The sequence below is a fragment of the Sus scrofa genome, chromosome 5, assembly GCF_054392235.1.
Source record: "Sus scrofa isolate SSC_HxYL_T2T_F1_AM1 chromosome 5, Sscrofa_HxYL_maternal_Yorkshire_Landrace_v2.0, whole genome shotgun sequence".
Taxonomy (NCBI): Eukaryota; Metazoa; Chordata; class Mammalia; order Artiodactyla; family Suidae; genus Sus; species Sus scrofa.
The window spans coordinates 66,773,123-67,286,454 of record NC_139387.1 but is presented as its reverse complement, the minus strand read 5'-3'; the positions used below and the strand labels follow the sequence as shown (position 1 = coordinate 67,286,454).

The 513,332-nt window shown below is 41.5% G+C and overlaps 4 protein-coding genes, 3 long non-coding RNA genes and 1 pseudogene across 10 annotated transcripts; 5 read left to right on the top strand and 3 right to left on the bottom strand.

Moving 5' to 3' along the window:
• The first annotated feature begins 12,843 nt into the window (after positions 1-12,843).
• Positions 12,844-13,399, top strand: LOC100156118 (translationally-controlled tumor protein-like; annotated as a pseudogene).
• Positions 13,400-90,058: 76,659 nt separating this feature from the next.
• BCL2L14 (BCL2 like 14) lies at positions 90,059-140,819 on the top strand. 4 transcript variants are annotated; one of them, XM_085024609.1, is made up of 7 exons: positions 90,059-90,245; positions 92,449-92,507; positions 125,347-125,792; positions 130,443-130,616; positions 132,554-132,624; positions 134,989-135,255; positions 139,641-140,819. In XM_085024609.1, the coding sequence occupies exons 3-7, from the start codon at positions 125,354-125,356 to the stop codon at positions 139,677-139,679; spliced, it is 990 nt and encodes a 329-aa protein (XP_084880735.1). In that variant the 5' UTR covers positions 90,059-90,245; positions 92,449-92,507; positions 125,347-125,353; the 3' UTR covers positions 139,680-140,819.
• On the bottom strand, positions 128,113-155,935 carry LOC146403408 (uncharacterized). Its single transcript, XR_014803825.1, has 6 exons — positions 155,795-155,935; positions 146,515-146,642; positions 144,799-144,892; positions 144,493-144,619; positions 131,115-131,406; positions 128,113-131,007 (listed from the first exon to the last, which is right to left on the bottom strand). It is a non-coding gene; the product is annotated as an uncharacterized LOC146403408 (long non-coding RNA).
• Positions 155,936-156,011: 76 nt separating this feature from the next.
• Positions 156,012-326,022, bottom strand: LRP6 (LDL receptor related protein 6). Its single transcript, XM_021092344.2, has 23 exons — positions 325,677-326,022; positions 306,162-306,555; positions 253,461-253,658; positions 233,100-233,296; positions 230,910-231,041; positions 226,938-227,334; positions 225,383-225,554; positions 205,070-205,286; positions 203,990-204,279; positions 201,742-201,968; positions 199,057-199,241; positions 198,076-198,402; positions 190,418-190,620; positions 187,838-188,049; positions 186,515-186,705; positions 179,949-180,158; positions 177,262-177,387; positions 173,152-173,388; positions 172,131-172,241; positions 167,956-168,186; positions 166,527-166,663; positions 165,574-165,671; positions 156,012-160,749 (listed from the first exon to the last, which is right to left on the bottom strand). The coding sequence occupies exons 1-23, from the start codon at positions 325,744-325,746 to the stop codon at positions 160,455-160,457; spliced, it is 4,857 nt and encodes a 1,618-aa protein (XP_020948003.2). The 5' UTR covers positions 325,747-326,022; the 3' UTR covers positions 156,012-160,454.
• On the top strand, positions 258,491-266,060 carry LOC146403407 (uncharacterized). Its single transcript, XR_014803826.1, has 3 exons — positions 258,491-260,173; positions 260,648-265,303; positions 265,863-266,060. It is a non-coding gene; the product is annotated as an uncharacterized LOC146403407 (long non-coding RNA).
• Positions 326,023-376,744: 50,722 nt separating the features above from the next.
• Positions 376,745-392,254, bottom strand: MANSC1 (MANSC domain containing 1). The gene is made up of 4 exons (XM_084956734.1): positions 392,153-392,254; positions 387,577-387,895; positions 386,004-386,144; positions 376,745-378,067 (listed from the first exon to the last, which is right to left on the bottom strand). Exons 2-4 carry the CDS (start codon positions 387,797-387,799, stop codon positions 377,199-377,201), a joined length of 1,233 nt encoding a protein of 410 aa, XP_084812860.1. The 5' UTR covers positions 387,800-387,895; positions 392,153-392,254; the 3' UTR covers positions 376,745-377,198.
• Positions 392,255-401,793: 9,539 nt separating this feature from the next.
• On the top strand, positions 401,794-505,918 carry BORCS5 (BLOC-1 related complex subunit 5). Its single transcript, NM_001430873.1, is given in 4 exon segments — positions 401,794-402,102; positions 404,610-404,753; positions 475,621-475,778; positions 505,288-505,918. Coding segments are annotated over 4 exon segments (591 nt in total). The 5' UTR covers positions 401,794-402,044; the 3' UTR covers positions 505,519-505,918.
• LOC146403406 (uncharacterized) lies at positions 431,723-436,440 on the top strand. Its single transcript, XR_014803831.1, has 2 exons — positions 431,723-432,283; positions 434,169-436,440. It is a non-coding gene; the product is annotated as an uncharacterized LOC146403406 (long non-coding RNA).
• Positions 505,919-513,332: the final 7,414 nt, after the last annotated feature.

The following is a 513,332-nucleotide window of genomic DNA, read 5'->3' as shown; positions in this document are numbered from 1 at the left end:
AAGTCCAGAGAAGGTAGGAGATCGGGTCAAGGACAAGTTGCCTATAAGCAGAAGGGCTGCCTCATGTCCTGACCATTAAGGAAATGTAGGGAGAGTGCGTAGGATTGCGAGTGTGGAAGGGGTGAGGGGTGAATAGGACAGACAGTTAAAGGGCTGTTTGTTAAGAGGAAAGAAGCCACATATGTAGGGAGCAGTGAAAGTTTTACACTGCAGTTGAAGAGAGTGGGAGGTGGACACAAGAGAAAGAAAAGGATCGCTGGGTCTCCACAATTACCCAGTTGAGGTTGAGACACAAAGGTTGACGGTCAACCCAGCTCTGTGATTTCCTCCCACAAAGGGCTAAACTGTGCAGGGGTAGAAAGAAAGCAGAGTGGGACAGGTATTTTGTTGGGCAGGGGCAGAGGAAGGGCGAGTGGGGAAGGCAAGGACATGGAGGTGAGAGAGGCTCAGATATCACAGGACTTGGGAAGGAGAGCGGAGGAGAGGGGACCTATGGTGGGCAATGTCCTAGTTGGAATTGAATCCATTTCAGCTGGCTTCAATAGAGAGGGATACAGACAGCTCTAAAAAATCACGGAGAGGTATAAAGAAAGAGTCTCTGACTCAGTGTCCAAAAACAACCCTCCAACAGTCCATAGGATAGACCCGTCATCAGAGGGGCCGAGCATCTGCTATAACCACGAAGCTTTAGCTCAGAGGCTGGCCACCACAGCTGCCAGTTATAGAACCAAACGCCCTCAGCTGCCCTCCTGCCAGGAGAAGAGGTGTCCCTGCTCAGCTTCTCTGTATAACCCAGTCTTGGGTCAAAATCTCTTGCAGGTGCAGTAAGCTGGTGGAACTTAACCATGCATCTGCCCTTGGAAGTAAGGGAGACAGAGAATGTGTGTGTCTGTGTGTGTGTGTGTGTGTTTTGTCTCCCTCTGCAGCCCCAATTGGGAGGCTGGTATTTGCACCATGGAGAAAGGTTTCAAGAAGTACAGAAAGAGGAGTGGCCATCCACTTAGGGTGCATCAAGGCTGCTGCAGCCTCCACAAAGCCTCTGTGGACATGATTTTAAGTGTCCTATGGGCACATGACTGGCAAGGCCTGTCCCTTAGAGGAAAATAAAGGTGCTCCTTTTTCCAGGGACAACGCCTTGACCCCTCCCCCCCAAATTCCCCCCTTGCACAGCTTCCTGAGCAAAGTGTAGGTTGGGCTTCAGCCCCATCCACCTCTTCAGGTGGCATTTTCGGTGGCATCCCCAAAGGACAGTTGGTGACCACTCTGGTGCTTACTGACTGGGAAGAAATCCGAGAGGAGCCAAGAGCCAAGGAGTCGCCACAAAGTCAAGGCACGTATGTAGTGGGAAGGGAGCCAGAGGGTGGATGTTATGGTCACAGCATGAAACCAGGAGTCGGAAGGTTCTCCATGTGGGAATGACAAATTCCCATGCGAGGTGCCATGCAGGGGAGTTAAGGAGACTGACGTGGAGGAAGCTGTTTGAGAGGCAGATCCTCTATGTGGATGCTAAAAATTAGGGTGGAGGAAGAGGAAGAAGGGAGTCAGCTTCCACGGTTCTCCATGAGAGAGTTACAGGGAGACGGCGGGTGATGGCAAACAGCAGTGGCCTCAAAACAGGAAGGACTTCATGCAAGGGCAGAAGCAGTAACAGGGAGCAAACAACCAACCACAAAATCCCAGCTTTCCTCTTCTCACGCCCTAGATGAGGGCATTGACACATCCATTTAAGCAAGGACTTAGTGAACTTCCATGTCTCAGCTCCAGCTGCCATAAAGAAATACCACAGACTGGATGGCTTAACCAATTGGAATTTACTACTTACAGTTCTGGGGGGCTGGCTACAAGTCCAAGATCAGGGTGCCGACCCGGTCAGGTTCTAGAGAGAGCCTGCTGCCTGGTTTGCAGATGGCTGCCTTCTCCCATGGGGAGGGAAAGAAGGCAGGTTCTCAGGTGTCTCCTTTTATAAGGGCACTAATCCCCTCAGGAGGGCCCCACTCTCATGGTCTCATTAACCCTAATCACCTCCCAAAGACCCCAGCTCCATATACCCTTATATTGGGGATTAGGATTTCACCCTATGAATTTGTGGGAGGACCCAATTCAACCAAAGCGTTCCACTATTTGTGATGAAAACGAAGTCCCTGTTCTTGTGGCATTTATATACTAACAGAGGAAGGTAGGCAATAAATAAACAATAAATATCTATTATGTTAGCTTAATATAATAGTGCTTTTAAAAGATAGTTTGGTGGGGAGAGGGAAAGCGAGTATTACAGTATATAGAATGGCTATGGAAAAACAAGGGAGTGAGGCATTGACTCTCTGGTGGAAGAGCATTATAACCTGTAGGCACAGCAAGTGCAAAGGTCCTGAGGCAGGATTAGGTTTGACTCAAGAAAATGGAGAGAAGAGAGGGGGAAAAAGGACAGTGATAGGGTTTATTGTCAGTATCATGGGGAAATCACACACAGACGTGGTAAGGACTTTAGCTTTTACTCAGAATAAGGTGAAAAGCCACTATAGGTTAATGAGATTAATTGACATGATTCAGTAATGGGCAAATGGAAGAGTATGGTGGGGAAAGTTACACATGTGGTGCTCCTTAGAAGACAGGTTGCAAGGAAGAGGGGGGGGTGCGGAGGAAGAGTGGTTTGAGGAAGCTGAGCACCCAAAGGTGAAGGTTCACAGGGCCCAGGGGACTGGGAGGTGAGGAGGGCCAGGTGATGGAGGGCAGAGCACAGAAGGTGGGAGGTTGCCTCGGCAATCCAGGCTTAAAGGAGTGAGAGGTGGCATGGGTCCAAGAGGCTGGGAGGCAGGATGTAGCCAGGGGTCAAAGCCATAAGGAGACACCCAGGTCTTCGGAGGGCAGAAAGGACAGCCCTGTGGAGATAGATCCTGGCCAGGGCTGTGGAAGCCGCCACAAGTGTGCACAAGGCTTCAGGATGTTTGGGAAAACGTGGGGAAGCAGGACGCCTCCCAAATGTGCAGAATGGGCACCCAGGGTCGCAGGAGGCATGCAAGAGACTTTCTGACCAAAATCTGTCTCATGATAAATTTGGGGAGGCGGAAAGTAGGAAAAAAAGGAAACCTGGAAAGCCGTCCAGCCCAGGAAACCCCCACCCCATGATGACTGGGGAGCAGAGAGGCAGAGCTGGGGGGCGGGTGGGGGGATGCTGAGCCAGGAAAGGAAAGGAGAAGTGAAAGGCTGCAACCTGGGACACTTCCTCCTCCCGGCTCCGTCCTCCCAGTGACCTGGGCCCTTAGAGGGGACGCACAGGGAGGAGGCCACAGATTGTGGAGGAGAAAAAGCCACAGAGTTGATCTAATCAAGAACCACTCTCCGGAGCTTCATTTGCAATTCAGTTGCTCTTTTGGCAAGAGGCCCCCTGCAGCTGTTCCACCCAGAGCCTCTGCCAGGTGAACCCAGGCTCGGGGCGCCTCACAGCTGCCAGCCTGGCGGTTGCAGGGCCGAGTTCTCCCTCCCAGCTTTCCTAATGCCAGGTTTTCAGGCCAGGGTAGTAGGTGAGGGAAGAGGCCCAGGCAGGAGCAGGGAGCTGCTGGCTCACCTTTTCTATCCTGGGTAAAGCAAGACACCAAGCTCTCTCTGATCTGAGCCCTCTGCCATTTCTGGAAGGGCTGGGTTTGTCACAGCTCCAAAAAAAGAGCAGAAGGTTACTTAGCCATGGATGAATAATAATTGGACACTTGTCTAACAGCTATTGTACTGATGAATAATTAAAATTTTTATTGCAATTGAGTGGGGGTTTATTACTCTGCCCACATGGAAGGTCTTTCAGCTGTGCCACAGGAAATGCAGGTCATGAAAGAGCACCTTCCAGGTTCTGAAATCAGAGCTATTGTTGTATTTTAAGATGGCTGGGATCTTTGGAGAAGTTACAGGTGAAGCAGACCCAGATACTCTTTTTCCTTTAGTTACACTCCATTTCAGGGTCTAACAAGATAAAACAGCTGGAGCAGAATTCAGGGGTGCAAATGACTGAAAGAGTTAGAAGTGAGAACCCGGAGGCAACAGAGATAAAGAAAAATAGAGGAGTTCCCTTTGTGGCTCAATGAGTTACAAACCCGACTCGTAGCCACAAGGATGCGGGTTTGATCCCTGGCCTCACTCAGTGGGTTAAGGATCCTGCATTGCAGTGAGCTGTGGTGTAGGTCACAGATGCGGTTTGGATCTGGCGTTGCTGTGGCTGTGGTGTAGGCCGGCAGCTGCAGCTCTGATTCGACCCCTAACCTGGGAACTTTCATATGCTGCAGGTGCAGCCCTAAAAAGCAAAACAAACAAACAAGGAGAAACAGTTAATAGCTCAGCTATATAAATATCCTTATACCATAGCCAATGATGAGGACTTTGATGATGATGGGGAGGGCACAGCTGGAGTATAAAGAGAGCTGGCCTGAATTTTGGAGTCACAACACCGCAGTTCAAATGGCTTGGCGACTTCTAGCCTATGACTCTGGGCAAACTCCCTTACCTTCCACAAACCGCCCTTTCTGCATCCATACAACAGGGATCATACAACTTAATCCTCGAGTTATCCTGAGGATTTCACAAGGTAGTGTTAATGAGACTATCTGATGATTAGAAAGACAAGCAGCAAATGCAAGTAATTGCAGCTCAAAAACCAGCATTAAAGGCAACTGAGTCCAATCAGCCTAAGAGCTGGGATCGATTGAGTGAATCGGGATTCAGACATACCGAAAAAGAAAATCTGTGCTGTTTGGGTTGGACGTGAAATTACCAATGGGATTTTATAGGGTTCAGCTTAAATGCACTGAAAAAGGAAAACACATCCCCCTAATTGTTAAATAGCATTTGATCTTTCTCTAGTTTGGCCACAGAACACCCAAGGGGGGTGGGGCATGAAATGTTAACTATTTTTATGGAAGAGTGCCTGCAGAATTCATACACCCACCGATAACTATTCACACAGTGAGAAGCAGCCATGCACAAGAGACTATTTCTGTTACATGTTAAAAGCTGAGCATCCACCAGGCACGATCTCCCGTTATCCTTCCAACACAGAATGAAACTAAGGCTCGGAGGGGCTTCAGTAGCAAGACCAAGGCTACCAATGCATAGAGCCACATGATTAGAAGCTTATTTCTCTCCTAAAAGCCATCAAAACATTCACTACACTCTTCTCCTTCAGAGTTCATATGGAGATGCACCATTTACCATATCATGGTTCCTTTCCCTTATAATCTGCTAGGAGACATGACAGGGCAGCAGGTTAATTCAGCAAGCATTTGTTGGGTTCCTTTTTCAAAGTGCTGGGGATCCACAGATAAAGAGCTGAAACCCCATCCTTGGGAGCAACTATGAGGGGAGGGCCACATGCATGGTATAGATCCAGTGCCTAAACCATGAAGGAGAAAACAGGGCTGCTGTCTTGCTGGCCATACATTTTCCCAGCAGCCTAGAATTCTACACCTGGAATCTACTAAGAACCCTGTAACCCGTGTGCTGCTGTGGAGCCAGGAGAGGAAAATATGAACAGCTAAGCTGAACAATAATGCGTACATGTGTGTCTGTGTATACAGTTGTTCAGTGTGTCCTTATCACTATTCTAATACTTTGGGCCCATTACAAACCATATGAATTTCCTCAAGACTTTCTTACAGTAACATATTCCACCTCCAAAAATAAGTGTTTGCAGGCTTGCAGGCTCCTCACTAGCTCTCGGGGGTAAACCCCTTACATTCCTGCCATTGGATGTCCATGGATGCAGCTACTGCCCAAGCAGCCCCCACCAGACTTGAGTATCCAGGAGCCAACAGGTAGCAAGCAGCTGGGTAATGGGCAGAACAGAGATCTGAAGTCCAGTTCTGGCTTCACCATTACTGGGCCTGTGACCTGTCCGGCCCTCACCTGCTAAATCAGTTTCCTTGTTTGTAAATGGGGATGTGGTTGAGAAGAGAGGTGCCTGTGAGACATAGTCCAAAAATAATACTAAATAAAAATAATACTAGGAGTTCCCGCCATGGCTCAGTGGTTAGCAAACCTGACTAGCATCCATGAGGACGCGGGTTCCATCCCTGGCCTTGTTCAGTGTGTTTAGGATCCGGTGGTGCCGAGAGCTGTGGTATAGGTTGCAGATGTGGCTTGGATCCCGCGTTGCTGTGGCTGTGGCATAGACCAGCAGCTACAGCTCAGATTTGACCCCTAAAGTGGGAACCTCCATATGCTGCAGGTGTGGCCCTAAAAAAACTAATAGTAATAACAATAATAATAATAATGTCAGCTTTTACTATCCCTTTCTGTTTCTGCTAATCAAACCCAGGATAGTTTGTGTTTTCAGCAATCTGTGGAGCTCCGTCAGATACAGCCTTGGAGCATTCCAAACTGCTCCTCTGTAGCATGAGGGGGTGTCAATGCCATGGGGCATGGCTGTAGAAGGTGAAGAGCCAGAAAAGTGAGGCATCTTTCCAAGCCAGCTTCTTCTTTCCACCTCTTCTTGGGCACAGATCTATGTAACATGTGCTGGAAGTCTGGGGAGTTTCAGTTAACAAAGGGTCACTTGGGAAGAGGAGGAATTTCTAGAACTTTGGTCAGACATGCTGGAGTATTTAGCTACACAGGAACTCCCCTGACACCCAGACTCTACCATCCTTCTGAGACGAGACTCTGCCCTGACTCTGAATGGCTGGGCCCTGAACCCCGGAGCTCCATGGCTCAGGACTGCAGCCTCATCTCACATAACAAAGCAGCTGCCATCCCTCCCTCTGAATGGGCCTGAGCATCTGGTCAGGGTCATTCCAAAGGGCTCCATTCCGGGCAAGCCTCAAGCAAAATACTCCAACCTTCCACCTGGACTGTGGCCAGGACTGTGTGCTTGAGCATTAAATGCCAGCCCCTGAGCTCCTGACGACACAGGTCATGAAGAGTTGGCTGGTAGCTCAGTCCTGCCCACAACCAGACCAGATGTGACAGACGGGCAGTCAAATACATCTGCCGGGCTCTAAACTACCACGCTTAGAACAAAACAGAACCAGACTCTAAAAGGGGTGTTGGTGTTGCGTAAACATGGCCTTCACAGTCACTTGCTCTTTCCTTCTTAGCTGCCTCAAGCAATTAGCCCACAGGCATCCAGGAATGAGCATCTAACATTTCACTGAATCTGCAGAATGTTTGTGTCTGGTTCATCTCACATGCACAGCGTCACTCTAGCATCATGTGGGAGATTGTGACACTCATGTTCTCCCCCTATCCTGGAGCTGGTGGGATGCAGGGAGAGGAAATGGGGCTCTAAGAGCAAGGAAGAGAGCCCCTGCAGTTCAGAGAATCCCCCCACCCTTGCACCTAGGCTTCCTCTTACAACGTCCTCCTAACAGCACACCGGAAACCGATTATGACATCACCACCCATGACATCACCCACGGGGAGCCTCCCAGTTTGACCTGTTCGAACTTCCTTGGAGTCTACTGCATGAGACAGGCTTGTGCCCTGATATGCATTCAATTATTAAAAAAAAAAAAAAACTGTCTTATATTGAAAGGAAACCAGCTTTTCTAGAACTTTCTTCCATTGATCTATGAGACATACCACATTTGTATCAGACCTTCAGAAAATATGAGCATCCAAAAGAAAAGGAATAGGTGTGCCTAATCGTCCTTGCAGATTGTCTTCCTAATCTACCCCCACAGAGGTGTTTTAGGTTGTTTCCTGACTTGCTTTGAAAAGTCAGCTTCCCCAACTCACATCTTGATAGAGGAGAAAAGACTTTCTCCAGTGAACTGGTTTTCCTAGGTCCCCTCATCTGTCCCCCTGGAAATCACAGAACCCTCCAATCACTGCAGTACCCAGCACAGGAACACTACAGAGAATTTGAGGCAAAGGCCAACATAGATGACTGTGACCATAAAAACAAACAAACAGACAAAAACAGCTATGGCTGCTTCTCAAAACTTATTGAGGCAAAATAAAATCCATTATGGTAAACTTTCCATTTTCCAGTGGTGGGGTCACGTGGCTCAGTTCAGACGTCAGCTCACGGCTTTAACTTCTCTCCAAAATTGTTTGTGCACACATGTCAATATCGCTCTAACTTAAAGGTACAGATATACTCAACTGACGTGAACCATCATCAGAAAATCACCCCATTTTCTCATGGTGCCTACATACGCCAGGACACTCCCCCATGGCAGGAAGGGAGATGGTAGAATATTCACTAGTTAATAACCTTTTCACTCAACACATTTGCATGGAATGAACTTTTTGTTTCCACAGCATTAGGGAGCTAGGAAAAGAAAGACCTTCAGAAATAGTATCCCATACCTCAAATATTCGGGTGGATCTATATTTGAGATCTTCCAAGTGGGAGAGAATTCCTTTATTGCTGATGATGACATTTTTGGGTTGGCTCATTTTACATTACCTCATATTTCAATGTAAAGAGCCAAGTATGGACTAAATCAAATAGCTACATATCCATCATCTAGCTTTAAACATTATTAACAATTTACCATATGTTGTTCAGGTTGTTTTTGTAAAAGGATAAAGCATTTAGATACACTTAATGTTCTGTGAATGTTCTTCCGTGATCCCACTCACTTCCTTCCTCTCCGTCAGGTCACCACTGGCCTGAGGCTAATGGCATCAGTCCCATGAAGACCTTTAAAAAATACTTACTAAATGTATGTTCATAAAGAAGGGCTGGGATTAGGGGGGGACTTTACATTTTTTTACAAAATTATATCATAGTGTATGTTCTATTCTGCACTTGCTTTTTTCACTCCACATTATACTTCTGAGATGTATCCATAATGGTACATGCAACTCTGAATCATGCACCCCAACTGCTATCATTTCTATCTTAAAAAAGGAAAACTTTCATTGACTTTGCCAGCTACTTAATTCCCTGTCCTTTGTGCGCCTCACCCTTTTGGCAATAAAATTTCCTGCAAGCGTGGTCTACACTCAGCAACTCTTAAGTTCTCTCTCAAACCCTCTCAACCCTCGGCAGTCAGGCCCCCTTGACTCCCCTAGAAAGAGACCAGGGTGTGACAGCTAAAAATCTTTCTTCTCTAGAGTTGCTGCACTACTTCATGAGTGGCCAATGCCTCGTGTCTCAGATCCTGGAGGTGGCTTCTGTGGTGTCCCTACAGCGTTAGAGAGCCTTCCTCAGCTTCTCTGCCAGGACTTCAGGACCAGGGGCCATGCACCCTTGCAGACTGGCCCTCCTCAAGAGCTGATGGCAAGTCTGCTGCCTCTGCTTTGGTGTGATAGTCTTAAAGACACTGCACTTATGAAGATGCCCAATCTAGAAGTCCTTTCTGACAACTTCTAAGGACTTGCAGAAACATCATGTTGAGTGTTTCCTTCCCTTGTGAACACTGTCATGTGAGAGATGGACAGAGAGGCCCTCTCTAGGACCCGGTACTTTCAGATGGCTCTTGGTTTCCAATCAGCCAACCAGCAGAAGTCCCCTGGTTGCTTGTAGAAGACCACAGTGTGGGCCAAGAAGCATTCTCAGCCCACCTCTTCCACTCCTGAAAACATACTTTGTGACAGTTTACAGTAAAGGTCTATGACTGCAGGCTTAGATCCCCGCTGGGGGGAAGACTTGGAGCTCATGAAAGAGCAAGGATGCAACTGTTCTCTGAGCATCTCACCTGTGAAAGGACACCTTTTTCATCCATGTGTGCGCTACAACGACCTCTTCCCACCCCACTGGTGGTGAAAGTTGGACCCATACACGGAGAAGCCTAACTATACTGATAAATCGTGTAGATGCACCAGTCAGACTCATGGTGCTGACAAGGCAATTCCATTCTTTTTCGGACTTGTTCAGTTGCTTTGCATCTCAATTTATCCTGAGATATAGGTAGATATGCATGATTTCCACAAGTCCCAGTATCCCGCTCAGGAAATGTTGTAGACAAACAAAACAGACACTGTGAAAATCCTCTCCAAACCCCACCCCTGAGAAACAAATTACCTGTGCAGAGAAAACCACAAATAGAGGCTGCTTATCCTGTCTGCGTATTTCATAGACTAATTTTTATTTTGCATTATGCTTTTCATACGACTGCATCCTAAAAAGATTTTCACAACGAACCGTGTAAACATTGTATGGATTCCAGAGAGAAGGAAATAATAAGTGGTATAGGCAAAGAGAAAAATTTTACTAAAGATTTTGAAAAGAAGGGTTATTGAGGACAAAGAAAACATTTTAAAAGTGGGTGCTATGTAATTAAATAATCAGAGCAATAACTCAAGACAAATAAATTGGCTTTCTTCTCCTTTCTTGACATTTCTTGTCTTGAGTTATTTCTCCCTGGTTAGATAGCCAGGGTTTGGATCTTGGCTCTCTCACTATCTGTGACTTTGGGCAATTTAATTTACCTTCATAATATTCAGGCTTGTTATCTGTAAAATAACAGATAATTATAGCACTCCTCTTTTAGGGGGTAACAATGAGTATTAGATCAAATGAAGCACCTTGCCTAGTAAACAGAATATTCAACACATGTTAGCTAGTTATATTCATGTGTTTCTCAGTATTCATTTTCTCCCATTTTAACCCCCTTGACCCCTCAATCCGCTCCATCTGCCTTCAGCCCCCCACCTCCTCACTGCATTCATTCCCACCTCTCTGAGCCTGGCTGACAAGCCCCTTCGAAATCTTACCCAATCTGTCTTTCCAGTCCTGGTACTTCCCTTACTCTATAAACATCCTTCTTGCTGACCTCACAGAACTCTTCCAAAGCCTCTGTGATGGCAGCTCTTTGGCTTCTCTGTCCTTACTTCCTTTGTGCTCTTCTCCTAGAATGCTCTCCTCCTCTTGTTGTCAGACTTGAAACAATCAGTCCTCTCTCCATGATTCTTTGAACCCACCTCTGATCCTACACTTGTCTCACTGTATTGCCAAGTTTGTTTACAAAATACACTGCTTAGCCATAGTGTGAATGGTATATCTCTATGTAGATCCAGATAGGTGGATAGATGATATAGATAGATAGATAGATAGACAGACAGACAGATATGGAGAGATGATAGATACATAATTAGATAGATTGACAGATGGTAGACTAAGTAGATGATATAAACGATAGATGATGGAGAAAGAGAAAAGATGAGAGATACATAGATAATAGAAGATAATAGGTACAGATTGATAGAGGCAGGTAGGTAGATAGATAACTACATATATTAATCTATGTATCTCCACTTAGTAGGTATTTAAGACAATCATGGAATGGTTGAGTAAACAGGCTACTTCTTCTGAACCGTTCCAGTCCTGCTAGGCCACTTGGAAAAATTCCTAGGACAGCAGATCAGTGCTGTCCTCTCTCTTGCCAGCTACAGACACCAAAGTGCATAAGATCCTCAGGTCACTCTGGTAAATGTCGCAGATGGAAAGCACCAAGCATTTGACTCTCAGATAAAGCGGGTCTCTTCTGAAGATGAAATGGAGGTGATGGGTGAGATTCTTCCCAGGACCCAATTTCCCTGTGGGATCCTCTCATGATTTAAAAAGCATCCTTGAAAGAATGATGTGCCACTTACCTCCCCTACCCTGGGCTATGATAAGATAAAGCTCTCAGTGGTCACGTGGATCCATATCGGGAGCCCCTCCTGCCCCCTCTGTGTGGGGAGGGGGCGTATGAGAGCAGAGATCCTCTGGGAGACCCTGAAGGTTCCTCATCATCCCACTGAAGCAGGAGGGAACCCAGAAATGATTCACAGCTGAAGTCACATCAATAGTCACACGGCCATTTAAACTAGAATGAGGCAGCATCTGGGTACAATCTACCCATGTTTTTGTGAGGTTATAAATACACAGTGAGTAAGAGAAGTCCAATAAAATACTATTGTTATTATAATGTCCATGCAGGGAGCTATGAAATACCCCTTGATAGGCATTCCCTGATCTAGAGAAAGACACACTGTCTACAGGGTCCAGGGCCCAGGAGGAAAGGATCCCACCTGCTAGAATAGTAAACCCAAGGGAGACAGAGGCACTTTCCAGTAGGTTTGAGGTTGGTTTGGGGGGTGAGGGTGGCTGTTTGCTTTGTTCTATTTTACTATAATCCATTTCTACTGGCAGCAGAGTGAGACTTTTACATGATGAGGCACAACATCCCTGATTTTTAGTAAAAGACAAGTTAAAAATGATGGCCTCCATGGCAGACTCAGAAATAATGTATTAGCATATGAAACAACTTATAAGGCCCTCCCAAGGTCACCTGGAGAGTGGCAGAGTGTAGACCAGAGTCCAGGTGTCCTGACCACTCACCATCAGTCCTCTTGCCCTGGACAAAAGCCCTCCTGGATCAGAGCAGGGAACACAGGAATGGCATTGCACAGGTGGGGGGAACAGGCAGGAAGGGCAGGGAGGGCACCACGACAGCCAGCTCCAGCCCTAACTCTGACAATCTGCGTTCAAAAATCCAGCACTGCTTCTTAGCAGCTGTGAGACATGGGGTCCATTTAATTAATTTCTCTGTGCTTCTATTTCCTTATCTGGAAAGTGGGGTGATGATAATATGGGTCACTTTAAGAACTGAATGATACGTTAAAGCTTTGGGAAGAGGGCGTGGTACACAGCAAGGATGATGTTGACTATTATTGCTGATAATGGGGGAGAGCTGCCTTTCACCTGTTTCTTTCATCATGACCATGAATTTGCTCTAGGTTTAGCACTCGCAAAGTGGAATCCACTGTCAACGTCCCAAGCCACGCTTTTCCATCCACTCCCTGTCCCCCACCCCCGCAAGTACCACTCCAGCTTCACCGCACCCCCTCATCTGTTGTCATAACTGGCTGGCCACTGCTTTTCATCCCTCTGAGCTCCTGTTCAGCTAGCGCCACCTTCATCTCCCTCCAGCTGCCATCATGATTGTCTACTGGGACCTCAGCAGACATGATGAGATGTTCTCTGACATCTACAAGATCTGGGAGATGGAGAACAGGCTGTGTCGGGAGGAGGAGGGGAAGATGGTCAGTAGGACAGAGGGTAACATTGATGACTCGCTCATTAGTGGAAATGCATCCCCTGAAGGTCCCGAAGGTGAAGGTACCTGAAAGCAAAGTAATCACTGGTGTTGCTATTGTCCTGAACCATCACCTGCGGGAAACCAGCTTCACAAAAGACGTCTACAAGATGTACATCAAAGATTACATGAAGTCAATCAAAAGGAAACTTGAAGAACAGAGAACAGAAAGAGTAAAACCTTTTATGACAGGGGCTGCTGAACACATCAAGCACATCCGTGCTAATTTCAAAAAAAAAAAAAAAAAAAACCTATCTGTTCTTTATTGGTGAAAATATGAATCCAGATATCATGGTTGTTTTTCTGGACTGCCATGAGGATGGTATGAGCCCAGATATGATTTTCTTTAAGGATGGCTTAGAAATGGAAAAATGTTAACAAATTTGGCTGTTACTTCAGACCTATCATCTGTTGTCATAACTGGCTGGCCACTGCCTTTCATCCCTAAAACACCAGGACTTAGACAAATGGGACTGATGCCATTTTGAGCTCGTTATTTTGACAATGTTTTGGGGTTTTTTTGGTTTTGGTTTTTTTGGTTTTTTTTTTTTTTTTTTTTTTGAGTAGAGGCCTTGCTTTTGAAGTGAAAGAAAAAACATGTCATGCAGGTTATCTAAAAATAAAATGCATTTAAACTAAAAAAAAAATTTCCAGGCCCATGACCCATCTCTGCTTGGAAACTTTTCAGTGGCTGCTTACCTACTACTTCCTTAGAGGGTCCTTTCCACTGCTGGACAACAGCACCTCTTAGAAAGACCCCTCTGGGCAGAGCTTCCATGCCTGCCTGCTTGCATCTCTCACAAGGGTCCTATCTTAATAAATTTGTTTCTTGCCTAAAAAAAAAAAAAAAAAAAAAAAAGACCCCTCTGGCATTGGGATAACATCTGATTTGGATAACATCTGCCTCTCTGTAACTTCTCCCCATTGGTCTTAACACTAGTGCCTTGCTTCTCCTACTAAGATAAATCCTTGCCCCCCCTCCACTGGGAGAATGGGTTTGGATTTGTAAACCCACACACAATACATAAGACATATTTTCCTGATGAACCAAATTGCAATGAAGATTGTATTGGGGGTTGGGAGGGGAGTTGGAAATGAAACTTTACATTGAATTCTTTGCATTTTAAAAGATTTTCTAATTTAAAATCCTTTCCATTAAAAGCATCTTTTTGTGGATCCTATACAATTCAAATAATTTCTTCTTCAGATCTGACACAAAATTTTGCTTCCAGTGGCTCTGCCCTAGACTTCCCAGGACTATCTCCTCACTTGCCCTTGACGTGGGGAAATTTTGAGATGGAAAAGCCTAAGACGCACTGCTCTATCGAGCAGAGGTACACAGAACAAGTCTAATTCCTTTCCCACAGGATCACCCAGTGAAGTTTTCCTAAGATCTTACAGTTGGAAAGCAACTTAGAAGTTGTCTAAATGCATCTCCCTTCTGCAGCAGTCCTAACAGATGGTCACCCACCCTCTCCTGGATCAGGCTCAGAGCAGAGACCACGTGGTAATCCTGGCCAGCCCATCGCTGGCCAGCTCTGATTGTTAGAATGTTCTTTTCTTAAGCAGAGCAATGTGCACAAAGGCCCTAGAAAGAGGCAGACCTGAGCTGGACTTTAGGATGCATCCTTTGGCTCCTTCGGCCTCGGCTTCCTCAGCTATAAAATGGGATGAACGGTGTTACCAACAGCACAGGGATATTTAGAAGAGGAAAGTGCATGTAAATCATTTAGCACTCTACCTGCACACTGAAGGAGTCACTAAACGTGCTCCATCACCAGCACCATTTCCCTACAGACCTTCCACCAGCTCATGTGGCAGAGCCCGCCTGTGATGCCTCTGCTCCAAAATCGTGTTTTGGATATTTGATAACAGTTAATGTACGACTCCCCCCAAAACCGTGCCTAAAAAATACATTTTCCCTGAGTTAAATATGCTTCCACCTTCCTCAGCAGAATAACATTCAGACGCGTCAGTTAATGCCTCTTTTTTCAGAAAGCCATTTGAAAATGTATTAAAAGATTCTTACGCATGAACTGGAGGAATGTTAGAAGATGAAGAATGCCAGGGAGAAAAAAAAAAAATAAAAGAGCAGAGTAAAGAAGATGGGAAGGCTGGGAGGGGTGGGAGCAGGGAGGTGCCATTTAAAATACTAGTCAAGTGGCTCTAAAGTTCAAAGGACTGGACTCTCATAAAGTCCAATGGGAGAACAGGACTTGGATCAAAGTTGAGGGTGGCAACCCGCTCCTTCTGGGGATCAGAGATCTGAGAGCAGCGCTGGCAGAAGTTACCCACCTGGCAGCAGCAGAAAGCCGCAACAGGGGTCCGCCTGGAGCAGCCTAAGGCTCCTTGGTGTCCGGCGCACTGCGTGTGGCTGCACGATGCCAGCCTCTGAGCCTCAGAGGAGAGGGCAAGGGGCACAGGCAGTGGGCACAAGGGGCCTCCATCTTTATGTCATGCCTTGGCCCTCAAAAATCAGCCCGGTGGGTGAGTCAGGCTCTCAGCCATTCAATTAACTCCTCTGGAAGAGAGGACCAAACAGCCAAGTTATGGACTGAATCATGTCCCCTGAATACCCACATTTGAAGCCCCAACCGCCAGTGTGTCTGTATTCGGAGATGAAGGTGGTCCAGTGAGGTCATGGGGGTGGTTATCTGATAGAAATGGTGTCTTATAAGAAGAAGAGAAGACACAAAAGCCTGCTGCCCTCTCTCCCACCCCAGCCTCTGTGCCCCAATACCCTGCAGAGAAAAGACAGCAACAAGAGAGCAGCCATCTGCAAGCCAGGGAGAGGGTTGCGACTGGAGCAAAGACTTGCAGCCCCCAGAACCATGAGAAAATTAATTTCTGCTGTTGAAGCCACACCACCTATAGTATTGTTATGGCAGCCCAAGCTGACAGATGCACAAGGCTGAGCAGTTCCCCAGGAGTGTGATATTGTTCGTGGGAGCTTCTTCCCTTATGGGTGGAGACTGAATACAGGGGGAGAAGTATCTCGGCTAGAGGCAGCCTCTTAAAATAATTCAATGCTGTAATTATAAAATAGAAGAATGAAGACTGAAGCATTTAAGCCTCTAGTGCTGTATTCAATATGTTAATTTATTCTTGGAAAAGGAGAAAGTGAAATAAAGCCCTAAACAGGTGAATGAATAAAGAAAGAACATTCCTAGAGGAAAAAGAGGAAACGAAAAGAAGTTAAAAGCTAAGTATTCTTAAAACCCACACTCAGAGGGTACAAATCCTAACTGAAAGCTTTGGAAAAGTATTTACTCAATCAATGCCTGATGTATTCAGGGTGCTGAGATAAGTGTGGAAGTTAGAATTAAAGAGAAGGATTTTCAGAGTTCCCGTCGTGGCACAGCAGGACCAAATCCAACTAGGAACCATGAGGTTGCGGGTTCGATCCCTGGCCTCACTCAGTGGTTTAAGGATCCGGCGTTGCCGTGAGCTGTGCTATAGGTCGCAGACGTGGCTAGGATCTGGCATTGCTGTGGCTGTGGCTGTGGTGTAGGCCGGCAGCTACAGCTCCAATTAGACCCCTAGCCTGGGAACCTCCATATGCTGCAGGTGCAGCCCTAGAAAAGGTAAAATGACCAAAAAAGGGGGGGGGGAAGGATTTCAATTCTGCCTTCTAGAAACTTTGGTTTAAAATGCAGTCCTTCCTCCCTCCCTCCTTCCCTCCTTCCCTCCCTTCCTCCATAATGTATCAAATATTTATCAAGCCAGTCCTTTGCTAGCAAGCACAAAAGATATATAAAGATAAGTTAGGGAGTTCCTGTCATGGCACAGGGGGAATGAATCTGAATAGTATCCATGAGGATGCAGGTTCAATCCCTGGCCTTGCTGAGTGGGTCAGGGATCTGGAGTTGCCGTGAGCTGTGGCCGGCAGCCAGAGCTCCAATTGGACCCCTAGCCTGGGAACCTCCATATGCTACAGGTGTGCCCTAAAAAGCAAAAAAAAAAAAAAAAAAAAAAAAAAAAAGGTAAATTATAGGTCATGCTTTTGAGATGCTCAAAGTCTCTAAGCAAAAAAGACTTAAAAATAAAATCAGCCTATGAAAGGCCACTAGTTTCACAAAGACAAAGAACCTTAAAAGATGATCTAACGTTCCACAGATGCGGCCGGAGAGAAGAACATTTTGAGCAGAGGAACAGCTTAAGCCCCAGCCCAGAGGCCTGAATGTGCAGTGACCTTCTGAGAAGCCGAGTCCAATCCCGGGAGCTCAGCTCGAGGTGGGAGGGGCTGACACTCCACTGGAGGTTTCCTCTGCCTTCAAAACACTTCTGGGATGTGATTTTTGCCTTGAGCTACTAACCTGAAAAAACATCCAGAAATATCTATTTTGCTGAAAATAGCCAAATCTCCCTTCTGTCTACCGGCTTCCCCAAAGCTGCCTTTGGCACCTCTGCCCTGCACAAACGCCCACCCCTTCCCAAGTTCATGACATAAGCAGAGAGGAGCCAAAAGAGAAAAACAGCCTAGTTTCTCTGCTCTGCTTTATAGTAGTTTTTGGTTTTTTGTTTTTTGGGTTTTTTTTTAAGAGCCTCAAGTGTGGCGTATGGAGGTTTCCAGGCTAGGGGTTGAATTAGAGTTGCAGCTGCCAGCCTATGCCAGAGCCACAGCAACGCCAAATCTGAGGCGAGACTGCAACCTACACCACAGCTCATGGCAACACTGGATCCTTAACCCACTGAGCGGGGCCAGGGATCAAACCAACAATCCTCATGGAGACTAGTCAGGTTCATTTAACTCCTTAGTACCCTTTTTAATTACGGCTTTTCTAGATCTTTAAGCCTCCTATTCCTGCTGTATCCCCAACATCCACTAATGAATAGACGGCACTTTAAAGTGCTGGGCACTTGTCATCTATTTTTTAAACCAATATTCAAAATAAGTCTAACAGTGTTATTATTCTATTTAGAGATGGGAAAACAGAAGCTCACAGAGGCTGTATCACTTGCCCAAGGTTATAAAAGTAGTAAGTGATGGAAATTTAAACGTCCATTTGACTCTGTAGCTGTTGTTCTCAAAGTGTGGACTCTGGACCACCTCCTGGGAAACTCATCAGAGACCTGCTGAATCAGAAATGGTGAGTTTCTGCTGTGGCACAGTTGGTTAAGAATCCAACCACATTTGCTGTACAACAAATATTGACAGAACATGGTAAATCAACTGTAATAAAAACAATTAAAAAAAAAAAAAAAAAGAATCCAACTACGGTGGCTTGGGTTGCTGCAGAGGCTCAGGTTTGGTCCCTGGCCCAGCACAGTGGGTTAAAGGATTTGACGTTGCCACAACTGAGGCTCAGATTTAATCCCTGGCCTGGGAATTTCCATATGCTGTGGGTAAAGCCTTAAAAAAAAAATCCATTTGGCGTTCCTGTTGTGGCTCAGCAGGTTAAGAACCTGACATAATGTCCACGAGGATGCAGGTTCAATCCCTGGCCTCGCTCAATGGATTAAAAGATCTGGCATTACTGCAAGCTGCAGGTTAGGTGTGGCTATGGCTGTGGTGTAGGCCAGCAGCTGCAGCTCCTATTTGACCCCTAGCCTGGGAACTTACATATGCTGTAGGTAGGGTGCCTCTGTAAAAAATTAAAATTTTTTTAATTTTCAAAAGAAATGGTGTGGGGGTCAGGGCCAGCGATCTGTGGTCCAGCAAGCCTGTGAGGTGATGCTACTAGCCACTAACAACTGAGCACCTTTGCTGGAAGCATGTTTCCTCAACCTATTGGCAACCCCACATTCCTGTTCTCCACGTGCCAAAAATCACCTTGGGGGAGTCCTCCAGAAAAACAAATTGTTTTCTTTTCTCCACCTAGCTGCTTCCAAGGAATTAAAGGTAGCACTTCACTGTAGACTCTAAATGACCGCTACCCCAGATTCATTAGCATACCAGTCAGTCAATAGTCAAGGGTGGAAATCTGCAATCCCACCCTGTAAGGAATTCCAGGACACTCGCTACTGGGGAAGAGAGAAATTGCAGCCTAGCTGTTGAATCCAACCTGGTATTAAATTCCAGGACACTCGCTACTGGGAAAGAGAGCTATTGCAGCCTAGCTATTGAATCCAACTTGGTATTAAATTCTCTTTGTTAACACAACCCAACCCTCTTCCAGACTAATAGCTCATTTTAGGTACTATCCTGGAGATGCTGCTCCAACTCCTACAGCCAGTCAACCTTTATGGATGGGGTCCTCCTCCTCTGTGTCAGGTACCCTATCAGGCACTTGAATGAATTATCTCCATCATCTTCCAACTGCCTAGGGTACAGGTATATTATCAGCCCCATCTCAAAAATGCAGACACCAAAGCACAGAAACATTAAGTAACTTGACTAAGGTCCACATCTAATGAATTGCTGAGCTGAGACTCAAACTCAAGTTTTGTCTCCCATGCTTTACTGCCTTCCTTGAATAAGTCCTCTCTCTTGGTGTACTTCAGGCATAACTTCTGTGTTTCAGGTTGGGAGTCCTTTTTTCAGCCAGGGGTCCAGTTTCTTGTTCTACCAGGATCTCCTCCAGCACCACTTTCCCAGCCAGCTCCCATCACCCTCCCTTCTGGATGACACTCCATCTGGGACTGCCGGCCTTTGGTTCCCCCACCTCCCCGTTCCTTTGCCTTTCTTCAAACCAGCTTTATCTCCTCTATCTGCTGCTCAGCATGGAATACATTCGAGCTTCTGCCAGTTCCCAGTTTCTAAGGCAATTTTTTCTTATCTCACCATCTCTGCTTTGACCAGACATTTGGTACCATGTCAAACATTGTCGCCTGTTGCCTGGCTGCCTAACGAGGAACTCTTGGCCCACTTTGAAGCCAGCTTTCTTGAAGCCACTGTCACACTTAGCTCCCTTAATATAGACTTTGTCTACCACAGAGTGGAGAAGATAGATGAGAATCTGGAAGGAGGCTCTCTCTCTGCTTGTGATTTCTAGCCTGGTGGTGGAACCAATACTGAGTCTGGTGATATAAGCTGAAAATACAAAAAAAAAAAAAAAAAAAAAAAAAAAAAATGGGGCCAGCAGTGAGAAGAGCGGATGTGGGTTCACCATAAGCTTCACTTAACAAAGTTGGGGGAGGCCTCTTGAAGGGTCCTTTCCTACCAGAATGATTGGGGGATAGGCCAGCTCAATCTTACAGGCAAACAGGAAAGTCTGTCCACAAACAAAAGGAAAAAGGAAGCTTCCAGATTCCTGTTTCAAGTAGCCTCCTGAGAAGGACTTTATCTTTGGGGAAATTTTTGCTGAAGGAAATTTGAACTGAATTTGCGAGTTTCCTTTGTTAAGAAAAGCAAATAACATGAAAAGGGAGAGAAGCAATGAGACAAAAGATTGGCCATCACAGATACAGATCTAATCTCTGGGATAAAATACACTGGAAAGAACCTAGACTTAAATACACAGAGAGGGGAGGTGGGAGGGGCGGGGGGCGGGGAGGGTCAGGCTCAAAACAGGATGAGCCTGACCTCTGAGAGGGGCAGTGAGGGGCCCTGACCCAGCAGAGGGAATAGTCCAGAATCAGGCCTGCAGGGGAGAACACCATCCCGTAGTGTTGGGATGTAGCATTTACTAAACCCAGGGGCCATAGAGAGTTCTGGCTCCAAGCATCTAGGAAATAAGATCATCAAAGCATTTCAAATAATAGTCAACATTTTTAAACATGTACTAGGATCTTCTAAAAGCTTTTGCATATAGTAACTAATTTAAACCTCCCAATAATCCTCTGAAATAGATACCATTATCAGACTCCATCTTTGTCACTGCTGTGGCTCTGGTTACAGCTGTGGCACCCATTCAATCCCTAGCCCAGGAACTTCTAATATCCTGGGAGTGTCAAAAAAAAAGAGGAGATCCTATTGTATCTCAGTGGGTTACAAACTAGACATAGTGTCCATGAGGATGTGAGTTCAATCCCCAGCCTTCCTCAGTGGGTTAGGGATCTGGCATTGCTATGAGCTGCAATGTAGGTCCCAGATATGGCTCAGATTCAGTGTTACTGTGGCTGTGGAGTAGGCTGGCAGCTATATGGCTCCAATTCGACCCCTGGGCAAGGAACTTCAGTATGCAACAGCTGTGGCCATGAAGGAAAGAGATACCATTATCATCATTCCCTTTCTCAAGGTTACAGCATGTGAAGATCAGAGACAGGATTTAAATGTAGGTCATCAGTTTCCAAGGCCTCTACCCTTGACCACCATACTTGACTGCGAAGAAGCCCACATAGCTAGTAAAGTATATCTTCCCTCTGTTCTTTAAAAAGGATATAGGCAGCTCCTAGAATAGCCAGCAAACTATACCAGAAAGAAACCTGGGTTGGAATCCTAAGTCTGCAACTGAAGAATAGAACCTTGGGTCTTGAACATTATAGAGGTGTTTTAAATGAGATCATTCATGTCACTAGCACATAGTAGATGCCCAGTAAGTCATTATACTAGCTCATATCCCTTGATGCTTTGCAGGTGCCAGACATGTGCTAGGCCCTAGATGCCCGTCTCTGAATTGAATTCAGTGGAAGAAGTCTTATACCTACTACATTTCAAGGCATGAAGAATTTATGTTCAGCATCTTGGAAACTTCTCAAAACCTCACACTAGTAAGAGTTGCTTGGGCTCAACAGAGATGAAGTTCTCATGTCTGCTTTTAGTCATATCTTAATGAATGAAATAGATTCAAAAGTTCATAAAGCAACTTTCTTCTTTCTCCTACTGTCCCTCTGTATGTGGCTTCTTCCCCTGGCACTAGTCAAGATTGCAGAGAGATCTGGGAGCTTTTCTGGTCATTCCTAGGCACATGGGCCCCTTTCAGTCACAAAAAGAGCTTCTTTTCAGTATTTTAAATATCTAGGCCATGGTAATAATCAAAATTCTGAACTTTTATATAAATTAGAGTCTTCCCCCTTCCGATAGGGCAGTGCTTCTGAACTGAGCATTTGCCTACAGGCAGGGAGGCCATGTGGCCATCTTCCTCCCCGTCTCCCTCACTGGACCCTCTCCTACTCCCCCGATGCTGCTTCTGACCCCTTCCGGGGAAGGTGTAGATGAGAGGAAAAGGGCACCTGTCTTGTGTGACTGAGACGAGCATGACCTGGGGTCGGGACCCACAGGGTCCGGCACACACGCCAAGCTGACCCTTCTGTGGGAGGCTGTTACAGGTGGTGATAGAGACCTCCAGCTTGGTTATCTTTTTTTTTTTTTTTCCTTTGTATGCCACACCTGCAGCATATGGAAGTTCCCATGCTAAGGGTTGAAATCAGAGCTGCAGCTGAGGTCTACACCATAGCAATGGGGGATCCAAGCCACCTGTATGACCTATGCCACAGCTTGCAGCAATGCTGGATCCTTAACCCACTAAGTGAGGCCAGGGATCCAACCCACATCCTCACAGACACCATGTAGGGTTCTTAACCTGCTGAGCCACAATGTGAACCCCTGAGCTTAGTTACCTTAACGCCAAGGTGGCCATATGTCTAGCTTGTAAGGATGCTTTCAGTTCAAGCCTATTGCTCCAGTATATCTGTTAATAGCATCCCCTTTCCTTCTCAAAGGTGTCCTCATTTGGACAAGTGAAATAACCCTCCTGCTTAACACCAATGGCCACATTTCAACTTCCCCCTGGCCTGTAGGCTGCCAGCAGTCCACTCCACTAATCACTTCATCCCTCAGCAGAGTCCTCATAAACAAAGCCTTTTCAAGACACCTCCAACCTGGCTCACCGCCCACATGGCTCTCATCTGGTGTCCACTGAAATGGATCCCCTTTCTCACGATAGCCTAAGAAATGTGCTTCCAACTACAGCAGCCCCCTTTCTCTTTTGTCATTTCTCTCCCACCTCAGCACTAACTATCCCTTTCTAAACCTGTCCTCATACTACTCCCATGCCAGAGACTACATGGCTGCCCAGAAGCCCCTTGGCATAAAGTGACAGGGAAGTCCCCCATTCCTCGTCCCTGTGATAGGAGCATGCACAGCACTTTCACAGCTGCCTCTGGAGGAATCCTCACTCCATTTCTACTCTTTTTAAAGGATGCAGGGGGAGGTGACTATTAATGCTAACAGACCTGGTTTTCCCATTTCTTATCATGTCCTGAAAAGTGATCCAACTTCATATTCTTTTATAACGTAGAGTTATTTAGCACCTATGTAATATTCTCAGACTTTAGGGACTCTGCCCATCTCCTAAGCAACAAGAAGAGTCGAATTTAACATCCAGTTATGTCTGATTTAATAAAGAAGTGGGGGAAAAAAATACACTACCTAAGTCTACCAAACTCTACAAAAGGGGAAATTTTTTTCTTTTTACGGCCTCACCTGCACCACATGGAGGTTCCCAGGCTGGGCGTTGAATTGGAGCTGCAGCTGCAGGACTACATCACAGGCACAGCAATGCCAGATCCGAGCCACATCTGCAACCTACACTGCAGCTTGCAGCAACAGATTTTTAACTCACTGATCAAGGCCAGGGATTGAACTTGCATCCTCACGGACACTATGTCAAGTTCTTAACCTGCTGAACTGCAATGGGAACTCCAAAAATGGGTGATTCTTGTAGCAAGCTGTGGCCCAAAGCCAGGTCAGCTGCCAGAAAAGCAACATGGACAATGCAGGGGAGAAGCTGAGCAAGTGCAGGATCCCCACCACTGAGAAGAGGAGACGGATTCCATCAGGGCCGCCAAGGTCACCTTCCCTGCATCTCTTCTCCAACATGCCTGTGCTTGTAGAATCTGACAACCCAAAACATGCCCACCACATTCCATCCTTGGAAAAAAGGTGCAAACTTGATCTCAGTTTGAACATGTGGACAGAAAATCCACCTTGGAATTAGCCCTCTCATTTGGGACATCTGGTGACCGAAGCTTGTGCAGAAGTGTCAGCCCTCGGTCCAATTCATAGAGTAGAGAATGTGTCTGCAGGGGGCCCACAGTGGTACCCTCAAAAGCTGACAAAAGAAAGCTGAGAGCGTGGCTTGATGAAGGATCACTGTTGTCTCCACTTTTCCTGGAGTAACCTGAGAGGCCTTGAGGGTGTGCCCAGTGGCTTAGCCAGGAACAATCTGCAGGGCCTGACTTTTTGCCATGTCCTCATCACTACACAACTCCAGCTCTGTAAAGCAGAGTGTCTTCAGAAACAAAGAAAAGCTTTTTAGGGTAATCCCACCTTTTCCCACAAGCCATGTTTTTATAGGAGGTTTTGTTTTTTTCCCAGCAGCAAGGTAAAGCAAGCAATTGAACGAACTTGTTCTCCGATCAATGCATCCATTGTGTGCTTCAGGGAGCAAAAGGGTTTTTTGTTGTTGTTGCTTTTTATTCCCCTTTCAGTGTTGGTTTGGAGCAGGAATTAAACTTGGCCATGGGCTATGAGGAAAAAGAACAGGAGAGACAAAGCTCCTCTTTCTTTGGTTGGGATTTAGATTTCCATAAAAATCTATAGGTTTATCACTAAAATAGTTACTAAATATGTAGACACTTGCACTCACATACTCTTTCATCCTCCTTCCTGCTTCCTTCTCCTTTCTCCTCACGGTAGCATCAGCCGAGCTCCCAAACCCTAAAAGACCCTTTCTTAAGGTACTAAAGTATTATGAGCCTGACATTGCTTGATTAGCCTGCCAATAGAAACAGATGCAAGGTTACTGCGATTCTACCAAATGCTGGCAAAGAAAGGGAGATTCAAAAGTTCACGTATAACATGAACAAAGCTTCACATCAAAATTCTAAAATGACCTGGTCAACTTACGAATTGAGGGAGGAAATGGAGTTATTTATTTCAGTTTCTTCTCTGCTCACAATTTGAGTAGATTCTACTCTCAGCCCTGAGCTAGTTCAAGGATAAGGGGCGGGGGGGCCAAGACAACTCATTGCGAAAGAACAGTCCTTTCATCAACAGGTATTGGGACAACAGGATGTCCACATGCAAAAGAATGAAGTTGGCCTTCTCCAGCTCAGGCCACCATGACAAAATATCATAGACTGGGTGACTCAAACCACAGAAATATACTTTCTGTTCTGGAGGCTGGAAGTCCAAGGTCAGGGTGCCAGCATGGTCGCATTCTGGTGAGAGCTCTCTTCCAACTTGCACAGGCTCCCTTCTCCCTGGGTCCTCACATATTGGGTAAAGACACAGAGAGAGAGAGGGAGAGAGATCCCTCTCTTCCTCTTCCTATAGGCCACAGCCCTATTGGGCTAGGGCTCCACCCTTATAACTTCATTTAACCTTAATTATCTCCTAAAACTCTATCTCCAGATTGGGGGTTAGGGCTTCTACACATGAACTGGGGGAGAGGAGAATTGGGAATTCAGTCCATTGCAACCTCTTCCTCACGCCGTACACAAAAATAAATTCAAAATAGATCAGAGACTATTGTAAGGGCAAATTGTACTAAATGTAAGAAAGAAATTATAAAATTTACATTAGAAGATAGAGGAGTAAATTTTTTTTTTGGCCTTTTTATTTTTTTGCTTTTTAGGGCCACACCTGTGGCATGTGGAAGTTCCCTGGCTAGTGGTCAAATTGGAGCTACAGTTGACCAATTGGCAGCCTACCCCACAGCCACAACAACATGGGATCTAAGCCAAGTCTGCAACCTACACCACAGCTCACAACAATGCCAGATCCTTATCCCACTGAGCAAGGCCAGTTATTGAACCAACATCCTCATGGATACTAGTCTGACTCGTTACCACTGAGCCACAACAGGAACTTCTGAGGAGTAAATAAATCTTCATGACCTCAAATTAGGGAAAAAAAAAACTTCTTAGAAATGACACTAAAAGGACAAGTGACAAAAAGGTAAAATAGATACATTGGGCTTCTTCATCAGAATTAAAAACTTTTGTGCAATAGACATGAACAAAAAGTGTAAAGACAGTCCACAAAATGAGACATCTGCAAGTCATATACCTCGTAAGAGACTTACATCTAGAACATATAAAGAGCTCTCACAATAATAAAAAGCCAAATAAGCCAATTAAGACAGGCAAAGTATCTAAATAAACTTTTCTCCAAAGAAGAGACAAAAATGGCCAAAAAGCAGATGAAAAAATGTTCATCATTAACCATCAGGAAAATATAAATCAAAACAATAGTGAGATACCATTTCACATCCACCAGGATGGCTATAATCAGAAAGTTATAATAGCAAGTATTTGCAACAATGTGGAAAAATCAGAATCCTCATACATGACTGTGGAACACAGAAGAACCCTGTAGGGTCCCTCAAGTACAAAAGCCCTTCTATGTCCTCTGCTTCTTGTTTGTAGAAAAACCGAAGACTCCCAGGCCTCCCCAAATCACAAAAGAGCAGGCTCAAGTAGTCAGTGATTAGGACAACAGGGTCACAGAATCTTTCAGTGTCTGATGCACATTCCTGAGTTGTTTTACAGATACCATAACTGCGGAAAAGCTACCTTCATCATGACCACCATGACATAAGCTGTTCCACCTTGAGCAATACTGAATCCATGGGCAGAAGAATTCCAAGAACTGGGCTCAAGAGAATGGGATGAACACTATGGCTTATAATAATCAATATCTTTGTGGGCATCAATACAATTATAGCTTGCTCTGCCCATATATGTAAGAAGGCAACTAACATAGTCAGCAAATAGATGCTACAGACCCATGTCAACATCTTCCACTCTAAGACTACAGTTCCTTATGTCAGCATGAAGAAGTTACTGAAGATGAAAGTTCACCCCTAATCCCACAGAAAAGGAATGATGTACGACAATGGGAGAATTGAAAGCAGTTCTTTTGCCCCTTTCCTGTTTGCCCATTTCTATCCCCCTCTAAACTTAAAAGACCCTAATTATAGGAATGTGATCACTAGGCAATTTAACCTACCTGCTGATTTATACTCTCCTGAACACACACCATGTCTTGCCTAACCTGTTCATTCTTTCCCTGGATTAAAAGAGGAATGAAGAATTAAGTAGTTAAAGAATGACTAGCTCTCTACCCCCAGCATCCCCCTTAGCAATCCTGCAAGCAGATCACACAGGCAAGATAACTTCTGAAGAGAGAGTCAGCCGGTCTGTATGCAACAGAGAATGATGCAGAATCTAACCTGCTGCCTCAATGATTCACTAAAATTCTTCTTCCTTTTTTCCCTTTAAAAACTGTCATGGCTGAGGAGTTCCTGCTATGGTTTTTCTGGAGCTCTGGGACACAGATTCAATCCCCAGCCCAGTACAGGGGGTTAAGGATCCAGCATTGCACTGAGGCTCAGATCTGATCCCTGGCCCAAGAACTCCATATGATGTGGGGCGGCCAACAAAAAATATTGTCATGGCTGAGCAGAATCTTCAGAGTGGCCTTGGGACATGAGTCCACCTTCTCTCAAAATTGCCAGCTTTCTAATTAAAGCAACTTTTCTTTCTACCAACACTTGTCTCTCATATTGGCTTTTTAGTGGCAAGCAGCCAATCCTGAGTTTGGAACCAATTGGGGGAAATACAAAATGTACGGCTACTTTGGAAAATAGGCCAACAGTTTTTCAAAGGTTAAACAGAGTTATCATATGTGCCAGCAATTTCATGCCTAGGTGCATACCTGAGAAAAATTTAAACATACATTTACACAAAAACTTTTACACAATATTCACAGCAACATTATTTATAATAGCCAAAAAGTGGAAACAATCCAAATGTCCATCAGTTGATGAATAAATAAAATGTGATAAATCTATACAATTGAATATTACATGGCAATGAACAGGCTGAACTATACAACATGAATGAAATTTGAAAACACACTGACTCAAAGAAGCCAATCACAAAAGCTATACATTGCATGATTTAATTTATTTTTTTATTTATTTTTTCTCTTATCAGTTCCACGGCTTTGCTTCTCTGTATTTCTTTCTTTTTTTTTTTTCCCACTGTACAGCAAGGGGGTCAGGTTATCCTTACATGTTTACATTACAATTACAGTTTTTCCCCCACCCTTTCTTCTGTTGCAACATGAGTATCTAGACATAGTTCTCAATGCTATTCAGCAGGATCTCCTTGTAAATCTATTCTAAGCTGTGTCTGATAAGCCCAAGCTCCCGATCCCTCCCACTTCCTCCCCCTCCCATCAGACAACCACAAGTCTCTTCTCCAAGTCCATGATTTTCTTTTCTGAGGAGATGTTCATTTGTGCTGGATATTAGATTCCAGTTATAAGTGATATCATATGGTATTTGTCTTTGTCTTTCTGGCTCATTTCACTCAGTATGAGATTCTCTAGTTCCATCCATGTTGCTGCAAATGGCATTATGTCGTTCTTTTTTATGGCTGAGTAGTATTCCATTGTGTATATATACCACCTCTTCCGAATCCAATCATCTGTCCGTGGACATTTGGGTTGTTTCCATGTCCTGGCTATTGTGAATAGGGCTGCAATGAACATGCGGGTGCATGTGTCTCTTTTAAGTCAAGTTTTGTCCGGATAGATGCCCAAGAGTGGGATTGCAGGGTCATATGGAAGTTCTATGTATAGATTTCTAAGGTATCTCCAAACTGTTCTCCATAGTGGCTGTACCAGTTTACATTCCCACCAGCAGTGCAGGAGGGTTCCCTTTTCTCCACAGCCCCTCCAGCACTTATTTGTGGATTTATTAATGATGGCCATTCTGACTGGTGTGAGGTGGTATCTCATGGTAGTTTTGATCTGCATTTCTCTTATAATCAGCGATGTTGAGCATTTTTTCATGTGTTTGTTGGCCATCTGCATGATTTAATTTATATGAAATATACAGAGTAGGCAAATCTACAGAGACAGAAAGTAGATTAGTGGGTTCCCTTGGGTGTATATGTACATGTGCACCCAACTCAAAAAATTACTTTTTCTGAGATTTGAAAGCAAAAACATTAAGAGAAAAAAAAAATTGAAGGATTTGACCTGACATGTGGGATTTTACTCATTCTGGGAAAAAGCATCACAATGTCTAAGAGCTAGCAAAATTGAATCAGGGAAAAATATACTCAGGAAAATGAAACCAGAATTTAGACTATGTTAAGCCGAGCAAAATAAGGCACTTATCTTGTATAAAGGGGCGAGAGCACAGGGACATAGCTTTTACCTTACTCGGAATGTCTCATGTTAGGAAGGAAATGAAACCCACACAGACACTCATACCTTCCTTCCCTGGAAGTGACCTCACCTCTAATATGTGAGTATAAGGAACAACAACACACTCCTTCTCCTGAGGGTAAAAGTCATTCATTTAAGACAGTGGAAAAAGTACAGAGAGAGGAAAAAGATCACTTGATCTTGTGCTGATATTTGGTAGATTTCTCTCGTGCACATGATGCTTCACAGTGTCAGGTGCACATGATAGATACAATTTCGTATCCTTATTTTACATTTACCATCAATATTTCCATTATTTAACACTTCTATAAGTATCACTTTCCATGAGGCAAATAAACCATTATTTATACAATTTCCTAAGATGGGGAATTTATCTTTTTAATCTTTTACTGTTATTAAAAACAAAATGAAGCAAGGGAAATTTTGAGCACAGATTTTTTTTTTTGGTTACATTTAAAATTATTTCCCTGAAATATAATTAATTTTATACTCAATAGATGTGAAGCTGTTTAATGATCACCATAGTATTTATCAAAAATGTAATGTAAACTAATCTATAAACAGCAGTGTGTTGATAAGCCCATCTCACTGCACAGTATGAGAACTCTTTTTTTTTCTTTTAAGGGCCACAACTGCAGCATATGGAAGTTCCCCAGGCTAGGAGTTGAATCAGAGCTGCAGCTGCAGGCCCACACCACAGCCACAAAAGCACCGGATCCAAGCTGTATCTGCGACCTGCAGCTTGCAGCAACACTGGATCCTTATCCCACTGATTGAGACCAGGGATCAAACCTGCATCCTCACAGACACTATGTTGGGTTCTTAATCCACTGAGACACAACAGGAATTCTAAGAACTTTTCAATTCCCCTTCTAAGAAAGAATTCTCATCCTAGCATTATTGATATCAGCAAAATTGAAGGAAAAATATATACCCATCAATTGCAGAAAAGTTAAATAGATCATGATAGACAAAGTCAGTGTCTTCAAAGAATATGAAATGGCAAAGAAAGGTGATTTCTACCAAAAAAAAAAAAAAAAAAAAAACACCTTAAATGAAATAACATGTATGCCAAACACCAAATTGTAGCTGGTGAGGTCAGGTAACACAAAACCTCACCAGTGGTGACTAGGTCTGGGTTGTGGGACCACAGGCAATTTTGTTTCCTTGTTTGCACCTTCCCATATTTTCCGAACTACCTAAACTGATAATGTATTACTTTTATAATTTTTTGAAATTCATTCATTCAAAACACTAGCCCCAAAGTTCTCACTGTGGTGAAACAGGTTAAAGATCTGGCATTGTTTCTGCAGTGGCGTGGGTTTGATCCCCAGCCTAGCACAGTGGGTTAAGGATCCAGCATTGCTGCAACTGTGGCATAGGTTGCAGCTGCAGCTCGGATTTTATCCCTGGCCAGGAACTTCCATATACCTCAGATGCAAAACAAAAAACAAGGAGTTCCTATCATGGCTCAGTGGTTAACGAATCCGACTAGGAACCATGAGGTTGCAGGTTTGATCCCTGGCCTTGCTTAGTGGGTTAAGGATCCGGCATTGCCGTGAGCTGTGGTGTACATAGGTCGCAGACACAGCTCAGAACCCACATTGCTGTGGCTCTGGCACAGGCCAGCAGCTATAGCTCCCATTAGACCCCTAGCCTAGGTACCTCCATTGGCCGTGGGAGTGGCCCTAGAAAAGGCAAAAAGACAAAAAAAAAAAAAAAAAACAACAACAACAACAACAAAAACACTGCCCATACAGTAAATTCATGTTCAGGGAGTATCCTGCAGAGAAAAGATAGGAAAAGCAGAAACCTGTGAATACCATTGAAAGCCAGTGCACAGAGGTCTTGTTGCTCTGGTTTCTAGCTCCCACCCCACTGCTCCCGAGTGTGCTTTGTGTTGAGGCCTTGACTGAACTTCATTTCCTTGCTGTTACTGAGAGCTGTCTGATGACCTCCATGTGCTCTGTCCCCAAGTCTGCATTCCTCGAGAACAACCCCCAGGACAGTGCTGCGGCCATCTAATGAGTATTAACAATTGATCACACAGGAGGCACACATCCAAGAGACTCAGCATTTCATGCCAAGCACACAAAGAGAAGGTGAATCTGGATAACGTTTGCACTTGGGAATATAAACACAATCCTGGTTTCAAGGGGAAACCCCTCCCCCTGGATCGCAAGGTCCTTGAATGGAAAGCAAAGTACATCCAACCTCCCTGCCACCACGTCTGTGAGTTCTCTGCGACCATTCCCTGCAATGACCTCTGGCTTGTCCAGAGGCCTGTGAGATATTAGAGCAAAGCTAAAATGGGAGGAATAAGGTCCTCTGAAAATCAGTAAGGCTGACAGAAAGTTTAGAGTCCGTGGTACGGTCTGGGCTTCCTGGCTTATAATTTGTTCGTCATGACTCACTTACTGGTCAGGCAGATAGCAAACTAAACTTCTTTGGACCCAGAGCTAGAATATCAGCAATGTAATCCTTAACTTGAGGAACATTTAAGGAATGCATTTCCAATCAGGAAGGGAAAGCTATATTTGCCCTGGATGAAATATTAGCGGCAGTTGGTTAACAAGGATGGGAAGTCAGGTTGGCCATGCTCTTTTCCTTCAGCATATCTCTGGCCAGTTTTTGCCTACCTATCGTGTATAAGCAGCCAGAAGTCTTTTTCAGCCCACAGGGACTCAAGAGGGTCTGTTTAGCAGACTTAGCCCAGTGTATCAACCAGCCATGGTCTCAGTCAGGCCATATAATAAATCACCCCAAACTCAGTGGCTTAAAACAACTAGGATTTAGTCTTATAATCACAAGTCTGCAAAATTGACTGTGGGTTCGTTAGTCCAGGCTGGACTAGGCTAGGAAGCTCTGCTTCAGGCCTCAGTTCAGCTGTTCTTGGCTCCAGACTGTAGACTGAGCTGTAGGCATGTATGTTTATTCTGGTGCCTGGGCTGAAGGAGCAACAGCTGCCTGGAGGAAGCTCTGCTCATGGTGGATCACGGATGTACAAAAATTGCAGCCTGAACGCACAGGCTCTTTTCAAGCATCTGTCATCTCCCATCCACTAAAGTTCTCTCTGGCCAGATCCAAAGTTCAGAGGCAGGATATACTTCCCACCTACATGAGGCCATAGCAAGGGTATTGATGACTAATTCTCTTTGAATGTTGTGAAGAATTGAGAACAGTCATTCAATTTTCCAGTGATGATTCAATCTTCACATATCAACCAGTTCTTCCTCCTTTGGTTACTACTGGTTTTCTCCTCTTGTTTGCCAAAGTTTGCACCCCTACAGGTGGGCCAAATTAACAAGCCGGTGTTAGCCACCCAAGTGGAGAAGGACCAACTTTCCTTTTGGAAGGTTCTGCCCAACTTGCCACATGTCAACACAGCTCCTTTATTTGGAAAATGACACAAATATGCAAAATAATAGAGAATAAAGAACTTAGAGGAGATCCCGTCGTGGCGCAGTGGTTAACGAATCTGACTAGGAACCATGAGGTTGCGGGTTCGGTCCCTGCCCTTGCTCAGTGGGTTAACGATCCGGCGTTGCCATGAGCTGTGGTGTAGGTCGCAGACGTGGCTTGGATCCCGCGTTGCTGTGGCTCTGGCGTAGGCCGGTGGCTACAGCTCCGATTCAATCCCTAGCCTGGGAACCTCCATATGCCGCGGGAGCGGCCCAAGAAATAGCAACAACAACAACAACAACAACAACAACAACAACAACAACAAAAAAAAAAAAGAACTTAGAGCCCCCAAAAAGTAAGGGGAGGAAGTAGATTCAGCAATTTGAACTGGAAATAAAGTTCAAATTAATTTCAACCAAAACATCCCAAGTAAAAGAGTTTCTCTTGAACCCCATGTTTTCTAACTTTTGCTATTTTATCACAGGGGCAATACATGTTTATTGTGGAAAAAACCAATTTGGTAAGCAGAAAACACAATCATCCATATTTCCATCACTCATAGTAACCACTGTTCCTATTTTTTATACATGGACAACTACAGAGCATTGGAAATTAAGGTGACTATACCAAAGTGAGTAAAAATATTAAGCAGTGAAAATATTAAGGCCCTAGGTCCAGGCCACATGAACACCAGAAATTCTCATCCCCCAACTACACAAGCCTAGGTGAGTTCCTTCTTACAGATTGCTTTAATGCTTATAGCATATGCATATATACTTTTTCTCTTTGCAAAAATGTGATTATCTTTTACATATAGTTTTAACTTGTTTCACATATCAGAATAGTTGTTCTTATCAACAAAGATGTATCTGTCTCATCGTTTTAAATGCTGCCTTATATTTCACTTGTGAATTACTATAAACTATCAAATCTCCATTGAAGGAAATTTAGGTTATTTCCAATTTTTCAGAATTACTTTCTGCATGCATAATAACCCACATCACTTCATATAAAAACCAAGGCATTTATTTTCATTTTCAGATCTAAGAAATCTAAGTGCCTTTATTGACAATAAATAGAAACCACCCTTGTGGTGTTAGAATGTGGGTAGCAGGGAAGGAAATAGTGTGGTTGAGTGGAGATTAGTCATTTTTGAAAGAGCATGTACGTATAATTCACATATTGATTGCAATCCACTCAAAAGTTTAGAAGGCAGGTTAAGTTTTGAATCACCGTAAAGCACTCCTAAATTCAGATGTTCATCTCAGCCTCTCAGGTCTGCCAGCCAGTTTGGAGACGAAACACGGCCAGGATCCCTGGCTGCCTCTTGGCAACCCCGCCCTCAGAGTCATTTCTGGAAGGGCAAAGGAACCCCATGGACTCCTGTGCCACCAGAACGGAAACGTCACCCAGTTCCTCAGCCCATCTCCATCACCTTCACAGGGGAGAGTAGCCCAGTCATTACGGCATTCGTCAGGAATAGCTCAAAGCCAGTCTCAAGCCAGCTGAGGACAAACGAAGTCAGGCATTCAAGGGAAGGCTCCTGAAGGACATAAGCCAACAAAACAGTACCGGAGATGGAGGCCACATTTCTTCTCCAGCTCTATTCCCCAAGAGCTATCAAGGTGACACAGACGAAAGTAAGTACTGAAAGTACGACTGCTATGGCACAGAGTTTTGGGCACCAGGAGGATTTATTCTCTTCCCTCAACCCTACTTCCCCCCAGAGTTACTTTCACTCTTTCCCATGGTAAACCAAGATTGTCTGGCATGTTTTCACAGATAAACATGTTTATGAAAAAGGCTGCACTGCCGTTCAAAATTAAGAAAACTCAACCTTCCCATTAGTCTATTTTATAACCTTAGCTCGATGCTGTGACCTTCGTATTTTGAAGTGTGGTCTCAAAATAATAGAGTCATAGAATGTTAGCGCTTATGAGGACCCTAGAGATTTTTCCAGTACCCTCAACTTTTGGTGAGCAAGTAAATGCCTCGGAGAGGGTGAGGGGCCTTCCTATGACCCCACAGAGTTAGTGGCAGAGCCCAAGACTCTTGCTCCCAACCATTCTGTCCAGACTCCAAACTGATTCTCTTGCCAACACCCCACTGTGGTACCAGCCTTTTTGCCTGAATGCCTCCCAGGATGTCATGAAGACAAATCACCTTCTGGCTGTATGGTTCTTGAGTCCTTTGGATAAACTCACTGTGAGTCCGTGTGCCTGGCAGGCCCCCATGGAAACCAAGGCTGAGAAGAAATGAAGCAGCCCGCCTTGGCCAAAACCATTGACAGAAGTCATCCTCAATCCTTGGCTTTCTAGACACCCTTGCAGGTAAATCACACAGAGTTAAATCTCATTATATCTGTTAGGCTGAAGGAGCAGTTAATTTCATACCCATAAACTTAACAGGAATAGAACACAAGCAAAAAAGCAGCAAGAACAAAAGGAACAGACAAGACACCTAGATTTCTCAGAAATGTTAAGCCATGGAAGAACAAAAAAAATTTTTTCTTCAAAGAAAATTTGGGGGCAGGGGATGGAAATACATGCAAGGCTTATTTTTAGTGCCCTTTACAGATATAAAGTCATGCTGTTCGTTTAGGAACATTAAAATGCATTATGTATAACTTGTTTCACTCATAAAATTACCATGTTTTGTATATTGATATATTTAGACATTGAGAGAACTGAAAAAAGAGTTTTTATAATTTCTTCCCTGGTTATTTTCTTGGGCAAAGGGAGTTGTGGATTTTTTTTAAGTCCTCAGTGGGAAAACTTTCCAGAATTTTCAGAAACTTTTCAGAAAATTTGTAGATTTTAGAGGGTCTTTACTTCTCCCAAATCAACTCTTTCAAGTCTTTTAAATTTTCAAGTTGTTGAATTCACATGTGTTCAACTAATGGCTATCCAGGCAAGAGACTGGCGCAACCTGGTTTGGTTATGGTGAACTACTGTGGAACTTTAGAAAGTCCATTTCAGGGAGTTCCCGCTGTGGGGCAGTGGGTTAAGAATCTGACTGCAGCAGCTTGTGGCAATGCCGGATCCTTGATCACTGAGCAAGGCTGGAGACGGAACCTGCATCCTCATGGGTACAATGTTGGGTTCTTAACCTGCTGAGCCGCAATGGGAACTCCATCTCCTATTGTTAACAAAGACCTAGTGGTTACACTTTATGATTTGCATTTAAATGCGTGTGATTATCTGATCGATTTCTGTCTTCCTTACTAGACTGCAGGTGCCATCCAGGCAGGAACCAAACCTTCTTGCTGACTGTTCTGTCCCTAACACCTATCAGTGATGGGACAAACTACCTCCTGAGACAGCTTTTATTATTAGTTTCCCTCTGTATACTGAACTCATATTACTCTCCTTGTATCTTCTACCTACTGGCTGGATTCTGTCCTTCTGGTCCATCCAGACTTCATAAGAAACACTTCAAGTATTTGAAAACATTTTTATCATCACCAACTCTTCTTTCCTCTAACCTAAAGATCCTCAGTTTCTTTAGCTGTTCCATATGTGACATGTTTTTTTAGTTTCTTTGTTATCTTAGATGTTATCGTATCACTGCTTTGATTCTATGGATCCACACAGCTAACAGAGCAGAGGAGCAATTACTGGAATGGAGGTTACTGACATATGAAATGATTTCCCCTCAAAAGTGGTTTCAAGGTCCAAGACTAAACAGTTCTTCCCCAGAAAGTTGATTGATGATCAAGATTGCTGTTGACCCTCAAAATACATTCTCCTCTTCCTCTATAGCAATAGAACCCCTGATTTTTAGCTGGGCAATTAGCTGCCTACAATAAAGTCTATGTTCCTCAGCCTTTCATGCATCTAAACATTGCCATGTGAAAAGGTTCTTATTAACGGAATGAGTCGGAATGCACTGGATAGCTTTTAAGAACCTTCCCTAAGAAGTAGAATACCTGCATGCCTTGTCCAGCTTCTTTATATTTTTTGTATTCTTTTTCCTAGGATGTGAATGTCACCATCTTAGACTATGAGCCCAAGGTCACACATGGCTGAGAAACAAGGTAAAGAGATTCTGGGCCCCTGACAACAAAGGATGTCTTGGACTGAGATGTTTGTGTCTGAAAGAGAAATAAACAGCTATTGTGTTTAAACTACTGTTAGTCTGGGTTTTTTTTGGTCACACGCAGCTAAAGCTACTCCTAACTGATAGTCTATTGCTCTGTTTTCAACCTCATTCAAGTAGTTTTGTTACTGAGGCAGAACATAGTGTAATTAAAAGTGATCTCACAAGCTAATAACTCTCCCAGCACTTGCTACTTCCAGGGGTGAAGGTGGGGAGGGACCCATTGGGCACAAGGGTGTCCGTGGCTTGACAGGAAAGAGTTTTCCAAGAGCTGACTTTCTGCCCAGTTAAAAAAAAATACAAAGAAAAAGAAAGGAAGAGATTCTAGCATAGATGAGGAAAGAATACATGCTAATTTGCAACAGATGATACTTTCTTTGTCTTCTCCTTCCATCAAAATTTCAAGATCGAATGGCTTATTTCAGAATTATTTAATGAATCAAACAACACAATCTTCAGATAAAGATATTCACATGGAGGCAACTGAGAAGATGCCACAGGAATACCACGTGGTCTAGCTTGGCACAGAGGCCAGGGCCAATACCAGTTTAGAAGACGCCCTAAAGCCTTCATGGATATAGGTGATGGGCCGCCCAGAGACTGGAATTTCAGCTGCCATGTACTATTTCCCAATTTAACATCAGATTTGTCATTTCTTGTTAAAATTAAACTTCTATTACAAAACCATAAGAATGGTAAAAGTATTTGCCAGACACAGCTTATGGTAGCTCCACATTTTAAAATACTCCCAGGGATTATGCTTCCATTTAAAAGGTAAGACCTCACAAGAGATCATTTTTCCCCACTAATATTGGGACCAGGCTAGAGAAGGTACTAATCATAGTTGCAAAACTCATCCAAATGCTGAGGACCCAAGGAACTCTAAACAAAGTATATTCTAAAAAGCAATAAACACCTCTGAGGAGAGAAGAGACTATGGCTGCTTTTATCTCTGGCAGAGTGAAAAGGAGGAGTCTGCCATGGACAGATACAGAGAAACCAGTCAAACTTTTCATAAATGTTTAGCTCTGTGTGGATGGAAGTGGCAGATTAGAATACCAATGAGTACCAGGCACAGAGCCCATTGACACCCACCCCTCTGCTTCTCCACAGGCCTTTGGGAATGCACAGGGGCCATAGGCAAAAAGCTGGAAGCAAGATATGGTTCTTAAGAGAGATCTACACACCATCCCTGCCTTCTACCCCAGCAAAAGGCACAGAGCCTCTCCTAGTGTAAGGCAGGACCTTCTAAAGGCTGAGAGTGGGGCTGGAGAGCTCAGCAAAGACACCCAGCCACACTCAGACTTCACCAAGTGCTCTGATGGCAGCGACCTCTGAAGGTTGGAGGTGGGGGCTAGAGAGTGGAATGAATTGTCCAAGCCTTCACTGACTGTAAGACAAAGTCTTCTGGAGTTCTCACCATAGCTCAGTGGTTGACAAATCCGACTAGGAACCATGAGGTTGTGGGTTCGATCCCCGACCTTGCTCAGTGGGTTAAGGATCCGGCATTGTCATGAGCTGTGGTGTAGGTCACAGACACAGCTCAGATCCCACATTGCTGTGGCTCTGGTGTAGGCCAGTGGCTACAGCTCCCATTAGACCCCTAGCCTGGGGAGCTCCATGTGCTGAGGAAGCAGCCCTAGAAAAGGCAAAAAGACAAAGTCTTCTGGAGAGAAGAAAGAAATACTTCAGGGACACCTAAAAAGCACCTCTCCAAGGAAAGTCTCCTGCTCTGATTCTGAAGGTAACAGTGAATTGAGTCCAACTAAATACAACCAAACCCAGCCCTGGTTCATCCACAGAGTAGATCAACTCAACCCCTCTAGAGTGTGGCCAAAAAAAACCCACCAGCAACAACAACAAAAGGAGTGTACCTTTTTTCTGGGATTAAATAGCATTTATTTTCATCTACTGCTCTTTGAAATACAAAGTCCAGCATACAATTATAAACACAATGTATAAGACATGTGAAGAAATAAGAGAGGAAATAATCAATAGAAATAGACACAGAGATGGATGCCCAGATATTGGAATGGTCAGATATGAACATCAAAAGAATTATGATGAATATATTAAAGGATAGTACAGAAAAGTTGGACCACAAGAGTGATCAGCTGGGGAATTTCAGCAGAGAGATGAATTAAAAAAAAAAAAATCTGGGAGTTCCCGTCATGGTGCAGCGGAAACAAATCCAACTATGAGCCATGAGGTTGCAGATTCCATCCCTGGCCTCGCTGAGTGGGTTAAGGATCCGGCATTGCCATGAGCTATGGTGTAGGTTGCAGATGCGGCTCAGATCTGGTGTTGCTGTGTCTGTGGCATAGGCTGGTGGCTACAGCTCCAGTTGCACCCCTAGCCTGGGAACCTCCACATGACACAGGTGCGGCCCTAAAAAGACAAAAAAAAAAAAAAAAAAAAAAATCAACTGGAGGAGTTCCCATTACAGCTCAGCAGTAACAAACCCAACTAGTATCCACGAGGATGCAAGTTCAATCCCTGGCATCACTCTGTGGGTTAAGAATCTGGCGTTGCTGTGGCTGTGGCATAGGCCTGCTGCTGCAGCTCTCATTTGACCCATAGCCTGGGAACTTCCATATGCCACAGGTGCCACCCCACAAAGCAAAATTTAATTTAATTTTAAAAAATCAAGTGGAAAGGCTGAGAATAAGCAAATAAATACTAAATCTGCAATTAAAAATTCATTCAGTTGCCTTAAAGATAATCCAAGGATTGCTCAAATGGAAAGAATATGCTGCTAGAGCAACAGTGCATAAAACTAACTTGGGTCCATGAGAAAGGAGATGTTTCTAAATGCTTTGCCTCCATTCTTTTTTCTGGCAAATTGAAGCTGAGAAAATTGCAAAGGTATAGTCCTAACTTAATCATCCACCTTAGAAAAATTTGTCCTGGTAAGTTCCTGATGAAGCCAGAAAAAAAAAAAAGAAAAGAAAAGAAAAGAAAGAGTCTTGATATGAAACTATAGACAGAGGTATAAATTATTGGAATTATTTTCATGTTAGGGTACTCCTGCTCACACCTTGTTTTTCTTAAGGAAAATTTTAAATCCCATTTGATGGCCAGGAACCAAGTTAGATGCTAGGTTAGGTTACAACAGAGAGAGGGCAGAGTGCACAGTAACTCCTTATTCTACTTCTCTTCCCCCTCCAAACCACTCCCATCCAGTCTGGGCAGGTTTGCTCCTCTGGCTGAATTAAGGGGCAGGAAGAGCAAGCAAAGCAATAAGCTTTCACTCACAAAAGGTAGTGACTGAGCAAAACCCTGAGAAGAATGATCCAGGATTGCTTCCAAGCTGCCATGTTGACAGGCAGGGCAGATGGAGCAACATGGATTTATGGATTATTTATGCTGCTTCGCCCACAATAACGGGAGAAAAAAAACCACATACACCACGTCCAAGAAGCTGTTGAGTTTCCAAGATCAATGCAACATCTCCTTTTAGCCATAATTTGAATGCTTTCCCATGCAATGTACATCACCAACTTCAAGACAAAACTTCCCAAAGTCCATTCAGGGCTCTCCTTTATTTTTCTTTCTTTCTTTTTTCTTTTTTGGGCTGCACCTGCGGCATAGGGAAGTTCCCAGTTTAGATGTCCAATCAGAACTGCAGCTGCCAGCTTACACCTCAGCCAGAGCAATGTGGGATCCGAGCCAAGTTTGTGACCTATACCACAGGTCATGGCAACGCCAGATCCCTGACCCTCTGATCGAGGCCAAGGATTGAACCTGCATCTTCGTGGATACTAGTCAGATTCATTTCTGCTGTGCCGCAATGGAACTCCAAGGGCTCCCCTTTCTCTAGGGTCACAAGCAAGTGATATCTACACAGTCTTTCCCCTTTTTATCACCCCTGTCTCTCCAAGCATCGTACTGAATGCAATTATTGATCTGGTCACGTTTGCCTGATTTCACTCACTTTATCTTATTTTTTACTTTATTAATAAAAGCATATGTAAAATATTTCCAAATGAGCATAGCCACATTTAGAACCCCTTGAAAAATCCACTTCCCATACATATTACTTAACCAAACAATTTAATACCACATACATCAAATTTAAGACACCACCCATTATAAGATGCACCGTAACTTTAGTACCATAACATATACATAATGTATTAAGAACAGTTAGGTTCAACACATGTATTAGTCACACAAACTCTCGTTATCTTGAAATTTGGGATTTGCTCATTTCCTCTGCCTTAGGCTGCATTGTTTAGTGTGCAGTAAAGTAGCCATAGTGTAAAGCTTTCTGAAAACATTTCAAATAGCAATTAAATTCAATATTTGTACTACTAAGAGTGAACATAACCCAAGTGGAGGTGGAGTCACCGTGAAAAGCTGTGAACAAGCTCACACGTGCAACTACATTCTGATGGCTGACTGGCAGGCAATGTTGTGAGACACCACAAACGAAAATACGTGCTGATTTCAGAGAGGTTAGATGAAAAAAAAATGTGCATTTTAGAATCATTACAGTATGAACAATAAATTTCCCTCCTGATCAGTACTACCCATCACTGCTTTGTCTGGTATATGTGTCTTTCTGAACACCTGGGGTAGCTATGAAAAGGAGTCTGCATTGGCCTTTCCCTTCTCTTCTGATCAGTATATGTATCTAGAGTTCTCTCCTTTAGTGGTGATAATTTAAAACAAGGAGTAAAATGTGTGTAGAAGATAGTCAGGAGGCATATCCCCCAAAATATAAATAGTTATCTGTGGGTGGCTATCTATCAGTGGTGTGAAAATGGGTGATTTTTATAGTCTTCTTTTGGTTTATTGTATTTTATAATTTTCTATAAAAAACTAATATTACGTGGGTAATTTTTAAGTGGTTAAAAGGGATAAACCTGGTACATAATTTTTTGGCCATGCCTGCAGCATATGGAAGTTCCCAGGCCAGGGACTGAACCCAAGCCACGGCAGTGACAAGGCCAAGTCCTTAACTGGTAGGCCACCAGGGAACTCCTGTACATAATTTTTTTTAATATCTCTCTTTTTTTTTTTTTGTCTTTTTAGGGCCCCGCCCATGGCATTTCAATATCTTTTGGACAAAAGACAATGGTTAAAGTCAAAATCAAATGATAGCTGGGAAAAATATACATACAACACATAACAACCAATATCCAACTTAATACAACAGACAATTCGCCCATGAGGAAATCCAACTGACCAATGAACACATGAAAAGATGCCCATCCTCACTTGTAGGTAAGGAAATACAAATTAAAGCAATAAGGAGGTGTCTTTTTTTCCTCCGCCTCAGACTGACAAAAAATGTTTAACATTTTAAAATTAGAAACCTATAGCAGTCTTTGCTAACAAGGACTCTCACACATAGTTATTGTTAAAGAATTGTTAACACTTCTTTGGAAAGCAAGCAAGCTGGCAATAGCTACTGAAAATTCAAATGCCCATAGCCTTTGACCCAGAAACCCCATTTCTAGGAATAGGTCCTATGAGGGCAGTGGGGAAAAACACTAGTTTATAGTGATATATTTAAAAGAATATTTATTGCAGCATTATTCCTAAAAGTAAAAACCTGAACTTCCTGAATATCCATCACATGGGGATTAAATAAATTTTGGTATATCTATACCCTATTGCTATGAAGCTATTAAAAAGAATGGCTTAGCCATTTTGATCTGGAGGGATATCCATAGCAAATTGTTATGTGAGAATAACAGGCATAAGACTGTATACAGTATAGGAGTTCCCGTTGTGGCTCAGTGGTTAACGAATCCAACTAGGAACCATGAGGTTGCAGGTTCGATCCTCGACCTGGCTCACTGGGTTAAGGATTCAGTGTTGTTGTGTGGTGTAGGTTGCAGACGTGGCTCGGATCCCGAGTTGCTGTGGCTCTGGCGTAGGCCAGTGGCTACAGCTCCGATTAGACCCCTGGCCTGGGAATCTCCATATGCTGCAGGAGTGGCCCAAGAAATGACAAAAAAAAAAAAAAAAAAAAAAAAAAGGCTGTATACAGTGTGATCCCAATTTTTAAAAGTCAAAGCAATATATACGTGCATTAACCCAGGAAAGATGCCCAAAGGTATATAATAGGTCCTTATCCTTGGTTACCTTAGAGGCACAAAGGGAGAAATGCAAAAATGATGAGAAGGATATTCAATTTTTTTTCCTTCTTTCTTAGTACTATTTTACTCGTTATAGACAACATATGTGAATTCTCTATTTTTGGAGATGGAATTTAATGGGAGATTTTTAAAACAGAAGAATATGCGCCATGCATTCTTCTCTCTCTGGAACAACAGACTCAAGGTTAGGTCTCCTTCCTGGTGAAAGAATGAATCCATCCTTTGCTGAGAAGATCGCAGCCAATATGTCTCCTCAGGTAGCCTGATTCTCTACCTTTTGATGTATGAACATCTTTATACTTTTATTTATTGAAAAAAGTTCTAGTGTCGTCACTCTATCATGAGGCTAACTAGACACAGCATCTCCACCTAAATCATACCACGCCATTTCAGGCATCCCCTAATTCCAGGAAAGCTGTTTCGTGGTTCCATGAGAAGAAGTTGTCAATCCCTGGCAAAAAAAAAAAAGGGGGGGGGTATTCCCAAAAGTGAAGGTGGCACAAAGATTTGAGAGCCATTCCAACAGGATCTTTTTCGGTTCCTCCCATTCCAGCCCCATTCTCCTTGCTGACGTTAGCTGCCGCTGTAGTTCAGTTGAATCAAACAGCTGTACAATTAATAAGGATTTAAAGTGTCACCCGTGCTTGCCTGCTGTGCTTCCCCATAACTCCTCTGAAGATGCCAGCAGCTGCCATATGCCCATTAGTGAGCGAGGCCCCGACAGCTGTCATAAACATCCAGTAGACCTTGGCATCAAGAATGTAATTAAGAGATGATCAATCAAGAGAAACTTACATTGCAGACTGCCCGATCTCTATGTGAAAAAAAATATGTGGGGAGTTCCTTGGTTGCACAGCAGGTTAAGGATCCAGCATTGTCACCGTTATGGCTTGGGTCACTGCTGTGGTGCATGTTCAATTCCTGGCCTGGGAACTTCTGCATGTCTTGGGTGCAGGGAAAAAAAAAAAAGTGGGCCTAACAGTGGTCAAACCTCTCTCAAAACTATGGAATCCTGGGTAAAAAACACTGACATCCTTCTATTTGTTCCTTTCCTGGGAATTGGGGGAGGGGGGGGAATCACTTTCTCTGCTTTTCAGTAGTGACCAAATCAAGTGGCCTGAGGCATTCCAATGGCCAACTGGGAAGTGGACCAATGTCAGAATTCTAGTTGATAAAATCATCACCAGACCCTGCACTGTGGCTCCTATGCCTTTCATCTGGGACAGAGACAGAGAAAAGAAAAGGCACAGACCTTCCCTGGTCTGGGAATGGTCAGATGCTAAAATAGGGGCCTCTGACAGGCCACCAGTCCACTGCTGGGAGGCAAAGATCATCTAAATACTTATTTGTCTTCTATGTCTGATAGTTCGGGAAGATCCTTGGGCCCATACTTCTCCCCAAGCTTCAGCAGCACATATTAAATTGCTGCTCATACCAACCCTCTCCTCTAGGCAGTATCTGCCAGAAGCAGGAACAGGAGTTTGGAGTCAGCCCAGGTGCCAACCAGCCTTCAGGCAGGACCCCATGTACCCCTTTCTAATCCACATGTTCTTGAACTCATCCCAGACAAGAAGGTCGGAAGATCCCAGAGAACAGCAAAGGCCTAGAACTGACAGCTACTGGGTTCACGTACAGAGTGGGTGTTTGTGGTTTGCTTCTTTAGCATTCATTTTCCCTTTTGCCAACAGCCCCCAGTTTTTGTCTGGGGACCCACCTCTCCTTCATTCAATCAAAACATTGTACTCTCAGCAAATGCAAAATCCAACAGCACACATAAGATGAAATGGGACTTTTTGCTGGGACTTTTGGAAATGTGGCCAAAAATTTCAAATTTGCCCTGAAATTTGAAGGTGAAAAGAAGTGAGGTCTGGAGCTGTGCAGCCATTATATCCCTGAAGGGAAAGCCTCTGAGCATGGAGCCCCATAAGGTGAGCAGAGTCAGGGTGCACACAGAGAGAAAGAGGGGGTGATGACAGCCGTGTGACAACAAGATGCTCCTGAAGTCTGGGACTATTACATTGGTGATAAATTCCCTTTTTGCTTAAATCACTTGGGATCTGGTTGTCTTTGTCTCTTGCAGCAGAAGCATCCTGATTCATAAGACATGATGTGGCAAAAAGCCCAGGTCAATATGAGGACAGCCTCATGTTTTCTTTGTTCCATTTTACATTTTGTGCATCATGCTTAACTATTTACACACCTGGGCAAAGTGTGACATTCTCACCTGGGGACTCCTTCCAGTCTGGTTGGTCCTGCTATAAGAGACATTTACTTTCTCGAACGAGAAATCCTGCTGGGAAGTCAAAAGTGTTGTTTACTGGCACTTTAATTTTAGTCATTAATAGTAATTACAACACATCTCTCAATATTCAAACATCATTCCGTTGATTCAACATCAGCGGGAGGTTTGCTCTCCCCAGTTGTGGAGCATTTTGCTATGAGTCATCCACAGTCTCCTCTGGCCCCATGGTGACAGGGACAGGCTCTTGCCCAATGGCTTATCCAAATCCTCCCCTGTCCTCCTGTGTGGTTTAATTAAATTGGCCACTCTACACTAGCCATGTTTAAAAGATAGGGTTTCGAGGGTTATAAATAAAAAAGGGAAATACAGAGAAAGTATCACTCTATCCTCTCATTCCAAGTCCCAAGGCAGGATATTCTTCCAAATTGGTGTTCCTCGCTCAGGATAAATGAGGCATAAAGTTGTTAATGACACCTCTCAATTTATGACTTGGCAATTGTCAGTCCTCTATCTTTCTTCCTTTTCTTTTTTTTTTTTTTTTTTTTTTTGCTTGCCTATCTGCCTTTTAATGGAGAAGGAAGTTATAAACATCAAGTTGGGTCTTACAGTATCATCCAACTAAACAAGCTATGCACCAAGCACTCATGCGACCAGGGCTCACAGGTGCTCTCACCCCATCCTATCAGCTAAGAGTTGGACAGCTTCCTGGTCTCTCCACAACCATGATATCAGAATGGGGGCTAGCCTTTCACTGGCTGGTTTCTTCTTAAGATCCAGTCAGAGGATTTGAAAACTAACTGTGATTGGCTGCACTAGTTTATGGTACTGGGTTCCTGTACCTTTGAGAAGAGAACTTTTGGAGGAGTGGGGATTCAGGAAGTAGGACAGATTAACTGCTGAATGAGTCACCCTTAATGCCAAAATCAGATTATATGTCCATAGACACCCAACCTGCTGGAGATGTCTCTTCCTTCACCTGTCTCCAAGGGCGGAAGTCTAACAACAATATCCTGTCGGGAATTATAGGTCTAATATCTCTAAAGCCTCCCAAATTGATACTTGTGTTCCTTTCTCCTAACTTTCTCAAGGTGAGACAATCACAGGCACCCGCATGATGGAGGGGAGGATGCACAATGGGACGATGGAAAGAGATACCAGGTTCTTCCCACCTGATTCTAGTGCATCCTATTAGCTCGAACTCCCGAAGAATGTACTCTGCTGAGTCCAGCTCACCTCTTCCCTGGGAAGAGATGGAGCCCTTGAAGGCTGGTAGTTGAACTTGTTATTACACTCCAGGACATCACATCAAAAAAAAAAAAAAAAATGGATCCAAATAATGACATAAAGGAAAATAATCAAAGAACCAAGAAATTAGAGCCAGTGAGCATCAATGCACTAGAGAACTAAAACAGACTCCTTTCCAAAATCAGGACAAAGAAAAAATTTATCTTCTTGTAAAAAAATAATAATAATAAAAGTTGAGGGTATAGAACTAAGACATTCTCTTAAATGCTATAATCAGTACAAGGACTCTGGCTCTATTTCTTTTTTTTTCTTTCTTTTTTTTTTTTTTTTTCATTTTTAGGGCCGCACCTGAGGCACATGGGTCAAATCAGAGCTACAGCTCCAGCCTACACCATAGCCACAGCAACGCAGGACCTGAGCCGCATCTGCGACTTACACCACAGCTCATGGCATCCCTGGGCCCTTGACCCACTGAGAGAGACCAAGGATAAAACCCACATCCTCATGGATCCTAGTTGGGTTTGTTGCCACTGAGCCATGATGGGAACTCCTGGCTCTATTTCTTAATGATGTCCATCAATGTGTGTGTGTGTGTGTGTGTGTCTGTGTGTGCGTTTGTGTGTCTGTGTGTGTGTCTGTGTGTCTGTGTCTGTGTCTGCTACCGAATTAGTAGTACAAGCAAACAGGCCATGGTGGACATTGAGAATTCTGAGATCAGTCTGATATAAGACAATCTTAGGCCTTTTTTTAATTTAAAAAAATAATAATTAAATCAACAAAACATAAATTTATATTTTCAAAACCATAACTTTTACATTTTTATTTTTTGTTAAAGTATAGTTTACTTACAGTGTTGTGTCAATTTTTGCTGTACAGCATAGTGACCCAGTCATACATATATATACATTCTTTTTTTCATATTCTCTTCCATCACGTTCTATCCCAAGAGATTGGATATAGTTCCCTGTGCTATACAGTAGGACCTTACTGCTTATTCATTCTAAGTGTAAAAGTTTGCATCTACTAACCCCAAACTCCTAGTCCATCCCACTCTCTCATCCCTCTCCCTTGGCAACCACAAGTCTTTTCTAGGTCTTTGAGTCTGTTTCTGTTTTGCAGATAGGTTCACTTGTGCTATATTTTAGATTCCACATATAAGTGAGTATTTGTCTTTCTCATTCTGACCACTTCACTTAAAATGAGAATTTCTAGTTGCATCCATGTTGCTGAAAATGGCACTGTTTTGTTCTTTTTTATGCCTAATATTCCATTGTATACATGAACCATATCTTCTTTATCCATTCATCAGTTGATGGACATTTAGGTTGTTTTCATGTCTTGGCTATTGTGAACAGTACTACTATCAACATAGGGGTGCATGTATCTTTTTGAATTGTAGTTTTGTCCAGGTATATGCCCAGGAGTGGGATTGCTGGATCATATGGTAGTTCTATATTTAGTTTTCTAAGGAACCCCCATTACTATAAAACCATAACACTTTAAACAAGTACATACATTCTGGGTTACACAATATGGAACTTATTATGTGCTTCATCATATTCTTTTTTAACCTACTGGTGTAATATATATCCAAAATATGTGTACTACTCTCCCCATTTTTGCTGAAGGGGAAATTAGTGATAAGAAGCTGCATGGCCAGTTCAAACCCAGCCTTTCTGACTCCAAAATTTGTGACCAGTTATACAATGTTGCCTCTTTTCAAAAGATTTCAATCTGCTTGAAAAAAAAAAAAAACAGTCCTATTACTCATGATCTCTTGAAGAAGGAAGGCATCTTCTCCTCCCTGGAGCTCCCTAGAAGAACATCACCAACCATCAATAAGAATGGCACTGAGGCAGTGCTGTCAGCCACACCTGCAGCAGCTGGAGGAATCTTGTTCCTTCCCCCATCTTAAATATACTCCAGCTTAACCATCCTCTTGCGGTCCCTGCATTCCTCCATGCCTTCCTGACCAGCCAGCCTCCTCTATGGTATTCACCTCTTCTCCAAAGCATCCGTGTTACCCTCTAAGAACGATCCACCTTGTTCCTGCTGTGGCGTGGTCTTTCTTATCTCAGGGTTCCCATCCTGATCTCCCTGTGCTTAGGTTAGTTTGACAAGGAAACAGCAACTCCAACCCAAATTAGCTGCCCCCCCATCTCCGTCAAGTCTTCATACTCATCGGCAACACCCCCCAAAACCTACCTGACCTCCCATGACCTTCCCAAGCTGCATATCGGCTCAATCTGGGAGCTTAGATAAAGTCATGATTCAACCAGTTTCCTCTCTTCCTCCAGCATCCAAAGATGTTTTAGAATGTTTTAATAAAACAAATGAGAAGTTACAGCCTTCTGATTAAAACTGAATACATTTTTTTAAGAACTCTGAGAACATCTGAATTAAAACAATAATAAAATGTAAAATAAAAACAGAGAAGATGGGTAATAAAATCAATAGATATTCTCCTAACATCTAGAAGCAAATGGTAATGAAAAAATAAGATAGAATGAAATCACACCAAAGGCAGTAAGTAATTCATTAAGAGGAAGAGAAGGGTACATTTTAAATAGAAGTAATGACAAGTAATAAGGTCTTAGATTGTTTGATAATCCAATTAAAGAGGAGAAGTGAATCGTAGGAATACTTTGAGAAAAGATGTAAATTTCTTGCTGATTTGACCAAAAATCCTGCCATGGAAGAAGAAAACGTAAAATTTATTATATACTGGGGAAATTAGGGAATGGATTTCATCAATTCAAGAGTATTTAAGATAGAAGTTCACAAGAAAATCTCAAATGTCCTGAAATCTTAGAGTTCCTCTACGAAAGAAACCCAATAGTGATTTGCCTAAATTTGATACTTCTAAACATTTTCTTGGCACTACCAATCACACGCAGTGAAGCTGGGGAAAAAAAAAGTTTCTAAGCTCCCAGTAATAAAAATATTTTAGCAACTATGCTAGATAAAGACTGAATAATTTATTCTTTCTATAAAAAAATCACAAAACTGCTGTCAGATAAAACCACAGAGCTTATGTAGCTGAAATACCCTTTTAAATAATGTTATAATTATGTTCAGTAAGTAATAAAAATAATATTATCATGATTTCTATTCTCATTTGAAAGAAATATTCCCTTGTCATACCAAATTTAGCATTCTTTTACTCTAAGAGGGCTCCAAAATTTCAGCCCTACAAACCCTGGATATGTCCTCACAATGAGATCTTGGATTTTTCCCTCCTCCCTCCTCACCATCGCTCAGGGCTGACCCTCATCCAAACACACAAGGCAGCGGCCAGGACAGAACCAGAGCAGGATGAATGGAAATTCTACCAGCTGTGTTCTCCAAAGAAGTCAGACAGATTCATTCACTAACAAGTATAAAGCCCCATGAAAATGTGGAGGATTTTCAAGATTCCAGGGACTGTTGTTTACACCAAATCTCCTATGAACACCACACAGATATAACAGCTAGATGGGGCGGCTGGGGGGAGATTTTTAAATTTTTCAAAAGTAAATATTTCAGGAGTTCCTATTGTGGTGCAGCAGAAACCAATCTGACAAGTAACCATGACCTTGTGGGTTCAATCCCTGGCCTCGCTCAGTGGGTTAAGGATCCAGCATTGCCATGAGCTGTGATATAGGTCACATACGTGGCTCGGGACCTGCGTTCCTGGCAGCTGTAGCTCCAATTCGACCTCTAGCCTGGGAACCTCGATAGGCTGCAGGTGTGGCCCTAAAAAAGCAAAAAATAAAAAAATTTTGAAAAGTAAATATTTCACTGGCATAAGTTAGCAGAATAAACACAGAGCTTTCCTTCCCTGCCTGATGAAAACACAGGTGACTGACTGGCTTTGCATATACTTGAGGAAGGCCTGGCAATCTTTTCACTCTAATTTGAAGAAGGTTATTTATTTGGGCTGTTATTTATTTCTTCTAAGAAAAAGCTCTTTGTGTCTTGAATAATCATCTGTTGATACATTAGAGAAATCAAAACAAACTGAAACTGTTTCACTATAGAAAGTTATCCTTTGTAACTCTTTATTCAACCCCTTCTATCCTTTAATTTCATTATTTCCTTGATTTTATCTGCCTATGGTTAGGTCTTGGGGATTGTCTGCTTTATTTTATTAAAATAAAAATGCAAAGCTTTACCAAAAGAGATCATTTTATAGTTATTTCATTGGTTGAGAGGCTCCCAGTGGGACAGGCACTCTACCGGGCGCTGGGAAACACAAAGATGAAGGTTAAGGACGCTTTCTGCAAACATGTGTCAAGGTGATAAATGCCACTCTGGAGATAAGATCAAAATATTGAGAGAACAGAGAGGAAGGAGCAATTAATCCTGCCTGGGCCAGCGGGGAAAAGAGAAGTGGATTCAAAGTGAGGTCTGTGGGAGTTCCCGTTGTGGCTAAGCTTAACGAACCCAACTAGTATCCATGAGGACGTGGGTTTGATTCCTGGCTCCACTCAGTAGGTTAAGGATCCGAAGTTGCCATGAGCTGTGGTGTAGGTCAAAGACATGGCTCAGAACTGGCATTGCTATGGCTGTGGTGTAGACTGCCAGCTGTAGCTCCGATTCGACCCCTAGCCTGGGAACTTCCATGTGGTCCTAAAAAAAAAGAAAAGAAAACACAAACAAAAAACAAAGTGAGGTCTTTGGCTTTCAGAGCTTCAGGGGACAGTCTCTGAGTGTCTGCTGGGGTGGGGGGAGCTGTGGGGCAGGTCTCTGGGGCTCCCATTATTGCTTCGACCCAAGTAGGTCTCCTTCACTGGGTTTCTGTGTTGGAAGTCTGCATTCGGTTTCTTTGACAAAATGCTTCTTTTTTGAAAAATAAGTTTTTGAAACTACTGAAACAAGCTGTCCTTTGATCTGAGCTCTGAAGGTTAGAGAATTTATCCAAGTAGAGATCAAATCCAGTGGTTTCAGGTCCCTCCGGATGTTAATCTTCTCCAACCTACATCGTTAACCCTAATCCTTCGCTCCAGGAGTCTTCTTCTCCAATCTATCTTCTGTTCTCTCTTACTTTATTTTTGACCATACCCAAGGCATGCAGAAGTTCCAGGGCCAGGGATCGAACCTGAGCCATAGCAGTGACAACACCGTATCCTTAACCACCAGGCCACCAGGGAACACCGTCTCCTCTATTCTCTATACTGCATCTTAGAACCACTGATGGCTCCCCATTCACCACTAAAGTCCAGTCTCCCCAACATGGCCTATGAAATCCTCCCTAATCAGGCTCCAAATGCCTTGCATTGTCCATTTTTTTCCATTTACCCAAAGATATTGTTGGAGGCAGTTCTCCATGGGTCTGTCACATTACAAAGCAGGCAATCACAAATTCTGTCCCAGAGTATCTTTCTAAGAAGGTTTGGAGAGCAAGCAGCTTTGGAAAATAGAGATAGTGACTCTCTCCAGGGTGGAGGGAAAGTTAGTTTTCTCTCCAGTAAAGATAATATCTTCCTCGAGGACAACATTTGGGCAGGTTGGTTTACTATCCATTATAAAAGACTGAGGTTTCCTAAGCTTGGGGTTCCTGCCCGTGACACATACCCACAGCATCCCTCTGGGTCTGCCTGGTGGAAAGCACGAAGCTGCCACACATCCAGAAGGAAACAGAGTTGGGCTCTTGCTAAGGACACCGAACGATGACCAGAGCATCCCAAGGACCGGCCTTCATGCAAAACTGCTAAGCTCACTCCTGCCTGTGTGTTTGGATTTGCAATTCCTTCTTCCCAGAATATGCTGCTTCTCCTTATTTCTTTGCCTGGAAAATTCCTACTCTTTTTCAACACCCAGCCCAACTACTACCTTTTTTTTTTTTTTTTTTGATGCTTCCTCTGACCTCCCCTCACCCAGAAAAAAAAAACTGTCCCTTCCTTATGCTTCCATAGTGCTCTGTACGTAGTTCTATCAAGGTGATGAACACACTGCTTCATACGGGCTCATGAACTTGACGTCTTCCGTAAACCACGATCCCTCAAGGAGATGGGCCCGTGATTTTTTTTAACTTTTATCAAATTTAATATTACTTTGATTAAAATATCACCAAGAACTCCTTAAGATTTAAAACAAAAACAAAATCTTTCACACACCTACAAAACCCACACAGCCTGGCCCACCGCCAGCCTCAGTTTGTACCATGGTCCCTACTACCCACTGCCTTCAAACCCCACATCTCTGCCTCTGCTTGAAATCCACTTATTCCCCGCTCCCCGCTGCATCTAATTAACCCCTCCTCATCCTCAAATCTGCAGATTTGAGCAGAAGCATTGCTTCCTCAGGGATGTCTTCCTGCCACCCATCCCCAGTCCATGTCACCCCTCACTCCCATTATAAGGTCTCAGGGCACTGGGGACTTGCCCTTCATGGCACTCAGCACAGCCAGTATTTTATAGTTATTTGTGTGATTCTTTCACTATGTTTCGCCCACGCTTGACCTGCAGATGTGAGTTCCTGAGGGCATGAATCTTACCTATTTTTGCCCACCATTGGAGCTCTAGTGCTTTAGTATATTGTCTTCACATCAGAGGACTCAGTAAATATAAGGTGAATGAATAAGTGAATGAAGGAATGACTCTAATGAGAGATACTCAACTTATGTGTGGTGGATTGAAGAATTCTAAGTAGAGGTTGACAACAGCAGAGAAAAAAAAGGACATGGACGGCATCACCAACTTTTTTATGAATAGCAAGAGCATGGGAGGCACACCAAACTTTTCATAAATCTTTCAGTGTTTATCATCTCACTTTAGAATCTGATTTCTGAATCATCAACTCAGTAGACACTAGATTTCCAGGAAAGCTTAAGGATATAATCTCATTATTTTGCAACCTTTGTCTCTAGGTGTAATTTACACCTAATTCTTTAAACAAAAAGAGGACCTTCACAGCCTGTTACTCTTATCATTATCTAACATTTATTTGCTGATTTTAAGACTTTTTTTTTTTTTTTTTTTGGTATTTTTAGGGCCACACCCCGGCATATGGAGGTTCCCAGGCTAGGGGTCGAATCAGAGCTGTAGCCACTGGCCTACACTACAGCCTCAGCAACGTCAGATCCAAGCACCGTCTGCGACCATAGCTCACGCCAACGCTGGATCCTTAACCCACTGAGCAAGGCCAGGGATCGAACCTGTGTCCTCATGTATACTAGTCAGATTCATTTCCATTGAGCCACAATGGGAACTCCTTATTTGCTGACTTACCATTTATGTTGGAATTTATGACTGAAATTCTGTGTCCTCTTGAAAGTCTTGGGTTGAAATCCTAACTCCCAAAGTGAGTGTATCAGGAAGTGAGGTCTTTGGATGATAATTAGGTCATGAGGATGGACCCTCACAAAGCAGATTAGCGCCCTTATAAAGGGGCCCCAGAGAGCGCCCTCTCCCTCTTTCTACCCTCTGAGAATACAAAGAGAAGTCAGCCATCTGTAACCCAGAATCAGGTTCTCACCAGAACCTGATCAAGCTGGCCCCCTGAGCTTGGACTTCCAGCCTCCAGAACTGTGAGAAATTTCTGGCCACCTAGTAGAGAGAGTAGAGAGGGAGGGAGTAGAGACACTGAACAGTGTGGGATGAGAAATGAGTGGGCATCTTTAGTGGGGGCAAGTCCCTGGGGCAGGAAAGATACAGCATCTATAGGGAGCCTCTGGGGACATGGACTTGTCAACAGGTATGTTTAGGTGTGCATGTCATTAAAAGATCTCTCCTATGGGTAGATGGGGGTTGGAAGGTTTAACCTAGAGTGTAAAATGGAGATAAGGTAAGAGGTCACAGAAAATGCAATTTCGTTAGCATTGTCTGTCTTTGGGATTACATCGGTATCTGGGGTTGGGATGGTTGGGGAAATGAGCATCTTGGGTATGGGGGAGGGAGGGATGGGGGCAGATGATACAATAGAGTCTGAACAGGCTGGAAACTCCAAAGTAGACAATAAACGCCCTACTCATTCCACAGGGATGTGCGCCCTCCCCTGATGCTCCCAGGAGCTCTGAGCCACTTGTGGGAGAATTGAGCAGACCCCAGAGCCCAGAACTGCCAGCAGAGGCCCACCCAGCCCTGGCCAGTGCTTAGCAGTCTGTGCAGGTAGCCAGTAGGCAATCTGACCTGGCAGGCAGAGAGCCTCCTACCGGGCCAGCCCAGTGAACAGCACAACCATCTCCTCCATGGCCTATGACAAAAACCTGGACCTTATCCTTGACTTTCACTTTCCTCCCCACATCAGATTGACCCCATGCTCTAAGAGCTTTCAAACCCACCCCACTCTCACTGTCCCCACAACCACTAACACAGTTCAGGAGACCGTCACTGCAGTGTAGTTGAACTTCCGCCCATCCCCCACCTGGTTTCTTTCCCATCTGTTTCTCATACTGCAAAACAGATTTTTGTCCCTCCTCTGATTTTTTTTTAATGTTTTAGATTTTTTACTTGTGTGTGTGTGTGTGTGTGTGTGTGTGGTAATAAGGATTTAATTGGACTTTATGTGACAGAGACCCAAAATAACAGAGGTTTAAATGCTGGAGGCATGGGAGTTCCTGTTGTGGCTCAGTAGTTAATGAAACCGACTAGGAACCATGAGGTTGCGGGTTTGATCCCTGGCCTTGCTCAGGGGGTTAAAGGATCCAGCATTGCTATGAGCTGTGGTGTGGGTTGCAGACATGGCTCGGATCCTGCATTGCTATGGCTCTGGTGTAGGCCGGTGGCTACAGCTCCAATTCGACCCCTAGCCTGGGAACCTCCATATGCCGTGGGAGCAGCCCTAGAAAAGCCAAAAAGACAAAAATATTAAAAAAATTAAATACTGGAGGCAAAGGAAAAGCCAGGGCTGTGATGGTACAATGCTCCTCAAATTCCTCCAGGGTCTGGCTCCTTCTCCCTAGGGCTCCACCATTCCTAGCGGGCTTCCGGTGCATTGTGAGCCAACAAGGCAAATCACCACCCCAAATTGCAGGCACCAGGGAAGGGCAGGGAGAATGTTTTGGCTTTTTTAGGGCCATACCTGCAGCATATGGAAGTTCCCAGGCTAGGGGCTGAATTGGAACCACAGTTACCAGCCTGTATACCACAGCTCACAGCAACGCCAGATCCTTAACTCACTGAGTGAGGCCAGGGATCAAAGCCACATCCTCAGGGATACTAGTCAGATTCTTAACTCGCTTAGCCACAACAGGAGCTCCTCCTCCTCTGATTATCACTCTTCCTTAGTTCTCTTTGCCCCTCAGGATAAAGTCCAAAGTTCCTAATATTGTCTTCAATAGCCTTGGTGAGCTGATCTCATGTCCCAAGTCCAGCTTTAGGACTGGGCTTCCGACCTGGCTTTGGCAACCACTCTGAACTACTCCAGTCCCATAGGAGGACCTTGCTATTTTCACTCCTGAACTTGGAAAATGCTACTTGCCTTCCCCGGAAAGCTGCTTTAACCTCACCTCCACTCAGTCCTGATTTCACCTGGTCCATTTCTACTTTGGACCTCTCAGCTGCGACACTGCCCACTTCACAAAATCTCCCAACTCTTTCTGGTTAAGGGGCCCTCACTAAGTGCACCCATGGCCACTTGTATTTGCCAAAATCAGAGCATAGAATCCTCTGCATTGTAGCTGGTTTGTTTGTTTGTTTTTAACTTATCTGTATCTCCATTTAGATCAGAGGCTCTCTACCCCAGCTGCATGTTAGAATCATCTGGGGACTTTATGCAAAAAAAGACACATGCCAATTAAACAAGAAGCTCTTAAGGCGGGTCTGGACATGGGTGTTTTGTAAGCTTCCACCAAATAATTCTAGAATAGGAGTAGACAGCAGTAGATGAGCACCATTGGGAAGCCCATCGTCCCTTGAGCTCAGAGAACAGGACAGGGTGCTCTCTGCTCCCGAGCACCCAGCTCAGGAGACAGGCCTCAGAGTTTGTCACCAGACAAATCTCTGATCACTCTGCTTTGGTCCGCAGGGTGAAAGCACTGCAGAGAAGGCATGGAGAAGACATGGGTCCTGGAGAAGAAGCTTCCCCCTGGGGAGGACCAGAGACTCCCCCCCGCCAAGTGAGCCCGAGTAGTAATCAGTCTCTTCCGTCTCTTTGCTCTGGTACAAAGTCACACAGATGGGTTGTGGGGAGGCTCCTGGGGCTGTAACATTCACGTGCAAGTCTGTCCTATTAGGAAGGCTTTTTGAGGCCAAACGGCAACTTATTTCTCTGCACGGAGGGGTGTGTCAGCTTGGAGGGATAGATTTTCTTTTCTGGTTTTTTTCTTTTTTTTCTTTTTTTTTTTTTTTTGTCTTTTTAGGGCCATACCCGTGGCATATGGAAGTTCCCAGGCTAGGGGCCAAAAGAGAGCTGCAGCTGCCAGCCTACACCACAGCCACAGCCACGCCAGATCCAAGCCACATCTGCGACCTACACCATAGCTCACAGCAACGCCAGATCCTTAACCCACTGGTTAAGGGCCAGGGATCAAACCCGAGCCCTCATGGATACTGGTCAGGTTCTTATCCACTGAGCCACAACAGGAATGCCAAGGAAGAATAAATTTTCTTCTCAGAGCTCTTTCGATGTCCTTACCTCTGCAGAGCAAGTACACAGATGGGTGAACTGAAGTGCCAAGAGGCTGTGAGCAGCCCTCACCTCTGTCCTCCCCAGGACAATGAAGAGCAGAAAAGAGGGGACTCGCCAAGCCATCAGCTTCATAGAGGGGGACACAGAACCCAACTTCCCTGCCTTCCAGGGCAGGGCTTGCCCACTGCGCCATCCTGCCAGCTGTGATGATGGAGACATATCCGAAGGGCAGGAATCTTCGCAGGAAGATGGCAGAGAGCAGGAGGACGAGGGGGAATTTGCACCTGAGTGACTCCTCACAAAATCAGGATCATCTGAGTTCCTGCTAAGCAAAGGGAGGCACCCAGAGATTTTATCAGAGACCCTGGGGCCCTAGTTAATATGGGAAGATACCCATCTTTGCCAACAAGGCACTGACTGACCTTCCTCACCCCAACTCTGGCAGGGTGCCCACTGTTAGGACCCTGGGGCTCCCAATTCTCTGCCCAGTGAGTGTGGCAGGGGTCAGGCTTGCTAGTAGATGACCAGAGGGCAGGATGGCTTTGGCAACCACACACCTGGGTTCAACTCCTGCCTGGCTATGGTGCCAACCAGCTCTAGACTCTGAGCAAGTAAAGATCATGCATCTGGACTATTTACCACTCAACAATCTCAGTGTTTATTACTGTTGTTGGTGGTGTTATTTTTGTTCTTACAAGGAATCCACTTTGCAGCTGCACTGAAAACCCCTCATCCAAAAAAGGCAACAACAACAACAACAACAAAGCGATGGAGAAGAACCCAGTGACCCAGGGAAACTGCAAGCGAAACCAAATGCACTGTCTTGCTGTGGTTTGTGGTGTTCGACGCTCTTGCTTCGCGGATTGTCTGCGAGGAGGCGGATGACCCCGTGCAGACCATCCTCCGCTTAGCAGTGGACGGGGCTCCATTCAAAGCCTCACTCCGACCGGGTGGCCCCGGGCTCCGCCAGCCCAGGCTGATGCTGTGGTTGTGGCGCCTGGGACCGAGGGCATCCACACTCACTTCCTGCCTGCCTGTCCCCACACGCAACGGCTCCTGCAAAAGGGGAACCCAGGGCCGCTCAACAGCTGACAACGGTTGGGCTCCCCTTCTGCGCAGCAAGGCCCTGAACGTTCTGCCGCCTTTCCTCTTCACAGTCAGCATGGAGCAGCCCAAGGGGGATGTGAGCCAACACCCAGAGCAACTGGGAAAAGAGCCGGCGCGCCTTTAAGATGAAGGTGGTGGGCAGCCATCCATCTTCCCTAAACACAGACTTGCCTTGTTCTTCCATTTCTGGCTGAGTGATAAAAACGTTAAATGTCATTTCCTGTATCAGTGGTTAACCACTAGATGCTGGATCAGAGATTTACCAGAAGTGCTGAAGTTAAGGAAAAAAAAAAAAAAACCTGCTGTTTTCAATAACCCTTTCTTGCACCCTGTGGGAACTATTTAACCTTTCCTGGGGGAAGGGGGCATGAAGGGGTTGCTGGATTTGGGCCTGAGCAATAACTTTTGGATTAGATTTGCCAAAGACTTCCTTGGGCTTCATACAGGAAGTGAACCGAGGCTTGATTTCACCACCCTGCACCCTCCCCCCAGGGGGTGAGCCGGGAGTGCGGGGAAAGTGGGAGAAATCCTCCACGTGCCCTCTGTGCCCACCACCCCCCCTCAGGATACCCGAGGTCATTTGTTTTACACCCCATGTTTTCATGAAGGACTGTGGCTCCGGCTCTTTTGATTCCCCCAGCTTCCTGCAGCATCAGCCAGTGACAGGGAAGCAGCCTGGGAAGAGCAGCGCTCCCAGGAAACTTCAGCACGTGATGGGCTGTGGCCTCCGGGAGGGAGAGCCCAGCTTGACCTGGGGTTGCGAGTTCCTGGATTTCCCCATCAGCTTCTCCATTCAATGAATCCTGGGAGGCCCGGCTCCGTCCCACAAGGAGATGGCTGGATGACTGCAGCTTTGCTTGAAGCACCTCTATCTGCTGGGCACTTTCTGCCCTGGGGTGACCTCCATGGGGACAACACACAAAGCCACACTGGGCTCTGCCTTGTGCCCTCCACCCCTCCCCAGGCCTTAGGCGCCCCTCTCAGTCTGGGCAGAGAGGACAAGAGCTATGCTTTGTTGCAGCAAATGCATTTCCTACCCAGGACCATCTAGAATGTTCTGTGCACACATCAAACCGTCCCAGCACTTCACGGACATCTGGGGTGACCAACAGCTCAGGTCTGCCTGGGACTAAAAGGATACACAGGAGGCAGGACTTTCGTTATGAAAACTAGGAAAGTCCCCAGCAAACCAGAATGAGTTGGACACCCAAAGAGACCAGTGTGTGACAGGCAAATAGATGTTCCGCTTCAAAGCTGAAGCTAAACAAGTAGAAAGGATCCAGCCGGGTCAACTCAAAGAGGGGTGTCATCAGAGAATTCTACCCAACATTCTGTGATAACCCATGTGGGAAAAGACTCTAAAAGAATAGATGTGTGTTTGTGTATAAGTGAATCAATCCCTTTGTAGCACAACAGAAATGACCACAACCTTGTCAATCAACAATACGTCAATAAAACTTGAAAAAAAAATGAAGGAAAGGAGTTCCCGTCGTGGCTCAGCGGAAATGAACCTGACTAGGAACCATGAGGTTGCAGGTTCGATCCCTGGCCTTGCTCAGTGGGTTAAAGGATCCAGCATTGCCATGAGTTGTGGTGTAGGTTGCAGACATGGCTCAGATCTGGCGTTGCTGTGGCTCTGGTGTAGGCCGGCAGCAACAGCTCTGATTAGACCCCTAGCCTGGGAACCTCCATATGCCATAGGTGCAGCCCTGGACAGACCAAAAAAAAAAAAAAAAAAAAAAAAAAAAAAAAAAAAACAGAGGGATGTCACAGTGTACGAGTTCCTCAGGGAAAATGACATCATCACGGCTCCCCCACCGCCTCCAGAACATCCTAGAAGGCGTGCTCTCCTAATTCAGCAGTTATCAGTGGAAATCTGAAATCAAAGGCAGAATTGGAAGGGAAAAGACTCCGGGGGGGAAAATGTATTCCGCCAACGTTCTTGTACATCTGTGAAACTCAGACTGATTTTCCTTCTCATCATCTCAGGTAACAGCACCCCCAGCACCCCCAGGGGCCCAAGACACAAAACGGAGAGTGCTGAGTGTCTCCTCACCCCACCTCAGTCCCACCCTCTGCATTTTCAACAAGCCCTGATTTTCCTGCCACCTATGACCTTGTCCCTCGGCTCCACCTCTGCTGCCGGAGCTCAGCTGCCTGAGTCCCTCGCTAACGCCGTCATCCCCCCCAATCTCAATTTCATCTGCTCCCTGACCTGTGCGGGGCTTCTTCCCCTTTCTAAAAATTAAAGAAACATTTATTGAGTACCTAGATCAGAAGGATGCCATGAACGTCACTTATTTAGGGTTCATAAATCTTTGGACATGTCTCATGGGCATATTTTAATTTTTTATTTTTCATTAATACTTATTTATTTTTTAGTAATGATTTTTATTTTTTCCATTATAGCTGGTTTACAGTGTTCTGTCAATTTTCTACTGCACGGCAAGGTGACCCAGTCACACATACATGTATACATTCTTTTTCTCATATTATCATGCTCCATCATAAGGGACTGGATATAGTTCCCAGGGCTATACAGCAGGATCTCATTACTTATGCATTATATTTTTTAGTTTATATATTTTTATAAAATATTGTTTGATTTACAATATTGTGCCAATTTCTACTGTACAGCAAAGTGACCCAGTCATACATATATCCTCAGAAAACTAAATATAGAACTATCATATGATTCAGCAATCCCACTCCTGGGCATATATCTGGACAAAACTGTAATTCAAAAAGATACATGCATCCCTATGTTCACTGCAGCACTATTCACAATAGCCAAGACATGGAAACAACCTAAATGTCCATTGACAGATGAATGGATTAAAAAGATGTAATACATATATACAATGGAATACTACTCAGCCATAAAAAAGAAGAATGAAATAATGCCACTTGCAGCAGCATGAACGCAAATAAAGATTCTCATACCAAGCATCTTTTTAGGTTTTTTTCCTTCTCTTTCAGCTGCACCCACAGCATATGGAAATTTCCAGGCCAGGGATTGAATCTGAGCCACCACAGAGACAATGCCATATTCTTAACCTGCAGTGCCACAGCAGGAGAAGTCCTCTTGGGGCATCTTTTTAAATACAGTCATCCACAATGTCTGTGTTTTTGTTTGTTTGTTTGTTTAGGGCTGCACCCACAGCATATGGAGGTTCCCAGGCTAGGGATCGAATCGGAGCTGTAGCCACTGGCCTATGCCACAACCACTGCAACACCAGATCCGAGCCATGTCTTCAACCTACACCACAGCTCATGACAACGCCAGATCCTTAACCCAATGAGCGAGGCCAGGGATCGAACCTGCGTCCTCATGGATATTAATTCGGTTCATTAACTGCTGGGCCATGATAGAAACTCCTTTTTTGTTTGTTTGTTTGTTTTTAGGGCACAATGTCTTCCCACAAAAAAATCTCCCTGACATTTCCAGGCAAAGCTGAGCAGTTCCTCCCAGCATCCCGGTTCTTTAGGATCTGCCCGCTGCCCTCTTCACATCGCTATGATGACTGGTTTACATTTCCATCTTGTCTATTAGCTATGAACTTTTGGTGTCTTATTTGTTTCCCCAGGGTCAATCCCAGACCTGCCTGGAGAGATAGTAGTCATTAAATAAGTATAGAAAATGAGGTGGTCAAGATAAGGAGGAAACGTATCATCTGAGTGCTCTTATCCTTAGATGGATCTATAGCCATTTGAACATATAAAATTCAAAGGCTATTGATTATGGCTAGATCAGCGTGGGAGTGTCTGTTAGAGACCCAAAGCTCTCTCTCTCTCTCTCCTCTCAGCCCCACCCCCACCAATGTTTTTATAAACATCCTGGATGAAGCTATAAAAGGCACGTGAAACAGATTAGCAGCAAAGCCAATGCTAATACATAGGATGTTAGAACGCATGTTGCAAAATTATCTCGGCTTACACAATCAATAGGCTGAAACAAAGAAGATAAAAATGCCCATGAATAAATAGAAATGCCACCCTTGTGGTGGCACCAAGCACCAGTCGATGAGGGAGATGTGGTTTAGCAGCAGATCATATGAAAAACTTCTAGAAATCCTGGCTTCGAGCTAGAAGAGAACCCAGCAACCCCCCAATACAGAGGATCTCCAGGATTTTTTTTTTTTTCCAAACAATAGGACATTGTCATCAATTAAATTTCACGCAGATGCCAAGGAAAGAAATGTGGCAAAGGTACTGCTCTGAAGAGTAGACAGGTCAGCTCCCCTCACCAGCACTCACCTCTCAACCCCACCTTGTGACCCCAAACCCACCGCCCCCAAGGTCCTAGGCTCTGCTGAGCACTGTTTGAAATGACCAATTTGGAGTTCCCATTGTGGCTCAGTGATAACAAACCAGCTAGGATCCATGAGGGCGTGGGTTCAATCCCTGGCCTCACTAAGTGGGCTAAGGATCCGGCATTGCCATGAGCTCTGGTATAGGTTGCAGACACAGCTCAGATCCTGTGTTGTGGCTGACACAGGCCAGCAGCTGTTGCTCCGATTTGACCCCTAGCCGGGAACTTCCAAATGCCGCAGGTGTGGCCCTAAAAAGCAAAAAGAAACAACTGATCTGAATCAATCCCTTTGTTCCACCGAGTCTACACAGCTAGCTAGCATCAGAACTCCTTCAAACCCTCAGCCAGCTTTATTTTTGTTCTATTTTTTATCTACCGGTTGGTCTTTTTTTGACAACAATTCCCAGGCCAAGAATCAAACCCATGCCACAGCAGTGACAAGGCAGGATCCTTAAGCACTAGGCCACCAGGGAACTCCTTTATCTACTGTTTGTGGCCCTTCCTGGCACGGTGTTATCCACTTGTGTTTGTTCATCGCCTGCTTCCTCACTAGAATGAGGATGTCTGTATTGCTCACCAATGAGCAGTGGGAGTAAACACGTGTTGGGAAAATGAATGAAAGAACTGGAGAAGAACCCAGGTATCTTTTTTTTTTTTTTTTTTTTTCTCTTTTCACAGCCACATCCGAGGCATATGGAAGTTCCCAGGCTAGGGGTTGAATCAGAGCTGCAGCTGCAGCCTATGCCAAAACCACAGCAACACCAGATCTGAGCCACATCTGTGACCTACACCACAGCTGCAGCAATGCTGGATCCTTAACCCAGGTATCAAACCTGCATCCGCACAGACACTATGTCAGGTTCTTAACTTGCTGAGCCACAGTGGGAACTCTGGAATCCAGGTGTCTTGACTCCTATCCCAGTACTGCTCTCCTGGCAGTGTATCTGTCCCAAACAGCAACAACACAAGTCAAGGTCCCATCAGGCTACAGTGGAAGGTTGTCCTACATAAGGATGAGAAGGCCTCACTGCACTCTTGATTGTTCAAGCCATATCTGCAATCATGGATTGAGTCTTAGAAGTTCCATCAAAGAAAAGCAGAAAGGAAAGCCAGTGTCACAGAGGTGAGATATAAATAATATTTGGTAGGTTAACTTTGTGCCAGATATATTACACATTCATCTCATGTAATCATCACTTATGCCATAAATTAATTATTATAGTCCTTCTAGACTTGAAACTGAGACTCAGAGAGTTTAAGTAATTTCTCCAAAGTCACACAGCTAAAAGGCCCAGGATTCAAACTCCTGGCAAAGCTTCCATTCCTTGTGCTTTACCTTTTGAAGGAGGTCCCCAAAAGGGCAAGTCGAGTAGGGAAGGTCTAGAAATCATGACAAATGAGACACTCAGCCTGGAGAAGCCCGGACATGTGTGACAGGCTGGCTGGGGCATGAGGAGAATGCAGCAGCAGTTACCAAAGAGGGGGCAGAAGGACTGAGACTTAGCATCACTGTCAGGGGAGGTGGAGAAGAGATTCCCAGGTGGATAAAGAGTTGGTCCAAATAGCTTTAAAATGTGTGCATTTGGGGAGTTCCCGTCGTGGCTCAGTGGTTAACGAATCTGACTAGGAACCATGAGGTTTCAGGTTCAATCCCTGGCCTTGCTCAGTGGGTTAAGGATCTGGCATTTCCCTGAGCTGTGGTGTAGGTCGCAGACATGGCTCGGATCTGACGTTGCTGTGGCTGTGGTGTAGCTCCGATTGGACCCCTAGCCTGGGAACCTCCATGTGACGCAGGTGCAGCCCTAGAAAAGACAAAAATTTAAAAAAAAAAAAAAAGTGTGCATTTGGGACTGGCTCTTCCTTGGCAGATGGAGACAATGCCCTGTGCCCATTCCACACACTCACGCCGTCCCTCAATCCCTGTAGTTTACATGCTGTCAGTTCCCAAAAGATATTTTGGGGATTTATCTTCCTTCAACAGTGGGTACTAAGCAGCAGCTGGGTAGTGAAGGCTACCTGCACATTGTAACAGGAATCGTTTTCACAGCTGTTTGGCTTCTACGGTAGAAACAACCCCAGGCGGAAGAGCATGTCCTACAGAAAACAGGCTCCAGGCACAGAACACAGTCAACGGGCGCAGGATGGTCAGCGCCAAGGAGCAGGGCTAAGGTCCAAGGCACAGAACTGACCACAGGGCCTGGGGGGAGTTCAGCCACAGGACCCCCTCTCTGCAGGGCCAGCGCTAAGCCCAGAGCTCTGCTCCAGGCTGTGGGTGCAAACTTACAACCTGGCCTAACACATGAAGGCCAAGAGCAGAAGCGAGAACTAGGGAGAAAACGGCCTTGCTCCCACGCAAAGTCTACTAAGACTCTTCCCAGAGGCCAAGCCTTGTCCCGAGCCGACTAGAAAGTATGCTGTGAGCCTGAGCTTTTAGAGACATGAAGATGACAGTAACACTAGGCTGGCTCAACTTCTGGTTGATCCAGATTTAATCACGATGACTAAGAAATGGTTTTTTGCTCTAATTGCAAGATACATGCACCTCAGTGTTCATAGCAGCACCAGACACAACAGCCAAGATATAGAAGCAACCTAAATGTTCATTGACAAATGAATGTATAAAGAAGATGTAGTACATATACACAATGGAATATTACTCAGCCATAAAAAAGAATGAAATACTGCCATTGGCAGCAACATGGATGGACTTAGAGATTATCATACTAAGTGATGTAAGTCAGAGAGAGAAAGACAAATACCATGTGATATCACTTATATGTGCAATCTAAAATATGATACAAATGAATTCATTTACAAAACAGAAACAGATTCACAGACATAGAAAACAAACTTAATGTTTACCAAAAGGGGAAGGGGAGGAGGAGGGATACATTAGGAGGTTGGGATTAACAGATACAAACTACTATATATATAAAATAGAGATATAGGAGTTCCCACTCTGGTGCAGTGGGTTAAAAATCTGACTGCAGTGGCTCTGGTCACTGTCAAGGTGTGGGTTCAATCCCTGGCCTGGTGCAGTGGGTTAAAGGATCCAACACTGCCTCAGCTGCAGTGTAGGTCACAGCTGTGGCTCAGATTCAATCCCTGGCCTGGGAACTTCCAAATGCCGTGGGTGCAGCCATAGAATTTTTTTTTGTAAAAAAAAGACAACAAGGTCCTACTGTACAGCACAGGAGACTATATTCAACATCCTGTGATAAACCATAACGGAAAGTAGGAAAAACAATATGTATGTATATATATCTGAATCATTTTGCTTATACCAGAAACTTCAATTAAAAAAAAAAAAAAAAGATAGCCAGTAAAAACTTTTTTCTGTTCTATGTCCATCACCTTCCTCCCACTTTTCTTCCACCCACGGAAGCGCCTCTCCAAGAGCCCAGGGTTTAGAGCCACACCCTCTCGAGTATGCTTCCCTTTGAATCCTTATGAATCCACCCAGACAACAAAGGGAAGGGCCAGATGGAGAATTCATACAGAAAAACCAGGGAACCGGTGTGGAAGGGGAGCTGGGAAGACCCCAAAGGCAAAGCCAGGGCCCCATCTAGACTGTGAGCCATGAGGACCTTCTGGAGCCATCTGGTCCAGGGACTGGCAAACTTTTTCTATAAAGGGATGGAGAGTAAACACTTTGGACTTTGTAGGACACACGTGGGCTCTGTCACAGTTGCTCACTCTGCTGTGAAACACAAAAGCAACCACAGTACATCAAGGAACGGACACATCCATGTTCGAATAAAGCTTTGTTTCCAGACACCAAGTTTTAAATTTCATATAATTTTCACAGGTCACGAACATGTTAGTCTTTGAAAATCGTTTTGCAACTATTTAAAAATGTAAAAGTCATTCTTAGTTCACAAAAACAGGCAGCAGGCGGGGTTGAGTCTTTGGGCCAGAGTTTGTCAAGACCTGACCTAGTTCAAGCCCTTCCTGAGACCTGACTCCCGGGCAGCGTAAGATGAGAACCCACAAATTCGATTTTCACGTTGTGCTCTTTACCCTGCAAAGCTACGTTTCATCTGCCCTGCTCTCTTCTCTTGAACACCGCATACCTCTCCTGCAAGGGCAGCAGCCTGGTCCAGCCCTGCCCACTGTGACATTTGGCAAGAACTTCTGGAAACGACAGCTCCATTTCTGTCCCATCTCTATATCCATCCATGAGATGACTTTGGGCAGGTCAATCCCCTCCCCAGACCCTAACGGAAAGTACAAACATGGAAAATCAATGCGGTCACCTCTGAGAGCGCCCCCTGCTGGCCAGCCTCCCTCCCCACATTCCAGTCCGGCCCTCAGCCTCTCTGGGTCCTGGGCCGCGTCCATGCCAGGACACCCTGGCACCCCACTAAGTCGGCCCTGCCTGCCGCCCTCACCAGCAACCATCCCTTAAAGCCACTGGTTCTGATGTCACCAAAGGATAATGACTTCTGGGCAGGAAAACTCCAAATGGAAGCAAATGAAGTGTCTATTTTCATGCAGATCAAGTCATGGGAGGATAAGGTGATTCATGCTCAGAGCCCTTTCTGAATAGTGTGTTTCTCTCATTTTCTGGAAGACAGAAAAGTTAGCTTCCCCCCAGGGTGGTTTTGAGAATAATATCTGGGGTTTCCTCTCTTAAAGGGGGATTTGTTTTGGTTTTTGTTGACATTCAGTTGGTTTCTTGGTTTTTGTTGTGTTGTGATTCATTTTAAGGAGTTGGAGATGGAGGCTCAAGAGAGAAGTGTTTTCAGGGGGGAAGCACAGCCCGTGTACGGTATCTCCAGGGTCATAGAGAGAAGGTCAAGATGGCTCAAAGTCATAGAGTCAGATGCCTGGGGACCTGCCAAACACCAGATGCCTTTGTCAGGAAATTAGCCAGAGTTTGACATCTGGGTCTCGTGTGATTGCCATCCAAAGATAAAGAAGCAAAAACAGAGAGTCCTGGCTGGGAGCCCTGGGCCTGTCCCTGCCGCCACCTTAAAGAATGTGGTGAAGCCCTCTACTGAAGTGGTTCCCTCTAGTCATGCCAGGGTAGCGAGATCCAGGAGACTGGTCACCAACCAGCCCAGAGCAGTGCCAGTGTTGGTTCCCTCTGCTACTCTCTCCCAAGACATCCAACACCCAAAAGGGAGAAAGCCTTGAATTAGGTGTTAGGTCACTGGATCTTCTTAGGAAGTTCCAGTGTCCTCCAGGAACTTGAACAGAGGCCTCTGCAAAGGACTCCACTGAATCCTGCCTTCCCCCCAGCTAACACTGCACTGGTAAAAGTTAACAACCAGCTCTCCAGGATTCGTAACCGCTGCCACTTCCCATGATGTAAATAAATACTCCCATCTTGGCCATTTTCAATTGGCAGGCATGATGTCCCCAGGCTCACAAAAATCCTGAATATAAACTTTTGGCACCTGCACATCAGAATGAGCCAGTTCCTATCCACCACTGCCTTGAACCCACTGGAACCCAAGGAAAGGGCACAAGTCGTAACAGTTTCCCTGGGTGTCAGAGTGAACCGGGAATCCCTTGGTGAAGAAGCCACAGGCCACCTGAAGCACATCACAGTGGAGGGAGCCCTGTGGGGTAGGAGGGAGGAGCAGGGCTGGCTGAGGAGAGGCCCCCCCGGAATGCCAACAGTCATGCAGGGGGAGGGAGGGAGAGAGCAGGGATATACATTAGGAATGGCAGAGGCACCAATCTCTGTGTGGTCCACAGAAAAATACAAAACTGGGAAGGATCTAGCTACCTCCTCTTCCTGTTTGCTGACAGTGTCCCTGTCTCAATCCATCACTTCCCAGGGGAAGTCTTAGTAAGGATCAAAGGAGGAAGCCACGCTCCACCCCTGAAGAGAGGCACCTACCCCGCCTTTAGAACGTGCTAAAGAAGAGATGGTAGCTGACATCGCAGAATCCATCCCCTGAACAAAAAGAGCTTCTCTGTCCCCCTGGCCAGCCCCAGGTGGCACCCAGGATAGAATCCTGCTGTACCACCCTGACCACTACAACTCCCCTCATCCTGCCTCCGGCCTCCCTCCCTATAAGTCCCATTTTACACACAGCTTCTGGGTCAACGGAAGAAAACTTTACCTCCTCCAGCTCCTTAGATTTCCCTACAGTCCACAAAAACTCAATTCTTAAAAGAGTATCTGAGGAGTTCCCGTCGTGGCACAGCAGAAACAAATCCAACTAGGAACCATGAGGTTGTGGGTTCAATCCCTGGCCTCGCTCAGTGGGTTAAGGATCTGGCATTGCCATGAGCTGTGTAGGTTGCAGATGTGGCTCGGATCCTGCGTTGCTGTGGCTTTGGCGTAGGCCGGTGGCTACAGCTCCGATTCGACCCCTAGCCTGGGAACCTCCATATGCAGCAGGTGCGGCCCTAAAAAGACAGAAGACAAAAAAGAAAAAAGAGTATCTGAGACGAAGTTCTCTTGTGGTACAGCAGGTTAAGGATCCAGCGTGGTCACTGCAGTGGCTCAGGTGGCTGCTGTGGTGTGGGTTCAATCCCTGGCCTGGCAACTTTCACATGCTGCTGGCATGGCCAAAAATAAAAATAAAACAGTATCTGAGATTTGAGGATGAAACTTCTCTCGGGCAGTTTCAGTTTAATGGAAATTGTGGGATTAGGACCAAATGGTAAGTTACTTCTGAAAGACTCTATTCTGTTTTTCTTTCCTCACCCTACATCTGACACCCACGAAGAACCCTTCACTGCCAGCTTTACTGCCCTTTGCCTTCAGAACCTACTCATCTGTCCAGAGATGCTCACACAATCCTCCGAGCCCCCTCTGCTCCCTTTCCTGGGAAAGAGGAGCCCTGGTTCTGTTCCTACCTCAGCTACTCATCACCTTAAACACTCATTTAACCTCTCTTGAGTTCAATTTCCTTATCGGTTATATACCTATGGTTGGATGTTCAAATAGTAAAGTTCCAAACAAATTTTATAGAAAAATAAGATTTGTGTGGAACTTTAAAAAATAACCAAGGACTTTTCACATAATCATCCCCCAAACCCAAAAGTAGGCATAACATTATAATAAGTGACAGAAGTAGTAAAATTAGATCATATTGGGAAAACGAAGCGCAGACAAAGTCGGGAAACCTACCCAAGGTTACGTGGATAGGCGGTACCCCAACCCAAGTCAAGCTTATTCCTCCATGCAGACCCCTGACAGCAAGGGGCTACACCTTGGGCCCTATATCAGAGCCTCGGGCTCTTCCTCAGGTGCCTTTGGTTCCCTGGTTTGACCCATAAAATCGCTTTCAGGCCAAGCCCCATCCCCAGGCTGGGTGACTAGTGTGCATAATTTCAACATCCACCCTGTAAACTAGGTCCGTCCTGAGCGAAGCTGGTGAGTGGGTGCCATTCTCTTCCTTGAACCTTCTCACCTCTTGTCCACAATCCCTCCGTGTCTGTTCCTTTGGAACCTAATGCTCCCCATTGTCTTAATCCTGTCCTGGTTCCTCCAAAAGGAAACATGTCCTTCAAAAAACTTTCCAGTACATTCCCTCTCTACCTCCTGCCATAAAACAAGTGCTGACACCCACTGCTCCACAAAAGGGCCAAGAAACAAAGACTCTTCCCACCTGACATACAGATTTCCTTCCCTTCTTTAGACATAGTTATCTACTCTTCTGTCCTGTGCTGCCCCATCTGTGTCAGGGTAAAATTTTCCCACCTACCCTGACTCCTTTATTGTTATAATCATTCTCTATCATTATCTATTAGTGTGTCCTGGATGCTATTCCATCCCCCTGTCCCCCACCTCCATCTCCGTAAGTTAAGGCAAGAGGAAGGAACAAAAAGAAGCATTGGGAGTTCCCATCCTAACTCAGTGGTTAACAAACCTGACTAGCATCCATGAGGACATGGGTCGATCCCTGGCCTCACTGAGTGGGTTAAGGATCTGGCATTGCCATGAGCTGTGGTGTAGGCCACAGACACGACTCAGATCCTGCGTTGCTGTGGCTGTAGTGCAGGCCAGCAGCTACAGCTCCAATTTGACCCCTAGCCTAGGAACATCCATATGGCCCCGGTGCAGCCCTAAAAGACAAAAAGACCCAAAAAAAAAAAAAAAAAAGAAGAAGAAGAAGAAGCATCAATTACCACCATTTACACAGCACTTTGTAATGAGTGCCTCCCAAAGCCCTCAGTGAATGATGAGAACAATCCAATGCCACAGGTATTGTTATACACATTTTTACAGATGAGGACACTGAGGCTCAAGGGCTTTATAGATCCTTCAGCTATTAACTAGAAGAGCCAGAATGGGAATCTGTGTTCATCAGACTCCAAGGGCAATGTTCTTATTGGGCTACTCCCTAAGAAATTGTCTAATAAGAACCTTCAGAAATATTTGCCTTTTAACAGCAGTGTCTTAAAACCAGCACCTAACAACACAGCCAACAGTTCTCTGAAGGCCCATGACCAACACTGGCTGATGCAGTCTTACAAAGAACCTGGTGGATCTGACGTGTAGGCGTCTCTTACAACACTAATTAGATGTCATGGGTTCTGCTAACCATAAAAGCATAAATGTAAGCAAAGAAATCTCAAACTCATGAGTCTGGAGACTGAAATGATGATGCCTCCAAACTTAAAGAAATTCGAAGTCAGAAGTGGGGACACATAAGTCTCAGCTTTCATCCACGTAACATAGGGAACCAGTTCACCAAGGCTGCTCAGACTCTGGGAACAGCAGTCGTGTTCTGCCCTCTAAAGTCCCCTGTGATCTGAGACCTGAGGTGAAGAATCTGATTTTCAGTTTGTTTTAGATGAACCTAAAGCACAGATTTGCAGAGCTTCCTGGAAATAAATAGGAAGAAATGTGAAGTTCAGACCACCAGAAATCTGATTTATTTTAGAGATTTTATACCTAAAATCAGAGTACTAAAGAAACTTTCTAGTGTTTCCACTGGGTAGGTCAAATCTAAAAACCTTGTTTGTAAATACATTATAATGAGATTTGGTGAGTTATTAACCAGCCTGTAGACTAATAATGGTTGACTTAGACTGGGCAAGGATGAAATAGAACTGCTACCAGAAACACTTAAGATATTTTCCTAGGCTTTATGATAAGATAAAAGACCTACAAAAGATGAAGCTCAAGAAATCATTTGAGTGTAAGGCAAAGGCAAATTTTCAGGTGTTGAGAATACAACCATCACTACCTGGTATGACCTTGGTGGAAGAAAGCCTAGGCAGACCATCCAGGATCTGGACACTAAAACACAGGGCCTGATCTATATGGGAAAGGAATCTGAAAAAGAATGGATGTGCGTTTAGGCATAACTGAATCACTTTGTTGTACTGCAAAAATTATCACAACCTTGTAAACTGACTATACTTCAATAAAATTAAAAAAAAAAAAAATAGAGGTCGGACCAGCTGAGCTGGCTTCAAAGGTGCAAAGTAAAAGGTGAGCTGGGAACATCTGCTCAAATGAATTCAACTAAGCTACCTGGACTGGGAAGGGAGGGACAAGGGTTAGTAGATATTCTGGAAGAAATTGGGAAAATGAAGATTGATTTCGGCTGAAGGAAAAGGACAATCAAGAAAGAAGCCAGGTTGTGGTGATCAGTGCCCTGAGAAGCTATCTAGGAAAAGACAGTTTCTAATGAGAAAAGATACCTAAGTGGATAAGCCTGACTTAGGGGGAGTTCTAGGAAAGAGGAATAGCTATTGAAAGAGACAGAGAGAGAGGCTTGGCCGATTCATTGTGGATGGATCACAAGTCCTGGAGGAATGGGCAGGAAAATAAGGCAACCAAGGAAAAGAAATTTTAAAGGAGCCTTCAGGAGTTCCCACTGTGGCATGGTGGGTTAAGAACATGACTGCAGCAGTTCAGGTTGCTGCAGAGGTTTGGGTTTGATCCCCAGCCCACTGCAGTGGGTTAAAGGATCTGGTGTTGCTGTAGGTGCCACATAGGTCGCAGCTGCAGGTCAGATTCAATCCCTGGCCCTGGAATTTCCATATGCAGCAGGTACGGCCGTAAAATTTTTAAAAAAAGGAGCCTTCAAAGACTAGTTAAATTTTCACCAAAAGAGGATAGTGAATAATCCAAAATAAAAGCCTGAACTTTCCATGAAAGAGAAGGTGAGAAGTATCACTTCACAGGCTCTGTAGGAAGATAAACGGGCTTAAGTTTGTGCAGGAAGTAGTCTGGCTACTACCTGTTTGGAGCAGATTATTCTCCAGGAACATGCAGAAGAACTAGATCTGCAGGTTTCCTTACCAGATAGTTTAAAAGAGTGAGCTCTTTATTTATAGTTTATAATGGGAACATTCCAAAGCTTTGTGGGATCTGCATCTGATGATACATAATAAGCCTGTTAATTAAAGAAGCAATCAATTGTCTTCATGGATATACATATCCCCCCAAAAGAAATCCTTATATAACCCCCAAAAGATATTTGAAAAAGAAAAGCTATACCTAACATATAATTCATTTCCTAAACACTGTAAGAAGAGTACGCATAGAGATAGGAAAGGAAGATTTCTCCTGATTCTTGAGAAAAGAATGAAATGAGAGAGCTGAGGAAAGTGCCCCTAACAAGCCAGATAACTCAGGTTTGTAAGAGAACAGAATTGAAAGCTATTTGTTTAAACACACACTCCAAATAGAAACTGAGCCAGGAGGGTTGACATTATTTATGGACAAAAAAGAACAGAGGTGGTGACATGTAACATGACAGATGCCCCCATTTTCATTTTCTGAAGGCAATAGCCCAACTTGCCTTCTCAAAAACTAGAGGTTTGGCAGAGGCATAAAGAAAGGGGTGAATTCCTGATGGAACAAGAAGAGATTAAAAACAAAAGAGGAGAGATCAAGGGGAGGGCAGGCCTCTGATCTTCCCTGGCTGGCAGTGGTGGGCATGTTAGAAAATGATATGATATGAGGAAGTGCCCAAGGAAAGTGGCCCTGAAACCAAAGGTCTTACAGAGAAAACCAGATGCCCTCAAGTAGAAGCAATAAACAGAGAGGCCAGAGTGAAGAAATAGGAATAGAAAAGATGAAACTTAAAGTACCACAGAGAGGCTTTTAGAAGAATTTGTACCAAGAAGGCAGTAGAAAAAAGAGGAAGATACAGCACAAATAAAGAAACTGCATGCAAAATTCTAGAATGTGCTGGAAATGTAAGAGGAGAAAGAATAATGGCAAAATGGAGAGAATTTAGTGGCATGATTGAAATGGATAATAAGGGGATTTTTATGAAATTGTTTCCAAAAGAAAAGGTATAGAAAGAAGAGAAAAGGTAGTAGACTCTTTTGATCAGGCCAAGAATACTAAAGAAATGCATGAGTCATCAGCCAACATCCCATATCCAACAAGAAGCATTTCAAGCTGTCTGTGGAGTGGTAGCCAGGCTCTGCAGCCTCCCTCTGACTCCAAAGGCTCCTCATGGACCCTCCTTAAGCACCTGTTATTGGAGTTTCCTTTGTGGCTCAGCGGTTAATGAACCTGACTAGGATCCGTGAGGATGCAGGTTCTATCCCTGGCCTTTCTCAGTGGTTTAAAGATATGGCATTGCCATGAGCTGTGGTGTAGGTTACAGATGTGTCTCAGATCCCACATTGGTATGGCTATGGTGCAGGCCAGTGGCTGTAGCTCTGATTTGACCCCTAGCCAGTGAACCTCTATATGCTGCAAGTGCAGCCCTGAAAAAAACAAAACAAATAAACAAAAAGCCTGTCTTCAATGGCATGTGAAGAAAATGTGAAAAGATGAAGGCAATGAAGCTCATTTCTTCTTTGGTTCAGTCAAAGTCTATAAAGAGGTATCCATGTGCCAAGCATAGTGCTTGATACAGAGAAAATGCAAGAATAAATAAGAAATGCAACTAGATATTCTGACATAAATAGAAGCAGAAAGGGGAGGGTGGATATTTATGACACAGAATTTGCTGGATAAGGTGGAGCAAAGATCAAAGCCATGAAGATGAGAGACAATGTGAATTTGATAGAACTGAAGATGTGAAGGTGGACAAGGATTGCTGTATAGTCTCTATGAAGAGGAACAAGATGGAAAAGGAAAAGCCATACAAAAGGGGGAAGTGATATCAAGAGACCTGCTCTAGAACCAAACAGACATGGGCTCTGATCTGAGTCCCAGCCCTTACCCAGCTGGTTCTGGTGTCACCTTGAGCAGGGTGCTTGTGGTCTCTGAGCCTCAGGCCCTCAACTCTAAAAGAGACTAATAATGTCTGTCTAATTACAGAGTAATTCTGGGGCAGCCATCACAGAGTAGAGGATATCAGCCTCACCCACCCACCATTAACAATTAAAAATAAACTGGACAAAAATATGTGAGCTGTTTGCAGGAGCAAAATGACAGATGGTGGAGCGATGGGAACCTTGAAAGAAGAAAAACAGAAGAGGTCAAATCCACATTTACTCTGGTCTTCTGCCTGGGGGATTTCTAAACCACAGCACAGAGAAGTAGAACCCAAACCAAAGCAGGAGGAAAAGGAGACCAAATGTGAGGACAGTGAAGGGGCTGAGGTAGTCAGCAAGGATGGTACTAGAGGAAGGAGCTGCACAGAGAAGAAATCCAGAAGTCCTGAGTCTTTGGCTGCAAATGAAGTTGTGCGTGTTCAGGGTGAAAGGCCAGGGCCTAGGAGAGAATAGGTACCTAGGAGCTGTGTCCTGAACAGAGAGTCCAGAGGTCCCAGGGTCGGGGAGACATTGATGCTCTTGGTGCCCATAACAGAAGGAGTTTGATAACTCTGGACATTGAACTGAGATCCAGGAAAGGCCACACCTTAGGAGCTGGGCCACCTGGCCCTGGAGAGGGATTGTACTGGACCCACTAAACAAAGCCAAAGGTCAACACTCAGCAGTGTCAAACTGCGTGTCAGTAAACCAACTGCCACCAAAATGAAATCAACATCCATGAAAGGAAGACAATAAAATCCAATAGGAAAATGATGACAGATGACAAGGAGGAAACAAGGCGGTCAAGAGAAGGAGTCCCAGAGATGATATAGATGAAATTAGCAGACAAGGATTTTAAGATGATTAGGACAAATATGTTCAAAATTTTCCATGAAAAAATAGACATGAGAAGTGAATAGATGGATAACTTTATCAGAAAATAGAAATTATGAAAAAGAATAAAATGGGAAGCGTAGGAAGAAAAATATACAATAATTGCAATAACTCATAGGATGGGCTTAACAGCACACTGGACACCACAAAAGAAAAGACTGGTAAACTTGAAGACAGAAAAATAGAAAATATACAAGGTGAAGCACACAGAGAAAAAAAAAAATAGAACTTCACTGCCATGTGGGACAATATTAAACAGTTTAACATATACATGTACCTGAAGTCTCAGAATGAAAGTGAAGAAGAATTAGGGCAGAATAAATATTTCACAAAAGGATCGACTTCCAAGTGTGATGAAAAATATCAATCCACAGATCCAAGAATCTCAATGTCTCTTCAGCAAGACAAACGAAGAAAACCATATCTGAGCATGTCATAGTCACATTGCTGAATAACAAACATAAAATCTTAACAACATCCTGGGGACAGAAAAAAAAAATCTCACTACAAAGAATTATTAGTGACTTCTCATCAGGCTCAGCACAATCCGAGGACAGCGGGAGGATAACTAAGGCTCTGAGAGGAAAAAACTGTTAACCTGGAATTCCGTATCCAGTGAAAATATCTTCCAAAAATGAGGGCAAAATAAGGAAATGTTCAGGTTAAAAAAAAAAAAACTGAAAGAATTTATTACCAAAAGAACAGCACAATGAAAAATGTTAAAGAAAATCCTTCAGGCCAAAAAGAAGGGATGCCACGTAGAAACGTACATCTACAATACACAAAAAAGAGTGCTGAAAATGGCAAATGTACAGGATAGATATTAAATGCTTTCATTGCAATATTTTGATTTCTTTAAACTCCATGGACTGTTTAAAGCAACAATAATGACAATGTGTTCCTGGGCTTATATGTGGAAGTAATACAAATAATAATGATATCACAGAGGACAGAAGAGGGGGAATGGAAGCATTTTCTTGGAAGGTTCTTCTATTTCACGTGAAATTTCTTTACGTAAATCAGATTGTGATAAACTAACGATGCATATTTTTCAGCAACCTTTTAAATGAACAAAACAGAAATTTGTAGCTAAAAGGCCAATAGAAGGAGTTCCCATTGTGGCTCAGTGGATACGAACCTGATGAGTATCCGTGGGGACGTAGGTTCAATCCCTGGCCCACCTCTAGCACAGATGGAGCCGGCTGATGGGTACCATTTTCACAGCTTTATGGGGTGATGGCATGAACTTGACGTGGGATCTACCCCGAGGAAGGGAAGCTGAGCTGGTCTGCAGGGCTCTTGTTGGAGGTGCAGGGAAGGCAGGAAACAGCATCCAAATCTACATGTTTAGTGTGAATAGCTGGCGAGACAGGAGAGCCCTGATGAAGAAAAAAGGGAAAGGTCCTGCCCACTGAAAGGACTGTGTAAAAATATGGCAGAAGAGAGCAAAGGCAGCAGATCTGGGCAGAATAATGATAAATATGTGACGTAAGAAGCCAATAACTATACAATTAGAATTTGAGGAATTCCCTTCGGGGCTCAGTGGAAATGAATCTGACTAGCATCCACGAGGACACAGGTTTGATCCCTGGCCTCGCTTAGTGGGTTAAGGATCTGGCATTGCCGTCAGCTGTGGAGTAGGTCGCAGATGCAGCTGTAATCCTGCATTGCTGTGGCTGTGGTGTAGGCCGGCAACTGTAGCTCCAATTCCTAGCCTGGGAACCTCCATATGCTGTGGGTGTGGCCCTAAAAAGACAAAAAAATAAAATAAAATAAAATAAAATAAAATAAAATATAAATATAAAAAGAATTTGACAAGGCGTTGAATAGGAAAAAGACCAATTAAAACAGGACTCTCCTGGGTGGACAAACTGGTGGTTATTTAACACATGAGGATCCTGGAAATAGAGACATGGCAACACCTCATCTAAACATATCACTTCAGTGTTTGCAGCTAAACAGCAGAGAGACGTGGCCACATGTGACTCATTGCAGGTCCCTCCTTCCTGAGGACCTTCCCACACCAGGCTGTGTGTCAGAATCTGGGGGACAGAGGTTACTAAGACCATGTCCCTGCCTTCCAGAAACATCCAGCTCCTGTGGGGGAAAGAGGCATAGAAAAAACCCACAAAGTAGGGTGGTATTGGTTCTTGTATCCTCTGCCACTTATCAGCTGTGTGGCTGTGGCTACATCACTTAATCTCAGTCTTCTCATCCACAAGATAGGGATAATTATAACTACCAGGCTAAACTATTGTGAAGACTGCTGTTCCCATGAGCTAGGAAGCTCCCGGCACACTGCCTGGCCTATTGCAATTCAACGACTCTCACACTAGAAGGTGGGTGGCAAGCAATGGCTGTGTCTAATCACACCCTGCCTCCCTCCGCTTCAGTATCCCGATTCCCCCAGGAGAAGGTGCCCACCTATTCCAAGCCCATGAGAAGGGGGCGGGGCAGAATGAACTTTGAGAATCACTGGGGAAGCAACTGATTTAACTCAACACTTACAAAGAAACTACTGTGCACCAGGTTCATAAAAGACTAGGGGACCTTACTTTCAACATGGTGATACAGGATGCAGTAAATGCTAAGAAGAGTCCGAAGAGTCGGCACCCAGCCTGGAGTCCGGGAAGACCCACACCTTGGCTGTTCGCCAGGCAAACAAGGGCGAGAACAGAAACGCAGGAGCATAACCATGTGCAGGGAACTACAATCCAAGCTTTGAACTGTCGGCAAATTGTAGGTCTGGAGAGATAACAAGGGCAAGTTCATGAAGACATGTCCAGAAACTCACCTAATCCTGGGGAAGGTGAGAGCCATGGATGCTGTGAAAGGGAGGCTCAGGGTGCACGCTGTGCTGCAGGTGGTCCTGGAAGGCGGGTCCCACGCTGAAATCTAATGAGAGCACAGCCAGCCTCAGAGAGCCTGGCTTCCAGAGGAATTCCTCACGGGCCAGGTCACACCTCCCTCAGCATTGCTTCCCCGGTACCCACCAGAGTCTGACCCACAGGAGACGCTGAGCTGAACAGAATCAAAATTAACCAACTTCCTTATCCGGACCTTTTGCATTTTAAACCACATCTCCAGCTATGGGGTTCATTCCATCACAGTTTTATTAAGCCCTCCTGAGGGGTACACCATTAAGTAGGGAGAGAAGATACAAAGGCAAATGATCACCATCCAGTGAAACAAAGGTTATAATTCAAGTGCATGCAAAGTACTTTAGGAGCCAGAGATAGAAGCAAGTAACTGTCAGCGGAAGCCAGGAAGTTTCCGCCACGTAAGAAATATTTGAACTGGGTTTTGCAGGAAACACAGGAATTCAGTAGTCAGTGGCATGCAAGAGTGTTCCAGCCTAAAGATGGGCAGAGGAAGGGAGATGTGAGAGAGAGCTGGAAGGTTCCACCATGAATGATTATTACTTCCACTCACTGGGGATTAGGTATAAGAATCCAATGAGCAGAGACCCTAAAACAGTGGGTTTCCAAACTGGGCTGAACATCATAAACACCTGGGGAACTTTTAACCATCCAAAGCACACACCACCTCCAACCAATTAAATCAAGAGCTCAGGCTGGGAGCCAGCCATTGGGATTTTTTTTTTTCTCTCTTTTTTTGAAAGCTCCCAAAGCGATTCAATGTGCTGCCAGGTTTGAGAACCACTAGTCTAGAAAGAAGAAAGGTGTGCAGAATTCGTGGAGGTCAGGCCCTCCTGATGTCCCCCTCCCCCAGTCCTGGCACATATGCCCCCTGGGAAAAAAGTCCCCAAACTTTTTTTTGCAAACCACAGCCATGGGCTTCTTCCTGCTGCCCCTCCCCCCACCAGCTCTTTGCTCTGATGAAGCGTTTCTCAAAGTTGCTCCCCAGACAGCAGTATCAGCCTCCCAGGGAAACTTGGTAAAAATGCGCATTTCTCACCTTCTTCTTCCCAGACCGTGGGACTGCTCCCCAGAGCATGGGGCCCAGCAATCTGCCTTAACAAACTCCCCAAGCATGCCAAGGTATGAGAACCACTGTTTCCGGAACACCGATTCCAAGCAGTGTCTAGGTGTGGCTTTGCAGGTGCGGGGGCTGCACCCCCAGAACCTGGTGGAGTTGCTGCTTCATCAGCAGCATTCTGGAGCCGACCTTATACCATCACATGGGCCTAGAATCAAGGGGCCAGAAGACAGGTGGCCGGTTGTTCTCTGTGATACCAGGGAAACGCTTTAGGGTAGGGAGGTACGGGGCTGAGGGGAGGGAGGTCATTTATTTTCTCCTTTTAATGCAAAGTGGGTTGCTTTATTTTCTCCTTGTAAGCAATCCTTCAAGATATTTTAAATCAGGACTGGCAGGAAAACCCATAAGGTCGATGGGCATGGATTTAGCACAGGTACTTTTCCTCCGGAGGAAAGGGATAGGTTAAGGGGCTGGAAAGGCTTATGGGGGGGAGGAGGAGGGAGGAAGAAAGGGCACTGCTGGTTCACTGCCTCATCCATCCCCTCCTCCCAGCCCCAACCTGATGGAGAATTCGCGGTTCCTAGGAAGAAAATAAAATAAAGGAAGCTACAAAGGAAATGAGTTTTCCGCATAGAAATGGAAATGGCCTTTCCCCTTAAGGTCAGACGGTCGGACAGAAAGGAGTACACCTTGCAGAACAACCCCGGGCTTTCTTGCTGCTGGAGCCAGTCACTTCCTGAGTCCCCACTCACTTGAACAATCAGCCAGCTTCTCATTGACGCATTGATTTCGGAGAACACCAGTGTGTTCTCTGGCACACAATTAAAGAGGGCAAATGCTTTCAGGTTTTTACCTTCTGCTTTCAGCTCCACTGTTCAAGCCAAACTACAGAACTATCTGTACTTTTTCTCCCTCCCGCTTTAGCAAATCAAATTCCCCAAATTGGGGGATTTGACAGCGAGTGTATAGCGCCACCTGGTGACCACTAATAAAAACAGCTTTCTTCCTGGTTCTCTCGTTTATCTTTGTAATAATCAAAGGCTGCAGCTTCCTGACAGGTATACATTCAGATTTCATGCCTGGTCTACTTTCCCGTGGGAATTGCAACCTTGGCTGAAAATCTCCTGTTTTTTCGCAGGCACGAAACACAATATAAATAAGCAACAGAGTTTTCTCTGTCTCTTAAATAATCAAGCATTTTAAATCTTTTAAAGTACAAATGTATTGGTTGACAAAAGGAAGCAAGAAACTTCTGGCTCTACCTCTAAATCATGACAAATTGTCAAGGATAAGTTCTCCCTTACCATGATTCCTGGGGTCCCAGTGAACAGGAGAGCTGAAGTACCCTTGACACGACAATATCCTGGATTTCAAATTTCTGAAGCAATATGGTTTTTTTCTTGATTGAGATATAATTTACATATAACATTATACTAGTTTCAGGTGTACAACGTAATGATTTGATATTTGTCTACACTGCAAAATGATGACCACAATAAGTCTAGTTAACATCTGGCATCATACACAGTATGGTTGTACGGTGACCAAAGCACTATTTAGTGCTGGAAAGGAAATTCGGTCTGCAGAGCTATTGTCAGTAGTGGAACTTGCAGACAACTAGGCATCAGGAGAAATCAGTTCTAGTCTTGGCATTGCTGCTAGGCCACTGTGTGACCTTAGGCAAGTGACTCAATCTATTTGGAAACTTAGTGTCCCAGGCTCACTACCCTCTTCACTATTTTCCCATGATTTTAAAGACATTCCCTTCCAAAATTCACCTCTAAAAAAGTAACTACCGACTTTTCTGTCTTTGGTAATCGGATGTATAAATGTCCAACGGAGCTTCTGATCATCATGAAGCAACCAGTTACCATAATGACTTTACATCTTAGAAACAAAGACATTAGACCTTATCGTGCTCCTCGGTGCAGGTATGACTACTGTTAGACTTTTAAAACATTGAGAACCTAATAAAATCCATTAAGAAAAATTAAAAAAAATAAAACATTGAGACCCTAGGTATAACTTTCCCAAGCCCTAAGGGCTGAGGAGTCTCAGTTTGGGAACCACCACCAGATAATCTTGAAGGTACTCTGAGCTCTTATGAGCTAAAACCAAGGAAGAAGGGAAGGCTATAGTATGTGGGTACACATTGCATCCCGATTTAAGAAACATCCTTACCAGGAATTAACATGGAAGAAATGCCAGCCCTGTGCCAGCTTTCAATACAGAATGTCCGTTTGTCCCCTCAGTAACCTCTAAAGTAGCCAGCCATATGAGGAACTAAGTGCAGAGAAGTTAGGGACATTGCCTGCACCATACAGCTGAGATCAGAACCAGGTCTGTATGAATTCAGAACAATCTTTCCAAATAGCAACTTTTAATACAAAATATGGTGGGTGATTTCCAGGTATAAACCAACAGCCCAACTTAAACCACTTTGTTCAATGGATACCCTAGGTATTACTATGTTTCCACAAGTTTCTATCCTCTTTAAAATGAAACATTTTGGGTTTAGTATTTATTAACAAACCCCTTGAAAATCTACACAATGGTAATTCATTTTACCTTACAATCCTTTATTGTAGTAAAGCCAATTTCCTGACCTCCAGTCCATTTATCTGAAAGCAAACTGTGAAGTACTTCCATTCCACATCCTGCTGATTTTTAGTGACTTGGGCTAATGTGTTATTTTAAGATATGAAAGCTCAGTTCTGTCTGGGATATTTTCTTCTATTATTCCTTTGATAATTTTTCCCACTGGTTATTTCTATTTTCTCTTTCTGAAATTCATAACAATTGAATATTGGACCACTTGACTAGAATTCTAGGGTTTGTTTTTTTTTTAACCATTCTCTTTGTATTATGAAATATGATTCAACTAGGAGTAGAAGAATTACCAATTAAACAGAAACTTAAACGAAGTGGGTTTGTCTGCTTCCCACATAAGAAGTCAAGAGGCAGTTATACTGGTATTGTTTCAGAGCCCCAAGAATGTCAGGGCAAAGATCTCTGGAATTCTCTTGACCTCCCACTCGCGGCCATAAGATAACTGCTGCAGCTCCAGCCATCACATCTACATTCATAAGAAATAAGGGGGAAGGGGAAGAAAGTAAAAAGTAGTGCATCTGTAACAAGGAAGTAAAGTCTTTCCAGAAAGCCACTTTTGATTTCAAATTTTGATTCATTAACTAGAAATATGTCAAAAGTCAAATCTAATTATAGGAAAGTTTAGGAAAGGAAGTTTAGTATTCCCCCCCACCCCCAATCAACAGTGAAAGGAGAAAAGAGAAAGGGGGTGGTGGTTGTAAAGGAAAAATGTGCCAACCTGGTGTCCCGTTTTCCAGTCTTTTCTTTCTTACTACTTTATGGAAGAAAGCCCTCAATTTTATCTTCCAAACTCTATTGAATTTTAAAATTTCTACTCTAATCATTTTAGTTTCCAGGAGCTCTTTCTTATTTTCTGATATTCCCTTTTTTTGTTTGTTTGTTTTAATGGCATCCATTCTAATTTCACGGCTGCAATATCTTCTCATCTGTCTAAAGATACTTAGAATTTTTTCTTTAAGCTTTTGCCCCTTTCTTACAATATTTTCTTTTTCTTCAAATTGATCATTTCTACACACGTGAACTTTGACCTCTGTCTTCTAGTTTGTTGGTGTCTCTCAGGAGTCTGATGATCCTTAGCTATTGATTTATGCTCAAAAATGAGACACAGGAGTTCCCATCATGGCTTAGTGTTCAATGAACCCATCTAAGATCCATGAGGGCACAGGTTCGAACCCTGGCGTTGCTCAGTGGGTTAAGGATCCGGCATTGCTGTCGGCTGTGGTGTGGGTTGCAGACACGGATCGGATCCTGTGTTGCTGTGGCTATGGCATAGGCTGGCGGCTGCAGCTCCTATTCAACCCCTAGCCTGAGAACCTCCATATGCTGTGGCTGCAGCCCTTAAAAAATGACCAAAGACCAAAAAAATAAAGAGAGACGCAAAGAAGTTGTTCCAAGAGGACTGTGACTAGATCAGAATTATCACCTGGCAGCCTGCAGAGTGATCAGGCGTTGAGCCATTCTGTCATTAGGGGGACACACACACCCCTCCCAACTGTTACCATGTATGAGTATTTTCCTGGGGCAATTGAATTTTTCCATTGACTTTTCACTCTGGTCTTCTCTAATGTAATGGAGTTGGGGAATTGGGTCTGAGTAATAAGCCTGATGCCATAATAGGAGCAGCGAGGCTGATGGGAGCTCACCAACCAGCATGTCCCAGAGCCAGAAACTCTGTTCAGTTTCTCCTGAGAAGGCAGTCTGTGCTCTGCAGTGATTAGAGAGAGGCTGTCCCATAACAGTGCAAGTCAGAGGTATAATAGATCCTGAGAGAAACTTTTTTTTTTTTTTTTGGTCTTTTTTTGTCTTTGTTGTTGTTATTGTTGTTGCTATTTCTTGGGCCGCTCCCGCGGCATATGGAGGTTCCCAGGCTAGGGGTCCAATCGGAGCTGTAGCCACCGGCCTACGCCAGAGCCACAGCAACGCGGGATCCAAGCCGTGTCTGCGACCTACATACACCACAGCTCACGGCAACGCCGGATCGTTAACCCACTGAGCAAGGTCAGGGACCGAACCCGCAACCTCATGGTTCCTAGTCGGATTCGTTAACCACTGCGCCACAACAGGAACTCCCTGAGAGAAACTTTAAAACCATCTCCCTATCCTCAGCCCTGTGACTCCCCATTACCCCTTCCACTGCCCTAGTGTCTCCAATTCCAGAAGCTTTTACAGGCTCTGGCGAACAAATTTGCTGTTCATTAGTCTTCCTTTCCACAGGCTCTTGGGTTTTAGCCGCCTCTGCTCTGCCAAGTTAGTTACCATCCTTCAAAACACTTTTCATCTCTCAGATGTGATAACACCTGCTCTTCCAGAACAAAGAGGAGGGAACACTTTCCAAATCATTTGTTTTATACCAAAAGCAGACAAAGGCAGAAAACCAGAACACTGCAGACACTACCTTCTTCTTGACACAAAAATCCTTAACAAAATATCAGTAAATAGAATTCAGCAATACATAAAAAGAATTATACACCATGACCATGTAGGGTTTATTCCAGGGATGCAAGGGCTGTTTTAATATTCAAAATCAATTAATTAATCATTAACAGCCTACACAAGAAAAATCACCTGATCATGTCAAATGATATAAAAAAGGCATTTAGAAAATTTCAACATCCTTTCATGATAAAAGTTCTCAGAAAAATATAAATGGAAGCAAAATTCCTCAATTTGTTAGAGTGCTTCTACAAAAAACCTACAGCAACATTGTACTTAATGGTGAAAGACTAAATGCTTTTCCCCTAAGATAAGGAATAAGGCAAGGATAATCACACTCACCATTCTTATTCACCATAGTGCCAGAAGTTGAACAAGTGAAATAACGCAAATAAATATTTTAACAAGGAAAAAAAACATAATTGTCTATATACAAAAAAATCCCAAGGGGTCTAAAAACAAAAACAAAATGTTCTGATACTAATGAGTTAAGCAAAGTTGCAGGATACTAGATAAACATACAAAAATCAATTGTATTTCTGCATACTAGCAATGGACATGTGAAGATACATTAAAAATATAAGGAGTTCCCATTGTGGCACAGTGGAAATGAATCCGACTAGTATCCATGAGGATGCAGGTTCAATCCCTGGCCTCACTCAGTGGGTCGGGGATCCGGCATTGCTCTGAGCTGTGGTGTGGGTCACAAACGTGGCTCAGATCCCACGTTGCTATGGCTGTGGTATAGGCCTGCAGCTGTAGCTCCAATTGGACCCCTAGCCAGGGAATTTGCATATGCCACAGGTGCAGCTCTAAACAGCAAATATATATAAAACACCATTATTATATATGTACAAAATTATACATATAATACCATTTACAATCACCAAAAAAGACTGCAATACTCAGGTGGAAATCTAGCAAAATATACATAGAACTTTTGTGCTGAAAACTACACAATGCTGATGAAAGAAATTTTAAAAGTCCAAATAAATGGAGAGACATAGTATGTTCGTTGACTAGAGTCAACATAGATGAAATATATATATATAGATAAAGATGAACATAAATGTATATAAATGAAGTATAAATATATAGATAGATAAACATAATCATAGAAGTATAGAATATAGATAAAAATTCAACATATGAAATTGGATTGTTGTAATCATTGTACAACTGCAGATGTGATAGATTCATTTGAGTAATAAAAAAAAAAAACTAAATCCACAGATAGGACGTAAAATTAGGTCCATCTCAAGATGATAAGAGCCAATCTGCTTCAAAAAGAATATAATAAAATATGGTCCCAAGATACAAATTTTGATTTCAGGCTACTATGAACCTGTTATTATAGATATCAGGGTATGGTTTTGTTTGAAGGCAGTCTTTACCCCCAAAAGTGGTGTTTATGAAATAAACATGAGATCTTTCTTCCCGGAAAAAAAAAAAAAAATTCAACATAGACATCAATCCTCCCCAAATACACAAGTTTACCAAAATTCCTATCAAAAGTACAGAAATTTTTTGTAGACATAGACAAAGTTATTTTGGAAAGGCAAAGGAAATGGAATTGCTAAAAAAAGTAATTTTGAAAAATAAGGGGAGGTGTTCCTGTCGTGGCTCAGTGGTTAACGAATCCAACTAGGAACCATGAGGTTGCGGGTTCGATCCCTGCCCTTGCTCAGTGGGTTGACAATCCGGCATTGCCGTGAGCTGTGGTGTAGGTTGCAGACGAGGCTCGGATCCCAAGTTACTGTGGCTCTGGTGTAGGCCGGTGGCTACAGCTCCAATTAGACCCCTAGGCTGGGAACCTCCATTTGCTGCAGAAGTGGCCCTAGAAATGGTAAAAAGACAAAAAAAAAAAAAAAAAAAAAAAGAAAGAAAGAAAAGAAAAAAAAAAGAAGGGGAAAAGGGAAGGTATTAGTCTTCAGTCATCAAGATTGTATGATATTGATGGAGAGATAAATACATAGATCAATAGAACAGAATAGAAAACCCCAAAATAGATACACATACATATGCCCAACTGATTTCTGGCAGAGTGCAAAAGATGACCATTTCAACAAATGATGCTGGAGCAACTGCACACCATAAACAGAAAATGAACCTCAACCTAAGTCTCACATCTTATACAAAAATTAATTCAAAACAGATCATGGACTTAAATATAAAATGTAAAATCATAAAACATTTAGGGAAAAAAATAGAGGAGAAAAAGTTCAGGCCCTATAGCTAGGCAAAGAGTTCTTAGACTTGATATCAAAAGCACAATCCATGAAAGGAAAGATTTATAAATTGGACTTTATCAAAATTTTAAACTCTTGCTCTGTGGAAGAGACTCTGTTAAGAGGATGAAAAGACAAGCTACAAAGGAAGAGAAAAATATTTGCAAACGGTATACCTGACAAGGGGTTAGTATCTAGAAGTAGTATCTCAAAATTCAACAGTTAAAATGCAACAATGCATTTGGAATATGGACAAAATACATGAAAAGATATTTCACAAAAGATATACAGATGACAAACACATGAAAAGATGTTCAACAACACTGGCTATTAGTGAAATGCAAATTAAAACCACTAAGAGAAACCACTACACACCTCCCAGAATAGCTAAAACAAAAAATAGTGACAGGAGTTCCCACTGTGGCACAACAGGATCTGTGGCCTTCTTGCAGCACCAGGACACAGACTCAATTTTCGGCCCAGCACAGTGGGTTAAAGATCTGGCATTGCAACAGCTGCAAGAAGAAAAAAAAAAAAAAATAGTGACAACACCAAATACTGACAATGATTCAGAGAAACTGGATCACCCATATATTGCTGGTGGGAATGTAATATGGTAGTTTGACAGTTTCTTAAAAAACTAAATAAGCAACTGCGGCTGTTCCCATAGTGGTGCAGCAGAAACAAATCCAACTACTATCCATGAGGATGTGGGTTTAATCCCTGGCCTCACTCGGTGGGTTAAGGACCCGGCGTTGCCCTGAGCTATAGTGTAGGTCACAGACACGGCTTGGATCTGAGCATTGCTGTGGCTGTGGTGTGGCTGGCAGCTGTAGCTCTGATTGGACCCCTAGCCTGGGAACTTCCATATGCTTTGGATGTGGCCCTAAAAAGCAAAAAAGCAACTGCCATATAACCCAGCCATTGAGCTCCTGGGCATTTATCTCAGAGACAGGAAGACTTATATTTGCACAAAAAATCTGTACATAAATGTTTGTAGTAGCCTTACTCATAAATAGCCCCAAACAGGAAACAATCTGATGTCCCTTAACTAGTGAACAGTTGAGCTGTAGTACCTCCATACCATGGAATACTATTTAGCATTAAAAGGAAACAGCTATCGATAGACACAATAACCCAAATGGGAGTTCCCATCATGTCCCAGCAGAAATGAATCTGATGAGCATCCGTGAGGATGCAGGTTCAATTCCTGGTCTCGCTCAGTGGGTTCCAGATCCAGTGTTGCTTTGAGCTGTGGTGTAGGTCGCAGATGCGGCTTGGATCTGACATTGCTGTGACTGTGGCATAGGCCAGTGGCTGTAGTGCTGAGTTGGCTGGGAACCTCCATAAGCCTCTGGTGCAGCACTAAAAAGACAATAAATAAATAAGTAGATAAATAAATAGCCTAGATGAATCTCCAGAGAATTATGCTGAGTAAGAAAAAAATCTAATCCCCAAAGGTTATATACTGTATGATTTCATGTATATAACATTCTTTGGTTTGGTTTGTTTTTCTTTTCATGACCACACCTGCTGCAAATGGAAGTTCCCAGGCTAGGGGTTGAATCAGAGCTGCAGCTGCAGGCTTACACCACAGCCACGGCAACACGGGATCTGAGCCACATCTGTGACCTATGCTGCAGCTTGTAGCAACGCCAGATCCTTAAACCACTGAGTGAGGCCAGGGATGGAACCCACATCCTCACAGACACCATATTCAGTTCTTAACCCACTGAGTCACAACAGGAACTCCTATAACATTCTTGAAATGACAAAACGATTGAAAGGAGGATAGATTAGGAGTTGCCAGGTATTATGGATGGGGTGGGGTGGAAGCAGGAGGGAAGAGGTTGCAGCTATAAGTGTCAACATGAGGGATCCTTATGAGGGTGAAAATATTCTGTATCTTTACTGTATCAATGTCAATATCCTGTACTTTACTCTAGTTTTGCTTAAGGATATCACAAAGGAAAACTGGATAAAGGGTGCACAGGATCTCTTTTTATTACTTCCTATAAATGTAAGTGAGTCTACAATTATCTCGAAAGGTTTAGTTTTTAAAACCTAATGGCTACCACCTCCACCACCACCCCAGAAAAAAACCATCTTATTTTTCATAAATCAGCAAGGTTGAGTGGATATAGGTCAGGTGGCTCTGTTGATCTTGGCTGGCCTCACTCGTGTGCATGGAGTTCAACTGATCTAGGCTGGGTCCCTCTGAGTCACCCGGGAGACTTGATCTGATCCACGTATCCTGCATCCTTAGCAGGCAGGCCTGGACATGTCCTCATGGCTGCTGTAGAGATGCCCAAGAAAGCAAGCTCCAACCAACAAACCTCTCTCAAGCCTGGGCTTCAGTCACGGCTTTAACATCATGATGGCTGAAGCAAGTCACATGACAGAGCCCAGAATCAAGGGACGGAGCAGATCATGCTTCTCGTGTTGGGAGGGTGCTACAGAGTTAGAGGCACGGACACAGGGAGCTGTGAAAAGCTGGGGCCCTGATGGACTCAACCTTGCCATCCTTGGTCAACTTGATCAGGATTAAAGACACCAATGGCCACTCTTCCTTCTCAGAGGCAGGCTGTGGCTCTTCTCCATTGTTTCAAGATCATACAACAGGATCTGAGCGACCCTTTGCCAAAGACAAGTCACAAGGGAAGAGAATATATGCTAACAACTTCCTGCACGGAGCCAAGATGCCTCTAGACGGTCCCATTGCCCTGTCTCCACCCTCCCTGGCCCTGACCCAACCTTGATTCAGCCTGCTGCTCCATCTCTGATTCCCTTCTCATGCCTTCCATCTTGTATTTATTTATATATTTATTCCTTTTTAAAACCACACCCTGGGCATATCCTGGCCCCGGGGGTCAAATTGGTGCTGCCTACGCCACAGCCATGGCAATACCAGATCTGAGCCACGTCTGCTCAACCTACACCACAGCTTACTGCAAGATCCTTAACCCAGTGAGCAAGGACAGGGATCAAACCAGCATCTTCACAGAGACTACACAGGTTCCTTAACCCACTGAGCCACACTGGGAACTCCCTCACTCCCTCCATCTTCTAGATTGAAGTTCCTTTCCTGGCACTAACTAGACATTGTTTTATTAGAATATCTGTCCAAAATCACTGGGATCAGTTGTTTTTTGGTTGGATTTCTTTTTTTTTTTTTTTTTTTTTTTGGTCGGGCGAAGAGGGGGGGTCCATTTTTCCCTGCAGCATGTGCAGTTCCTGGGCCAGGGATCAGATCTGAGCCGTAGTTGTAACCTAGGCCACAGTTGCAACCTAAACTGCAGCTGTGACAATGATGGATCCTTTAACCCACTGTGCTGGACTAGGGATTGAACCTGCATCCTGGTGCTGCAGAGACACTGCCAATCCTGTGGTGCCACAACAGGAACTCCCGAGATCAGTTCTTTCAGTCCCCGCTTTCTCATCTGTAACAGGTTGATAATAGCAGTGCCTATACCACATCCATATGAGGAGGAAACAGTGTAACTCGCAGAATGAGTTTACTCTGCCTGGTGCAGAGTGATCCCTCAAAAAATTATACTGTGGGGTTTGTTTTTTGTTTTTGTTTTTTTTTTTTCTTTTAATATGGAGGTGGAAGACATGCTTAGTCTAACCACCAACAATTAAAGGAAACCCAGCATTCCAAGCTGGAACTCTGAAAATATTTTCCCATAGAAACACTGTTCTACACTCTGATCGTATTCTTTAGCACTGTTTTCACGCCTTAAGATCCCAAGGTTTTGGTGCTTCAGCTTAACCTCACAGGCTAAATGGGTTCTCCAGGTCTGGCCTGGCCAAACTGACCACCATGAAGAAAATTACCGCAAGAGAGAAATGTAAGTTCTAAATAAGTCCCTTATAAATGAACTTCTGAAATAGAACCCACCATATATATTTGCCTTTTCTTTTTCTCCTTTTTTTTTTTCTTTTGGTCTCTTTAGGGCCACACCCATGGCATGTGGAGGTTCCCAGGCTAGGGGAGCTGTAGCTGCCGGCCTACACCACAGCCACAGCAGTGCCAGATCCAAGCTGCATCTGAGACCTACACCACAGCTCACGGCACCGCCAGATCCTTAACCCACTGAGCCAGGCCTGGGATTGAACCTGCCACCACATGGTTCCTAGTCAGATTCATTTCTGCTGCGCCACGGTGGGAACTCTTAACCATATACATAGTTATATATAGTTATACATATAGTTTTACATATATATACACACACACACACACACACACAGCTATACCTGCAGCATATGAAAGTTCCTGGACTAGGGATCAAATCTAAGCTGCAGCTGCAGCAACACCAGATCCTTAACCCACTGCACCAGACCAGGGATCAAACTGTGCCACCACAGGGACCATGCCAGATTCTTAACCCACTTCGCCAAAGCAGGAACTCTAAAGTGTAAGGTCATGGTGAATTGAATGTTGTGAAGGAAGAGACCTTGGAGGCTATAACTGTATTAGGCTAATGAGGGTGGATAGTCTACCAACCTGATCTCTCTGAGCAAGAACCTTAGAAATGAAGCCAGACAGCAGAAATGCTCAGGAGCCAAGGATGGGAAGCAACATTATGTTGTGAAGAAAACCAGGTAGACTTTGGGGTGGGGGTTATGGGGGGTGGATAATGTGAGGTCACATCAAATACCTGGGTATGCAGAGGCTGGGAAAACGTCTTGGAAAGGAGCCTTGAAAATGGAAAACAGGGCCTTGAGAGCAATGCCAGAGGGTTAGATCCATACTTGTTAGTGAGGAGCCTATGAAAAAAGACAGGTTTTAACCAAAAACTTATCGGGGTATATCTGGGAGCCAAACAGAAAAAAGAATAACTAGACTTATCATTTGAAAATGAAATGGGGAGTTCCCGTCGTAGTGCAGTGGTTAGCGAATCTAACTAGGAACCATGACGTTGTGGGTTCCATCCCTGGCCTTGCTCAGTGGGTTAAGGATCCAGCGTTGCTGTGAGCTGTGGTGTAGGTTGTAGATGTGGCTCGGATCTCACGTTGCTGTGGCTCTGGCGCAGGCTGGTGGCTACAGCTCCAGTTGGACCCCTAGCCTGGGAATCTCCATATGCCACGGGAGCGGCCCTAGAAAAGGTAAAAAAAAAAAAAAAAAAAGAAAGAAAAAAGAAAAAGAAAGAAAATGAAATGGAATGGCCAGAAGAAATATAAAAAACTATAGCTCCAAGGCTAAGAGCCTAGAAGAGATGGATTTGGGGCCTTCCTGTGGAAATGCTTGTAAGGTCTGAATACCACCACCACCAGCCCTGCGGCTCAGCTGAGAACTTTCTGGCTGTAACTGTGAGACACTCGGGACTCTTCACTCTAGCAAGTTCACATAAAGCTGACCTTCTGGGTGCACAGGGCTCAACAATAGAGATAGATATTGCAGACATAGAGACCATGGGGAAAGGAACTGGGCTTTGTGGAGGCAGAGCCTCTTTTGCTCATGGACTAACAAAAGCCAGGAATGAACAACCTGAGAAAGACCTGGGTCTCCCTGGATAGTGCTAGGGCCCCTCTCAACCCTATTGGTGCACCAGGCCTCCCACACACCTGCTGTGCCTTCAACCACCCATGGACCCTAAAATGGCACCAAGATCTTCAGGGACATTGAAGCGCAGCCAGCAAACAGGGAATCTCAGGGATGGAGCGTATATTCCTGACTGTTGCATCCCTGATGGCAGCCGTCCAGCCTCTGTTTGAACACCTTCACTGATGGAAACTCACTTCTCATGGCCCTGTTTCTTTACCAAATGTCTGTCATTGTGACAGATTCTCTCCAAACAGCCAGGTCAAATCTGCTCCCTGGTGACTTCTAGCCACTGGCCCTCACTCTGCTCTCTGAATCCAATCCATCCTTCCCAAGAGAATCCATTGCATTCCCCCCCTAAATCTTCTCTCTTCAAGGATAAAGAGTCCACATTACACAAGCTTCCTAACCAAGTCAGTGATCATTTCCTGGTGGCCGAGTATATACAAAGCGCCACACTCTTGTTAAGTGGGATCCTAAAGTGGTTACAGTATCTCCTTGTTCTTCAGGCAAACACGGTGAAGACAGAGGCATGGACGCTGGACTCTAATACAAAGAAGACTGATAAGTACTGTGGTCAATGCTCTAAACTTGCTCTGGTGTAGCTAAGGGGAGAGATTAGACCAAGCTGGAGGCGGGGGCGGGGGGGGGGGGGAATCTGGAAAGGCTTCTAAGAAGAGGTGGGATTTGAGTTGACGTTCAAAAGATTCTGGTGAGGAGGGAGGCAAGTGGCAAGTGGAGAGACCACAGAATATGGGCTTGAAGACCTTGGGTCTTAACTTCCTATTTGACCTTGAGCTCATTTTTGTAAACTTGTGATGTCTCTAATTTTGCAAACAGTGAAAACAGGTACAAAGATGAGCCTTAGCCTTCCTTGGTTCACAGAGTCTATCCACACTGCTGTTTATGATCTGATTCTAAACTATTCCCACACCACACAGTATTAAGGGTTATGATTCAGAGACTTTTTCTGGGATTTTTTTTTTTTTTTTGAGGGCCGCACCCACAGCATATGGAGGTTCCCAGGCTAGGGGTCTAATTGGAGCTGTAGCCACCAGCCTACACCAGAGCCACAGCAACTCGGAATCCAAGCCACATCTGCGACCTACACCACAGCTCACAGCAACACCAGATCCTTAACGCACTGAGCGAGGCCAGGGATCAAACCCGCAACCTTATGGTTCCTAAGATTCATTTCCACTGTGCCATAATGGGAACTCCTGGGATAATTCTTTTAATTACACCTCACGGAGAAAAAATGTTTATAAATTTATGAAAAGTTATAAACTTATAAAACTTAGAAGCTGATACAGAAGGAACTAGGTTTTTTAAAAATGTTTCCCTCCAAATGAGAGGATTATCAGCTAAGCAAATCTGCTACATGTGAGTTAAAATGGAAAAAATGATAAATTATATTTAATGTGCAAGTATGATAAAGATACTCATGACTGAAAAGTTATTCATATGGTGTCCGGTGACCAGTTGCAGAGGGGAAAGTCTTTTTGTCAAGAGTCCAAAGATAAGATTAAAAGTCTCTGATTTGAGGAGTTCCCGTCGTGGTGCAGTGGTTAACGAATCCAACTAGGAACCATGAGGTTGCGGGTTCGGTCCCTGCCCTTGCTCAGTGGGTTAATGATCCGGCGTTGCCGTGAGCTGTGGTGTAGGTTGCAGACGCGGCTCGGATCCCGCGTTGCTGTGGCTCTGGCGTAGGCTGGTGGCTACAGCTCCGATTGGACCCCTAGCCTGGGAACCTCCATATGCCATGGGAGCAGCCCAAGAAATAGCAACAACAACAAAAACAACAACAAAAATAAATTAAAAAAAAAAAGTCTCTGATTTGAAATCAGAATCAGTCTGCCACTGTGCTAGAGAATTTTGACATAACCCTTTGAAGGACAATTCCCTAGGATGAGGTTACAAATAGCAGGTCTTGCCATCTTAATGTTTTGGAAAGAGCCAAGGATGTGAACTTTCATGTTAGCCAAAACGATTCGTGCCCCTGTCGCATTCTCAATGCTGAATTGCATTTCTCCTTCTTTGCCAGCAACTCCTCCTATCATCCTTTACAGGTGGTCTCCCTTTAAGGGCCTAACATCTGTAACTTCCAAAGACTCTAGGAAGATGATCTTGAGCAAATTTTGAATGAGGGCCCTGAATGCACTTATCTCTAATATCCAGGGATAGAGATATCAAAGGGTATGAGCCTGAACCTTTCAGTTTAGGCAGGAGTCCAAAAGTGTTCTGAAGCCCCTTCCATGTCAAGGGAGTGGTGTGTGTGTTCGGGGCAGGGGGTGGGGGAGGGGAGGAACATCATGCCTTCAATATTCTGTCCATCACACTGATAGAGCCCCCAGAACCATTCGGATCATGCCACTTTGGGAAACTGACAATGCCCTTCTTTGAATGGTGTTGATGCCACCACCATTGCCATCACCAGCAGCAGCAACAACATTTCTTTGGCAATTACTATGAGCCAGACTCCTTCAGAAGCACATTTCATATTTATATTGACATCCCACTGACTCCTTATAACAGCCCTAAGAGAGAGGCACACATTTTATTATTCCTATTTCACAGCTGAGAAAGCAGAGGCACAGAGAGATTAGATAACTTATCCAAGTTCATAGAGCTAGTCTTATGGCAGAGCTGGGATTTGAATTCCTACAGTGTGGCTTCCTGCTTCGCTGCTATAATAAAAGAAAAAAACACAAGGGCAGAACTGAACCCAGCTCTGCAGGCATGTCCTGCCTCCCTGGGACAAGAGTGCCAGGGCACTATAGCCTCTCTTCCACCCTAGTAATTCACATGAGATTTCTTGGAAGCCATACCACCTCATTAGCAATTCACATCAAGCTGGCAGTCACCCCAAAGCCCTAAAACGATTTTGACATGAACCTCTCTTAAGCCAGGTGCTGTTGATTAATTAATCCTAAATATTGGGCTTCTCATTAAGCCCCACTACATTCTAGGTTTGGGCTCATAGTTTCACCCTACGACTTTTTTTTTTTTCCTTTTTAGAGCCACACCCACAGCATATGGAAATTCCCAGGCTAGGGGCCGAATCAGAACTGCAGCTAGAGGCCTACACCACAGCCATAGCAATATGAGATTAGAGCCGCATCTGCAACCTGCACCAAAGCTTGCACTAATACCAGATCCTTACCCACTGAGCGAGGCCAGGAATTGAATCTGCATCCTCAGGGACACAAAATAGGGTTCTTAACCCTCTGAGCCACAGTGAGAAACCTAATTTTAAAACATAATATGTGGAGTTCCCGTCGTGGCGCAGTGGTTAATGAATCCGACTAGGAACCATGAGGTTGCGGGTTCGGTCCCTGCCCTTGCTCAGTGGGTTAATGATCCGGCGTTGCCGCGAGCTGTGGTGTAGGTTGCAGACGTGGCTCGGATCCTACGTTGCTGTGGCTCTTGCGTAGGCCGGTGGCTACAGCTCCGATTCGACCCCCAGCCTGGGAACCTCCATATGCCGCGGGAGCGGCCCAAGAAATACCAAAAAAGCAAAAAAAAAAAAAAAAAGTTTATAAAAAAAAAAAAAACAAACATAATATGTTACCCAATGTAAACTCTCCCAGCTTAGTGATAGCATAACTAACAGCTAACAGTTACTGGAGCACTGTCTTTGTGCCAGGCACCCTGCTAAGTGTTTTTCATGTAGTACCTTACATAGTTGTTTAGTCTTTACATCGACTCCGTTGTTACTGTTGTTGTTTTTATTATTAGTCAAGCACATAGGACATCAAGGCCAGTGAAGTTAAGAAACTTGCTCAAGGTCCAATTAGAAAGCAACAAACCCAACGTTCATATCTTGGACTGTCTGAGCCTGGGGCTTGAACTCTTATCCATTCAAAAGTTCTTCCATCTCTTTGTATCATCCATGTATGCGCCCTTATGTAAGTCAATCATGAAAAATGACAAGCAGAATCAAGGATAGAACCCAGAGGTAAATTACATCCTTCTGCGCATACATGAACCAATTTCTCAGGGAATCAGTTTCTGAAACAAGTAGAGATTGAAGCATTTTTTTTATATAATATTGAAGGCTAGGGAAGTTGAGCGATTTGTGCAAGCTCACACACCTGGGAAAGAAAGGCAATGGAAAAATAAACCATCCAGAGAGGTCAGGACCTTCATTCCATCAACACACACTTTGAATATGAAGGAAAAACTGTCTGAAAAGTTTTGCAATTACACTGTTGTCTAAACTGTAATTCTTCAACTCGTTCACATGCAGTTCATGAGATCTTTACCAGAAACCTTGCTGGAGTGAATGGGCACATCATCAAGGACATCCCCTGACTCGGGTAATAGGATTAGATTGTCCCAACCAACTCCCAGTGAACACATGGAACTCCCCACTCAAAAGGCTCATAAATCATCTGTTTGATAATAAAGCGCAGGATTTTGCAGAGAATAACATCTCTGCGAGGTTTTTCAAGGCCTGACAACTGTGCAAGTCATCAGGTATCACCCAACAGTGTGACTGAGTCTGGTCAAGAAATCGAGAGATGAGGGGTTGGAGCAAGGAGTAGCGACTGTATTCAGAAAGTCAGCAGATGGAGAAGATGATGGACTAGTGTCCCAAAGAACCACTTTACCGAGTTAGAATTCAGCCTGCTTTTGTACTATAAAAGGGGAGAGGGATGTGTGGCTGGTTGTTGCAAACTTAGTGCCAGGATCCTTTCTTCTTACAGCTGTCCATGTAGGTCTAGTCACAACAAAGTGGCTACTCCTTACTCCAACACCCCATCTCTCTCTGAATTTACTGACCTGGATCAGTAACACCATTCTTATAAACCCCCAACAAGACAAATGTTATTCTCTGTTCTGCAACTTTTGTATCTCCATATTAATGGGAAAGTCTTATACCTTTAAAGAGCCTTGAGAACGGGCTACTTTGTATATTTCAGGCTGTAGGCATCATTCTTTTACAGAGCAACAGAGCCAGCATGACTAAGCACAGGCCACAGAGCACAAGGTTAGAGCTAAAGGAATGGATCCAGTATGGAATCAGATTTTTTTCTTCTCTGTTACAACGGTGGTTCTGTGTCTCCCTACCCTGAATCTGATATTTACTTAAAGCTGCTCAACACACCTCTGTCATCTCCTCTTTTATCTAAAGCTCCAACATCTCTGTGTCATTTCCAGCTGAGACTGTTTTCCTTGGTAGAGAAGACGGAAGTCAAATTGAATCAAAGCGGTTCTGTTTTCTTTCCGCCTTCTGTTGTTGTAACTGAATCTGAAAAATCCCTTCTTTTGTTATTAACATTTTCAAGAACCCCAGCTCAGTCTGACAGTCACTCCATTCCAGACCTATTTCATTTTTGTGTATTTGCTTTTTGTCATGGTCATTGGCAAAGACTGTCCTTGACCAAACTTTAGTCAGACTCCTCTAAACTCAGCTAGGTCCCTTCCTCCTTGGCATATTATCCAAGAGCCCAGTTTTACCAAGACTCCTGCTAAGTCAGTTTAGCCGGAACCTCCTACCCTTGTTATCTGATATCAAGATATCTTGATACTTTTGATATCAAATTCTTCATCCCCGATCATTTTCCAGGTAATGTCTGGTCACCATGATTTGCCTTCAGCAAGAATCCTATCAGGTCAGCAGTTCTCAAAGTGGCTCAGCCGGTTAAGAATCCGCCTAGTGTCCGTGGCCTCGCTTAGTGTGTTAAGGATCCGTCATTGCCACAAGCTGCAGCATAGGTTGCACATGTGGCTTAGATCTGGTGTTGCTGTGGCTGTAGTGGAAGTTGGCAGCTGCATCTCCAATTCAACCCCTAGCCGAGGAACTTCCATATACCACATGTGCAGCCCTAAAAAGAAAAAAAAGAATAAAGAATCCTATCAGATCTGTTTAGCCAGAATCCCCACTTACCCCTAATGCTTCCTTAGTAATTTTTCATCCATTAGACCCCCCATCCTGCTCCTTGGTTATGAATTCCCACTTTTCCTCACTGTATTCACAGCTAAGCCAAGTCTCTGCAAAGCCGCTTTGCAATAATCCCTATATGTATCACAATAGTCCTGATTGCAACCATGCCTTAGTGTTTTAATAAATGACAGAATTTTTTTTTCTGTAACACCTCCTTTGGACATCTCCTATATATGTATTTTTAAGCCCAAGAACATCCTTTTATCCTCAAAATCAAGTGTCTTTCTTTTACTTCCTTCTTCAGATCACTCTCTTCTAAACCCCCATTTAGTAAGAGGCAGAATCAGTATTCAAAGCCAAACTTCCTTTGGAGCCTGAGCCTTTAACTACTATGCTATATTATACCTATGATGGGCAAATGTGTTAATAACAACCACTAATAGAGCCTTGAAATCTCTACCCACCTGCCTCTCGACCAATTAAGCAGACAGTCAAAGCCTGAAAGGACCATGAGAGCCAGAGAATTAAAATAATTTAATCAATATTCGGAGATGATTTCTTTAAACGTAAAATCATGACTCTGTCAAAGTTAAACAAAGCCAGACACTAGTTAAAGTTGTAAGGACAGATTCTAATCAGTAATATCCTAGTGCTATGAAGAAAAACATCCAGTGTGGACTGAATTTGGATTTGTGCCCTTTGAAGGAAGGAGGGAATAGGGAGGAGGTTGAGCAGGGCCTCAGTGGAGTCAGGGAAGTGATAAATTACAAAAAGCAGGAAGGGGAGCTTGGTTTGCATGACACCATCTGGGTTTGTTGGGCTTTTCTCCTCCTATGGAGACTGGGAAACAAGAGACCCTACATTCAAGAACTGGCTGGAATAGCCTATGTTGTCAGTAAACTATGTTGCAGTACACTATGGAGTAAATTATGTTGGCAGCCTTGAGTTTTCTCAGGCAGACACTTTAAGCAGGGAGGGTAGGGTTTTCCTAGGGATATAGCCATGAACTGTTAGAAATTATGTTAGGGAGTTCCCGTCGTGGCACAGTGGTTAACGAATCCAAATAGGAACCATGAGGTTGCGGGTTCGATCCCTGGCCTTGCTCAGTGGGTTAAGGATCCGGCGTTGCCGTGAGCTGTGGTGTAGGTTGCAGACGCAGCTTGGATCCCGTGTTGCTCTGGCTCTGGCGTAGGCCGGTGGCACAGCTCCAATTCAACCCCTAGCCTGGGAACCTCCATATGCCGTGGGAGCAGCCCAAGAAATGGCAAAAAGACAAAAAAGAAAAAAAAAAGAAATTATGTTAGTATTTTGTTCAAGTCTTTAAAGGACAGGTTGAGCCTAGTCAAGGAAGGGCTCAGAGGAGCCTGGCTAGAGTTTGATCGAGGAGAGACTCTTCGTCTACTCTCAGATGATGTAAGGAATCAGTGTCAAACATTTTATTCAACTCATTAATTAATAGCAGAAACAGAAAAATATTACAACCAGCTCAAAGGAGAAAAACTACTGCACATTTGTAGTCAGATAAGAAATGCTGAAATGTTTTACAAATAGGGAAAAAACTGGAAAAACTAGTCCGTACACACAGGACAATAAACAGTTGAATTTCACAAGAGACAATTTCCATTTTTGTGGAAGGAATTACTGGCTTTACTATCAGCTTCTTATCATTCAATGTCTGCCTATAAAGACTTGTAAAATAGCCCAATCAAAACTGGCAAAGGTGCATGTTTCTATAAAATCAAGTAAATTCCCAAAGTTCCAGGATTTCATCGAAAAGATACCCAATAATCTCTTTTGCCCATTTCAAAATATTCTAGTTTTCCCTCATCAAGGTCTAGCAGCAATAAAAGTGAGCCCAGAAAATCAAAAGGATGAAGAACATTAATAATTATAGATATATCGGAGAGTTCCTGTTGTGGCTCAGCGGTAATGAACCCAACTAGTATCCATGAGGACACAGGTTCGATCCCTGGCCTCACTCAGGGGGTTAAGGATCCAGCGTTGCCGAGAGCTATGATGTAGGTTGCAGATGCGGCTCAGATCCTATGTTGCTGTGGTGGTGGCGTAGGTTGGCAGCTACAGCTCTGATTCAACCTCTAACCTGGGAACCTCCATATGCCATGGGTGCATCCTCAAAATAACTAATAATAATAATAATAATCAGGGATACATCTATATAGATTAAGAAGATGGTCAGGTTTAATGGTTAGGTTCCCAGACTCTGAAGACTGATTGATTACCTGGGCTCCCTCAAATCCCACAACTTTGATTTTGTTATTTTGGGTAATTTTACTTAACCCCAGTGCCTCAACTTCATCTGTAAGATGGGCATAACAATAAGCATATACTATATAATTGCATTAATAAATGGTAAAGATTCAGTAAAATTATAACTATTATTGTTATGCCTCTTTGGAGTCTGTGGCCATGAAAGCATGTCTATCTGTACTCTAAAAGGTAATGCCTGACTAGCTCCAAAATTCTATTTTTTTAGGGCCATGCCCAAGGCATATGGAAGTTTCCAGGCTAGGGGTCGAATCCGAGCTGCAGCTGCTGACCTACACCTCAGCCACAGCAATGCCAGATCCTTAACCCATGAGTGCGGCCAGGAATCAAACTCACATCCTCATGGATGCTAGTGCAGTTTGTTACTGCTGAGCCACAACAGGAACTCCCGGAATTCTGCCTTAATTATTACAAATTCCACAATAAGATGAACATTTCTTCCTTCTCCCAAGGCTCACAATGCTTCTAGCCCACTAACAAGTTCCTCACTACCAAGTGTAAGATTCAAGTGTAAAAAACATTCATCACCACTGCTACCTTAAGAGATGAAATAAACATCAAGATTCTCTTTGTTTATCAGGAGTGTTTATCAGAAATCAAAGTAGTTTCCATTTCCTATTACAATTACAGCCTTCCTATGTGCCAATATGATCTCTGTACCTGGGTCAGCTATAACAACCCTCAGCAGCATCACTTCAATGCCTTCTGCAAGACAAGGATGCCCACTCTTGCCACTTTTATCCAGCATAATTAATACTCAAAGTCTTGACCAGAGCAATTAGGCAAGAAAAAGAAACAAAGTCGTTCAAAGAAGAAGGCCTTCATTAGAGAGAAAGAGAGAATCTTTTCAGACTTAGAAAGAAGAAAAAAAAAAAAGAAAAATCTTGGGAGTTTCCATTGTGGCTCAGCAGAAACAAATCTGACCAGGAACAAAGACGTTGTGGGTTCGATCCCTGGCTTTGCTCAGTGGATTAAGGATCCAGAACTGTGGTATAGGTTGCAGACACAGCTTGGATCCTGCATTGCTGTGGCTGTGGTGTAGGCTGGCAGCTATAGCTCCGATTAGACCTCTAGCCTGAGAGACTCCAGATGTCTCAGGTGTGGCCTTAAAAAGCCAAAAGGAAAAAAAAGAAAAGAAAATCTTGCCATTTGCAACAACATGGATGTAACTAAAGGCATTCTATTAACTGAAATAAGCCAAAGGTAAATACTGCATGATATTTCTTATATATGAAATCTTAAAAAAAAAAAAATTAAGTCAAGCTCATAGAAACAGAGATTATAATGGTGGTGGCCAGGGGTTGGTGGTGAGCAGGGACAGGCTAGTAAAAGGCTACAAACTTTCAGTTATAAGATGAATAGGTGCTAAGGCTCTAATATATAACATGGTGACTATAGATGATAATACTGCATTGTCTAGTCAAAATTTGCAAAGAGAGGAAGTTCCCACTGTGGCTCAGCTGTAACAAACCCAACTAGTGTCCATGAGGATTCGGGTTCCATCCCTGGCCTCACTCAGTGGGTTAAGGATCTGGTGTTGTTGTGAGCTGTGGTGTAGATCACAGATGTGGCTCGGATCCCATGTTGCTGTGGCTGTGGTATAGGCTGGCAACTCTAGCTCTGATTCGACCCCTAGCCTGGGAACTTCCATATGCCATGGGTGCAGCCCTAAAAAGCAAAAAAAAAAAAAAAAAAAAAAAAAAATTGCTAAGAGAGTAAAACCTGAGTATCCTCACCAGTAAGTAAGTAAATAATTAAATGATCTGTGTTCATTTAATTATTTAATAATGTGTCCATATATCAAATCATCATGTACACTTTGAGTCTATTTGTTGATTTACCTTAATACAGAAGAGGGTGGGAAAAATAAATTTATAGAAAAGTGATGAGATAAAGGAAGAGGGCTTTAGGTTTTCAGGGTGACAAACTGTGGGAAGGTAAATACATGGGGGAAACAAATAGAAGACTCAGGTTATTTTAGTTTGTTGTGTAGATTCCTCTGGTGTCAGATCTAGGCTAATGAGAATCTAGAGTTGTCTCAGTGATTAAGACTCCTCCTTCTTTTTTGGTTGAGGCAGAAAGCAGAGAGTTTTTCTTGTATAGGCTTCATCTTAATTGCCTTCAGTTCAAAATATCCCTATGCCAAAGTTGCATGTTTTAGGGTAGCAGACTCTGAAACCTTTCACAGGTGTGCTTCCTAACAAATGGTGCTCCTTCTCTCAAGTTTTTCATTTGAAATATTCTTTTGCTGCTGGACGTCATCTCTGATTCCATTTCCTCCAGTTTCTTATGTTGAAATTGAAATAAGGATCAGAGTCATGTGGTATTTATTCTAAAATCTGCTCATCTGGCCTCTCAAGCTTTACTTGGTTATTATAAGATGGGGAAAACCCCCAGTTTTCCTGAGGATGAGCATTTTATCCATACATTCAAACACTTAGGGATTTTTCCTGAGATATATTCCTGGTAATAATTTAAATAAATTCAGGAATCCAAGATTAAGGCCAATCAAAAGTAAATATAACAATTTCAAAAATATCCACACCAATAATTCAACTCATGGGAATCACTCCTCAGAAAACAACCCAAAATATGAGCAAAGATGATAAAACTATATTCTGCAGTGTTATTTACAATAGTAAGCTCTTGAAAACCAACAAAACATTTTTAAAATAATAGCCTGGTTAAATAGTTTCAGTGCTTCCATTCAGTAGACTTAGGCAGCCATTAAAAATTTATTTACAGTCAGAAAGAGAAAGACAAATACCACAGGACATCATTTATATGTGGAATCTAAAGTATGGCACAAACGAACCCATCTACAGAATGGATACAGACTCACAGACACACAGAACAGACTTGCGGGTTGCCGAGGGGGATGGGGGGAGGGGAGGGAGTGGGATGGACTGGGAGTCTGGGGTGAGTAAAGGCAAGCTATCACACTTAGAACAGATAAGCAGCGAGGTCCTACTGCACAGCACCAGGAACTATGTCTAATCTCCTGGGATAGACCATGATGGAAGATAATAAAAGGAATGAAAATGTATGTATGACTGGGTCACTTGCGCTGTAGAGCAGAAATTGGTAGCACACTGTAAATCAACTATAATAACTATATATATATATGTATAAACCTTCTATTTACAAAGTATGTTTGTATGGAGATATATTTATTACAGATGTTAAATGGAAAAAGCAAATTACAAAACTCTAATAACATCTTCACTACATAAAACCCGGTACAGTGTGTTTGTTTCGGGGAGCCATCTAGTTGAAAGAAACACTCAAATCAGCTTAACCAAAAACAAACAAACAAGGGCACAGGAGTCTCTCAGACTCCCGGTGACAAGCGGAGAGCCCTGAGGAACTAGGACAGTACTGCTTCCTGCCTTCTGGGATCCCATGCTCTCCAACTCTCTCTTGATGCATTCCTGCATCACTTTATCTGCCACCAGATTTTTCTCCTCTGCTGAATGGAACCCAGACATGACCTCCCAGCAGAAGCAGGCTAGAATCTCTGTAAACGCTGTGCCGAATTTCTGGCATGTAGAACTGGATTGGGTAAGCAAGTCCACTTTCTTGTCTGATTGGATGTGGTTAAATAACAAAAATTCAACCAAGCACATGTAAAAGACCTAATTGGCTTTATGGAACAATTCATGAATCAGGCAGCATCCCATCTAGCAAGTGGAGAAGACCTGCGCGGGAGAGCACGCCATCGTCATGGTCTCCAAGAGTCAACCCGTTAGAATCAAAGAAGTCACAGAAAGACCTCTTGGAAGAAGTCACCTTCAAGGTGGCTTGCACATTGACCTTATGTCACTGAGTCACAACCTCCCCAGAAGGGTTAACCCAGGTACAACAGCAGGTACCAGCTACAGCACAAACACCTCCTGGCTCCACTGAGCTATCGGGAGCCATCCTATTATTAAGAACAATGTTGCCCCAGAGAGTCTAAGGATCTTGTTGGACAGCTGTTGTCTTAGCAAAGGAACCTGAAATACCCTCAAAAGTTGAGGAGAGGTTTCTGATCATATTCTTACTCACATTTACTCCCACCCAGGGAATCACATCCTTGCCAAAGAAGGGAACCCTGAGCCATGAATGCCTCTTGGTAGGTCCTTTCTAACTCGACCATGTAACTCTGGGATGTTTTCGTTTGCTTGTAAACAGGGGTACAGTCAGGTAACCTAAGAGGCATTGCCTAACTGTGTCCCAGCCATCTAAATAAAGGCCCACGCAGAAGGAAAACCACCACCAACAAAGACAAGCCCTGTCCAGGCACAGACCATTATCACTAGGATACTACCGTTACTAGGTTCTTTCACAGGGATTGCTGCTTTTACCCATCAAGCCAGGGGTCAGTCAGGTTTCCAGTGCATATTGGAAGAGCATCTTCTAGCTTGAGATGAAGAGTCCTCCTAAGTGCCTTGCAAAGACGGGAGATGCTGGTGAGATCTCTTAGTGAGTGGAGGAAGATCTGAGCTAGATAATCATGGGAATGTGAAATGCGCATGTACCAAGATTGACATAAGTATTTGTGTCTAATTGGGCACATATGGTTACACTCGAAGAAAGGTAAAACCAAGGCACATGTTGTTCTGGACGGAAAAGTTGAACTCAGTGAAAGATCTGCGGGGGGTGGAATGCAATGAGTATAGTTTTCAATGACCTTGAGAATAGAAGAGAAATTGGTCACAGAGAGGACCAGAGGTCCCCAGCATCATGAATAGATTAGAATCTTCGAAGACAAATCCAGTGATCTTAAATGTTACCCTCCCCCCACCCCCACCCCAGCAATGGTCTGGGAGATCCAGATGGGTGGTTATCTCTTCAGGCCAATGTCAGAGTAAAGGTTAGAAAGAGAAAAGGGAACATTTTCATGTTTAGCTCAAGCACAAAGCTTCAATCTGGCATCTTAGGTGGAAGCAGTCTTCCTTGACATCAGCTGCATCTCCTTCTCACCAATATGATTCCAAGATCTCCAAGACCACATGTCAGATGGGGCCTTCTTTAGCTATGAGATGGGCACCCAAGGCTCCATGACTTCTTATTTTGCAGCAGTGTCAGTGGTAAGAAGCAGCTGGTAATCTCCCTGCTACCAGGTTCAAGGGCTGTTTTTTCTCTGATGGGGTTTCCAGAATACCTAAGCACCAGGCTCCAAACTGTGACCAGCAGGATTTTTTGAATTGGAGTCTTGTAAACTTTCTTTAACCACTGATGATAGGCTTGAGCATAGACATTAAAGACTTAGCAGTAGCTGGTCATGTTAGTGTGGGATTCAAAGGGATCAGCAGAAAGCTGTATGCCAATGGACACTGATCGACCGGTGACTCTCTGATATGGAGTGAGTTTATGTTTCCCAAAAGGGATACTGCAAAGGGTCTGCAAGGCCAGAGGCAACACCTGAGGCCAAAGGAGTCCAGCAGTTTCAGGGAGTATAGAGATTTTAAGTTTGAGGATGCTATTAGCTCTCTCAACCCTGCCTGAGGATTGAGAGTGACAGGACAGGGATAATTCCAAGAGATTTATGAGGACTTGTGAGAGTCCATCTCATTTACCCAGAGAAGTGTGTGTCTTGATCACTGGATATTATGGAAGGTGGGAAATATGTTTTCTAAGAGTGCCTTTGCCACTATGAGGGCATCAGGCTTATGGCAGGGGAGGCTTCAACCCATCCTGGAAATATATGTACAATAACAAGAACATATTGATAACCCATGCAGGGTGGCAAGTGATTCAAGTCCTGCTGCAGGGGCTCGAAGGGTCCAGAGGGAGGAAATCTCAGGTCTCTGGGAATAGTTTTTCCAGTATTATGGACCTGACAGATCAGACATGGATAGTAAACAGTTTTCACAATTTTATAGCAATCTCCCCCACCAATGATCATTTATAATTTGAATTATCTTTTCTTTTTTTTTGCCACCCCGAGGCACATGGAGCTCCCAGGCCAGGGATCAGATCCAAGCCAGTCTCAACCTAAGCCAAAGCAGCAGCAACACTGGATCCTTAACCCGCTGTGCCAGGCCAGGGATCAAGCCCTCATCCCAGTGCTCCCAAGATGCTGCCAATGCCATTGCGCCACAGAGGGAGCTCCTCATTGTTTTTTAACACACTGCACCACAGCAGGAACTCCTAATTTGAAACATCTTAAATGCGCCATGATGGGTGAATGAATGTAAAAACTGAAAATGGGGTTTGCCAGGGACCAGGAAGAACCAATTGGCAGTCTGGCAGCTTCAATTTACAAGATTTGTTTGCCCATCTTAACTTTGATTTAGGGGCAGAGCATTGCTGGAGGTCTTGTTACAAGGACATCAGGATGGCAAAAGTCTGGACACAAGGGATCAGTTTTTGCAGCAGCAGAATGCGCAGTATCCACATGTACCAAAACTTTCACAGATTCTGTGGTTGCTGCCTTGGGGTGAAAGACTGCTGGAGTATTGCCCTGATCCTCAGGTTCAGTCTTTTTAGTATGAGCCTCAAATTTGACAAAAGCAATTCAGAGTGTAAGAAAAGAACAGCAAGAAAATCACTTACTTGGGTTTTCTTTTCGTTTTTTTTGGAGGGGGCAATCTTCGGCATATGGAGGTTCCCAGGCAAGTAGTCAAATTAGAGTTGTAGCCACTGGCCTACACCACATCCACAGCAATGCCAGATCCAGACCACATCTGCGACCTATACCACAGCTCATGGCAACACCAGCTCCTTAACCCACTGAGTGAGGCCAGGGATCAAACCTGTGTCTTCATGGATGCTAGTCAGATTCGATTCCGGTGAGCCACGATGGGAACTTCTCTCATTGTTTTTTATTTATTTATTTTTTTTTCCTTTTTTGCCACACCTGCAGCATGTGGAAGGTCCCAGGCCAGGGATCGAACCTGCACCACACATCCGTGACCAGAGCCACAGTGGTGAAAACTCAGGAGCTTTAACCCACTAGGCCATCAGAGAACTCCATACTTATATGTTTTTGGTTGGGATCCAAGGGGACATAAGAACACTCATTTGTTCCTCTAACATTCCAAAATCATGACGACCTCAAAGGCATATCAGCTTTCAGTATAAATATTAACAATTAGCCCTTTTGATAACCAGCGTGGTCCAGTCAGGGCCAGAGCTCTGCTTGTGGGAGGTTGCCCCTTTCAGGTGGTTCAAATGGAGTAGTAACAGCATGACCAGTTTGGAAATTTCCTTTGTCACTTTTACAAGATGACCCAACAATAAGCAAAATCAGATCAGGGTAAGTCCAAGGAGGTGTCTCATAAGTGGGCATGCAGTGTCACAAAATGGGACATTAATGCCTCACAGTCATGGGCTTCACCTTTGTCAGGCAGGGGTCATCACGAGGCAGGATTGAAAACATTGCAACATCAGCAACATGGATGGACCTAGATGTTCTCATATTAAGTGAAGTAAGTCAGACAGAGAAGAGAAATACCATAGGACATCACTTATATGTGGAACCTAAAATATGAACTCATGTACGAAAAAGAAACGGACCCACACACGTAGAAAACAGACTTGCGGTTACCAATGGGAGGGATTGGGAGTTTGGGATCAGCAGATGCAAACTAACTATTATATATAGAATGGATAAACAACGAAGTCCTACTGTATAGCACAGGGAACTATATTCAATATCCTGTAATAAACCTAATGGAAAAGAATATGAAAAAGAGTGTGTGTGTGTGTGTGTATTCAGTTACATATATGTCTATTTAGCTACATATATATTCATATATATTCAGTTATATATCGTGTATATATATACGGTATGGTAGATATATATAACTCAATATATATGTGATTATATATAAAAAACACGGAATCACTTTGCTATACAGTAGAAATTAACGTGACATTGCAAATCAACTGTTCCTCAATAAAATAAATTTTAAAAATAAATAAATAGGAGTTCCCATCGTGGAGCAGTGGTTAATGAATCTGACTAGGAACTGTGAGGTTTCGGGTTCGGTCCCTGGCCTTGCTCAGGGGGTTAAGGATCTGGCGTTGCCGTGAGCTGTGGTGTAGGTTGCAGACGTGGCTCGGGTCCCACGTTGCTGTGGCTCTGGGGTAGGCCGGTGGCTGCAGCTCCGATTCGACCCCTAGCCTGGGAACCTCCATATGCCACGGGAGTGGCCCTAGAAAAAGCAAAAAGACCAAAATAAAATAAAATAAAATAAAATAAAATAAAAATAAATAAAATTCATACATCACACACAACAAAGAGCATTCCATTGTTCAAGATGTAGATTCGGTGGTGAAGGCAGAAAGAGCTCACAGGTTTGTCTGCTTGCAAAGAAATGTTGAATTAATCCAGTTAAGAAGACCCCGTCCAGGGTGTGGAGTTTATAGATGTCATTTCCTAGGGTGAGATCTGCTGAGGTTCTACTAACTTTGCAGCTATGGCTATAGCCTTAAGGCAGCTGGGAGAGGCACACGCCACTGAATCAAGTTGCACGTTGTAATAGGCCTGTGTTTATTTCCATGTTTTGTTTTGTTTTGTTTTTCTTTTTAGGGCTATACCTGCAGCATGTGGATGTTCCCCAGACTAGGGGTTGAATCTGAGCTGCAGCCACCGCCTACACCACAACCACAGCAGTGCAGGATCCAAGCCACATCTGTGACCTACACTGCAGCTCACCTCACGGCAACGCAGGATCCTTAACTCACTAAACAAGGCCAGGGATCAAACCTGCGTCCTCATACTTACTGGTCGGGTTCCTAACACGCTGAGCCACAATGGGAACTCCCTATTGCCTTGTTCTTATGTGAGCATTACCAGGGCTTGGTTATCTTTTTCATGTTTAAATAAGGAGAAAGGTTCTGAACTGTTAGGTAGCCCTAGGGCAGGTGTCTCTTAGGGTGATTTTTCAGACTTTTAAAGGGTTGCTCAGTTTACCCTCTCAGGAAAGGGACCTGGGAACTAGGAAGCAAATGGAGAAAAATTAGGAACACACTGTCTGCATAGCCAGCAAGGCCTAGAAATCCACGAAGTTGTCTCTTAGTTGTAGGCCTAGGAAATTCTTGGATTAACTTAATTCTTTCTGGAGAGAGCTGCACGTTTCAGTGCTTAGGTTATGACACAGGTAATGAGCAGCATCCAAAAATAATTGTAATTCCGTTTAGAGACTTTATGTCCTTGTTCAGCTAAGTGTTGCAGCAAATAAATGGAATCTTTCACGGGTGCCTCTTTGGTAACTGAGCACAGCAGGAGGTCATCCTCATCCTTTAAAAGGGTCGCTTTCCTGGGGAGCTGGAGGCTGCTTAGACTTTGATGGAGCACTTGGGAGAAATAAGAAGAGGCCTCAGGAGTTCCCATCGTGGCGCAGTGGTTAACGAATCTGACTAGGAACCATGAGGTTGTGGGTTTGATCCTTGGCCTCGCTCAGTGGGTTAAGGATCCGGCATTGCCGTGAGCTGTGGTGTAAGTTGCAGACGTGGCTCGGATCCCGCATTGCTGTGGCTCTGGCGTAGGCTGGCAGCTACAGCTCCAATTGGACCCCTAGCCTGGGAACCTCCATATGTCGCAGGAGCGGCCCTAGAAAAGGCAAAAAGACAAAAAAAAGAGGCCTCAGTGAACTTGGGGCATGATTCTCCAGGTATCATGTTGATTGTTTCAAGTGAAGGTGAATAAATACTGGTCTCCAGCAATGCTGACAAACAAATCCTGAACAAAATTCTATAGCACTGAACAGTACTTTTTTTTTTGGATGTGCCCATAGCACGTGGAAGTTCCCAGGCTAGGGATCCATCCCATGCCACAGCCGTGACCCGAGCTGCTGCAGCGACCATGCCAGATCCTTAACCCACTGTGCCATAAGGGAACTTCCTAAACCATTTTGAGTCTGGCAGAGCTTGTGACAAAAGGGCTTGGAATAACTGGGAAACGGAATATATACTGTCTCGTCTCATTACTAGCTTCTGTCTTGGATAAATCACTGTGCCCTGCCATCCGGTTTCTGGACTGGAGAGATGTATGGATTACAAGGTACAGGGAAGGACTAATTCCTGGGCAATTAGGTCTTTTATTATTGATGTGAGGCCTTGTATGGCTTCAGGCTTTAATGGATATTGAGGGCATTTAGGAAAAGGTTCGGTCACATCAATCTAAATTGTTATAGGCTCTGTGGTTTTTATTCTCCCAATCTCAGTCTCAGAAGTAGCCTATTGACTTTTAGGCACCTGAAATTGGGGGATCTGTGTTGGAATTCTTCTTTTATATCAAAGATGGGTTGCAAAAAAAAGCAGAAAAGATCAGGTTGAGGTTGAACAGGAAATTCTAAGAGAAGTCCCCACTAGAAGCAAAACATATTCACCCTTTTAATTTAGAAAGGAGGGTCTTTGCCTCAGAGACTAGGGCTGTGTCACATAGGAAAAAAAAAAAAAAAAAAAAAAAAAACCTTTTCATTAAAAAGTTTCGTACCAGTTAAGATAGAAATTCTCTTTGAACTTTATAAGACACACCCACTATGGAAACTATTTTTTCACTCAAAGATTTCTGAAAGTGAGATTTAAAGTAGAAAATACAGCCCTAGTATCTAACAGAATTGGGCAAGGTTTTCCATTAAAAGATTATTAATCTTTTTTTTTTTTTTCTTTTTTCCTTTTTAGGGCTGCACCTGCAGCATATGGACATTCCCAGGCTAGGGGGCACATTGGAGCTGCTGCTGCCAGCCTCCACCACAATCAGGGCCACACAGGATCCGAGACACATCTGCGACCTACACCAAAGCTTGAGTCAACACTGTGTCTTTAACCCTCCGAGTGAGGCCAGGGATCAAACCTGAATCCTCAGAGACAATGTCACGTCCTTAACCCATTGAGCCACTACAGGAACTCTGATTTTCCATTAGTTTTAATTTCCATTTGGCCTGTTTAAGAGTAGCAGTTTATCCTGGGAGGGACTCTTTGGGGGCCTCCCTTGGCAGCATTCCAGTGGATATTGAGGAATTTGCATTGGATATTTTTTCCAGTACCCCAGTTAATTACAAAGAATTTGCATTGGATATTTTTTCCAGTACCCCAGTTAATTATCAATCGTTGGGCCATGTTTATTGATGGTAGGCCCCTAGGAGGAGACCCAGGAGTTATTTGAGGTCTCTGGCTTGGAGCTGCTGCAGCTGTAAGGCCATTAGGTTGAAGGACCTTCGTTTATGCTCTTGGTTCAAAGTCCTTTCAAAGTAAGCTCTGGTCAGGCCAGTGGCTTTCCATTCTATTTTTTGCCTTTTTTATCAACCCCACTAATCTTAGGGAATAATCCATTTACAAACAGGGCATATAGAGCAGGTTAAGTGTCCTTCTCTGCTGTGTGGAATCCAGGAGGTCGTAAGAAGGGTGCTTTAAAGTCTGCCACAGATGTATCATATTTTGTCTGTATGTTTGAATAAAGTACCAATCCGTGTGAGCAGAGAAGACTCTAAAAATGGCTTTTAGGAGTTCTCATCGTGGCTCAGTGGTTAATGAATCTGACTAGAAACCATGAGGTTTCGGGTTCGATCCCTGGCCTTGCTCAGTGGGTTAACGATCCGGCGTTGCCATGAACTGTGGTGTAGGTTGCAGACAGGGCTCGGATCCCCCGTTGCTGTGGCTCTGGTGTAGGCCAGCAGCTACAGCTCCGATTCAACCCCTAGCCTGGGAACTTCCATATGCGGCAGGAGCGGCCTGAGAAATGGCAAAAAAAATAAAATAAAATAAAATAAAATAAAATGGCTTTTGAAGATCAGTTGCTATGTTTTGAGCTTTTTCTGATCATAAAAAGGACCATGTTGGAGATGGAGGAACCCAAATATCCTTGGGATCATTCATGCCTTCTGCTTCCAGCTTCCATTTTTGGGCTTCACCAGATCCTGCTGCCATACGTGCAAGCTGATAAAGAGCTGGCAGCTGGGGGTCATGCCCCATAAGGATTCTAAACTCTTCAAAACACACACACAAAAAAAACCTTTGGGGGGTCCTCCCTAAATTGAGGAAATGATTTACCTATGGCCCTTAGTTCAATCTTTGAGCGAAGAGTGAGAGATAACTGAGAAGGATCACCTGCAACCTCAGGTGGTTTTATTTTAACAAGTAACTGTTTAATAGTCTCTGCAGAGTGGAAAGGCAGTTCAGGCAGAGAATCAGGAAAATGTGAGTCTCAGGGAAAGAAGCACAGAAGGGAGAAGTGGGAGGCACATCCGTCCCATCGTCTTTTGTTTTAGGTACCTCTTGTGTGGCTCATTTTTCCTTAGCCTTCCATAATAAGGGGTTTTTTGCGGGTTTTGTTGTCTTTTCATGGCCCCACCCGAAGCATTTGGAGGTTCCCAAACTAGGGGTTGAATCAGAGCTGTAGCTGCCAGCCTACACCACAGACACAGCCACTCAGGATCTGAACCTCCAAGCCTCCGAGCCACATCTGCGTATTACACCACAGCTCATGGCAACACCAGATCCTTCACCCACTGAGCAAGGCCAGGGATCGAACCTGCAACCCCATGGATACTAGCCAGGTTCGTTAACCACTGAGTCACAACAGGAACTCTGTGGGGTTTTTTGCTTGGTTGGGGTTTTTTTGGTGGTTGTTTGTTTGTTTTTTATGGCCACACCCACGGCTTAAGTAAGTTCCCGGGCCAGGGACTGAATCCAAGTCACAGCTGCAACCTAGGCCACAGCTACAGCAACACAGGATCTTTAACCCACTGCGCCAGGCCAGGGATCAACCCACGCCTCTGCAGCAATCTGAGCTGCTGCAGCTGGGCTCTTAACCCACTGTGCCACAGCAGGAACTCCCATAACAAGCTGTTTAATGAAGCTATTTTGGAATCTTGAAGCCTTTGGGGAGCTCTGCATATCAGTTAAAATAGGTATCCCATCTGTTTATTTCATTCAGAAACCCTTCATTTCAAATGCACTTCTTAAATGAACAATCATGTCTAATCGGGACATTCCCCTACAGTCCTAGGTGGTTCTTGATAAGATTTTTTGCCGCTTTGGAATTGATACCTTCGGGGACCAGTTTTTAGACATACAATCAGCTGGCGTGCCAGAAGGTGGCGTGCTTGACGCTTCAGCACTTAAAGCTCTGCTAAGCCTCTCTCTCTCTCCCTCTCCCTCTCCCTCTCCCTCTCCCTCTCCCTCTCCCTCTCCCTCTCCCTCTCCCTCTCCCTCTCCCTCTCCCTCTCCCCCTCTCCCCCTCTCCCCCTCTCCCCCTCTCCCCCTCTCCCCCTCTCCCCCTCTCCCCCTCTCCCCCTCTCCCCCTCTCCCCCTCTCCCCCTCTCCCCCTCTCCCCCCCTCCCTCTCATAAGCTAAACCTTAAAAGGGCTGTGCTGCTGGGCTGGGGAGCTTGCTCTGCAGTGCACCTCCCTGCAGGGATGTTTTCCTGAGGTTGGTGGGGGACCAAGGGTCACTTTAATCTGTTCCATGACCCGTTTATCTCAACACTGGGGTCTTCAATTGAGTTGGCAGTCACTCTAACAGCCTCTCTATCCTTAACATGCATGGACCAATTTTTGCCGCTTTTTGGGGCTCTGCGATCCCCACTAGCAACAGCCTTTATGTACATAAAACCAGACAAACATTCACTGTACCTCACCAGCAGAGACCAAGAGATGTTCCTGCGACCTGAGCCAGAGAAGGCTCTGCACCACCACCGATTCTCACATGAACCTTGAGCTGCGGACAGGACCGAACCAACAGTGGGGACACAACAAGGACAGAATCAAGGGCTTGGGCGTTTCCACTTACAACCTGGGAATTGTCTGAAAGGCCAGGGGCTTAGCTTTGTTGGCTCTGGGCAGAACCATCTCCCAGCCTGAGCTGACCTGCCCTATAAGCCAAACAGAGGGGGAGCTCAATGCCAAGAGAGTTCAGAACCAAGAGGGAACTTACCCTCAGTCCTTGGAAAGGGTGAGACAGTGAACCCAAAAGTGGGTTCACCGGTACCAGGCCTGTGTCTTTCACTGTCCGAGAAGCCATCAGAAATCTCCTTCAATCCCACTGCTGCCATCGAATCTATTAAATAACACAACCCAGCTGAGTACATTTAAAAGCTCTAATTGGGAGTTCCCATGGTGGCTCAGCAGGTTAAGGACCCAATATTATCTCTGTGAGGATGCAGGTTTAATCCCTGGCCTTGCTCTGTGGATTAAGGATTCGGTGTTGGCCCAAGCTTCAACATAGGTCTGATCTGGCATGGCTTTGGCTGTGGCCTAGGCCTCAGCGGCAGCTCCAATTCAACCACTTGCCTCGGAACTTCCATGTGCCTCAGGGGCAGCCATTTAAAAAAAAAAAAAAATTGGAGTTCCCGTCGTGGCGCAGCAGAAACAAATCCGACTAGGAACCATGAGGTTGAAGGTTTGATCCCTGGCCTTGCTCAGTGGGTTAAGGATCCGGAGTTGTCGAGAGCTGTAGTGTAGGTCACAGACGCAGCACGGATCTGGTGTTGCTGTGGCTCTGGCGTAATCAGGTGGCTACAGCTCCGATTAGACCCCTAGCCTGGGAACCTCCATATGCCACGGGTGCAGCCCTAAAACACGGACAAAACACACACACACACACACAAAATTTTTTAATGAACAATTCATGAGTCAGGCAACATCTCATCTAAGAGGTAAAGAGGAGCTCTGCTGAGCTGCAGAAAAGGAAGCTTTTTAAAGACAGAGCAGAAACAAGGAAAGTATTTGCAAAGATATAATGTTTCAGGCAAGGCCGTCCTCCTGAAGGAGGATGTGAGCAGGGTCTATTAGCAGATTTCTCAGTCCTGACCAGGAAATTCCAGTTTAGCTGGAATCACATTCCTGGCTAAGGGTGACTTTGTAATTAGGATAGGTATTAAGTCTTGGCCTACTGCCACGGAGCCAACACACGTGACTCCAGTTGGGGCTTATGGTTTCCTTTTTCATAAGGGGCAGAGGTCCCTTTATCCACCTGACCGCAGGGGTGCCTCCTGGTAGGTACACTCTTGGGGGCAGGATGAAGGGAAAGGTCAGTGGGCCGGGCAGATACCTGAAGGGTAGCTTACTGTCACTGTCACAGAAGGAAGGAAATGCACCCCATTTTTAACAACCCTCATCTCTGAGTGTCTGGATCTTGGTGGTCTCTATTCTATGAGTGCTCTTTTATGTTTTCTACCTTTTCTAGAGCACAATGTGTATTTTTAGAATCAGGAGAAAAGTAGGCTCGGTTTTTGTTTTTTTTTTTTTAATATATAACACGTCTGGAGGCCTGTCTTGAGTATGTGCCAGTTTGTTGGGTGTGGAAGGTGTGAAGCTGGGTGACTAATGGACATTGTCGTCAATGAGCCCGCCTCCTCGTGCTGACTGCCCCTTCCTTGTGTTCATACCTGTGTTCATACCTGCCAAGACCTTGTGAGATTCTAAATGGTTTCTGCCCCCAGTTTCCTTAAGTCATGTAACTCTGAAGTCCAATCACAACTGTGGTCCTTACTAGGCAATTTAGTTACTTGTTATATCCATTTGTTGATTCTTGAATTGTTTCAAATGAATCTATCTCTTCTTCCCAAAAAAAAGACTAAGTTTTTTTTTTTTTAAAAAAAAGACAAGACATTCTTAATATTTCTTGAATAGCCCTCCAGGTAACTAGACTTGTATTCATTACGTGCAATAAATATGAATTTGCTGGTGAAATTTCACTTTGAGTCACCAAAAAACTAACTTTCCCATAACTGCTGTCATTTGTCTCTCAGGGATGTTTACCTAATATTTAAATGGCCAGTCCTTTCCCCGCTTTTATGAAATCACCCTTAATTCCCCTTTCATTTCTCACTTCCTTCATCTTCCCAGTTTGAGTAGCCAGCACTCATATTTCATGATCATAAATGTATACTTCAGTTAAGAATCTGGATAAAGCATAAAATCCTATCTGTTTCTTCTTTCTTATACATAGGGAATTCTATCCCTAAAATCATAAGCTATAGTGGTTTTTTGTTTTTGCATTTTGGGGCCATACCATACCCATGGCATATAGAAGTTCCCAGGCCAGGAGTCAAATCAGAGTTGCAGCTGCTGGCCTACACCACAGCCACAGCAATGCAGGATCCGAGCCTCACCCGAGACCTACACCACAGCTCACATCCACACCAGATCCTTAACCCACTGCGTGAGGCCAGGGATCGAACCTGCATCCTCATGGGTTCTAGTCGGATTTGTTTTTGCTGCACAGCAACAGGAACGCCCATGTAACCTATAGTCTTTACATGAGTTTTTGTGGGTTTTACTATGGCTGGGGTTAGATTCTGTTTTGAAAGCTTTTCCAGGGGTTCCATTGGAATACAACCTTTGAATCTCACAGGAGAGGTAACAGGATATAGTGGAAAGCCAGAAAGACCAAGATTTGGATCTCAGCTCACCTGACGGGGACCACTAACAAGATACCTTACCTCTGAGCCTCAGTTTCCTTATAGGCAAAATGGGAATCGTAACACCTGCCTCCTGATGTTAAGATTCAAGATGTCCCACAGGTGATCAGTAAACATTTGCTAAACTGATGAAATGGAAAGCACTCTCAGGAAAACACCCAAATAATTGTCTTTGTCCCAAAGGGCAGTGAGAGTCCTTGGGAAACCGTGTAGAACTCCTTTTCGAGTCAAATTACTTGGGCAAAGGTCAGCCCCTCCTTCAGTTAAAAAGCTGAGGGCAGGGCTTAACGAGGAAGTGGCTCTCTTTCCTGAGCCTCCCTCCAGCTCTAGTCCCAACCTGAAGAGGCTACACCCGCTGGGGTCTCAGATCACAAGAAGCCTCCCGCAATGAGAAGCCAGGAAGACTTGGCCAGAGTTTCCTCTTAAGTTTCGTGGAGAGAGACTCAGGTATAGAAATATCCTTACTGCCACCTGACCTGAAGCAGGAGACACCGCTAACAGCCTGGAGACCAGGTAACACCAGGAGGCACCAGTCTTCATTCTCAGCCTTTCCAGCAGGACCTGGGGTGGGCAGGTCCATCCTGGTTTTGCTAACTCACTAGAGATGAGCAGACCTCACGTTTCCCGAGTTTATTTCCAAGATCTTAGCATGTCAAACTCAGAAAGCAAAATTAAGAATCTAAAACTAAACGTTAAGCAACTAGTTTGGCGTTTCAAAGAAAGGGAAAGAAAGATATTTAGGTTTCTCTTTCATTTCTCCTTTGCTCAGAAGGCTTGGGATAGGTCAGTTCAGAATATGTAACTGGCCAAATGATTTTGAATTTTGTGCAGGCCTCTCTCACTGAGTGCGTGACAAGGTGCGTGATGACCTGACAGAAGCCTGTGGAAATGCAAGCTTCCTCCCCCAGAGCAGAAATGGGCTGCAGACAGGCGTGCCTGGGTTTGAGCCAGAGTCCTGAGCACATGTGGGAACTTGGACACAAGGTCTAGTCCTGGCAGACCCCCCTAGAGACTTCCTTGGGTACAAGGCTCAGGTGAAATGGGAAATTCTGCTCCCTCCCGAGGTCCCCACCCCCTTTGTTCATAATCATCAGAGCCTGAGTCTCTGTCTCTCAGTTTAGCTTCTATTGTAATGATTTTACCTCATTCCTCATTTCTCCCTGAGGATTTAAAGGACAGAAATGACAAACAGGAGGCGGGACGAAGACACTAGATGTTCAGGAAAGCGAGGGGGGAGGGCAGATTGCCTCTGAAGGGCATAAGGGGGGCAGAGGGGGCAGAAGGGCAGGTGAAAAGCAACCAGAAAACACTGAGCTCCTAATTTGGTCCTCAGGAATGAGCGTCCTCACTCCTTTTTTTTTTTTTTTTTTTTTTTGGTGGGGAGGAGTCTTTTTAGGGCCACACCTGCGGCATATGGAGGTTCCCAGGCTAGGGGTCTAATCAGAGCTACAGCTGCCAGCCTGCACCACAGCCACAGCCATGCCAGATCTGAGCCGTGTCAGCAACTTACACCACAGCTCACAACACCACTGGATCCTTAACCCACTGAGCAAGGCCAGGGATTGAACCCACAACCTCATGGGTCCAGTCGGATTTGTTTCCGCTGTGCCACAGTGGGAACTCCCTCACTCCTGTCTTACATTCAGGTCTCAGCAGAGTGAGCAAATTTGAATTCCATCCAGCTTCCTGGGGCCCTGGGGCCACAGCCTCTGTGCCGTTGTAGGGTCTCTTTCCTCCGTGACCTGCCACAGGAAGGGAAGCAAAATCTAACCTCGACAAAGGAATCCAGAGCTAGAACAACCCCAAGGGTGTCCTGCCATCCTGGAGGTCAGGTGCCGCCCTGCCCCGCTCCTAGGGGACTAGCTGCGTGGGAACCCGCAGGACTTTGGCCATCTAGGGGTTGAGGGAGAGGGAATCTTCTGGGAGGGCAAAGAGGCCAACCAAAGACACCATGTAACCTCCCTCCCTTTCAGAAGCAGTTTGGTGTAGATAAGGAGAGGGTATGTAAATACAAAGAGTAGGGTTGGGGAGCCACTGAATTACAATAAGCCTCACACATCTGATCCTGGAGCTAATTGAACCCTCCAGGCTCTGCACCTACACCCTGGGACCCCACCCAGGACTTCCTTTCCATAAACATAAGCATAAAACTTACCTGTACATTTCCATTGACCCAGAAGTTGAGCATTTTGAACACGAATGGCTGAGAGCAGAAGGGCTGCAATGTGTGATAAAGTAACTCGCTGCTGCTCTGCACCAAGACGTTATGGTCAATTTAACAGCGCCCTCATTCACAGTGGGGATCAGTGGGATGCACTGGAAGTGTCTTAACTGAGACTGATGCCATGGTCTCCTCCGCACCGCTGCTCCTGGCCACTGTCTGCATGCTGCCGGGCTCTCTGCTTCTCTCTCTCGCCCTTGGCCTTGCCTCTTGGTTGGGCCAAGCACTCAGATCCTTCTGGCCTGTAATGTGACAAAAATCTCTGCCCCCAGATGGAAGGACCGTGTGCTCCATCCTGACCTCTGGTTTTCCCCCCTTTCAGCTGTTGCTCCTGCATCAGCCTTTTGCAAACCCCTCTCTTAAAGAAGGACCCTTTCTCCGATAACATCACACATGCACACACCACACACACACACACACACTCACTTTTTTTTCTATTCACTTTTTTCAAAAAGCAATTTTATTATAGTTGATTTATGTGACATTTTCTGCTGTACAGCAAAGTGACCCAGTCATACACATTCTTTTTCTCATGTCATTCCCCATCATGCTCTATCCTAAGAGTTCCCTGTGCTGTAGAGTAGGACACACACACACTTTTAAAGTCCTCACGCTGCATTAGAAACTTTTTGCTTTTTTTTTTTTTTTTTTAACTTACATGGTTTCCTCCAGAGTAGTTTTGTGGCTGGAGGAAGGCTCACCCCCTACCAAGGACACAGTTCCTGGAGAACCCGAGGGTACTTCCAGTCCAAAGGAAGCTCCGAATTAAAACCCACATAAGTCTCCTGACACCCTCCAGCGCTGCTCCCTGCCTGGGCTCAGCCACATCTGCAGTGAGACGTCCACCTGGAGTCTGACCTCGTGTCCGGCTCTCCTAGCCCTTTCCCTCTTTGGCTCATGTGTCTCAGGTAACTCAGTCTCAACCCCAGGTCCACTTTACTCCCTTCCAAGAAACTCAGTTCTCAATATTTTTAAGCAGCACCTTTCATTCGTAGAGTTGTCCAATTTGCTTAAAAATACAAGAGGCCCAGATTTCCTGTCGTGGCACAGAAATTAACCCTGACTAGCATCCATGAGGATGCAGGTTCGATCCCTGGCCTCACTCAGTGGGTTGAGGATCCTGTGTTGCTGTGGCTGTCGAGAAGGCCCTAAAAGGACCAAAAAAAAAAAATATATAGGAGGCCCTGTTAGGTATGAATTTCAGGTAAATGACAGATACTATTATTTTATAAGCATACAATATTCAGGACCTACTTACACTAAAAAATTATTTGTCATTTATCTAAAATTCAAGTTTGACTATATATCCCATATTATTAACTGGTAGATCTATGTCGTTTTTCTTTCATTCATCAAATATTTATGGAGCATTTACTCTGTCAGGCCTTATGCTAGGTGCTGGGAAAGCCAGCCAAGTCCCAGGCTTCATGCCTTACAGTGTGTGTACTTTATACCCACACCCACACTATCTATAGATAAACCAAATATTTGCAGGTCATTACTTTTCTTAATTGCAGCATTTGATGGATTTGCTTTTACGTACACATTAAAACTTACCAAAAAGGTAACCTATTCTAAAATAATCTAACTTTAATGAAGATGCTAGTATTTCTTGAACATGTAACATCTACCATGCACTACTTTAGATGATTTACATGTGCTATTTTTTTTATCCATGATATGGGGGTATGTTTTTTTTAATTTTTTAATTGAGATATAGTTGATGCACAACAATGATTCAGAATTTTTAAAGGTTCTACTCCATTTGTAGTGATTATAAAATATTGGCTATATTCCTTGTGCTGTATAACATATCCTTATAGCTTATTTATTTTATATGTAATAGTTTGTACCTCTTAATCCCCTCCCCCATCTTACCCCTTCCCTTCCCCTGCCTCCATGGGCAACCAGTAGTTTCTTCTCCATATCTGTCTTTCTTTTTTGTTATATTCACTAGTTTATGCTTTTAAGATTCCACGTATAAGTGATATCATAACAGTATTTGTCTTTTTTTTACTTATTTCATTTAGCATAACCCTCCAAGTCCATTCATGCTGTTGCAAATGGCACAATTTCATTCTTTTTTATGGCTGAGTCGTATTCCATACAATATACACTGTATCTTCTTTATCCATTCATCTGTTCTTAGACACTTATGTTCCTTCCATATCTTGGCAACTGTAAATAATGCTTTTATGAACATTGGAGTACATGTATCTTTTCAAATTAGTATTTTTATCTTTTCCAGATACATACCAAGGAGTGTAATTGCTGGGTCATATATTTCTATTTTTAGTTTTTTGAGAAATATTCATACCATTTTCCACCATGTCTGCACCAATTTACATTCAAACCAACAGTGGATGAGAGTCCCCTTTTCTCCACATCCTGGCCAATATTTGTTATTTGTAGACTTTGAAGATAGCCATTCTGACAGGTGTGAGGTGATATCTCATTGTGGTTTTGATTTACATTTCTCTGATTGTTAATAATATTGAGCATCTTTTTCTACCTACTGGCCATTTATATTTCTTTGAAAAAGTGTGTATTTAACTCTTTAGACCTTTTTTTTTTTTTTTTGTCTTTTGTCTTTTGAGGGCCACACCCATGGCATTTGGAGGTTCCCAGGCTAGGGGCCCAGTCGGAGCTGTAGCCACCCACCTACACCACAGTCACAGCAACTTGGCATCCGAGCCACTTCAGTGACCTACACCACAGCTCACCACAATACTGGATCCTTAACCCACTGAGTGAGGCCAGGGAGCCAGCCTGTGTCCTCATGGTTGGTAGTCAGGTTCGTTAACCACTGAGCCATGATGGGAACTCCTCTGCCCATTTTTTAATTGGTTTTCTTGAAGTTGAATTGTATGAGCTGTTTACATGTTTTGGATATTACCCCTTATTGGTCACATCATTTGCAAATTATTTTCTCCCATCCCATAGATTGTCTTTTTGTTGGTTGATGGTTTCTTTGGTGTGCAAAAGCTTTTAAATTTAATTAGGTCTTGTTTATTTTTGCTTTTGTTTCCTTTGGTTTAGGAGATAGATCCAAAAAAATATTGCTACTATTTTATGTAAAAAAAATTCCACCTATATTTTCTTCTAGGAGTTTTATGGTTTCCAGTCTTACATTTAGATTTTAATACATTTTGAGGGTTTTTTTTAATATATGGTGTTAGAAAATGTTCTAATTTCATTCTTTTACATGTAGCAGTGCAGTTTTCCCAATACCACTTATTGAAGAGACTATCTTTTCTCCATTATATATTCTTTTTTTTTTTTTTTTTTTTTTTTTTTTGTCTTTTTGCTATTTCTTGGGCCACTCCGGTGGTGGCATATGAAGGTTCCCAGGCTAGGGGTTGAATCGGAGCCACAGCTGATGGCCTACACCAGAGCCACAGCAACACTGGATCCAAGCCGCATCTGCAACCTACACCACAGCTCACAGCAACGCTGGATCATTAACCCACTGAGCAAGAGCAGGGACCAAACCCACAACCTCATGGTTCCTAGTCGGATTCATTAACCACTGCACCACGATGGGAACTCCTCCATTATATATTCTGGCTTCCTTTGTCATAAATTTATCATAAGTGCATAAGTTTATTTCTGTGCTCTCTATTCTAGTCCATTGACTTATCTGCCTGTTTTTCTGTCAGTACCATACTGTTTTTATTACTGTAGCTTTGTAATAGAGTCTGAAGTCAGGAGTATGATACCTTCAAAATAGTTCTTCTTTCTCAAGATTGTTTTGGCTACTTGGGGTCTTTTGAATTTCCATACAAATTTTAGAATTATTTGTTCTAGTTCTGTGAAAAAAGGCCTTGGTATTTTGGTAGAGACTGCATTGAATCTGCAGATTACCCTGGGTAGGATGATCATTTTAACAATATTAACTCTTCCAATCCAAGAACATAGATATATCTTTTCATCTGTCTTATCTTCATTTTCTTTCATCAGTGTCTTATAATTTTCCAAGTAAGATCTTTTACTTCCTTAGATATGTTTATTCCTAGTTATTGTATTCTTTTTGATGCAGTGGTAAATGGGATTGTTCCCTTAATTTCTCTGATAGTTCATTTTTAGTGTATATAAATCCATATGTCTATGTATTAATTTTGTATGCTGCTATTTCACCAAATTCTTTGAGGAGTTCTAGTAGTTTTTTGGTGACGTCTTTAGGATTTTTTTATATAGAGTATCATATTGTTTGTAAACAGTGACAGTTTTACTTCTTCCTTTCCAATTTTCCAATTTCTAGTTTTACTTCTTCCTTTTCTTTCTTTGTCTTCTCTGATTGCTATGGCTAGGACTTCCAAAATTATGTGGAATGAGAGTGGTGAGAGTGGGCATCACTGTCTTGTTCCTCATCTTAGAGGAAATGCTTTCAAATTTTCACTGTTTGGTATGATGTTACCTGTGACATTCTCATATATGGTCTCTATAATGTTGAGGTATGCTCCCTCTATACCTACCTTGTGGAGAGTTTTTATCATAAATGGATATTAAATTTTGTCAAAGTGCATCTACTAAAATGAATAGATAATTTTTATTCTTCAGTTTGTTAATGTGATGTATTACATTTATTGATTTGTGGATATTGAACCAACATGTATCCCTGGGATAAATCCCACTTGATCAAGGTGTATGAGACTTTGTGTTGTTGGATTCAGTTTGCTATTTTGTTGAGGATTTTTGTTACTACATTTATCAGTGATATTGGCCTGTAATTTTCTTTTTTGGGGGTGTCTTTGATTTTGACATAAGAGTGAAGCTGGCCTCATAGAATGAGTTTGGAAGTGTTCCTTCCTCTGCAATTTTTTGGAGTAGTTTGAGAAAGATAGGTTTTAACTCTCTCTTTATCACTTTTTTTTTTTTTTTGGTCTTTTGTCCTTTTTAGGGCTGCACCTGCGGCATATGGACGTTCCCAGGCTAGGGGTCTAATTGGAGCTGTGGCTGCTGGCCTACACCACAGCTCACGGCAACCCCAGATCCTTAACCCACCAAGCAAGGCCAGGAATTGAACCCGCAACCTCATGGTTCCTAGTTGGATTCGTTTCCGCTGTGCCACAATGGGAACTCCAACTCTCTTTTAAATATTCAGTAGAATTCATCTGTAAAGCCATCTGGCCCTGGACCTTTGTTTGTTGGGAGTTGTTGTTGCTGTTTAATTACTGACTCAATTTCATTACTGATAATGGGTCTGTTTATATTTTCTATACTTCTTTATTCAGTCTTGAGAGATTGTAAATTTCTGGGAATTTATCCATTTCTTCTATGTTGCCCATTTTATTGGCATATAGTTTAGTGGCATATAGTTCATAGTAGTCTCTCATGAGTCTTTGTATTTCTGTGGTGTCGGTTTAACTTTTCCCTTTTCATTTCTTTTTTTTTTTTTTTTCTTTTTGTCTTTTGTCTTTTTGTTGTTGTTGTTGTTGTTGCTATTTCTTGGGCCGCTCTCACGGCATATGGAGGTTCCCAGGCTAGGGGTCGAATCAGAGCTGTAGCCACCGGCCTACGCCAGAGCCACAGCAACGCGGGATCCAAGCCGCGTCTGCAACCTACACCACAGCTCACGGCAACGCCGGATTGTTAACCCACTGAGCAGGGGCAGGGACCGAACCCGCAACCTCATGGTTCCTAGTCAGATTCGTTAACCACTGCGCCACGACGGGAACTCCCCCCTTTTCATTTCTGATTTTATTTATTGATTTGGGCCATTTCTCTTTCTTTTTTCTTGATGAGTCTGGGTAAAGTCCTATCATGTTTTTTAAAATATTTTCCAAGAACCAGATCTTAGGTTCAGCGATCTTTTCTACTGCTTTTCAAGTTCTTCAAACTTGATTTTCTAAAAAAAAAGTAGGATTTTTTTTTTCATATCTAATGTTACATGTAATATCAAATATAGAGGAATAGTAGTGCACCTGTTCAAGCTAAAGCAGAGAGTAAAGGAAGGGAGAGAGGACAGGAAGGGCCAGGGACCCCAGACAGTTCCCTCTCCTGAGCTGTCTTCCCTTTTTGCCCACCTACCCTCTTTAAAGGAGACTTTCACCCACCCTCCACAATCTAGGGCCCCTTTTGAAATGTAAAAATCAATTGACAGGAAAAAATGCAAAGCTCTTTGTCATTCAAATACCCCATCACCTGGCCCCAACTGCCACATCACTATTGTCCCTCCACTTCTCTGAGCCCTAAGGATACACAAAGCACAAGCTTATTTTCTACCAGCTCTCTCTCCACTCTTCACACCATCCTAAATTTCATCGTAATCTGCCCTCTGCCCAGCCTGTTCTCAGCTCCCAAATCCGTCCATTCATCCAAACCCTTTCTGTCCTTCAAGGAGGCTGCACATGCCCTCTATTTGCAGCTGTCTGCTCCTCCCCCACCTCAAATGTTGGCACCTGCATCTCTATTTGAGCTTCTAGCTCACTCTCTTTGTTTGGAGTTATCTGTGTACATGTCTCTTCCTCATCCTTGTAAGACTGAACTTTCAGAATGAACCCTGGCTTTTCCATCTCTGATTATCCCCTGCCTCCCAGCACAAAGAGAATAGGTGCTCAGCAAATGTTTACTGAGTTTCACTTGTCTTTCCTGACCAACAAAGAGTAGGGTGCTCCCAGATAGATGGACATGTGTGGACTTTGTCGTTGCAGCCCTGCCATGTGCACCACCAGCACCTGTGACCTGGAGGAGATCCCTCTGGATGATGATGACTCAAACAGTATGGAATTCAAAATCCTGGAGTTCTATGTCACACACCATGTCTTCAAGAACAGCTCTGCTGTCTTCTCACCAAAGCTCCTGAGGACAAGAAGTTTGTCCCAGAAAGGACCAGGGAGTTGGCCGGTAAAGGAGGCATGGACACAGGGGCCGTGGCCTTGCAGAAGTTCCCAGTCCAGTGAGAAGGCCATAAACCTTGCCAAGAAAAAGTCTTCTTGGAGAACACTCTTCGGAGTAGCAGAGAAGGAGGAAAATTCGCAGAGCGTGCCTACAGGGTTCCGTTTCGAGGGGCCGAGGAGAGTGGAAACTCAGAGTGGTTCTCACAGTCAGCAATGGCCAAGGTCCCTCTCCAATGTGGAACAGCGCTTAGACCACGAAGGTAGGCTTTTGGGGATTTCTTCTCTCCTGCATCCATATCTTTCCCTTCTTTGTGTGCCTGGGAGTTCACCTCCTCCCAAGTTAGTAAGGGGGTCTTAGGCAGGGCACTCAGTACCACAGCTTCCCAACTTGGTAATATTCAATATAATTTCCCTACTTTTCTCAAGATTGAGCAGAAAGAGAGATGGTGGCAGTGAAGGGTAAGGGGACTGCTTTTCTGGCTCCAGTGTCCACAGTTAAGCTTGCTGCCCCAAATCCTAATCCTCAGTGCCAGAGACCAAGATAAGGGAAAGAGCCCCCAGATAGGGGCTCAGGCTGCTGTTCTTCCTAAAGGAAGTCAACTCCCCCCCACCCTGAGTCTCTGCATTTTCATTTGTACATTGGTGTAAACCACCCCCTCCCTACCTCTGAAGGCAGAAGGAAAGATCAGATAGCTATATATGAAAATACTTTTCAAAGTATAAACCACTCTAAAAAAAAACCAACTGGGATGCATTTTGACAAAATCTTCCTTCAGTGGGACAAAACACATTGTATTGAACAGAACATTTTCATGAAAGTCTTTATCAGAGTTACCCTTCATCTTGGCATAAACATCTTCTTGCCCTCCAACACCCAGTGTCCAGATTTTAAAAGAAAGCCCCCTCCACAAGGCTGATTGGCCTGTGTAACTTGTCAGTAATTAGTCAACAGGTGGCAGCAATGTCTCAATTTTTAAATGTGATTTATTTTAGAACAGCAGTTGGGAGGACATATCTGGGGAAGACCTCCTCCCCCAGGGGTACAACAGGCTCCTTCTGCTGATGGAGGGAGGGCAGGGGCAGAGCAGAGCTCTGGAGCAAACAGAAGAGTTGGAGGAACATAATTGGCTTTCTGCTTGTCCTGGTCTTTGGAGTTTTCCAGGAAACAGAGGAAGATTTTACAGACTTTAACCTTCTGGCTTTCCTAAGAAAAACGACATTCCATATGTCAATAATACTGAACTGCCATTTGACCTTTTTTATTTCCTAAAAATTCTAGATCTCTGTCTATATATATAGATATCCCTTAAAAAGTAGAAACAGTTACCTCCTAAGGAAGTTTAGCTTCAAACATTTACTTACAGTTGTTCCTCCCTCTCACCTTCCTCTCTCCTTGCTTTCTTGTTCAGTAAATTACGTGGATGGTTGGTTGGTTTTATACTGGGTGTGACCCAAGAGGGCCTCATGTTCTATTTCTATTTTGCCACATATAAATCAGAGCTCAGCAGTTGGCATCCCCTGGGTTCTTTTAACTAAAGGTCACAATGTAGCCTGTGCTGCCATTTCCAGGACTGAGACTCCAGGCTGAAGTGAGAACTATGAGGTTACGGCTCAAGACCAAAGTCTAATAGGGGAGAGGTCTTGGGATGTAGAAAAATGAATGTCAATACCAATTTTAGAAACACCAACGTGAGTTCTTTTGTGAACATTTTTTTTTCTCCACAGCTATGATTCACTACAGCTTAACTAAAAGAGAGATTATTTTTCTCTCCCATTAAAAAAAAAAAAAAAAAAAGTTTGGCAGCCCAGTCTCGATCAGTTAGTTCCACAATTTTTAGGTTTTCCTCTTCTGCCATCCTTCATTTAGTGGCTTCCAACCTCAAAGTCACCTTAAATCCCAAGGTGACTGCTGGATTCCAGCCATCAGGTTCACATCTCAAGAAAGAGGAAGCAAGGGGAGGACAAAAGGGTATCTTTCTAGATAACTCAGCTCCCTTTTGGAAAGTTTTCTTAAAACTGCACCCCAGCTTCTTACACTCAGTGACTGCTCCTTCCTGCAAAGGAAGCTGGGAAATGTAGTTTTGTCACTGCTTCTGACACTTTGGGGGTCTGTTACTAAGGAAGAAAAAGAAAATGCATACTGGGTAGGAAACAGGAGTCTTGACCATATGGAACTCTCTCCTAAACTCCCAGCCCCTCATCTTTAAAACAAATGCCTCAAGCCAAATGCCTTTCCAACCCCATTCTCTTGCTCTCCTTAACCCCACGATGAGCCCCCAAAATAAACTCCAAAGGATGGGCAGGCAGCCTTTTTGTTCCCTCCCCAACCCCATCCAGTGTCCCCTTGGATGAAACCAGCTCTGACAATAAGGGAATCTTTTTTTTCCCTAGTTTTTTAAATTAAGGTATTCCAAATGGTCATATTAACTAGAGCTAACTCATCTGAGTCAAACTGTGTTTGCTTATAGTCTTTCCTGCCCATATTTCATCTGCATCCCTCACTCTATGCTCACCAATCCATAGAAACCGATATACACACACAGGCTAGTGAGATTGGGTCCTTGTGTGTCTCCTGTGGGTCTTGTTTTGTTTTGTTTTGTTTTGTTTTTTTGCTAGTTTTTGGTTTGGGGTCTTTTGTTCTTTTTATGGGCACATCTGCAGTAAATGGAAGTGCCCAGGCTAGGTGTCGAATCGGAGCTACAATTGCAGGCCTACACCACAGCCATGGCAACACCAGATCTGAGCCACATCGGTAGTCTATGCTGCAGCTTTCAGCAATGCCAGATCCTTAACCCCCTGAGCGAGGCCAGGAATAGAACATGCATTCTCCAACATGGAGGCAGTGTTGGGTTCTTAACCCACTGAGCCATTATGGGAACTCCTGCTAGTGGTCTTGTGATTGCTCTGCACGTGACAGGGGCTGGGAGTGGGGAGGAACAGCTTTGGGGACCTTCTCTGCCTCCTCTGCCTCCTTTGAGTGCAAGGTGGGCACAATGTGACTTCCATGGAAGAACCATGTGCTGATTACCCCCTGCAGGCCGCACAAGTTTATAGAAGCAGAACGTACAAGCTTTCCTCCCCCTTGTGTCTCCTGTGGACACAAGGTAAGGTTCCCACTGGTTTGGGGATCGAGCTTCTTGCCACCTCCTTCCATGGGTGGCCAGCGTCCACGAGGAGGCTGGTTAGGCTGTAATAAGGTGATTTAAAACGGTAAGTATTTTGGGCTGGGTTGTTAAAATGGGAAGGAAAAGCATTGATTTGTCTCTCCTTGACCTCTCCAGTTCTTTGCTGTCTAATCCAATCAGCTGTTTTTGAACCCTTCGGATGTAGCACCATGAAAAAATGTGGCTTTTTAAGGAAGCCGTTATGGAGTTCCTATTGTGGCGCAGTGGTTAACGAATCCGACTGAGAACCATGAGGTTGCGGGTTTGGTCCCCGGCCTTGCTCAGTGGGTTAAGGACCCGGCATTGCTGTGAGCTGTGGTGTAGGTTGCAGATGCGGCTCGGATCCTGCATTGCTGTGCCTGTGGCATAGGCCATCGGTTGCGACTCGGATTAGACTCCTAGCCTGGGAACCTCCATATGCCGCGGGTGCAGCCCTAGAAAAGGCAAAAAGACAAAAAAAAAAAAAAGTCTTTATCTCCCCCACCCCCCCCTTATTTTAAAGGAAGGCGTTGCAGACAGAGCATCAGTTCCTGTGGCCTTTCCTTGAATGTCCAGAGGGAAGCATCATCACAGCTTCCTTCGATGAGAGAATCTAGGAGGAGAGGCTCAGAGGTCACCTGGACAGCTTCTTAGGCTGTCAAACCCTGCTTTTCATGTTCCATAATCCCTGCCAGGACCCAGCCCTTGCCTCTCTTATCTATCCCGATGGACAAAGCTGGGGAGTTTCCCTGGACACACCAGCCTGCCGACAAATGCCCATGGGTTACTTTCTTCAAGTCTCATGAATTTGACAGTATTGTTGTTTTACATTCCCTGATAGGACTGCTCCGTGTCCAAGACGGAGCTTGTCTAAGCTTCTAAAAGTTAAGAACTTAGTGATGGATTAACAATGAAAGTTTAAAAAAGTCAACAATACTGCCTGTTCTCCCAGCCTGACTCCTTTCCCAACCAGGGCCAAAGCTGCCTGGTTCACAGGCTACAACATTCAGGGGACCAGGGTCATTTAAACCTTCATGTCCCCGAAAGCTTTACTCTCTAGTTATGTGTTCAAATACACAACACAAGTCTTTTCCTGGATTATAAATTCTCAAAGGTCATGGTTGTAGTTTATGCGTCCTTGTCTACCTTTCAGCATTTTGGGGGTGCTTCCCAGTAGCCATGGAGGAGAGAGAAGACACATGACCACACCAGCAAGGGGAGTTCAGTGTTCACTTGATAATGGGCTTGAGTCATGACTATGGCCTGAGAGCTGGGATATTTCTCTTTCCTCAGTGCCCAGCCCCCAAAGGCTTGTCAAACTGTTGAATGCCCTCCTATGTACATAGGGGCCAGCTCTCCAAGATATAAAGGGTGTCCAAAAAAAAAAAAAAAGAATAAAAATAAAAGCATAATGAGCATTCCCTCAAGCAAAGAACTAAGCACTCCCCTTTGTGTTTCTTCTCTTGCAAAGGGGAAAGGGGACCCTAATTTTGCAAGACTTCAAAAAGAGGGTGCAGAGGGGCAATTGTTTCAAGGTGGCAATCATTCCTCTGTGTGCTCCTCCCCCATCCCCGGCCTCTGCCAGGCAACTGCCAGTGCTTTCTGAAGAATGGGCCCCCGCCCCCACCCCCCGCCCCAATACACACACACTCCCAGGCTGTTTCCTTTCCCTCTAGGCTGGTGTTTTCATTTCGGACAACTGTGCATACCAATGAGCTCAACCACGTTCTGGGAAGGGCCTGTCAGCACCATTTTGTCTCATTTCAGCCGTGGACCCCAAAGTTGTTTCCATTGCCAACCGAGTTGCTGAAATCGTTTATTCCTGGCCACCGCTGGAAGAGCTCCAACATCAGGGAGGAAGGTTCATACCCAAAAGGAACCGGGAAAAACCATGTGTCCAGCTCCAGGGCTCCCAGGCTAGAGCTCCAAGTGCGAAGAAAGGTAAACTTCCCTTCTGAGTGTTTGCATGGAGCCAAGTGTTTGCTGGGCACAAGTCTATGAGCATTTATGCATTTATTCAGCTCAGGACCCTGTACCTTAGGACTCTCTGCTGACAAGGCAGGACAGCAACATGCTGGAGGCAATGGTCATTAGCTTGAGAGACCAGCCCAAGCCAAGAGAAGCAATACGCCCAGCTTGCTGTTAAGTCCAAAGACAAATCTCCTACAACAGGCAGGAGGAAGCACCAAGTATGCACTCAGCCTTGTCCACAGGGGGAAATGCAGCATTAGGTTGAATTGTGTTAGTCATGCCAAGGGCCAGTGTGCTCCTGGGAGTGCATAGGGTGTGGATGGAGCATCAGCCCAGGGATTTGTAATCTTGCTTCCAGCTCCTGTGAGGAAAAAAAAAAACAAAACAGGGGATTGTCAGGCACCAGGTTTAGTGCAACATGAAGCAGAACTGAGTAGTAGTGACCAGAGTGAGTCAGTTGTCACCTACCATAGCAATAGCTGGGTCTCTGGACCCCATCTGACTTGTAGGGATTCTAGAGTTGAAGGAAGGTGGACCAAGTGCCACAGGAGGAGCCCGTGGTTCTCTTTCTCAAACTCCAGTAGATGATGAGGGCCTGAGACAGCTCCTGAGTTTGCAGCATGCCAGAAGGCAAAGCATCTCTCTGCAAAAATATTAGTATCTCCCAACCCAGAAGCAAGGTGGTGCTCTGAGCTATTGAGAAAACAAACTACCAAAGGGGCTTAGAGTGAGTAGCCGGGAGAGGAGAACCCCTATGAGCCTGGAAAAAAAAAAAAAAAAAAAAAAGGTGTTTCCAATTTATTGTGATCACCTATGTGTCTGGGCTGCTTAAAGCAATACCCCTAAACCAAGCTACAGCCCAGGATCTTATCCTCTGAGCATATGAGAAATTCAGGCTGCTGGAGAGAGGCAAAAACAGGTGCAGATTAAAAACTCTACATGGGCAGTGCAGGCATGCAGTCTTTCTTCTCCCAAGTGACTTAGTCTCAGACTTCCTATCACCTTGCCCTTCACTAGACCTCGTGGGATGAATTTACTGGCATCTCCTCCCCTCTCCTCTGGGACAAACATGAGGACTCTCTGACTTCAGAGACTGTGCCATAAGTTAAAATGCTGTTGTTTCTGTTTGGATTCTGTTCTATACCAATGACCGTTCCTAATGTTTCATTGTTAGTACGTTTTGAGATAAGAAATGTCAGACTCCACCTGTTCCAACACACCACACACTACACGCCAACTGGAGCCATCTCTCCGTCTACCATGTGAGCCTTTGGGGTGGGAGAACTTACTCATTTTATTTATTTATACCCCACCTTGCTGTAAAGACACAGCATACGAAGTGTACATTTGAGCAAGATAAACCAAAACTGAAAGATAATGTAAAAAGAAAACAAGAGCAGGTCAATAAGGTGGGTGTAGGAATGAATTTCATTTCCAAAATGCAGGCCAGGAAAACTATTTCCCCATTGTAGGAATTCCCAATTTGGCTCTACACTTTCTAGCAGCTAACACAAAGGTGGAATATGATCAAATACAGATTTGTGGTGTCTACATGGAAAAAGCGCCTGATCAGGAAAACCTAAAGACCAGAGAGAAATTTCTAAATATTTTCAGAGATAGGATCATGTGTGGTGTCTTTGACAACATTCTTACAGTAGATTAATGAGTTTCACAGTGACAACTGGGTGGCAGGGCGCCTGGGGGAAGAAAAAACACAGGCAAGGAGGGGACTGTGGGAGAGGGTGTCTGGAATAGTTTGGGCCTGATCAGAAGAGATGCGGGAAGGTTGACATTGCTAAGAATGACATGTCTTCCTCAGTCCCTAACCAGGCCACAAATGTCATCCCTGGAGACATTTAAGATTATTTTTTTCTTATAAGAAGTAACTGGAATTTTTCCCCTGACAGATGGAGAAGACCAAATAATAGCCAGAATCGTTGAGTTGTTGAAATATTCAGGAGATCAGCTGGAAAGAGAGGTAGGGAGCTTCTGAACGAATGCGTTTTCTTTCTGAGCCTACATACCCGAGAACGGAACTGTAACCAGGGGTTGAACTCTTTTCAAAGTTCTGGTTTCCACTGAGCCCTAACTTTTATTTCCCTTGGAGTCAAAACTCTTCACGCTGGCAGCATCTCAAAAATGAATCACTTTGGAAAACATAAGTAAACCTTCTGGAGCCTCCTTGGAATTTTTGGAAGTGAGAAAAGTCACTTTGTTATTGCAGGAAAAGACACGGATCAATTAAAATTTGCTGAGTAGAATGATGAACCTGGTTCTCCATGTAACTGATCCTCAGGCAAGTTTAGACTCTTGCCTCTGCCCCGCAGCCTAAATATCTGGGTCCCCCAGCTGCTCCAAGTCTGAAGTCTTTTTGAAACCTCCCCCTAGAATGGCTGGATTGTCCTCTGTTCAAGGTGTCTCAGCAAAACAGCCAGCAGGCGGGTTAGTGTTACTTGGAGGACCTTGGGTTTCCTGCCATTCTCATCAGGAATGGGTAGAGTTGCCCTCAGATAAAGACGTGATGAGCTGGCCCACTCTTGTCCATGTCTGTCACCCACAGACGGCTATGGAGGCTCTAGCATCTGTCCATCAGGGCCTGGACCTGTACCCTTGTTTTGCCAGGATCCATGCGGAGGAAGTCAGGCCCTGTGGGGCTATGCAGGAAGGGGGAACTAGCCAGCCAGCCTGCCACAGTCACAGCGTGCTCTGTCACCTACCTCTAAATGCCTTTGTCAGAGGTGTGCCACAGGATGGCAACCAGGATGGGGAAGGGCATTCGATGGTGCAGAACGAGAAACAGCGAGAAAACCAGGGACCTCAGACTAAAGAAAAGAGAAGGAGGCATGGAAGTTTCAGGGCCACAGTACTGTTCTAGCATTGTCAGTGCACTAAGGTTTTGAATCTAGCTTCTTCCACTGGGTCAGGACTAAGAGAAGTCCCTTCTTTTTTTTTTTTTTTTTTTTTTTTTTTTTTTGCTTTTTAGGGCTGCGCCTGCGGCATATGGAGGTTCCCAGGCTAGGGGTCAAATTGGAGCTACAGCTGCCAGCCTACACCACAGCCACAGCAACACGGGATCCAAACCTGTGGTGTAGTCTGCGACCTACACCACAGCTCATGGCAAAGCCAGATCCTTAACCCACTGAGCGAGATCAGGGATCGAACCCACATCCTCATGGATCCTAGTCAGTTTCCTTAACCGCTGAGCCATGAAGGGAACTCCAAAAAGTCCATTCCCGGTGAGGAAGATGTTCCTGCTCCAGCTTTAGAATTCAAATAGGCCCCTGTGTCTCCCAGCAGCTGGGGGGAGGTGGGCTGGGCTCAGACAAAGAACATGGATCCCCCAAAATCTTTATATCACATGAGACTCATTGTAGAATATCCTTTTCAGAAACAATCTTGGTTGAAAACCCTCTCAGCTTCTCATTCCTCAAGGACCAAACTAGTTTATTTTCAAATAAACATATAGCTGCTGCTCACTGAGAAATGTCTGTTTTCACATGACAGTCATTATTTAACAGACGTTACGGAGGGCTTTAAATGAAGATGATGTACGCTGATTTTTCAAAAGAAGCAGAGACAGTATTGTTTGGGTGTTTGTTTTTTGTTTGTTTGTTTGTTTGTTTGTTTTTAAAGCCTGGTAGTCCAAAGGAAGGAAAGCAGAGAGATATAAGGTTCAAGAAAGGAACAGAAGGTAAAATAGACTGATGGAACAATGGAATAGAATCAATGGATTAGGGTTTGTTGTTGTTTTTAGGTGAACACATGCACCTCATGGAGTCTTCCCTGACTTCCCTGTGCTCTTGTAGCATCCTGGACAATTACTAACATGTTGAGAGGGCTTCTTCCACGTTGGGCACAATGCCAATCAATTACCCTGTAGTACAGGTACTGTTGTCGCAACTTAGAGATGATAAAACTGAAGCTGAGAGGTTAAGTTCCCCAGGATTGCACAGCTAGTAAGAGGTGGAGCAGGGGTTGAAGCCAAGACACTGATTTCCAGGCTTTGGAGCTCATTACACAACCTTTAGCAAAGCACGTGGCACTGGATTACAGCTGTCAGTAGGCTGTGAGCCCTTGAGTGACGGCCCGAGTCTCCACTGTCCACAGTACGTGCCTGTCATAAGTGCTCAGGAAACATGTTGAATGCCCAATTAATGGGCTGTTCAGTTGGTATTCTCCATGCAATGAACTCACAGAGAAGGTCCATGCCACAGTCCTGCAGGACATGGAAGCACGGCTGAGACTAGGATCCAGGGGTTTCCACCAGGTGTTTGAGTTGCCCAGGGCTGAGCGGGAGAGTCCGCCCCACTGCGGTACTGACTGCTCCTCCTCTTGTACACAGTTGAAGAAAGACAGCATTTTGATGACCAGCTTCCAGGACGGGCTATCCTACTCTGTTTTCAAGACCATCACGGACCAGTTCCTCAGGGGTGTGGACACCAGGGGAGAATCAGAGGTCAAAGCTCAGAGCTTTAAGGCTGCTCTTGCTATAGATGCCATGGCCAAGCTCACAACCATTGATAACCACCCCATGAACAGGGTGCTGGGCTTTGGAACCAAGTACCTGAAGGAGAACTTCTCGCCCTGGGTCCAGCAGCACGGTGGATGGGTAAGTGCATCCTGCTTAAAAATGAATCTTCCCAGAACTCAGAGGTGATGGGAAGGCAAGGGGCTTTTTTGGTTTGTTTGTGTTTCTTGATGTGAAGGGAACATATCTTTGAAGTAGTTCTCATGGGTTTAGGACATTTGAGTGGCAAGAGATTTATCCCACTGATGGGAACATATTTTTAGTGATTATCTTCATTATCAATAAATATTTACTGAGCTCCCAAAGGGCATGTGGGGTATGTGTGTGCTGGGCGGGGGAGAGGGACTCGTCAGATACAACAGGAAATGAGGAGATGTTGAGATAGAAAATGTTTAGATAGATATAATTTGTTTTCACAAATGTTGCAGGCGACGGAAGCCAGGAGAGGCACAGTTCCTGAATCGCCCAGATGCTGACAGGGTGTGGGGATCATCTTCACGCAGAGATTCAGGGTTCATGACATTTTGTCCTGGCTGCTTGGACCCAGCCACTTTGACAGGGACATTTTGATACAAACATCAGTTCCATTCTCATCTATGTTTAATTACCTGCTCTCGGGCAAAAGAGGCATCCTTCCCTCCACTCCCTGGCCTCCACCTCAGCCCCGCCCCCATCCTTTTCCCTGAGATTTCCTTAGAACTTGCCACGTTCACATGGCCTCATCAGGTCAACCTTTTTAAAATACTTCACCCCAGAGCTCTCAATCTCAGTAGGCCTTGGGCATTTTTGTCTTTTCAAGCTTTTTCTAGGAGGCGGCACATTAGCATTAGCATTCTTTCCACTAGAATGGTCCAGGGGCCAGGAGCAGATTTGAGTCTGCTCTGGGCATCGCCAGCATGACCCTGGGGCCTCCAAACAGGCGTAGTCTTTGGTGACCAGATGGAAAGTGTGAACTGGAGACTGGCCCTTGCCATCCGCCTCTACACGGACTGAATCGTGAGCCGCAGCAGCAGCTGACCCTCAGCACCCCGTGGAAGGAGCTCAGGGTGGAGATCAGGAATGAGGCACGCTGTGCTCCGGGAAAATTGGCAGAACAGGTCTTCAGATAGTTGGATACTTTCAGGAGATGTTATGCCTCTCCTTGGATCTAGAAAAGCCCTAAAATCCTTCATGGTGACGCCTGCACCCAGTGACTAGCAGTAACGTTCATGGGACCAGCAGTAACCGTCTGTAAAATGTGTGCTGGTTGCATGCACCTCCCAGTTCATCAAGATCACATATATGCTGCCATTCCCCGCTACCTCTTGGGAGCCGTATTTCGGAGCTATCTGAAATGCTGCCTTCTGTGCTAAGTCCTCATTTTGCACCCAATAAAACTTCACTCTGAATTGTTAGGTTGTGCATATTTTTAAAGTTGACAAAAGTACAGCTTGATCATGTCTAAGGGGCTGAAGGGCCCACCTTGGTCTCCAGGGGCTGTGCATTAAGCTACCTAAACTTCTGTTCTTTCCTATTTTCCACCGGATATGACAGCCCTTAAGGGGCTGATGTGAAGAAGACTCCTGAAGTTTTCTAAATTCAAGCTGCTTTAACTCATGCTAAGAGGAGGATAGATTCCTTGACATTATTTCAGCTTTAATAACTGCTCTTCTTTCCAGGATCCCCTCAAGTCCCTCTTCTGCCCCAGAGCCTTTCCTGACCACTCTACCTCAAGAACCTTACCAGCATCTGACCTGTCACAACATCTCATGTTTGCACTATAATTATATATAGTAAATCACCACCAATGTTGGTCCTGTTGATATATTTTTCTACAGAGATTATAAGTATCAACTGGGGTCACAGGCCAGTTCTCAGAAGTCTATTTAGTTACTGTAGCTGAAATGCCAAGAGTGTTCTACAAAAAATAGTGTTTCTATACCAAAAATACATGCAACAAAACAAAAAAATAAATTGGACTACATCAAAATTAAAAATGTTTCTGCTTCAAAGGATACCATCAAGAAAGTAAAAAGGCAACTCACAGAATAGGAAAAAATACCTGAAACTTGTATATCTGATAAGGGACTTGTATTCAGAATATGTAATAGATTCTTACAAGTCAATAATGAAAAGACCAAAAAAACCTAATTTTTAAAATGTGCAATCAAATTGAATAGACATTTCTCCAAAGAAGATAAATGGCCAATGAGCACAAGAAAATATGCTCACTTGACATCTTCATTTCAACATTAGGGAAAAGTGAAACAAAACCACATGAGGAGTTCCCCTTGTGGCTCAGTGGTAACGAACCCAACTAGTATCCCATGAGGATTCGGGTTCGATCCCTGGCCTCAATCAGTGGATTAAGGATCTGGTGTTACTGTGAGCTGTGGTATAGGTTGCAGATGGGGCTCAGATCCTGTGTGGCTATGACTGTGGCTATGGCCAGCAGCTGTACCTCGGATTCAACTGCTAGCCTGGAAACTTCCATATGCCATGGGTGCTGCCCTTAAACAAAAACAAAAACAAAAACAAAAACCCCACCCCACAATGAGATACCATTTCACACCCACTCATATGGCTAAAATTAAAAAGACTAGGGTCGGTGAGGATGTGGGGAAATTTGAACCCTCATATGTTGATGGCTGGATTCTAAAATGGTCTGGCCCTTTTGGAAAACAATTTGGCATTGCCCCAGAATGTTGCATGTAGAGTTAACCAATTCTATTCTTAAGTCTATACCCAAGAAAACTGAAAACAAGTGTTCACATAAAAACTTATACATGAAAACTTATGAATGTTCATAGCAGCATTCATTATTAAAAATGGCCCCCAAATGAAAACAACACAAAAGTTTATCCATGGTAAATAATGAATGGAAACCAAGTGTGGAATATTTATACAATGGAATATTATTCAGCCATGAAAAGGAATGAAGTATGGACAAATGAATGACCCATGAAAACATTATGCAAGGTGAAAAAAGTCAGACAAAAGGGCCATATATTGTATGATTCCATTCACATGAAATGTCCAGAATAGACAAATTCATAGAGACAGTGGTTTCCTAGGGCTTTGGGGCGAGAGATGGGGTATGACTGCTGATAGAGACAGTTTGTTTTTGTGGTGATGAAGTGTTCTAAAATCAGATGTTTGCACAACTTTGTGAATATACCAAAACCCACCAAATTATATGCTTTAAAAGGGTTGATTTTATGGTATATTTCAATAAATCTGTTATGAAAAATAATGATTCTAATTCTAGTAAGTAAATAAAAAGAGTAAGGAAAAAAGCCAAAGTTTTTATTTTTTAATTTGGCTGCTTGTGCTAGAGAGAAGAACAGTTCCAATTAGAGAAAATAGATGGATTTTTTGGTAGAAATAATAAAGGGAATTTTCAGAGGCTTTAGAATTCTATGGCACTAGTTCTTCATCATTTGTATTTTCATTTCAAAATGTATTAGTTTACTTTTCCAGGCCTTCATAAATCTTGATCTTAAGTCTTGGCCACAATTAGGTTTAATTTGGACCATGTGGCTAGAAACTAGGAAAGGGAGGAAAGATAATAAAAGAGAAAGGACTTATTTTTTTCTAAAGGCACAGAGACAGAATTGCAAACAAAGAAGGATGCAAAAAAAAAAATGCTGCTGAAAGAATATTTATGAGTTGATAAGAACTATGAAAGTGTGAAGGAGATGTGGGTTAAGATACATGTGCTCAGTCTCCGGAAAGAGATGATGCTGGGTGGCAGGCTTTCCACTGCCCCAGGAATTTCGGTGGCACTCCTGGATGTCCTTGCAGTGGTGTGGATGGAGGAAGCCTATTCCTGAGCACAAGTTGTCCAGGAGCTCAGGGCTCCTAACTATCTCAGTATTCCATGTGGCATAGGAGTGCATCTGATCTTCCCAACTGAACTACAAATCCGTGAGGGCAGGATAGTATATTTCATGCCTTTTTCCTCTCTCTTTCATATGCACCATAGATGTTCAGCCAATACTTGCAGAAGAATGAATGAATCAATAAATGAATAGCGACCAGTCTATCTACAATGCATGCGAAACAAACTGCCATTTGATTTTCATTTCTTCCTTGGCCCTTCTGCCTCACTGTGAAGCACCATTCACACAGACACCCTGGGGTCCAGCAACCTCGCCCATTCTCCAGCACTTTGAAAGGAGAGGTTTACAACCGGCACCATCATCAACCTTTCAGTATCCACTCTTTTGAATTTAAATATAGCATCAAAGACCTCTCCCATCTAGTCTTTTGCCCTGGGTGTGTAACTTAAGTCCTTAGCTGATGTTTCCCTTTCAGGCATACCAAGGATGCCAGTCACCTTTCCAAACCCTTCCCCAGCCTTAACCATCTGGAAGCCTCGGGTCAGGCCCAGGATAAAAAAGCAGAGTTAACAGGCGTATGTTTTCACTTCAACAGTGAATCAAACTTGGAATTTTAAGAATCTATTTCTCTTTCCCCCCCTCTAGGAAAAAGTACTTGGAACATCCCATGAAGAAGTAGACTGAAACAAAGGAGGATTTGTAATCTGCAATATTTATGGTCCAACTCAGGACTGGTGCACCTCGGCCTCAGGACAGACTTGGGAGAAAACAAAAACTGACAAGGCGAATAGAGCATCAAAGTCTGCAAAAACCACTGTTCCTGCAAATCAAGAGGCCTCGAGCGAGGCCTTGACCATCTCCAGCTCATAGGATGTGGCAGCATGGGCCTTGGCCTCCATGTGTTCAAGTCCTCCAGTGAGTGTGTGAGGAAGTCTAGAAAAACAACTGGTAACTTTCCTTTCAAATGCTTAGAACAGAAACCATCACCCTGCCTCTGCGGGCCACTTTAGGCAAAGTGTGGGACAGGTATTTGTTGACCTCGTGAGGGTGAAATGATAAATTGTGCATGAGCATACCCTTTGGTTTTAGTACTGTTTATTTTTTAAACTTCACTTGGAATGGCCTAATAATGACATTGTTTCAAGCCTGCCTTTAGGATGATGTGGCTGTTGGTGTTGGTAGATGAAGAGTTCAAAGAGACTCGAGTTTTCTGCTACATCCTCTAGCTTGGGGAGAGAAGGCCATATGTGCCTTTTTGACTCACTTCTCTTGGAGAATTCACTGGCAATTTGTAAAAACTTGCATTTGGCAGAAAACAATTACTCTTATCCCCCTCAACTACTGCAGTGACCCCACCTCTACTTCCCAAGGTTTCTAGCACTTTGTTATTTTTGTCTGTAGTGTAATGATTAGCAGTTGCTAAAATAAATATGCAGAAAGACAACTGTCATAGCGTTAAATAAGAGTATAAGATTTCTGTGAGGATCATATAAGTTAACTTATGTCAAATGCTTAGAACTGTGCTTGGTATTTAGTGCTGTGTCCACTATTATGTGCTGCCCTCAGCTAAGCTGAAAATTTCCTCTCCTCTCAAAACAGTCACTGATTATTTTTCCAAAACTGATACTGTTCAGAATGAGGTTTTTTACTAAGTGAAGTATGTTCCCCAGTAAATGTTTAAGACACAAAAGGATCTTCAAAAATACTCTCAAATGTTTTAGGGTCTAACAAATTTCTGGATCTCTACCACCCAGCATGTAGCCTGATGAAAAATAGGTGTTTAATAGACTTTTGATGAACGAATAAATGAATGAGTTAATCACACATTTTCCATTTCAAGGGAAAACTGGAACTATCATCACATGCTTCACCACACTGCCTTCCTCAATGAAAAAGAGTTATTTGCTTTTAATTTCTTCCTCCACATTGAAACTCACAAATTTTAGGGATAAAGGAGTTTCCTTTTACAGATGGAGACATTGGAGACCACTTTTTCTTTATTCCAAGCTATCTGCAGTTCCCCAAATGTATTAGGTCTCCCAGATGTATTAGCTCAGTTTCTCTGAGCCTCGTAAAACATTTTCTCCACTTGGCGTATTCCTGTCTGTCAGTCTTCTTTCCCCCCACATTCCCTAAGCCAACTAATTCTAGCCCATTTTCCCAAATTCCCTCCTTCATTTTCTCCAGGAAGCATTTGCAAACACTCCCTGGGCCACCATGGGGCTGCATAAGGATGAGTTTTCTCATAAGGATGTTCCCCAACACCCTGTATAGAGAGCTTTATACCTGATACATTTACCATAAAAATGAGATGGTTTTGGTTTTTTTTTGTTTTGTTTTGTTTTTGTTTTTGTTTTTGCACTGAATCAAATTATTTTGTAAACAAGTGTTATGTCTAATTTATTTAACTTTGTATACCTAATGCCTGGCAGATTTTTCGTGCACAAGTGTAGAATTCTACCCTAGCCTCATTGCTCTAACTGGTAAATCAGAAAGGTTGGAATATGGCCCAAGGTATGTGTAGTTTTAACAAACTCTCCAAGAGTTCTAATATCATCTGCAGCTTCCAGCCAAGATGAAATAAGAGTAACTGAATTTAATCTCCTGCTAAAAACAATGGAAAAAAAAAAACAGATGAAATTTATACGAAAGAACAGTTATAAACACACTGTCCATCAGGTAATAAGGACTGGTCCCTGCGAGGCTAGAAAGAAGTAAGCCTAGTGATTGCAGGTAAAGAGTTCCCAGGCCACACTGCAGGGAGCCCACGTGGGGCTCAGAACTCTCCCTGGATAGAGGATATAGAGCCTAGGAGTTCAGGAAGGCCAAGGCAGCTAAAGTTTGCAGGGCAAAAGGAGAGAGTAAAATGGCATGCACAGCTCCAAAGATCTGCAGACAGTTCCCCTCAGGTTTTCAGATGCATATTCATCAACACATGCATGTGAAGAAGTTACCCAAGGCTTGGGGAAGAAATACCTGAAAATATTAAGGGGAATCATCTCCCAGGCTCGCACAGAGTTGGGAGGCCTATTTCCACCAACCAAAGTGGAAAAACCTCAAAATTCATATGGCAATAGACAGAAGATCCAGAAGAATTTTGAATTGGTAGTGGGAGAAAAATTAGCCCTAGACAAAACATACTTCTGATTCTGCCCCATAAAATGAAGTGCAAGTACCAAAAGGATTAAGCTGTTATCAAGTAATATAGCTGTGTTTCACAATAAAGCTCAAGAATCTTTTAAAGGAAAAAAGAAAAAGAAAAAAGATGATTCTTTACAGGATCACAAGAATATCCAATATCCAACAAGATAATATTCACAATGTTCATCAACCAATAAAAAATTACGAGGCATGTGAAGAAGCAGAAAAATTAGACCCCATAATGTGGAGGAAAAATTTTAAAAACCATCCCTGAAATAATATAGCTGATAGAATTATTAGACAAGGATGTTAAAACACCTTGCGTCCTTGTGTATTCAATAAGCCAGAGGAAAGACTGAACATGTGAAGTTCACTCTGAGCTTCACCCAGAAATTACAAATATGACTGAAACTTCTAGAGAAGAAATCTAGAACTCTGAGATGGGTATACTGGGTTGGATGAACAGCAGATTAGACACTGTAGAAGAATAAATAACTTGAAGATGTAGCAATAGATTCAAAATAAACAGAGAAATAAGACTGAGGGAAAAACAACAGAGCAACAGTGAGGTGGGAAATAACGTCCACCAGCCTAACATACGTGTAATTGGAGTAAAGATTTTCCAAACTTGATGAAAACTATAAACCTACAGAACCAAGAAATTCAATGAATGTGAAGCTCAAATAACATGTAGAAAACTACACTGAGGCATATCAGAAATCACTCAAAACCAGCAATCATGAAGAAATAAAAATCTTAAAAGCAGCCAGAGGGAAAGGCACATTACATACAGAGAAACAAAAATAAAAACGACAGCAAACTTTTCTTGGGAAACAATACAAGACAGAATAAGAGTGATAATTTTAAAGTATCAAAAGAAAAAAAAACTTGTCGGCACAGAACTCTATACTCAACAAAGAGATGATTTTAAAAAGGAAGATGAAACAAAACTTTTTTTAAAGATGTGCAAAAAGTAAAAGAATTCCTCACCAGCAGAGCAGAACTACAAGAAATGTTAAAGGAAGTCCTTTAGGCAGAAAGAAAATTATATGAAATAGAAATCTGTATGTACAGAAAAGGGTCAGTATTGGAAATGATAAGTATGAATAAATCTAAAATACTCTTTTTTTCTTTTTGGGGCTGCACCCAAGAGCATATGGAGATTCCCAGGCTAGGGGTTGAACTGGAGCTACAGAGGCCAGCCTACACCACAGCTACAACAACTTGGGATCTGAGCCATGTCTGTGACCTACACCACAGCTCACAGCAATACCAGATCCCTGACCCACTGAGTGAGGCCAGGCATTGAACCCCCATCTTCATGGATAATAACCAGATTCGTTTCTGCTGCACCACAAAGTTCTGCTGAACTCCAAAATACACTTTTTCTTATTTGAAATTCTTAAAAAGGTAACCAACTACTTAAAGGAAAAATAATAACAATGTGTTGTAGGATTTATTACAGGTAGAATAAAATGTGCGACAATAACAGTAGAGAGGCTGGGAAGAGAGAGATGGACATGTAATTGCAAGATTCCACACTATCCATGAAGTGTAAAATTTCAGAAAGTAGACTGTGATCAGTTTAAAATGTACAATATCCATCTAAAAAAATCACTAAAGTATATACATACATATACATTCAAGATTTACAGCTAATAAGCCAACAAAGGTGATAAAATATAATCATAAAAAAATCCAAAAATAAAGCAGAAAGAGGGAACAAAGGACAGATAAGACAAAAAGAAAACACATAGCAGGCTGGCATATTAAATCAAACCACATCAATAACCACAGTCAATGAAAAAAATCTAAACATCCTCCAATTAAAAGGCAGAGATTGGAATTCCCACTGGAATCTGACTAGGAAGCATGAGGTTGCAGGTTAGATCCCTGGCCTCACTCAGTGGGTTAAGGAGCTGGTGTTGCCGTGAGCAGTGGTGTAGGTTGCAAACGTGGCTCACATCTGGCGTTGCTGTGGCTCTGGCTGTGGCCAGCAGCTGTAGCTCCAAATCAACCCCTAGCCTGGGAACCTCCACATGCCACTGGGTGTGGCCCTAAAAAAAGGCAAAAAAAAAAAAAAAAAAAAAAAAAAAAAAAAAAAAAAAAGAAAAGAAAAAGAAAAGAAAAAAGAAAAGTTAGAGCTTACTAGATTAAATTAAAAATCCAGACCTAGGTATGTGCAGCCTACAAAAGCAGTAACAATAAAAAAACAACTTTAAGTACAAAGTTATGATGATGTTAAAAGGATAGAAGAAGAAATATCATGATAATCCTAATCAAAAGAGAAATGGAGTGGCTATAGTAATATCAAAGTAGATTTCAGAGCAAAGAGTGTTAATTTTTATTTACTTACTTATTTTGGCTGCACCTGTGGCCTGTGGAAGTTCCTGGGCCGGGGATCAAACCCACAACACAGCAGATGTGACCTGAGCAACTGCAGTGATGATGCTGAGTTCTTAACTTGCTGAGCCACACAGGAACTTCAAAGAATGTTAATATCAATGCTACTTAGTATTAATGTCATTTAATAATAATAAAGAGGTCAAGTCATCAAGAGAACATAACAATTCTAATGTTTATGGACCTTCTAGTATGTGTTTATCCCCCCACACCACCAAGAATTCTCCAAACACCATCTGGGTATCAATTCCAACACTACCTGCATCAGATCCCACAGGTTGAGGGCTCAGTTCCAGGAGGCTGGCTCTCCCTCCAACACACTTCAGATGTCAATCACAAGTTCAGGTTGTCACCTGGAATTTGGAACAACAGGCTATAATCAGAAGTTTCGCTGACCTCCTCCTTGGGTTTGATTAATTTGCTACGTCTCTGGCTACTTCCTGCTGAAACAAGGTGTGGTCCTGCTTCAATGGAGAGAATGGACAGCAAATTGGAAATATTCCCAACTTCCAGATCTCAGATCCAAGTCTTGCATAATTAAGATTTTAGTCCCTCGGTCTCCTGTTTCTGTGCAATAGACCCATTAGAAGTAGGAGGAAGAGTGACAACTCAAACTTTAATAAACCTTGGAAAATAGATCACATTTCCTGAAGAATTCAGGAGAATAAACCTGAAAATCAATCAGGACCTGGCACTTCTGGGGGGACTTAGAGCCAGATAGCCAGTTGCCTAGTTTTATCTAGGTAGGTTTTAGCCTCTAGGCATTAATATATACCTATCCTCTGTCTGCTAACATGTAATCTAAAGCATTTTTATTGTCCAGGACTATTCTGGCTAAAAAATCAAGTGCTTTCTGCTAGGAGGCTATGGACTGACCTGTCACATTTGTTACTATCCCTGACATAAGGAATAACTGTAAGAAAAGACCCTGAGACCCTAAGGTTACAGATGGTAGGTTCCACCAGACACTGCTTTGAGAAAGGTGAGTGGCATCCCCATGTCTGACACAGTTGAGAAAATTCAAGTTCTTATCAATACGGGAACCTGTCTACAATCATGTCCAAAATGGCCACTCAGCTCCACCTTGGATGCCTGAACCACAGCCAAACCATTCTGATGTTCAAATGAATTCCCCTCCTCAGTGGCTAAAGAAGATATCCAATGTATGCTTGATAGGCCATGAGACAGGCCACTACGGTCAGCATAAAGATCAAGTTAAATCACACAGAAGTCTCAATGCCTTTCCCATACTTCAACATTTGAAGATTTCTTCTATTGTTTCCCCTTTTGTTTGCAAATCTTTTAACAGATCAAAATATCTGTCCTTCAATGCCAGGTGGTTGCTGCCTGCCCTGGATCCATAATGTCCCCCATACTGTCCCTCAGGGTTTGGCCCCCTCTTTGTGTGTGTGTGTATATATATATATATATATATATATATATATATATATATATATATTTGCCTAGTTATCCACATTGAAGGAAAATTAATCAGATACAGTAAAAAAGCTCAGAGGTATGCTAATAGAATATTTTATAGGCTATATATTTTATCAATTATACCACACTGAAACACAAACATCCTTATATGTATGTGCTTTTAGCAGTACACATGCACCAATACATGTCATGAGTAGTTAAACTCTGTGAAAACTTCGCTAGAGAATTTTCTAACCATCCTAATCATTTGGGGCAACAGATTGATTAGAAGTAAAACAATAATTTTCAATGTTGATAGGGAGACATTCGGTAAAGAGTTCAACTAAATTAGTGGGACTGGTCTTAGAAACCTGGTCCAAATTCTTGGATTGGTGGCCTATTACTGCTATTGTCTTCTCATCCTGTTGTGGGTGCTGTTTGAGGTCAGTGGTCCTTTCTAAAGATGAATTCAATGCAGAGCCCTTCTTAAATGAGAAACACAAATTCAAGAGACAATTCCCTTTAGTTTTGCCGCACATGAGCTAGTTAAGAATACCTGGAAATGGTCCTTTTATCTAGGATGGAGACAGTCCTTTCAATGATGCCTTTTCCAGTATGTGTTATCTCCTAGTTGCAGGTCCTGGGGTATCTGATCTTCATCCAAAGATAGAATGTTGTGATAAGCTTCAGAAACAAAAATGTTCTTTAAATAATTCAAATAAACTTTACAATTATTAATGTAACAACAAGGAACTATCTGGGAGGTGTCTTAGATGATAAATACAGACATCAATGAACAAAACTTACTTAATATTCACAGAAACATAATCTTTTCCTCTCTAAAAAGAAATCCTTCTGGAAAATCAGTCTGCTTTCAATAAACTTGGCCTGATTATTTACATAGCATATCACAAAGGTTCTTTTAAATTGGCTATGCTGGGACTTTTCATAAGGAATCTCAGGTTGAATTTTTTTTTTTTTATTACTCAAATGAATTTACACATCTGTAGTTGTATAATGATCATAACAATCTGATTTCACAGGATTTCCATTCCACAGCCCAGGCACATCCCCCCATCCTCCAAACTGTCTCCTCCGGAGACCATAAGTTTTTCAATGTCTGTGAGTCAGCATCTGTTCTGCAAAGAAGTTCAGTTTGTCCTTTTTTCAGACTCCACATGTCAGTGAAAGCATTGGATGTTGGTGTCTCACTGTACGGCTGACTTCACTTAGCATGATAGTTTCTAGGTCCATCCATGTTGCAAAAAATGCTGGTATTTTGTTCTTTTTAATGGCTGAGTAATATTCCATTGTGTATATGTACCACATCTTCTGGATCCACTCCTCTGTCGATGGACATTTAGGTTGTTTCCATGTCTTGGCTATTGTAAATAGTGCTGCAATGAACATTGGAGTACATGTGTCTTTGCGAGTTGTGGTTTTCTCTGGGTAGATGCCCAGGAGTGGGATTGCTGGATCAAATGGTAGTTCTATGCTTAGTTTTCTGAGGAATCTCCATACTGCTTTCCACAGTGGAAACCCATTCTGTGGGTTTCCTTTGCTGTGCAGAAACTTTGAAGTTTGAGTAGGTCCCATTTGTTTATTTTTGTTTTTGTTGTCAATACTCTGATAGTACCTAAAGCAATCTACAGATTCAATGCAATCCCTATCAACTTACCAAGGACATTTTTCACAGAACTCAAACAAAATATTTTAAAGTTTGTTTGGAAGCACAAAAGACCCAGAATAGCCAAAGACATCCTGAAAAAGAAAAATGGAGCTGGAGGAATCAGGTTCCCAGACTTCAGACTATACTACAAAGCAACAATCATCAAAACCGCATGGTATTGGCGCAAAGACAGAAATATAGATCAGTGGAAAAGGACAGAAAGCCCAGAATTAAACCCACGCACCTACAGCCAACTAATCCATGACAAAGGTGGCAAGAATATGCAATGGAGAAAGGACAGCTTGTTTAATAAGTGGTGCTGGGAAAACTGGACAGCTACATGGAAAAGAATGAAATTAGAACACTCCCTAACACCACACACAAAAATAAACTCAAAATGGATTAAAGACCTAGATAGAAGACCAGACACTATAAAACTCCTAGAGGAAAACATAGGCCAGACACTCTCTGACATAAATGACAGCAACATCTTCTCAGATCCACCTATCAGGTTGAATTTTTAAAAGGCCTCTCAAGGCCAGAAAAGCCATGCCAAGGTCTTGTCAGATTTCCCTTGTGATATCTATAGGTTTGGGTAAATTCCTCTCTTCTTGAGGTTCCCAAATATCTTGAGATTCCTGCACCAGTCAGGAGGTGGCCTTCCTTATTCACCAGATAAAACTAGTAGGAACCTATGATTTCCCAGTTTCTGAAGGAATCAGGTAGAAAAGATAAATGTTTCAATCCTACTGACAAAGATATAACCTACCAAGTGGTTATAAGCCATAATTAGTTTGAGAGGAGAGGTTTTCTTATATCCAGAAAACACAGATTAAAAGCCAGTAATGTTTGAGACAAAACCCATAAAAATTATAACCATATTCACCAGATCATTCAGTCCTATGTAATGAATCCTTTTTAACAGTTTTATGAAGCCACCATGTTTTCCATTGAAGAATTCTTTAATTTCTTACCCAGCTAAGTGGTATGATCTGAAAGTTATCAGAAACCCATACTTGTCAAAAAGCTCTTTTCTATGAATGTTCCTGAAGATGAAGTTTTTTGTTTTTTTTTTTTGTAAAAGCATCAGAGTACAATTATTGTCTGTAGATGACAAAAGACTTTTTAAAAGGCACATTTAAACCAAGATTACATTTTAATTGACAAAGAAACCTGGTACTGCTGTGACATACATTTTAAGATAATAACTAGAATTATGACTGATAACATATCAGATTTAAAAAAAAATTTATATAACTTCTAAAACCTTTTTATTATAATATTTACCCTATAGAAAGCTTATTACCAACCACCTGACAATGTTTTCCAAGTAATCTAACATACCACTAATTCTAATTAGTTTAATATCTCTCTCTGAGATGGCTTAGGGTTCCTCTGAAGTTAGCTGGAGATCAAAAGTACTTCAACTGGAATTTGATATTTGGAAAATTTGTCAAAAATATTAAAAGTTTCAAAACACCTGGTTAAATAGGATCTTGGGTCACAAGTGAAACATACTTATTCACTTAAAGTGACAACGAAAGATTTTAAAAGCAAATATGAAAGTTAACAACCAATTACTTAAAAATAAACTTCATAATGTTATCAAAGCTGATCAATATACCAAGAAAACTTTGTTCTCGTAACAGAGAAAACCTATTTCAAAATTTGCACTGCTTTACCTTTAATCTTAAATTTTATTTACTCAAATTCTCTTAGTTATGACCACCTGTAAAATTCCTTTTAAAGATTCTTTTTTTCCCCGTATATCTACAACTTTCTATGTCAATATTAGTTTATCCTTTATTTTCTTCTCCATTTAGAAATAATCAGATTTAGGACAAATTACTTTCTTTTCCCTTAACAAAATGTATTTCAATTTCTCATACTATCTTTTATCGAAAACATGCCTTGTACTTTCCTTGAATACTGAAATGTTTCCCTTATTATTGCAGTAGCTTTACTTATATATATGTTACAAATTTTAATCCTTAAAAACCATAACCTACGATAAAAAGCCAAAAAAAAAAAAAAAAAAAAGCCATTGTGAACATACCAGCATTTTCTGATTGGCAAACTTGTGAATACACTTTATAACCTCTAGAAACATACAACTTCTCTTAGTATAATTTCTTTCCTCATTTTAGCCCAAGACATGTATCTAATAAACCTAAACATCTTTACTTTTCTCTCACAAGACCACAAGTAGGTAAACTTAGACCTGTTTAACAATTAATGCTCCAGTATTTTATTGTATTTGAAATGACCTGGATATTCAATAACCTTCCATCATTTAACGTAATAAATCTCTGAAGTTTCAAGTTATGAAAACCTGGAGAGACTATTTTTAAAACAATTATTTGCAAAGAGTTGATCTAAAAACTACCATCTCATTTATATTTATTTAAGTCTCATCATATCAAGTTATTTTCCTTCCTGACAAATTTTGTAATAGCAGTAATAAAATCTTATTGTCAGTAAACCGAGATACAATAGAAGTATTCTACTTAATGCTGATGACTCAAAAAAATGTTTACGTTAAACCAATAAACTTAAAAATAACTTTAACACTAGACATTGACTTAGTAGTAAATATTTCACAGGTTATATGAACTTGAAACTCATTTGGGTTCATTTCTTTATTCTGAGAATTTATATAAGGCGCTTAATTTCCTTTAAGCCAACTGAATAGAGGCCATTCACAAATTAATTTTGATAATACTATCTGGAGGTAAAGACATATCTCTACAATGTACACACACAAACATCCATATTGATACATATCTCCTAGTTTTCCTGCTTGAGTTTAAAATTTTTTCCTTTTTTTAAAAATTTATATATATATGTGTGTATATATGTACATATGTATATATACCTACATATATAAAAATTTATATATATGTACATATATATACATATATATATGTGTGTGTGTATATATATATATATATTTTTTTTTTTTTTTTTTTTGTCTTTTCTAGGGCCACACCCACAGCATATGGAGGTTCCCAGGCTAGGGGTCCAATTAGAGCTGTAGTCTCCAGCCTACATCACAGCCACAGCAATATGAGATCCGAGCCGCGTCTGCGACCTACACCACAGCTCATGGCAATATTGGATCCTTAACCCACTAAGCAAGACCAGGGATTGAACCTGCCACCTCATGGTTCCTAGTCAGATTCGTTAACCACTGAGTCATGACGGGAACTCCTCCTTTCTTTTTTTTTTTTTTTTTTTTTTTTAAGTCTCAGGAATTAGAGATGGTCAGATGAAAGTTCCTCAGAGCCCAGGTAGACCATTTATATCTCAAAGGCACAGAGAGAGAGTGAGAGAGAGACATCTCAGTTTCTCCTAGAAAACCAGCTTCCTCTAACGGCATATGCAAAAAGTTTAGAATGTCAAAAGAGCTCCGTCTTCACCATTTTCTCTGGTGTCTAAAACTATCGTGGCGATGTGGTGTTACAGAAAAATCACCTTTTTGGCTCTAGTCATAGAGCCAGACACGAAGGTGGTCTAAAATAGTAGGATGTATCCTAAAGGGCTATTTTTAGGAAATAAACTTTTTGTTTCTCATGTTCACCATTTGAAACAGTGCATCTTCTTTAACACAAAAATATACACACAGCACACACTCAAGATATAAGGCAAACCAACTTCAAAAGGCTCACTTTGATATAATAGCATAAAGACTATACACAAGGAATTGCATCCCCATTTCCTTCCCTTTTATAAAAGAGCTCTAGTTGAAAGACAGTAATTTAGAGAGACATTAGGGGCCGTTGTTCTGCAGGGCCCAAGGAATAATGAGGCCAAGTGGTGTTAAAATACTTTTTCCCCTTTGGGACCATAGGTGAAGCTCTCCCAGTTTTGTAAAATACACCACCATAGGGGCCTACAGGATAGAATAGAGTTCTGGTTATCTATCATTAATTATCCATGGCTGGTGCTGTCAGAGACTCCCAACTACCACCCCAGGCAATGACAAATGAAACAAACCAATGCAATGGTCTCTCAGGGTCACAGTTCCCTGGCTCAAGAGTGAGGTGTCTCCCCTTACTGGTACAGGTGGTGGTGTGTGGGTCCTGAACCAAATGGAAGATTCACAGGTACCTTCCCAGGTAGTGCGAAATGGCCAGAGACTCCTCAGTCCGAAAGGGAAAAACCAATTAAAGCAATGTACCACTCAGACACTGGAGCCAAGTGACCAAGTCTCAAACTCAGCAAGAAATTTCCAGTCATGGCAACAAATAGAGAATATTCTGGTATCATTACATATAAGACTCTGCCACTTATCAGACATCTCAATTTAAGTGCCTTGTTTCCTTTACCACAAATATCAAAAGCACTGTGGGCCAAGGATGCCCAGTCAACAGCAAGCAGAGGACTCTCTCTGAGACAGTGTGTTCAGGCAGCTTCTGGACAGAATCTGAGACCCGCCACTGGCCAGGGGCTAACATCTCATGGGTGAAATACTCACATAGGAGAGTGAGTCCCTTTGTGGTCACCAAAATCGTTACCAAACCAAACTGGTGTCCACTCACCCACCATGCAGCAAAGCCAATCTATTGACATCAAGCTGCAGTAGAGGAATACACAGCATTTATTTGCAGGGTACCAAGCAAGGAGAATAGGTAGCTTCTGCTCAAACAACTCAAACTCCCTGATGGCTTTCAGTGAAGGGTTTTTTATTTATTTATTTTTTGTCTTTTCGTCTTTTTTGTTGTTGTTGTTGTTGTTGCTATTTCTTGGGCCGCTCCCGCGGCATATGGAGGTTCCCAGGCTGGGGGTTGAATCGGAGCTGTAGCCACCGGCCTACGCCAGAGCCACAGCAACTCGGGATCCGAGCCGTGTCTGCAACCTACACCACAGCTCACAGCAACGCCGGATCGTTAACCCACTGGGCAAGGGCAGGGATCGAACCTGCAACCTCATGGTTCCTAGTCAGATTCGTTAACCACTGTGCCACGACGGGAACTCCAGTGAAAGATTTTTTAAAATATTTGGGGTGAGAGCTGCAGGGTGCATGATCTTCTGATTGGTTGGTAGTGAGGAACCAGGGTGATGTTTTGGGAATCTTAATCATCAACCTTCTAGTTCCAACTGTCTGAGGTACTTGTGGCCAGCATGTTGTCACCAACATCCAACCTAGGGAAGGGGTCTTAGTGTCTGCAAAACAAGTCAAAGATATGTGTCAGATTGTTATATATATATATATATCCCTTGAGGAGGAACTAGGACATGTTTTATCATTTAACCATTGTTGTCTACTTTTATTTGACTGCTTTACTTTTCTTTTTTTTTTTTTTGGTCTTTTAAGGGCTGCACTGGTGGCATATGGAGGTTCCCAGGCTAGGGGTCGAATCCGAGCTGTAGCTGCTGGCCTACACCACAGCTACAGCAACATGGGATTCAAGTCCATCTGCAACCTACACCATAGCTCATGGCAACACGAGATTCTTAACCCACTGAGTGAGGCCAGAGAGCAAACACGCATTCTCATGGGTAATTTTCAGGTTACTGCTAAGCCAGGACAGGAACTCCTGACTGCTTTGCTTTTGTTTCTGCATTCCCTCACTTCCCTAATTAACTACTACAGTGCTCTTTGTAACTCAGAGAAGACCTAGGCAACTACGCCTTTTTTCTACAAACAAGAAACACGGGACATTTAGGGCTTTTTTACTTGGGAAAGCCCTGTAGGGTCTGCTTGGTTTCGATTCCCCCTGCCCCCTTTCTTTGATACTCTCAATCTGGGAGAACAAAGACGAGACAAAAAAGGGACTAAAGTTTTCGACAGAGAAGTTAATCATAAACTTGGCAAGGGAACTCAATGGAAAAAACACAAGGGTCTTCAGGACCATGCAACAGGGCAATTGTTAGTGGGGGAGGTTTTGGTAGGGCAATCTTAAAAAGCTTTCTTTGATTGTCAAAAGACAATCACTTTTGTCTGCCGTATAGCTTTTATTTGTATGATGGGCCTCATGTTGCCTCTCTTTTGAGAGGCATAAATTCCTGTGGAATATAAAACACAACCAGAGAGGAGACTGGGGGACGGAGGCATCAAACGGGGATCTACACAGAATAGAATGTTACATAGGTGTTTGGCCTCCAGCAGACTCTTACTTTGTAATTACTCTTACTCTGTCATTGCCTAGAATGCTTTAGGTACAAGCACCTCTCTGGAACAGGTAGTGGAACTGGCTGATTAAAGCATCAAGGTTCAGAATTATTAGAGATTAATACCAACAAACACAAGAGAATAAATGAGTTCAGACAGGGTTTGGCAGTTAATTAAAACGGCACAGAGATTACAGTTTAAAATCTTTTTTTTTTTTTTTTTAATACTTTTTTTTTTTTTGCTATTTCTTTCGGCCGCTCCCGCGGCATATGGAGGTTCCCAGGCTAGGGGTTGAATCGCAGCTGTAGCCACTGGCCTACGCCAGAGCCACAGCAACGAGGGATCTGAGCCGCATCTGCAACCTACACCACAGCTCATGGCAATGCCAGATCCTTAACCCACTGAGCAAGGGCAGGGACCGAACCCACAACCTCATGGTTCCTAGTCGGATTCGTTAACCACTGCACCACGACAGGAACTCCTACAGTTTAAATCTTAATTCAATGTCCTTTTCCCTTCACCCAAGGCCAAATGTCTCCCATCAAAATTTTACACAGGAATTTTCATCCTTCAGTTGGGCCTTTCCCGTCAAGCTTGGGCATTAATCAGTTGATTATCCTGAGGGGAAAAAATGGGAGACTTAGCACAGCAACTGGTGCACATTAAATGCAGGCCAAACGTTAACAAATGTTATCCTTTGATTTTAGCTTCTTTAGTTGGAGACACTGGCTTTATATGGTGATTATATTTGAATTTACAGATGCAAATCTCAGGCAGAAAATCTTCCAGGTTGGGAAATGGATTGTGCAGACTGCATGACACTATTAATGAATGGAACAGGAAGTCTGAATACAGTGTAGGGGAGGAAAAATATCTTCTAAGTTCTCTATTGGAACCCTGCTACAAAAGAGGTTAAGAATAGAAAAGTACATAAAAGTATAGAATATGGTTTATGCAACATGGGAGCCCTCATAAGGAAATGAAGATCCAAGGGAGCCCACATCAGGACTCCTTCAAGGAGTTTGCTAAAAAACAAGAGCCGTCTGAAGTAGATTGTGAAACTGAGCAGGACCCTGTGGGCCCTCCAGAGTACAAAAGCAGTCTCCTGTTTCTAGTTTGTAGAAAAAGGCTTTAGGCTCCTAGGCCTTCCTGGAGTTCCTACTAATTAGGGAAGTGAAGGAATGCAGAAACAAAGGAAAAACAGTTAAACAAGAAAAGTAATGGTCTTAGTTCAGTGATAAAATGGTAACCTAGTTCCTTTTTAAGGGAGATACATAACAATATGATGCATATCTTTGAATTCCTCTGCAGAAACTAAGGAACCACCCCCACCCCCAGGTGAAGGATGGTGACTACATGCTGACCACAAGTGTGTAGACCCCAGACTGCTTGGAACCAGAAGGTTGATGATTGAGATTCCTGAAACAATCTGTTACCTCATCACCAACCAATCAGAAGAAAGTCATGCACTTTGCAGCTCTTACCCCAAATGTTGCCTTTAAAAATCCTTCCCTGAAAGCCATTGAGAAGTTCAGGTCTTTTGAGCACCAACTACTGTTCTTGCTCAGTGTACTGCAAATAAATGCATATTCCTTTACCACATCCTGGCCTCAGTAGACTGGCTCTGCTTTGCAGTGGGTTAGCAGACCCAAGCATGGCTTGGTAACAGCTGTTTTCCTTACTCTGCTCCCAATCACAGGTACAGTCAGCATTGCACTAAGCAACAGCCCTTTTCAAATCTCTCTTCCAAAGCTGTATTGTAGGAGAAAAAGTCCCGGTAAAAAGGTAGAAAGGAGAGACCCCGGCCATGATGACTAAACAAAGTCCAGCCAACTGCCCCAACCACCCCTCCCCCACACCTGCTTCTGTAAACTTGTTTGCGCATCTTATTACCTTGCCAGTTCTCACTCTGGTCCGCCAAGTACGGACCTGGAAGAACTAGCTCATAAAAGCCTTGGGAAACCCCTCCTCGGGGCTCAGACTCCCGAGAGCGATCTCCTCTGAGCCCACCGGTGTAATAAACCTGAGTTCTCCAACTCTCCGAGCGCTCACTTGGTTTCTCGCTGGGTGAAAGAGCTGATATACTGCAGCCACAGAGCTGCTGGAGCTGGTACACTACAGCCACGGGGCTGTCGCCAGAGCTGATACGCTGCGGCGCAGGGCTGCTGGGCAGCTGCCATAACAGTATTTTATCTGAAATGCAAATATAAAGGTGGGTTGTGTCTGGAACATAATAGTCATATAATTTCTTGCTGAAAAGAAATGACGCTTTTTATTTTCCACTGTTTTATTATAAAAATCAACATTTCATTTGTTACAACTCAACTTATTGTAATAATCAAAAAGGGGATTTATACAAGGTATTTTTATACAGTTTACAATTAAAGCACTTATTTTACAAAAAGGGGGAAGTGAATAGTGGACAAGGGCTGACCAAATGTTGGTCATTAAAATATAAATACATCCTTGCAAAGCACCATCGTACCAAAGTCCATGAACAAGAAATACCAGCTGACTTTAAGACAATGACGAAGATTAAAGCTTAAGGAAAAATTTAAAAACACAGAGGATAAAACATCTGAAAGCAGCACCAGATCCTTCACTTGCAAATAAGGCTAGTCCAGCTTAAGCTTCTCAGTATTCTCTTTACTCTTTTAAAAATATCCTCAACTAACCCCAGACATTTAATTTCATGTAACATTAGATTTAATCAGACTCTCTTTGCTTTATTTTCCTTTTAATATTCATATTTAGTCATTAATATTTACAGCAATATATATATACACAAATATATATATATCCTTGCCCTGCTTATATTTGATTTTTTGGTTTTTTTTTAAAGAATGGACAGTTAACCAAAAGTACACTGTATAATTCTTCAGGGTTAACTTTTGGGTAAAGCCTAAGTAATGGGAAATCTAAAAGTTAGAGTTTGTTAGGTCTGTATTCTACTTCTGAGTACAAGATATCACTTAGTTTATAATTCTATCTGTAAAGTCATGTGATTTTTTTCAGCTATAAACTTAAGAATGGCCTAAGAATGCCTTATGAAAAATGAAGGATGAGGTCAGTAATTCCATTCAAATCATCCAGATTAACCCAATAAGCTACCTCCCTCTTCACTCAGTTCTAGCTTAGTTTAACAAGAGGCAGAATTCGGTCAAACAGAGATATCCTGAGCAATTTTAAAATCTTTAAAAATCACAGATATAAAACGTTATGATTTAGGATCCAAAGTCCCTCAAAACTTTGAGAATTCCAAGTCTTTCTGGTACCAGAAGTAATGCATACCAACATACACAGTTCACTAATAGGCTACTAACCCTACTTGAAGTATTATTCTTCATTAATGAGCCTCTGCGGCAAGAGAAAAAAATTTTCCTCCCAAACTGCCACCCGGTACAGATGGTGGCTACTTTTATATCTTAGTATCAAATGAGTTGGCCTTACACAAATTATTGACTCTAGAGTATTTTTAAATGATGAACAAATACTCATTGACATTAAAATTTTACTATTCAAAGCACCCCACCCCACTTATTGGCCTATATTAGATGAAAATGTATTGTCAAGTCTTCATTCCTAAATACATATCATAACTTTAGAATAGTTGTTCTCAAACTTACTAAAGGGTCAGATATCTCTTGGCGTCATATCAAAGTATTTTTATATTAAAATTAAAATAACTTTTTGGCTAAACATAGATATGCTAGTTAGAAGAGTTGCAAGTGTCAGAGGCACGATAAAACTTCATGAAAGAAAAAGTAAAATAGTGAAAATTCAATGCCTTAAGTGCTTTTTTGTTTTTAAATTGTGAATATGCCACAATTATCTGATATAAGCAGCAAAACCTTTTGGGCCACTGTTCAGAAAATCAGGGCTCTATAGGAGCAAAGTTCAAAGTTATAAAAGAATTATAAAAGACCACTTCAATGCAGAACAGCTCACTCTAGTGCACAGCAAGTATGCTATGCTAAAGTTCAATCCTCGGATACTTTTAATCACATCAGTAAATGGGCATACTTCAAGACATATGATTACAGTGAATACTTTTATATTTAAGAAATATAATGACATTTTATTCACCGCCCCTTGCCATGAATAATGAGTCTAGCAATACTCCAAATTCAAAACGTTTTCCCTTTTTTCCCCTGATTTGTGATCTCGTGTTAATTTTTTATCCTCTTTTTTTTTTTCCAATTAAAGATCTTGTGTTTAATAAACAAGATAGTCTACTTTTGAGCTTAACTGTCCATGTAACCTAAGGGCCAGCCAATAAATCTTTCCTGAATTTTGACAATTCTCTCATTGAAAGGTACTCCCCCAAATGTTAAGAATCCATCTCAAATACCCAGAAAGAGGATTCTGAGATTAAGCTGAACTGCCTTCAAATAATTTCAAACAAATTGGCACACAAATTAGTATTTTGCAAGAAGAGGCCATTGCCATCGCAGTACAAGCACTTGGACTGAGATATAACAAGGCAATATTCTTCTTAGTTCATTATAGTGCAAGTTTCCACATAGGAAGCCCACCAGATAAAGATGCACATTAAAAAATGTAAACATATAGAATTCTCAAATTCTAATTGATACCCAGTTATTGCTAACCTTTCCATCTTCATTTGAGCATCAAGTGCCCCTGTGTGTCACAGGATGCAAGTTCACTGTCCATTCTGATAGACCTTGAGCACTTTGTTTCATCAACAGGAAGTTAATGCTCTGACTGAAATGCAAGACACTGATGAATTACTGTTAATTTCTATGCAACATCAAGTACACCTGATTACACATAAGGTGTTCTCAATAATATAAGCATTATCCTGAAACTACATATTTTTCTCTTTAAAAAGATTACTTAGGTATCTTTTAACCGTTTAAAAAGTTATTTCACCCCTACCAAAATTCTGAATCCTTTCTTCCACTGTTTTCTCTCGGGCCCTGAAATCGAGAAAGGCCTCAGCAAAACAGAAATTAAAGAAAAAAAAATCATTTAGTAATTAACTGGCCAACATCTGTTAAGGTAAAAACAGGTTAGTTTAAAAACACATTCAGTTTTAGCAAAGAAACGCTGGAAACACGTAAAAAAGCAGGACACCAACTTCTGGCAAGGTGGCAGAGCAGCGCTAGAATCCTTCAGCCCTGTGGATGCAGTCGGAGATGCAGCAGCCCCAGAACCAGGCAGGTCAGGCAGATTACATAAGAGCCTTCCATTCTTGCCCTCCACCCAGATTCTGACAGCTGAGAAGTTAACAGTTTGCCTTCCCATGCAATCCATATTGTTAAATTTGTTAATCATCTAAATCCATAATGGAATAAGAAAGAACACACAAAAAAACATATGAGAGGTGATTATAAGAGTAATCTGTGGATAATTTGAAAACAATCTAACATTCACATTAGGTAACAGAAAGATATTAAACTCTTATCACACATTAGAAGAGGTATGTATGGAGACATCATTCTGAGAAAAATTGGCCTAAAGAACATGAAAATGTCACCAACAGTTAAAAGGGAAAACCTAATGATAACAAAAACTTCTCTTTTTAAATAGATTATCTCTAACCAGAACATATTTAAATGTTCACTAGAAAAAAAAATATAAAAATGATTTCATATTGTGATATTATATGTTGAAAGTACTGCAAGGATATACGATTAATTTACAACAAAAACATAATGGTTAAATTTGTAATTCTTATACATTGTCTATATGTGTTGTAAAAAGACATTTTAATGAGCATTAAAACAATCCTGGAAGTAAAGATGAGCGATAATATGTCTAACTTTGATCATTATGTGAACACAACAGTCCAATTGAAGAGCTAAGCTGATTGGGGAATGGAGATATAGAAATAGTCCATTTTATCAATCCTCCAATAAAAAAACTGTGAATAAATTATGGTATCTTGGCAAAATAGTCTAAAATGCTGCTAAGGGAGGAAGCAAGGTAAAAACACCTAAAGAAAAAATTACTATTTGACGGGAGTGTGGGTTTTAAGGTAGGGACAGAAGACTTGCACAATAAACGGCCCCACAGCATCTTACCAGACAGCCGATCTCTCCTACAACAGCAGCACCCAAATGGATTTTTATAAACATCTATTTTCCTCACTAAAACTGTTGGATTCCTAGAGAAAACAAAGCCCTTTGTCCGAAGTTAGTATTAATTATTTTTTTTCCTTTCACTTCTTAAACTTGCTGGCCTTCAAATGTTAGTTACCATGAAGGCCATTTGGCTACTTCTCAATATATATGATTTGCTGCTCTAAGATGGACTTTAATTTTCTCTTCTTTTTTCTTTTCGCTTTTTCTTTTTTTTTGTCTTTTTCCTTTTTTTTTTGGTATCAATAAAGCCCAGACATTCCTAGTCAGTGATGCCTTTATTATTCCTGTTTCCTTTGTACTCAGTCACTTCACTGGGTTTAAGGCATGCTTTGTGTATTTAGTTTGCAAAAATAAAACTTTTAGTACAAATTTATTTTTATACAAATTTTTATGGCACAAGCAGCAAATCTGCTGTTTTAAGAAAATATATAAATATCTCTTCCTTCTGTACAAATATCTCCAGTATTCCCTACCCCATTTATAATTTTTAACTGTACATGGTCTGCCTCTTCCTTCTCTAATAGCTCCCTCCCCCCCTCCAGATCTCAAGCAAATTGGTATTTACACTTTTGTGTTGGAGGCAGTCAGAGGAGGAGGGCCCCTCCTCAGGAGGAGTCTGTGCAAGGAGAGGGCGGCGGTGGGTAGAGGTGATGAGAGTAGCTCCTCTCTGTGTACGGAGAAGGTGGGCAGCTTTCATAGTTCTCTTCTGCTGACAAGTATTGGCTTCGGGGTGTGGGAGGTGGGGGCACAGGCTCTGAGTCATAGTTCAAGTCACTGGTGTAGCCCTTGGCCGTCGCCACTGAGGTCATTCTCCGGCTGGGAGCATAGTCACTGTCACAAACATCTGTGCTGCAAGGAGTGGTGGGGGGTGCAAAGTGCCGGTAACTGTATGGCCTGTAGCTGGTATAAGGAGAAAATTAAGAGAAGCAGAGTTAGGTCTACAGACAGGTGGTTTTCCCTCTCAGAATACAGCGGTATTAAATGTAAACCTCACTTTGAAGACAACACACTACTACATTTAAATGTACACCAACCAAGAGGCAATTTTCAATGGCAGGCTGGAGGAGGAAGATAGCATGTATTTTATATTTGTAAATAAAATGTGATTAGAGATGATTAAAAATGGATAGAATAAGAATGCAAAGGTAAACTCGTTCTAGCCTCTGGATGTGTGCTCATACCTTTTAGTTACACTGTATCAAAGGATAAAAAAAGAACTATTCGAAGTTGTATTTAAAGGTCATATTGGGAAAATCTCTCAAGTTAGTCATTTGGCATTTAGTCTACGTTTTGGACCTCAAAAATTTCTGCCTTTCTGTGATTTGTTAGTAGAATGGGTCTTTAATATTTTACATTACTCAAACATGTTAGCATTCCCTCAACATTCCTTAAACATCTATAATTTACCTGATAAGTAATTTAATGATCTAAAAACTTCATTCTCTCTCTGGAACTTAAATACTGTACAAGCCAGGCTGAATTTTGGTAGACAGTCTAAGGAGCACAGCTATCTCATTTTTTTACTATCAGCAAAGGGGAACTGCTGTGGTTTGGGGGAAGGAGTTTTGATTGCCTGCATATTGTAGACTATATGTAGACTAGCATATTGTCATAAAAGCAGCTTTGGAGTTCCTGTCATGGCTCAGCGGAAATGAATCTGACTAGTATCCATAAGGATGCAGGTTCGATCCCTGGCCTCGGTCAGTGGGTTAAGGATCCAGTGTTGCCATGAGCTGTGGTGTAGGTCACAGACGTGGCTCGTATCTCACGTTGCTGTGGCGTAGGCCGGCGGCTACAGCTCTGATTCAACCCCTAGCCTGGGAACCTCCATATGCCACAGGTGCAGCCTTTAAAAAAAAAAAAAAAAAAAAAAAAAAAAGGCGGCTTAAATCAAAATAAAAAAGATAAGTTCTAGGTATCCACGTAGGACCAAGTAAATTTTCTAATATGTATTTCAGAGACCTAGTTTATTTCTTATACTTTTAAATCTACCTTTTCAAGTAATCTATAGCTGTTAAGTCAAGTTTGTTGTGTGGCTAACTAAAGAAAAAGCAATTGAAAAAAGAGAAATCATACTAGTGAAAATAAGAGCCGACTTGAACTGCCGGCTTTTCCATCATTTCTATTTCTAACTTCTTATGCCACTTATACTGTAAATATGGTAATGTTGATCTTATTTCATATTTATCCCAATCAAGATTTATATGCTTTCTCATTCAACAAAATAACTGCCAAGAATGGAGCAAGAGCAGTGTAAAACTAAAGTAACAATTCATAAAACACCTAGTGATAGAGAGTGCCAGATAATACTTCAGGATACAAGCTGTTTGAGGCAAGCCCTAAGTGATAGCAAAGAAATGGTTGCCAAAACCCCAAAAGTTACGTGACCTGCTAGGCAGGTTCTCAAGCATTTTTACTACTAATATTGACATGATGTCAGAGTATTTTTTAGGTCTTATCTTTCTGCCCAATCAGGTGGTAAGCCTTGGTGAAATTTCTTGGCTCAAACAATTCATTTTCATGAGGGGGAAAAAAAAAAAACAGAACAGAAAGGAAACAGAATACACAAAATTCTTTTAAGTTTCATAAACTACAAGTTAGACGAAAATCTCAACAAATGATAAAAAGTTTGACTCAGAAGAAAAAATTGGGCTTAATGTGAGACGTGGGACGTGGTTAAATAAGAACTGGTTTTGATACAATTATGTTTAGTTGAATCCAATAGTGTTTCATTCAAAGAAATTAATTTTTTTAAAGTAAAATTTTAGTCTTTGTTTTTTTCAATTTTCAGGTTCCTGCATCTATTCTGGCTCTTTAAAACAAACTTGTGATAGAGAAAGCAACATTTATAATTAAACATAAAAACAAACAGTTCAGTCAAGTCAATCTTCAATAGTCTGAATGAGATCCTATAAACAATTTTCACTTGATTTCTACACATCTATAAGGTTCTATCAGGGCAATCTGGCTTAGGTGTTAGGAAACATCTTATCTAAAAGATGACAGGCACTTGAGAGATGTCAATAAACACTGGGCACTAAGTATCTGGAGAGAGAATGTAAATTTTTGACTTTCTGCTGGCTTTTCTTTTCGGCCCTTACCTCTACCCCATAACAGCATCCAGGGCTAGGGATCAGATCCAGGCTGGAGCTGTACTTACACCACAGCTGCAGCAATGGCACCAGGCTGGGGATCAAACAGGCACCTCCAGAGGGACAAGCCGGGTCACTAACCCACTGTGCCACAGCAGGAACTCCCTCTGCTGGCTTTTCAAATAAGATCAAAGAGTAAGGGTGACACGCTAGTATTTAACCTGATCATTATGCTCTACAGACTCATGAATCAGCACAAAGGCATAATTTTTCCCTTTCTGGCTTATGAATATATTTTGGTTATTTTAGTGAGTCATGATTTATTCCATGCAACTATATGAGAAACTTTTCATTCCATATCATAATAACATATGTAAGCAAGGGCTGAACTTAAGCTTCTCTCAACTTTTCTCAAATTCTGTGCTCTTAATACTCCTGCTATCTTAGAGCTCTCATAACTCTCTGGATCATAGTCTTACCCCAATATTCCATCAATCAAACCTAACTTCAAAATCAGTCACTTGAGAGTTCCCATTGTGGCTCTCCCATTGTGGTAGTAGTAATGAACCTGACTAGCATCCATGAGGATGGAGGTTTGATCCCTGGCCTCGCTCAGTGGGTTAAGGATCCCGTGTTCCTATGAGCTGTGGTGTAGGTTGCAGACATGGCTTGGATCTGGTGTTTCTGAGGCTGTGGTGTAGGCCAACAGCTGCAGCTCCAATTTGACCCTAGTCCAGGAACTTCCATATGCCATGGGTGTGGCTCTTAAAAAAAAAAAAAAAATCAGGAGTTCCCATCATGGCTCAGTGGTTAATGAATCCAACTAGGAACCATGAGGTTGCAGGTTCGATCCCTGCCCTTGCTCAGTGGGTTAAGGATCCGGTGTTGCCGTGAGCTGTGGTGTAGGTGGCAGATGTGGCTCGGATCCCGAGTTGCTGTGGCTCTGGCGTAGGCCGGTGGCTACAGCTCCGATTCAACCCCTAGCCTAGGAACCTCCATATACCACGGGAGCAGCCCAAGAAATGGCAAAGAGACAAAAAAAAAAAAAAAAAAAAAAAAAAAATCAGTCACTTTCAGGTGTTGGGGTGTATGTCATTTTTCCTTTGAATACTGCCAAAGTCTAGAGGCTCTACCTTAATACTCTAAAAGCCAGCAGTTGTGATTCTCTAAAAAAATGTATAATGCCCCAAAAATCTGAATAGATACTATTCCAAAGAGGAAACAAAGATGGCCAACAGGCACATGAAAAGATGCTGAACATCAGCAAAATGCAAATTAAAACCATGAAGAGGTATACCGCCTCACACCTGTCGGAGTTGCTATCCTCAAAAAGAACACAGGAGCTCCTGCTATGGCACAATGGGATCAGCAGCATCTTAGGAGCACTGGGGGTGGGGGGGTTCGATCCCTGGCCTGGAACAGTGGGTTGAGGATCTAGCACCGCCACAAATGTGGCTTCGTTTGCATTTGCGGCTGGAATCTGATTCCTGGCCTGGGAGCTCCACGTGCCCTGAGGCAGCCGAAATGAAAAACAAACAAACAAACCACAAATAACAAATGCTGACAGGATCTGGAGAAAAGGAAACTTTTGTACACTGTTGTGTGGGAATGTAAACTGATGTAGCCACTGTGGAAAACAGTATGGAGGTTTCTCAAAAAACTAAAGAGAGAACTACCATATGACCTGGCAATTCCACTCCTGGGTATATATCTGAAAAAAGCAAAACCAACAAACAGAAAAACTAATTCAAAAAGACACACGCACCCCAGGTCCCCAGCAGCATTATTTACAACTGCCAAGATATGATTAGGCAACCTAAGTGTCCATCAACAGATGAATGCTTAGGAGTTCCCGCTGTGGAGCAGTTAAGGATCTGGTGTTATCTCTGCAGCAGTATAGGTTTGATTCCTGACCTGCCGCAGTGGGTTAGGATCTGGTGGTGTTGCAGCTATGGCTCAGATTCAATCCCTGGTCTAGGAACTCCCATATGCTGTGGTCGTGATCAAAAAAAAAAGATCTGGTGTGTGTGCACATTTGCGGACATGCACATACACACACACTGGAAAACTACTCAGCCACAAAAAAGAATGAAATTTTGCTATTTGCAACAATATGAATTTGGATTTGTGGGGTATTAAGCTAAGTGAAGTAAGAGAAAGAGAGATAATGTATACTATCACTTATATGTGGAATCTAAAAAATACAATGACTTAATATAACAAAAAATCCACAGTCATAGAGAACAAACTAAGGGGGAGGGGGAGGGTCAATCTAGGGGGAGGGGAGTAAGAGATCTAAATTATCACGTATAAGCTACAAGGATATACTGCATGACACAGGTAACACAATCAATATTTTATAAATATTATAACCTCTCAAAATTATGAATCGCTATATTGTATACCTATAACTTAGGTAATATTGCACATCAACTACACCTCAATTTTTTCTTAAAAAGTTTAATGCCATGAAAGAAGATCTGTGGTGGGGTCAACATTAGCATTACCAAGACAAGGGGCCTATTCTCTGTTGGTGGTCATCATGCACTCATTCAGGCTGCAGCAAACTCACAACAGGAATACTTCCTTCTAATAAATACTTCGACTTACTCTGGAGGAGGATGTGTATTACCTGTAGGACCTATGAGTGGAAGGACTGTTTGAAGAATAACCGAATTCCATAGTGTAATGTGATCGCTCTGTGGCTGGGGATGGTGGAGGGTTCAAAATCTGAAAGGAAAAAATAATCAAATTACTGAAATAAGAAAAGTCTATCCCAGACAGAGACTATTAGACTTTCTTTCAGCTTCTTTTCATTCATCTGTTCTTATTCCTTTCCATTACACTAGTAGCACAATCCTTCTTTTTCACAGAATTAACCTAAAACAGCACTTCAAGACTGTGGCTCTCCACTACCCAAGACAGAATTTCGTTATGACTAAGGTGGTGAAAAGGAAATCTATAATCTACAAGTTGCTGGCTTAAGTGTAGCATAACTGGGTTCTAATATATTTATTTATTTTTATGGCCTCACCTGCAGCATATGGAAGTTCCCAGGCTAGGGGTCAAAATGGAGCTGCAGCTGCCAGCCTACATCACAGCCACAGAAATGCTGGATCCTTAACCCACTGTGTGAGGCCAGGGATCGAATCTGCATCCTCATGGATATTAGCTGGATTCTTAATCCACTGAGCCACAGTGGGAACTGGGTTCTGATTTTTTTTTTTTTAAATTAAAAACGTTTAGAGAAAAATTACTGACTTAAAAGAAATACCAGGTGTGCTCCTTCTTATAGGAGGTCATTGATTGAAGATCCTTAGCCTCTCAGTAGTTCTATTTTTACCTGGAATATGAAATTAATGTCCAATACTTTCAAATATGCTGGTTGCTACATGGTAAACTTAAAGAAAGATTTCTAAGTGTACATGTGGTGGCAGTAAATCCTTTGAGCCTTATATGCCTAAATTCCATACCATAAAACTTTTTATATTACCATCACTGAGTACCCACATGTAAATGAGTTTAAAAAATCTAAGCTCTCATTTATCTTAGTATTCAAAGGGAACAAAGGAAAACACTGCTTACTGCAGGGAAGTAAGTGCCTTTGGTGCTTGAGGAACTGCTTGATGATGCTCCTGTGACATGAGCTCGGTCATAAGGGGGTCCACTGCTTCCCCCCATGATGCTAAGGGAGCTGATCATCGATTTACCTCGAGACATTCCTAAAATGAAGCAGGATAAATACTAAAGGTAAGATCTAAAAAAAAAATGCATGGAATAACTGTATTCAATATCAGAATTACAAACACCAATAGTCAAATAGTTTGATTTAAAAAAAAATTTATTCCCTCTTTTCCCAATAAAACTGAAAACACTTAATGGAGAAGGGAAGTGAATGTTCTCTAGATATAAACATTTCCATTGGGAGCTGGCAGAGAACAAGACCAAGAATAGCTCCCACCCTTTCTCCTCCCCAGAACAGCAGCAGAGCTCTTCAAAATCAGAGGTTTTCAACCTTTCAGAGGATGTAAGAAAGAACGCAGTGGAGAGTGGAGGCTGGAAAGCAGGGTAGACTAAATAAAAGATCTGCTCAAAAGAAAACTAAACTCATTTTTAAGGGCATAAATTTAATGTATGGGAAGATTATTTCTTTATCTACTGGATGCAATTCTTGTTGGAACCACAACCATAACGCTAAAGAAGATATTTTCTTTCCAAGTGACTTCCCAAATTCCACTAACTTATAGTAGATACGGTAACAAGAAATCATTAACAGTTTAAAAATCATATGTTTCCTTCAAGTTAACACAGGAGTAAGTTCCAGAGTAAGTTCTTATTTTCACAGGGTTTTTTGCCTGGTTTCTCCTTCTTCATATCCATTACAAGAAAGGCTTCTTTTCTCTAAGGGCACCAAAACTCATCAAAAAGAAAGCTGTACTCCCTAGAGCAATATGGTCTATCCAAGCACACAAATTCTGGCTGCTTAGTTCTGCTCAGACAAACCCTACTCCCATGTCATCACCTAAATTAGGAGAGAACATAGGACAATATACCCCCCCCGCCCCGCCCCGCTATCACTCAGGTATTTCTAAGTCTTTGTTGAAAAGGAATCTTCATCTATCTTTCAGCCTCCTTTAACTCCTGGGCTCAGTAGTACTGAGGTCTCCTGGTAGTGAACCTAAAGAACTGTGGTTTATGACTCCTCACCAAATAACCGTTGATTCACCTTCAGTAGAGTGCATCCAGAAATGCAGTACATGCAATAAATGTAGTATATATAAATGTTTGTATGTTCATGTATTTGCTTTATATCCTTTGGCAATTTCCACCAAACCATACCAAAGGTCTTTTGTGTAAAGAGAAGGTGTTAAAAGCAAAGGAGAACACCTGTTCTTATAATGGTTTAAGCTCAAAAGAATCTAGCTTGAAATACACTCTAGGCAGCATCCTGTCTCCATAACTGGCAATTGCTCAGGCCCAAGACTTGATTCTCAACCGATCAGTCTCAGCTCACCTGGAAGAGATCCTGACAAAGAGCCTGGGTGTGGCACATAACCAAGGGGCACAGAAGCTGGTCCATGAACTACATAATCATTAGTCATGGTTTCCCCATCTCCCTTCATACGTGGACACAACATCCTCTGGCAGATGAAGTATATAGTTCCAGACACAAAAATGGTGACAATTACGCCAATAACTGAACCAACTGTATTGGTGGCCTGTGGTGCTGGCTCCTCTGTTGGATCTAAAATGGAAGTGCAGTACAGTTACATGATAGAAAAACAACTGGAGGTTCAAAATTGTAACTGAAAAGAGGGCCTGCAAGCAGAGCGTAAGGCTAATGAAGACAACTCGTAAACATTTTTCTTTTTTCTGAATGCATATATATGGGGCATAAATGCTAAACGCTAAACACCATCATCAGGAATCAAAATGAATTATCCCTAAGTGAAGACAGACATAAAACAACACATTGGCAAGTATAATTCTAAACTGATCACAGTGTTAAGTGAATTACAGATCTAAACACCATTATATAAAATCTATCCTACTTCATTCTGTATAACATAAAAATCAGTAAGGTTATTTTGGAATTGCATTAAAGATCCTAGGGCCAGAAGGGATGGACCTAGAAAAGTCATCCACTGTTTTGCCTGGAATGGTAAAGAAGCCAAAAGCATCTCTGAGCTTGATTTTAGGTTTGAAAAGTGACATTTAGGCCTGGTGAAGAGAACTCAGAAGCTATGAACGAGCATTAGCTCTCAGGCCCAATATGCTACTGCCTTCGGGGTAAGACTAGGAAACATAAGGTCTCTGATATTACAGTACTTGAGGACTCAGAGAAAAGCAAGAGCACGAGACGCCCATGGCATCTACCTTCATGGGATCCCCCGATCCCCCATCTGAGGCTTCGGGAGCAGAGGGCATCAATGTTAGAGGTAGAAGGAAATAGAAAAAGCCACATCAAATTTAGAGCAATACTCTCCTATTTAGAAGGAAAATTCTCCCATTCTGAATAGTCAGACTGTATCTCACAATCGCAGATCCTTTAAAAAAAAAAAAATCTTCTTTCTGCTTCATTTTATCTCAAAGTCTCCCATCCATAGAGCTAAACTCACCTCTTACTAAATGAAAGAAAACAACATCACTAAGTTGCCTAATTCGTGGGGACTGCTGGTCACATATCACCACCTATGGCCTCTGAGGCACAGACTCTCCCTTAGCCCTCATGAGCAACCAGCCCATCTTTCTCATTCCTTTCCATGTCTTTTCACTCCTTTCTAACCAACCTTCAAGGACTGAGGATCAATGACACTCACCAACTGCAATTCTCAGTCTCTTGGTCACATCTTAACTCACTGAAATCAGTCTTCTGTCCTCACCATAACACTGAAACTACTGGCAACGATCAGAGTTCTCCTGTTTGCCATAGGAGACTTCATGTAAACTCTTCATCTCACTGACATCTCCATACATTCATTCAGTATTGCTGGCTCCTATTTTCTTCTCAAAAAATGTCTGATCCTTCCAAGACACCACTCTCTTAGTTTTACCATCTCTGGTTAGCTGTTCTGCTTCCTCTTGTTGGATTCATTCTCTTCCATCTGCCTCTTAAGTGCAGCTGCTCCCCAGAATCCTGTCTAACACCTATTATTTTCTTCCTCTACTTACTTTCATCTACTACCTCAGCTTTAATAATCAGTAATAAGCCAAGAAGCCCAAAACTCTCTCTTGACCTACAGACCCACACAGCTAACAACTTTCTGAAGAGCTTCAATGGGAGACCCCAAAGGCAACTTTAATGCTACACGATCCAAACTGAACTCATCATCACCATCACTTGTCAATGTTTCCTAGGTTCCAGGGGTAAAGTAGATAACATAAATGACGGCACCTGTGGCAAACTAGACTTAAATTTAAAATAAAAATAAATTAATAAAAAACGTAGATCAGCTAAACATAACATCCATAGCCAAGACACAAAACAATACTTGGGTTTTTTGGTCTCTGCCACGCATTCTAGTTTAAGACACCAGTCACTCAGTGAGATAAACTGGGTCAATCTAAACTTACCTATTCTAAGTGGTTATCAAATCCTTTTTATTCTACTTCTGAAATGACTCTCAGATCTAACCTCTCCTTCCTTTCCACCATAACTGCTCGCCTTGATTTGGACTTTTATCGTCATCTGCTGGAACTACAACAGCCTTCTAAGCATTTTAATATCACAGGCTGTAAGTACTTGGTGAAAACAACTCAGCGGATTGAAACCAACATTTTGAAACAGAAAATTTCAGAATGCATTCTACACAATATGGGTAAATACTGATGTATGACACTTTTGTCTCTGGATAGGAGTCTGGGAATTCCTGTCGTGGCGCAGCAGAAATGAAGCTGACTAGGAACCATGAGGTTGCAGGTTCCATCCCTGGCCTTGCTCAGTGGGTTAAGGATCTGGTGTTGCCGTGAGCTGTGGCACAGACGCAGCTCGGATCTGGCATTGCTGTGGCTCTGGCATAGGCCGGCGGCTACAGCTCCAATTAGACCCCTAGCCTGGGAACCTCCATATGCCATGGGTGCAGCCCTAAAAAGACAAAAAAGATCAAAAAAAAAAAAAAAAAAAAAGATAGCAGTCTATATGCAGTCCAATTTACATGTAATTTATCAAAGATGCCTGCCTGACTCTGGTTTTGAACAGGACAGGATAGTCCTCTGCCTGGAATGTAATCTCTTCACTTATCTGCGTAAGTCATACACTGATCAACACCCACCCAATCTTATGCACCATTTTTCTAAGATACTTTCCTTGATGAACCCCATCTTTGTTCCTAAAGATGTGACCACTCTCCTCTTTATGTTACTCCAGTGGAGATCTCTATTATAACACATTTAATCTCACTTACCACATTCCTTAACAAGAGTACCTACTGTGAACTGTACTATACGTTTTATATACATCAAATCATTTAATTTTCTCATAATCACCAGTCTAAATGTTATCTTCACTTTTAAGATGAAGAAACTGAGGTCTAACAAGAGCAAATAATTTGCTGGTGAGAAGTGGAGTTAGAATTCGAATCCATCTCTGCCTGGGCTTTAAAATCCCTATTCTTATACTACCGCAAGCATAGAGGACTCTGAGAAACCTGGCACAGGTACCATGTGTCCTCAGCACAGAGCAGGTATTCAGCATGTGTTTGCTGAATACAAAACTAGATTCCAAAAGTCTTAGTGAATATCTCATTTGAATTTTGTAAAATACCAGCTTAAAGTCTTTGTTAAGATTAAGGAGTTTTAAAATGAATTCTAAATTCCACAAAATCACTTCCAACAAGGCAGTCTTGGCTTATGCTGAATTCCACTCAGAACCAAGTTTGTTAATTTGGAATATACTTTATGTTAAGACATTATAGTCAATAGTTATGAACCCTGAAGAAACTATAGGTTACTTATTTAGCCTAAGGTCTCTAGGCCTCGGGCTGTGTGGTGTCTCAAGTGTCCTCAGGCTGCATTTAAAGGAAGCTCTTAAAGTCACCCAGAAATTGGTAGAAAATTGTCAAGAAAAAATGGGAGATGTTAAACATGGACCAATGTTCAGCAATTCGTGTTTAGACTTGATTTCCATGTATCTAAACTGCCTGAGAATTTCCTAACTTTAGTTTTAGCAAAACAACATTTATTCTTTTCTGATGCTTTACTAAATGTTTCGGTGAAGATTTTTGTGCATAAGTAGACTACTGTCTTTAAGAAATTGTTAAACGTAAGATATCCCTAGTACATATAACTAGCTTAACATTAATAACTCACTTCTTAATATGGAAACATTGGATTTAAGTGAACCTCAAACATATATAAAAGTTAAAGTGGAGTTCCCGTCGAGGCGCAGTGGAAACAAATCCAACCAGGAACCGTGAGGCTGCGGTTTCGATCCCTGGCCTCACTCAGTGGGTTAAGGATCCGGCATTGCCACAAGCTGTGGTGTAGGTCCCAGATGCAGCTCAGATCTGGTGTTGCTGTGGCTCTGGTGTAGGATGGCAGCAACAGCTCCGATTAGATCCCTAGCTTGGGAACCTCTAGATGCAGGAGGTACAGTGCTAAAAAGGCAAAAGCAAAAAAAAAAAAAAGAGAAAAAAAGAAGTACTTTAAAAATTCTCCTTTAAGTGTAAACAAAGTTTTAGTCATACTTACAACAATCCAGTTCATCCGATTTGTCACTGCAATCCAAATTATGATCACATTTCTTGTGTTTTCCAATGCACTGACCATTGGCACAGCGGAACTGATCAATTAAACAAAGCACTGAGGGGGGAGAAAAAAGATACAAATAGTTTTCTTACTTTTGCTGTCAATGTAGAGACAAACTGGCGGAACTCGAAAGGTTCTTTTTGGGTGCAAGTAAAAAAAAAGTTCAGACTTTTAGAGCAATCTTAAAAATTATTCTCTGGGGATTTCATTTGGTAGAGAGAAAAGAGAATAAAAAGGAATCCAGCTGGAAATTTCCAGTTTTTTGTTTTGTTTTTTCCTAGGGCATATGGAAGTTCCCAGGTTAGGGGTCAAACTGGAGCTGCAGCTGCAGGCCTACACTATAGCCATGGTAAAACCGGATCCGAGCAACATCTGCGACATACACCATAGTCTGCAGCAACACCAGGTCCTTAACCCACTGAGCAAGGCCAGGGATCGAACCTCCATCCTGAGGGAGACAATGTGGGGTCCTTAACTCACTAAGCCATAATGGGAACGCCCTCCTTTGTTCTCTGTCATCTTTCAATAATAATTCTGTGAAGAATTAAAGAATTCTACATGCATTTCGGAACACTAAAAAATTCCAAAGAATTTGTTTATGTTGTTGTTTTTCACCATATTTAAGGTTAGTAGAGGAAAGAATATGAAATTATTTTACATTATAAAAAATAAATCCACTAATTTGGAGTTCACTGGAAACAAGGAATACTTTTACATACTGAAGGTCTAATCTTTCAACCTCATTTCTCAATCTGCAAGGTTTATTAATGTGTATAAACATTAGTAATAGGCATATTAAGTGAATTAAAACAATTCAGAATATGCTACTATGTTTAGAAACAATACAGCCAAGTGTACTTGAAAAATCCCAAATCTTCCATTAACTGGACCAAAGCAATACTCTGAATTTCAAACAGCTTAATGGAAAGTGGACTCCACAGCCAGGGCTAGGAATTCTAGATACCTTCACAGTTCTTCTCATCTGATTTATCCTGGCAGTTTGCGTCTCCGTTGCATCGGAGGGCACCATCAATACACTGCCCACTGGCACACTGGAACTGGGACTCGGAGCACACAGGACAATTGAGCTCATCACTGTGGTCTTCACATTCAGTAAACCCATCGCACCGCCAAGCCACAGGGATACAGTCGATTTCCCCCGTGAAACACGTAAACTGCTGAGGAGAACACGTTGGGGGTTCTTCAAATGAACAAAGGGGAGGGAGTGACAAAAACAGTGATAGTCACACAGAGGTACAAACATTTACACCTGAGTGAAGCTCATTTAATAATTAACATTAACAAACCTTATAATACATAAAATTTATAAACTATCTCACCTAATCAGAGATTAAAACATACATTTTAAACTACTTCATTTAGATTCACTAACTTTCAAAATTATAAGACAGAAGTTTCCTCATATATTATAGTTCAACTAGTATAATTATATTTATAATAAATTATCATTTCACACACAACCTAGGAATACTCAATTTATAATCATCTATCTCCAAGTATTTTTAGCTTAGCTTAGGATTCATAACTTGGCAGACTCAAGGCAACAGTACCACATTGTACTAACAGTTCTACACAGCCACACACAACACACACACGGGGGAAAAAAATCACTTTCATTGAAGAATGTACTTGATGAATTAGTAAAAATATTCATTATAATTAATGTTATTAATATTAATCAACAATATCAATAATATATATTAATTATATTAAAATCATTCTTTGAGTACATGTTTCTTCAATATTGTTTGATAAAATGGGAAGCAAGCATAAAGCATGTGCTGTGTAAACACGATGGTTTCTCAAGGGAAAGCATTCTGAGTTGTAAACACAATCCAAAATGGGACACCCTTTTCATGTGAAAGAATAACTGAGAGATAAACTATAGATATTTGCTCTTGGGTATTTGGCAGAAAGTTATTTTTAAAACTGAACCAGTGAGTCTATTATTTCAAGGACAACAATGGCAAATTATAACATTGTACTTTTGTGGCAAATTATAACACTGGAACTTTCAATCAGAAATAATTTCAGACGACTTGTATCCAACACTTGTAAATGTGACAGATTCCTAGTACTTAAGTATTTTTACAATGAGACTGGTGATAATGTTAATGTGATTTGATACTGTATAACAAAAATGCATCAAAATCTGAAGATACGGGAATTTCTGAATGGAATTCTAGTATTTCCAAATGACCAAGGTTTATGGTTACAAAATAGTGGACAGCTAATATATCCATTCAGTACAAAATAGTTTAATGGATTTCAAAATAAGAGACTATGAAAAATGAACTGATACAGTTCCAAATACCACACTGCAACTACACCTATAGAAAACTACCACTTGCAAGATTTAGTGTAGAGTTCAAGATGAATATACAAAATTATTTGAAAAGACTATTATTATAGGCCTCCATACATATCTGTATGGGGCCAAATTTCTCCATGTATTTCAACAAAACTACGTACTACAATAGACTGAATGCAGAAGCAGACATGAGGATCCAGCCCAACGTTAACAAGATTTACAAAAATTAAAAACAATGCCACACTTCCCACTAAAATTATTCTGCTTTAGAAAATACAGTTAATTTTTGAGTTCCCGTCGTGGCGCGGTGGTTAATGAATCCGACTAGGAACCATGAGGTTGCGGGTTCAGTCCCTACCCTTGCTCAGTGGGTTAAGGATCCGGCATTGCCGTGAGCTGTGGTGTAGGTTGCAGACACGGCTCGGATCCCGCGTTGCTGTGGCTCTGGCGTAGGCCGGTGGCTACTGCGCCAATTCAACCCCTAGCCTGGGAACCTCCATATGCCGCGGGAGCGGCCCAAGAAATGGCAATAAGACAAAAAAAAAAAAAAAAGAAAATACAGTTAATTTTAATAGTTCTAATTTAAGAACATGTAAGGGTATATTTCTGTTATTTTTAACAAATATTTTTAAAAGTTCTTGGTTTCAAATTCTACTACAGTAAATATAGATAAGTGTAACCTATGCAAACACAAGCTCTTTTGAGTTCTCGATAATTTTTTAAAATGCAAAAATATGCTGAGACACGTTTGAGAATGGTTACTTACGGAGTTCCCATCATGGCTCAGCGAATGCGAATCTGACTAGCATCCATGAGGATGCAGGTTCAATCCCTGGCCTTGCTCAGTGGGTTAAGGATCCAGCATTGCTGTGAGCTATGGTGTAGATCGAAGACATGGCTCACATCTGATGTTGCTGTGGCTGTGGTGTAGGCCAGCGGCTGTAGCTCCTATATGACCCCTAGCCTGGGAATCTCCACATGCCAGGGGTGTGGCCCTAAAAGACAAAACAAAGCAAAAAAGAGAATTGCTATTCAGTCCCATTTCTTGGGGATTTCCTAAATTTGTTTTGCAAATGAGAAAAACTGAGGCCAAGAGAGACCAAGATCACAGAGCTTTCTATGAACAAGGGATGATTTTAACCAGGACTAGAAGGGCAGTCTCCATATTTTTAGCCCATTGCCTTTACTACTATACCACAGGCCCACTAAGTCCTTTTAAAAACTTATCTGTTAGTAAGTTGTCTAGAAAACTTAACAACTTAATTATAAAACAATGGATTAGAAAATCTTTTATCCTTAAAACAGAGAATATTGAACATTTTACATGGGGAATTTGAGGGATTCTTTAGAGGGAATTTGAGCCTATTATGTATATGGCACTATAACAGATCATATAGAGAATAAAAATAAGATAAAATATAGTCCAGGTCCTTAAAGAGCTTTTTTAATGTAGTTGGGGCTAGGATCAAACTGAAAATATAAAACAAATGTGATTACATATCTCTGAGCTTCACAGTGATAATAACTGCTAAAGGTCAGACAAAGGGGAGAACAGCTAGCGAAGATTTCAAAGATCATGAGGAGACTCATCGGCTGCACCTTGACAACAAGTAAGATTAAGGATGTGCAGGCAAGAAGAAAAATATATCTCTGAAATACCCCAAGTAAATCCACAGAAGCAAAACAAACAGAACATGCCACAGTAAGGTCAAACTCCAAATAGCCACACAAAAATAGAGTGAGCAGATCGGGCAGAAATAAAAAATGAGATGGGTAGGTAAGAAAGGCTCAAAAGAAAACACATCTAGAAGGCCAAGCAGAGGAGAGGAATTCAGATTTTGTATTTCATTTATCTCCACTGTAAAATCAGTGTCAAAATCACAAGGAAAATCTTGTACATAAATATTCACTGCAATTTTACTTTTAATAACAAAAACTGAAAACAACTAAAATGCACCTCAACACAAGAATAATGTGTAAATTGTGGCTTATTTACACAATGAAACATAATATGAAGCAGTAAAAAGAAAAAAGCTACTGCTGCATCCACTATATGGATGAATCTGAAAAACATCATATTAAGCTAGGGAATCTAGACATAAAAAGAGTACATACATCATGATTCAAGAACAGACAAAGCTAAACTATGAGGATGAAAATCAGAAGAGTGGCTAGTTCTGGAAGAGAGTCTGCTAGGACATAGGAAACTTTTCTTAATGACAACACTGTGTTTTGATTTGGGTATTGGTAACACAGTTGTATACATACATCTGTGAAAACTCACAGACTATGCACTTAATATATATATATTAAAAACAATCAGTAAATATGAAGAACAAAACCACTGGTCTTTTAAAAGACATTTTCTAATTCACAGGTGATATCTTTGATTCAGTTTTATCTACATTATCACTACATAAAGGCAAATTTTTCCAGGATTTGCCTTATTGGAGTAATAATCTAGCACCCTGACATGGAAACACTGAAACATTTTTTTTCCCCCCAATCACGGCAAAATACATGTGAAAGAGTTTAGTTTGTTTTTTTTTTTTTTGGTTGCACCCGCAGCATGTGGAAGTTCCTAGGCCGGGGGTCGAACCTGAGCCACAGCAGTGACAACACCAGATCCTTAACCACTGGGTCACGAGGGAACTCCTAACCATTTTTAAAGGTACAGTCACAGAATGCGAGACTAAGTTCTGGAACATGCAAGTTGGCATTCCGACTTGATAACATATTTACCTCCACATAATAGCTCATCCTGAAGCAGAACCAAGTGCATTGGGCAAGAGCACCTTGTAGTACCATCTCCCTTTACAAGACAAATATGTGAACAGCCACCATTATCCTGAGCACAAGGGTGCTGTCCTGCAAGAGAAGGGAAGGGAAGGGAAGGGAAGGGAAGGGAGGGGGAGGGAGGGAAGAAGAAGGAAGGGAGGGAGGGAAGGAAAGGAAAGGAAAGGGGAAGAAAGTAGAACAGCTCAGTCAAAATCAATTATTTATGAGTTACCAAGAAAACCAAACATAAAAGTCACCTTGGACTTTATTTCCACACAATACAATTCCTCACCCCAGCCCTACACAATCTACAAGAAAATGAGGATAATAATTTAAAAACGCAAAATACTTACACCTAACAACTGTCTTTACATACCTATATAAAAATATTTTAAAGTTTTTAAAGTAAGGTAATGGTACAGCTCAGGTTAATTTTTGTGAATAAGAAAAGCTGATTATTCAAACTAAAAACTGCTATGGACAATGCTGAAACCTGGATATTGTTCTACCGAATCTGTTAAAAAAAAAAAAACTTCTAAAGATTTTTGACTCAGAAATTCTACAGAGAGAGATAATATGACTGTACCCCAAAAGTATCTTCTAATGAAAAATCCACTTAAAATAAGAGTTGTTAGAAGAAAAAAATTTAAGTTCACATGAACTCAACCACTCAATCAAAATTATTTGTTCAGTCAATTGCAAAAGAACTTGCAATGTTGTAAATGTTTAATTTCCTTATACTTGGGTTAAATTAAATAAATACACTGTCAGGATCATTTCAAAGTCTGTCTGTTAAGTTATATTTAATGAAATCCTTGCTTTGACTTTTCTACTTAGCTTGTGTCAAAAGCAACTTGAGTGCTGTCGTCGCGGAATGCCAACATCCAACATAGCCACTCATTTACTACCTGAGTCTTTTCTCAGTAACACATCAGTCCCGCCTCAGTGTATGTTGATGAGATTGAGGGAGTCAGCTATCTACAAATGAGCAGGTGTGTGGTATTACACAGATGTCCTCAAATAGACATCAGTCCCTAGATTAGAACGTATAACCTACAGAGCAGTGTTTCTCGACCTTTTAATTCTAAGACATTTTTGATAAACAATACTCCCATTTTTGTTATTAAAAATTGGAAAATTAAACCACGTTTAAATGTTAAATTATTAAAAAAGATATTCCCCGAAATTCTGAAAACCTCCATTAAGATTTTCTCCAATAAAATATTCCTATCACAGCTGATTAAATAACTTAGCCATTTTATCATCTCTACCTTATTTCTATTAAATGTTTAGCATGAACTACATGTCTAACAAAGAATGACAGCAATTCTAAGTTTCTAAATCCAAATACCTCTAATTTAATTTCTAAGTTCAGAACAGTAACAACACAATGAAGACTTGAACAAGCTATGATACTCCCATTTCTCTATCTTCCTTTCTTTTTTTTTTTAACTGCCACACCTACAGCAAATGGAAGTGCCAGGGGTTCAATTGGAGCTGTAGCTGCAGGCCTACTCCACCGCCACGGCAACACCAGATCCAAGCTGCATCTGTGACTTAGACCACAGCTTGTGGCAACAGTGGATCCTTAATCTGCTGAGAGAGACCAGGGATCGAACCAGTATCCTCACTGAGACAACATAGAGTCCTTAACCTACTGAGCCACAAGAGGAACTCTGTCTGTCCTCCTTCCATATTTGTTTTTTTGTTGTTGTTGCTTTGTTTTTGTCTTTTTGCCTTTTCCAGGGCTGCTCCTGCGGCATATGGAGGTTCCCAGGCTAGGGGGTCTAATGGGAGCTGTAGCCGCTGGCCTACGCCAGAGCCACAGCAATGCAGGATTTGAGTCGCGTCTGCGACACACACCACAGCTCACAGCAACGCTGGATCCTTAACCCACTGAGCAAGGCCAGGGATCGAACCCGCAACCCCGTGGCTCCTAGTTGGATTCGTCAACCAGTGAGCCACAACGGGAACTCCTTATATTTGTTCTGAAAGCACTGTGCCATGAAGTTATGGAGTTTCAATAGTTTTCTCATTAGTCCTCCACTTAACATTTTCATTCCTGATATAATCATGTAAGACCTACAGTACTGATTGCTATGAAGGTACATCTGATGACAAATACATATTAACAGGAGTTAATAGTATTATATTAACAGATAGTAACTAGGCCAAGATGACTAGTAGAAGCATACACACTAATTTTTAGTTTGTTTTGCTTCTGCTTAAGAATAAGTTTATTTCCATGATAATTATATTCATCATTATATAAGCGTAATTTTTGCTTTTGTTGAAACCACGGGGGCATACACGCAACAAAAGAAATATATGCTTTACACCAATATTCTTAAAGGAGATGAAGAAGAGAAGACATGACAAGCAGAGTCCTTCTTGCACCTGGGGAAATTTTTGAAAATAAGCAAGAACATTCTTTTTCCCCACTGCTGTTTTACAGGGAAAAGATGTTTAATATCAAAGAGCTCCCAGGTAAACATAAGGCTTTAAAAACATGAAGAGTTTTTAAAAGTGGCAAAACTAAAAGTTCATGAAAGTCTTAAATGAGGGAAGAAGACACAAAACAACATCTTAATTTTATCTTTTTTCTTGCAACAAACATGGGAACTTGCAATTCAGTAACCATCAGCGCTTACTGTATTCCTGAAGATTCAGTTCCTTTACTGCATGAATGTCACTAAGCTGGGCAATTCGAGCCTGGACTTTGGTTCTACCCTCTCGACCTGTCATGTCAATTTTTTCAATCATCTGCTGCTGTTTATCAATCCAATATAGCCAATTTTCAAACACAGTCAGTCCCACAGGCTGCAAGATATTGGAGTCTTCTAATACTATCCGATTGGCACCTTGGAAAGGAGAACATTCAACAGAAATGTTTTATTATGGGTCAGGTCATACATCAACAGCTATTTATTAGAAACCAGTTAGATTCTAAAAGTACAGAGTAAGAAAATATGATAAGTTCTCTACCAGAAAACTTAAAACTCATTCTAAGAAAAGATACATACACACTAGAAAATGAGTAACAGACTAGACATTCATGTGCAATGAAGAGCAAGTAAGTGTCCAATACACAGTAAATCTTCAGTTCACAGAAATGTAGAAAAGAACTTAATTTTCAAAAAAATTTTAAAGCACAATTCATTTTTCAAAGTAAATTTTAATGAAAACTCTCTAACATACAAGACATATTAAAAACAGTACTTCTCTGGATGAAATGGGGCAGGGTTTCTGAGAACTCTGGGTTTTTGGCCTCCCCCACTTGCTTAGTACACACAAAGTATCTGTGATCAACAACACCCTCACACACAGAACACAGAAAAAAATTACTCAAAGGTTACCTGGTTCAAGCTTCATTTCCAAATAAAGAGTTCTTTTTATAACACCCCAGACTCTGAAGAGGCAACCTATTCTACTGCTGAACTGAAAGTTCTTTCTCACGGTGTGCTGACTCTGTGTGTTTGGCCCCCCCACCCCCACTGCTTCTCCCTCTTTCAAAAAGAACAAATACATTCATTCCTTCTCTATTCCTCTGAATAGTCCTTCAAATGTCTATAAAACTTTTTCATGGTTCTTGATGAGTTCAATCAAAGAAAGACATTAGCTTAACACTTTGGAAATATCAGGAAAACTTCCAGGAAAGGGGTGAGCATAAAGCTAAATTTTAATAAATGGAGAAAAGGGGAGAGACACTGCAGATGAGAAGCCATTGCCTGAGTCAACATCAGATCCATGGAGGGGGGGTTAAATTCAAGTCTACTCAAATGATGGTCAAAAATGAAGACATGAACCCATAAGGGCAAAGAGGACAAAAGAGCAGAAAAACGGTATGCAATTTACAAGTTGGAAAAGATAGGCAACAGATTAAGAAATTTAACCTCCTTTGAACCTCTTTTCAAGAAGCTAATAGAGAATGTGTTCTACCATGAAAAAGGAATTAACCAAAGAAATGGAATCTGGGAAAGAGCAGGTTCAGCACCCAGGAGACTGGCAAGTACATTCCCAGGATAACAGTAAAAGGAAATTGGCCTAGAAAGCAAGCAAATCCAGCCTGGAGCAAGATGATAAAGAAATTCAGGAAGTACGTCTTCAATTAAAAAGGGGGGGGGAGGAGTTCCCCCTGTGGAGCAGGGGAAACAAATCTGACTAGTATCCATGAGGATGTGGGTTCGATCCCTGGCCTCACTCAGTGGGCTGGGGATCCGGCGTCGCTGTGGTTGTGGTTTGGGCCAGCAGCTGCAGCTCTTATTCAACCTCTAGCCTGGGAACTTCTATATGCTGCAGGTGTGGCCCTAAAAAGCATAAGAAAAAAAACAGATTGCTTGATGCATCTGCATTTATTGAAATGATATTTACATGAGACGATTAATTTTAGGGAGAAAAAAGCTATAGAAGGAAATGGAGCTGATGGTAATATTATCATAACCAGCCACACATAGCAAATAATTACGAATTTAAAGCAGTTTTAAACCATCAGAGATGCTTCTGAGAGAAGGAACTAAGAGTAGGAAGGAGTAGAGCAGTATACTTGTTTTTGTTATAAGCCAAGTAGAACTATTTGATTTCTGTATTTACATGTGTTACTTTGATAAACACTAAAATTGAATTTAAAACAGTAGGAATGATTTAAAAAGATTAGTTGGTGGTCATGGAAGGATGACCTCAACTGGACAACTGGAAAAAAATGAAGAGGTTAACAGTGTTGCTGCTGAACCCCAGATCTGCTGACCTACTCTGATGGGAGATATGAATTCACTGCTGATGATGGAAAGTCATGCTTTGAATAAAAAGACGTGCTTATTTATGCAACAAACTAAACATATACTAAATGCAGTCCAGTATAAAAGGCTCTGTGGGAGGCTAAAAATACTAAGCAGAATGTGAGATACACATCTGATAAATGTGTATGATTACCTGTGAACATATAAGAAAGGGGAAAACAAAAACCTATCAATGTTACACTAACCTGTTTCAGAAAAGGTAAAAAAAGGAATCATTTCTTTTTATGAGGCCAACGTAACCTTGATGGCAAAACTCTAACAAATACATGTTATAAGAAAGGAAAATTAGGGGTAATCTTTAATCTTTCTCACGAACACAGATATAAACACGTTAAGTAAAACATTAGCAAACCAAATCCAGCATTACATAAAAAGGACAATGTATCATGCCAAGTTTGATTCGTTTGAGTCATTTGATTCATTCTAGAACACTAGGAACAGAGAGAACATCTTTAGGAGTTCCCATCATGGCTCAGCAGAAACAAATCTGACTGGCATCCTCAATGAGCACATAGGTTCGATCCTTGGCCTCGCTCAGTGGGTTACGAATCCAGCATTGCCATGAGCTGTGGTACAGGGTGCAGATGTGGCATGGATCGGCGTTGCCATGGCTGTGGTGTAGGCCAGCGGCTACAGCTCGGATTTGCCCCATAGCCTGGGAACCCCCATAGGCCACGGGTGCAGCCCTAAAAAGACAAAAAAAAAAAAAAAAGAGAGAGAATTTCTTTAATCTGATTTTTTAAAGCTATCTACAGACAAACCTTGGCATACAGAAAACCTAATCATGAAGTATTGAACGCTTTCCTTCAAATCATGAAAAAACACAAATAAAATGAAATAAAAATGAAATGAAAAAGGATTCTATCTTTCTATTCAATATTATACTGAAGATCCCAATCAGTGTAATAAGGCAACAAGGAAAGGGAACTGAAAAATAAAAAATAAAATCTTTGTAGACAAATGATTCTATAAAAGAAAAATCTAGTTTTTTTTTGTTTGTTTTTTTTTTGTCTTTTTGTCTTTTTGTCTTTTAGGGCCACACTCATGGCATATGGAGGTTTCCAGGCTAGAAATCCAATCGGAACTGGAGCCACTGGCCTACACCACAACCACGGCAACGCGGGATCCGAGTTGCATCTGCAACCTGCACCACAGCTCACAGCAAAGCTGGATCTTTAATGCACTGAGCAAGGCCAGGGATCCAACCTGCATCCTCATAGATGCTAGTCAGGTTCACTAACTGCTGAGCCACGATGGCAACTCGTATAACATAAATTTCTAGTTTAGAAAGAGCCCTGGGAACAAGTTCAATATACCAGAATGGGGGAAGAAGGGACACTGTATTTCTACATTCCAGCCACAAACAGAAGACAAAATTTTAAAACTGGAGAATACTCTTTACCACTAGCATTCACAAGCATCAAATACCAAATACATTATTATAACATGTAAAGATTAAAATGATACAAAGTAAGTACTCAACATATTAGTATGATAACTTTCCAGCCTTTTCTCAAGTATATTTGTTTGCATATTTCTCAACTAATATACAAACATATATTCATTTGTTTCTTTATTTCTTTTAAATGACCACACCCATGGCATATGGAGGTTCCTGGGCCAGGGACTGAATCCAAGCCACAAGTGTGGCTTATACCACAGCTACAGCAGCACCAGACCTTTAACTCACTGCACCAGGGCAGGGATCACACTCACACCTCAGCAGTGACCCGAGCTACTGCAGAGACAGTGCCGATCCTTAACCCACAGTGGGAACTCCACATACATATACATATTATATGTGTCTGTATATATATGTGTGTATATAGAGCATATACATTTTTGGAGGCAAAGTGTCAGTATATACTGTGAGTGTGTGTGTGTGTCTGCGTGTGTGTGTTTATACAGAGAGAGGACTTTATTTTTATTTTTTTATTTTTTTTAATTTTTTGTCTTTTTGCCATTTCTCGGGCCGCTCCTGCAGCATATGGAGGTTCCCAGGCTAGGGGTCGAATCGGAGCTGTAGCTGCCAGCCTACGCCAGAGCCACAGCAACGCGGGATCTGAGCCACGTCTGCAACCTACACCACAGCTCACAGCAACGCCAGATCGTTAACCCACTGAGCAAGGGCAGGGATCGAACCTGCAACCTCATGGTTCCTAGTCAGATTCGTTAACCACTGCGCCACGACGGGAACTCCACAGAGAGAGGACTTTAAATTTAAAAAAACCTTAATCCTAATAAACATTATTACTCATTTTAAAAAAAAACATCCTGGAATTCCCGCTGTGGCACAATGGGATGGGTGGCATCTCAGCAGCACCAGGATACAGGTTTGATTCTTAGCCCAGCACAGTGGGTTAAAGGATCCAGCGTTGCTGCAGCTGACGTATAATTTCGCAACTGTGGCCCAGATCTGATCCCTGGCCTGGGAACTCTGTATGCCATGGAGCAGCCAAAAAAGAAAAAAAAAAAAAAAAAAAAAATCATCCTTCCATCAGTATTCACAGATGTATACCTCATTTGTCTGAATGACCATAATATTCCATACACTTGAAATATCAGAATGTATTTCTTTGTGATAGACTATTAGAAATAATGCTCAGCAAATACACATGTACAACAGGTTCAGTATTTCTATAAGACAGCTATCTGGAAAGGGAAATTTGATGGCAAATTGCCCTCCAAAAAGTTCTATCAATTTCTTCTTTTAAAAAAGTGCATGACAGCATGTCATTTTCTACCGTTCTGGCCAATGCTGGGTATAATTAGCTTCATATTTTATGACTCCGATGGATATGAGTAGTGTATTATTTTAACTTCATTTTCCTGATTACTAGTGAGGCCACACAGAGTATTTGGACTTCAGAAATTGGGATTAGAGGAGAAACTATGATTGCAAACAGAGGACTCAGAGAGAGGAGAAAGTAAAATTACATCTGAAGACCAACAAATATTTAATTTGGTTAAAACTCACCAGGAACATTAAGATCATTTGCGCTGAGTTTGACAATGAGCTTGTGAAGGTGGATACCAACTTAAGAATTCAACCAGACACTTTTTCCTTTGGATTATGAGACCACCCTGTACCCTGAAGGGTGCGGGGGTTTGTTTTTTTTTTTTTAGGGCCACCTAGGGGTCAAATCGGAGCTATAGTTGCTGGCCTAGGCCACAGCCACAGCAACATGGGATCCAAACTGTCTGCAACCTATACTATAGCTCACGGCAATGCCCAATCCTTAACCCATTGAGTGAGGCCAGGGATTAAACCCGCATCCTCATGGATACTAGTCGAATTCGTTACCTGCTAAGCCACATCAGGAACTCCATGAAGGGTGTTTTCATTTTATTTCATTTTGTTGTTGTTCTTTTTAGGACCACACTCACGGCAGATGGAGGTTCCCAGGCTGGGGTCGAAGTGGAGCTGTAGCTGCTGGTCTACACCACAGCCACAGCAATGCAGGATCCATGCTGCATTTGGAACCTACACCGCAGCTCAAGGCAATGCCGGATCCTTAACCCACTGATCGAGGCCAGGGATAAAACCTGTGTCCTCATGGATGCTAGTGAGATTCATTTCTGCTGAGCCACGACGGGAACTCCACGAAGGATGTTTTTAATATAGCGTAACATGATTATAAATCATGCTTCAGAAGATTAATTTAGGAACAGTGTGTAAACTTTCAGGGCAGAAAAATCCGCAGGGAACAAACTAATCATAGGCTAGAATTCAGGCCAGAAATGATGAGCAGAATTAGAAAAGGAGAAGAGATGCATCAGAAATATATTATTTACAGAAGTTGCCTGGTGACCTAGCAGTTAAGGATCTGACATAGTTACTGCTCAGGTCACTGCTGTAGTGCATGTTGGATCCCTGGCCCAGGAATTTCTGCATGCCACAGGTGCAGGCTAAAAAAATTTTTAAATATATAAATAAATAAAAATGTGTAGTTAAAAGGAAAGAAATGTATTATTTACAGAGCCAAATCAAGAAAATTGGCAGGTTGTTAGATAACAGAGGGAGTAATCATGTTGATGATTAAAGAAAAAGTGCTTCCCAACAACTTGATGCTTTTAATGAATAAAACTGTAAAGAAATGTGTACAAAAATAATACAAGAGGAGTTCCCATCGTGGCTCAGTGGTTAACGAATCCGACTAAGAACCATGAGGTTACAGGTTCAATCCCTGGCCTTGCTCAGTGGGTTAAGGATCCGGCGTTGCTGTGAGTTGTGGTGTAGCCTGGTGGCTACGGCTCCAATTCGACCCCTAGCCTGGGAACCTCCATATGCTGCGGAAGCGGCCCACGAAATGGCAAAAAGACAAAAATAAATAAATAAATAAGAGAAGGAAAATACAAATGCCACTGATGCATCATCTCAATAACTTGCATCAAAATAAGGAAGCACATTTCTTAGGTACCTGAGAGATCACTGCTTTCAATCCGCCGGAGATCTGAATCAGCCCAAAAGAGTTTGCCCAATCTGCTATCAAGAGCTAAAGCAATTGGTTTACTTAAGCCACTGAAAAAGAGGACCTCCCGTTCTGTTCCATCTAAAGCAGCTCGTTCAATTTTGGGAGATCTTTCCTGAAGATTGGTAAAATACATATACCTGAAGAGAAAAGAGGAAACTATAAGTTTACCAAGATAAGAAACCACACAAAATGAGAATATTCCTGATTAAGAAACAAAAAAGATAGACTATTTTAAAATCTTATTTAAAAATATTTATAAGATATTTAAAAAATATGTAGAACATATTTTTTAAAAGGCCATGGGATATATTCATTAATTTCAATAATAGTAACAAAGGGTACACAGAAATTCTTAGGGACTTCCACAGATTAATAAAACAAAGTGTTAGACACAGGTACACTTATGTTTTTGGAAAAATACAATATAATAAACTAAATAAAACAATAAGCAGAGAGATCTGGACACAAAACTTTAAACTTCTTCTCAAATTAGTCCATTTCATAACTGAAAATAAGTCCTACCTGAATCATTTCTCATATTTAACTTCTGTAACTCTTTGAAGTAAATAAGCTACATTCCCTGCTGAATTCCTTATCATTCATTCAGATTCAAGTACTATTTATTAAGTGCAAAGTTCTGTATTAAATGAAAGAAGATCTATTAGTTCTTGTCATAAAGAAACCTAAAGTCCAGTAGAAAATATGACTGAAAATAATTAAGTAGAAGATAAATAAGAAAGAACTAAGCTTAACTAAAGAGTCACAGATGGGAGTTCCCATTGTGGCACAGGGGGAAACAAACCTGAGGATGAGGATGCAGGTTCAATCCCTGGCCTCAGTCAGTGGGTCGAGGATCTACCGCTGCTATAAGCTGTACTGTAAGGCCCAGAAGTGGCTCGGATCCTGTGTTACTGTGTTACTGGGGCTGTGGCATAGGCCAGCAGCTATAGCTCGGATTCGACCCCTAGTCTGGGAACTTTCACATACCAAGGATAAAGCCCTTTAAGAAAAATTTAAAAATAAAAAAGAGTGGTGGGTATTTGAGAGACAAGAAGTCACATCTGGCTGGAGGTGGAGCAGATTAAGGAAAACTTTGCAGATTTACAGTTCAAACAGTCCTAGAGGTATGGGTAGAAATTAGAACAGTGACTAAGGAAGCAACAGTGACTAAGGAAGGAAACTCGAGGCAGTAAAATCAGAGAAAGCAAGAAGTAAACGGGCTGCAAAGGAAGACTGGCGAAGATTTCAGATGCCACTTCAGCAACATACCCTTTCTCTGGGTTTACCACGATGGCTCGAGGTCTATCTTGCTCGCCTTTTAGCACCACTCCAATTGATCTCCCATCTAATCTTGTTACGTTAATGACATTGGTGGCCTCGCAAGTCCAATAGATGTAGCGGCTATAAATATCAATGCTGAGGTCATAGGGCTGTATTTCTAGGTTCTGATTGGGAACTGAGCTCACCACCACAGTAAAGCCCTAGGGAGAGAAAATAAACACACACAGAAAATTAGGCTACAAGCCAGAGAGACCCGAGGAGATCACTCATAATCCTACACTTAGGTGGTCACACACCTGAGAAGAAACTCTCAAGTCTCACAGACATTCTCAGCGAAACATTTTTTAATGGGTGATGTCCTTCTTTGTTAACAGGCATTTCAAATGTTCCCTTTGGTTATTACAACATGAAGCAGAAGAGAAAGCTCAGGCAGTATTAATGAGTTGCTCTAAGAACCTGACAGTGCACTGATTAGAGATGAAAATGAGAAGGGGACAGCTGTCTCCTGTAAACTACAGACAACTGTGGCTAGAACCATACACCAGAAATCTCTCTAAAGCAGTGGTGTTCAACAAGGGGCGATTCTGCATTTGCAAACTCCTCAACCAGAGGCAGTGGTCAATATTTGGAGGTACTTTTGACTGTCACACCAATGGGGTATAACTGGCTTGTAGTGGGTCCTACATCCTACAATGTACAGGTTAGGTCAGCCTTCCACGACAAAGAATTATCCAGCCAAAAGTGTATGGAAGTTGAGAAATTCTGCTCTGGAAATAAAAGGAATCTGTCACAGCTACCAATCATTATCTATCAATCATGTTTTCCTCTATCTTCAAATCCACCCCAAAAAAAAAAAAAAAAAAAAAAACAAAACTCTTTTTAACAAAGCCAAGTAAAAAGAGAGGCTCTGTCCTGTTCTATCTGAATAGATTATGTATTTTTTTTTAGTTGGCATCTCTGCAGTAACACCCTTTAATGACGTTCTCTCACTCATTTGCTGTCCTTGGCTGCACGACAACAGAAATTCTATCAACTAGTTACCAGTCTATAAGTCCTGGCCTACATGGTATAAAGTGCATCTTTAGATATATATACTCTTTAGATAGATATACTTCTATAACTATATCCCTAAATAATCTCAGCAGCCCTAAATACTCTTCTTTGTCAGATAAAACACATAAAAATTAGCAATCTGGAGTTCCCGTCGTGGCGCAGAGGTTAACGAATCCGACTAGGAACCATGAGGTTGCGGGTTTGATCCCTGCCCTTGCTCAGTGGGTTAAGGATCTGGCGTTGCCGTGAGCTGTGGTGTAGGTTGCAGACGCGGCTCGGATCCCGCGTTGCTGTGGCTCTGGTGTAGGCCAGTGGCTACAGCTCCGATTGGACCCCTAGCCTGGGAATCTCCATATGCCGCGGGAGCGGCCCAAGACCAAGAAATAGCAAAAAGACAAAAAAAAATTAGCAATCTAATCTCCCCTAAATATTAGTACATTCAAAATCCAACTTTAAAAAAAATCCAACTTAACATTAATGTTATAAGGAAGATGACAAATAATTATTTATAGTAATCCTGGTCTAACACAGCTTAAACACAGAAAGTGAATTGTGGACAGTGATATGTAAACTATGATTAGAATGTAAGCACAGATAATATGTGTTGACAATATTTTCATTCTCATCCCATAGTCACCAAATATTATTTACCAAAACAAACAAAAAACTGGATTAATAATAACATATCTTAGATGTTTTCAATTTTATTCAGATTGTGCTGTATGTTTCCCATCCTTTGAACCTTTTATTTATCTATTTTGCTTTTTTTTTTAGGGCTGCACCCATGGCATATGGAGGTTCCCAGGCTAGGAGTCAAATGTGAGCTACAGCTGCTGGCCTACGCCACAGCCACAGCAATGCAGGATCTGAGCCTCGTCTGCAACTGACACCACAGCTCACAGCAACACCAGAACCTCAGTCCACTGAGCGAGGCCAGGGATCAAACCTGCAACTCCATGGTTCATAGTTGGATTCTTTTCCACTGTGCCATGACAGGAACTCCTTTTCTTTTTTTTTGTTAACCTTTTAAATAATAGTTAACTGGTAACTGAACTATAATTTATTGAGCTCCAACTATGTAATACGTATATGTGCTTTACATTCCTTTCAGCTAAAAAGTTCATAAGAATCCTAGTGAGTGACAGAGCTGAGATCAGAACCAAGGGTTTATTTGATTTCAAAGCTACCAACATTTCACGTAAATGGGATCATTAAAAAAAAAAAGTACATAAATGGATACAGGCAGCACCAACAAAGTCATAGTAATATATGAGTATATACGTTATTTTAATACAATACAATCATTCCAACAGCATTATCACACAATTGTTTACTCAAAGAGCATTAAGAGAAAAAAAAGCTGCTAGGTTCAGAATTTCAGTTCTACACACACACACACACACACACACACACACACACACACACACACAGAGTCAAGATTTAAGTAAAACAGGATGGTTGGTTAGTCTGATTACTAGGCAGAAGAAAAGGATTTTGAGTTGAGCCCTGAATTACCTGGCTGCCATCTTCTTGGGCTTTTCGGATCATGTTCTGTCTTGAGTCAATCCAATAGAGTTGCTTGTCCAGGGGGTCGTAGTCGATGGCCCGGACATTCCGAAGGCTGTGGATAGGAAGGATGATGTCGGGGCTCTGCTGTTCATCGATCACCATGCGGTTGATGGCACTCTTTTGACTGAAGAGCAGGAAAGTAGTTGGAGCTTAAAGAAAGAAAAAAGCACATACGAAACATAGTTAACCTAAGTCCTGTATCACTCAGCCATTTGAACAGCCTGTTATCTATATCTCACACAAAACTAACACATACGCTGAAGAGAAAAGGTTGAGACAAAACCCTCTGGAATGCTCTGAGAAACTCTCTTCAAGTAATATTAATCGGCATTCTGGTTACCAAAACCAGCTATGCATTTTACCCCATAATACAGCCACTTACCCTGTTTTTCTGTCTTGTCCACAGTGGTATCATAGGAGACTTGATTGTAAGGAAGCATTTGATAAAGATATACAAAATTCTCCTATCTACCAAGTAAATAATCTTTACTCCTCTAGAACCTACACCTTTTCATAGGGGTGGAAGAAAGCCTGAGTCTCTATAGGTCAAAGAAGAAACTTTTAAGACTGGTTTTAGTCTCAGCTCTCACACTATTCAGTCACTTGATCTTAACTAAGGCCCTAATCCTCCCTGAGTCAAAATCTACTCAACTCCAAAGGTTATAGCTAAGTTGCCCAGCTCACTAAGTTGCTATAAGCACTTTATAACATACATGAAAATACCTTGAAAATTATAAGGCATTTTGTCAATTATACCTCAATAAATAAGTTACAAGGCATTATATGAATGTCAAGTAAAAATAACTCCTTCGTTATTATAATAAGTAGTAGCAGTAATAAACTTGCTATCAGTAGGAATTAAACAAACTGTCAAGGGTTGCAGATAAGGGCTTTATTTTGCATTGTGGGTATGTAATGACTGCAAAGAGAAGGAGCCAGTAAACCTCACACACTAAGTTGATGCCCTGAATTTATGAAATGGGGAAATGCAACTGAGATATTTTCCTTTCCCAGGGACTAGGCCTCTGATTACTATGCAGTCATGTGTAACGTAGGAAAATACCTAGAAAAGGATAGCAGCTGAGAGTTCTACTGAAATCTTCATTAAAATATACATTAATGAGTCCCACAATTCTCTTAGTGCTTAGTCACCACCTAAATCCAGTAGAATTTTGTCCTTCTAAGGGTAATGAACATAAATGGCCAAGACAGAACTCCTTGCTTTATTCCCCCAAACCTTATTCTTTCCAGCTCCATTATTTTCCTTTTCTTTTTAGGGCCACACCCAGGGCTTAGGAAAGCTCCCAGGCTAGGGGTCGAATCAGAGCTGCAGTTGCTGGCCTACGCCACAGCCACAGTAGAGCCAGTTCCAGGCCGTCTGTGACCTACACCACAGCTCATGGCAATGCCAGATCCCCAACCCACTGAGCAGAGCCAGGGATCGAACCCACATCCTCATGGATCCTGGTCAGGTTTGTTACTGCCAAGCCACAATGGGACCTCCAGCTCCATTATCTGTGGTTGCTGGTTGACTTTACATTTACCCAAATATACACTGGCTTAAATCCCAAAGAAACTCATTGGTTCTCACAAAGAAATTTGGTATTCTCAACACTGAAATTCTGCTTTAAGTTCTTCACTAGCTACCACAGCTAGTTTAGAAGATTTATAAAGTATTCCAATGATCCCACTGGAACTCTCCATTATCTGGAGTCCATAACACACTAATTTAACAGCTTTTAGCAATTTTAGCAGAACCCATGCCTTAAGTAGTAAGAACACACATCACAACAGAGTAGCCTGAAATCTTTTTTTTTTTTTTTTAAGAATTATTTTTTGGCAGCACAACTTTCCTGTAAATCAGGAAAAAAGAAAAAGGGTTCTGAATTGTATGTTTCCAGCAAAACAGGCACCACTTATACTAAGACATACAATGAAACTTAGAAGAATGACCCCATAGTTTTAGCTGACAGATTTTCCTTCTTAAGAAATAACTAATCAAGTATATATTTGGCTCCTAGTATGTTTTACTGGGTACTTTTTTTTTTTTCTTTTTTCTGAGTCAAGTTTTACCTTTAATAAGATCCAAATTAGGTATTCTAGAAATGTAGGTTAAGACAAAGCCAAATATGGCTCCAAATAAATGCTTATTTCAGAAAGTCTATGGATGACATTAACAATTCCAATTGGCTAAATATTTCTACAAAGAAGCTGATGTTTTGACTTATTTACAAGTCACCCAGTGCTTAAAGTGACAAAGAATGTATAATTTTGTAAGCCTAAATCCATTATAATTTATATAACCTCTAACCACCACTCCTTCATCTCCTGCAGAATGCTTTAACAACTGTCCTATCGGGTTGTCTCGCTTTTGCATTCCCACAATGAAGACAACCACATGCAAAAGTAAGAGGATGAGGTGTAAGGAGCAGGGAACATTTAAGCTCTCTTCTGAAGACGAAAGTGTTCACCCAAAGCTTAAAGGAAGGTATTACCTCTTGTGAAAGAACAGCATAAACGACAAGGCCAAGTCAACCACATCTGACTGTGCCATCTGTGCATCGTGCCAAAGGCACCAAGTAGGGACTAAAGTCCAGTCCACACTTCATTAGCAAAGTCAACCACCTGTGCAGCAGCATCTGCCCAGAGGAGACATCTTTTCCCTATTTGCACAAAGTCCAATCATTTCAGCAATGAACAAGGGATTACACAACTTGGTCTCCTGTTTCCTCTCTGATTCAATCTCTTTATTCACTCTGTTTCAGGGATACTGGCCTTCTAGATGTTCCTCAAATTGCCAGACATGCTCCCCTCTAGAGCCTCTGCATCTACTATTCCCTCTTGCTTGACAGGTGTTCTCAAAGACATCCACAGCTTGTTTCCTCACCTCCTTCAGTTCCTGAGACAATGTCACTTTCAGAGTCAGGACCTCTCTGACGACCCTATTTAACACCGCAATCTTCCTCCCCACTCTTTCTTACTCTTAATATTTCTCCCTCACACTTATCTCCATATAATTCATGATACAGTTTACTTATTTGGTTTGTTATCTGTCCCACTGAAATGCAGGCTCCAGGAGGGCAGAGATTAATGACTATTTTATTCAGTGCTACATTCTCCACTGGCTCAAATAATGACCAGCATGCAGTAGGTGTTCAGTAAAAATTCATTAAAAGAATAAGCGAACAGGAGTTTCTGCTGTGTCACAACAGGACTGATGGCCAGAATGCAGGTTTGATCCCTAGCTCAGCACAGTGGGTAAAGGATGCAGCATTGCCACAGCTATGGCACAGATCGCAAATGTGGCTCATATCTGATCCCTGACCAGGGAACTCCATATGCCGCAGGGTGGCCAAAAACTAAAAAAAAAAAACCACACGAACAACAACAAATGAGGAAGCATTACATGATGATAGCTACAGAGAGCACTATAACCAAGATTTTGAAAGTAAGAAAATAAAATTATTTCAGAGAACTGTGAAAGAAGAGAAACATTTATTTAGGACCTCCGAGATGTTATATATCATACTAGATGTCATCTAATCCCCCAAATTATCACCTCCATTTCACAGGCGAGCAAACTCAGAAAGGTTAAGTAATTTTTAAAGAAAGGCTCGGAAAGTTTAACAAATTTTTCCCAGGCCATAAAGCTGCTGACAGGAAGAGCACATGTATTTTCCTAAATCCTGCCCTGCTTTTTCATTCTTTCATTTAACAGTGACTGCCTGAATGACTGCTATTTACCTAATACTACTCTAGGCACCTACATAGCAGTGAAAAAACCCAGGAAAAAAAAATGCTGTTTTGTGGAGTTATATTCCACTAAACAGACAATAAGCAATAAAAATAATAAGGAAGCTATTGAAAATAAATAGTAGTATAAATAAATTACACGGTATATCAAAGAGAGATTAAGTGTCATGGGGAAAAGGAAAATTGCAAGTAAGGGGCACTGGCAATGCTAGACAGGGTGGAAAGATGACTTGCAATTTTAAATAGGGCAGAGCAGGTCTCATTGTGAGGGTCAGAGGTAAGCAAAGACTTGGAGGTAAAGTATATCCAAGTAAATATTTGCAGGAAGAACATCCAAGTAGGAGTTCCCATCATGGCTCAGTGGTTAACGAATCTGACTAGGAACCATGAGGTTGCAGGTTCGATCCCTGGCCTTGCTCAGTGGGTTAAGGATCTGGCATTGCCATGAGCTGTGTGGTGTAGGTTGCAGACTCGGCTCAGATCCCACATTGCTGTGGCTCTGGCGTAGGCCAGGGGTTACAGCTCTGATTGGACCCCTAGCCTGGGAACCTCCATATGCTGCAGGAGCAGCCCTAGAAAAAGGCAAAAAGACAAAAAAAAAAAAAAAATCCAAGTAGAGGAAATGAACAGTACAAGGGTCCTGAGGTAAGACTAATTGGCATATGTGAAAACAGCAATGAGGCTCATGGCTGTCATAGAGCAAGAGAGAGAATAGTAAAAACTGAGGTTAGAGAAGCAAACTCAGGGTTGTGGTGGTGGTGGGGGGAGGCGGAATGCAAAGTGTGGGGTACAGATCATGCAGGAACTTGTAGGCCATTAACAGAATTAGGTGTTCACTCTGTGTGAAATGGGAGCCACTGTAAGGTTTTGAGGAGAGAAACAACATAATCTGATTTAGCTTTTGAAATACAGGTCAAGGAGTAAATTATACAATGGCCAAAAACTCTTTGAGGCCAAGCACTTAGTGTTAAACTTCTCTCGTAATCTGCCTTGGAATCTAATACATCTCTGCACAAATATTAAAGAGTACTCATTACAAAAAGAGCACAGAACAGGAAGCCTCTGGAAACCACTGCTGATCATCTCAGAAAGAGCCCAAGACAGACAGGCGAGATCCTCAGCAGTGACTGACTTTTCACAGCCTTCACTCATCAGCGAGCACACACTGGTATAAGCAGCCCAGACAATAAAGACTTCAAAAGGTCTTTCCACATTCTTCTGTCTCCATCTTCCATCACTTATTACTCCCATTTTGTCCTTCCAAAGTCAGACTTCTTGGAAAAGATGACACCATAATACGTATACTACCTCCCCTTCCTTTACTCCATTTACTTTCTGATCTACTCCAACTTTTCACCATTACTTGCAATTACTCTTCTTTCAGGGTTACTAATAACCACCCCAATATCCAGTGGATACTATTTTATGTCTCACCTTACTCAACCTCTCAGCAGCATTCAACACAACCTTATTTTTTGTCTTCTGTACAACCATCTGTACAACCCACCTTCTGTGGGTTCTCCTCTGGCCTCTCTGTTGCTTTTCAGTGTTCAAGGCGAGCTTTCCCTCCTCAGCCAGAGTTCCTGAGGTTACCAGACCCCTTCTGTTCTCCACTCCAGGAGTTGGTAAACTATGGCCCAAAAGGTACATCTGGCCTACTGCTCATTTTTATGCTTATCAGAACTGAGCAACATTTTTTTTTTAATTTTTTTTTTTTTTTTTGTCTTTTTGGCATTTCTTGGGCCGCTCTCATGGCATATGGAGGTTCCCAGGCTAGAGGTCTAATGGGAGCTGTAGCCACCGGCCTACACCAGAGCCACAGCAACGTGGGATCTGAGCCACGTCTGCAACCTACGCCGGATCCTTAACCCACTGAGCAAGGGCAGGGATCGAACCCGCAACATCATGGTTCCTAGTCGGATTCGTTAACCACTGCGCCATGACAGGAACTCCGAGCCACATTTTTAAAATGTATCATCTATGGCTGCTTTCATACTGCAGTGGATAGAGTTGAATAGGTGTAAGAGAGACTACGGGATTCACAAAACCTAAATACTCACTCTCTGGCCCTTTAAAGAAAGTTTGCTGACCCCAGGTCTACACTTCCTAAGTAATCTTACCCACTTTAAACACTTGCTGGAAATTCTAAAATTTACATCTCCAACCTCATCTCTCTTCCCTGAGCTCTGGATTCTTCTAGTTAACTACCTATTTAATATTTCTATTTCCATGTTCCATAGGAAAATAAAAATAAACCTGCTTAAAATGATTTCTTTTATTCTTCTTGAAAATAAAACTTTCCTTCATCTACTATCTACTTAACTGCTCAAACCAAAAATCTAGAAGTCAGAAGTCATCCTTGAGTCTTCCCTCTTCTTCTTCCTCATATACAACCCATTAACAAGTTCTGTTCATTCTAACTTCAAAGTATACCTTGTATCCACCAACATCTCTCCATCATCACTGCCATGACCCCAGTCCAGGTCAACCTGCATTATCACGGTAGTCTAGGTGACTTTCCTGCTACCACCTGTTTTCCTCCTCAAATTCATTCTCTACAGCAACTAAATCATGTTATATCTTTGTTGTTGTGCCCATGGCATGTGGAAGTTCCTGGGCCACAGACAGAACCCAAGCTGCTATAGTGACAATGCCCTACCCTTAACCCACTGCACCACAAGGGAACACCCCAAATCATATTATATCTTATTCATTTCTCACAGCAACCCTACAAGGTACTTAATATTATTATTTCCATTGCGAAAATGAGAAAAATTAAGGGTTAAGAATTTTTGTGACTTCTTTTTGTAAAACACAAAACTGTGTGACAGACTCCAAATCATTCAACTATACACATGTTCTTTCCTTTTCAGAACTGAAGGCTCGTGACAGAACATATTAAATCCTTTTCTATGTGACTTCTTATACTTTCAGGCAGAGAATAAAGTAATTTCAGTAGTTCATTATATCCAGTATCCTACAGCAGTTTCGTTACCTTCTAACTTTGTGAACCTACTTCTCTCCCACGAATCTACTCTTTCTGATCTAATTCTCTATTTCTTTTATCTTACCTACAAATTTCTTCTCACCTATCTACCAACACATGGGCCTTCTTGTACATCTAAGTCGTTAATCAAGATTCCCAAGTCAACAATGTTTTGTTATACACCATGTTTTGGTGTTCTTAGCATTGTGTGTTTAATATGTATTACTTGCTAACATCTAAAAATCAGGAGATACTACAGCCGAAACAAATAAATAAAAATAAAATTAAATAAAAATACGGATTCATGACTAGATGAGAAGATCTGGTAAAACATCAGCTAGAATTAGGTAGTGACCACTCATATGTTCACAGCATGTGCTCTCTAGTTCCTTTTTCTATTTACTATTGTTTCCTCCTTTCTTCCTGGCTTCTTACACACTTAAATTTTCCACCTTTAGCCTATTCTATGAACTTCAAAGGACAAAGAGATTGTATTTGGTAGATTCTCTTTGTCGTACTGTTTGTACTGTCCTTCCCTTCCTTTATGACGAATAAGTATGAATTATGTATAGCACACATGCATGCTGTCTCTCTCAAAGAAGCTATGCAAATTTTGCAATACATATTTAATACCCAAGGATATAAGACCTACTTTTCTTATAACATCAACGAATTATCACCAAACAAAGGTAACAAAAAGCTGCATTTTTCCACCTTTCGCCTTTCCCTTCTATTAAGCAAATGATCAACTCTGGACTTCTACAACTTTTCCCTCTAGAAAGAACATGAACTACAGTGTTTTCAAAACCCTGCTTTGTCCTCTAATTCTAGTTTGCGGGGTGCAGGGGGTGACAATGCAGCTTACCGCTACAAGTCCTGTTGTCAGCATTGAGAGAGTAGTGGGCAGGGCATCCGCAAACAAAACCTCCAACTGGCACGGCCAAGCAGAGGTGGGAGCAGTGCCCATTGCTGGAAGCACATTCATTCCACCCTGCCTGCCGAGAGGAGTGAAACACGAGGATGTCCATCACATAATCCAAATGGCCCTGAATGATGGTGCGGTTTTGGCCACTGGTTTTGTTGGCACGCTCAATGCTGCGTCGGCTCCAATCCGTCCAGTAGATGTAATCTTGGTACTGAGTTAGGCCAAAAGGATGAGGCAAGTCATCTGCTATAACTTCACGGTTGAGTCCTATTTTCGGAAAGGCAGCAGACGGGAAAAGCAGAGGGAAAAAATATGTGAGAATGGCAGAGTCTCATTGGTTTAAAAAAAAAAAGAAAAGAAGTTAACATATAAAACATTACTTTTGTAAGCAATTTGTTTACATTTAAATAACTGTAAAAGAATAATTGGTTTAAAAGCAATTCTAAACCAGACCAGTCCTCTAAAATCAATCCGTCTGCAGTCTGACACCATGCCTCAAACTAATATCCTAGCTACAAATTCACTGAGTTTGTTTAAACTTCTGTAAATGGTGTTTTGATTGTGGTTTTATTTTTCTCTCCACCAAGGTCTATAGTTCAACTCTTTTTCCTTCCATAAAAAGATGGAAATGCATATATTGCATTTATCTAGAACAAAAAGCCACTGCGGGAATATCTAGGGAGTTATGAATTCCATTTTAAGCCCAAGAGTAAAGAAATTTCCACATTTTAAAGAAAGATGAATCCAAGTACTTGGCCCACTAATAATAATAAATAGGCTACAATGCCAGACAGAGGGAGAACTGAGACATTCATATGAATTTTTATTAGTAGTATCTAACCTATGGTAAATAGCTGCCACTGATTTTTGCATACAAAGGATTATATACCATCTGTCTGAATAAAAAGGAACACAGCTTACCAAGCATATTTGAAGATTCTATTAGGTTGGTGTCCAAATCTGTCCAATAAAGCCTCCTTTTAGCATAATCAATAGTGAGGCCATTTGCTCGCCCGACATTTGGAACTAAAGTGGTACGTTCACTTCCATCCATGGCAGCTCTGTCAATCTTAGGTTTCCCACCCCATTCAGTCCAATACATAAATCTAAATTCAAAACAATAGGTATTTAACATTTCACTTTTGATTATTTGTGAGGAAGGGTCACATTCATGCATGGTAACTAAATAAATTTAAAGAAAAGACACATTAAATCAAGAAAATTAGTAAAGCAAAATCATAGCTATATTTTTTTAAATTATATTGGCAGCTTCAACTAAATATTTTTTCTCATATCCTAAAAAGGAAGTGAGTCAGCTTTCTTAGTCTTTCCAATGACTCTGTTCTATCCAAAACCTAGAAACTGGAAACAAACCAATGATTTCTTTATTGCAGCACTTGCATTTATAAAACTAATACTCAAGAAGATAGCAAAGGATTAAAACTCTGGTCTCAGAAGCTGATTCACTTCAGAACAAAATGTATGTATTTCTGAATATAAGTAGTTTAAGTTTTTAAATTTTTTTTTTTTTTTTTTTTTTTTTGGTCTTTTAGGACGGCACCCACGGCATATGGAGGTTCCCAGGCTAGGGGTCTAATCAGAGCTGTAGCCGCCGGCCTACGCCACAGCCACAGCAACACCCGATCTGAGCTGTATCTGCAACCTACACCACAGCTCACGGCAGTGCCGGATTGTTAATGCACTGAGCAAGGCCAGGGATCGAACCTGTAACCTCATGGTTCCTAGTTGGATTCATTAACCACTGAGCCATGACGGGAACTCTAGTTTTTTAATTTTTAAATTTACTTTTCAATTTATGTAATCAAGTCTCCCCCCAAAACAAGCTGCAGTAGTACATCAAAAGTAAAAATTAACAGCCTTTAACTGACATTAAAAAGGAAAGTTTGAAAAAGTGTTTGGTCACAAGGTCCAAGGAAACAATATTATGTATAAGAGCAATGAACCACTCCTTAATGTGTCAGCTGGGGAGTGAACACTCCTACAATCTCTGTGAAATTTTAGAACACGCTTTTGCTTTTATTTTACCCTTTTGAGTTTTTCATGTTAACCTTAGAGCAGCCTATAGCACAGGCTTTTTATAGGAGAGGGGGCCAAAGCACTAAGAGAAATGTGAATGATTTGTCTAATATTTTCAAGCCAGTCATATGGTGGAGCTAGATCTAGAGGCTAATCTCAGCCAACCGCCGTTTTAACTGAACGAGTACAGTACTAGTTTCGAGACACTCTGAACACTGGGACTAGGGAAATTCTCCATGTACCAGATCTCATCAAACACCCAAGTAAGATTTTCACTCATCAACTTGTGAGCTGATGCTGACCTGGTAGCAATGTATGAACACACTTTTCTGAAAATTCAAGTTGTCTTGGACTTTGTTTGCATTTGTACTTGTCAGCTGAGAGGCACGTGCACACCCCATGAGCCCAAGAGAAACAACTGTGGGGGAAATTTCACAGCTGCCAGCAGTCACATAAACTAGAGTCCTTAATCGCAACTACTAAATTTATCTGTCTGGCAACTAATGCTTAGAGTAAAGATCACCATAACTCAATCACAACACATCAGCAGAGAGAAGCTACCTTTGCTATGGCCTTCTAACTACAGGGCTGACAAGCTAACCATGGAATCAACTGATTTCAGGGAAAATATTTTTAATTACAGATATGGTAAATATGCTTATATGTTCACGCTGTTAACTCTGGCTTTTAAAAATGGAGTTATCCTTTAAATTTCAGATTACTTAACTGCTGGCTTTTGAAAACTTGTTAAATCATGTAAGAAGGACCATCTACCACTGAAAAACGTGTCATGCTACAACTAGTTTATCAGAAACTTAACTGTTTAATATCAAAGTTTCCCCAAGCTTATAATAATAACAAAGTATATGTCCCTTTTTTTGTTTTGTTTTGTCTTTTTAGGGCTACACTCACAGCATATGGAGGTTCCCAGGCTAGGGGTCCAATCGGAGCTATAGCTGCCGGCCTACAGCACAGCCACAGCAACATGAGATCCAAGCCGCATCTGCGACCTACACCACAGCTCACAGCAAAGCTGGATCCTTAATCCACGGAGCAAGGTCAGGGATCAAACCCGCAACCTCATGGTTCCTAGTGATTCGTTTCTGCTGCGCCATGACGGGAACTCCTAAATGTCCATTTTGAATTAACAAATATTCTAAAATGGAGCTTTTTAAGTACAGCTATTTCTTAGCACACATTATTTCAGTGGGTTTACTTTAGTGGGTTTGGAACCTGGTGTAATTTGGGAGAGGGTGCAAGCAAATACAGACTTGATGACACATTTAAAAAGGCTGTATACTTTGTATATAAATATGATCGTTAATATTTAATTATCAATCTATTTTACTAACCTTTCTTCATCTAATGTTAAAGACGAAATTAAAATTTAGCTAGTAAATATTAATTCTAAGTCAGTAGAATCTCAACTAATGGTTTTAAGATAAAATCTATCTATGGTTTAGCTGTCAGATTCCCAATAAGCATTGTTTAAGACATCAAGACTATATAACCCGTAACTAGGTCCATGTGCAATGTAGTTGCAAAGAATGCATACAAGAAGCTGTTTACCCTTCAGCAGGGTCCAACGCAAGAGCTCTGGGACTATCTAGGTCTTTCCACACCAAAACTTGTCGGTGCTGCCCATCCAACTTTGACACTTCAATTCGATTTGTTCCTGTGTCTGCCCAGTACAAGTTCTTCCCAAGCCAGTCTACTGCCATGCCTTCTGGATAATCTAGGCCAAATTCTACCACGTGTTCCAGTGCACTGCCATTCATAAAGGCTCTGCTGATGGTCTGTGAAAATAAGATTAACAATAAAGTCACAGGACTTAAGTACAAAACACAATCCAGAAAGAATGTGTGGTTTGGTTTTTATTGGGTGAGAGGATCCAGAAGAGCCAGAGGCATAGTTTCTTAATACAATTCACATATTTTATGAGCACAGAAAAAAAATGATGTCAATCTCTAATAAATGCAACTGTGACCTCAAGTTTTACTGCCAATTCAGAGAGAAATTTTTAAAATTCTTAAGGACCAGAAATTTATTCTAGTAAAACAGTGAAATGACTATTCTTTTAAAACTTATTAGTAATCAAGTGAAAAAGATGTAACCAGAATGCTGTAGACTTTTCACTGGTAGTCAGCTTCCTGAAGGTTCTTGAGAGTACCATATGCCATGCCATTGTGTCAATCTGAGAAGATCTCAATAACCTTACACCTTATAAAATGCAAACTACTATTATCATAACATTACCACTACAGCTCTGAATTCCCTAAAAAGTTTAAAGTTATAATTCAAGTTATTAATAACAGTTGCTACATCTTGGCAGAGCACTACCTTAAGTACTCTGTGTACAAATATTTTCTCATTTAATCCTCACAAAAGGCCTGAAAGATAGGCATTATTTCCCTCTCTTTTTCTTTTCTATTTAGGGCCACAACTGTGGCATATGGAAGTTCCCAGGCTACAGATCAAATTGGAGCTATAGCTGCTGGCCTACGCCACAGCCATAGCAAGGCAGGATCTGAGCCACGTCTGCGACCTGCACCACAGCTCATGGCAATGCCAGATCCTTAACCTACTGAGTGAGATCAGGGATCAAACTCGCATCCTCACGGATACTAGTCAGGTCTGTTACTGCTGAGCAATGACGACAATTCCATTACCTCTATTTTTTTTTTTTGAGGGCCACACTCGAGGCACATGGACGTTCCCAGGCTAGGGGTCTAATCCGAGCTGTAGCTGCTGGTCTACGCCACAGCCACAGCCACACCAGATCTGAGCCGTGCCTGCAACCTACACCACAGCTCACAGCAACGCCAGATCCTTAATCCACTGAGTGAGGCCAGGGATCGAACCTGCAACCTTGCGATTCCTAGTCAGATTCATTTCTGCTGTGCATGATGGGAACTCCTCTATTTTTAAGATAAGGAAACTTAGAAACCCACACAATAAAACCCAAGATTTATTTATTTACTTATTTTTAATTAACTTATTTTTTGGCTGCCTTGCAGCATATGGAGTTCCTAGGCCAGAGATCAGATCTGAGCCTCAGTTTCAACCCATGCTGCAGCTGTGGCAATGCTGGATCCTTAGGCCACTGTGCCGGGCCAGGGATCAAACCTGCATTCCAGTGCTCCAGAGGTGCCACTGATCCTGTTGCACCAAGGTGGGACTCCCAGAAGCCAAGATTTATTTATTTACTTCATTTATTCACTGACTTAGAGTTTATTGAACACCATCAGAATCCAACTCTGACTCCAACATTCCATGATATTTGCATATTAGACAAAATTTTACACAAGTTATCTAAAAACGAGCCCAAAACAACCTGGAAGAAGCAAAGATTGTTCTCCAGATTTTCTAGTCAAGAGCTCTACACTGCTGACTTAGTATACTTCTCAGTATTTATTTGGGGGTGACAGGAGTATTCTGTAACTCTGAGCTGGCATTTTCTACCTCAATAAGGTTACCAGAAAAAAATTTTAACAAATTAATAGTCTCTGTAAGCCATTAATGTGAAGCACACAATTGCTTACTCTCTAACAGCAGAAAATGTCACTCATTATCTTCAAATAGAACAAAGTAGAGGAAGTTTATATCTTGCAGATTTAGAACACTCAAGCGAAGTATCTTGCACTAAAAGATACTTAAAATACTGAATTGGCCTTTCCCTTGACTTTCTTTAAAAAGTTTAGAGTTTCTGTTGAACTCTGCCTATTAAGTAGTGAGAGAAGTTGATCACAGCATGAAGAACTCAGAAATTCTAGAAACCCTCCCTTCTAGTTCCTTAATATTCCAATCCTTTGCTAACCTTCAGCGATATGTCAGTCCAGTAAATTCGGTTGTCTGTCACATCAAAATCCAAAGCAGAAGCTTCTTTGACACCAGTGAGTGGAATGGCTACATTATTATTGTTAGTTTCCAGGGAAATTCGCCTGATATCTGCTCTCCGAGAAAACAAAAGGAAAGCCTCTGGGACAATGCAGGTCTTCATGTCACTGATGAGTTCAAAGCCAATGGGGCAGGCACAGCGGAGGCCCTGAGGTCTATAGAGGCAGAGATGGCTACATCCCCCATTCTCCTCAGCACAGGGGTTGGAACCTAAATTAAAGATAAAAGAATTTAAAAAGTGCACAGAAGGATACACACATTGACACAATCAACACATTTTCAACTTAAAATGACTAAGTACTTGTATCACAAAGACCTAGGATTATATTTGCTCCCAAATCTAGAATTTCAATTCTAATCCCACAAACAAGCACTATGAGGATTATGAGGGGATAAAAGACCAGGTACAGGGACGCAAGCCTGTAGTCCCAGCTACGGGGGAGGCTGAAGCAGAAGGATGGCTTGAGCCCGGGAGTTCTGATCTGTACTGCACTATGCTGATCACACGTCCACACTACGATGGCATCAGTAGGGTGACCTCCTCGGAGCAGGGCAGTACCAGGTTCCCAAGGAGGAGTGAGCTGGCCCAAGGTGAAAACCAAGCAGGTCAAAACTCTCCTGCTGATCAAGTGGGAATAGAAGCATGAGAAAAATACTTTCCTTTGTACCTACAGTAAGCTTTAAGTAAATTTCTATTCATACAACAGAAATTCTTTTCATGAAGGTGTGTTTGTGTGCGCACACACTACGGTTAATGAGTGCATGTTTCCATGCATTAATGTAAGGTGGGTGCAGGCATGTTCTCACATGCGTTAAGTTTAGCCCTTCAATTCAAACCCCGTAGCCAGAGTACTAAGCCATTCCTAGCTAAAAAAGGTTTAATAGATAATTTCTATATTCCTCAAAACATCAACAATTTACACCACTGACTTTACAAGATAACTATCTTCATCTTTCTCACATCTGGTTCAATCTCTAAGAGAATTCTGGAATGACTCACCAATGATTCGGTGAACATTTGTGGCCTTCAGGCCCATGAGGTCAGGGAGCTGGTCTATGATGATCTCCCGCTCAGCACTTCGTTTGTGTACTCTTTCGATGCTGCGTCTCTGCCAGTCAGTCCAGTAAACATAGTCACCCAACAAAGTAAACCCAAATATGTGAGGAATTTTGTCTTCTACTAGTACTCGTCTCCCAGTCCCATCAGTATTCATAACCTTCAATTTAAGTTTAAAGAGAAGGAAGAGGAAAAGATGTGCACTTACTCTTCAAATACATGTAAAATAACAAAACCAACTGCAGCTATATCAAAATCCTTAGTGTCATCTTAGTTACTCCTATTACAATGTTTTCACAAAATGACAACATGCAGATTTAATGAGAATGATTTCAAATACTTGATATACCTAGAAGAGAGGTAGGATTCTCTCAAATCACACCAATGTTTTCTTACGTCAGTTTCCCAAGGCAATAAATATAAGAACAAAAATAAACAAAAGGGACTTGATCAAGTTCTCAATACAGATTTGTATTTTACCTCTATTTTTCTCCATTCTCTTATAATCTTTCCTTCTAAAAACTGTGGCAATATTTGGTGTGCATCTCCCCTATTAAATGACTGTATAAAAATTAAAAGTACAGTATTATCACCTTAAGTTTACCTGTACATTTAAAATTATCGTGTACCTACACACACATTATTTTATTACATATTTTGTTTTGTTTTCGCATTTTATCCTGAGAATCTAGTCTTTTTTATAGCTAAGGAAACTGGGATTCAAATAATGTCACACAGGGAGTTCCTCTCATGGCTCAGAGGTAACAAATCCAACTAGTATCCATGAGACCACAGGTTCAATCCCTGGCCTCACTCAGTGGGATCCAGCATTGCTGTGGCTGTGGTATAGACCAACAGCTACAACTCCAATTCGACCTCTAGCCTGGGAACTTCCATATGCCGCAGGTGGGGCCCTAAAAAAAAAAAAAGACCAAACAAAGCAAAACGAAAGGTCATACAACTTGTAACCAAGTTGATGTCTTTTTTTAGGACTCATTCTACTTAGAAGACTTTTTATTTCACTGTTTTTGTTTAAAATTTAAAAAACAACCCCGCCTAAGAGTTCTCAATAAATCACTCAGTCCCTTACTAAGGCTATAATCGCAAAATTATCAGAAGTTTATGACATTTTAGATACTCTCTCTGCAACTAAGTTTCAAGTAACTAGGACGTACCAACTCTGTCCAATTACTTTATAGCAACATCATTAAATCCATTCTGACACTTTACTTAATAAACATCAACAATTTCCTTAGAAGTGTAAAAGGCAGTGTCTTTCTCCGACATTGCAAAAACATGTAATCTTCTGTTCTAAAAGACAGAGTAAGTCTTCCAAAGCACCAACTTCCAAGTCCCCAAATGAGACCATTTCTACCTTTTTTTTTTTCATTTAAAATGATTATTTTTTCCATTATACCTGGCTTACAGTATTCTGTCAATTTTCTACTGTACAGCAAGGTGACCCAGTCACACATACATATACATTCTTTTTCTCACATTATCATGCTCCATCATAAGTGACTAGATATAGTTCCCAGGGCTATACAGCCAGATCTCATTGCTTATCCATTCCAAAGGCAATAGTGGCCTGTTTGCCAGGCAAATCAAGCTTCAGAAATGTTATTGCTACTAAAAACATGTACATGCAAACAATATCTGCTACTCACCTATCTAAAAAGAAGTTATCAGACATATAATCTTATGCAAGTATTAATTTTTTATCCATAAAATTACATTCCATGTAAGTCAATACTAAGCCTAGATGAAATGATAGCAAGTATTATCTTTCTTTCTCCTTGCTGAATTTCCAAAAGAGTCAAACTTTGGAAAGAAAATACTTAAAAATTAAGCAAAATTGTGCTGTGTCCTTGTATTTTCCCTTGTAAATATCAATAAACACTTAATGGAAGAGAGACTATGTTAATTGAATGGTTTATGTATTCTTATCAGATACAACAGGACTTATGCCAAATGAATACATCTGCATTTGAATAGAATGTATTTAAAAGACAAAAACAGGGAGTTCCCCTCATGGGGCAGCCGAAACAATCGCTGAAACAATCTGATGAGGAACCATGAGGTTGTGGGTTCGATCCCTGGCCTCACTCAGTGGGTTAAGGATTCGGCGTTGCCCTGTGAGCTGTGGTGTAGGTCACAGATGTGGCTCGGATCTGGCGTTGCTGTGGCTCTGGCATAGGCCGGCAGCAAAAGCTCTGATTAGACAGACACCTAGCCTGGGAACCTCCATATGTCGCAGGTGTGGCCTTAAAAGAACCAAAAAAAAAGTAAAAACATAGTTTAGAATTAAGAATTTAGAATTATACTATTCCAACTACTGCATTAAACATATTTTTAAAGTCAATAATTTCTCCTTAATTTGAGATAGGAATTACATTTTTTTTACATTCATATTTTCTCGCAACAGACTATTCTTGGACATATTTTACAATGTCCACCATTTATCTTAAAATTACTTTTGTGTTTAAGAGTAAAAGAACTAAGCAGAGAAAAGGGGTTGATAATCTGTTTACATATCTATCTAGAATGTGAGCTCTAAAATAGCATGAACCTAATTCATCTATTCATATCTTTCACAGCTTCTATTAAAGAGCCTGGCAAAGAACTCAATAAATTTGTTAAACAACTTTTATTTTTATTTTATCTTGTGTGTGTGTGTCTTTTTGCCATTTCTGGGCCACTCCCACAGCATATGGAGGTTCCCAGGCTAGGGGCTGAATTGGAACTGTAGCCCCCGGCCTACGCCAGAGCCACAGCAATGCGGGATCCGAGCCGCGTCTGTGACCTACACCACAGCTCACGGCAATGTCGGATTGTTAACCCACTGAGCAAGGGCAGGGACTGAACCCGCAACCTCATGGTTCCTAGTCGGATTCATTAACCATTGCACCACAACGGGAACTCCTTAAATAACTTTTAAAAGGAGAAAGGTTTCCTAAGACCTAAGACACTCAAGAAACCTTCTTAAAAATGGAAATGAAAATATATATAACAGGTCTTATCCTCAGATCCTAGCTGAGCCCTCTTAATGGATGAAAGGTATTCTTGCCCAAATTTTAAATCCATATAAAAATGCACACATCGCCTATTTTTGGAGAATGGATACATTCCTGATCCCTCCTAAAAGCAGAGCTCCAAGAAAGAATTTCTGGCCCCATTTTATTACTGCCTGGAAACTGCAATCAGGGTGAAAATCTTTCCTTTATTAGACATAATTCAGAATAGTCATTATTTTAGGTGGGAGAAGCTTATTTTTAAAAACTCTGCCCTTTTGCCTCCATCCTAACATGGAGATTCTCTCCTGACTCTGGTATCTTCTTCTACCCCAACTTATAAGAACTTCCCAATACTACTTCCTTCCTTCCCAGTTATCTCCAATTTCTCCCTCTTCATCCTTCTTTTCTGCCTTTAACACAACACAACTTCCGCCGTCTTAGAAAGACACTATTTAAATGTTGAATAATTCTGTTTCTATTGCCATGCTCTTTAAATGTGACCTCTAACAGCTGCCTCTGCCTCATACCATTCATTCCCTTAATGCCTTAGGACTAGCTGACAATCTGGGACTCAGATGAAATAACCACAGAAAATGATCAATGACTACTCCAGTTTTTCTCTGCTCTTGTGTTCTTTTGCCTCTTTTTTTTTTTGTCTTTTTGCCATTTCTTGGGCCACTCCCGCAGCATATGGAGGTTCCCAAGCTAGGGGTCTAATCGGAGCCGTAGCCACCGGTCTAGGTCAGAGCCACAGCAATGCCACAATGGGAACTTCCCTTTTGGCTCTTTTTAACCCACTGAAACTCTACGCCAGGTTTTCGTGGCACAACCTAATCTTATTTCCTTATCTAGACAAGGACTACTTTTTATCTCTAAAAGACAAGGACTGTCGGGGCGCAGTGGTTAACGAATCCAACTAGGAACCATGAGGGTGCGGGTTCGGTCCCTGGCCTTACTCAATGGGTTAACAATCCGGCGTTGCCGTCAGCTGCGGTGTGGGTTGCAGACGTGGCTCAGATCCCAAGTTGCTGTGGCTCTGGTGTAGACCAGAGGCTACAGCTCCGATTTGACCCCTAGCCTGGGAACCTCCATATGCCAAGAGAAGCAGCACTAGAAAAGGCAAAAAGATAAATAAATAAATAAGTAAATAAAAGACAAGCACTACTTTCTATCTCTTTTTATCTCACTGGCTCCTCTTTCCTTTTTCGAACCTGGCTGGATATTTTCCGAGGTTTCCTTATCTGTCTATAAAACACTCTTCAACAAGCCCATCAGGTCTTAAGGCTTTACTATTACTTTACACAGACAAATAACAAACACATAAAGTTCTAGTTTAAGGTTGTATCAGTTTTCACTGCAGTTTTTCCAAATGCATCTCCTGGAAAATGTACGGCCATCTCATCTAAAATGTCATGTACTTTAACAGGAAACCTATCTTCTCCATTAGGGGAGGAGTTCACTATTCTATCAGAGAGCTAGATATTCTGTATTACAACACTCTAAAATAGTACCTTCCTACAAGCTTATGGTATAGTAAACCATGTCTGATTTTATTTTCTTCCTAGTTTCAGTATTACCTTAAATCAATTATTATCTTACATTTAATAAATTAACACTACTTTTGCTGATTATGATTGACGCTCAAATACTGACCTTCCTATTACAATTTATTTGCTGATCTAAAAGCATAAACTAGTTGTCTAATAATGAACTTTTTAAAAATCAAAATTAGATTTCTACTTCAAAAATATTACAGGATCAACCAACTCTCCCCTTTCAGCTATGTGGCCTGTAACATTCTTATATGTTCATTTGATAAATTAACAACTAAGACAGCTGATTAAGTATGAATTAAATAATGGGCAAAGAATGAAATTGAAAATCACAGAGAGAAAAATAACAAATAGACAATGTCAAAAGTTCCCTCTGATTTACACAATTCAGTATTTTCTATTTAATATTGATTCTTCATTCTTCTGCTCTCTAAATCTCTTATGATTAGCAAATGATATTCTTGCAGAATTGGGACAGATTTGGATTTTAAATATAAGCTCTATTACCCACTGGATACTCTCTTTTTTTTTTTTTTTTTTTGCTTTTTAGGGTTGCATCTGCTGCAGCATGCGGAAGTTCCTAGGCTAGGGGTCAAACTGGAACTACAGCTGCCAGCCTACGCCACAGCCACAGCCACGTAGGATCTGAGCCACGTCTGTGACCTACACCACAGCCCACGGCAACGCTGGATCCTCAACCCACCAATCAAGGCCAGGGATCAAATCCGCAACTCATGGTTCCTAGTCAGATTGATTCCACTGCACCATGACAGGAACTCCCCCACTAGATACTCTTTAGGCAACTTTTCACATGTGAAGTAGGGAGAGAGCACTTAGGTGAATTATTTAAGGATTAAAGAATGTTTACTATACAGCACAGTATCGGATGTATAGTAGATGCTCAGTAAATGCTAGTTCTTGCCCCTTATTGTTTTAGTAAAATGCTTTAGTCTCTAAAAGTAAATAGCTATATTTAAATGGCTATATTTAATTGATCTAGTAAAATATAGTGCTTCAGAATAAAAATTAATAAATAAATATAAGAAAATGTGGAAACAAAAGACCGAACAACTATACACTTTTAAACTGAATAAAAGCAACACAGACCTTTCTGTATCCTGGCAACTTGTGGAAAACTGTAAGGCTACAAACAGCTTTATTCCCATTTCCAAATCCCCACTTTTATTGTTTGCTTATGCTACTTAGATGCACATCTAAGTAAACAACTACAGCAACTACAACAGTAAACAAGAAGGACCAAACAGCGTGACAACTCGACCTGAGTATACTTTTTGCTGCTCTAGCACACCCTCACTCCACTCCCCCTACCCCCTACAAAATCAAACAACACTGATAAACATCCAGTAAGTGCAAATCACTGTGAAAAACATGACACTGAGAAGTTTACAACAAGGCCTGTTCCAGCCAACAATCTAGTTGAGGAGATAAAAGTATACTTACATTAAAATCATATACATATACCTTTATCTGGCCTATGGCTAGTCAAGAAAAACTTGAGGAAGTAGCAATACTAGGAGTTCAAATCCATCTTCAAGAATTAGAAGAATTTTAATCCTCTTACATTGCTGGTGGAAATGTAAATTGGTGTAACCACTATGGAGAACAGTATGGAGATTCCTTAAAAAACTGAATCTGTAACTACCATATGATCCAGCAACCCCACTCCTGGGCAAAGATCCAGAGAAAACCATAATTCAAAAAGAAACATGCACCCCAATGTTAACTGCAGCACTATTTATAAGACCTAAGACATAGAAGCAATCTAAATGTCCATCAACAGAGGAATGGATAAAGAAGATGTGGTATACACACACACACACACACACACACACACACACAATGGAATATTACTCAGCCATAAAAAAATAATGATACAATGCCATTTGCAGCAACATGGGTGGACCTAGAGATTATCATACTAAGTAGGTCAAAGACAATTATCATGATATCACTTGTATGTGGAATCTAATAAAAATGATACAAAAGAACTCATTTATAAAACAGAAACAAAATCACAGATTTTGAAATCAAACTTATGGTCACCAAAGGGGAAACTGGGGGATGGGAGGGAGGGAAGAGGGATAAATTAGGATGGGATTAACATATACTCACTACTATATATAAAATAGATAACTAACAAGGACCTATTATATAGCACAGGGAAATCTACTCAATATTCTGTAATGACCTATATGGGAAAAAGAATAGACATACATATAACTGATTCACTTTGCTGTACACATAAAACTAATACAACACTGTAAGTCAACTATATTTCAATAAAATATTTTTCAATGAAAAGAATTTGGAGGAAAAAAGAATTAGAAGAATTTTGACAAAGAGAAAATGATTTTCCAGAACAAAAGAAGTAACACACATAAGGTACAGTCAAGGATGTCTGGTTTGACTGACTCCGAAGAAATGCTCTGAGGCAGAAAGAACACAAAAGGGACTCAAAAAGACAGCATCAGGTAGATACCCCCTCAGCAGGTATGAAATTACAGGTAAGAAAAACTACAGAAAATAAGAAACTTCTAAAAGTACTTTAAGGAGAGTGCCATAAGAAAGCTTTATTTCAGGAAGACCTCTTTTAACTCTGTCTCTGTGTTCGGATTTTGCTGAAGATAAATATCTTCAATACAGAATTATAGTTAAGGAAATATTTTCACTTCCTATGGGATGATAACAAAGGTCCAAAATTCCTTTTCTGAAAGCCTTGGGGCTATCTCTTTCTCAGAATTTAGACCATTTTGGGTTTTTGTTTTTTTTAAATCTACTTTCTTACTTAACTATATATCATTAACATTTTTTTGACATTAAAGTCTTCTACAATACGGGTTTCTTTCTTTCTTTTTTTTTTTTTTTTTTGACTGTGCCCAAGGCACAAAGTTGTGGGTCCAGGGCTCAAACCTGTGCCACAGGAACAACAAGAGCCACTGAAGTGACAACTACACCACAACAGCCACACTAGGGATCTATAACCTTTCTTCTTACATCCACCACTTTACTGTTCATAAAAATAATTTGTAGAGTTCCCATTGTGACTCAGCAGTAACAAATGCAACCAGTATCCATGAGGATGTGGGTTCAATCCCTTGCCTGGCTCTGTGGGTTAAGGATCTGGCATTGCTGTGAGCTGCGGTACAGGTCCCAGATGTGGCTCAGATCCTGCATTGCTGTGGCAGTGGTATATAGGCCAGCAGCTGCAGCGCAGATTCAACCCCTAGCCTGGGAACTTCCATATGCCACAGATGGAAGTTTTTTTGCCCTAAGAAGCAAAAAAAAAAAAAAAAATTGTGGGAGTTCTCTTGTGGATCAGCAGGTTAAGGATCTGGTGCTGTCATTGCTGTGGCTCAGGTGGATGATGCGGTGCTGGTTCAGTCCCTAGCCCCAAAACTTCTGCATGTTGTGGGTGCAGCCACAAAAAAGGGAAGGTTGATACAATGCACATAGCCTATCACCTCTACCTGGGTCTAGGGCAGCACTTCAATGCCAAACATGTTAATATTTTACAGCAAAACATACACAATTTTCCGCAAAGGGGATAAAGACTACAATTAGTTTTACACTGTTTCCAGTCAGGTTCTTCACCCGACTTTAACAAATGTAACTTTTGGTTTTGAGAGTTTTTCGGATTTCAGAGTTGCACATAAAGGACTGTAGATGTGAATGTTTTGCTGATCTTCACTCTGTGCTCTGACAAAACTGGGGCTTGGATCGGTGTCAATGCTGCTCTAGGTGCAAACAAAGGTCTTGGGAAAAAGAAAAACAAGCAAAGGACATGTTAAAAAGATAATGTAATTTTTAGCAACATCTGGCAGGACAGGTCTTAAGGAGATCTTTAGAATGGTGGTGTCCAGAAACTCAAATAGAGCTCCCTAAAAGCCACAACTAAAGATTTTGTAGCTTTACACACTAAAGATTTTGTAGCTTTACACACTAGAGTATTAGTCCCTTCCAGCTAGCTATTCCTTGTTCTCTCACTTTAAAGGCAAAAACTATATAAGTTGTCCCACTCCCCACCCCGGAGAGGGAGGGTAGTGAAGTAAATAGAGTGCACACTAAAGCTAGATGTATCACATCCATTTCAAATTAACCAATGTAATTAAGATGTGCTCATGGTACTTTAAATGTAATTCTGTAAAACACACTGCTTCCTTTAATTCCCTATCTTCCCATTCTTGACTGTGTAGCTTTTTACAAGGCTGGGTCTAGAATACTGCTGTCCAAAAGAAATATAAGCCACAAATGTGAGTCATTTGTGGAATTTAAAATTTTTAAAAAACAGGTTAAAGTTAATTTTAAGAATACATTTTATCTATCCATATATATACTTTTTTTTTTTTTTTTTTTTTTTTGGTTTTTAGGGCTGCACTCAAGCCAAATGAAAGTTTCCAGGCTAGGGGTTGAACAGGAACTAAAGCTCACAGCAACTCCAGATCCTTAACTCACTGAGCAAGGCCAGGGATCGAACTGGCATCCTCATGGATCTTAGTCAGGTTCATTACTGCTAAGCCACAAGGGAAACTCTTATAAACAAAATACTTTTATTTGAACATGTACAATCTTTATAAATTTACTAATGAGATTTTATGTTCTGTTCATAATACATCTTAGTATGTATTTTATACTTCAGGCATCTCGATTCTGAGTAGCCACATTTTAGGTTCTCTGCAGCCGTATGTGGCTACTGGCTACCACAGTGGGCTATATAGGATTATAGAATTTCATGGTGATGATTATACAGCACACAGCAAAATTAATTTACTCCTATTTAGAAAGGGTCTCCATCCCCTCTCACACGTGGTGACCTTCGGGGTTGCCCTAGACTCATCAGGCTCAGTAAAGCCACAAACAAATGTCTTCCATTTGGTCTTTCCTTCCTCCTCAGCTATACTATACTTAATTCTAATATGGGTTACAATTACTTCAAATTTCTCATGAAAAAAAATCAATAAAACTCTACTTTTTTCATATTTTATCACGTTTGCAAGTTTACATTTCAAAGTACCTGAGATTTGTAAGAGTAAGGACAAAGCCTGAATTCTTTCATTTCTTTTAGGTTATCTCAAAATAAAAGTATTATAAAGCACATTTATATTAATAAGAGAATCTACATCTGCCATCTCCTTGGCTCTCTCCTTAAGAGCATTCAGGATAGACAATGGTTAAAGCTGTGTGATTCATGACAATCTTTACTCTTCCTTCTTATGTATGTCTGAAATTTTCCATAATTTAAAGAAAGGGGAAGCAACATAAGGTGCAAGTCCAAGGGAATAATAACAATAGCGGTTATCAATAAATTATACTATTTTTGTGGTTGATATGTGAAAAGCAATTTATAAAAATTCTCTGACGATATTAAGGGATCAAGAGTTTAAAATAAATTGTGAGGAGTTCCTGTTGTGGTCAGCAGGTTAAGAACCCGACTAGTATCCATGAGGATGCAGGTTCAATCCCTGGCCTCTCTCAGATCCACTGCTGCTGCGAGCTGCAGCGTAGGTTGCAGATGTGGCTCGGATGCTGCATAGCTGTGGCTGAGGTATAGGCTGGCAGCTACAGCTCGGAACTTCCATATGCCACAGATGAGGCCCTAAAAAGACAAAATAAAATAAAATAGAATAAAAAACAAAATCTGATTGTGAGACTACATCTAAAGAACTATATATTTTCCCTTATACAGAGTCTAATGATTACTTTCTGAAATCAGTTTCCTTCCATTACTTTTGCAAAGTTGAAAACTGGCTTCTGCCTTAAAAATTGCTTTTACCAGCCACACAATCTCTTTCTACTGGGCAGAAGCAATACAGTGAAGTAAGAACATGCTGCTTTATCTCAAAGAAAATTACTACTACACTTCTCATACTCAACAAGCAACAGTTTTGGACAGGTTACCAGGTTTATAAATACAGTTTTAAGCCCCTTTATGTTTAAAATAACAACCTAATCTTGGTAAAAGCTTGCTTGTACATTCTGAACCCAGAACAAATGCACCATTTTAGGTGATTCCAAAAGATTACCCTTATGCTTTAAAAGTTGAGCCAGCACTAATTAAATCTTCTGGCAACTCTTTAAGGCTGTGCTTCACTGTATTACTTCAGAGTAGTTTAATTAAAGTGAAATTAGGCTTCTGTCACTTCTAAAATCTACCTCCAAATCTGAATCAGAGTCTCCAGTGGTTTCAGCTGCTTCAACCACATTGTGGTATGGATTTAACATTCTGAGGCATTCCCAAATACTGCAAGCCACACTGAGAATATGGGCTACAACAGGAAACAGATGTGAGTTAACCAGAATATTATCTTCACAGAGAGGATGTAGTGGCAAACCTTCTGTAGACATCACATCCAGGTTTCTGAGCAATTTCATCAGCTCATTAAATGTCAAGACAGGATTACCCATGAAATCTTGGAATGCAGCCAGTCTACTACCAAAGCTGCTGCTATGCTACTTCACTTGACTAGACACGTTCAAAGAACAGACGACAACAGGACAATCAGGCACCCAACAAAAAAATGAACTAGAGTGGAAATGCTATAAAGTTCCAAAGAGAAATTCAAATAAATCATTTCTCTTATAATGTTCCAGCCAATATCCAAAATGAGTGAATCAGAAGTATACATACATATACTCAGAGACAAATAGGTATCTTTGGGGTCTGACTGATGTACTTCATGGGATAGAAAATATAATTTCACAGAAATGGCATTTTTAAAAACTATATATAGTCATGGAAATAACATTTCAGTCATGCAGAATCTCACTGGGGTGACAAGTAAAGAGAAATGTTTTGTACCCAGTAGGGAAGGCAAAGGGATGCCATGCACCTGTTTAAGAAAGCAGCAAGGGGAGTTCCCGTCATGGCTCAGTGGTTAACAAATCCGACTAAGAGCCACGACGTTGCGGGTTCAATCCCTGCCCTTGCTCGGTAGGTTAAGGTAGGTTAAGGATCCGGCGTTGCCGTGAGCTGTGGTGTGGGTTGCAGACGCAGCTCGGATACCACATTGCTGTGGCTCTGGCGTAGGCCAGCCACTACAGCTCCAATTCGACCCCTAGACTGGGAACCTCCATATGCCGTGGAAGCGGCCCAAGAAAATGGCAAAAAGACAAAAAAAAAAAAAAAAAGCAGTAAGCTTTTAACCTAAAGCTGCCTTTTAACCTAATTCAAGATGTACTATGTCTGAGTAAATCACAAGTGATTTTCAATATGAAAAGAGAAACACATTTTGCACTAAGTAGTTTTATAATATTTTTTCAAGAAGTCATGCTTAGAATATTAAATATTTGCAGTTAATGTGCTCTTTTACAGACAGAGCTAATAATTGTTATCGTGGCCAAAGCATTCTAAAACCTGAATTACTCGGGAAAACTATAAAATTGACAACAGATTTTTCTGATGAAGGTTATCATAATGATTAAAACCAACACCATCTTAATCAATTTATTCAACGGCCACACACACACTTCTATGTACCCCACTGTCCTGGAGCCTTCAATAAAGCCTAATGCGAGAAACACTCGCATATAATGGGAAAACAGCTCCCTTTCCTACCATTCTTTTCAAGACCAACCAAAATATATTCTATTTGGATTCTGAGTAGGAAAAAAATCAACTCTAACACCTTACTATAAAGGCAAATGACTCCACTACCAATGACCATGCCTCATGAGTAGATATTGATTTTTAAATATTATTCTTCATTTAAAAAGAACCACAGCTCCTTGGCATGGCAAGTAAGATAAAGCTGGCATATACTGTTGTTCCAAAAAGTGTTTTTAAAGTGATGGGGGCTCCTTACAAAATTAAAATTAAATTACCATATGATCCAGCAATCCTACTTCCAGTACATACCCAAAAGAATTGAAAACAGGATCTCAAAAAGATGTCTGCATACCCATGTTCAATGTGGCAGTATTCACAATAGCCAAGGAGTGGAACCAACTTAAATATCCATCAACAGATGAATGGTTAAAGAAAATGTGCTCTGTTTGGGAAAAGCACCTTAGGAACTTGTTTGGGAACCAGTGATTTCAGAATTCATGAACCATTCTGTCTACCGATCCTGGACCTGAGCTGCAACAGCTCCCAGCTAACCTAGCTCTAGCTCGTTTCAGACCGGCCCCCACAATCTTGAATTGGTTCTTTCCAATCCTGTTACTGTTGATCCTAAAGTCAATGTAATCAGCGGTTTTTGTAAATGGACAAGACTCCTTGGTGTGTCTTGTCTGAGGTCAAACGGAGATTATGTTAGCAACCAAGGACCTCTGTTGACTCCTGAGCTCTTAGCCATGAAAGGCTTGTCCCCACACTTGTGTAGAGAGGTACAGTTATTCTACCCCTTAAATTTTGTTAATACATTATGCTGTTTCACATTACACTCTTAAAGCTCTAGAATTTAACACTGCCAGTGAAATTTTAAGTGTTAATAAAATAGATTATACCCATTAAAACAAAAAAGAAAATGTGGTATATACATACAATGGAATATTATTCAACCTCTAAAAAGATGGGATCCTGTCACACAGTACAGCCTGGATGAACTCTGACAACATTATGCTAAGTGAAATAAAGATCACAAAAAGACAATTCTGCACAATTCCACTTACATGAACTATCTAAAGTAATCAAACTCTTAGAAAGTAAAATGGCAGTTATTGGTGGGGAGGAAGTTGTTCAACAGATATGGAGATTCCATTCTGCAAAATGAAAAAGTTCTAGAGCTTGCACAATAATGTGCACATAGTAACAACACCACACACTTAAAAATGGTTAAGATGGTACATTTGGGGTTTTTTTAAAAACCACAATTTAAAAAAAACTGTAGGCATGTGAAATGAACATAGGAACCTTGAAGAAGCTCCTAATGCCAATTCTGGGATAACTTTTGCAACAATATACTAATGATAATGGAATATAACCTGTAGAATAAAATGAATATCCATGGGTTCGTGTGTGTTCGTGAGTTCGTGTGTGTGTGTGTGTGTGTGTGTGAATAACTGAATAAATAAGAGAGGGGCTATCTCTTCCTTACTGGAGAATTCCAATTAATACATATAATAGGAATCATGGAAATGGTATCAGTGTTACTTTCCTCTATGAGTATGTAAAATGGACCTGGGTTAAAGTTTTATTAATCCTGCAAATTTTTTGTTCAAGTCTGAAATTATTTCAAAATGAATAGTCTAAAAAAGAGGCAGCAGAACTCAACACAAAAAGTACTGTATTAGGAATTAGGAAACTTGAATTCCATTCTTTAATTTGTAAACAGAAAGCTAAAGCTGCTCAATGTTTTGCAAATTCCCTTCTAAGACGTCCCAAAATTGTGGTCTTTGCTCTTATGAGACTGTTTACCCTTTGCAAACCATCTAAAATAATAAAAATAAAATCCCTATGACCCTTTTAAAAGTTTAATAGTAGCCCAGCCTCAGGGAAATAACCTGAAAAGTTTTAAATGGACTCCATTAACAATTACATTTTTCACAAGCTTCAAACAGCTTTAAACATTTATTTAAACCCACCCCGCATGTTAATAATGGAGTAGCTAGTATACAGGTCAATGCAAAATCTAAATAAATAGCTTACCAGGAGAAGCTCCTGTCTGTAAAACTGAGTTAGTTACTAAAGATACAGAACCCCCAACAGGCAAGTTTTCTTTAGGTAGCAGGAATTAAATGCACTGTAAATAAGGAAATGTTTAAAGAAAAACAAAATATTCATGTCATCTGCAATATCAATTTCCTTTTAGCAATTCTCCCAGGCACAATGTATTATCTGTTCTTAATCTAAGATATGCAGTTAGTATTAAAAAACGTCAGAAAATGTAACAGGAAGGAACCTAAAGATAATCCGGCTCGAACGACCTCACTGGCCAAAATACAAAGACCAGAAATATATGAATTATCTAAAGTCACCCAGTTAAATGGCAAAAATCAAACAAGAACTAGGTCAGGGTCCAATATTATAAAATGTTTCAATAAAGAACTAGCAATTATCATGCATAACTAAATATTGCTATCAACTGTAAAGAAGTTGACCTCTCTTCTCAAGAAGGAGATTAAACATTAAAATCCCTCTTACTTCAGGGATACAAAAACCAAAGGAACAAAAAAGGTATTTCTATAAGAATCAGACTAAAACTAAAAATATCTCCCTACATATTAAATGGTTTTATATTAAAACAGGAGAAGAAAAAGTTTAACAGCAGAACATTTAAAAAATGAGCCAAGAGCAAGTTCAAACTTGGTCACTAAAATGCTAAGTACCAACATGTATCAGATTACCCTAATTTACATAGATAAAATTATACTAACTCCTAAGTGAGGCATCTGCATCTTGTTTGGGGAGGTTCCAGGGTTTGTTGTGGCAGTTCTGGAAAGTATGATTACTCCTAACATCAAGCAAGTTTCTCTCATTATGTATGTGCAACAATATTTTTCAGAGCCGGACAAAACAGAACAGATAATGAGATGACAGAGAATGTAATTGGATGATGCACTACTCTGGTGGCTGTAAACTTTAACAAGTTAAGTAATGTCAGAATTATACATCAACAGGTAACTTTCAAATAGGAGTTCAAAGAAACACTATCATAAAATACACCTCGAATAGATACAAGATGAAATAACAGACAGCACCATATTTACCACTCAATGAATATAAGCTCCAAATCCAGGTATACCACTGAGCTGAGGAATCTAATGGAATTTATCACTGTCATTATTCTGTTATTATATGTCAAGAAAACGCAGGGAAAATATATATATATATTCATATACATACAGTGTGGTAAAGTAGTAGGAAAGGGCAAAGATTCAAGCATTTAAGTTCATTATCTTGAACATTTCTCTAAAACTGAAAGTAAAATCAATTTTAAGGAATACATAAATTGGCAAAGATTCAAAAGGAAGTACTTGTTGTTGATACTTGTCATACACTCAGGACAGCCTTTATCTTAACAGATGATTGACTATATTATAATTTCTTAAGGAGGAATTCATCTTAGAAACAAACAATAAGAAAGATCATCATCAATGGGTCCTTCTGTGCTTTAACAGACTTTCACAACACACAGGCTAAAGATGCCAGACAAAGAAACTGCTTTAAAAAGAAACCTGAACACTTGGGAAACAAACTTCCTTGTTAGAGTACTGATACAAAAGAGGAAGTTGTCATGAGAGGAAAATGTAGCCCTGCAATTTCAGGCTTAGAATATGAAACAGAATATTCACCCAATGCCAAGTTTTCAGCACATATTCTATATAATAATACCCTCTTTATTCAAAAATTTCTTGGTACTCAAGGTTCTAATAATCTCTTTTTCCCAACAAAGTTGTGCCAGGTATAATTAGATTTGGACAAAACTACCTATGGACACTGTAGTCCCTAAAGTAGAGAAATTTACAATAAGATTTAAACTGATTTCCACATGCCCTTGAAGTAGACAAGAAAATCTCTCTCCTTACCTACAACTACTAGACGTTGCTGCATTTGTCAGCATAAGCTCAGAAATGAGAAGGGGAAAAAATAAGTAAAAATTACATAATGAGAAAGTAAACCGTGAGAAAATTTCAGCTATGACAGTATATTACTATTTTCAATAAAACTAGTGATTGAAAACACGTTAATCTTGTCAATCAGTTAAAACTGTTTTAGTGGTATACAAAAACATTTTCAAGAAAACACAAGCTAATAGTATATTCATAACTTTATATAATGGCAAGAAAATGCTTTAAACTTAAATGTTTTTGGCGGTATAACTTGGCCAAGAAAAATGAGATACTGTTAAGACACAGTGTGCTTCTGCCTACTGCAGGGTCTTATAAAGGCTTGTTTCTTGTTCTCCCACCTGAAAAACAGAAATGATCCTTTCTACTAATGCTTTAGCATCTATTATGAGGAAGCCCCAGAACACTACAGTTAACTCATGGATGGGGGACAGAAAGGATCCCAGAGCAGACAAGTAAACTAGAGGCTTGTATTGTAAAAGGAGAAGAAATGATTTCAGCATAATGCAGAAGCATAAACAAGTACCAGCAAGAACCTTTTAAACGACACCTACAGTTAAGTGGTCACTATCAGTTGACAAATCACAGGCTCACAGACACATTCTTAACATGAAAGCACCAACCAATATAATGTTTGTCTTTATTAAAAAAAAAAAAATGTGACATCACTGGCCATTCCCTAAGCCCCATCTCTCTCTGCAGAAGTTGGTTATAAACCTCAGGTAAACCTATTCATTCTTTCTTCCAACTCTATACAATAAAAATTGAGTCTGAAACCCAGAGCTCCCCATTACTCTTCTCTGGTTTCCCCAACCCTCAGACCCAGCTCTCCAATATATTCAGCAGCTGGCTATGTCATCACTTAACCAAAAAAAGGAAGTGAGTACCTATCTAAGGAATCTCCACTGAGGAAGCGGAGAACAAAAGTGAATGAACATTTTTAAGTCTTCCCATAGGATACACTCAAAAACAAGAGCTTTGCCTTATACTGCTACATGATACCTATCTTTTCTTACCAGATGTACTAGAAACACATTATCTCAAGTAAACTCTTAAGTTTTCCAGAAGGGAATAGGGCTACTACTATTATAATTTAATATTTTCTAATAGTTCCAGGAAATAGCAACTTTCATTCTTAGGAATGACAGAAGTGAGGAAGTTTTAAGAGAAGGAGCTAGCAAGGAGAATGTGACCTAGATTGGGGTCAGATCAACAATGCATCACATGATACGTAACAGAAGGCTAGCAAGTAATCTTAGAAACATTAAAAAAAATTCTTAATCAATCTGCTATTAAAGCAAGATAAAAATCTGATAGTGACAGCTGTTCCTATAAATCAAGACTAGTCTCAGAGAGGGAAACTACAGTTTTTCCTCCCTCAGTTATGTAAGATTAATTTAGATGAAGAGCTGTGCTCATTCCTTAGTTTGCCATATACCACACCAATTTTACACATCATAAAGTTGGAAAGTAATAGATAAGAGTATCTGCTCTTATTTCCCAAATGTGTCTGTAAAAAGAAAATAACAAAAGCACTGAATGCTCAATTAAGGAAACTTCATCAGAATCTCCAGAAGAAAGAAAGAGGGGGAGGTCTTTGTGTGTATAATTTTGTGGAAGTAAATGTACCAGTAACCCCAAATAATCTGTCAAAAAAAGAGCAAAGATAAAAAATGTGTGTGTGTGTAGTCACTTTGCTGTACAGCAGAAACTGGCACAACACTGTAAATCAACTATACTTTAAAAAAAAGAACAAAGGACAAATAGTTATGTTCCAGTAAACCCAGAAGAGAAATACATCTGAAAGGTAGGTTTAAGGATGCTGGTTCCAGTCAAGTAAGAAGGAAATCAGGAAGTAAATGACACTACTACATACACAGAGACCAGAACTAATAGTGATTCTAAGACCTACTGTAATTACTGCAAACTAAGAAAATAAATCCTATATAATGAATGAAGTTATATAATGTGCATTCATTTTTATTCTTTTTTTTGTTTTTTGCTTTTCAGAGCTGCATATGGAAATTCCCAGGCTAAGGGTCAAATTGGAGCCAGCTGCCAGCCTACACCACAGCCACAGCAACAGATCTGAGCCACGTCTGCAACCTATACCACAACCACGGCAAAACCGGATCCCCAACCCAATGAGCAAGGCCAGGGATGGAACCCACATCGTCATGGATTATTAGTCATGAGTCGTTTCTGCTGTGCCATGATGGGAACTCCCATTTTAATTTTTATTTATTTATTACTGTCATTCAGAACCCCTATAAATTCCTATTTCTCTACCTGAATCCTTCCTGAACTATTTTTGATTTTGAATGAAAGTCTAACTCTAAAGTCCTAAAAGTGACCTGAAGTAGGGAAAATAAGATTTGAAAAATTCCTAGAAAGAAACTCTTTTTTCGGGGGGGGGGGGCTATGCCTGCAGCATGTGAAAGTTCCTAGCCAGGGATCAAACACAAGCCACTGCTGTGACGCCAGGTCCTTAACACACTGTGCCACAAGGGAACTCCACAAGTGTTTTATTTACAATCTAATCACAGCAAGCTAAGAAAGATCAAATATGGAATTTTAAAAATCCCTACAAAGTAATAATCAAGTGCTATTCCCTTCTGTGCAGGAATTCCTCTGAGACACATGGGCTTTAAACTTTTTCTAAGAGGAGTAATACCATGTACAGTCCACAGCTGATCAACAACGTATATTTTCGAACTGGCTGGGAATGGTGTATGATCTGTACTCAAGCCTACCCAAGTGAAGCTAACGGCCTGTCTGAAAAGTGAACTCATAACCTTTGTCTCATTAGCACTGCACTCCAGCTGCTAAAGATTCAAACACTAACTTGGATTTAAAGGAGGTGGAGACAGTAAAACACTAACAATAGGGAGAAAATTTATATAGTCAAGCCCATGCAAAATTGTCTATTAATGGAAACCAGCTGCAAGAATAGGAGATGGTTTTCAGTATTTAAGCCTGGTGGAATACTAATGGGTTTTTTCTAGTCTACGATTCCATTCTGAAAGGAAGGCCCTTTAATTCAGTATTCCCTCAGAGTCCCTGAACTCCTAAGAACTGCCTTTCTAAACTACTCTAGAGCCCCAAATTATCTATTAGGAGATATGTGCTGTGGCTCTGAAGAGCCATTCAAAGCTATTCCTGATATGAGAAGTCATGCATTCTCCAAAGGAACACTGTGATTTAAACTCTGTTTTAAAATCCACAAGACCTCTAGCACAGTCCAATTCAAAGCTGTAAAATTTAGACTTCACACTTGATACCAAGGCTATATGCCCTTCAAAAAACCATGTGATAAAATATTTACATATTCACATACAGTGGTTGTCTCCACAGTAATTCCACAATAATTGTATTTTTTTTTTCTTCCTTTTCAGGGCGGCACCTGCAACATATGGAAATTCCCAGGCTAGGGGCTGAATCAAGAGCTGCCAGCCTAGGCCACAGCCACAGCCACACCAGATCTGAGCCACACCTGTGACCTACACCGCAGCTCACAGCAATACCAAATCCTTAACCTACTGAGTGAGGCCGAGGATGAAACCTACATCCTCAAGGATACTAGTCAGGTTCTTAACCCCGAGCCACAACAGGAACTCCCACAATAATTCTATTCTGATAGCTGCAACTTAGTTCTATCATTTGGTATTTTCCCCCCAAGCTTTGGTTAACTAATTATTCTCTGACAGCTCATAAATAAATTTAAAAACCGTTTGCATGTAACCATCTTAATGCTTAGTATACGTCACCATCTGCTCCAACACCATCACCAACCAAAAAGTATATATACATATATGGGCTTTGTTTTCCTGACAGTGACTACCAGCTTTCCCAACATGCAGTGTTTTATATCATGTATGGTTTGTGCAAACTGCCCCTAAGAAATTCAGGGAGTAGGTTTACATATAATGAAAAAAATCATTCACATAAGCTTTTAAGACATTTCTCATGCCAGTGTAGTTCAGAAATCCTGAGGTTGGGCAGAAGAAAATACGTAATCCCTAGAGTCCCGAAGGTTGAGTAAAATTTCTATACAAGATACCCCTGGCACTCTAGGGAAGAGGCAAGACTATCTGTTATCAAATTATCATCAATTCAAAAACCATTATAAAACTGGTTTTAAAATGAAAAAATAGGAAACAAACCTCAATTTTGTCTGTTTTGGCATCTCCCCAGTATATTTTGCCTTCATCATAATCCAAGGCTAAACCATTTGGCCAACCAAGAGAAGTGTTAACCAACACTACTCGATCAGAACCATCCAGTGCTGCTCGCTCAATTTTCGGGATTTCTCCCCAGTCAGTCCAATACATGTACCTACAGAAGTATACAGAATATGAGCTAAAAACAGATAATAAACTGTAACTTTTCAGACATCCTAAGGGTGAGGCTCACCCCTCTTTTACACTGGTTATCAGTTTACACCATAGAAGAAAAAAAAAAAAAAAAAAAAAAACTAAGGGTATGTTTAAAAAGACATTTATAACAGCAGTGTATAAGCTTGTAGAAAATTTCCAGATCAGAGTTTTCTAGAACTGAAAATGAAAATGCCTTCCAATAATTAGATTCTGTTTTTAGTGATTTTTTTTTTCAAAATATTTTGTGCTCCTTCCCATGAAACAGTCCTCTCCATTTCTTGCTGGCTTGTCATCTCTGACACAAAAAGGTTGTCCCAGAAGTAATATTCAGACAGCAAAGTGAATTCCTAAAATAGCTAACTCTTCCTGTAGTGCTAAGTGACTCTTGCGGCTCCTGAGCATTTAAGGGGCTGTAAGGTACTGGTATACATATAATAATTTATCATTGTGTCCACCCTCAGAATGAATCTCATAGAAACAACATTGGTGAGTATACAGAAAGCCGTGTTTCCCTGAACTACGGTCAGAGTGCTATTGGGGAAAAAAAAAAAAGACTATGTGTAAAGCTGTATGGCCAGATAAAATAGTTCTGGAAATCAAGTAAGATATTCATATGTTTGGGAGCATATAAAAAGTAAGACACATTCTTGGAGTTCCCGTCATGGCTCAGTGGTTAACGAATCTGACTAGGAACTATGAGGCTACGGGTTCAATCCCTGGCCTTGCTCAGTGGGTTAAGGATCTGGCATTGCCATGAGCTGTGGTGTAGGTCGTAAACGCGGCTCGGATCTCTCATTGCTGTGCCTGTGGTGTAGGCCGGCAGCTACAGCTCTGACTGGACCCCTAGCCTGGGAACCTCCGTATGCCGAGGGAGCGGCCCTAGAAAAGGCAAAAAGACCAAAAAAAAAAAGTAAGACATACTCTTTACCATATTATTCTAGAAGTACTGAAAATGAGGTAAAATTAAATCTTCTAGGGGAAAAGAAAGAGTTCTGAAAACAATTTCTTTCTACGTTTTTTACAGTTATGATGCAACCTCGGCAAAATCTACAGCCAACATCCAAAGTCAGCAGGCATGGACTTAATTTAGAAAGAAAAAGTATTCAAAACATTCAAGGGAAAAAACTAGCAATTCTTTAACGTAAGATTTTATTCCAATTACCAAATTCTAAATAAAATAACTAAAGATTTTATTCCAATAACTATATATAAAAATGGACAGCCATTAAAGAGCTATTTATTGGAAACTAACAGATACTCTATATTGTTTTTGTCAGTGTTTTCAGGGACCTGTGGAAAACAGAAACACCTAGCAAAATTTTCTATCAGTAGAGCTTCTTACCCAACCATCGGATCTAATACAATAGCCCGGGGTTCCTCTAAGTCCTCTGAAATCAAGATCTTCCTCATGGTCCCGTTGAGCCTTGTCACTTCTATTCGATCAGTGCCAGTGTCCGTCCAATAAAGATTTCGGGCAACCCAATCAACAGCAATACCATCAGGATGCGCAATTTGAGCAGTGACCACAAACTGACTGCCAGATCCATCTATGAATGAGCGGCGTATGGCCCTCACTTCATCATCAGTCCAGTAGATATAGCCCTCCACAGGATCATAATCTATGGCGATGGCATGACGGATGTCTTCTAACTGTAGGACAATGTCTGTGAAATCTGGTGTATCCAAAGAAATGCGTCTCAAGTCTGTCCTTCTGGCTAAAAGCAATAATTCAGTGGCACCTAGGACAGCAAAGTGAAAAAAATAAAGAAAAAATTTAAATCCGCAGTTGCCTTTATTTAGTCACTCTAAATAAAGAATATAGAACTTCAGGAATTGAAAAGTTAATGAGTACCAAAGAATATTAGGGTCTATTTAGAGTGGAAATGGAAAGTAATGCAGCAAAACAGCTTGACTATGAGGTCAAATTCTATAATGGCTGAGCCCTCCATATCAAATTTTGATTTCTTTCTGGCTTCATTCATCATAAAGCCCTTGTAATTAATAACAGATACTTAAACGTATAATGCATAGTAACTAAGTAATGACAAAGCTAAGTAGCTGAATATTAAAGGAAGGAAGCATAGGATACAGGCTTTTTGCTCAAGAGGGATATTTAAAAAGGTAAAGCAATCTAGGACAAGGATATTTTGTGATTAATGAAAATACTCTAAAATTGGATGGATTGTGATGGTTGTACAACTCTGTAATTTTACCTAAAAAAACAATGAACTGTACACTTGAAATGGCTAAATTTTATGATATGTAAAGTTTATCTCATTAAAGCTGGTTTAACAAAGAGAACTATAGGGCAATGCCTGACAGAATTAAGGACAAAGGAGGTTATGGAAGAGTAAATAGCAGCAGTAGAGAGAGAATCAGACAAATACAACACAGTGGGTAAGAGTAAGAGCTGTGCATCTGACAGAACTGGATTCAAGTAACTATACAAACTTAGGTAAGACACTCAATCTCTCAAAGCCTAGCTTCTTCATCTATGCCTCACAGTGTTGCTGTGAGAATTAAAGGAGATAAAGGTAAAGCTCAGGAGTTCCCGTTGTGGCTCAGCAGTAATAACGAATCCGACTAGTATCCACAAGGATGTGGGTTCGATCCTTGGTCTCACTCCGTGGGTTAAGGATCTGGCGTTGCTGTGGCACAGGCTGGCAGCTGCAGCTCTGATTTGACCCCTAGCCTGGGAACTTCCTTATGCTGCAGATGTAGCCCTGGGGAAAGAAAAAAAGTAAAACTCGGAAATGGACCAAACATATAAGTACTCAATAAACACTAGCAAAAACATGATTATTATTATTACCATTAGAAAATGAACACTCAAATTTTTATTTCATTGAGTTTTAAATCAGATTTCTTTATGAAATGTTTTTAACCCAAAACAGTATTTGGGTAACTCCCCCAAAAAATTTAAAAATAAATAAAAACATACTAAGCATGAGAACATTAATAAGCTCAATCCGTTTGTTTTTGCTTTTTAGGGCCACACCCACAGCATATGAAGGTTCCCAGGTTAGGGGTCGAATCGGAGCTGTAGCCACCAGCCTGTGCCACAGCCACAACAATGTGGGATCCGAGCCGTGTCTGTGACCTATACCACAGCTCATGGCAACGCCAGATCCCCAACCCACTGAGCAAGGCCAGGGATCAAACCCACATTCTCATGGATACTAGCTGGATTCATTTCTGCTGTTCCATAAGAAGAACTCTCTTTTTGTTTGTTTTGATTTTTGTCTTTTTGTCTTTTTGTTGTTGTTGTTGTTGCTATTTCTTGGGCCGCTCCCGTGGCATATGGAGGTTCCCAGGCTAGGGATTGAATTGGAGCTGTAGCCACCGGCCTACGCCAGAGCCACAGCAACGCGGGATCCGAGCCGCGTCCGCAACCTACACCACAGCTCACGGCAACGCCAGATCGTTAACCCACTGAGCAAGGGCAGGGACCGAACCCGCAACCTCATGGTTCCTAGTCGGATTCGTTAACCACTGCGCCACGACGGGAACTCCTGTTTTGATTTTTAATGTTCAAGTCAACCTCTACCCAAAATCTATCTAAATATAAAAGCTAATAAAAGATAGTAAGCAAGTTGACATCTGAGTTAAAAAGATTCCCAACCAAAGCAATGAATCTGAAAGAAAATACTGACATTAAACTTCAAACATTAATCTGGAATTACAGCAGAAAAAACTGAGAAGAAAAGTGATGCCTTCAGCATCAGTTTTTTGACTCAAGGATTAATAATAAATCAACCCTATCTTGGAGAGAATAGAGCCCTAACTGCCACAGCAGGCACCAAGTAAGAAAAACTTAATGTAATTTACCACCTACCTAGTTCTGCTAACTACCCAAAGGAGCCAGTCCTAAAAACTTTGCAAAGAAGTCACAGAAAGTAAAGCTGTCAGTTTGGCAATGTGATCAAAACAGAAGAGTTAACTTAATATTACATGCCAAATGTATATCTGAAATTAAAAATACTAGTTAAATATGTACATTGCACAGTTGTGAGGGAGTAAACAACCATTTTTTCTAAAGTAAATCCTCTGTTTTAAAGTCAGGCTACCTTTTTAAACAAAAAAGCAACATTACGAAAACATTTTGTTTTAAATTGAAACCAAATTATTGTTTGCCATGGAAATCATCTGACAGGAGTCAGCCAGCTTCACCTTTACTAGGGGGATAATTCATCAATGCCAGGTCATGACAAATATCCTGTACATGGACTCAATTCCATCTCTCTGACTCCCTGACCCCCTTGCCAGGAACTCAACCCACTCCAAAATAAAAGCTTCTACTTTTCAGAGTAAGATAAAGAAGCCACTGCTAAATACAAGAATTTTCTTACCAGGTCTTGCTGGTGGCCAGAGAACCAGATGGTGATCCAATGGCATACAATGAGAAAGAACATTCTCATTAAGAAGAAAAAGGCAAGAAATGGTATTCTCCCAAACTAGAAGTCCCTTGAAATGTCCTAATAAATCAGAATACTTCTTAAATATGCCATCTCTCTATAGGGAACTGACAGTAGGGAGAAGAGGCAGCGTGGTGGTTAGGTACAGAAGGAGGTTGCTTTAAACAGTACAATAAGGAATTCTTTTCTTCTTCTGAAGGCATTTCTCTGTTGTTAAAAGGCAAATATCATTCAATCATTTTTTTTTTAGAAACTATACTTACCTCATGACAGTCTTTATAGTTGAAAGTTTAATAAACATCATTTCCTTACACAAAGGTTCTTTATTTACAAGTACTACCTACTGTTAAAAATGTATTCTTGATGAGAACACTCATTTAAGAATCAATTGTGATTTCAATGACTCTGATATCTGACAGAGAAAAGAAACAGCACCTATTTTTTTTTTCAAAAAGAAGTATGTTGGAATTCCAGCTGTGGTGCAGTGGATTAAGAATCTGACTGCAAGAGGCTTGGGTGGCTGCAGAGGTGCAGGTTTGATCCCTGGCCTGGTGCAGTGGGTTAACAGATCCAGCATTGCTATGGCTGCAGAGCAGGTCATACCTGTGGCTCAGATTCAATTCCAGGGCCAGGGAACTTCCATATGCTATGGGTGTGGCCATAAAAACAAACAAACAAAAATTTAAATAGGAATTTTAAAATAATTTATCAAATAGTATTCAAGAGAAGCAATAAAACACAAAACATTCCGATTAAGCAATTGCAATTGTGTAAATTGAGAGATTAAGTGACTAGTCTCCCAAAGCGCTGTAACCTATAGAGCTTATTATAGAGAAAGAAATCATAAAGAATCCCAATTGCTATCTAAAATTCTTCCTTCTTGGAGACCATCTTCTTACCATCTTTGCAGGTTTTTCCATTTTCCAGGAGTTTGACCCCAGTTGGGCAAGCACACTGATAAAAAGGCTTGACTGGAGACATCAAACACAAGTGGGAACAGCCACCATTATCAATTCCGCATGGATTTGTAGCTGTCAAATATAAATCACATTGATTAATACCAGTGATTATGGATGACCTTCCTCACTCTAGGTACACAAAGGTTAACAACCATAACATGAGCAACTCTAATAAACCAAATTATTACCAAATGTCATCCAGGTGCTTGACTACCAGACCATTTGCAAGGAAGGGAATTAATCAGTCAGAATTTACTTAGCATTCTGTATTCCAAAAGGAATACACAAGAAATAAAGCAGAAGGTCCCTGCCCTAAAAAAGCTTGTGATCTGGTCACTACGCCAAAATTAACAAACAATAATGCTGGGAAACAATAAGAAACAATGAAACTGCTATCTTGCACATTTAGACTGTAAATAAGTGGAGTCAAATGGGAAGTAAAGCACTAAGGATTAAAAAAAGAACTGAAGAAAAGCTTCACAGAAGGTATAGGACATGGCAGGAACCTTGAAAGGTAGGAAGAACAGAACAGAGGACTTTCAAGTGTAGTAAACCTTATAATGAAAGCTTGGAGGCTATACACTGGGGGAGGTGAACAGTCTAACTCAGATAAGGTTTCTGCTGACTAGGAAGAACTAAAGCTGAATGAGCACAGAGAAGGGAACATCTGCAGTGAAGTTAGCAGGAATCAAGAAAAGTCACACTTTGGAAATATTTACATGGAAAATATAGGCATAATGGATTGTAAAAGGGAAAACTGAGAAGCAGAGATTAATTAGCAAATTTGAAGAAATTTTGAAAAGGAAAAGATCTAAATAAAACTCACAGAATAATTCCCAACATGAGATACAGACCAACAAAACATGAAAGATAGAAGAAAGCAGTATCGCAGATAACTACAAATTCTCAAACTAGAAAAGATAAAGGATTGACGGCGCCATTAAAAAAACAGAAATGGAGAAATTCTTAACTGAGGGCCAACAACGAGAATAAAAAATTCACACAAGTAACTAAATTTTTCTGTTTTACAAATGAGTAATACAATAACATATTTTTTATTTTTTCAATTTTTTTTGTCCTTTTGGGGCCACACCTTCAGTATATGCAAGTCCCCAGGCCGGGGGTCCAACAGGAGCTGTAGGTGCCCACCTACATACGGCACAGCCACAGCAATGCTGCCAGGTCCAAGCCTAGTCTGCGACCTACACCACAGCTCATGGCAACACTGGATCCTTAACCCACTGAGCAAGGCCAGGGATCGAACCCGCGTCCTCATGGATACCAGTTGGGTTCGTTACCGTTAAGCCACAACAGGAACTCCCACAATCATTTTAAAACATTATTATGGACTCATGAGCACCAGACTCCAATATGACACATTCAATATTTGACTATTTCCCCCTAAATGGAAGGAGCAATGCATAAATCCAAAACCCCTGCATTTTTGGCTAGGCAATACAATCTGAAATATACTCAGACACATGCCAGACATTTATTTACACACAAGTGCCAAATGCTTAACATTCTCGTATTTTTTTTAAACCTAATTCTAGAATTGTCAGCAGTCTTAGCCTAAGTCATTGTAAAGAATAACCAGAAATAGAAGCAAAACTACGAAAAAAAAGGTAGAGGATGTGTGCAGAAAGATACAAACAGGTATTTTTATTTAAGCAACTTAAGGTCTTAAATTCACTAGTTATATTAACAGAGGTTTCCATTCAAGAAAGGTATTTGTTTTTAAATACTCACATGAACAAAATCACTCATTAGAGAGAAACAACATGAATGAAAAATGCATTTGTGACTACAATAAAAAAAAACTCAAAAAATTGCATTTGTGTATAAGCTTAGCATATGAGCAATCTGAAGTTCTTATTTTATTTTTCTCTTCTCCACCTCCATAACCCTAGACTCAAAACAAAGGGTGAGGTGATTTGTAGTAGCAGATATCAAGCTACAAATGGTTTAGATTGTTGCCTAACCTGAATTATATTTTGACGTCTTCCCTATTTTTTATTCCTTCCTACTACCTCTGGATATGTGTTCCCTCCTCCTGCCCTTTACTAAAGCCAGACATTAGAGTGCTACAGAGCTATTCCAACTTGCAATTTAAAAATCAAGATCACTTACCATTTGGCTGTCTCTGTTGGCTGAAGGCATGTATATCCATGGGAGAGAAGATGTTAGAGTGGATTTCACGCAGACCTTCGCCAGTGTACTTGTTGCAAGCCAAAATAGAGTGTGTATTCCAGTCAGTCCAGTACAACGTGTCCTCAAATAACGTCAAGGCAAAAGGATGTGGAAGGGAACCTTTAACCACCGCCTGCCTATCAACACAAAGAGAAAAACTCAAACATTTCTAAATTGTCTTTTATCAAAACTTTATCTTGCCCATTAGAGTGGTTTTAAGTCCACACTAACACATACAAATTTGGCGTAACACATATCTGATGCTCAAATATACCTAGGAAAAGTAAGTGACAGAGTAATTTCAAATTTATCTGAATTCATGATGTCCAAAATCCCCAACCCAGTACTTCAGAATGGTTCCTAACCTGGCAGCAGGCCCCAGGTGCACTACAAGCTAGCGAACAAAGTGAAGACCCAAGTATTAGCACTGCTATCAGTTCCCATCTCTGGACTCCCATCTTCGATCCTTCCATATAATTCATGTCATTAGAAAGAGAAAGGCTAGCAAAGGAAAAACCCCAGGGTTTACAGTTAGCACTGGGAAGCAGTTTTAAATCAGCAATAGGTTTTTCCCTTCTTGATGTGGAAGAACAAAGAATCTGAGCCTGTTTTGTCCATCACTTCTTAAGGCTTTGATAACTGAAAGTACAAACATATGCATGAGTCTTAAAAGTCATGCTGGTAGAGCTCTCTCTGCAAACTCCAGTCTAACTCCAGCAAATGACCATCTCAGCTGGCTGGCTGCTATATGGCTATTTAATCTCCACAAGGTAGCAAAAAGGAAGCCCAACCACTGGCAGAATGTGTTCAAGAGACAAAGCAGATGCCCAAATTTCACAGGCAATCCTAACTATATGAAAGGGAAGTAGAGAGTACTAAAGGCATGGACTACGCAGAGGATCATGGAGAGTTACATAATTAGTAAATATTCTTGAATAATGAGAAAATTGCATTTGAGCCACAATAATATACAAGAAAAATAAGTGCTTTGATATTTTATAATATCAAATATAGTATTTTCATAAATATTCACCTGGGAGGGAAAGAGGAAAATGTAAGCAATCAATGAGAAATAAAGAATATCACATTGGAAGATAATCCAATTTTTAGGTCCCTTAGGTTGTCTGATGATCTCAAGTATGTAAGAGACTACCAGTATACTCTATTCAAGGAGTTCCCGAAGTTCCTGTCATTCCCATCGTGGTACAGCGGAAACAAGTCTGACTAGGAACCATGGGGTTGTGGACTCGATTCCTGGCCTCATTCGGTGGGCTGAGGATCTGGCGTTGCTGTGGCTGTGGTACAGGCCAGCGGCTGCAGCTCCAATTGGACCCCAGCCTGGGAACCATCATGTGCCACAGGTGCAGCCCTTAAAAAAAAAATTCAGAGTTCCCGTCATGGCTCAGTGGTTAACGAATCCAACTAGCAACCATGAGGTTGAGGGTTCGATCCCTGGCCTCACTCAGTGGGTTAAGGATCCAGCATTGCCCTGAGCTATGGTGTAGGTCACAGACATGGCTGGGATCCTGCTTTGCTGTGGCTTTGGCATGGGCCAGTGACTACAGCTCCAATTAGACCCCTAGCCTGGGAACCTCCAAATGCTGTGAGTGTGGCCCTAGAAAAGACCAAAAAAAGAAAAAAAAAAAAAATTCAAGGAGTGTCCACTGTGGTACAACGGGATCAGCTACCTCTCTGGAGGGCTGGGACACAGGTTCAATCCCTAGCCTAGCACAGTGGGTAAAGGATCTGGCATTGCTGAACTGTGGCATAGGCCACAACTGTGTCTTGAATCTGATCGCTAGCCTGGGAACTCCATATGCCATGGGCAGTGAAAAAGGAAGGAAAAAAAATTAAATTCAAGAGCAGTAAGATAATTTTCATCCAAGTAGAATTAGCATATGTTACTACATAAGGAATAGTCTGAGCCTAAGGTGTTTTAAATTTGAGGCACATTTTTAAATAACAATACAAGATTAGCATGACTAGTTTAACAAACTTCCTATTTTAAAACTTCATTCCAAAAAATTAAATACCTAGGAATAAACCAGATCAAGGAGGTGAAAGACTTATATACTGAGAACGATAAAACATTCATCAAGGAAATTAAAAAGGATTCAAAGAAATGGAAAGATATTCCATGCTCCTGGTTGGAAGAATTAATATCGCAAAAATGGCCACACTACCCAAACCAATCTACAGATTCAGTGTGATCCCTATCAAATTACCCATGACATTTTTCACAGAACTACAACAAACAGTCCAAAAATTTATATGGAACCATAAAAAACCCAGAATTGCCAAAGCAATCCTGGGGGGGTGGGGAGACCAAGCAGGTGGCATAACTCTCCCAGACTTCAGGCAATAGTACAAAGCTACAGTCATCACGACATGTGGTACTGGTACCAAAGCAGACATACAGACCAATGGAACAGAATAGAGAATCCAGAAATAAACCCAGATACCTATGGTCAATTAATCTTCGAAAAAGGAGGCAAGAATATAAAATGGGGAAAAGACAGTCTTTTCACCAAGTAGTGCTGGGAAAACTGGAAAGCTGCATGTAGGTCAATGAAACTAGAACTCACCCTCACACCAGGCACAAAAATAATCTCAAAATGACTTAAACACTTAAACATAAGCCAAAACAGCATATCCAACTCCTAGAAGAGAACATAGGCAAAACATTCTCTGACATCAACCTTACAAATGGTTTCTTAGATCAGTCTCCCAAGGCAACCACAATAAAAGCAAAAAGAAACCAACGGGACTTAAATCAAAATGATAAGCTTTTGCACAACAAAGGAAACCATAAAAAAAAGAAGACAACTTACAGAATGGGAAAAAATAGTTGCAAACGATGCAACTGACAAGGGCTTAATCTCTAAAATATACAAACTTACAAGGGCTTAACCTCTAAAATATACAAACAGCTAACACAACAGCAAAAAAACCAACAACCCCACGGAAAAATGGGCAAAAGACCTAAATAGACATTTCTCCAAAGAAGACATACAGATGGCCAACAAGCACATGAAAAAATGCTCAACATCACTGATTAGTAGAGAAATGCAAATCAAAACTACTATGAGGTACCCCCTCACACCTGTCCAAATGGCCACTGTCAACAAGTCAGCAAATAACAAATGCTGGAGAGGGTGTGAAGAAAAGGGTACCCTCCTACACTGTTAGTGGGAACGTAAACTGGTACAGCCACTACAGAAAATAGTATGGAGGTATCTCAGAAAACTAAAGAACTACCATATGACCCAGCAATCCCTCTCTTGGGCATATATCCAGACAAAACTTTCCTTGAAAAAGATACACACAGCCATATGTTCATTGCAGCACTATTCACAATAATCAAGACATGGAAACAACCTAAATGTTCATCGACAGATGAATGGATTAAGAAGATGTGGTATACACACAATGGAATACTACTCTGCCATAAAAAAGAACAAAATAATGCCATTTGCAGCAACATGAATGGAACTAGAGACTCTTATACTAAGTGAAGTAAGTCAGAAAGAAAAGGACAAATGCCATATGATATCACTTATATCTGGAATCTAATATACAGCACAAATGAACCTTTCCACAGCAAAGAAACTCATGGACATGGAGAAGAGACTTCTGGTTGCCGGAGGGGGGGAAAGGAAGGGAGTTGGATGGACTGGGAATTTGGGGTTAATGGATGCAAACTTTTGCCTTTGGAATGGATATGCAATAAGATTCTGCTGTATAGCAGTGAGAACTATATCTACTTACTTATGATGGAGCATGAAAATGTAAGAAAAAAGTATGTATGTATGTATGTGTGTGTGTGTGACGGGGTCACTTTGCTGTACAGTAGAAAATTAACAGAACACTGTAAACCAGCTATAATGAAAAGAAAATCATTCAAAATAAATAAAAAATTAAAAACAGACAAATGTCTTGAATAGTATCTTAAACATCTAACTCAACCTCATGTGAAGAAAGGCTGATTTACACTGTGTTCAAGAAGATTATAGGCAGGCCAGACCGAAGTAAGGTTGGTTAATAATGTTATCTGGAATAGAAATCCAAGAGAAGCATGAAGGGACCTAAACCATGTGGGCAAAATCCGCTATTTACTTTTTCCAAAGTAATTACTTTCTTCTGATTATATAATACTCAGATGTTCATTATAAGAATTTGGGAACAGAAATCTACAGTATATCTTTCTAGCCCTTTAATATGTTCATGTGTACAATATGTACATGTATACCTATAAATATACACACAATTCCCAATCATTAAGGAACGGAAAAATTGGTTTCTGTTATAAATAGTTAAGGCAAACATGAAACCAACTAAGACATAGCAAGAAACCAACTACCCAAAGGAATTTAGAACTAACAATCTGGTAAAATCATTAGCTCTAAATCATAGGTCCCAACAGGATGAAGGAAAACAGCTAAGCCAAATCAAGATAAGATGGAAGCATCTGTACTAAACCTGGAATAAAGGGAATTTACCACTCATAATACTAAACTTCTTCACTGGGAATACATGCAGTAGGCCCCAAGATGCTTCGTACCTTAATAATGGTTAATTTGCCCTGATTTTAAAAAAAAGTGGTTAATTTATGGATTTTGAAAGTCTCCAACTCATCCCCTCATCTTGATTAAATAGTATCTGATTGTATTTTTTTAACAAGTGAATTTTTGTAAATTCACAGCATTTACTCTATCATAATGACCTGTTTTCATTTAACTATGTATTGTAAGGATTTTCGCCATATCATTCAATACTGTTTTCACATTTTTAATGGCTATATAGCACTGCATTGAATGGCTGTGCTATAATTTAACAAATCATATTGTCAAATTCAACATTATATATTAAATAATAATGTGCCTTTAAACATAAACATTTATTTTTTTAATTATGTAATGATCAGCTGATGAAAATTTTTTTACCACAGTCTGGCATGAACCTAATTCTGTATTTTTCCTGAGAGGAATGGTTCAATATTCACTATTTCACTGTTCACAACAACTTTATAAAATTAACTACTATGGGAGTTCCCGTTATGGTGCAGCGGAAACAAATCCAACTAATATCCACAAGGATGTGGGGTTCGATACCTGGCCTTGCTTAGTGGGTGGGGCATCAGGTATTGCCCTGAGATGTGGCGCAGGTTGCAGACGTGGATCAGATCCTGCATTGCTGTGGCGTAGGTCAGCAGCTGCAGTTCCAATCCAACCCTTAGCCTGGGAACTTCCAAATGCCGAAAGTGCAGACTTAAAAAGCAAACAAACAAACAAACAAAAAACAATATGGAAAATATTCACTGCCATTAGTGAAACAAAATGCAAATCCAAATAAAATACATTTTAAAATTTCAAAACAGACAAAATTATCTTAATATATAAAATGATAGATAAAATATGCATAAATACACTGTGTGACAGTGGAAATTATTTTTAATTTTTTTTGTTATTTCCCCAATACAATTTTTTTTTCTACTGTATAGCATGGTGATCCAGTTACACATACATGTGTACATTCTTTTTCCTCACATTATCATGTTCCATCATGATTGACTAGAGTTCCCAGTGCTACACAGCAGAATCTCATTGCTAATCCATTCCAAAAGCAATAGTTTGCATCTATTAACCCCAAGCCCCCAATCCATCCCACTCCCTCTCCCTACCCCTCGGCAACCACAAGTCTATTCTCCAAGTCCATGATTTTCTTTTCTGTGGAAAGGTCCCTTTGTGCCATATATTAGATTCCAGATATATAGACAGTGGAAATTATTAAAACCATTCCATAAAAAGAAAAAGATGGCCTTAAAACTCTGATCTTGACATACAAATCCTACTTTTAGTAATGAATTCTAAAGATGTAATCAAAGAAGCAGGTTCATACAGGCTCTTCTTTATTCCAACAGTGTTTATAAAAGTAAAAAATTACAACTTAAACATTTCACAACAAGGAGTTCCTGCTGGGGTGAAATGGGATCAGCAGTGTCTCTGCACTGCCAGGATGCAGGTGTGATCCCTGGCACAGCACAGTGGGTTAAGGATCCAGTGTTGCCACAGTTGTGGCGTAGGCTGCAACTGTGGCTTGGATCTGATTTCTGGCTTGGGAACTCCATATGCCAAGGGTGGACAAAAAAAGAGGCAAAAAAATTTTTTTTCACAATAAGGCAGTAAGGTTGAAAAAATATTGTTCAACATTCAGATTATTTTTTCCATTTATATTTAATAGCATAAATATTTGATCTTATTATTTTCCTATAATGTCCACTTTTTACTCTTCCTTACACTTCAGCTCTGCACTTTTTCATGGACTTTTCCCACTAGACTGAATTCATATACTTTTTTATGTCTCTAGGAATTTGGAAGATATACAAACTGTTTTATTAAATTTTACTTATCTTTATGTTTTTATGTCATATGTGATACTACTTTAGGTAATTATCAGCCTCAAGAATAAGACAGTATCTACTGACATTCCATGTATAAGTTAAGAAGTTAACATGGGTCTATTCTTGTCTGCCTTCTTCCTCATGTAATCATCCCACTACCAGGTCTCATTTTTTACTGATAAAACCTGGAATTTTATTCATTATAATGTGCTTCCATTTTATAATTTTTACATAAGATGTCAAAATATCCCAGTTTAAGCTGTAAAAAAGCACATTAACAGGAATTACTAGATTTAACTCCAAGTCTAACTGGTTTCTTTCTCACAAATATTTAATTATCTGATATCCTCATTCTTGAGCTTTATATTGTACTTCACCTCTGTACTGATAGTCTTCTCAATATAGCAAGTAACTTCTTCAGAAGGGTAAGGTAAATGGTGTACTTTGTTTCCTTGCATATGTAATAATGTCTTCCTGTTGCAGCAAAACATGAACAATCCCTGGATCAACCTCCATGTCTCAAATCTTTTCTTCCATTGTCTTCACACCCCTCCTACAAGTTGTGGGATAATTTCTCAAGGTTACCTTCCATTGTTTTTTGGGTTTTGGGGTTTTTTTTTTTTTTTTTTGGCTTTTTAGGGCCACACCTGTGACATATGGAAGTTCCCAGGCTTGGGGTCGAATCAGAGATACAGCTGCCAGCCTACACCACAGTCACAGCAACTCAGTATCTGAGCCTACACCACAGCTCATGGCAATGCCAGATCCTTAACCCACTGATCGTGAGGCCAGGGAGCGAATCCACATCCTCATGGATACTAGTCCGGTTCGTTACCACTGAGCCACATTGGGAACTCCAAGGTTATCCTCCAACTTACTTGAATTTTTTTTAATCAGTCATCTGTCTGGCTGTCACTGCTTAAACTTTTTTGTATAATGATTTTTATTTTTTCCATCATAGCTGGTTTACAGTGTTCTGTCAATTTTCCACTGTACAACAAGGTGACCTCATCACTGCTTAAACTTGTAAATTTAACAAATCATGCTCTTCATTATCATTCAGTCTTTACCAGTTTTGAATGTATTCTTTCATACTACTACTCTTATTTTCATATTGTGTCTCCTTGAACTTTTTTTTTTTCCTTTTTTGGCTGCCCCATGGCATATGGGGTTCCCAGGCTGGATCAGCTCTGAGCCACTGCTGTTGCAACACTGGGTCCTCAACCCACTATGCCAGGCCAAGGATCAAACTTATGTTCCCAAGACACCGCCAACCCCGTTGAGCCACAGCAGAAACTCCTCCTTGAACTTTGATAATTTTTTTTCTCCTGCATTTTACAGGAAATTACAGCAAAATACCTATTCTGATTCTTTAATACAGATCATTCATGTGCACAGTAGTATCTTCTCACGTGCCTTGTTATTTTATTTTTTTCCTAATGGGGAGGGTTTTCAGAGGGAAGGCTGTATTTTATTGGAAGGTGAGATTAGTTCTGTTTAAGTCTGCAAATTTCTAGTCCAAGCTTTGAGATCAAAAAGGTAGAATGTGAATAAAATTTTGATTTACCACAGCTTCATTTTAATTTGGAAATCAAATCACACTAGAGGCAGGGAGAATTTGAAACCAGCAACAACAGCAGCATATTCCTGTTTCTTTTGCATGTTTCTGATAGCACCAAGAAGTCTGCTGATATTGCAACCCTGCTTATTCTCCGGCACCACTGTGCTCATTCAAGCCAGTTTTAATTACCTCTGATCTTTGCCTAACATGCTCAATCATGTCAAGTATGGTTGCCATAACATGTGCCTTCAGTGTCTGGTGTATTTCCCAGAGGTGCTAAGAGACTCCAGATGAGGCCTACTTTCCACCCTATCCCACCTCCCTCTCATTACCCTCACCTTCAGCCACCATCCCTAGAGTTGTAGTTACTATTGCTTATTTAGGTAAATGTCTTCAATTTGCTTCGTTAGGAAGCAGATCCTTCACAAGCTCAGTAGATGACCAGCCATGTTGATGTGCCTGCGTCTGAGCTGGTTTCCTAGAACTAGGAGAACAAGGATGGCTGATCAGGCAACAGCTCAGTCAGAATGGGACATCCTTCAATCCTGAACCCTGTGGAAATTCTTCAGATTTCTGGTATGTGGTTATCTTTGCCTAAGTCTCTAGGACTAATGTAAAATTCCTCTGTTTATGGTCCATGGCTTTAATAACCATTAACTTGATAATGTCTATAAATCTGTATCTCCTTCTGAGACTGCTCTGTGGAGCTGCAGGTTCATATAACCAAAATTCCTCAGACTTTTTATCACCATAGTTTTCTGTAAGCAACACAAACATGTCCAAAGCTGAACTCAACCACATTCTCTTCCTACACAAAAGAAAGAAAGAAAGAAAGAAAGAAAGAAAGAAAAGAGTAAAGAAAGACAGAAAAGAGTAAAGAAAGAAAGAAAAGAGTAAAGAAAGGAAAAAGAATCTACCCTCCTTTCCTGAATCTTCTATCTCAATGAATGGCACTTCCATCAAACCAGTCATTCAAAGCAGAAATCTAAGAGCCATCACAGACACCATCAGGGAGCCACAAGTGGTATGTTAGCACTGGCACAGAGTACACAAGGAAGGAAGTGGTGAGAATATCTGTTTAAAACGAGGTAAAGGAATTAGATCATGTAAGTTACAGTGAAGGATTTATACTTTATCCGGAGAACAAGGATGATTACTTGGAAGATTTAAGAAAGTGAAATAATAATCTTCAAACCATTCTCTACACAACCACCAAAATAGTATTTCTAAAAAACAAATCCATCCATGTCAATTTGCTGCTTGAAAATCTCCAATGACTTAATACTTTCCAGTGTAAAATTCAAAAGCCTCATCTTAGAATTTTAGACCCTGTGTCATCTGGCTCCTCTCCAACTCTCTACACTTGCCTCCAACCACTCCTCACATTCCTGTTGCTGCTGAACAGGAACACTGACAAACCAAAGTATTCTTTAACAACTTTAATAACCTTAATGGGAAAACCTGACTTTGGTAATCAGGAACTACATGAAAGTCTTAAAAGTAATACCCTTTCTTCAAGGATAGTGTTGTTCAAGTTGGTAATCTTCTAGACTTAAAACAAAGATAGATCTAAGAGAAGCCAAGGAGGGGATAAATTCTATCTCTTTAAATTGTCATTAATAAATGCATGTTAGAAAATGCATGAAAGCTTTATCTACATACAAAACCAAACTGATATACTTAAAACCATCTTCCACATCTATGAAGACTCTTTGAAATGTACTATAAATTCCTATTGTCTCTTTTCTGTTAAGGAAGAGGGGCAGCCATGAGCTTCTGAAGCTCATCATGGCAATTACTGTACAGCTTGTGTGGGTTTTTCAGATAAGAAGGGGAAAAAAAAATAACAACTAAATAGCCTTTTCCAGAGCTGAAATGCTAAGACTCTTTCACTTTGTGTGAGTTTTCTTTGGAAAATTTAACAGACCTAAGATTGTGGACAGTGTTCCCAAGGGCTAAGTGGTGATCTATCGGCTATCTCCTTCCAAGATCAGACTGCACCCGTAAATAGTTTGGATGGCTTTTTGGCAAATGCATCGGTGTTCACTCAAAAGGAATTCAAAAGTCCTTCAGAAGTTTAAGGACAAATCCATTATCACTGGAAGACCAGCTAAAAGCTCATACTTTCGTTTTTGCATCGTCAAAAGGACCAATTTCATAAAGAATGGTGTACAATTATTATCCTATAATAAATAATACCATCTAAGAGATTTTAGGTACTGTAAACAAGAAGTGCTAGGTACTGTAACTCTGCTATATGTTCTTATTAAAAGAAAAAATTAGAATGGCAAATTTTTTTTTTTTTGTCTTTTTGCCTTTTCTTGGGCCACTCCTGCAGCATATTGAGGTTCCCAGGCTAGGGGTCTTATCAGAGCTGTTGCCGCCAGCCTACACCAAAGCCATCCAGGATCCGAGCCACATCTGTGACCTACATCACACCTCATGGCAACGCCAGATCCTTAACCCACTGAGCAAGGCCAGGGATCGAACCCACAACCTCATGGTTCCTAGTCGGATTCATTAACCACTGTGCCATGACGGGAACTCCCAGAATAGCAATCTTTAAAAGAAGACAGTTTAAGAGATACAGAGTTTATCCTCTCTCCTTGGCTTCTCTTAAATCTATCCTCATTTTAAGACTAGAAGATTACCATCTTGAACATTAGCTTAATCATTTGAGAACTACCTTTACTGAATTATGTCCCCAATTTTAAACAAAGACCACCATGGGCAAGTAATATGAAATCAACGTGCACAGAAAAATGTAAACACTATTCATTACATCCCTACTGACTCCATGTGAAAAAATTCTCCAACTTAATATGATGAAAATCTTCCCTTAGAAAGAACTCATAAGTTTCCACCTTTCCAATGATGTGTGCTGAGAACTCATTTTAATCTAGCTGCTGAGAAGCTTAAAGATAACTTTAAAAAAAATTTTGTGGGATGGAAATCCTATAAAATTAGATTGTGATGATCACTGTACAACTATAAATGTAATAAATTCATTGAGAAAAAAATAAAAAAATTATATGAAATAGCAGATACACAGACAACTATTCAAGACAAATAATAATTTCATGAGTTAGTATCTGGTAAACACCCTATAATTTTCATCCAGAAAAAGAAAGAACTTTGCCAACCACCTCAGAAGACACCTCACAGATCTTGTCCCATTCCTTCCCTCTCTGCAAAAGTAACTGTAATCCTGACTTTGTAGCAGTCACTTCCTTACCTTCCTTTATAGTTTTATTACCCTAGTGTGTATCCACAGAAAAACAGTTTGGGTTTGACTACCTATTTTTTTCATTTGCTATGTCTTTTAAGTCTCTCTCTTTTATAATTCTTTATTTTTTAGAGCAGTATTAGGTTCACAGCCAAACTAAAAGGAAGGTAAGAAATTTCCCATAGATGCCTGGCCCCCACACATGCACAGCTTTCCCCCATTATCAACATCTCCACCAGAGTGGTACTTCTGTTACAAATACTAAGCCTACACTGACCCATCATAATCACCCAAAGTCTACAGTTTCCCTTAAGGATCATTCTTGGTGGTACATGTTCTATGGATTTGGTCTGATGGACTATGACATGTACCTATCATTATCGTATTTTCACTACCCTAAATTTAAATGCTCTGTGCTCAGCCTATTCATCCCCTTTACAGACTCTTTTAAACTCAGGTTCCTTTATGATTCTTTACAGTTTATCTGCTGGAGGACCTGGGATATTTGATCTGTATGTCCAGATCTGCTGATGCACACTCACGGTGCAGTTCAGTATGTCTCTATCCTCTATTTCTCCTGCAAATTGCAAGTTTGATCAGCCTCAAGGTGAAGTGATCCTTCGGCAAAATAAAAGGGATGCTCTTTTCTTCCATCAGGTGGCAAAAAAAAGCGTCTATTCATTCTTTTCCTTGTTGTGATATTAGCAGCTATTGAAGTTCAATGCCTAGATCCAGTGGTTCAATGGAAGTTATAAAATGCTGATATTCTAATTATTCCTTTTATATCATTTTTAAAATTAGCTGGAATAGCTTTCTTTAACCTACTACTTGGTTAGCTACTGGTAGATTCATACAGGAAAGGGAGCACAAACTGCTTGACTCTTCCTCTTCATTAGCAACATTCAGGGTAATGAACTGGTTCTCCATTCATAATCTAAGCTGCTTACTTCTTTTAAAAATATATCACAGAGTTCCTGTCGTGGCTCAGTGGTTAACGAATCCGACTAGGAACCATGAGGTTGCGGGTTCAATCCCTGCAGCCTCGCTCAGTGGGTTAAGGATCTGGTGTTGCTGTGGCTCTGGTGTAGGACGGCGGCTGCAGCTTCAGTTAAACCCCTAGCCTAGGAACCTCCATATGCCATGGGTGCGGCCCTAGAAAAGACAAAAACAAACAAATAATCATTATGAACACAAGGATTTAAACACACTTGATGGGTTTCTATCAATCTTTGACCAGTGAGAGGCTTCTCAAGTTATTTCTCCAGGCTTTCTGAAATGACCCTGGTAGCCTGTAATAGCTTCCTTGCTGTCCAATATGACATAATATTCTAGCTCATCTTGGACACTTCTTGCAGGAGACATACAATCAACCATTTCGCCTGAATGGTATGATTTTTACCCCTAGTCTTCAGCAGTGGTCATAGTAAAGAAACATATGTATTTATGTGTAGGTATTTTTTCAACACAAAGTACTGATATGAGCTTTCAATTAACTGTCTGGTAACCATTTTTCCTGTGTTTCTATGAATTTGACTTTTTTTTTTTTTTTTTTTTTTAAGATTCCACATATAATGACACCATGCAATATTTGTCTTTATCTGGCTCATTTCGCTAAGCATTATGGCCTCAAGGTCCACGCATATTACTGCAAAGAACAGATGTCCTTCCATCTCATGGCTGAACAGTATTCAAATAAATATGATTTATGACATCTTCTTTGATAGACTGACCCACTGATAGGAGACACATAGATTGTTCCATGTTTTGGATATTGTGAATTATGCTACTACGAACATGGCAGTGCAGTTATCTCAAGATACTTCTGTCAGTTACTTTGGATAAATACTCAGAAGTGGGATTATTGGATCATATGGAAGTAATATTTTTAATTTTTTGAGGAGCCTCTGTACTGTTTACTTTAGATATCAAACACACAAAAAAATCATAACCAGGACCAAGTCAAGGAGCTTGTCCTGTTTTTCTTTAAGTTTTATGGTTTCAGGTCTTGTACTGAAGCCTTTAATCCATTTTTGCACTGATTTTTTTTGGTGTGGTATAAGACAGGGATCTAGTTTCATCTTTTCATATGTAGATATCGATTTTCCCAAATCATTTATTGAAAATATTATCCTTTCTGTACTATTTATTCTTGGCTCCTTTGTCATAAATTTATCAACCAAACTGTGGGTTTATTTCTGGGTTCTCTATTCCGTTCCACTGATCTATGTGCCTGTTTTTAATGCCAACACCATACTGTTTTGATTACCATAGCTTTGTAATATAGTAATAGCATACAGAAACACAGCTGATTTTTGTGTATTAATTTTATAATCCTGCACTACTACTGAATTTATTAGTTCCAATTGTTTTGTGGTAGTTTTTAGGACTTTCTGTATATAATACCAGATCATCTGCAAATAGTTTTACTTCTTTCTATTTAGATGTCTTTTCCTTCTTTTCTTGGACTAACTGCTCTGGCTAAGACCTTCAGTACTGTGTTGAATAAAAAGAACCAAGAGTGGACATCCTTGTCTTATTTTGACTGTAAAGGAAAAACTTTCAGCTTTCCACCTTTGAAAGATATTAGCTGTGGGTCTGTCATACATAGCTCTCATTATGCTGAGGTATGTATGTTCCCTCTACACCCACTTGAGAGTTAATCATGAAAAGATGTTGAATTTTGTCAAATGCTTTTTCTGCACCTACTGAGATGATCATGATTTTTATCCTTCATTTTGTTAATGGTTAATGTACTGAATCATACTGATTGATTCACATATACTAAATCATCCTTGTATCCCTGGAATAAATCCCACTTGATTCATGGTATATGATCCTTTTAATGTACTACCAAATTTGGGTTGCTAGCATTTTGTTAAGGATTTCTGAATTTATATTTGTTAGGAATACTGGCCTGTAATTTTCTTTTCTTGTAAACCTCTTGTTTGGTTTTGGTATCAGACAAAGCTAGTCACATAAAATGAGTTTGTGAGTGTTCCCTCCTCTTCTCTTTTTTTGGGAGACTTTGAGGACTGGTATTAATTATTTTTCAAATGTTTGGTTAGCAAAGCTGTCTGGTCACAAAAAGCAGTATTTCATTCTCTTTTAAGGCTGAAAAATATTCCATTTTATATAGATATATACCAAATTTTTTATCCATCTAACCATCAATGGACACTTGGTTTGTTTCCATATCTTGGCTATTGTAAATATTGTTGAAATGAACAGCATCTTTTCAAGTTAGGTATTTCTGTTTTCTTCATCTACCTAGAAGTGGAACGGCTGGATAATATGGTAGATCTTTTTTAATTTTTTGAGGAACCTACAAACTATTTTCCACAGCGGCTGCATCAATTTACATTCCCACCGACAGTACACAAGAGTTTTCTTTTCTCCACATCCTCATCAGGATTTATTTCTTGTCTTTTTGATAGAAGCCATTCTAACAGATGTGAGGTGATAATTTTCCAATTTTCTTCTTGCAATTGACTTCTAATTTCATATACTACTGCAGTCAAATAAGATATCTGTTATGACTTCAACCTTCTTAAATTTATTAAGATTTGTTTTGTGGCCTAACATACAATCTATCTGCAAAATGTTCCATGTGTGCTTTAGAAAAATGTGTATTCTAGAGTTCCCATTGTGGCTCAGCAGTAATGAATCCAAACAGTATCCATGAAAATGTGTGTTCAGTCCCCGGCCTCGCTCAGTGGGCTAATGATCCGGCGTTGCTACGAGCTAAGATGTAGGTCGTAGACATGGCTTGGATCCCACGTTGCTGTGGCTCTAGCGTAGGCCAGCAGTTGCAGCTCCAATTCAACCCCTGGCCTGGGAACTTCTGTATGCCACAAGTGTGGCCCTAAAAAAAAAAAAAAAAAAAAAAAAAAAAAAAAAAAAAAAAAAAAAAAAGAATGAGTATTCTGGTGCTGTTGGATAGAAATGTTTTTCAAAGTCTCTTAAGTCCACCTGGTCTAACATATAGTTTAAGTCCAATGTTTGATGATTGATTTTCGCCTGGGTGATTTATCCATTATTCAAAGTGATGTACTGAAGTCCCTACTATTATTATATTGCTGTCTATTACTCCCTCCAGGCCTGTTAATATTTTTGTCATATGTGTAGATGCTCTTGTGTTGGGTATATAAACAACAAGTTACATCTTCTTCTTAGACTGACCCCATTATCATTATATAATGACCTTCTTTCTCTCTTGTTACAGCCTGCAACTTAGTCTATTCTGTCTGATATAAATATAGCTCCTCGGCTTTCTTTTGGTTTCTATTCACACAGAAAACATTTTTCCATCCTTTTACTTTGTTTCAAAGCATGTGTTTCCTTAAAGCTGAAGTGAGTCTCTTGCAGACAACATACAGTAAGTCTTGTGTTTTTATCCATTCAGCCACTCTTATGTTTTCACTGGAGAATTTAATCCATTTCCACATAATTCGATTATGGATAGATATAGGCTTCCTACTGCCATCTTGTTGTTTTCCAGCTATTCTGTATTTCAAGTGTTCCCTTCTTTTCTTTCTCTCTGTGATCTGATAATTTTTCTACTAATCATTTGTGTGTCTATGATAGGTTTTTGCTTCTGATTACTGTGAGGGTTACATAAGATATCTAGCCCAGGAGAACTCAGCACAGAGGGAGCAGTCAGAATTGCTCATCTCCCAGTCATTCCTTGAAAGAGTTCTATTTTTATACTTTAAAAGCTGCTGTCTAATGGTCAGGCTTCTAACCTTAGCAGATGTTCAAAGGTTAACTGCAATCCTCCTCAGAGAGCAGGGAAGCCAACAGATACCATCTCTGCCTTGTCTCTCTAGTCTTCTCCAAACCTCCAATATCTTCACAGAATCAGCTTCTACACACACCTGTTACTCCATTTTTCATGGATGCCACTCAAAGGATGGGCCCCTGGCTCTGAAAGTCAACAAAGCTTGCATTCAAAAGTCCTACAATATAAGAGGATTGCTTCAAACAATAAAACAGCTCTGAATGGGTATATGAGGAACCTTTTCCATAGCTATATACCTGGATCCACTGCAAAAGGCAAAAGGCAAAAAAAAAAAAAAAAAAAAAAGCCTATCTCCAAGATTCTCCCTAAAAGGTCCCAAACTATAAAACTATATACTTTCCTAGCTGCTGCTTGGGGATCTGACTTCCAATCAGCCTGCATCAAAGTGCTGACTGTGATCCTCCTCTGTGGAACACTTGACAATTAAACTAGTAGGAGCAAGAAGAACAAAGAAAGCAGCTTGGACAATCATAAAGGTTTGTGAGACAACCAAGAGCTTGGGCCAAGCTGATTGCTAAGGTTCATATCCTACACAAGACTACAATGACAAGACTGGGAGAGGTAGCTGTTTTATTTAAAGCACAGAAACCAACACAGAGAGTCAAGGAAAATGAAGAAACAGAGGAATATTTTTCAAACAAAGACTCCAGAAACAGGCCTTAATGACACAAAGATATAGAATTTATGTGATAAAAAGTTCAAAAGAACAATCATAAATATGCTCACCAAGGTCCAAAGAACAATGCATGAAAAAAGTGAAAATTTCAACAACAAAAGCAATAAAAGTAAAAATAGAAAATAGAAGAAAGTACTAAACAGAAATCAGAAATGAAGAATGCAACAACTGAACTCAAAAACTTCAACAGAGGGGTACAAAAGAACACTAGATCAAGCAGAAGAATCAGCAGACTCAAGGACAAGGCAGTAGAATTCATGCAATCAGAGAAGCAAAAATTAAAAAAAATAATAAAAGAAAATGACAACAGTTTTAAGGACACCATTAGGTGGACTACTACTTGCATAACTGTCCCAGAAGTAGAGGACAGAAAGTACCAGAAAGCTCATTCCAAAATAACGGCTGAAAATTTCCCTAACCTGGGGAAATAAACAGACAGCCAGTTCCAGGAAGTCCAGAAAGTTACAAATAAGATGAATCCAAAAGGATCCATACCAAGGCACACTATAATTAAAACGTCTGAAGTTAAAGACAAAGAGACACTCTTGAAAGTAGAAAGAGGAAAGAAAAAAAAAACTTGTTTCACACAAGGGAATCCCCATAAGACTATCAGTAGATTTTTCTGCAGAAACCTTGCGGATAAGAAGGGAGTGACATGATACAGTCAAAGAGCTGAAAGAAAAACAACTGCCAACCTAGAATACTCTACCCAGCAGAGCTGTCCTTCAGAATGGAAGGAGAAATAAAGAGTTTTCCATACAAGCAAAAGCTGAAGAAGTTCATCACCACTGTATTAGCCTTATAAGAAATGTTAAAGGGCTTTCTTCAAGCTGAAACAAAAGAGTGCTAATTAGTTACAGGAAAACATACGAAAGAAAGTATAAGCCTCACTGGTAAAGAAAGGTAAATATATGGTTAAATTCAGAGTACTCTAATGTAATGGTGATGAGCAAATCACTTATAGTTATGAAGGTTAAAAGCAAAAGTAGTAAAAATAACTACGCAATAATGTATTCATGGGTACACAGGGTAAAAAGAGATATACTGTGAGATCACAATCATTAAATATAGAGAGGACAATGTAAAACTTAAGTATGCATTCAAAGTTAAGTTGTTATAAAATATATAATAACCTTGAATGGGATTTTACACCTTGAAACTTTTACATTTGTTTATGTGAAATTAGAACAAAGTGGTGTTCAAAGTAGTTTTAATAACTTTACTTTGCTCTTCTATTTTCACATGTTAAAAAATACGGTACCTTCCTTTCTAAGCTCAGCTCTTCCTCTGACATCCTTATCTTTCCTTCCCCTTTTGTTCTTTGATTTTCCCTGCTGTGTACTCTATTTTGATGCTACTATTCTATTCAACTTTATTTCTACTCTATATTACCTGTCCTGGTAGAGAACTCTAGCAGGTCTGTTTGGAGAATTCTCTGGAGCCAGACTGCTCTATCCATCTTTACCATGGACACACTGTACTTGCCTGATATTGGAGTGAGCAACCCCAAACCTCTTATTTCAGCTTCTGCTCTTCATATAATCCACCACACTATCTAGCAAATAGTTAAGGCTATTTTGGACATCCTCTGCTTTTAAGCTGAATGAAATTCCCCACTCACTCTCTCGACTTAGTCTTGCACAGACAGTAATATGATGGAGGTCTTGTGGCTGTTAGAGGTCTGCCCTTACCTGCTTTTACTTCTGGATGCCTGAGGTTAATTTTATGGTATGTCTTCAGATTTGCTATCTAGTTTAATTGGTTTTTGTGTGGGTATCCCAAAAGAACCAAAGAACCACAATATGGCCATATTCACTCCCTGGTAGCCCTCTCAAAGCCAAATCTGAAGTTCAAACAGCAATTATGTCTTCATACTCATCATATGCTTACTAATTTTTAAATACTTATTTCTAATTATTTTTAAACCATCCTTCTGTAAGTCATTTCATCCTTCTTATGCAACAAGGCAAAAAATTCTCTAACTCCATAATTTTTAAAAGTTTATTTAGGAGTTCCCGTCGTGGCGCAGTGGTTAACGAATCCGACTAGGAACCATGAGGTAGCGGGTTCGGTCCCTGCCCTTGCTCAGTGGGTTGACGATCCGGCGTTGCCATGAGCTGTGGTGTAGGTTGCAGACGCGGCTCGGATCCCGCGTTGCTGTGGCTCTGGCGTAGGCCGGTGGCTACAGCTCCGATTCAACCCCTAGCCTGGGAACCTCCATATGCCGCGGGAGCGGCCCAAGAAATAGCAACAACAACAACAACAAAAGACAAAAGACAAAAAAAAAAAAAAAAAAAAAAAGGTTTATTTAAATAAATTCTTTAAATCTTCCCTGGTTTTCAACACTTATAAATGCTTCCTCATTCATGGTTCAGATTAAAAATTTTTATTCTTTGAAAAATTCTTTGAACTACCTAAGGCTCCCAGTTTCTGTGTTTTTAAAATCTGAACCTGGTCCAAGTAGAAATTTCGTGTTTATACATCAACTTTGTCTTCCATGAATACTGGGTGTAGCACACACGCAGTTAAGTTTTCTCCTAGTCCAGGATCAGTAAACTAGTCCACTGGCTCAAATAAAGCTTTACTGGAATACAGCCATGTCCATTTCCTTATGTGTGTGTGTATATGCCTCTCTCTCTCTCTCTCTCTCACACACACACACACACACACTGGAATGCAGCCATGTCCATTTCCTTATGTGTGTGTGTATATGTCTCTCTCTCTCTCTCTCTCACACACACACACACACACACATATAGCTTATGTATAGCTTCTTCCATGTCAAATAGCAGAGGTAAGTAGCTGCAAGAAAGATATGTCCCACAAAGCCTAAAATATTTACAGTATGGCCCTTTACATAAAAGGTTGGCCAGCCAGTCCTGGTCTACAGATTTATCAAATAAACTTCTACAAACAGTGCATGGGGGGGCTTTGTGGGTAATTCTGAATAAATCTCTGCTGTATTAGGTGTCCAGACATTACAGAATGTTTTGCAAGCCTGGCTCCTCAGGAACTAAAATGCTAGTAGTACTCCCAATCCTTGTGTTAACCAAAATTCCTCACACATTTCCAAACGCTCTGGGAAAGAATGGAAATACTATCCCTGGTCGAGAACCCCTGACGAAACTAAATTACCTCAGAGTAAAGAAGGAGAAAGCGCAGCCCATAAATTCTAAATGCTACCAAGATAGATAAGTGTAGTTATCTTTTTAAAAAGAAAACTACAAGTCTATTCTCCATCCACTTTGACAATCAGCCTAAAATATGCTAATTTCTTCTTAATAAAATTAGCATAATTTGTTTACTACATCAAGATATCACAGTGTTAACCTAACGTTTAAAAATAAATTTTTAGGAGTTCCCGTCGTGGCGCAGTGGTTAACGAATCCGACTAGGAACCATGAGGTTGCGGATTCGATTCCTGCCCTTGCTCAGTGGGTTAAGGATCTGGCGTTGCTGTGAGCTGTGGTGTAGGTCGCAAACGCGGCTCGGATCCTGTGTTGCTGTGGCTCTGGCGTGGGCTGGCGTCTATAGCTTCAATTAGACCCCTAGCCTGGGAACCTCCATATGCTGTGGGAACAGCCCAAGAAATGGCAAATAAATAAATAAATAAATAAATAAATTTTCAAGGCAATCTTACCGATTTGTTCCATCCAGATTTGATTTGTGGATGAAATTAAGTTTTGCATCTGCCCAATAAAGCTTCCGTTCCTCATAATCTAAAGTCAGTCCATTTGGCCAGTATATTTCAGTGTTTATTATAATGAAGCGACTTGAACCATCCATTCCAGCACGTTCTATCTTTGGTACTTCTCCCCAGTCTGTCCAGTACATGAACCTAAAAATCATAAGAAAAATAAACTCATGACATAAGCAGGTTAACAGCCAAGTATCTTAAAACTGTTACTATGGGAGGAAAAGGAGGGGAAGGGAAGGGGGGAGGGGAAGAAAATAATTTCAGATAAATCATAACCAAAAACTTCCCAAATTTGATTTAAAAAATATTAGCCCAACATCCATCAAGTTTAATAAACTCCAAGTATGACTGACACAGAGATACACAACTATACATATCAGTTCAACAAACTGTTGAAAGACAAAGAAATCTTGAGTACACTAAGAGAAAAACTCATCACTTACAAAGAAACCATAACATAACTAAGAGCTGATTTTTCATCAGAACTGACAGCAGAAAGAAGTAGGATAACATACTGGAAGTACTAAAAGAAAAATGTCAACCAAGAATCTTACATACAGTAAAACTATCTTTCAAAAATGAAGGTGAAATAAAGAGATTCCCAGATAAGCGAAGTGAAAGAATTTGCAGTGTGTAGAACTACGTTACAAGAGATATCAGGCAGAAAAGAAGTGACCCAGATGTTAACTCAAATCCACATGAAGAAGCAAACAGATAATTTTGTAGGTAATTATAAAAGGCAGTCATGGTGCAGCAGAAACAAATCCACCTAGGAACCATGAGGTTGCAGGTTCGATCCCTGGCCTCACTAAGTGGGTTAAGGATCCAACGTGGCCATGAGCTGTGGTGTAGGTCGAAGACGCAGCTGGGGTCTGGTGTTGCTGCAGCTGTGGTGTAGGCTGGCAGCTGTCTAGATCCAATTCAACCCTTAGCCTGGGAACATCCATCTGCCACAAGTACGGCCCTAAAAAGCTAAAAAAAAAAAAAAAAAAAGAAAGAAAGAAAGGAAGAAAAAAAAAAAGCAGTACAAATACATTTTTCCCTTTTCTTCTCTTAATGGATTAAAAACTGCACAGAAAGTAATTACAAAATTGTATTATTAGGGAGTTCCTGGGTGGCTCAGCAGGTTAAGAATCTGGCATTGTCACCTCAGTGGCTCAGGTTCAATCCCTAGCCCAGTAACTTCCACATGCCATGGATATGGCCAAAAAATTGAATTATTAGGCTTATAACATATAAAGGTGTAATATTTAGTAACACTAAGGAAAGCAAAAGGGAAGCAACATTAAGGCAAGTGACAGCAGAAGTTAAAGCCACAGAAGAAATAAAAAGCACTAGAAATCGTAAATATGCAGGTTAACACAAAAGACTTATCCATTTTTTCCTCAGTTGTTCCCTTAGCTTCTTTAAAAAAACACAAGACTTTCTAGTCCCCACAATGTCTTATTCATACAATAACCACTTACAAAATACAGTAGGAAAATGGAAAAGGAAAAACACAGATCAATGCTGGAAAAAAGTTTCTATTTAATAAAATAACATTAATTTTTGGCATGGCCTAAGTAAATAAATGAATAAAAATTAAATTAAAAAGCTATTTTTAAAAGGAGAGCAGTTCCTGCTGTGGCACAGAAGGTTAAGGATCTGGTATTGTCTCTTCAGCAGCACAGGTTCAATCCCCAGCCCAGTGCAGTGGGTTAAGGATCTGTCATTGCCACAGCTGCAACTGTGGCTCAGATTCAATCTCTAGCCCAGGAACTTCCATGTGCCATGGGTGTAGCTGGAAAAAAACGAGAGAGAGAGAGACTGCCAGAGGACAAAGTCAACAAATATTTGAGAAGGAAAAATGGACAGGACTTGGCTATGGGTAAGGGAAGAGCAGAAACTGGGGGTAATTTCTAGGTTTCTGGACAAAAAGCGATGCCTTAAAAGACATAAATACTAATACACATCAAAATACCCAACTATTAAAATAAAAGGTATTCATCCACATACCACCTAGTGGTATGAATGTCATATTTGAAACATCACTGCACAAGAGAATTATTCTTTTGTTGAAACTACCCATTTGTAAGTTATGTAATTTATAATTACAAGTCCTATAAGTGTGAAAAGCCTGGGTTATAAAAAAGTATAGCAGGGATTTAGAGCACAGATACCAGAGGTGGGCTGCTCAGGTCTGCCACTTCCCAGACATGGAATCTATAAAGCAAGTCACTTTACCTCTCTGTCCCTCATATTCCTTATAATATGAGGCTTTAAAACAGATCTATTTCATAGGGTTTTTGAGAGTTAAAGCAGTTACTATATACAAAGGACTCACAATCCCTACATATGGCTATTGTTGTTTATGTCATAAATCCCTTGTTTATAGCATCTCACTTTAGCATGAAGGCCAAAATCATTAACATAAGCTTTAAGTCTCTACTATCTGGCTCCTACCCATCTCTTCAGCTTCAATTAATGCCACTATTCACTTTGCTTATTATATGCCAGGTACCACACTCCCTGGCAGTACAGGGCTTTCCCTCTACACATTATCTCCCTCTTTCAGAGTTCGGCTTAGGTAGTGTTTCCTCTAAAAGAGGTCTTCCCTTAAGGCCCAAACTAGACTATACAGTCCCTTGCAAGCTCTCAGAGTACCTTATAGCATTACAATTATAGTTGATTGTTTGGTTAATGTTTACTCTTTATTACCTCTTCTACATTTATGTTTTATGCAATATCTGGATTAAGATGAGATTTTTATAAAGTAAATAAAGGATAAATTTCCCATTTTCTGATTTGGTTTAGTATTCCTTTTGCTGAAGCATTCTTAATAAGGCTATTACATGGGAGAGTGCTTGTCTACAACAGCCAGCAGAAAAGAAATAATATATTTGAAGAACAACTTGGCAGAGAAACTGACTAGAGATTTCCAATGATCACAGACTGAATTTGGTGGTAGCATTTCCCTATGAAGTTTGACATGCTAATTTCATGTCTCAGTTGGCTAAATGCCAACTGTTCAAAGATCATTCTATCAGTGAATATTTTCATAATGTTCTAGTGAATAACTTACCTCTGATTTATATATTTCATAGTTTAAAATAATTTGGAACAAATTTATGATAAGAATATTAGATCTCTCACCAAGAGTTTTAAAAAGAAAGCAATTAGCCAATGACATAATTTTACAGTTCCCAGCTTGAAATCAACTCAAGCATCATTTTGTTCTTTTACTATTGTGCGATCCAAATCCAATGTCTTCCTAGTCTAATTTTCTTTTTTTAATTGAAATATAATTGACATATAACATCATGTCAGTTTAAGATACACAATATATTGGTTTGATAGATTTATATATTGAAATATGATTACCACCACAGCATTAGCAAACGCCTCTACCACATCACATAATTATCATTTCTTTTCTGTAGTAGGGATAATTAAGATCTAGTCTTTTTTTTTTGGCTTTTTTAGGCTTTTTTTTTGGCTTTTTGCCTTTTCTAGGGCCACTCCAGCGGCATATGGAGGTTCCCAGGCTAGGGGTCTAATCGGAGCTGTAGCCACCAGCCTACGCCAGAGCCACAGCAACATGGGATTCAAGCCTCGTCTGCGACCTACACCACAGCTCACGGCAACGCCGGATCCTTAACCCACTAAGCAAGGCCAGGGATCCAACTGCAACCTCATGGTTTCTAGTCGGATTCATTAACCACTGCACCATAACAGGAACTCCTAAGTTCTAGTCTTTTAACAACTTTGAAGTTTATAATATAGTACTCCTGACTATAACCACTATCTTGTGATTAACTTATCTACTAGTTCTAAGTTTGTCCACTTAAACAATATATCCTCAGTTCCATTACCAACTTCTGGTAACCACCATTCTACTGTTTTGATAAGTTCAGCTTTTTTAGATTCCACACCTAAGTGATATTATACAGTATTTGTCTTTAATATCATTTATCTCATTTAACATAATGACCTTAAGGTCCATATATATTGCCACAAAAGGCAGATTTCCTTCTTTCTCAATGGCTAATATTCCACTGTGTTCTGTGTATACTTCTTTAACATTCATCAGCTGAGGAACACTTAAGCTATTTCTCTAACTTGGCTATTGTGAACACAGAAGTACATGTATCTTTCCAAACTCCTGTTTTCATTTCCTATGGTATACAGCTGATCTTGAACAAGAGAAGCTGGAACTGAGTTGTCCACATACAGGCAGATTTTATTTTTTCCAATAATAAATACTACAGTACCACATAATCCATGGTCAGTTAAATTCTGGATGTGGAACCCCGGATATAGAGCAACCATGTATACATGAAGAGCAGGTTATAAGCTACAAGCAGATTTTTAAGTGTACGGAAGTTCGGCACTCCAACCCATTTTGTTCAATGTTCAACTGTATATTCAAAAGTGAAATTGCTAAATCATATGGCACTTCTTTTTTTTTTTTTTTTTTTTTTGCTTTTTAGGGTTGCACCTGAGGCATATGAGGTTTCCAGACTACCAGAGCTACAGCTGCTGGCCTACACCACAGCCACAGCAAAGGAAGATCCAAGCCGAGTCTGCGACCTATACCACAGCTCACAGCAACACTAGATCCTTAACCCACTGAGTGAGGCCAGGGATCGAACTCGCAACCTCATGGTTCCTAGTTGGATTAATTTCTGCTGCGCCACAACAGGAACTCGAGCAATTCTTTTTTTAAATTTCTGAGGAACTTTCATACTGGTTTCCATAGTAACTGAGCCAATTTACACGCCCATCAAAGGTGTACAAGGATTCCCTTATCTCTACATCCTCACCAACACTTGCCTCCTGTCTTCTTGATGATAACCATTCTCATAGATGGGAGATGATATCTCACTGGAGTTTGCTCTGCATTTCCCCAATGATTAGTGTTGTGGAGTATCTTTTCATGTACCTAATGGCCATTTAGATGTCTTCTTTTGAAAACAATTTAATGCCTCTGCTCATTTTTTTAATTGTTTTTAACTAGTTGTGTGAGTTCTCTATATATTTTGGATAGTAATCTTTATCTGATATATGGAGTGCAAATATTTTCTCTCATTTTGTAGGGTTTTTTGTTTGTTTCCTTTGCTATACAGAAACTTTTCAGTTTGATGTAGGTCCACTTATTTTTGTTTTGTTTTGTTTTGTTTTGTTTTTTTGTAGGCCAGCCTACAGCACAGCCACAGCAACAGCAACACGGGATCCGGGCCGCATGTGTGACCTACACCATAGCTCATGGCAATGCTGGATCCTTAACCCACCGAGTGAGGCCAGGGATCGAACCCGCAACCTCACGGTTCCTAGTTGGATTCCTTTCCACTGCGCCACATCAGGAACTCCTAGTTTTGCTTTTATTGCTTCTTCTGGTCTAAATTTTTTCACTTTTATCTGAGTCCTTTCACTATTTTGGATCTCCATAAGTAGCACAAAAAAAAAAAAAAAAGGTGGGAAGATAAGCTGATTATCTGTGTCTATCTTTTCCCAATCAGGTATTATACCCATAAATTAACTGCTCCATTGAGAAGCAGCCTTATGCATAAGGTCAAAGAACAACCTAAAAATGGCAAAGAGAATCATGTAGAAGCTTTCTTCAAAAAAAAACCCCTGAAATTTAAACTCTATCTGTACCAAAATAAACAATTTCTCAGACTTTCTTTAGTTGTTAAATGCATACAGTATGTGACAACTCAGAAGCACATTTACCATAAAGTATAAGCAAACTTCAGGATTCTTCTTATAGGCTCCTTCCAATATTGCATTCTTAGGTTTGTACAAGTAGTCATCATTTTGCACAGTTCCAATATGTATGAACTTCAGTTACCACAGTTTAGTTAAATAACCAGTCCCCCACAACACAAATTTTAGTTATCAAAATATATGAACTCTATGTGCACAAAGCACAAATTTTACTGCCAGTTCCACAAATCACTATGTAAATGACAGATGTGTTTGATCATCAGTAACCATTGTTCTTTCAAAGTCTATGATTGGGCCCCACCCACCTGTTTTTCAGCTCATACACAGAGAGCAAAGTATCTATCTGTTGTTGCCTCCTTGTACAGATAAAACCATATAACATTTTATGAAAATGAACTGTCAAATGGAATTGGCCAAGAAAGATGAAAATTCAGCAAAGAAATAAAAAGTGATAATATGGGAAGTAAAATCTGAATTGAAAATAAATGGAGTTACAGAAGAAATAGCTGACTATGGGAATGTTGACACCATTGCCATTCAAGACTCTGGATAGATACACAACCAGGAGAACACAGTCAAGACTAATTTATCAACTTCAGTGAGGAAAGTAGCTGTGACAACAAGGATAAAGACATTTCAGAATGAGGCCAGCAAAAAAATTTCACACTGAATGAACTGAGATAATTTACAACACTGAAAACACAAAGGATGAAGCATTTTGAAAGCTTAATCCAAACATAAAATGGAATATTTGCTTCATATAGTAAGTTATACAATGAGAAGACAGCAGCACACTCTGCTCAAACCACTTTTAATATTTCTAATAATTCATAGTATATAAATATTAGTTTTACTATTTCTTCCATTTCCCTACACTTTTATATCAGACAGTAATAATTTTTTTTTTTCTCTTTTTGCCTTTTCTAGGGCCACTCCTGCGGCATATGGAGGTTCCCAGGCTAAGGGCTGAATCGGAGATACAGCCGCCGGCCTACACCACAGCCACAGCAACACCGGGTCCTTAACCCACTGAGCAAGGCCAGGGATCAAACCCACAACCTCATGGTTCCTAGTCGGATTCGTTAACCACTGCACCACAACGGAAACTCCCAGACAGTAGTAATTTTTAATGTTATGACAATTTTAAACATCACAAAACAACTGTACTTTATATACTGATCATTAAGATTGCTTTGAAGGCGTTCCCATTGTGGCACAGTGGTTAACGAATCCAACTAGGAACCATGAGGTTGCGGGTTCGATCCCTGCCCTTGCTCAGTGGGTTAAGGATCTGGCGTTGCCATGAGCTGTGGTGTAGGTTGCAGACACGGCTCAGATCCCGCATTGCTGTGGCTCTGGCGTAGGCTTGGCAGGTACAGCTCTGATTAGACCCCTAGCCTGGGAACCTCCATATGCAGCGGGAGCAGCCCAAGAAATGGCAAAAAAAAAAAAAAAAAAAAAAAAAAGGATTGCTTTGAATAGTTTTGGCTTTGCATGGTATTAAACATTTTAGTATTTGTCAAATTTTTCTCTACAGTAGAAACATTTTTTTGGATTATTCATTATTTAATTTTCACCAATGCAGTTCAATGTAACTTCACTAATACTAAGCACCTACCAAGTGACAAACATTCCTTGAAGTGTGATCTTGGTGTTCAAAGAGTTTTCAGAAAAGACAGTTTTCAAGTATTATAGCAAGGGGTGTAAGAGAGGTAACTGTGATCCCAAGTATTCCGAAAGCAACAAATGAGGGGCTATGAGTCCAACCAGAGATAATGACACCTGAGTAGAGCCCTGAAGGAGGAGCAGGCTTGCTCATAGGAAGTTGGAAGGACAAAATATTGCACTGTGTATAAAAGGAACTACATGCACTCCAATATTATTACAGCATAAAAGGAAAGGTTTGAGATCAGGCTGGAAAAGAAAGGGATAAAGTCTCACAGCGTCTTATATCTGTATTCAAGAGCTTAAGCTTAACACTGTAGATACTGGGAAACCATTGATAAGGTGGATGGTTTGGAGGGGAGGGAGGACATGGTCTAAGTTGGATCATTTTGGGAGGAGGGATGACATGGTCAAACTTGTACATTTTATATAGATCACAGTGGTAGCGTACTGGATTTAAAAGAAGAAAAATACAGATACTAGTTACAAATCTATTTCAAATTTCCCAAGTGAAAAAGGATGAGGTGTGGAGTTCCCTTGTGGTGCAGTAGGTTAAGGATCTGGTATTGTTACAGCAGCAGCTCGGGTCACTGCTGTGGCGCAGGTTCAATCCCTGGCTCTTGAACTCCTACGTGCCATATGGGCATGGACAAAAAAAAGAATGAGGTGGTAACTAAAGCAAATGGACAATGGCAGTAGAACAAAACAACAGAAATATTCATATATATAAAGAGCTTAGGGCCTTTCTACAGGACTAGCCTAACTTCTTAGTTTTATCTCCTAGAACCCCCTACCTTCAATCCTATAGTTACAGCCCCAAGTTGACAAATAGGTTTTTTTCCCATTAACAGCCAACCATTAGTGACTTTTGGTATCTGTTCATAAAGACTGTGAAGTCTAGTCAGAGCTGTGAGGGGAAGAAACTCAGTGATTTTTTTAGTTAATGGCTTCTGCCAAGAACCTGGGGGAAGAGTGTTATGAGCAGACTTGCATTTGACTCTAAACACAGCGACTACATACTCTTTCCAAAAGGCATCACGAAGTTTCCTGTGCCTACCTTTTTAAAAATTATCTTGCTTTAAAAATTTTTTTCTTACAGTTTATTTACAATGTTATGTCAATTTCTGCTGTACAGCAAAGTGACACAGTCATACTTACATATACATTTTTTCTCATATTATATTCTTGTGCTTAATGTTTTTGCACATACCATTTTACTCTATCCTAATTTAAAATGCTCATAATCACTACCAATAATTAACTCATGAAATTGCAGCCATCGCATATTAACTTCTACTCAGCTAGCTATTCCACAGTAAATAATCATAAAATTAAACAAAATTTAAGAGGCAGCTATTTCCAGGAACTGAAAATAAGGCAGCACAAGACCACAAACCAAGGGACAAGGGAAACTCACTGGGTGAGCTCCAAAGTCACCTGAACTCAACTTGGTAACAACTCACCAACCAAAGAGTGGAAAGCCAAAAGTGAAGTTAGGAACACTGACCTCACTAAGCTTTAAGGAGTGAGAATTTGGGGGGAAAGACTAGAACCTGTAGGGAGAAAAGTTAGTTACACTGAGAGAAAGTTACATTGGGAGAAAGTTATACTGAGCAATGGGGCTGGGGGGGTGGTGGTTCAGGGATCCCATGGGTCCTTGGACTAAGAACCCACTGTGCATGCATAATTTCCTCAAGGATTATCAGATTGAGAACAGAACCAAAATGCCAGAAGTCAAGCAATGCAGGTGGTCTTAAATGTTCTGTCAGGCCAGAGTAAAAAGTCTCAAGACCACCATTTAGCTGAGACACCTCAAAGGACTGAATATAGACCATACCGAGGGCAGTGGTTCTCAAAGTGTGGTTCAAAGACCCCTGGAGATCTTAGGAATCCTTTCAGGAGGTCTGCAGGGTCAAAACTATTTTCAGAATATTGCTAAGTCTTATGTATTTATTTGGCCTTTCTCCCATTCATTCTGGAGTTTTTCATGGCTACATGAGTTGTGGCGATGACTTCACCCTGGTGGCTCATGGAATGTCTAGTTGTCTATTACATTTTCTATAAGTTTCTAAGGCAGCAGGTTTTGGATATAACTATGTTCACAGATTATCTCAATTTATTCTCAGCACTCCTGCACTCTTACCAGCTACCTTTGATTATACCTGCTATAATCTCTGTGCCTCATTATCATATAAAAATGTGTTATTTTTGAAGTCCTGAAATTTTCCTTGTGTCCAAAGCAAAAACACATCAAGGAGTAAATAAATCATTTTGTTTTATAATATTCTTAATGTTAAAATTTTCTTTTAAACTTTTATATTTTGAAATTTACTAATAATGTTCTAGCTTAAAAGAAAATTTACTTTTATCTGTTTGGCATTTAAGAATGGATCACTGGCCAAAAGGGTGAGATTAAAAAACTTCTTCAACCCATAGCTATAATGCTTATATATGCTAAATTATGATACTGATCTATTAGAGAGCAAGTTCTCTGACTCGCAGAAGGGAGCAGTCCAAGACCCTGAGCAAAACTATAAATGAAAAACAAAGTATTACAAAAGCAAACTTTATACTAGCTTATCTTATTGTGAACAGTATTTGGTTCTGGTAAAGTTGAGGCATTATCTTGAGTCCAATCATTCAGAGTTTAAAGAAAAAGGAATTGCAAAGTTTAAATGTAAATATGAACTCATTAAAAGCCAAATGATGTTTATTACAGCTTTGCAGCTGGAGAAACTCATACAACAATTGAGACCAATAAAGCTTTCTCCAGTTAACATTACTGAATTCCTCCTCAGTGAAAAGTTGATAAAAGAAATTACAGCATCACCAATTTTCAAAGATACAGTAAAACGACATTTTAAATTAAGCTGCAAACATGAAGACAGAAGTTAATGTCATCTAAGAATCTGTGCTTTTGCCTTACACATGACTAAAAGCTACAGGTGAGGCCAGACGTACTGTTTAGCTTGTTCTTCGGTTCTTGTTAGTCAGTACCAACTAATCACCAAAGAAGATTCGTCTATGTGAATGCTTGGAACAATAAATAAGTGGTGCTGAAATATTCAAAATGTTAAATAACTTTTTTGAATTGCAGAGATTACCCTGAACTACCTACCTATGTTGATATTTACACTGATGATCCAAAAGCAAGGGTGGATAAAACTGGTGGCACCTTAATATAAATGAAGGGAGTGGCAACCAGCTGTGCTTATTCACTGTATTTATTCTTCATCACATACAAAAGAAAAGTCTGTCTCAATGAACACTGATACTGGTAAGGCAGAAAAATTATTAATTTCATTAGATTTTGACCTTAGATTACACATTTAAAGTTCTGTATGACAAAATGGGATCTACAGAGAAAATAATTCTGCTGCATATGAAAGTATAATGGTTGTCTTGAGAAAAAGCACTTGGCCAACTGAGCTAGCTGCTTTTTTTTCATGGAACACCATATTTACTTTTTAAAAAAATGAATGACAAGCTATGGTTAGTAAAACATATCAGGCAGATACTTTCTCAGAAATACATGAAATGACCTTATCACTCAATTTGTTGCCAATGACAAAATCTGAGCTTTCTACATTCAACCTATTGTAGCACATTATACATACTTGACAAAGGACTTACACCTGCAATGCATGAAGAACTCCTAAAATTCAACAGAAGACAAATTACTCCCCTCCCCAAACCCCACTTTATCACACCATTCAAGAAAGTTGTAATGGTAGAATACATACATTTATCAAAACCCATCAAGCTATAAACACTAAAATATACATATTTCTGCATATAAATTACATCTCAATAAAGTTGCTTAAACACAAATAAGAAACAAAAGACTATTTTTTAAGTTAATACAAAGGAAACTTCTTTTCTGCAGAAGTCTTTCCTAGCTTGCCTAAACAAAGTAGAGTTACACCTTTGGGCTCGTGTAGCTTACTTTGCCATGCTATAATACTTATCATAATTTGTAGATAAATTATAAATAACTCATAGGGCTGACCATAAGTAATTTGCACACTATCAAAATGGATACAGCAATAGTCTCTTTGTCCTTTTGGTATAATTTACAATTGCCACTAAGCTTGTCTAAGGAAGCACTAAACTTGTTAAAAACTCAGTGTCTAGTTTATGATGTAATAAAAAGTTGTTACAAAAGAACTACTTAGCTCAAGAAGAATTTTAGTAATAAATAAAATTATACACATTTCACTGTTCATCAAAGCTAACAGACAACCCTTCCATTATTCAACCCTAAGAAATATACCAAGTCATGTTACTTCAAGGAATAGAAAAAGGCTTCAACTACAACAAATGAAACAAACATTTGTCAGATAAGAATGTGATAAAAGATGTTTTTGTCGTGGCTCAGCAGTTAGAGAACCTGACTAGTATCCATGAGGATGCAGGTTCGATCCCTGGCCTCGCTCAGTGGGTTGCGGATCTGGCATTGCCATGAGCTGTGGTATAGGTCACAGGCATGACTCGGAATCTGCATTGCTGTGGCTCTGGCACAGGCCAGCAGCTACAGCTCCAACTGGACCCCTAGCCTGGGACCCTCCATATGTCAAGGGTGTGGCCCTAAAAAGCCAAAAAAAAAAAAAAAAAGAGAGAGAATGTGATAAAAATTCAGAATTTTTAAATAAAGCTTGCTGGTATTTTCATTTGTTCAAATATTTAATATTTAAAGTAATAAATTTCATCTATAAATACTAAACATTTCTATTGTTATTTAACTTTTAAGTTAAAAACTCATTACAAAGTTAATACAGAAAACAAAAAGAAAGCAGCAGAAAAAGATATATTTTTGAAGTTACCAAGATACTATTTAATTTCTTTTAATGTACTGAGCATCTACTAGGAGCTACTAAGCATCGTGTTTGGCATAGGAATATGAAAATAACCAACAAAATAGTTCCCATTGTGGCTCAGCAGAAACGAACCCAACTAGTATCCATAAGGATGCAGGTTCAATCCCTGGCCCTGAACAGTGGGTTAAGGATCTGGCATTGCCGCAAGCTTTGGTGTAGTTTGCAGATGCAGCTTGGATCTGGCATTGCTGTGGCTGTGGCACAGGCCGGCAGCTGTAGTTCTGATTTGACCCCTATCCTGGGAACTTCCATATGCATCACCTATAACCCTAAAAAAAAAAAAAAAAAAAAAAAATCAAAAATTAAACAAAACTACTATCCTTATGAAACTTGCAATCTAGACAGTGACAAATATATCAAGAGAGGTAAGAACAGTGTGCTACAAGAGTACAGGGAACTGATATCCAATCAAGCCGGTGAATTTAAGAATTTTCAATAAAAGCTCATCAGAAGAAGTAATACTTTTATTTAGGCAGTTGCCAAAATGGGAAACAGTATTCCAGGAAGAAAACAGAGCCTATGCAAAGGACATAAGAAGTCATGACAAGAAAAAGCACGATTAGGACATTAGAGCCGCAGTATATAGCGTACCGTTGGGGGACACAAGGCAACAAAAGAAGTCCCATGGATGGGACCTATCCTGTTCTGCTAAGAAGCTTAGACTGCACAGCCTGTGAGGGATAAGTTACTTAAGACTGTAAGCAGAAAAGTGGTTAAGATTATTCTTTTACAAATCACTGTTGATAACACCAAGGGACTGGCTAGAGGGGGAGGAAATTAGAGAAAGAAAATGAAGACACAAAACTTCTGAAATATTCAAAATATCAAATTGAGGGATGGATCAACATGGAAGAAGAAAGACAAAGGACAGACTAGGATGGCTCCTAAGATTTGGCAAATGTGAACAGTCCATATTGATGGGATATAGACAAAGTTTAAGGGGTAACATGCCAAGTTCAGATAAGGATGAAATGAGCATACTGACCTCATTGTTTTTCCTTCTCATATCCAAAGAACCAGCCAAAAGAGTAACCAAAAAATAGTGTAAAAATTAAGGAAGAGTTAGACAGAAAAGGTAAATAAAATAATAAGGATGTTAATAGTCAATGAAGTTGGACTATAGTAACAGAGCAAAAAAAAAAAAAAAAAAAAAAAATGCTTCATAAGAAACCAAGCAACTTCAAAGGATAAGTAATGTCATGCCACATTCTAAGAACATAACGTGACACACCTAAGGTAAAAAAATCTAACTATGTAAAAAGCCACCAGTTCCTCAAAAACATTTTCTTGCCATGAAATTTGTTATGACACAATTTCTAAAATCACACCCATTATTAATTAAACTGGGAAAAATCCAGTGAAAAAATTCTGGCCTATGAAGAGTGAAGATTGTCATGCAAAATTCACATATCCTTCCTCTTCCTGATCCCTGAACCAGTTTGGTCTTACATTAGTTAGTAGATTAGGTTTTTAAGTGAAGAGGATGTTGGAGAATTCAAGGATATTTCCTGATAGAACACTGTTTTCCCTCTATTTAATTGTGTGTGTTAGTATCTTATTTTAACAGTATATGGTGATTATCAGAAGATAAAGAAAGCATTCATTTTAGATTATTTGTTTTTACAGAGCATATACAGTAACCAAATAAAAAAGATTCTACTATAGAGACAGGAAAGAACACGGGTTCTATTAAATAGAATCCTTGCTCTGACAATATGCATCATAATGGAATTCCGCATGTATAAACTGATTATCCTGGAGAAAAATGATCCTTTAAGCACCCAGTCTAGTTGACTAATTTAATAGAGTTTCTGGACACAATACAAAGAATATATTTAATTCAGAAACAACACTGGTAGAATACCAACGGAAGATAAAGCTTATAAACCTGAGATAAATAACAGACTAAATTTAATTCCCTACTCTCATCAAAGAAAATGCTAACTACAGCAATTTTGCCAAACTGCTGGTAACTATACTCTTTCTGAAGAAATCTTAAGTGATACATTTTGAGCTCCTCTAATAAAAATGATATGTGCAATTCCACTCTCCTCCTTCTAGACACTCATAAATATCCTGATTCTTCAGGACAGTTCAAATGTCACCACACCTTGGTGGAGGCATTTCCTGACGACTCAAACCCTCTCTCCTCTGGGCTCCTGCGCTTTGTACATCTCAAATACATATGATATCAGGACAGTTTCCATGTTTACCACCCCTCTAGATTCTAAGTCCTTATGTTATTTATCACTGTATTCTCCTATCCTAAAACCATCTAATATAATGGCAAGCATATTTATAGTCAGCACTGAAGTGTTTTAATAATGATCTGCGCTCACCTGCTCTTGGGCCATTTTATATGTGGCTCTTATTACAGGGACCATATCCTTGAAAAACACAGGTAGAGGGAGTTCCTACTGTGATGAAATGAGTTAAGAAACTGACTGCATCAGCTCAGGTGACTGCAGAGTTGCAGGTTCGATACCCAGCCCAGCAAGGTGGGTTAAAGGATCCAGCGTTGCCACAGCTGAGGCATAGGTCATAACTGCAGCTCGGATTCAACCCAGGGCCCAGAAACTTCCAAATGCTGCAGGTGCGGCCAAAAAAAAAAAAAAAACCAAACACAAGCAGAATTTTATTTTAATGAATATCATTATTCTACTACACTCCAGTTACAAGTTATTTGTTATTCCTTGAATATGCAATGCCATGAGAGAGTCTGGCACAAAGCATTCCTGCTGACTAAAAGCTAATACCCATTTTCACACCTTGTCCCTCTGGCCAGCAACTGCTCAGCTAAAGAGCACCAACCTGCAATAGCCTCCTGAGTAAAACTGATTACTCTCTCCTTTGTGTGCCCACTGTATAGATTTTCCATAGCAACACTCATAAAGGTTTATTATACATTATTTCCCTAAGCTTAAAACTGACTTATACATAATAAATCTACATAATTAGTCTCTATTCTATAACACTTTACTACTAGTTGACAAGAACATCCCATCATTCAAACCTAAAAACTATATGTATGGCTTCATTGACTTTTTTTAAACTTCATTGACTTCTCTCTGGTGAAGAGAATAAAGGTAAAATTTCAGTTGTGCCTTCTGAGGGCTTCAATTACAGGCCTGATATTTTATAGGAATCCCAAAACTCGTTTTTGAGGAGAATCTTGCCCTTGCCTCAGTCCATATCTCCAGCTTACCTGACCTGCTCTTACTGAACTGCATTTTGCTCTAATGCTACAGGGACAAAAGCCAAATAAATGCATCACTGGTGATATTATAAAGGTGTTGTTCACTACTTTATATAGCAGCTTCCTTATGAGGGCTAATGGGAGTAGAAAATGATTTCACTAATAGGAGTAAAGATGATTTCTCAGTGAACAGCATTCCTCTTATAATTCATATTTTTTTTTTTTTGTCTTTTCTAGGGCCGCTCCCGCCACATATGGAGGTTCCCAGGCTAGGGGTTGAATCAGAGCTGTAGCCGCCGGCCTACGCCAGAGCCACAGCAACATGAGATCCAAGCTCGTCTGCAACCTATGCCACAGCCCGCGGCAACGCCGGGTCCTTAACCCACTGAGCAAGGGCAGGGATCAAACCCGCAACCTCATGGTTCCTAGTCGGATTCATTAACCACGGCGCCACGACGGGAACTCCCTAATTCATATTTTCTGCTTTAGATTGGCTTCTAGATAATTCCTAAGACTCATTCCAGTTACAAAATCATATTTCTACTAACTGCCTTCTTTTTTATCTACTATCATACTCCATCTTCTCAACAGAAAGGAAAAAAAATACAGTATTCAATGATAGCAAAGATAGGGATAAATCCTATGACCATTCTCTTACAAAATGTTCTGTCATGGACACTTGGAATTTTTAAGGGGGTATCCAGCATCTAAACTACCTTCCTTTGAAGAATCCTCCACCTTATGAGGCAGAACCACTACCTGAACTAAAAAAACTGAAAACACCAGGTATTTGCTTTCTTAACCTAGCTTGCAACTGGGACTGGAGCATAAGAATCTGGGTTTTACCAGTCAGAAAAATCATGGAAGGAGGCAGCAAAGGCAGGAAAGGAGGAAGTAACAGCTGCTGCAGCAGCAAGAACCACAAACAATCCATTCTAGTGGGGATAATTGCAAGGGCTAATTAAATCCAGTTTAAGTTAACTCATCCTTCTTGAATCCAGTTTTATAAGGGAGCACTGGCAGCAGTTTAAGGAGTATCTACTGCCTCATGCCAGTGAGAGAGTACAAATAGTAGTGAACATGCCACCTAACAAACAGTGCCTTCATGATCCAGGTCTGTGGCATGATTTGCAGTACTGTTCCTGGCTACAGATTCCAAGTCTAGTCCTTCTACCATTTAGGAAATCTAAGAGTAACCCAACATTCTCTTTAAAAATACTTCTCCTGGAGTTCCCGTCATGGCGCAGCGGTTAACGAATCCGACTAGGAACCATGAGGTTGCAGGTTCGATCCCTGCCCTTGCTCAGTGGGTTAACGATCCGGCGTTGCCGTGAGCTGTGGTGTAGGTCGCAGATGCGGCTTGGATCCCGCGTTGCTGTGGCTCTGGCGTAGGCTGGCAGCTACAGCTCCAATGAGACCCCCCTAGCCTGGGAACCTCCATATGCCGCGGGAGTGGCCCAAGAAATGGCAAAAAGACAAAAAAAAAAATAACTTCCCCTGTTTTAAATTAGAGGGATTTCTATTGCTTAAAACTATGAGCACTAATACACATTTTTAGATCTAAACACTGTCACTTAAAAGTTTAAACAAATTCACTTCAACTCTTGTCCCAATGTCTCATGTCTTAGAACTTCCACCACCTCCACTAACTTACAAACGGCATTGTTTCACAAATCTCACAGCTCTTCCCTCAATCTACCATGACTCCTCTATTTAACGGCCAATGTCAGCATTAGTGGGAATGACTGGCAGAAAACTGTCAGGCAAATCACATCCTGAACCTTCCATCTGTACACTTATCTAAAACAGTGCCTTGATGAAAACTGATAATAAAGAGAACAATTTGTGACAGACAGAAAAGCCAATTTAACATTAAAATATGATACTTATGTCACAATAAACAATGAAACAATGAGGTATAAAAGAAAATTCAACCTAACCTTTTTCTTCACATTTTTTAGGGCCAAGTTTGCAGCATATGGAGGTTCCCAGGCAAGGAGTCGAATCGAAACTGCAGTTGCCAGCCTACACCACAGCCACAAAAACACCAGATCTGGGCCATGTCTTCTTCGACCTACACCACAGCTCACAGCAATGATGGATTCTTAACCCACTGAGCGAGGAAGTCAGAGATCAAACCCACATCCTCCAGGATCCTAGTCGGGTTCGTTACCACTCAGCCACGAGGGAAACTCCCTCAACTTAACTTTTTATAACTCCAAAATCCAATAATCATCAATACATAATGAATATTCAGCAACTACATCATTAACAGTTACGCTATGGCCTGAATGCTCTCCCCCTCCTAGTCCTTAGGATCATATGTTGAAATCCTAACTTCCAAGGTGATGTTATTAGGAGGTATGGCCTCTGGGTGATTAGGTCCTGAAGCTAGAGCCCTTGTGAATGGGATTAATGCCCTTATTAAAAAGTCCCCAGAGAGCTCCCCCGCCCCTTCTACTGTGTGAGTTACAGTGAAAAAGATGACTAGGAAGCAGACCCTCACCAAACACCAAACCTGCTGGCACCTTGATCTTGAACTTCCTAACCTCTGGAACCATGAGAAATAAATTTCTGTTGTTTAAGCCACCAGTTATGCGGTTACAGAGGCCCAGACTAATTAATACAAGTTATCTTAGGCACAATGATTTTTGGATTGTGCACCACTTCTCCACGCAAACACACCAATAGTAAAAACAACAAGAACATTAATGTTAATACCAACACCAGCAACAACAGCATGAAATATCTAATGCATAAATTTTTAACGCTGGTAGTATAATTTGAGAATAACCTGAGAACTCATTAAAAATATCAGTAACTTGGTTTCCTACATCAGAGATTCTGATTAAATTGCTGCGGGCTGGGACTCAGGCCTCAATACAGTCTAAAAGCTCCCAAAGGAATTCTAGTGCACTTAGACAGGGTTTAGAAATAGTAAAGAGAAATGTGACTTTTTCAAGCAGCTGGATATCCACAGCATTCTGTTCTTGTACAGGTGGTATTAATCTGTTTAAATCATTAACCAGCTAACCCTGAATATCAGCTAGTAATTAGCCCCAAGTGGCACTCAGTCCTTACACTGCAGAAGACGATATACGGGAACAAAGTACCACATAAATTCTTATCCAAACAATGGCCTTCCATATTTCCTTCCAAAGTTTTGTAAGTTAAGAAATGGAATTTTGAAGGTTCACCATTACTGTTTAAAATTTACTAAGAATAAATATACAAAGATCTGTGAGATTAAAATGAATTTTCAAATTTCTTCTAAAATTTTCCTTTTTTTCTTTTTTTTTTTTTTGTCTTTTTGCCTTTTCTTGGGCTGCTTTCCACGGCATATGGAGATTCCCAGGACAGGGGTCCAATCGGAGCTGTAGCCCGCCAGCCTACCCCAGAGAAAACAGCAACTTGGGATCCGAGCCTCGTCTGCAACCTACACCACAGCTCACAGCAACGCCGGATCCTTAACCCACTGAGCAAGGCCAGGGATCCAACCTGCAACCTCATGGTTCCTAGTCGGATTCGTTAACCACTGAGCCATGACAGGAACTCCTAAAATTTTTCGACTTTTGACATTCAATTCTTTATATCTATAACAGCGACCCTTTACTGGAGGTTTTAATTTGCTATTCATTCAATATATGACAGAAGAGTCTCATTTTACTTGAGATATGAATAAACAGAACATAATAAAGAATATCGCTAAAAAGCTTATGTCTTCAGTTTAGAAGATGGTGTCAAAATGATAAAAGAGGGGTTGATGGGTTACCTAGAAATTTTCATCAAAATCTATATAAGATTTCCCATCGTGGCTCAGTGGAAATGAATTTGACTACTATCCATGAGGACACAGGTTCAATCCCCAGCCTTGCTCAGTGGGTTAGGATCCTGCGTTGTTGTTTTGCTGTGGTATAGGTCACAGACTCGGCTCAGATCTGGCGGATCTGTGGCTGTAGCACAGGCCAGCAGCTACTGCTCCAATTTGACCCCTAGCCTGGGAACCTCCACATGCAGAGAGTGTGGCCCTAAAAAAAAAAAGAAAAAAAATTGAAAAATTCAAAAAGACCAAAAAAATGGATAATGTAAGTAGTACAGTTACTTTGACACTGCGTTACTTTGGTTGACTTGCATCTACACTTAGCGATGCCAAATAAAAAGTGTGAAAAGATCACAAAACTAATGTTTTTTTCTAAATATTTACAAATTTTTATTTTTATTTATTTACTTATTTATTTAGGCTTTTCAGGACCACACTAGAGGCATATGGAAGTTCCCAGGCTAGGGGTCCAATTCTGCCGACCTATGCCACAGCCACAGCCACAGTCATGCGAGATCCAAGCCACATCTGCCACCTACACCACAGCTCACAGCAACACCAGATCCTTAACTCACTAAGCAAGGCCAGGGATCCAACATGCATCCTCATGGATACTAGTCTGATTCGTTTCCACTGCGCCACAATGGGAACTCCCTAAATATTTATAAATTTTTTAACTTTTTCCTTCCAGCAGGTCCAGTCCAGTAAGATCAATATTTTAAAAGCTGTCATGATTTAAACAAAACTGCAATACTCAAAAAACAATTGGTAATTCTGAATTTTCGCCTGGGAAAACTGGTACCCTTTAAGAGTTTAAACACTCCAGGAAATAAAAGCCATCATGTATTACTTTCTTTTTCAAATCCACATAAATCAGCAGGAAAAGGCTGGTCATCTTACTCCGATCCCTACAGTAGGTAGACATGCTCCAAAAAAACACCTCTTCTTTTATGCATGGGGGGGTGGATCTTTAATATTCTTTGACAAAATTAGCGACTCAGTTCCTGCCCAAGACTCCAAGAGTCAGAGTGAAATAGTACTAAGACGATCTCCAGTCTTCTGATACTGGTATTAATTTTAGAGCTATATGGATGCCATCTAGTGCTAAAAGCTACCTCCAATTTCACCTTCAGGTCAAATTAGTCAAAAGAATAAACTTCAAGATAACCACCAAAAATAAAACAGAAATGGCTATTTAAGATTTAAAGAAAAATTAAAAAGCACCAGAAACAAAACATGTGTTTTAAATTTATTCTCCAGTTAGAAAGGGAGCTAAGTAAAAGAGTTATTATTTTAAATAGGCCTGTTTCACAAGGATTTAGTTGCAAAAAAATTTAAAGCAATGGCTGAAAAATTAATTTGTTAAACTCTACACAAATACTACTTAAAGAGTTGAACAATATGTTTCAGTAGGTAACTCATTAATCTACCAGAGGTAGAAAACAGGTGAAAGAGAAAAGGGACAAAACCATCTGAAAGCAGTAAGTATGGACTTTTTCTTTGAAGTAAATAAGAAAAGGAAAATTTAAAGGAAATATTATGAGCACAGCAAGGACAAGAAAGGAAAAATGCAGAGAAGTAATGTAGCAATGAAAAAGAGACAGTCTCTGTAATTTACACAGGGTAACACCCTTAGATGAGAGAATTCACAAAGTACTAACAACCCCAACTTGAACACTCTTCAGTGGGTCAGCGAAAAGGAAAACACACACACAGAAATAGGAGGAATATGTGACTGTAAGAAAAGATAATATGAAGATAATTCTTGATAATCTCTTGAATGCTAAATACAAAGAAAAAAAGAAATGGATTCCAGAGCAGTGATCATAAAAAAACCACGGCAGAGTGAGAAAAACAGATTTCTACCTAGAGTTTTAAAAGAAAAGAATGGGGCAAAGGCATATTTGAAGAGAATTTTCTACAAATGATGAAAGACATCAGCCCACAGAACCAAGAAAGCCAACAAATGCAAGCAGCATAACAAGAAATAAAAATCTAAACAAATCACATTGAAACAGAATCAGGAATGATAACAACAGATTGTTTCAATAGCAACGAAGAATGTGAATAGACAGTAGAATGATACCAACCACACGGTTTAAAAAAAAAAAATCGGAGTTCCCGTCGTGGCGCAGTGGTTAACGAATCCGACTAGGAACCATGAGGTTGCGGGTTTGGTCCCTGGCCTTGCTCAGTGGGTTAAGGACCCGGCGTTGCCGTGAGCTGTGGTGTAGGTTGCAGACGCGGCTCAGATCCCGCGTTGCTGTGGCTCTGGCGTAGGCCAGTGGCTACAGCTCTGATTCAACCCCTAGCCTGGGAACCTCCATATGCCGCGGGAGCAGCCCAAGAAATAGCAACAACAACAACAACAACAACAACAACAAAAGACAAAAGACAAAAAAAAAAAAAAAATCTATTGACCTCAGATGAAGGCATATGAGATAAAACAACCCCTGAGAGTGTTGGCCACCAACACACTTTCACCAATGGAAATTCTAAAGATTCAGAAAAATTATCCCAAATGGAAAAAGTTTAATGTTCCAGATGGCAAATTTATATAAAGTTTAATACGCAAGATGGCATTTTAAATTTTTAAAAATGTCTTGTGGTTTAGCAACAAGGAAGTAGAACTTAAATTCATGATAATGACATTACATAAGCCAGAAAGGTAATAAGCAGAGGTCAAGTGTACCAAGAATTTCACAAGTATACATATTAAAAATTCCTAGGGTAGCTTCAAAAAGAGAATGTGTACAATCTGTAAATCAGTAGAGGGGAAAAAACTGACAAAATATAATCAATATGAAAGAGGCCAAAAAAGAAGGAAAAAGAAACAGAAACGAGGAGTTTCCCTTGTAGCACAGAGGAAATGAACCCAAATAGTATCCATGAGGATGCAGGTTCAATTCCTGGCCTTGCTCAGCAGGTTGGGGTTCCGCAGTGCCGTGAGCTGTGGTATAGGTCGAAGACAGGGCTCAGAACCCATGTTGCTGTGGCTGTGGTGTAGGCCAGCAGCTACAGCTCCAATTCGACCCCCAGCCTAGCAACTTCCATATGCCACAGGTGCATTCCTAAAAAGCAAAAAAAAAAAAGTAATTACAATAAGCACACAATAGACTAAAAACTTCAGAAGACAGTATGTAACAATGGACTTAAAAATCAAACCACAAAATCCAACTATATACTACTTTAAAAAGAAATACGTAAGAGTTCCCATTGTGGCGCAGTGGTTAACGAATCCGACTAGGAACCATGAGGTTGCAGGTTCGGTCCCTGGCCTTGTTCAGTGGGTTAAAGGATCCGGCGTTGCTGTGGCTGTGGTGTAGGCTGGCGGCTACAGCTCCAATTAGACCCCTAGCCTGGGAACATCCATATGCCACGGGAGCCACTCTAGAAAAGACAAAAAAAAAAAAAAGAAATACGTAGAAAACAAACAGAAAATTTAAAAACAGAAAACTTTATCAGGCAAAAAGTGAAAGAAAGTGCATGTAGCTAGTAATGCCAAATAAAATAGACTCTAAGTCAAAATTCATCAGTAATAAACTCAGTCTCTAAATAACAGTATGAGGTACATCAGGAAGATAATTCTCCATCTACCTGCACTACAAAATACAGCCACAAAGAACATTAAAAAATAATAAGTTCTATCAGTGACATTTTATTCATTTACTCATTTAGTTATTTATTTTGCTTTTTAGGGCCACACCCACGGCATAAGGAAGTCCCCAGGTTAGGGGTCCAATCAGAGCTACAGCTTCCGGCCTACGGCACAGCCATAGCAATGCTGGATCCCTGCCACCTCTTCGACCTACAGCACAGCTCACAGCAATGCCCATCCTTAACTCACTGAGCAAGGCCAGGGATCAAACCCACAATGTCATGGTTACTAGTCGGGTTTGCTTCTGCTGTGCCACAACAGGAACTCCCAAAGCACATTTTAAAAAAGCAAAATCAGGGAGTTCCCATCGTGGCGTAGTGGTTAACAAATCTGACTAGGAACCATGAGGTTGTGGGTTCAATCCCTGGCCTTGCTCAATGGGTTAAGAAATCCGGCGTTGCCATGAGCTGTGGTGTAGGTTGCAGACCCGGCTCGGGTCCTGCACTGCCGTGGTGTAGGCTGGCGGCTACAGCTCCAATTAGACCCCTGGCCTGGGAACCTCCATATGCTGTGGGAGCAGTTCAAGAAAAGGCAAAAAGACAAAAAAGGGAAGGGAACTCCAAGAATCACATTTCTAAAATAACAGAGTTCAAAGAAATAAATTTTAATGGAAATTATAGCAAGATACTAAATTATCAGATCCAAATAATAAAACTATGAGGTACAGGTGAAACTGAAAATATTTAAATCAGAAAAGCTGAAAGCATAAAAGTAAAGAGTTAAACCAAAGAAGTATAAGAAAAATAAAGGGGGAAGAAATCCTTAAAGTTTAAAAAAAAAAAAAAAAAAAAAGCACCAAAAAGAAAAAAGCAGGGGAAAAATAAGCTAACAAAATTATGTCCCAGCTATAACAAAAAAAAAGTCATTATACAAATAACAAAAAAATAATTGTGTCAAAATACAGTTTTTGAAAACCTGAATAGAGCTATCACATACTCAAAAGGGGTAATTCATCTTCTTCATGTGGGGGAAATAGGATGACGAAGCCCAGATATTGACTGGTAAATTCTGTAAAACTTTGAAGGACCAAATAATTTAGAAAAAAATATTCCAGTGTACAGAAAAGAAAGACACCCCAAAGCAGCACAATAAAAAGTTTTCTCAAGTACATTTGGCATATTCACAAAAACACTGGCCATACAACAAAGAAGAACTGAAATCATAGATGTATGTTCTCCAGCCACAACAGAATTAGACTTGATCTCTATAAGAGGAACGGTATCGAGAAAAACCTAAAAAGTTCAATATTAATTAATACTCTCGGAAAACCCATAGACAGTAAATGATTAACCCTGTCCTAAGAAGTTTGGGCTTTGCCCTCAACTAGTGGGAGGTAATTTCTAAACCGTTGGACTATCATCCCTGATAAGAATGTCTCTCTTTATCTGGAGTTCCCACTGTGGCTCAGTGGCTAACAAACCCGACTAGGAACCATGAGGTTGCGGGTTCAATCCCTGGCCTTGCTCAGTGGGTTAAGGATCCGTCATTGCCGTGAGCAGTGGTGTAGATTGCAGATGCGGCTCGGATCCCGAGTTGCTGTAGCTGTGGCATAGGCCAGCAGCTGCAGCTCCGATTAGACCCCTAGCCTGGGAATCTCCATATGCCGCAGGAACGGCCCAAGAAATGGCAAAAAAAAAAAGAATGTCTCTCTTTATCTGGAGCCTTGGGCCACTTTATCTGGAGCCTTGGGCCACTTCAGAGAGTCTAAGCTAACGCTTTATGGTAGGGGCTTTGAGCCTTTCAGTAATCAGCTCAACCTCTGCAGGGACTGGAAGAGACTAAGGTCAGCCAAGGAGGCAGTCTATATGTTTAAATGACAAAGCCCCAACAAAACCTCGGCACATGGAGTCTCAGGTGAGCTTCTCTGGTTGGCAATACTCTGAGCATAATAAGGTCACACACTGTTACTATTGACACAACTCCACTGAAAGAAGACAACTGGAAACTCCACACCTGGAATCCTCCTGAAATCTATCCTGAGCACCTCTGGCCATGGCTGACTTTTATTTGTATCCTTTCATTGAAATAAACCATAGCTGACATACAACAACTTTCACTGAATTCTGTGAGTCCTTCTAGTGAATTACTGAACTTGAGAGTAGTCTTGAGAGCCTCAAATAGGCAACTGATATTAAAAATGGGAGTTCCCATTGTGGCTCAGCAAGAATCCAACTAGCATCCACAGAAGGCAGGTTCAATCCCTGACCTCAATCAGTGGGTTAAGGATTAGTGGAATTGCCTCAAGCTGTGGAGTAGGCAGCAGATGCTGCTTGGATGTGGCAATGCTGTGCTGTGGTACAGGCCTTCAGCTGCAACTCTGACTTGACCCCTGGCATGGAAACTTCCATATGCCATGAGTGTGGCCACTTTAAAAAAATGATAATAAGAACAAAATTTTAAATTAAAAAAAAGAGTGTGGTTTTGGAGACCCACCCTCAACCTCACAATATGGATTTAAGAAAGAGAAATAGGAGTTTCGATTGTGGCTCTGTGGGTTAAGAACCTGACTAGTATCCATGAGCATGCAGGTTCGATCCCTGGCCTGGCTCAGTGGGTTAAGGATCTGGTGTTGCTGTGCACTGTGGTGCAGGCCGCAAATGCAGCTCGGATCTGGCGTGGCTGTGCTGCAGGTCAGTAGCTGCAGCTCCAATTTGACCCCAAGCCTGGGAACTTCATATGCTGCAGGAAAGGAAAGGGAAGGAGAAGGGGAAAAGGGAAGGAGGAGGAAAGGGAGAGGAAAGGGGGAAGGAAAGGAAATTAGAAAACATTTTTAATTTAATGAAACCAGAAACACAGCATATCAAAAGTATGAGGTGCAGCTAAAAGTATTTAAAGAAAAATAAGACTATTAAAGGCTTAAAATAGAAAAGAATAAAGTTTTTCAATCAGGGAGTTCCCACTGTGGTGCAGTGGAAACAAATCCAACTAGTATCCATAAGGATGGGGGTTCAATCCCTGGCCTTGCTCAGTGGGTTAAAGCATCTGGTGTTGCCGTGAGCTGTGGTGTAGGTCATATCTAGCATTGCTATGGCTATGGTGTAGGCCAGCAGCTATAGCTGATTCAACCCTTAGTCTGGAAACTTCCATATGCCACAGGTGCAGTCCTTAAAAAAAAAAAAAAAAAAAGAAGTTTCTCAACCAATGATTTAGGCTTCCACTTTAAGGACCCAGAAAAAGAAGAATTAAAAACAAAGCAAAACAAAACAAAACAAAAACAAAGAATTAAAAACAAAATGAAATTAGAACACACACTCACACCATGCACAAAAATAAACTCAAAATGGCTGAACGACTTAAATATAAGACAGGACACCATCAAACTCCTAGAAGAAAACATAGGCAAAACACTCTCTGACATCAACATCATGAATATTTTCTCAGGTCTGTCTCCCAAAGCAATCGAAATCAGAGCAAAAATAAACCCAAGGGACCTAATCAAACTGAAAAGCTTTTGCACAGCAAAGGAAACCCAAAAGAAAACAAAAAGACAACTTACAGAATGGGAGAAAATAGTTTCAAATGATGCAATGAACAAGGGCTTAATCTCTAGAATATATAAGCAACTTATACAACCCAACAGCAAAAAAGCCAATCAATCAATGGAAAAATGGGCAAAAGACCTGAATAGACTGTTCTCCAAGGAAGATATACAGACGGCCAGCAAACACAGGAGAAAATGCTCAACATCACTGATCATAAGAGAAACGCAAATCAAAACTACCATGAGATACCACCTCACACCAGTCAGAATGGCCATCATTAATAAGTCCACAAATAACAAGTGCTGGAGGGGTTGTGGAGAAAAGGGAACCCCCCTGCACTGTTGGTGGGAATGTAAACTGGTACAGCCACTATGGAGGACAGTTTGGAGATACCTTAGAAACCTATACATAGACTTCCATATGACCCCGCAATCCCACTCTTGGGCATATATCCGGACAAAACTCTATTTAAGAGAGACACATGCACCCGCATGTTCACTGCAGCACTATTCACAATAGCCAGGACATGGAAACAATCCAAATGTCCATCGACAGATGATTGGATTAGGAAGATGTAGTATATATACACAATGGAACACTACTCAGCCATACAAAAGAATGACATAATGCCATTTGCAACAACATGGATGGAACTAGAGACTCTCATAATGAGTGAAATGAGCCAGAAAGACAAAGACAAATACCATATGATATCACCTATAACTGGAATCTAATATCCAGCACAAATGAATATCTCCACAGAAAAGAAAATCATGGACTTGGAAAATAGACTTGTGGCTGCCTGATGGGAGAGAGAGGGAGTGGGAGGGATCAGGAGCTTGGGCTTATCAGACACAACTTAGAAGAGATTTACAAGGACATCCTGCTGAGCAGCATTGAGAACTATGTCTAGATACTCATGTTGCAACAGAACAAAGGGTGGGGGAAAAAATATATACATGTAAGGATAACTTGATCCCTTTGCTGTATAGTGGGAAAATAAAAAAAATTTTTTTTAATTAAAAAATTTAAAAAAATAAAACAAAGCAGAAGTTCCCATCATGGCTCAGGGGCTTAACAAACCCAGCTAGTATCCATGAGGATGCAGGTTCGATCCCTGGCCTCGCTCAGGGGGTTAATGATCAAGGTTTGTCGTGAGCTGTGGTGTAGGTCACAGTCGCAGCTGGGATCCAGCATTGCTGTGGCTGTGGTGTAGGCCAGCAGCTACAGCTCCGATTGGACCCCTAGCCTGGGAACCTTCATATCCTGTGGGTGCAGCCCCAAAAAGACAAAGACCAAAAAATTAAAAAAAAATTATTCTAAAGAAAAGCAATGAACTGGAAATCAGACTTAAACAGATATGCCATGATATACCAAGACAGAACTATAATTCAAAAAGATATATGCAACCTTATGTTCAAAATAGCACTATTTATAACAGCCAAGACATGGAAACAAACTAAATGTCCATCAACAAATAAATGGATAAAGAAAATGTGATGTACAGGAGTTCCCACTGTGGTACAGCGGAAACAAATCCAACGAGGAACCATGAGGTGGCAGGTTCGATCCCTGGCCTTGCTCAGTGGGTTAAGGATCCGGCGTTGCCATGAGCTGTGGTGTAGGTCACAGACACAGCTCAGATCCAGCATTTCTGTGGCTGTGGTGAAGGCCAGCAAAAAAGAAAATGGAATATTACTCAGCCATAAAAAAGAATGAAATAATCCCATTTGCAGCAAAACTGATGGACCTAGAGAATATTATACTTAAGAGAAGTAAGTCAGAGAAAGACCAATACCATATGCTACCACTCAGATGTGGAATCTAAAATACAACACAAATCAACATATCTATGAAACAAAAAGACTCAGATACAGAGAACAGATTTGCGGTTGGCCAGGGAGAAGGATCAGTTTAGGATTAGCTATTATATAGAGAACAGATAAACAACAAAGTCCTACTGTATTGCACAGGTAACTATATTCAATATCCTGTGATAATCACAATGGTGAAGAATATGAAAAAGAATATATACATGTAACTGAGTCACTTGCTTACAGCAGAAATTAACATAATATCATAAATCAACTATACTTGAAAATTTTTTAAAAAAGCTATGCCATGTTCATGAACTGAAAGATTTAATATGGTTAATATGCAAATTCTCCCAAAGCTAATTAGGATTTATGATCAAAATCCCAGCAAGATTTAATTAGAATTTGACAAGCTGATGCTAATATTCATGTGAAAAATCAAAGTCTAGAGTTACTAAAACAATTTTGAAAATGAAAAACAATCTTGGAGAACTCATTCTAAGTTTTCAAGACTTACTATCTTTACTACAATAATCAAGATAGCATGTTATTGACAAAACAATAGACACAAAGATCAAATGAAGAGAGTCCAGAAATAGACCACACACTTGGTTTTCAATAAAAACATGACTACAATTTAATGGAGGACAGTCTTTTCAACAAAGGACCTTGGAACAATTAGATACATTCATACACCAAAAGATGAACTTCAATCCTACCACATGCCACATAGAAAATTAACTCAAAATGGTTCACAGAATTAAATGTAAAATCTAAAACTTCTAGAAGAAAATCTAGGAGAAAATCTTTGGGACCCTAGATTAAGCAAAGATTTCTAAAATTCGACACTAAAAGCCAAAAGTACAATCCCTAAAAGGGGGAAAAAAAAAAAAAAAACTGATAGTCAAAATATAAAACTTTTGCTCTTTGAAAGATGCTGTTAGGAGAGCAAAAAGACAAGCCAGAGACTGGGAGGAAAGATTCATCAAACATATATCCGATAAGTACTTGTATTCAGACTCTATCAACAACTTTAAAAACTCAACAATAATTAAGAAAAACAATATAAAACTTGGCAAAAGCTCTGAAACTTGGAGTTCCAGTCGTGGCGCAGTGGTTGACAAATCCGACTAGGAACCATGAGGTTGCGAGTTCGGTCCCTGCCCTTGCTCAGTGGGTTAAGGATCCGGCGTTGCCGTGAGCTGTGGTGTAGGTTGCAGACGCAGCTCGGATACCGTGTTGCTGTGGCTCTGGCGTAGGCTGGTGGCTACAGCTCCGATTCAACCCCTAGCCCGGGAACCTCCATGTGCCGTAGGATCGGCCCAAGAAATAGCAAAAAGACAAAAAGACAAAAAAAATAAAAAAGATCTGAAACTTACTTCAACAAAGAAGATACACAAATAACATTAAACATTTATAAAGGTGCTCACCATCATTAGCCATTAGGGAAATATAAATAAAAACTAGGAGATCACTACATGCATAAAAGAATGACCTAAAAGGAAACAAACTATCAAATGCTAGTGAGGTCGCAGAACTGGAACTCTCACACACTGCTAGTGGGAATGAAAATGGTAAAACCACCTCAGGTTTCTTATAAAAACCTCAGGTGGTTTTTATAAGAAACCTGAGGTGGTCTCAGTTTCTTATAAAGTTATAGTTACCAAAGAATCCAGTCATCCGACTTGTGGGTATTACACAAGAGTTATGAAAGAGGAATGAAAACCTAACACAAAAACCTGTACACAAACATTTACAGTAGCTTTATTTGTACTTGCCAAACTGGTAACAGCTCAAATATCCTTGAACTGATTATCAGATAAACAAACTGTAAAACATTAAGACAATGGGATACCACTCAACTACAACAAAACTGATACACACAACACGGATGAATCTTAAATGCATTATGTTGAGTCAAGGCAGCAGTCTCAAACAGCTATGTAATATATGATTCCATTTATATGATATTCTGGAAAGGACAAAATAATTGGAACAGAGAACCAATCAGCATTTGCCAGGAGCTGAGGGTGGGGAAAGAAGGAAAATACAAAGGCACAAGAGGAAATCTGAGGAGGGTGGTGGTGATATTGACAAAGACTCTCTTTTTAACTAAATTCTAGCCAGGCTCCTGAGTCCTTTCTCAACTATGCCTCAAGCATGGCCTATAAAGATTTGAACAAAAAACACTTCAAATATTTTCACAGTTTCACAGGTGCATCCCTAGGATGACTCCAGCACCTCTTAAGTACCTGCCTGAGAAAACTCAAAGCTGTCAAAATAATTTATTGTTTGTTCCAACCAACAAGGCTTCTGTCTGGCAGGTTCCATGGTAGAAGCCTTCAATAAGCACCTGTTAACCAACCCAGATAATTTCACAAAGACCCAATTTCCCCTTCCAGTTCTTTGCTACTTATCACTTTCCTGACTCTACTGAACCCCTGTTTATCACTTCTCAGTTCCACATTCTCCCTTTAAAATACCAAGTTATGCTCTACAAATCAAAGTCGAGTTCCATTCACACTGGAGTCTTTTCCATAGTGCAATAATGTATTATTATTACATTATGTAATATGTCCTTATTACGACTTTAACCAGGGTTCAGCCTTGTTCATCTTTAACAGCACACAGCTATATGCTTTTGTCAAAATTCATAATATCGTACACTAAAAAAAGGTTGAATTTCACTGTATGTAAAATTTTACATCAATTAAAATAAAAAACATTTTTAGGAGTTCCCATCGTGGCACAGTGGAAACAAATGTAACTAGGAACCATGAAGCTGCGGATTCGATCCTTGGCCTTGCTCAGTGGGTTGAGGATCTGGCGTGGCTGTGAGCTGTGGTGTAGGCCGATTAGACCCCTAGCCTGGGAACCTCCATATGCCATGCATGCGGCCCTAAAAAGACAAAAAAAAAAAAAATTAAACAAAAAGCTTCTGAACCGTCAGCAATAATTCACTTCATTAATAAGTCAAGGAAAATCATATGATCATCCGAAATGCTGAAAAATCATGACAAATACCATTTCTAGAAAGAATAGGTGAACTATGACCAGGAGTTCAAATTAGATTCATGCCTCATTTTTTGTACGGCCCCATGAGCTAAGAATGGTAGAAAGATGGAAGGAAGGGAAGGAGGGAAGTAGAGGGAGGGAGGGAAGAAGAAAAAAAGAAAAGGGAGGGAGAGAGGAAGGAAGAAAGAAAGGAAGGAAGGAGAGGAAGATGCTGGTTATGTGGTCCACAAAGACTAAAATGTTTAATAACTGGGCCTTTATAGAAAACATTTGCCTACTTCTTGCTCTAACACCTTGCAAATGCGGTCCATGGACCAACCGCCTCCCCAAAATCTCAGGTTCCACCCTAGAATTCTAATCAGAATCTCACTGTAATAAGAGAATAAAACCAAAGTATTATCTTTCCTTAGAGATGTGTCTGAATAACATCAGAAAATACACAATAGGAGTTGCACAGCAGAAGTGAATCTGACTAGGAACCATGAGGCTGCGGGTTTGATCCCTGGCCTTGCTCAGTGGGTTAAGGATTCAGCATTGCTGTGAGCGGTGGTGTAGATCACAGTCGAGGCTCAGATCTGGCTCTGGCATGGGCCGGCAGCAACAGCTCCAATTAGACCCCTAGCCTGGGAACCTCCATACACCACTAGTGTGACCCTAAAAGAACAAAAGACCAAAAAAAAAAAAAAAAAAAGAGAGAGAGAGAGAGAAAAGAAAATACACAACAAATACATAATAACAGAAGTAGTATATACCACTCTAGAAAATACTAAGCAATATTTCTATTATAAATCTATGAAAGCATTTGGTAAAATGCTCCTACATCAATTTGGAAAAACCATCAATTAAATCACATAGTGTGACTTTAATTTCTGAACCCCAAATTATAGCTGACACTGTCCAACACCAAGATAAAATATTTTAAATCATTCTCCCAAAACACGTGGTAAGTATCCATGCCATTAGCTAAGCATAGAAATTATGAAGACATTCCAAGTTTTTAAAGAAATATTTTCCTAATTATTTCAAACACTTCCTTTCATTGAAAGAAAAAAATAGAACCTGAGTTTTCCCAAATCTTTACATGCATGTTAAAGCCAGTTATCTCAACCTCCCAGAATGACTAGGAAACAGCCATTCAACAGTTTTTCCACAAACTAAGTGTTTAACTGAGACTTAAATAAAAGTATTAGCTCCATTCAAATGCTGCTGCTCTCTCATCCCTTGGAAATATGACAGAGAGAGAGGGAGAGGGAGGGAGAGAAGGCGCATACCACATATATTTAACAATATAAATAAAATTACAAATACTGCAAAATAAAATCATGACTCTATGATCAAGGAAACTGTATTTGTTTGTATCAATACAATTCTTTCTCATAATGGAGGTCATTCAACAACACGGTTGGCAATGCTTAGGTCTGGATTTAAGACTCTTTCCCACTCTGTAAGATCTGACAAATCCTACAACACTACTTAAGGCAAGTGCTGAAAATATTAACTATAATATACTTTCCTACTACTCTTACCTTGATTATAAAAACAATTAATTCCAAGACCAAAATTTCTATTTTTTTGATGCTTTGAGGTTAATGAACTAACTCATTTAAGATGTATACTTGTTTCTACATTAAGTTAAATATGAGCTCATACTGATATCTCCAATTCTAATCCACTACCATAGGGACCACTGTAGCCTCCTTCCCTTGCCTGTCTATAACTTTCCACTCCAACCGTGAGAAACCACCACCTACCACCTGTCTTACTTGAGTTCTAGTATATAATCAGAATTAACTGCTTCTCTATGGGAAGCAACATTATCAACTCAAGTACACTATCTGAGTGCAGTTACTTTTGCCTGTAGATTCCATGCATTTCCAAAGTAACTTAGGTCAACATCTTTCCTCCCCCATTCTATTCAGTGAGTTTTTTTCATTCATTTCCAACAGAATTAGATTTTTGTGGCTCACTCTGCCTTTCGTCTTGGGACCCTCCAACCATCTACATGGTTTTTTTGTGGGTTTTTTTTTTTTTTTTTTCCATATATTAAGGCTCACTTTCTGCTCTAGAGTTCTACGGGTTTTGACAAATTTATAGTGTGCTCTTTCATGATACTTCTCATCTTCTACATACATAAAACAGCTTACAAATTATTTTATTACTCATTCTTCAAGCATGCATACACATTTCTGAAGTCCTTTTTAATTCTACTAAACACAGTACAGAGCCTGTATGTTTATAGGCTTATCTCCATACATATACCACTTTCTTCAGTCTCTGAGGAGACATTTCAGAAAACTTACTTTCAGATTACTAACAGTTGTCTGCTCATGATTAGGTTCAAAGGAAAATGTTACAGAGTTACATAAGAAAAGAGATTTCATATCTTACTTTACAACCAAGTTCTGAGAGTTTCACTTAAGCCTCTCTCATTAATAAATTAATGAAACTTAAAAAGACAGTTATGGAGTTCCCGTCGTGGCTCAATGGTTAAGGAACCCGACTAGTAACCATGAGGTTGTGGGTTTGATCCCTGGCCTCGCTCAGTGGGTTAAGGATCCAGCATTGCTGTGAGCTGTGATGTAGGTCACAGATGTGGCTCAGATCCAACGTTGCTGTGGCTGTGGCAGAGGCCAGCAGCTGTAGCTCCGATTCGACCCCTAGCCTGGGACCCTCCATATGCCAAGGGTGCGGCCCTAAAAAGACAAAAGACAGTTATGAACTCATTTCACTGCTTTCAGTTCCACTTCGGTCTTCTTATATACACAAACTGAGATGATGTAGAGTCACTTAGTGCAGTCTCACTGTAAGGTTTCTTAAACAAAGTCAGTCTAGTATAAACAGTATCTATTTACTGAAGATAAATAATTTACTGTAATAAATTAAAATATTATTAGATCCAATACCAATGGCTTCAGGAACTAAACCAAGACTGAGGATATAAATAAGATAAAAGAGTATACAGGTTCTATTCCCTGGATGTCTGCCCCAACCCAAATTAAAATATGTGAATATGTCTGGAATTTATCTACCAAAATTAAGATTCAGATTACATTACGTAAGATCCTTCTAGTTAATAAATATTGTATGAAAGAATAATACAAGTAAATAATACTCAAGCTTCATGCATTTGGATTTTTAATGCAAAAAAAAGCAAAACTTTGCCTTCCAACTTCTGGTCCAGCACATAGAAATCTTAGAAGTCATCACTCCGTCAAAAGAACAAGTAAAAACCTAAACAAACTGAAAGAAACAAAGTCAACAGTTCTTCTTAGATCCATCAGAGAAGTAGGATCACAAAGGAAACTGCTGAGCCCAAAACTGGAGAGGCAGACAAGCAGATACAGAGAATCATAATTTACCAGAGCAGAAACCTTCAAGGGAACCAATACCATGGTTTTAGTAATAAAATCTAAACTGTAACTTATGAACTGTGGTAGGCTTAGTGGAGACAAATCTGAAAGTTAAAAACTCCAGAGAGAACTAGTCATGAGGTGGCTCTCACACTTTTGAGAGTTTTTCCTCCAGGAACTCTACCAGGTTCTCACTGTGAAGATCAAAGAAAAATCCCTCCATGCTTCCAGAAAGAGAAAGGAAAAAAATAACCATTTTTGAACTACATCAAGAGTATTCTATTCTTCTTACAAGGTCTGCCCTCAGGAGAAACTATTTTACCAGAGCCTAACCTATTGGGGGTTTTATCAAAGCTTAACAGAACTGAAGGAAGGAAAATACCCAACTTCAGCCCCCTCTAGCCATCCTGCCCCACCTAAGGGGTGAAAAAAAACACACAAAAGCATTTGTGAAGCTCCCAGCCCAGGAACACAGGCTCACTAAAAGACTGAGACCTAATCACAGAACTCTATGTAGAGTATGCCCCCTCTCCGAACACCTCAACAAATTACTAGAGGCCTATTTGTTGCAGTTCCTTTAATCCAGTATATAATGGTCAGCTTTCAACAAAAAATCGTAAGGCTTATTACTAAAAGGAAAAAAAGTTTGAAGAGAAAGAGCAAGAATCAGAAACAGACTCAGATATGGCAGGGATGTTGGAATTATCAGACCAGGAATTTAAAATAACCATGATTAATATGCTAGCGATTCAAATAGAAAAAACAGGCAACATTCAAGAATCGACAGATAATATAACTAGAAAGAGGCTAAAAAATTCTTAAAAAGAACCAAAAAGAAATGCTGGAGATCTAAAACACTGTAACAGAAACAAATGCCTTTAATGGGTTCATTAGGAGACTGGACACAGCTGAGGACAGAATCTCTGTATTTATGAAATGTCCAAAGGAACTTCCAAACTGAAAAGCAAAGAGAAAAAAGACTGCGGGGAAGAAAAGAACAAAATATCCAAGAACTGTGGGACAACTATATAAAGTATACATATGCATAATGGAAACTCCAGAAGGAAAAGAAAAAGGACAATTTGAAACATATTCTACTTTGAAGAATATTCTAATAAAACTTAGAATTTTCCCAAATTAGTATCAGATACCAAACCATAGATCTGAGAAGCTCAGAAAGCTGGAAGAGTAAAATAATCCAAGCGTTGAGAGAGGAAAGCCTACCGACCTAGAATTCCATATCCTGCAAAATTATCCCTCAAAAGTGAAGGACAAATAAAGACTTTCTCAGACAAACAATAATTTGAGGGAATTCACTGCTTACAGACCTACCTTGTAAGAAAAGAAGTTCTTCAAAGAGAAGGAAAATGATATAGGTAAGAAACTCACGTGTATATTAAGGAAAGGACACGTACTAGAGAAGGAATAAATGTCATAGGAAAACTTTTATTTTTCTTATTAACTGAATAACAAAAAAATAAAAGCAACAATGTATTCAATGATTATAGCTTATATATAAGTGAAACGAATGACAGCAATAATATAAGGTACAGAAGGAAGAAATTAGGAAGGAATATTTAGTCACATTCAATTCTGCCATGAACATAAAACTACTTTTAAAAAAAATGTTTTTAAAGGCAAACATTTTTTGCTTCAGTTTACTGTTCTATAAAGCTTGGCCTCAGTTTTTACGGTAAGCTTGGTACCAAATCCTCATCTGAAATACTTCCCCAAAGACAGCTAAATTATGTATCCAAAGGAAGGAATAAGAAACAGAGACTGAGGAGTTCTCGTCATGGCACAGAGGTTAACGAATCCGACCAGGAACCATGAGATTGAGGGTTCAGTCCCTGGCCTTGCTCAGTGGGTTAAGGATCCAGCATTGCCGTGAGCTGTGGTGTAGGTGGCAGACGCGGCTCGGATCCAGCGTTGCTGTGGTTCTGGCATGGGCCGGCGGCTATAGCTTTGATTCGGCCAGGTTCTTAGCCTGGGAACCTCCATATGCCACGAGAGCAGCGCTAGAAAAGGCAAACACACACACATACACAAAAGAAGAAACAGAGACTGAAAGGGATTAAATGTTAGCCCTAAAATTCCTCTGGTCAATGCAGTCATCTTTCAGAATGGCTCTTTGCTTAAGTCTTCTCCACAACAGTCACACCATAGTCTTTCCTAGGTTTCAGGCTCAGATCTATTTTATGAGAATTTGTCCTTCTCTAGGGAGTGCAGGAAAAAAATGGCAATGGGCCCTAGAGAGCCAGAAGAGAAGGCATTCATGACACTCAAGAATGAAGCACTGAAGCTGATTCAGACGGAATGGAAGCCCCTGAGCCCTGCTCTGGATGTTGGAGAACTATGGCAGCTGATTTCACTGGAAACATATTTCTGCAAACCCAAACTCCTCATTCAGCATGAGGGGAGGAGAAAAACCCTGGAGAGAAGGAAGAAAAAAAATCCACTGGGATTTGTCCTCCAAAATCAAAGTATCCTCTGTATCCAAAGTAGATAGAGAGGATTTAACTCTATTTTGATTATCTAAGAGCTTCATTTGGGCCAGGTGAAGGGACAAAGTTGAGTTAGGACATTTAAGACTGTCGAATAAATAGCAATTTATATTCCTTAGTACAAGTGCAGTGTCAGACAAGACTAACATACTCTGCCCTCAAATATATGTGATCCAGACATGGCACAAATATACAATATCCCTATAAACCCAACAAATTCTACTACCCTAAGTATTGGAAGAAATTTCAGGTTCAATCTATGTATCAAAGAGAGATTATGTGACCTACAAAAATTACAAGTAAAGTTTACAAAACAGCTCTTAAAAATCCCAGTAAAGTTTAACTTTACAATTTTTCACATCAGTCTATTATAGTACGTAATTTAAAAACAAAACTGATCCTTAAGAGGTTTGTAGTTTTTCAAAATAACTCTATCACTTCAAAATTTCCACAAATGTTACTTACACAGCTAGACAGAGCAGAGAGGTCAACAGAAAGCATAATGGGGACAATGAATGTCAATTAAGTCACCAAGAGTTATATCTGCATTGAAGAGGTTAAAAAAAAAACGTCATTTCCAGCACTAAAATATGTAACAGATATAGAGACTGGCTGTAACGGTTAAGCTGTGTTAATATAAAGAAATCAGGATGATATGGTAAAGCACACCCGCTAAAAGCTTAAATGACATACTAAGATGTTAGATTTTTAAAAGAACAGTATTTAGGAGCTACTACTTTTAAGACAGAGTTTTAACAGGGGAATGAGCACCAACCAATGACAAAGGTATAAACTTTTCATTTAAAGGTCAGCTAGTAGAATGGAAAAATATCAAGACTGCCAACAGAATAGACTTTAGGATGCAGAGAAATAAGAAAATTCCTGAGAAGAAAAAATATTCTCTGGATTCTCTGCTAGGATATGATGTAAACATTTCTATTATTAGAATGAAGAATATCTGACACTAAGGCTTGAAAATCTCCCCCTTAGCCCAGCTGCCTATTAGACTATGAGGTAAACCCCATTGACTACATCATTTTATTTTGGACTCTTTCCTAAAATAAAAATTATTGGGGTACAAATATTAAGGAGTAGGTTTGGTTTGGCTTAGTTGTTTTTGTTTGGGCAGTTAACCTAGCTTAGTAACCTATGGTTACCTATAAGCACTTAAAAACAAAACTGTTACAAATCAACTGGTTGTGTAATATATTCTGCAAACACTTTTTATCAACATCATATTTAAAAGCCAAAAGGATACCTAGAGTACCTTTAGGAAATAGTAGAGTGTTTGATAAATATCTCCTGTGGCTTCTCAAAAGCCAGTTTACAGGTGCTATATATAGAAGAATTCCCCCAGCAAAAATATTATTTACTTTCTTATTATGTAGTCTATTTTGCCTCTGATTTATTTTGGCCTTAATGGACTCTATTTTGGCTTTGAATTAAGAGACTATAAACATATTAACTTGATACCGAAGAATTCAATGTATGTGGTTACAGCTCCACTTTACAACAGTATGCACATCTGCTACTCATCAAAAATCAAGAAAACCAGCACCATGTTGTTATATACTCTTCACTAGCTTCCATACAAATGTAATTTTATTGCTGTATCTGGCATAATATCCATTTGCAATGCTTTCTGGAAAATAATTTTTAAATGCAGTAAAGGATAGAAAACTGGCATTTTAATTAGGAAGTAATTAAAGTACATTCTTTAAAAGTTGAGTTTTCAAGACATTTTTACTTAACTGGCATAAGAAATTTTGATATTTCAACTGTCAGACTATTTGATGATTAAGGATAAAATAATAAATTTTCCAAAATAGTCACAAATCCCTAATATAATATGTATATTCAATCTGAATCCACTTTCCCCTAACAAAAATACTTAGAAATGTTCAGTTTCAATAAAGTTAAATTGAAGGGATCAATTTTCACCCTTTACAAGATATAATTACATACAAAGGTGGCTAATTAAGACAACATTTAGAATTGAGTCATAAAAACTAAGTGAACCAGATCTATACTAGCTCATAAATCACTTCATGATCCTTGAAGTTACTTACATAATCCTACCTATCTATAATTAAAGGAAGTTATTAGTACACATATTAGTAAGTATGAATAATGCCCAACTATCTAACATGCATATATATCCCTCAAAAGAAAAGGTAATATTTAAAAACATACAAGTTAAAATTCCTATTTCTGATAATTTGGTAATAATATAACCAGAAAATCCTTTTACAAAACATCTAGAACCACTGGTTAGTCTTTTTATTTGGTTTACACATTGCTACAGCCTGAATGTTTATGTCTCTTCAAAACTCTTATGTTGAAATCCTCAAAGATGATAGTATTAGAATGTGGGGCTTAGTCATAAGGGCAGAGCTATCATAAATGGAATTAATGCCTTATAAAAGAGGCTCCAGAGAGACCCCTAGGTTCTTCCACCATTTGAGGACAGAGCAAGAAGGTACATGGACCAGGAAGAGGGCCCCCACCAGAAGTGAACCTTGGCCTTGGACTTTGCAGCCTCCAGAACAATATGCAATAAAATAGCTGTTGTTACAAGCTACTCAGTCTATGTAGCTTGAATACAGCACTGTATTGTAACAGCACAAACAGACTAAGACATATATATATATATATATATATATATATATATACTCAAAATAAAAATATATAACACTCCTTTAAATGTACAGCTAAGACATAAAAGTAGGGGAAATCTTTAGAGAGCCAAAAATTAACAGGGAAGTTGAAAGCTGTGCATGCTTGATTCTACAGCCACCCTACAGGATAGTCTCATCTCAAAATCTGAAGAACTTCTATTTCAATGGCAAAGCAGAGAAGAAAATAGGAGCTTGACACCAGGAAGCACTGTGTTACAAGTAAGATTTTTATACAAAGCAGACCCCCAGGGAACAATGAAGTAGAAACACCTGCCATTGGCAGAAGGAGGCAAAGAAGTTATTTTTCTGTCTTGGCCTAGGCTCTGAAAAGGTGGGAAAAATCACCAAAGACTTTATAACCACAAGATACCCTCATATAGGTTTAGAGTTTGAATTTATTCTATCTACACTGTACATGAACTCTTTTTTTATTTTTATTTAGGGCCGTACTTGCGGCATATGGAGGTTCCCAGGCTAGGGGTCAAATTGAGGTACAGCTGCCAGCCTATGCCACAGCCAGAACACCACCAGATCTGAGCCACATCTGCGACCTACATACACCACAGCTCACAGCAACACCAGAGATCCTTAACCCGCTAAGCGAAGCCAGGGATCAAACCTGCAACCTCATGGTTCCTAGTAAGATTCGTTTCCGCTGTGTTACAATGAGAACTCCCTGTACAGGAACTCTTAACTCCAAAAATTAAATATAAATTTCGAGTGATCTTTACTCAAAAAGGGTGATAACATATATATACACATATGTCAACACTGCACACAAAATCTGTAAATTTTACTACATGTAAGCTATTCTTCAGTTTAAAAATGATCTCTGAACCCTATAGGGTGCTTGACAAAAGCGAACCTCTCTGGAGGAAAACCAGCCCCTCCATGAAGCCACTCAGGATTCTCACAGACAAGCCATCTTAAGATCAGCTTACAATTCAAAACTATAAAACACCAAAAAAAGAAAAAAAAAAAAAAAAAAAAAAAACAGTTCACCTTAGGCAACAATCAGTAAATAGGACAAAGAACAGAACTAGATTTCTAAGAACTTGAGATAACTGAACAATCCGACAGATTAAAAATTTTTTAAATGGTTAAAACACATAAAAGGCTAAAGTACATGGGACAAGACCTATAGAGCAATAATAGACATCCCTAATGAAACAATACAAGAAATGATACTCAGTGGATGTTAAAACAAACAATATATAGGAACTAGATATCAGCATGGTGCAAAAGGATCATCCCACCGATTAAAGGATACAGGAGGAGAAGCTCAATATCATAATTAACTTCCACAATCTACAGAACAATCTTAGCATCACTAGAATTAGGACACAACATTATACACTTTCTGATGTAATGAACAGAGTATTCAGTACTACCTACAAAGCATTCGTGCCAATACACTGACTGTCACTATCCAAGTTTTCTATCATGAAGTTTAATTTTACAAGAAATGTAAAGGGATAAAATAAGTCAAACATCACAAGGATCTCTTAGAAAACCCCAAATCTGGAACATTCCACAAGACAACTGTATAACCTTTTCAGTAATTCAAGAGGGTGAGAGAAGAAAGAAAGGTGGAGGAAACTGTTCTAGAGAAAATTGAGTGGTATAATGAAATGCAACTTGTGAACCTTGTTTTAAATCCTAACTCAAACATACCAATTAAAACACAGCATTTCCGAGACTACTATAGATACCAGAATATGGACTGAGTAATCCGTAATATTAAAGACTTGTTCATGTGGGGTGTGTAGAAGACACTGGTACCGTGGTTATGGAAAAAAGCGTTTATTTTTCAGATGTGCAAAATGAAGTACTCACAAGTGAGATGTCACTGTGTGGATTTGCTTTAAAATACCTCAGATAACAAAACAGCCTAAATTTCTAAACACAGGAGAGTGGTGGAATAAACTACGGCATATTTACACAATGGAATACTACAGAGTCACCAAAAAAAAGAGAAATGTTCAGGATATATTGTTAAGGAAAACAAACAGAAAGTGCAAAACTGTCTTTAGTATGTTTCTCTTTCATGTAAGAAAAAAGGGGAATGTAAGAAAATACATATATATATCAGTTCATCTGCATATAAAAGGAATTCAAGAAGCTAAAATAAGAAATAGGAGTTCCCGTCATGGCACAGTGGAAATGAGTCCGACTAGGAACCATGAGGTTGCGGGTTCGATCCCTGTCCTCACTCAGTGGGTTAAGGATCCGGCATTGCCGTGAGCTGTGGTGTAGGTCGAAGACGTGGCTCCAATCTGGCGTTGCTGTGGCTGTGACACAGGCCGGCGGCTAAAGCTTTGATTAGACTCCTAGCCTGGGAACCTCCATATGCCACAGGTACAGCCCTAAAAAGACAAAAGACAAAAAAAAATTTAAAAATAAGAAATAAATGATAATAAGATATCCTCGAGGATTAACTGAGAACAGGATGGAAAGAAAGGGGAAATAGGATGGGGTAGAAGTGTTAGGAAGAAAGGACACTACTCTGAGGATAAATTTTTGTGTTATTTCTACCTCTTAGAAACATGGTAATTGTTTCATATAATCCCCAAATAATTGATAATTGATATTTACATTCAACCAGGATATGGGGGAAATCTAAAATGGAATACAAACACGTGTTTGCTATGGCTCAGTGGTTAACAAATCTGACTAGGAACCTGAGGTTGTGGGTTCGATCCCCGGCCTTGCTCAGTGGGTTAAGGATCCGGCATTGCCGTGAGCTGTGGTGTAGGTTGCAGACGCTGCTCTGATCCCGCATTGCTGTGGCTCTGGTGCAGGCTGGCGGCTACAGCCTCCATTAGACCCCTAGCCTGGGAACCTCCATATGCTGTGGGTGTGGCCCTAGAAAAAAGACAAAAAAATAAACAAAATAAAATGGAATACAAGTAGTAATAAATATATTACAAATACCGCACTGCGACAAGTGGGAAAGAACAGATATTACCTAAATAAACTTGGAAGACAATATTTTAACTTTACTGACAATACTTTCATAGTATTATGTTCTAAACAATAAATTTGTTTCTTACAAGAGTACAGGTTAGCAATTCTGAAACTCTTGTATACTAGGATTAAGCATGTAAGAAAACATTCTGTGGCTTCTCACTATCACAAACTTGAATAATGAAGAAACAAAGGTGTGGGGAGGAGAAGACCATAATGTGCTTTTACAGTGGTGGATTAGAACCACAGATACCAACACGAACTCATTTTTTTAAATACGTAAATACAAACACACAGAACTAGGTTTGTACACACACACGTATTTCTTAACTCTGTCCACTGAGAGGACTTAAGGGCAATGAAAATCCACTAGCTATGGACACACCCAGCTTCCAGATCTTAATTTCTCAATACTATTTCCAGTAAGAGGAGACAGAGCTCCTTGGAGAAATGGTTGATTCCAAGGGTGAAGCAGAAAGAACAAGATGAATCTGGAACATCTTGTGCTGTGTAGACAGTTATTAAAAAAAGTGTTTTAAAAATAATGAGGGCCTGTCACAGGAGCAAATATGAAGGAACTCCCAATGACAACATCTGGAACAACTTAAACAAGAAATAATGACAGTAATGGATTATAATCTATAGAATAAAATAAATGCCCTTGAATTCTTACTAGTATAAATAACTGGATAAATGAGTAAGAAGGAAAAACAGGACAGTTCTTCCTTACGGTGGAATTCTTAACCAACAATGCATGTAAGAGGAACAATGGAACTAGAAATATCAGCTTTTGGCAAACACCACAGTAACTGTTGCAAGCAAGTCACCAAAGCTAAAAATACAATGAGAAACAGGGTAAGTGATAGCTACAAATATTTATTACTAGGGGAAAAAAGTTAAAAAAAACAAAAAACAGCAGACAACACGATAAGCAAGTGATCAAATGTTACATCGCCAGTATCCACATCATGTACCTGCTGATATGCTACCCTGAGAAGAGCACAGTATGACCTCTGCCATCCCCAAAACATACAGCCTTAATCTAATCATTACAGACAAATCCTAAATGATGGATATTCTACAAATGACTAGTCAATAATGTTCTAAAGGTCAAGGTTACAAAGTCTGGTAAAATGTCCCAGATTAGAAAAGACTAAGGAAATAACTAAATACAACATGGGATCCTAGACTACAAAAAAGACTCTAGTGGGAAAATTGGAGAAATTCAAATATGGCCCACAGATTAGCTAATAGTATTGTATCAGCATTAATTTCCTGGTCTAGATAACTCTTCTGTGATTATATAAAACACAGTATTAGGGGAAACTAGGTAAAGATTATACAAGTGTATACTATTTCTGTAACTTTTTTGTAAGTCTAATGTTATTGATACACTATTCTACTTTTACATAGATTGACATTTTCTCATAATGAGTCTGTTAAATGAGGAGCACTGAGAACTTCTAGAAAAACAAAACAGTTGCTGATATTAAAAACTTAACTGACTCAAACTGCAAAATTAGGCACAACTGCAGAAAGAATTATTTGGAAAGGAGGTGCAAAAACTAATCAGAAGGTGGCCTAGAGAGATAAAAAGAAGATATGAAAGCAAGATTAAGAGGCATGGAACAGAAAATTAAATGGTCCACAAACATCAAACAGGAGTTACAAAAGAGACTAAAGAGAATGAAGGTCAGGTAAGAAAATAATAGATAACAATGTTCTAAAATCAATAAGTAACAGTAATAATTAGATTTTGGAAACAAGACTTCTAAGCAGGATAAATAAAAATAAAGCCACATCTAGACACAACATGAACAAAGCTGCAAAATATCAAAATTAAGGGCTGTTTTTAAACAACTGGAAATAATAATAATAATAAATTACTTACAAAGCAACAATTACAAAATAGCAGACTTCTCACAGTAACAAAGTCATAATACCCTTGAAGAACTGAGTGAAAACAACTATCACCAAGAATTCCATAATCAACAAATTATCATTTCAAGAATGAGGGCAAAATAAATGCACTTTTAGACAAAGACCAAGAGCTTACTATTAACAGACTTCTGCTGAAAGAAATATACTTCAAGCAGAGGGAAGATGAACCCAAGTGAATTAAGTAGGATGTGAAAAAAAATGATAAAATAAGAAATCAGTATAGTGAATAAATCTAAAGACAGAATTTATAAAATCCTCCTTCAAATAAAACTAACATGTTGCATTTCTTCCATGTGGCATTTTTAAAGTAATTCAATGTGGAGAAGGAAAAAAAAAACGGCTTCAATAAGATACTTTTCATGAAGAAAAAAAGCACCAAACATGGACTTGGATAATCTCAACTAAGAACCTGGCTTTCTCTTATTTTAAGCAAAGGCCTAGGTTTCTTCAAAGGGTGAAGCCATTTTTTAACTAGAAGATCCTTAAGATTCCCTACCAGTCTCAAGATTTAATGGACAGAAAATAAACTTCCCCAATTTACCAGGACATATTGCAAAACTGTAAGCTACTGAGAGTTCAGACCAAGATCTTTTGTACACACCAGCACTTTGTGGAGATGTGTGCTAACAGGCTATTTGCTTCTATGCAAAAGCTATGGAAATGGATATGACCTTAGGGAAAGGATAAACAAAATGATGCACTTTTAAAACTTCAAGAGTTAATGAAGAAAGGAAAAGAGTGGTTCAAGTGGTAGGAAAGGAGAACCAACAGTATAAATACCAGAATGTCTTCAGGAAAAAAAGTCTAAGAGGCATATGATATCAATATTATGGGACTTCAAGGCTACTCCAAAAAAATAAAACTCAAAAAGCCTCCAGTAAGAATTGCCAATTAGAAGTGCCAGACCCTTATCATCCCACCTGTCTCACTGTAATTGTTACAATATTCCTAAGGACATCCCCAACCCAGCAACTTGGCCTACTCCTTCCTGCCCCCTACTAGGAAAGGCATGTGGCCCACTCTTCACCTCCTCCCCTAGATCAACCTGACCTACTCCTTGCCCCCCACTAGAAAAGGTATGTAACCCACTCCTTACCCCACCCCTATAGGGGCAACATATGCCCCAACCAATCAGCAAGTGTATTCAAAGACCCCCATCCTTCCCCAACCAACCAGTAAGTGTATCAGAAGACCACATTCTTCCCCAACCAATCAGCAGGTCAACAGGTGTATGGCAAGACCACTCCTCACACTCCTTTCTTTGGGCCATAAAAACAGACATGCGCCCAGAGTTGGCTCTTCCTGATTATCAGGAAGTTGACCCACTGTGTTAACAGGGTCTCTTGCCTCAATAAACTTGTCTTTTCTACACCTTGGTTTAAATCTGGAAAATTATTTTTCCACCCACGTGCAGAGACCACAATAAATATGAAATTATGGGGAAAAAAAAAAACTAAACACAATCATTTTATTCCTACTTCACGAATTAATGATCACAAACTATTCCTTCCAAAATCTTAAGCTTGAATAACACAGATACTAGATGTGGTCAAACCAATTTACTCTAATTACTAAAGCGCCAACCACACTGAAATACAGCAAGGGTACATAAGAGCCCCAAAATGCAGAGGACTTAAAGGTACCCTATACATTCTTCTCTCTGCTAAGGATGAATTAAAGTCAATGCTGCAAACAAAGGAAGCTTTTACTAGAAAGGCAAAGCTAAAGAGAATGGACTAGGTAAAGTCATGCAGTCACACTGCAAATATTCTCTTTCAATATTCCTTCAATAAAAGTGGGCCTGGCGATAAGCAACATAAAAATATTAGGCCATATAATCAATCAAAACTCAATTTGAGGCATGATATGTCACTTCAGATAAAGAATTAAAAACTGGATGTAGGCTAAGATGTTAAGAAAAAATCCCAACATTAACATCTGAGAATATATATAAATACACACACACATTTATTTATTCTCTTAAAAAATCTTTTTATACACCACAGGTGTGGCCAAAAAAAAAATGTTTCCAGTTCCAAGGGCCTTGATTCCTACCCCGGAAGCTAGTAAAGGTAAACCTACAATTCAGATTTCCTATATTAGTGGCTTTTCCAATACATTACTTTAATTTTTAGATAATCTCAAAAAAAAAAAAAACCTATCTCCAAACATATCCAAATCTATATAGTCTGCCCGAAAGTAATGGATTACATTTTCCATTCTTTATTAAAAAAAAAAAAATCCTTTGATATTTTAAAATATTTTTCAGTTTACATCAAGTGCAATGGGAAAAGAGGTTTAGAGGTGAAACAGCCCTAAAAAAAGATCAAGTGTGATGACATATGCAATAAGGGCAGTAAAAACAAAATTTTTAAAAGAATCTATTCTGCAGAAACACAAGTCTAGGAGTTCCCATAGAACCTGACTAGAATCTATGAGGATACAGGTTATATCTTGTGGGTGTGCATAGGCCAGTAGCTGCAGCTCCAATTCAACCCCTAGCCTGGGAACTTCCATATGCTGTGGGTGAGGCCCAAAAAAAAGGGAAATCCTAAGTTTAACATACCTAAATTACACTTGAATGTGTACTTTTAAAATAAATTTTTAAAAAGACATATATTTTCTTTAAAGGCGTATGACTTTTCAAAACAATGTAAGAACTATGTCTAGTCACTTATGATGGAGCATGATAATGGGAGAAAAAAGAATGTATAAATGTATGTGTAACTGGGTCACCATGCTGTACAGTAGAAAAAAAATTGCATTGGGGAAATAACAATTTAAAAAAAATTTTTTAAACATTAATGTCAAAATTGAAAGGAGCTCATCATTTTAGAGATGAGGAAATTGAAGTCCACTAAAATGAAGTAACATGCTTAGAAAATAACACAGCTATGAATCACTTTGTTGTACAGGAGAAATTATCACAACATTGTAAATCAACTATACTTCAATAAAACCTTTAAAAATGAAGAAAAAAAATAGGATCTAGAGGTAACAAAGAACAAGCTCCAGGGAGTGTATTTTTATAATATGATCTTGATAACTTCTAATGCAAACTAAAAATCGTAATTATGCTTTAAATAAACAATTGCAAACAAAGCCACACTGATTTAGAATTCCCAAGACCATGCTAAAATTTACATCTGCTTAGAAAACAAAATGTTCCTAACAAGGACAAACAATAGGATTATAAAAAAAAAATAAAGGAGTTCCCATTGTGGCTCAGTGGGGAAAAAATCTGACTAGGAACCATGAGGTTGAGGGTTTGATCCCTGGCCTTGCTCAGTGGGTTAAGGATCCAGCGTTGCCATGAGCTGTGGTGTATGTCACAGATGCGGCTCGGATCTGACGTTGCTGTGGCTGTGGCATAGGCTGGCAGCTACAGCTCCAATTAGACCCCTAGCCTGGGAACCTCCTTATGCTGCAGGTGCAGCCCTAAAAAGCAAAAAAAGAAAAAAAAAAAAGAAAGAAAATATAAAGTCCAGTCACTCAGAAAATATTTGCTGATCACCTCTATTAGCGGGACTCACCTATTTTAGTCATCTGGGATATAGCAGTGCAGAAAATTCTTTTAAACATACTCAAAATATGACAATTATATTTATATAATTGATAGGGAAATCATAAATAATACTTTTTCCACCGAACTAGGTCTAGATCTACAAGCACCTTTTTTTTTTTTTTTTTTTTTTTTGTCTTTTCCAGAGCTGCTCCCACAGTATATGGAGATTCCCAGGCTAGGGGTCTAATCGGAGCTGTAGCCACCGGCCTACGCCAGAGCCACAGCAACTCGGGATCCAAGCCCCATCTGCAACCTACACCACAGCTCAAGGCAATCCTTGACCCACTGAGCAAGGCCAGGGATCGAACCCGCAACCTCATGGTTCCTAGTCGGATTCATTAACCACTGTTCCACAACTGGAACTCCTGCAAGCACTTTTAAAACAGAACTTTTACTATTGTTAATACTCTCGACAATGATAAAAATGTATTTTTAAAATGTTATCATTCAAAGCTGTTCAGTATGAATGCACTTCAGACTGAATCACTAAAGTTTAACTTTTTGAAAAATATCCAAAATGATTTGGACTATGAACAGATCCTTAACAAGCAGAAAACCCTCAGAACTGTTTTATTTGCACCTGAAACAGCAGGTCCTCAGCACTAAGCTCAGTACAGTCACCGTGGAACAGATTACGGAGCTCCATCATGAGGCACAGCCACATAGGAATCACCTCTCACTATAAAGATCCTGCTTTCTATAACTATGGTTGTTCGTTTCTGGGACGATTACCAAACACACGTTTTCCTGTTCCTCATTCTCAATTCTACACTGCCAGTCACTCAAAAGAAAGAGGAAAAAAAAAAAAAAAACTCTGAGAGAGGCCACATTTAGGGAGGGAAATAAAAATCTTCCTTCAGTCTAGGCTAAATGGACGGATTGCACAAAGAACTCCATACATCAGAAAGCACACAGATGTCTACACTAGTTCCCAGGACTCAAACAATACCAGTCATTCAACAGCCTTCCTTTTACATAAGCTGATGTGAGAGAGCTCAGTCAGCTCTTCTGAACCTCATAACCCAGGATCCTGGAACTCTGATAAAGCCACCTTTTTCCTCAGCACTGTTTTCATGTCTTTCTCTGGAAAGCAAACTTCGTTTTTCCTCTAAAAAAATCAATCTAGAAATCATGTGTTCTGTTTGATAAGTGATAAACTCAAATCCAAAATTACTATTCCATTAAAACTAAAAGCGTTAACACAAATAAATCTAAGATCAATACTGCCTGATAAAATATATTTTTAAATGCATGAGTTTAAAATATAATTTTAAATAAGCCCCATCAAGCTAATTACCAAATGCATACCATTTGGCTGCATTCTATTTGCTTCCAGTTCCGTAACTTTAAAAAACAGCCATATGACACAAAATAACTCTCCAAAAATTAAAACAAATTTTACAAGAACTGTTTGTGACGGGGGGTGGCTTTACACACACGCACACACACTCAACACTAAATACAGACATCAAAAATAATGAAAGATATTTCACTTAGTGTTTGACCAAGCCTTTATTTAGGCCTCAAGAAAAATATACTTATTCTTCCTTAAATAACACTACTTTCTACTTTCAAAGCACATTATTATTGATTCTTTCAAGAATATCCTTTTATCAGCTGAGTCTTTGTCAAGTTCTCACCTTAAATACTAGTAACTATTTAAGCCATGGAAACGCTAATTTACTTTTTTAATCACATGGCAAAAAGTTACTTCCTAAGACACTTATCAGACCTGCTACCCAGAAGTAAAGCTCAGTTTTGGGCGACAAAATGAGAATGATTCATTTACTCATTAAATGAATAAGATCCTGAGTATTAGATCCTGAATAGTCAAGAATTGTCTATAAATTCAGCTTCCTTGAATACTTACTACCACCTCATCATTATCCCTTATAGAAATAAAATGCTGCTCCAGAATTGTGGTAATCTAGCTATTTTATCCACCCATTCTCCTTAAGAGCTCTTGCAGCCCTTCTAGTCCTTTAACACTTTCCCTCTCCACATACATACTACATAATACAAATAAACATGCTTTGAAGAAGGAAAAGTTCTCTATCCCAAGTTATCTGTCCTTAAATACTATATTCTTAAAGATATTCCCACTTTCTTCCTAAGAACACAAAAAGGAGAACTCTGAACATACTGACACTTGAGTAAATTTCCATCATCACCCTATAGTTATAAGATTGAATCTGTCAAAAAGAAAACAAAAAAAAGAACTATTCATCTTTTCACCAAAGTATTACTCCATAATAACCATTCAAAGCACCAAAACCCTGTGAGTTCTACAAAGCAGTAACCTCAGAAACATTTCAACACTCCCTGAGACTAACAAACTTTATTGGCAAAACTAATTCCATTTCTCAAAAAAAAACCTTGCCAAGTTCTCAACAAACAAATTCTTCAATCAGTACAGTTTACCACACCATCCAACATCTGTGACCTCCTCCTTAGGACACTCAACCCTTTTTCCTACCTTTAGAGCCAGTGTAATATTTTCTGATGCTTTATTAAGAAACTATCTGAACTTTTTTTTTTCTGGCCACACCCATGGCTTGTGGAAGTGCCCAGGCCTGGGACTGAACCTGAGTCACAGTAGTAACCCATGCCACAGCAAGACAATTCTAAGTCCTTAACCACTAGGCCCCCAGGGAACTCCGAGACCATCTGACCTTAGTGGATACCTCTTAATGTCTCTATAAGTACACATTTTTTATATATTATATAAAGCACGTATAAGATATGTTTGTGTTTTCCAGAACTTCTCTCCCTAAAATTTCATGCACCATTGCTCATATTATCTTTTATGGTCAAAGTTTTTCATTTTCCTATACATGGCATCCTCTTTAAAACCTTGTCACCAAAAAAGGCCTGATATCAAGACAAAGGAGCATTTATAAACCTTTCTTTCATTTTCCCCAAATTTTAATTTATTACATAATATTAATCTACTCCATTTTTACATGTTTTAAAGCTTTCCATCATACTTGGAAGTCAATGAAAACAAAGTACTAAAATAGTTATTCTCAGGCTATTTACCTTTAGATTTTAACCAATTATGTGAACTAATTTCAAGTTCATGTTTAGTTAACTATACCTAGCCAGGACAGACTCTGGCTCGATAATGTATTCAACAGAGAAATGGCAAGGAATGGTATATGGCAAGACTGAAATACAGTAATAGAGAAGCATGCTGGGACACAATTCACATTTTGTAATAAGATGTGCCCATAGCTTTAAGAGTCTCTTCTCATTAGAAAATAAACTTATGGCAACCCAGCAATCCCCCTCTTGGGCATATATCTGGACAAAACTTTCCCTGAAAAAGACACATGCACCTGCATGTTCACTGCAGCACTATTCACAACAGCCAACACATGGAAACAACCTAAATGTCCATCAACAGATGACTGGATTAAGAAGATGTGGTATATATACACAATGGAATACTATTCAATCATAAAAAAGAACCAAATAATGCCATTTGCAGAAACGTGGATGGAACTAGAGACTCTCATACTAATGCAGTAAGTCAGTAAGAGAAAGACAGATACCACATGATATCACTTATATCTGGAATCTAATACATGGCACAAATGAACCTTTCCACGGAAAAGAAAATCATGGACATGGAGAAGACTTGTGGTTGCCAAGGGGGAGGGAGTGGGATGGATTGGGAATTTGGGGTTAATAGATGCAAACTATTGCCTCTGGAATGGATTAACAATGAGATCCTGCTGTATAGCACTGGGAACTATATCTAGTCACTTATGATGGAGTACGAAGTGAGAAAAAAAAATGTATATATGTGTATGTGTGACTGGGTCACCTTGCTGTACAGCAGAAAATTGACAACACACTGTAAACCAGCTATAATGGAAAAAATAAAAATCATTATTAAAAAAAAAGAAAAGAAAAAGAAAAAACTTACAGCAAAAAAATACTTAACTTAGTTTTTATTTTTCATTCAACACTGACATATTTAAAAAATCAATTTAATAGAAAAGACACTAGTATTACAAAACAATTATTTATATAATAAACATGATTCAGAAGAGTTTTATATCATCTTGAGCTACCAAATACTGCTCTTGTTATCCTTCCTTCTTGTCTGCTATCTCATTATCCTCTCATAATTATAATAAAATAAATGCAGAAAAAAAGCAAGACCTCTGTATGTGGCTATCCCATAAGTGATAATAGAAACACAAAACTATTTACAAAAACACCTTACTTTTTAAGAACACAACATAACTTCCCACATTCAAGTCTACTTGACAAAGAAGCCCAAAGAATCTAAAATTGGGGTTTCTTTTCTCTTGGAGGTAAGGGATGTCTATGCTAATGGAGAGGAATAAGCCAGGAGAAGGAAATAAAATAACCTTTGTACGTAACACAAAACTTACCCACTCGAAGGATCTAAGGCAATAGCTCTGGGCTGATCCAACTCTTGCCAAAATAAAACTTTGCGTAAAGATCCATCTAAATTAGAAACTTCAATACGATTAGTTTCAGAATCTGTCCAGTATAATTTTTCTCCAAGCCAATCACATGCCAGCCCATCAGGGGACAATAATCCAGAAACAACAACATTCTGTACACTCTCAGTTTTGTTGAACTCTGTTCGTTTAATAGCTTCTTCGCTGACATCACTCCAGTATATCAAGCCATGACCAAACACAAAGTCCACCGCAGCTGCATCCTCCAAGCCTCCAACTACAATTGTAGCATTCTCTTTGCCATTTGTAGCATCAACCAGTCGCAGGTCCCGTCTGTTTGCATAAAGCAACAAAGGGGCCGCTAGAACAAAAAAAGGAAAATATGTAAGTCAAAAGGAAGGAAATGTATTGGTTCCTATGAATTGAGTTTCAAATCAGCATTAGTGAGCAAATATTATCAAAAATAAAGGGTAAACATTTAGAGAACTTTCAAAATATTTTCAAAAACAAAATATTATTTTTGCAGCATTTTAAATACAAAAAAGTTGCAAGAGGGGGCATTAATTCTACCAGGACAGTCTGTCAGATAAAATTAAAAAGCTTGGTCATTCTAAGATATGCAGCCAGTGGACCACTCATACTCTACTGTGGGGACTGTAAAACAGCGCACCCTCTTTGGAAAGCAGTTTGGCAGTTTCTTAAAAGATTAAACATATAACCTACTATATATATGATCCAGCCATTCCATGCGTAGATATTTATTCCAGAGAAATAAAAGTTTATGTCAATAAAAAGTCTGTGCACAATGTTCACAGCAGCTTATTTGTAATAACCCAAACTGGAGCCAACCCAAATGTCATGAACAAACCATGATATATCCATACAATAAAAAAGTAATGGGGAGTTCCCTTGTGGCACAGCAGGTAAAGGACCTGGTGTTGTCACTGGAGTGGCCTAGGTTGCTGCTGTGGTGGGGGTTCCACCCCTGGCCTAGGGACTTTCACATGCCAGAAGCACAGCTAAAAACAAACAAAAGTAATGAACTATTTGTACATGTAACTTGGGTGAATCTCAAAATAGTTACATAGAGTAAAAGAAATCAGACAGAAAGAAGTATATACTGCATTACTTCATTTTTATAAAACTTTAGAAAATTCGGATTAACCTCTTATGACAAAAAGCAAATAAGTGGTTATCTGGAGGTGGGGAGAGAGGGTGGAAAAGAGAAAGGAGGGATCATGAAGGGGTATGAGGAAACTTTTGTGGGTGATGACTATATTACACTGACTGTGATGATGGTACCAGAAGTCTATATATATGTCAAAACTTAAATTTTTTTTTACACACTCTTTTTTTGGTCTCTTTAGGGCCATACCCCTAGCATATGGAGGTTCCCAGGCTAGGGGTCAAATCCAAGCTTTAGCAGCTGGCCTACGCCACAGCCACAGCAACACGGGATCCAAACCAAGTCTGCGACCTACACCACAGATCACAGCAACGCCAGCCAGATCCTTAACCCTCTGAGTGAGGCCTGCATCTGATTCACTTCCAGTGAGCCACAACGGAATTCCAATATGTCAAAACTTAAATTTTAAGCTTTACATATGTGCAATTTATTGTGTTATCAATTATACCTTAATAAAACTGTTAAAATCTCTAGCAACCACGGTTCTTAATATAACTATTTTCTCTTTTTTTTTTTTTAGGGCCATACTTGCGGCATGTGGAAGTTCCCAGGCTAGGAGATGAATCAGAGATGTAGCCACTGACCTACACCACAGCCACAGCAATGCCAGATCCAAGCCGAGCCTGCAACCTACACCACAGCTCACGACAATGCCAGATTCTTAACCCGCTGAGCAAGGCCAGGGATTGAACCTGCGTCCTCATGGATGCTAGTCAGATTCATTTCTGCTGAGCCATGATGGGAACTCCCTAACTATTTTTATTCTGTTTTGCATTATTGTTAGAATGAACTTTGAATAAGACCTAATAATAAAACTAAATATAGGAGTTCCCGTCGTGGCGCAGTGGTTAATGAATCTGACTAGGAACCATGAGGTTGCGGGTTCGGTCCCTGCCCTTGCTCAGTGGGTTAACGATCCGGCGTTGCCGTGAGCTGTAGTGTAGGTTGCAGACGCGGCTCGGATCCTGCGTTGCTGTGGCTCTGGCATAGGCTGGTGGCTACAGCTCCGATTCGATCCCTAGCCTGGGAACCTCCATATGCTGCGGGAGTGGCCCAAGAAATAGCAAAAAGACAAAAAAAAAAAAAAAAAAAAAAAAAAAAAAAAACTAAATATAAAGCCTATCCTAAAGGAATAATACTACACTTTGAGAAAACTGAAGCTGTTAGGAATGAAGTAGTATGGGTTTTGGAGTTTTTTAAGCATTTATTTATTCTAAGCTTCTGACATTTACTGTCCTGGCATCAGTAGTAATTAAAGATCTAGAGTACCACCATCCAACAGACATTTCTGTGACTATAGAAATAATCTCTCCAACGTGCAATACAGTACCACATATATGGCTATATGTGGCTACGGAGCACTTAAAACACTGCTAGTATGACTAAGAAACTAAAATTTTAATTCATTCATTCATTTAAATTTAAGTAGACAAGTGGTCATATGGATAGCACAGATCTAGAGGCTAAAGAACACAAATGAAGCAGCAAAAATAAGGTCAGAGTTACAATGCAATAATCTACATGATCTTCTCTCACAATTACTAAAGGTCTAAAACTGTCATCCACAGCCAAGACCAAGTACCACTGAAAAGTGACCATTCCCTCTGTAAGAAATTAATTCCAAGAAATTAAAGGAGTCCCCTTGTGGCTTGGAAAGTTAAAGATCTAGTGGTGTCACAGCAATGGCTTGGGCTGCTGCTGTGGCACGGGTTCAATCCAGGGCCCAGGAACTTGCACATGCTGCTAGCGAGACCAAAAAAAATTAAGGTGCTCAAAAAAGTGTAACGAAAAAGTGACGTTTAAGCCAGCTTATGGATTATGTATGCAAAATGGAGTTATAAAGTCCACTATTTTCATCTGAAGTACAACATAAACTTCCCTTCTAAGATAAAATCCAACATTCTTAGTCAAAAACAAATGGGCAGATAGCTTCTTTTTATAAGTGACTAAGAGCCCTGTCTACTTATTCTGTGCACCTACTGCAGCTATTGGCAAATTAGTAAATTTTCCTCACAGATTCACTTTTAACTTGTTTCAGGCCTTCATACATCACACTTATCATAGTGTTCACTGCATTATCTTATTATCTTATACTGAGCCCCATACAACGTGCCAATTATAAAAGTCAAAAAAAAAAGGTCAATATTAGTTAAGGGTACAAAGCAAAATGTGCATAGTGATGTGAAATAGCTGCAGAGCATTTACAACTTAAAATCCAAGAGTGATCATCTGGTATTTGTTGGGCACCTTTATGGCACTTTAACAGGGAAACTGTAGCAAACCTGCACATGGCATTAGGTGGCAACTAAATGTTTTTTTTGACTTTCAAGTCAAATGTTAACATTTTTACTGAATATTTGGTCTACAAAATTCAAAGAACCTTCTGATCACTTAAGGACTCACAAGCCTTAAGAGTACCAAAAAAAAAGGAACAAATTAATTTAAGTTAGTACTGGTTGTAATCGAGGATTTCTAAAGGTTTATACATAAACCTACACCCTTTTTTTTTTGCTTTTCGGGGCCGCACCCATGGCATATAGAAGTTCCCAGGCTCGGGTTCGAATCGGAGTTGCAGCTGCTGGCCTATGCCACAGCCACATTAGATCCAAGCCACATCTGCAACCTACACCACAGCTCATAGCAATGCTGAATCTCCAACCCCACTGATGGAGGCCAGGGATCAAACCCACATACTGATGAATATGAAGCAGATTCACTTCCGCTGTGCCACAACAGGAACTTCAACCTACACACTTTTAAAAGGAAATCCCAGAGTTCATCCTATTCAACCACCCTTCTGATGCTTGAATACTTTCTACAATACTGTCACCAATATCTATTCAAGCAATATATTAAATGGGATATCTGAAAGGTATAATTTGGTATGTAATAGTTTTATCTACTAAAAATATACATAGGATACACACACACTTGCCACTAGTTGCTGCATATGTGCCATGCACTCAACATCTTCCATTCTAAAGAGCTGACCTTCTGACTTCCTAATATTCAGATATCCAAATACCTTCCATCATTTCTCTTTAATGAATCTTCACGGGTACTTAGACATCCTTATTTTCCTTTATTAACTTCTTACCAATCTTTTTCTAGTAGCCTTTCTACACTTTTTCTGCTTTCCTGAAGACAAATTCCATACTTTGAATCATTAATCCCAGATCATCTCAAAAAACAATCTTGGTGGAAAAAAAAAAAAAAAGAGTTCCCATCATGGCTCAGTAGAAATGAGTCTGACTAGCACCCATGAGGATTCACGTTCAATCCCTGGCCTCGCTCAGTGGGTTAAGGATCCGGCATTGCCGTGAGCTGCAGTGTATGTAGCCTTTTTGTGTTTGATTCTGATACCTGCATACCTTGTGGTCAAAGCCTTCTCCCTATTGCTAAAGTCTTTTCAAATAAAGTTTCTCCCTGCCAAGTAGGAATTTATTTTTATTTGACATCTGTATAGGGTCATGACTTGGATGGGGACTGAACCTCATCTATGGATCCAGGCATCCCCATCTCAATCAATAATGACATTTTGGGAGTCATTTAAATTCCTCTTCTGCTCAGAGATTCAGAGATCTTTCCTTGAGTTCCATTCCTAAGCCAGTGCTGCAGACATTATCTGCTGAAACATGGTAATAAGTTACTTTGGATTTGGGGGGGGGGTGTCTTTTTAGGGCCGAATCAGAGCTATTAGCTGCTGGCCTATGCCACAGCCACAGTAGCGCCAAATCAGAGCAGCATCTGCAACCTACACCACAGCTCATGGCAACACCAGATCCTTAACCCACTGAGCAAGGCCAGGGATTGAACCTGCATCCTCATGAATGCTAGTCAGATTTGTTTCCATTGAGCTACAATGGGAACTCCTACTTTGGTAGGTTTCAGCAAAGAACTTTTTTCTTTGACTCCTACATTAGACAATCACACTCAACTCTATAGTGGGAATAGTTTCTTTCTTTCTTTTTGTCTTTTTCGGGCTGCACCGAGGCATATGGAGGTTCCCAGGCTAGGGGTCTAAACGGAGCTGTTGCCGCCGGCCTACACAAGAGCCACAGCAACACCAGATCCAAGCCGCATCTTCGACCTATACCACAGCTCACAGCAACGCCGGATCCTTAACCCACTGAACAAGTGGGGGATTGAACCCACAACCTCATGGTTCCTAGTTGGATTAATTTCCACGGCACCACGACAGGAACTCCCAATACAGCAGGAATATTTTCAGCTCTTCCATGAGGCCTCTTCTGTCTTCCTGACTCCTACAGTGGAGACTACACAAGGGAATTTCCTTGACTCCTCATAAGGGAATACTCTTTCCCAGCTCTTTTAAACTCATGTCTGGTTTAATTACCTAATCACACAGGTAATTCTCACTCTACTGAGTTCCCTCCTTCTTTTCAGACTGAGCACATGCATCACCATTACAGCATGAATTCAGTCTAGTACATTCAAAAATGCCGAAATCTTACTAAAGACAAAGCAGAACTTCAAAGCCCTGCAGGGGAATCAGGATTTTCCTAAAACCATTCCTCTCCCCTGACCCTCTCTCTTCCTTCTGTTTTACCACCCTCAACCTTCCCTTCAGCTCCCTTGAATTATTCATCCATCCTCCTCCAATATCCCAATCTTCTCCACCCTTCTATCCAGCCCTGTCAGACCTTCCCCTTCTCACTCCAACCCCTCAACCCCTTGTAGTCACTAGAGCTTTAAGGCTCACTTTTCCCTACTAGGAACTCCGGCAGGGCTCACAGACCTGAAGTTAAAGTTAAAAATACAGCCTAGCAACAGACTATATCTTTTATCCACTCTGATGAGCTTTAGAGACATCCAGACACCCTCTGCTCTCTCTTTGGTCCCTCACTAAAAATTTAGTCCACAGCCTCCCTAAGATTACATGTCAGGGCAAAGAAATCTTAACGGTCTCCTCCACAAACAATGGTGGGAAGACTTCAGCCTTCTTCGTAGACTGGGCAGGTAACTTCTAACTGCCCCCTCTGCCAGAAACACAATTAAAGGTAAAGCAAGGATGAGAGCTAGCTCTTTTATTCTAGCCAGTGAGTTAAAAGTTTCAAACTGAAGCAATAAGCTCTCTATTTGTATATTTTTATATGTACATGTGTTTGTCTGTCATATACGTATATAAAATATTTTCCTACCTTCAGATGGTATTGCCCAGTATAATTTTAGATTATAAAATCCCCTAAAGGAGTTCTAGTCTAATTACTTTCTAAGTTCTGTTCTGCTAAGTGCTCATATAAAGTATTCCTAAGATATGCAGAAGTTAAGGAAATTAAACTTCTTATACTTTCACAAGTTTGTTTGATTTTTTTTTATAGAAACTAATCCACATGTTTGAAGAATCCAAGTTAACATACATTTAGGCAAATCTCTGGTATATGATACTAGTTCAATATTGCTGGTTTAATACTGAACTACTGTGATGCAGCGGAAACAAATCCGACTAGTATCCATAAGGATGTGGGTTCAATCCCTGGCCTTGCTCAGTAGGTCAAGGATCCAGCGTTGCCGTGAGCTACAGTGTAGGTCATAGACACAGCTCAGAAACATTGCTGCTATGGCTGTGACATAGCCCAGCAGAGCTGCAGCTCCGATTTGACCCCTAGCCTGGGAATTTCCATGTGCTGTGGGTACAGCCCAGAAAAGCAAAAGAAAAAAACAATAATAATATTACCAGTTTAATAAAAACAGCTATGTCTTCTGAGTCATGGGCATTAAGTATAACAAGAATACAGTCTGTAGTTTCCATTGTGGCTCAGGAGTAATGAACCCAACTAGTCTATGAAGATGCAGGTTTAATCCCTGGCCTCACTCAGCAGGTTAAGAATCCAGCATTGCCGTGAGCTGTGGTGTAGGTCACAGACGTGGCTTTGATCCCGCATTGCTGTGGCTGTGGCTACAGCTCCAAATTGAACTCTAGCCTGGGAACTTTCATATGCCGCAGCTTCAGCAACCCCCCCCCCCAAAAAAACAGTTTTATTCTACTTGAATATGTTCTTCCGACACTTTACAGGTTTACTGATAGAATAAATGAGCATTATATGTTCATTTGAATTTAGCCAAGTTGTATCATTATTCTGACAATCTTTACTTCAAAAGTAATTATGTCTTATAATAAGCCAACTTGAAGAGTTTCCAAACTCTTTTAATAACTTAGAACCTTAGATTTATGCTAAGTTCATGGATATTCATTAAATACCTAGGTCATTTCTAAGACAGAACACCAAAGCATAAGCATTTCAAGTTTATATACTTTTTCCCCCTCTTATTTTTATGGTACTAAGAAGCTATATATATTTGAGTCTATTAATGAACATATTGATTTTTGCTACATTAAGAAACTGCATAATCTGGAAGCGCATAGAAAGTTTTAAGATGTATATTCATAAGCTGTGCCAGCCTACTACAAAATGCTGGTGTATGACAGACAGTTCACAATTATTCACCTCATGGTTTTCTCTGTAAAATAGTAGTTACTGTAATTATAAGTTATAAACTTGTACATAAATGAGATTCTACGAGGAGAAATAATGACAGAAAAGAACAACTCTGCAAGGTATGCAGGATATGTTTTGAAGGAAAAAGAAAGTCCTAAAGCAAAATGACTGTTTCAGAATGAGAAAGAGAAGATGTAGAACAAAGCCTGAATAGGTAAAAAAAGTTAAAACAAGTTCATGAAAAAAAATAATTTTATTTGTCATGTCAAAGCCAGCTAAGATTTGACAGGTTTATTTCTAAGATTTTCAAAAAGTGCTCCAGTATCAAACATACTTAAACAAAACTAAAACTTGCTTTTCTACTGAAATGACAAAATTTTCTCAGGTTATTGTCTGCTCTTAATAAAGAGGTTTTACAGAAGGTTTTTTTTTGCTTTCAGAGTAATCATTCACCCTGGAAGCCAAAATGTCAGTGACCTTTCAAGATATCCTGTGCTTGGTGTTGATTTTATCATGTCTTATTATTTTCAAAAAACAATCTTCTCATTTTTAACAGAGCTAATATTCTTTACCATCATGTTCTTTCCTATGTTCACTTTTTTAAAAAAACTTTTGACACTGGTTAAAATAAACTGCTAGGTATTTTTCCTCACTGACCCATGATCCTATTTAATAAAATGTTCAAACTTCCTAACAATTTCTGACATTTTGTCTTTTCAAAATGAAATACTAAATGATATCTTTTGCTCCTACAACTATCTTTAAAGTTTCCCAAAGGGCCCCGTAAGAAGTTCACAAAGAATTAATTCCTTTACCTTATAAAAAGAGAGGTGTTAAAAATAATTGATTTAATCAATGTTCTGATTTGCAGAGGAAGCACTGTCAAATAAGACACGTTTACCCTCCCTAGATTAAACTGTATGGGTATAATGTTAATATGATTATTTCAAAAACTATATGAGGTTCCTAGAAACGTATCAATAGTCTGAGTGTCCACAACATCTTTCTACTTAAGATTCCTGGTGGTGCTTTGTCTGATATTAGACAATAGTATTGTGTCATCAATTATAATTATTCTTTTTATTCTTTTATGATTTAATGTTACCTTGTCATAATTTTCTTTAATTTGAATTCAGTATATTCTAGGTCGGCCAGTGAGTAGTTCTTCATCAGGGATTCACATCACTTCCTTATGGAATTTTATTATACAGATGTTTATGATTTATTCCAGACTTAATAAAAAATTATACTTGATAATCTTGATATATTCTTGATCTGCTCTAACTATAAGCTTGATAACACATTATATCTCAGGATTATTACCTGTATTTAAGTTTTTCTCTACAAAGATTATATTCATTTATACTTATAAGTTAAATATACTATCTCCTTTTTTAAAATAAACTTAATCATTATGTTTATAGATATTCAGCCTAAAAAAATCTTTATGGACTATTTTGATTTGCATGCCATAAAAACAACCAAACTTAGTTGTAAACAAACTATCATGAAATCTTTCACTTTTAAAAGTATCCAAAATAAGACAGCACCATCATTTTAAAGGCTCTTATCTACAGATGGTTTTTTGTTTCACTCCGATGCTTCCCTGAAAGTGCCTGCGTATCAGCTTCAGGCCAAGTGTTTGTCTTCAACAAAAAAGGATTCTGCTGAAAGAGAACTATACCAGGTAGTCCTGGGCACAGGCTTCTGATGGCATCTTTTAAATAACTTTGAAACTATATCAGTGAACTGAATCAGGATTCCCAAAAAAGTTAGTGGAGAAACAGATGGACTCATGAGACTGCTAATCCAAGATCTAGCAAAACAAGAATTAATTACCCTGGATTGAATAAACTGATGAAGGGTGATTATGGGTTTTGTTTAAAATATTGCTGATGCTTTAATGTCCTATTTTCTAGATACAAGGAATTCATTTCTTTTCTCTTAAGCTATCTATAATTCATTGACAATTTAAGCAGATTATGCTTTTGTAGATGGAAATTAAACATTTATCTTTTTCTCCCTGACTCCTCTGTAATTCAAAAACAAAACTCTTATTAAACAAGTATTTTTATTTTCATGGCAATATAGTTATTTGTATATGTTCAATAAGAGTCTATCCTCCTGATTGGAAGCATTATTACACAATCAAGGCTTTGACTGGACTATGAATTTCAAAGTCATGCTCATTTAATCTAATATGACCAAACACTTTTAAGGAGCTGTGGCTAATTTTATGAAGCAACACTCACAGTCCCCTTGGGAAAACTAGACCGGTATCTGGCTTACAGAGTTCCCAGACTTACAGGTAAAGTAAGCGAGGTCAATTCCAGGAAGGCACAGGAACCCTAGGATATTTTGGGGACCTTAGGAACTTACCCAAATCTCTAAGTATTGAAAGTATAACCTGATGGTGAGTACTTGACTTGGCCTCCTGGCCTCAAGAGGCTTTTAAAAGTTAAATCCAAGATTCCTTATAAAAACTTCCATTAAAGCAAACTTAAAATGCCTACACCTACATAATCAGGCCAAATCTAATAAGACCAACTTCGCAATGACTTCAGTCTATCCTGTCGTGGACTGAATGTTTGTGTCCCCCCAAATTCATATGCTGAAACCCTACACTCATGTGACAGTATTAGGAAGTGGGGCCTTTTGGAGGTAATCAAGATTAGATGAGGTCAATCTAATGACCTAGGAATAAACCTGACCAAGGAGGTGAAAGACTTATATGCTGAGAACTATAAAACATTAATCAAGGAAATTCAAGAGGATTCAAAGAAATGGAAAGATATCCCATGCTCCTGGATTGGAAAAATTAGTATCATCAAAATGTCCATACCACCCAAAGCAATCTACAGATTCAACACAATCCCTATCAAATTACCCATGACATTTTTCACAGAACTACAACAAACAGTCCAAAAATTTATATGGAACCATAAAAAAACCCAGAATTGCCAAAGCAATCCTGGGGGGGGGGGGAGACCAAGCAGGTGGCATAACTCTCCCAGACTTCAGGCAATATTACAAAGCTACAGTCATCAAGACAGTGTGGTACTGGTACCAAAACAGACATACAGACCAATGGAACAGAACAGAGAACACAGAAATAAACCCAGATACCTATGATCAATTAATCTTTGACAAAGGAGGCAAGAATGTAAAATGGGAAAAAAATCTCTTCAACAAGTGGCACCGGGAAAACTGGACAGCTGCATGTGAATCAATAAAACTGGAACACACCCTCATACCATGCACAAAAATAAACTCAAAATGGCTTAAAGACCTAAACGTAAGGCAAGACTCCATCAAACTCCTAGAAGAGAACATAGGCAAAATATTCTCTGACATCAACCTTACAAATGTTTTAAGTCAGTCTCCCAAGGCAACTGAAATAAAAGCAAAAATAAACCAATCAAACTAAATAAACCTAATCAAACTGACAAGCTTTTGCATGGCAAAGGAAACCATAAAAAACAAAAAGACAACCTACAGAATGGGAGAAAACAGTTTCATGCATGCAACTGACAAGGACTTAATCTCTAAAATATACAAACAATTTATACAATTCAACAGCAAAAAAAACCCAACAACCCCACGGAAAAATGGGCAAAAGACCTGAATAGACATTTCTCCAAAGAAGACATACAGATGGCCAACAGGAACATGAAAATATGCTCAACACTACTAATTATCAGAGAAATGCAAATCAAAACTACGTTGAGGTACCACCTCACGTCGGTCAGAATGGCCATCATTAGTAGGTCTACAAATAACGAATGCTGGAGAGGGTGTGGAAAAAAGGGAACCCTCCTACACTGTTGGTGGGAATGTAAACCGATACAACCACTGTGGAAAACAGTATGGAGGTACTTCAGAAAACTAAACATAGAACTACCATATGACCCAGCAATCCCATTCCTGGGCACACATCCAGACAAAGCTTTCACCTGTATGTTCACTGCAGCACTATTCACAATAGCCAAGATATGGAAACAACCTAAATGTCCAACCACAGATGAATGGATTAAGATAGGGTACATATACACAATGGAATACTACTCAGCCATAAAAAAGAACAAAATAATGCCATTTGCAGCAACATGGATGGAACTAAAGACTCTCATACTAAGTGAAATAAGTCAGAGGAGAAAGGCAAATACCATATGATATCACTTATATCTGGAATCTAACATACAGCACAAATGAACCTATCTACAGAAAAGAAACAAACTCATGGGAATGGAGAAGAGACTTGTGGTGGCCAAGAGGGAGTGGGAGGGACTGGGAGTTTGGGGTTAGTAGATGCAAACTATTGCATTTGGAGTGGATAAGTAATGAGATTCTGCAGTAAGGCACAGGGAACTATATATCTGATCACTTGTGATGGAACATGATGGAGGACAATGTGGGAAAAAAAGAACGTATGTGGATGTACGCCTGGGTCACTTTGCTGTGCAGCAAAAACTGACAGAACACTGTAAAGCAACTATAACAAAAAAATTTTTTTAAAAAATTAGATGAGGTCATAAGGGTGGAGTCTTCATGAATGGGATTAGTACCCTTCTAACAGCCCAGAGAGAGCTGCTTCCTCTCTCTCCTGAGAGGACACAAAGAGGTGGGCAGTCTGCAATCTGGAAGAGGGTCTTCATCAGAATCTGACCATGTTGACACCCTACTGTTGGGGTGCCAGCCTCCAGACTGTGAGAAATAAATTTCTGTTGTTTACAAGCTATCCAGTCAAATATTTTTGTTACAGCAACTGAGCTGATTAAAACATATCCCTAAGAGTAACAAATTTTGTTTTAAACAACAGGGGGACTGACCAAGTGCTCACAACGGCCCTTGCTTATCCACTGACCTGGCTTGACCAAACTTTAGTCAGGCTTTCCTCCTCTCCTACAAGCCCCTATAGTTTGGCTTACCCTAAATTTAAGCAGGCAGATGCAGAACTTCCTCACTTGATAGCTCATCATTCCAAGCTACCAACTGACTGCAATAAATAAAAAATTCCTGTTAAACTATCCTGATCCTGCAATCTGCTCACCCTACGCAAACTGCCTACGCTCTTTTTTTTTTTTTTTTTTTTTTTTTTTGTCTTTTTGCCATTTCTTGGGCCGCTCCTGCGGCATGTGGAGGTTCCCAGGCTAGGGGTCCAATCAGAGCTGTAGCTGCCAGCCTACGTCAGAGCCACAGCAATGCAGGATCCGGGCTACGTCTGCGACCTACACCACAGCTCATGGCAACGCCGGAACCTTGACCCAATGAGCAAGGGCAGGGATCGAACCCGCAACCTCATGGTTCCTAGTCGGATTCGTTAACCACTGCACGGGAACTCCTGCCTGCAATCTTAAGAAGTTTCTGCTAGCCCTGCTTACTCCTCTCTGTAAAAAAAAAAAAAAAAGTCAATTTGTGCTTTATTAGATCCTGCAGTCAGAGCATTCTCCCTATTACAATAACCCTTTTGAATAAAGTCTTGCCTTACCCAAATCTGGATTTTTTTTTTTTTTTGGTCTTTTTTTTTTTGTCTTTCTAGGGCCGCACCCACGGCACATGGAGGTTCCCAGGCCAGGGGTCCAATCAGAGTTGTAGCCACCAGCCTAAACCAGAGCCACAGCAACACGGAATCCCGAGACACATCTCACAGAAATGCCAGATCCTTAACCCACTAAGCAAGGGCAGGGATCAAACCCTCGCCCTCGTGGATGCTAGGCAAGTTCACTAGCCGCTGAGCCACGACAGGAACTCCTGGATTTTCTTTTTTTAATAGTAGTAAGACAAACTACCTATGTGCAAACTCCAAAATTACAAAGATATTTATTTCCCCCTACCCAAGCAACTGGTATCATTTTCAAAACCATAAAGCCCAGGTAAAATCAGGTGCATACAAAAAGCACTGCATGTAAAATAACTGTCCAGAGTACCAGCCATCTGGGCTTAGGTCAGTCATTCATCTTTCTAGTGTCAATTAATAACTTAAAAATCCACTTAATTTTGGGGGGAGGGCCTAAAAATATGATTTCACTTCACATACCAATCTCCTGGCCTTTCCAAGTAAGGTATTAAAGAAACAAAAACTAGCAAGTTACACTACAGTTATTTTAATGGGATCACAGCACTGAGGTACTAATAATTTTCACATCGAGCCCAGACACATTTCAGTATTTTCCTGTCTCACATTTGAATGACTTAAACCTGTGGTGAGGATAGTCACTGCCACAACTAACACAAACAGCTTGAGAAACAAAAGCATGTACTGATGTTATCAAATAACACTATTTTCATTATATTTATGATAAGTTATATTTTAAAAGAATAATCTAAAAGGCAAATATCCTATCCTTTGGGTTGCCTGCTCCATGTATCTGACTAAATTTCAAAGTTATTCACTTGGTGGAGCAGTGCTTTATTCATCAAGACAGGATGGTTTTACAGAAGATACATAAAGACTCATATAAAATGTGAAATATACAATGCAGGAACTCAGTATAACATTTACCTATCCTACAGGGAAACGTTCATCAACTGAATGATTTTAATTATTATAAATAAACCTACGACAATAAAATATCTCAATTAGACAATATTTTGATAACATTATTTTGCCCATAAGGATGGGCAACTTTTAAATAAATAAATATCACAGTCAACTGGACTATTTACTCTCTAGTTAATTTACAATAATCACCTAAAGCAGTGTTCAAGTTGCAAGCCTTCAGAAGGTAAACTTAGCAGATAGTAGCCTCTCTGTTTATATAAAACAAAACAGAAAATATCACAAGCAAAAGTATTTCATGGAGTTTGTTTCATTTAAGAGTCAAGTTAAAAACTCACTGGCCTAAAACCAATGACTGCCCAACAGTCCCCAGAACTCAAATGTTTTACTGGTCCTTCCTAAATATTAGTATTTCATTTCATTTAGCCATCTTAACAGTGACCATTTACTCAAAGTCTAGTACTGACTGTGCTATCCCTTTGCAAACATTGTATCATCAGTTCTCACAGGAATCTTGGAAGGTATTATCCCCATCTAAAAAGAGAAGAAACTAAAGCTAAGTATCTCGTTCAAGGCTACATAAAGTGTTAGAGAGATCTGAACTTGGTTGGTCAACAAAGCCCATACCTTTCTGCTACACTGCCCCTCTTTATAATCTTCGCTAAATACAAACTTGCGATAAAATTTCCATGATGAAAATGAATTTTCTCAGAGTAGTTACCATAGCCTAAACCCAACTACAACCTGTGTTATTTGTTTTTCCAATGTTCAAATTATAAGTTCACATAAAATATTTTTCATTATATATACCCCTTCACAGGTTCTCCTCCCTTCCCCCAGGCCCCAGCATCCATGATACACTGAAATTTCCAGGCCAGTGATCAATCTGAGCTTCAGCTGCAACCTATGTCAACAGCTACAGCAATGCCTGATCCTTAATTCACTGTGCTGGGCCAAGGATCAAACCCATGCCTCAGCAGCGACAATGCAGGACCCTTAACCCCCAGCACTACAGTAGGAACTCCCCACAGGATCTTCCTTCTTCTTTCACATTAAAGAAAAGACAATCCTTTCTAAGAGTCAAAGCATATATAACTATATGGAAAAGTATTTCAGTTCAGCAAATAGAAAAACCTCCACTTGAAAAAAAATTCTCTGTAAAATTGAACCATGGGAAATCACTGTTAGGCCTGATAATAACAATGAGCTGAAACCCTGAAGTTTTATAACCAGTCAGATTATTTCCTAGCCAGACCAGCAAATCTAAAGCCGAGAAGTAAGTGAGGATTAAAATATCAGATTCAACTACAAAAATGGTCATCAAATATCAATTCACATGACTCGACCTAATGCTTAAAGGGTTATCTAGCCCAGGTTCTAAGTGTTTTGTCTGGAACAAAGATTCAGCAGAATGTTAAAAGGATTTATGAAAAAACTCATTGTCAAGTTTGGGAAACAATGGATAAGAGGTAAAAAGAGTCTCTACCTCAGGACTTCTCAAAGCCTTTCATGTGTTAATATGAAGCATGAACCTCCAAAAGGATTCACTATCCTACTAAAGAAGGTATACAGAGATTAAGCGACTTTTCCAAGGTCACACAGCCAGCTAATGGTAAACTTAGAATCAAATTCTCCTGACTCCCATGTCAAAACTCATTCTATCTCCCCAAGACTTCATTACACCTGATATTAAACAATCTTCCAAGGACCATTCCTATAACAATTTAAGATGAGGAACACTAGTGGCTTGTTTATTCTGACAGTACTTACCACCACCCTACCAAACCAAATAACAACAACAACAAAACGTAGCAAAAAATTCTTATAAAACAACAAAGCCTTCTCAAAATAAACTGGGATAGGAGTTCCCTGGTGGCTTAGTGGGACAAGGATCTAGCACTGCCACCAGAGAAGCTTGGTTTCAATCCCTGGCAGGGGCACTTCTGCATGCATGAATGTGGCCAAAGAGAAAGAAAAAGAAAAAGAAAAAAAAGCTGACATGCAATATTTATAGATTACAGACACTTATGGTATCCTCAAACTTAAATTTTTTTTTTTGGGGGGGTCCTTTTATGGCCACAGGTGCAGCATATGGCAGTTTCCAGGCTAGAGGTCAAATCAGAATTGCAGCTGCTGGCTACACCACAGCATCTTCAACCTACACCGCAGCTCATGGTAAAAGGTGGATCCTTAATGCACAAAGCGAGGCCGGGGATCAAATTGGTGTCCTCATGGATACTTGCCAGGTTCATTACCACTAACAGAAGTCCCCAAAACTTAAATTCTTATAGAAAATATTTCTTCTAGGAAATCAGAGCTATAATCTTTTCTAATCAGTATTTGGAAGTAAAAGAAAGGTAAGGATAGCAACCTATATTGTGAGGTCTATTAGAGCAGGACCCAGGTCTATTTTGCTCATCACTATACACCATCAAAGCCTGATATATAGTAGGTATTTCATACCTAATTGTGAAAAGAATAACAAATCCCTGCTCTTAACATTAATTAGCTGTAGGATCTTGATCACGGTATAATCTCTCTGTATCTGAGTTTCCCCACTTGCAAATGAAGTGGTTAGACCAGAATGATCAAGATCTCTAAGAACTGGTGAAACTCATATAAAATAAATCTCATATCCCCAGCATGTGAGGGTATGTCCAGGGTCAAAAATTGTAACAAAAAAATAATATCTGCAAATCACTTATATTCAGTTCCTCACTTAATATACCCCGCCCCCCAAAAAACAGCTCGCTATTATCGCCCACAATTTACATGTAAAGAAACTGGAGCCCATAGAAACTGACTTCAAACACAAAGTTATTACGCAGGGAAGCACAGGCTCCCCCCCCCCCCCCCGCCCCGGGGCCGCTTCCCACCGCATATGGAGGTTCCCAGGCTAGGGGTCTAATCAGAGCTGTAGCTGCCAGCCTACACCACAACCACAGCAGCACAGGATCCAAGCCGCGTCTGCAACCTACACCACAGCTTACAGCAACACGGGATCCTTAACCCACTGAGCAAGGCCAGGAATAGAACCCGCAACCTCATGATTCCTAGTCGGAATCGTTAACCACTGCGCCACGAGAGGAACACCAACACAGGCTTTAAATCCAACATTTTAGGATTGAAATTCCCAAATCTATCCTTCACACCTTTTCCTCTGATGGTAGGGAAAGGGATGCAGCCCAGATGATGATAGTATTATGCCCTAGCTCTCAGCTATTGGTGTAACAGAGCTACAGAAAAAAGTTCTCCCCAACTCTCTCATCATCCCACCTTCCCAATGTTAGAGCTCCAACTCTTCTGTGAAGACAAATGAGCTTAATTAAACTAGTTAATTACATTTCTCCCTGGAGTCCAAGGTTAACTAATATCACTGTTTTAACAGAAGATGACATTAGCAAGGAATGAAAAGAATATAAGTTATGAATAAAAATCTTCCACAGTGAAAAACAGTTTTAGTTGAAATACATAGTTAAGTAGGTTAAATTCAAAGACCACCTTATACCATTAATATGCTACATTTAAAATGAGAGCTTCACTTTTCAAAACTTTGTTTCCTAGTGGAAATGAGACAATTTAAACTATTAACTCTTTTAGGTCTTCATATATAGTATCACATTTCAAAATATAACTCATTATTTCTCTTAACTCCAATAATGACCAAAACCAACTCTGGGCTCAAACTTGGTGTTAAACATTTACATCAAATCCTTCTATTCCAAGAAATACAACTGAGCAACCAGAAGCATGCCAGGTAATGGATTTCAATTTCCCCAAGACTTTAACCCACCAGCTGATTCTATTTATTAACCTTTAAATATACACATATTCTTATGTCAAATATAATCCCCTTTCAACAAGGAGTAAACTGTAATAAACATATACTTATTAAACCTCTTAAGTACTTAAAACTGCATTAAATTCTCAGCCAAGAAAATGAAATAAGCACTATCTTTCTGGAGTTTAAACGTGGAAATAGTTTGGAATGTGCTTACAGTTGAGTCCCAATTATTAAGTATAAGTAGATACAACATGCAGACATTATAATCCTGAGACACGAATAAAGGAAAAAAATTTCTCCTCTCAAAATTGTCAATCACGCTTATCCAAAATAAATAAATATGCACACAAATAGCTTATCTGGCTCATTTATAGCACAACACGGTTAGTTACTATCGTGCTCTGGAAACTTCCGTTAAGTTTGAACACTTAACAAACGTTTAGCCTGTTAAATTAATAGCTAAAAATCTCCTTACACTCAAGAGGTCCCATATCTGAAAAGAACTGACAGTGAACACAAGCGAAAATCTTAACGAAACCAAAGCTACATACAAATCATTGCATCAATTGGCACTTAAATTGCTCGGCTGGTAAATGCCCCACAGCATCAGAGTCATCACTGCCTCAACACTGGCTAAGTTTGAGAATAGCTGCTGAAATCTTGCGGGCCAGTCAAAAACCTCAGCGAACTAAAATCACAAAATAAAAGTCACAGCCTATGTGACAGCTTTGCGGGCCAATTAAAAACAAACAAACAAGCCAAGGAACCACAGAATTTACTCAATTCTCGAGCAAATTCTCCCGGGGAGCGCAGCAGATGGTAGCTTAGGTCCCGGGACAGGCTCCTCTCCACCAAGGATGACTTTCCTGCTTGGTGCCAACTGTACACTTGCAAGCTCCGAAAATAGGGGCAAGTTCTGAATACCAGGGGTTACAAGGGCAACGTTTCTATTTTATCACGGGCTGAAGCCCAGACGACTCCCAAGGCTGAAACGCTCGACCTATAACCTCGGAGTCGCTTTCCAACTGTGCTCTCACCCACGATCATTATATCCCCAAAGGAAGCCAATTATTAGTTGTAACAAGGCCTGGAAAAATAGTAAGAGGGCTCTAAAAGTTCACAAGACAGACACGGAAAAGGTGGGGGCAGGAGAAGCCCGACGTTGAAGCACCTCAGGCTCAAACATTCCAAGGGCCAAAATCCATACAAAGCCCCTAGTCCCCAGTGACTCCACGCAGAAACAGACACACCGACCCTCAGTCGCACGGAAAGAATGGGGGGTCCAGGGGGTTACCCGCACAGGCTGCTAATGGTAAACTTAGAATCATCCGTTCCGACCAGGTCGGGCAGGCGAGGCGGGGGCTGCATCGTGGCCGGGCGGAGCGCGCAGCCCCTTCTCCCGGGCCCCTCTCTCCCTCCTTCCCCAAGACCAGGCCTCTCCCCGCTCCTCTTCCCCTTCTTCGCCTCCCTCCCTCCCCTCCCCCCAGACACACAGAATGAGGCCCCCTCCCCCCAAAACCCCACCAACTTTCCCCGTCCCCGTGCTTCCCACCTCTCAGGAGCACGCAGAAACTGCAGGCCAGGAGGCTCCTCAGGACGGCCCCCATCTTCCCTTCTCGCATTCGCTTCTCTCACCGGCGAGGGGCGGCCCGAAGAGGGGGAGGCGAGGAGCCGGGGCGGCCGCGGCAGCGGCAGGTCTGCACGCTCATGCTTCCCAGCTTTCCGGAGAGAGAGAAGAAAGAAAGGGGCACGTCAAGGCTCCGCGCGCGCCGCCGCCGCCCTCTCTACCGCGCCGCTCCGCCCGGGGCTCGCGCGACGCCAGCGTCTGCTTCCATCCCGCCGCCTCCTCCCCCGGCGCCCCGCTTCCCCCGCGCAGTTCCTCATTCAGCCTCTTCCTCTCACGCCGCGGCGCAGGGATACCGGCTCCCGCCGCCGCCACGGGTCGCCGCCGAGGTCTCCCTGCGCGCGGGCGAGCCCCCTCCCTCGGCACCGCCTCCCGGGCGGTTTAGAAAAGGAGAGAGGGCCGCGCGCACGGCCTCGGCTGGCAGACCCCGGGAAATGCGAGGGGCGAGCAAAAGCGGGCAGGAGGGGAAAGGCCGCCCGGCGGCGCATTCCGATGGGATTCTTTCCCGGGCCGGCCCCTTCGGCCCTCCCCGCGGAGGGCGTGAAGCGACGTCGAACAACATCGGTGCCGGCGTGGTCGGGACTACTTTCTGCGGCTCGGCCGGGCCGCCGCCTGCTCTGCTCTTTGTGCGGCAGCCGCGGGCTGAGCCAGGTGGGGTTCTCGGGCCACGCCGGCCGCCACCTGGGCCAGGGCGGCGAGGGCGTTGAGGGCGGCGGGGACAGATTGGCTGGAGCCGCGGAGCTGCAAGTCCACGCTCTGGGATATCGATACGGGGTGATGAGCTCAGTCTCCAGGATTGGGAATTGGTTTACGCATCTCTTTTTTTTTTAAGCATATCTCTTTTTAAAGAAAATAAAAACTAATGCTGTATCCACCAGCGTTCAACGTGGATATGGTGAAGGGTGCTCAAACGCCAACACAAAACGGAGATTTATTTTTTCCTCCTGGCTTCCCAGAACTGCAGACTGCCCCCACAATTAAGTCCGACAAGGACTAAAGATTTCTAAACTGGCAGATAAAATTCCAAGATACCTAAGAGAGAGTAAAGGGACAATGGGTCAGGACTGAATTCTGGATTTTACAAATTGCGTTTAATGATGGTTGTTTGGCATGTTTTGATGATCAGTTCTCAGCTGGAGAAGGAAAAGATTCCTCAGCATCTCAGAGTGATTTTGCTCAGCCTCTGCTGGCTGCTCTCCGGGCACTGGGCGTTCAGGGATAGGTGCTCAGACGTCCCTGGAGTCACGTGGCAGCTTCAGTCCAGGAGGGCACACCATCAGGAGTTAACCATAAAGGAACTATCAGGTGCATCCTGCCCAGCCGTCACACGCCCTCACCTGGGGGCAGATGGTGCAGAGGCGGGGATGCCCCTACGTTGGTACTAACGTCTCAGTGACGCGGTTCACCAAGTGCTGCGCACACATGATTTGACACTCAACTACCCTGGGGTAAGGCAGGTTGTGTTACTTAGTATCCTTATTGCACAGAGGAGGAAAATGAGAATCTGAGGGGTTCAATGACTTTCCCAAGGCCAGTCAGGTGGCGACTAGCCCGTCCAAACCCAAGCCAGGTCTTCCTACTGCAGACCCTGCTCTGTCGGAGAAATGCGCACTGATCCAAAGCCAGGGGTGTCTGTGAGCAGATAGAAGGGCAAAAAAGAGCCAAATCATTTTCTCCTAAATTCACCTGAGAACGTCTAGCCGCCACTAATTTAAATTACCTTCCTCCAAGAACCATGTCAGGACTTGGCAAGTTTTGTATTCTGTCCTCCTCAAAACAGATAATCGAGAACCAGGTTTTCAGCAATTGCCTAGAGAATGTCACCTCGAAGCTATGAGTCTGTGGCGACACCATGATGTAGTTGGGAAGGCATGAGCTTTGGAAAGAGATGGTTAGGATTCAAATCCTACCAGTTACTAGATGTGTAACTTTGGGCATGAAATTTAGGTATACTGCACCTCGTTTTTCTCATTTGTAAAAATGGGAATAATACCTCGATAAGGCTTATAGTAGGAATTAAATTTTAAAGAATTTTAAAGAATTTTAAAGAAAAAATATTTCTCAGTATATAATAGGTGCTGAATAAATGATCATTTCCTTTCTCAACTCCTGCAAAGCGAATGGTATCATAGTAACTTGGAATCCTTCAGAAATTATGGAATACAAGGAGGAAAAGTACATATTCAAGATGTTTATTCCAGGATAATTTCTAAGTAGAAGTAGATAACTACAAAGCCAATGAAAATTAACCTGCAGGGAGTTCCATTGTGGTACAGCAGCTCAGGTCACTGCTGTGGGCACAGGTTGGATCCCTAGCCTGGGAGCTTCTGTATGCCACAGGTGTGGCCAGAAAGGAAAAATTAACCTCCAGAACACCTCATTTTCTTACTTTCTTTCTTACTTTTTGTTGTTTGTTTGGCCTCAACCACGGCTGTGGAAGCCCCGAGCCAGGGATCCAACCCATGCCACAGTAGTGACCTGAGCCATTGCAATGACAACACCAGATCCTTAACCCACGGAGCCACCAGGAAACTTCAGGACATCCCCACACTTTTTTTTTCTTTTTTGGTCTTTTTAGGGCTGCTCCTGCGGCATACAGAAGTTCCCAGGTTAGGGGTCCAATCAGAGCCATAGCTACTGGCTTATACCGCAGCCACAGCAACATGGGATACGAGCCTTGTCTGTAACCTACACTGTAGCTCACAGCAACGCCAGATCCTTTAACCCACTGTGTGAGGCCAAAACGTAACCCACGTTCTCAGAGATACTAGCCTGGTTCCTTACGGCTGAGTCACAGCAGGAACTCCAGAACCCCTCCCCCCACTTTTAAAGGCCCTTTCCAAAGCCTGGAGAGGGACTCTAACAATGTGTTCATATGGTCCTATTTGCAAAAGTTAGACAATTTTGAATTATTTTTCTGAAAACATCACTCAAAATTGTATAAATTTCAAGTCCCTCAAAACCTGGATCTGTTACTATTTATAGCAGAAAGCTGGGTATAAGCTAAGGCTCTTTTAGGCTGTCAACCTAAGTAGGGAAATGAGATACAATGCAATGCTTGAAAATGATAATTTGGAGGACTATGCAAAAATGTTGGAAAATACCTGCAGTTTGTGAGCCTTAAAAACATATAAAAGTGCATGTACACTTTAATTACAGCCATATAAAATATAAATATATATATATAAACATAAACACATAGTGTGTGTGTGTGTGTATTCGCATATTTGAGAAAAGACCAAAAGTAAATGCACTGAAATAGGTATTAGGCTGGTGAAATTATGTGAGAGTTGTTTCACTTTCCTGTTCTTAAATTTTCTTTAATGTATTTTTTTTTGAAATTTCTTTAAAGGTATTTAGGAGTTTGGGATTAACATATAAACATTACTAAAATAGTGGGACCTACTATACAGCACAGGGAACTATACACAGTATCTTGTAGTAACCTCTAACGGAAAAGAAGCTGAAAAAGAATATATGTGAGTGTTTGTGTGTGTGTGTGTGTGTGTGTGTGTGTGTAACTGAATCACTTTGCTGTGCACTTGAAACTAATACAACACTGACTATAAATTAGCAATTTTTAAAAAATGAAAAAAATAAAGGCACTTAAGTGAAAATCTATAGTTTAAGCTGAAGCTCAGCCAGGATGCTAGTCTTATTACTTAATAATTTGTATTCAATTGCCTATTAAAAACGTTCAGTTTATTAAGAAAGTAGGAGTTGCCATTGTGCCTCAGCAGTAACAAACCCGACTAATATCCATGAGGATGAGGGTTCAATCCCTGGCCTCACTCAGTGGGTTAAAGATCCGGAGTTGCCAAGAGCTGTGGTGTAGGTTGCAAATGCAGCTTGGATCCCATGTTGCTGTGGCTGTGGCGTAGGCCAGCAGCTACAGCTCCTATCTGACCCCTAGCCTGGGAACTTCATATGCCAAGGGTGTGGCCCTAAAAAGACAAATATACATATATTCAGGGCCAGTCCCGGTGTTAAATACTGGGTATGCAAAGATAAGACAAATCATGTTCCCTACCTTTGAGAAGCTTACAACCCAGTTTGGAAACTCTAATTAATAAAAAAAAAAAAAAAGAAAAAAAAATTCAAACATTAAAATTGCTGTAGTGCAAGTTTGTACCCAATTAACAAGGAACTCAAGTACAGAAGCACTTAAGTCTGCCTACACAATTTAAAGAAGGGAAATAACCCTACAGCTGAGTCTTGAAATTTAAGTCAGTGTTTGTCAGGCCAACATGACTGACCTTGTCATTCCAGGCAGCAGGAGAGCAGGTGCAAAAGCACTGAATTATTAGAGAGAGAGCTTGGCATGATGGGGATTTGAAAGTCTATCCATATATCTGAAGCAAAGAGTGCTTTCAGAGAATATCAGGAAGTGAGGCAAGACTATTAAATAGGTACTGGATAATAAAGAGCTTTCAAAGTCATGCTAAGAAGTTTAGATTTTCACCTCTTGACAATGTGGACATTGAAGGATTTTTCTCATGGTGAGAACTGATGTGCATGTTAAATACTTGCTCTGGCAGCAGTGTGGATAATAGCAGGGAGGCGAGGCAAAAAGTAGGAAGACCAGGGAGGAAGTGAATTTTAGTCTGTGAAAGAGAAGGTCAGAGACAGGCAGCACTGGAAGATTGCAAAGAGATGGTGGATTTCAAGAATGTGAGATCAAAATGGCTGGACTTGGTAACCTATCAGATGTGAATTGAGAGAGAGAGAGAGAAGCAGTCCAGGATGACTTCCAGGTTTCTAACTTACGCATCCCAGTCAATGGGATTCTCCTGTACTAAGAAAAGAAATGTATAAGGAGCATTTCAAAGGGGATGATGATAAGTTCAATGATGGAGCTTCCATATTGGCAGTGTCTGTAAAGCACCAAGCTGCAGGTATTCAGGAGACCCATTTGATACAGAAGTTCAGACTCAAGAAAGGCATGGAGAACACAGCTATCAGTGATAATTGTGCAGCTTGCACACCACACACTCCAAGAGACATACTGTAGAATATTGCATAGTGATTGAATAGTTATCACCACAATGTTCTGGATGATGAGCATCTGGCACCGTCACAAAGGAAACACTTTTTTTTTTTTTTTTTTTTTGGTCTTTTTGCCATTTCTTGGGCTGCTCCCGCGGCATATGGAGGTTCCCAGGCTAGGGGTCAAATTGGAGCTGTAGCCACCAGCCTACGCCAGAGCCACAGCAACACGGGATCCGAGCCTCATCTGCGACCTACACCACAGCTCATGGCAACGCCAGATCCTTAACCCACTGAGCAAGGCCAGGGATCGAACCCGCAACCTCATGGTTCCTAGTCATATTCGTTAACCACTACCTCATGGTTCCTAATCAGATTCGTTAACCACTGAGCCACGACAGGAACTCCAAGGGAAACACTTTTGCAGTTCAGGAGAAGTCACCTTGGGGTCATCTCCTTGGCAGGCTGAGGGTAGAGATGGTCATTGAAACCATACACTTGGCTCTGGAGAGAATAGAGCATTTAGTGCAACTAGAAAAGTGAGCCATGGCAGAGCCATGTGGTATACAAGGATCTAGGGATAAACAGAGGAAGAGAGACTAGGGAGAGAGGGAAAAAAGAAGCAGGTGGAAACTGGTTCAAAGTGCCAGGAAAGAATGTGTCCATCATGACAAATTCAAATGGCCTCTTGTATCCGTAGTTCTGCTTCCACAGATTCAATGAAGCCCAGATCTTGGATGCAGAACCCTTGGATACAGAGGGCTGGCAGTGCTATGCCATTTCATATAATGGACTAGAGCATCCCCAGATTTTGGTACGGGGAAGATTATAGAACCAGCCTCTGTGGATACTGAGGACTAACTGTACAGTGTACTATAAAGTCTCCTAAGAGAAGCACTAAAGGAAGTCATTGTGACATATGACTTCCCCAAAGGCCACTGATGGGAACATACATTATGCCAATGATTTTGGAAAGCCATCTGGGAGTAAATATACATACACACTCTTTTTTTTTTTTTTTTTTTTTTTTTTTTTGCTACACCAGCAGTATGTGGAAGTTCCTGGGCCAGGAATCAAACCCAAGCCACAGCAGCAACCTGCACCACAGCAGTGATACCGCTAGATCCTTAATCTGCCAAGCCATCAGGGAATGCCAAAATATACACACCAGAGTTTTTTTGTGGCTCGGTGGGTTGAAGATCCCGCATTGTCACTGCTTTGTCACTGCTACTCAGATCACAGCTGTGGCTCAGGTTCAACCCAGTAGTCCAGAAACTTCTCCATGCTGCAGGTGAAGCCAAAAACGAAAAAAGAAAATAATACATACACTTTTAAAATTAGAATCCTGCTTTTTTTTTTTAATGGCTGCATCTTTGAAGTATGGAAGTTCCCAGGCTAGGGGTCTAATCTGAGCTACAGCTGCCAACCTATGCCACAGCCACAGCAATGCCAGATGCGAGTCATGTCTGTGACCTACACCTCAGCTCACGGCAATGCCAGATCCTTAACCCACTGAGTGAGGCCAGGGATGGAACCCACAACCTTGTGGATACTAGTCAAGTTTGTTATTGCTGAGCCACAATGGGAACTCTTAGAATCCCACTTCTTGGAATTTATCTGCAGAAAGAAAAGTTAAAGATATGTGTACATAGATATTTATTATAGGAGTTCCCATGGTGTCTCATCGGGTTAAGAACTCAACTAGTATCATGAGGATGAGGGTTTGATCCCTGGACTTGCTCAGTGGTTTAAGGATCCAGCATTGCCACGAGCGGTGGTGGAGGTCACAGATGCAGCTCGGATCTAGCCAGCAGCCACAGCTCTGACTCGACCCCTAGTACAGGAACTTCCATATGCCACAGGTGCAGCCCTAAAAAGAAAGAAATTATTATAACATTGCATGTAATAGAAAACTATAACAAAAGAACCAAGCCTAAAAAAAAAAAAAATGGCAGTTTTATATGGCTCAACCTAGTCAAAAGAACCTGAATTTACTCCAATAGGGAATAGCTGAATCAACCACAGTGTGTTCTTATCATGGGATGCTCTACAACTGTTAAAAAGAATTCAATAGATGTACAGCTATTGGTCTGGATGTGCAGTCGTGATACATTGTTAACTGAAGAGCAAGAGAAAGGAATGTTTGACGTGATGGAATTTTTGTTTAAAAGAAAAGGAATGAAGGGAAGAAGAAAGGAAAGAAGAGAAAGAGAGAGAGATCCTATATAGTTGTGTCTGTATCTGGTTTTTTTTTGTTTGTTTTTTTGTTTTTTGTTTTTTTTTTTTCTTTTTGCCATTTCTTGGGCCACTCCCAAGGCATATGGGAGGTTCCCAGGCTAGGGGTCGAATCGGAGCTGGAGCTGTAGCCGCCGGCCTACGCCAGAGCCACAGCAACGCAGGATCCGAGCCACATCTGCGACCTACACCACAGCCCACGGCAACGCCGGATCCTTAACCCACTGAGCAAGGGCAGGGATCGAACCCGCAACCTCATGGTTCCTAGTCGAATTTGTTAACCACTGCGCCACGACAGAACTCCCTGTATCTGTTTTTGATTTGGATGGACAAAGCCAAAACTATGGGTGGTAAACATAAAGTTAAGTGTGGACACTCAGAGGAGAGTCCTTATCCAAGTTATTGGGAAATTTAATTCTACTTTAGACACTTTATTATTTGAGATGCTGGGAGGACTGTTACTTTTTAAATTCAAATGTCTGGTTTTCTTTAAAAAAAAAAACACTAATAAACTTTAAGTGAACAAAATAGTTATTGATGACTTTAGCCAAAGCAGTTTTAGCTGTTATGTTATGAGAGCCAAAGCAGGAGCGTCGTGTGTTGAGAAATGAATGGGAAACAGGGAGGGAGGCCAGTGATTTTCCCAGAATTGTGTTGTTAAAGGCAAGAGGGCAATTGGGTGGCTAGAAAGGAATTTGGAAATGGGAGGAATTTGGGGGTTGATATGGTTAGAGCTGATTGGTTACTTTGTTTCTAAGTTTGAGCAGAACACTGTCACATGTATAACCTTGAAGTGGGTGATCCAATAAAGAAGGAGGCAAAAAGCGTGAATCAGAGGCTTCCCAGAAGGCCTGTAGCCTGGCAGGATGGATGGGCCTTGAATGGGGGGAGGAGGGAAAGTGGGAGGGAGAGAGGAAGGGAAAGGGGGAGGGGAAGGAGGAGGGGGACAAGGAAGAGGAGGAGAGAGGAGGGCAAGGAGGAGAAGGAGTGAGAGGAGGAAGAAGGAGGGGAAGGAAGGGGAGGAAGGCGGCAGGGGGAGGGGGATTGCCACTTCTGGATGAGGGGAGAATGAGGGTGCCTGTCACAGGCAGCTGAAATTCTGCTCCCTTCCTCCCACTCCCACTTTCACGGTCTTCTTCTAGAGGCCACAGCGGGGGGACCTTGGGAATGATTTAACATGGTCATGTGTTTCTATAACATTTGCGAAAGTAAAGTATTTTTTGCATTTCTTTCCCTTAAAGTTCCCCCTTCTCCAATTGTATCCACTCAAGCAACCACAAAACCTGAATCTGCCCCTGCTAATAGGTTTGGAGGAGAGGGGACAGTGGAAACCACAAATGAAAGAAGTTTACGTTTGTTTGCCTTGAGTTTCTTAATAAACAAAAAGCAACGTTAATCTGTTCAGAGTGAAGTCAGAAAGAATATAGTGGCGGGGGGGCTTCACGAAAGTGATGACAATTTGGAAAAGGTGCTGAAAGAATGGAAGAGGGAGCTGACAAAGAATTCCCTAACATCAGACCCACCACTACAACTGGTTACCATAAATTTGGTGGGTCCTGTGAAGAGTGGCCTTCTTGCTCTATTTTCCCATCCCCGAACGGAAATAATATTTGTTCCTAAGCTACAACACGAAGGTATTGAAGGAGATGCGTAAGGGGAATTTGAAAAGAATTATACCTTGTTTCTAACCATAATTTTTCTTATTTTAACATCAGCGATATAAACCCCCAGTAAAACTAATAAAACTAAAGCATGAAGAATAAAATACTTAGGTGAGCTCCAGCAGGAAGCAAGGGCATCTGCTGCAGAGGGCACCTGCCCACATGGAACCCGAGCCAGAGCAGAGAGGAGCCTGTCCACGTAGGGAATGAGATGATGGTGGAGTTAGAATATTGGCTACATGCAGAGGAACTGATCAAGGAAGTAAGCCCATGAAGCATCGTGGAAGCAGCGTTCCTAACTGTGGGAGGAGGAGTCACAAATACAAGGGAGATATGTTGGTGCCAAAGTCAATGAAAACGGTGGAGTAGGAATTCCCGTCGTGGCGAAGTGGTTAACGAATCCGACTAGGAACCATGAGGTTGCGGGTTCGGTCCCTGCCCTTGCTCAGTGGGTTGACGATCCGGCGTTGCCGTGAGCTGTGGTGTAGGTTGCAGACGCGGCTTGGATCCCGCGTTGCTGTGGCTCTGGCGTAGGCGGATGGCTACAGCTCCCATTCGACCCCTAGCCTGGGAACCTCCATATGCCGCACACAGGAGCTTTTCAAGCCCTTGTTCCTCAAGTGTCTCAATGGCAAAAAGACAAAAAAATTTAAAAAAATACGGTGGAGTAGTTCGAGTAGGGTCTACTGAACACTGAAAAAAACCTAGCAGAAATTGTCAGAATTCACTTTAGAAGACAGTCAAGGATTTGCAGAAACTTAGCAAATGCTTAATCAGGAGATGAGCCACTGGTAGAGGAGATTTGTCATGTTTTAACTTAGCCTCGTCCAGCCCACCCTCCTGGAAAGGTAGCATTCTAGAAAATGGTAGCCTGTGTTCCCTGAGTGGGTCCCTTGTTCTGGGGAAAGTGGAGGGAGCCTTGTTCCTAAGGAGTGTGTTTGTATGTTTGGATGTGTCTGGGGGTTCGGGAAGGACTGAAGCCAGGGGCTTGCCTTTGTGTCACCTCCATCAGGACCCTCTAATAGCAGAGAAGTGGCTATCTGGAGGGGATACTTCAAAAACATGGAAAGGCAGTTGGAACACACGGTGGACTTGTAGAAATGCTGGGCATTGAGACACTTGAGGAACAAGGGCTTGAAAAGCTCCTGTGTGTTCAGGGGCATCACAAAAGCTATGCATGTGCTCAGGGCAGGACACATCCTCAGAAGAGACCTGAAAAGACCATATGCTTCCACTTCACAGGAGTGAAATCTAAAGCCAAATTGTAAATGGCCTGGCTAAGCACTGAAGCATTGGCTGCAACACATAGCCAATCTGCAAAGACCTGGAGAGGATTTATTTATTTATTTTGGTTCCAGGAGTTTAAGAAAATCTCTGTTTTAGCTGACCACTAGGCTAAAGGAACAGAGACTTCAGAGACTACACAAGACAAAGAATATGATCTTTACAAAAGAAGTTTAGGAAAGTCATTAAACAAATCAATAAAAACAACCCAGAGCAAGCAACAACACATCTAGGAAAGAGGAGAATTTGATTTTCAGAATTACTTCATATTTAAAATGTCCAGGTTTTAAGAAAAATCATGAAGCATATAAAGAAAAAAGAAAGCATGGCCTATTCACAAGGGGAACTAAGAAAATGAACAGAAATGATCCCTGAGGATGTATAGATATTGGAGTTATTAGACAGAGACTTTAAATCAACTGTTTTAAATATTTTCAAGAGCTAAAGGACAAAGGGCCAAAGGAAACCAGGCTAACAATATCTCAACAGAGAGAGAATATCAATAATGAGACGGAAATTATTTTAAAAGGAATCAGATAAAAGTTCTGGAGCTAAAAAGTACAATAACTGAAATGAAAATTTCACAAGGAGAATTCGGCAGTAGATAGGAAGAGGCAGAACAATCAGTGAATTAAAGACCAGTCAGCTGAAAGTATTGTCTGAAGACAGAAAGAAAAAAAGGATGAAGAAAAATGAACAGAGACTGAGAGACTTGTGGAATATCATCAAGAGAAGTAATATACACATAATAGGAATCTAGGAGGAGAGGAGAGAGCAAGAGAACAAAGAATATTTGAAGAAATAATAGTGCAAAACTTCCTTAATTGATAAAATACATAAATCTACAGACCCAAGAAGCTTAACAAATATAAAAGAGGTACAAACACAGAAAGAGAGAAAATTGGAATGGACTTTGTGATGCTGTATTGGTATTGGATGTATTGATATGAACTCATGGTTTTCAGTATATTTGGATAGAGATAGAAATAAGCATGGCTATTGGAAAGGGTGTGGAGAAAAGGGAACACTGTTAGTGGGGATGTAAATTGGTGCAGCCACCATGGAAAACAGCATGGAGGTTCCTCAAAAAACTAAAAATATAGTTTCCATGTGATCCAGCAATCCCACTCCTGGGCACAGACCCAGACAAAACTATAATTCAAAAAGACACATGCACCCCTATGTTCATAGCAGCACATTTACAATAGCCAGGACATGGAAGCAGCCTAAATGTCCATCAATAAACAGATGAGTGGATAAAGAAGATGTGATATATATATATATATAATGGAATATTACTCAGCCATAAAAAAGAATGAAATAATGCCATTTGCAGCAACATGGATACACTTAGAGATTATCATACTAAGTGAAGTAAGTCAGGAAGAGAAAGACAAATACCAGATGTTATCACTTATATGTTGAATCTAAAATATGATACAAATGAACATATCTAGAGACAGAAATAGACTCACATCATAGAGAACAGACTTTCGGTTGCCAAGGGGGAGGGTAAGTGGGGAAAGGAGGGATTGGGAGTTTGGAATTAGTGGATGAAAACTAGTATACATAGGATAGATAAACAGCATGGTCCTACTGGGTAGCACAGAGAACTGTGTTCAATATCCTATGATAAACCATAATGAACAAGAACATGAAAAAGAATATATATATATATATATATATATATATATAAAAAACTGAGTCACTGCTGTACAGCAGAAATTAATGCACTGTAAATCAACTATACTTCAATAAAATTTTTAAAAGAATAAATAAACATGTCTGTAAATATGTGTGTGTGTGTGCATTCTCTAGCTCTGTCCATTAAGCAGATGTATTATTTCATGTCTACTGAGAAGCAGTCATCAAGACAGGATTACCTATGTTCGAGATTTATAGGGATAGTGTGAGAGCCTTCAAGTTATCCTCCAGTGATTCGTACTTCTTAGTCGTCAGCCCCTAGGAAATCTCCCATACTGAATAGCGCTGACCCACAGCTATGATAGCAGTGTGTGACTTTAAGGTTAGACAATAAAAGCCATAGTGGCTTCTGCCTTATGGAGTGGTTCATACCTTGAGGGACTGAGACATCCTGCCAAGAGCCAAGTGATCCTCTTGGAAGTAGATCCTTTAGGATCAAGTCAGGCCATCTAGATGACTGTGCTATGGCTGACATCTTGTCAGCAATATCCATGAGAGATTCTAGACCAGCTAATCTGCTCCCGAATTCCTGACCCAAAGAAACTGGGAAATAAGAAATATTTATTTCACTTAAGCCACTGCATTTGGGAGGGTAATGGCTCCAAACTGGTAGACAACTAATCCAGATAGGAAACAAGAGAAGGAAGAGAGAGGCTTCAAACTGAGATGTAGGTTTGCCATTTGTGGAGGAAACAGGCAAGGACAGATGGGAATTGGAAAGGTCTTAGAGAGCAGAGCAATTCCAAGAATGGATTTACCAGGTGGATGGGGAGTTCCCAAGTCAAAGTCGCCCGTCGAGGAATTCCAATATCTGTCCAGAATGGGTCTACTTTAGTACCCCTGCTGTGCCCAGGCATTTGCTAGGAATAACCCTTGGAAAGTATAAGGTAGTTCCAAACAGGATGGTAGTCAACTACACTCCCTGTAGCAGACAATCTGAGTGACACATTTTTTTTAGTCATTACATCAGACCTGGGAGCAGTGACAGCCTGATAACGATGAGCACTGCCAGTGTCGAAATCTTGGCTTCTCAATCACATTTTCCTTTGAAAGGAACCAGGGTTCCCTGGAGAAATGGCTGATCCTACATCTGGGGCAGGGAACATATGAGATGAGTCGGGAATGCCTTATTGGGCCAGAGTAAGAAAGGGCTCAAGGAAGGATGTGAACACTTCAAAAGGACACGGACACCAGCTTAGAGGGACTTCCACTGGCCAAATCGGGAACAATTTGAGCATCAAAATGAAAAATGACAGCAGTTCCCATCATGGCTCAGTGGAAATGAATCTGACTAGTATCCAGGAGGACACAGGTTTGATCCCTGGCCTCAGTGGGTTAAAGATCTGGCGTTGTGGTGAGCTGTGGTGTAGGTTACAGACAAGGCTTGCATCTGGCATTGTGGTAGCTGTGGTGTAGGCCAGCGGCTGCAGCTCTGATTCAAGCCCTAGCCTGGGACCCTCCATATGCCATGGGGGCAGCCCTAAGAAGGCATAAATAAATTAATTAATTAAGACAAAATATTATCAGTGGTTGAATAAAATAGGAAATTATAAGTATACATAGAAATTAATAAATGAGTACATCAAAATTTGATGAGGAATGGGATATTTATATAGTTCTAAGAAGAAAAAGAGTGTGCTCACAGAGAACATGCCAGGGAGAAAACATCTTTTTTTTTTTTTTTTTTTTTTTTGTCTTTTGTCTTTTTGTCTTTTGTTGTTGTTGTTGCTATTTCTTGGGCCGCTCCCGCGGCATATGGAGGTTCCCAGGCTAGGGGTCTAATCGGAGCTGCAGCCACCGGCCTACGCCAGAGCCACAGCAACGCGGGATCCAAGCCGCGTCTGCAACCTACACCACAGCTCACGGCAACGCCGGATTGTTAACCCACTGAGCAAGGGCAGGGATCGAACCCGCAACCTCATGGTTCCTAGTCGGATTCGTTAACCACTGCGCCACGACGGGAACTCCAGAAAACATCTTAATCAAGGAATCAAAGGAAACTTCATATGGACAAATTGAAATCATGAGCCACCTGACAGGATGTAAGGAGAAGAAAGCAGCATTACCTATATGACATTCCTGGAAACAGCTTTTTTTTTTCTTTTTTTTTTTTTTGGTCTTTTTGCCATTTCTAGGGCCGCTCCCACAGCATATGGAGGTTCCCAGGCTAGGGGTCGAATCAGAGCTGTAGCCTCTGGCCTACACCAGAGCCACAGCAACGTGGGATCCGAGCCGCGTCTGCAACCTACATCACAGCCCACGGCAACACTGGATCCTTAACCCACTGAGCAAGGGCCTGAATCGAACCCGCAACCTCATGGTTCCTAGTCAGATTCGTTAACCACTGCGCCACGACGGGAACTCCCCTGGAAACAGCTTTAAAGCCCCAATTAAGGGACAAGCTACAAAATAACTGGCCCATCTTCTTCAAAAGTGTCAAGGTTATGAAAGTCAAGGAACGACCAAGAAATTATTCCAGGTTGACCGAGACAGGTCACCTCAATGCCATGTGTGATTCTGATCCAGATCTTGCTGCTAGAAAACATTTTATTGAGACAACAGGGAAAACGTGAGTGGAGTCTGAAGATTAGGCAGTAGTCATGTATCAATGTTCAGTTTCTGATTTTAATGGTTGCATTCTGATTATTTAGGAGACAGTCTTTATCTGTAGGAACAAACACTAAAAAGTATTTGGGGACAATGGGGCACGGGATCCATACTTACTCTCAAATGGTTAAGGACAGAAAGTTCTGTGTGCTATACTTAACTTGTTAAAAAAATACTTTTTGAATGTTTTTGAAATAAAAAAATAAAAGCATTGGAGTTTCTGTCATGGCTCAGTGGTTAACAATACAACTAGGAACCATGAGGTTGAGGGTTTGATCCCTGGCCTTGCTCAGTGGGTTAAGGATCTGGCATTCCTGTGAGCTGAGGCGTAGGTCCCAGACTCGGCTCGGAGTTGGCATTGATGTGGCTGTGGTGTGGGCCTGTGGCTACAGCTCCGATTAGACCCTTAGCCTCGGAACCTCCATATGCCGTGGGTGCTGCCCTACGAAAGACCAAAAAAAAAAAAAAAAAAAAGCGCTGAATACCATTTGAAAGATTAATTGTTACAAAGTTTTATTATTTAAATCCAAAGAACCCTTTAACATTTTTTAACTTGATGAATAACTACCCTCTTTCTTTTCTCCCCATCCAAGACAACTGCAGTTCATTTACAGGACTGAATGGAATCTCAGCATTTAAATACCTAATCGCTTTCTTTCATCTTTGGCACAGACAAACTGGATTTCCCCACATGTCTGAGTCACCTGATAACAAATTTCCCAGCTTAAATAAGTTTAAAATTGCCCTGTTAGTAAAGAAGCATTATGAATTGTGTCTCAGATTCAAGGATTTATAGTAACAATGTGTTTTTAGCCTTCCTGTCCTTTCTTGACATACACATTTTTCATTTGTCCCTGTAAAAAATGTTTCTGACGTGGAAAGTTTTTTCTGCAGCAATTTCATAACGAAGCCCCTCTCCCACTTCTCACTCCTAGAAAATCAGACAGCTTAGTGTTCCGTTCAGCTTTCATCTGAATTGTAAAACACTGCATTCTTTCAGTTTTCCCACAAAATGAAATGAAAGAAACAGGCGCTTTCTAGTTCTGGGGCATATGTCTAGATAAATAAAACATGGTCCCAACCTCCTCCCTGCCTCCGTGCCATTTCTGAGAGTGAGAATGAAGAGGAATTCTGCCATCAGGGGAGGAGAATTGGGAGAATCAGTTCAATCCAGAAGCATATGGCCAGATTTTTCCCTTGCAGATAAAGAGAAAAACAAATCAGTTCCTACCAAAATGTGCTATATCTGAACATGTTTGAGCAGATTCCCCAGACTAATGGTCCTCAGTGGTGAGGACCATTCCCTCAAACTTTTAGCACGGCCCTAGGTGCCAAACCAGGGACAAACAAATAGGTTGTCCAAACCAGGGGTGGGAGATGCTCTTGGTATTTCGTGGGTAGAGGCCAGGGAAGTTGCTAAACATCCTGCAATCACAGGACAGTCTCCACAGTGCCAGGATTGAGAAACTCTGCCCAAAATGAATACGAAAGAAGAGGGAGGGAAAAATTACCAAGAATCACAAACACAAAACACAATTAAAAACTAATACTCAAACCTTGAATTGCACACAGATTTACAAAGATAGATTTTCAGGGATTAAATTCCTATTTCATGACCTTTCAGGATATTGCTGAGACACAATTAAAGCCATTTTGAGTTCTCCCCATGACTCTATTTTCATCAACTCATTTGCCAAGCGTTTCTTGAGCACCTTGTGTGTGCCAGCTGCTGGGAACACTAAGACGGATGACTTTCTCTTTTCCCTGGAGGAGCTAAGAGATGTTAGCAGTTGAAATATCTTTAAATAAAAAATTGTAATGCAAATGGCAAGCACTAAAACGGCAAGTAAAAGATTTATCAAGTATCTTCTGTAAGCCAAGCCCTTCTTGTCTCAAATAACTCTTGTAGCTGTTGTCTCTAGTATTATTCCCATTTCCCAAATAAGAAACTGTAAGATTAATAACAACAGCTAGAAGTATGTTGGGAGTTCCCACCGTGGCGCAGTGGAAACGAATCCAATTAGGAACCATGAGGTCGTGGGTCCGATCCCTGGCCTTGCTCAGTAGGTTAAGGATCCGGCGTTGCCGTGAGCAGATGAAGCTTGGATCTGGCATTGCTGTGGCTGTGGTGCAGGCCAGTGGCTGCAGCTCCAGTTTGCCCCCTGGCCTGGGAACCTCCATATGCTGCATGTGCAGCCCTAAAAAGCAAAAAACAACAACAAAAGAACAAGGAGGTATGCACAAAGATGCTAAATAAAGCATATATATATATATATATTTTTTTTTTAAAGAGCTAGAAGTGTGTGTCTATGTGTCAGGCACTGTTCTCAGTGTTTTTCTTGACGCCCTATGATATACTGATAGCAGCATCTCTCCTTTATATATGTGGATACTGAGGGACCAAGAGTCCCTGCAGTCCAAGGTCCCATCTGGCTCCACAACCTCCTCCAGAGCCTCTCTTGTGCATTGTCCAAAGAAGCAAATGGCTGACCGGGGGCATAAAAGCCGGAGTGACTGGCACTCAGTGCTGTCATCTGCCACCCAGCATTACCTATCCCTCGCTGTACTAGAGGAGCACCCAAGTCATACAGGCTCACTGATGCCGCACTTTGCCTGGGGAAGCCAAGGTAGACTTCACCCTGGAGGTAGCATCTGAGCCCATTTTGGAAGTCAAGGAGGAAAGTTAGGGAGAGGAACAGCCCAAGCGGGAAGAGACCAGGACAAATTCACCATGGGCAGCAGTGTGTTGTGGTTGGGAGCTAGTATATGGGGGAAGGACTGAAGAGAACCCGGAGAGGTGAGTAGGGGTCCGATTAAGAGGTGTGAGTTTTGTCCCACAGACACAGGGAATAGATAAAAGGCCATAAGCAGGGCAGGATCTGAATTGATGTCAAATTGACATCTGCTCTTAGAATGATATTTAAGGATCTAGACCAAATCTCTTCCATCCCCTTCTCTCCCCATCCCCACTCTTGCTTTTTTTTTTAATTGAAGGATACTTGCCATACAATATTATATAAGTTATAGGTGTACAGTAGAGTCACAATTTTTAGAGGTTATCCTCCATTTACAGTTATTGTCAAATATTGGCTATATTCCCTGTGTTGTACAACATACCCTTATAGCTGATTTTATATCTAATAGTTTCTACTTCTTAATCCCCCACTCCTGTATCACCTTTCCCTCTACCTTCTCCCCATTGGTAACCACTGGTTTGTTCTCTACATCTGTAAGTCTGCTTTTTTTGTTGTTGTTGTTATATTCACTAGGTTTGTTTCGTTTTGTTTTGTTTTTGGCCACACCTGTAGGATATGGAAGGAACTGAATTTAGGAACTGAATTTGAGCCACAGCTGCAACCTATGCCATCCATAGCTTCGGCAACGCCAAATCCTTAACCCACTGCATCACAACAGGAACTCCCTAGTTTGTTGTATTTTTTAGATTCCCAATTTAAGCAGTGCCTGTAGTGGCTCAATGGAAATGAATCTGACTAGAATCCATGAGGATGCAAGTTCAATCCCTGGCCTCACTCAGTGGGTTAAGGATCCAGTGTTGCTGTTAGCTGTGGTGTAGGTCGCAGACACAGCTCCAATCTGGCATTGCTGTGGCTGTGGTATAGGCCAGCGGTACAGCTCCAATTCCAGCCCTTAGCCTGGGAACCCCCATATGCCACAGGTGTGGCCCTAAAAAGACAGAAAAGAAAAAAAGATTCCACACAAGTGATATTATACAGTATTTGTCTTTCTCTCTCTGACTTATTTTACTTAGCATACTACCTTCCAAGTCCATCCATGTTGTTGCAAATGGCAAAATTTTGTTCTTTTTTAAGGCTGAGTAATATTCCATTGCATATATATGTATATATATCATGTCTTCTTTATCCATTCATCTCTCTCTCATTTTTTTTTATGGCCAAACCCACAGCAAATGGAACTTCCCAAGCCAGGGACCAAACCCACAGCAAAGGGAACTTCCCAAGCCAGGGATTGAATCTGAGCCATAGCTGCGAATTATATGTCAGGTGTGGCAATAGCAGATCTTTTAATCCACTGCGTTGGGCTGAGGATCAAACCCATGTCTCTGCAGTCAGATTCTTAACCCGCTGCACCACAGTGGGAACTCCTATCCATTCATCTCTTGATGGGCACTTAGGTTGCTTCCATGTCTTGGCAATTATGAACAACACTGCTATGAACATTGGGGTTCATGTACCTTTGCAAATTCCACTCTTGCTCTTTTTAAGCACACTGTACCGCGTTTGAATGTTTATGTTTGGAGAAAGAACAGGAGACACTCAAACCGCTTCTCCTTTAGCAATTCTCCCAGCAACTTGCAGGCCCCCTCAGCCAGCTGACATACAGGAGTTACTGATAATGACCTAGTGCTGGTGAACAGCAGGAAGCAATGTGATGCACTTTCAACCAAACTTATGCTCTCAGGGTTGATGTGGTTGGGTACATTTTGAGTGTGATAGCAGTCCTATTAGTAATACTCACATAGTGCTTTATAGTTTACCAAGCTTTTTCACACACACCCTGTTGTTTGATCATCAAAACAAACCAAGGAGGTAGGTATTATCCCATTTCACAGATGTGGAAGCTGAAGCTTACCAAGCGTGTGTGAGTAAGTGGAAACAAAGAACACAGAACTTCAGTCTTACGCTCCCTCCTTACCTTCCTGCCTTTCCTCCCTCCCTCTGTAACAATGCTGCTTTATATGTGTGTTTATTTTCCCACTTGAGTGGGACAGCAAAAGCCCGGAGACTTGAATTTGTCTCCCCTTCCTCTGTGGATGGTGAGCCTACTTGGGCCTCTCTCTTGCTAATGTAGCCCAGTAAGATTTTCCCAAATATATTCTGTTCCCTTCAGTGACTCTACCATTCTGAGGAATCAAGTGTGTGTACCCCGTTCCATGGCAGAGATGACCTTCTGCATTCTGGCTTCTACACTACTGCAACCAATCATCTCAATTTGCCCAGAAGTGAGGGACAGGGAACTTCCAGTGCTAAAACTGGGACAGTTCTGGGGAAAGCCAGATGGTTGTCACCCTTATCTCCCTGATCTGCTGCTTCAGAGAATCTCTGTGTCCAGCCTTTGCTGTCCTGTTTTAATTCCTTATCTTTTGTTTTTGGCCACACCCACGGCATGTGGAAGTTCCCAGGCCAGTGATCAAACCCACACCACAGCAGTAACCTGAGCCACAGCAGGGACAAAGCCAGATCTTTAATGTGCCGTGGCACCAGGGAATTCTCAAAACTCCCTTGATTATGCTATTCTCTTGGTCAGAAACACACACCTCTAGGAGTTCCTGTTGCAGATCATTGGGTTAAAAGCCTGACTAGTATCCATAAGAATGCAGATTCGATCCCTGGCCTTGCTCAGTGGGTTAAGGATCCAGTGTTGCCACACGCCGGTCTCAGATGCAGATTGGATCTGGTATTGCTGTGGCTGTGGCAGAGGCTGGCAGCTGTAGCTCTGATTTGACTCCTAGCCTGGGAACCTCCATATGCCATAAGGGCAGCGCTTAGAAAGAAAGAAAGAAAGAAAGAAAGAAAGAAAGAAAGAAAGAAAGAAAGAAAGAAAGAAAGAAAGAAAGGAAGAAAGAAAGAAAGAAAAGAAAAAGAAGAAACACATACTTCTACCTTTTCTTCTTGACTACTTCCCACTTTTCCTTCAAGACCATGTTCTGAAGTGTAGGTACTGATTTCTCTAGGAGACGTTCGCTGACTAAAATGTCCTTTTTTTATTTTATTTTTATTTTTGTCTTTTTGCCATTTCTTGGGCCGCTCCCACAGCATAGGGAGGTTCCCAGGCTAGGGGTCTAATCGGAGCTGTAGCTGCCAGCCTACACCAGAGCCACAGCAACGTGGGATCCGAGCTGCATCTGTGATCTACACCACAGCTCACGGCAACACCAGATCCTTAACCCACTGAGCAAGGCCAGGGATCAAACCTGCAACCTCACGGTTCCTAGTCGGATTCATTAACCACTGTGCCACAACGGGAACTCCATAAAATGTCCTTTGTATGTGCTTCCACATCGCCCTGCACAGACCTTTGTCATAGCATTTAAATGTACTGTATTTAAATCATCTGCTTCTTTGGTCATCGCTTCCAGAATATGCTACACTCCTTTGTAAAGCATCTTTTTATCCCTGTCTCTACTAGAGTCCCCAGCATAGAGTAGGCAGGTCATAAAACTCGGTGAGCAGATCAAATGGTACCAGAACTCCGCAAGAATTTTTCTCAATTCCCTTGCACATACTTCTTGCCAAAGAGAAGTCCCCCCCAGGGCGGCAAGGAAGACGGCTCAAGAAATGGGCAGAGGTGAGGGCAGAAGCCTTGGCCATCCATACCCAGGGGTACAGATGTTCTTGATTTAGCAATGGAGAGTCATCCATAGAACTCAAACAGAGAGAGAAAAAAAGTAATCAGTGGCCCTTTTTCCATGAACTCCGAAAGAGCCCGGGCAGGAAAAAGGAAAAGTAGGAAAGCAGCGCAGCCAAAAATAGAAACAAAGTCTACCTCGGCTTGGATACATGTTCCTCTGGCCCAGAGGCACCTCAGAATGTGTCTCCCTGCGCCCACAGGTATTTCTGTCTGGATCGAGCTAGTGAAGAACAAAGTGGGGACCATTTCCTGACAGGAACATCTCAACTAGGTTCGCTGCAGAGGCACATATGCAGGCAGGTACTGTAGAAACAATTTCCTGGCACAGTGGTGCTCAACCTGAGTGTGCATCGGAGGCCCCCGCAGAGCTCGTTCACACACAGAGGGCTGCGTCCCATGTCCAGAGAGTCTGACTCAGTGGGTCTAAGGTCTGGCCAGAGAACCTGCAGCTTTTTTTTTTTTTTTTTGTCTTCTTGCCATTTCTTGGGCCACTCCTGCAGCATATGGAGGTTCCCAGCCTAGGGGTCCAATTGGAGCTGTAGCCGCTGACCTACACCAGAGCCACAGCAACGCGGGATCCGAGCTGCGTCTGCGATCTACACCACAGCTCACAGCAACGCCGGATCCCTAACCCACTGAGCAAGGCCAGGGATCGAACCCGCAACCTCAGGATTCCTAGTCGGATTCGTTAACCACTGAGCCACGACGGGAACTCCCAGAGAACCTGCACTTCTAAGTTCCTGGAAGGTGCTGCTGCATCTGGGAACACCACCCACCACAAGGACCACCACCCTGGCACCCACGTCACCTTTCCCTCCTCAGCAGACAATCCTGCCTGGCCTTTCACAGAGGCGAGCAAAGTCCTTTGTGACCGATGACGATGACTTACCGCTCCCCTTGCTAACAACCTCCTTCATTCTCCTTTCACCAACTCTTTCTCCTCTTGACCTTCTCAGATCTGTGCTCTGAGGGTTGAGGGGCGAGGGAAGGACAAGAATATCTTCCCTTGAGAGAGTTATTTCTTACCCATCACTCTAATTTTATTGTAAACCTTTAAAATTGTTTATAAGGTCTGTTTTTATTTTCTCACCCTTTATTCTCTCTCTAATGGCCTGTAAGCTGTCTTCTTCTCTCATTCACAACTTTACTATTTTTTTATTGTTTATTTTATGACCACGCCCACAGCATGGGGAAGTTTCCAGGCCAGGGACTGAATCCAAGCCACAGCTGCGACCTACACCTCAGCGGCAGTAACACCAGATCCTTTAACCTACTGGGCCAGGTCAGGGGATCGAACCCACGCCTCTGAAGCAACCTGAGCTGCTGCAGTAGGATTCTTAACTGTCTGCGCCACAACAAGAACTCCTCCACCACTTTACCATTCATAGAGATAATTTGTGGGAGGTTCCTGGTGACTCAGCGGGTTAGGGATCCAGCATTATCTCTGCTGTGTCTCAGGATGCTGCTGTCAGGGGTTTGATCCCCAGCCTGAGAACATCTGCATGCTGTGGCCAAGGCCAAAAAAAAGATAATTTATAACTTTATGATCACCGGCTCCAGTTGTTGTTTGTCAAACTCATTATGTGATGCAGATTTGATGTTATTAACCACTTGTTCTCAGTAATTATAAATCTCTATGTTTAGGACTTTCCCATATGCTCCCATCCCTTCATCAACTCATTTTGCTTCTCCTTAATGCTGCTTATTTCCATGTGACATACTTGGCTAGTACTTATCCAATTGAGACTCATACTCTTTGCTAAAAGAATCCCAATTTTGTTCAAGTGTCTGGGTTAGATATGCTCTTTCCTGGTTCCAAGGGATAAAATATCATTGACTTAAGTTATTCTTAATTGACTTAAGTTAGTATTAATCCCTTTGCCCACTACCAGCGATTTGTTGATGGCTCTGGCCAAGGAGACAAAGGAGAAGTCTGGTGGGGGACTCCTGGGAAATGTTTTTTTTGTCTTTAGAAACAAAGAGGCCCAAGGAGAGATTACTTGCCTTGAATACAGTTTGATGAAAACGTAATGGAGTTGCAGGAACCATTATGTCACAGTGAAAGGTGACATCTGAGGACGAAAGCCAACACGTGGAAAATGTCAAAGCACAAAGTTGGGGAGTTCCTGTCGTGGCTCAGTGGTTAGTGAATCCGACTAGGAACCATGAGGTTGCGGGTTTGATCCCTGGCCTTGCTCGGTGGGTTAAGGATCCAGTGTTGCCATGAGCTGTGGTGTAGGTTGCAGATGCGGCTCGGATCTGGCGTTGCTGTGGCTGTGGCTGTGATCAGCAGCAACAGCTCCAATTAGACCCCTAGCCTGGGAACCTCCATATGCCACGGGTGCGGCCCTCAAAAGACAAAAGACAGAGGGGGAAAAAAAAAAAGCAGAAAGTTGGAAAGCATGTGGGTTAACAACACCATTTTGCAAGAAAGTTAACAACCTCCAGAATGATCTCTCTCCAGATGTCTATGTGAAATTATAAACCCTGGCTTGGTCTGAGTTAGTGCTTCTCAAACTTTAATGTGCTTATGAGTCAGCCGGGGGTCTTGTTAAAATGCACATTCTGACCTAGTAAGACTGGGGTGGAGCCTGTCTTCTGCATTTTCATCAAACACCCAAGTGATGCTCCAAAAACCCACATTTTGAGTAGCAAGGATCTCAGTTATTTTTGTCAGACATTCTGTTACTTGCAGGGTAATGCATCCTAACCTCAAGGAAATCATCTGCTTACAAATGCAACTGAAGTGTCCCTCACACATTTTTTTTTTTAAAGCTTTAAAACCCCAAGTTAAAGGAAAGGAAAAGAAAAAAGTATTTTGAAGGCCATAATATCTGGGATATTTTGGGCCCTGGGTATCTGTTTGGTAGAAATGGGTGATGGTTATCATTGTATTTAGGGTGGCTGTGACAGAGATTAAGGACTTTTTTTTTTTTTTTTTCCTTGCTCAGGTAGACTTCTGAGAATCATTCCTCTTACTGTTTTCACAGAGAGAAACCTAATTTCTCCATGCTTCCCCCCCCCCCCCATTAGAGTTAAAAATAGCGTGGATCTATTTATTTTGTGCCAATTTCCCTTAGGATGTCGGCAGATGTTAACAGATACTTCAAAGCCAATAAAGGAACTTCAGATTTTCACACTGGAGTGGGTGGAGAATGGAGGCCCTTGATCCCTATTAATTAATTTAGTTGGGTGTCATCATCGTTTTCATACCAAGAAATTTTTCTTTACCGAAAACAGAATATTTTCATTTTAATGGCAGCTTTATACCTACAGTAAACTTACAGACATTAATTCATTCACTACCAAAATGTATACTTTTCAGAATTGAGACACACAGGCCATTTAAGATGATACACTTGATAAAAGAATAAATAAAGCAGGCAGGAAAAATGAAAATTACATATATCTAGAACTGCTGAAAGGATTTCAAGTCATTGGATTGCATGTTATTACTAATTCTTTTTTTCTTTTGCCATACCAGCAGCATGCAGAGGTTCCCGAGCCAGGGATCAAACCTGTGCAATAGCAGTAACTTGAGCCACATCAGTGACAATGCCAGATCCTTAACCCCTAGGCCACCAGGGATCTTCCCTACCAAGTCTTCATTAGTGATATCAGTGCTGGAAATTCATTTATTGACGCCTTAAAATTCTGAACACCTCTCTGTGTGCAGCACCTAGGTAATATGGGTGAATACTGACAAACAGAGCTCAGAGTCAGTTACATTTAAGAGAAGGGTAGTAGAGTTGAAGACATTTGACATATTCATAGTAAAAGCTAATTAATAATTCATAATGGAAAACAACCCCACAAGAGATTTTGAGAAGCAGCGTACCCGCTGAGTGGTGAGGAAAATGAGTGCTAGGAGTTCATAGGGACTAGCTCCCTCGGGGTTTCATGAAGTTGGTGAGATTTCCTCATAGAAATAGAGAGGGGAAATAGAAGGGAGAAGAATATTCCATTCAAGGAAGACCCAAGAGCAAAAGCCCATTCAAGGACTCCAGTGAATGAGCCTCTCTGACTAGAGAGACTTCAGATGGTGAGAACTGAGGAAGTCCTGTTTTAGCAGAGTTAGAAAATATCTAAGATTTCATCCACAAGTTCCCTGGAAGAAATCGAGATTGAAGCTTAGTAAATCATCATTTACCAGATGATTGATCAGCATCTAGTAAAGCTGAAAATGCACGTCTCATAGCTACTGGTCAGCATCTTGGCAAGAAATATGTGCTCTCAGCCTGAGTCATTGAAGACAGTCTCATAAAAGGGTCATTTACAAAAATACGGGTAGGGTTAATGGAAATTTTGAAAAGCAACAAGGGGGTGTTCCCTGGTGGCTCAGCAGTTAAGGATCTGGTGTTGTCATGGCTGTGGCTCAGGTTGCTTCTATGGCTTGGGTTTGATCCCTGGCCTGGGATCTTCCACGTGCTGTGGGTGTGGCCAAAAAAAAAAAAAAAAAAAAGCAAAGCAATAAGAGTAGTAAGAGCAAGTTCATTTGGGGAACTTCACTGCTATTCCTAGACTTGAAGGGGTGGACAGGAGTGGTCACCAGACCCCAGGGCCCAAGGGGCCCAAGCTGCCGGCTTAGGGAGCTGTAGGAAGGGGAATGCAGTCAATCCACAGAGATGTGGCAGGACAGGAGCCAGGGAGTGAGATGCCCAGATCTCACTCTCCTCCATTCCCTGCTCTCCTGATGGTACCTCCTACCAGCCAAATATCCAACAGGGGGCTGATAGAAAAGGGGAATTCATGGATGCAAACCAGAGAGGTCAGCTTCCTGGGACACGGAGCAAGTGGAGAAGAAAACGGATCCAAGGGGCAAATAGAAAACACCCAATATTGCATGTGAGCCACAGCGCTGCTTCTGGGTTTACGCCCCACAGGAACTTCCAATGTGTGACCAAAGTACATTCATGGATATTGTCTTATAGCATTGTTCACAGTAGATTGGGGGGAGAGAACCTGAATGTTCATCAATAAAGGGCTAGATAAATTGAGGTATATTCATTTGTCAGAATACTATGCAGCCATTAAAATGAATGAATTGTGTATAACATATAAACACATATATGTGTGTGTTTTAGAGAGATCCATGCAATGTGATAGATAACCGTATAAAAATACTTAAAACAGAGAAGGCTGTTGCTGTATGTTGTTTATGCCTGCATATATATACACCAGAAGTATAAAAACATGATGGATTTCCCTGGTGGCTCTGCAGGTTAAGGATCCAGCATTGTCATTGCTATGGCTCTGGATACTGCTATGGCGAGGGTTCAGTCCTTGGCTGGGAACTTCCACATGGTGCGATTGTGGCCAAAAAAATAAAAATAAAAAATAAACAAGAAGAAAAAAAAAAAACCAGGAATAAAGGATATGTGAAGTCAGAAAGACCAGAATTATATAGCAGTCTCTTCCGGTAAAGGAGGAAAAGCGAGTGATATTGGGGGAAGATGGAATAAATGACCTTCGATTATATTCTGTCTTTTAGAAAGTTCTGAAGTGAATATGGCAAATACAGTAACTGCTCACAAGGAAGAGGGGAAGCAGAGGAAGGAGACAGAGAATGATTGTGGATAATACTTAAAATGCAGATAGAATGATTACAAAAGTAATGGATGTTCCCAGGCTAGGGGTCCAATCGGAGCTGTAGCTGCTGGCCCACACCAGAGCCACAGCAACAAGGGATCTGAGCCGCATCTGCGACCTACACCACAGCTCATGACAACGCTGGATCTTTAACCCACTGAGCAAGGCCAGGGATCAAACCTGCAAACTCATGGTTCTTAGGTGGATTTGTTAACCACTGAGCCACGATGGGAACTCCCTTTTTTTTTTTTTTTCTTAAATGGCTACACTTGCATATAGAAGTTCCCAGGCCAGGGACTGAATCTGAGCCACAGCTGAGACAAGACCAGATCCTTAAACCCACTGAGCCAGGTGGAGATCAAATCTGCACCTCCTCGTCACCTGAGCCCCTGTAGTCGGATTCTTAACTCACTGTGCTATGGCAGGAATGCCCATCCTAACTATTTTTAAATGTAGAACTCAGTGGCATTGAGTACATTTACACTGTTGAACAAATGTCATCACCATCCATCTGAGAACTTTGCGGATTAAAACTTTGTTTCCATTAACTGTAACTCCCAGGGGCTCTTTCTCCCAGCTCCTAGTAACCACCATTTCACTTTCTGCTTCTGTGAATTTGACTGCTCTAGGTAACTTATTTATTTATTTGCTTTTTAGGATCACACCGCAGCATATAGAAGTTCCCAGGCTAGGGGCTGAACTGGAGCTGTAGCTGCTGGCCTACACCACAGCCACAGCAATGCTGGATCTTAGCCGCGTCTGCGACTTACACCACAGCTCACCGCGACCCCAGATCCTTAACCCACTGAGTGAGGCCATGGATGGAACCCACAACCCCATGGTTACTAGTTGGATTTGTTTCTGCTGTGCCACAACGGAAACTCCTAGATACATCATATAAATGGAAGCACATAATCTGCCTTTTTGTAACGGGAGTGTTTCACTTAGCTCACTCATGTTGTAGCACATGTCAGAATTTCCTTCTTTTTTTAAGGCTGAATAATATTCTATTCCAAATGTACATACTACGTTTGGTTTATTCATCTATTCATGGGCACTTGGGTTGTTTCTACCTTTTGGTTATTGTGAATAATGCTTCTATGAACATGAGTATACACATATCTGAACTCCTGTTTATTTATTTATTTATTTTGTCTTTTTGCTATTTCTTTGGGCCGCTTCCACGGCATATGGAGGTTCCCAGGCTAGGGGTCGAATCGGAGCTGTAGCCACCGGCCTACGCCACAGCCACAGCAACGCAGGATCTGAGCCGCGTCTGCAACCTACACCACAGCTTTAACCCACTGAGCAAGGGCAGGGATCGAACCCGCAACCTCATGTTTCCTAGTCGGGTTCGTTAACCACTGCACCATGACGGGAACTCCTGTTTATTTTTTTATTTTATCTTTTGTCTTTTTGCCATTTCTTGGGCTGCTCCCACGGCATATGGAGGTTCCCAGGCTAGGGGTCTAATCGGAGCTATAGCCACCAGAGCCACAGCAACGCAGGGTCCGAGCCGCACATGTGACCTACACCACAGCTCATGGCAACACCGGAACCTTAACCCACTGAGCAAGGCCAGGGATCAAACCCATAACCTCGTGGTTTCTAGTCGGATTCATTAACCACTGAGCTACGTTGGGATCTCCCTGAGCTCCTGCTTTAAATTCTTCTTTGTAATTATAGTCTTCCAGAGAGACAAAAGGAGATAGATGATAGATAGATGGTAGGTAGGTAAGTAGATAGGTAGATAAATATAAATAGATAATTAATAGATGGTAGATATGATAGGTAAATAGATGATTGATAGATGACAGATAGATATCTAGATGATTGATAGATGATATATATAGAGAGAGAGACTGTTATAAGGAATTGGCTTATGTTATTGTGGAAGCTGAGAAGTCCAGTCTGCAAGCTGGAGACCCAGGAAAGCTGGTGGTTTAGTTCTAGTCCAAGTCTGAAAGCCTGAGAATGGGGCACAAGGGTGTAAGTCTCATTCTGAGAGCAAAAGATCAATATCCTCACACGATAATCAAGCAGAGAGAGAATTCTATGTTTCTCCGCACTTTTGTTCTGTTCAGGCCCTCAGCAGATTGGATGGTGCCCATCTACAGTGGGAAGGGTAATCTGCTCCACTCAGTTCACCTATTCAAATGCTAATTTCTTCCAGAAACACCCTCCTGGACACACCAAGAAATAAGGTTTAACCAGACATCTGGGCTTCCCATGACCAACTCATGTTGGCACATAAAATTAACCATCACAGGTATATACCCAGAAGTGGAATTATTGGAGTTCTCATCATGGCTCAGTGATTAACAAATCTGACTAGGAACTATGAGGTTGTGAGTTCAATCCCTGGCCTCGCTCAGTGGGTTAAGGATCAGGCATTGCTGTGAGCTCTGGTGTAGGTTGAAGATGTGGCTCGGATCTGGCATGGCTGTGGCTGTGGTGTAGGCCCACGGCTACAGCTCCAATTGGACCCCTAGCCTGGGAACCTCCATATGCCATGGGTGTGGCCCTAGTAAAGACAAAAAGACAAAAAAAAAAAAGAAGTGGAATTATTGAATCATATAGTAATTCTATTTTTAAATTTAAAAAAATTTTTATTTTGCTTTTTAAGGACGAACACTTGGCATTCCCAAGCTAGGGGTCCAATCAGAGCTACAGCTGCTGGCCTACACCACAGCCACAGCAACGCCAGATCCAAGCCGCATCTGCGATCTACACCACAGCTCACTGAAATGCTGGATCCTTAACCCACTAAGTGAGGCCAAGGATTGAACCCACATCTTCATGGATCCTAGCTGGGTTCATTAACCACAGAGCCGTGACAGGGACTCCTATTTTTAATTTTTTTGAGGGGCCATGACACTGTTTTCTGTAATGGTTCCCACTGTTGGTGTCCTGTTATGATATTTTAATGTTTCCCAAGTCAGTATGTGTGGGGAGGATTGGGTGGTTCTGGAGCAGACAATCACCTGCACATTGTCTAATGGGTCTCTCACTGGCTTAACAAGGCAGGCCAGGAAGACTGCAGTGAGTCAGGTACTCCTTGTGAGCAGCTGGGAGTTGGGACAGAAAAATACAGAGGTTGGTAGTGCTAGGTTTGAAATTAGGGACCAAGAGGCCAGCTGAGGGCTTGGACTAGAATGATGCCTCTGAGAATGGAAAAGAGAAGAAAGCAAGAGACTTTATGTAACAGAGGACACAATTGACCCCATATTAGATCTATTCATTTAGCTCCAACGCTTGCTGGGCTCTGCTGCCTGTGTGCTTAGTCATGCTGGCTCTAAACATTTTGTAAAAGAATAGTGCCTGCAACATGAAATGTACTTGATATCCCATTCTCAAGGCTCTGACCTTTAAAGGTATAACACTTTCCCAGTTGTATATGGATAAAAAGTTGCAGAACAGAGCATAGCAATTATCTTGGAGGTTTGTAAGAACATTGTAACCAGATCTATGCGGCCAGCTGCAAGAATAAAGAATTCCTGTACCAAGAAGTTTACAAAAACCATCCACACCCCACCACCTTTTAGTATAAAAGAAGCCTGAATTCTAACTCAGGTAAAGTGGTTCTTTGGGATATTAGTTCACCACCTTCTCAGTCTGAATAAAGTTGCTATTCCTTGCCTCAACAGCTGGTTTCTTGACTTATTAGTCTGTCATGTGGTTAGCAGTACGAGCTTGGACTTGGTAACAATTAGAGGATGGCTAGGATAAAAAAGCCAAACAACAAGTGTTGACAGAGAAACAGAGAAATCAGAGCCCTCATACACTGCTGGTGGGAATGTTAGATGGTGTATCTCTTTTGGAGAACAGTCTGGCAGTTGCTGAAATGTTTAAACATAGAATCACCATATGCCCAGCAATTCCATTCCCAGGTACATACCCAAGAGAAATGAAAATATATGTCTATTTAAAAACTTGCACACAAATGTTTATAGCAACATTATTCATAATAGACAAAAAGTCAGAACAACTCAAATGCTCATCAACTGGCAAAAGGATAAACAAAATGTGGTATGTCCATGGATGAAATATTACTCAAACATAAAAAGGAATGAAGTACTGATACAGGCTACAATTGGATGATTCTTGAAAACATTATGCCAAGTGAAAGAAGCCAGGCATAAAAGACTGTATATCATATGATTCCATTCAAATGAAATGTCTAGAACAAGGAGACTTACAGGGATTGAAAGTAAATCAGTTATTGCTTAAGCCTGGAGGTGATGGGAATATAAAGTGATAGCCAAAGGATGTGGGCTTGCTTGCTTGCTTGCTTGCTTTTTTGTGTGTTTTGTCTTTTTAGGGCAGCACCTGCAGCATATGGACGTTCCCAGGCTAGGGGTCTAATCGGAGCTGTAGCTACCAGCCTACGCCAGAGCCATGGCAATGCCAGATCCTTAACCCACTGAGCAAGGCCAGGGATCAAACCGGTAACCTCAGGGTTTCTAGTCGGATTTGTTTCTGCCACGCCACAATGGGAAATCCTGGATGTGGGCTTGCATCCAAAGAAAATGAAAATGTTTTAAAACTGACTGTGGCGACGGTTGCACATATCAGTGAATATATGAAAAACCGTAGAATTAACCATTTTAAATGGGTGAATTGTACGGCTTGTGAAATATGTGTCAAAACTGTTTAAAAGAAAGAGGGACACCAGAAAACAGAGCTTTGACATCATGAGTGATGAGTTACGGAGGCTAAGGAGAGAAGCAATGGAGAACACCAAGCATCAGTCCAGGATGACAGCGAGAATGTGATAGAAACAGGGCAGTGTGGAAACTGAGAGAAATAAATGTTCAGTTTGGAGGAAGAGATTTAATAAGGTTAGGGAAAAATAACAGGGCTCTCTATGTTATTTTTAGGTTGATTTGAATTTTCCTAGCTTCTTTCCCAGAAGCTCCCAGAAAAAAAGTCTTTTTCATATATTTTCACATCTCATGGGCCTATATTCAGTCACGGCCCACTGAATCAATCTAGGTGTTAGAGAGAAGCTAATTATCCCTCAGTTCCCACACTTTCCTTTTCCCTCTTGGCAGAACCACCACTTGCCCCAGTTTTAGCTGAGAACACAGCCACCTTCCAGCTTCTCTTTCATCTTGACATGACCATGTGCCTGAGTTCAGGTCAACGGAATGGGAGGGAAAGTGATGTGTACACTTTCTAGATTATCCCCTTAAAGACAAAAAACTGCTAGCAGTAAACTCTCTCTTTGCTCTTCCTGCAGACCAGGAGGTGGACATCAGCTTCTCCTGAAGCATGTGATTTTTCTAGAGAAAGGAGAACTTCTGAACAAAAAATCAAGTTGCTTTTGCAAAGAAGAGGGATGGACATGGAGCAACCAAAAGCAGCAACTGTCCATCCCACTGAGATCAGTGTTTCTCAGCTTTGGCACTATTCATCTGGGGCTGGATAATTCTTTTTTTCTTTTTTTGGGGGGGGTCTTTTTAGGGCCACACCTGAAGCACATGGAAGTTCCCAGGCTAGCGGTCAAATTGGAGCTGTAGCCACAGCAACGCCAGATCCAAGCGGTGTCTGCGACCTATACCACAGCTCATGGCAATGCTGGATCCTTAACCTACTGAGTGAGACAAGGGATTGAACCCACATTCTCATGGATACTAGTCAAGTTCTTAACCCGCTGAGCCACAGTGGAAACTCCGGGGCTGGATAATTCTTTATTGGAGTTGTTGGGGGGCTGTTCTGTACATTCTAAGACGTTAGCAGCACCTTGGTCTCTACCCACTTTACACCCCTAGTCATGAGAATGTCTCTAGACTTTACCGAATGTCCCCTGGGGGGCAAAAATCTCCTCTGGTTGAAAAACCACGGCTCTAGAAAGAGCCTTGACGCTGCTTTTCTGCCTCTCACCTCTAGTCTTTTTCTTACACAGCTGGTAGATAAACATGCCATGCTCAGAAATAATGACTTTATTCTGTGTAATTAGAAGATAAAATCTAAACTCTCAAGCAAGGCTTACAAAAACCCTTCACAAAAAACTACTTGCTGGTCTCACGGAGTTTTACTCCCAGGTACCTATTGTCTAGTGATACCAGATTTCTCACCATTCTCAAAGTTACCACGCTCCTTTTCACTTATATGCCTTTGTACATAGGATTCTTTCTGCCGAGTACCATTCTCTACCTTTTTTTTTTTTTAATATACAGGAATAAACCCCCGTATATTCTTCAAGATCCAACTTGAACATGACTTCAAGAAAACTATCTTTCTGTTCAGCTTTGTTCATCCCTCTAAGGGTCATGTGTGGCACAATTTGATGTCCTTTTTTTTTTTTTTTTTTTTTTTTTTTTTGTCTTTTTGTCTTTTCTGGGACCGCTCCTGCGGCATATGGAGGTTCCCAGGCTAGGGGTCGAATCGGAGCTGTAGCCGCAGGCCTACACCAGGGCTACAGCAACATGGGATCCGAGCCGCATCTGCAACCTACACCACAGCTCATGGCAACGCCAGATCCTTAACCCACTGAGCAAGGCCAGGTATCGAACCCTCAACCTCATGGTTCCTAGTCAGATTCGTTAACCACTGAACCACGACGGGAAGTCCTGATGTCATTGTTTGTGCATTAATTGTGTTTGCGTCGCTGGTTCCTAGCACAATGCCTCACACAGAGAAGTTGCCCAATCACTGCTTGGTAAATGGATGAGTGAAGCGGGGAAAATTGTCACAGAAGTCCCTTCAGATTTCACCAATAAAAGCTGTAGCTTGGGAGTTCCCATCGTGGCTCAGGGAGTTAAGAATCCGACTAATATCCATGAGGATTCGGGTTTGAACCTTGGCCTTGCTCAGTGGGTTAAGGATCCGGTGTTGCCATGAGCTGTGTAATCAGAGGATAAAATCTGAGCAGACGCAGCTCAGATCTGGCGTTGCTGTGGCTGTGGCATAGGCCCATAGCTGCAGCTCCAATTTGACCCCTAGCTTGGGAACTTCCATATGCCGTGGGTACAGTCCTAAAAAGAAAAAACAAAATGAAACAAAAATGGACCTTGGCTAGAGATCACTGGCTTTTAGGAACTCAGACTGCATTGAAAAGAGGGGTCTCCACCACTGAACCAGAAAGCAAGTGGAAGGCTAACCTGGGGACCTGGAATTAAGTGTTTTCTGCACTGTGCTTTTGTAACCCATGGATCAGTGAGCATGAAGTGATGAAGCCGTAATTTCCAGCTGCCGCTGTTGGAGAGATACTGAGTGATGTCCCACAGAAAATATCCTGTTATGGTTTGTTACACAGGAGCCTCTGTGAGAATAACCTCCATGTGGTTTGCATCCAGAACACAGGCTCAAACAAATCCATCTGTCCATTATCTTTGTAAAGTCTTGATCAAAATACATGTTCGGAGACAGACGTATAGCTAATACCTGGACCACATGCAGCCTGTATCAGTATCTGAATCAAAATTCTGGTGTCCAGATAGCCCCCAGATTTGAAGAGTATGTCCTTTTTACAGACTCACAAGGCTTATTTAGATCTTTTTGGGACACAGGCCTCTCTCCACTTCAGGAAAGAGATTTCCTTGCAGAATATGGACCCAATACACCCAAGGACCAGCCTTCAAACTGCCTTTGCTGCTTCTCATCCGTAGTCCTCTAGTCAAACTGGCAGAATATCCTTTCTGGGGCCACAAAGATGCCATGCTTGGAACTGTAGAGACTGTTTAGGTTAACACAAACACTGCATTTGGGTCTGAGAATAATAAAAATATCACAAGTGATCCACCAACTCTGGAGGGTTTTTTAAAACTAAAAATCTTAATTTCGTATAACTTTACCGCACAACTCTCCACTTTGTAATATGGATCAGCCAGACAGAAATCCATGAGAGAGGAAGAAAGGGCAAAGGGAAGGAGAGTCGCCTGAGGTGGTTAGGAGATAGGGGATCTTGGAGTTCCTGCTGCGGCACAGCAGGTTAAGGGTCTGGTATTGCCACAGCTGTGCTGTAGGTCACAGCTGTGGCTCAGATTTGACCCCTGGCCTGGGAATTTCTATGTGTCATAGATGCAGGAAAAAAGAGAGAGAGAGAGAGCGCATGATGGGGATTGCTTGTCCTGGTCTAGTGGATTTCAACTCCATCTGCACACTAGGACCATATGGGGAACTTAAAAAATACTGATGTCTTTGCCCCATTTGACTCAGAATTCTCGGGGGTGGTCAGTACAGCCCCTGCTTAAAAATCCAATCATATATCTGGAGTCTGAAAAGGCTTCTGTTTCATAAAGACAATGACCACCCCTATGTGAGGGGAGCCCAGTTCGGTCACCACTGCATGGAGGTAGAGACGCATTTCTCTACGCCCACCCCAAAATAGGATTGTGTTCTTAGAAGAAGCAGGAGGAAAGTGGTGCAGGGAAAAAACGAAAAATAATTACTATAGTTAGTAATAATTGTCTTAGGTCTTAAAGTTGACAGCGGGCCTGAACAACGATTACTGGCTGCCTAAGTTTTAATGTAGTTCTGGGCTTGGATGGAGTTGAACTTGGACCTGTAAGTAAACAAGGCTGGGAATGTGGAATCCAATCCAGATAGCAGTGAAAGGTGTGGGCATTTTTTCTTAGCTTTGAGTGAAGGGCATAGAAATCGGGAGGGAAATTCCCACTCTTTTTTTTTTTTCTTGTTAACTCTCTATCTTATAATGTTGGAAATTTGAAGATAAACATTTATAATCCCCCCAAAAGTTTCAAATGGGTTATATAAGGTATAGTGAATTGGATTAACTTATTATTCATAATCTATATGCGTAATTCTGCTTCTTAGTAAAAAATGCATAATGTTTGTCAAGATTACGATTTTAGGCTTAAGAGAAGAAAGTGTGCTTTGCTTTGGCCCCTTCCTATTCCAACAGAGACACACCAGCAAAGGCAGTAAAGCTGCATTTTACAGGGTGCATGTGCAGGTGTGCTGCAGAGGTGTTGTTGCTCCAGATGAGAAAGCCTTGCCTGAAGGTCAAATAATCAGCATGTCACTATGAATTCCCCTTGACCTAGGCTTCTGCAGGTCTGGAGACCACCCAGGTGGGCTTTACTAAAGAATGTCTAGGAGTTCCCCTGTGGATCAGTAGGTTAAGGATCTGTCTGGTGTTGTCTCTGCTGTGGTACAGGTTTGATCCTTGACCCGGGGACTTCTGCCTGCTATAGGAACAGCCAAAAAAAGAAAAAAAAGAAAAAGAAGAATGTCTAGGCTTGGTTCATTAGGCAAATGTCACTGAGGAACACTGATTCCTGCCCACATACACCCAAACCTCATTTTATGAGAATCGAGAAAGCAAGAACAAGAACGATCATAAATATAATAACCATAATAAATATAAATAGTAAAGTGATTTGGACGTATTTATACTATGTAAGTTCTGTGCTGAATATATCACTTACTGTATTTCACCTAATCCCACCATAAATGACCCTGTGAGGTAGAAATTAGCACGCGGTCACTTGGCTAAACAGTATATCTGAGCTAGGTCTTTCAGATGTACCTCTGAAACCCAGGTTCTCCCACTTTATCCATAGTCTCTCCAACTGGGGAACTGTGTGGTCTGGCCTCTTAAATGCCTCTGATCACCCATAAGTTATAGCACCTGGGATTGATGCCAGTGGCCCTGCTGCCCTATCTCACCACTGCCAATGGCCTCTGTGGCCTTCTTCCAATCACCTGTCATTGCCTGCCTCGCCCCAGCTCAGGCTGACCCTCGGATTCTCCTGGGACTTGGTTTATAGAAGTAAGAGTCCATCCATCTTTTCCCCGTAGGCGTACCTTTTTTGTCTTCACGTTTTCTCCAAAGTTTACGTCCCTAGCTAGCCATGCACCTATGACCAAGTCAGTGACCTCTGCCTGTTCCCATTGGTATGCCTGATTACTGGCCTATCTTGTGATCGTTCACAAAAGAGTAATTGTATGAAGGAGATGACTTTTCAGACTCCAGGCACATGATTGTCTATTTAAGGAGTGGCTATACAAGTTTTCATACTTATAAATGCTGTATAGCGAACACTTCTCCAAAAAATGTAAATTGTGGATCCTAGTCCTTTGGGGGTAATAGACGCTTCTGTGTGAAAAATATAAACAGGATGAGGGTTCCCTGGTGGTCTAATGGTTAGGATTCTATGCTTTCACCACTGTGGCCAGAGTTCAATCCCTGGTCTGGAAAGTGAATCCCAGGTCAAGCCACTATATGCAGTGACCAAAAAAAAAAAAAAAGAAAAAAGAAAAATGTGGTGTTAAGTGTTTCAAAAAATAACTTGTGTTTTTCTAATTATAAACATAATATTTGAGCTTTTTATAGAAAATAAGTAAAATATAGATAGATATAATGAAACAAATTTACCCAAAGTCCAATAACCCAAAGATGGATAATTACTGTGAACAGTGGTGTATTTGGGAAATTTTCTTTAAGACTTTATACACATATAAACACACAGGTATACCTAATTTTGTTTCATATTTCATTATATTACCCTGCTAGCATTCTCCCATGTCATTAAAATTATTTTTCCCCAGATTTATTGAGGGACAATTAGTACATAAAATTATAATATATTTAAAATGTACAAGGTGATGATTTGATAGTAACACATACTGTGAAATTATTACAACAATCAAGTTAATTTACACATCTACCACTTCACCGTTACCCTTTTGTATGTTTTTGAGAATGTTTAAGATCTACTGTCTTGGAGTTCCTGTTGTGGCTCAGCAGGTGAAGAACTTGACCAGTATCTGTGAGGATGCAGGTTCGATCCCTGGCCTTGCTCAGTGGGTTCAGGATCCAGCATTGCCACAAGCTGTGATGTAGGTCATAGATGTGGCTCAGATCAAGCATTCCTGTGGCTGTGGTGCAGGCCAGCAAGTAGCAGCTCCAATTTGTCCCCTAGCCCAGGAACTTCCACATGCTGCAGGTATGGCCCTAAAAGAAAAAAAAGGAAAAAAAAAAAAAAAAGATCTACTGTCTTAGTAAATTTCAAGTGTACAATATTTTCAGGTATAGTCATTATGCTGTGCATTAGGTCTTCAGAACTGATCCATCTTACAACTGAAATCTATACCCTTTGACCAATCTTCCTATTCTCCTCCACTCCCCCAGTTTCCTGGGCAGCTACCATTCTACTCTGTTTCTATGAGTTCGACACCCCCCTTTTTTTTAAGGTTTCACATATAAGTGATACTATACAATATTTGTCTTTCTCTATCTGGCTGTTTTCACTGAGCATAATAGACCCCAGATTCATCCATGTTGTTGAAATAGCAGAGTTTCTTGCTTTTTTCATCTATATTTTCTTGTAGATGGATAGTTAGATAGATAGCACAGCTTCCTTATCTTTATTGATGGACACATTAAGTTGTTTCCTATTGAAAATATGCTGCAATGAACATGGGCGTGCAGATATCTCTTCAAGACACAGATTTCATTTCCTTTGGTTAAATATCCAGAAGTGGAATGCCTCTATTATGTGGTGGTTTTATTTCTACTTTTTTGAGGAACCTTCACACTGGTTTTCTTAGTAGCTGTACCAGCTGACATTCCCACCAACAGTGTACGAGCATTCCCTTTTCTCCACATCCTCTCTGGTATTTTTTCTCTTAACTTTGGTTTTTTGGTTTTGTTTTGTTGTTTTGTTGTTGTTGTTTGGGGTTTCTGGCCACGCCCACAGTATTCGGAAGTTCCACGGCCAGTGACTGAACCTTTGTCACAGCGGTGACAACACTGGATCCTCAACCCACTGAGCCACCAGGGAACTTCTCTCTTGTCTTTTTGAGAAATAAATTATACAATTGCATACAAAGTGCATAGTAGTAGACTTTAAGTTCTCCGCATAGGGAGTTGTGTGTTTCGTTTTCTTTTCTTTTGCCTGTGTGCATGGTATGTGGAAGTTCCTGGGCCAAGGACTGAACCCTCACCACAGCAGTAACAATATGGAATCCTTAACCACTAGGCCACCAGCAAACTCATCTTGTCTTCTTAATAATAGACTTCCTAACTGGTGTGAGGTGATATTTTGATGCTATTTTGATTTGCATTTCTCTAATAATTAGTAATATTGAGCATCTTTTCATGTGCCTGTTTGCCATCTGTATATCTTCCTTGGAAAAATGCCTGTGCAGGTCCTCTGTCCATTTTAAAAATTGGATTGCTTATTTTTTTGATTTTGAGTATATGAGTTCTTCGATTATTTTGGATATTAACCCCTTTTCAGACACATCATTTGAAAATATTATTTTCCCATTCAGTAGGCTGCCTTTTCACTCTGTTGATGGTTTCCCTTACTGTGCAAAAGCTCTTTAGTTTGATGTATTCCTGTTTTGTTTTGTTTTGTTTTTTTTGCCATTTCTAGGGCTGCTCCCACGGCATATGGAGGTTCCCAGGCTAAGGGTCTAATTGGAGCTGTAGCTGCCGGCCTACACCAGAGCCACAGCAACGCGGGGTCCGAGCTGCATCTGTGACCTACACCACAGCTCACGGCAGCACCGGATCATTAACCCACTGAGCAAGGGCAGGGATCCAACCCGCAACCTCAAGGTTCCTAGTTAGATTCTTTAACCACTGCGCCAGGACGGGAACTCCCCTGTTTGTTTATTGTTGCTTTTGTTGCCCTTGCCCAAGGAGACAGATCCAAAAAGATATTGCTAAGACTGATGTCAAAGAATTTATCACCTGTGTTTTCTTCTAGGAGTTTTATGGTTTCAGGACTTAAAGTCTTTAATCTATTTTGAGTTGATTTTTGTGTACGGTGTAAGATGAAGGCCCAATTTCATTCCTTTCCATGTGGATATCCAGTTTCTCCAACACTATTTATTGAAGAGACAGTCCTTTTCCCATGGTATATTCTTGGCACCTTTATTAAGAAATTAATTAACTATATTCATTTAAATTCTTCAAAAGTATGTTCACTAACTGTATGATATTCTACCTTATAAAATGTACTATGAATTATTCAACTAGTCATACTTTGAGAGTGAAGTTGATTCTATTGATAAATACACTTCAGTGAATATACCGTGCATTAATTTTTTCTTAATTTTTTGTCTTTTTTTTGGGGGGGCACACCTGAGGCATATGGAAGTTCCCAGGCTAGGGGTCGAATCAGAGCTGTAGCTGCCGGCTTACATCACAGCTAAAGCAACGCCAAATCTGAGCTGATTCTGCAACTACACCACAGCTCACTGCAATACCAGACCCTTAACCCACTGAGCAGGCCAGGGATTGCACCCTCGTCCTCATGGATACTCGTCGGGTTCGTTACTGCTGAGCCACAATGGGAGCTCAATGTACATTGGTTTTTAAGTGCAATTCTGTCCTTAGAATGGAATGCTGGGTGTAGAATCATTAGATGGGACAAAGGGTAAGATTATCTAAAGAGGTGGTTAATGGATTTTTTTCATGTCAGGACCCCTTTACACCCTTAACTACTATCAAAGACCTACAGAGATTTTGTTGATATTGGTTTGTTTATGTTTGTTTGTATTGACTCCATATTGGCTACCAATATTTATTATATCAGAAATTAAAAATAAGAAAATTTTGGGAGTTCCCGATGTGGCTCAGCAATAACGAACCTGACTAGTATCCATGAGCATGTGGGTTTGATCCCTGGCCCTGCTCAGTGGGTTAATGATCCAGAGTTGCCCTAAGCTGTGGTGTAGGCTGAGGACAAGGCTCCCTCTGGCATTGCTGTGGCTCTGGTGCAGCCCAGCAGCTACAGCTCTGATTTGACCCTTAACCTGGGAACTTCCATATGCCACAGGTTTGCCCCAAAAAAGACCAAAAAAAAAAAAGTATGACTTCATCTAAAAATAACAATATGAAACCTATTCTTTTCGAACAAATGTGTGAAGCCGTGAGAGGTACAAGTCAAGTATGCAACTTTCCTGCAGGGACCAAAGAAATTCTCAAATTTCTAGTGATCCTGTTCATAAAGACAGAAAACTGAGGCCCGAGACGTGGACTGAGGCGGCCTTAATGGAGGCAGAGCTGGGAAAGGTAGTGAGTCTGAGCAGGAGTCAGCCTGTCTCCCCACAGGACACGCAGAAAATGTTCAAGACTCCAGCCCACTGGGTGAAACTTCAAAGACCGAAGCCACAATCTTCCTGCTCAAACTTCTAAAATGCCTTATAAAATACCTCCTTTATGGAGTTTTAAATACCTGCTTTATAGGGTTCTTTTACAAACATGAAGCCACTCATTCTCAAAACCAAACGATAAGACAGACTAGACAGATAGGAATTCACCGCCTGTTCACGAGGAAACCGAAGCCCTGGGAGGTTCTGTGACTTGTCTCAGGCCCCTGGGGTGTTTGGGGGGAGGAAGACAGTCACCACCCACCCAGCTGTCCTGACTGCCTGTCCTGTGGGGTGGGGTGCCTGTGGATTCTGCAGAGTGAAAATTATCAGTTCATCGTCTTATCTTCTAAGTCTGCTTCTTCTAAATGTCTAAAGGTATGAAAAGTCCAGGGAGCTCCCATTGTGGCTCAGGGGAAATGGACCCGACTAGTACCCGTGGGGATGCGTGTCTGATCCCTGGCCCCACTTAGTGGGTTATGCCAGTGAGCTGCGGTGTAGGCTGCAGTTGAGGCTCAGATCCCACGTTGCTGTGGCTGTGGTGTAGGCCGGCAGTTACAACTCTGATTCCACCCGTAGCCTGAGAACTTACATATGCCACAGCTGTGGCCCTAAAAAAGGAAAAAAAAAAAAAAAAGGATAAAAAGTCCAACTTATTCCCTAGGCTACCAGGCAGGTGCCTGGTTTTGCTCTGGGGGTGGCCAGACCCCTCTCTCCTTTTATTTTTCCCCTGAGAGATGGAATGTACAAACAGACCATGGCCAAACCATACATACAATGATAGAACTCTGACCCTCGACTTCTGCCATGAACAAATCAGGACGCCAAAGCCCTGGGCTGGCTTCCAACTCAGGAATGCCTTTCCAACCAGGACCAACCCAGAAGGCCAAATATGGCCCCTGAACCCATCACATAGGATGCCTGCTTGCCTGCTTCTTGGTAGCCTGCCTCTGCCTTCCTCAGGCCAACAACCTCTGATCAGGGCACACCCACAGCCTCCCCCCACCACCTTTTTTTTTTTCTTTTTTTTTCCCACTAGCAGCTTCCCCACTCTCCTCTCTGCCCTGAGTCTCTGCCAAATGCAAGTGATCCTGGCTGGCTCCCTCACTCCCCGCCAGCTCCGCATAAATAGCCTCTGTGCTCATTTGGCTCGTCTGGGTTTATTTCCACACCACGGAATGAATAATGAAGGATGTTATAAAGCCCAGCTATGAAAAAAAGCATCAGTTATTAAACACTGGTGAAGGGCTTTACAGTCGTTTTAGTATGCCTTGTAAACCCCTTGTGAAGTCCTGCTCTCCCCATTTCAGAGCTGAGAAAATTGAGAAGGAACAAGGAGATGAAGTGATTTGCCCGGAGCTGGGAGCAGAACATAAACCCCCCTGTGTTTGAGGTCTCTTGTTTATCCACCGAGCGCGAGGCCCGGCCTGCGCTTTTGGAACCATTACCATTTTAAAGCATTTTCCTCTGGGTTGAGTGAATATTAAGAAGTAGATCACATTTCAGCCTGGCAGGCGCGAAAGTATTGTTTTTAGTTTGTTTTTCTAAGTTTTAGTAGACGCCATCTGGGCTCCATTAACTTTGCTATGTAGCACAATTTGGAAGATAGTTTCTTTTCCAAAATATTTTTCACCGTCATTTAGCATTTTCGAGCTCAGCACACACATCAACCCTTGATACTTGTTTTTCTCCAAGCTGTGCCCTTTTCTTCTCCTCGGCCAGGGGGAGAGTGAGAGGTCATAACTCCAGTCAGGACTATGTGGTGTCACTGCAGCTGGGTGGGGTGAGAGGAGGGCTAGTGTTACCTGCCCGCACTGGACACAGTCCTCCTAAGGCAAGGGCTTTCCTTTTTTTAAAAAAAAAAAAGAACAAAACAAAACAGAAACACCTTTGAGTCCCCACCACCCCACACCCCTGCCGAAGTCTGATTGATTGCTGATGATTTTAAAAATTAAAAAAATTTTTTTCTTGCTTTTTAGGGCAGCACCGGCTGCCTGTGGAGGTTCCCAGGCTAGGGGGTGAGTTAGAGCTACAGTTGCCAGCCTACGCCACAGCCACAGCAAAGCAGCATCTGCGATCTACACCACAGCTCATGTTAATGCCGGATCCTTAACCCACTGAGTGAGGCCAGGGATCGAACCTGCAACCTCATGGTTCCTAGTCGGATTCGTTTCTGCTGCGCCACAATGGGAACTCCAAGATTTGCTGACACTTTTGACTGAAGGGGATAGGAAGAAAAGCCAAGATGTGCAGAACCTGACTTGGGTATGAGAAGGCCTGACGAGGCGGGCTGGCCCAGGAGGATTCTCTGTAGCTTTGGTTGGCTGTAAAAATGCAGCTGCCCCATTCCTCTCCAGGCTGTGTGGCAGCAGCATGTGGCCTGTGGGCTACTGTACCTGTCCTGCCCAGTGAGGAACAGTTGTGATTGAGTAGGGGACACTGATCCATTTCGCACCATGTACAGTTCCATTAAATATTAAATAACAGCATCATTTGCCGACAGATGGTTTATCTGCTCTGCCCTGGCATCCTCTCATTCACTTACACTTATATAACTTCATATGCTAGCTCCAAATTCTATTTCTTCTGCATTATTCTTTCAGATTTCTTCAGTTTGGTTTTTTTTTTTAAGAGTATGATGTATAAACATGCATAAAAGTATGCATGATGTATAAACATACCTGATCACACACATGTGTTGTCATAGCTGGTAAGGGTTTCCTTTTCCTCTGATGCTGGGAGTGAGTTTTCAATGATTGTGAGAATAGGCCGCCCATTCTGTGGGTCTCCCCATTTCCCACAGGAGCCAGGGCTCCAAAGGCGAGAGGAGGGGATGCAGGGCTCAGGGCCTGCACACTGCAGGTGGCTTTGGGGAGAGGGGAGAGGAAGCACTGGGGCGGGGGCGGGGGGGGGAAAGCACGGGCCCCCCCACTCCTAGCTTTTGTAATTCCTGCCTGGCTGCATTTGGGCTTCCTTTCATCCCATGACAGAGAGGCCCCAAACCTTAGAGCTTGAGAGTCTAGAAGATGCTCAAATAAACAGACATTTAGCGATAACCTAGTCAATGCACAGGCCAGCAGTAGCTGTCCCAGCAGCAAAAGCAAGGATGGAGAGGCAGAGGGCGAGGCCAGGCAAGACCTTCCATTCTCTGAGCTCTGTCTTTCTGATCCTTCACTGCACTATAATGAGAAAAAAAATAGGCATGAGCACCAGCCACGGGTGACACATGACAAATGATGCTAGCAGATAAAAAGAAAGGGAAGAGGACTGCTAATCTTCCTTTTTTTTTTTTTTTTTTTTTTTTTTTTTTGTCTTTTTGCCTTTTCTAGGGCCACTCCTGCGGCATATGGAAGTTCCCAGGCCAGGGGTCAAATAGGAGCTGCAGCTGCCGGCCTACGCCACAGCCACAGCCACGCGGGATCCGAGCCACATCTTCGACCTACACTGCAGCTCACGGCAATGCTGGATCGTTAACCCACTGAGCAAGGCCAGGCATCGAACCCGCAACCTCATGGTTCCTAGTCAGATTCGTTAACCACTGCGCCACGACGGGAACTCCCTAATCTTCTAATACTGCTGGGAAGACAATTTTCCATAGAAAAAGCTGAACATAGGAGTTCCCGTCGTGGCGCAGTGGTTAACGAATCCGACTAGGAACCATGAGGTTGCGGGTTCGATGCCTGGCCTTGCTCAGTGGGTTAACGATCCGGCGTTGCTGTGAGCTGTGGTGTAGGTTGCAGACGCGGCTCGGATCCCGCGTTGCTGTGGCTCTGGCGTAGGCCGGTGGCTACAGCTCCGATTCAACCCCTAGCCTGGGAATCTCCATATGCCGCGGGAGCGGCCCAAGAAATAGCAACAATAACAACAACAACAACAACAACAAAAAGACAAAAAGACAAAAAAAAAAAAAAAGAAAAAGCTGAACATAAATATAAAGTTGCAGGGTGATGATGTTTGGCCCTTGATTGAGACAGAATTTGCATGGAGTCACTGAAACAGAATTTAGTCTTTAACCAGTCCTATGTGTCCTCATGTTCAAATATTTTAAACATTTTAACGTAAATGGATGTTTCTCGAGAACAGATGAAAAACAAATGTTTACTGAAGTTTTATTATGTTACATAATATTAAAAGTTATATAACATACAATGAGATTGAAACTCAAAACTAAATAACCCCCTCCCCCCCATGTCTCTGTGAGTGTGTTACTAGATCCCTTATTTCCATAGAGACACAGCCCTGCTCATGGTAGGACATGGAAAGAATATTAAATCAGAAGGTTTCAAATTTAACTTTTAGCTAACCAACATCATAATTTGGGTACAGATAACTTAGATCCTGGGCCTTATTTTGGCTATGAAAGTGCTCTAAAATCTGGATTAGCAATGAGATCCTGCTGTGTAGCACTGAGAACTATGTCTAGTCACTTATAACGAAGCAGGATAATGGGAGAAAAAAGAATGTATATATGTATGTTTAACTGGGTCACCATGCTGTACAGTAGGAAAAAAAATTGTATTGGGGAAAAAAACAATTAAAAAAATTAAAAAAAAAAATTAACTGGGAGCTCTCATTGTGGCTCAGTGGAAACGAATCCAACTAGTATCCATGAGGACTCTGGTTTGATCCCTGGCCTCACTCAGTGGGTTAAGGATTTGGCATTACCGTGAGCTGTGGTGTAGGTCACAGACATGTCTCAGATCCACTGTTGCTGTGGCTGTGGTGTAGGCTGGCAGCTGTAGCTCCAATTCGACCCCTAGCCTGGGAACTTCCATATGTTGTACCTTTGGCCCAAAATAGCAAAAAAAGAAAAAAAAGAAAAAAAAAGCAAAAGAAAAAGAAAAAAAATTAACCAAAAAGGTGCTCCTTTCAGCAGCACATGTACTAAGAAAAATTGACCAAAAAGATAAGAGCACCAACAAACAACAAAGACATGTTCTGTCAGCTTATGCTCTCTGTAGGCTAAGTAAACTGTACCTCAACTCTAAGCAGAGAAATAAACCAAATCAAAATGGCATCTACTGGACGTCCCTTGTGTCACAGAGGTTAGGGATCAGGCACCGTCACTGCTGTGGCTCAGGTTCCATTCCCAGAAACTTCCACATACTGCTGTTGCAGCCAAAAAAAAAAAAAAGAAAAAAGGTTATCTACTGATTTCTCAGCAGATGGTCTTCATTAAAATAAGAGTATACACTTCATCACTGAGCACCTGGATTGTATTCCATTCTCCTAAAACTGCACATAAGTGGGGTCTTGACTGGATTTTCTCTTCGTGATATAGAAGCTGTTATATGTAGAGCTGATCACATTACTACCCGTTGCTGAAAGCCATGAACTTCAACGAACAGGCTTTAAAATTCACTTGTGATCATTTATGGCTTGTGTGGCGTGTGCCAGGCACATCCCGAGTGTGCGAGGGGAGCAGAGCTCTCTAACGTAGGGGCGTAATACATATACTGACACATGCAAAGCGGCCAGGGAAATGTCCTGCGGATGGTATAAATCAAGAGCCCCGCCAGCAGTCTGGGAGGAGGAATACCTCTCCTGGGAGACTCTGGGAAGACGGTGGTGGAGGTGATGTTTGAGCGGAGTCTTGAAAGATGCGTGGAAATGTGCAGGAGAAGAAGGGCATTTACAAGCAGAGGGATAGGCTGGCTCGTGAAAACGTGGGGCATGTTTGGGACAAAGGGGAAAGGCATGTGGAGCTGCAGCCCAGGTTTTGCAGGAGGACAGGCTGGGGCTAGAACCTGGGGAGCCTTGGGAGGCCACACTCAGTGGGCGATCGCCCCCTGCAGGTGAAAGAGGGGCACAGAGGTGTAATGAACCATGTATTGTGTGTGTCCTGCTTTAGGGTAAGTGGAGGTGGTGTATGACTTGGGAGTAGAGAAAGGAGAAACACAAGCGAGACCAACTAGGAGACGGCAGTGGGAAGGGTTATCTTTGAGAAGCATTTTTGAAAGAGAGTAGGTAATACGTGGTAAACTCTGATTATGGCAGCCAAGGGAGAGAGAGAAGCAGAGAATGACTTTGAAGCTGCCTTGAGCAGCAGATAGAGGTCCCCAGGCTAGGGGTCAAATCCGAGCTGTAGCTGCTAGCCTATGCTACAGCCACAGCAATGCAGGATCTGAGCCAAGACTGCGACCTACACCACAGCTCCTGGCAATTCTGGATCCTTAACCCACTGAGCAAGGCCAGGGATCGGACCTGCATCCTCATGGATGCTAGTCAGGTTCATTAACCGCTGAGCCACAATGGAAACTCCTGGTGGCACTTTTAATCCAGGTGCGAGAGCACGGAACAGTCTGGGTTTTCTACTAAGGTGTGCCCCCCACTAAGGAGTGACTGCTACGAGTTCCCTGGCAGCCTAGCAGTTGAGGTTCTGGCACTCTCACTGCTGTGGCTCAGATTCCATCCCTGGCCCAGGAATTGTTGTGGCTGTGACAAAAAAAAAAAAAAAAAAGTGGCCAGTGACTAAACAAGAAGATAGGAAGATAGCAGCTTAGAAACTTGCCCCAGAATGAGATCCATGCTGTTAGCTTATGGTATCATTCAGTTCAACACCATTTAAAAGCTGTTATCAGATCTCCTTCAAACATCTTTTTTTTTTTGTTTACACTGCATATCATTCCAGTTATGAGAATGTAAGAGTGGGAACTCTAGAGCCAAATCACTTGGGCAAGTGACCTCAGGGAAGACAATTAAGGTGACTCTCTGTGGCTCAGTTTCCTCATCTGCAAAATAAGGATGAAAATTCTTCATGAAGATTGTTTTCCGAATGAAATTAGTATATGTAAAAGTATGCCTGGCACACAGTGTAAGAACCTTGTGTTTGCTATCATTATTAATAAGTAATGAACTACTTTACTGAAAGTGGTACAAGTATCAGAGGATTTATTATCACAGAACAAGTTTGGAAGTGGGCAGTTCTAGGGTTGCTGATGCTGCTTAACCAACTTATCAAGGACCAGACTCTTCCCATATCTTACTCTGCCATCTTCGGCTTGTCAGTGACTTCTCCCCTCATGGTGGCAGAAGGCTGCAGTAGCTCCAAGAAGTATCAAGTCCTCACATGACCAGGATTCCAAACGGGAAATAAGGGCTTTCTTCCTTGTGCAGTTCTCACTTATCAAGGAGGAGAATCTTTCCTAGAAGGACAGTAGGTTTCCTTTCATCTAGAACTGGGTCACAGGCCCATCCCTAACTGCAAGAAGGGCTGGGAAAGAATATGGCACTTCCAATCTATAATAGATGAGGCGAAAGTAGAGCTGGGCTGGCTGTTGCATGGAGAATCCACAGTTACCCTTGCAGTCTGGGAACCAAAATTTTCAAGGATGCCTCACTCAAGCCAGGGGTAATTGAAAAATAAGAATGTAACAGGATTCATCCAGAGTGAATGAACCATAGGCCTCATCCTTCCGGGGTCATTCTTTTTTTTTTTTTTTTCTTTTTACCGTTGCACCTGCAGCATATGGAAGTTTCCAGGTTAGGAGTAGAATCGGAGCTGCAGCTGCTGGCCTACACAGCAACACTGGATCCAAGCCGCATCTGTGGCCTACACTGCAGCTTGCAGCAACGTCAGATCCTTAACCCACTGAGCGAGGCCAAGGGTGGAACCACATCCTTACAAACTGTTGGGTTTTTAACCCATTGAGCCACAATAGGAATCCCCTGGGGTCTGGGGTCATTATTTTTTTTGAGTAGCTTTTTAACCCAGGTGGGGAACTTGTTTGTGAAATATGTAGAGAGGATACATATATTTTTTTTTTTTCTTTTTCAGCACCCCCTGCAGCATATGGAGTTGCCAGGCCAGGGATCAGATCTGAGCCACAGTTGCAACCTATGCTGCAGCTTGCAGCAATGCCAGATCCTTAACCCACTGTGCCGGGCAAGGATGGAACCTACTTCCCCACGCTCCCAAGATGCCACTGTGGCAAATAGGAACTCCAAGAGAGAGGATACTTTTTTTTTTCTTTTGTCTTTTTAGGGCTGCACCCACAGCATATGGAAGTTCCCAGACTAGGGGCCAGCCTACACCACAGCTGTGAGCAATGCCAGATTTGAGCTGCATCTGCTACCTACTATACAGCTCATGGCAACAGCAATGCTGAATCCTTAACCCACTGAGCGAGGCCAGGGATTGAACCTGCGTCCTCATGAATACTAGTCAGGTTCGTTACCACTGAACCATGAGAGGAACTCTGAGAGAGGCTATTTTTGAGCCAGAAGACCCTCCTAGTTTCCTCACCTGTTCTAGGCTGTCATTTTCTCTTCCCACAAACCAAAGGAGGAGGTTCATAATTCAGTTCACCTTGGCTAGAAGGCTGAGTAGGCCTCACTGTGATGAAAGGGATTTAAAAGGAAGCAGGAGTTCCTGTTGTGGCCTACTGGAAACAAATCTGACTAGGAACCATGAGGTTGCAGGTTGGATCCCTGGCCTGGCTCAGTGGGTTAAGGATCCGGCGTTGCCAGGAGCTGTGGCGTCAGTGGAAGACTCGGCTCAGATCTGGCATTGCTGTGGCTGTGGTGTAAGCCGGCAGCTGTAGCTCTGATTGGACCCCTAGCCTGGGAACCTCCATATGCCGTCGGTGCGATCCTAAAAATAATAAATAAATAAAAGGAAGCAGATGCAGGCTTCTTCCCCGTACTGCCTCATGCAGCATCTCACCCCCATGGTGACAGTCATAAGCAGGGAGTGTTGTGAGAAGCACTACCCTTTTCTCCTGGGAAGGACATCTCAGATCCGTGGTCCTCCTCCATCTGCAACTCCACAGTCATGGTCAGAGTTTGGGCCCACAGCGTCTCTCATCTGGTCTCCCAGTCAAAGCTCTCCATTACAAGGAAAGACTGCAGGCAGCAGAGTGGATGAAGAGCTACAGAAGACCCAGGAGAAGGGCTTATAAACATCCACAGAAAGCCTTATTTCCACTATCCAATTCTGTTAACAAAGAGAGGAGAAATTTAAAAATTCCAAGGCACTTAGTTACTAATCTGATTCTGGCCTACATATGGATATTCAATAAATACTTGTTAAATTAAATTGAGTCAAGGTTTTATTTATTCAACCTACTTAAAGCTTATGTAAACCCCTTGGAGATTTGTGTCAAGCTGTTAAGTTGGAAAATATATGAAAAGTAGTATTTTCAATAGACCAGCTTTCCTCTTAATGAGCTTTATGAGCTTAGTGTAAACCGGGGGTGGGGGTCGGGGGGTGGTTCCAGGGGAAGAGAAGGAGGAAAGAGGAGAAAAGCCTGTTTCTGTCATTGTCTGTATTTGTCTTCCTTGCTCTACTTATTAACTAGCTACTGCCCTCTAGCGCTCACTGTATGCATTTTCACCCGAATTTCACTTCGTCTTTAGAAAGGGAAGGGACCCTTTTAAAAGGGACAGAACCACGGTGATTGGCAAATAGGCAAACTGAAATCCAGAGAGGTGGGGTGTCAAACTGACCCACGTGGTCTCCTGGATTTCCAGTTCCCCCATTGTAACTTGTTTGGCTAGCTTTCATTATTAACAGGATTTCTCTGATATTGTAATAACTAACCAATACAAATTACAGTATACTAATCATTTAATAACAGGCATACTTTGGAGATATTGCGGGTTCGGCTCCAGACCACTGCAATAAAGCTAGTCACATGATTTTTTTTGTTTGTTTTCCAGTGCATGTAAAAGTTATGTTTATACTGCCATCTTTTAAATGTGCAATACCATTGTCTAAAAAATAAGGTACATATATTAACTTTAAAATACTGCTAACAAGTGCTAACCACCATTTGAACCTTCAGCAAATCATAGTAGTAACATCAGAGGTCATCCAACAAAGATCCTCAGAACAAATATAATAATAATGAAAAAGTCTGAAATATTGCAAGAATTACCAAAATGTGACAGAGACACACAGTGAGCAAATGCTGTTGGAAAAACAGTGCTGACAGATTTGCTTGGAGCCAGGGTTTCCATAAACCTTCAATTTGTAAAAAAAAAAAAAAAAAAAAAAAAATGCAGTATCTGCAAAGCGTGATAAAGTGACATACAATAAAATGAAATATGCCTATAATTGTAAGTGCTATTATTTCCAATGTTATTCCAAATAAAGCCAAAATTGGCTGTAAGTTAAGGATTTCAAAATAATTTGTTACATTTCAAGCTCACTTAAGTTTAGAAAATGCCTAGAAAATTACTTTTTTTTCCCCCTGAAAAAAAGTTAACTAGAACAGACCTAAAGTAGATTTGGCCATTTATCAGACCTCACTTATCATCCTCTCCATGCAGACTAATATTCTGCTAGAATTCTCCCAACGGAACCTCTTTTGCTCACTGATGGGAAATGGGGGGGGGGGGGGGAAGATTGTAATTTTTAACTCAGAACACATATTTTCATCATTTAATCATTTTGCTGATGGGAATAAATGTAAAGTTCTCCAGCTGGACCCGTCACTTAAAAGAACATTACTGAGAAACAAAAGATTTATTCAAATATTTAATTGGAAGGAAATACATCTGGAATAAATTTCACTGGAATTCGTGTAAAAAGGAAAGTAAATCCATTAGAATTAATATCCTAAACAGTTGACTTTATCTGGAACCAGAAATATTAACGAATGGGAAGCCTTGGAGTCCTAACCATTTTTCCTTGTAAAAAAGGCAGTCATTTTCCAATTTATGTGGCAATTATTCTTTATTGCTTTAGGTACAGCTTTGTTTTCTGCTAATATTTTAGAAACAGATCACTCACATTACCCAATTTGGTTCTTTCCTCACTCCCTTCTCGTCGAAGCACAAGCAAAACCAAAGTGGTCTGAGGCATCAGCCTGTCTTCAAACTACTTGAAAAAGCCCGCTACGATCAGCAAGTCAGCAGAAACTCCCTGCACGGGGGCTACTAGTAACTATGTGACTTCAGAGACATCTCGTTTTCCTCCCTAGATGTCAACGTAGATCCCATTGATCAAATAATCGAGCCTCGAGTACCGTTTCCGGCGGAGGGATTCTGAGAGCGTTCTGCCCACGAGGACAAGGCCGATGGCGAGGAACACAACGCCGAAGAGCAGGGTCCCAACGAGGAGCCACTTTTCAAGTGAAAGGCCGTGCTGACCTCCTAGAACACTGCTCAGGAAGCGGCCTGGACTGGCCTTCCCATCTTCCTGGGAAGCGGTTGCATCTGGAACGGAAGGATCCACCTTGGACAAGGGCAACGGGGCAGGGTCCCCGGCATCCTCCGTGTTCAGAGGCAGGTTGGAAATGTCTCCAAAGGGCCCTGCTTCTAGTGGGCCTTTCAAGTCGGTCAAAGCCCTAAAGGTGGAAGTCAGAACGGCAGTTGTGGTCGTGCCAGGGACCGTGGCTGCAGGTGGCGCGGAGGGGGTCGCCCCAGGTGGCGTCGCCCCAGGTGGCGTCCCTGCGGAGCTGGGGGTGGGGAGAGATGCGGGCTGGGGAGTGGTCCAGAGGGTGTGCAGGGAAGCCTCTGCCACTGTCGTGGGAAACATTGTCACCTTTTCTGCCAGCAGATGAGCTCCTCTGGGTTCTGACGAAGACGGTGACTTCTGAGAATGTCCTTCGTCTTTATAAACAGGCAACTGTGGACTCGCTAGCTCAATCTTGAGTAGTTTTTCCACGTGACCTGAGGATCCCAACTTCTGAGAAAATGAATCCCCCCAGAAGACGGTGGGCTTGGAATACCCTGTCCGAGGAGGGGGTGAGGGAGGGAGGCGGTGTGAAGACCCGCCCTGGAAGCGACCATCTTCTTGGGCTACTGTTTGGCTTGGCAAACCAGTTGTGCGCAAAGATGGAAAATCTGGAAATAGAAGATAAAAGGAAGACTTTCCTATTTCCATACGAAGGGAGGTTTAAAAAAAGACAAACATTATCAAGCATGTTCAGTAAGCCCTCGAACTGCTGACAGTTGATGTTTCATGGTACAAAATGGAAAACTACAAGTTGCTAAATCAGTCCTAGAGGACACTGCCTCCCCCCCAGATGCTGTGTTTTATTTCTAGTGTTCCGGGTCAGAGGAGAAGAAAAATGTGCAGGGGATGATAAGGAGGGCTAATGAAGGGGGGGGGAGAGGGGAGGGCCCCCCCACCCCCGCAGAAATGCTAAGAGATGCTGGGCGGCATGGGGAGCAAGAGGTTTAGGAAGCTTGGGTTGCTCAGGGGCCAAGGCCAGGGAAGGAGGCCAGGTGGGGTGATGTTGCCGAAAGAGGACTGGCAAAGAAAGCCAGTGTGTGGCATCGGCTGTGCCAGCGGGTCTGCGGTGACAACGGGGGAGCAAGCAATGGGGAGGGGAGATTGCACAGTGGGGGAGGGGGGAGGGGAAAGCCAAGGACAATGAGGAGAGGAGGCCGCACCCCAGTGATTTGCTTCCAGGAGGTGGGGGGCCTGGTTAGCAGGGCTGTCTCCTCTGAGGGCACCAAAGCCATGGCAGCAGCACAAAGCTGATGGCAATTTTTCCGTGAAAAAAGACTTCAGCACCACACTCAGGGCAGGGAAGCAATCTGAGATTTCCTTTTAACTTGAAGATTAAAATTTTAGGGCCAATATCTTAGGTTCTGAGGACCATGGAACCAATAGTTGAAATCATGGTGGCCACATGGCTGACATAAAGAACTGAAAATCACCAGTCCCCACTCCTGCTGAGCAGGAACCAGCCTCTGCTCCTTCTCTTGGGTGAGAGAGTTTAGAATTCTGCTCTTTGTCACACATACCATCTGTCACAGCTCCAACTGAAAAGGCCGGTTAAAGCAGTCTGGGGCTGGGAAAGACCAACTGAACGGCTCTGTCTCCCTCTGTTACTTGACTGATCATGCCACTTAGACTAGAACTGCAGAAAATCCAAGGAAGGAAGCAAAGGAATTTCCTAGTATTTACTGGTTCATTCTTCCCTGTTCTCTTTTCCCTTTTTCTTTCTCAACTCTCCTCAATGCTAGTTTCTAAACTTGACCTCACTCACCTCTCTGCCAACGAATAGATCCAGAGGCAACTTCAGATTCATGACATCATTGGGGGGGTGGCTGTGGTGTGCAGCATCTTGAAGGGGGCTCTCAGTTCCCAGACCAGGGATTGAACCTGGGCCACAGCAGTGGAAGCACCAAGTCCTAAGCACCAGGCAATTCCCTTCATGACATCCTGGACTACTCTCTAAGTGTCACATGGTTCAGAGGTCCTTTAGAACTGTCACTTAATAGTGCATCTAAGACAAGGGTCTGCAATCTGTGGCCTGATGGCCAAATCTGGCCTGCCACCTCTCTTTGGACGGCTTGTGAACTAAGAATGGTTTCGACAGTCTTTTTTTTTTTTTGTTCTTTTTAGAGCTGAACCTGTGGCACATGGAAGTTTCTGGGCTAGGGGTCGAATTGGAGCTGCAGCTGCTGGCCTACGCCACAGCAACGCTAGGTCTGGGCTGCAACTGCAACCTATCCCATAGCCTGCAGCAATGCCAGATCCTTAACCCACTGAGAGAGGCCAGAGTCCTCATGGATGCTAGTTGAGTTCACTGCCACTAAGCAACAAGGGGAACTCAGTTTCCACATTCTTAAACAATTGAAAAAAAATCAAAAAGGATACTATTTTGTAACACATGAAAATTATATGAAATTCACATTTCTGTGTTCATAAATAAAGTTTTATTGGCACACAAGCATGTCCACACTTATTTACCTACTGTCTGTGGCTGCTTCTACCATAAGGACAGAGGTGAGGAGGTCCAACAGATTGCTTATGGCCCACTAAGCCGAAAAGACTTGCCTGAATAGCCCAAAATACTTTTTAGCTCTTTTTTTTTTCCTTTTTCTTTTTTCTTTTTTGGCTTTTTTAGGGCTGCACCCATGGCATATGGAGGTTCCCAGGTGAGGGGTCAAATTGGAGCTGCAGCTGCCGGCCTACACCACAGCCACAGCAATGCGGGATCTGAGCCACATCTGCAACCCACACCATGGCTCAAGGCAATGCCGGATCCTTAACCCACTGAGAAGGGCCAGGGATCAAACCCAAATCCTCATGGATACTAGTCAGGTTCGTGATGGGAACTCCATTATTTAGTGCTTGACAGAAAAAGTTTGTGGACATCTGCTCTAGGACACTAAAATAGAAACTTTATCCCTGAAACTCCTCCAATAATGCTGACAAAGAGCTTCTGCTACAGGTGACATGTCATTTGTAGACACAGCGTCACCACGAGATAAACAGCATCTGTATTTTTAGGTCATGTCATGTTAAAAGAGGACTCAAAAGAAAAAAAAGAACAAGACTCAACATATTTCCTTTTTTTTGGTTTTATGTTCATCTTCATTGAATTTAATAGGTGTTCCAGGGACCCCATAAGGTTTTTCATAGTATATTTCAATATAGCAATATTAATTTCATCATAATTTACTCTTTCATGGAGGAGTCCTTGCTTTAGCAAATTTAAGAAGTTCACACATAGGGAGAGAAATAAAATCTGTTCAAAATAGAACCATTTGAATAAATGTGCATAAAATTCACTGTATCTGTTTTATGTATAAGGTGTGTTATATTGAACAGTCATTCATATTTTTAAAAGTTCTTTCACGCATAATTACATGGCATCATCAAACAGAACTCTGGGCTGTATTATTGACTGAAGGAGAGAAATGAGACAAATACTCGAAGATGGTTAAACTTGCACAAGGAAAAAAGGTTAGGATAGGGCGAGTACCATTGTTCAACATTTTTCATTTTAAAGTTTTTTTAAAAGACTATTTAATTAAATGCTCTGTGATGTGTGTGAACTCAGAAGTTGAAAAAATAAGTTCCACTGACAAGAGTGACCAAAACAGCTGTTTTCTTTCTCAAGAATGCAAGCACATAAATAAAGCAAAGCTAGGGCCAGTCCCATTTCTTGATAAGATTCATCCACTGGCAAAGATCCTAGAAACACACAGGGAGCCCCCACACCTGCACCATTTACCTCACCCACTCTGTTTGCCATTGGGGTGTGGTGTTTTCTCCCAGTCACATAGCAATGAGCCACAGAAGGAGCCTGAAAACAGCCCTGTGTCCTTGACCCCTCTTTTGCGTTTCATTTTCAAGTGACTTCACTAGATAAAAACTTAGGGGCTACTGCTTGGAAACCAGCTGAGCAAACAGACTTTCAACTTATTCTATTTCTGAATTCCCCTAGTCTAGTCCTTCGTGGAATGACAGACCACCAGGCTGCAAAAACAAACAAACATTAAATAATGCCAAGCTGCAATAGTTTTACAGAATGAAAACCATCATCTTGCAAACTCTCGGCCTATAAATATCAATCAGTTATAGGAAATAAGAGTTCAGCTGGAACTAAACCACTGAACAGATGCCTATTGAATTTCACTCTAAACAGGAGGCAGATAATTTATTTTTATGAGTAATCTCAATCCATCAACATGGGCAGATTCATAAAGAGAGTTACAAACACAATTTGTAAACATCTGTAGATATAGTCAAGCCACACTGCACACCAAGTCCAGGGTGGGAGCCACTTTGCCTCTAGATATTAACCTGCTCTGAGCTGATGGTGCCCCCTGGTGGCTATCACAGGAACTGTTCAACTCTAATTCCACTTCCTTCCTTACCTTCACACTTGCCCTTAAAATGTTTATGAACATACCAAGTTCCCTTTCTCCCATCTCCATTAGAGAGAATTTTCACCAGATACTGTCTTTTATACAGGTATTATAAAAGCAACAACATGAGAAAAGTATTATGAAAGTTAAAAAGCAAATTCAACTATCATTTCTATCATTAGGTCCCAGTAACTATCAACATTTATGTACACCTTGGATTTTTTTCATGTAATTTAAAAACAACTGGTGTTTTTCACCTGAAATTTTATTTCTGTATTTCAACCTTTTTTTCTTTTGGCCATGGCATGCAGCAGCTTGATATTGGATTGCGGTTCTCAGGCCAGGGATTGAACCTGAGTCGCAGAGGTGAAAGTACCAAGTCCTAATCACCAGACCACCAGAGAACTCCCTCAAACTTATTTTTTAATATCTGCAATCTCATTTCCTCAGGTGAATCCATCATACTTTACACCCAACCATTCCTTAGCAATTGTCATTTATGCTGTAGAGACTTTTAAACTAACATATTTTATTCTTTTTATTTTTTGTCTTTTTCGGGCCGCACCCATGATGTATGGAAGTTCCCAGGCTAGGGGGTCAAATCAGAGATGTAGCTGCCACAGTCATAGCAACATCAGATTCGAGCTGCAAAGCAAGGCTGGATCCTTAACCCAATGAGCCAGGCCAGGGATCAAACCCAGAGTCCAGTTTGTTACTGCCAAGCCATAACAGGAACTCCTAAACTAATACCTTTTAAATGAATTTAAAAAGTGCCGTTTTCACTTTTTCTACTAATTAAATGATAAACAGCTTCTCACCAATAGATGTTTCTTTGGTACAGATTTTATGGAGATAGAATTACTGTATTATATTACCCATAACTTCTTCAATATTCTTTAATTGCGAAACAGATGATACACGTGGGGACTACACACTGACAGTGGAAGAAAGGACATAATGAAGACAGTGAGAAGGGATCATAGAAGCGGATGTGATGGTCCAACTTCCACCTGATGGGAGCTCTTGAAGGAGAAGAACAAATCTTCCAATTAGTGTCTTGAGACCTGACCTCTTTGGAAATTCAGACTGGGATGTCCATTTCCTGTTGGCTACATCCCTGGGTGTCTAACACACTCTGCTATGTTCTGGGTGATGAAAAAAGGGCAACAGTGGGAAGCTACATCCACATGACACGGTAGGTCCCCAATGCTTTTAGCCAAGAATATATACAGACGTGAAGGGGCCACAGTCGGGGCAGCCACTCCGGCCACCAGGAAGCCCAGAAAGGGCAGGAGAAGAACAAGACTCTTTCCACACGCGGTAAGATTTCAGGTTCTGAGAAGCTTAATTTGTTCTGTGCCGTGGTCTTTTTAAAAAATTACGATTTTAAAAAAGTTTTGGGAGTTCCAGTCATGGCTCAGCAGTTAACGAATCCAGCGAACCTCCAGGGGGATGTTGGTTCGCTCCCTGGACTCACTCAGTGGGTTGGGGATCCAACATTGCCATGAGCTGTGGTGTAGGTCGCAGACGTGGCTTGGATTCTGCATTGCTGTGGCTGTGGCAGTAGGCCAGCACTACAGCTCAGATTCGAGCCCTAGCCTGGGAGCCTCCATGTGCCGTGGGTGTGGCCCTAAAAGGACAAAAACAACAACAAAAAATTGTGATAAAATATACCACACACTATCTACCATTTTAACTCCTTTGAAGAGTAAAGTTCACGGGCACTGAGAATATTCACATAGTTGTGCAGCCATCGCCATCCTCCATCTCCAGAACTTTTTCATCTGGCAAAACTGAAACCCTGTCCCTTGGCTGCCAATCATTTTATACATGGGCTTGGATCCCTGTTTAGGAAGAATTTACACAAGCAATCCGTGCTTTATGCTCCTATTTTAAGGGAATGTTTGCTACATCAGGTTTTCCTGGTTCATGAACAAAACTCAGACACAGCCTCGCCAGGGGACAAAGCTGAATCCGTGTCCAGCGCCCTGGGCAGCATCCTGGCCCAGAGAACCCCGCTTGCACCCTCCCTCCCAGCCCTAAACTGCTTCTCCGCAAATCTTCCCCAGTAGAGGGCGCTGTCATCCTCTAGACGCTCTAGCCAAAAACTCAAACTCGGCTTCGCTAGTCTCTTGACCTCGCTCCCCACATCTAAGCCTCTCAGCAAGCCCTGTCAACTGCTACTTGGAAACAGCCCAAATGTTTACTTCCCTCCACCTCATCCCTGGTCCCCAAGGCCACCTCCCTTCACTTGGATCTCATCCTACCCACTTGTCCCCTGGCTGCTTGTTGCATCATTGTCCATTCCCAATAGAGCGGTCATGGTGAGCTTTGAGAAATCACCTTTAAAACACCACGGTACATGCCTGCTGAAATCTTCCAATGGCTTCCCATCGCCCACCTAAAATAAAATCGCCTTATGCCATACAAAGCCTGATGTGATGGTTGCTTTTCTTACTGCCTGCATATCACTCTGTACATGGTTCACTATGAGTCAGCCAGCTGAGATTGGAGGGTTTCCAAAACCACTATGCCTCAGGATATTGGAATAGGCTGTTCCCTCTGCCTGGAGGGTCCTTCCACAATCTTCTCACATCTGGCTCAGATCTCAGTTTAGGGGTTTCCTCTTCACAGATGGTTGCATTGATCACCTAATCCAGAACGTCCACTCAGCGATGATCTATTATCTTGTCTGAGCTCAATTAGCTTCATAGCCCTGGTAACTCTATTTTTTGATTGTTTATTAAGGTTACCGTCTCGTTCTCCTAAAATAGCAATTTCAGAGGTGAGAACCTTGTTTTTCATGCTCAGTGTCGTACTTTTGTATTCTTAGAGTGTAAAAAGTGATTGGTGGATAGGAGATGCGAAATAAAATTTGTTGCGTATTGAATAAATGAACAAAGAGAACAGTATTAATACCTAAGGGCATTGACAACAAAAACTTCCTAAAATTTAAAGGAAATTCGGCACCTGAAAGCATTTCCTCCTGAAAAATTAACAAGCCAACATCTCACCAAGACTTATCCAAATAATCATATTATTTTTACTTATCTTCTGTATTCTGAGCAAATATGTAACTTCCAAGTACGGAGACTATATTTCCAGTGCTCTGCACAGATTTGACATATGGAAGATTCTCAATGAATACTTTTTTTTTTTGCTTTTTAGGGCTGCACTAGCAGCATGTGGAGGTTCCCAGGCTAGGGGTCTAATCAGAGCTACAGCTGCCAGCCTACACCACAGCTACAACAACGTGGGATCCAAGCCACACCTGTGACCCACATCACAGCTCACGGCAACACCAGATCCTTAACCCACTGATCGAGGCCAGGGATCGAACCCACAACCTCCTGGTTCCTAGTCAGATTGGTTTCCGCTGAGCCATGACGAGAACTCCATCAGTAAATACTTTTTAAATGAGTTTTCCTCCAGGTGTGGGTGATAAAATCCACTGAGTTTTATTTAGATAATGTGATTACAAAATCATTGGAACCTAATGACACATGTACTGGAATTTTATATACTGTATTCACTTGGGTTTTAACCCTTTCAAAACAGTCACCCTGGACACCTGTATACTTATTCCATTGTTGCTGACGTGGTTCTAAAGAGGTGTTGCAGAAGTTCCCGTCGTGGCTCAGCAGTTAGCAAACCTGACTAGCATCCATGAGGTTGCTGGTTCGCTCTCTGGTCTCGCTCGGTGGGTTAAGGATCTGGTGTTGCTGTGAGCTGTGTATAGGTCGCAGACGCAGCTCGGATCCTGCGTTGCTGTGGCTGTGGTGTAGGCCGGCAGCTACAGCTTCAATTCAACCCCTAGCCTGGGAACCTCCATGTGCTGTGGGTGTGGCCCTAAAAAGACAAAAAACAGACCCCCCCCCCCAAAAAAAAGAGGTGTTTCAAAATGTGTTCATGAAAGGACTGTGTGCCTTTTATCTTATGAAGGTAAACACAAAAACAAAACACTATCATGTATATGTCTTTCAGTGGAAAAAAAAGATGTTCTGGTGGAATCGACTGAATTTTTAACCATGCGATGTTAGTGATATGCCTCTATATTAATGACTCCTTTTTGTAGTTTTTCTTAGACTCTTTTGTAGGAAATCTTTCATAGGAACCATATCCTTAAATAATACTAATCATAAAAAACCAAGAACAACGTTTATATTACCTCTAATTATCCTGTAACTCCTAAGTCCCTTTGCTGGTTTCAGGGGACAGGCTTCCTCACTGGGACAGAAAAACAGGTAGCAGTTGGGTTGTCTAGTTGTTTTTCGAGTGTCGAAGATCATCAGGTTACATGCTCTGTCCCCTGCAACGAAAGGTTCTATGAGCATTATTTTGAAATAAGATTTTTGAAAGAGCAGGGCGAGCAGGAAGAACTTCATCCGGGTGGTCAACACAAAAACCTTTATTCATTGCCTCCTGGCTGCTGAGTCATTTCCTTTTCCTTAGCTTAGTCACTGAAAGCAATTTTTAAAGAACTGGGGTTTAAAAATCTAAAATGATGGTAATTTTGACAAAACACTTTCTTCGCAGTACATTAGTTAGAAAGAAGACTTCCATTTGCTAAATTGTGTATCCAACCATACATAGAAATACTGACGCTGCAATCTTGACACAACTCGCTACTGAGTCGAACCTTAAGAAATGGATCTAGGAGTTCCCTGGTGGCTCAGGGGGTTAAGGATTTGGCTTTGTCACTGCTGTGGCTCAGGTCACTGCTAGGGTGTGGGTTTGACCCCTAGCCTGGAAACTTCTGCACGTTGCAGGCACAGCCCAAAACAAACAAACAAACAAACAAAAAGAAATGGATCTAAATGATCTCATCTCTCTCTTGCATCCTGAGAGCATCTTATTTTTTTTAATTTATTTTTTTTTGTCTTTTTGCTATTTCTTGGGCCGCTCCTGTGGCATATGGAGGTTCCCAGGCTAGGGGTTGAATCGGAGCTGTAGCCCCCGGCCTATGTCAGAGCCACAGCAACGCAGGATCCGAGCCGCGTCTGCGACCTACACCACAGCTCATGGCAATGCCGGATCCTTAACCCACTGAGCAAGGGCAGGGATCGAACCCGCAACCTCATGGTTCCTAGTCGGATTTGTTAACCACTGCGCCACGACGGGAACTCCCCACATGTGTCTTTATATCACTGTATTCCAACACTCCACACAGAGAGTAGCTAAGAATTTAAATAGCACTTTTTTTTTTTTTTTTTTTTGGTCTTTTTGCCATTTCTCGGGCCGCTCCCACCGCATATGGACGTTCCCAGGCTAGGGGTTGAATCGGAGCTGTACCTGCCGGCCTACACCAGAGCCACAGCAGCGCGGGATCCGAGCCCTGTCTGCAACCTACACCACAGCCCACGGCAACGCCGGATCCTCAACCCACTGAGCAAGGCCAGGGATCAAACCCTCAGCCTCATGGTTCCTAATCAGATTCATTAACCACTGAGCCACAGCGGAAACTCCCAGCACTTTTGTTTTCAATATCCCAGATGTCTGTTAGAACATAACACCAATGGTTTGTACCCCTTTTTCAACCCAGACACCTGAGGGATATACATCGTCTCATTGATAACTTTGGCTCAGCTTAGGGGAGGTGTGGGCATCCGGAGAACATACCTGGTGATTTTGTCACCCCCCTTTCTACCCTATTGAGCATCACGGACTCTTCAGCCTCATCCACCAGCTACGTATACCACAAAACCCAAGGAAGAAAGAGTTGCCCAAGTGTCAGTACTTACCTGATATGTTTTTTGTCAAACAGCAAGAATTGATGCAGTCCTCTTGAGTTAACATATGTATGGGCTCATTGCCTCTGATTCCCCTGGAAAGGGAGGACTGGATGTCAATGACCACATCTTCCAGACTCTCAGTGGGGCAGGTCTGACTGGCAGACAGCTGGAGCGTCAGGGAACAGATTATTATGAAAGTGTAGGTCCAGCTCCATCCTCCCATGAAGAGCATTTTAAATGTCAGTTTAGCCTGAGTCTTCAAAGATCGGGTAACTCCCCCTCTGGCCTTGGTTTGCTTCCAGAAAATTGTGCAGGTGATGAAATCTCTCTGTAGGACAAACACAGGAAAGCATCAATGAGTTTCGTTTCTTCCAACAAACCTAGAAAAGATACATTTCATTTCCTTCGAGTCAATGTAAATGAAGCACAACTTATAAAAGGACAGAAATGAACAAGTATTTTTTGTTTTGTCTTAAGGCCACACCGGCAGCATATGGAAGTTCCCAGGCTAGGGGTCCATTCAGAGCTGCAGCTGCCAGCCTACACCACAGCAATGCAGGATCCATGCAGCATCTGCAACCTACGCCACAGCTTGCCGTAACACTGGATACTTAACCCACTAAGCAAGGCCAGGGGTCCAAGCCTCATCCTCACAGACACTATGTTGGGCTCTTAACCTGCTGAGCCACAGTGGGAACTCCAGAACAAGTTTTTTTTTTTTAATTTGTTTTCATTTTAATAGATTTTAGACAACTTTTCTTTACAAAAATGGGCAAAAAACTAGTAAGCACATAGACATAGACTGTCCCATCAATCCTTAAAATCGTGACAAGTGTCTATGAAAGAAGTCCTAAACAGTAGGCCTGCGTTTTGGCTCTAAAATCCTTCCTCTCCTAACCAGGAGGGAGAAGGACCACAAAATCTCTGGCCATTGATAAAGCAGTGATAATTGGTTTAGACAAATTCCCCTTCTCAATATTAACAATGAGGTTTTTTTTTTTTTTGTCTTTTTAGGGCAGTGCCCACGGCATATGGAAGTTCCCAGACTAGGGGTCTGATTGGAGCTGGAGCTGCCGCCTACACCACAGCTCACAGCAACACCGGATCCTTAACCCACTGAGCAGGGCCAGGGATCAAACCCATGTCCTCATGGATATCAGTTGGCTTTGTTACCACTGAGCCACAGCAAGAACTCCACTAGGAGCATTTTTAAGTCACCTACTGATTGGTAGGCAATGCACTAAGAAACTTACATATATTGTCCTAGTTGATCCTTATACCAGGTCTCCAAAAAAAAGCTGTTATTTTCCTCATTTTATGGATGAGGAAATTGAGGCTGCCTTTCTTGTTGCTGCCTATTTTTAAGTATCACCCCAGAGGCAGGTTAACTCTATTAATCTAATTTGAGGAATTAGCCCATCTACAGGGGGAACATTCTGGCTCAGGTGAAGGAAAGTGTAAAGGCTAGTGTTCTTTTGGAAATCCCTAAACACACACAAGTCATAATATGTATAAAGCCAACTCCATTGGTGAGTTGATTCTTCCAAAAAAGAAAAAAAAATTTACACTGGCAAGGCTCTATCAGAAACTATCCTCATTATTTCCAGAATACAAATTGTTCACTAAATGAAGCCTAGGGCAGAATTACCACTTCTATCTATCTATTTATTTATTTTTTGTTTTTTTGCCTTTTCTAGGGCCGCCCCCTGCGGCATATGGAGGTTCCCAGACTAGGGGGCGAATTGGAGCTGTAGCTGCCGGCCTACACCACAGCCACAGCAATGCTGGATCCTTAACCCACTGAGCAAGGCCAGGGACCGAACCCACAACCTCATGGTTCCTAGTCGGATTCATTAACCACTGAGCCACAACGGGAACTCCGGTCATGAAATCTTTAGTACCCTGGAGATGCTTAGATTCCCTTCTGATATGTTTTAAAATATATACAAGACATGTTTTGAGGAGTTCCCTTGTGGTGCAGTGGGTTAAGGATCCAGTGTTGTCACTGCAGCTGTTGGGGTCACTGCTGTGGAATGGGTTCAGTCCCTGACCCCGGAACTTCCGAAAGCCATGGGCAAGGCCAAAAAGAGAGTAGCATGTATATTTTTCACAGGCCACTCTCTATGCTAAGCACTTTACATATATCATGTCATTTAATACTTCAAGAATTCTATGAGCTATACCCATTACTAGCCCCCCCTTTTTTGTCTTTTTAGGGCCAAACCCGCTGCATATGGAGGTTCCAGGTTAGGGGTCGAATTGGAGCTACAGCTGCCAGCCTACACCACAGCCACAATAACACAGGATCCGAGCTGCGTCTGTGACCTATACCACAGCTCACCGCAACACTGGATCCTCAACCCACTGAGTGAGGCCAGGGATCCAACCTGCAACCTCGTGGTTATGAGTCTGATTCATTTCCGCTGTGCCACAACGGGAACTCCCAAGCCCCATTTTTCAGTTAAAATCAATCATGTGATAAAAAAAACAAGGGGAATGTCTAATCAGTGCCTCAGTTTGGAAGTAGCATTGAATGTAACGATTTTGAGATCTATGCATTAAGTAACATGATATGGAAAGATCTGTAACTTCTATTGATTTTAAATGATTAATTTATTTATTTTTGTCTTTTTTTAGGGCCACACACTCAGGATTTGGAAGTTCCTGGGCTAGGGGTCAAATTTAAGCTGCAGCTCTTGGCCCATGCCACAGCAACACCGGATCCTTAACTCACTGAGTGAGGCCAGGGATCGAACCCAAATCCTCATAGATACTAGCCAGGTTCATTACCACTGAGCCGTGACGGTACCTCCTCTACTAGTTTTAAATCAGAGCTGCCCACCACTAATACTCCTGTGGCTTTTGCCTACATGGCTCTTAAAGGAAACACTGCACTACATTTAGAGGTTAGTGAAACAAACTTTTCCACCCAAGTTCACAGACTTTCTGAATACTGCTCATGGACTCTCCAGGTTAAGAATCCTAGCACAGGAGTTCCCACTGTGGCAGAGGGTTAAGGATCTGGTATTGCTGCAGCTGTGGCATATATCACAGCTGCAGCTAGGATTTGATCCCTGGCTGGAGGAACCTCCATATGCCACAGGTGCAGAGGAGATAGAAGGAAAAAAACAATCCTGGCACAAGTTACATTTTTATGCTGCAACATTTTGCAAGTCTCTTCTAGTCACTGGAGAAAACAAAACAGGTACAAAAGAGAAAAACCCGGCCAACACTTCACTTGTGGATTCAAAGAGTCTCTTCCCAAGCTCTTGCAAAGAAACCTGAACTCCTGCCAGGGGATGCAGGGGAAGGGGCTGTGTTATCATCACTAGCATCTTCACTGCGCCTACACGCCTGGATGGTGAGCAGTTCTCATGAGCTTCTCATTAATGTTACTTAATGATTATTAGGTAACTTAATTCTTCTAATCCATTATTATTAGGTCTTAAAGGTCTAAAGATTAACAGATTTTTAAAAGGTGGTATGTACATACAATGGAATATTATTCAGCAACAAAAAGGAATGAAATTCTAATACAGGCTACAATCTAGAAAACATTATGCCGAGTGAAATAAACTAGATACAAAAGCTTAAATAGTGTATGATTGCGCTTATATGAAGTACCTGGAATAGGCGAATGCACAGAGACGAAAAGTAGAACTTACCAGAGGTTGGTGGAAGAAGGAATGCGGGGGGGGGGGGGGTTGTTTTGTCTTTTTAGGGCCGCAGCCAGATATGGAAGTTCCCAGGCTAGGGGTCAAATCAATCTGAGCTGTAGCTACCAGTCTGCACCACAGCAACACCAGCTCTGAGCAGCGTCTGCTACCTACACCACAGTTCACAGCAACACAGGATCCTTAACCCACTGAGCGCGGCCAGGGACCAGCCCACATCCCCATAGATACTGGTTGGATTCGTTACCAGTGAATCAAGACAGGAGCTCCCTGAAGTTATTATTTAATGGGTAGAGTTTCTATTTGGGATCGCAAAAGTGTCCTGAAAATGGATAGAATGGCAGTTACCCAATGATGTGACAGTACCCAATGCTACAAAATTGCACACTTAAAAATGATAAAAAGAAAAAATTTACGTCTACTTTACAATAGAAATACCAAAACAAGTTTATAATAATAATAAAAGTCCAAAGTGAAGTTGAATCCTGTTGAGAGAGGGGAACGAATACAGGTGGAAGGGAGACGAAGCGCATGCCCGCTTGCTCCAGTCCCGGCAACGCACCTGCAACAACTCTGTCAAATGCTGGAAAACATTTTACGCACAGCATAATCTAACTTAATCACACACACACACCCTACAGAGTATTAGACAATTAGCAGGTTCGATGAATACAGGAGACAAACCGTACAAGAAAAAAATGGAAAACTTGCCCTTCCTTTGGGGAAATGTACGTCGCTCACTAAACTATTCTTCTGCCTCTGGTGACGATAAGGGGAGCCGCTGCTACCGGCCGCGCGGAGACCCCCTGGGCGGGGGAGGTGGCAAGGGAGCCTTGCCCCGGGAAAGCGGGGAGCTCTGTCCCTTCAGGTGGCGACGCAGGGGACTGGAAGAGACGATGGAGAGCCTTTACCTGGCGGCGGGAAGACGGGGCCCTGCTGCCTCCCGCTGCTGGGCAGCCCCGCACGCTCGGGGCAGGAGCCGCAGATCCGCAAGGCGCTGGGCGAGGACGCCTGGGCGGCTCCGCAGATCCCGCCCAACCCGGGGTTTGTGGTTCCCGAGTTCCTGCTTCCGTTGCGGCCTCTCAAAGTTTGCCGGAGGGGGAAGGGCACATTCCCGCCCTGCAACCCGGAGATGCTTGGCTGCAACCTGGAGCTTGTGCTCTAGGCACGCGGGAGAGCCGAGAGCCGGGAGCCGGGAGCCCCTCCCAGTACACACACCCACCCGCCCCGGGCGCCCCACTCACCCACTCACCCTTTCACATTGTGCATCCCGGCTGTGCGCACTGCTGGGGGCCGGCCGCGACCCTCGTGAGTACCTAAGGGTCTGCAGCTGCGAGTTCTCACTTCTCACTTCCCCGAGGCCAAAGAACAGGCAAAAACCATGAAAGTCAAACAACACAAAAATGTACACTATACAAGCATACCTCGTTTGATTGCACTTAGCAAATATCGCTTTTATTTATTTATTTATTTATTTTAAATTAAAGGCTTGTGGTAATCCTGCTTGGAGCAAATCTATTGGTGCCACATTTCCAACAGTTTTTGCACTTTTTGTGTCACCTTTTAGTGGTTCTCACAACATTTGAGACATCGGTGTAATTCAAGAGCAGGTCAGGGAGTTCCCATTGTGGCTCAGTGGTAACAAACCAAACTGGTATCTCTGAGGACTCAGGATTGATCCCTGGTCTGACTCAGTGGGTTAAGGATCCAGCATTGCCATGAGCCGTGGTGTAGGTCACAGACCCAGCTCAGGTCCCTCGTTGCTGTGGCTCTGGCGTAGGCCGGCGGCTACAGCTCGGATTAGACCCCTAGCCTGGGAACCTCCATATGCGCAGCAGCAGCCCTAGGAAAGGCAAAAAAACAAACAAAAAAAAATAAATAAAAAAATAAAAAAAATAAAGAGGATCCTGTTTTAACTGTTCAAGGCATGGATGGTCCTCAATCAGGTTGGCAATTTTTGTGTTAAACGTGCAAGTCAAGACTCTGGAAAGGCATTGGGATTCTGCAGGATTTATTGTTTACAGGTATGGATAATAATGATGAAAACAATGGGGTCTATTTAAAAATTTTATCTCTAATATTTAGCGTAGTACCTGGTACATAATAGGTACATAGTAAATATTTAACAAAAATTTATGTGTTGATTGCATGCATAGGAAAGAAGGCCTAGGGTGCTCACATCACTCCCACCCCTGTACACAGGCAAACAAGCACAACATTATTCAACCACTGACACTTAAATTGCCAAGCGTTCTAACCTTTCACCATATCTCTACCTTGATTGGTGTGAGAGAGCTTTCAGACCTAAGGCACCATGCAGCTGTAGATTTATTCTAGGCCTGACAGCCTACGGTTCTAGTTTTAACCAATAGCTGCAGGAGGCGTATGTTGACAGATACGGCCTGTGAACAAAGGTCCATTGTGTGGAACTAACTCTACTAGTTGTATCCAGACGATGACCTGCTCTTTTTTTTCATTTTTAGCTGCCCAGTGGCACAAGAAGCTCCAGGACCAGGGATCAGATCTGAGCCACAGTCTCGATGTAAACCGAAGCTGCAGCAATGACAGATCCTTAACCCACTGTGCTGGGCTGGGGATGGAACCCATGTCCCAGCACTCCCAAGATGTTGCCAATCCTGTTGTGTCACAGTGGGAGCTCCAGCTTGGTCTTTTTTTTTTTTTTTCCCAGGGCTGCACCCAAGGCATACGGAAGTTCCCAGGCTAGGGATCAAATTGGAGCTACAGTTGCTGGCCCTACACACAGTCACAGCAATGCAGGATATAAGCTGCATCTGCCACCTACACCACAGCTCATGGCAATGCTGGATCCTTAACCCACTGAGCCAGACCAGGGATCAAACCTGAGTCCTCAGAGATACCAGTCTGGTTTGTTACCACTGAGCCACAATGGGAACTCTCTGACCTGCTCTTGAATTACACCGATGTCTCAAATTTTGTTTTGAAGAGTTACCAAAGTAAAAGAAACTCCAGAGTGAATTCCCATTGGAGTAATTTTTCTCATGAAACCAGAGACTGATTTGCTCTGTACATTTTATCTCTGCAGATAGCATATGTGAGGGTCCAGGGTATAGAAAGTTCACGGTGTTTGAATGTCCTTTCACACATGGTCCTCGCTTAAGAGCTAAGTAGACCTTTCCCCACTTAGAAACTTCAAATTCAAGATTCTGTGATAAAATGAATTGGTTGCTGCTGAAGTGGTATAATTTTCAGTGAACAGAGGACACTGGTGAAAATGATTAAAGAAAATTTTCTATTGATGTAAACTAGGTGTTTAAATTAGAAATTGTATTCATTGTCACCTCATTGACTGAAGAAATTCTTAATTGTCTTCTCCTGATGCTTAGAAGTTCCATTTAGGTAAAGGCAGATTTTTTTAAAAAGTATTTTATTCGCAAAATATATATTAAACACCTGCATGGGAAATTTTTTTTTGTCTTTTGAGGGCCGTACCCGCGGCATATGGAGGTTCCCAGGCTAGGGGTCCAATCGGAGCTGTTGCTGCCGGCCTACGCCCCAGCCACAACAACGCAAGACCCGAGCCGCGTCTTCGACCTACACCACAGCTCATGGGAACGCCGGATCCTTAACCCACTGAGCAGCGAGGCCAGGGATCAAACCCGCAACCTCATGGTTCCCAGTGGGATTCGTTTCTGCTGCGCCATGACGGGAACTCCTGCATGGAAATTAAAGACAAATTTGTTACCAAATGTAAGTTCATGTGCCTGCCTCACAGTGAGGCCAAACCAACCAAAACACTGGTGTTTAGAGGAGAGAAAGTTTTATTGCCGGGCTGTGAAAGGAGAACAGGTGGCTCCTGCCTCCCAAATCCCCAAACTCCCCAAATGTATTCAGCAAAGCCTTTTTATTAAAAAAAAAATTTTTTTTGGCCTTACCCACGGCAATTCCCAGGCTAGGGATCGAATATCCGCTGTAGCAGTGACCCCAAACCATTACAGTAACAATGCCAGATATTTAACCCACTGCGCCACACTGGAACTCCAGCAAAGCCTTTTTTTTTTTCTTTAATTACTTTTTTGGTGGCACATGGATGTTCCCAGGCCATGGATTGAATCCATGCTTCAGCAGCAACCCAAGCCACGACAGAGTGTTTAACCTGCTGCACCACAGTGAAAACGCCAGCAGCAAAGCCTTTTTAAAGGCCAGGTGAGGGAAGGGCATTCTAGGGTTTGTGATCAGCTCATGCACAATCCTCTGACTGAAGGCGAGGTATCAGGCTGGTTAACTTTATCAAGCCTTAAGGGCCAGTAGATCTGGGGGCTACTCATGATCATCAAGCAGTTAATTTCCTCCATGTGGTGGTTGTTTTTAGCATCTGAAAAATTCAGGACGGTATGCATGAGATTCTATATCTGGGTGCTTTAGAGAGGAGCTACAGCAGAGGACATGGGGAAGGGTCTGTCCTGCGAAGGCCCATAGGGTCCTGATTGGTTACAAATCTACCTTCTAGACGCTTATAGTTCAGTTAGGGAGACACACAGGTAAATCAATGACTGTGTAAAGAATATGCGTTATAATAAAAGATGCGGGGTTTCTGTTGTAGCTCAGTGGGAACGAATCTGACTAGCATCCAGGCGGACACAGGTCTAATCCCTGGCCTCCCTCAGTGGGTTAAGGATACAGCGTTGCCATGAGCTGTGGAACAGGTCGCAGACATGGCTCGGATCTGGCATTGCCGTGGCTGTGGCTACAGCTCCGATTCGACCTCTAGCCTGGGAACCTCCATGTGCCTCGAGTGCAGCTCTAAAAAATACAAAAAAAAATACAAAAAAAAAAAAAAAAGATGCTAACTGAGGAAGATGACAAGGGAGACATCTAATCTGGAAATCCAGGAGGAGGTGCATAAATTCAATTTTTTTTTTTTAACACTTTATTTTCTCTTAGAGCACCTTTAGGTTCACAGTAAGATTTCCCATATGCCCCTGCCTCCACATATGCATAGCCTTTCCCTTTACCAACACCCTCCAGGAGTTCCCGTTGTGGCACAGTGGTTAAGGAATCTGACTAAGAACCATGAGGTTGTGGGTTCGATCCCTGGTGGGTCAGTGGGTTAACGATCCGGTGTTGCCAAGAGCTGTGATGTGGGTTGCAGACATGGCTCGGATCCCGCTTTGCTGTGGCTCTGGCGTAGGCTGGTGGCTGCAGCTCTGATTAGACCCCTAGCCTGGGAACTCCATATGCCTGGGAACTCCATATGCCGAAGGAGCGGCCCTAGAAAAGGCAAAAAGACAAAAAACAAACAAACAAAAACATCCCCCATAGGAGAGGTATATTTGTTTCAACTGTTGAACTTACGTTGACCCATCATAATCACCCAAAGACCATAGTTTATGTTATTAGTGTTGTACATTCTAGAGGTTTGGACAAATGTATATGTATCTACTATTACAGTATCATACAAAGTATTTTCACTGCCTCCCAAATCCTCTGGGCTCAGCCTATTCACCCCTCCTCTGTGCTTCTAACCCTGGCAAACGTGGATCTTTTTACTATCTCCACATTTTTGCTTTTTCCAAAATGTCATGTAGTTGGAATTGTATAGTAGGTAGCCTTTTCAGACTGGCTCCTTTCACTTTGTCATATGCATTTAAGTTTCCTCCATGACTTCCCCTGTTCCACTGTCTGGACCAGAGTATATGTATTCACCTAAGGACATCTTAGTGGCTTCAAAGTCTTGGCAGTTGTGAATAAAACTGCAATAAACACCTCTATACAAGGTTTTGTGTGGACAGAAGTTTTCAACCAGAAGTTAAATCTTTTTTTTTTTTTTTTTTTCTTTTTACAGCTGCACCTGTAGCATATGCAAGTTCCTGGGCTAGGGGTCGAATCGGAGTTGCAGCTGAGGCCTATGTCACCGTTATGGTAACACAGGATCTGACCCACATCTGTGACCTACTCTGCCGCTTGCTGCAATACTGGATCCTTAACCCACTGAGTGAAGCCAGGGATCAAACCCACATTCTCACAGAGACTATGTTGGGTCCTTAACCCGCTGAGCCACAATGGGAACTCCCAGAAATGAAATCTTTAAGAATGAAGCTCAGGAGTTCCTGTTGTGGCTCTGTGGTTAAGGAATCCAGTTAGAAACTATGAGGTTGCGGGTTCGATCTCTAGCCTCGCTCAGTGGGTTAAGGATCTGTTGTTGCCATGAGCTGTGGTGTAGGCTGCAGACACAGCTCAGCTCGGATCCTGCGTTGCTGTGGCTCTGGTGTAGGCCGGTGGCTACAGCTCCAATTGGACCCCTAGCCTGGAACCTCCCTATGCTGTGGGTGCGGCCCTAGAAAAGACAAAAAAGAAAAAAAAGAAAAGAATGAAACTCAGTTAACTGGATGGAGAGAAAAAAGCTCTCCAGAGAAAACAGAGACAACAGCATGACCACCCAGGAGATTTCACCCTGACTGGGATGAAGTTTGCCTGAAGAGAAAGGAATAGAGAGAGAGGCTAGGTCAGAGCAAGAAAGTGCTCAGCTGCTAAATTTTAAACTATCCTGAAGCCATGGGGAATTATTGGAGGGCAGTGACAGGGCAGGGAGACTGAGTCTTGCTGGATCTTTTATCCCTGACTGCACTGCTCAGTACCAAGAGGGACTTGCCAGCTGGAAATTGTTTTGCTAGAAAAAAGGAGTGGGGTGAAGAACCAGCTTCCCCAGCCTTTCAGGGCACCACATGAACGTGCAAGTTTGATTTTGAGGTAGGAGGTAGATGGGCCCCTGCGCTGAGAACAGCTGGGACTTGTTAGGCTGCGTAAATGGAGCCTTTCTTCTCTCTGACACACCTCAGGGAGAAAGTTAATGGCAGGAGCTGAGCTCTGCTGGAGTAAAAAGATAAGATAACCACATCAATCACTCCTGGGGTCAAGGAGACCTCCCCAATTACGCATGCGCACAAAGACTCCTAGGGATCACACAGGGAAGTGGTACCAGGCCATAATAAGTCCTGATACTGTCCCATGACCCTTTGCTCTGGAATCTGTCTTGTGCCATCTTGGCACATTGGGGAGGGCCCTGGGTTCTGTCAGGTGTGAGAAACAAAAGAAGAAAACTGACCAAAGGAAAACAAAGACCAGGAGATCTGTCCTATGTAAGTGGTTTAAACCACTCATCTGGTGCACCCTTCACTGAGGAGGATGCTCGAACCCGAGCTCCTCTTCTGGGTGTGTGCTAGTGCTTTGGTTCTGCCTTAGACATGTAAGACTACTTCTCTGTGTGCTCTCCCACGTGTTGTACTGTGTTTCTAGCAATAAACTCTGTACCTGTTTTCACGGGCTTTGCCTCTTTGAAACAGTCTTGCTTTCAACAAGGGACAGGAAGCGGGGCAATTCTGCTTTTATTTATTTTTTGTCTTTTGGGGGCTGCACCCGCAGCATATGGAGGTTCCCAGGCTAGGGGCTTAATCAGAGCTGTTGCCGCCGGCCTACACCAGAGTTACAACAACGTGGGTTCTGAGCTGCATCCTTGATCTACACCACAGCTCACCACAATGCCAGATCCTTAACCCACTGAGCAAGGCAAGGGATCGAACCCGCAACCTCATGGTTCCTAGTCAGATTCGTTTCCGCTGTGCCATGACGGAAACTCCCCCAATTCTGCGTTTAGCCTCTAGTTAGTCTAGTGGCTAAGATTCCTGTTTTTCACCCAGGCTGCCCAGGTTCAATTCCTGAGCAGAAAATTAAGATCCCATTCCAAGCCATCACTCACTGCTGTTTCTCCAAAATTAATTTCGCCTGACGCAGACCTGCGAAGCTAAGAGGTATAGAGATGCTAGAAACATGGAAAAAAACAGGAACAGCAGTTATGGAGCAGAAGAGATCACAGTTCCCAGTGACCTGCTCTGCAGACAAACCCAGCAGCTATCACCACTTAAGAAACCAGTGACTAGTACTGCCACCTGAGACATGCCCCCCATCATCAGCTTTCACCCCACAGGTATTTACACTTACTGCTGACAGCTGCCTACATCCCTCCCTGCTTCCTCCCCTGCCCCCAGTCTCCCCTGGAGCCTAGAATCACAATAGCAGCCAGCCCAGGACTCTGTGGTTGCATGAATGCAAGATGCCAGTCTGGACCCCTGTGGTTGACCTCCACTACCCTGTGCTCAATCTGGGCTACCCCTCCAGCTGTAAACTTGATGCCTGCCACTGGCCTCCATCACAGTGCACCTGCCTGGCAGAGACTGTGAAGCCACAGAGAGCACACCAACAACCAGCACCTCCCACCCCCACCTCCTGCCCTGCCATGTTGGATTCTCAGAAGGAGAAAAGCAGAAGATGGGGTAGAAAGCTGACTTAAAGAAATTATAACTGAGAACTTCCCAAACCTGGGGAGAGATTTGAACATACAAGTTCATGAAGCTTATAGGTCATCCGAAAATTTCAAAACCAAAACATTATTTTCCAAGCCCAATAAGTTGCCTAAAATCAAAACAAAGAGTGAATTTTACAAGCTTCAAGAGAAAACAATTTTCTTATACATAGGTTATCAGTGGATTTCTTTGCAGATACCTTGCTGGCCAGTAGAGAATGGGATACACATATATTTTTTTTTCTCCTTTTGGCCACCCCACAGCATAAAGAGTCCTGAACCAGGCATCAGATCCGAGGCACAGCTGTGAACTACGCTGCAGCTGTGGCAATGCCAGATCTTTAACCCGCTGTGCTGAACTGGGGATTGAACCTGCATGCCAGTGCTCTTGAGACACCACTGATGCTGTTCGGCCACAGCAGGAACTCCTGGGATGATAAATTTATCCATTCATCAATTGATGGATCCCTTCTAGAATGAAACATTTATCCAAAGGGAAGCATAAAAATCACCATCACATCAGTATGGATTAGGGTATAGAACACAATTAAATATTGGTGTGGGAGAGGGAACAAGAGTCAGACTATGACTTACTTTCCCTTCTTTGCCTTCTCGCTCATCCTCCCCAAATATCTGAGAGAAGAACCAAGGGCTTTGCAAGAGGGAATGGACACATTACTTAGCGGGCCTTTCCCAGTTCCATAAGTCTGGTGGTTTATGTAAACTTCAAGACTATAGTCAAACATCACCTCTTAGGAAACTCTTTTGATCTCTCAGGCAGTTTTTAGTTCTATCTTCACATTCTCACCAAATACTGAATTTATGTTCACTTGAATTTTTCTCATGGTACAGTGGGCCCTCCATACCCAAGATTTCTTCCTTGCAGATTTAGAGGGGCCAGCTGTAAGGAACTTGAATATCCATGGATTTTGGTATCCTCCAGAGGCAGGGGGTCCTGGAACCAATCCCCCAGAGGATACCCAGGGAGGACAGTACTGTGATGGGGAGCAGAGGAAAGAGCATGAGATTTATAACCAGAGAATCCCAAATCCTAGTTTCACCACATACTACCTAGTGACCATGAGGAAATTACCTGCTTATGGTCATCAGGGTTATTGGGAAAATTAAATGAGTTAAAGCAGGTGAAATGTTTGTGATACTGCAGAATAGAAGGGATTTAATCATTTCATCAATTTGACACTCTTTCTGATGATATGCATAAGACGTTTATGTATATATAATCTCAGGGTATTCGCTTGAAATTTCGTAAAACAAACAATATGAGTTGCAAAGTTCTGAGAATCCCAGAACCGCTCAACTCCTTGATGGGAATACATTGTTAAGTCTTCGTACACGATGCGAGAAAGTTGGCAGTTTCTGTTTTGCGTTACCCATACTTCTTTTCCGCCTTTGCTAGTTTCAGAATGCCCTGTGATAATTGTCAAGCTCCCCAGAAAGTGACGAGACTTGGGGCATCCACTTTCCTTTGAAGATGCATAAACATCTAACAAACGAGTCAGCATTTTCTATTCATTTTGCTCTCATTTTCAACTCCGTCCTTTACCATCAAGTATTTTTTTTTTTTTTTTTTTTTTTTTTTTTGCACGGTTGTCTACTGCCAAACTTCCACCTTTTGGAACTGAAACAGGAACTTTGCATTCAGACAGCTATGGGTTCCAACCCTAAGTCTAACACCTCTATTTTGCCATTTGTAAAACAAGATTTAAGATTTCACAACACATACGAATACGGAGCCATTACATTGTACACCTGAAACTAATATAATGCTATATGTCACATATCTCAGTTAAAACGGAAAACAATAAATGCCCAAAATACACACACAAAAACAAACTCCCCCCAAACCTATTATGTAAAGTTCTAAAAATAGGAGTAAAGTGCCTAGTGTGTGAATAATGCTTAAAGGTGATGTGCAATATTACAACAGGAAACGCTGCACCCTGCGGGGCGGTTCTGTCTTTGAGGAGGTTGGGCCCTTTAAGGCTGCGCCGCGGGAGTCTTCCGCGCGAGTCTCCCCGCCCTCCCTCGGGCCGGGGCGGGGGCCCTCTAACCCGGAACTGACGGCCGCCGCAGCCGGCGCGGCCAATTGGCGTCCCGGAAGGAGCGAGCTGCGGCGTCTGAGCAAGCGAGTGAGTGAAAGCGGCGCCGCCCGCCGGCCGCGGGCGCGGCTGGTGCCGGGCGTTCCCCTGCGTTTTGGTCTTGGGTTTCCCCAAAGAAGGCGGCGAGGGGCGTGTAGCCCAGCCACGTATCCTTGCAGTCAGTTCCCCAAGTAGGGCCTCCTGTCCCCTGCCGCCCGCGCCACTCGTTGGGCTGGGCGCGCCATCCCCACACCGCAGCCCGTGTAGCTTTCTCATCTAGGTCCCTGGCCCCTGCCCTGTCGCCCCGCCGCCGGAGCGGTCACCGCCCGTTCCACCGTTCCTCCGCTGCCACCGCTGCCGGCAACCATGGGCAGTGAGCAGAGCTCCGAGGCCGAGAGCCGACCCAACGATCTGAACTCCTCAGGTCGGTGTCCTAACTTCCCCTCTCCTCCAGCCAGTCCTGCCTGCTTGCGGAGCGGGCTACCTCCCAGCCTGGTGGGGACTGGGACGGGTGACAGGAACGCACAGAAAGCTCTCACCGTGTTTTTTTCCTTAAAAAAAAAAAAAAAAAAAAGTAACCATCTGGCCTGGCTTTGATTCTCCCAATGGTAGTGAGTGCCTGTGATTGCAAGCTGAGCCAGGTGGCCGCCCGTGCCCATTAATTTTCAAAACAGCTGTGTTTCTCTCAGTGTAGCCTACGCTTTGAAAGAGGACCTAAATAATATCTGGCTTTAGTATTGATGCCTGACAGTGAGGTTTGGTCGCACAGTGTATGGTTCACAGACAAGACCTCAAAGAACAGATTCCTTCTTAGAAGTGGGTCCCAGAGATTCCTTTTCAGAGGGATGTGTGACAGGTGTTTTGCAGCCTTGGTTTTGGTGCCTTGGTTTTGGTGCCCAGGAACTGCAACCAATCGGAAGATTTCTCGGCTCCTTTTTTAATATAGAAGTTGTCCGGGAAGGCAGGTTCTGATGTTTTTCCTTATTCTTCACTCATCCATATTTTTTAGATTTCTCTCCGAGTTTGATATAGGAACGGGAGCTTACTGTTCCTGTAATACAATGAGCAGTCAGTAAATAAAACAGGTGATACTTTGCTAACTGAGAATCATTTGCTCCTCTTTGTTACCTGCCAAACCCTGGGACCACTGGAGTTGCCCTGGATAAGAGTTGTTAATCCAAATTGGCTTATATCTGGAGCCTAAAAAGAGCTCTGGTCATAGGGCCGCTCTGTTCTTGGTAGGATCTGTACTTCAGAAATATAGACGCTAACAGATCAGGGGATTCCACACTGAAAGCTGCCCTTCTAGTTCAGACCATTCCGGGAGCTAGATTAGACAGTTTTTATGGTGTGCAGCATGTACTAGCTTTGCTACTTTTTTTTTTTTTTTTTTTTGGAAGACCCAGAATGTAGTATCTGTTATAACAAACACAGAAATAGTTGTTACCTCTTACTTTCTTGCCTCTGTGTCAGGCCAGAAACATTCTTTGGGAAGAAGTGTGGCATCTTTTTAATAGGATTGCTCACCTACTAACCAACAGCCTGAGCTCTAAATAGTACTAGATTGCACTAATTGGTATTACCCAATAGCATAGGTTGCAACTTGCCTGTTCCCCTGTGCTTAGTGCTTCACATGTGTTCCTCTTTAATCCTTGCAGTAGCCCCATTTTACAGATGAGTAGTAGAGGCTAACTAGAATCTAGTAAAATCTGTTTTTGTATGGGGTCTAGGGAAGGAGGAATTACTTTGTAGCAGGAAAGATTTCTGGCCTGGGATTTGTAAAACATTAGGTGAATTAGCAAAAGAGGGTAAGAGAGATTTCTTGAAGAGCAGTGAAAGTAGCTGAGATGCAGTGAATGCCAAGACACAGACTTTCGGCTCCAGGAGGCAGGAATGTTCGGCATATGGAAATTCCCAGGCTAGGGGCTGAATCAGAGCTGCAGCTGCTGGCTGCACCACAGCTACAGGAACGCAGAATACTTAACCCAATGAGCGAGGCTAGAGATCCAACCTACGTCCTAATAGATACCAGTTGAGTTCATTATTGCTGAGCCACAACAGAAACTCCTCTGGATAAACTTTTGCGACATGATGATGGTGAGCCTGTAAATACTACCTTTTAGAGTATAAAACAATAAAGATTCATTCTTGCCCCAACCAGGAAGATATTTGGGAGAAGAGGATTTCTTGGTCTAGGGAGCCCTTGATCGTTTGCATCACTTCCCTCTAAATGGATTACGTTCTCCTTGGAGACCTGAATTATCTGCATCTCTAGCAGTCCTCCAAATTCTGAATTTTGCCTCAGCCTGCAATGGACCTACTGGTTATTTCTGTCCTGTGACTTTAAGGGTGAAGAGGGTGGTACCATCACCTAAGGTTGAGAACCCCCCCTCCCCAACCGTGATTACTGTCTATCCAACATACTGGGCTTGCTTGCTGTGATGTGATGGCTACACAGCTTTGCAAAGTGCCACAGGGATGGGCCATGTATACCAACAACTCATAAACTTCCAGTTCCTTTCTTAATTCTGTTTCTAGCACTGTTGATCTTGAGCAAGTCACAGCTAAATTTTGTACCCCTGTTTCCTCATTGGTGAAATAGAGGCAAACATCAGGAGGCGGAAAGCAAAAATTAAAAATAATCTGCTTTTTCTTTTGTGTATTGAATAATAAAATACTTGCAGTTATAAAAACAATTTCATAGTTGGCATGTGTTCCTGTGAAGTTTGAGGGTTTTTCAACCTCAGAAAATAGAGGTCCTCCATAATTCATCCCCCATATCCCAGCCTTCACTGCAGGATAACTACAGTTAACATTTTTGTGTATGTATAAAAAAAATAGTCTTTTTAATGACTACAGTGAAGACAGCTTTGGTGAGGGAGAGGAAGCTAACTAACAGGCAACTTCTGAGCAGTGTAACTTTGTTTTCAGTGGCCCCTTCTCCAGCTAAGCATAGAGCCAAGATGGATGATATTGTGGTTGTAGCTCAGGGCTCCCAGGCCTCACGGAATGTCAGCAATGATCCTGATGTCATCAAGTTGCAAGAGATTCCAACCTTCCAGCCACTTTTGAAAGGTAAGAACTTGCATTTTTTTAAAAAAATTATTGAAATATAGTTGATTTGCAGTATGTTTCAGGTGTACAGCAGAGTGATTTGGTTATATATGTGTGTGTGTATATATATATATATATACTTTTTCATTCTTTTCCATTACAGGTTATTATAAGACATTTAATGTAGTAGTACCCTACTGATATCATAGGACAGGTCTTCCAGACAGAAAATCATTACAGCAGCAGAGATCCCAAATGACAATAGAATAGACTTAATTGATATCCACAGGACACTACATCCAAAAAACCCTAGAATACACATTCTTTTCAAGTGCACATGGACCATTCTCTAGGATAGACCACACACTAGGACACAAAGCAAGCCTCGACAAATTTAAGAGGATAGAAATTATTCAAGGGTTTGCATTTTATTTTATCTGGACTTGCTGGAAAGGTGTGCATAGCCCCACTACTCTCCCCTGATATCCCTGTGCCTTACTCATCTCCTTTAAGTCTTTCCTTAAATGCTGTCTTCTTGATGAGGTATTTCTTCACTCCTCTATTTAGAATTGCAGCCCCTTTCTCTGCCCTGTTTTTCTGGAGCTCATAATCACCATTGACCTACTACATAGTTTATTTGTTTACTGTCTGTACTTCTCTGCTAGAATGTGAGCTCCCTAATGGCAGGAACTGTCTGTGTTTTGTGTACTGTTGAATCCTTAGCACTTGCAGTAGAGCCCTGCTATAATGTAGGGACCAAGTAAATGCATGAATGAATGATGTTGAAGTTGGCTTACCTGTCATATTTCCACAAAAAAGATTTTCATTCCTGTTTCTGATCTGGACTATGGGTTGACTAGTTCAGCTCTCTAAAGACAATCTCCATGACCACATACGCTTGTAATTAATCCTGGCAATTGTTTTGTAGGAGGGGGAATTTGTGTTTGAGAGGAGAGAGTGTGTCTGATCAGCCCTCCTGATTGGCATATATGGATGTAGTTAGCTTTTAGCATGAATTTTATTGTTCATTTGATATGTATATATTGGCCTCACTCATGGCATATGGAAGTCCTTGGGCCAGGAATCTAATCTGAGGCACAGTGTGACCTACCCCGTAGTTGTGGCAATGCAAGGTCCTTAACTCACTGTGCCACAGAAGAAACTCCCTTGATAATTGTATTTTAGTATTAACTTTATATTGATACATATATTACTTTATTATTTTAATATCTCTGTTAAGTGGCAATGATTTTCTATTAACTGAATGAGGTTTCCCCTGTAAGAATCACTCTTTTTTTCTCCCTCTCCTCACAAAAGATTAGGAAATATAATTGATTTAGTTGACACATATTAGTTTACTTAACCTGGTACAATGTAATATAAAACAGCTTACATTTATATAGCTATTTGTATTAATATGTTCCCTACCCTGCACACACATACACATTATCTCTTTAGTTCTTACATCATTAAATATGTTTAAATGATTTGTGCCAGATTTGCTGGCAGATAGAAGTTGAACTTGAACCTTATTACTGATGTCAAATCTTATACTAGTTACACTATTCCATACTGTACTTAAAAGCAAATGAGGCTTCATAGATGATCCATATATTATCTCATTTTTCCCAATACTTCATCTGCTTTGTATATGAGGAAATAACAAGTTTTCATTCTTTCTATTATTTATTATTTTTTTTGGTCTTTTTGCCATTTCTTGGGCTGCTCCTGAGGCATATGGAGGTTCCCAGACTAGGGGTCTAATCGGAGCTGTAGCCACCAGCCTGTGCCAGAGCCACAGCAAGGCGGGATCCGAGCTGCATCTGCAACCTACACCACAGCTCATGGCAACACCAGATCCTTAACCCACTGAGCAAGGCCAGGGATCGAACCCGCAACCTCATGGTTCCTAGTCGGATTCATTAACCACTGAGCCATGACGGGAACTCCTTCATTCTTTTTAAATTGGCCCTTTAGGGTTAGGCTTTGGTAAACTATTCCGGCTCTTACACAAAAGAACACATTACATCCTGTTACCATCTTCTCATTAGTTTCTGTTATTTTGAGGAATAATGTGATTCTCCAAAGAAACCAACATTAATGAAATGTCCATCTTCATATATCCTTGTGCAATCACATTTAAAAGACATACCTTTATCTTTAGAAACTTGGAGGTGGTCACCTGTGTTCTGCACTCCATCCCCTCTGGAATTTCATGTGGTGCTGCCCACAGTCACAATTTTCCTGCCTCTACTTCTTGTTAACCATGTCCTTTCTCCTTTCAAAGTCTTCTAGTCCTGGGTGAGGCCTGTATGATCTATTTTTATCTCCACTTTAGGGAAATATGAAAAGCAAACCACAAAAAAACGAAAACAAGAAACTCCCTAGAACTTTGAAGTATACCTAAGAATTTTCTGGAATTAGAATTTTTTTCTTTTTCTTTATTTTTATTATTATTATTATTTTTGGCCTTGCCTGTGACATGCATAAGTTCCTGGTCAGGGAATCAAACCTGTGCCACAGCCACAACATCTGATCCTTAAGCTGCTGTGCACAAGGGAGGTCCTTGTGGTTCTTCTTTAAATGTTTCTTCTTTAAACGTTTAAAATAGTTGATCTTTGGGGAGTTCCCATTGTGGCTCAGTGGTTTAAGGACCCAGTGTTGTCTCTGTGAGGATGCGGGTTAGATCCGCAGCCTCACTCAGTGGGTTAAGGATTCTGCATTGCTGTAAACTGTGATACAGATTGAAGACGTGACTCAGATTAGTTGTTGCTGTGGCTGTGGTGTAGGGCTGCAGCTGCAGCTCCAATTCAACCCCTAACCTGGAAACGTCCATATGCCACAGATGCATTGTAAAAAGAAAAAAAAAAATTCATATTTGGGATTTCCCTGGTGGCACAAAAGGTTAAGGATCCAGCATTGTCTCTGCTCTGATGTGAGTTTGATCCCTGGCCTGGGAACTTCTACATGCCACAGGTGTAGCCAAAAAAATAATAATAATAATTCATATTTTATGATAAACTGACTTGAGGGAAGCACCTGGAAGGTTTTGTGTTAAGGGAAGCTAACCTTGATTTAAAATCATCACCTGGAATCTGGAGAGTGAATAATTAATATGGTGCGTGAATGCAGCACAGCTGGACTTGGGTGCTTTGCTACTTGGATTTTATTTATTTTTTATTTTTGAAGTATATTTGATTTACAACATTGTGTTGTGATTCAATATTTTGCAGCTTATATTCCATTATAGGTTATTACAAGATAATGGGTATAATTCCCTGTGCTATACAGCATATCCTTGCTGCTTATCTATTTTCGATATGGTGGTTTGTATCTGTTAATCCCATACCCTTAAATTGTCCCTCCCCTCTTTCTCTTCCCTTTGGTAACCTCAAGTTTGCTTTCTATGTCTGTGAGTCTGTTTCTGTTTTGCACGTACATTCATCATCATCATCATTATTATTATTATTATATTTTAATGGCTGCACCCACAGCATATGGAATTTCTGGGCCAGGGATTGAATCTGAGCTGCAGTTGCGACCTACACTCCAGCTGGCTGCAGCAATGCTGGATCCTTTAGCCTTCTCTGCAGGGCTGGGGATTGAACCCGTACCTCTGCAGCAACCTGAGCTGCTGCAGTCAGATTCTTAACCCACTGTACCACAGTGGGGAACTCCCTCATTTGTATTATTTTTTTGATTCCACATATACATGATATTATATAGTGATTTGTCTTTTTTTTTTTTTTTTTTTTTTTTTTTGTCTTTTTGCCATTTCTTGGGCCACTCTCACGGCATGTGGAGGTTCCCAGGCTAGGGGTCGAATCGGAGCTGTAGCCACCAGCCTACGCCAGAGCCACAGCAACTCGGGATCCGAGCCGTGTCTGCAACCTACACCACAGCTCACGGCAACGCCGGATCGTTAACCCACTGAGCAAGGCCAGGGACCGAACCTGCAACCTCATGGTTCTTAGTCGGATTCGTTAACCGCTGCGCCATGACGGGAACTCCGTGTAATTTGTCTTTTTTGTCTGACTTACATCATTGAGCATAATTTTCTTCAGATCCATTAACATTGTTGCAAATGGCGGTATTTCATTCTTTTTCATGGCTGAGTAATATTCCGTTTGTGGTGTGCATGCATGCTCTCTCTCTCTTTGTGTGTGTGTGTGTGTACATTCCACATCTTTTTTTTTCATTTATAATGATTTTTATTTTTTCCATTATGGCTGGTCACATCTTAATCCAGTTATCTGTTGATGGGCATTTAAGTGGTTTCCGCATCTTGGCCATTGTAAATAGTGCTACTATGAACATTGGGGTGCATGTGTCTTTTTTTTTCTTTTTCTTTTTTTGACTTTTTGTCTTTTTTAGGGCCGAACCTGTGGCATATGGAGGTTCCCAGGCTAGGGGTCTAATGGGAGCCACAGCTGCCGGCCTATGCCAGAGCCACAGCAACACCAGATCCAAGCCACATCTGGGGCCCACCATAACTCATGGCAACGCCGGATCCTTAAGCCACTGAGAGAGGCCAGGGATTGAACGTGCAACCTTGTGGTTCCTAGTCGGATTCGTTTCCGCTGTGCCACAATAGGAACTCCACATTGTCTTTTCAAATTAGTGTCTTCATTTTTTTCAGATATATTTCAGGAGTGGAATTGCTGGATCATGTGGTGGTTCTGTTTTTGGTTTTAAAAGTAATCTCCGTACTGTTTTCCATAGTAGCTGCACCAATTTACATTCCTACCAATAGCATATGGATTTTAACTGGGACTTGGCTACCAACTGGCTGTGTTGCCTTGGCTTTGTTTTTCACTTCTTTGAAACTTGGTGTTTTGAATATTGAGAATAGATGCAGGAGAGGAGAAGGCTCACAAGAAGCAGCTTGTAGTTAAGGGGAGTCCTGGTATTTGACTGAGAAAAGTAGGAGAAATCACTTGTGAGAGGGATGTGAAAATAGAAATTGCAACAGTAGGGTGGCCAGTCTGCAGGGAACAAGAAAAAAGCCAGTGAGCATTTAACTTGATGCTCCTACTTCACATGTGAAGAAGAGATATCTTCTACATTGGTTAGAAAAGGGAGGCAGGGAGTTCCCGTCGGGGTGCAGTGGAAATGAATCCGACTAGGACCTATGATGTTGCAGGTTCGATCCCTGGCCTCACTCCAGTGGGTTAAGGATCCGGCGTTGCCGTGAGCTGTGGTGTAGGTCGAAGACTCAGCTAGGATCCCTGTTGCTGTGGCTGTGGGGTAGGCTGGCAGCTGTAGCTCTGATTAGACCCCTAGCCTGGGAGCCTCCATGTGCCATGGGTATGGCTCTAAAAAGACAAAAAAAAAGAAAGAAAGAAAAGAAAAGGTAGGCAAGGGGGACAATTGGTGGGAATAATAATAATAATAAAAGCTAATCCCCACCTATAATCTGCATGATGTGTGTTATTCTTCCTGTCTTGTAGATGAAAACACTGAGACTCAGAAAGCTTCAATTCATTGCCTAAAATCACATGGCTATAAGTGATAGCCCATCTCAAGAGGCCATCAGGACATCAAGTTTTAAATATTTTGTACATAGAACGAGACTGAGTGTTCACACTGAGGTCTCAGATACAGAGAACAAACTGGCGGTTGCCAGAGTTGCAGATTAGGGAACGAGGCGAGGGAGTTTAAGGGGTACAGACTTTCAGTTATATAAGTCACAGGGATGTACTGTACAGCATAAGGAACCTACTCAGTGATATTACAGTATTTCTCTATGGTGACATATGGTGACTAGACTTATCACAGTGATCTTTTGATAATGCACAAAATGATCGAATCACTGTGTTGTACACCTGAAATATAGTATCAAATCAGTTATACTTTAGTTTGAAGAAGAAATTAATTCAAACTCAGTTTCCAATTCTAGCGAAGCCTGTCATTAAAATCACAAGGCTCTAATAGAAAATAGGGTGATGGGAGTGAGCTGGTTTGGATTTTCAGGTACAGCATTTGTTACAGAGCCTCCTGCTTGGACATTGTTCTGCCTGGTAATTTAAAGCTTGGCATCAGCTTGCTGGGCTGGGGCCACTCATCACTGTTGCCTTTGCACTCTCATCTCTTTCTTCCCCTTTACAGCTTTCAGGGTGAGGCTCTTTCTCAAAATAGTAAAAGGGCCACACACACTGAGGGCTGCACCCCCAGGTTTGATTTCAGAAAGCTTTTATTCAAGTTAATGACAGTGTATTCTTTCAAAACAATACATTCAAGTATTACACAGAGTTCACTATTGTTCCATAATGTCATATGATGTAATGTTAATGCTGGTGGGTGATCTGCAGAGGCAGTGGCTGGGAGAGTTTGGGGCTATTTGTATGACTGAGGTAATGTTTGCATTTTTAATAAACAGATTCTTTTCTTTGGTCTCAACTCTTTTAGATAATTATCCCAGGGTATAATTTATGCTCCAAACAAATGCCAAATTGCACTGTGCTGTTCATGTTCCTCTTTTATTTTAAGCCAAAAGAACTTCTTTTTACCATAGCGGTCTCTGAATTAGCAATTTATTTTGAAATGTTAACACACTCAGGAGAAAACGAGAAATTAAAAAATTAGAAAGTAGCAATAAATGGCCTCGACAGAGCACAAAGGCAAAATGTAGGTTTGATGCAAATTGTTTAGATGTCCAGGGGTTAAATAAGCCCTATAGATTTCTTACTTAAAATTCAGTCACTCATATTTTTTAATGAATCCCACTATTTTATGTCATTCTACGGAAATACTCCCAAGAGAAATGCAGTGTTGATGTTTTATGTATAAAAGTTATAAAATAATTATTCTGGGTGTTTCCGTTGTGGCACAGTGGTTAATGAATCTGACTAGGAACCATGAGGTTGCAGGTTCAATCTCTGGCCTTGCTCAGTGGGTTAAGGATCTGGCGTTGCCGTGAGCTGTGGTGTAGGTAGAAGACGAGGCTTGGATCCCGCACTGCTATGGCTGTGGCGTAGGCTGGCGGCTACAGCTCTGATTAGACCCCTAGCCTGGGAACCTCCATGTGCCGAGGGAGTGGCCCTAGAAAAGGCAAAAAAACAAAAACAATAATAATTATTATTCTGTTCACTCCAAGCAATGAATATATGCATCGATGCTCAAGGACATGGTCATGCGTACACATGTGACGTTCTTTGCAATGACCGATCATTTTTGTTACTGACCTTGGTTACAACATAAGGTTGTCTTTGATGCCTAAGGAGGGCTGTCCTTGTTACCAACAAGGAAAATCAAACATATGCTCTAAGTGCTTCATCGACACTAAGCAGCTTTGTTAGGAGTTCTGTGTTTGGTTGTTAAGAACATGATGCAGGTGGAGGAGATTTCTGACCATCTAAAAGAGCCTGTGGCTTTTCTTGGTGGAGCAGAATCTCACAGAACAGCAGTGAAGGCCCTCATATCACGTGGAATACTGAGAATTGGTGACTGAGGTGGAAGCGGGGGAAGAATGAATCGGTGGAAAAGAGTGATGTGAAGAACGTGACAGCTCGATTTCAGATGACCAGTTCATTCACTTCTTTCTCACCCACTAGCCAGACAAATCAAATAAGGGAAGACAGTCTGGCATTTATCAGACACCTGCCACTGCCGGCTGTCAGGCCTTATCTCTGCATTGGAAAGCTGAGCATCAAAAGAGGGAGGAAAGGATGGATCTTAATGAGAGCCACAGTCCTCTGAGCGGTTTAGACATGACCTCTAGACCCAGGTTGATCCTAAGAATATATTTTCCTCCGAATACCATCTTTGAAAAGCCAATAATTCATTCTTGATTACTTTATGGATGTATTTGTATATGTAATAGCGTTCTGGTTAACCTTTTAATACCCAGCCACACTCAAATCTTGCTGAGAAGAGTGGGACACACCAGGAGAATGGTAGCTTTAAACCAACAGAGAAGGTTCACCAGAGCAACCGCACTTTTTTCCTCATTCTGGTGGATCTTTGCCTGCATCCATTTTTATTTCTTGCCATTAAATCTTAGAGAAGGTGTGTCTTTGCCTTTCTCTAAAATTTACCTCTGCTCCATTTTCACTTTTTCCTTCATTTGCTGGAACTTTGCTTCTGTCCTTTGCTTGTCGTTAGCTTCTAGCTTAGTGAATGTTTTTCCTATTGTTTAGATATACAGATCTTCCCATCTTTTAAATTATTAAGACAAAAAGACCTTGTTTTGACTCTATTTCCCCTTCTTATCTCTGTTACCAAACGTACTGAGTACATGGCCATGACATGCTGTCCCTGTGTCCTTTCTGTCTGTCTTTTTTTTTTTTTTGGCTGTGCCCAGGGCATGTAAAAGTTCCAGGGACAGAGACTGAACTCAAGCCACAGCAGTAACGATGCCAGATCCTTAATCCACTGAGCTACCAGGGAACTCTGAGATCTACCTCTTCCATTCTTTTTTAAAATAATTACTATTTATTTTTTATTTTATTGTTTAATATATTTTTTACTTTTTGGGCCATACCCACAGCATGTGGAAGTTCCCTTGCGAGGGATCAAACCTGAGCCACAGCAGTGACAATGCCAGGTCCTTTACTGCTAGGCCACCAGGGAACTCCTTTCTTTTGTTTTCTTTTTTTTTTTTTTTTTGACTTTTTGGAACTGCACTTGTGGCGTATGGAGGTTCCCAGGCCAGGGGTCAAATTGAAGCTTAGCTGCCAGCCTATGCCACAGCCACAGCAACACAGAATACTTAACCCACTGAGCAAGGCTAGGGATCAAACCTGCATCCTCATGGATACTAGTTGGGTTCGTTACCAATGAGCCACAACGGGAACTCTGTTTTTTTTTCTGTTTCTTTTTTGGTGCTATCTATACCTGCGGCATATGGAAGTTCCCAGGCCAGGGGTCGAATTGGAGCTGTGGCTGATGGTCTGCACCACAGCTCAGGCAGCCCAAGAGCTGAGCAGCATCTGTGACCTACACCATAGCTTGCAGCAACACTGGATCCTTAAACCACTGAGTAAGACCAAGGATCAAACCCGCATTCTCCTGGATACTGGCTGGGTTCTTAACCTGCTGAACCACAACGGGAACTCCTCCTCTTCCATTCTTGAGGGTCTCCCATACATGGCCTCATCAACATTTACTTCTTTGGATGGTTACTAGTGGTCCCTTTTCATGCATAAAGTTCATGCCTAAAGTTTTTCTCTATCCATGTCCTTTGTTTCTTTTTTCTTTCTTTCTTTCTTTTTTTTTTTTTTTTTAATCTTTTGAGGGCCTCACCCACGGCATATGGAGGTTCCCAAGCTAGGCGTTTAATCAGAGCTGTAGCTCCCGGCCTACGCCAAAGCTACAGCAACACCAGGTCCTTAACCTACTGTGTGAGGCTAGGGATCGAACCCACAACGTCATGGTTCCTAGTCAGATTCGCTTCTGCTGCACCATGACGGGCACTCCTGTCCATGTCCTTATCTTTTTCATATTTAACATAGGGTTTCATCTGCTTATGAACCCTCTTTTTCTTCAGCTTTCATGCTGTTTGCATAGTATTTCTTTTTTCCAGTCCTCTATCTATCTATCTATCTATCTATCTATATCTTTATATTTAAAGTGCATTGCTCATAGGTTGTGTATAATTGGGTCTTGCCTTTGCATCTAGGCTGACAGTCTTTTATTTTTTATTTTTGGCCACACCTGTGTCATGTGGAAGTTCCTGGGTCAGGTACTGAACCCACAGCACAGTAGCATCTGAGGTACAGAGGTGACAATGCTGGGTCACCAACCCCCTGAGCCACAGAACTCCAGTCTGCCCTTTTTTTTTTTTAATGGCTGCATCCATGGCATATGGAAGTTCCCAGGCCAGGGATCTAAAACTAGCCACAGCTGCCACCTGTGCCACAGCTGTAGCAATGTTGGATCCTTTAAGCTACTGTGCTGGGCCAGAGGTTGAACCCATGTCTCCGCAGCTATCTGAGCTGCTGCAGTCAGATTCTTAACCCTCTACACCACAGTGGGAACCCCCAGTCTGCCTAATTGGAGTATAAATTGGTGTGGTTGGATATAGGTCTACTTTGTAGCTCTTATTTTTGCTGTCTGCTGTGGCTCCTCTCATATTCTTTTCCTGACTTTTTGGCTCAGTTGAATACTTTTTAATATTCTATTTTAATTCCTCAATTCGATTTTTCGGTTGAACTCTTTTGCATGATTTTTTAAGTGGTTGCTGTAGGGATTACAATATACATCCTTTATATATCATGGTTCACATAGAGTTAATATTATACCACGTTACATAAAATGTAAGAACATTTTAATGGTGTGATTCCATTCACCCCCACTTCTATGTGCCATAGTTATCATATATATATATATATGTATATAGCATATCTCCATATATTGAAAACCCCATGGGGAAGATATATATATATATGAAGATAGATATCTTTTATAGAAATTAGGAGAAGAAAAAAACTATATATAGACGGTTTACTCACATGTTTGCCATTTCTGGAATTCTTAGTCCCTTCCTAAAGACTCAAGTCTCCTTTTGATGTCATTTACTCTTAGTCTGAAGAACTCCTTGTAGCATTTCTTGTAGAAAAAAAATTCTTTGTTTTTATTTATATAAAAATGTCAATTTTTCCCAGTTTTGTTATAAAGCTTTTTTTCCCTTTATAATTACTATGTTTTTGAGGCAATAATACGAAGCTTTGTACTTGTTTTTCAACACTCTCTTGCTGGTTATGATATCCACTGATGTTTCTTGCTTGAATTAATGATATAGTGATGGTTGCCAAATATTGATTTTCTAATTTATTATTCCTTCTACATTTATTAGTTTGCATTTTACTGTAAGGAAGACCTTTCTCTTCTCATTTATATATTCGTTTTTCATTTAAGTCAATGTAGAACAGTGAATTCTATCATTCAGTGAGTTATAATGTTAAAGTCATTATGTTTGGCCTTCCATATCCATGGGTTCTGAATCTATAGGTTCACCCGAGGGCAGAGTGAAAATACTCAGGAAAGAAAGAAAATATTCAGAATGTTCCAAAAAGCATAACTTGAATTTGCTGAGCAGCAGCAACTATTTATATATCATTTACATCAATTGCCATAGAATTTGCATTAGATGTTATAAGTAATTTAGAGATGATTTTAAATGTATGGGAGGCTGTGCATAGGTTATATGCAAATACTATGCCATTTTATTTTTAAATTTTTTAATTAAAGTATAGTTTACAATGTGCCAGTTTCATCTGTCAGTGGATATTTAGATTGTTTCCATGTTTTGGCTGTTGAGATAGCGTTGCTATGAACATATGGGAGCATGTGTCTTTTTAAATTGTTTTATTCAGATATATGCCCAGGAGTGGGATTGATGGATTGTATGGTAGTTTTACATTCAGTTTTCTTTTCTTTTCTTTTTTTTTTTTTTTTTTTGTCTTTTTGCCATTTCCATGGCATATGGAGGTTCCCAGGCTAGGGGTCTAATCGGAGCTGTAGCCACCAGCCAGAGCCACAGCAACTTAGGATCCAAGCCGCGTCTGTAACCTACACCACAGCTCGCGGCAATGCCGGATCCTTTAACCCACTGAGCAAGGCCAGGGACCGAACCTGCAACCCCATGGTTCCTAGTCTGATTCGTTAACCACTGCGCCACGACAGGAACTCCTACATTCAGTTTTCTGAGGAACTTCCCTTCTGTTCTCTATACTGGTTGTACCAATTTATATTTCTACCAACAGAGTAGGAAGGTTCCCTTTTTGCCACACCCTTTCCAGCATTTGGTATTTGTAGACTTATTAATGATGGCCATTTTGACTGGTGTGAGGTGGTATCTCATTGTAGTTTTGATTGCATTTGTCTGATAATTAGTGGTGTGAAACATTTTTTCATGTGCCTACTGGTCATCTGTCTTCTTTGGAAAAATATCTATTTAGGTCTTCTGCCCATTTTTCGGTCAGGTTTTGTGTGTGTATGTGTGTTGCCAAGTTGTATGAGTTGTTTGTGTATTTTTGAGAATAAGCCTTTGTTGCATTGTTTGCAACTATTTCTCCCATTCTGTAGGTTGTCTTTCTTTGTTTTTTTGATGGTTTCCTTTGCTGTGCAAAAGCTTGTAAGTTTGATTAGGCATTGTTTTTACTTCTCTTACCTTGGGATACTGACCTAAGAAAACATTTGTAAAGTCGATATCAGAGAATGTTTTGCCTTTGTTCTCTTCTGGGAGTTTTATGGTGTCATGCCTTATGTTTGTCTATGCCATTTTATATAAAAGACTTGAGCATCCAGAGACTTTGGTATCCAAAAGTCCTGGAATCAAACCCCCCACAAACACCAAGGGATGACTTTATTTTCAGTCTCAAAATGCTCCAAATTTGTCTAGTTGGAACACCATCAGTTTAGCTTCCTGTATCCTTTTGATGTATTCTCATTATTCTTTGAACATATTTTTTTTTCTTTTGTCTTTTGTCTTTTGTTGTTGTTGTTGTTGCTATTTCTTGGGCCGCTCCCGCGGCATATGGAGGTTCCCAGGCTAGGGGTCCAATCGGAGCTGTAGCTGCCAGCCTACGCCAGAGCCACAGCAACGCGGGATCCAAGCCGCATCTGCAACCTACACCACAGCTCACGGCAACACCGGATCATTAACCCACTGAGCAAGGGCAGGGACCGAACCTGCAACCCCATGGTTCCTAGTTGGATTCGTTAACCACTGCGCCACGACGGGAACTCCTGAACATATTTTTATTCTCTGGCACAATATAAGTCTCCAAACTTACCTTATTCTTCCTTGGCCCCCACCATAGGATCAGGCATTTCTCCAGGAGCCTTGGTTCTTTAAGTGAAGGGTGGTGTTTAGAAACCACTCCCAGTCCCTTTTGGTGGGTTTGGCAAGGAAATATATGCATGTGTATATATACAAGTTCACACATTTGCATTTATAGTTATTTGCTTATTTATTTATTCTTGTTATTTTTTGGCCATGCCTGTGGCATATGGAAAATCCTGGGTCAGGTATCATACCTGAGCCATAGCAATAACCCGAGCTGTAGCAGTGACAATGCTGGGTCCTTAACCAATAGGCTACCAGGGAGCTCCACACTTGTATTTATTTTTGTATTTTCTTTATATATTGAAAAGGATGAGTTCACACTAATGTGCTCCATATGTTATTTGATCCATATGGATTTATAGTTTTTATCAAATACTTTGGCCACTATTTCTTCCGATATTTTTCTGCCCCCACCTCTCCCAGTTTCTGCGTTGGACCACCTGATGTTTTCTCACAGGTCACTGAGGCACCTTTCAGAATTTTTTTTTGTCTTTTTCCTTTCTGTCCTGCTTTGGATAATTTTTATTGCTATATTTCCAGGTTCGATGGTCTTTGTTTCTGTTATGTCTGTGCCACCCTTATTCCCATCCAGTGTATTTTTAATTTCAGATAATTGTGTTTTTCAGCTTTAGATGTCCCTTCTCCCCTTAAACAAGTCTTTATTTTTTGCTTATCATGTTTATGTTCTCTACTTTTTAAACATATAGAGTATTTTTATAATAGCTTTTAACTCTTATCTGCTAGCCCATCATTTCTGGATCTGTTTTTATTGAATGAGCTTTTGCAAGTCACATTTTTCTGCCTTTTTTTTAATGCTTGGAAAATTTTTGTTGCATGCCAGACATTGTATATTTTATGTTTTTTGGATGCTGGATTTTGTTAAAGCATATTTTACTTTGTTTTAGCATAAGGCTGTTAGTTATGTAATCAGTTTGACCCTCTCTCAGCTTCCTTTTGAGTTTTGTCAGAGCTCATCTGGAGCGGCCTTTAGTTTTTTTTTTTTTTGGCTGCGCTGCAGCCTATGGAGTTCCCCGGCCAGGAGTCAGATCTGAGGAGCAGTTGTGACCTGTGCATGCTGCAGCTGCAACAACACCAGATCCTCTAACCCACTGTGCTGGGCCGGGGTTTGAACCTACGTTCTGGCGCTGATAGAGATGCCACTGAACCTGTTGTACCAACAGCAGGAACTCCCAGCCTAGGTTTTTTTGTTTGTTTGTTTTGTTTTTTTTTTTGAGCCACAACCATGGCATATGGAAGTTCCCAGGCTAGGGGATCAAATCAGAGCAAAGCTGCCAGCCTGCGCCACAGCCACAGCAGCATGGGTTCCAAGCTGTGCTGCGACCTACACCACAGCTCACGGCAACACCGGATCCCTAATGCACTGAGCAAGGCCAGGGATCCAACCCGCATCCTCATGGATCCTAGTCAGGTTCATTACCCTCTGAGCCACGAAGGGACCGCCTCCCAGCCTAGTTTAATTAAGGCTCACTACTGAGGCAACACCCTCCTGAGTACACTACCCATTGTCCCATGTATTATGAGGTCTTCCCACTCTGGCTGGTGGGAACATGAACTCCTCTTAGCCCTTTGAGAGTTTCAGAAATTTTTTGGTCTACCCCTTTCCTGGTTCTTTTTCCAGCGTGGTGGAATTTTGGCTAATAAGTTGACACATTAGTGCACGAGGCTTCCAGGGCGCCCTGTGCAGATCTCCGGGGTGTGCTTATGGAGCGGCCTCCCTTCCTGTATCTGTCCTGTAAATTCTAGACACCTTAGTCTCTGCATATTCCACTCCCTCTTCAACTCACGGAGGCTACCGGACCTCCCTGGCCTGCATCCTGGGAACCGCCTCTCAGCAGTAAGCTGGGGAAATGATGGAGCTCACTTTCTTTCCCTCCTCTTGGTGCTCAAAGTCCTGCACTACCTGTTAGACAATGTCCGAAAAGAGTGTTTCATGTATTTTGTCTGATTTTCTAGCTGTTTATTGACTGGCAGGTATAACAGCAGTTAATCCTTTGTGGGGAGAGGCAGAAATCCTCTCCAAAGATGGCTTTTCCTCTGTATTTTTCTGTCGATCACCACTTCTTCAGTTTACTTAAGCGCCTCATGCTGATGGCTTTTGATGACCACGTTGATCATTCATTTCTGCAAAATATTGGTATATCCTTGCCCAGGTCCTGGTAGTGCTGCAGACAGTGGAGATACAAAGAAGATGGAGACACACTTGCTGTCCTTTGGGAGCTTATAGCTTTGGGAGTGATTTAGACAGGTAAATATAACTCATAGTGACATAGCCTGTGTAACACTGGTCATGTGCCCAAAAGACTAGGAAGGCCCAGAGGAGGGAATCATTCATTTGACCTTGGAATTTGGGGCCGGCTTCACAGAGGAAGTAACATTGAAGCTGAGCTTTCAGGGACAGATGGAAGGCAGCCACATGGAGAAGACAGGGCCAGGGAGGGTGTCCATGGCTGAAAATCTTCCATGTAGATAACAAGATAAAATTAAAAGATGCCAAATGAATTCTTGACCAAAACTACATCTGGGATATACTGTTTTAATTTTCTGTTCTTAGTCTAAATACCCAAATATATGCAGGTTAAATTCTGATTTTAATTTTAAGCCATATTAAACTCAACTTCTTGGAATAATTATCAGATAGTTTATGTACTGATCATTCATTCTTGTTTGTTTCTCTAAACTTTCAATTTGCGTTCTTTTACAAATTTAAACAAAATACACATGGTTTATTTTAGCTGGTATCCAAGGATATATCCCTTTAAGCAATAACATTTCCTGCCTGAGCTGGGCTTTTATGCCTGGAATATGACAGTGAAGATGAATGTACAGTATATATTTCCTTTTAAGGTTCTGGCTTGTAGTTTCTGCTAAGTGGCAGCCTAGAAACATTCTAAGACTGAATAGTATAAAATTTTGTTAGTCATTTTGAATTTTTCTACTTTTCCAAAAACCACATATAAAAATTCTTCTATTTTAAAACACAGTGGAAAAAAAATAAAGCACATTGGTATTTGAGACACATGTTTATTTAGGAAAGCCCAGATTTTAAAGATATTCCCAGAATTAAAAAAAATTTCTTATCTCCCAGCCCCCAAATTTTAACTGATTATTAGACATTTATTTGATGCTAATTTAATCATATTTGGAACTGGTACTACATCAGCTTTCTCACTTCTGAGCGCAGGTAGACATCACATGCTTTCTTAAAGCATGTAATGTTTCATATGTCTATTTATTCATTTAACCAAATTTGCTAAGTAAGGTCTTGCAGTTTATCAGATATTGTCAGTCTAGGGACACAAGAGCGAAAAACACCACTCTTTGCCTGAAGCGCTTACAGGCTAGTGATAAATTGTTGGCAGATAAATTGTGATTCAACAGGGTAATTGCTATAAATAAAGTATAACCCATCAGAGAACCTAAAGGATGGAAGAATTTATTCCGTCTGAAAGAGGCAGGAAACATTGACTGGAACAGCTTTAGAAGAATTTATATTTGTGGTCTTAATAATAATTATTTCCAAAACTTTAAATTATGAATAATAAAGCCACCTGGGGAATTTTTTTTTAATAGGGCCAAAAAGACATTAAAACATTTTTTTCATTTTTTAAAGTTTTCTTGAGGTATAGTTGATTTACAGTGTTGTGATAATTTCTGCTGTACAACAAAGTTAAAACTTTTTTTTTTTTTTTTTTTTTTTTTTTTTTTTTTGTCTTTTTAGGGTCATACCCACGGCATATGGAAGGTCCCAGGCTACGAGTCAAATCGGAGCTATAGCTGCCGGCCTACACCACAGGCGCAGCAACTTGGGATCCGAGCTGCGTCTGCGACCTACACCACAGCTCACAGCAACGCCAGGTCCTTAACCCACTGGAGCAAGCCCAGGGATCGAATTCGAGTCCTCATGGATGCTCATCGGGTTCACTAATCACTGAGCAACGACAGAAACTCCAAAACATTTTTAAAATGCTAGTGAATATCATAGTTCTTTCTCACATTTTGCTGCTTTTTTCCTAAGATGGCTTCCCTCTAGTGTAGTTCAATTTATAACAGTGCTGTGTTTTTGTTTTTAACACTTCTGCCACTAGATGTCACTAGACTAAAACAGTTGGTAAGCTGGAGGAAATTTGCTACAACCTTTGGCCATATTTGCAAAGCCTTTGGTTAATTAAATTTACTCTGTACCACCTGGATTTCTCCTAAAACCGAGTCATGGCTTGCTTCGAGCACAAGCTGGTTGGAAAATATGTTCTGTGACACATTAAAACATGTCTGTGACACATTAAAACATGTTCTGTGACACATTAGTAATCTATAATTAGTTATTTTAGTGTTTATCAAGACAGAAAAGGAAAATTGTACTGTCACAGGAAACTTTCAGTGACCTTAATTTTTTGGAGATAAACTCTGTTTTCAGTCTCACAGTACTCAAGGAAACATATATTACATCAAAATTCCTGAAGAGTTGGGGTTGTGTTTTAATCATCTCTAATTTCTCAGGGCCTGCCACAAAGCTTGTCACTTGGTAGGTATTCAGTAATGTTATTCAGCATTGCAGTAGTATATGAGGGTAGCTAGCATAGGAAAAAAAAAAGATAGGTCCCAAGTCTTCCTTTCGAAAAGTTTCATTTGGGAGACAAGAATCTAGAAAAACATATCCCCCAGCTCAGGGCATTGTGTATTTATTGGATGAGTCCTGCAAGTTGTTAAACTCTATGGGATTTCAGAGGATCAGTAATTGTTGTAAGCTAGGGGCAGTGATTAAAGGTGTCTTCAAGAAAGGGTTTTTAGAGATGAAAAGGGAGGGCAGGTACAAATGAAGAAAGCAATGAGCCAAGGTTCAAGGGTAAGAAGATGTGGGCAGTAAAGATTCAGAAGGATCGAGAACTCAAGGGCTTTGAAATTAAGCCTTATACTTGACTTAATATTTTTTTTGGGGGGGGAGAGGACATTAAAGGATATTAGAGTGGGGGAATAATAATATGTTGGTAATGCTTTGTAGTTTATAAAACATGAGCACTTGAAGAAAGGTGAGTTAAAGATGATTACTCTTTGATTTTAAAATGCTTCTGCTCTAAAGTTTTTAAAACGCACTTCTGGAGTTCCCTGGCGGCCTACTGGTTAAGGATTCAGCTGTTGTCATGGGTGTGGCTTGGGTTACTGCTGCAGCTCAGGTTTGATCCCAGGCCTGGAACTTCCGCTTGCCACGGGTGCAGCCAAAAATAGAATAAAATAAAGTGTGTTAAAAACACTTTCGTTTTAGGAGTTCCCGTCGTGGCGCAGTGGTTAACGAATCCGACTAGGAACCATGAGGTTGCGGGTTCGGTCCCTGCCCTTGCTCAGTGGGTTAACGATCCGGCGTTGCCGTGAGCTGTGGTGTAGGTTGCAGACGCGGCTCGGATCCTGCGTTGCTGTGCCTCTGGCGTAGGCTGGTGGCTACAGCTCCAATTCAACCCCTAGCCTGGGAACTTCCATATGCCGTGGGAGCGGCCCAAGAAATAGCAACAACAACAACAAAAGACAAAAAAAAAAAACAAAACACTTCCGTTTTAAAAGAGGTGATACAGATGGAGGGCTCCACTTTGTGCCTTGTACTTAGTAAACTCTCAGTAAATGATTTTTGTTAATAATAATATTAAATCAGAAAAAAATATTAAGGATAGTCTGCAAAGTAACTGACGACTGTTCTTCATAAGAGTCAAAGTTAGGAAGGACAAGGAGTGACTGAAGAATTGTGATAGGTTGGAGGAAACTAAGGAGACCTGTAATGTGGTCTTGGATTGAATCCTAGAAGAGGAAAGGGATGTTAATGGGGAAAATGGGAATTTGAATAAGGTGTATAGTTATATGATTGCATTATACCAATGTTAATTTTCTTGTTTTGATCACTATACTGTGGTTATGTACTATGTTAATATTAGGGGAAGCCGGTAAGGGGCAGGAACCCTATGCTTATGCAACTTTTCTTTTTTCGATTTTTAGGGCCACACTCTCAGCATATGGAAGTTTCTAGGCTAGGGGTTAAATCAGAGCTGCAGCTGCTGATCTACGCCACAGTCACAGCAACGTCAGATCCAAGCGGCATCTGTGACCTGTGCCACAGCTTGCTGCAACACCAGATCCCTAACCCACTGAGCAAGGCCAGGGATCAAACCTACATCCTCATGGATACTATGTCAGCTTCTTCTTCTTTTTTTAATTACTCAATGAATTGTATTAGATTTATAGTTGTACAACAATCATCACGACCAAATTTTATAGCGTTTCCATCCCAAACCCTCATTGCATCTCCCCACCCCCCAACCTGTCTCCTTTGGAAACCATAAGTTTTTCAAAGTCTGAGTCAGTATCTGTTCTGAGAAGAAGTTCATTGTGTCCGTTTTTTACATTCCATATGTAAGTGATAGCATTTGATATTGGTGTCTCTACTATGTCAGGTTCTTAACCCACTGACCCACAATGGGAACTCCTACGCAACTTTGTTAATGTTTCCAACAATGGCTTAGGAAAAGTTTGCAATTCCATATTTGAACTAAGTGTTCTACTGAGAGGTCCAATGTTAGAAGGTTTACAGTCTCCTACATTGTAGAATTTTTAGGTTGGACCATGTACTAGTATGGCTTTATGAGTTCCCTTGAAGACAAGGAAGTAGAACTCCTGAAAGCCCTGAGACCATCTTAACACCGCTAGACTTATTGTAGCTAATAGATAAATTTCCCCAGTGTCTTGGCCTTTGACTCTTCAACCTGTAATTTAATACACTCAGCCGCCTTTTCAGGAAGTTACAGTAATCTAATGAGGCTTCCCAGGGCTTTACCATCAACCCATATACAGTATTTCAATTTAAAAAATGATTTCTGGAGTTCCCGTCGTGGCGCAGTGGTTAACGAATCCGACTAGGAACCATGAGGTTGCGGGTTCGGTCCCTGCCCTTGCTCAGTGGGTTAATGATCCGGCGTTGCTGTGAGCTGTGGTGTAGGTTGCAGATGCGGCTCGGATCCCGCGTTGCTGTGGCTCTGGCGTAGGCCGGTGGCTATAGCTCCGATTCAACCCCTAGCCTGGGAACCTCCATATGCCGCGGGAGTGGCCTAAGAAATAGCAACAACAACGACAAAAAGACCAAAAAAAAAAAAATAATAAAAAAAATAAAAAATGACTTCTTAGAGAATTCTATGAGCCTTTCTTATACATTTCATTATCTTTACTCAGATTACCTGTGGGCCCAGAACAGTGGAGGAACAAATCCTGTTTGTAGAGGTGTTGGGTATAATCAAGTTCTAAAATCAGTGTAAGAATCTCATATATACGTATGGCCTTGGAAATTTCTTAAAAAGTGTCAATAAAGCATTCGTCCTGTATGAATGTTTAGAATGAAAGTTTTTGTGCACATACCTGGATATCAGACCTTTGTGACCTATCATAATTTAGGAATTAATTTGTAGTTTTTTTTTCTTTTCTCTTGTGACTTGTTTGATATGAGGGAATACTGGATTCATAAAATCCATTGGGAAGTATTTCTTCTTCTTTCCTGTAAGAGTTTGTGAAGGATTGGTATTATTTGATCTTTAAATATTTGATATGGTTCCCAGTGAAGCCACTGGGCCTAAGATTTTCTTTACTTGGTATAAGTCTATTGAGATTTTCTATTTCTCCTTGAGTCAATTTTGGTATTTTTTGTCTTTCATGTCCCTAATTTTATATTTTTTTCATAATCCATTTTAATCCTTTAAATTTCTATGATGGCAATAGTGATGTTTTTCTTCCATTCCTGATTTTGATCATTTGAGTCTTTTCTCATTTTTTCTCGGTCATTCTGACTACAGATTTGTCAGTTTTGTTGATCTATTCAGTGAACCAAAATCACTGTCAAAGTGTCACTGATTTTTCTCTCTTGTTTTCCTGTTTTCTATTTCATTGCTTTCTGCTCTCATCTTCATTATTTTCTTTTCTTCTGCTTGGTTTGGGTTTCATTTGCATTTCTCTTTCTGGTTTGTTGAGTTATGAGTTTAGTTGATTGATTTCACATCTTTTTTTCTGAAACGGGCATTTAAAAGCCAGAAACTTTCCTCTAAGCTCTGCTTTAGTCATCACTAAACCCAATGAAATTTAGAATTTCTCCTGTTATTTTTCTAGGAATTTTATAGTTTTGTGTTTTACATTTACGTCTTTGATCCATTTTGAGTTGCTGTTTGTGAATGGTGTAAGCCATGTGCACTTCTAAAGATTATGTTCTCTCCAGCCATTGGCTCAAGTTGTTTGGGTTCAAGTCTTCTCTATCCTTATTGGTTTTAACTAAAAGAGTGAGTTACTAAATTTTAGTTTTACCAATTATTAAGAGAGAGTTACTAAGTTAATCACTGTTGTTGTTATTATTACCTTTCTGGCTGCACCTGTGGCATATGGAAGTTCCCCAGGCCAGGGATCAAACCCATGCCAGAGTAGTGACCTGAGCCGCTGCAGTGACAATGCAGGGTCCTTAACCTGCTGCAAGGTAATTCCCAATTATCTCTTACTGTTGAATTGTCTGTTGCTTCTTTCAATTCTGTCAGTTTTTCCTTCATTTGTTTTGAGGCTGTATTGTAAGGTGTGAATACATTTATCATTATTATATCTTTCTGATGTAATCACTCTAATATTATGAAAATTTTCCTTAATAATACTTTTTGTCCTAAAGATATTACTTTTGTCCTAAAGATAGTACTTTTGTCCTAAAGATAATACTTTTTGTCCTAAAAATAATAATATAGCCACTCTCTTATAGTTCTCTGCATAGTATATATCTTTTTTCTTCCTTTTACTTTGAACTCATTTGTGTCTTTGAATCTAAGCTGTGTATCTTATAAAAAGCGTATAGTTGGATCTTGCTGTTTTGTCCAGTGTGATTCCCAGATTCAACCCTTAGCCTGAATACCTCCATATGCCGTCGGTCCTAGCCAGATTCCCAGGCTAGGGATCTAATTGGAGCTGTTGCTGCAGGCCTATACTACAGCCATAGCAACACCAGATCTGAGCTGCATCTGTGACCTACACCATAGCTCATGGCAACACCTTAACCCACTCAGCGAGGACAGGGATTGAACCCTCAACCTTCTGGTTCCTAGTCGGATTCATTTCCGCTGAGCCTCAATGGGAACTCCGTCTTTTCTACTATTATATATTACTATATATAAGACTTTAAAAAATAAATATGTTTATACTTATTATAAACATGTTTATATATATGTCATAAACACCCAAATGCAGTGTTTAAATGTTTATATCTTTCAAGGAAGTTAGAAGAAATGAGTAAAAACATATTTATGGACTCTTTTATATTAATCCACATATTACTATTTTTGGTGTTCCTCATTTCTTCTTGTGGCTTCAAGTTACCAACTGTTGTCACTTTCTTTCAGCCTAAAGAAACTTTCTTGGTTATTTCTTGTAATATACGTCTACTAGCAATGAATTTTCTGTTTTTGTTTGTCTGGGAATATCTTTATTTTCATATTTGAAGGAAAATTTGCTGGATATGGACTTCTTGGTTGACAAAATTTTTTCCCTAGTATTTTATGTATGTCAACTCTATTCTAGCCTCCATTGTTTCAGATAAGTCACTTTTCCCTTGATTTTTTTTTTTTTTTTTTTTGGACTCTGGTTTATAGCAGTTTGTTATACAGGTGTTGATTTCTTTGTATTTGTCTTAGTTTGAATTCATTAAGCTTCTTGAATGTAGGGATTAATATTTTCATCAAATTTGGTAAGCTTCTCTCTCCTCTTCTGGGATTTCCATTGTGTATGTGTGAGTATGTTTGATGTTGTTGCACAGATCTCTGGAACTGTTCATTTTTTCTTCAGCCTTTTTTCTTACTGAGATTTGATAGTTTGTATTTTCATGTTCACTGATTATTTCTCCTGTCATCTCAAAACTCTTGTTAAACTGCTAGGTAATTTTTCATTTCAGCTTTTGTACTTTTCAATTCCAGGACTTCTGTTTCCTTTTGGAGAATCTCTATTTGTATATTCATTTTTGCCATAGTTTTTTTCTTTAATTTCCTTTAGTTCTGTGAACTTATATGTAGTAACTGCTTTGAAATATTTGTTTGCTATATCCAGTATCTGGGGTATGCAGAGACAATTTCTTTTGGCTACTTCTCTTGAGTTTGAGTCACACTTCCCTGATTCTTTTTATGTCTTAGAATTTTTTGTGAGAACTAGGCATTTTCAACAACATTATAGCAGCTCTAGATTCAGAGCTCCTCAAGATTTTAATTTTTTTAATTGGGGAATCTTTAACCATTAAATGTTGCATATATTTGGAGTATACAGTTTGATGATTCAGTATACATGTTCTTTATGGAATAATTAGTACAGTCAAGCTAATTAACATATCCTCCTGTTACTTTTTTGTTTCTTTGTTTAGTAACATGCTTGCTGAACCTGTAAAATCTCTTCTCCCTGTGATTTGTGGCTATTGATGTTTCTGCTCCTTTTTAAAACTTGTTTTTATTTTTAAGTCAGCTTTCCTAGGGGTTGTCCTTATGTCTCTATGGCTTGCTAGTCAGCCAGTAATTGTATTCAACCACCTTGATCCAGTAAAGTGTCTGTCATGTGTCAATGGATCTGTGTCTGGGAAAGCACATTCAAAGTTCAACCATTTTCAAGTTTCTCATCTTCTACATCCTGCTTGTCCTTTCCCCATTTCTCTCGACATGTGCACAGCCTCATGGTCAGCTGGGAGTGTGTGACTGGTTGGGACCTCTCGGGTCTTTGCTGTAAATGCATGCAGCCTCAGCCAGGAATAAACTTGCCCTAACCATGACCACAACCTTGTGAGAGGAGAACTTTTAGCCTTTCCCACTTTCCCATCTCTGAGATAGTCAATTCCCACACTATGATTGCGCCTGAGTGTTATCCACTGCTTCAAATCAAATGAGCCTCTTCCTAGGGCAGCAGAAAAGTTGCTTATTTTCATAGCCTGCTCCATTCTGGCACAACATGTACTTCAGCTGAGGCAGGAGGGATGGGAGAAGCCCCAGGTTAGAATGCCACAGTTCCCCACTGTTTTGTTCAAGTTCATCTGTTTTTTTAGACATAAATGCTTCTCAGGTTATTATATGCCTTTGGCCGATTTCTCACGCTTCAGAATTTTTTTATAGAGATGTTTTGTTGATCACCTTACTTAGCTATAGTAAGAGGTCATATCTGGCCCGTTCTTTTAATCTGTGTTTATATTTAAAGTGTGTTTCTTGTAGCCAGAATATAGCTGAGTCTTGCTTTTTTATTCATGTTGAAAAATCTCTTGTCTTTTATACAGTATCTTCGACCTTCTTACATTCGATGTAATTTCAGCATGGTTGGATTGAACTTTTACACCTTGCTGTTTTCTGTTTATGCCAGCTGTTCTTTAATTCTTTTTCCTTCTTTTTGTGTTTACTTTAGCATTAATCAAATCTTGTTATGATCCGATTTTATCTCCACTATTGGCATATCATTTCAATCTTCAAAACTCTTTGTGTGGTTGCCTTAGGGTTTACAATGCATGTCTTTCATTAATCACCACTTCATGTAGTGTAAAAGTTTTTATCTCAGGAAGGTATTTATATTCCAATTTCCTCTTCGTATTTTGTGCTATTGTTGTTATACATTTTTCTTTTACATAAGCTATAAACCCACAATACATTGCTATTTTTGTTTTAGACCAGGGGGCGGTAAATTTTTTCTGTAAAGGGCCTGATAGTAAGTATTTTAGGCCATCTGGTCTTTGTCTCAACTACTCAACTCTGTCATAAGCAGCCATAGACAATACATAAAAGAATGGGTGTTACTGTGTTCCAATATAACTTTACTTACAAAAACAGGAAGTGGGTGCGATTTGGCCCTTGTGCCATACTTTATTGACCCCCCTGCTTTAGACAATCATTATTTAGAGCTATTAAAAATATGAAAAAAGGTATTTCATAGTTGCCTTCATTTCAGCCATTTCTGGAGATCTTCATTTCTTTATATTGATCCAGGATTCTGTTTGATATCATGTTCCTTTTGCCTGACGAACTTCCTTTTGCATTCCTTGTGGTATGGATCTTTCGGAAATGAATTCTTTGTTTTCGTTGATCAGAAAAAGTCTTCATTGTTAACTTTATTTCTTTGTTCCTCTGTGTGTAATGTATTTCTTTTTTTCTGGCTGCCTTCAAGATTTTCTCTTTTTTCCCCTTATTAAAAAAAATAATTTAAATTCAGTAAGATATACCCATTTTAAAGTATAGTTCTCTGAGTGTCGATGTATCTGTACAGTTGTGAAACCAGTCTAACATCATGAAATAAAATAGTTTTGTCATTTCCCCCAGCTCCTCCTATGTCACTCTGTAGTCAGTTTCACCCTTCACCTCAGCTTCTGACTATCGTGATCCATCCCTGAAGTTTTGCCTTTTCCAGAATGTTGTTTAAATGGAATCATTTAAGTTATAGCCTTTTGCGTCTGGCTTCTTTCACTTAGCGTAATGCGTTTGAGATTCATCCCTATGGTTATATCAGTATATGGTTCCTTTTTGTTGCTGATCACTATTCCATCTTACAAATCTACCATAGTTTGACTATAAAGCCACTGTAACAACAGTTTAACAGCTGTCACAGCACATGGCAGGATTGTTTTCCGAAAGATTTAATAAACCAGTTCATAGTAAAACTAGCAGTGTCTGAATGTGTTAGTTTCGTAATATCCTCTTTAACACTGGGCATTATTTACGTATTTTTTAATCCAAAATGGAAATGTCTTTTAATCTGATCGTAAAAGTCATATCTGCACCTTTAAAAATTGTGGAACAGACTCTTCTTTAGACAGTTTCAGTTCCCGTATAACATGATTTTGTCTCACCCAGCCCTCTGACCTGAAACCTAAACATACTCTGTTTTGACCCTTTTTAGAGCATGACCCCTAGTACTGAAGAGTATTCCAGGTGTGGACTGGATCTTCTGTCTTGCTCTGCATGCTGTATTTCTTTTAAGACAGCCCAAGTTTGAGGTAGCTGTCTTGGCAGCCACATGCAGTTGAGTCATATTGCATCATCAAAAATCCTAAAGTCCTCTTTACTTGCGCTGATGTTAAGCCACACCTCCCTTATTTTGTATTTCTGCAGATAGCTTTTTGGACCTTCATTGCACATCTTTAGAGTTCATGTCAGCTGTAGCCAGTGTTTCTAACTTCTTCAGGCTATTTTTGGACCCCCATGATTAACATACTTTGAGTGACCTCATTCACGTCACTGAAAAACGCTTAACAGGACAGGACTGAGATCAGAGAGCGAGAGAAGAGCTCAGGCCCTATTAGAGTCAGCAGACACAGAACTCTTGCCATCTGTTAAGAATATTTTTTACTTTCTAATTTCTGTTTTGTGTTTTGGGGGGTAAGGAGATTGCCACCTTATATATAATTAGCAAAAGGTGAAGTTCAGTACTATAATAGGTATTAAGACTTATTTTGGTATCTTTTTATTAGTATCATGTTTTATCAGATGTCATGGATGCAATATTTATTATGGTATCCTATGTATAACTCTGTGTACGTGTTTTTATTGCTACAGTACTTATATAAAATGTCGAGTTGGTTTTTTCCTAAGGCTTTAGATGACATTGTGGACCACACTTTCCAAACAGAGTGGCAGTCATCACAGAGAAAATTGCAACATTGAGGGGAGAGGAAAAACTTTTTTTTAAAACCTGCCCTAGAGAGTTCCATCGTGGCTTAGCGGTAGCAAACCCGACAAGTATTCATGAGGATGCGGGTTCGATCCCTGGCCTCCCTCAGTGGATTAAGAATCCGGTGCTGCCGTGAGCTGAGTTGTAGGTTGCAGACGCAGCTCGGGGATCTAGCGTTGCTGTGGCTATGGTGTAGGCCATCAGCTACAGCTCCGATTTGACCCCTAGCCTAGGAACTTCCATATGCCGTGGATTTGGCCCTAAAAAAAAGCAAACCAAAAACGAAAATCAAAAAACCTGCCCTAAACCTAAATAAACTAGTAGTGTCCGTGGATACTGCTAATTTAGAGTGCAAGAAATGAGCAAAGAGGAACTGCTAGCCAGGGATAGTTAATATTCAAAAGCAAAATAAATATATCTGTAACTAAAGATAAAATAAATGTCATCATGACATCCACTGTTTTCTTTGGATGTGGTTACTGAGCAGTAGTAGATAAGCATATTAGTAAAACCACTGTAACAGGCAATGTTCCATAGTAATGCAATAAGGAAAAGTAGGACAAGGCATGAGTAATTATGGGAAGGAAACCAGACTCATAAGGGGCACATATAAGAAAAGGTAAGAGTCATTTGGAAGTCTGGTCAGGGGACCAGAGGAAAGCTAACATTAACATTATGGCCAGATGGGCTTTATCTTTCTGCTGTTCTTTCCATTTCCTGCCAATATACTGGAAGAGATGGAAACACAATATCAAGGCAGCCCCACACATTAAAAGTGTGAGATGGAAATGAAATAAATGTTCGCAGATAAATGAGCATAACTCCCTTTGGTTAGACAACTAAGCCATTCTTTTAGCAAGTTGAAGCCAACACTCCTCCAACTTGCAGTCAATTCTGGCAAGAAGATAACAGTTCTAGTGCCTCTTTATTTTGGCTTTGTTTTATCCCTCCTTTGGCTTTGGTAACTCTCACTGACTCTTGCTTGTTCCAACATGGGGACAGAGCACAGGTTGCTGAGACAAATGTGAGTTCAAATAGAAAGTCTGTAGGACGATACTAACTGTCCCTAGTCAGGTTTTTTTTTCTCCCTAGTCCCATATACAGACAAATACATTTTAAATGAACATTTAAAAATTCTAGTTAATCATGCATACCTCTGCCAGAGTCTTTTTGGAAGCCTAGCTCATGTCATGTGATTTCTGCTCAGAGTCTTGGGTTGCTCCATACTGCTTGCCAGGTTCAGGTCTGAGCTCCTCAACTTGACGTGAAGATCTCAAGAAGTCTTTCTATCCCATCAGCCACTTTGTGCCTGTGTCTTGAATTCTAGGCCGAATAGGACTGCTTCCCTTTTTCACTGTTCCACGCCTTTGCTCATGCTGTTCTGTCTGAAAGCTGTCTTCTCCATCACAGCCTGCTCAAACATTACCATTCTTTAAGATTGTGATTGTTCATTTGTTCAACAAACATTGAAGTGACTACTATGAACTCTAGGTGCTGTTCTAGTAGGTGAGCCTTTGGTAAAATATAAATTACTTGCTTTTGTAGAACTTGCTTATCGATCATCCCACTAGAATGTAAGTTTGTCTCAAATATTCAACCCCATCTTTTTTACTTTCTCTAAGTTGTTATAATGCATCTTTATACAAATCATGATGATGAGAAAGAAAAAAGTAAGATATTTGAATGATCACTGTGGCTGGGCACAGAATATTCCTAAAATGCTCTAATTTTTGTGTGTATGTGTGTGTCTTTTTTTTTTTTTTTTTTTTTTTTTTTTTAGGGCTGCACCTGTGGTTTATGGAGGATCTCAGGCTAGGGGTTGAAACGGAGCTTCAGCTGCCTACACCCCAGCCACAGCAACGCCAGATCCCAAGCCTTGCCTGCGACCAAAACCACAGCTCACAGCAATGCCGGATCCTTAACCCACTTAGCGAGGCCAGGGATTGAACCTGCATCCTCATGGATACTAGTCAGATTTGTTTCCCCTGAGCCACCATGGGAACTCCCCTCCAAATGCTCTTATTTTTAAAGCATGTGTCCTAAATGTAGAAAGAAGCGAAGACAGGTATAAAGGGGTGATATGACTTGGAAGAATAGGGTCAAAATGTCTAAAAGCTGGGATAAACAGAGGCTTCTTCTGGGGTGAGGGACATGAAAGATAACTAGAAATACAGAAAGTGATGTTCAGAGAAAAAGCAGCAATAAATAGATGTAGTCAGTTTCTTGTGTTGGTTGATGTCCTGTTTATGACAAAGCAGAACTATTTAGCACCTCTTTTGCTTCCATATTTTCTGTCAAGAAGAAGGATAATAAATTGGAAATGATAAGACAAAGGAGTAGCTAAAATCCCAGATGGAAGACGCTGTAAGTACAATTAGCTGATCAAAATGCATTGTTTTCTGGTGCTTGTCTCATCACCCTACCCTCTCCTAGTCTATCCCTCCACCCCTTTTGCCCCCTCTCCAGTCCCGGAAATGAAAGAACTTGTAGATGAAATTACTCAAACCCCGTCTTGAATGAATTGTGGAGGATAGAAGAGGTTCCAGAAGTTTAGACATAGAAAAAAATATTTTCATTAAAGGGAAGGGATGAAGGAAGATCATTCCAAAATGTCCATCACTGTAACCTTGTGTCCATTGATCCCAACTCTTTGTACCTAAAGGACTTGCTCCCTTTAAAAATACAGACAGCCTTCATCAGCTTTGTCTTTTGCAAACTAAAAATTTTCAAGGTAAGTGCATAAGAAGATCACAAGTGGAGTTCCCGTCGTGGCGCAGTGGTTAACGAATCCGACTAGAACCCATGAGCTTGCGGGTTCAGTCCCTGCCCTTGCTCAGTGGGTTAATGATCCGGCGTTGCCGTGAGCTGTGGTGTAGGTTGCAGATGCGGCTCGGATCCTGCGTTGCTGTGGCTCTGGTGTAGGCCGGTGGCTCCAGCTCCGATTCAACCCCTAGCCTGGGAACCTCCATATGCCACGGGAGTGGCCCAAGAAATAGCAACAACAACAACAAAAAAAGACAAAAAGACAAAAAAATAAATAAATAAATAAATTAAAAAAAAAAAAAAAAGAAGATCACAAGTGAGATACTACAGGATTCTTACCTGACCTCTATCTTACTCAACATCATATCAGTTAACCCCTACCAAAGGACTCTGGGTATGCTTTATAACTCATTAGACATTTGTTAATTGACCTTACATAAAGAGGTAGCAGCATATTAATCAAATTTGCACATGATAAAATGTTAGAAGGAATATCTAAGATGACGGATGATAGATCCAGAGTTCAGAATGATCTCAACAGATTTAAAGGATGGGCTGAAGCCACGGGATGACATTTAAAAGCAATAAATGTCAAGTCCTACATTTAGATGAAAAATCATCAGTTACATAGGGACGAAGTGTGGGAAAACTGGCTCAACAGCAATTCAGTGGGGGGTTTTTAGTCATTAGTAAGTTCAAAATGTGGATGGAAGGTAGAGTATGTGGCACTGGTCCTTCTATACCTGGGTGTCATATTTAAGAAGATATTTATAAACTAGGGTATGTCCTGAATAAAATGACCAGAAGGTCATTGTTTGGAAACCTTGTCATGTAAAGATGTCTTGAAGCAGAGGTGTTTTTTCCTTCTTTTTAGGGCCCCACTCACCGCATATGGAAGTTCCCAAGCGAGGGGTCGAATTGGAGCTGTACCTGCTGGCCTACACCACAGCCACAGCAATGCCAGATCTGAGCCATGTCTGCTACCTAAACCATAGCTCATGGCAATGCCAGATCCTTAACCCCCTGAGCGAGGCTAAGGATTGAACCTGAGTCCTCGTGGTACTAGTCATGTTCGTTACTGCTGAGCCACAATGGGAACTTGCGCAGATAGAGTTTTTAGGTTGGAGAGGAGGTGACTTAGGGGGATACATCTCTCTAGTAATATTTTTTAAAATTTATCTCTTCAATTGGCAGAATCAATAGTATCAAAATGACTATACTAGCCAAGGCAATCTACAGATTCAGTGCCATCCCTATCAAATTACCAAGGACATTTTTCATAGAACTAGAACAAAATATTTTAAAGTTTGTTTGGAAGCACAAAAGACCCAGAATAGCCAAAGATATCCTGAAAAAGAAAAATGAAGCTGGAGGAATCAGGCTCCCTGACTTCAGACTACTCTACAAAGCTACAATCATCAGAACTATATAGTACTGGCACAAAGACAGAAATACAGATCAGTGGAACAGGATAGAAAGCCCAGAATTAAACCTGTGTGCCTATAGTCAACGAATCTATGACACAGGAGGTAAGAATATACAATGGAGAAAAGACAGCTCCTTCAATAAGTGGTGCTGGGAAAACTGGACAGCCATGTGTAAAAGAATGAAATTAGAACACTTCCTAAGACCATACACAAAAATAAACTCAAAATGGATTAAAGACCTAAACTTAAGACCAGATAACTATAAAAGTCTTATTAGAGGAAAACTTAGGCTAAACACTCTCCAACATAAACCACAGCAATATCTCCTCAGATCCACTTCCTGGAGTAATGACAGTAAAAACAAAAATAAACAAATGGGACTTAATTGAACTTAAGTTTCTGCACCGCAGAGGAAACCCTAAACGAAATGAAAAGACAGCCCACAGAATGGGAGAAAATATTTGCAAATGAAGCAACTGACAAGGGATTAATTTCCAAAATTTATAAACACCTTCTGCAGCTCAATACCAAAAAAACAAACAACCCATCAAAAAATGGGCAGAAGATCTGAACAGACAGTTCCAAAGAAGACATATGGATGGCCAAAAAACACATGAAAAGATGTACAACAGCACTCATTATTAGAGAAATGCAAATCAAAACCACTATGAGGTACCACCTCACACCAGCCAGAATGGCCATCATCAAACAATAAATGCTGGAGAGAGTGTCAATAAAAGGGAACCCTATTATACTGTTGGTGGGCATGTAAATAAGTGCATCCACTGTGGAAAATAGTATGGAGATTCCTCAGAAAACTGAAAATAGAATTACCATTTGATCCAGCAATCCACTCCTAGGCATCTATCCAGAGAAAATCATGACTCGAAAAGACACATGTACTCCAATGTTCATTGCAGCACTGTATACAGTAGCCAAGACATGGAAACAACCTAGATGTCCATCAACAGAGGAGTGGATCAAGAAGATGTGGTACATATATACAATGGAATATTACTCAACCATTAAAAGAAAAGAATGGCATTTGCAGCAACATGGATGGACCTAGAAATTATCATGCTGGGAGTTCCCGTCGTGGCGCAGTGGTTAACGAATCCGACTAGGAACCATGAGGTTGCGGGTTCGGTCCCTGCCCTTGCTCAGTGGGTTAACGATCCGTCGTTGCCGTGAGCTGTGGTGTAGGTTGCAGATGCGGCTCGGATCCTGCGTTGCTGTGGCTCTGGTGTAGGCCGGTGGCTCCAGCTCTGATTCGACCCCTAGCCTGGGAACCTCCATATGCCGCGGGAGCGGCCCAAGAAATAGCAAAAAGCCAAAAAAAAAAAAAAAAAAAGAAATTATCATGCTAAATGAAGTCAGTCAGACAGACACCAACATCAAATGCTATCACTTACATGTGGAATCTAAAAAAAGGACACAATGAACTTCATTGCAGAACAGATACTGACTCACAGACTTTGAACAACTTAAGGTTTCCAAATGAGACAGGTTAGGTGGTGGAATGCACTTGGGGTTTGGGATGGACATGCTATAAAATTGGGTTGTGATGATTGTTGTACAACTATAACTGTAATACATCAAGTAATATCATTTGAATGGTAATATTGCAATACATCAGGTAGTGAGCTAAGCACTTTTCTGCAGGCTCTCAAATTTAACCTCCACAGCAACCTTGTCAAATGGGTGCATTTTAGTTCCATTTAATTTAACTTTTTAATTTAAGTATAGTTGATTTACATTCTTTTAGGTGTGCAGCAAAGTAATTCAGTTTTTTATCTGTTTATTTTATCTATATATTTTTTAGGGCTGCACCCGTGGCATATGGAAGTTCCCAGGCTAGGGGTCAAATTGGAACTGCAGCTGCCAACCTGTACCATAGCCACAGCAACTCCAGATCTGAGCCGTGTCTGCTCCGTACATCACAGCTCATGGCCACACCAGATCTCTTACCCACTGAATGGGGCCAGGGATCAAACCCACATCCTCATGGATGCTAGTTGAGTTTGTTATTGCTGAGTCACAACAGGAAGTCCCTGTATATTTTTATTTTTTGTTTTCCCCTGTATATTTTTAAATTTATATTTATATATTCAAATAGTTTTCTTTCATAGGTTATTACAAAATATTGAGCATAGTTCTCTGTGTTGTAGACTTTTTGGTTATCTATGTTTTAGTCCCATTTTATAGACAAGAAAGCTATTGTTCAGTTGTGCACCTAGAAAGTAGCTGAACAGCTGTTTGTAACCTAGATTTGACTGGTCTCGAAAGCCTGTTCTCCTAACCACTAAGCTGCATTGCAAAATAATGAACTCTCTATTTCTAGGTACTGTTCTTTTTTGTTTGTTGGTTTTGTCTTTTTGAATTTTCTAGGGCCGCACCCACCACATGTGGAGATTTCCAGGCTTGGGGTCTAATCAGAGCTGTAGCCGCCGGCTTACGCCAGAGCCACGGCAACACGGGTTCCGAGCCGAGTCTGTGACCTACACCACAGCTCACGGCAATGCCGCATCCTTAACCCACTGATCAAGGCCAGGGATCGAACCTGCAATCTCATGGTTCCTGGTCTGATTGGTTAACCACTGAGCCACGACGGGGACTCCTAGATACTGGTTTTTGTTTCACTATTTTTATTTTTTGGCTGCACCTGCGGCGTATGGAAGTTCCTGGGCCAGGGAGTGAATCCGAACCCCAGCTGCGACCTCCACTGGAGCTGCAGCAATACCCAATCCTTAATCCACTCCTCTGGGCCAGGGGTCAAACCTGTGCCTCCACAGCGACCTGAGACGCTGCAGTTGGCTCCTTACCCATCGAACCACCGCAGGAACACCTGATTTCTAGATGTGTTTAAGCAGAACTGAAAGAATCTTTTTTCATAAGTTTCAATCAATTAGATTGCAGTCAGCTCTTAAAATTCACAAGCGTGCAGAGGGGCAGTATGGCACAATGGGAAAAGAATGCAGACTTTGGAGTTTGTTCAGGGCTAAAAAATGTCACACATCAGCCATATGATATTGGGCAAGTCACTTAACCTCTCTGAGCTCCGTTTTCCTCATCTATAAAATAGGGATACTGATACCTACCTCAGGAAGCTAATAGGATTAATTTGTATGAGCAGCATGGCTTGCTTATGTATAGAATGTCTTTGGTATATATCAGGGACTCTGCAAATAATTGCTTTAATCGTGTAAAATATTCTTCTCACCTTAACAGTTATGATCACCATCATTTTAACTTTGTATGGTTCTCTATTTTTTAACATTAGGGCTACTTTATCTCTGAAACAATACATGCTAATTGCCCAACTAGAAGCTTTAGTTGCTAGACTTGATTTTGTTTGCAGTTTTGCACAGATCAGGCATGTATGTTTACTTTTTATAGTTTTTCTGTCACCCTTGCTGATAACAAATAGCACCCACCTTACTAGCTATTGTCAGCTTGGGAACCAAAATAAAAAACATTGGGCTCTTAGGAGCCGTAAAATAGCTAGGCATTAATGTGTAGAATTCATAGTAACTATTTGGGCAACCTGTAAGCCATTTTATTTGTTTCTGCTTGTTCTTGGGTTTTTAGGGAGTTAGAATATTAAATAAGTGAGACACAATTGGATGTGATACTATTTTTGCTCCTGGATAATTTTATAACCTAGAGGAAAAACAAAACATCATGATTGACTTAAATCCTAGAGTTTTGTTTTTTTTTTTTTTTTGCGTTTTTAGGACTACCCTCCTGGCATATGGAGGTTCCCAGGCTAGGGGTTGAAGTCAGAGCTACAGCTGCTGGCCTATGCCACAGCCACGGCAACATGGGATCTGAGCTGTGTCTTGGACCTACGCCACAGCTTATGGCAATGCTGGATCCTTAACCTATTGAGCGAGGCCAGGGATCAAAGCTGAAACCTCATGATTACTAGTCGATTCATTTCCTCTGCGCCACAACAGGAACTCCTTAAGTCCTGGAGTCTTATATGCATACTGCACATGCATATAAGACTGCACAGTAGGGTCATGTGATGTATAATACTTACCATTTTGTTAAGTGCCTGTTGACCATGTACGAAGCTACACTAACTGCTCTCCACGGGGAATCTTTATGTTATCTGCAAAACAACCTTATGAAGGAGGTATTAACGTCATCCTCGTTTTATAGGTAAGAATGCTGAGCTACGAGAAAGGAATTAGACAACACGTTCGATTTCTACAGAGATTTAAACTCAAGTCTGTCATATTCCAACAACTTGGTTCTTTTTATCATATTGGATGAGGTGAGCCAGAGTCTCAGGAAACTGCCATGTAGAGGAATTATTAATTGAGCTGCGCCTAAAAGAACAGGCGGGATTTTAGTGGGATGGGTTGGGTTGGGTTGGGTTGGGAGGGGTGGAGGAGGGAGTCCTATAAGCAAGGTGGGCCTGAGGATGCTGCTTTTAGCAATCTGGGGTGGAGTCAGTGAGATAGCCACTTGACGAAAGAGAAGGGTGCAACTTGGAGAGGAGTAATAAGTAAGGTCGGAAAGCTGAACCATGGCCAGATCATGCATGCCCTTTAAAGTCACGGAAGGGATGTGAAGGTGATGCTCAAAGAAGCAATTGGAATTTTGTATTTGTTGCAGTAGGGAGCAGGGTGTTGGCACATTGAGAGCTGTGTATTTTGGAGGATCAGTATGACAGTAGACAGAGATGGGTACAGAAGTTAGGATACTGTCATTGTTTTCTAGTTTTTTGTTTTTAAGAGCTGCACCTGCGGCATATGGAAGTTCCTAGCTTAGGGGTCGAATCAGAGCTGCAGCTGAGGCTTACCCTACAGCCATGGCAATGTCAGATACAAGCTGCATCTGTGATCTATGCTGCAGCTTGGGCAACACAGGATCCTTAACCTACTAAATGAGGGATTGAACCTGCATCCTCATGGATATTATGTTGGATTCTTAACCTGCGGAGCCACAGTGGGAACTCTGTGTTTTCTATTTTTGATGAGCGATGAAAGTCTGGACTGGTGTGGGAACAGTGGAAGGTAAGAGCAAATTTGAGAGACATTTTTGAGGAAGAAATGATAGGGCCTGACAACTTAGGTGTAGGAAAAAAAGGAAAGAGGAAACAGTTATAGGGTTGGTTATTGGAGGGAGCAGAATAATGGCCGCATTGGGCAGGGAAATTAATTTTTTTAATTAGCAAGAGTTACCGGTTGTGGCTCAGTGGTAATGAACCCAACTAGTTCTATCCCTGGCCTCACTCAGTGGGTAAGGGATCCAGCGTTACCGTGAGCTGTGGTATAGGTTGCAGATGCAGCTCAGATCTGGTGTTGCTGTGGCGTAGGCTGGCAGCTGTAGCTCCCATTCGATCTAGAAACCTAGCATGTACCACAGGTACAGCTCTAAAAAGGAAAAAAAAAAAAAAAAAGACAAAAATAAATACATTTGCCCTGCCAAACCACAGCTGGTAGGAGTCATTTTGGTCTTGAACATGGCATATTCCCTGACTGAGCACCATTGTGATGCCACATCTGATCCTGGAGGAGAACATTTAAAGTGGTGCTGAGAGTTCCTGCTATGGTGAATTGCATCAATAATCCGACGGCAGTGTCTTAGGTTGCTGCATAGGCTCAGGTTCAATCCTTGGCCCAATGCATAGGTTGCAGTTGCAGTTCAGATTCAGTCCCTGGCCTGGGAACTTCCATATGTGGTGAGTGTGGACATAAAAAAAAAAGAAAGTGGTGCTGAGATGGGGTGGAAGGTAGGGAGTGTAGGAGAGGAGGAGAGGGGCAGGTGGGTCCATTGGATGCAGTATCTCAGACATGGCAAAGGCCTCCATCCCGATGTGTGTAAACACAGATGTATTTTATAAAGAGCAAGCTGAGAATCTCGGGTGGGAGTTGGGGCAATTATGACTCTTCATGTTATTATTTGACTCTTCACGCCAGGAACCTTCTGGGTCTGTTATCTTTAAGCAGAGTGAATGCTCATATGAATTTATCGTGTTTGTGTTGGAAATTGCTACCCTTATTTAGATGCCGCTAACCTCTATGTTGACAAAATAACGTTCTTAACTGAGCATGTGACACCTGCGCTTGATCAGCTGCAGTCTTTCTGGAGCACTAACTGAAAAAGTGCTCATCATACTTTTTTGAAAATCAAAAGAATGTGGGTGGGTGGGATGAAGTCACCTGAGCAGCTTTCTGGAATTACAACTTTTAAGGCCTTTTCCTCTGTTTTTTTCTCAAGCTGACTTAACATGCACACATGCATAGCTATGATTTTCTATTTCTTTGTAGACTATTTTCCATTAAAAAAAATTATAAATTAAAATATAATTGAGTTCCCGTCGTGGCGCAGTCATTAACGAATCCGACTAGGAACCATGAGGTTGCGGGTTCGATCCCTGACCTTGCTCAGTGGGTTAAGGATCCGGCATTACCGTGAGCTGTGGTGTAGGTTGCAGATGCGGCTCGGATCCCGTGTTGCTGTGGCTCTGGTGTAGGCCGGAGGCTACAGCTCCGATTCGACCCCTAGCCTGGGAATCTCCATATGCCGTGGGAGCGGCCCAAGAAATGGCAAAAAGACAAAAAAAATAAAAATAAAATATAGTTGATTTTCTATGCTTATAGACTTTCTGCGCTTATTTTTGTTAAGTACCCCAGGAAGGTATATGCCTTCCTGTTTGCCTCCTATTTTATTTGAAACCTGGTATCACTTAGAGCTTTGGAACACTCCAAACAGAGCTAGCTGTCTACCCAGATTTCTGAGCTCTGAGTACGTCTAGGTGCTTTGGAACTAATGCCTTGATGTCTTAGACAATGAACCAGGAAAACGTGAGCGTATATGCACACGTTTTTCATGTGGACGAGGTTCCTCAGTGCCACTCTGATCAGCAGGTACTGGAATTTGAGCTCATGCTCAGGACCAACCAACCCTGGGAAGTCACTTCTCTGTGCTGACCACTGAGGTTAGCTGCTAATATTCCCTGAAGGAAGGAGACCTAGGGACTAAATTGTTTTCAGTTGCGCCTTTTAATGAACAGAGGAGTGGAACCGAAAGGATTGGGAGGATTACTACCTGACATAGCTCATGTTCCATCATAGTTGGACTACATGGTAAGAATACCAGCACCAACTGATTTTTCCAGCAAGCTAACCAAAAAGAATTCTGAATTGTAGCTTCTTTTTATGTATAGAATAAAATTGCTGGCTTTTCAAAAATTATGCATTAAGTAGTGCTTGGCCAGAGTTGAAATAGTGTAACTTCTGTCTTACTATTTAAAGGTCACCCATTTTTATTCTTTGTTTTCCCCCTGAGTAACAAAAATTCGTTACCCAGAATAGTCTGTAGGGCTTCATTTTCTTTTCTTTTTTTAAAAGCGTAGTTGATTTGCAGTGTTGTGCCATAAGCCTTCATTTTCTTTAGTATTGATGGTCCTCTCTTGGTCCTGAAAACAGAGGTATCTTATTCAGGGAGTTTAAAATGATCAGGTTACTTTATCATGTTATCTTTTACTTACGTTCTTAATAACAGAGACAATTCCTTGTCTTCCTGAAGCTTGTTTGCAAAGACCTGTGCATACATGTAGAGTGCCTTGGGTCATAGAAATGAGGTGTTATGTCATTTGTCTCAGAAGATAACTAATGCATCAAAAACAAGTGACAGGGAAAACAAAATGAGGTTAGTAATCTTGTTGCTTCAAAAGGAGCAAACGTTTTGGGAGAGCAAGTTCTTGCCGGACATCACTAAATAAGAATGAGTTGATGTCACACTTGGCAAGAAGCAACTCTGAAAAAAATTTTTTTTCCATACAAATAGTACAACATGGTGGGGAGGAGGGATTTGAGGGAAAGGGTAAAGAATGATGGGGAAAAAAATAAGTTGGAGAAGGAATGTGAGATCGAGTTGCTTCCTACAAAGGAATTACTATGACACAAAAGCCATGTTTGTTTTGTCAGGAGGCATCTGAGTTGGAACATGAACTGATGAAGGAGAGAGATGTTTACCGGGCTTCTCCCACACTCCCTCTGTGGTGTTGTTGTGAGGGTTGTGTAACCGCCTTGGCTTGTTTTCAGGGAAGAATGGCCCCTGTAGCTGTTTTGGCTCACTTGAGGGCTGCATCAAGTATGAGGGAAGAAGTCCCTAAAACTCAGTGATATCAAACTCAAAGTGTAATCATTTTGGTTAGGATTTCCAAACACCATGGAGTAATACTGCAGACTGTGGGGAGTATGTGACACCACCTGCCTCCCCCTTTGCAAAATTCTGTGCAACATGGGGAATGGAGACAACCTGATGGCCAATTTCCCATCTTTCTAAGAGCTAGGAAGTGTTACGATTAACCAAATATGTATTGAAATTGGTTGCAGTTACCTGGCTTAGTGAAGGTCTGTGGTCCAGTGTTTTATAACAAGAGTTTGAAAAAAAATTTAAGAAAGGACATATGTCCTATAGATCTTGCTGAAGGAAGTTTCATTTAAATAGATATTTCTCCCCCCCCCAAGTTAAAATTGATGACTGTTTGAAATGAACAATAAATAATTTATCCTTAAAAAAAAAGGGGGGAGTTTCCATCATGGTGCAGAGGAAACGAATCCAACTAGGAACCATGAGGTTTCGGGTTCAATCCCTAGCCTTGCTCAGTGGGTTGAGGATCTGGCCTTGCCGTGAGCTGTGGTGTAGGTCACAGACGTGGCTCTGATCTGACGTTGCTGTGGCAGTGGTGTAGGCCAGGAGCTGTAGCTCTGACTGGACCCCTAGCCTGGGAACCTCTATATGCCGCGGGTGTGGCCCTAAAAAGCAAAAAATAAATAAAAATAAGAGTTTGGGGAGGGGGTTGGGGCTCTACCGGTGTTTTGGGCAAACCAGTCTTCATTGTGTGGGACTGCCTCTCTGTGTTGGAGGATGATTTCCATCCCTTTCTACTAAACTCCAGTAGTGCCCTGTCTCATTCTTCCAAATCCCACCTCCACTCTACCCCTGCTCCACCCCTGGCCCCAGAGGGGGGCAGAATTAAAACCAGTTTATACTCAGGATTATTAAGCACAGTTTTTCTTTGTTCAAGTTGGTTTGCATAAAGCTCTTGGAAAGTCCTAGAAAGCTGTGCATTTATGATAGAGGTTTCATTCAGAAAAAGACCATTTAAAAAAAGACCATTGGAAAGAAGTTTAGAAAGATGGGTATTAGGGCAGGACACTGCCAACAGAGAAAGAATAACTTTTTTTTTTTTTTGTCTCTTTGCCTTTTCTTGGGCCACTCCTGCGGCATATGGAGGTTCCCAGGCTAGGGGTCAAATCGGAGCTGTAGCAGCCAGCCTAGGCCAGAGCCACAGCAACGCAGGATCTGAGCCGCGTCTGAAACCTACACCACCGCTCATGGCAATGCCGGATCCTTAACCCACTGAGCAAGGCCAGGGACCGAACCCGCAACCTCATGGTTCCTAGTCGGATTCGTTAACCACTGCGCCACGACCGGAACTCCAAGAGAACGAGTAGCTTCTATCTAGCCCGTCATTGTTCCCTCAAATCTCCAGTTCTGTCAGTGATGTCTCTTTTTCTGAGAGGCGGCAGATATTTAGCCCAGGAGTATAGGCAGAGGAGGAGGTAAGGTAGAGGGAAATAACAGGACAGAGGGACATCAGGGAAGAGGCATGCGTGAAGAAAAGATGTGGATTGGGACATAAAGATGGAAGGCAAGGGGATGATGAAACACAGTAAAGAAACTGAGGGTTTTACATGGCATTGTTAAGCTTACCGTGTTGGTATTTCCCGGGCAATTTTGTGCATCATAGATCTAGAACTTCAAAGGGGAAAACTCATCTGAGGTAACTACATCAGTTAAAGACCTTCTCGTGCATGTTGAATTATAGTATTTACTGTCCCTTGGTAGGTTTGGGTTTTCAAGCCTTGCCTCCGAAAGACTCTGTGTCCTTCTGAGTACTTAGCTAGCAATGTAGAGGTATGGCAGCTGTTGCCTTCATCGTGCCATCCAAATCAGCTTTCAAGATGTGTGAAAAGGAAGAGGAACTTTCTGTGAAACCCTGGAACATTACCAGGTGTATTGTCTTTCTTGCCAAGTGAAAGCAAAAAGGTATTGGCTAGCCTTATCACCTGAAATACAAAAATAGTGCACTGCATAAATCAACTACAGTAAAAAATTTGTTTTCACTGGGGATGAATGTCAGTTGTGTGTGCACATTAGGAGCAATAAGATGTCAGTGGATAACTATGTGGTTTATTGCTCATAGTTATGAGCAAACCTCCATTTTTTGGCGGTTGGGTTTTCTCACAGGTAAAATAGGGGTAGTATAGGGACTAGTACTCTTGTGGCCCTGGGCCTTGTTATCCTCTGTTACGAGCTTGATGCAGCAAAAGACTTCTTTATTTATAGGATATTGATTAATTCTTGAGAGAAGTTTTGAAGGATCTCTTCTAATCTTGATAGCAGGTGCACTGCGGATTCTGCCAATATCAGTTGAGGATTTTGCCCATAAAGAGAATAGTAGCTGACTGGATAATTGATCCCCAGATTCAGCTATAGTGCCATCAGAAATGGAGCAAATAAAAAATGTTGAAGGGTCATTTAATTCACTTGGTTGGCTATTTTGATTGCTGCTGTAAAATTCTAGAATTATTTCCCCCTTTTAGGAGAAAGTGATTTCAGCATGATACTTTTCTAAGAAGCTGTGGCCTAGTAAATGAATAGGTAGAGGTTGAGGAACTGAGGAGAAAAGGGTATGCATCTCTTAAAGGGAGTAGGTTCAGAGATAGGAACCTGTTGAGGTTTATTAGAGACCCCTACTTTTTGAGCTGTGTTACTATTCCAAGGCAGAGGCTGCTTTGTCGCAGTGGGATTGAGCACTAAGAGTGTAGCTCTGGTGTCAGTAGGGACAGAGAGAGATTCATTCCCAGTCTGGAGAGTGGTTTCTCTGAGTTGATTAAGAGAGAGGATTGGAAAGAGCCCATGTAGTTCCTTGGAGCCCCGTCACTGGGAATTAGGAAGACATTGGAAAGACTGGCTAGAAGGAAGAAAGCCTGGAGCAGTTAAGTTTGCAGCAATCTTTTTTCCAGTGTCCTGGCTCTTGCATTAATAGCAGAAACTGGGGTTTTTTTGGCTTTGTATTTAAGGGTCCTCATTTGCCATAGCTGAAAATGAAGACTTGTGGTTTTTCTTTTAGGTGACGCATTAAATCACCTAAAAGAAATTTCTTTGAAAACAATCTGAAGTTGATTATAATAGTCATGAACAGGTTCATCAGATTTTTGTGTGTAAGCCTAAATTTTGTTCCAGTCAATAGGCTTAGGAAAAACTGCTATTACTGCTTGGTGGAGGTTTTCAGCATTTTTTGGTCAAAAGTTAGGGATTTGTTTTTCTAAATTCTGTTCAAGATGTTCCCATCAGGGGAGTTTCATCCAGCATTTGGCTTGACCCTCATCAACAAGCACGTGGATAAAAGACCAGGTTGGGAAATTTGAATAACTATGTTCAATTCTTCAGCAAACCCATGGGGTCCTTAGTTACTTTCAGGAAACTCTTTAACTATGGTTTGCAGTTTGGCCTTAGTCCAGACAACGTAAAAAACCTGGGATTTATTTGTATCATCTTAAGAGTTAACTTTCAAGGGGTGGGTTCTGATAGGTTCAGAGGGGGAGGGAATGGGGAAGAGGTTTGGGGGAAAAGGGGAAGTGTGGTGAGAATTAGAATGGGGAAACTGAGGGCGTAGAGGAAGTGGACATAGTGAAGGGAAGGAAGATGATGCCACTGGAAGTTGGAGTCAGAAACCGAGAGAAGGGAAAGAGAGGCCTCAGAAGTCTTTTTTATCTTTTTGTCTTTTTAGGGCCGCACCCTCAGCATGTGAAGGTTCCTAGGCTTGGGATTGTATTGGAGCTACAGGTGCCGGCCTACACCACAGCCACAGCAACGCTGGATCCTGTAACCCACTAACTGAGGCCAGGTATTGGACCCGCCTCCTCATGGATACTGATGGGTTCATTACCACTGAGCCACAGTGGGAACTCTCTTTTTCCTTTTTTAAATTGTTTGCCTCAGTTAATTTATAAATTGTATTTTGTGGAGAGATCTTGATATTGTTTGAGAGCCTCAAAATACCAATCCAAAGAGGAATCTTATTCACTTTTAACAATTTTAGAATCATGTCTGTCCAGCAGATTTGGGGAGTTCAAGTTCAAAAGTTCCATATAATGGCCATGGGTATTATAAATTACTTTTCGGCTAAGTCATTCCATTTAGTTAGAAATGTGCCTGAGGAGTGACTGCAGTTTTTAAACATAAAACTGGTTGGGGTCCCAGAAGAGGAGGCACCATCAAAGCACTTTGATGACTGGGACCCAATTTCTTAGAGGTTTTTCTCTAGAGCGAAAAGAAAAATTCCTAAACTACACAATTTCAGTGGGAACTAGGCTGGTTCCAAGAAGAACTGAGTCAAAGTCTAGCACAGTTCTGATAGGAACTGCCTGGTTCCAAAAGGAATCAGACCAAAGGCCAGCACAGTTACAATAGGAACAGCCCAAGTGGAGCTGTTGGGGGTATCTTCCCTGGAACTCACTTCTGACACCAAATAATGTTAACCTTAAAAATAAGTCTGGAGTTCCCATCATGGCGCAGTGGTTAACGAATCCCACTAGGAACCATGAGGTTGCGGGTTCGGTCCCTGCCCTTGCTCAGTGGGTTGACGATCCGGCGTTGCCATGAGCTGTGGTGTAGGTTGCAGATGCGGCTCGGATCCCGCGTTGCTGTGGCTTTGGTGTAGGCCGGTGGCTACAGCTCCGATTGGACCCCTAGCCTGGGAACCTCCATATGCCCCGGGAGCGGCCCAAGAAATAGCAAAAAAAAAAAAAAAAAGACAAAAAAATAAAAAAATAAAAGTCATTTTATCAGCAAAAAATGGGCTTATTCAGGAATATAGAGAATTACAATGCAGGACAAGCAAGACATGGCGAAAACTCTAAGCAAGTCCAATAAATAGAGGCAAGGAATGTTATTTTATAGAGAGAAAGAGAATTGGTGAGGTGGGTTTGTTTGTTTTTGCTTTTTTAGGGCCGAATCCACAGCATATGGAAGTTCTTGGACTAGGGGTTGAATTGGAGCTGTAGCTGCTGGCCTTCACCACAGCTCTTGGCAATGCCGGATCCTTAATCCACTGAGTGAGGTCAGGATTGAACCCGCATCCTCATGGATACTAGTCAGTTTCATTACTGCTGAGCCACAATGGGTACTCCATGGGCAGGGTTGTTTTGATTAACAGGGTTGTTTCTCATTGGCTGAGTTTCTGGGGTAGTCAGTTTCTTGTAGGAGATGCAATGTTTATCTCCTTTTTGGCCTCCTGACTCCATTGTAGTGAGGCTTCTTTTTATTAATTTTCACACTTTAAATAGTTTGCAAATTATTGCTGTGGATTGAGAGCCTTGCCCTCAATAGAGATTTCCAGCTGCTACCTAATATTTCTTTTTTCATTTGGAAGATCTTAGCATGTAGCAAAGTAGGAAACATCTGAGTCTTCATTTATCAACTTCGTCAGACTTTAATGTTTTGCTGTATTTGCTTCAGATCTTGCCCTCCCCCAGGAGAAAAATATTTCAAATTAAGTTAAAGCTCCCTTACCACCATTTGTAATCTTCCCTAATATTCCTTCTCTCTTCCTCTCTGCAGAGAATCATTGATCTGACTGGTGTTAACCATACTCATGAATTTCTTTCATGTCTTTACTTTTTACTACATATTTGTTTTTAAACAATATCTAATATATTTTTATGTGTTTTGTCTTTGTATGAATTGCATTCCACTATGTTTGCTTCATATACTTTTTTTTTTTTTTGTCTTTTGTCCTTTTAGGGCCACACCCTGCAGCATGTGGAGGTTCCCAGGCTAGGGGTCGAATCAGAGCTGTAGCCGCTGGCCTACGCCAGAGCCACAGCAACGGAGGATCCAAGCCACATCTGCAACCTACACCACAGCTCACGGCAACCCAAATCCTTAACCCACTGAGCAAGGCCAGGAATCGAACCCTCAACCTTGTGGTTCCCAGTCAGATTCATTTCTGCTTTGCCACGATGGGAACTCCCATATACTTTTTTTTTTTTTTTTTTTTTTTTTTGTCTTTTTGCCATTTCTTGGGCCGCTCCTGCGGCATATGGGAGGTTCCCAGGCTAGGGGTCTAATCAGAGCTGTTGCCGCCAGCCTACACCACAGCTCACGGCAACGCCGGATCGTTAACCCACCGAGCAAGGGCAGGGATCAAACCCACAACCTCATGGTTCCTAGTCGGATTCGTTAACCACTGCGCCACAACGGGAACTCTCCCATATACTTTTATAATTTTCTTTGTTCTTTTTTTGGCTTATATTTTCGAGATTTATCCATCTTGATATATACCTCATTTTTTCCACTGCTGTGTAGTGTTCCATTATATGAGTATTTCACAGTTTATGTATCCATTGTCCTGTTGGAGTTGTTTATTTTTTTCACTATTAAACAGCTTTTCAATGGGCACCTTGTACCTTTGATCTCGTGCACAGGTGTGAGACTTCCCTAGCGTTATGTAGCTGCGAGTAAATTGCTGCCTAGCAGGGCACACATATTTTCACCTTTATTAGATGTAGTAAAATTACTCTTCAAAGTGATTGCGCTGATTTATATCCTTACCAGCTATGTACGAAAGTTTCTGTTGTTCCATATCCTCACTAACACTAGATATTGTCCCAGCTGTTCCTTATTTACGGATTAATTTAAAGATAGCCCTGTGCTTAGCAACCATCTCAAACATAGGGTCAGATGCAAACTTATTTTTGTATATCAGGCTTCTTCCTTTTAAAGGAATTGTTTTCACTTTCGGAGTTACAGATCCAGGATAACTATAACACAGTTTGGTGGGGTTTTTTTTGGTTCATATTTGTTTTTAGAAATTAATGTTTCTTTTTTATGATCACAAAGTGACTATGTGATTATTTGAGATAATTTGGAAAACAGAGTTACAAAAAATAAAAAATTCCACCACCTAGCTATAGCCATTGTTAACATTTTACTGTGTACTTCCTTTAGTGTAAACATATATGTGATATACACTTACTCTCTAATTAGAATCATGCTGAATTTGTCCTTTTATATCACAATTTCAGTTAAGATTATATTGTGGCATTTCCTGTTTCCTTGACTATAGTTTAAAAGCACCATTTTAATAGCCGCGTAACATTTCTTTGTATAAATGTTGTAATTGAATGATTTTTCTCCTTGGTGGACATCTTTGATGTTAAAACAATACTGAAGTAAGCAATCTTGGTGTGTGTGTGTGTGTGTATATATATATATATACATATATATATATTCCTTCTTATGAGTTACAGTTTGTTTCTTTGTGATAGCTTTCTAGAAGAGGTCAGTAAATATTTGTGGAATTAGATCGAAGAGATTATAAGCAAGGCATCCAGGGAAAAGAAAAAAGCAGTAGAGAGAGGAAAACGAAACGTGGTTTGGGGGATCCTGAGCTCCATTAATTTAGCTTCTCTTATATTTGAAATGAGTGGCAAATTTGTCTTTCAAATTGAATTTGGACACCCTTCTTTTTTTAGGTATGATGGGATGATGTTAGAAGGGTGGAATTGCTTGTGTATTGTAGTGTTCAAGGTTGATAGAATTTTAGAATTGGAAAAGACTTAAAAATTTTATCCTCCAACCGTCTTCTTCCTACAGAGTTCCCCTAATTGAGTGTATTTTGTAGACTATCTCAGAGAAGTAGACTTATAGGCTTGACTTGCTAAGTATCTAGTCCCAAGCTGGTTGTTGCCATACAAGGCAGTTTGCTCCTTTATTAGACAGCTTTGATTAGTTAGTTGAGTGTGGTTCTGTCACTTTAAGCCCAGATCTGATTTTCACTTCCTATTTCATTTGTTTTTTAATGAAAGGCTCCCTAAAAGTAATGCTGGAAATATTTCACCTTTGTGCATTTATCTGTTAGCTTCTACTGTAATTGACATGAGAACAAACATGTGTTTGACCTACTTTTAATCTTTGTTTCCTTCTAAGATATAATTTAATCTTGCATCTATAGTGAAAATTATGTATGTGGACATAGGTAGGCTCGGAAATCCTTCCACATATTTTTATACTTGGTGGAAAAGTATAAAAGTTCCAAGTGTCTATAGATACTTCTTGTTTTATTATTATTTCTTAGAAGTTGCATGCATATAAGCAGAGGTTTTGTCTCACTGTTCCACTAGTAATACTAAGAACTTTTATCGTTCTGTCTCTGTCGCTCTCTTTTCTTCTTTTCTGCACAGAGTTGGTATGTATATTACCTCCTTTAAACTCTGTACAACCTCTTGGGATAGGCATTTTCCTCATTTGGCAGACGAGGATGCAGAGGCTCAGAGAGGTTTAAAGACCTTTCCTGTCACACCGCTATTAAAGGCAGAGCCAGGTTTAAACCCAGATCTAGTTCTAAAACCTATACCTTTAACCAGTTTGCCAAGTGTGTCTCCCTCACTTATTTCTATGAATTTCGTCAAAAAGTCAGATGTATTTCTGTTCAAAGACATTGATGTCTTTGGCTTCCTCAGTCAGTACACCTTATTGGTGGTGTGGTATGACTCTTGGAGATATATTGCTTCTACTTGCTTGTCTTTGATAATCCCCGCTGCTCTCTCCTTGGTTTAGACGCATCAAGGATTTCCTTCCTATGATTTCCACTCTCTCCCTAGCACCCTATGGGGCTCCTTCCTGTCTCTAGGGAAACTGAAGCACAGAATGAGAAAAGAGTAACAGCAAATGATTACATAATTCTTTTCTGAATATTATCAGCTGATATGTTCCATTAGGAAGGATGTTTTCACAGCTGTGTGCTTTAGGGATAGTGGGACAAGTTTGAATTTTTATAACTTGGGTGTCTTCTACAACAAAGGCAGTGACGCACATGCTTGATGGGCTGGGCATGTGGAAACCCGTTCTCCCAGCCCCGTGATAGGAATCTTTGCTTTTGTGGTCACTTTGGGATCCAGATATGTTATCTCAGTGAAATTGAGACCAAGGGTAAGAGGACCAGGGAGGGACTTGTTGAATATATGATTTAATTACACGGGACCAATCAAGCTTTGACCTAGTGATGACGGGGTGTAGTGTGTGTGTATGTGGGTAGTTGCTGGGGGAAAGCACAAAGTTCAATCCTCATTTTGTTGACCTTTGGTATTACTTTTATCACTAGTTCCATATAACCGCCTTTGCCAAATTTTCAAAAGGCTGCAGTCAAGTGATTTATAGATTAAGGCCTCATTCACTTCTTGCACAAGAAGAGCCTATCGCTTTCAATTGGGTGACGTAAGTTTACTTTACAGACAGAAATGAGTTCATTTCTTTGGAGAGATATGAACAGAAGGTGTGTCCCTTGCTCTGCTAAGAAATAAATTTAAATCAGAACTTTGCTTGGAGGAAATGGAATGGGAGTAAGTGAGCCTTCAGAAGTTAGGGAGCCTTAGCCAAGGCCTGGGGGTGGGGTGGGGGGCACCAATTGTGTGTTCGCAGAACTTGTCCGCATGTGAGCATTCCTCAGTCTGTGAAACAGCAAACATCTATGGAAAGTGACTTTGTATATGTCTATAAGGCACTCATGTGCCTCGGGACCGAATTTCAGAGATAAAAATACATGATTCCTTCCTCAAGAACCTTAACAGATAACAGGGAAGAAAGCAAGAATGTCAGTAATAATACACTAAAAGGATGCTATGTTAAATTCCTTAAATGAACCTTCAACCAAGTGTATTCCCCAGATCCACCCTCTGAAAAGTAGAATTTCGTTATAAATGAGCTATATAGCAGCTGAAAACATTTTGATTCCAAAGTATAACCAACTCTCAAGCAACACAGTCTTAAGCATAAATTAAGAGGAAAATGTTATTTTAAATTAATTTCCCTGGAGTTCCCGTCGGTGGTTATGAACCCGACTAGTAACCATGAGGACACAGGTTCGATCCCTGGCCTTGCTCAGTGGGTTAAGGATCCAGTATTGCCATGAGCCATGGTGTAGGTTGCAGACGAGACTTGGAGCCTGCATTGGTATGGCTGTGGTGTAGGCCGGCAGCTGTAGCTCCCATTCAACCCCTAGCCTGAGAACGTACATATGCCATGGGTGCAGCCTAAAAATTAAAAAAAAATTGGAGTTCCCATCATGGTGCGGTGGTTAACCAATCTGACTAAGAACCATGAGGTTGCGGGTTTGATCCCTGCCCTTGCTCAGTGGATTAAGGATCCTGCATTGCTGTGAGCTGTGGTGTGGGTCGCAGACGCAGCTCGGATCCTGAGTTGCTGTGGCTGTAGCGTAGGCCAGTGGCTACAAGCTTGGACTAGACCCGTGGTCTGGGAACCTTCATATGCCACAGGAGCGGCTCAAGAAAAAGCAAAAAGACAAAAAAAAAAAAAAAAGAAAAGAAAAAAATTAATTTCTCAAGTAAATTGTCAAATTATGCACACTAGAATTGTAAGAATTGGCAACTCCGTAGCTCTCATGGTTTGGCTACTGTATTCTCTCTCATAAATTACAGTAATATTTCTGTCATCCCAATCGTTAATTTACAGTATTTCTTTTTTTGTCTTTTTGTCAATTTTTGGGCCGCTCCCGCGGCATATGGAGGTTCCTAGGCTAGGGGTCTAATCGGAGCTGTAGCTGCCAGCCTACTCCAGAGACACAGCAACTTGGATCCAAGCCTCGTCTGCAACCTAACACCACAGCTCATGGCAACGCCAGATCCTTAACCCACTGAGCAAGGCCAGGGATTGAACCCGCAACCTCATGATTCCTAGTCGGATTCGTTAACCACCGAGCCACAGCAGGAACTCTAATTTACACTATTTCTTTTTTGTTAATTTCATCACTGTGTTTTGTTGTCATGATTATTATTACTATTAATTTACTCAATACAAAGGATACTAAAATCTGCCTCCTAAGGTGATCCTGACTATATATATATATATATATATATATAAATAAAACACATACTAGAGTTTAGCACAGTGCTTGGCAAAAGAGTGTGATCATTACTGTTAGCTATTGTTTTTCTTGAAATTAAATGCTTTATATAGTGCCCAACCTATAGTTAAGTGTTTATTTACAAACATTTGACTATATCATTGTTTACGAAGGGCTTTAACATATCTCGACTAATCCTCTCAGCTACCTTCAAGGTACATAGTTTTACCCTCTTTTACTAATAGAGAAATTGAGGTTAAGTGTATCTGTCAGATTTTCTGGCTGATTTAAGCCAAGAGAGAATTTATTAAAAGGATAGTAGATAGTACACAGGATCTCCAAAGGAGCTCTAGAACCAGATTTTGTTCAGCCTACCCAAGCATAATGGCCAAAATCAAGCCGCAGAACTGACCCACTGAGGTCATACTGTTGCCATCACCAAGCACTTGGCACGCCCTGGTCTGACTTTGCCACTGGTTCTGCTTCTGTTTTGCCTCAGAAATACTGTGTCACCAGAGGATGTTCCTCTTGGAAAGCCCCTATTTTGCAACATTTGCTCCCTGTTTAGTGGCTGGGTGTATGTGTATAGATTGGTGTGGAACTTGCGTGTTCTAGCTGCAGTGCAGATATAATAGGCCACTAGGTTCTTATCTGTGACACTTTGCTTTATTGCCAGCTCCTTGGGTCTTAATTCTCTCCGTGTATAATGGAAAAAAATGCTCTTTATTTCCTCTTAAATTGCGTATAAGCTGAGTAGAAATCGAGATTATTTTCCTTATTAGTAGACTTCATGTGTAGAAAAGTCATTTTTTTTCTAAACTCAATCTCTCTTTTTTTTTTTTTTTTTTTTTTGTCTTTTTGCCTTTTCTAGGGCCACTCCAGCGCCATATGGAAGTTCTAAGTTTAGGGGTCTAATCGGAGCTGTAGCCACTGGTCTACGCCACAACCACAGCAATGTGGGATCTGAGCCGCATCTGCGACCTACACCACAGCTCACGGCAACGCCAGATTCCCAACCCACTGAGCAAGGCCAGGGATCGAACCCGAAACCTCATGGTTCCTAGTCGGATTCGTTAACCACTGAGCCACGTTGGGAACTCCTCTAAACTCAATCTTGATCTTAGAAATTAGCTGTTATAAATTAACAGTATTGCCTCAGCATTTTAAGCTCCTAACAAGTGAGAACTTTCCATCTGAGCAGGGTGTTTTCTTCAGAGTTAACAATCCTGTGTTTCCCATTATCTGTTGGAGTACAGGGTACGTAACCCTTCAAAGAAGCTGTGAGTTAAAACCTAGAAGGGCGACCCTTTGGAGCAAGGAGGTCTTGGGATTAATATTTCAGATTTCTTTTTTGTTGCATCCTTTTCTTAGTGCTTCATTTGTTTTGAGTAAAGTGAACCTATGATTCATCTTTCTGATAATCTTTAAAAAAAAATCAGGAGTTCCCGTCGTGGCGCAGTGGTTAACAATCCGACTAGGAACCATGAGGTAGCGGGTTCGGTCCCTGCCCTTGCTCAGTGGGTTAACGATCCGGCGTTGCTGTGAGCTGTGGTGTAGGTTGCAGACACGGCTTGGATCCTGCGTAGGCTCTGGCTCTGGCGTAGGCCGGTGGCGTAGGCTCTGGCTCTGGCGTAGGCCGGTGGCTGCAGCTCTGATTCGACCCCTAGCCTGGGAACCTCCATATGCTGCGGGAGCGGCCCAAGAAATAGTAAAAAGACCAAAAAAAAAAAAAAAAAAAAAAAAAAAAAATCAGGTCTCCGGTGTTTGCTGTTGACTCTATAAAGATAGCCTCCTGTCTTTTAGAGTCAATCTTGGTGGCCTCACACAGTCTATATTTTAAAGAAGATCTACTCTAACTAAAGTCATGTGTTAAATGCCCCCCACCCCCCACCCCCCTGCTTTGGCTGTCCTGCAACGTATGGATCCTGCGCTGGAATCAGATCCCAGTGCAGTTGTGACCTACACCACAGCTGTGGCAACACCAGATCCTTTAACCCACTGTGCTGGATGGGGATCAAACCTGTGTCCTAGTGTTGCAGAGACACCACTGATCCCATTGTGCCACAGCAAGGACTCCTAAATTTTTTTTTTTTTTTTTTTAATTTTCCCCAGGGCCACACCTGCAACATATGGAATTTCCCAGGTTAGAGGCCAAATTGGAGTTGCAGCTGCCAGCCTACACCACAGCTCATGGCAACACTGGATCCTTAACCCACTGAGCGGGGCTAGGGATGGAACTTGTATCCTCATGGATACTAGTCATGTTTGTTACCACTGAGCCACAGTGGGAACTCCTTAAATTTTTTATTATAGTTGATTTACAATGTTCTGTCAATTTCTGCTGTACAGCAAAGTGACTGAGTCATACATACATATATCATACATTCTTTTTCTCATACCTTCTGTCATACCTATCTATACCTTGATCACAAGTGATTGGAAATAGTTCCCTGTGCTCTACAGCAGGACCTACATGCCTATTTTTAAAAGAAAACTTTGTTCCTCAAAGCAAACTCTTTGAGAGGGAAGACCCCTTTGGTGCTCCCAACAACCATCCTTACTTTGCTTGGAGAGCTGCAGTTTGGGGGTGTTGATGTTTTGGCAAGTAGAGAATACCTGGGCATGGTGAATTCTGGCTGCCAAGTTGCAGGAAGGACCCAGGTGCCCTGTTTTTACAGGCTGGTGTGCATTCTTCCAGAAAAGTGGGACAAAGTGAGTTTTCTGTGTTCATTCAGTGAGAGGTGTTGAAAGGCTATGGCATCCAAACTACATACGTTTGTAGTAGACTGTGTTTCTTTTGTTTTCATACTCAGAGTAAGGGTCTTCTGAATTTAATTATGTTCCTTTCTGCAAATAATTGTAAATCAGTCTTGACTTTGTTAAAAAAAAAAAAAAAAAGAAAAAAGAGTTAGGGTAAGGAGTTTCCGTTGTGGCTCAGTGGGCTAAGAACCTGATAGTGCCTGTGAGAATGAGGGTTTGATCCCTGGCCTTGCCCAGTGGGTTAAGGATCTGGTTTTGCTACAAGCTGCAGTGTAGGTCACAAATGCAGCTCGGATCAGGTAATGCTGTGGCTGTGGCATAGGTTGGCAGCTGCAGCTCTGATTTGACCCCTAGCCCAGGAACTTCCATATGCAGCAGGTGTTGCTCCCCCCCCCCCAAAAAAAAAATTGGGTACAGCAGTGTAGAATAATAACTTGTCTCTCTCTTCTTAAAAAATATGGACTTCTCAAAGTTTAGACTTGGAAGAAAACATGTTTTGACTCGCTCAGTTTTTAGAGAAGGAAATGAGACTGATTTTTTTCCTTTGGTTTATCCTTTTTAGTTTTCATTTTTTCCCTGTTGGCCACAATTTTTGGCTACTTTATTAGAGGAGTACTGTGAAATACTTTTGCTTAACAAAACTTAGAATCAATCTATTTGATGTTTTTATTGTGGTTAAACATACATAACATAAAATTTACCATCTTATCCCTTTTGGTGCATGCAATTCAGTGGCATTAAGTACATGCACCTTATCAGGCAACATCACCACCATCCATCTCCAGAACTTTTCCATCCTCTGAAACTGAAATTCTGTGCTCCTAAAACACTAACCTCCTATTTTCTTCTCCCCTTAGCCCCTGGCAACTATTATTCTACATTGTTTCCTCTTGAATTTGACTATTCTTTGTACCTTAGTAAGTAGAATCACAATATTTGCCCTTTTGTATCTGGCTTACTGCACTTAGCATAATTTTCTCAGGGCTCATCCATATTATAGCCTATGTCAGAATTTCCTTCCTTTTTATAGCCTGAATAATATAACATTGTATGTATATACCATGTCTGCTTATCCATTCATCCATTGATGGATGCTTGGGTTGCTTCCAACTCCCATGAATAATGCTGCTATGAATGTGAGTATACAAATATCACTTCAAGACTCTGCCTTTAGTTCTTTTCATTATATACTCAGAAGTGGAATTGCTCATGATCATGTGGTAATTCTGTGTTTAATTTGGGGGGGGGACTACCTGGCTACTTTCTACAATGACTTTATTATTTTGTGTTCCCATCAATAGTGCACAGTGGTTCTGATTTCTCCACATTCTCACCAACACTTGTTATTTTCTGCCTTTTTTATAGTAACCATCCCAATAACTGTGCGATAGTATCTTACTGTAGCATTGGTTAGCATTTCCCATATGATTAGTGATTTTGAGTGTTTTTTCATGTGCTTATTGACTATTTGTGTGTCTTCTTTGGAGAAATATTTATTCAGGTATTGGACCATTTCTAAATTGAGTTGTTTGGTTTTTTATATTGTGTTAGGGTATGTATATATATAGAGAGAATATTAATCCCTTATCAGACATGATTACCATATATTGTCTCCCATTCTATGGGCTGCCTTTTTACTCTTTTGATAGTGCTTTTCAATGCATAAAATTTTTATATTTTTATTAAGGCCAGTTTGTCTGTTTTTTCTTTTGTTGCTTGTATCTCTTGGTGTCACATCTAAGAAATCATTGCCGAATCCAGATTCATGAAGCTTTTGCCACTTTATTTTCTTTGAAGAGTTTTATAGTTTAGGTTTTTGAACCATTTGAATTAATTTTTGTATGTGGTGTTAGATAAGGGTTCAACTTAATTTTTTGCATGTGGATATCCAGTTTTCTCAGCACCGTATCTTGAAAAGACTGTTCTTTCCCTCATTGAATGGTCTTCACATCCTTGTAGAAAATCATTTGACCATATTTGTGAGGGTTTGTTTCTGGGTTTTCTATTCTATTGATCTATATGGCTTTTTTTTTAATGCCAGTAGCACATTGTTTCAATTACTGTAGTTTTGTAGTAAGTTTTGAAATCACAAAATATGAATCTTCCGGCTTTGCTCTTCTTTTTCCAGGTTGTTTTGACAATTAACATTTCTTTAAGATTCCATATGAGTTTTAGAATGTGTTTTGCTATTTTTGCAAAAAATGTTGGAATTTTGATAGACATTGCATTGAACATGTAGATCGCTTGAGGTAGTATTGACACCTTAATAATATTATGTCTTCCAGTTCATGAAAGATGAGTTGCCTTTCCATTAATTTATGTCTTTTTCAACTTCTTTTCAGCCATGTTTTAGAGTATTCATTATATAAGTGTTTTCTTTCGTTGGTTAATAACTACTTTATTATTTTTGATACTACTGTAAATGTAATTGTAACTTCCTTTTTGGATTGTTCATTGTTAGTGTATGGAAATGCAACTGATTTTTGTGTGTTGACTTTGTATTCTGCTACCTTACTAAATTCATTTATCTTAAAATTTTTTTGTAATCTTTAAGGTTTCTTATAGCAGTTTTTATTTTTCTAGTTCCTTAAGTTGTAATGTTAGGTCATTGATTTGTTATCTTTTTTCTTTTTTAACGTAATCATTTATAGCTATAAATTTTCCCCTTAGCCTTGCTTTACTGCTTCTCTTAAATTTTGGTGTATTGTGTTTTGGTTTCTTTGTCTCTAAGTATTTTTTAATTTTCCTTGTGATTTCTTCTTTGAACCACTGGTTGTTTTAAGAGTGTGTTGTTAAATTTACACAAGTTTGTGAATTTTTCAGTTTTCTTTCTGTTTTATTTATTTATTTATTTTGACTTTGCCCATAGCGTATGGAAGTTTCTAGGCCAGGGACTGAACCCATGCCACAGCAGTGACCTGAGCCACTGCAGTGACAATGACAGATCCTTAACCTGCCATACCACAAGGGAACTCCTAGAACTGTCTGTTTCTTATTTCAATTCTGTCAATTTTTGCTTAATATATTTTGATGGTCTGTTATCAGGTGCATAACTATTTTCAGTTGTTATGTCTTTCGCTGTATTGAACCTTTTGTTAATATTTAATGTCCTTCTTTGTCTCTTGTAACCTTTTTTGAGTTAAAGTATATGTCTTTTGTCTGAATTAGCATGACTACTCCTGCTCTCTTTTGGTTACCATATGCATGGAATATCTTTTACTGTCATTTCTCTTTCAATCTATTTGTGTCTTTGGATGTAAAGCGAGTCTCGTGTGGTTCCCACTGTGGTGCAGCGGGATTGATGGTGTCTTGGGAGAGCTGGGACACAGGTTGGATCCCCAGCCTGGCACAGTGAGTTAAGGATCTGGCATTGCCATGACTGTGGCTTAGGTGGAAACCGCAGCTCAGGTCTGATCCTTGGCCCTGGGAACTGCATAAGCCGTGGAGTGGCCAAAAAAAAAAAAAAAAAAAAAAAAAAAAGCAAGTCTTATGTAGAGAGCACAAAGTTGGATCATACACTTTTTAAAAAAAAAACTATAATCCCAGTCAAAGTCTCTTGATTTGAAAGTTTATTCTGTTTACACTTCAAGTAATTACTGATGAGGAGAGACTTACTTCTGTCATTTTTCTTTGTGTTCTTTAATGCCTTACAGTTTTTTTTTAACCCTCATTTCTTGCATTGCTACCTTATTTTGTGTTTAGTTGGATTTTTTGTGGTGAAATTTTAAAAATTTTCTTTCTCATTTTCTTTTGTATATTCTATAATTACTTTGTTGTTATTGTTGTTAAAGTAATTTCAGTGTGGGAATTACATTTAACATACTAGAATTATAACACTTTAAATTGAATTTATATCACATTAACTTCAGTACCATTAAAAACTCTGTTTCTGTACAACTCCATCTTCACTCCTTTCAGTAGTAGATGTCACAAAATTACACTTTAATTCATTGTCCAAAAACACAAGCTAATAATATTTTTAAATGTATTAGTTTCTTAAATCATGTAGAAGGCAAAAAGTGGACTTATATACCATTGTTATAATTATGCTGGCTTTTATAATTGCCTGTACATTTACCTTTACTGAGACCTTTATTTATTCAGACAATTCTTTTTTTTTTTTTTTTTTTTTTTTTTTTTTTTTGTCTTTTGTCTTTTGTCTTTTCTTTGTTATTGTTGTTGCTATTTCTTGGGCCGCGCCTGCGGCATATGGAGGTTCCCAGGCTAGGGGTTGAATCGGAGCTGTAGCCCACCGGCCTACGCCAGAGCCACAGCAATGCGGGATCCGAGCTGCGTCTGCAACCTACACCGCAGTTCACAGCAACGCCAGATCGTTAACCCACTGAGCAAGGGCAGGGACCGAACCCGCAACCTCATGGTTCCTAGTGGGATTCGTTAACCACTGCGCCACGACGGGAACTCCTATTCAGACAATTCTAAGGTACTGTCACGCATCCTTTCATTTCAAGTTGCAGGACTCCGTTTGGTTCTTGCAAAGCATATCTAGTGGTAACAAACTTCCTCAGCTTTTATGTGGGAATGACCTAATTTCTCTCTCACTTTTGAGAGACAGGTTTACTGCTTATAGGATTCTTGGTTGATAGTTTTGAATATAAATCACTTTGAGAATTCTCTTGTGGTTCAGCAGGTTAAGGACCTGATGTTATCTCTGTGAGGATGTGGGTTTGATCCCTGGCCTCGTGCAGTGGGTTCAGGATCCAGCATTGCTGCAAGCTGTGGCATAGGTTGAAGATGTGCCTTGGATCTGGTGTTGCCATGGCTTGGTGTAGGCCTCAGCTGCTGCTCCAATTTTGACAAAGTTTCTTTTCAGAAATCCAATTAGCTTATTGAGGATCCCTTGCTTGAAATGAATTGCTTTTCTCTTTTGTTGCTTTCAAAATTCTCTCTTTGACTTTTTACAGTTTGATTTTACATATCTTCCTCAACTCAAAATGGGGTTTTGTTCTAAAAAACCCAGCATAAATTGAAAATTTTGTAAATTTGAAAACACATTTAATATGCCTATCCTATCAAATATCATAGCTTAGCCTAACCTACCCTGAACATGCTCAGAACACATACATTAGCCTACAGTTGGGCAGAATCATCTAACACAAAGCCTATTATATAATAAAATGTTGACTATTTCATTAATTTATTGAATACTGTTCTGAAAGTGAAAAACAGAATGGTTGTAAGTATACTGTTGTAATCACAGGGTTGACTTAGAATTGTCGCTTATTGCTGGTGCCCATATCATGAGAGTATCATACTGAATAACGCTAGCCTGAGAAAGGATCAAAATTCAAAGTATGGTTTCTGTTTTATGTGTATTACTTCTGCATCACTGTAAAGTAAAAAAAATCATTAAGTTGAACCATTATAAGTTGTAGACCATCTATAATGTGTCCTGGTGTGGATTTCCTTCAAGTTCATCTTACTTAGAGTTTGTTGAGCTTCTTGTATACGTGTATATATATATATATATATATATATATATATATTCATGTCTTTCATCAAATTTGGGAAGTTTTCAGGCAATATTTCTGATAGCACAAGTCCATGTGCCCAACTCACAGTGAAGCCAAACAAACTGAAATGTCAGAGTTTGGAGCAGAAGAAGGTTTATTGCCAGGCCATGCAAGGAGATGGGAGATTTGTGCCCTCAAAATATCCCAGACTCCCCCAAAGAAAATTGCAAAGCATTTTTCTTTTTCTGTCTTTTTATGGCTGCACCTGTGCCATATGGACGTTCCCAGGCTAAGGGTCAAATTGGAGCGGCAGTTGCCAGCCTTTGCCACAGCCACAGCAACACCAGATCCGAGCTGGATCTGTGACCTACACTGCAGCTTGAGGCAACGCTGGATCCTTTAACCCACTGAGTGAGGCCAGGGATTGAACCCACATCCTCATGGATATTAGTCGGGTTCTTCACCTGCTGAGCCACAACAGGAACGCTGCAAAGCATTTTTAAAAGCAAGGTGAGGGAGGAGTTCCCATCGTGGTGCAGTGGTTAACGAATCTGACTAGGAACCATGAGGTTGCAGGTTCGATCCCTGGCCTTGCTCAGTGGGTTAAAGATCTGGTATTGCCGTGAGCTGTGGTGTAGGTTGCAGACGCGGCTTGGATCCTCCGTTGCTGTGGCTCTGGCGTAGGCCGGTGGCTGCAGCTCCGATTAGCCCTCTAGCCTGGGAACCTCCATATGCCGTGGGATCGGCCCTAGAAAAGGCAAAAAGAAAAAAGAAAAAAAAAAAAAAGAAAAAAGAAAAAAGCAAGGTGAGGGAAGGGTGTGGTTGGTTGTTGCAAACTCCTTGGTGCAGAAATCCGTTGTTCTTGCAGCTCTCCGCAGAGGTCAGATGACAATTTTCCCTTAAACCTCCAACAAGATACATGTTCTGCTGCAGAGAGGAGCTAAAGCAGAGGATATAGGGGAAAGGCCTGCCTGGAGAAGGCCTCAAAGGGTCCTGCTAGATTACAGTTCCTCCCTTTTCTTTGGTACTCCTCAATCTTGAGGAGAACAAGTGTCAGACAAGAAAAGGAATACAACTTGAAGTAGTGTTGGCGGTATAATGGTGAACATAGCTGCCTTCCAAGAAAAGTGAATAAAATTCAGATAAAGAGGTTAAGCATAAAACTGATAGAGGTACCCACAGGGTCCTGCTCAGTTACATTTCTTCAAATATTCTTTCTGCCTCTTTCTCTTTTCTCCTTTTGGAACTCTTGCAATATGTTTGTTGATCTGCTTGATGGTGTCCCACCAGGCCCTGGGGCTCTTTTTATCTTATTTCTTTCTATTTCTCAGATTTGGTAATTTCCATTGTCCTGTTTCAACTTCACCGATTCTTCTGCCTTATCAAATATGCTAGTGAAATTTTTGTTTCAGTAATCATAGTTTTCATTTTATTACCAGAATCATTTTATTCCTTTTTAGATTTTTTATCTCGAGATATTTCCATTTTATTCATATATCATTTTTCTTGAATTTCTCCATGTCTTTAGTTAGTTCTTTGAGCATTTTTAAGGGAGTTGTTTAAGAATCTCTGTGTAGTAGGTCTGCCAGCAGGTCTTTTTCAAGGGCAATTTCTTTTGGTTGGTTTGTATCTTTGAATGATTTTCTGTTCCTGTGCGTCTTGTGATTTTTTTTGTTGTCGAAAACTGGACATTGAATCTAATAATGTGGTCTCTCCAGGAATCAGATTTTCCTCCTTCCCCAGAGTTTGCCAGCTTTTGTTTTTGTCTTTTTATTTTGTCTTTTTAGGGCTGCACCTCTGGCATATGGAAGTTCCCAGGCTAGGGGTCGAATTGGAGCTCTAGCTGCTGGCCTACACCACAGCCACAGCAATGCGGGATCCAAGCTACATCTGTGACCTATCCCCAACTAACAGCAATGTGGAATCTTTAACCCACTGAGTGGGGCCAGGGATCAAACCTGCACCTTTATGGATACTAGTTGGGTTTGTTACTGCTGAGCCACAATGGGAACTGCCTTGTTGTTGTCTTTTGTTTTTATTTATTTGATTGTTGTAGGCTATTTCTTTGCTTGAGGAGCAGCCTGAGGTTTAAACAGAAGATCTTCCCAGGTCTTTTCTGAGCCTGCACCTTCCCTGGGCATGTACAGTAATTTTTCCCATGTATATGGTAGCTTTTGAATATTCTCATGTTCAATGTCTAGCTCCAAAAGAGGAAAATTAAGGTGGGAATGTGGGAAGGTGCTAGCCCTTTAAATCCTCTGGAAGCCACTTCAGCTGGAGGGAGAGGAGTCTGCAACAGTAGCCCTGCCTCCTTGTCTGTACCTTTGTGATTAGAAGCACCAATCAGCTGTCAGAACACAGACCCCTGATGTTTGGAGGACAGGGTCCTTTTTGCCCACCCTGCCTCCTACAAGGTGTGTATAGGTTACCCTAGGAACAGGTTCACAGTTGCCTGCCACAGGGATTGGGGGATGGATAGCTGCTGCTGTCCTAAGAGCTGAAAGTGAAACTAACCACTGTTTACCATCCAAGCCTTTCCCTGGAAGTGACTCCAGAGTTCCAAAATAGTTATATCAGACAAATTCTGCCATGCAGTTGTTGTCTAGATGGGAAGACAGATTCCTGGTACTTCCTATTCTGCCATCTTCTCAGAATCACCTCTGTGTTTTAATTTTTAGAGCAACTACCATATTGTCTTCCAGAGTGGGTGCACAATTTTACACTCTCATCAGCAATGCACAGGGTTCCAATTTCACTGCATCCTCACCAAAACTTACTATTTTCTGTTATCTGGATAACTGCCCCTCTAATGGTTAGGTGCTTTCTCATCGTGGTTTTGTTTTGCATTTCCCTAATGATTAGTGATGTTGAGCATCTTTGATGTACTTGTCGACATTTGTGTATCTTTGGAGAAAGGTTTGATTAAGTCATTTGCCCATTTTTTAGTTGGGTTTTGGAGGGTTTTGTTGTCGTTATTGTTGTTGTTGTTCTTTTTAATTTTAGTCCCTATTCACATCTGCCTTCTTTATATTTTACTCCTGCGTCTTGTAATCTGCTTGAGGAGTGGGATCACGTCTAATTATTTTCTGCAGTGCTGGTTTGTAGATGGAAGTGCTAGCAAATACTTACTACATATGGTAGAGTCAGCCCATCATACAGCTAGATTTTGGAACCCTGCTTTTTTGACTGTAGAAATTGGTAGTTAGGGATTTGGGGACACTGAGGAAATTAACATGAATTGAGCACCTACTCTGTGCAAGATAACTGTGCTAGGCCTAATGTGATACAATTCTCACAGTAAAGGAGAACTGCTTTAATGTAAATCATATTTAATGTGTAGATGAAGAGTTTGAGTTCAGGGAAGTTAAGTGACTACCCTCACATCACATAGGGAATAAGTGGCAGTCCTTGGATTCAAATACCCACATCTATCCAACTGCTAAGCTTATACTTTTTTTTTAAGCAATATCATGTGGCCTCCCTTCCCTGGCTTGTAAATTCAGCAAGAGAGCAAGTCTTTGAACCTAGAAATTGTTAAAGGAAGATAATGTGTTGAACCTTTTCCTTAATTCTCTGGGAAGAAAAAGTGAAGAAGATTATAAAAAGCTAAGTTCATAACAGTGGACAGGATTCCTTGAAGATACTGAGGTGTCTCATTTGTGGATAGTGATCGCTTTTGGAGACACTGTATCTGCTTTTGGTTGTTGACAGCCTCTGTTCTTGTTTCTTTGGTTTCGTAAACCAGGGCCATTGGCCATGAACACAAATATGTGTCTGAACTTAGAGGCATGAAGTGCTTCTGGTAACCTTCCAAGATTCTCTTGAAGCCTGAGTGCCCATTTGCCCCCCAAGTCTTAAAAAAACACAAGAGTAAAGGGAACAGATATTTATCAAGATCCCACTGTTTGCTAGGCAAACCCTAAAAGGGGTGGTGGTGGTTATTACCCCAGTTTTGCATGAGAAAACTGAGACTCAGAGGTATAAGGTAAACTGTCCATGTTTGCACAGCTAATAAATAATAGAGCTCAAATCCCTTTTCCCCCTGTTCCCTGTCTTAGTCCATTTGGGCTGCTGTAACAGAATACTATAGACTGGATGTCTTCTAAACAACAGACAGTTATTTCTCACAGTTCTGGAGGCTATCAAGTCCACGATGAAGGTACTTGTAGATTCAGTGTCTGGCGAGGGACCACTTCCGGTTTCACAGATGGTGGTCTTTTTGCTGTGTCCTCACATGGTGACTAGGCCAGTCAATATGCTACACCTCTGGGGTCTCTGTTATAAGGGCATTAACCCCTTTCATGACACCTTCATCCTTATGACCTACTCACCTCCCAAAGGCCCTGCCTCCTCATACCATCACATTAGGGATTAGATTTCAGCATGTGAACTGGGGTGGGGGAGACATTCTGTCTATAGCGCTACCTCATTGAGGAGGTTCTTTATTGGTTAGGTAGTTATTGGAAACCCTTAGCAGGGAGGTACTGGAAACATTGTTTCTCTCCACAGGGAGCATCCTGGTAGGTTGGCTGTTGTACTGGGGTTGTCTGAACTTGTAGTCTCTTCTGCCACATATATTAATCAAAACAATGATGGTGGCCATTCTGTGTGGCTGCTGCTTCTCGGTGAGATTGGTGTGCCTCTGCGGCAACTGGATGAAGGTAAAAGTTCCTAAAGGAACCAGCATGGTGTGCACCTTTTTTTCTAAATATCCTAAAGGAATAGATCACTCACACACATCAGAAGGTCCTGTCCAAGTTGGGCCGGTATTTTTAGACGTTTCCCTTTTCTTAAGGGAAGGGGAGAGAGTGCCTTTGATAACAAGAGTTTATATTAGGTCAGTAACACACATGGCTTATGTGCTTTTAACTTTGAAATGTATTATGATCAATAGAGTCAAAGATCCCTTATTAGTTTTGTGGGGAATTGCTTTTCTTTTTTTTTTTTAAATCTGTTGCTTAATTGTACCTTCTCAGTAACTTTTTTTTTTTTTTTTTTTTTTTTTTTTGCTGCACCTGAGACACGCAGAAATTCCCAGGACAGGGATCAAATCCATGCCACAGCAGTGACCCAAGCTGCTGCAGTGACAATGCTGAATCCTTAACCTGCTGCATCACAAGAGAACTCCCTTTCACAGTAACTTTTGTCAGATTCTGTGGTGGGAAATGGAGCTCGTTATACCATTTACCAAGTGTGAACCCTGCTATTCACAGTACTCATTTCTAGTCCTGAAACTAGCTAAGCCTCTAAAAGTTAAGGAATTCAGTTTGTTAATAGCATAGGTTAATACCCATATGGCTCTGTAACTGTACTTCAGAAAACCTTTTTTTTTTCCTACCTGACATTTCAGAAAGAAAAAGATGGCTCAGCAAAATATTTTCCAAATTTCTAACCCTGATGGTTTTTCCACTCACCAGTTTACACAAAGAGGTAGGTACAGACGGCAATTTGCTGGGCCTGTGTAATGCTCAGTCTTGGTCCTCACCCATTCCCTGGAGCCCTCGTTCCATTCCTGTATAAACAAAGTGGTTTCAATAGGGTCTTAGGAAATGTCTCCTGTATTTGCCATTTGCAAATACAGAATCTGTTAGATCAGGTTTTTAACTCAAACTTCTCTTTTGTGTGCATCACTGTTTTAAGCTAAAGAAGAATTAGAAAATTGAGGGTAATGGCCCTGGTCCCTAGCAGAGGAAGGAAGACATGATTTAGAAAACTTTCATTTAATGTGAAAAACTAACCATAAATTCATGGAAGGCTACAGTATTAGGAGTGAAGTGTCATAATGTCTAATTTTTTTAATGGCTCAGGAAAACACAAAGATGGCAGATATGATAAAATGTTCATTGTTGCTTCTAGATGGTATTTGGGTATCTATTTTTTCTTTTCTATGTTTGAAAATTTATATAATAAAAAGTAAAAGAAGAAAAACTCTTAACCATAAAGCACATTTATAAACCTATACAAAAAGTAAGAGTTCCCTGGTGGCTCAGCAGGTTAAGGATCCTGCATTGTCACTGCAGTGGCTCGAGTTGCTGCTGTGACTTGAGTTTTAATTCCTGGCCCAGAAACTTCCACATGCCACAGGAGCGGCCCAAAAAAATGTATATACAAAAAATAATTTCAAGGCAATAGAGAGTTCACTCCCCTGTTGCCTAAGTGAAGGGTTTCGGTTGGTATTAGATTGGTAAATAAGAATCAAAACGGAGAGTAAGCCTAGAGGCCCCCATAAGCCAGGCAGGTAGTGCAAATGAGGGGAGCTGGCTGGCCATAGACAGGTAGGGGTTGGGAGGGCAGGAAAATACATATCTCATTTAAAGCACCTACAGTTTTAAAGAACTTTTAGCATGCATTCAGACTAAAAACCAACTTTTAACTTGCATTCAGAATGAAAACCATTTGGAGGGCTGGCAGTTTGTGGTCTCCTGAAAATGAAAAATTCACTGTTTCTAAATTTACCCAGCTTTCTGTCCTTCCTTTTTTAATCAGAAGATTAAGGGTGGTTCCGTCATCAAAATCAGGGTGATGGGTTCCAGACACTCGAGAGTGATGGGAAAACTTTGTCCTCGTTGCCTCTAGAATGGGTCTGGCTCGCCATAGCTTTGAGGCTTCGTGGGTAGAAGCCACAAAGTGGCAGCTTTCTCTGTCCTGCTTCATCTCTGTTCTAGAGCAGGCTTTGTGGCAGATTTTCAGAGATTCCTGTGAGTCTAAGAAGCACATTCTGATACTGTTATCAGAATAGCCCTGTGTACCTGGACTTTGTTTTAAAGTGATTTAGGGGAGGGTACAATTGTGATTTTTTTTTTAGGGTGATTTGAGGTATAATTTCTTTGACTTTGGAGTTGGCTGAGCAGCTTAATCTGAACACTGTAGGGTGCCTCCCAGACTTGGCAGCCCCCTTTTCATTCGGAGAAAGAGTAAGGGTTTTAGTTTGTGAACCTAAGTTGGCTTCTGGGCCCCCAGCTTCAGCCCTCTGGTGTGTGGGGCCTGGGCCTTAGCTCTCCTCCTCGCCCCTCTTCAGTGAGGGCTCTGCTCACCTCGGAGGAGCAGAGGCGGGCTGAGACCAGGCCTCCCCCTGAAGTAAATGTGGAGAAGACAGAGTAGGGACGCTGAGAAGCCATTTTTCCTCCTAAAGCCTTCCCACTCACTCTTTTCTCGAAATCCCAGCACTAGAACTGCATCCTCTTAACCTAGCCTTTTACGTACGGGTGCATAAAGCCTCTAATGTAGCAGTTTCTCTACTAGGAAATTATATACACATTAGCACACATGCTAAATGACATGTAATTACATGTAAGTAAAGCATGGCCCCATGTCCTCTACCAGCTCACAGTTTATTGGAGACTTTTTAACCTCCTTGGAATAGATACTGTTTTAAGGTTATTCATTCAGCCACATAGACCTTGGTGGGTGTGGAAGTAGGAAACTGGTTTTGACTCAGAGAGTTGGGGATACTTGGGGTGGGGAAGAGGAGAGAATGCCCAAGAGGACATGACTCAATGGTGGATGGGAAAGACCTTGGCCGTTTTTTTTTTTTTTGTTAAAATTACTTTGTTTCTGCAAACATGTTTCTTTCTTTTTTGGCCATCCTGCGGCACATGGAGTGCCCAGGACAGCGATCGGATCCCCAAGCCAGATCACCACCTGATCCTTTAACCCACTGTGCTTGGCCGGCGATAGGACCTGTGTCCTGATGCTGCAGAGACACTGCTAATCCCATTGTGCCACAGTGGGAACTCCTATTTCTGTAAACATTTTTGAAAGGAAAATAGATTCATACAACTAAAAAAATGTTAAAAGTATACTCTGAAAGAGTCCCTCCCTGCTGTTCTTCTCCACCTGTCTAATTCCTGTATGTCAGTCCAGAGTTTCTTTACGTCACTGTAAGTAAATATAACATGTTTTTATTTACTTATAGCCCTCCTCAATTTTTACACAATGGTAGTGCACTCTCTACACTATTCTATATTACCTTTCTTTTATTACTTAATACCTTATGGAGATTTTTCCATGTGAGTATGTACTTTTCTATGATCATAGAATACTATTTATAAATGTAAATTGCTTGATTAATTAGCAAGCTCTCTAATGGATTTTGAGGTGTTTGCTCATCTTTTACTATGCCAATCACTGCTACAATGAATAATCTTATATATAATTATAGGTCATTGAGCATGTGTGCTAATGTGTATATAAATTCCTAGTAGAGAAATTGCTGCATTAGCGGGTTCATGCATTTGTAAGTTTGATATCTGTGCCTGATCACCCTCTATGGAGGCGTTAACAACTTCCACACAAATCAGCAATGTCTGTTTCCTCATAATTCCACCCACAGAGTTTTTAATCATACTTTTGGACTTTTACCAATTTGATGGGTGAAAAGGGCTTGCAGAGAAATTTCCATTTCTGTTTCTCTTCTTATGAGTGAGGTTCTGCATCTTTTCTAGAGTTGAGGCACGGTATTTCCTTTGGTGTGAAATGCCATTCTTATCCTTTGTCCATCTTTGCTGATTTCACTTGCCAATTTCTAGGAGCTCTTTGTCTAATAGAAAGCTTACCCTTTATGATACACGTCCCAAATATCTTTTGCAGGGTTTTTTTTATTATTATTTGTTTGTTTTTTGTCTTTTAACTTACACTGTTTTTGCCGTGCGGTGTCTTGATTTTTTTCTCTTGCCGGATCTATCAGTGTTTCTTTTATGGCCTTTGCATTTGCTGGCCTACTTTTGATGGCACAGAATCGTTTCACGGTGCCTCTTTCCATGGTGCCTCCACCATCTTTCTACTTCAGTCCTGGATTGGCAGCAAAAAGCTTTAGTTGCCTTTCTTCCCAAGTCTGCATTCCTGGAACTTTGTTAGTAGCAGGGTAGCCCTTGATAATTTCGTCGGGAGGTTTTAGTGATCTGAAAAATCACCCATTTTTTTGGTTACAGACACTCTAGAAAACAGCTTGATAGTTTCTTTTTTTTTTTTTTTTTTGTCTTTTGTCTTTTTGTTGTTGTTGTTATTGTTGCTATTTCTTGGGCCGCTCCCGCGGCATATGGAGGTTCCCAGGCTAGGGGTTGAATTGGAGCTGTAGCCACCGGCCTACGCCAGAGGCACAGCAACGCAGGATCCGAGCCGCGTCTGCAACCTACACCACAGCTCACGGCAACGCCAGATCGTTAACCCACTGAGCAAGGGCAGGGATCGAACCCGCAACCTCATGGTTCCTACTCGGATTCGTTAACCACTGCGCCACGACGGGAACTCCTGATAGTTTCTTATAAAACTAAGCATGTAGTTGTCATGCAGGCCAGCAACTGCACCTTTGGGCATTTATCCCAGAGAAAGGAAAACTGACATTTACACAAAAACCTGTACGACGACTGGGCATAGCAGCTTTGTTTGTAATAGCCCCTGTTTCTGTATGCCACAGGCACAACCAAAACTGGAAACAACCCAGATGTCCTTCAGTAGGTGAATGGTTAACCAAACTCTGGTATTCACATAACCATGGAATATTACTCAGAGATAAAAGCCACAAACTATTGATTCTTACAACAACTTAGATGAATCTCTCAGGTGTTATTATGTTGGGTGAAAAAAGTCAACCCCCAAAAGTTCCATATTGGATTATTTCCATTTTTAAAGATTTTTGAAATGACAACATTTGAAAAACAGTGAACCGATTAGTGGCTGCTAAGGGTTCAGCATGGGAGAGAGATGGATGTGATTATAAAAGGCAGCAGGAGTTCCCTGGTGGCTCAGTGGGTTAAGGATCTGGTGTTGTCACTGCTGTGACTTGGGTTGCTGCTGGTTCAGGAACTTACATACGCTACAGGTGTGGCCAAAAAACAAAAAAGCAACAGAAGAAATCTTTGTGATGGTGGATTGACTCAGTATCTGTGCGATAGATACACAAACCTGCACATGTGAAAAAATTATACGGACCTAAACACACACACACCAGTATAAGTGAGGTGGGGACATCTGAATCATATCAGTGGGTTATTTCAGTGTTGGTGTCTTGATTGTGATTTTATAATATAGTTTTACAAGATGTTACCTTTAGTGGAAACTAGGTAAAGGGATACACAAGATCCTATACATAAGATCGCAATAAAAAATTCAAATTAAAAAAATAAATCCTCAGGACTTCCCTGGTGGCCTAGTGGTTAAGGATTTGGTATTTTCACTACCATGTCTCAGGTTCGATCCTTGGCCCAGGAATTTTTGTATGCCACAGGCACAACCAAAACAAAAATTGCAAAATAAAAACAAACAAAAAACCTTATTTTTGCGAGTACCAGCCTCACTGAAAGCTCCTCCGAGGAAGCAGGTTCAGGGAAGCTCCTGGTGCTTTCCTGTGCTGGGGTTGGCAGCAGAGCCACAGAGCGCCCCTGTGCTGGCAGTGGAGTGTGTGGGACAGGGAGCTGCCTGGGATGCAGCCTGTGCTCTGTCAGGCCAGATGGAGAGTTGAGAGGATTCTTTGATAGCTTCACCAGATAGCCGAGCCTATAGCCTGTTTAGGGGGAAAAGATCCGGCTTAAGCCCCAATTCCTCAGAACCAGTGAAGGTTTGACATTGGTGGGTGGGGGGCAGGATTGGGGAAGGGTTCCCAAGACAAGCTTTGATGTGGGTGAGTCCATCTTGATGGTGCCCAGTACATGCACTGTTGTCATACTTTGGTGTATCCCCGCTGTGCCACTGGCTCTAGAGCGAGTGTCCTGGCTCTCAGTGTGTGAGAGGGGGGTCCCCGAGATCCCCAGGACCCTGGCAGGGATTTTATGAAGTTAAAACTCTTTTCATAGGAATACTAGACATTTGCTTGTTACTCTCATTCTTTTACAAGTGGACAGTGGAGTTTTTCAGAGGCTGCATGATGTGAAATAGCAACAGAGTAAATGCAGAAGCAGATATGGGAACCCCGCTGTTTACTATGAAGCAGACATTTAAAAGACTTTCAAGGAGTTCCCACTGTGGTGCAATGTGATTGGCAGCGTCTCCGCAGTGCCAGATCACAGGTTCCATCCCCAGCCCAGTGGCAGTGGGTTAAGGACCCTGCGTTGCTGCAGCTGTGGTGTAGGTTGCAACTGTAGCTGAAATCTGATTCCCTGGCCTGGAAACTCCATATCCCATGGAGTGGCCAAAAAAAAAGAATAAATAAATAAAATGTGGCGTAGAGGAGTTCCTGTAGTGGCTTAGTGGAAGCCAGTCTGACTAGTATCCATGAGGTCACAAGTTTGATTCCCTGGCCTTGGTCAGTGGGTTAAGGATACAGCATTGCTGTGAACTGTGGTGTAGGTTGCAGACACAGCTCGAATCTGGTGTGGCTGTGGTGTAGGCTGGCTGCTACAGCTCTGATTGGACCCCTAGCCTGGGAACCTCCATAGGCCTCCAGTGAAGTCCTAAAAAAAAAAAAAAAAAAAAAAGTCGTGGCACAGAAGGGAAAGTTCATAGGCATGTATATTAGTTTGCTAGGGCTGCCATCAAAGTACATAGACTGTGTCACTTAAAACAACAGAACTTTATTTTAAAAAAAAAAAAAAGACTTTCATAACTGTAAACTGGTGCCACTCTTCTCACTTTTTTATTTTGAAAAACAGAGTTATTTTCCTTAAAATATTTATGTTAACATGTAATGGGGTTATTATTATATTTTAAAAATGATTTCATATTCACAGAGTTCCCTAGTAGCCTAGCAGTTAAAGGATCTGGTGTCATCACTGCTGCAGCATGGGTTTGATCCCTGGCTCAAGAACTTTTGCATGCTGAGGGCATGGCCAAAAAAATTCAAAAAGACAAATTTTAACATGATTTAATATTCAAGAATTTTCTCAATTTTAATTTTTAACAGGTGAATATTTGTTTAAACTATATACACAAGTGCTCGTTGGGGTCCTGAATAATTTTTTTTTTTGTCTTTTTGTTGTTGTTGTTGTTGTTGTTGTTGTTGTTGCTATTTCTTGGGCCGCTCCCACAGCATATGGAGGTTCCCAGGCTAGGAGTTGAATCGGAGCTGTAGCCACCGGCCTACGCCAGAGCCACAGCAACGCGGGATCCGAGCCACGTCTGCAACCTACACCACAGCTCACGGCAATGCTGGATCGTTAACCCACTGAGCAAGGGCAGGGACCGAACCCGCAACCTCATGGTTCCTAGTCGGATTCGTTAACCACTGCGTCACGACGGGAACTCCCTGAATAATTTTTGAGAGGGTGGGAGAGGTCCTAACACCAAAAAATTTGTGATTGGCAGGAAGCATGTGACCAGAAGTCAAACCAAAGTCGGGAATTTGCTGTGTGACCCTGAGCAAGTCGTGTAGCCTCTTTTACTGATATTTAATCTTTTGTAAATACTAGTAATTATTCTGGTGTACGCACCTTAAAGAAAGGTAAAATAGACCTGTACGAAAGCCTTTGAAAATATAATGTCCTATTCAAATTTAAAGGGAATTCATTTTTTGTTCAACTAAACTGATGTTGGAAGAAAATGTAAAGAATGAGGCTTATGGCATGTTAGCGAACGGGGACGGGCTGTTCACCTTTTAAATATTTTCATTTTTGCACCTCCTAACAGTTTCTGTGTATGTTTTCTTTTTTTCTGTTTCTCAGACAACAGTTTGAATTAGCAAAAGAAATGAAGTAGGTACATCTTCCATATTTTTCAGTCAGGAAGGGATTTATATTCCCGATATGTTAAAATGGTGCCAAAAGGTCAGGAGCTCTGTCTTGGAGAAACCACTTACTCTGTGACTTTAGGAAAGTTACTTAACCCCTCAGCGTCTTGGGTTCCTCACCTGTAAGATGGGACTAATAATAGTTTACTTTCCTGGGCAATTATGAGTATGAAAAAGCACTTTGCCAGGTGCTTGGCATATGATAGATGCTCCAAAAATTATAGTCGTGTGATTGTCATTAGCATATGACAAAAGATGAAAGGTTAAGTCTCCTTGCGTCTTCAGTGCACTTGTTACTAAACTACTTTGTTTATAAGTTTATTAGTAATTCCATTTCTTTGGATCCTTTTTTTTTTTTTTTTCTGCTTGAAGGGCTACTGAGTGGCCAGACATCCCCAACAAACACCAAATTGGAGAAATTGGATTCTCAGCAGGTGCTGCAGCTCTGCCTCCGCTACCAGGATCACCTCCATCAGTGTGCAGAGGCCGTGGCCTTTGACCAGAACGCTTTGGTTAAGCGAATCAAAGAGGTATGTACTGTGAGAAAATATCACTGCTGATCCATTCTTGCAATTCCCTGTGGCTCCTGAGTCCATTTCTGCTGGACAGTAGAGCCAGGGATCCCAACTTGCTGGGAAGCCATCATTTTCTATCTAAATGTCTTGACATTTGTCCCCATTGCTTTGGGAAGATTGTCTTTCTCAGCAGGAAAATGTGATAGTGAAAAAGAGCGGTCCATGGAGTAGACTCATCTGGGGTCTGAATCCTGGTTCACCACTTACTTGCTCAGGCCAAGTTACTTAACTGTTCTTGGTCTCAGTTTCCTCATCTGAAAAAGGGTAGGAACCTACCCCACGGTTTGAGAGAGGATTAAATTGCTCAGTAAGTGTTAACTGTTGCTAGTATGTGAGAAGTCCTGCCAGACTGATTTGCTTTGGCTTACATGTCTTTGAACTGACTTCAGCTCTTTCCCGTGTGCAATTTATATTTTGTTTTCCAATGGAGTGTTCGATTCTTTGAGAATAGGAGCCCTGACAGCTCCCTCAGTTGTATTTTCCACTGTGTTAGAGACAAAGCTCAGTGATTCCTATTGGCTGGAGGGGAACAATTACGCCTCCTTAACCCACAGGGTTTTTGTGAGGGAAGACGCAAGATAATTCATGTGAAAATACTTAGTAAATGAGGAGTTCCCATCATGGCGCAGCAGAAACGAATCCCACTAGGAACCATGAGGTTGCGGGTTTGATCCCTGGCCTCGATCAGTGGGTTAAGGATCCTTCGTGAGCTGTGGCGTAGGTTGCAGACGCGGCTCAGATCTGGCATGGCTGTGGCTGTAGTGTAGGCCGGCAGCAGTAGCTCTGATTAGACCCCTAGCCTGGGAACCTCCATATGCCTCGGGTGTGGCCCTAAAACGCAAAAAAAACAAACCAGAAAAATCTTAGTTAATGAAAGAACTTGGTACACATGTTGAGTAATTATGAATTACAGTAAGTAGGTACTTCTTTTAGGCATTTAAATAAATCACTGACTGGGCCACCACATGACACAACTCTGGGAGCACCAAGGTGTCAGTAAATACATTTTCCAAAGTGTTCACTTAAGAAGGGACTTCTATTTTGATACCCCAAAATAATGTCATATGAAGAAAAGGTCAAAAAAGATAAAAATCATTTAAAAAGAAAGAAAAGGTCAGGAGTGTACCTTGGGGAAACCACTTATGTAAATGGCACTCCCTGGAGTTTAACAGAGCAGTCCTGGTCATTGACCCTGGCGAGAGAAGATGGGTGTGAGGAAATACACAAGTAGATGGTGGAGCATCACTGCAAATTAATGAGCAGGTAGTAATAGACGCACTACACCCTCGGGACTACAAAGTAGTCATTAGTTATATCGGTAGCTTTAAATTTGCCAGCACCGGAGTTCCCGTTGTGGTGCAGTGGAAACAAATCTGACTAGGAACCATGAAGTTGCAGGTTCAATCTCTGGCCTCGCTCAGTGGGTTAAGGATCCGGCATTGCCATGAGCTGTGGTGTAGTTTGCAGATGTGGCTCGGATCTGGCATTGCTATGGCTCTGGCGTAGGCCAGCAGCTATTGCTCCGATTGGACCCCTGGCCTGGGCACTTCTATATGCTGCTGGTGTGGCCCTAAAAAGACAGACAAAAAATTTTAAAAAAAGTTTGTTTAATAATAAATAAATTTGCCTGCACCTCCAGTATTTTAGTACTTACTTTTCATGAACTGTTGTATACATAGATGCTTCTCTCATGGACTAAATGCTTTCATCTGGAAGATCATTAAATATGACCTTTTATATTGGATGCCACTGATGTGATCTGTCAGATATTATACTTATTTTACTGCATTATGATTGACAGCTTTAAGCCCAAACAGGACTGGGCATTAAAATCACTTGGAGTTTTGTTTGTTTTGATACTGAATTCTCCTCTCCCCTCCGGTAGGTCTAGGATGTGGTCTGTGAATCATTTTAGTAAACTTAGCAAATGTTACTAATGCCATTCTCCATTAGCTGGGGTTCAGGAACCACTGGTCTAAAGCACTGTTTTCCAAAAAAGTTGTATGAAACCAGTTCCATGTAAAGAAGGTGAGGCTTTTTGCATATTTCATCACCACCCCTGGAAAGTCATAAAGCCTACTGTCTCACTAAAAGCTCTTATGAATCCTCCATTAAAGAAACCCAGTTTTCTTTACTTATTGAATAAGTTTTTAAACTTATTTCAGAACCCTTATCTTAGGTAACATCTGTTGACATCTTATACAGGTGGTATTTTTTTAGAGCATGCGTTGGGAAATGTTTTTGAAGACATAAGATCTTACCGTTTTTGACTCTGCTAGAAATGAACTGTGACATCAGCTCTCAGACGATTCTAGAAAAAATTCATGTTTTAATGTTTCTCGTCTTCTGTTTGAAAAGTCCTCTACTCCGTATCTGTCATTTTATAGTTCAGGAAAGTGTGGTACAGAAAGATTAAGTGACTAACTCACTGAAAAAGAGCCAAATAAAGTATTTGGTAGCTGAAGTATTAGACAGAGCCCCTCATTTGACCACATTTTCAAGACTCCAGAGAGCAGTGCTTCTTGGCCCTGAATGCGTGTTGGAATCACCTCGGATTATTTTCCTCTAATATAGGTGGTGGAAAACTTTATGCTTTACTATAACCTGAAGTAGACAAATCCCATGACCCTCCCTGTCCTCGCTCGGCTACTACAGACATCAACACTCCTGTGTCATCCACACTCCCGCTCAGTCCCTGCTGCCTCCCCAGCTAGTCTGTTTTGCGGTAAATCTCAGGCATATCGTTTCATTCATGAATATTTAAGTATGCATCTTTAAAGATAAAGGACTCGTCTTAAAAATTTTTTAATTGGCATTACTTTCAGATGTAGAGAAAAGTCACAAAAAGAATTCAGAGAGTTCCCATATACCTCTGACATGGCTTTCTCTAAAATGAGCATCTTATAAAACCTTAGCCCAGGAAATTAACATTGGTTCTCTACTGCTAACTACATGGAGACCTTATTTAAATTTCACCAGTTTTTCCATTCACAAAAGACTTCTTTTCAAAAACACAGCCACGGTGCCATTATATTATACCCCAAATATTTAGCAGTCAGACCTTAAGTCATTCAGTGTAGCTGAGGTGCTTTTGGGAAGACATTGATGTGTAGGTCTCACTCCAAACCAACTAGACGGAAATCTTTGAAGGCTGGTAGGTGGGGAGGGAGAAGCTGGGCATTGGTGTTCATGAAGATGCTCTGGAAGACTCTCACGTGTGACTGGAGCTGAGCACCAGGGCTATGGCGCATTCGTTTAACACAGTGAAACTGAGCTTAAAGTTCTGCTGGTGGAGCCTTGGGATTCCGTTTGAGCAGTGGGTAGTGACCCAGGATTGTTGTCACGCAGAGCACAGTGCCTCAATTCTCTTAGGCCTGAGGGGCTGAGCCCTGTTTTAGGGTCTGTTGGAGACCCGTCTCTGTTGGCATGTGCTGGCCAACCCCTGAGACACACACATCCATCTGAGCTCGTTTCAAACTGAAGGGTCAAAATGAGTCACTTCCAAATGAATAAAGCAGAGGATGTAGTTTTGATCAAACACCAACTCTCTGATATTATTCCAGATGTTTCCTGGAAGTTTGGTTGCAAGTGTGAGGAAGTAACATAATGCTATATATGTTGAAAAGTCAGGGAACTTCATAACTGTGGATAATGTGTGTTTGGAAGTAGAACCTGGATCAACCAGAGATCCAGACAGCCGCTGCACTTGTGGTCATTTGGGTCAAATGGAAAGATGGCTGTAACCATTTCTGATTCAGATAGAAAATCAAGGGGTCAGCTGAGCTCTTCTGTTGTCCAATTTGGATGGTGCTCTTGAATGAAAAGTGTGTTTTACAAGTGCATGTGTAAGAGAGGAGTGGAAGCCAGTGGTTGTCTTCATACTCAGAGTCTTGTAATGTACACTGACCACTAGTTTCCTCAGTGGCTTCAGGATGACCCCCGGTCAGCCAGCCAGCATGGATGAGCATCTGTCACTGACTGACTTCATGTGAGGTCCTTAAAGGGTTACAGAGAAACATGACTGGTCCCTGCCCCCTGAGCACTTAGTCTGGGTAAGGGAACAAAGATGCACAGAACAGAAAGACAGAAGATGCAGTGCCATGGATGGTGCGTGCCCAATTGGGGTTCAACACTGAAGTTCTCTTGAGAGTGAAAGATCAGGAAATTCTGGAGCCAGTGAGGCTGAAGCTAGGTCTGAAAGGACAACCGTGATTTGGGAAATGAATGGGGAGAAAGAAGAGTGTGTCACTGGTGGGGGGAACAGCTGACAGTCTCAGTAGACAATGATCTTTGGGGCTTAAAGGGACAGTGGAGAAACTAAACTTGTTTCAAGAAATCATTCCATTAAGAACCACGGGCTGGGAGTTCCCTTCGTGGTGCTGCGGAAACGAATCCGACTAGGAACCATGAGGTTGCAGATTTGATCCCTGGCCTCGCTCAGCGGGTTAAGGATCCAGCATTGCCATGAGTTGTGGCATAGGTTGAAGATGCAGCTCAGGTCTGGCTTGCTGTGGCTGTGGTGTAGGCCAACAGCTGTAACTCCGATTGGACTCCTAGCCTGGGAACCTCCATATGCTCCAGATACAGCCCTGAAAAAAAAAAAAAAAAACCACAAGTGGTGGTTTTTTGTTGTTTTGTTTTTGCCTTTTGTCTTTTTAGGGTTGCACTCATGATACATGTAAATTCCCAGGATAGGGGTCAAATTGGAGCTGCAGCTGCCAGCCTACATCACAGCCACAGCGACTCGGAATCCAAGCTGCACCTGCGACCTTTGTCGAAACTCACAGCAACACTAGATTCTTAACCCACTGAGCAAGGCCAGGGATCAAACCCACATCCTCCTGGATAGTAGTTGGGTTCATTACTGCTGAGCCACGATGGGAGCTTTGAACCACAGGTGTGTTTTTTTTTTTTTTTTTCCAGGTGATTTTGTATTTTTATTTTTTTTATTTTTTTATTTTCCCACTGTACAGCAAGGGGATCAAGTTATCCTTACATGTATACATTGCAATTACAGTTTTTCCCCCACTCTTTCTTCTGTTGCAACATGAGTATCTAGACATAGTTCTCAATGCTATTCAGCAGGATCTCCTTGTAAATCTATTCTAGGTTGTGTCTGATAAGCCCAAGCTCCCGATCCCTCCCACTCCCTCCCCCTCCCATCAGGCAACCACAAGTCTCTTCTCCAGGTCCATGATTTTCTTTTCTGAGGAGATGTTCATTTGTGCTGGATATTAGATTCCAGTTATAAGTGATATCATATGGTATTTGTCTTTGTCTTTCTGGCTCATTTCACTCAGGATGAGATTCTCTAGTTCCATCCATGTTGCTGCAAATGGCATTATGTCATTTTTTATGGCTGAGTAGTATTCCATTGTGTATATATACCACATCTTCCGAATCCAATCATCTGTCGATGGACATTTGGGTTGTTTCCACGTCCTGGCTATTGTGAATAGTGCTGCAATGAACATGCGGGTGCATGTGTCTCTTTTAAGTAGAATTTTGTCCGGATAGATGCCCAAGAGTGGGATTGCAGGGTCATATGGAAGTTCTATGTATAGATTTCTAAGGTATCTCCAAACTGTTCTCCATAGTGGCTGTACCAGTTTACATTCCCACCAGCAGTGCAGGAGAGTTCCCTTTTCTCCACAACCCCTCCAGCACTTGTTATTTGTGGATTTATTAATGATGGCCATTCTGACTGGTGTGAGGTGGTATCTCATGGTAGTTTTGATTTGCATTTCTCTTATAATCAGCGATGTTGAGCATTTTTTCATGTGTTTGTTGGCCATCTGTATATCTTCTTTGGAGAAGTGTCTATTCAGGTCTTTTGCCCATTTTTCCATTGATTGATTGTTTTTTTTTGCTGTTGAGTTGTGTAAGTTGCTTATATATTCTAGAGATTAAGCCCTTGTCAGTTGCATCATTTGAAACTATTTTCTCCCATTCTGTAAGTTGTCTTTTTGTTTTCTTTTGGGTTTCCTTTGCTGTGCAAAAGCTTTTCAGTTTGATTAGGTCCCATGGGTTTATTTTTGCTCTGATTTCTATTGCTTTGGGAGACTGACCTGAGAAAATATTCATGATGTTGATGTCAGAGAGTGTTTTGCCTATGTTTTCTTCTAGGAGTTTGATGGTGTCCTGTCGTATATTTAAGTCTTTGAGCCATTTGGAGTTTATTTTTGTGCATGGTGTGAGGGTGTGTTCTAGTTTCATTGCTTCGCATGCAGCTGTCCAGGTTTCCCAGCAATGCTTGCTGAATAGACTTTCTTTTTCCCATTTTATGTTCTTGCCTCCCTTGTCAAAGATTAATTGACCATAGGTGTCAGGGTTTATTTCCGGATTCTCTATTCTGTTCCATTGGTCTGTCTGTCTGTTTTGGTACCAGTACCATGCTGTTTTGATGACTGTGGCTTTGTAGTATTTCTTGAAGTCTGGGAGAGTTATGCCTCCTGCTTGAACCACAGGTGTTTTTAATGGAAGAACCTCAGCGATCTTCTGGTTCAGGGCCCTCCTTATTTAGATGCAGAAAGCCTGTTAGAGAAAGTAAGCAATTTATCTATGGTCACAGAGTGAGATAGTGACTGAAACTATAGAACTAAAAGTGAATGAAGATTGAGAGTCCAGAGTTTCCGTCGTGGTGCAGCAGAAACAAATCTGACTAGGAACCATGAGGTTGCAGGTTCAACCCTGGCCTCGCTCAGTGGCCTCGCTCAGTGGTGTTGCCGTGAGCTGTGGTGTAGGTCACAGATGCGGCTCGGATCTGATGTTGCTACGGCGTAGGCTGGCAGCTGTAGCTCCAATTGGACCCCTAGCCTGGGAACCTCCATATGCTCCAGATACGACCCTAAAAAGCAAAAAAAAAAAAAAAAAAAAAAAAAAGCCCCCAAAAAACAAAAAAACAAAAACAAGATTGAGAGTTCCCGTTGTGGCTCAGTGGGTTATGAATCCAACTAGTATCCATGAGGATGCAGGTTTGATCCCTGGCCTTGCTCGTTGGGTTAAGGATCTGGTGTTGTCCCAGATGCAGCTCAGATCCAACATTGCTGTGGCTATGCTGCAGGCTGGCTGCTGCAGCTCCGATTTGACCCATAGCCTTGGAACTTCCCTGTGCTGCAGGTGTGGTCCTTAAAAAAAGTGGATGGAGATCAAAGGAAGCTTAGGGTTTTTTGTTGTTGTTGTGGAGTTTTTTTTTTTTTTTTTTGCTTTTTTGCAGATGGTGTGTTTGAATGTGCTTATGGGTAAGGGGGAAGAGATGGAAGATGCAGAATAGACAGGGATTCTGAAAGCAAGGTCTCCTAGGCAGCGAGAGTGGGGGACTTAGAGCCCTGAGGGCATTTGTTTTGAGAGACCATGGGAGATCTAGGCAGATTTGTAAGAAAAGGAGACCTGGCACAGCTCAGTCATGCCCAAGGAGCCTGTGTTTTCTTTCTGAAGAAGAGGGGAGGTCATTTGCTGGGCATGACTATTGGGTACATAGTACGTTGTGGGCAGGACTCATTGAGTGCTTAGTCCAGGTGGGAAAACTTGGACCTGGATTCCGTGGGCATGTCTGCAGAGTAGTTCTGAGTGCGAACTCCAGGGCCTCACTGCCTGAGTTCAAGCCCTGGCACTGCCTTGAATTAGCTGTGTGACCCTGAGCAAGTTACTTGATTCTTGTAAGTAAGTGTCAGCTTCCTCTTCTGTTTTGTGGGGATAAGAATAGTAGTTCACCTCAGAACAGTTCTCCTGAGGGTTAAATGAGTTACTCTACGTAGAGTATGGGGCTCTATCTGCCTGAGAGTAAACACTATGTTATTAGCTCTTGTTACTGTTTTAAATATAATAATGACTAAAAGAGGAGAGCCTAACCTTTTTGCTATGAACTGGCCTGTATAAAGTTTGCTGAGACCAGTAGCATCCTAAATATTGGCTCATTTTAAGCTGTACTGTCAACAAACCCAAGTATGCCAAAGAACGAAGTGGAGGCAAGACAGATAATTTTTAGCTCCGTTTGGTTTCCTTCAAGCCCTGCATGATTTCTTTCATGCCACAGATGTGCTTTCTGGAATTTTTGTAGTTAACTGTTTATTCTGCTCTGTGAAGAGCAAACTGGGCCCTGGGGAGCGTGGATCTTGAGAAATGTTAAACTAGATGGTGGCACATGATTATCCTTCTGCTTCTAGGCTGTGGATGCCCCACCTCTTATCATGTCAGTGATGTCCATGATATCTCATTTTTCTTGTTAAGGATTCAAGTTGGCAGGCAGATACTTTCAGTTTTAGGGCACATCTGCCATTGTAATCGGGGTTACTGAAAGGTAAAGGAGAAAAGAACACGTATCCTCCAAATGTAGAGGCTTTCCCTGGGGCAGCAGAGATGGTGAGAGTTGGGGAGGAAGGCAGATGGCACATATACAGCCCAAGAGACGCGTGGTTGAGACATGTGGAGTGGCTCTTGTCACTGACCTGGGTCATGTTTCTGCCTCTCTCTAGTTGCTGTCAAAGGGTAACTGAGTTCATAGTTGAGAATACCTTCTTAGCTAAAACGCAGCTGCTAGGTTAATTTTGTTAGTTACTGTGTACTTGCTTAAGGGCCTTGAGATTAAATTCATGAGTGATTCTGGTAGCCTTTGTGTGTTTCATCATTAGATGTGTTGATAAGCATGCCATCTAGCATAAACCAACATGAAGCTTTGAATGGGTTCAGCTGGACACATAAGCGTTGCAATCCTTAGAAAGCCACATGATTACGAAATCCTGTGAAATTAGATTGTTATGATCATTATACAACTACAGATGTGATAAATTCATTTGAGTAATAAAAAATAAAAAATAAATAAATAAAAGAAAGCCACATGATTACATGGGATTATAAAGAGACGCTCCAGATTCTCTAATTCAGCCCTTTCGTTGCACAAATAAAGAAACCACGGATCCCTGAATTTATTTGGGATTTTGCCCAAGGTTTTTCTTCCAGTTCATGACTAAGATGAAGCTTCTTGATTGCCCGTCCTCTTTTCTGCTTTACCATACTACTTATATTCTACTTCTGTGGAATCTTATCATGGTGTTTTTATTCCTTTTTCATGCAGTAGGCACTCAACTCGTGTTGGAAGGGGTGAGCTACCCTTCAAGGGCCTGCACACAGAGCCGGACAAGGATTTCTTTCAGCCGACAGTACTGTAATGTTTAAGACCCAGCTGGAGCCATTTTCCAAGCGTTTGACCTGACTTCCTCTACCGTGTTTCCTCCCATGGGGCTGGAGGAGCGGCTGACCAAGGTTAAATGAGCTTCTCATGGTTTGCACAGAGAATCAGTGTCTGAACTGGCACTAGTGTTCATTCTGAGCCCCTTCAATGAAAAGCCTGGTTCGTGTGAACCGTTGGCCAGGTGAGGCAGTTCCTCTTTGCCTGCCACCCTGAACGGAGTCTCCTCTAAATGACAACATTGTGAGATTGCTGTTACTGCCTTTTTTTTTTTTTTTTTTGGCTGTGCCCACAGTATATGGATGTTCCCAGAGCAGGGATCAAACCCATGCTCCAGCAGTGATCCAAGATGCTGTGGTGATAATGCCAGATCCTTAACCCACTGCACCGCAAGGGAACTCCTTCTGTTGCTGCTTTTAAGCATGTGCCGGCATTGGTCACTGGTTGCTTAACTTCAAATTATAAAATAGGTTGGGAGCATGTGTTTAAAGCTGTAAATTTTGACAAGAACATAGAAATGTTGGGCCTCTTTGGGCTGAAATACTGAGGGCAAGGCATTTCAGGAACGTTCTGTGTTTCTATCTTACAAGTTACTCTGGTGTGAGTTTCAGGTTGAACCCTTGGAACATAATTAGAGTTGTCTCCCCTTCTCGTCCTTTGGACAACCTTTCTCTTAGGTAAGATATACAACTGGCCTCGTGAGTGGCAGGAAATACAGGTGGGGGCTTGGCTTGTTGTGGTTCGTCTGGCTGTACAGTATGCCGGCCAGGACTTCCTCGGGCCTGGCCCCACACTTCCTTTACACCAGCGCTGTCCCAGCAAAAGGCAGAAATCCTGGAAGAGGGCCCAGTCTAGGTTATTACTTGCCTTTTGGAAATGTAGGCTTGTGGTTTTTGGCGAAGCCTGAGCAAAACCCAATCATTTGACTGCTCTGAGATTTAACCTCCATTGAGGTGCCGGACACTGACATAGGAACATGTGTGAACAGCAGCCCCGTCACCCCCCAGTTCACCTGCCCCAGATGTGCCCCTGGACAGCTGGGTCTGCCAGCTTTCCTAGTACTGGCCACACGTGCCAAGTCCTCGAGCCCCCGTCCCACTCCCCCTGCCCAGCTCATTTCCCGCCTGCCTGGGTGGGCAGCATCAGAGGCCCCTTCAGCAAGAGGAAAGCCAGAGGACCTGCAGTCTGTAAGCCAGAGAGTGAGCAGTAGTAAGGACACTTGGGTTATAGCGGCGGCAGTAGGAGGAAGAGATAGTCTCTGTCCTGTGTCTCTTTCAGTGAAGAAAAACAGGAATTTTTGCACATTTGAATGTTGCCGCAGTGCACATTGTAACAATTTAGTAAATGCTTGTTAAATGAAAAACTTAATATTTTCTTAAATTATGTCAATATCTTTGTCATAGTGACTGGTAAGCTTTCTGATTCTATTAGAGAAAATAAAGGTTGTGAGAGTTCTTTTAGGTGGAGTAGGCTAGACTATAGCTATAAATAGACACAAACTGTAATGGCTCAAATGCAGCAGAAGTTTATTTCTTGCTCATTTCAAGGTGGATGTTCCTGTTAGCAGGTGACTCCTCCTTTGAGTTCAGGGACTCAGGCTCCTCCCATTTCGTGGCTCTTGCACCCAGGGCCACCTTGCTGAGAGGAGCTGGTTGGCAGAGAGAAAAGAGGGTGGAATAGCACAGCTAGGAGGTTCTTCTGGACCAAACCTGTGTCACACACCATTTAGGCCAGAACTCAGTCACATGGCTACAGGCAACTCCAGAGGAGGCTGGGAATATAGTCTATCTGTGTGCTCAAGGTTATACTAAATTTTGAGATACATTTTGAATATCTGTGTCATCTGTGAATTTATATTCCTAAAATGTATCTTTAGCCCAACTTTGCGTTCCCAAGAGTTGGTGCAAGCTTCCATGATAAATTTCACTTGATTTTCATCCCTTATAGATGAAAAACAAGTGATTTAAGAAACACTCAAGCTTTTGTTTGTTGAGGCTGCACCCATGGCACATGGAAGTTCCCAGACCAGGGATCAAATCTGAGCACAGCTGTGAACTCTGCCACAGCTACAGCAACGCCAGATCTTTAACCCTCTATACCAGGCCAGGGATTGAACCTGAGACTCAGTGGCAACCCAGTCTTCTGCAGACGACACCAGGTCTTTAACCTGCTGTGCCAGGGCGAGAACTCTTAAGAAACACTCAAGCTTTTAAACATTAAGTGAAAAAAACAAGTACACTGCATTATATAGTTAATACGATTTCAAGTATGTTAAATATCTTTTTTTTTTTTTTTAAAGATTAGAAGGAAGTAAAACAATTAGCTGTGGTTGCCCTTTGGTGATAAGATAGTCATATTTGCTTTTAGCCTACTTTGTTGTTTTCCTATATTTTACAAATCTCCATCTTGAACATGCATTCCCCCCCCTCAATTTGGAATAATTCTATTCTATGTTATAATATATGAGCCTTATTAGCGTCCTGTCGCCTTGGCTGCAGCTTTTGGACTCACTAAGATAAAAATATGCCTTTCAGAACATGATATGCATGTGCCTCTACAAGTCCACTTCGTTTATGAACCCATTCAGCTCCGGGCCAGGCTCTGCTTTAGGTGTTAAGGATATATGCCTGCACGAAACAGAGTCCCTTCCTCATAGGCCTTACATTCCACTGGGGAAGCAGATAATAAACAAGATGAAAAAAGTAAAACATAGAGCATGTAAGATAAAGGCTAAGAATCAAAATATGAAACAAGAAAAGGAATTTGAAATTCAGTGGAGTAAAAGTTTTAGGTAGGATGGACCAGGAAGACCTTACTAGAAAGGAACTTTTAATATACAGCGCCAGCCAGAAGACTCTTCCTCAGAACTCTGTCTCTACCTAAAATTTACCAACATTTCTTTTGACCAGCGGCAATCACGGTACCCAGGATCCTATTCATTATTAACAATCTGTTCATTATCACATTTATCTGGATGTTCTGAACTAAAGGCTTATTTGCTCTCTCTCATTGCTTGGGAGGACACGTGAGATCCATATTCCTTTTATCTTATTTTAAATTAATTTTATTGAAGTAAAGTTGATTTACAATGTTGTGTTAACTTCCGTATAGCAGAGTGGTTCAGTAATACCTATATATACATATTTTTTAAAAATTCTTTTCCATTACCGATTATCACAGGATACTGAATATAGTTCCCTGTGCTCTCCAGTAGGACTTTGTTTATGAAAAGTACTCCTAAAAACATCTCTAGAGTTTGCAGTGGTGGTGAACCCGACTAGTATCCATGAGGACTTGGGTTCGGTCCCTGGCCTTGCTCAGTGGGTTAAGGATCCGGCATTGCTGTGAGCTGTGGTACAGGTCGTAGACACAGCTCTGATTAGACCCCTAGCCTGAGAACTTCCATATGCCACGGGTACAGCCCTAAAAAGAGAAAAAAAATTTTTTTAATTAAAAATAAAAACATCTCTAATTATTTCAAGTCTCAAGGATTCCTAAAATCCTTCCCACTTTCTCTAGGACGTGTCCCTAGAACTCGAGGCCACAGTTAACTTTATTCTACTCCTGCTTTAGGATTGTGAGATTTTACTTTAATTTTCTTACTTAAAAAAGTTTTTTTTAGGTATAGTTGATTTATAGTGTTCAATCAATTTCTGCTGTACAGCAAAATGACTCAGTCACATGTATATATACATACATTCTTCTCGTATTGTCTTCTACCATGTTCTGTTGGATTGTGAGATTTTAGATGCTTCACTCCCCAGATCTCCTTCTGCACATGAGTAGAGAGCTTGTGGCTTGTCTAAGGTCATTTGAAACCATTACTAGAATTGCTCTTGCAGAAAAGTTAAGGTGATGGTCAACTGGCAGCCCAGAGCAAATGGGATAATGAAGGTGAAAGTCCACTGCAGGACCCAAAGAGCTGTGTACATGAAAGGATTTTTTAGGCAAGTAAAAGTCATTTCTTTCAAATGCAAGCAAGTCCAACAGGGAGGTGATTGCAAGATGTTATTGCAGGGGCATGCACATTTGTGGCACAATTACAATACAGTTTAGTACTGATTTCTTCCTGCATCCTAGTGCAGCTCAGCTGTTGTCTTTTTCTTTTAATTGAAATATAGTTGATTTCCAATGTTGGGTTAGTTTCAGGGGTACAGCATAGTGATTATGTTGTGTGTGTGTGTGTGTATGTGTGTGTGTTCTTTTTCAGATTCTTTTCCTTATAGGTCACTACAAAATACTGAGTGTAGTTCCCTGGGCTGTACAGCAAGTCCCTGTTGCTTATCTGTTTTATACATAGTAGTATTTATCCATTAACCCCAAACCTCTAATTTATCCCTCCGCCTGCCTTCCCCCTTTGGCAAGTGTAAGTTTGTTTTCTATGTCTGTGGGTCTATTTCCATTTTGTACATAAGTTCATTTGCGTCTTTCTTTTTTTAAGGTTCTACATATAAGCAATATCATATAATATTTATCTTTGGCTTACTTCACCTAGTGTGATAGTCTCTAAGTCCATCCATATTGCTGCCAATGGCATTATTTCATTCTTTTTTTATCAGCCACTTTCTCTTTCACCTTGCTGAGACCTAGACTCTGTGTCACCAGGTATCTGCCTTTCCATCTCATAATCATCATAGCTGTGTTCTGCCAAAGCCACTTACTGCAGGTCTCTCTCTGGTCTCCACTCCTCCACACCTCCTGTGAAATGCCAGCAGCCTGTCTAAAAGCACCCCTGCTCTCCCTGGTCAGGGGCTCTCCTGTCTCTTTCCTCCCCTCATGTTCAGGAAATGTTCACTGGGTGAATTTGCACGGGGAAGCTGATTTGTCACTTTAGCCGTGCACACAGGTTAGTGACACGGGCCTTTGGACTCTAGGCCAGGCATTTCAGGATAGGTGACCGGGCCCAGTGTTTAAGAGCTGGGCACCACCTGGGATCTGTCAGATTATGTCATCTCTGTCATCAGCGTCATCTCCTCTCATCCTGGCCGCCTCTTGCTTCTTTCCTAAGGCACAGGACAGAGGATTTTAGCTGTAAAATCTTGACCTTCACACCACTTCCAAAGTCTGTTCTCGGAGTTCCCGTCGTGGCGCAGTGGTTAACGAATCCGACTAGGAACCATGAGGTTGCGGGTTCAGTCCCTGCCCTTGCTCAGTGGGTTAACGATCCGGCGTTGCCGTGAGCTGTGGTGTAGGTTGCAGATGCGGCTCGGATCCCGCGTTGCTGTGGCTCTGGCGTAGGCCGGTGGCTACAGCTCCGATTGGACCCCTAGCCTGGGAACCTCCATATGCCACGGGAGCGGCCCAAGAAATAGCAACAACAACAACAACACAACCAAAAAAAAAAAAAAAAAAAAAAAAGACAAAGTCTGTTCTCTACTCTGAGTCAAAAGAGGGGGCTCGGAGTTCCTGTCATGGCTCAGCAGTTAACCAACCCCACTAGCATTCATGAGGATACAAGTTTGATCCCTGGCCTCACTCATTGGGTTAAGGATCCGGCGTTGCCGTGAGCTGTGGTGTAGGTCACAGACGTGGCTCAGATCTGGCATTGCTGTGGCTCTGGCATAGGCCAGCGGCTATATCTCCGATTGGACCCCTAGCCTGGGAACCTCCATATGCCTCAGGTATGGCCCCAAAAGACAAAAAGACAAAAAAAGGGGGGGGGTGTATTCATGGCTAGTTTGCGTGCATAAATGAGGGAATGAGCACATAATTAACCCAGTTTTACATCATTTAAAACCTTGGCTCAGGTTTTAAAATATTGAGTGTGTCACTTAGACCATACAAACTTTCCTTTATGTCCCTTTAATCCTGGACATTGGGAAGGAGAGTCCAGGTTACTACTGTGGCTCTCAGATTTTCTTCACCACCCGCCACTCCATCGCCAGCATGGCTCCTCCAGCTCTTCTCCTGATGTAGGCAGAAGAGGAGGAATAATAAAACAGCTGGGAGTTTTTTACCTTTCACCATGTGGGGGATCTAGGATAGTGATTTTACATGCATTACCATCGACTTCTGACAGGTACCGAAACCAAGGCAAACCGTTCGAAGTCACTCAGTTATTAAATGGAGGAGCTGAGACTCAGATGAGACCTAACCCCCACATTTGAGACTCCAGAGCCCATGCCTTTTCTCCTGTTCTTTTCCCTGTCTCTTGAGTTCTTGATCCAAAAGTTTTTCACTTCCCAACCCCTCTCCTTGTTTGTCCCTCACTTTCCCTGATCCCATCCTCCACTTTCACAGTGTGTTTTTGTATTTTAAAAGTATCCTAAGGGGATGCAGCCACACTTAAGAAAATAACCCTGAAGATCTGTTTACATCTTGAAAGTGCCCCCCCCAAAAAAAGGGGGAGTGCCTCCTGTGTTCAGTGGGTCAAGGATCCGGCATGGATCAATCCCTGGCCCAGGAATTTCCGTATGCCATGGGTGCAGCCAAAGAAGAAAGGAAGGGAGGGAAGGAAGAAGGAAGGAAGGAAGGAGGGAGGGAAGAAGGGTGAGGAAGGGAAGAAGGAAGGAAGGAAGGAAGAGAGCCAGCTAATTTTCCCATACTCCCAGTTTATCACTTTTGTGTGTGTGTGTGTGTGTGTGTGTCTTTTTTTGCCTTTTCTTGGGCCTCACCCGTGGCATAAAGAGGTTCCCAGGCTAGGGGTCTAATCGGAGCTGTAGCCGCCGGCCTGTGCCAGAGCCACAGCAATGCCAGATCTGAGCCATGTCTGTGACCTACACCATAGCTCATGGCAATGCCGGTTCCTTAACCCACTGAGCAAGGCCAGGGAGCGAACCTAGTCGGATTTGTTAACCACTGAGCCATGACGGGAACTCCCCAGTTTATCACTTTTTTAAGAAAAGAGTTTTTCCCAGTATCTTGGATGGACCATGTTAGCAGTGAAGGTGGACGGAGGGACACTGTCAGGGAAGCTGGGCAGTGGACCGTGCTGCCCCCTCCCACTCAGGAGGGCTGCAGGGATGGAGGGCTTTAATGAAAGAAGAAGCAGAATAGGGACTTCTCAAGGAGGCCGAGGGTCTTCTAGGGTGTTTGTGGGCTCAGAACTAGCATCTGTCATAGTCCGGGGAAAGGCTGCAGCTCCAGGGTAGGCTGGAGGAGAGTGGGATTTCTGCCCTCAAGCTTTGATTTTTTTTTTTTTTTTTACCCTGATCTCTTTTCCTCTTTTGTGGCCTTTCAGTGTCACTCTCTAGCCCTTTTCTGATGGGGGTTGGGGGTGATAATCTGCCTGACTTGTATGTCTTTGGCTTTGGGAACCATTTAAAGGTTTTCGGCTTTTGTTCCTCCCTTCCTGCCTGGACATTATGCCTCTGACGGTAAGAAGGGGCACGGGGAAGCTGAACAAGTCCTAAAATAATCCCTGGGGCCCAGGGATGCCATGCAGATTCCCGAGATCCCCCTATGTCTTCATTCTCTTGAATACCCAGATAAAATGTGTTCCTTCACTGAGACATTCGGATACATTGTTTGAACAAAGGAAACAGGGTCACTTCAAAATGTCCATTATGTGGTAATCAATGCCATTCAGCCTGTGGTGTAATTAATGAAAACACTGGCGACAGTCTGCCCATTGTCTGTCCCTTGCGCAACAGGAAACTGCAGACGAATACGGAACTGGAGAGGGCTTACGTAATTCCAGAAGGACCCAGAAACCCCGCACAGTTGTGACCGATATCCTCCTCAGTGCAGGTCTGGCCTACTGAGCAGGTTCCTATTCCCAAAGGACAAGGAGGCATTTGCTCAGTGTGACCCTGCCGTTTGATTTTTGACATCAGTTCGTGATAGATTTTTGTTTTCCTTGTGGCCAGGAATGGTGTCTTGAGAAACTTCTAAATCACAGTAGTGACACAGTTGTAATTCGTTTGACAAGGGACAGCTAGCTGTTGAAATGGAAGTGTCTCTGGCCATCTCTTGTTGCTGGCACAGCTGACAGCAGCATGGTTTGGGAGCCCTTTGGCCAGAAGAACTGGAGTTCAACCCTGGCTCTGGCAGTGCCTGCTGTGTGGACTGACCCACTCGGGGGGTGGCCTTCCTCTGGAAAGTGAGGGGCGTGGGATTGAATGATTTCTGAGGACCCTTGCAGTGCTAAAATTCTGAATTCTGAGCCCCCTTAGTGAAGTCAAGGATTATGAAATGCTTGCACAAGTGAAAGGTCAGAGTACAAAGTGTACAAACAAGTCTTTGCCAGTGAAAATGTCATTAAAGTTTATCTGCTACCAAATATTTTATTCCCTTTAGTCTCCTCTTAGGTTATGTTGTATGAATGTTCATGTTATGTCTGGCAAGTTCTTTTTGTTATTAAGAAAATAAATAGTGGGGTTAAATTAGAAACAAAAGTGTCCTTTCACTCTGCTGGAAAACTATAAAACTTCCCATTTATATTCATCTGTCAAGGATTTCAGAAAAGTGTTGAACACATTGTTCAAACTGGTATGTATGTAGTTGAAATGGTATTTGAGCTAGTGAGCTCTGTTGAAAAGGTAGATGGAGGAGTTCCATTGTGGCTCAGCGGTTAACGAACCCAACTAGTACCCATGAGGATGCAGGTGGGATCCTTGGCCTTGCTCAGTGGGTTAAGGATCTGGCATTGCCGTGAGCTGTGGTGTAGGTTGCAGACTTGGCTTGGATCCTGCCTTGCTGTGGCTATGGTGTAGGCTGGCAGCTGTAGCTCCGATTTGACCTCTAGCCTGGAACCTCCATATATATGCCTTGGGTGTGGCCCAAAAAAAGGAAAAAAAAAAAGATAGATGGAGATTAGGCAAAAAAGCACTATTTTGAATTCTGTCTTCACTGTTAGTATGAGCTGTAGGACCCTGGACACGTTTTAGGATCTCTGACTCCCTGATTCTGCAGCTCCAGTAGGAGAAAGGTATTTTCCCTATAGGATTGTTGTGAGCAATAGGGATAATATACATGGTGTACATAGTACAATGCCTGACATTTAATTGATACTCAGTGAATAGTAATTATAACTGTTATACATTGTTTTATTACATTAATAAAAATAACTAGGGAATGACTAAATGTTACGTAACGTGTTCTACCTTCCTCATCCTCATATGATGTTCATTCATTCATAGATGGCTAAAAAAATAGTCCCCACTAGAATGGATTTCAGCTCTTGTTTTTGGTAGACCGTGTAGACCAAGATTTGCCAGAGAGGGATTTCTCTTCTTGTCTAACTTACAGATCAAAGGTGTGAGATGAGAATAAATGACAAGAGTTTACTTGTATAAGCGCCCATTGCAAACTGTTGTCTTCAGGAACAGAGTCACTGCAGAATGTCCAGTTATGTGGTAACTGGTGCCATTTAGCTCATGGCGTCATTAATGAAAACGTCTGCCCATTGTTTGTCAGTTGTGCAAGAGAGACAAACAATGGGGAAGATTCCCACAGAGAGCTCCCAAAACCTCTGTGGGAATGGAAATCTGGAGGAGGCTCAGAAAGCCAGACAACACAGAGCTGATGCAGAACAGCTTTTGTTGCAGTCTGGTATACCCTAACCTTTAGGATCTGTCCGAATCCCCACTAGATGGGTGGGGATTGAAGATGGAGGGTGGGCTAGAATGTACCAACCATTGATTGGTGGCAGGGGCAATCCACTACTCTGAAGTGGAGACAGCTAGTAGCATGAGTCAGAGGGAAAATCAGGAGGGGGCTGATGGATGAACGTTCAAGCAACTATGCCCCAGCAGTGGGTTCTTAGAGTTGAAGAAAGACCCTAAGAAGAAGGTGCTTCTAGTTGGAGTGACATTAAGAATGTGGCGCAGTGGAAACGAATCCAACTAGGAACCATGAGGTTGTAGGTTCGATCCCTGGCCTTGCTCAGTGGGTTAAGGCTCTTGGTGTTGCTGTGAGCTGTGGTGTAGGTCGAAGACGTGGCTCAGATCTGGCGTTGCTGTGCCTGTGGCGTAGGCCGGTGGCAATAGCTCCAATTCGACCCCTAGCCTGGGAACCTCATCTCGCCATGGGTGAGACCCTCAAAAGACAAAAGACAAAATACCAAAAAAAAAAAAAAAGAATGTGGCTTCTAAAGGTAAGAATTAGTAAGGAAGGTTCCAGGAAATTACTAAGAAATTGAGTTTGAGATGCCACTCACCCTTTTATAGTGTACAATGCAGTGGTTTTTAGTATATTCACAAAGTTGTGCAGCCAACATCAGTAATTCCAGAACATTTCATCCCCCCAAAGAAGCACTATATAAATTAGCAGTCACTCTCATGTTCCATCTCCTCTCCCTGGCAATCACTATTCTACTTCCTGTCTCTGGATTGCCTACTTCATGTAAATGGAATCATATACGTTGTGGCTTTGGGGGTCTGGGTTTTCACTTAGCATAATGTTTTCAAGGCTCATCCATGTCGTAGCTTATATCGGTATCACATCCCTTTTTATGGCTGAACAATATTCTGTTGTATGGATATACCACATGCTATTTATCCTTTTATCAGTTGACAGACGTTTGGGTTGTTACTGCTTTGCGGCTATTGTGAGTAATGTTGCTTTGAACATTGGCTTACAAGTTTTGGCGTGAACGTTATGTTTTAGTTCACTTGAGTATATATCTGAGAGTGAAATTGCTAGGTCATATGGTTACTTTATGTTTGATTTTTGGAGAAACTAAATTGTTTTGCCTAGTGCTGCACCATTTTATGTTCCCAGTAGCAGTGCACAAGGGTTCCAATTTCTCCACATCCTCGCTAACACTTGTTATTGTCTGGCTTTTATTTTAAGCATCCTAGTGAATATGAAGTAGTATCTCTTTGTGGTTTTGATTTTCATTTTCTGCATAACTAAAGATGTTACGTGTCTGTGCTTACTGACCCTATTTATATCTTCTTTGGGGAATTCTGAGCCGTATTTGCAGGACCAATTTTGCTCCCGGGACAAAGATTAATACTAATTTATATAGTTATGCTAACTGCTTTCTAATTGGGAGGATTGGTGGTTTTGAGATTCAGAACATGTGACAGGGTGAAGCTTTTTATAAAGCTTTGGCGTTCTCTTGTGGTGCAGCAGGTTAGGGATCTAGTGTTGTCACTGCAGGTTTGATGCTGTGTCACGGCTTTAACCTGGCACAAGAACTTCCACATGCCCTGGGTGCAGCCAGAAAAAACAAGAACAAAAAAAAAAAAAAAAAAAAAATTGAAGCTTTTTCCTTTGAATGTAGTCATTTAATTGGAGAATTTATTAGTTTCACTTTAGTACTATGAAAAGCAAATCTCCAAACATATTCGGCCAGTCAGTGGAATTTGTTATAATAACCTTACATGTTTATAGCTCTCTTCTGTTTTTAGATCACTTGTGTATATATCATCTCATTTATACTCTTCATAACATGACTGTAAAAATAGGATGGATGGTTGGACAGGTATAATTATTACCATTTTTATTTATTTTATTTTTTTGCTTTTTAGGGCCTCCTTTGTGGCATATGGAAGTTCCCAAGCTAGGGGTTGAATCAGAGCTGCAGATGCTGGCCCATAACACAGCCACAGCCATGCCAGATCCTCATGGATACTAGTTGGGTTCTTAACCCAGTAAGCCACAATGGGAACTCCTTTTTCAAGAAATTTATGGGCGTTCCCATTGTGGCACAGTGGAAACAAATCCGACTAGGAACCATGAGGTTGTGGGTTCAATCCCTGACCTCACTCAGTGGGTTAAAGATCTGGTGTTGCCGTGAGTTATGGTGTAGGTCGTAGATGCCACTCGGATCCTATGTTGCTGTGGCTATGGTGAAGGCTGGCAGCTATATCTCCAATTCAGTCCCTAGCCTGGGAGCCTCCATATGCCCAGGTGCAGCCTTAAAAAGCCAAAAAAAAAAAAAAAGGAAATTTATGTAATTTTTTTGGCTGCTCGAACCCAGGCTTCAGTGGTGAAAGCACCAAATCCTAACCACCAGACCACCAGGAAACTCCTTATGTAACAGTTTTTGAAGCAGTGTACTCTTGTTGGAGAAGATACCATTTATTAAAACTCTTCTGCTTGCTTTCAAAAATAATTTTAGAAAAAAAAATATACATACATGTGAGTACACACATATATTTTTATTTTACCATGTTGAGTAGCACCAAACAATGGTAATAGTAACTCATCCTCATGGCTGAACATAAAAGTCAAAAACACATGGAAGGACTTGTATGCTAATAATGATTTTAGTTGTTATGTAGTGTTGTTATGTAGGGAACTTTGGGATGAGTAATGGGACTCTGTGGTAAGATTTTCAGTAGCAGAAATCCAGAACAAAAATAAAACATGTCAGCAAAAAATACAATGGTGAATTTTCCTGAGTGATGTGTAAGCCTTGGAGACGGTTAATGTAAGAGGGCTGAGGCATAACAATAGCTCCCCGCCTTTACAACAGAGATCCATGTGCCTATTTGAAAATCTTAAAAGTGTCATCATTTTTTCTACCCTTCTTTACTTAATCTTGCTTTTCTTTCTTTCTTTCTTTCTTTTTGCAGGGGGCTGAACCTGCAGCATATGGAAGTTCCTGGGCTAGGGGTCAAATCAGCTGCCAGCCTACACCACAGCCATAGCCAGACCACATCAAAGCCTCATCCGCAGGCTACACCACAGCTCACGGCAGTGCCGGATCCTTAACCCACTGAACGAGGCCAGGGATTAAACCGGCCTTCTCATGGATACAAGTCGAGTTCTTAACCTGCTGAGCCACAACAGGAACGCCTAATCTTGCTTTTCAAGTTTTCATGTAAAAGAGGTTTCTCAACATAGTCTCTGTTTCAGTTCACATTTATTTTATTGGATAATGATTTTTATTTTTTTCCATTATAGCTGGTTTATAGTGTTCTGTCAATTTTCTACAGTATAGAAAGGTAACCCAGTCACACATACACATATACATTCTTTTTTCTCACTTTATCATGCTCCATCATAAGTGACTAGATATAGTTCCCAGTGCTATACAGCAGGATCTCATTGCTTATCCATTCCAAAGGCAATAGTTTGCATCTATTAACCCCAAATTCCCAGTCCATCCCACCCCTACCCCTCCCCCTTGGCAACCACAAGTCTGTTCTCTAGACCTAAGTCTGTCTTACGTTTAAGTCATTAAGCCATTTTGAGTTAATTTTTGGGCCTGGTGTGAGGGTGTGTTCCAGTTTTATTGATATACATGCAGCTGTCCAGTTTTCCCAGCACCACTTGGTGAAAAGACTGTCTTTTTCCCATTTTATATTCTTGCCTCCTTTGTTAAAGATTAATTGACTGTAGGTGTCTGGGTTTTATCCCTGGTTCTCTTTTCTCTTCCATTGGTCTGTATGTCTGTTTTGGTACCGGTACCACACTGTCTTGATGACTGTGGCTTTGTACTGTTGCCTGAAGTCTGGGAGAGTTATGCCACCTGCTTGGTTTTTGTTCCTCAGGATTGCTTTGGCACTTCTGGGTCTTTTGTGGTTCCATATAAATTTTTGGATTGTTGTAGTTCTGTGAAAAATGTCACGGGTGATTTGATAGGGACTGCATTGAATCTGTAGATGGCATTGGGTAGTATGGTCATGTTTACAGTATTATTTTTTCCAATCCAGAAGCATGGAATATCTTTCCATTTCTTTGAATCCTCTTGAATTTCCTTGATGAATGTTTTATAGTTTATTTATTCCTAGGTATTTGTTTTATAGTTTATTTATTCCCAGGCATTGGATTTTTAGGGATGCAATTTTAAAAGATATTTTTGTATTCCTTTTCTAATATTTCATTGTTAGTATACAGAAGTGCATCAGTTCACATATGTCTTATAATTTATGGAGCTCTGTTTTCCCCGGGAGCTGCTCCAGGTGATTATACCTGTTATCTTCTCATTCCTCACATTAAGTGAGGTAAGTCCTATCATTATCCCTGGTTTAAAGGTGAAAAAATTGAGGCTCAAAGAGGTTAAGTAATTGGTTAAAGGTCATAAAGATAATCAGTCATATGCACACCCAGGATTTTGACCCAGTTCTGCCTGATAACACAGTCTTTACCTGAGCTTTGTGTACTTGGCCATAAAGCTGGAATGATTCCTCAGACTCACATGAACTCTGGTTCTTTTGTTGCTTCTGTGGAAACCCTCTCTCTTCCTGTGAGGCCACCCCTCTCAGAGTGACTCAGAGTGACATCAGCTCCAGCTCAGAGAGGCTTCAGATGTCTAAACATGTCCTTTACAGGGTCTGGTTGGTCACTTCCCACCTGAGGGAAAAGCTCTGGGGAAACCTGGAAGGTGAGCTCTTGAGAATTTAAGCCAATGGGTCTGAGAACACCTGAGTCCTTTTCTGCCACCTCAGCTCTTTTGGGAGAGTCCCCGGAACAGGTTTCTCCAGAGGTGAAGTGCACAGCCCCGGTGGGTGCTGGCATCATGAGTGGCCACTTCTCCTCTGGCTGCAGTAACTACCCAGAGACAGTGGATGGTATTCAGGATAGTCTTGATCATGGACTCGAAGCCTCCAGGGTCCTCAGAGTGATTTGAGAACTGACCAGAATGTTTTCTCCTCTATACTCCTGGGGCTTCTGCAAAGGAGTTCTGGGGGGACTACTGTCTGGTTCACATCCAGCTACTCATTTTCCCTGATCTGTAGTCCAGCTTACTTAGCAGTCCTGCGGGGTCCATCTTTAGGCAGGTTTTGCTCTTTTACCTCCTTGGATCTTTCATCCCAAGAGGGCTGGGTCCCACTTGGAGCTAATCTCCAGCAGGCCTCTTCCCTGAGGTCCTCACTCACTTCCAGGGGCTCTTCACTGTACCCCCAATGACCCCCCAACCCCCGCCAGCCTTCTGTTCTTTTGAATAAATTCCTTTGATATTCAGCTCATCAGTTGGAGGCATACTTTCCTGGAAAGGATCTTAATTCTCCCTTTAAAGGTCTTAAAAGCAGACTTTCTTTAGAAATTCAATGAATGCTTTAATGAGGCAGAGGCCAAAGTCAGTTCTCCTGGAAAGATCCCAAATTTGGATTTTTTCTTAATATTGAATTGTAAGAGGTCTTTATATATTCTGGATGTGTCTATTATCATATATATATGTGTAGAGTATCTTCTCTTTGTGGTTTGCCATGTCATTTTCTTAATTGTATCTTTCAAGGAGAAGGGGTTTTTGGTTGTTTTTTAAATTTTATCGGTGCATAGTTGACTTACAGTGTTGCTTTAGTTTCAGGTGTACAGCAAAGTGAATCAAATATCCATTCTTATAGGTATGACAAACTACTGAGTAGATTTCCCTGGGCCATACAGTAGGTTCTTGTTAATCATCTACTCTATATAGTAGTGTGTATATGCTACTCCCATCCTCCCAATTCCTCCCCTACCCGCATGGTTTTCCCTGTGGTAACCATAAGGTTGGTTTTGAAATTTGTGAGTTTCTGTTCTATAAGCAAGTTCCTTTGTGTCATTTTTTATTAGATTCCACATATAAGTGGTACCATATATTTGTCTTTCTCTGTCTGGCTTCACTCAGTATGATAATCTCTAGGTCCATCCATGTTGCTGCAAATGACATTATTTCATTCTTTTTTTATGGCAGAGTAATATTCCATTGTATATATATTATGTACCACAACTTCTTTATCCATTCTTCTGCCAAAGGACATTTAGGTTGTTTCTGTGTCTTGGCTATTGTAAATAGTGCTGCTATGAACATAGGGGTGCATGTATCTTTTCAAATTATGGTTTTTCCCTGGATATATGCTTAGGAGTGCGATTGCTGGATCACAGTTTTAATGAAGATCAATTTAACCTTTTTTTTTGTTTGTTTTATGGTTAATGTGTTTTGGACCTAAGAAATCTTTGCCTGTCTGAAGGTAGCAAAGATTTTTCTATGTTTTCTTCTAAAAGTTCTATAGCTTCTATGTTTAGGTCTGTGATCTATTTCATGCTCATTTTTGCAAGGGCTGAGGTGTAGAGATTCAGGTTTATTTTTTCCCCTTATATAGAGATATAGTTATACTCCCACAAATTGTTGGAAAACTTTCTTTTCCCCATTAAATTACCTTGGAAACTTTGTAAAAAAAAATCAGTTGAACACATATGTTTAGATCTGTTGCTATACTCTGTTTATTTTATTGATCTGTACATGTCTGTCTCTATGCTAACGCCACTCTATCCTGATCACTGTTAGCTTTATATTAAGTCTTTAAATCAAGTACTGTAAATCTTCAAACTTTGTTCTTTTTCAAAATTCTTTTGACCATTCTGTTTACTTAGAATCGGCTTGTCAAATCCTTCTGGAATTTTGATTAAAATTGTAAATCAATCTATAAATTGATTTGGCAAGAACTGACATCTTTGTTTGCTGTTTTACTTTTCAGGGTCTTGCTTGTAGCTTATGGAAGTTCCCAGGCTAGGGTCAAATTGGAGCTGTAGCTGCCGGGCTGCGCCATAGCTCACAGCACCACTGGATCCTTAACCCACTGGGCGAGGACCGGGATCAAACATGAGTCCTCATGGATACTGTTTGGGTTCATTACCACGGAGCCACAGTGGGAACTCCACAATTGATTATATTGACCTTGCACCTCTGCAAAATTCACTTGTTGGATTTATTAGTTTTGGGTAGACTCCTTAAGAATCTTTTGTAGTAGGTACAGTATCATGTCATCTGCAGATAAGACCCTTTTACTTATTCCTCCCTGGTTCCTATGCCTTTCGTTTCTTTTGGTTGACTCATTACACAAGCTGGGTCCTCCAACATTGGATAGAGGGATGGGAGTGAACATCCTTGCTTGTTCGTAATCTTAAGGAGAAAAGTGTCTTTCACCACTAACTGTGTAAGCTGTCTTTTTTTTTTTTTTTTTTTTAGCTTTTTATTTTAGGGCTGCACCCATGGTATATGGAAGTTCCCAAGGGCTCCAGTGCCGGCCTACACCACAGCCACAGCCACAGCACCACCAGATCCTTAACCCACTGAGCCAGGCCTGGGATCGAAAGCTACCTCTTCATGGATACTAGTTGGGTTTGTTACCGCGGAGCCACAACGGGAACTCCAGCTGTCATTTCTTGTAGATGCCCTTTATTAGATTGAGGAAGTTTCCTTCTGTTCCTTATTTGCTGGAATTTTTTTTATAATTGAATTTGTTGAATGCTTTTCCTGCACTTATTGAAATGATTATATGATTTTTAACTTTGATTATATGGAAATGGCAAGTTCCTTTGATTTTCAGATGCTGCAAAGACTTATCATATCCTTAGCTAAACTTCTCGGTAATGATATAATATCTTTTTTTGTAAGTTGCTAGATTTGGGTTGCTAAAGTTTTGGATTTATTGCTGGCAGTGTACCAACCAGGTACACAAGGTATTTGGAGCCACATTAGACGCCTTCCACAGATATGTCTAATGTCTTAGTAAAGGCTGTACTTACACCCACAAATAACCTTACCTCCTTTGCCACCTGCCCTTTGAGATGTGCTGCCTCCAGAGACAGTTTATGGATATGCGGGCAGGGTTTGACGTTTGAGTCTAAGAGTCAGTGGTGAGTTGGTGAGTTCCTTAGGGCAGAGAGCTCATCACATTCATTCTGTCAGTGTAAGATTGAATCCAACTGGTGTTACAGAGACCTGGGATCAGGGCGGCTTCCACAGAATGGAAGTTCATTGTTCTCTCCCAGGCCTGGTATGACTCTTATCGGGAAAGTCCTCATGGACCCAGACTTTGCCGACACAAGGATTGTGTCTGTAGTTGTTCTCGTGGTCCACAGGGGCTGCATCTGCATTTCAGCAGCAGCAGAGGGAGGGAAGGGACGGAGGAGAGAAAAGGAGGAGCAGGCAGCAAACTTTTAAGGAAGCTGCCTGGAAGCTGCCATGAGAGACTGCCACACATACGTGACCTTAGTCATGTGCTCACAGCAAGGCCAGGGTTTTGAGGCACAAGTCGTGTGGAATAAATAGTCCTTCTTAGTTGGAAAATCTAATGGTTTTTTGCATTTCAAATGGTTTTTTTCTGGAAGTACCTGAAACAAAGTTATTTGCAACATTTCCCCTTTTGGACCCAAGCTTCCTGGAATAATAAAGTCATGTTAACAGAGAGTGGAAGAGGAAACTCATATTAATGTGCACAGCACACCATGTGAGTGTACATGGTTTTGGTTCTCAATATTTGTATTGCTAGGACCTTGCGTGGTGCACGGCGCACAATGATACTCATGTCTGTGGACTCCATGTGCTGCATTTCTGCTTCCTTGGCAGAATCTTTGTGCCAGAATAGCAGTAGGAAAGGTGAACATGTTCCAGATTGTCACAATGGTAATAAGATTCAGGAGTTCCCGTCGTGGCTCAGTGGTTAACGAATCTGACTAAGAACCATGAGGTTGTGGGTTCGATCCCTGGCCTTGCTCCGTGGGTTAAGGATCTGGCGTTGCCGTGAGCTGTGGTGTAGGTTGCAGATGCGGCTCGGATCCTGCGTTGCTGTGGCTCTGGCATAGGCTGGCAGCTACAGCTCCGATTAGACCCCCTAGCCTGGGAACCTCCATATGCCGCTGGAGCAGCCCTAGAAAAGGCAAACAAAACAAAACAAATGGTAAGATTCAGAACTGCATTAGTTGCTGACCTGGCCTAAAGTCATGTCAGACATGCTTGAGTGAGTCTGTAGCTGGGCTTCGTGGTTCATACTAAGGTAGGGGCTAGGGGTCAGGAGCCCCGTTGTCTCAAGACAGCAAAGGGCAGGGGCCGGAGAAGTAGGCATTACCCATTTCAGTACACATTTCCAGGTATCAAAATCTTACTGGTACCAGAGGGAGACTTTCCTTGCAGCACTCAGAAGGAATGGGAAGGGATTGAAAAGACGGTAACTTTTCTGTCAGGTGATTTGATGTGCTCGAGGTATAGATTGTGTCCACCTTGTGTGGAGTTTCCCTCTCTGGTGGATTTTGTTTTTTCGCCCTGCACCCTCCCTTTCACTGGCTGGTTTTTTGTCCCCTTGGCATTGCAGAACAAGGGGCAAGAGAACCAGTATAGAAAAAACAAGCATTAAGTTCTTCTAACACTCTCCCCACACACTCACCATCCCTCCCCCCGCCCAACACATATAAAAATAGAACCGTGGCGTTCCCTTTGTGGCTCAGTGGGTTAAGAACCCGACATGGTGTCTGTGAGGATGTGGGTTTGATCCCTGGCTTTGCCCAGTGGGTTGAGGATCTGGTGGTGGTGTGGCTGTGGTGTAGGCGGGCAGCTACACCTCTGATTCAGTCACTGGCCTGGGAACTCTCATGTGCCACAGAGGTGGCTGTAAAACAAAACAAAAAAACTGGTTATTTTTTGGGCAGGCTTAGGGAGGGAGGACTGAGTCTCTTAAATGTTAAGAGTGTTGAATGTTTTGATTTTGTCTTTATCACACCACTTTTGGCTCTGCTGTGACTTACATGGTGTGCCAGTACTTCACCCAACACCGGGGTTGGGCAGGGCTGTGCTTCTCAGAGAGACAGGAAGGGTTGAGGTAGCATTTGAGCTTTGGGACAGAAATGTGAATCCCAGTGGTGTGACTGTTTCTTCCCTGGTTGGAGAGGGTGTGGATGCAGGTCCGTGCGGGTGGGGTGGGGGGGTGGTTTACAGGCATGGACACACTGTTGGTCCCTTCCCTGTTTTTATCCAGGTAAAGGTTCCAAAGAGCTTCACCAGGGGAGGAAAAGAGGTCACAGAAGGGGAGCCCAGAGCTTCAAGTTTGACAGGGTGGGGGGTGCACAATTCAGCCCTCACAGTTTTCGAGGCACGGGAGAGACCTGACTCGGTTGGCATTTGCTGTCCTGGCCGGGGGTGCCACCCCAGCTGCGCAGCTTCCCTGCAGTGACTGCAGCCACCAGGGAGGAGGGAGGAAGCAATCCTGAGCTGGTGTGTTTGCATGTGTCACCTCATTGCGTCCTCACAGCAACCCTGCAAGTCTGCAGTCAGTTCCCTGGTTTTGGAGATGAAGAGCCTGAAATAGAAAGGATAAGAATTAGCCACTCAAGTGGCAGAGCCAGAGTCACACCCTAGTCTGTCTGATTTCCAAACCCAGGACTCTTTCCTGTAGATAGAAAGAGCTAGAAGCCCCAGGGTCTCAGCCAGGTCTCCGTAGCTCACGCTCCCAGAACACAGAGCTGGAAACTGTCTCTGCTGCCTCCCTCGGAGGCTGGTTCTGGGGCAGTGGCTGGGAAGGGCCGTGTTGGGGAAGGTTTTTTCTTATGCCCAGTGCATCCTGGAAAGCTGGTCACCCCCCTGTGGCCTGCGGGCTCAGCACCTGTGTGCTTATCCCCCCTCCTCATGACAGGATTTGTTTCCACCGGACTAAATGCGTCTCGCTTCTTTCCCTTCTGCAGATGGATCTGTCTGTAGAAACCCTCTTCAGCTTCATGCAAGAGCGCCAGAAAAGATACGCCAAATACGCAGAGCAGATCCAGAAGGTCAACGAAATGTCGGCTATCCTACGCCGCATCCAGATGGGTATCGACCAGACGGTGCCGCTGCTGGAGCGGCTCAACAGCCTGCTGCCCGAGGCCGAGCGCCTGGAGCCCTTCAGCATGAAGCCTGAGCGGGAACTCAGGCTCTAGCCACTTCACCCCACCAGCTGTGGGCGTAGATCAGCATTGCCAGGGCCCTGGGACGATTGGAACCACAGTCATGGGAGGTGACCGAAGGCCACTGGAGGCGTTGACACTCCTGAGGGCAGGGGAAGCGGTCCAGCCCCGCTAGAGACCCGTGAGGCCCAGCCCTTCCCTCCTGCACTTTCCCTGCAAAGCCAACAAACCAACTCTCAGTGGTCACCGAAGGTGGAACGTCTGAACTGTTAGGAATTCTTTACAGAACTTTGCCTCGGGAATTATTTTTATTTTGTTTAGTTGCATTTTTTTTTTAATTGACAGTGTCTATTACCTAGTCTTAGCTTGCAGAGTGAAAATGTCAAGGGTAAAAATATTTTAAGAAGCTCTGTGTTCTTGATGCCTTGGTGCCATTTCTCTCAGTAGGCTGTCTGGGTTGTAAACATAAAGAATGAATTTAATCCAGGTGTGTGTGTGTTGTGCTCCCATCGCAACAGGTTTTCATCTGCCTGGTGAGACACTGGCATTGCTACGGTGTCAACTTAGTGTGTCCCTCCCATGTCATCATCAGAAACTGAAGACTCCCTTTCCACACCCTCGTTGGGTTCATCTCCCGCTGGTCACTGCTTTCCTTGATGCAGATACACTGTTGGTTTCCTCTTACTACATCTGCACTGGCGGGACTGTAGGTTTTGTAGGCAAGTTTTAGCCAGCACATGCTTTCTAGCTTGGTGCCGTCAGGCTCACCCAGCAGGCGTTCCCGGAGCCCACTTGATGGGCCAGACATTGTGCTGGGGATACAAAATAGGCTGTGTTGTCCTGGCCCTTCTTTCCTACAGAGAAAAAACTCCCAAGTGCTGCTCAGTTGCCATGGGGGTTTAGGAAATAAAGCAATTTGAGTAACCACAAAAGTACTTAGTGCACTACTTTGCACATCATAAATGGATGAAAAAAACTGCAGAAGCAAAGAAGTGGATCGTAGAACAGGTCTGGGCAGGCAAACTGAGACCAGGAGCCGCGGATCGAGGGAGGTCATTGGGGCCAGGATATCATGCTGGTCTCCATGGGCTCCCTGGATTCCTCCAAACCTCAGCAGTGTTTGTTATGTGTCCAGACAGCCTTCAGTAAATTTATAAGGTTAAAAATCGACCCCACTTAATTTACCATCTCTCCGGTAAACTTTATCTGATTCTAATCTCGGATTTTATTTGGACACTATCTTGTAAGGCTCTTAGAACCTGGAATAAAATGTAGGACATAAAACAGCTGGCTGATAGCAGAAATACGACCATTCTAAGTTAAATGGAATTTTTTTTTCTTTTTTTTTTTTTTTTGGACCAAATCTGGCATAAGAAGGTTCCCAGGCTAGGGGTCGAATCAGAGCTGTACCTGCCAGCCTATGCCACAGCCACAGCAATGCCAGATCCAAGCCACATCTGCAACCTACACTGCAGCTTGTGGCAACACCAGATCCTTAACCCACTGAGCGAGGCCAAGGATTGAACCCATGTCCTCACAGACACTATGTTGTCAGGTCCTTAACCCACTGCCACTGAGCCACAGCAGGAACTCCAAAAAAAATAATTTTTTAAACTTTAGACATGGAAAAAAATCAACAGCTTCATTGATTTTCTAAAAACCAAAAGCTATCAAGATTTTTCATTCCTTCTGAGGTGGAAAGACAAGTTTGAAACCAGAGCCAAGGGAAGAGGCCAGGGCAGCACCTGCCTTCTTCTTTGCTCCTTAGGAAGGTGGGTAAAGACATCCAGCCCGAAGAGATAAAGTGGTCTGAGGGAGCCAGGGAGGAACTGGAAGCAATGAGGTGGGCATGGGGAGCTCCACCTTTATTTAAAGTTTGGGTCATGCTGGTGAAATAATTTCGTCCTCCCCCCCCCCCTTTTTTTTTGCCCGCCCCGAGGCATATGGAGTTCCTAGGCCAAGGATCAGATCCAAGCCGCAGTCTTGACCTAAGCCACAGCTGTGGCGATGCTGGATCCTTAACCCACTGTGCCAGGCTGGGGATGGAACCTGCATCCCAGCGCCCCCAAGATGCCACTGATCGCATTGCACCAAAGGGAGCTCCGAAGTTCATCTTTATAATGCCTTTGATGGTGAGGATATTGGTAGGGCTTTAAACTACTTTTCTAAACCATTTCTAGAGGAATTCATTAGAGAATACAAATCAAGAAAGATGGTCTGTAACTTTAGAAACCTGTTAAATAGCTACGGTTATTCTAAGAAATGTCATGGAGGGGAAGGCAGCAACATTTATTGAATCACGCTTTCCGCCTACCCCGCCATATGCAATGCTCCTTTGATGTATTCAATTTCCATGTAATTGAGGATCTGGTTCTGGACTATATTTGAACCATTGATCTTTCTTTCCATACTGTTTCATGCTGTTTTGGTTTTCCACACTCTTTTATTTTTATTTTTATTTTTTTGTCTTTTTAGGGCCATACCCATGGCGTATGGAGTTTCCAAGGCTAGGAGTCAAGTTGGAGCTGTAGCCACTGGCCTACACCACAACCACAGCAATACCAGACCTGAGCCATGTCTGTGACCTACGCCACAGCTCCCGGCAACACCAGGTCCTTAACCCACTGAGTGGGGCCAGGAATCAAACCTGCATCCTCATGGATACTAGTCAGATTCATTTCCATTGAGCCACAATGGGAACTCCTCCACACTCTTTTAATATTATAATTTTTCAATACATTTTAATATCTGATATGGCCAGGAATTCCCTTGTGGCTCAATAGATTAAGGATCCGGTGTTGTCACTGCAGTAGCTTGGGTCGCTGCTATGGCACGGGTTTGATTCCTGGCATGGGAACTTCCATATGCTGCAGGTGTGGCAGGAAAAAAAAAAAATCTGATATGGCTAGACTAAATCCCCACCTACTTCGATGACTGTTTTTCCTCCCTTCACTTTTTTTTAACTTCAAATGGCAGAAAGGTTGAAAAAATAATATAAGGCATGCTCATATTTCCTCACCCTAGACTGACAAAAAGTGGCTTTTTTAACCCCGCACCATCATTGTCTTTTTTGGAGTTCCTGGAGTACACAGAACCCGGCTCTGAATAGAGACATGCTTGTAACTTCCCAAGAAGGAAGGGCTGGTTGCCTCCAGAGCTGTAAAAACAGCTCAAGGATCAGGTTCCGTTACCCTCACTACACCTAATACAATTTACAGATAAACACAATTTACAAATGACAAAATGATATGCAGACTAAGCCTATAAGAACAGAGCTTTCTCATTGTGTTGCAGCAGCTGAAGGTCTATGCATGGCAGAAAGGCCAGGCCGGCCTGATAAACTTCCCTGCCAGCCTGCTCTCCATCCAACCCTTTTCCTTCTTATAAAGACATTAGACAGAACATGGTGTTAACCTACATTTGGACCCAAAGTTATGGGCTACCTACTGGGTAGAAGCAGAGAGGTAAGAACAATAGGCAAAACTGATGTGTCCTGAAATAATTGTAGTTAATATTTATGGCGTGTGGTGGTTTTGCCATGTTGTCAACTTTGGCTAAGCAGAATTCCGTATTCCTTTTTGGTGAGTGTTGGCCACCAGAGAAATTTGCATGAGATTTGTTAGTGGAAGTAAAGCAATGGGCATATGCATTGAATGACAGTCACCAGCTATCAGGACAGTTCCTGTTGCATTTCATGCACATTTTCATGGATCTCTTGCATCTGTGGTACTGCGATGAATGTACAGGTATGTGTATCTTTTTTTGGTACGTTAATTAAATTTTTTCTTAATTTTATTACATTTATAGGTGTACAACAATCATCACAGCCATTTTATAGCATTTCCATCCCAAACTCTCAGTGCATCCCCCCACTCCTGAACCTGTCTCATTTGGAAACCGTAAGTTGTTCAAAGTCTGTGAGTCAGTATCTGTTCTGCAATGAAGTTCATTGTATCTTTTTTTTTTTAGATCCCACATGTAAGTGATAGCATTTGATGTTGGTGTCTGTCTGACTGACTTCATTTAGCGTGATAATTTCTAGGTCCATCCATGTTGCTACAAATGCCGTTCTTTCCTTTTAATGGTTGAGAAATATTCCATTGTATATATGTACCACATCTTCTTGATCCACTCCTCTGTCGATGGGCATTTAGGTTGTTTCCATGTCTTGGCTACTGTATATAGTGCTGCAATGAACATTGGAGTACATGTGTCTTTTCGAGTCATGATTTTCTCTGGATAGATGCCCAGGAGTGGGATTGCTGGATCAAATGGGAGTTCTATGTTTAGTTTTCTGAGGAGTCTCCATACTGTTTTCCACAGTGGTTGCACCAATTTACACTCCCACTAACAGTGTAACAGGGTTCCTTTTTCTCCTCACCCTCTCCAGCACTCTTACTGCTTGTAGACTTTTGATGATGGCCATTCTAGCTGGTGTAAGGTGGTACCTTAGAGTGGTTTTTATTTGCATTTCTCTAATAATAAGTGATGTTGAACATCTTTTCATGTGTTTTTTGGCCATCCGTTTGTCTTCTTTGGAGAATTGTCTGTTAATATTTTACTTTTTCTGATGGATTCTGGGGAAGGACACTCTAGGATGTTTCGGGGATGGGGAGGAGGCCTGGTGTTGTTCAAGTGCCCTGGTTGGAAATTTCCAGGCTGGATCTTGGGTGAGACATTTACATTTCCTTGAGCCTCATTTTCCACTCCCCTAAAGCATGAGCCGGTCTGGGTGGCCTCTCAGGCCCTCCTGGCTCTTAGTTGCCAAGTCTGCAGTTCTGAGAGGTCACTTTCTAGCGACAGTAAGGAGCATCTTCCCCTGCTGTGCCTGAGCTGTGGCCCTGGGTCTTGATAGCAACGTTAAATTCCGAGTTACCAGGGGAGAGCTCCTGTCCTTCATTTTGTTAATTATGAATTAGGTGAACAGAGACCCCTTCTTGTAAAGACCTGTTACGCTGGTCAGTCTGCTCACCGACATTTATGAAACCCCATCAGATCGATCGCTATACTGCAGCCTCATGTCACTACTTGAAATGGAGGCTCAGCAGAAGGGGTGTATTATGTACATATAAACTTATAATAAATGAATTGCAGGTTAAGAGCAGGGATGGATCCCATGAACACCTCTGCAGTTACTTTATACATTTCACGTCTGTTTCCCTCAGTTTTATCATTCTTAGTAATTTATGTTCTCTGCCAGAGTGAGTATTTGATGAAATGTTTTTTTTTTTTATTTTTTTGTCTTTTTGCCATTTCTTGGGCTGCTCCCGCGGCATATGGAAGTTCCCAGGCTAGGGGTCCAATCAGAGGTATAGCCACTGGCCTACGCCAGAGCCACAGCAATGCAGGATCCGAGCCATGTCTGCAATCCACACCACAGCCGACGGCAATGCTGGATAGTCAACCCACTGAGCGAGGCCCAGGGATCGAACCCGCAACCTCATGGTTCCCAGTCGGATTCGTTAACCACGGCGCCACGATGGGAACTCCTGATGAAATGTGTTTTTGAGGACTCCACACCTTAAGATATAGGCGTGCACTCAAGAAATGGGAAAAAAAAAAAAAAAAAAAAAAAAGGGTTTGCTAGCTGAACAGTTAGCAAACCCGACCAGCATCCGCGAGGATGCGGGCTTGATCCCTGGCCTCACTCAGTGGGTTAAGGATCTGGCATCACTGTGGCTCTGGCGTAGGCCTGCGGCTACAGCTCCGATTGGACGCCTAGCCTGGGAACCCCCAGATGCTGCAGGTGTGGCCCTAAAAGACAAAAAGATCAAAAAAAGGGTTTGGGGATTTGCTGATATGGCTCAGGGGGTCAAGGATCCGACACTGTCTCTGTGAGGATGCAGGTGTAGGTAAATACCGTGTGAGTACAGTGAGTAGGTAAATACCGCAAGCTGTGGCATAAGCTGCAGATGTGGTTCAGATCTGGCATGGCTGTGGCTGTGGCTGTGGCTGTGGCTGGCAGCTGCAGCTCTGATCCGACCCCTAGCCTGGGAACTACCATATGCTGCAGATGTGGCCATAAAAAGAAAAAAAATGAGGTTGGTCAGTAGGTTGGGTTTTGGTATTCTCTAGCCATCTCTCTGTATGAAAAAGGTACATTTTAAGTATTATAAAAATGCCGTCTCCAAGGCTACATAATCTCATGGCCCTGGGGAACTACATGCATCCCTGGCTCTTTTGGGTTTATTTGTAGAACTTATTTAGCGTTGGCATTTCTCCCAGCAAGTCCCAAGGAAAACCAGGAATCTGTGGTAATGAGAGCCCTGAGCAAGTGTGTGTTAAAATTCTTGAGTAATTGAACATGTTATCTTCCCTTCTTGTTTATACCTCCTCAGCTAAACCCAGATGTGTAGTCCTCAGTAGGAAGTGACTTAAAATGTTGATACTAAGAGTGGGGAGAAGGGAGTTTTTCTGCTTGTGGAATTTATAGGTGTAAACTTTTTCTCAATTGTGAGAGAAGTAATTTTGCTTTTCTTTTCTTACCCTTTCAACCCCTTTGTCAAGCACTTCCTAGTGCCCCGGCAATGTCACTGCTGTTCAAGGACTGATGGTAACACTGAGTTACACACACACACACACACGGGCTCCCATCGTACCTTTCCGTTCGCACGTCCCAACCTCAGAGGGGAAGGGTGACCAGATAACTTACTCACATGCGTCACACCCAAACATTAAAACGTCTTTTTGGCAACCAAATGTAGTGTTGCTATTAGTGTAACCAGCATCCCGTGCGGTGGGCTGGGTGTACGTGTGTGTCCATTCATTACTCTTTGGAGTTTGCTCGGGGTCATCCGTGTCAACATAGGACAGGATGGAACATAGGATTCAATTTTCTTCACCAATCAAGAGACAGTCCTACTGCTACCTTGTATTATATAGTGAGGTGTGATTTATGCTAAAAGCTTTTGTGAACCAAGTGCTTTTGATTCCATCTTCAAGGCTGTCACACTTCCCCTGATGGGAAAACCCAGGCCACGGCTGAGCTAACCGTCCCCTATTTATCCTGTTTGCCTCCAACTACAGGGTCACATTCGGTATTTCCTATGGGAAAGCATTTCGGACTGACTCTAGTGTGTTAGCCAAAACCAAAGGAATGAAACTGGTGTTTACGTAAACCCAGTGTGACATCTGTACATAAACTGCAACAATAAGACTGACTGACGTGTAAACACCTTCCAACATGATGCTGTAATTCTCTAGTTGATCTTGCCACATTTTATAGATATAACCAAGTGTAATTTTGCTGTACAGGGATGAATGGTCCCCAGAGACTGCTAGAAATAGCTAGCTTCCCTCTTGCATTGATAGAGGCAGAAGGGGAAGTCAGAGAAGAGCACCTAGACCATGATTTTATTTCCCAGACCTACAACATTTCAGCCTACAACATTTTTTGGTCAGAAAACCAAAACCACCAGACAGGCAGGCGTATGTATAAGCTAAAATGACAGTGAGGGTTCCGAGGAAAACAAGCTCCCGTCCAAGTCCCAGCACACACGCCCCACCTCGGCCTCCACACCGTCCCTGTGTCCCCTTAGCCTGAGCCCTGGTCTGATGGTGTCAGATCCAAATGAGTCCTCTGGCACCCGCCTGCTGTGGCTGGTGGTCCCCAGGAGGCCCTCAGACCTATGTTTTCGTAACTGGCTTGACGGGCAGGCCTTCCAGTGTCTACAGCTTCCCATCCAGAAACTCTCACTGAGATTCCTGGTCCCTCCTGCCACCTTTCAGCTTGAGGCAAATTTATTTCACACGCCCTTTATTTCTCTATCCCATCCCACCTCCACATTTCTGGCAAGGTCCTAGCCAAGACACGTGTTTGGTCTTGACTCGCTCAGTCCAATCCTGCT

Excerpts from the sequence above, each read along its gene's own strand:
- MANSC1 (XM_084956734.1), bottom strand. The coding sequence starts at position 387,799 with ATGCTCTTCATGGGAGGATGGAGCTGGACCTACACTTTCATAATAATC. Across the intron at positions 386,145-387,576 it reads TTTGACAAAAAACATATCAG|GGGACAGAGCATGTAACCTG; the intron begins GTAAGTACTGAC and ends CTTTCGTTGCAG. Across the intron at positions 378,068-386,003 it reads GAGTTACAGGATAATTAGAG|ATTTTCCATCTTTGCGCACA; the intron begins GTAATATAAACG and ends TTCTATTTCCAG.
- LRP6 (XM_021092344.2), bottom strand. The coding sequence starts at position 325,746 with ATGCGAGAAGGGAAGATGGGGGCCGTCCTGAGGAGCCTCCTGGCCTGC. Across the intron at positions 172,242-173,151 it reads AGATGAGAAGAACTGTGAAG|TGCTTTGTTTAATTGATCAG; the intron begins GTATCTAGAATT and ends CTCCCCCCTCAG. Across the intron at positions 165,672-166,526 it reads AAGGCACTTACTTCCCTGCA|ATTTTGAACCCTCCACCATC; the intron begins GTAAGCAGTGTT and ends TTTTCCTTTCAG.
- BCL2L14 (XM_021091039.2), top strand. The coding sequence starts at position 125,354 with ATGTGCACCACCAGCACCTGTGACCTGGAGGAGATCCCTCTGGATGAT. Across the intron at positions 130,617-132,553 it reads AGCTCCAAGTGCGAAGAAAG|ATGGAGAAGACCAAATAATA; the intron begins GTAAACTTCCCT and ends TTCCCCTGACAG. Across the intron at positions 135,256-135,602 it reads TCCAGCAGCACGGTGGATGG|GCGACGGAAGCCAGGAGAGG; the intron begins GTAAGTGCATCC and ends CAAATGTTGCAG.